Here is a 576716-nt window from a genome sequence, read left to right as displayed (position 1 = left end):
GGAAATGTTTATTGAAGGCACAACATACATTCACAACACAAAACACATGACTGGCATATTTTTAAAAGCTGTTAATAACACCATGGTGTCGTGTATAAGGCATTTTAGTATCATGTTAGCCCTGGAAATGTCACTTGAGTGGACTGAAATACAGGATTTCCCATAAATGTGAGGCAACTTCAGTAGCAGGTTCTTTAAACTAAACCTCAGTGCAAAAATAAATTAGATAATTGTCAAACGGAACAAAGACCAGCTGCTTTACTTAAGCTTTGACTAGAAAAATGTGTGTAATATATTAAGAGGCTGAACTTTGGTATGAAAGAACACCAAAGAAAAAACCCATTGACATTACATCAGAACTGTATTGCCATCTATAGGTGAAAGAATGTAACTACAGACTCAAAACTGAGGTGATGGTTTCCTGTTAAACTTCTAAAATCAGGATCAAATGGAACCGAGAGTGCAGAATGATTGAGATAAACTATAAGACTTAACATTTGAAACCATTACAGCACTGTGTTCTTCAGATCGAGAGTGAGATTTTAAAGGACGAGACCGCTAAAATTGTTTTTAGTAAATAAAATGACATTCAAACAGGCAACAAAACTAAAATGTTGATATCTAAAATTGCAGCTAGTGATTGTTGTCATGCACAGAGTCGGAGACATGCTGTTTTTACAGTGACGACAGATCTATGTGGCACAGTGACTCCTTCATACTGTGGGTTTGCATAGTTTTTCAAAAAATTCAGCCGGGAGACACTTGGCTTGATTGGACTTTTGTTCCCGTTATACAGCTATTTGACTACTTTACGTACGCTGAGGTGGGATGTGTTAAAGGATCAAGAGGTCGCTAAGTATGAGGGATCTTTAGGTCTCCAAGTTCATCGCAATCTGCAGGCGCCGTACCGATGCTGAATACTCTCCTCCAGTCGAAGGCCTCTTCAACCACACATTGTCAGGTAAAGCCACTGGCGATGTGAGAAATAACGTTAGATGACCAGAAAAGGTTTAAAAAAAAACGTGTTGAGATTTTGTTTTTAAGCAGAACTCACCTCTGTGATATTCATCTCAGCATCTCCTGACCCCTCCTTGTCAAACTGCTTGAAAGACCCTGTTAAAAGTTTCACAATGAATACATTTATTTAGTAGAATATTCTGGAAACACACACATATAGTAGTGATTACAATAATACTCACTAAACATGGCTTCAAGCTTGACCAAGCAGCAGATGAAGTTGTCGAAGTCGACAATCTCGTCCTCTGCATACCGGGCGACCAGAATCTGGTTCAGCCTGTTGTTGAGTTTAAAACCTAAACAGGACGACAATAAAAGCACACTTATCACCTGTGAGTGTACGGACAGTATTTATGATTAATGAGCATCAAGAGAGGATTATACCTGCTGCCTCCACGGCAAGACGCATCTCATATGAGCTCATGGCCCCGGACTTATCGAGGTCAAAATCCCTAAAAATGACCTGGAAGTCGGAGAGACAAGCATTTAAATCGGAGTGTGAATGCTGCTCCGTTTGATTTTATTATTGAATTAATTCTCACCAGCCACTTCCGGATCTTGTTCCAGAGGATCTGAAACTCCACCAGTCCTAAACGAGCACTACCGTCTTTCTGGTAAACACGGTGTCAAGGCGTCAGACCACACAGCCACTAAGATGCTGAGGAATTCATGGTTTTCATTCATTCATGCCTGATAACTCAAGAGGATACGTCCATCAGGTTGACCATGGTCCTGCATGATTCTATACTGAAGCCGTCAGTCTTCAGATCCTTGTCTGAAATGGCAGAAACACTCATCTGAAACAGTCTGGGCTACAAACCGATGCACTGAGGCTACACAGTAGTGGGAGGTGTGTTACACATGTGCATTTTTCAGTGGCTATGAATGTAAAAAACTCACGTCGGGTGATAACTCGGTTTAGAATGGTCCGAAGCTCGTGAATAGAAATCTCCATGTCCTGGCAAAAAAAGGACAAAAAAGTATATTACTGACTTCATTTTCTTCACCATAACAAGGGTCGTAGCATTTTTGTAGATGTTATAAGCTTTAGATGTTATTTTAAATCCACATAATACAACTATTACTATTACCAACACCATTTTATATGAATAACTTAAGTTGGATAAACAAGTAAAAATACAAACAATGATGCAAAACAGTAAGATAAGAGCTGTTTTTCAGAACTCACCTCTCCTGCTAGCTGGGCAAACATGGACTTGAAAGAGTCATCAATGTCATCTTCACTGATTTCATCCTGTAGGAAAACACACATATAAAAGTATAAGAGTCCTTGTTATTTCCTTCATATAGTAGTATTTGGTCCCATCTCACAGACACGTACCTCATCTTCTAAATCGGCAGAGATTTCATCATCCAGTTCTCTGCGATGGACAAAAGCATAATAGCATTACATTTTAATTTCTACACATAAGAAATACAGAAATTACAGACATTAAAATCACAGAAAAATAAACCCCCCACATACTCTGTTTCTGATTGCTTCTCCGTGAAGACCCTGAGGACAAAGTCAGCCTCCTTACTGGGCTCGTAGGTGGAGGGGACGATGAGGTACTCTCCGGGGGGCAGGCGGAGCCGCGTGCTCACCTCCCGTAGGTTGATGAAGGTCTCGGAGCGAGCGCACGATGAATGGCTCAAAAAGAAATTCTTCTTCAGGTGGACGTTCTGGCAGCCTCTGTACTAGCAGTAGGAAACATGACATGGGTTGAGATGCATGTGTATGGTTTTTTTTTTATTATCATAATCAGCCGTACTGTTAACTCTCAGGACACTCTTAGAAGCCCTTTTTGGTAAGTGGACTATATATAAAAATATTAAATGTTTTTTTTTTTGTTCATTAACTCCAGTCCTACTCATGTATAGCAAATTTGAATTCATTTTTCATAATTTTGACCCTCTAAATACCAATTTATTACAAAAAAGTCACTTTATTGACACAAAAATTCAATATTTTATATTTGATGAATGCAATTTTTTTGTGTGCAGGTATTGTTGGTCTGGAGTATGTCAATGATTAGCAACAAAACTTTATTTGATATATTATTAGGCATATATAAACAAATTTGAATTAATTTTTCATAATTTTGACCCTCTAAATACCAATTTATTACAAAAAGTCACTTTTTTTAGACAAAAATTTAAGATTTTATCGTTAATGAATGCATTTTTTTTGTGCAGAGTATGTCAACGATTAGCAACAAAACTGAATTTGATATATTAATACTTTTTGTGCTATTAAAAAAATACAATAAACTCCTGTTCTGCCTTTAGAAGCCCTTTTTGGTCACTGGATCATATATAACAATATTTAAAAAAAAAATGTATTCAATAACTTCAGTCCTACTCATGTATAGCAAATTTGAATTCATTTTTCATAATTTGGACCCTCTAAATACCAATTTATTACAAAAAAGTCACTTTATTGACACAAAAATTCAATATTTTATATTTGATGAATGCAATTTTTTTGTGTGCAGGTATTGTTGGTCTGGAGTATGTCAATGATTAGCAACAAAACTTTATTTGATATATTATTAGGCATATATAAACAAATTTGAATTAATTTTTCATAATTTTGACCCTCTAAATACCAATTTATTACAAAAAGTCACTTTTTTTTAGACAAATTTAAGATTTTATCGTTAATGAATGCATTTTTTTGTGCAGAGTATGTCAACGATTAGCAACAAAACTGAATTTGATATATTAATACTTTTTAATATAAAAAAATACAATAAACTCCTGTTCTGCCTTTAGAAGCCCTTTTTGGTCACTGGATCATATATAACAATATTTAAAAAAAAAATGTATTCAATAACTTCAGTCCTACTCATGTATAGCAAATTTGAATTCATTTTTCATAATTTTGACCCTCTAAATACCAATTTATTGCAACTCATCTGGTTCAAGCACCTGCTTATATCACCATATAGTTCTATAGTTAAATAAACATTAGTAGTCTGCCTACCTCTTCTGGAATCTGCATAAAAGAAGACAAGAGGAAAAAACATTAATGAGAAACTCTATATAATAATACACTGTAAGTATGAGAAGGACAAAAGTCAGACACTATTGATTTTCCATCTCCGTCCTCACCTCATAAAGAGCGAAGCCGATGGTGTGCATGTCCTGACCTTGGCGCCGGTACCTGCGTCGGTCCTTCTGCATGAGAGCGACTAAGAAACTGCACGCCACCTCGTCATCCTCCGGGTCGTCATCCTCCTCCAGCAGCGTGATCTTGTACTGAGGGTTGATCCAAAACGTGTCTGTGCAGACGGTGCACTCGTTAGTTTCATAGTCTACGCCTCGTCCACGTCAGCGTGTAGACGCGTGGGTCGGGACTCACTGGGATTGTTCCTGCAGCCTCCGGCGGTGCTGCCTCGCCTCCACGCGCCGAAGAAGTTGGTGGTGTTCCAGTGGCCCAGACTGTCCTCACTCAGGGCATCAGCAGTCAAGTTACAGATCTCCAGCCGGGAAAACTGCCTCTTGAATTCACTGAAGGACATCCTGGAGGATTAAGAAAAGGGGTCAGAAACCTGAAAGGGACCTTTTTTAGAATCCACTCTCTCTTTATTGATGAGAGTTAAGTGTTGAGGATTTATACCACGCTCATGCCTTTATGGTAAATATGCAGCTCTGGCTCCCTCTAAAGGTAACAAAATCCACCTAAAGAGAACCTCACTATTTTAGTTATATCTTGTTTGGTGAATGCATATCCCCCCCATAAAAAACAATCATTCTGGTGTTTCGATTTATATTTGGACAGAGATAAAGTAGCCATTTCCCTGTTTAAAGTCTTCATGTAAAACAAAGAATACAAAGTATAATTCCCCTTTAATACCTAACAGACAAACATGAGTGCTAAAGTGTAACCCTCTGAAAACCGAATATAATAGACCTAATAATTCCCAAAATGCTGCTTACCAAAACTCCCCGTCTTCCATCTTCAGATGCAGGTCTTCTCGTTCCGAGGGGTCGACCTCATCCCATTCAGGAGAACTGTAAACACACACAACACGGCAAATAGACCGGAATAAACCATCCAGTCGGGGATAGGACCCTCATAACGGCAGACATCAACAGACGCATGCGGGGCATTTAATCACTCACTTGTCACTCCAGGCACCGGTCCACTCCACCTGACCCCAAGGGTTACGTACTCGGATTAAGCGCTCCATGTTGCCACGGAAATCCACCTACGTGACACACAGAGAGACGTGAGGCGACGGCGAAGGATGATGAATGTTATTCATAATGGAAACGGATTAAAAGGCAAACACAGACCTCCTTCAGGCCGGTGACGGAGTAGGCGTGGCCCTTCACCAGCTTCTTGAATGTAACGGCCTCCATGTCGAAGGCACTGGTGATCTGCATGAATACCAGACCCATAATTACTGCAGCCCAGTATAAATTATACGGGACGTAAATAAACAGAAGTGCTTTTAACGTTATTGGTTTTCTAGAGACGGCGCTACATTGATCCGCACGTCTTGGTGGCGAGCCAGCGTGGTCGGCCACTCACGTCGATGGAGCAGCCCAGCAGGGAGCCTCGGTCCAGGGCTTTGCCGATGATCCTGTGCAGGTCTTTCGGAGCGCTGCGGAGCTCGTACATCTCGGAGACACCGCCCGTGAAGTCCTCGAACCCTTCGGTGGTGCTTCCTCCGGACAGGGCCTCGTAGGAGCCATTCAGCCTGACGCACATAAAAAAAAAACCCACATTCATCACTTACAACGTCCTTTAAAAAAAACCACACATACTCAATTATTTAACAGGCAGGTTCTGTCAACACCTACTTGGCGTACGCCTTCTCCAGGAGTGCACTCCAGAATTCATTGCCCTCGGCAGAATGCACAAACATCAGCTCCCCGTCTTTGACAGGCAGCCTGTCGTCGATCACCACGTCCATCCATTCGCCGAACTGCCAGAACTGCAACGCAGAGCGATAATCAACGACTCCATCCATCGAAAATGACCTTACACTTGATAGGTGACCGACCTGAAAGTGGAAGATTCCAGCGTAGTCGTCTTGGAAGGACTGCCCGTGTGGGACAACCCGATGAAGGAGCCTCTCGTTCAGCGTGAGGGAGCCGATGGCTGCTAAGAGCCAGCAGTCGCCTGCAAGTGAGACGAAGCCTTTCACAAACTCACATTCTGTTTTATTTTACAGTTCAGATCCAACATGAACAACAACAACGGGCTCACCCAGCGCTCCCTGGCAGATGTCCGTTCTGGTGGCGCCACCCACGATGAACTGAGGGTCATCCGTCAGCTCCTATGGAGGAATTAAATGAATACAATCAAAAGGCCAGTCCACGCTTTTTACCATCTCCTTTAAGAAGCCGTTGCTATTCTTGCGTCTCGGTGTCAACTTCCTCCCGTTTGTATGGAGCTACTGTAAACAAATCGGATTAGAGAGCGAAGGGAGTGGTCAGAGAATGCCAGGCGATGCCAACAGCTGCAGTGGTCTGAGAGGATCCTGTCCCTACTTGTCCTATTCTGTCTGAGATCCCAGACATGAGGGCCATATGATATGTTTACTGATGTGTTTCTCTGTTGACGTCCTGTCTCGACTGGCAAGAGTCAGAATTGATAAATATTATAGGTCCAGTTGACGTCCATGTTTAGCTCTGGAGTCTTTAAAACATATTTTAAAGACACAAACTCACTGTGGGCCTCTTCCACTCCACATCCCTAGTTTTGGAGGAGTAGGGGGCGAGCTCCTTGAAGCCCAGGGACGGAGGCTCGGCGGGGAAGTAGGGGTCTTCGAACAGGCTGCCGGACTCCACACAGTCCTGCTTCAGTGCCTCGTAGTCCTGGTTTGAGAAGAGCACGGCCTGCTCCTTGGAGCCCACGCCGTCGGCTCGTAGCCTGTTGGCCTGTATGGCTGCACATATCCCTCCGGCTGGATCCATGCTGGTGGCGGGGGATAAAAATACGGAGCACGCAGTGTTGTCTATAAATAGATGGAAAAGTAATCGGCGGCACACTCTTGTCTCAGGGTTATAGCACGGCAATCAGGTGTGTGTGTGTGTGTGTGTGTGTGTGTGTGTGTGTGTGTGTGTGTGTAGGATAATTGATTCTAAATTATATTCAAAGTAACACAAAATTGAAGGCTTTGACAATTAATAACAAAAAGCAAACTCATGTCAGGTCCTCAATATTCTATATATCCATTTATTATATTCTTTTACTATTATATCTTATTATGAATGTGTAGGTTTTGCAACTTTTACAATTAACAAAAACATGATGAGTATTTAAGGTGATACATTATAATTAGACTTAATATGTGAAATAAAGGATTTAGCATTTTCCCCCAGAATTTAGAGAGATATTATAGATGATATTATAATATTATCACCTCAGTATTCCTAATAGTAAAAGTGAATGTGCTGCTGTGGAAACTTCAGTCAGGTGCCAACATACATTTAAGCCCAGCGGAGAAATATATGAAATATGAACACAACTTAGAAATGTGATACCTTGTCTGCAGGCAGCTGAGAGGGAGAAAGAGACAAAAAAGAAAGAGAGAAGAGAGGAGAGAGGGACAAAAAAAAAGAGAGAGAAGCCATTCACTAATGGTTTACTGGTACAGATAAAGTGCTTTCTCGTCCAAATCATATGTTGTTCTGCAGAAGCCTGCAGCACTGATGGACAGCACCCCGGGGGGTTCCCTCTCTCTCCCCTCCCTGAATGCACTTGCTTTTTGTATTTTTTGCTTTTTGAGAGTTTCAAAACTTCCAGTCAGGCCTCCAGGGAGGAAAGCTTTGTGAGGAATCCAGGGGATCCAAAATAACCAAATATGTCAAAGAAGCCGAGTGTTAAACTTGTCCCTATCTCAGTGCAAGAGAGAAAACAAGCCTGGGTCGTTGGATGAAGTTCTTTCCTCAGCGGGAGAGGAATCCTAATGAGTTCAGTAAACAGTCATGTAAGAGAGAGGGGGGGAGTGGATGGAGCTACAGTGCTGAGGAAAAAATATAATGCCTTAGATAATAAGAGAAGGGTGTGCTGCTGTGCTAAAACAGACTAGTTTTGACAGAAACAACCCTGCAGGCGATGCCATTGTTTACAGAGCCAGTGGCCCCCGAGCCTGAGGCCCATCGTGCTCTTAGAGACAGCAGGAATGCCTGTCTAACACACAGAGAGAGAGGCTACTGCTGGATCACGACCAAAAGGATATCTCAATGGTTAAACAGCTGATGTACGCAGTCCTGTCCTGATGATGTCATCCATAGGACTTCAACCTCAACAATGCCCTAAAGCACCACACAGTCTGACAGAACCCTGAGGTTCCCCTCCACTCTCAAACAGACAGAGTCCCTGTTACTGTTCCTGTCAAAATAAAAGTCAGGCATGTAAACGCAGGCTCGGATTGTTTAGAGCACCTGTTCAGGCGTACAAGTAGGCCCGTCTTAATCCGGTCTAACCCTGCACCCTGCTTCAAACATGACATCTCCTCACAACACTGATCCAACACTGTGTGTGCCATGTTGAATCTGAATGTGACAGCTGGTAACAGTGCGACACCGACATTCAAATCAAACGCACCGGGCCTGCACCCTCAGTAGAACCGTTAAGGTTCTCACACGTGCAGTGAAATGGAATAAAATAAAAATAAAAACTCACCGCCGGTTCAAGTTCACGGCTCCTTCAAAAACAGGGTCGGGTCCTGATAATGGTGTAAATCTGGGAGAGGGGGGGCAGTGGTTTGGTTTGGTAGCCGAGAGTGCGGGTCTAGGTCCAGCCCCTCTCTCTCTCTCTGTTGCTGCACAGACAGCACACACGCTACAGGGAAGGCCAACCCTCCCCTGCAGGAGGAGGGGCCACAGCTCACACCCGGCCTGCGCCGCCACACGCTGCCGCTAGAGGCGCTGAAGGACTCAAATACATGCTATTCAGACAAACACTTTCATTTAAGGTAAATAAAGATTGCACTATGACGTAATGTAAGACTAAAATTACAAACATATTTTTTTAAATATTTTAGCATAACAATACAAACAATTATACAATAGTAAATGCTTCATCACAATGTTAATACATGTCAATTAAAAACATTAAAAACATAAAGCATTTATAAATTACTTTTATCATAAAGGAAAAAAATATCAGTCAAAAAAAGTCTTCTGCAATGCAAAGAGGAATTTTTCACATTTATATGTTATTATAATGTTTTTTCTTAGTGGAATTTTATTTATATTCCCCTCAAAAAATGCATTTAATAAGTAGTAACCTTTCTCCATCAGTAAACGAGCTGACTTTATAAACTACTTTTATCTTCAGCTCACATGTACGTATTAGAAAATAAAGCCATTGAAATAAATGCAAAAGAAACTTAATTGTGGACAGGTCAATTTAAAGTATGATCACTATATAAGTTGTCATAAATTAATTTATCTATAATTGTCAGTATTACAGTGAATATACTGTCATATATATGCATCCTCTTGCAACCTGAAACATTTGTGTCACCTGAAAAATCATGTGCAGTATAACAACTGCAAAGGTCAAAGGTCACATGACAGCAGCTGAGTGTTTTTTAATGTTAAACTCTTAATAATTCATACACCAAGTTTTTTTTTTCGATATGAATATTTAATGTTACAAAAAAGTTGCCCCGATCAATACTTCATATTGAAGAAGCTCCAAAGAGCGTTGTAGCGTTTTTCAGCTCATTGTTTTGGTTTAATGACCTGCTGATTTGACGTTGTAGTTCACTCTCACCACCGTGAATATTGGAAATAAATTCACCAGGTTGACAAAAAAGGACTCCAAATAAATGCTGTTGATGAATTTGTATAGCTGATTTATCTTGAATGTTCATTCAGGTTTACAGTATCGTTTACATACATAATGACAATGATTGATATCTATTAGATGTTTGTTATGAATAAAACAATTACATACATATTTAATCATTTGTAATGCCATGTGTGGCCAGTTTGTAATGCACTCCATCAATGCTAGCATTGTAGTACTGCAATAAAGCAAATAAAAGATGAGACATTACAACTCATGTGCTTTTCATTACAGTGTACAACATTTTTAATGCTGACCACTCACTGGCTAGCAGTAATGGTTGAGTATTTAGTTGAATTTGTACTTACATGACCATTTATGTCATTTGTATGTCATGTGTCTTGTGAAAAGAGGAGGGTTGTAATTGTCAGTTTTGTCATGTCACTCTTCACAAACCAGATCTGTGTGCACACAACAATCAGCGGTTTGTGACCCACCCTTCTTCCTTCTTCCCACAATATAGCCAACTAGCTTTGGAGGCAGCATGGATAATAATTGTTAAAGGGTACTCCCGTATGCCTGTTGGGTAAATATGACTCATCTGTGGAACAGAAGCATCAATTTGGTCTGTTTTCCATTCAGAGGTAATCTAAACAAGGGTGGTTTCACTACCTTTCATGCATATCCGTATGATGTGGTAGCTGAACCAAGCTCCGGACTAAACCAGCTGATGGCTGAGACCTGTTTGACTAAGGATTAGCTTTGCTGTACTGAGCATAGAGGATGTAAGTACAGAATAAGGATATAAAGAGGATATGGGCCTGGCAAACATCTCACAGCCTCGCTATTGCAATGTCATTTAAATCCCATTCTTGCTCCATTTAACACTTGCTTCATGGCATGCATTTAAGCCTCCCTTTCCCAATCAGCTATATGCATTGCATTTAATCCCATCCAACAACAACAAAAAGTTTAATTTTAATTTATTGGAGCACTTGAATGTCTAATTATTACTCATTTAAATCAAAATAAGTGTTTGTTTCCTCTACTGTTGGTACCCATCAGGAAGTGGGACACAATAAACACACACAAAATCAAAATGAGGCAACAAGAGTGGTGCTTCGAGTTGCCTTTAGGCGTGTCCCTGTTTGTATTTTTTCAGCCATCTCATTGCAGATTTGCTTAGGAGATTTGCTCACCTCACCTGCCCATTCAAGGCCCCTCCCCTCTCTGGGAAACCATCCTCCCCTCACCTGTTGTAACTATAAAGGAAGGCTGGAACAAAGACACGTCTGGATTGTGTTCAGCTCAAAAAAAGCCCAAGCCAACTGACAAAGAGGGAAGAGACACCATCCAGCGAGGATGACATCCACGGCAGGTCGACTGGCCCACCAGCAGGAGAGGGAACAAGGCGTCGGCACTAACCAGAAAGCCGTGAAGTTCTTCAAGCAGGATTATGAGACGCTGCGTCAGCGGTGTCTGGAGCGTGGAAGCCTGTTTGAGGACAACCGCTTTCCAGCTGAGCGCAAATCACTGGGCTACAATGAGCTCGGACCATACTCATCCAAAACCAGGGGCGTGGTGTGGACAAGGCCAACGGTACGATGAGAGAAACACAAACTAAATACTAACACTGTATTATTATATATTTTTTTCTTTTACTCAATTGCAAATATCTAATTGAATTACTTTCTAAGAACACTTAAAAGTCACAGAAGAAAACAATATACTAAAACCTATCCACCATAATAAACTCTGGGAGATAATTTACTGAATTTTACGATTTTCTCGTGTGTATTTGTACTCTGAACACATTCATCAAACAAAATCATGATTATAAAATGACATTTTCAATATAGGAGCTGTGCTCAAACCCAAAGTTCATTGACGATGGAGCCACGAGGACAGACATTTGCCAAGGAGCTCTGGGTAAGTGAGGGGGGAAGATGCGGTGGTGCTGTGGTTTCTAGAAGGAAAACACAAACATCATTAGCCATTAAGCTTCTAAGGAATGATCCCAGAGGTGGTTTTTGTTGCCACATGCTGTTGACAACACTGCCGCATTGCGGTGAATCCCACATATTGCCCAATCTAAGATCACCTCTATGTTCTTACTGTGTAGGTGACTGCTGGCTTCTGGCTGCAATAGCCTCCCTGACCCTGGACCAGCGGATCCTGGCTCGTGTGGTACCCCATGGGCAGAGTTTCACCGAAGGTTACGCCGGGATATTTCACTTCCAGGTCAGACAAATGAATTGACCTTCCAGGGGTCATTTTTCTCCTTTCTCATACAATGAAAGACATTTTTTTTCACCATAACGATGACTTGTTTTAATGAAAACTTGCACACTGCAGCAATCCAAGATACTCAAGTACAGATTTGGGAGCCAATACAATGATCCATCAAGCGGCAACACTCGTCTCACATTCTCTACTGTAACGGTTGAATCTCAAATGGCTGAGTTCCTCATATCAAGACCACTTCTGTAAATATACACGCCGATTTCAGTCAATTAACAATAAATGAGTCATCACAAAAACTTGTTCTTCTCGTTCTCCTACAAAGCTGATCAACGAAAAGACTGCAAAGACAGAACCAGAACATTTGAGCTAATGTATGGCAACTGTCTCGCTAATGACCCCGTTAAAGTATTCCACATTGAGTGTGCTGATGGGAGTGTTTTCCTCTCAGTTCTGGCAGTTTGGCGAGTGGCTGGATGTAGTTGTGGACGACCGTTTGCCCACCAGAGACGGGAAGCTGCTGTTCGTTCACTCGGCCGAGGGCTCGGAGTTCTGGAGCGCGCTGCTGGAGAAGGCCTACGCCAAGTATGGGCCGCTCCTCTAAGACCTTTCTGCGTCATCGTTAAGTCAATTTTACAAGACGTGGGTGGGTGAATCTGTTCCAATCCTTCTGTGTCTGGCAGGCTGAACGGCTCCTATGAGGCCCTGACAGGAGGAAGCACCATTGAGGGTTTTGAGGACTTCACTGGAGGAATTGCAGAAGAATACATCTTGGACAAAGCACCACCCAAGCTCTTCAAAATCATGCAGAGGGCACTGAACCTGGGTTCACTGCTGGGTTGCTCTATTGATGTAAGCCTTATTTTCATACTGATTTGCCAACCAACAGCAGGTGATCAGATTGACATGTTTGTTCTCTGTGTTTTCAGATCACCAATGCCTATGAGACGGAGGCAGTCACAGCTCTCAAGCTGGTCAAGGGGCATGCATACTCAGTCACCGGTGCAGAGGAGGTCTAGGATTCATCTAAACTATCAAAAATCAGCTCTTTTTTTTACTGCATGCAAACTATATAATCGCTAGTTGTTGCTTTCCTGCTCCAGGTTAATTTTCGAGCCCAGCCGGTTCAGCTGGTCCGCGTCAGAAACCCATGGGGTAAAGTGGAGTGGACCGGGCCTTGGTGTGATGGGTACGTCATGGCAGTCAAGATCCGTAAACCATCAACTACCATTGGTTGTATCCAGGATTTTCCTAAAAGCATGCTTTGTTTTAAATCACAAATAGATCCAGTGAATGGAACCACGTCAGTGAAGATGAGAAGTCAAAGTTGAACCATGTGGCTGACGATGGAGAGTTCTGGTGAATGCATTGTCTTGTATCATCCTAAATGCTGAGGATGGGTATATGACGATTGCAACGAAGTAATGAGAAATGTGTTCCTCTCCTCAGGATGTCCTATTCAGACTTCATCAGGCAGTTCTCCAAGCTGGAGATCTGTAACCTGACCCCAGACACGCTCATGAGCGACGATGTGGGCCACTGGAACCACTACCAGTTCGAAGGGATGTGGAGGGTGGGCTCCACCGCTGGCGGCTGCCGCAATAACCAAGGTAACGGAGGAAGCCGCGTGCATCGTCCGAGCAGGAGATGCTGTTACACTCCTTCATGTAAACCCTTGTTTTGTACGTGTTCCAGCCACGTTCTCATCCAACCCTCAGTTCGTGGTGCATCTGGAGGATGTGGACGATGACCCTCTAGATGGGGAGGATGGGTGCACCTTTCTGGTGGGGCTCATGCAAAAGGACGGACGGCGGCAGAAGAGACTCGACCGCGACCTCGAAACCATCGGCTATGCCATTTACCAGGTGCCTCTGAGTGATTTGATATCTCATATGAAATGGTATTGGGCGTTTTTTTGGTTTTCTAAAGTACGTCTGTGTGTTTCCTTCTTCACAGGTCCCAGATCAGGTATGTATTTCTGCTGTAACACGCCAGCAATGATCCTTTACGTATTGGCTTGATAGCATTGTGAGTTTCTGGGTAGATTCTCGGACAGTCTCCTGTTAATCTTCAGCACAAAGGCCGCAGCAACGTGCACCTGGGTCCGGACGTGCTGCTGCGACAGCGAGCCGTGGCCATGAGCAGCAACTTCATCAACCAGCGGGAAGTGTGCGACCGCTTCACACTTCCTCCGGGGGCGTACGCCATCGTTCCCTCCACCTTCCATCCGCACAAGAAAGGCAGCTTCATTCTCAGGGTGTTCTCGGAGAAACAGGCTGCGACCAGGTATCTGCACAGTAATGTAGAGCTCAGAGCTTTTCACTTGTACAGCCATCTATAGTGGGCAAAGCTCAGAGCCCATCTTCCATCAAAGGCCATCTCCTTGCTCGCCAGCAGAGGGTGCTCAAGCTGTGCGTTTCTATCTTTTCAGTCCACTGGAGGAGGAAGTTGATGCTCAAATAGAGGAGGTGAGAAAGCTGCTCTTGCATGCTTTATGAAATAGTTAGTCGCTTTTTAAGGCACTCTTTTCTTTCCACCTTAGCAGTGAGATTGAAGAAACAAAGTTTAATTAAAAATGCTATATTGCTAAGTGTTTAAATGTGTTGATATCATTTTGGCCTTTTACAGGAGGAGGTATCCGAGAGCGATGTGGATCCTCATTTCAAGCAACTCTTCAAGCAGATCGCCGGCAACGTAGGTAGAGCAGCACGAGAAGTGTCAATCTAAGTAAAACAAGTTATAATTGTACATTTTTCAAACAGGACTTGGAGGTATCCGTCTTTGAACTGGTCGAAATTTTGAACAACGTTGTTTCTCACCGTGAGTACTTTGAACTATATTGGTATGTCGACTTTTTGGATAATTAAGGGTTGTTAGGTTACAATTTTCGTCACTTTTCTTGCAGGTTCTGACATCAAGACAAACGGCTTCAGCCTCGAGACGGGTCGCCTTATTGTCTCTCTGCTGGATGTATCCTTTTAAAGAAATTCAAAGTTAATATTAATGTATGATCAATTCACTTCATAATCCAGAATTATAAACCTTAACATTCCTCAGAAAGATGAAAGTGACAAGTTGGGATTGATGGAATTCCACTTGCTTTGGAGCAAAATCCAGAAATACCTGGTAAGTTGTGATTTGTACGGTTTGGGATGAGTCTTGTGATTCCTGACTGTATCTGTAGACTCAAACACGCGGTTGCTCGGGTCTTACAGGAGATCTTCAAGAATCACGACTCAGACAACTCCGGCACCATGAGCTCCCACGAGATGAGAGGTGCCGCCACTGAAGCAGGTAACCAGATATTAGCAGTAACCTGTTTATTATTACGGCAGCCACGTACACGTTTTAAAACACACATGATATTATTACCTCACTGCTTCTGATATGCTTGTCTGCAAAACAAACACATTTTATGGCTTGAAATTCAGGGACTGATTATTATCTATATTATGCCACGATAGTTAACAATCACGTTTACCAAGTTATGACACGAGGAAGCTAATACTTTAGCTATCTTCCTTATTTTATTCAAGATTTTGTCTGATCACTGAGCCCAGCAGGAACAAACAACAGTGTGTTGGCACAGCTGAGAGAGAGAGGGTGTGTGTGTGTGTGTGTGTGTGTGTGTGTGTGTGTGTGTGTGTGTGTGTGTGTGTGTGTGTGTGTGTGTTAGGATGGCGGTTACTGGCAGACTCAATAAGCCAGTTGGAGGACTCCCTCCCTGCATATGTATACTTTGCTCCAGGGACAATACATGTGGGCGGGGCTGCGTAACTTAACTCCTCCATTATCACCCAGCTAATATCCGAAACATTACAAAAACTTCACTCCACCAGGATCAGAAGTAATCCACCTGTAAGAAACCGGCCCTACAGGCTGAATAAGTGACGACTATGTCTCCCCCCAGGTTTCCACGTCAACAGTGCCGTCCTGCAGTCCATCGTCAGTCGTTACGCCGACGCTCAGTACGCCATAGACTTTGACAGTTTCGTGGGTTGCCTCATTAAGCTGGAAATGCTCTTCAGTAAGTGCCAGAAAGCACAACGTGTACATTTCCTATTGATCCGTGGGATCTGCAGGCTGTGGCATGATTATGTTGTATCTTCTTTTTAATCTCTCTCCTTCAACCAGAAATGTTCAAGGCTCTGGAGAGAGACGACGCCGGGAAGATTGAGCTGGATATGCAGCAGGTGTGTGAGGAAACTCCAAAAAGCTGCTGGTTTGTCAGCACTTCCAGTTCAGACAGCTTGTTGTATAATGTTGTTTCCTCTTACAGTGGCTGTGCCTGGCGATCAACTGACTCTGGAGACAAGACAAGCAAAGGGGAACATTTTGGGATAACTACACATTTCTTTTTACATATTACGTAAATCTACCAAAAAAGACATTTCATAGGTTTTAAATGTTTAAAAGTGGCTGTATTTGTGTATTTATGATGGTATTTGCTGGATATATACATGGAGATATGTATCACTCACATGTATTACTCCATTTTTTAATAATCTTTTGTTTGCAAAAAGATTAGTCTTATTAGTTGGTGTTTTTGCTCTTTTAGCTCTTGCAAAACTTCTGTCAAATAATAGAAAATAAAGACATTAAGAAACTTCTTGGCCTCTGGAGAATCAGTTTTTATAAATCAAACAAAATAGTGTGAAATATGTCTGAGAGTTGCAATTGCAGAGGAACTGTGGTGTTGAAAAGTATTATTGAACTTTAATGTTATTTGGATTTCACTCATCAAACCATGTGGGCCACATTTGGGCCAATCATGGACCATCAACCAAAGCCAGATGGAGGGTAGGCTGGATGAAACAGGTGAGTTCGCTGTCTGGAATGAACAAAACAGGGCGTGGAGACATTTGAGCTGCATATACAAAACAGAGCTCGTCTAACCGCACACACACACAGTCTAGGAGACAGTCGCAGGCAGACAGAACGTTTTACAATCATTTAAAAATGTCCGGCATTGCAGCTAGACTTCAGCACAACCGTGAGAAGTCGCATGGGATAGGATCCAACTCTCATGCGGTGAAATACCTGAACCAGGATTTTGAATCGCTGAAGAGAAGCTGTCTGGAGAGAGGTCAGCTGTTTCAGGATGACTGCTTTGAAGCTCTGCCCTCATCCTTGGGCTTCAAAGAGCTTGGACCAAATTCCCACAAGGTTCGGGGAATCACCTGGAAAAGACCCAGGGTGGGTACAATAAGTGCACGTAAACAACTAAAAAACTATCTTTTAGAACTGGAAGTCGAAGATGGACCACATATGTGCATCGCTGACATGTCTATTTGAGTGCATCTTATTTTGAAGGAAGGTTTAAAGTGATATTTGTAATTTTATGGTCATACAATCTTCCATATGAAGATTCACTGCACACTTAATACATAATTAAATAATAGTTTGGTGATGTGAGCTTGTTCCTGCTTGTCCACACATCAAACATTTTCTGTTTTTAACATTTATGCTGCGTCTTATTGTGAAAATATACGAATGTGTGTGATTGCAATGCTGAAAGTGGACATTGTTTTTCTGTAATGTCCCACTTTATACAGTATATATATATATACAAGTCATTTTTTATGCAAAACATCATCATCCAAATGAGGTCAGATATAAGATTAGAGGCCAAGAAAGAAAGTGCAGAATCATTACAATTTTGACTTTCTTTCCCAGGAATTTTGTTCCAATCCTCAATTCATCATTGAAAATGCGACCAGGACAGACATTTGTCAGGGAGCACTTGGTGAGACACACACACACACACACACACACACACACACACACACACACACACACACACACACACACACACACACACACACACACACACACACACACACACACTTCCAACAATGCTTTTTTAATAACTTGTTTTGTTAGTTTCCCGTCGAACTGCAGGTACATTAAAATGCAAACTGATGCAATGTGATGGCACGAGTAGATTCCCATCCTCAAGTATTTGAATGAGTGATTTTGCGTGCTTATCTCAGGCTGCAGTGAACAGAGGTGAATTCAGTAACACACCTACAGCACGACTGTCCTCAGTGTCGTCCCTGGGAACCGTCTTTTCTGACGGTATTCTTGTAAACACGCAGCACTGAAGTCAAATTGAATGCCTGTCCACTGACATCAGCTGTCACTCCTTCAACTCCTTCAGTCTTCTCTCTTGTCCACACCCAGCCTGGCAGAATGCAAGCATGTGGTTTCTTCTGTGTGTGTGTGTGTGTGTGTGTGTGTGTGTGTGTGTGTGTGTGTGTGTGTGTGTGTGTGTGTGTGTGTGTGTGTGTGTGTGTGTGTGTGTGTGTGTGTGTGTGTGTGTGTGTCAGTCAACAGGCCGCATGCCTGGAGATGCGTCATGATGTGGTGTAAATGGACGCCTGCTCATCAGGGGAGATTAACATTCACACACACTTGGTATCTCAGTATCTTGCAAAACGACACAATTCGAAATCCAAAAATTTAAACCAAAATTGGATCGGTACTCTATCATTTTGGTAATGAACAATGCTAAATAAAAACGTGTGAATGTGCTGAATTATTACTATTTGAGTCCATATCAGGGCAAAGCTACTTGAGATTTTCCCACAGGGAGTTCCCACTCTTCTAACACTGTTGCCTTGTGTTCAGGTGACTGCTGGCTCCTGGCAGCCATCGCCTCCTTGACTCTCAACAAACAGGTTTTGTCTCGCGTTGTCCCCCATGACCAAAGCTTTGAGGAGAACTACGCTGGCATCTTTCACTTTGAGGTACCTGGGGGGAAAAAAGCACCACATCCTCATTGTTTCAGAGCTAAAGTGGAGGTATGTGTTAATCCCGTCTTCTTCTTCTGTGCCTCTCAGTTCTGGCACTTCGGCGAGTGGGTGGACGTAGTCGTCGACGACCTCTTGCCCACCAAAGATGGAGAGCTGCTGTTTGTTCACTCGGCAGAGGGTTCAGAGTTTTGGAGCGCGCTGCTGGAGAAGGCTTACGCCAAGTATGGAAGAGTGGAGCAACTGGACACCTTTGTTTGTTTCAGTATCTCTTCTTTTTTTGGACTAATCATTCATTTTTCAGGCTGAATGGATGCTACGAGGCTCTCTCCGGAGGCAGCACCACCGAGGGTTTCGAGGACTTCACTGGAGGCATTGCTGAGAGGCACGAGTTGAGTAAAGCGGATCCCCAGCTCTTCAAAATCATCAGGAAAGCCTTGGACAGAGGCTCGCTTCTGGGATGCTCCATCGATGTGTGTTTGAGCTTCTTGTTTCACACTTGCAGTCTTCGAGGTTGTTTTTTTTTTTACCTCACAAGCTCTTTCCCTCTCCATCCCAGATTACCAGCGCGTCCGACTCCGAGGCCGTCACATACCGCAAGTTGGTGAAGGGCCATGCGTACTCGGTGACAGGAGCGGAGCAGGTGAGGAAATCAAAATCATCCAGGTTCATGCAAATCTGCTGTTTGCTTTAATAGTGATTTTGGTCAACGGACGTAGGATTTACCATTTTTCTAAAATGCATATTGTTTGTAACCCGTCCCTTTTGTGTCTGGCTGAGAGTCGTGACATCTGATTCTGTGCAGGTGGAGTACAGAGGGGACACGGTGCAGCTGATCAGGATTAGAAACCCATGGGGTCAGGTGGAGTGGAATGGAGCCTGGAGTGACAAGTGAGCATTGTGCACTTATAGGGGAGAGTTTTAAAGGGGTAGGAAATGCAATTAATATTAGCAACATGGGGCTGGACAAAGGAAAGCAGTTGCAAGGGAAACTAGTGTAATCAAAAAGGGTGGAAGTCCGTTTACGAGTCTTGCAGTCAGGTCAGGGGGATCTGGATCTCTGTGATGTATGACTTGACTCCGCCCACACAAGAGGACCCAGCCTTATTGAAACGTGTACATCCTGTGTTTGGACGAGGGTGTTAAGTTAGGGTGTTCCTGTCATGCATGTAACACAAAGACAGACGTACACACCCAGTGGAATGGCTGGTAAAGCCTGTGGTTAAAAGTTGTCACACTCTGGCTTTACAGCTGATTCTTGTGCTCGAGGAAGGAGGAGGTTGTGACATTGAGTGATTTATGTCTTCCATGTTTTAACCTAATCACACAAACTATTTTTAAGCAAGATTGGTACTTTTTTCTAGGTCTTCTGAGTGGAGATATGTGAATGACGGTGACAGGGCGAGGCTGACCAACCGCTGTGAGGACGGGGAGTTCTGGTAAAAACGACTTTTCTTCCTCTTCTTGGCTCCCGCTGCAGAAATATTCTTGTTTTATTAATACTTTTTAAGTAAAGTTTTTCCCCCTCATACTTTTTGCCCACAGGATGTCATTTCAGGACTTCCTGCGCCAATATTCTCGCCTTGAGATCTGCAACCTCACCCCGGACGCCCTCACAGGCGATGAGTTCAAGAAATGGGCGGAGTCAGAGTTTGAAGAAACGTGGAGAAGGGGCGTGTCAGCTGGCGGCTGCAGAAACTTTCCAAGTACAACCAGTTTCACAAATAATGTAGCATGAGTGGTCAATTATTTCAATCCCTAATGACAAGTTTCCAGAAAGAATGCACATAAAAATATAAGAAATTAAATTTAACGGGAAAGAAAACAGATTGACCGAAAGCCCTTGCCCTTTTTATTTTATATTTTTAAACAGAGCATATTCTAAAAGGCAACCTTTTCACTTCTCGGTTTACAAAAACAGAAACAGCTCCACTGTATTCAGAAGATGTTCCAAACTTTAACAATTTATAAATATAATTAATATACAGAAATACTTTAGGGCCTATCATTTATTGTTCGACTGCACATGTAACCTATATTTAACATTATATATGTGTGCATATTGATAGCCATGATCAGCTATTAGGACTCAATAGCAGACGCAGCAACTGGAACCAAGGTTTAATAAAAAAAATAATAGACTTACCGTCCAAAAACAAAGCAAAGGAGAAAATCCAGGATCAATCAGGAAGAGGGGAGCTGACGAGACTGATATCACACAGGTGATTCACAGGAAAAAAGGAGGGAAAAACTGCAACAACAGGAAGTAAAGCCAAACAGGACAGAAGAGACCGAAACTACAAAATAAAAGATAAAATCAACAAGCAGAACACACGAGACAGAACTACAAAATAAGAGGAAAAAAACAAAACCCAGGATCATGTGATACCACATCTCTCCAGTTTCTTTAATCATATCCATGTCATTAAAAATCCCAGTTCCACCGCTGCCATTGAGGCGGATCTATTAGCTCTGAAGCCATTTTGATGGTCACATGACAAATTGTGTTTTCACAACTTTGCAGGGATAGTTTTTCTAAAGATCTTTGAGAACTGGGAGAGCAGAGTAATTGGTCTAATGCAGAATAAAGATGTCTGTCTCCACTTTTACATCTTATAATATATATTTGATCTAACGCTGACCCCCTGCTGCTCCTCCTAGATTCCTTCTGGATGAATCCACAGTTTGTCATCAAGCTGGAAGAGGTGGACGACGACTCCGATGACGGGGAGGAGGGCTGCACCTTCATCGTGGGCTTGATGCAGAAGGACAGGCGGCGTATGAGGAAAATGGGGGAGGACATGGAGACCATCGGCTTTGCCATCTATGAGGTAAGGAGCTGTCTGTGAGATATGAGAAGTAATAATCTTTCATATTTGCACCTATTCTGACATTTAATTTGTTTTTGTGTTTTTTCTCCAGCTGCCAGAGGAGGTATGTTTGCAGCCGTGACACTTCAGTAACTCGTCGCTGGGAGCATTTCTTCATAAAGAATGAGTATTTAATGTTTTATTTTCCAGTACTCCGGTCAAAGGCAAGTGCACCTGAAGAAAAACTTCTTCCTGAGAAAGTGTTCAGCAGCGCGCTCCGAGACCTTCATCAACCTGCGGGAAGTGTGCAACCACTTCCGTCTTCCCCCCGGAGAGTACCTCATCATACCCTCCACCTTCGAGCCCAACAAGAACGGAGACTTTTACTTGAGGGTGTTCTCCGAGAAACAGGCCTCTTTCCAGTATGTTCCTTTCACAGATTAAGGGCTATTTCACCATGACAACCAGCATCGCTCATCATTTTTAAAATGAGCATGTAACTATGAGTTCTCTTTGCTTTCAGAGAGATCGACGATCCCGTCGAGTGCAACATCCGGCCGGTAGAAATCCTATCCCTTCATATAAATAAATGCTTCTGATTTTGATCAAAGAAAGGAAATAAAGTGACTTTGTCGTCTCTAGATTGATATTGATGAAGATGACATCAGCGACAGATTCAAGAGACTGTTTGGACAGCTTGCCGGACATGTAAGAATGCATGATTTATAGTAATTTGGTGTGAAATCTTTGTTCTTATTGACAGAGAGTCGTTTGCTTCTTACAGGATGTGGAGATTTCTGCATTCGAGCTGCAGAGGATCCTCAACCGAGTGGTGGGGAGGAGTAAGAAAATGTTCTTTTCAGTCAAGCTCAATGTGAATGCATGTGCACCTGACACCCCTCCAGCAATTTAGCCCCGTGTTACTTCGTTTTCAGGAGATGACATCAAAACCAATGGGTTTAGCCTGACGACTTGCCGCAACATGGTCAATCTGTTGGACGTATCCTTCCTTACTGTCTTTAGTTATGTCTGGAAAACTCCACAAAACCTCTCAACGTCCTCTTTTATTTAACATTGAAAAGTCAAACTATCCCTTCATGGCTGGAGAACTCATCAGTATTTCATATATTTAATTTTATTGACTTTATATGATGTGACATTATGTATTATGTCATAATTTTATCTCACGAAAACCTTGTTTTTCAAACATGAAAAAATGTAAAAGACATAAATAAGGTCATTTTATTTTGAAACATATTGAACAAAGTCAAACAAAAACAAAAAATGAAGACAGGCATATTTGATATCTTTGGAAACTTCTTTGGATCTCCTCTTGAGTTTACAATCTTGCTGAGTTTACTGAATAACCAGTGAGGTGACGTCTGGTAAATTGCCTGCCATGCTTTACTCCTTCCGTTACTACTTTCCTTGACTTGCACTCTTCAAAGAAAGATGGGACCGGAAAGCTGGGATTGGTGGAATTTAAGATCCTGTGGACAAAGATTGAGAAGTTCCTGGTGTGCATCCTTCTTCGTATTGACATCAACGTATCTGTCTAGTTTATATTTAAAATGGTGACACATTAACCTGCTGGGCTTTTCCATTAGGATGTGTACAAAGCGAGAGACACGGACCAGAGTGGCTGTATGAGCTCCTCGGAGATGAGGATGGCTGTCGAGGACGTTGGTGAGCTGTGGCCTTTTATGTTTTTCACGACGTGCATGTAAGGTATGATCTCTAAGTTCATCGTTCTGCATCCCGGCAGGTTTCACTCTCAACAACCCTCTGCATCAGATCATCGTGGCCCGCTACAGTGACCAGGACCTCACCATCGACTTTGACAACTTTGTGTGCAGCGTGATCCGCTTGGAGTCACTCTTCAGTAGGTGTTTTTTGTTTTTATCATTCTTGTTTTTTTTCCCTATCTTACAGACATTCTGTAGAGTTGTGATGTTTTCTTTTATTCACAACAGACACCTTCAAGACCCTGGACAAGGATAACTCTGGTGAAATAGAGCTGGGTTTCATGGAGGTAAGAGCCCATCTGTGATAATGACACAAACAAATATATAAACTATGGTTGATGGAGCACACGGTGACTTGTGTTTTCATCCACAGTGGCTGGACCTGGCGATGTTGTAGAGAGAAGCTCTGAATGTTCACAGTGAAAGGAGTGAAAGTCATCACATCTGAATATTATACTATACAGTGAATGTGTACAACTTATTTACTGGATACTAATCTTGAGGGGAAATCATTTAGAAGTGTGAATGTCCACAAATACAATAAATACAAAAAATAATCTGTGTTCGGTAAATAAGACATCCATTTTTATTTGATTGTCCCACAGAGATAGTGTGCATAATTTCTTTCTGACGTATTTGTTCTTTCAACTAGCTTACTAAAAGTGAAGCATTTTGGGCAACACACTTAATTGTTTTTGTTGGCAGCTGATGGTGTTACACACACTTATGTAGACATCACATGTAACGGTTGCACCTCGGTTTTAAGGTCACAGTTCAATATGTTTTCATGTACAAGAAGGAAAACGTAGAAAATAACTTTTTTTTTATTCTTTAATTTGAAACATTTGCTCAACGGCCCTTATTCTAACAGTTGATGGTCACATGACATAACATTTGAGGCATTCAAATACTGGCATATTTCCATTTTTTATATAAAAATAAACCACAGAAATGTCTGTAATGTTAATGTAACCCATTTCCTGCCTGGGGATCAATAAAGTTCTGATTCTGTAATGCTCCATTAGAAAACCTGTTGATGATATGCTTTCCAATCAGCATCAGGAGCCTGAACGCAACGTTGCGGGGGGAGCCTGAACGCAACGCTGCGCCCTCCAGTCTCTTGTTGCGCTCATCGACACGTTCTGGTGACGTCATCGTAATGTTTAAAAGTGTATCCACATATCTATCCGACTTCAGTTTTTTTTTAACCCGACTAACCGGGCTAAACCGACTAGCATGCTACAGTTGCTACACACAATCGGTGCGCTGCCAAAACTGTCCGGGTAGAAAATCACGCTCTAGACTTTTTTTTTTTTTGTTCCGCAAAAAACGGGCAATTTTCAGTGTCCGCAGTTCACCAGCAGATGTCAGGGTTCTCACATAGATGTGGGTTCGCTGCTCTGACGTCACTGACTGGGCTGTGGCCAGAACCTCCACTTGTGCTTGTGCTTGCAGCATGAAGTTTTCAACTGACACAGTTATGCAGCAGCCATTTCCTGCTCTGTGTGGTTTCGGGTTGTATTTCCCCTTTCACTACTTTGAAACGTTGCTTGCAGGCGACCAGTCGCTCTGGTAGCACAGTTGTGATAATAAACGTGTCTATATATATATATATATTTATAAAAACAACAGCCCAAGTGAGGTTTATGTAGCTAACTAAATGATAGTTGTCCTAGGTTTGGGTTATATCAGTTGTTTAACAGACAAGCAACTATGTGGTGTGTATAAAAGATATTTCAGTTGTTCCCTTTACAAGTTTCCAGTGCTTGCAACGCCAGTGTTAGCAGGCAAGCTATGACATGTGCTGACATTTGGAACAGATGCCAGTCCGGATGTGGGGCGGGACTCTGACTCTCTAAACCACCGATCGGCACAGAGGAAGCAACGCCGCTGTGATGCTGAAGCAGAGGATCTTTATGTAAAAAATAGTCTCTGTGGAGGAAGAGTTTATTACGCTCAATCAGACATTTTTTGGGGAAAAAGAGAACCTAAACTTTATAAAGGAGTGTTTGTTTTGTCATTGGTAGTATTTGCATTTAAAAGTGTGATGTTAGAGCAGACAGCAGCACTGCATTGAAAATGTTGCATCTCATAGGAGTGCTCGAGAATCTCCTGTCTGTGTGTGATCCCTGAATACAAGATTTCTGACTGACAAACTGTACTTTAACTTATTAAGAACAAATATGTATATTATAAGATGAGGACTATTCAGCATTAATGTGTCTATCACTCATTTTAGCTGCGTAGCTTAGAAATCCCCCCTCTGGGGATCATTAAATAAAATCTTATCTTAACCCTAAATAATACATAATAATCACGGCCCTTACTACCACAGCAATATCCACCCAAGCATTTAGCATATTAATATAATTAAACAGTGTATGTTGGTGGTTGTTGAGTGTCGGCTTACGGCCGTGGCCCCTCCCTCTGGATCAATCCCTCGCCGTCCTCACCCTCCGGCAGCTTTCGATCAAGTAAACTCCATCTTGTGCGTTCGCATTCTCAATCTGTCGCTCATACGAATGAAATAGCTCGAGCGCTGACTCAGCAAACGTTGACACTTATGTAGTTAAACTTCTAACATACTGCCCAACACTGTAAGTTATTTTCCTCCTCTGGAAAAGACGTGTGGTGGGGGGGAGGGGGGTCCTGTGCACTAGGCCCCCTAATTCCTAGCTACACCCCTGGACTACAAGGAAGTTCGAGACTTTTTGACTCTAAAGACGTGGAATTATCGTAAACATTTTCAAGAGGTCCTGTTTGAATGAATGTTGTTCCTTGGTTTCTTATTTGGACTCTTTTCTATTCACTCTTTGAATCAATGCAGTTTCCCCTAATAGCGTCACGCTGATATGTCATGTACGTATAAACTACGCCCCGTTTCTATGTGAATGTGAGGCCTCTGAAACCGAAGTCTGAGTCTGCACACTCATTTTGTGTGAACCATGAGTCTCTCTAAACTGAACTGACTCATCAGTCTTCACAAAACAACGTGACCGAAGGAAGAAAAAAAAAAAACATCTAAGAAACTGAGATGACGAATGAAACTCTACACTTGAAGTTAAAATAGTCCAGATTGCTCTCGTTAGGTGTTAAACGTTGAAAGCGTTTTGCAGAGTGCTGCGTAGGAGTAGACCTGCGTCGTGGTTTTTTTTTTTTTTTACTCTTTGACATGTAACATCTTGCTGCAGGTAGATGGATAAATCCTGCCATCACAACTTGTTCAACTCATGCTTTTCTTTTACCTTATAAGGCCTGCTGCAACACACAAACAGATGAGCTAAATATGTGGAGAGGTTTGTTGTCCATATATGGGCGTTAGGTGCCACTCCCAGTGACGACGGCTCAAGCTCACCTGGGGAGGTTTTTCGCCTAATAAGGAAGCTCTAAACTTCTACCAAAACATAATGAAAATAGCCATACATATTTTTTGTTGCATTGTACCAAACAATAAAGCCCCAGTGAATCCATAGTGATTTAGGCTTCAAACGCAATGCCATTAAATGCAAATGCTGAGGTTGCAGCTGAAGCTGTGTCACACCTGGGGAGAGGGGGAGGGGGGGTTGGGCTTACTTTTGGAGGTGTGCTCATTTACCTCGGCTCCTCCTCTATGAGTCAACCTGCTCTCCTTCCTTAACATGACCCTTCAGCAGTTTGACTGCTGCTGCCAGTTTTTCTCTGCCGCCTGCTACACACATCTGAAGCAAAATGGTGAGTAGCTTTCAACGAAAAAGGATTCGGCTGCGTTCGCTGGCGTCGTGTCAGTTAAAGACTTTAGTGCGTGGGGTTTTTGCGTGCCTCACAGGACAGAGATGATGAAACTTTTGAAGTGCCATATCCTCAATTTAACAATATATGTGAGGGGGGAAAAAAGCAAAGCTGTGTAAACTCACTGAAGCCTGGTTGTCATTATATCCAGAGTGTACGATTTTCATTCGAAGTTTCGAAGAGGAAATGGTTCCGCTGGGTAAAAAGCAGAGTTTGGTGTTTTTAAAGGGCTTGTTCAAGGTGTGGTTTTGCCTCCAAAATGGAGGGAGCTTTGTTCGTGCTTCAAACTTGTTCTGAGAGAATCCCTCGGGGCGGTCTTTCTTGTGCTTACTTGTTCCACAATGACTGGAATGTGACAGAGCCAAGGCCTTGGAAATTCATAGGGAAGCTACACCCATGGAATGTTGCTGCTGAAAAGCTGCTAGATTGTTTGCACATTTAATTGCTTTTAATAGCATTTCTCTCTCCAGTCTCTAGTTTTAAAAAGAACTTCCTGTTTCTTTTTTTTTTTTTTTTTCAGTTCTGCTTTCTGACAAGTGAATGAGTCCGCTCCAAAAAACAAAATCTCACTAAAGAGCTCACACTGTGATGCTCTTTAATCATTCTGATTTTATAACAATCTGCACACAACTGGCAAATTTAAACTTGCAGAACTTAAAAAAAAAAAAAAAAAAAAGTAGAAAAGAGCCGCTTTGTGAAAGTTATCAAATTGTAGCTGCATGTCTTTTTTTTTTTTTTTCTTCAGACTTTTCATGACTCCAAACGTGACATCAAGTTTTTCAGCGTCTTTTGTGCGTTTTATGTACCAAAACGCTGACATGTACTTGTCTTGTGTTTCCTCAAAACAGGCATCCGGAATACAAGTCTCACAGTCGGTAAAGGACCTCTTCAATAAAATGAAAGTAGTGAAGGCTGGCGACCTAGACTGCGACCGTATAAGACTGGCGTCTCTTCAAATCGAACAAGAAATTAACGTGGAGAAAATTTACAAACAAGGAGATCTGGAAGACTGTGATATCTTCAAGTTCTTCCGGGATCTGTTGGCAAATAACAAGTGCCGCTACTTTCTGTATGACTGCCACTTTGTATCCAGGGAGGGCATAAAGAAGGAGGAACTGGTCTTCATACTGTGGTAGGTCATCGTAATTCAATTAGAGCATAATTTACACTTAGAATTTCCCTGTGCATCCTCAACTGACTGAAGAAAAGGACTAGAAATCTAATCTTGGTCAAGTCTTTGTGTATTTAAGAGCGTATCTCACCTGTTGTTCTTGCATGTGTGTGCTTGCTGTGTTTCCATCAGGGCTCCTGACGAAGCAGGATGCAAACAGAAAATGCAGTACGCTAGCTCAAAAGGTGCTATGGACAGGATTGTAGTGGGTAAGGCTGTTTTTCTGCTTTTTGTTCAATTATAATGAATATAACCATCCCATTAATTCGTCTTCGATAACATTAGTTGATAAGGTGCTTCCTCCTGTTTGAGTGTCCCCTTCAATGCCTCAACAGGTGTCAAGCACAACATGCAGATAAATGACTTCTCGGATATGGAAAACAGCAATTTTGCAGAGAAGCTTGGGAAGAAAATACAGAAGCTTGAGAGCAGCGTTATCAACTAGAGATGAGCAACATTAAACTGTCTGTGTGCCCCCCTTGGCTCATAACAATGTACATTTGAGGGAATAATAAAGTTTCAGAGTCAACTTTTTGTTTCTTGGATTCGTTCAAATTAAGGGTTTATAAGGATGGTTTGGATTCCTGTGACTGCCATTGTTATATGAAATTTCCATACATTAGCCTAATCTCTCGCTTGACTCTTGGTACATTTTTTATCAATAATTTTGCTTTTTATTTACATGCAGCACTGTTTGAATCCTAGCATACGACAGTTCACACACGTATCCTGTAAAATATCCTAATGGACATCGTGCTAGAGATGACTAGGTCAAAACAACTGGGTTTGTTAGTTTCTAGACTGTTACACTTACATTTAGGTCATTTAGCAGACGCTTTTGTCCAAAGCGACTTACAATAAGTACATTTGTCAAAAACACTTTTGAGCATTGACAAGGAATAGTACAACTTTTACAAAGAAACAAAGCTTCTCTGAAAATGCAGTAAGTGAATTGTCAAATAAATTAAATACAACCAATTGTGCAAGTGTTTGCTTTATTCCATCCACGTATAGCGAGTATATGGACGAAGGCTAAAATGAGCAGGTAGCTGAGGGTCTTGGTCTTAGCACCTGGATGTGAACCACCAGGATTCTGTCCCTTCAGAGAGACTCGGGAGGCCAGATTGCTTTGGGTCCAACAGGTTTTGAGGTTGTCTTAAACCAAACACTACAAGTGATGCTGTCCACAATAAACTTGGATATTGGGGAATTTAGTAACTAACCTTTTTGAACAGATTTATTTTCTAGCTGTAAATTATCTTTGCAGTTGTAAAATCTGATATTATTGAACTCATTCTACTCTCGCAGCCACATTTAAAGACTCAACCAGCATTACCATAATTCAGTTTAAATCCCAAGTTTTTGGGAAAGACTGGTAAGCATGGTCACTCTGTTGGCGAGAGTCAGACGAAAAGATTGACACCACACTTGAGATAGTTTGCTAGAGCCAGCAGCTAATTAGCTTAGCTTAGCTTAGCATGAAGACCAGAAAACACCCAGTCCAATGGTAGCAAAATTCAGTTGCCAGGCAACACGCAGAGACTCCACACACTTACTGGTCCAGTATATAATGTACTATGAAACCGTGAGCTGGTGTTTTTACATTATGATTTTTGTAGATTTAAAAAAAAGAAGAATGCAACTTGTTCATGAGAAGAGCTGGTGGATTTTGCTAACTTCAGAAAGAGCCTCTGTAGCTTAATGCTACCATGAAGACATGAAACTGATCATCTTTGCAAATGTTTTTTTATAACCATAAACATTTTTTTTACTAATGTTCACATTATAGTGAACTGCTTTTATTTGTAAAGCGTGAGAAGCTGTAACAAAATGTCCGACTGGCATTTTTGGTATAAATAGGCCTATATAATTTACGGCGGGATGGAATGTCATCACATGCAAAACCCAGAAACCATTAGTACAATTTTGTGGACGCACCAACTGCAGCTTATCTTCCCCAAATCAGTTTATTTGAGTGGTGACGTTTGGGCTCACATGTAGAGAAACCCGTCGTTTTAAAAGGTGGGAGAAAACACGCCGCCGTCCTTCCACACATGGGGTAAGTTTGCATTCTGGGCTTTCCCCCAGGAGGGATTTATTTGAACCCGAACACTATCTTTTCGTAACGTTAAACCTAAACCAATAAGCTTACGATTTCTGGCCGAAAAAGGCCTGAAGGCAGTAGCGCGTGCACGAGTGGGGGACGGACAGATCACGCCCATAAAACAAACCCAAACATGGCAGTTGAAAGAGGTGTACTCCATCTTGTAATATACTTCCTTATGCGTCTTTCACCATTGACGCAACCAAAACCTCACCGTGTGTGAAGCTTGAAGCAATGTCACACTTTTAACAGGCTTTAAAGAGAAAAGCTAGTGATGTTTTTCAAAAAAAAAGGCCAATCATTGAGGCGACTATAGTTTATATGACAGTGTTCATATAACTTCTCACCCTGAATCCTGCCGTGTGATGTAACCCAACGCTGCGAGGATGTTGCTGCCACGTAGTGATACTTCCTGTCAGAAAACCTAAAGTAATCTGTAATGATTGCTCACCAGAAACCAGTTCTGGTTTTTGCATAGCTTTTAGTCAGTGCACACGACTTGCCGATTTGATTCACACAGGATCTGAAATGTCAAAAGGCAACATGTGCAATAGTCCAACGTTAACTTCCTGCCCACACTAAGAGCACCGTGACTGAACCGGCGACACAGACAATGAACAGGAGTTATAGAGCTACACTGTAGTTTATTCATTCATACAGATTCCAGGTGTGTAATTGGCAGCCAGCTACAGAGGAAAGCGGGCCCTAAAAGGTAATGAAACATTGAACCATTAAATGTTTCCATCATTCAACCACATAGAAAAGACATACAAAGTAATTGCACAGGTTGATGCACGCGTTGACGTGCAATCGGTTTCCCTTTTTAACACTGAACTATGGGGAAATGTCTGGAAGATAAGGCAGGAGGATAAATAACTTCTGACACAGCCAGAATTGTTGATGGAATGTGGGCTTCGATAAAGATTGTAGCAGGATCATCGCCTCTCATCTTGCGTTGAACATGTTCATAATATCAAACATTGTATTCCTACAGTTGCAACAAATGCAATCAACTACAGTACAAGAAAGAAATAGTTTTGGAATGCATAACTATGGTAATCATAAGGCATATTTGGCAGGTTGTTTTTTCTTTTTCTGCGTTGTCTGCAGTGAACTTCCTCTCAGACAGACGTTCCTTCCTTCAGCTCCACGTATTCTCCCTTGAAAACACAAATTCAGTGTCAAAAAGTGTACAAAAACAATGAGCTTAGAGAAACGTTGGTGTAATCTTACCACCGGTCTCACCTTGCCTTCCAGGTGCTCCTGTAGTGTTCTCACCGTGTCTCTCTCTTTGGTCAGCTGCTCCTGAGTGGCTTTGAGTAGCTGCTGGAGCTTGGTGGCGGCCTGGCCGAGGTCTTTGGACAACTTCTTCTCCTTCTCCAGACGTTCCTGTTTCAACAGCAGGAGCAAATATTACTTCAAAAGAATAGAGCAAGAAGGATACTTAATTTATAGATTAAATAAGATGTGGAAAAAATATATTTTACTTTCCATATAATGTTTATTTCGCCCCAGTGACTCATTTCATTATACCAACTTTCGCCACATTCTTTATCGGTCAATCAAGACACATGGGGCGGGGCAACGGAAGCAACAGCCAAGCTGAATTATGAACCTTGTCATTAGAGATTGTGTGAGGTTAAAAAACAGACTTTGAGAAATTACATTTTAAAATAAAAACTGCATTAAATCAACCCACAATAACCTCTTTTTTTAAAGCGATTAAATAAAATATATAATTATTGCTTTTAATAATATTTGTTATGATGTTATGTCATAGATTTCAAGGGTCTACTGCTGGTGAAAATAAAAAAAAATGTTTAATGACTGAGTGAGATGAGTTGTACTGGAGGTTATTAGTACTTCAAATACATTTTTTAATCAGTGTTAAACTATGAAACTGCGTTTTTCATTCCTTTTCGGAGCAGGACCACCTGTCACTCTGAAATACTCTGCAGGTTATAAGATTCATAAAAATCCTGGACAGACAAAAAAAATAAAATATAAGCATGAATCACGGTTACGCGTCATTTGTTACCACACCTTAAGCTGCTCAACATCTTCCGCGTCAGCCTGTGGTGACTCAGCAGAAACGTTCAGAAGATCCAACTGAGCCTGAAGTTCTGTTACAGTCTTCTGGGCCTAGAGGTCGACACACAGACACCCTGATGTTATCTACTGAGAGTTTATTAGGAATACTAAATACCATCCACACAAGCACCATTTTTAGATCCTCATAAAAATGCAAAAACACAACTGACGAGCTGTCGTGGCCAACGGGCAGGTTGGGACAGCCTGCAAAAAGCCCTGTAGATAAAGATTACAACCAGCACAATTTCAGACATGCCAGCCCTTGCACAAACATCTCACAAAAAAGGAGATAACGGAGCGGATTCTGTTGACGTGGGGAGAAAGAAACCAGAATTTTTGGCTTTTAATGTCAGAGTACCTGAATACATTTACCCAGGATGGAGTTTTACAACATCTACACTTTTAGTGAACTGAAACTTGTGTGGACTAGACCTTAGTCACCCTGTGATGTGACAAGAAAAAAAAAACAAAGGCTACCTGCTCAAACTCTTCCGAAAGCTGCTGTCTCTGGGCCACCTCCTCGTGCAGCTTCTCAGTCGTCTGACTCAACTCATTCTGGAACTGAAGGAAGACACAAAAAATGGCACAGCCATAATAAATACACACACACAGACAATTATGCGTACGTGTGTATGCAAAATACATGACAAAGCAGCAGCACTACACACTCGCGCGCACACACACACACAAAAGCTGCTGGACCGGTGTACCGAGTTAGCTGCCACTCAGATTATTTAGCAGGAAGGGCTTAAGTGAAACGCAAACTTTCTGTTGATGTTAAGTATCAAACAAACAAACATCTATAAACAAAAGGAGAAGTCAGCATGCCGAAAAAGAGTGAGAAAAAGCAGCGGTTAGTTACGTCCGCTTAGTGAAAGCAAACAGTGGTTAGCATAAACACTGGCTGTGTCGGAGGAATACTGGACAGACTGGAAATACGGCACTTTGCAAGGGTCATGTGACACTCAGTATCCGTGTACCTTGGCCACATCCTTGATTTAAGACACGGGTCTGACCAAATGTGTTGATGGCGATTAAATCAAGATGTTTTTTGGGGGGGATTTTCTACTAAATTGATCCGATCGTAACAAATGAGATCTGAGAGAAGTGTCCTAGTCACTGTCCAGTACACTCTGACAGGAAGTGAAAAGGTGCCCTGTGACCTTTGCACCCTGACCTGACTGGGTTGAGGCTCAGCTGGGCCATTCTGTTCTCGCTGAACCCGCATCGTGATCTCACCCAGCTGCTCTCTGACCTGAAACGGGAAGCCGTCACTGGCAACGTAACATTCCATCCATGAAGCCGCTTTGTGTTGCAGGTTACAGACAATGGGTCGTGTTGGTTTGTGTAGGCTAGAAGGGTATTTCCACATATGCAGTGACGTGGCGTCTCATGAATAACATGTCTCCCTCTATAAATATTGTCACCTGGAGAACAGGAAAGCAGGTTAGGTCAGTAAAGTCACCTGTGCAAGCTCCTCCTCGTGTGCCTGGGCCTCCTTCTGGGCCAAACCCAGCTGGCTCTGACACTCCGCCAGCTGCAGCTTCAGCTGAATACACAGAACGTTGTGGAGATAAACGGATGTCAGGCAGGTTTAATTTTGAATGCATCATATACCTTTTAATATGTGAAATGTGTTTCCAGGATTTAACCTGCTTGTGTACCTGCTCCATCTCCTCTGAGGTCTCCTGATTGTCTGACTGCTTCTCCAGCTGGGCTTCCAGAAGCATCATCTGCTCCTTCAACTGGAGCCAGAAACAAAATGAACCAGTTACATAGCGGGACACGATTCTAACCTGGTAGCCGACATCAAGGAGTGATTTTATCCGAGTGTGGAAACGACCCTTACCTGGTCTACACACAGGTTCTCTGCCTCCAGCTGGCTGGCCTTCTCCAAAGCCTGGTTATGTGTGAGAGAGATTATTGTGAGGTTTGAAAAAATAACAGAAAAAAAATTGTGATTTCAAGGAGTTCTTTTATCTTACCACCCTCAGCTGCTCCTCTGAGGTAGCCATCTTGGACTTCCATACCAGCTCTTCTTCCTCCACACTCATCTGCAGATGTTTCAGCATTCCTTCCTATGGAGGGAAACGGGATTAAATGAGCTATAAAAAATAAATAAATAAATAACCCCGTATTCACAAAACTCAGCTTCTCCAATCACTTACCGTTTCAGCCAGGACTGTCCTGTACTGATCACATTCAGCCTGCAGTGAGCCATGGCTCTCCTCAGCCTCCTTCAGTTTCTCTAATAACTGAGACAAACAAAAACAACACATTCATATCTTCTGCTGCCGTCACGTATCAAAGTGAATAAGTGTATAAAAGTGTGGCTTACAGGCAGTATTGTGCTTGACTGAGACTCCTGGCTCTGCTGGCTGAGAGCCTCCTGAGCTTTCTGTGTAAATACTTGTAACCAGTTGGACTAAGGGACGAGAAAAACACAAATAATTCATGCACACATTTTCCAGATAATTTACCAAAATCATCAGAGTAGAAATGCATTCCCTCCTCCAGGGAAACCCCCTTCTCCTACCTGCTCGGTCTCTACTGGTAGCTGTGGGAAAAGTGTCTGGAGAGTTTCTTTGGTTTCAGTTTGAAAAGCTGTCAGTTCTGCCGTCACACTCTGGTAAAACAGTTGATGACATCATCAGGGAGATTAAGAGGAAAGCCGTCTGAATTGATAAGCCACTAGTGTGTAAAAAGGAGCCTTACTGCATCAACGGTTGCCTTTTCTCGCTCCTCTCTCAGTTCCTCTTGTAGTGATGTGACCAGGGCATCCTTCTCAGTCAGGCTAGCAAAATAACCAAAAACAGTCAAAACTGAGATCGATAACAGACCTAAGAATGCTCGACTGATCTTTTTTTCATAAGCCAATACTCATTTACCTGCTCTGTAGTAGTTCCAGCTCTGTGGAGTTATCTGGTTGCTGAAACAAAGTGGACATGCAAATGAGTCACTGAGATATATATTTCTTTGTTCTGCAGGGCAGCTCGAGAAGTAGACTCATGCAATACACAGAGAGGCTCACTTACTGGTGCGTTTTTAAGTTGCACCATCTCTTCTTTGAGGTTATTAAGTTCATCCTGGAGCGATGTGATGAGGTCGACATCCTCACTAAAAAAAGACAACAATTAGATTAACTATCAATGAGCAGGGACCAAACAAAAAAATGGAAAATCAACACATAAAAAGTAAATAAATGTAAAAGCATCATACCTCTTATTTTTTTGCTCTAGCAAAGCAATAGTGTTCTCCTGTTAGAAGAGCAGATTATTTGTGATTAGTAGGTTTTTCATTTGTATAAATGATAATAAATATATATATTTTTTTTTTCTCCTGATTATTCAAGAAGTGATTCTATTTGGCAATACAGCCAAGAACAGATGTTTGCAACACTTACAGCAGCTTCCTGCTTCATCTGCAGTTGCTTCAGTTCCTCATCAAGTGTGTTCAACTGGTTGTTTTTCTCCTGAAGGCTGCAGAAGGGGACATAGCATTTCAATCAATACATGGAACAGCTCTGCATCCGCGTCGACTCTACAGAAAGGAAGCTCAAACACTTACCTGAGCTTTAGCTGCTCCACTTCTGCCGCATTCACCTTGCAGAATCAGACAAACACATGCTTAGTGGTGATCATGTGTGGCCTCTGGCCATTTCAGAACAGCCAAACGGACAAAGTATGTGCTACCTGATTGTTATCCTCCTCCTTTTTGGTCTGATCGGCCTCCAGCAGTGAGTTGATGGAAGCCACCTGCTGTACAAGCTGGTTTTTCTCTGCCTGTGTCTCCTCCAGCTGGGCCGTGAGGGCTTCCACCTGAGCGGAGCGCTCGCCGATATCAGCCTCCAATTTCTCAATACGCACCTGATGTTCTGCAGGGCCAAAATCACAGCACACACACAACTTATTCTATGTTTTATAGTATGTAATATAGCTACCGGATGCCATCCCTATCAATATGCCAACACTTAAGCCTCAACATCTGGTTACAAGACTAGGTTTCCTCATTCTCTGACCTGAGAGGGTGCTGCTCTCCTGCTGGGCCTGGTCCAGAGTGGCCTGCAGACTGTTGTTTCTACTTTGTGTTGCTCTGAGCTCCTCGCACACCTCCTCCATTCTCCTCTGCAACGCCTGCTCGCTCTCCCCATTGCTGGCCTGACAACAGCATTGATCGAGATGTGTCAAACAGCAGGGGGTGGCAAAGAAACACAAAACGATCACAACTGTATTTCTGTTAAAATATCATATGGTGGCACGATCAGAGAAGACTTGATTAAATATTGACAGATAATCCACTTGTGACAAAGTCGGAATATAATTTGGCTCAAGGTTGTGGAACATTCAAGCCAATTTGAGGGGGATTTTGGGATTATAAACATTTCACAAAAGGGAACAAAACTCATCTAAAATCAACGAAATTACAAAAAAATCTTGCATAATTTGAGCATGTCTGCTGTACATTGACTGACCGTCATTGGATAACATGTTTGAAGACTTGGATAACAAGTTTGAGGAGTTAAGTTAAATGATTAAACCTAACTAACACAGGAAGTGGAAGTGCTGACTCGCTCCGCGTCACGCATAATAGTTCGGAGCAGCAGCATTCCAATCATATATATGTATAGAAAATATACAGATAATGTAAGACAGAATGCAGTTAATGTCTGAAAGTTTGTTGGAAATGTCATCGGACCGTTCCTGCTTTTTCACAGCCTGTTACTGGAGAGGAGAGCTGCTCCGACACGTATACATTCCAGCTGGTGCTGCTGAGAAGCATTTTCTCTGCAGCCTCACTATTATATGGCTGCATTCCAGTCTAACCCTAGGCTATGTGATTACAAGGCAATTAAAACCCCCCATAACATTAAAGGGTTGGTGTATAGGTGAGAAACGTATAGGTTTGCATTTTGAACTCTGCAACCAACTGGCTGCTCGAGCAAGAACAAAAAAAGAAAAGAGGGAATATATGCGTTTCCATGTGGAAATGTGATCGCGTCTTGTGTAATATATAATAGTGATGATGTGGAGTTCCCACAAGCCAGGCCAACCTGCAGCTGGGAGAGCTGCTTCTCTGTAGCGGAGATCTTGGCTTCCAGCCCTTTCCTGATGTTCTCATCAGCAAGCAGACCTTCTGTCTTCTCTGCAAGTTCCTTGGTTAACTTTGAACATTCCTGACGCAGCTTGGCCAGCTCTGCGTTTTGCCTAAGGACAGAAGGAAAGATAAGGACATAGAAGGAGAGACGGAGAGAAAGAGTACACCGCAGAAATGTATGATTCAATCTTCAGGCGTGGTAGTCTAAACTTGAATTTGTACACGCGGTCCTCAATTGTCACTTTAACTAGTATGAGTATACAAAGTTAAAATCGGGGGGGAATCACTGCGTCTCATTTACTGTTAAAAAAGGAAACACTCACTTGCTCTCAGCCTGACTAGTTGCTTGGTTGAGGGCGTCACGGAGAATAGAGTTCTCCTGCTGCAGACGGGCCAGCTGGGCATTGGGGCCTTTTTCCAACTGGTCCTGCAGGCTGACGATCTGTAAAATTATGTTAAAGGTTTTACTTTTTTAAATAAACAAATTCTTGTCAACTAAATTACTAAAAGGAAAAACTGCATGTTCACTTCTAATTAGCAGCCAGATGGCCAGGAGGGCAATAAAAGGACAAAATGCAAGCTCAAATTAAAAAATGTGACATATCTGTGTATGAGAACTGACCTTTGCATTGAGACCCTGGGTCTGCGCTACATGGTCCTGGTAGCTGGCCTGCATGCGTGCTTGCAGAGCAATCATTTCTTGCTCCCTCTTACTCAGCTGGGAACTCAGTCTCGTCTCCACACCGGCCACCTTTGACTTCTCAGCAGACAGCTCCTGAAAAACAAACAAGCAAGGTCAGAGAGCCAGTTCAGATTGTGCAGCCAAAATCCAGGTACCGTAGCATTTTTCTCTAGTGCAAACAACATGATGATACAGTCTTCATTTTCTTTGTTCGGGACAAGAAAATGTGAAAAGTAATAAATGTAAAAAAATTGTTTCTTTGAAGTTTGCTGTGACTAAGGATGGACCCTTTCATGTAAAGCTACCACTGTATTTTAAATACTTTCTTCTTAATGGATGTACCCTGTGTATTGCAGTCACCTTGTTACTTTGCTCTTGTGCCACCTTCAGGACAAAAGAGGAAGAGGACCCAAAATGTCAATGCCTGTTCAAAGAATTAACCCATCTAATTTAGGTAACAACCTTTCCCTCTACTGCCACCTTCAGGCCAAACTGCACGTTTTGGCTCACAAATAAAACGGATCCAAAAAAGCACAGATTTTCATCCATCCAACAATTTGGTCTCATGGGGCTAACATGGCTATAGACACCTAAAAGTCCAACCTTTGTGAGGTCTCTGAGACGGTTCTTTGCAGCAGCAGAATCCTCTTGTTCGGCCACAAGCTGCTTGTCCTTCTCCTCCAGTTGTTTCTTCAGCATGGCCACTGGGTCTCCTTTCTGAGTGGCCTGGAAATGCAAACGTACACAGAAAGACGGCGAAGATAAAGTGGGCCATCCTCCAAGTCTCACACAGTATGCATTCAGTGAATTAGTGCCTGTACACTCCTTTCCATTACCTTGTGCCAGGTGTCCTGAATGATGCCGACTTTTTCAGACAGGATCTCGATGAGTCTATGAGCCTCTCCCTCACTGAACACCATGCTACTGAGGGTGGACACCAGAGCCTTGTAAGGCAGGTACAGGGGAGCGTCAGCAGAATCCACCACTGCCACTACAGAGACAAACAAAACATTCCAATGAAACCCACAATAAAAGTGGCATAAGACAATACATTCAGAGGTTATTTCATCTTAAACTGACAGTTTGAAAGTGTATTAGGCGGTCACTGTGGATCCTGAATTCTCACACTGCCACAGGAAAAGGACAAGGTTGCAACTTGTCCTTTGGGTTTGGGCTCTCGGCAGCTTCAGATGGCAAATGACGGGGCACTGTGGCACCAGGCGGAGACGAGCCTCGGGGAAGGGAGAACCCCACTCCCCTCCCTACCCATTGTCAGAGCACTGAGAGCCTTTGTCAGCTAACAAAACAGGGCAGTGGTGTTTGGACAAGCAGACGGGCTCAATGCCCTCCAGAGCCGAGTGCCAGACATTGCCAACGACTGCCATTGGCACTACTTTCAAGGGGTACGCCGCTACAACTTTATCAGTACTGACGGGGCATGGCTTAGATTGTGAGTGCATGCATGCATACCCGAGTACTATCACCAGTGTAATGGTTAATGTAATGACCGCCTTGACAACTGTTTCCACTTTAAAGGAATAGGCTCATTTTTACATTGATGGTTCGAGCGTAACAGCATGTTTATAGACTACAGTGGCTTTGATCCTTGATATGCAGAGGGGGGTTAGTGTAGTTTGCAGTGACTTGCAGAGGCAATGAGGAAGACACAACCAAGGTGCCAGCTAGATGTTGAGCATAATAACAGCAGTCCTTGAACAGTGACTGCACTGAACAAACACTGATTGGTTTAACAGGAAAGAACATCTGGCAGTGGGCTAAACCGCGACCAAATCACAAATATATTTTAGCAAAAACAAATGCAGTTTAAATTCAGTTCAAAATGCCTATAAATCAGGGTAATATATATTGAAATTCGATCCGAGGAAAAGTTTTAGTTATGCTGTGAGTTTGTCTTAGTGGCCACAGTGGGAACTACAGGTTATGAGATGGCCTTTGAGCCTTCAACCATACTACAGACAATTCTGAGGACTGATCTGTATTATTATTTTCCCATGCTGAGAATATGTGTATATTTCTACATTTTGGAAGCCACTTCAAGACTATTTATTTGTTCTATTAATTCTGTGAGATGATAAATGGATATCAACAGACTTATCAGCTTACCAGGCTCAGCCTTCTTCTTGGAGGCCTTCTTCTTGGGCTCCTGTGATTTTCCTGCAGGAGCCTGCTGAGATCCCACTGGGGGCACTGCCATTACTGGGACATCTTTAGTGACAGCTTCCAGCACTGGGGCAGTCTTGGATGGAGCCGGGGCAGACTTGGCTTGGACGGGGGCAGACTTGGCTGGGGCGGGGGCAGATTTGGCTGGGGCGGGGGCAGACTTGGCTTGGATGGGGGCAGATTTGGCTTGGGCGGGGGCAGACTTGGCTGTGGCGGGGGCAGACTTGGCTGTGGCGGGGGCAGTTGCTTTAGGTGGGGCAGACACAGGGGCCTGGGTCAATACAGGGACTGAAGAGGCCTTGGCTGGTGCAGGAGTAGCCACCAGTGGGGCTGTTTGGGTAGAGGCTGGCTCGACCTTAGCCACCTTCTTCTTCTTCTTCTCTTTAGGTGAGGGTGCAGGTGAGGGCTCAACAGCAGGGATTGGTTCAGAGGCAATCTTTGGCTGGGTTTCTACTGGTGCTGGGGCAGCAGTTGGCTTGACCTCAAGGGCAGGGACCGGTTCAGGTTCAGGGGCAGGAGCGGGAGCAGCAGCTACAACGGGGGCAGTAGCAGGCTCAACGACGACGTCAGCTTCAACTTCCTCTTCAGTTTGTTCAGCCTCTGGGATCTTTCCATTGGGCTTTTCGTCTTTCTTCTTTCCACGGCCCTTCTTCTCAGATACTTTGTCCTTCTTCTTTTTATCGGAGCGAGTAGACTGTATCTTACCCAACTCTCTGCGTTGTTTCGCCAGGGCCTCCTCATAAGAAGTCTCCTTCATGGAGAAGGTGGAGACAAGGGCAATCCCAAGAGCAGAGATCACCATGAATCCACCAAACACCATTATCCCAAGGGTCTGGGGGTCGTAGATGTCCATCATTGGATTTCAGTTTACCTAAAAAGAAAGTGGCAGACTTGTCAATACAAAAGATTATATTTCTAAAAGAAACTGATTGACGTGGACAACCAAACACTTCTCATGAGGGGCAAAACAAATGTAATATGCTCATAGTAAGGCCCAAACTGTAATACAATCAACAGTATTCATCTGTGCCTAGGCAAAATGAAACTGAACTGACAGCAGCTGAATTAACAGAGCAGTTGACGAGATAAAATTGTGATAAATGCTTTTCTGGAGAACCGCCAAAGGCTTTCCCTTCAAAAGCCTCAAGGTGTCACCATTATCCCAATAAACGTTTGCCTTCAAGGCTGGCTACATAATGCGGAGCAGCAAATCGCTTCAGCAAACTTTTGCAGCTGCTGAAAAATCACTTGCCATACACTCTTCCACCTCGGGAATGTGATTAAGGTCAAATTCAGCCTCATAGTTAATTGTCATCATCTGATGACAGTTTCATTTTCAAGTCCAGCACTGAGCTTTGTGTGTAAAGTACAAACACTGAAAGTAAATACAAGCCAAAGTAAATACAATTACATATTGGCCACAGGGTAAGAATGAAAAATACAATAAAGACAATCCTTGACGAAACACCTCTTTAAAAAAATATGGTTTTACGGTTTAAATCATAGTATCAGAAGTCTTATCAACTATTAACATAATTTTGAATTATTACAATGCTCAAGGCACAATATGAACTCAAACCGTGGTCTTATATGAACATATAATTTACTCATCAGCAGAATGATTTTGGTTGCTTTATACAACCAGAAATGCTCTGAAAATGGTTTTAGAAACAAAATCAATACTTGAAAATGCCTGTTTGAGTGTGAGGAGTAAGCATTAGAGTAAATATTAACACTATTCTATTTACATATACAAACATAACTGCTGGGAAATCGTGTTACGCCTTTGGCTAAAGTTATGGAAAGACTACTATTACTGGTACTACTACTACTGTGTTGACAAATTGTCAATAGAACTAGACAAAAATGACTTTTTCACATTTGATGAATGCTGCAAAAATGATCAGAGCTATCACGGACATAAGTGCATGCAAGAAAATACTTTAAAACACTATAAATCTATAAATATGAATTTATGGTAGGGAACAAAATCCAAACCAGAGGCAAAACATTTTGCAGTACACTACCAGCAACTGCACATAAAAAAAAATCAGTAGTTGGCTAGTGGTTAGTGTTAATTTCCTGCCCTGAAAAAAAAAATCCCTTAAACTATCCCTGTAAGGCGCTTGGAGGCTCTTGTCGAAAAACCAGAATGTTTAGCTTGCAGGGGAGGAAAGTTGGCTGAGAGTAAATAGTGGATAACGGATGATTTATTCTTGGAGTACAATCAGTTAAAGCCTTATTTATATCATGGATTGTAGTGTTATCCCAATAGAAAATGTGGAGTTTTTTTCCCCCCACTTTAAAACAAATCAACATTGTGACATGGAAAAGTGCTGAGCTACCAATCGAAACGAGAGTCCAGAGTCCCCGTTCATTGCAGGGTCTAATCACTGGAAGCTAAAAATGGGAAGAGTTTGTACTGCCTCCTTATCTGTGATGTCACACGTCAGTGCATCTCCACTTGAAACTGAGAAATGTGACTTTAAGATGATTCAGAGGGACTTTCTGAAGCTGGACGTGCATTTCAAAGTCCATAAGAGTTGGACTATAAAATTAAACTTCCTAGTTTGCAACCATTGGGCTAAATTCTACAGGATATAGTCTTTAAGCCTATAATATAATAAATGGGCAATGCAATTCCCACAGAGGGTGCATTAGAACATAGACTAGACTTCAGCTATTATATATAAAAAATACTATTAACGGTATTGAGGCATGAAAAGTAAAATATGTTTATGCATAAGTTTCATTTACTTTAAGACATTGTACACGTCATTCATAACTTTTACTTTCAAACACACTGCAAACACGAGAGATATGCGTGCAAACTTAACACAAACGTACACATTTCAGTCCGTTACTTTTAATTTAAGCGTATCGACTTCCAAGAAATCCCAACATACTTTATTAAATATGACTATCAAACAAATGCTATTGTACAACACTGAGACCACAACAAAAAAAAAAAACACATTTAAGAGACTTGAAGACCCTACATCGCTATCTATTCAAACAAATACAGTGTGCAATCGTGTAATAATTCAATGTGAGAGGTTTTAATAATTAAAGCTAGCATTGTGGCTAACACTATGAATCAATGAACTTGGCTATCGTCCTGCATATTATGGCATAAAGTGTCGGCATACGTTAGAAAACGTTGCCCCAGCAGCGGTAATGAAACTGTAAACTAAGGAGCTAGCGAGGAGGAAAGTTATTCTCACATAACTTTAATCCGTTGCCTCTCTGTATAGGGACATCAGTTAGCTCAGGAGTTAGCTTCCCAAGCTAACTAACGCTAGCTCAAATGAATAAAAATTCCAAGACTCCCACACTTACCTCGGCGGTGATGTAACGTTAGCTCGGGCTGCGTGCTTCAACGGAATGGAGAGAGGGCGAACGGCTTTGAGTTGTGACTGTCGGCTCCTGTGACTTCTCTTCAAAGCTACCTATTTGTCCAGCTAACTAGCTCTTCTTTTTTCCAGTCCTTTTTCTCCCCCCCCTTCACTCCGCTGGAGAATCCGTGGTCTGCTGTGAAGTCGTGGCACTTCGAGCTGGCTAGACGCGCTGGCCCCGTGCCCCAGATAGCTCCCATGAATCTTAGAGGCCTCTGATTGGCTGGAACGCCCCCCCCGAAGCCGGATATGAGCATTGTGGGAGTTGCAGTCTTCTACGTGCACGAAAAAAAAAGTCAGGCCGTCTTTAGTGAAACAAAAGGTTTGTTTGAAAATGGGAGAAGTGGGCCTACTTTTACTCGAGAAAAGTAGTACATATTATCATATTTTCAAGCAGGTTACTGATCAAACTTAACAAAACACTGTAACAGCAATTTTGTAGTTTTGTTTGCAAAAATGTTTTCCCCCCTTTGGTTTTAAAAAGTGTCTATCACTGAACTATATGCATAGTGTATCACCATCTGTTCCAGCTCTCCTTTGAAGCTATATGATATTTGCACTTAAGTGGATTTAGTCAAGATATCTTGTGAATAATTTTTTTTTTTTTTAAATATCCCAAATTCAGCCCCACACTTTTGGCATCTTTGGAAAGTTTATCCTCATTGGTTTTAAAATAGATTTTGTGGGTTTGTACAAAACTATCCTTTCACCCTGATGCATAAATGGTATTGGTAGAATGGTAGCATACAGCTACAACTATATTGATCTCTAATTAACTACCCACGTAATTGCCTTCCCCAAAAGAAACAATTTAAGCCACACCTCAATGTGCGGAAAGGTCACCACTGCAGGATATCATTGTTTGCTCAAATGATTGACGGTCCCTTCTTGGAAGGCCCGTTTACCACACCCTTCATTATTTTTTTAACGCTGTAAAAACCAGCACAGGGAGATTACAATGATGTTGTGTTAATGTGACGTGAAAGCATTGTGTGTGCGCCCGAGTAGGTCAATAAGATCAATTAAATGCGTAGCTCCTCCGCACGTTCCTATGTCACCAACTCGGTTCAACTGTTTTCGTAGTCATCCTTGACAAATCCTCTCAAACAACCAAAACAATTTGCTCAGTGGACCGACTTGTTGCTCAAGCCTGCTCACATATTGTTTCTGGTCCGTCATCGAGTGTATCACCTCACATTAACCCTTAATGAAGAGAAAACATAACACAGTACATAACAATATACAACATTCTTTGTAAAACAATAAAATTCTTCCAATATGAGTTCTTATTCAAAGTTCCAAGTATTTACCATCACAAAAATACAGCTTCTCTGTGAATATGAACATTTTTGATTGAACATTTTGTTTCATCATGTAAACCTGATTTAAACCACATCAACAAGTGTGGTTTCCATTGCAGTGCTTCACCAACGATATGTGACTAACAAAGTTATACTCCAGTGTTCCTCGACACCTTGGATTGCTGCTTTCTATCCTAAAACATAAAAATCATTTCTTGTGTATGAACCTGTGTAAAAAAACACACAGCTCATTAATTCCAGTCAGCGATACTGGCTTCACTTCCCATTGCTGCTGTAACTGATATGTGTTGGTTCCTTCCCTCTTCTCACACAGATTCTGCATTGTGGCAGTAAAGCCATAACAAAAAGATGATAACCAGCCTTACAACTTAAACAGCATTGCACAAACTGTTGTGAAATATAAATGATTAATCAGGCTCATATAGTCTTTCGGTCATGTGGGGGAGATTAAATGTTTGTTGTTGGACTGTGCGTCAACTATTTTGAATTTGGGACATACTAACCTAGGAACGCTTTGGCCTCTGGTCCTTTCAGAGTTTTTACCATCATGTTAATGACAGAAATGCATAATTGAGGGGAAGAGAATACTTATTTCGGCAGCAGAAATAATTGTGTAATTCCCTTCAGTATTATGCTAATTCCCATTAAATTGAATCCCGTGACACATCCCACTCACACATAGGAGAAAAAGCAACAGACAGAGCCTCAGACATGATGGTTTGCCATTTGCAAATTTAACCTGACGGCCACCAGGAAGAAGCATCTTGTTCTCTTTCGTAAGGGCGCACAGAAAGTTTCAGTTATGTCAGCGAGCCCTGCAGGTGCATTTTCATTTTTTAAAGTGAGTTGCTTAAGAGGACACGGTTTCTATTTGAGGAGGCTTTCATGCGTCATGCCTCCAGTCCTGCCCCCGGGGCTCGGGCTGCAGCTACCATGACTCCGACTGCAGCGCACAGCGGTGGGATATGAGGCAGGTGCTTTCACAGCATCAGTCAGCATAAGTAAGATGTTGGTTCTTTAAAAAGGTCACCTATCCGTGACTGCAGCCAACTTGGTAAAAGACTCAGAAATACCCATGTGTCCTAACGTGACACAGCAGGAAAAAATACATCTGAACACATTCGTTTTCCTTTCCTTTGATTGTCTAATAGTGTGGAAAGATTTGGGATCATAAAGATGGAGCTGAATTAATTATTTATGGCCAATCCCCTGATAATGCCTCCAAAAGCGCTGAAAATGTGCAAAATCTTAATCCTTATCGTAGATTTAAAGCCTGCAAATGATCCAAGCGTGCCTAAAGGCAGATAAGGAAATTCATAAAGTCAACAAAATAACTCTTTGAAGCAGGCAGATTAGTTCCTTTACACCAGTGCAGACAAGTTTTACACTGGACTACTGCCTCAGAAGTTTTATTTCTGCAATTAGAGCAAGAATGGAGGAAATTCTTTATCGTACTAACACAGCAGCTACACAAACGGAACATGAAAAAGACTAAATTTAGTACCGATACTTCTGTTTCACGCTGATATATCAGATCAGTAACAGCATATTTTCATACAGTGAGGCAAATAAGCTCTCTACAAGTAAATGCCTAGAACATGGCCCTTTAAAACAGACAATATCTGGGCCTCAAAGAGCCATTGTTCTTTGGATCCATCATAGCAAGAATTATTTAATGCCCCGCTTTCTTGTATTGTTTGCTCTGATCCCAGTTGGCAAACGTTACAGGTTTGCAGCGATAATGTGTTATAATCTCATTGGCTCTCACCTCAGGTTTCATCCAATCAGTGAATCGACCCAACAAGGTCACCATGACTGCACTACTAGCCATGTCAATATTGACAAATCCATCATGGGCAGGTACAGAAATGTCGGTCGATGATCATCATTAAAACTTGTTACACCTCTCATTGAGGTGTAACATTTCGCATTGTGTGAGTAATGCAAAAAAGATTTCCATAAATACGGCAGTTTGCAAGTGCCATGTCTCATATATATATGATAGATAAAGATATTTATCCAACAAGAGTTTCACATGGACTGTAGTGTTGTTGCACATTATTTGTTTAGATCGTGTAGTTTAGTGCAATTCATGAAGTAGGACATGAAAAGTGCATTCTGGGAGTGGAAGTGATTCACCACCAGCACTCTGGCACTTCCTCAAAGCGTACCTAATACACCAGACAGTCCCATCGCAGGATCCACTGTGGTCAATGCATTCAACACAAGCTTTTGTGCATACAGCTGTGTTGAAATTCAAGGGCCCACACACGAAAACTTAGCAGAAAAAAGGTGCAATGGAAAGTCAAATATCGCCTCCTAGTGGTATGTTACGGCATCTCCATAAAACCGGTAAACGTGGTGTATTGTTGCTTAAAAGCTAAGTATAAACCTTTAAAACAAATACAGCATGGCAAAAATCAATCTTGGGAAAGTAGGATTTATTCAATGCCATTATTACAAGTTTATAAAAATGCTAATGTTCTGTAAGAAAAGCGTAATGTAAAGGAATTCACACAGTTGGAATCCATTAGAAATACATTCAATTTCTTAAAAAACTATAATGCATTTTAGCGCTCCACTGAGCCTGGCCATGATTGTAAAGTATTTTTTTCCATCTTCTTAGTGCATCTTTTTATAACTGCTTTAAATAAACAAAAATGTATAGAGGATCTGGTAAATAAATCAGGCCTGATACATGAGACCCCATCCATAACAAAGGGGAATTTGGGGCAAAATGTAGAAAAACATCAATTATACACTGAAAAGTGAATGGGCACAGTTGGTCAGGGTGAAGAAGCTGGGGTATTATGCATTGCCTTGTGCAACTAAAAGCAAAATGCAGATTCAGAGCCATTAATAATGTGGATTTCCGCTTGAGCAAAATGCTAGATGCTCAAAAACTCTACTTTTTTGACTTTTTGTTCTCACCAATCATCTGATTCATCCGCCTTTGCGAAACGAATGTGCATCTTCGATAACTATGGGATCTGAGGCCACTTCTTACAAACATGACTGTGGTGAATGATCCAGCTATCCACTCCTGGGGTGAAGTACAGCTCATTTTGAACACTTGGAGGTGATCGGTCAGGTCTTGTAAGTCAGTCATGAGTTTTTCTTACTGGTAATACTCTAAACTCAGACACCAGGAATGCAGAGCATGAAAATGTTTCTTTCCTGGTACTAGTATTGCTTCTGTATCCATTAGCAAACAAAACGCCCCAAAAGATTAAGCATATGAATCATAACACTTAAGCAACTGCTATGCAAAAAAAAAAAACATGCTCTAAGCCTTAATAAAAAAAAGAAAAAGAAAGAAGGTATTTTAAGTTTAGAGTTAAAAGTCCCAATGTATGGAGGCAAAAATTTGATCAAAAAGACATGTGTAGAATGTAAAAATAAGAAAACGAGGAGGAGAAAAAAAGATAATCACCTATTAGTGCTTCAAAGGAATGGAAGACCTTAATGTTGGCAGCCCCATTCTCTTGAGGCATTCACATCGAGATAGACTTCCATAAATAATGGAAAAGGATGGACCATGGACCAGAGGACAGGGACTCTGTAAACATGAGGACGTTCTGCTTACAAGACACTGGGTCCCATGCAGGGTTTGAAAGTGGCATCAGACCCATGGGTGGGAGCGGGGATGGGGCTTGGATTCATGTCCATGCAAGGCCCCCTGGGACGCCAGGTATCCAATTTTTATGACTGGTCACTTGGTGATGGTAGGACAGGAATATTTGAATACTTGTCAGTTGCTCTTGAGCATGTCAATGCATCCCTGCAATAGAGTCACATTGTTCTGTGGAGACGAGAGAAATCGATATCAATACTCCTGTTCTAAGTAATGAGGACATCCATTATCTCACCAAATAAAACATTAAACGACAGATTGCTATCCTTAATTCTGAGTACACTGATTAAACTTGCTGGCCGATCTTTAAAATCCATGGAAACACCATCATCTTGACACGGAGGAATTACACAAATCCAAGTGGACACATTTGTATGCAGTCACACAGAACGGACTCACTGGAATTATAAGGATTTAAAAATGAGGCTGCAGAGACAGTGATTATTAACCAGGATATTACTACAATTAGATACACAGGGATATGGATAACGGAGGCAGTCTTTTATTTTGGTGATTTATAATTGTGTCGTTTGGAGCATTCAAGGGAAAGATTACCCCCCACCCCCCAGGTTAACACTGTTTGCTCTGTCAGCACTGTTGCAATTGTTTGCACTGTCTGTACCACTGTATGTAAGCAAAGAGACCAACCTCTGTTGCTCTTTTGGCAACGTAGTGATACCACTGCCGCCATTTTGGACTGAAAACACTAATGAGATTGTGATCGGATTTGTACTTCTTTTTTTTTAGGTAAATCAACTTCCCAGTAAAAACTACTGCTTTTGCATTCAGAGATTTGTATTTCATTTTATATGATAAATAATGTATATTGTTTTTATATTCATAACCTTTCTGACATTTGATGATTATGATTGAGATATCACTGCTATTGATGTTTGCAGGTGCATGTGAGATTAATTTATGGCACAATGTCTGCGAGATGGTAATTGATTATTAAATATATTTTCATTCATGTAAAAATCGGCCGGCTGTATTGTGCTGCTCACCTTGGCATGTTTTATCTCCAGCTCAGCCATCTCTATGAGGTTCTTCCTGAAGGCCACAACACGCCGTCCCTTGAAACTGGTGAGTTCTACGAGGATAACGGAGTCCGGTTACAATAGGGCTTGCACAGTGCATCACACTTTACACAAAAAGAAAAACAAGTACAGAGTAAAACTGCATCTGTTCTGCATGGATGCACAAACCTTTCTTCCCAGACTCTGAGAGCTTGTCAAACTTCTGCAGGCACTGCTGCTGGTGCTCCTCTGCTTGTGGAATGTCCTTGCTCTTCAGTCGAGCCTTGTCCAAAGCCTTGTTAGAGTTCTCGTAGTCAACTAATGCCCGAGCTCGCCTGTACAGAAGGTCCTGACATGTTCCAGATAGTTAAACATGAGAAATACAAGTATACAGAATATAGTATAGTAGAGCACAATTGTCTTCAAAATCCCTAGCAATCCATTAATCTCAAAATCCAATAATTCAACGTTGAAAGAAGATGTGCTGGACAGAAAATCAATCAAAGAAATCCATGCACTCCTTTTTGTATAACATAGTTTCTTGCTGCTTATCAAATTACCAATTATTTAAATTTGAATAAATACTAAATAAGCCCTGATGGTGAATACAACATATATGAACGTCTCTAATCCCAGGTTGACTGGAATACGGCTTTCTTACTGCTCTGAGTAATGCAGATTGATTTGTCTTTATCTTTACCCATACATTTTCTCCAGATTTACTTATAAAGTACAATGAAGATTAACATTGATGCCTCATCCGTGACAAATAAAGGCCATAAATGTTGTAAAATCTGCAGATCCTGCATGAAGGCGGAAGATAAACATGTCTTACCTTGGCAGCCTGGATGTCTCTCATGTAATATCTGAGCAGCTCTGTGAGTTTCAGTTCCTGGTCGGATGCTACTCTTCCCTCTACTTTCTGCAGAGACATAAATATAGACATACAGTAACCACCACAATCTGAGTACCAATCAGAACAAATATTTACAGAAGGTGTCTCGTTTGTTGGTAACTGAAGTTCTCCTTACTCTGAGCTTCTCGAACAGGTCTGCCAACTTCTCCAGTTGCCTGAGAAAAAAACCAATTAAAGCCATAACATGGAAAACTCTGCATGCAGTAAGCCTTGCCATAAAAAGCATCGTATAATATATTAAACTCACTTTTTATTTGCTGTGCTATCGTCAGCAGAGAGACAGTTCAGAGTGGCAGAGATGTGAATGTAATCATCCGCGATATCTGCAACATGAAACAAATCCCAGATATAAATGCATGTATTCTACTCGACTCAAAATGAATACGGTAATGTAAAAAACCCTGTTGTACTTTTGTGCGAGCGGGTCATTTTCTCTGCTTTGGCAGTGGAATCTTTTATCTTGCTGTAGTAGTCGAGCAGGAATGTCTTCTCCTGCTCAAAGAAGTCATCCACTTCCTGTGTGGGACACAAACACACAGGCAAAGGTTATTGGGGAAGTGGCTACGACACTGTGTCATGCTTATAGTGTAAGCAGATGAATGAGCCCCACCTTTATTCCTGAAATAAGGACCTCATCAGCTGACTTCACCATGTTTTTAAAGAATCCCCCAAACATTTCCTTGGCATTCTTTCTTCTCACAGTGAGCTAAAATCACAGGAAATAGAAACAGTAGATATTAAATCCATGAAAGGAATTATTATTACTTATTATATGTTGTTGTGAGAATTAAGTAGGGAAGTAATGTGATTTTATCAAAAGTTCTTTGTTTTTGTATCCTTTTACAATTTGGTCCACAAATACATGTGGCCTGTGCCCTTTTATTGGACCACTACATACATAAATAGTTTTACTCTTAGCTAAGTTACTGACTGACAAAGACTACAGAGATAACTGCTGATCACAGCAGGATGTAAGCCATGTCACATGTCTCCAGTAAACTCTACTTCCTTTTTTCCAACTGACAACTCCGCAAAGGAAGTCAGCATTATCGGGAACTCACATCCTGGTCATACTCTAAGAAAATCTGGAAGTTTCTGTCTTTGCTTAAATTGGGGTGAGAGGACACTCTCTGCAGGAAGACTTCGTGCACTTGGACAGTTTTCTTGAACACAGCCAGGTACTCACTGAAAAATAATAAAAACAGATACAGCAACATGTCTGTGACTTTTGTAAAATATGAAACACAACTGTTAAGAATACAAAGCAAAATATAGTGTCACACTCACGCCTCCAGCTCCTGCTTCATTTTAGTGTATTCCTCCTTGGTCATAGTGGCTTCACCTTCCCCCAGTTTGTGCATCTTCTCTCTTGGGCTCTCAAAGTCAGGCTTTGGGGGTGCTGGAGGAATCTACGAATGATAAAGAAGGAGTAATAATGACTTGAAATTGATCACTGGTTTAATGGTCTTAATGTGTCTTAACATGTCTAACTTACTATTAAGCCAGCATACTCCTCTGTCTCTACCAGAGTGTCGTGTAGCCAGATGAAGTCTTCATGCTGCCGGGGAACCGAGAACTCCGGCTTCTGGAAAGAGCTAAGTGTGGTCTGGGAAGAAACATAATTAATTGTATTTTTGTAAAAACAAAAAAACAACAACTATCAACATACCAGTAAAAACCCAGAAGCCTTTACCTTTGTATGGACAGTGAACTTGACTTTGTCCCTTTCACAGAGTGCGTCAGGAATGTCAATAAGAAGAGAGGCATCATGGTTTAGATCCACAGACACAGAGCGCATCTAAAGAGAAAGAATGAACAAAGATTAGGAAAATAAATATTTTTCTTTCGTGCTTACTTTTTTTCAAATCCGGCTTTGCAGAAATATCCTGCTTATCTGGTCATGGACTATATCATGTTGGTTTGATTTGACAGTTTTACAGTGTTGCCTCTAAAGTGTCTTTGTGTTGCTGAGGATTTAAGATGTAAACAGTGTGCATTTATCAAAGACATCAATCAAGCAACGCTCATAACTGTTGCATTTTGAATATTGGGCAATAATAGCAATAATCAGCCAGAATTCATACTTGCACTATATGATAGTATCGACAAAGGTCTAACCAGTAACGCAGCAGTACAAAACCTCCATGCGTGTCGTATTTCCCTAGCTTGACAATGTAATAACAGGTCAGAGGTATCTGTTAGCTGCTACAATGTTATGAGCCCAAAGCCATCAGTTTCTATCTAATTCAACACCATCCCAAAAAACTGGCTACAACTTTACAGATAGGACAAACTGAGATTGGAATCTAGATATACAAAAATAAAACATGTTACTTTAGAGATTGAAGATTCAATTTATTTCAATTTATCTTTTTATCGTTTTATCCCTTTATCCCATTATTTTTCTTTCTTTGCAAGCACCTCACATTCATTTACAAGCTTATAATAATTTCCTCTGTCCTCTGTACATTTGTTGTTGTTTTGCTTTTACTGTATTTGTGTGTACTGTGTCAAAGCACTTTGTTAACTGCTGTTTTTAAAGGTGCTATACAAATAAAGTTATTATTATTATTCAACGTTGACTTACTTTTTGGTCACTTGGACGTTAAGTAGCCGCAATGGAAAATTAGCGTTAACGCGTTCAAAGTGTTGCACATTCTGCGTAACGTTACACAACTGGGTAACATCAACGTTAGCAAACAACACTTCTTTGGGGGGGTGTAAGTGCAGTTTGACAACACTGGTTTGACGCTAAGGTTACGCATTTCAGCTTTATCGATGAAACGTAAGCTAGCTTTAGCCCGAGGCTAGCGTTGGGTAGACAGGAAAACAACACAAGTTAGCGGCATTAACTTAGCTAGGAAGCAACCGTTTGTGCTAGCGTACCTTAAATGCCACTTTTGGTTCAGTTTAGCTACCCGCCAACGCCTCTTTAACTTACCTTTTCCTTATTGTTTTCGTCTATGGTGGATGTCATGATGTGGCTGAAATCGACGAAACGACAAGAACAGGCCAACAACCCCAAATAACAAAACTATATGCAGGAAGCTCTCCCTCTGCTGACTGGTTAGATGCCTAACGAGCTGTCAAACCGTTTTTCGCCCCATCCCGATGACGACAGACTACGTCCCGCCCCTAAATAAATCTGATTGGACAATGTCATATTTACAAATGCTACGATTGGTTTTCAACCTTATCACTCATACCATATTTCCAGAGCCGAAAAATAAAATTAAAACCTCTTCATTAGGGCACATTGCTACCATCGTGCTTTAATATAAAGACTCGCGAGTTCATATTTATCACGAGGTAACGGCGTAATAAGCGTAAACGTAAGTATCTAACATTAGTACCACCGACCCAAGAAGAGTCACACGGACGTATTTCAAAGTGTGACTTCACACTGTGAGTTATGGGTAATGTAGTTTATATTGTTACAAATACCCGGAACCTGAATTTCCATTGCCGGAAGTTTTTGAAAACCGAAGAGGTACGTCGACGGCGTATAGAAACAGTTTAAGTTCGGTAACATGTCAACATACAGTCTTGTGAAAAGTTTTTTTTTTGTGTTTTAATTTTTATTTATTTTTACGTTATTTTATTGTAGCATGATTGATGTCCAGGGAGTCTACATACTCCGGTACAGTAGGTGGCGGTATGCACCTCAAAACGAATGGCTGCAACCCGCCATACAACTAAAAGAAGAATGGCAAGCCGAAGAAGAAGAAAGTAAGTAACATGTTGGGGCAAGTACCATCACCGAAATAATGGAAATATATTATAAATAAGACACAGAAACAACTGTACGTATGCTACATGTTGTTAGCTAGCTAATGTTCTCGCTAGCTTGTTGACTGGAATTCGACACGATGTTCATTGTTAAGCGCGTGGGGTGCGTCAGAGGCATCATCCTCCCTCATTGCACCTCCCTCTCTGTGAGCAAGTTATCTACTTGCTGTCGCCTAAGTTCCCCAAAGAAACTCAGTCCGTACAGCTCAGTGGACAGAGAGCGCTACTCGTCCCTCGTTAAGTCCGTCATGTCCAGGGTCAGTGCCCAAACGCCCGAGACCCTCCAATTAGAGGACGAGCACATTTATGGACCCGTTGTCAAAGCTCAGCTGCCCTCCTCAAGTCCAAAGAAGAGGGTACCCAAGACATCGCATCCCTTCTTAAACTGCGAGAGGACTCTGGAAACAGAGGAGCCAGAGTCAGGAGTCCCAGCCCGGATTGTGTTAAACCGGGGCCGGGGCAGGTCGTCCGTGCCGAGTGTGACCCGCATTCTCCAGAAGACGCTTTCTCCAGAGCAGATCTTCTACCTGGAGAGGTGGAAGAGGAAGATGATCGCAGAGCTCGGGGAGGAAGGCTTCAACGCATACAGTCAGAGTAAGTCTTGTAACATCACTGTAATCTGTTGAGTCGTGTGTGGGGTTTGGAGATGGATGGATAAATATTTTATTTACCTGTTTAAACTGCCTTTTGTTTGTAATTTTCTGTTTGAACTATTTTACTTTTTTTTAAATTTCCAGTGGCATTTATTTATTTGCTCGCTCATTTTACTATTTAGGTCTTATTTCAGCAATTTTATCATGTGAATCACTTTGAAACTTTGTCTGTAAAAGGCTATATCAAATCAAATGTACTATTATTATTATTACTATTATTTATTGATCCCAAGGGAAATCTCAAGCATCCAGTAGCAGCTTAACAGCACACAACATATATTAAAAAACCTATAGACCTATATAAAAGAAAATCTAAAAGCACAAATATTAAGTGCTCATAAAATAAAGAGGAAAAGGGAAAAGTGACTACATTTTTTGTACTCACTCAGATTTATTTAGACAAGGGAAGCTTTTCCATTCAGCGGTGGAGGACATCCTGACGTCAGGTGCGATGTGGAAGGACGTGAAGCCAGCAGAACATCCCCCCGAGGTGCAGGGATACATGGAGAGCATCTCTCACGTGCTGGAGGACGTCAGCGCGGTGAGAGCTATCGAAAGCACCGTGCAACACGACTCGCTGGACTATCTGGGAATCGTGGACTGCGTTGGTCGCTACAGGTAAACACTCAGATCTGCAGGCTGAAAGCAGCTTCTACAACCCCCTCAATGCCAGACTTGACTGCACATGTTTTGTCTGCAGGGGTGTGCTTTGCGTTATTGACTGGAAGACTTCAGAGAAGCCCAAACCGTTCCTGAGCAACACGTACGACAACCCAGTTCAAGTTGCAGCCTACGCCGGGGCGTTGAACAATGATGGCAACTACAAATACCAGGTGATGTGCTGAGGTTAACCACGTGACAGATCTTTGAATTCTCTGCTTTGCACCCAGAATGACTGTCCTGTATGAGTGATAGAATATTAATATATGTATTTAATTTCTAATTAGTCTTATCTACTATTATAATATTTGCTACAGTGTGTCACACAAAAGAACAACCTTTCACGCCCAGTTTATTTGTTCTTGTTGCAGGTTGAAAATGGGCTCATCGTAGTCGCCTACAAGGATGGCACCCCGGCTCATGCTCATCAGTTAAACTCAAAGCTGATGTCGGAGTACTGGAAAACTTGGTTGGTTCGTCTCGAAGAGTTCACGGAACAAAGGTAAAGCAGTGAGCAGGTTTTTCTGTTCCTTCTATTCAAACATTTATATTCCACTTTGTTTTTAATGAATCACAGAATACAGTTACACAGAAGATGCTCGACAATTCTACCTACCTATCTACATTAAAAAGTATAGCGGCTAAGATATAGGAATACATATATACTATTAAATATAATAGTGTGGTAGCCTGGTGAGTAATAGTCAAATGTATGAACTTTAATGTAATGGTTGTGTAGTACGCATACACACATACATAATGAGAGCACAATTCCACATTATCATGTGTTTTTTAAAGAGAATAATAAATATTCAAAGTTCTAAATAAAGAAATATTTTAATAAATATTTTTCAAACTTTTGATTTCAGATCCAATCATGCATCAAGTGCTTTTGTGGAGAGTCCATGAAGCAGGACATTTCAATTTAAGGCAGCTGAGCCTGAACAGAAAATACAACGTGCTGCCATGCAGTAGGAGGGTTAAAAACAACCCTAATTTCTTTTCCCCTTTTCTATGCTGAGAGCGACCCATCATTCCAGGAGACTTCTTTTTTTGAGGTATTTAAATCTCAAAGCAGGCTTCCGTGTATGAGGGGTCCTCAATGAAAGCCAGGCTTTGAAAAAGCCTGTAGGAGACCTCGTTCTCCTCTATGAAGCAGTGTACTGGCTAATCCTGAATGTGTGGAGGCCATGGTGCTGAACGGGACTTTGGCGTAGCCTTCCCCTCTGTGCTCTGGCAGAGTGTACAACATGCCCAGGATGCCGGCTTTCCGTCTGCGTCCAGCACCCAGCAGGAGGGGAAGTTTGCAAGCATGTTCCAGATCATCCCGACAGTGTCCTCAGTCTTTCCAAACCTCCGTGTCTGATTCGCCGAGCCAACGTGAGATCCATCCAGAGAGCTGATTGGAAGCGCTGAGCTCATGCAAAGCAGAGCAGATGGCGTTTCAGAGCAAAGTCCTGTTTTATTGGTTATTAAACCTAAGGTAATGATTTAGTCACACACATTCAAGTTCTCACTGCATGGCTGTCTCTAGAGGGAAGGTTGATTTCTGAGTCCACTGCTTTGACGATCTCAATGTGGCGAAGATCGATTCCCTGGACAGAGGTTATTGAGGAAAATCTATAAATAAATGTATAAATCTTGTTTTTATTGTATTTGTATTTCATTTGAGTTCTGAGAGAATGTTTCAAACAAGATTTGAGATTCTCTGTCGGAAGTTATTTTGTATCATGCTTTGAAAACACAAATTAAATGGTGACATGATAAAACGAATGTGTTCCAGTGAGTAAATGCAAACTGCACACTTTCTACCTAACTAGAGCTGTCAAATAAATAAAATAGTCTAATGTTGGACTCCAAACAATTAAAAGTATAAAGCAGTATATAATTAAAATACTCAAGTGAAGTACAAGGCCCTCAAAAGGAATACAGTAGTAAATGTCTTTAAAAAAACTGCATTAAATGAACTGCCCACTACTGTTTCCCAGTGTATTAAAGGCTCTCACTTGTCAAATAAACCCATTCCAGATTTGGGAAACTCTTTCCATCTTTTTCAGAATTAAAACGGACAATAACATGTGCTGGACTAAATCCACACTGGGAACCTTCAGTAATGTCAAAACAACAACGTGGAACATCAACAAAACAGAAAAGCATGACATTTTTGGATGGTTACAATAATTGCATTGGTGTACATAACATGGGAAGACATATATAAGTATATACTTTATGTATGTATGTATAATTTTTCAGTGCGGAAGAAAGCAAAGAATGAATCAACAGCTCAATTTAATTTGAACATCTCCCCTTAACAGTTTAATCTATGTGGAAGAGCTGGGTGACATTATTATTATTTTGTTTTTGTCATTGAAAGCCTCTTTGGATGCTTTGGAGTAAACTTTACATTTAAATCACATATTCATTCACTTAAACGTTATATTTACCATCTAATATTTCATCTATACATTCAGTCATAATGTTTATAAAATCAAAAGTTGAACTCGAACCACGCTGCCCTGTATGAGGGATCCTCAATGAAGCCCAGGTTTTTAAATAGCTTGTAGGAGACCACGTTGTCCTCCTCTATGTAGCAGTACACTGGGTAGCCCTCAGCCCGGAGTCTCCTGGCCATGGCGTTGATGAGGACTTTGGCGTAGCCTCTCCCTCTGTGCTCTGGCAGAGTGTACAATAGGCCCAAAGCACAGTAATCATAAACCAGAACCCAAGACACCGGCTGACCGCGGCCGTCAGTGATGCAGCATGTTGGGAAGTTGCTGATTAGTTTTTTAACGGTTACGCAACTCTGCTTGTTCCCTCCGAACTTCCAGGCTTCATTCACCAGGTCGACATGGGAAAGGTCAAGAGATGAAATCCTCGACTCGAGTCCGCTGTGCAGAGAAACACATGACGATAACCAGTCAAACGGCACTATTTTACTTTTCACCCATGTGGAGTTAAAGTGATGGTACGGAGTGAAATGCACCCTAGGTAATTTCCACCATGACATCCAGCCAAATACCCCCTCAGAAGCATTTTTAGCGATGGTCAACATTGGTCAAGATAGGGCTATCAGCCGAATGGCTTAGTACTGGCGCTATGGTACAGTGTGTGTATCTTGTTAATTACCCCACTTATAATGCATGGAATGTTACCAAACTTCTGCAGTAGTACACATAGGGTCTGTACTCACAAAACGAGGCATTTGAAAGGTTGTAAGAAGATCAGGAGTTTATTTAAAAGAACACTTGCCTGATAGCTTCTATCCTCGGCTGCTAACGCTAGCGCTGCGCCGACGCCACTTCCGTGTTTACCAAACTGTTTCCATCACAAGACTTTCACACGAGAGTATGAAAAAGTTTTGCTGAATTTTTATAAATGCTTGTATTATCAGGTCAACACTTGTCAACACTTGTTGACCTGATAAAACAAGCATTAAAAATTCAGCGAAACTTTTTCATACTCTCGCGCGATGGCATCGGCTGGGTCGGATAGTCTGATAGCCCTATCTTGACGCTAAAAATGCTTCTGAGGGGGTATTTGGCTGGATGTCATGGGGGAAATGACCCAGGGTGCATTTTACTCCGAACAATCACTTTAAGCAAAATATACTCGGATAAGGTACATTTGTTCTGACCACACCTGTCAGCTGCTGGTGTGGTCAGCTGGCTGCTGTCTGGCAAATACAGAAGTTGCTCTGTAGTGTAGCATCGGTTGTTTACGTCTCTGTCAGAAGACACTTGTTTGAGAATGGGGATATGGGAAGTGTCAAATCCTGCAGGACAAAAATGATTCCCATGTGTAATAACATCTGTTATTTTTCTTTGTAAGGGGTTACACCAGTAGTGGTGGAAATATTCTTCTCCTTTACTCAGTGGAAATAGCACATTTTTACTGAGTAAGTGATTAATTTGTTGTTAATCACATTAATAATTGAAGTCCTGTATTGTAGAAAAAGTAGCATAATGTAGTTTAGAGTGTGAAAATGAAAAGTACTCAGTGAAGAAAAACTGTAAAACATTTATATTATTGTTGTAGACATTATCAGTGCATACTGTGTTCATGTTTTATTATAATTATAATACATATTATATAAGCGTGCTATACTGCATTACAAAGCTGTCAGTGACCTAAACTCACCTCCAATGAGAAAGTATGTGCTCCAGTCAAGGACGTTCTCCTCTGTCAGCATTTTCCTTAAAATCTCTTCATCCATGGCGTAGTATGTCACCTTTTTCATGAACTCCAGGGCACGCTTGTCCTGTGAAACAAGCGCTACATTTAACAAATCGTGTGACGTACATAAAAAAACAATTCTCCAACTCACCTTGGGGTCCGGTCGACAAATGATGACGTTGAAATCGGGCCAGGTATCAACGATTACCTCCAGTGTGGTCGGTTTCTTCTTGTTGATCCCATGTAGGAAACCATAAACCTAAAGAGCATGAAAAGGTTTCAAGCAGTGGGATGCTTGACATTATGTTTTGAATTATGTTTTTAATGCCTTGCATACCTTATAACTCTTGGGCAGGTGCTTTAGAAGAACTCCTTCAGCAACCTGTAGGTCGTCTTTGTTTAGGACCTTCATGTTTGGGAGCCAAGCTTCTTTAATGGTGTTGTTTATTCTGTCCGTTTAAACTTCTCTGTTCCTATAAAAGTTGATCAGCCGTTATAAATTACTGACAGTCGGTCATCGATGGCAGGTTACTTATTTTGTGTCTCATACCAGCTGAGGACATCCACTCCAACAGAAAAATACAAGGCTACTTCCTGTTTGAAAATAAAAGCTTTTATTATATTTTATTTCATCCCAGATTATGTGAAAAATATGTCAAATATGTGCTGTTTGTTCTGAAATGTGTTTACAGAACGAGAAATTCAAATTACTTTAAATCAAGTATATAAAAATCAATGTTTTTTTAAAATCTATGACAATTATTACTACTAAATTACACCTTTTACAGCATGCATGCCCTTATTGGCCAATGATGGATAGGAATGCTGAAAGAAATCTCACACGAAACAAACTGTAAAATGTTAAGATGGTCTGACACTTGACTGATATTTCAAATGTATTTAATATTTCAAAACCAACGTAAGAGCTGTGCATAAAGACACACAACAACAAAGTATGTTAGCTAGCATCTTACCATAAGAAAATTACCATAGCCCTTACAGTATACACATCAGGCTAACACTAACTTACTTAAACAATTATTAACACGTCATAGCAGTTCAAAACTCGTTCAGGATACAACTCATGTCTTAACATTAATGATTAACAACATACACCAACCTTGTGCCTCTTCGGGGTTGCCAATACATTGTATTGTTTCTCTTTTTCGTTATTGATTCTACAGTTTTAGTGCGATCCAAAACTTCCTGACAATACCGGATAGTCGCCTTCAAAATAAAAGCATCTCTATTTAAAACAGGAAATACGACAAAATTAAGCTTAAGGCAGCTAAAATCATGCAACGAAAACAACAGCATTTCATTGTCTAATAACAGTATCTCTTTCATAGAGACAAAACAGAAATTTAGTTATTTACTCAAACTTTTCTGCAATCTGTAAAAAAAATAGGCTGAGGTCTGGATATCCACATTTATTTCAATGTGGTTTGTCTACAGGGAAATGCGTATTAATCTGCAAACACTGAAGATTTCCCTTGGAGTCCTCTCTCTAGCATTTCTCATTCATCACCCTGATGTCACTGCATACGATGAGGAAGCCATAGTGTAAAGTATACTGTATATGTGCAGAAGAAGACAAAGAATGAATCAACAGCTCAATTTAATTTGAACGTCTCCCATTAACAGTTGAATCTATGTGGAAGAGATTAGTGACATTATTATTATTTTGTTTGTGTCATTGAAAGCCTCTTTGGATGCTTTGGAGTAAACTTTACATTAAAATCACATATTCATTCACTTAAACGTTATATTTACCATCTAATATTTCATCTATACATTCAGTCATAATGTTTATAAAATCAAAAGTTGAACTCGAACCACGCTGCCCTGTATGAGGGATCCTCAATGAAGCCCAGGTTTTTAAATAGCTTGTAGGAGACCACGTTTTCCTCCTCTATATAGCAGTACACTGGGTAGCCCTCAGCCCGGAGTCTCCTGGCCATGGCGTTGATGAGGACTTTGGCGTAGCCTCTCCCTCTGTGCTCTGGCAGAGTGTACAATAGGCCCAAAGCACAGTAATCATAAACCAGAACCCAAGACACCGGCTGACCGCGGCCGTCAGTGATGCAGCATGATGGGAAGTTGCTGATTAGTTTTTTAACGGTTACGCAACTTTCCTTGTTCCCTCCGAACTTCCAGGTTTCATTCACCAGGTCGATGTGGGAAAGGTCAAGAGATGAAATCCTTGACTCGAATCCGCTGTGCAGAGAAACACATGACGGTCAAACTGAGGAGTTGAGCAAAATATACTCATATAAGGTACATTTATATGTTCTGACCACACCTGTCAGCTGCTGGTGTCGTCAGCTGACTGCTGTCTGGCAAATACAGAAGATGCACTTTAGTGTAGCATCGGTTGTTTACGTCTCTGTCAGAAGACACTTGTTTGAGCATGGGAGTATGGGAAGTGTCAAATCCTGAAGGACAAAAAATATTCACGTTAGTACCGTTCTGTTATTTATTATTATTATTACTCAGTAAAAATAGCAAAACCATAAAGCCAAAAGAAGTGCAGAAAAACTGTAAAACGTGTGTATTTATGTTATCATTGCATACTGTTTTTATGTTTTATTGTAATTATAATACATATTATAAGCTTCCCATGCTGCATGTTCCCTGTGAAAATTTGTATTTGTAAAATAGATACTACAGCTGTCAAATGATAAACATGCAGTGAAATTAAAAGGTACAATATCTACCTCTGAACTGAAGTTGAAGGACAAAGTGGCAGGAAATGTAAATACTCAAGCGAAGTACAATTCCAGTAAATGTAGCCTGGTTAGGTATTACCACAACAAAGCTGTCAGTGACCTAAACTCACCTCCAATGAGAAAGTATGTGCTCCAGTCAAGGACGTTCTCCTCTGTCAGCATTTTCCTTAAAATCTCTTCATCCATGGCGTAGTATGTCACCTTTTTCATGAACTCCAGGGCACGCTTGTCCTGTGAAACAAGCGCTACATTTAACAAATCCTGTGACGTACATAAAAAAACAATTCTCCAACTCACCTTGGGGTCCGGTCGGCAAATGATGACGTTGAAGTCGGGCCAGGTATCAACGATTACCTCCAGCGTGGTCGGTTTCTTCTTGTTGATCCCATGTAGGAAACCGTAAACCTAAAGAACATTAAAGGTTTCAAGCAGTGGGATGCTTGACATTATGTTTTGAATGTATTTTTAATGCCTTGCATACCTTATAACTCTTGGGCAGGTGCTTTAGAAGAACTCCTTCAGCAACCTGTAGGTCGTCTTTGTTTAGGACCTTCATGTTTGGGAGCCAAGCTTCTTTAATGGTGTCGTTTATTCTGTCCGTCTGTTTAAACCTCTCTGTTCCTATAAAAGTTGATCAGCCGTTATAAATCATTGACAGTGTGTCGTAGATGGCAGGTTACTTATTGTGTGTCTCATACCAGCTGAGGACGTTCAGTCCAACAGAAAAATACTAGGCTACATCCTGTTTGAAAATAAAAGCTTTTATTATATTTTATTTTATCCCAGATTATGTGAAAATGTGTTTGTTCTGAAATGTGTTCACAGAAGGAGACATTCACATTACCTTAAATCAAGTATATAAGAGATCTATGATAATTATTACTACTAAATAACACCTTTTACAGCATTCATACCCTTATTGGACATCGATGGATAGGAATGCTGAAAAAAAACTTTTCAAAAAATAATAAATTGAGGTCTTGATAGCAAAAGTTTAATGGCTGTATGTATTTACCACAGAGGCACAATAATTCAAGTCCACATTCCATTTTAATTTTCAAGTTTTTAATGGCATAATCAATTAGTTCAGTACATAGTAGTTTGTTGTTTGCTGGGATTAGTGATTTTTCATTACAAAGTTGCAACGTTAATGTAGCTCTACAATGATGCTGCAGAGGTTGTTCTGAAATACTGGACTTTCAAATGTAATTCAATCCAGCACGTGGTGAAGCAGCGTTGGCAGAAAAAAGGAACTGTTAATACTTCTGTTTTTTCTACAGCGAAATGTATATTAATATGCAAAAACTGAAGATTTCCCCTCGGAGTCCTCTCTCTAGCATTTCTCCTTCACCAACCTGATGTCACTCAGCCATGGACGGCTCCACACTGTGAATGTGCAGAGGTAAGGCTGAGGAAGAAAAGACGCACGTTATACACAATCTTCAATTAAAGCATTGTATTTCCATGTTCAATGATCAGGATTATTTCAGGAGCAAATTTAATTTAAGTGATCAAATATTCCAATCCGTTTAATCAATGGAGTATAGTTATAAAAAGAGCAAATGTTGAATTATGTGTTAAAACCTAGCCATCTGGTTGAATGACAGTTCACAGCTGACAGCTGTTGGAATGACAGTTCCTCCCTCACTTCCTGCCACTGTGTGTGGTTCCAACTACTCTGTGGTAACAAACAAAGCTCAACAGGGAAGTATAAGATTGTTATCTTAACAATCTGACAGTTTGTAGTCTACTGTATAACACTTAAACGCCATGTCTAATAACTCCCAGTGGCTAACGTGTGTGTGTGGGGGAGGGTGGGGGTGAAGTCATTACCCGAGCCTGTTCTGGTTCTTGGTGGATTTCACACACTTCGGATGGATTGTCCTTTCTGCAGGGGGTCCTCGCCAGTCTCACTGTTATGACATACTTAATGCCAGCAACCACCTGTGAAGAAGAGTGGGTGGGTGTGGAAAAACGGTACCAGTTAAACTCAGTGATAAAGCCCTTTAGAAATCCTACAGCACATTTCAGGTCATTACAGAATGAAGGAACACATAATTACCAGACATATGTCATTAGCAGTTTGTGCCATCAAATACCAACGAAGTTCACACGCACATGTTCTAGTGCAGCTACAGCCTTTTTTTAAAAAATTACTTCAAATGACCTGCTGCAAAAGAAATGTGTACAGGTTTCCATCTTGTATATGTATTATTTAAAAGTCTAGGTGGATGTGTAGCTGACTCGACATGTTGTAGAGACATGCAAACTTTACAAGTGACCGGTCTTGATCGGATTATAGTATTTGTAGGCTATTCAAAGGGCCAGACATGTCGTTTCACGGCCAATGCCTCAATTAGGAGAGGAATTAATTAGGATCCATTCAGACAGTGTATAAATAAAGAGATAAATCACTGTAGGCCTATGCTTATAGAGACAGTCTTGCCCACACTGGAGGGGAAACATTTCATTGCTCTTCATTGACTTGGTATTGTGTGTCCTTATCACAACAGCTCAATATTCTAGCAGCGCCCCCCGCTGGTATCACTTCACATTTTGTTAAACAAACATTGTTATATTGCATCACAGTGTTTGCAACACTTCTTATCTTTCGCGAACATCCATAAATAAATAAATAATCAAACTATTTTAAATAAGGTACTCATAAATCATAAGGTCTTGCAGCCTAAACGGTAAATACATTTTAAAAATCTGTATTAAAAAAAAATCTGGCTCTATTTTTCAAGTCACGATATTCACGATTATCCCGATAATTAAAATTCACCCCTATTAATGTATCGCCCTCCGGTGGGCGTGGTTTTACAGTATGACGCGTCGCGCTCTCGTCACTGTATTTAATAGTTTCAGGATTAACCGGTTTACAGACAAAAAAAGTAAAAACGGCTGGTATCACACGACGGCCTACGTCACGTGTATATGAATAACCGGATTACCTCCGATTTCACCGGCTCTATTAAATAAATACATGTGTAAATAAAACTCCGTAGACATGCCCGAATGAAACGTTACCAACCTGTCTCTGAGCGCTGACCACTTCTGACACCTGGGTGCGGTACATATCGTTGCTGCGCTTATTGTGTTCGGCGACGGCCACACGTAGGGCATTTTGTACCCCTTCTTCAGTGGGATCCGCGTCCGCAAACCCCCCGACCATCGTAGACACTGAACCGACGACGAAAACCGCCGCGAGAACCGCCAAGACAGCCTTCCACATCATGTTAACTACCGACTCAACAACACAACAACTACCGACTCAACAACACAACAAACACAACGGCTGGACGCTCCCTCGCTGTTATATAAAACCCCTGCGTCACTGTCGGAGTGGCACATCCCGCAGCCAATCAAACCACTTGGTGGGGTGTGACGTTTCAGCAGCCAGCCGTCAGTTGTGTACAGTGCTGAGTCTCGTCGCTTCTAAGTCCGAAAACGCACTTTAAAAAAAGGAGATAAACGAGGTACGTTGAAACGCACGTTGGCTGGATTTGTATTTTTACGTGTTTCGGACACAACTTTCCTGCAGGAAATTAAACTTCTTTTTTTTGTTCACCTCTGTCCCAGTGCAGGTAAAATAAATCACCTGTCGGACGTTACACCTTTGGGATTGCACAATGCAGAGACTGCAGGATTTGAAGTAAGTTTTATGACTCTTGATCGAGATACTATTATTATACTATTATTATTTTTATTTTTTTTGCTCCCCTCATATTTTCCACTTTGCAGAGGAACTCTCTGCGGCTTGGATGTCGTCCATCAGCAGCTCATAATAGGCTCAGCGGTGGCAGCAGCAGGGGGGATGCTGGCGTACATGGTGCACAGAAGAAGACAGGTCAAAAGTATCCCCATTGGTAAAGGCTGGTGGGGAGCAGGAGAGAAGCCACTCTCACAAGATGAGAAAATCTACCCCTTTAAAGTGCAAACCTCAGATTCAGAGATCGAGGTAAACATTTCAGCACCAATTACCACATTTTAAAAGTACCAATAATAAGAGAGTGACGTGTGAAGTAATCAAGAGTGCTCTCATTGGACAGGACCTTTACAAGCGCATTGACCGAGCTCGCTACGCGGATCCTTTGGAAGATAGCTGCTTCCAGTATGGCTTCAATTCTACGCATCTCAAGAAAGTGGTTTCCTATTGGAGACACAAGTTTGACTGGAAAAAGCAAGTGGCAGTGCTTAACAAGTATCCGCACTTCAAAACTAAAATAGAAGGTACACACGGCTCCAAACAATTTAGATTTATATTTATTTTCAAACATGTCAAAATGAATACTGAAAGTGTCATACAGAAAACAAAATATACTTTTAATTAATTTAATCCCAACCTCCATACTTCATCTTACAAAATACAATTTTTCTCATGTATTCCTAATAGATATATATATTATGGTTTCTTGAATATTAATTGAATTTGACCAAAACATATATAAACGTATTATTATTTTAGTATCCAAATGATAAATTAATTCAGAATTTAGAATAAATAAATGAATAAATAAGTAAGCTTACTTTGCTTTAGAGGAGATATTTGTCAAAGATGTATTCCACACACTCCTTTCCACCAATGCTTTTGCTCTGATGCAGGACTGGACGTGCACTTCATCCACGTGCGACCACCGCGCCGTGAAAATCAGAAGGTTCTGCCTCTCATGCTGGTGCACGGCTGGCCCGGCTCCTTCTACGAGTTCTACAGGATTCTGCCGCTTCTCACAGAGACCCAGGGGGATTTCGTGTTCGAGGTCATATGCCCGTCCATCCCCGGCTATGGTTTTTCAGAAGCCCCTCAAAAACAAGGTGAATGAGTCAGAATGTGAATATGCCCTTTCGGCAGAGTGCAGACATGTTTGTGCAGCAGATGTTTACAGACGTGTTATCTTTTCAGGATTTGACAGTCTCGCTGCCGCCCGGGTTTTCCTGACGCTGATGGAGCGTTTAGGATTCTCTCAGTTCTATCTGCAGGGAGGGGACTGGGGGTCTCTCATCACCATCAACATGGCACAGATGAAGCCCCAGTAAGACAGCATAACAAGCCCTTACACTGCACTTTCCACCACCAACATGGCTTTAAAATGGGAGCATTGTGACATTCTTTCTTAAATTGTGAAACTGCATGCAGTGTGCAAAGTGCACACATGACCAAAAACTAATGATTCTTCAAATTCCTGGAAGCTGAGGACATTTTGCCAAAACAAAGACGTGATAAAAAAACTTGCATTCATAGCTATTTTGACATGCTGATTAAAATGTGCGATCAATAATCTTAGATAATTTCCTTTGGTAATCTTTTCCAGGTGTGTTAAAGGTCTCCACTTAAACATGTTTACGTCAAGAAAGGGATTCAAAGTGATGCTTTCCCTCATGATCGGCCCTTATCTGCCATTCCTGGTGGGCTTCAGCCGGGAAGATGTTCGCCGGTTGTTCCCGTTCTTTGAGAAGAATGTCTGGGACATCCTGAGGGAAACGGGCTACTTTCACATCCAGGCCACTAAACCAGACACTGCAGGTGGGGACCAGACTCTGGTGATCACATTGACACAGTAATCAGGTCAAAGGCGAACCACGTGAAGCAAGCTAACTGTTCCTGGTATTTTGTAATCTCAGTTTACGGTTATCTTGGCTTGTAATATATCTAAATGTGGGTGTACAGGCTGTGGAGTGAACGACTCCCCTGTAGGCTTGGCGGCCTACATCCTGGAGAAGTTCTCCACCTGGACCGACCAGAGGAACAGACATCTTGTGGATGGGGGCCTGGAGAGGTACAAGAGGGCTATGCCTTTCCCACCATATGTTATATGATCGATGTCAACAAGGTTTATGCGATTGTTGTAATTAATTATAAATGTCTGCATCTGTACAGGAAATTCAGCCTGGATGACCTCTTGACAAATATCATGATCTACTGGACCACCGGCTCCATAGTGTCTTCCATGCGCTTCTACAAAGAGAACTTTAAGAGTAATCCTGACAAAAGAGTGGATACAAAGTATGTGGCCAAGTGCTCATATTGTCAAAACTATACCTTTTTGTAACTTTTATAAACAATTTCATCATCCTTTCATGTTCTGATTAAGTTTCCTCTTTTTGTTTTAGGACAGGGATATTTGTGCCCACTGGACTTGCCGCCTTCCCTTGTGAGCTGATGCACTGCCCTAAGTCTTGGGCACAAATTAGGTTTCGAAACATCTACTCCTACACTTTCATGCCTCGAGGTGGTCACTTTGCTGCCTTCGAGGAGCCCCAGCTTCTAGCTGACGACCTTGTCCAGTTTGTCAAAAAAGTGGAGGAGGTCTGAACACTCTCAGACCAGTGGTACAATTATGGTACATCAGTTCTTTTTTTAATTGCTGTTGTTTGATTTTGAGTGGTTATTCCGTCGTGGATCATCCTCCAATCAGAAGATCAAGTCCATACATTGCTTGCCCCTTGGGCAAGATACTGAACCCGCATTGTGAATCAGGATTAGATTAGATCATGATGGTCAGCCTCTGCCATCAGTGTTATGAATGAGTGAATGTAGAAGCGCTATATAAATGCAGGTCCATTCACCATTACCTCCAAAATTGCAGCACTGTCAAAAATCTTTTTCATATTTTAATAATTGTAAAACACAAAAATGGTACTGGCACTCCAATTGTATCCTAAAACTGGATTAAAGAAAGCAATATAATACATTAAACCTTTCAAGTCATGCTCAATAAAAAATATATATTGCACCAATATTATGTGTTGCTCTGTATTTAACATCCATACAAATTTAGTATTTTTTTTTTTTTTTTGCAGAACATTCTTCATAAATATAAACAATGTTACACAATGTTATCAATAAATGTCATGGCAACAGAGCCTCTTGAGAAAACATTCTCTCAGTATTTCAAAAGACTATATAAAAAGGATATTACACCATACTGCTTGTATCAATATTGTTTGTGAGTGACATACTTTTAATCACAAATTGAAAAAAAAAAACCCCTCATAATTAAATTAAAAATTAAAAATGCGCTTGAACCACCATTAAAATGTAATTGTAGTTAACTCCAGAAAGAGGGCTCACACTATAAGTTGGGTCACTTGCCAAAACCCTTGATAGTCATCGGTGCCTGAAACCACACATAATCCTGCCAGTCCGACCCCGGTGCCCTCGGTTCCTTACAGAGGCTGGAATCAGTCGACAGAGCAATCATTTGGTGCTTTACACAGGTTGGCACTTTAAATTGTAGTTTAGGGTAGAACCAACCAACACCGCAATCCCTGTGAGCCAGAACCAAGACTGTGGTGGGCATTAAACGAACAGGTCTGCTGTCGGACAGAAGGTCGGCCACGAAAAGTGTGCGGAAGAGTTGCCTCAAACACGAGGAAACGCGAAGACATTTATCTCCACCGGCCAATAGCAGCGCCTCCATGTTGATCTCATACAACTCTTTGGGGTGGTTGAGGGTGCCACCCATTAGCAGCAGCACGCGGGGCACCCTGCTCAGGGAAAAGAGCACCTCCAGCTGCTGCAGCACCTCCTCTAGCACCTGAAGGGTTTGTTGCACCTTGTGCAACTCCATGTCGGCAGCTTGCCTCCGACTTACTACGTCTCTATCCTGTAAAAAAAATAAACAATCAGCAGACGCTTTTAGTTCAACTCAAATCAGCATCTCTGTTTAATTTATGTGCACTTATTTTCCTATTCACCTGCACTGAGGCTTGCTGTTTCTTTTGGGAGTACACTAGCTGGTCGTAGGTCATGGGCAGCTGCTGTCTCTGATAAAGAATGCACTTGAGGATCTCGCTGACGAAGCGGCAGCAGCCTTCCTGTGTGACGGTGCCAGGGAAAACCACGTTCACGCGGCCTTCGTCCTTCGCTCTTCTCATCGCCTCAGAGTCAATGTCGTCCTCTGTGCGAGCGTGTTGTTTACCGGCAGTCACGCTGGAATCTTGCAAACTTGCCTGGCCGGAAGTGTCGTCGCCTTGGTTGTCATCTGTCCAAACAAGGAGCAGAATAATGTCATTAGGGTGAGCAATGGACCCAATTAGCTTGTTAAATGTTAATGAAATCTAGCAAAGGCCAGTTTAATAATAAAGACATTGTTTCCACCCCCCAAACACATACAAAATCCTGCATTCAAAGATTTTTGCAGTATTATCAGGTTATTTAATATATAAATTCACCACTGGACTATAATCAGTGATGACTTAACATGTAACATTTTAATGCATCTGGTCGGAATTGGGTCTACTTGTAAATACTGTATATACTGCTGGGTAGCTTCGTCTTTTCTTTGTTGACATGTTTTGTAAAGAAAAAAACAATATTATTGTATATTGTGTACTGAACAGTCCAACAATATTATTTTTTACAATGATAAAAACAACACACTCAATTATAATAATTATTTAACCTGCAAATCATTGGTGTTTAATAAACAGTAGAGCAAAACCTCTAATAATATATCGAAAATACCCCAAAACTGTATCTCAATACATTATTATGTCCGTCTTAAATAAGTATTTTGAGAAATATAATATAAACTGGACACATAAGTCACATGTACGCATATAAGAGAGGACTGTTTTAACATCAACTCTCAGAATGGTAACGTTTTTACAACGCAACACCTGATTTTAATAGTTTTTAATCCACTCCTCAGGTTGGGTCTGGTTATCAGGCGTGAGTCACGTTGCTAAAATGTCCCCCTACTGGAGAAACATGACGAGAAGATGACTTTGGTTCCTACCTGGAGCGCTGACTGCGGAGGGCATAGCGGTGTTCTCTTTGTCTTCGGCGTCGCAAACGTCGAGCTGTTTTGAGTTTACTCGATTCATATCTATCGGTTCCACTTCATTGTCCGCCTTTAAACGTGTGTTTGCGGCTCTCGGCGAGGATTGTTCGGCGACTTCCGCACTCGGTCGGCACGAATTTGAATCGTCGGGAACACTTTGTAACGTCGGGACTTTACACGTCACGTTCACCTCCTCCAGCGCGCTAATATCCTCTTCTGGTAAAAACGCGAGGCGCCTCGCCCTCCCATCGTCTCCGCGGTCACCCACGGACGTGTTTTCCGTGCCTTCCGAGTTAAATGTTGCTTTAAATATAGTCGAGTCTTCGGCCATAGTTTTGAATGTCCCCGCCGGGTCTTTTCCCCCTCGCACTGCATCATGGGTAAACGTGGATCGACAACAATGCTGTGTTCAGGTTCATGCAAAGACTGGGAAAAAACAGTATCTTGGAAAATACTCTTAGTTCGTGCTAAGAAATACACCAACGTGTGTTTATACGTACACGCGTTAATACACAACGCAACACTACTTTTCGGATAATTTAATTAATCGTTTTGAAGCAGCCGTTGTTCCTTCAGTTTAAAATGCAGCATATTTATTTAGCCCATTTGCGTTAAACGCCTGAGAACACATTGTACATTGGTGCCCAGTTAGATGGATTTCAATTACATGTATTGATTAGAACTCAAAATACAATTTTAAAGTGAAGTCTGGTTGAGTCTCTTTCCATTTGTATAGGTGGCTAATATAATATGTACCCAGTTATGTTATTCAATAGACGAGACAGGAGACATCGTCCTGAAGCCTGCTGTATCCAAAGAGATAACACATTAATCAACCCAGAGCTACATAACAAAAGAGGAATGAGTAAAACAGAAGTTTACACCCTAGTGACTAGTTTGAGTAGTTGCTGAGAGAACGAACCGTTCTGTCTGGTTCTGATCGATAATAGCTTCATTCCGAGTCCATCCTTTGAACAAAAGGCAGGTAGAATGACTGACTTATATTTCCTATCGAAATGAACTCTTGTGCCACTCACGTTCACGTTTCACCCCACAGAGAAAAGCAGCTTTCATCCAAGGTGATAATATGCACGAAGGAAAAGTCTATTCACAAGACATTTAATCACAAAGTAAAACATGTTCTACACTGCAGTTAATTAACTTTTTATAAATATATATATATTAAGAGCTGGCTGTGCGTTTGAAATCGCAGCCGAGGGGACAAGCTGAAGGACGGAAGCAAGACCTTTTCTTATGACTTCTCATATGATTCGACTGACAGAGGAAAACCCACATTTATATCCCAGGAGAGGGTATCTGTATTCTTCTCTTTACTACTATATATGTTTAAACTTCCTACATAACCTGCTTTATATTGTAGTCTCAGGCAGTATTATTAACATGCCCTTTTCTTTGCCTGCTTGCCTGTGTTTTCTTATGGCCAAACAGGCTCAGGGAAGTCATACACCATGATGGACCACACAGTAAGGCCTTCTCTCAGCTTCCCCAGAACTCTCACTGAGTAAGGTTTGTTTATATTGTATATACTATATATTATAGTCACTGTATGTTTATTGTTATTGTCCTCAATTTATGCACCTTAGTCACCAAGAAAAAATCCTCGTTGGTGTAAAATCCGTCTTGGCAATAAATAGATTTCTGATTCTGATTCTGAGATTCAAGTTTTCTTTTTAATTAATCCTGAGAATAGCTGGCATTTCGAACTTTCATCCCCAACTGTAAAGTAGCTGCAGTGACACCCATGTCACCATGTTTACACGCTTACATTGCCCCAGTAGTGCCAACCCAGTGTGCACATATCAGCGACTCCCCACCGCTTTAGTCTCCATTTATCTCCCTGCTTCTCCGGCACCAATCAGAAAATATGATGAGGGCAGCAACCCACAGATTCTCTCTTCTCCTCACCTTGCACGGCGATTGAAATTCCACATTACCGGTGAGCTTTCCACTCGTCTACCGGGAGACTTGTGCAAGGTCATCAGCAAAGCTGCTGTCAACATCCCAGATAATTATATATGGCTCTTAATGCTTACTATCTGTTACTTTGTAATTAAAACAAGAGGGCATGCAGCTCAGAGTGGAATTGCTTTTATGCTTCAGCGACTCCATATCAGATGAGCCGCTGTTTGTGTTGTTCAGCAGTCTTTGCATGTGCCGAGCTGTGGTCGCAGCGTAGACGGGGCAAATTAAGAGCTCACAATAGGAGCAAAATGAGTTTGTCATTTTAAAAGCAACACTGTGTTTGACACTATCACTTATAAAAGCTCTAAATGCCACATTTTCTCCTTTTGTTTTTTAAATGTGCCGGGAAGATGAAGGTTTAATCCCACGGATCTGCGAAGGCCTGTTCGGTGAGATTTCTCGTAGAGGCGAGAGCGATGGCGAGGTCAGGTAAAGCACCTTCCAACGCTCGTCTTACTGTATGTTCTTCTGCACACCAATCATTTAAAGTGATGATGGCAGACTCCAAAGATACTGTGGCTTAAGAAGGTGTTGAGCTATTTTAGTTTTCTGATCCAACACAACACATTAAAATATTAAACCACCTTTTAAATATAAGGGTAAGAGTCTACTGCTGCAAGCCTTTTTCAGCTCTATGACCATTTTACTCATCATAATGTTTGTAAAGTGTGTTTAAAAAAAGAAATAGTACCCCTCCCCCGCCCCAAAACTTGAAATGGGTTGATCTGTTCCCACTAGAGATGTGGCGTCATCAGCATTGTCACTTCCATACGGCAGTAACGCCTCACTCTCTTAAACCCATGATGCAATTTTGAAAGCCGAACCAGAAAATAATGTTGCAGAAACAGCATGTCCATCCATCCGTCCATCCATCCATCCATCCATCCATCCATCCATCCATCCATCCATCCATCCATCCATCGTCTACCGCTTATCCTGTATTCAGGGTCGCGGGGGGGCTGGAGCCGATCCCAGCTGTCATTGGGCGAAGGCAGGGTACAGACTGGACAGGTCACAAGTACATGTTCTATTTTAATTAATTCAAAATGACACAACTGCAGAATATTATCTTAAGACATCATGACCAAACTAAATGAGTGTGCACTCAGATAAACCCTCTACTTCCAGCTGACAATGACTCGGCCTGCAGTCAGAAGAATGACAAAGCATGACCAACATGGTGCCTGATCTGGGTAATGAGTTGCTGTTCCCTGTTCATTTCACTTAGGTAGAACGCTGGATTCATTAATTGCCAGAAAAAGACTTCATTAAGGTTTTATTATTTTAATCAAAATCATTCAAGTTGTATTATTATCAAAACCATTAAGGTTATTCAAAATCCCAAATGATATCTAGTCCCATCAGAAATAAATAATATCTATCCAGCTCTACTTTTAGTAATTAAGTATTAAGTGTGCTGCTCTCACATCATTATTTGATATAAATGTTGAATAGCTTGAAAATGACAGTTGGGTAGCTATTTAATTTTTTTTTTTTTTTTTGGTATTTGCCCAGCGTTACACAATGCATTCCAGATTCCCAAAAATGTCACCACTAATGAAACTAAGGTCTTACTGTCACTCTTTTTTTCCTTTTTTTTCATGCAGATGATAAAGTAGACATTAAATGGTAATTATCAAAATGCTTTGACATTCCAGATCATAGATTTAGGGCTCCAAATTCTCATAAATCTGGTAAAGTGCATGATTTTGTTGACATTTTGAGTCATTAATAAAAAATAAAGTGAGAATATTGGGATGTGTGAAATTCCTGGCATGAATCTGAGGAAACGTCATATCTTAAGCTCAAGTTCTCCATCCCTTACCTATGAATGGAACCTATGATACTATGTTTGGCTGTCTGTGTGTGTGTTTAGCTTCACATTCAGTGCAAAACACATTGTGTATTGAGGTAATGGTGGTTGGGATCACACAATAACGGGCTTAATAATGCTCCCCGTGTTGTTGCTGTAATAATTGCAGCTCTGCCGCTGGTCATTTAGAAACCATCTAATATCCTAACCGGCTCTGAGTTCCCAACGCGGTGCCAGAAAACAACCTGGCTCCATCCAGAGGAGACGGCCTCTGCCATTCCATCACTGTCACGCTCTCATAAAGCCTAATTGCTCCGTGCCTTGCATTGTTTTTGAATCAGTCACTCAGACTAGTCCCTTTTGCTTCTTGCACACACACACACACACACACACACACTCTGTATTGATTGAAGTGCTGTGCCCGAAACCTACTTTGCATATGTTTGTTTATTCATTGCCAATGCAAGCGGAGCAATGCATGCACAATCATTTGCCTTCAAACCGACTGTGTGCATCTCTCTTCATAGTAGACGGCCAATTGTAACTCATTGTGTTCTCATTGTGGCATTCACATATCCACAATGAAACTCTTCATTAATCTGTGGCCTCGTGTGCAATCTCGTCTTTGCATTAGTTGGAGAGCTGAAATGGACGCGTGCAGGACCTTCTCAAGGAGGGAAGCACATCCTCGGATGGAGGCTGACCCCATCGGCTTCACCCAGGTGAGCTGCGGTGCGGAAACGCATCCTCGTTGCCACGGCTACCAATTGGAAATCGGGTAACACATGCTTTAAAAAGTTTCCCCGCCAACTCTTTGGGTGTTGGTATAGGCCATCCCTCAAGAGCTCTAATTAGCCTTGTTTATCCGTTTTGTGTAATGATCGTTTTCATCGTGTTCTGTTTTTTTCTTCTTCTTTTTTTCATCTTCAAAGAGATTACATTTTTTTTTAATCTTAAGTAGCACTTTTGTCGTGAGACCGCCTCTAACTATTCCTCTGTGATATTGCCTCGTTTGAACTAGACGGAGATTGCTAAGTAATAGAAATATACATTCTTTTTTTCCTTTTTGGTTTGATGCGGAGCTGCCACGTGAGACGATGAGTAAGGTCCACCTGGTGGACCTGGCAGGCGACGATAGAGCCGGATCCCTGGTCACCCTGGGCAGCATCATCTCAGCTCTGGGTAAATGGCAGTTGCAGCATGACTCTTTATCCAGCATTGACCCGACCAATGCAATACTAGATGGCGAAATATGATGTGTTCTATGTGAAGGCTGAAGATTTGAGTACATTTCAAAATAAAACGCAGTATAGGGGTTACTTTTCTTTTCTATTATCGAATTTGATGGTTGGTTAAATTCCAGTTTAATTGGTTTTTCATCATTTTGAAGGAAACATCGACTTGATAAAGTTAGCTGGAATTAATAAAAAAAAATGTTTTAGTCACACTTTAAGCATTAATATTGGCCCATTTAATATGTTGAGTCCGTGTTTTCTCTCTGTGTGACCTCCCAGCTCTTAGTGTGGAAGGACAGCCAACAAAGAAGAAGAAGCAGATTCCTTACAGAGACTCTGTGCTGACATGAAGGACAGCCTGGGTGGGAACTCTATGACTACGACAGCAAGTATGTCCAGTAAACCAGAACGCTGCTGTTTCCAGAAAGCGCGTGTGTCACCCCCTTGTTTTTTAAGTTATTACCTAATCTTGATCATGATGGAAACCTAGTGAAAATTTTGTCATGTTTTCACTCACTGTTCATCAGCTCCCCTGGTGGCCTCTCATGGCAGCCATCTCTCCTGCCGACGTGAACTACGGCGAGACCCTGAGATCGTTCTCAGACGGCAGCGTGAAGGTGATCAGAGAGCTGCAGGCGGAGGTTACCAGACTCGGAAGGCTACTAGAAGAAGCCAATCAGGTCCTGTATATGTTCACAAGTCACATAAAAGGCCAGGAAGGATCCTAAGTTATACATGTTGATGCTGTTTTATTCCAAAGTCACATTGTCGGACTTTTTACTACTCCAGGTTCCCCCTCTGGGAGCCATCTTCCTCTGTGAGGGTAGAAGAGGAGCTGCATCAAGATCAGGCAAGGGTGAGTCAACCTCTGCCATATGGAAGAATATGTAATAATAATAATAACCCCCCCTCCAGGTCCGAGCACTCAGATGGAGTGGACCAGCAAATGGGGCGACACTATTTTGATTAATTTAGTTTTTTGTTTTAACATTCAAAGATAAACCACAGTCTACAAATTCATGTCTTTTTTTTTAATTATTCATACCATTTTAATGTCTTTCTTGCTTCCTCTTTGTCCCATACATGCATGATTTAATCCAGCCACATCCGCAACACTTTCATCCAGGGGCAATCGGGGTTTGGTTCACCAATTTGTTCGAATAAACTATTCGTAAAATACATTAATAAAGAGGCCAAGCGAGCTTCAGCTCAAATACCCTGGGACCAATTTAACATCTGTTAGTTTGACTCTGAGGCGCCTGGCGCTGTGCGTTTGATTCGTGGACATGAGCTACAGGATAACAAGACAAGTAACAGAAGAGAATTGCTTTATTTCTTTGATCCAGTTTTGTGTAGTTCTTTCATTTAATCAGATAAAGACAACCAAAAACTTGCAGCCAAAGCCTGCAGGTTCGACTTTTTCTTTCCTTTTCCTTCTTAGATCTGAGGTAGAAAGTTTGGTGAACATTTCAGAATAAAATGTGAGATACTCTTCAAAAACACATTGTTTCTACACAGAAAATAGTTTGTTAGGGGCCCTTGTTGCTTATGGTTTTGTTGTTCACCCTGTTTTCAATTTAGTTATATGTCATAACAACTTTCATTTATTCAATCCAATTTATTATTTGGTGAAGAATATTGTAAACATGATGCCATTTGATACAGATAAAGTGAGTGCATGCCATGAAGGTTTGCTTTTGATTTTAACACCAACAAAGCTCCCAGCAGACGTTGCTGCCTGCAGTAAAGACATCCTACCAGCAGGTGTCACTGCAAGTCCTGTAAAACAACCACAGCCACTTCATGGAGTGGAAAAGGCTAATGAGACTCGAGTCAACCTGACATTTAAATGTAATTTTCCATCTATTTAGGTTTAAATGGCATCCGATGGCAGAGTCCTGGTAATTATCATGAAGTTAGTGTGTGTGTGAGATGTTTGTTTGGGCACTCTGACAAAACCAAACAGACGTGCCTTCTCTTTCAACCCAATATGGTTTCTCTGAGGCTGGGACAGAGTGGTAGCATCCTTTTTTTTCTCCTTTTTTTTTTTTACAAGACCCCAAGCTGCAACAAAAAAAAAAAAAAACACAGCGCTACCGTGTGCCAAACCCAGAGTTTACACCGAACACTTTTTCCTCCGTTGAATTTGTGCCCAACCTTCCAAATAACACCAAATGTCATCTGTTTGGGACTCCTCTTCCTCAGCCAAGTAGCCTGTTGCATTATGCAGCGAACTGTGCCGCGTGCCAGTAATGAGAAGCATGCAGTGAATTCTTGCCTCCATCGTTCATACTTAGCTGTACATTCTCTCTCTCGAGCACATTTAAACTGTTGTATCTGACCTTTGACCTGAGTTAGTGATCCTGCTGCAGAATACAGGAGTAAAGCTGCACATTTAAGACATTTGGATGGGTTTTTGAATACCCTACACATGAGTGTTGGCTATATATATATATGTGTGTGTGTGTGTTGGATTATTAATATTCTGCTCCTGTTCGGTGGTTAGCAGGTGACATTTAGTGGCTCGACAGCCCTTAATTCATGACAGTGTATTGGAACTCATTAGCAGCTGTCACCTCTCCTAATTAAGAGGTCTTGATTATTGACATATGGCACTTTCGTTTCTGACTATGTGGCATATTAATTAAAATTACGGGGTTGTAAATCTGTTTGCGTGGTCAAGCGGCGATGGGCATTATGACATCGTCCGTCTGACAAAATACGCCTTTGTGTGGAGCGGAGCCTATTCGTGTAGAAGCAGCCTTTTTTTTATGATGCAACGTGACACCGAGGCCTTTTATGCCGGTGACCGGCAGGCACACTGTTGTTACCGAATCTCCTAAGTGTTTGATGAATGGCTTTATGGATTTGACATTTGTCTTCCTGCACATTTGCATTCTGCACAGGCTTTAGAGGTGCTGCCTCGGTACAGCGAAGCCCCGTTTCCAAATTTTAACAAATGGCCTTGTATCGGTATGTTTGGCGATGCTCTCTCTATAGCACATGTTTTAAAAAAATAAATAAAAATTAAGAGCAGTCTTCTCCAACTCTTCATGTCTCATATATTTTGTGTTTTAATTTAGTAGACGCCATTGCTGCGAGCCAGACGAAACATTTTCTGCCCGGGACCTGCGAGGAGACGAGTTGACCAAGAGCGGTGTAAACAGAATTTGGAATTTTGTATTCAAAGCAGATTTAGAATGCAAAGTTATTCATCGTCAGCTTCCCAGATTGGTTACAGGGCATGTGGGAAAGAGAAAGTAATTAATATGAGATGGATTCCAGAGCAGCCTCTTACCAGACAGACGGCAACAGATTGAGAGAACAAAAAAAAAAAAAAGAAGAAAGAAAGGCAGGAAGAGGGTAAAGTGAAATGTTGTTCTACTTCAGGGGTATGTAGCCTACACACACACACACACACACACACACACACAGATTTGTGAGTAGCTCCTCACGAGTGGAGTTCGGCTCCCCAGCCGCCCCTTTCAGGTCTGCTTGTAACACTAGCGGTGGGAGGAACCTCAATTTCACTGAGATAAAATGAACAACAGTGTTTTCTTTTGATCCTACTGGTCTTTGTGTTTTGCAAACATGCTGCAATCAGCACAAAGGCACAACTTAAGCCTTCAGATGCTCTGAGCCTGGCTCTATTTAATGTCAATTTACCTCCATACAGTCAGCAGTTACACATCAGACGTAGCCATTATTGCATTTCATGACCTTTTACGCGGTCTTATCAGCAGCTTGCCTTTTTTTTTTATTGTTCACATGCCAGCAAGGCTCAGATGCAAACTAGATCGACGTTTGTTCTCTTAATTTAATTCAAGAAAAACATTTATCTGACCCCATGCATGAGTCATTAATGCCATTAATGCCTACAAGGACTAAAATCCTGAGAAAAAAAAAACAACTGTATTCACAAAAAGTTACGTTTATTTTCACAATCTTTAAATAAATGACAAAAACGGATTAAAAGGTTGTAGTTTTCTATTCTGGGACCCGTAGCAGGAGAATCAGTGGACTGGTTGGGAGCCCATGTTGAATACCTGAGTTGTTAACCACGAGTTGCATGCATGGCAACACGTTGATGGAGTGCACATCAGGCTAATTACACAAAACAGTCCTATTACAACCAGAACCAAAAAAAAAACAGGTTGAGATTCTGCTTTTACATGTAGCAGTAACACAAATAATATAAAAGGGGCAATTAACAAACAGAAATGTTTATGCCATGCCAATTCTTTTGTCGCTTACCATTGTGGATTTTAACTAATCATTTCAAACAAAAGGCTTCATGCCATTTTGAAAACTGGCCGTGTAATTGGCGTTCCCTCCATGCGTTATTCATTTGAACGTTTTCCTAAAGAGCAGTAATGTGGGGTATAAATACAGCTCTTCCAAGGATTTCAAATGCAGGAGTTTTCTCCGTTGGCCCGCGTTCAGTACCTGCTTAACCGGTCCGTTGGCAAGGCGCTCCGCCCGACGAGGCTGACGGGCAGTCGGGAAAGGAGGATTGCTTGGCCTATAGCGGCGTTTTGAAATGCATATTAACCAAGTCGGGAACCTGAACTGTCAAAAGTGCTGAGGAAAAAATCCATTAGAAATTCTGCCCAACCACAGATGATGGCTTTTAATGGGAGCCTAAATGCTGCCTGAGCCTGGCTGCTGGTCTGGGCCACAGTTAATTACAGTATGTTCACCAGCTGCCTCCATATGAAAGCAGACGTCTTTTTTTTTTTTTGTCCTCCTCTTAGCAAACGCACACTGACTGACTGAGTGTGGCGAGGAGCAACTTTCTCCATTATTTGTGCGAATTTTAGAAGAAAATAGGGCGATCTCCTCCGTTTCTTGTTGTGTGAGGAAAGTGACAGTGCATTAATCTAGCAGGGCTGCTGCTCCCCTAATGAAGTCTGTGAAGAATCCCTTTTAATTAAGTACAGGGGGGGGGGGGCGAGGTCGATGCCTCTCCTTCTTCATTAGGGGGGAAAAAAAAGGATTTCTCGCATCTCACAACTGCCAATGAGTGAGGTTGTGGTGGACACGTCTCTCACTTCACGGTCCAATCTATACGAGAGAGAGAGAGAGTAGGAGGTTGAAAGAGAGGGGAACTAGTTTATGCAGAGTGTTGCCTCCTGAATCCCTTCATATGTGAGATTTTCTGCTTTGCCTGCTGGGGGAGGTACTTAAGATAATCCATGGCAATGTGAGGCATTAGTCCAGCAGCCTAACAGAAGAATACTTCTGATGCCCGGGTCGACTCGGGGTTATTGAACCACAGCCCGTTGCCCTGGGAGGAGAAGGTTAGCAGCCTTGAACACAGAGAGTTTCTCTGCATGGCTTAATTCAGCGTGTCTTTATTGAACCCAGCAGGTCATCCAAGGCCACGTATTTTAATTTCTTATTGAATAATTGGCAAATTAACTCCTCAAACTAAAGTCATTCAGTCCGCAGCCTGTCTGGTCTTTTTTTATGAAGTGCAAGTTTTAGAAATGAAGTAATACTAAATTACTTTTTGTACAAAGTTTAAATGATAATCGCCTCCTTGACAGACACATAAAGTAGGGTGACTCGTGCTTTTACATTTCCTCTGCAACACTTGTTGGAGGCAGTGAAGTGTGTGTGTGTGTGTGTGTGAGGTTTTAGGTGTAGCTGTCCTGTGCTTCAGAAATAGCTTTCAAGGATTACATCCATTTCTCCACTTCTTCCTATAGCATTCCTGTCGAGGTGCCGTAACCCCATTAAATGCATATTTATCAGGGATTTCTGGACAAGCAGAATGGATTTTTTCTTCTCTCTTCCCCCTCCACATGTGGACATTAATTTCTGTTCCGACTTGAGATGTGATGCAACCGTCACGTTGCTTTGTGTGTCACTAGAATGCAGTATTTATCCATAGCCTGTGTGGGGAAATACGGACATTGAAGTGTCTTTTTATTTTCCATTCAACACTTCTGAGATTTGAAAATGTCCCCATGAAATAGTCTTATCGTGACAAATTTTACTACCGTTATTCTCTTTCCTCAACACATAATACTCTATTTATGGATAAGAAAATGCGCCGATATTCGTCCGAGGCATGCATTCAGCTTCGTAAACTCCTTAGTTTGACCTTCCATACAGCACACATTGTAAAAAAAGACACCAAAGTACCTGAAGTTTGTTTCCGTTATCTAAAGTTGACGTATACTTTACGAGCTCAGGAGTATTTTAGCAGTAACGCACATAGTTGATGGCTGTGTATCAATAAAGGCAATGGCGCGTGGTATACAACCCGTCTTGTGTGTGTGTGTGTGTGTGTGTGTGTGTGTGTGTGGACGGCGGCGCTGTGTCTGTTTCGCTCTCTGAACACAATGTACAGTTTGACTCTCGCCACCATAATCTGAATGATTTATGGCGTCTCTCTCGCCGTTAGCCACTCTGCCGCTTCGTGGCGACACATGGTTGGAACGCCGCTGCTCTGCTTGGCCTTCAGGCGAGGAAGAGCAGTCATAAAGAATTCACTCTTCTCCTGGTTGCCATTAAATGTCTGTCAGCAGTTTTTTTTTTATTTTATTTTATACCGTGTGCCATTCCAGCTACAGGCTATTGGATGATTCTTTTCCTCCCCCTGGTTGTACATTCTTGTTATATCCTATAGGAGGGGAGTGGCGACTATTTCCTCATCTGATAGACATTGATGAAGACCTGCTCAGCACTGGAATCATCCTGTATTATCTCAAAGTGTATTTGAAGTTCATATATTTCACGCATTACTCTACATTTGTCTCAAATCGTTTACCAGCCGACATCCGGCGCTGACGTTAATTACCAAACAACAGCTTGCTTCTTGTATCGTGACCTTCTTTTTTTGTTAAATCTTCCCTGCAGGAGGGCAGAGCCCTGATTGGGAGTGACGAAGCATCATGCAGTCAGGATATTGGCGTTGCTTCTGCACTGAAAATGGAATGTTATGCATCAGGGCTGTAAATATATATTTGTCTTATTGTGCCTTCGTATTTAATTGCGTCGCAGTGCTTCAGGGCTCCTCCTCGTGAACACTGTGTGCTCGAGAGCTGGAACCGTGACTCCGATCCCTCAGGAGGGTGCACTGTGTTCAGTCAATGGCTGCGTGGTAACTGATCCCTGCCAGCTGACTCAGGGTAAGCATTTCTGCAAAGTTTAATATGCTCCTGATATTCTTTAATGAACATTTGTGTGTGGGGGGGCTTATCTGTAACAATGACGTTTTTTTTTTCTCTCCCATTCCCAATTATTTAGCCAGCGGGAGGCAATAACATGCTCATCCATTTTGAATGCAGCTATATGAGATCGCTGCATCACATCTGCAAATGAAATCCACTTTATGTCGCCAGTGGCAGCGCACTCGGGGGCAGGAGTGGATGGTGAACGCGCCTCTCCACAGGGCAGATGCCATTTCTCTTACTAAACATTTTGAAGGGCGAGGGACCTCAGACAAAGCTCCAGACAAAGCCCCGGGGCCCTCCAGTTAATTGGCAGATGGAGTTGATAGGGTCGACAGGTTTGAAGTGGGCCAGAGCATTAACCTTTCAAAGGACAGAGCCAAGCTGGAACTCCTGCCCCCCCCCCCCCTGAGCAGACCCATGCTTTGCCCGGGCTGGGAGCTTTTCAGCGCTTACTGCCTCCTCATCCTCGCTTGCTTTGCTTTCCACAGATAATAACTGCACACGGAACCAGGCGGCGCGTTGGCCCAGGCTATGCTAGTCTTTTATAACCATTTCAATTTATCCAATATCCCCTTCAGAAACGGCTGCATCTGAAGCTATTTTCTTGAACAAATGATAGTAATTTTCCGTCCAACAGCAGCTGGAATCCATCACAGTCTGCTCTCTCAGGTGCTTTGTCACTCGTCAGAAGTCATTAGTAGAAGCGAGATTAGTATTTGCTGTGCTGAGAGCGGGGAGGAGGAATGAAGAGGAGACTTTGAGAGAATCTGTGGATATGGCGGCGTGAGCGTGAGTCCACCGTATAAACCCCAATATCGCTTCAATTCGATAGCTTTACGAGACTTCTCGAGTTTCTTTGGACCTTTTTCTCTGGTAAATCATCCCCCCGGTCGAGGTCAGTGCCAATCACGTCTGGGATTGTGTTCGTCGTGGCAATTCTCTTTACTTTTTACCTCAGCAGAGGAAAATGTTGGAGAACTTTTTGTGCCATTCATCAACTTATCCTCAAGTTCGCTGCAGAGACGGTTCACTGAAATCCCACAACGTCTGGGTGATTGCCATGGCCAGAAGTCTATCGCTCCTCATATATTTTTTTTTATATAAATGCTGAGCCACGCCTTCAAAGGTTACCTGGCATACTTTTTTAGCCACCATTACTTTTGATTGCATCCGTCTTGGAACACATCTTCCAGTCTTTTCTCACGCCGCGTTGAATAATTCAGTCCTCGGTGCAGCATTTATGCCAAAAAGTCTACGTTGAAGTTGGTGGTTTTCATGCTTCACCTCTTCGGTTCCTTCTAGGTGGCATCACACAGCTCTCCTCCGGTTTACCCGCCCGACGGAGGCTCCACGGCTCAGAGAGGAACGGCAGGTGAGACAGTACCTAAAACCACAGCAGACAACCCCATCATTTTCATATACCGGCATGCTGTTTTTATTCAAACCTGAGGGAGCAGCTTTCAGAAAAGATGCTGCCACGGCTGCATTTCTTTAGCTGGTAATGGTGTTAAAAACAAGTCAGCGTCAGACACTTTGTTTCCATAACTACCAGCTGTAATATCTGCTTCCTTCAGCAAACATTGCTCATGTTGAACTCCAATTCACACTTCACTCCACATCACCAGCATGTGTGTGTGTCTGTGTGTGTGTGTGTGATCCGTGCAGAGTCTTTCTGATCAGAAATACACACCGGCTCTTTAGCTGCCACTGCTTGTTTTTGCCTCTTTAGCATGAAAAAGTCTTGGTTCTGAATAATTGGCTGAGGAAAAAGCAGCAGACCTTCACATCACGAACAGTCTCTCCACGATGCTGAACCTTGGAGAAGCTCTCTGCTCTTCCTGAAAGGAGGCCAGGTACAGCTGTTCAAAGCTGGCTGCTTTCCCCCCGCCTTGTAACGGCTCCTTTTTGGCTTTTTAAGCATCATGTTAATGCGCCCTCTTCTCCGGGAAAAAGGCGAGCTCCAACCGGTGTTTCTCTCCAATAATTTGTTCACGTATTCTTAAGAAAGTGTGTGTTGTGTAAGTAGTGGAATAAGAATTGAGTAAATCAATTTATATGGAGGAAAAACAATGTTAAATGTGGTGAAAAGTATCACTGTGTGCTGGTGATAATTTATCTCCACTCTATATATTTTACATATATTTCTTATCCATCCATATCTAAAGAGATAGATATGTAAAATAAATTATCTAGATGATCACAGTGATACTTTTTTTTACACCACATTAAACTCGCCACTAAATTGAACATTTCTTATGAATGGTATCTATTAAAAATATTCATCCCCTTTTATTGCTATTATTACAGCATCGATCACATTAGGATTTTTTCTCATAATGGATCAACAGGAAAAAAAAAAATCATTATCTTAATCATCACTTTTGGAGCCGAAAGTTACACGAGAAGTTAAGATCAGAAGTTTTAACCAGAGTGGATTTTGTTAAGTTAAGGTAGGAACGCTTGTTGGTCAGCCTCCATAGCAACACCTACATCACGGAGAGGGAACAAAGACCAGGGAAGGATGGGAATAGTGCAGTTAGGTGAGTCCGTCAGTCTAAACCTCCTCAGACCAACCATTCCCAGGATCCAGAGAGGCCTGGAGGCACTCTGACAGAGCTAGGCTTCCTCATCCAGGAGACACTGTGCATACAGATACTGTTGCCTGGGGCTTCACTGCTCACAGCTAGAGGAGAAGTCACTGTTGGGAAAAACACATGATGTTGCTTTGTGTTCGTCAGAAAGTTATTATAATAAATTGACGTTTTTAGAATCAAGGATAATTACAGATGATGAAATTCCATCTCCGTTGCTTTACAAGAATTGACGTTGCAGATGGATTCACACACCGTTTTCAGAGACACGGCTGTACTTTTTTTTTTTTTTTTTTGACAGCTTTCTCCTCTCTGCATTATTGAAAATTGCACTCCATTACAGCCAAGTAAAGACATCCGGGCCCCGCTGCGGTTCCAAGAATCCTCCGTGCCATTCATTTTTAAAATGGATTCTAAATGAGATGGTCTCTGGAGTTCCACGTTCACGACTACGCCGAGAATACAGTGTGCAGCTGTGGTTTCAGAGCAAACTGCAAAAACACAACAACTATATGGAAAGACAAGAATTCTCCCTGCTAATGTCAAAATGCACAAACCCTTTCATTTTAAGGAGTAGAGGATGTTTGATTACCCTCACTTGGAAGGGCTTTGCGTCACCAGATATGAAAATTATGACATTTCTCCGAATGTTGTTGAAGGCTTGTGCGTTGTGGAAAAAACGGTGTCATCAACACCAACGAAATGCAGCATACACTATAATTAAACTGTTATATAATTGTAAATCTCCTCTCCCGTCACTCATTTTCACCCACTACATTTCACAGCGTCTCATTGATTCTGACTGACGTCCAAATCTACCGACAATCTGTCCACGGTGATGCTGCAAAAACCCCGAAGTGAGACCTACAGACACGTGTGATCACTGTGTGACCCCCCCCAAGCATAACTCAACCCAGTCCTCCTCGACCTCCACTACTTATTTCAGCATGCATCAGGCATGTAGACCAAATCAAAGCCATTCATCATGGCAGTGCTTCTGAAAGGGGAGGTGGGAACACGCTAACGAGCCAGTCTGAAGCGCTTCATGCTGAGCCTGGAGAAATCATAGCAGGCGAGAATCCAACGTGTCTCCAAAGTTCTGTAGGTGGTGAAATGCCCCGACAAGAAGTTCACCACTTTACATTTTTAATGTGGTCAATGTACAAAAAAAAAAAAGCCCTCATTTGCTGTGTTTTTGGACAGAAATCTGCCAGGTGTGCAAAAATATCTATGGTCAAAATCTAATATCTGTCGCTCGTCCAATTTAGTTTGACTGATTTGATGTTTTGCATTCGGCTGACACCTCCTGCCACCCTAAATTAAAACATAATATTAATAAAAATAATACTGTAAAAAATACATTACAGTGAGGATAAAAGTATCTGACTGTATCACGGTCAATGCTGATGGAAGTGAGCCTTTTTTGATTTGACTTTATGATCTTTATTCACTGCCTCTGCCTTGGAACTGTGTGACAGGTCATTGATCTGTCAGTGTCTCAATGTTCACTGAATTAGTGCCCCGAGTCCAATTCACCCTCTAGTGATCCACCAGCTAAAGTGAGCAATTTGAGACCTCTCTCATGATCCAATAACCTGATGTTTTACAGCATCTGTCTGACATGTAATTTCCCCCCACATGGCAGTATTCCCCCCCCCAAACAAAAAGATAAAAAGCAGTACCTCAGCTCAGGTGATTCATACAGCTTCCAGTCCAACACCTGCAACCTGGTCTGACACTTCCTGGATGTGAAAGTGTGAATACATCTGTGTATAGAGGATTACTTTACGGCTACGATTAGTCGACCAGACAGCCACCTCGTTCACGGCGGCGTGTCAGAAACACTCGTCTGGTGTGTGAAAGCGGCATCAAGGAGTGACGAGATGCAGGAGAATGGAAGTCAGTGGGGGTCGGAGGTGGAGGGAAGCTGTAGGTGTTAATGGCAGATCTGTAGCATGACTTTTTGTTTTTTTTTCAACTGTAGAAATAAAGATAATATGGCGGCGAAATACTCTTTGGTTATTTGCACACACACCATGAAATATTAGGATTTATAATGTTTTAACATCCTCTCACCTGGCTCGCTGAAGCGTCGTCCGTTCACCGAAGATGCAGGAGATGAGGGATTTATCTTCTCCTCTCGTTGCTTTGATATGTATTCCATCCTTGTTCGTCTCGCTGTTCCGCGCAGCACGAATTCCCTCGCAGCAAGGACGGAATTGATCCCAGTTTGCCCAATCATCTTGGCAATAACCCCGAGTGTTAATGAGAGCGAATCATTTTTAATTCAAACGGCGGATGGGAGTGACACCGGATAGCAATGAAGTGACCTGACGTTGCCTGGGGGGGGGGGAAGGGGGGTGTTTATTATCGGCTACATCAGTTTGGATCAAAGACTTTCTCACTTGAGAGTTTGGAGAAGAAGAAGACCTGCTCCTCACAGCATGGGAGCGCTCCATTTCTGTATTTATCCAGATCTTTGACACTGGTGTATAGACATCAGAGAGTCAGCTGAATGAAGATTTTCTCATCTCGTCTTGCCTCTAAGCAACGAGGTGTAGAAAATGCATTAAATTGCCATATTAGTTTTGAAAACACAAAGGCAAGAATGGGCTGCGTTTGTCTGGGAAGGTTGTGTATGAATTCTGCACCTTTCTTACCCTCCGGTAAACGTCACCCACTGATTCATCCTTTATTAAATGGACTGTGCAGCAGTCTGAGGATGTAAGTTAAATACTGGACTCTGAGGGCTGCCGGTGCCAACAGGCGTTTGACCCACACAGCTTTTAATGGCTACCGTCGCTGTGAAAGTCCCTCGTCTGACAAATCTCAGTATTTTTTCAATCTCTGGTCAGAAGGCCAAGAGGCAACTTGACGTTTTTCTTTTTGTCTCTTGTGACCATCGACAGGCTGTTATCAGGGCCTTGGAACACTTCTAAAATGGTGTGTTTTTGTGCGCTGGTTAAAGACCATCATCCTAGCAGCTCCACTCATCACCCCCTGCCACTGGATTTAGTGCAGCTATAACAAAATATAATCTTCCCTTCCAGCTCTGAAGGCTGCATTTTTATAATTCATTCGTCTATTTTGTCTCACTTGAAGCCGTTCCTTTTTCCACACATCTGCGTTGGAGTTTCATAAAAAGTCAAACAAAACGCCCTTGAAATGTGTTTTTAAAGGCTGCGTATGAAAGGATGTAGGCCTTCTCATACAACCTGTGGGTGTGCATGTACGGGGTTGATATCTAGCGGGATGGAAAGAGGGAGCTCCACCAGCAGGAGGCCGAACGGCAGCGGGTCCAAGAAAGGCTGAACAAACAGCACCCGGGACATGAAAAGACTTTCAAAGGGAAACAGTGGGGGTACCCCATCAACGGAGAGCAGAACAGAAGACAGCAGGGAGATGGAAGAGATGGGAGAGACGGGCGGTGGGTAAAGTTGCAGGGAGGCGAACTGTGCTCTCAATTAATGCGTTGTTTGTGCACCAATTTAGTTCGCAGTCAATCCCCAGCAAGAACCCCCTCTGCATGTCAGCAAAGTGTTTAACGGCAAGGAAAGGGTTTCAAGATCCTGGTCAGCATCTTAGACCCGGCAATCCCAGATCAGTGTTGCTACAGTCAGAGTGGACACACATCGCCGAGTACAGGACATCCTCTGCACTGATCCCTTTGATCGTCACGAGGACCTGCACTGTGATCCCTCTTGTCGATGCCCCCCCCATCCCCCCCCCTCGCCCAAACCTGCTGCGACACACAAAGCTCAGCCAAAGCCTCTGTTTACTGTCAGAAATCATTCTGAGCTGTATATTTGGTTTCTGCTCCCCTCTCAAGAGTGCTGTGTATTGTATGTAAATCCTCAAATCAACATGCACAGATTCAATTTAATTTCACAGCTAGTAGAGTGGCTCTAATCTCATCCAGCCATTTGGGCTGTTTGCTTTTCAAATCTAATGGATGGGTTTTTTTGTGAAGTGGGAGTTTGGGGGGTTATTGCAGTCTTGTCTTTTGCCTGCAAACTGTTTGAAGTCTCCAGTGTCACACCACAGCAAATAATTAAATTTGCTTATGAAAACAAAGAGCCTGGCAGCGTGTATAAGCATATAAACACAGCTGTATTGTGCACACGCCCCCTCCACATAGAGACGCAATATTTGTTTTCTGATAAAATAGGAAGTGTGTTATTTTATTCTCTTCACTGTGTCCTTTTTTTTATTTCCCAGCCAGATTAATTCGCCCGGCTGCAGAGACGGCAGAGTTCAAAGGGCCAAGCAGCTGTCTAACCTCTTCTACAGAGAAGCTCATGACTACAGTATGTATTCACGTTTTATTTGTTAGAGACTAGAATGAATTCTTCATTAAATATAATGGAAATAGAGTTTCTGAATGGAATTAACCCCGAGCAACTAAGAATTGGAATAAATCTAAAGCCCAGCGTGCAAAAAGCGAGACTTTGTTCTGCAGTTTTTGTTTATCGAGCCTCAGTGTTGCCACTGTGCAACTCAAGCACTAGTCCCCTTTGTCTCAAAACAGAGCAAATGTCAATACCTGCCCCCCCCCCCTCCAGCCAGGCTCAATACGGATTTTTATGAGGCATGAAATACTTTCTCCCTTGGCTTGTTGTGTTTGTTTATTATGCACATATTTTCCTTGAAACCCCTACAGGAAAGCATAATAGGGTTTAAATGACGCTCATTTCATGAAAGCATATTGCAGTGAGAGCACTTTTGAAGTATTTCTGTTACATGTACCTTGTTATTCTTCGGTCCGTTTTGCTGTGCATTTATTTATGTATTCAAATATAATTGAATCCATAAATAAAGATACATCTTAAATGCTTATTTTAGTTCCTCCTCGGCAATAGTGGCACTTATTTTGCAGTAAATTGCATAAAAACTTGAAAAGTTTTTGCTTTTCTCATCCACTTACACATTATAAACTAGGCCATACCTGGAACACATCCTGTCCCTCACGCTAGATTTGAGTTGGATGGAGACACGCTTCGGGGTGAGGTAAGCACCAGGGATGGCCAGGAGAGGCACTTGTGTCATAAATCAGGGCCGAGGGCTCACGTCTGAGTGGCCTTGGAGGAAAAGCGGTTGTAGAGTTGCAAGTTATACGGGAGAGGAGGTTTGGTCAGGGGGATGCCAGCCTCCAGCAGACAAGTGTCCTGGGCCTGGGTGATGGATGTGGCGTGAAGCCAGAGGGGAATGCTAACGAGATCAAAGGCGTCGCGGCTGACTGCAGCAAGGAAAGACCCGGCTCTGGTGGGAGCTCATTAAGCATCGTGTCCCACCTGCAGAGCAGCGGAGGAACCTGCTCCACGTCCGTCCTCCCACGGACCGGCGCTCATTCTCAGCTGGACGAAAAGCCTCTCAGCAGTCTGGCAGCTTTCCGTCCACCTGAGGAAAGTACCTTTTTTGAGGGCCAGTGGAGCTGCGGAGAGATGAATGAAGCTGGGGGTTTGGAGGAGTTCCCGTGAGTGACAGAGGCAGTTCAACACTCGGGACTGGGTTCTTTGGGCTGCAGAGTTTCTTGGATCTTCCAGGATGCGGGACGTCTCCTTTGGCGCTCTCCAACAGCATTGCAAGTCAAGGAGGAGGGACTAAAGCCGGTCGGAGCTTGCTGGTCAAGTCACGTTGTGTCTCTGCTCAGGGAAGGTAATGTTTCTGTCTGTAGTGAAGGACAGCCAGGTCTTCTCCATGCTTAAAGGGAGCTTTCTCTTCTCTTTGTTCAAGGACAGCCACTTCTTTTCCGTGGTGAAATATCTACCTCTCATACAGCACGTCCAGATGGAGATAACTCAAAGCCTTGAGCCTGAGGAGGCAGCTCAGGTGATTCAGGGCTGCATTAATCCTGACGCCACACAAGTAGCAGTCCTGACACCAGTGCAAACCTTTAGCAAGGCAGCGAAATGTCACATGACAAACCACAAGTCCCAGAAGACACCTGGACGAGGAATAAGAGTATTAGGGATCTTCCAAAAGAGCAAGACATAGTAGATTAAAAAGGGCAGCAAACTGATCACAGAGCTGTCACCAGTGAAACACTGTGAGCCAGACAACGAGGACAAAGATCAGGTATTGGAGAACAAAATCAATGTCCAAATGTTTCGTCAAACGTTGATAAAATCCCCCTGATTCCCTTTTAAACCTGCAAACTTTACTATTGCTAGACGTGATGGATACCTTGCAGTCGATCATCGCCACCTCTGTGCTCGCCTACCAGAAGCTTGTAGCTCTCTATTGGCTGAATGCAGCAAACCTAAGCCCTGTGCTGCCCTGCTGTTCCTGGCGGAGACCGGCCTCTACACCCTGACCGTGGACTCTGGGCTCCTGGTCGTGTTCCATCACCTCCCCTTGTTGCAGATGAAAGAAGTGCCGATCGGCTTAGAGAGCCACAGTCTGTGTTTAATGGGCACCACAGAGGAGAGCGTCCTGGGGGTCTACACCCACAGCCAGCATCTTACCAAAGAGCTCTGCAGGGCCATACCTGGTGTCATCTGCCCTGACAACAGGGTTTCTCAGCACCCCTGCTCCATGGAGACCTGATGAAACAGGCCTGTGTGCCGGACCTGCTGCTGGATGCTGGCTTAAGGGTTTGATGCACGTTTCAAAAAGGCTTACAGATCTGGTTTACCTTCTTCATTGCGACACGGTTGAAGAAACGTCCCAGCTTCTACTCACCGATACCTTGGCCTGGTGCAGGAGGATGCCATCTTTCACCCTACTCCACGCTCCGTCACCGTCGCACCCTGCCGTCCCCAATTCAACGACTTAACTCTCCGCCATCGCTCAGACGTGCGCTGTGTGCTGGTGCATGATGAAGACGTCAGTCTGGATGTAATTCTGGCAAATGTGAGGGGCCGGAGGGGGGGTCACCCTGAAAGCGTAACTAAGGCAGCCACCCCCCCCCCCCCCCCCCCCCCCCGCCTGCACAAGCTTCAAATTCATCTCCGCATGCAGAAGTGTGGAAATTAACTTTCAGTTGCTCCTCTGAGGCCGCCCGCCTGATTAATCACTTGTCAAACGTCTGATCAAGGAGTGAACGGACAGTAATGAAGAGCCCGGCTCGGAAAAACTCACAGAGAGCAAGAGTGCATCCCGAGCAGACAACGCAATGGACAGCTCCGCCGCTAAATGACAGTGAAGACCCTGACCTGTTTTGAAGTTTCCATATTGATTTATTTTTGTGGAAATTCTTTTGTCATTTTTTTTAATAACGCACGACTTTAGAACTTTTATCTCTCGAACCTTTGACTTTCTTTGTTCGTGCAATGTTTTTGTTCTTTAACCGCTAGCCCCCCTCTATTATTGTTTTATCAAAGAGGTTGTCAATTTAATGTGGGACGTTTGAAATAATTAGGGGTTGAAAAAAAAGTAATATTTGTACCAGTTTGATTTGCTTCACGGGGATTTTCAAAGGATTTTAAATGTCCTGGCATTGTTACTTAAATATATGTTGCCAGTTTCAAATATTTGATATGAAAAAAAGCTGTTTTGTCATAATAATAGAAAGGTAAATCCACTGCTGCTCTGCTGTTGTGTTTACCACTTAGAATGCAGATATGCTCTGATAGCTGAGCCTTTTAACTTGGGAAAACAAAGAATTCAGAGTCTGATGCATTTCACTGCTTTGTCTAATAGTTTGTCTTGCTGTCATCTCCGTCAGGCTTTCTTTCTCTTCCTCTCTGCTGGTAGCTTTGGCACAGACTCTTTTTTTAACTCCCAGCCTCTTTCTCACTGTCTGGCACTCAGCACGAATCTGTATTCCACTCTTCTCATCGAGCTCGCCACTGGAAAGATGCACTCTTAGCATCCGAGGTCAAGGTGAACCTCCTCCTCACAGTCTCTACCTGCACAATCGCTCATCGGATTTATCCCAGACGCTCGGCGTCGCCTCGCTCCGTGACACGACTTATTTCCTGTGTGAGAACTACTTTTTACATTTTTGAATAGGTTGATGATGCTGCATCTCTGAGAAAGAACCCTTTTCCTGATTCACATCTCGAGAGTTGGAGCCATGGACTGTTTGCTCCGTGTCTGACTGAGTGACCCCCATCCAGCATGGAAATTACAGGGGCAATATAGTGCAATCAGCCCTCTTGTCTGCTCCAGCGTGAGGGATGGAGATTTGGCCTTGAATGAAGAAAAGCATCACACCTGGCAGCGCTGAGGTTTGGATGAAAGCTCAGGGATGTGAACGTTTTTGTTGTTTTTTTTTTTGCTCCGCGGTTGATTAGCATTCAAAAGCGTCTCCTGCGTGTCATGCCTTCCTGCGAATATAACACAAAAGGCAGACATATAATAATCAGATACACTGAAATGAGGCTCCTTTTAATATAAACTGCAAAATGAGAGACTGTCCTTCTGCAGATAAGAATAGATTCATTTTTCTGTTTCAAATGGGGAATCCACTGCAGATCAGCCATCCCATTAGCTTGCTGACTGGTTTGTGAGGAATGGATGGGAGCTCGTGTTTTGTCACAGCCTGGTTAAAGTGCTTCATTCTCACACAGCAGACACACATACCTACTGGCATCTCTAATCATTACTGTGTGATTTCCCACTGGGTTCTCCGGCCCTAATACGCAATTCATTGACAGCACGTAACAGGATGATTTGTTTACTTCCTCCCGAGGAAAGCGTGTGAACGTGACTCAGTCACTTCTCAGATTACTTACCTATTGATGGGCTAAATTTCTTATTTATTTATTTCATTTAAATCCTCATCACTCTGCCTGCACACGGCATCCGCACAAATTGAAAGATTCAGAAGTTTTGAAGGCTAACGCACTAACTACTGCTGAGGTGTTAATTAGTCCCGCATGTTTATTCAGTTAAGTAATCGCATCAGTTTGGGGAGTTTTCTTTTAGTTTCTTCTGCTTGGAGTGTCTTTACTGGTTAAAAATCACAGGCTTCACTCGAAAATATAAAAAAAACATCTTGTTGGCTTCCCAATTTAAGGTGGTATTGGCCTTTTGGGAAAGAGGCAGGTAGATCCTCTTGCAAAGGCAAACCCCTGTATCAATAAAGGCAATTTTGCACATTGCTGCAACTTGCATCTAATGCCCCTTTTCGTAATGTGGCATATTTAAGCCTCTACTTCCACTCTGGCAAACTCACAACTAAGTGGAAACCCAAGCAGACAGCCCCAGCCGTGTTGGACGGCGTTTTCGAGGAGAGATTTGTTGAGATTTGTTTTTGCTACTTGCCCGGCAGCAACTACGGCTGTCAAATCACCTTTTGACATTATGGGATGTGTGACCATACTTGTTTCTCTCTCTCTCTCTCCCTCTGCTGCCTCACTTCAACTATGCTAAGCACTTGCAGACAGCTTGCGCTACCATGTTTATTCTCGGCTCTGGTATCCGTTAGTTTGAGGTGCTAGTAGTCAGATACTTACAGATACGGCGTTAATGAGCTTCTCTTGGTGCTGTGGTGCCTTCTGCTATGAACGAGGAAAGTTTTCTTTTGTGACACTGGGAATTAAGTACAGGATGGTACTTTATGTCGATGCTGACTTTAGACACTATAAGGGTTTTTGTTGCAGGAAAATCACAGGTGTATAGAAGAGCATTAATCCTCCTCCTACCATTTGGGGTCCCTGAAGACCCCAGAGGTCAGTCAAAAGCACTGATTTGCATGTTGATTTAATAGATACAATAGAATGGATGGATAAACCATTTTAAAGTACACTGTCAGTGGGGTTGCAGTCACTTTGAAGGAGGCTGACACGTGCTCTAGTTTGGACAACGTTTTGAGAATACGTGATTTCTTACCGTCGTTTACTCTCTGGGTTCCCAGGTGACCAAAGTAAATATGTAGGATGGGAGTTAATTGTGTTGCAGTTAAGTTTAGTGAGCCAGTAAACACAATAGCAGGTCTGCATTAATGCTGGTATTTACAACTGTGCCTTTCTTTGGGCATAAAAGTGGTCAGTTGTCTGAAATATAGTCGAGCCCGTCCTCCATTTAACACAACTGGTTGCCACTATTTCCACTTAGAAGGGCTTCTGCTTTAATGTGCAGTCAGTCATTGATTTTTTTCCCAGCCTTGCTGTCCGTTTTATCGTTGCCGTGCTTATTTATTTTTTTAAATTATATTAAAATCCCCCACATTGGGCTCAGTGGTCGATGGCTGTCAGCGATGGATGATTATGTCGAAGTTCAACTCCCAATCAGCTCCGTACGTATTCACCCAAAAGTTTTTATTCACATAAATTAACCAATTTTCCTGCATAGATGGGGAAACTTTTGAAGTAAGGGACTGACACACTGCTGCTAATTATTAAAGTATGCAATGTGAAGCAGCAGGGCTTCTGGATATGTTCATTAGATTAAAAAAAACAAAGTCACACCAGCGCTCTCCATTTGAAGGCTTTGTGTCAAGGACACCTTTTCAAGTTCAATTCCAGCCGAGTAAAGGTCTTTTTGAATGTCCCCCCGTTCCCCCCACTGTTTGAAATGTATTTCACTCAAAAGCAGCAGAATGTAATTAACTACATTGCTGTACTCCCCATCTGATGAAGGCAAGTGTCTTGCCAGTAATGGCAAGTTTTTTTTTTGTTATTATCCCGTCCTCTGATGGAACGTGTCGGCGGGGAGGGAATCTCAAAGGAGACGGACACAATAGCGACCTGAATGTCACTGGCATCTTTTTGAGCGGCGCTCATTTGTGAATGTCTGTCCCCGGGCCATCGGAGAGAAAAAAAAAAAAAAACTCCTCTGGCCTCTAGAAGGATGAGTTTGTCACGCAGTGTCATTTTTAAATTGGACTCCATCTCTCCCTGCCCGCCCCTGCTCAGTTCTGGACCTCACATGAGCTTCATTAGCATTTGCAGGAACTGCGAGACATTTACCACCATGGATTGTGACAGATTTCACAAACTCCAAATTTTTAGTGTTGCCCTGGGGGCGGAAGAGGAGGAGGGGAGAGGAGAGGAGGGGGGGGTGCTCGCCATCTGTTGATTATGACTGTACCCGGCACTTCCATAAGAGGATGCCTGTCAGGCCTTTGACAATTCTGGTGTCCGCACAAGAGTCGAATGCTTAAATTGAGATTTGATTGTTCTCGAGGTTGAGGTAGAAAAGTATTTCTTGCCCACGTTTAAAGTAAATAACAAGGTGATTTATTGACAATTGTTGTTTTTATTCATGTCTGTATCAACATTTATAATCTTCAGATTAACTCCAGTCCTCACTGGATTGTCTGACCTTCCTTGTTAAAGCCTCCAATTGCACTCTGTAATTGACAGGCGGGTGAAGACATTTGATTTAATTTACATTTTTTTCCTGAAATGGCTGTTGGAGGCTGTTTATCAGTGAGTATAGGGGAAATATTATATAATTCTATAATATTATTGGCCCACCAGTAAATGACTGGCTCCTGTGGGTAATAGCAGTATTTGATTTGACGATGTCTTAAATTCTGATGTGATAATACAAGGTTATGGGCAAATGTGTAAATTAATGGCAGCTCAAGAGGACGCTTAAGAAGTGTTTCTTTAAAACATGACTAACTTCAGTTAGGACTGTTTTACATTGCTCGTGGGTACAGGTCTGTTATTTACCTCATTTTGTTTCAAATTTGGCATAAACAGTTTGTTGCTGCTAATTAGCTTTCAACTTGCTTGTGTGACTGCTTTTATTTTTGTGTGTGTGTGTGTGTAATTATTATTTTATTCACAGGTGCAGGATGCAAAAGCAGCCCCGGTTGATGCCATTGGCGGGGCACCGCGGTCCTTTGAGACCTGGGAAGTATTTCTGATTCTGTTTTGATAAAAGCAGGTTTCTATGCTTCTATGTTGCACAGAAGCACAGCTGCTCTTGAGTGGATGAGCTTTGACGTGATTTTCTTAAGACTCTCGTAAAAAAAAATTAAGATTTAGACCTTCAAAAATAAGTAACCCGCAAAGCTTATTCCATATATTCACATATTCCATTAAATCAACCTGTAGATTATACAATGTTACTATTTCGGTCATAAAATGTATTCATGTGCATTTCTTCTTTTTGTTGGATGCTTTTTGTGATTGTGTGCCCTTCTGTTAAACCTCGGTCCCCTGACTATTATTCATCCGTTCAAACAGTCGGCTCGTTATAAATACGTTGAAGGACTAGTGGCTGATAAGTATGGCTGCTACTTGTACATGCGCCTCGTGTCGGCACGGTCTCTTTATTGTTGCAGCTTGGTTTCAACTTCTCACATCATTATGAAGCGGATGAATGTGCCACCGCTATGCTAATGCTGATTCAATCCAGGCTAAAGTCTCCGGTAGCGCCGTTAAATTACATTAACAGGGTTCGAGTCTTGAGTCGACTCTCTTTTTTCAATCGCTTCTCCAATTATGGCAGGTTCCCTTGTTGTTCTACGTCTGAAGGTGGCTGTTTTTGGACGAGCAGGTGAATCTGAAGCGAGCTCACGATGTGCGGGGACTCCAAATGGAGAGTGGGGCGTATTACTTTTGTTTTGTTTTACCTGCTAGTTGGTTGAGCTGGACAGGGAGAAACTGCAAATGGAAACTGTGGATGTTACACAATGTAAACCACCTGCTGTGTGTATGATTACATGATGGTGAACATCAATAAGCAGCCAATGGAGCTGTATAATCTCATATTGATCAATAATGTGATGTGAAGCAGGCTTTGTGTGCTGAGGTATGCCCTTCCATCACGTAATCAACACATTGCAACAACACTAATAAATCAAAATCTCTGCCGTGGCTTTTATAGAAGCCAGTAATTGAAATGAACAATAAAGCCATATATTCATAATAGAGACGAATAATTAGAAATGCAACATAAATGGAGGTAATGCATCAGGAATGTAATTCACTGTGATGGTGGTAGTTTGTCAGCACGGAGAGGTCGTGATTGTGTGTTTGTGTTCGTAGCGTAGCGCCGTCCTCCATCGCTGAGCAGCTGAATCAGTTAGAAACTTTTGTTCCCAAAGCAAAAAAAAACGGAAACCAAAAGGAATTTACTGACTTACGACTTATGAGAGCCTGAAATTCCACCAACCCCAAAGTAATCATTCATAATTGCTATTGATCAACAACCCTGTCAAAAGCGCTGCTGATGTAGCAGGACCAGGCTGTGCGGCAGGACCATGAGAAGAAAATCAAACCCATTGAAGCTTATCGCCGTCCTCGCAGTGCACCAAAGTGAGCGCTCCCTGAAACAATCCCTTTTGTGCTTGCCTTTTTTTGGCACCGGCAGAATGAAGTGGCGTGGTGTTGGCGGTGATGAGTGCTATCGCCGCAGCCTTCTCCTCCGGGTTCTTGACAAACAGCATTTATGACAAGCCCTCTGACAAACAGGACAAGGGCTTGTTTTCCCCAAAAACCTGCTGCATTTGAACTTTTTTTATGGGGCCGGAGTGGTGACAGAAGGAGTCGGGTCCAGACTGCTGATGCTGGCGATGTTGAGCTCCTTTTCGTCCCCTATTTCTAGGCTTTCCAGCATTGGCGCCATTAATCAAGCTCCAGAAGTTAAGTGTTACTGGGGGCATTGCCGTGTTATAAATTGCACGGGAAATGCATAATTAGTTCGCAACAAATCTATTTTCCAGTCGTACTGTATTCAGTTGGGGATGCATTTTTATTTTCCTTCCAATTGCTTTTCTGCAGCGATGATAACTGCTTTTGGACCAGAAGTAGTGCCTGGGTAGTCTCAGGGAAGTCAATGAAAAGCAGAGATGTAGAAGAACCGCTCGTCTCTGACCTCTCGGATGTCCTCCCTGTGTGTAAATAGCTGTGTGATGTCGAACAGGATGGACGTTTACACTCGGCGGATCTCATTTGGCACGACGCGGGATGATGCTCCCCTCCTCTGAGTCCCAAAGCCAGACTCCACTGACTCGTGGCCAACAAAAGCAACTTCCTCGAGGTCAAGCAGAGTTTCTCGATAACCTTCTGATTCCCAACCTGACAATAAGTCCACTTTTTTGCAAAGTGTTCCACATTTCATCCGCTAATCCAGACGTCCGTTTCCCGCTTTAAGCAACAACAAAAAAGCGGGAAACGAGGAAGCGGTTGGCTCATTATTCCACCGTTCTTTAGCCGTCCTCGGGACCTTTAACCCCACAGACAGCGGACTATTTCCATGTAATTGGCTGCTGCTGTTGCTTCCTGTTGCCATTTTGTACTTTTTTTTTTGATACGGCCCCACTTTCTGAGCGGGAAGGCGCCGGGGTGCAAAGTGTCCCTCACTACAGGCGGCAAATTACTCCTCAGAACGCCACTAACACCCCTGTGCGGCGCAGAGCTGCTGTAAAGGCAAAACAATTTGTCCAACATGAATAGGCTCCCCGGAGACTGTCTTAAGTGTTAAATGACCTGGGTGAACCCAATACTAATCCGCGGCTGGGAGTTATTCAGGCTTGGATGGCTAACACTTATACCCTCTGCGCAGCCATTTGAAGGCTGTTTATGCAAATTCAAGGTGATCTGATTTTTTTTTTTTTTTTTTTTTTTTACTCGTGGCTTAGTTTACTGTCTCTCTCAACCCCCTGGAGACTCCTGCAGTCACTCCAATCACTCTTACTCCCCCCCGCCTGCACCGAGCGGGCATGAAGCTAATATATTATTCAGGTGCATCACAATTCTTGAGGAACAGTTCACCATCTTTCAGGGGTTTATTGACATTTTAAAAATCCCAGCGAAAACGGGAGAAACATGACTATTGTTACACATTCAATACTCTCTCTCTCTCACACACACACACACACACACACACACACACACACACACACACACACACACACACACACACACACACACACACACACACACACACACAGTATGAAGACATTAGCACATTGGGGAAATCAAACTGGAGACTAAAATAAAACGTTAATAAAACATCACTTTTTTTTTATCCGACTGACTATTAAAGCTTCTCTGAGCGTCTGTGCATGGCATTGTGTGTCGATTGCTATTGTTCATACAGTAGGGGGCAGCAGTGAGCCACGCGTCCTCCATCACCGCTACCTTTCCCTCCTCTCCCTCTCTCTTTTTCTCATAAACAGGATTGTGGTCTGCCCTGCAGACATCTGCTCGGTTGTAAAGGGAATGAATAAATAAAAACAAAAGGCCTATGAATGATGCTCCAAGAATTTATGTTCCATGCAAACATATATTCCGTTTCAATATTATGATCCTTATTGGTACATTTATTGTTTGTGTCAGCGTTTATGTTTAAGTGCATCCGTGTTGTTATGTTATGCCTTTGTAAAAATGAAAAGGGAAGGAGAAGGCCTCGGGAGAGAGGACGGAGGAGCGAAGTTGGGGAAGAGAAAGTAGCCTATAGCGTGACAGACAGCCACTGTACAATACAGAGAACAGATCATTAATTATTGCTGCTGCTGAGAGTGTGAAGTGGATCGGTTCGGCCCCTGAGCACGACACGCACCAACACCCCCATCTAACAGGCGTGGTGGGGGGGTAAGATGGGGGGGGGGGGTTGTCACTTCACCTCCATTTTAATCACTTCTAATTGTTTCCATTGGCATGCAGTAAATATCCGGCAGGAATAATCTAATACACCCGTACCCCCCCTGGTTCTTCTCATCAGGTTCATTTCTGTCCGTCATGCTGTGCGTGTTGTTGTTTTTTTGTTGTTTTTGGCAGGTTCGTTCCCTCAGTGAGCGGCGGATGGCTTGATTAAAATAGTTGTGTCATAAGAGCTTTTTCTTTTTGTTTTTTTTTGTTATGCTTCTATTTCTGTGGGTTTACTGTGCCTGTGTACACGTGTGTGTGTGTGTGTGTGTGTGTGTGTGTGTGTGTGTGTGTGTGTGTGTGTTCCTGTCAGGGGATGACAGCTGGCTCTCTCTGCCCTCCTGTCACAAAGAGACTGTGACTGCTGGAGTGTGACCAGCCTCTCACCCGCTTACCCGTCTTGCCCCCCCCCCCCCCACCTCTACAGCCTGGCCTGCCCTGCTACTTTGCTTATGTCTCTCTCTCTCTCTCTCTCTCTCTCTCCATCCACGCTGCATATGGGTCTGGTCAGCCATGTAGACCAGCACGGCCCAATTAGAAGCAGCCCCGCCAGCTGGGCTTCCCATCCATTCTTCCATCCCTCCTCTCTGGCCTCGGCCATGTCCTGCCACTGCCCCCCCCCCTCCCCCTCTGGTGGCTTCACGCTCCAGCATCCCACAATCAGAGCCACTCTCACGGCCACGAGTCATGCCAAGCTGATGTGGGCACGCCGTCCCTGGCGCGTGGGAGGGATGGCGGGAGGGAGGCGGCGATTTGTGACAACGTCTACTCTCTGCAGGCGGCCGACGTGAAGCGTGCTATTGCATGAACACATAGCGAGACAGACGAGGATGATGATGAAGGGTCCGCCGCTCTCCCCTGCCAGATGCTGTGTGGTTTTTTATCTCTCCAGCTGGTTTGGACCAAATGACTGGAGCCGTTTCAAAAGGGTGAGAAACTGAGTTCATATCTCAGTGGCTGGAATGTCGTGGTCGCTTCAGTCTCATCCCTTCAGAATACATTCTGTCTTTATAAAGGTATAAGGTGGCTGGACCAATCAGGGTATTCGCTCTTTCAGCATTCATTTCTTGGAATATCGAAATACTTCTGCATCCTGGCTTCAACCCACTTGGCATTCATATGATATGGAAGAGTCTCACAGTAAATAGAGTCCTTTCATGTAGTTTGAGAGATTCTTTCCCCGCGAGACAAATGAGGCCTCTGAAGTTATTTTCCGTCTCTAATTGGCTTTTTAGTTCGTTATAACTGCCTCACCTGCAGTTCGGGGGGCGGCTCGCAGAGTCCATAACACAAACACGAGGTTTTTAGAGTGATGCGAAACCCAGAATCACTTTGGGAGAATTTCCATATCAATAAAGTACTTCCTTTGCGGATAAATGTCAAACCTGCGGCTCGAGGAGTTTTGACGATATGTCACTCGCTCCGAGACGAAAACTGAAATATTGGCCATCAGAAAGAGAAATGGATGACGGTTGTGACAGATATTGTAGCTCAAATGATTAGATTACATTAGATAGATAAATGTCCGTCTGTCCGTCTGGTCGCGTCGGAAAGAAAGGTCACACACGCACACACACACACACACACACACACACACACACACACACACACACACACACACACACACACACACACACACACACACACACACATATTCATTCCCAGCATGCTACTTTTATAGCTCCTATAACTTCTCATTGTTTAACTCACTTGTTTCAATCAAAAAACGGTTTTATTCGCCATCGCGCTATTAGGGATTCTAAATGGCACGAGCGTTTGGAAAGGTTACCACTCAAAAACAATTTCACTTTTTCTGCCTCAGCTCCATCTCGGCTGTCTTCCCTCATATTCCACCCCGTGGTCATCAATCACTGATGTTGGCCCCCGATTGCACATGAAGTGGCTGGATCCCATTTGAAGGTGTGACAGGGGCCTATTTGGTGCTGGTGGCATTGACGGCCGAGTGTCAGAGCTCGTGACAGGGATGCCCTCCATCCCCCCACCCCCCTCTCGTCTCCTGGGGTTTGGGAGTTGGAGGGGCCACCTGCCCCCCTTTTGTCCTCCTTTTTTGTAGATCTTCTCCGACACGGCTTGTTTTAGGCCGAGGCAGAAAAGGCAGTAATTGATTTCTCTCACCTCTCTGATTCCGCCTGTGGCTCTCGGGCGCCCGGGTTCCACCTCTCCCATGAGAAACAGAAAAAAAAGAGCGTGAAGTTTATAGCCAATGGTCACGGCGGTGACAGATGGTCAAAAAACCTCAACGTTATCAGGGGGCCGATAGAAGTTTGGAATGCGGTGGTTGAGCTCCTGAATTGGCTCCTGAAAGGATCGGTCATATATATTAGAGCGGAGAGCGCTGAGCCGTGAAGAGCTGCAGAGACGGGAGATATTGGAGGCGAGCGGACGTTGAAGGTGAGAAGGACCTATAAGCTCAGATCTGACGGGCTACATTAATAGATCGGGGAGCTGATAGATGCGCGGTGCATAAACTGATTCAGCCTCCAGAAATTGAATTTTCATTCCGTTTTACTACAGCCAGCGGGGGGGAAAGTTACGGCAACGTTCATCCAAGTGAATCTCATATAAATTAATGTTTTTGCATTTAACTAAGAGTATTATCTGCTCGCCGACTGACCAATCAAATCATTACAAACTCAACAAAATAAGACGACTCTCCTCCACGATTTCAAAAGAATCGACAGAGCATTCGTCATAATTGTGACCTTGCGTCTTCGCTGTCAGCAAGACTGACTTAATCAATTGCAGGAGTTGTCAGCTGTGACAAGAGGCGTTTAGCCTGGAGACGAGAGGGACGGCTGGCATTGACTGTCTACAGACGCTCGAGCTTCTCTCCATTAACGCCGGTGTCGGTTCTAATTCAAACAGCTCGCCTCTGACATGCTCCAAAACTTTGTTGGGCAAGTTTGCTTAATCTCTGCTCTCTTCTTTCCCTCCCCACTGCACGCAGGAATAAATAAGCCAATTAACAGTGAGGCGTTTTGCATCTTGCCAGGAGGTGGGGGGGGGGGGGGGGGGGGGGAGCTCCGGCTTCCTGTGACTCGAAAGCCCTAAATACGTGGCGTTCGGGGTCATTCTAATCATCTCCATCTCGTTTGAATTGTTAGCACCTCTCTGCCATTTGAGAGAGATGCTAAATGAATCAGATTTATTAATGATATTCATGAATCACACGCATTAATGAGGTGAAAAGAAATCATCCGATATCACGCTGATCTGCACGTAAATAATAACCCCAAATCCTCTGCTTTTATGAGTTGTGAGGAATGTATCGTGATGGATGCAGAAGGAGTGATGGCGGTGAAACAGCGGCGGGGACCAGAAATACCCCGAGGTGTTGTCCTTTACCCCTGCACCTGCCCCGCGGTCGCCTCCAGAGGTGACTAGCGTGTCTTCATCGCTGCATGATTGGTTGCGAAATGGCACATTTAAATTGCATGCTGTGTTGAAGTGATTTTCCTGCCTACTTTGATGCCTATTTTGTTATGGAAATTCATGAGGCATTAACATAACCAGCGGGAGTTCGGCACAGAAAATAATGAATCCTGGTGGGAAGGAGCAGCACTCTCTCCACCCTTATCTGTGAATTCATAAATACACATACAGTGTGCACCTAAGGGTCACACCGTGTACACTCTGAGAAACGCTTACCGCACTTGATGGCCGCTCCTCGTTGTTAACGGAAGGCTTTTCCTCGGTGACAAATGAATGGAGGTGCACTCGTGTGATAGAAGACAGGTGGTTTTCAGGCAGAAGGTTCTGAAAGGAGCACGTCGCCTTAAACACCTAATGGTCTGATATCCATAATCTGCCTTTCTCAATGTGCAAATCAGCATCGACGATACGATGGTAATAACAAGCTACTGCTGCAAGGATGAAGATCTGATCAAGACACTACAGATATATATATATATATATATATATATATATATATATATATATATTTATATTTTATAAGTATGTTTTTTGACCAAAAAAATTGGTTCTCGGTTAAGTTTTTAAAATGTTATTGCACTAATACGGCGTCATAATTCTAACCTTCTATATGATGACATACTATACTGACTTTTTTAATTATTTTTTTCTACATGCTTTACTAACATTTTTTTTTTGTATGCTATATCTTGAAAATATGCCAAAAAAAGTAATTAAAAAGTGATTAAAAAAGTCATAGAATAGTATGTCGAGAAAAGTCATTTAAAAACTAAAGGTTGTAGTGCCACAAGGTATAGCTTTTTGACCTGACGTGTTAATTTGAACTCTCTGATCTCTATTGGATATTAAAGGTCTATGTGACACGAGGGAATTGAACTCTCAACCTATTGCTTTCCAGTCCAGTTTCTATCTCCCTGCACTATTGCTCAACTAATTCTCTCAGGTTACAAGCAGTCATGCAAAAGTCAAAGTATGTCGATAAAAGTCATAAGAAAAAGTCGAGCTAAAAGCTAACTTCACTTCCCTCTGTTCAACGGCGAACCTCCATTAATTCTGAACGCATACAGGGCCTCTTCACTGCAGCTTGTTGCCGGGCAACATTCCTCCTCTTCCTCCGCTGACAGGCAAGATGCCGAAATGCAAAAGCAATCAAGCCTTTCTGTTTTTCTCATGAAGATGTGATCTTCAAAATTAGTTTGGGAAAATAATCAAATATCCCAAATGTTATTCTTCACACTATTGTCAACAATCAACAACAATAACAAGTTGACAGCAGAAATTCCAATATTTCTACACGCGGGAATCTGCCTTTCATTTCTGGCAACTTTTTTTTGGCAACAGTGATTAGTGAGAGTGACCAAGACGTTGCCTCGAGTGCTCAGGTTCATCAGAAGCTGCTGCCACATTTATTTGAATATCTCTTTAGACAGTGAGTCTGCAACAACATGCATCCTATTAACACAGTGAACACACATACAGTCAGACTGGAGGTGTTACTTTCAGTCTATGGAACAAAGTAGTTCAACAAAGATACTCCGCTGAGAATTAGGCATCAGGGGGTTTTGTAGGAGTCGTTATAAAAGATGAATGCAGTGTATATTGGTTAATTATCTATAGCTCCTTATGTAAGGGGTCAGGGAGGCTGGAGCCGATCCCAGCTGACATAGGGCACCCTGAGACCGGGACAGGTCGCCAGTCTATCATCACATCACACCTACAGAGGAAGTCAGAGATCCAGAAAAAATCCAGGTTCAATTCCTGTAAATCCAGGATATTTGGCAAATAAACAATCCATTAAACACTCTTTTTAAAATGTTTTTATTTTTATTTTTGACAGTTGGGAAGTGAAATGGCATTAAATTCCCATGATGCCTGGGGTACTTCTGGTAAAACTTGAAGGGCACCAAAACACACATATGTGCTGCAGCGTGTGAACGACTCCCTCACGCTGAATTTCTCTTTGCTTCGTTTTCCCAGCAGCACACAAAAATGCACGGTTGCTCCTTTTGATATCGGCTCGGGGTCGTGTTGTTAACTGATTCTGGGAGTCGGATTTTGCAGCTACAGTATGAATTACATTCTTTTTGTTTATTCCTCTGGTAGGAAGGTCAAACTCCGATTTAGACGTGAAGACTTGAGAGCAAAAACAACAACTGATCGGCCGGGAACTTGAATTTGTTTTCTCTCACATCATGAAAATGAAAATCCTGGTCAGACTTTTCAGCAGGCGGAGAAAACGGTAAGAAGCTTTGACAGAAAAGTGCAAAAGGAGACATTAAAGAGAACATCTCTGGTTGACAAGTAATTAATAACTTGTTAATTAACCTTTTTCTCGAGTGACTAACCAAAACTGTTGGCATGTCTTTCAACAATACATAATCACTGTGTGTGAGAGAGAATCACTGCTGGCTCTCAGTGTGAAAGTAGACTTTTCAGGCTTAAACTGCCACACAATGAAGCATAATCTGACACTTAACATGTTGTTCAATTAAAAACTGGAGTTATGTGAGAAAAAGTCTTGGTACTGTTATTTTCCAGCAAGTTGCGACGCTGAAACCAATGTTTTTTTGACAAATAAATAAGTAATCTATTTAAAAAATGGCCTCCCGCTGATTGTAAAATTTAAAAACAGTCGTCACGTTTGACCCCAGCTTCCCCGCCGCTCTGTCCCGCTCACTTAAGTGCATTCGCGTTAGGTGGCTGGAATGAGAAGCAGCGGGGCTCCGGCACAAACCCTGCACTCCCCCTCAGCTTGACTTTAACTTCTTGATCTTTAAATGCATTACTGACTCATTCCAAGAATCGTCGGGAAAGTTACCATCCGGGTGACATTTCGCTTTTTAATGAGTAACTAAACTGCTAACAAAGTTACGAAGCATTTATTAACGTCCGATTCCATTACTGAGCTCTTTAAAAAAAAGTGTTGCATTTCATTTTCTTTCATTAGGCTTTTCTGGGTGTTGGGAAAAGGAACTTAACGAGGGGAGCAGCTTGTTCACTCGGTTTATTAGTCTTCCATAAAGAGATGCTATCAATTAAATCGTATCAATTGATCGCCCCGCCCCCCCACCCCCACCAAACGAGCATATTGCACACACGTTGCATGCATTGATTTAGATGTAATCCAGCTTGTTCACTAACAGAGAAGCGTTGACCTACTGGGTAATGAGGACAATGGAGAACTAATGATGCCACTTTAATTGAGGTTTGTCTCTGATTCATCGGTCTCGGCTGCTCTTTATCAGCAGTTCAACTCATAAAGCAGCAAAAGCAACTTTACACAATATCACGGTCCAGTGAAATGTCTTATTTTACCCTATTTTATTTTGCAAAAGCATTGAAATTAATTCCAAAGTGAATTATTATTCAGAGCAAGGTGATGGTAAAAAGAGAGAGAACTGCACTTCCTGACCCCGATTTACTGCTCAGTGATTAAAAAGGAAAAAAAGCTGACATTGACTTGAAGCTGGAATGGATGACTTTATACTTTGTGTTAGAGAGAGAGAGTGTCACGGCTCCAATAATGGCGAGTTTGGAATATCACCTGCATAAGCACATCATCACCTCCATGATTAGAGCAACAGCAGAGAGAGAGAGAGGGATGGAATTAATTTATTAATCCTCTGCTGTTCTCTTGTCACGAGGGCCCATCAGCATGAGACCAGTGCTTCTTCTAGTCCATCAACAAATGGAATCTGCATAACCGTCTTGTGCTCGGGTGCGAAAACATTCCCGTGGCTTCCCGCCGCCGCCTTTGAAGACAGACATCCATAATGAATGCCGCCAATTTCCATCCCAATTAGAGCGTTTATTTTCCGGCTTTGTTCACCTATAGAGTTGCCTTTCGCCTCTTTTGGTTGGCGATGAATTTTCATGAAGGACAAACACTGTACTTCAGATTTGAAAACACACAAAAAAAACCCCAGCTTATCCAGCGTTGGGATTTAAAGGTTGAGAGGAGGAATTATTTGTTTGTGCTGCGTTCACAGCCGGCGTGGCGCCGGGGTCGCGGAGGGAGGAAGACGGTGGGAGGAGTTAGCAGCGGGGAGAGAGAGAGAGAACATGGTAATGCATGTTTATAGAAGAAGAGGTCCGCTGAGCTTTCATCTGGAAAATAGAATAAACGGAGCACATGGAGTTGCATCAGCCCCCCCTCGCTTTGATAAGACCCGTCAGATGGAAACCGACAAACACACGAGTCAGTCAGCACATGCATAAACACTCCATCATGTTTAATGTGTACAGATATCACAGCCTGGGTGATGACTTCTGAAGTGTGAGTGAACAATTCCAGCCTTGCAGCTCCTATATGAGGCTGAAAATCCAATATTGTCAGGTGAAAACTACGATGGCGGGCTGTTTTTTGTTGAAAAAGGCAGTTTGTTATTTCAGCGGTGAAGTGTTTTGAATGCGATTAAGCTGCTTTCCCCCCGACATCACCTACCGCTCGGGTTCAAGGAAGCCTCCGCTCCGACGTCTAAATAAAGTCATTAAAACTGAAACCGTCTCCGTTCCACGGACAATCGCTCCCGGAGTTAATGGGACGTTAACATGCTAGCCGCTAAATGATGTGTTTTTCACGCCGACAGATGAGAAACCTGTTGTTTCGGACGTTATGTTATCAGTAATGATCACGACGGCTGAATTTCTTTCTTTTTAATATTGTTTTAAAACAGCAATATGTGGAGATAAAGCAGGATACCTGTTGCTGAGTCTCTGCCCGAGCCATCGCAACTTGCAGATGCATGCTGGGTAATGTAGGTGTATACAAAATAAATATGTGGAAATAACTTAACTTTTTTAGAAAGTTGGTCATGGTATGGTTTATTATGTATATTATATATTATGTATGTATATTAGTATGTAGATGCGAGTATACAGTATGTATGTATATATATATACAGTATATATATATGCTGTATGTGTAAGTAAATATATTTATCTATAAAATGAACATATGATACATGAAATTATATAATAATAATACCAATACTACTACTACTACTACTACTACTACTAATAATAATAATAATAATAATAAAAATAATAATAATAATAATCATTTAGTTTTGCTTAAAGATTGAATTGATTTTACTTCTGTTTGTTTTTTTCACGTCTGAAACACATTTTCATTCATTCTCAGGTGCAGGACTTTGACAAAGCAGACGAAGAATGCACGGAATGAATAATAAAAAAAGACAATATCTCTGTTTCTGCTGCATTGCATTTATCTGTCCAATGCGAGTCCGACAGTGATAAAGGGCTGCGAGGCTTTAACGGTGGAGCGGCAGAGCAGAGGCTCAGCAGTGAATGTGAGGACACACATTACCTGATAATAAAAATGATTTGGGAGTGAAGACTGATCAGATTTGCTGTTGACAGTCTGGAGATAAAAGCTGAAGGATGATAATCATTTGCCTTTTGATCCAGCTGCCGCCGATGATCCCGGTAAAAAATCTTTAAAAACACGCTTGATGTTTACAAGTGGAATTCACTGTTGACATCGTGTGTTTGAGTGGGAGGAATAATTATATTGGCTTAACGTTACTGGATGAAAACATTCACAACTATGTGCTATGAATGATAGTAGCTTGTATTTATATTCTCCTCCATCTCACCTTAACATTCACTCTGAGGAAGTCTTCTCACCTTGAGATCTCTATAGAGTTTCCTCCAGTGGTACCCTCTCCTCTCCTCTCCTCTCCTCTTGATCCATCCATCATCTCATCCATCTTTTAAAAAAAAAAAAACTTCACTTGTGTTCCCTTTTCTGCTTGGATTGCATCTTAAATCATAAAGGCAAACGCTTATTGACGAGTGTCCACTTGTGTTTGGTAACATAACAGTCAAGTATTTGAGTCCGTGTAGGAGCTTGGTGGTTGCCAAGCAACGCCTCCGCAAGCCCTTTGTATTTGTTTGTCCAGTCGTCACATTCGGCTCGTCCTCAGGGTTGTTTGCAGCTTTATTCTGATGGGAATGTTGTTGTTTTTTTTGTTGTTGGATAAGACATTTTTCAAGTTCTAGAAGTTGGCTTTAATGTCTAATTTTTAACAATTGGCAGCCTGAAGCATGAAGTGCCTAAAACTTGCATTCTCTCTACAGGCCATCAGGGGGCGACTCCTCTGATTGCAAAAAAAAATGCATGGAAATCTATGAGAAAAAAACCTGATTCACTTTATTTATTACCTCAGTCCACTTCATAAATATGAGTTTATGGTCTCAATCACTAGTTTGAAGTCTTCTTCAATACAGCATGATGTTAATTTAGTAAATTATGGTACATTTAGAGTGAAAAAGACCAGACTGTTGCTACCGTACACAACGCAATTAGACTTTAACACTTTCTAATCATGGAAACTAAAAACAGACCAATGGGTGACATCATGATGACTACATCCACTTCTTATTCATACATATATAAATATGGATCTTACATTTACCAAAGCATGTATAAGCTAACATGATATTTCCACATAAGACAGGTGACTTATGAAGAGGTTCTGCTCCGGAGAGCTGCTGAGTCTTTGATAACAAACTCCTTGTGAGGTCTCTGGCCATTAGTGGCTTTCCCAGAGGGGGTGAGGGGGGTCTGCCTCGTCTCATTTGACACAGGGGCGCCTGAGGGCCAGAGAGGCAGCATGCTGGAGATCACAGGACAGACTAATTGTTTCTGTCTTCCCGGAGACACGCGAGCGATCGCTCTGCTACAGTTGTTCAAATTCAAAAACGTAAGTGAGTGGAAATCAACGACCAGCTGTGAAGAGAAAAGCTACCGTCATGACAGAAGAACAAGACGCACGGCGAGGAACATTAAAAGCTGACAAGTGTCTTCCACCTTTAAATTTTATTAGTTGTTTCTGTTATAGTTTAGCAAAGCAAACATCAAAGTATGAAGGCATCGTTTAATAGAACCCATAATGAATCTGATCTTTAGTATGGCACCACTTAAAAAGAATTCATGAATTATACCAACATTTAAAAAGAAAAAACATGAAAAAAAAATCATTAACAACAGGCCGTTAGCCGTTACATGATGTACTCAAAATTACAAATCATCTGCAAGCAATACACAACCAAGAATGCACAGTCGGCCCACTCGCGTAGGTCTGTGATTGTGATTTGTTGTAGTCTGATATGAAATAAGGCAGATTCCTTCAATACAGTTATAGACAATCTGGTAAGGAGACAAGCGAAAGCGAAGAGGGACTGTTATTCCGGTGCATGTTGATGAAGCTAGTATTATCTGGCATGCAGTGGAAACGCAACAAAAAAAAAAGGGGGGGACGAAGAACGAACGCATTTGTGGAAAATACACTCATATCCTCTTCAGAGTACGCTGGCCGTGACGGACACTTTGTTGGTGGAGCAGTGAGGAGATGTTCAGTATATGTGGGTATATTCACTGATATGACGATGGATATATGAATGGAGCTCCGACTCGCAGGTTTCAGTCGCCATGTTTCCATTTTCAAGGGATTTTTTAACCAAAATTTTGCAAAAATGTGAATTAGGTGCGAAGCTAAAGCGTGTTTTAGTGAGACGTTGGCGATGTGGGTCATGTGACTCATCTACCAGAGAAAAATGGAGGAGGGGGTTTGAATTGTTCTTTTATTTCAGCTACTTTTGGCCATGCTTCATGCTGTCCAGAGACGAGGACGAGTGAATATCCACTCTGTCAGAATGTATTTATCTTATGCAAAGGCATTCCCATAATCCATTTGGCACTTTAACTCAATTTTTTTGTTTTGGTTGATAAAAGGTGGAAACTAAGCAAGCGTAAAAATCAAGGTTTTATCTAATTGTTGTCATTTCCATTCAGCTTTTCTTAAGAATTTAGATGGAAACATGGCTAGCGTGTTGCATTCCTCTAAAGAGCCAAGAGGCTCACGAGTGATGGGCATAGATCGAATAAAGAGACTTGAACCTGGCTTATCTCATCGCACCCTGCCGGCTAAACACAGTGAGTTGTGGCTCCTCTCGTTCGTTGATATGTTCATAAGTCATACAGGAAGGGTTTTGCACATACATACGTAGACTTACAGCACAGACGCACTTCAGGGATGTGAAACAAAGAGGGGACAGACTGAAAATCAAAGTCGGGGGGATGTGAGCATCTGGTGAGTGGCTGGGTGTCCTGGGCCAGTGTCAGAGCCCATACTGACGTGGGCCAGTCGGACTCCAGTGTGGTTGGCCTCCGCACAGTTTTGCTGGCTGTCAGATGAGGTTGATTGTCCTTGGCTGGGCTCGTCATTCTTTCTTCTCAACAGTGTCTGGATGGGAAGCAAGATTTTTGCATTATTTCAGTGTTATATTCCTGGCAACTTCAGCAGAGGAGATGAGTGTGAAACTCAGAGACTGGAGCTAGAAATGATCAGCATCAAATAATAAAAATAGTTTCTTATTCATTAACTGCCAAATATTCTCTCGTTCCAGCTTCTCAACTGTGAGGATGTGCTGCTTTTATTGGTCATCGATGGCTGAACATCTGAAAGGGAAGGTCCATTATTTTTCTGTTTTTTTTAAAAGGAAATACCCAATCAAAAAAACAGTGATGTTTGAGCTTCTCCAAACTGGGAGCATGGCAACCACCAACTAAATCACTGGTTACATACCCCCGGAATAGAATAAATGCAGCATTTTGAAAACATAAATACATTGACAAAGATTTTAAAGTTCAGACCTTAAAAAAAACTAAAAGAAGGGACTGTTGGTTGCAAATAAGCAGCATTATAATGTATTTATTACATTTGGTTTTATTTGACATTATATAGAACAAAGGAATTCATCAATTTGTTGAGTAAATTCTCACTTTTAATCACCAGAAATGACAATAATTATTAGTTGCTTGACCTTAGATTCTGGTAGAATGTTGAACTACTGTGTCGATAGATTTGAAAATATGAAATAGTGTCTTTTTGCCTGATAGATAGATGTCTTGTTAATAATATCTGTTGTAATTTGTTCCAGAGCAGAACCCTTCATTGATGGACACACTAACGTACAATACGTACTGCTACTTTGAACGCTACCCAGCTCCCTCATTGGCCAAACCCCACCTGATCCCACCTTGTTCCACAACGAGCCTTTTCTTCCCCGGCCCTTTGTTTAAGCTCATTCCCTTCCTGCACCGTCTGCCTCTGCCAAGTTATTTCATATGCTGCTAGCCCGTCCCATTTATTCAACCCCGACAATCTCTTCACAACAGTTGCTTAATGATTTGCTTTTTTTCTACCTGGGAATTCGCGATGCCCAAATCGGAATCCCATTCCTCGAACTCACAGCGCTCTCCACATACGTGTGCTCTGACGACGCGCCCGAAAACCTTGCGTGGTATTTCTTATCAAACATGATTTATCGACTCCGACGCTCGTGTGCCCCGTGTTAAAACAACACGCATTGCACACTTGAATTATTAAGTATTAAGTTTGCAGGCCATTCATCACACTCCACCTCCAAAGGCACGCTGACACGTTTGTGCCAACATGTCCTCCAGTAGATCCTCTACAGAGACGGAGAGAGAGTCGTAGACGGAGCATCTCCACGGATGAGGTGCATTTTAATTCAGCAGCAGTGGCCACTCGTAAGAATACGCTTTATATAAATAGAGATGAGACCTTTACCTTTGGACTGAATGCTGTCGGTTAGAATGGAATCAGGTTCTTCGGAGCCCTCGACAGGATCTTTCATCTCGTCTACATCAGAGCAGAGAAACGAGGAGAAGGGAGAAGGGGAAGGCTTAATCAAGCAGGTTTGAACTGGACGTCAAACAGCAGAGCTTCTACCACTAGCATGTGAGTATAATCAGGAGGCTAACACAACACGGGGATGTTTCATGATTGTAGGCAGGTATGTTGATGGGAAAGCACGAGGCGAGGCGAGGGGAGCGGACACTGTTAAGTGGTGGTGATGCGTCAAAAGCACCAAGACGGGAGAGTTCACAAGGGAGAAACATGAGCTCCACTCACCTCCGTTGCTGGTGCCGGTGTTGATGATCTCAGAGACATCTGTGGAGAGCACACACACACACACACACACACACACACACACACACACACACACACACACGGACACGGACACGTTACTCGTCGTGGATGTGGATTCATGCAAATGTGGCTGAAAAAAAAGGCTTAAAGTAATCATTTATGCAACATAATAGAAAATCGAATGGCTTTGTGCTCAAAAAAGTATCACAAAACCAGTCCGACTTCCCACTCATGGCCTCATATTTACATTCTAGTGTTTAACCGTCTCTCATGCCTGGAAATACAGCGCCTTCCTAAAGAGTTATTCTTCAAAATGAAAAAAAAGAAGAACAAAACAAATGCGAGAAGGGAGAGTGGCACATGCAAAATTAATTACAGACTGCCATCCCTGTAAGGCAGCCTCCCCTCCACACACACACACACACACACACACACACACACACACTCCCCCGTCTCCCCCCCTCTGTAGTCACAAAACTCCTTCCTTGCTCCCTGATCACCCCCCCCCCCCGCTTTGCAACAACAACAAGCATCCAAACAAAGCACGCCATAAAAATAACTGCTGTCCCCAGGCAGTCCGGCGATGATGTAAACAAATCCAACTGCTTAGGCGTGATGGAGGAACGTGTCGAATCCCGAGCGTTCTGTGTGTCTTTACGATTCACAAGTCGGTGGTCAAAGGTAATTGAATTCCTTATAGAGACGCAGGTTGTAATTGCAGCATTGGATACACGTGACGGCTCGGGCACGCTGCCTTTTTGCTTCCCTGGCGATTTGGACCTGTAGGCTGTGAGCCGTGGAGGATTTACATTTCACTGCTTCTTCAACACGCACCTGATTTTAATCTGTTGCAGCATTTTGGGATGGAATTTCTCCTTCCTGAGACTCCAGCGGGATTCAGGGATTGTTAAAAAGCAAAGGAAGGATGAAGCAATAACAGTCACACCCTTTTTTTTTTAAAGATTTTCCTTTGAAGTGAAGGATAATTCTGGTTATTTACAACTTGTATCTTCAATAGATTTAGCTCTGATCAGTAATTATAGCATTACACGGACCCTGTTGGTGAGATCTGGGAACACAGTGTCATCATGATGGGAAGAACCGGCAGCATCGGTCATCATTTAGAGATACAGTACTTCATTTTCTTCATGATTTTTAAAAAGTGGGTGATATATTGTGACTACTCCATAAATGATTGCACATAAACTTACATATTTAAGCATATTTTCATGGAAAATTAGAACTTGAAGGTGTCTTCAATACATTTCTCATGTTTTCTTATTGATTCATTGAATTTTGATTGATCTACCACATAATTCAGCACCAAAAAATGCTCTGAAATCGTAAAACCAGAATTTACCAAAAAAAAAAAAACTGACTCTGGAAACCATTCAAACTGATTCCACAGGGACCGTTAATAAGGGTTTGTATGCTGTCTGCACATCCCTGTGTCTCCTCGCTGGGTATCAGCACGAACAAATAACTGACAGAAACGACCAAAAACCACGACGCCAACTTGTAATAACCATGAAGCATCCTTTGAAGTTTCCTGCCTTATTACAGGTGAAGAATCCCGATTCACCAGCAGGTTCAGATGATAACTCTAATGGAATAAAGTGACAGGAAGCGTGTACACACGATGTCCCGCGTGTTCGAGAGGCCGGGGCGTTTGGCTCCACTAGTGATGTGATAAATTATGCACGTCTGAAATTACACGCCACGCATTACCACGTCTCCACGCGCGATCAAGTTACGGATATTAAAGCGGCTGGCACGTGGAATGTGCCTGATGTTGCAGGCTTGTGTCAGAGCGGCGCCTCCGCATCGCGTGTCCCATTTATTTCACGTGAGTTAGCATAGCATCGCCGGCGTGCAGCAGCGGGAGCTCGTTCCAGATTCTCTTCCCCTTTCTCTCAACGACAAAGTCTCGGTGCTGCATCCTCTTCCTCTACCATCCTGATCAAGAAAAAAAAGCTCAGAATTTCAATTGATTGCAATCCCGCCTGAGGCTCGGAGGGAGCAGCAACGTCTTGCTCTCTAATGTGACTCCAGTGTGCTGACAGTAGAGGGGCTATCATTTAAGGGGAAGGATGTGAGTGTGCTGCGGTAAACACATAAACAAGATGGGGGGGAGAGAGAAAAACGGGCCTCTGTCAAGGTTCTGGTGAAGGAGAGGCTCAGTCCACCGAGAGCTGATAAGGAAGAGAGAAAAACAGTCGACGCGATTGACTCCCTAAGCAGGAAAGGAGACAGCTTACACCGGTGGTTTATTTTAGAGCCGGGCCCCGGAGGGTCATTGACGGTGTTTCCCATCCTCTTATTTTTGGTTTGTAAGTAACAACACACATGGAAACACGGTTTCTGCATCTCCTGCTATACACTTAAACACAGATCTTAACAGGGAGTTACTGCAGGGGGTCTCCGACATGATCCCAAGCTGCATTTCTTCCAAAAATGTACAAAAATACACTTTACAATAAGCAAATATAAAGCTTTGTATTTATTCAATGTTATGAGGTGAAATTGTGATGTAGAAGTGAATGAAAATATGTGTTCAATTATTATTTTAATGGCTTAGCATGGTCAACATCTATCATTACAAAGTACTTTTATATCTGGCACTACACATTATTATTGACTGGTTTAATAAGCAACACAATTTCTTATAATATATAATAGGGCATCCCTTCACCGGGTCACTATAGGATAAGGTTGAAGACCTCTGCACTAAAACATGCTTGATATTGCTCCAACCTGGTTGAACCACATGCCCCCCTCGGGCATGTGGTTTTGATTTGGTGATGATTTTGGCTGTGTTACAGCTTGTGGCATGAATTTTTGCAAAGATGTCTTTTATACTCTATTGACACATTTTGCACCCTCTGGACACCCTTTTGGCAAAAAAAAGCCACGCACTTACAATCATACATCAATATTTTTTTTCTACTTTTTTTTTTCATAAATCTCTTCAACAACTTCCACCTTGCTCAAAACTACCCAACATTCAATCATTTTCAGAATTTTAACCCTTTAAATACCAGTTTTGAGTATTTAACGCAAAAAAAACACAAAAAATTAGTTATTTTCCATATAATAAATAGGAGGTGGATGGGGCTTTGGTGGGAATTAGAGGCTTGGATATGTCAAAGATTAGCAACAAAATTGATTTGATTGCATCAGTATTTTTTTTGTAGTACCAGATACTCCCTCTGGACACCTTCGTGGCCAAAACGCCCCATTGACTTCCATTGGAGGGTGTCGAGTTTGTAGTAAATTTGAGGAGGGCATGAGGGTTAAAAAAACTTTTTTTTGTAATGTTATTTTTGCATTCTTTCCAACTTTAACAGTTCTTTTTTTTATTTTTTTTATTTCCATGTCATGTTAAATTCAATCTTTTCAGAAGTTCAGTGAGAAGCATTGTGGAGAGGAAACCCCTCAGAGGCCGGAGGAGAATCTGCACACACAAGAGAGGTGAGAGGAAGGAAGAGAGTCGGGCATAAGTCACCTTCGTATGCAGACAAGCAGAAAATTACATCCTCCCTTCCACCTTCCCTTCATTTGCTAGACAAGTGGTAGTTAGCGTTTTGTTGGTCAGCATTCGCGGCGCTGCACCACAATATACAACCGCTGTAGAAAATGTGTTTTAAACTGGACGGCTACAGCGTGATATAAATTAATAATATAGACGTTTGATTCGCTGCAGCTTTTTTCATGACATGTTTTCTCATTATTTTGCATCATCCAGGAAGAGCGGTTCTGCCCCACCACATTCTAGCTCAGTCAGCCCACAGGGGAGGCAGTCCCAGTGGGTCACCCACATGGCATCATGGGAAACCAGCCTCGGCTTAATGTTCCAGACAGGAGCCTTGGGCAGAACAGGAGGTTCCTTTTGTCCCCTCAGCCACCAGACATCTCACCGTCTTTAATTCAAATCCTCTTTCTTCTTGAAGCGACGAAAGAATTAAAAAAAAGAAATCGATGGAGGTGTAGAAGCGCCCCGTGCCCTACAGTGTTCGTCCCCTTGGAGGATTTCTTCCCATTCATTTGATGGCGTGGTGGGCTGGTCTGCTGTGCCTGAACGGGTCCCGGAGCTTTGATCCCAAACCGGCTCTCACAGGTGTCCAGCTGCTCCGACTCAAACAACGGGCCCGCCGCTATCTCACTCTGGGATTTACTGAAAACCATTAAAGCCCTTTCACTCCCAGTAGCCGTCCCAGTCCCTTTTGCCAAACGCTCACTCGAGCATACCCAACTTTTAAACACGCCACAATGGAAAAACATTTCCTGAATGTCTTTATTTTCTCTTGAGTTGATCAAATATGCGGTAACGTTCTTTTATTTCTGTTTATAAAAGCGTCTGCTTGTTCACCAGCATTTCATCTGGAGAGAATAAGATGCTCAAGGTCAATGCCATGAGAGCAGAATTCATTTGAGCATGTAAACCGGGTGGTCTACGAGGGACTTTGGGCCATGGTCTGCATTGGGTCATGTATATTAAACAAGTATCAAAGAGCCCCTACGTTCATGGACTAATAGCCTCGGGGCTGATGTGCCCGCTGCAAAGATAATTAAAGACATCTCCTTGCTGGAGAAAACAAGAGCGGGTGGAACTCAACAAGTGCCCGAACCAAAAGGAACTAATGAGCTGGTAAATGTGGGAAAGCAGCCCATTTTCATATGTTAATGCTACGTTGTGGTTTGTGGAAATAGCTGAGCTGCCCCTCTCAAAACAGGAAAGAAAGGAGAGATTTTGTGAGGAGCGTTTGATAGCTGGTGTTTTCTTTGCTACGAGACGGAACACTGTCTGACAATCTGAGCCAATTAAAGAGCACAGAGCTGTGACCCGCGGGCTCGGAAGAGGAAAACAAGCCCGCTCAATAAACACTGTGACCGCCCCTCAACACGCCCGTCCTGCTGGAAAGCCAAGAGTCTTCATGAATATTCCCTCCTTTCTTCTCCAGAAAGAAAAGGCCGAGAGGGGTTGCGGAAGCGGATCGGCATTGTGCTCCCCCGAGGGGTTTGGGTAACCTTGTGGTGGTGGTGGTGGTGGTGGTGGTTGGGTTGGGGGGGCGGCTCCGAGTTGGGTCAGGGTCCCCTAAACACGGCTGAAAAGGCCCAAGCTCATTACACAGAGCCGGGCCATGCTTGACAAGATGAGAAAACACAGAGTCCTCTGAAGGAGTGAAAGGAGAACAGGACACCATCTGCTCTGGGAGGCTGAGCTCCAACTAGGAGAAAGTGAAGATGATTAGAGGGCAGAGATGGAGAGAGAGAGAGGGGGGGAGGAGGGGGCACAGTTGATGACATAGGTTGCAAAAAAAAAAGTGGAAAATGACCACCGGCAACCCGTAGATGAAGTCGTCTCTTGCTCTTCATCTTTTTCTGTCCAAGTAAGTGAAACCGTCGGAAGACGGATAAAAAAGAACAACACCGAGACGGCTTGAGATGAAAGGAGCAAATGAATAACTGATTAAGTGGACGAGTGAGACAAAAACAAAAATAGACACGGAAAGGGAGAAAATGCAAAAGAGGCCTCCCCCTGTGTGACCTACATACCTGCTAAACCTGCTGTCAGTGGAGGCCGGCTCCTCTCTCATCACCCGCTGAATTACTTTCCATATTCTTTAGATTCTCCCGCCTGCAGGAAGCAGCACACCTCTGTCTTCGGTGCCTACTGTGGTTTTATAGCGCGAACGTACCTGCACACCTGACACGAGATGATCCCCGCGATACGATAAAATGGGCCACGCCGCGGCCGAGGGAGGCGGAGAGGAAGAAGCCCGGACTCGGCTTACTGATTTGCAGTTACGAGGCGATGCCTCCTCTGGGCAGCTCAAGGTTTTTTTTCCTCAGGAGATCATGGATGGGACCGGTCAATATCATCAAAGTGCTCGTCTAGACCGCCGTGAAAAACCAGAGTGGCCTTCTGTCGCTGAAAGGTCAGCGAGCGAGCGGTTTAATTGGCGGAGGTCAGCGGGGGGAAGCGGGGGGACTGATAGAGATGTAATTCTAGCTAATCAAGACGTTGCATTATAAATGAATGTTGTGACGATTGTTTTGTGTTGTTTTTTTGTTCTAGTGCATCACTTCCTCATCATCAGCATGACATATGAAGTGTGTGACATCATTAGGGCTGCAACGAATGATCATTTTCCTTCACGATTCATTTTCTTTTAGATGAATCGATTAATCAACCCAGGAGTCCAAAAAAATCCCCAAATAGTGATTTGAAATGAAAATATTTGACTTTTTCTCCGCTTCAGAGAAATGTTAGTGATTAACACCATCCTTAATCAAAAATCAAATAACTAAATGCTGCAGTGTCGTGTTGTAGTGATTGCATCACACGCTCTCTGCATCCTGATCAAACTCAGGAGGGAGGAGAGAATGGAGACGCTATCTGAGAGTTACGAGCGGGTGACATTTGCAATCCAAAGGGGTTAAAAGACTTAAAATCCCAGCGATCGTGTCTGAGAGACGATTATTCTCAGCACCTCGCTCGGGTTTCACTCCCGCTTCTCACTGAAGTAGCTCTACCATCAAACCGTCCTCGCTTGCCTCCAGGAGACAGGCAACCCATACAGAGATCACTCATCACTCTGTGTCTTGATGTGTGTGCGTGTGTGTGTGTGTGTGTGTGTGTGTGTGTGTGTGTGTGTGTGTGAGATTAAAATGGGTTCCAGACTTCTCAAACACACATTTGTTGCATCTCTGCCGGCTGACACATTTGCACTCAGAGTCGAGTCGATTCCTTCGCCATCGCCGTGAACCGAACAGAAGTGTGGGCTCCGGACAAGAGAGCTGATCAAAAGAGGAGCGTTAACGGAGGTCAACAGGTTTGTCCCCCCCCTCTAGTGATGGACAATGGTCTTTCCCCCCCCCATCTCCAGCTAAGTGACCTGTATTTCTCACCCATAAGAAGACATCACAAACTGACAGAGTGTGCTGTCGTGCTGAGGAAACCACGGCAACGGACCACATTCACTCTGAGGGATTTGAAAAATTTAGACGTTTTAATATTGAAATCACCAGGAAACTATAAATTAACAAAGCGAGTCGAAAAACAAGGAGTCAAACAGAGTTTAAGGCGGAGTAGAAAGTAATACGGATAAAAGATAAGACCGTGAGTCTCCTCGCGGCGCTCGACCACACAATGGCTCAGCAGGGCTGTGATTGGCCGGGCAGCCAGCCGCCCCTGGACGTCCACAGTCGGTGTAAAAAAAAAACAGCTATAAAACACAAATGTAGCCTAATGTCTTCAGCCGGCGGCGGCTTTGTCCCCCCGAGGAGCCACTCAGTGTTACAGCGTACAACGCGATGCCAAGAGTTAATTGTGTGCCGACAACTCTTTGCCACGGGAAAAGACCCGCAGAATTAGATTTACATCACCGCTATCCCATTGTTCAAGGGAAAGACGAAGACAAAAGGGCACAAAACAACCAATTAAGCAAAGCTTCAAATCCTTTTTCTTTTTTCTTTTTTGCTAAGACGAAAGGAGCATGAATGCAAAGCTCGCTCCGCCGTCAACAAACTCTATGAGGAATAAAAAAAGCAGTGAATTCTAAGCTAAATTATTCAAGCCTCCTTTAAAAAAAAAAAAAAACACTTTAAAACAAACTCTTGATTTTGCAGCGGATTACAAAAGAAAATTCCACTCGACGCTTTAGAGTAAAAGCGGCGACCACACGGGGTCACGGTGATGCTTTCTGTGTACGCCTTGATGTGGCCGATGGCGAGTCTGCTGGGTTTCACCGGAGCCATTTGTGTCGGCTTGTTGTTTTGTTACACTCAAGCTCTCCCGCCGAGGGAGCAAAATACATAGAAATCAATAACGTCCCTCGGATAACATTCGCAAACAAGAGAATAAAAAACAATCCTCATAACGCTTGTTCAGGGGGATTTGTTTGCAACGCCATTTTGATGCATTTTCCCGTCGTCGTGTGTGGATCTTACAAGGGAGAGAGGTGTGTACATGTGTTTATTTTTTTTATTTGGGCACCATATGGCACTTGTGGATGCAGCTGGGCTTCCTGCTCCGAGTCGTCGCATACAGTGAAGCTGCGAGCGGAGTCAGCGCTAAACAAAGCACTCACAGCCATGTTTATTTAAAGCCTCCTGTCCGCCATAGGAGGAAAAGAACATTTGGGTGAAATGGAGACGATAAAGCCAACCATAAACGAGGAAAATGAGTGTGAATGTTTAACACAACAGGTGAGGGGAAGAGAAACAAAGAGAAGCTGAGGAGGGGGGGGGACGGCGGCTGCCTCTGGGCTGATGTAACGGCGCCGTCGTCTCTCTGCTGTGGAGGCTGAGATTGTTGTGATGGCCTGCTGGGTCTGTCTCTCCATCCTCCTTCTTCTTCCATCCTCCCTGCAGGGGGGCCCTACTGCCTGACTTTAGTGAAGCCATTACAGTTTGTCCCCCCGCTCTGCAGAGCCAGACCCTTCCTCTAAAAGCATCCTCCTGTAGCCGCTTTCATCCCACGGTCGGGCCACAGAGGCCGCCGCTATCAAACGCTGGGAACTCCGAGGACCATCCCGTCTCCTTACACTGAAGGGTTGTCTGCGCTTTAAATTCAGGCAGATAACTGAAGAGGCAGTGAAGTAGGTGAACGCATTATTCCGGGGTTTGTGTCGGTGCATTGCAGGACATGCAAAAACACTAAAAAGTTGCTCAAACTTTGCAAAGAAGGACGAGCTGCTGCTGAATCTGCGCGGCCATTAAATCTTACCTGCGCAGCAGCTATCGACTCCTGCAGGAGAATCAAACATGCGTGAAGGGAAAAACAATTTCTGCTCACAACTCAAGACTTATTTATTTCTAGCTTTAGGCAAAGACAGTCTTATTTTAATTTATGGATGCTCCGTGAGCTTACTGAAGCGGGTGCCCACTCTCACAAGTCACCAGAAACGAGGCCTCGCCGGCTGGATATTTCAAACACAATAACAATATAGCTTCCATTTCCATTTTAAAGTACGCTATGAATATTCATAAATAAAGGCTGCTTGAATTCTGATTCAATTTGCAGGGTGGAGGGGGGCCTTTATAGAATCCCAGATATCAGACTGAGCATCTTATTGCCTGTGCAGGGAGATTTCTAATACATAGCCGGGGATTCATATTGTGGAGCCTGATTTAAAATACAAAAATAACTCCTCTGCCTGCCTCCTCGCATCTCTCTACTTCACACAGATATTCCAGACTAGAGAGCTGAAATCCCCTATTTGTTACATACAGTTGGGGTCTTATGGTTCTTATAATATTGCATTAAATCAAAGTCATTTGCTCAGAAGCTCGTACTGCACAGTTGTACAAACAGGCCTGCGATGTAAACAACAGATGGTGTAGTTCAGGTAAAATATCCTTTTAAGAAATCAGCAAATTACCTGCGTGGCATATCTGCGTCTGGAAAAGGTGTGCAGGCTGAATAGATCCTTACATTAACAAGTTATAATGATGACGGGAGTGAAAATGAAATAAAACATAAAAAGCTTTGGTGTTGTTTAGCGCGACCTTGCTGCGACTGAGACGCTCAGCTGTGATAAACACTTTCCATATGTGCAACATCGATGCGATGTGACAACAGGCAGGCTGTCAGGAGACGTTGCCGACGACGACAACAATACAAAAACACAACCGCTCCTTTTGAAATGCTTCCACGGTCACAGTGTAGCTGGTTCATGCCAGACAGTATTATAGAGATTATAAATCAGTGTACACGACTGAATCAAACAAATACATGTAGGAGGCGGCACGGTTTTCTTTCTAAATTGCTTGTTGTTTAAAAGCATCACATTTATCTTTCTTTTCGGCCACTTTGGTTAGGAAGTGGGGAATGGAAAAATAATGAATTCAGCATATCATATATTATATCATATGTATAAAACCGGAGTATCCTCATGGAGAGATTAAGCTCAGCAAATGGAAATATGGCTGCTTCACTATTTTTCCATTTGTTTGGCGAGATTTGACTCAAATGTATGAGTTTGTTTCAGCAATGTACAAAAAGCTTAAATCACCATTTGTATATGTTGCTCCTCTTGTTGCCCTGCAGGCCTCCACGTTCAGCAAAACGGAGAGAATCTTGATGAAATGTAGATTAAAAGTAAACCGCATCAAAACATCGCCGTTTAAACTGAATGAACACATCGAAATAATCCTCTTAAACCTCACTATTTAAAACACTTGCACATCCAGAACATCCAGACGTGACTTAAAACACATTTAAAAAGTTGTTTTAGTTTAAAAACTAGAGGATATACTTGTTTTTTTTTTTTATTGAAAGTTTCCAAGAAGTCGAGGTAACATGGGACGAGTAACTGGTTCGATCTCGCCTGCAGCCAAGTTAAGCTCCTCTTCTGTTTCCGTCTCAAGAAAACATTACATCACCATGGCTGAATTATTTGTGTTGCATCCATGACGCTGAATAGAACGTCCAAAACACAGACAAATAAGATTCTAGGTGCGACACGGTGTAAGACACACACACTCACGATTAGGTGTGTGTGTGACGTTGTATTCAGCCGTCCTCAAATAGTTCATTACTCATTCCTCCCACCATTATGATGCATTTTATTGCTGCTTTCAATGAAGCAGATTTAACCTCTGTGGCCATGAGCAGGCAGCCTGATTACAGTTATTATATTTAATAAAGGGTATTGGCTCGGTAATCATTTGGTCTCGTCCGTGTGAATAGCCGGTTGCGCGTGGCTAAGCCGGGGCTGTGTTGGCCCCGCGTGAGATTCAATATCCGAGACAGTCTGAGTCTGCACTCTGTCAAAGGGCTCCTGCTCCTCCATACAAAACGCAATCTGCCTGCAATCAGGAATGACACCGCTGTTTACTGCTCGGCGGTGCCGCCGCCGCACGCCACGCCGCCCGCGGTAACCCGAGACGGTGACAGACACTGGCAGGCTCGGGCGAGACACAATCAACAGGCTGGAGTGAAGCCTTCCAGTGATGGAAAGCCTTTAGTGTTTGGAGGACGTATTCCAATGGGCTTTTCTTTTCTTTTTTTTTGTTCAGGGAGGACGGAGCCCGGCTATCTCAGATGGATCTATCTGGAATGTTCACTCTCACCCTAAATTAATTGAATGTCAGTCAAAGGGAAAGTGAAATGGAGGTGAGGGAGTGACTCAGACCTTTGTGTTAGTGCAGCGGCGGGAGAGAGTTAGGCTGCGGATCACAAATCTAACCCATAACTTCTCCGGACAACACCCTCGATCAGTGACAGACGGGGGGCCGGAGAAGGATGGCGCTCAAATAAAGACAGATTATCCCGTGTGGTCAACGAAGGGACCTAAATGAAGGCTACGCAGAGAGAGTCATCCGTATAAAATGGCCGGCCTCGTCGTGGAGCTCCAGCCGTTACCATGCCTGCAGCAGCTCTCCTCCATGTCTGACGCCGGCCGAGGCACTCTAAGGAGAAATTCCCATCATTCGCTTATTTGTGTGGAAAATTAGCAAGATTCCCATCCTTCTGTTGTACTTAAGGTATGCTAAAAAGCTAACACTTGTCCCTATTTTTTCGCTCTTACTTTATCGGCCATGATATGTTGTGGTTTCTTTCTTTCGACAAATGTAAGTCGCTTTGGACAAAAGCTAAAAATAAACCAGAGACTGTCTACAATCCAAACAACAAGGTCTCTGACGTATTTATATCTAGATGAAGTTATTTCAAGTGTTGATGGAGCAGCTACGTTAGCGTAGCCTAGCTCCGATCGATCCACACAGACTGTCTAGTGAATACTACAACAGCAGGTCGGTGTGTGTGTGCAAATCAATTACAGCGTTCATGTTCATCAACAGTTTGCCTCATGAGTTTTTTAGCAGGAATACGTTTCATTAACTTCAAATTCACAGAAAACACTATTTTTTAAGTGAATCGTGGACAAAAAAACAAAACACGTCCAGCTTTATTCTGCCCAGAAAAGAAACCAAATCAATACAGATATGATATTCAGTGTTTTTCTGTTGTTGTTGCCTGTTCTCAGCAACTCCATCATAGCCCCCCCTGTACAGTGTGATGCTATGCAGGTGAAGCAGAGCTGAGATTGATTCGGGGGGAAAACTAGTCCGACAAACGCCAACAAAAACAACTCTTATTCAATACACAAGTATACAAATGCTGCAGCCCGGACAAGGAAATCGCATCGACGGAAAGTTAGTCAGTCAGACTCTCCATCAAATCCGAGCGTAATCAGATCTTACCTTCCATCTCCACGGTGGACTTGGCTGTGTCGTCATCCGCTGCCTTCGCGGCAGGCTCCTCTTCCTCTGCTGGAGAAGACAAAGGAAGGAGAAGCTCTGATGTTTGTGATTTTTTTGCGGACAGGTTAAAAGAAAGCAGCTTGGCTTGGATGTTGGAGATCACATGTATTTGTGTTAGGACGGTTAGTTTACAGGCTGCACACAATCTCAGCCAATTCCTCCACCACTTGGTTCTGTACATTCTGTGCCGAGAGATGATCGCGAGGAGATTAAAAACACCGACAGCGAGAAAAAATAATAATAAAAAAAAAAAACAATCTTATTGTGCATTCGTAGTGTTCCATCTCCAGGCCGTGTAATTTTTAGACAGCTGGAGAAAACAAATATGTAAACTGCCTATGTTTTCCATTTTGTTATGCTGTCATTATGTCAGCCATCAGGGTTTCCTGCATCCAACTAACTTATCATGTCTGTCTGCTTCCACGCCCTGTGGACATTTCACCGCACACAGCGATAAAACACAATTACTTTCAGAAAATCAGACCATCACATGAACCCTTTTTTTCCAATTCGGTGCAAATACACGCGTACAAACAAACCCTTGAGCACACATACCTTCCTCTTCATCTTTCTTGTTGTCGATGTTGTCCTCTTCCTCTTTCTCCTCGTCCTTGTCAGCTCCTATAGCTTCATCCTTGTCCTGGTTTTCTTTCTCATCTTTCTCCTTTTCTTGATTCGGCTCCTCGTTTCCTGAATTTTCATCTGGAAACATTCCAAATATAAAAAAAGGTAGGTTTTTTAGGATTCAAAGCCTTCATATTTACATCCTCAAACACATGGCAGGAGACAAGCCCATACGTCACGGCGGCTGACAGACATCTCTTTCACACCAGCAGGTTGCTCTTTTCCACTTTGAAAAGTTAGGAATGTTGACAGAAAGAAGGAAAGAAAAACACATTTCTGAGGTAGAAGAAGTGTTTTCTTTAGGTTGCGTGGTTTAAATTGAGATTTTTCAATTTAACAATGGATCCATATTGGAGGTCTATTTGTCTGTAGACGTCTAGTTCATTCTGTGTGGAACTAGTGACGTCTAGTCTTCCATCCATAACACTTTGAGTATATTTGGCAAACGCTGGACAGGTCGCCAGTCTAACACATGTAGAGACAGACAACCACTCACACTCAAACCTACGGCCAATTTAGAGTCATCAATGAACCCATCCTGCATGTCTTTGGACTGTAGGAGGAAGCCGGAGAACCCAGAGAGAACTCCACAAAGAAGGAACCCGACCCAGGAATCCAACCCTCTCGCTGCGAGGCGACCGTGCTACCTGCTACACCCCCATGATGTCTTACACACTTTTAATTATGTTTAATCTTCTCTGTCTTGGCGCTGCAATGGTGGAATGAGCTCCCCGCCGAAGTGAGGACCGCAGAGTCGCTCCCCATCTTCTGTAGTACGTAGTACTCATTGCTTGTTTGTATGTACTGGCACTTCCTTTAGTATTTTGCAGTACTTAGCACTTGTCTGCTCACTTGTTGTATACCAGCTACAGGCTACATGTTCTTGACTTGTTCTTGCTAAATCCTTACTGTGCTGAAAGCATTATACTGTTGCACTTTCCTCGCTTCGGATAAAGGTGTCTGCTAAATGCCCTAAATGTAAATATAAATGTAAAATATGGTCTTAATCCAGGCTAAATGGAGCCTAATACATGGGTGGGTTGGTGCCGTGAGGGTGTCATCACTTGGAGGAGGAAGTCCTAGATGGTAAAATATTTACCCCGTTAGTAGATAAAGAACACAATTTGTGAGCCAAAAGGAATAATACCAGGCAAAATGTGGAGGAACAGAGTGCTCAGAGTAAATAAATGTGCTAATGAAGGTCTCTGTGCAAAGGTTATATTTTACAAAGTAACCAAGACCACATTATTGAACAACATATTGATCTGTGGTCTTTGGTTTTCACCTGCAACACACACACACACACACACACACACACACACACACACACACACACACACACACACACACACACACACACACACACAAAGACAAAGACAAAGACAAAGACAAGACTGATGCCGCTGCTGTATTTTTGGCTGAATTAGTCTGCAGGTGTTGTTGTAAAAACTGTATATCTTTGCTCCTCCTCGCTCCTTCCTCTCTGTTTGTGTCTCACGAGAAAGCAATTACATATTTCAGGTTTTTTTTTTGAATAGCATTCCAGGGCTGCATTTGCTATAACTCTCTCATAGAATATCTACAAAATTCATGTTCGGAGAGGCTCTATCTGTCAAATCTTTGTCAATGGGATGGGATTTGAATAAAACAAAAACAGAAGAGAGGCGAGGCGCTGCTCACTGCCAATATGCAAATGTGGGAATCTTAATTATATACCAGTAGCAACAGAGGATATTCAGAGAGAGAGAGAGATGGTTTTCTTGCTCAAAGTTAATGGTTGTCTCTCTGTAAAGCACACACACGTGTGTGCTCACACACACACACACACACACACTCAATCAACTGAAGGCTCTCGCTGTCAGCACAACAAAACACATCAGCGTGTTGCTCTGTTCATCCAGATCCTGTGCAGACGCAGTCAGAGCTTCGTGTCGTGGTTATTGCTCGGCTCGCTAACGAGACGTGATCAGGTCGGATCTTTAATCAAACCCAGAGCTGAAGTCCTTCACACTCGGGATTCTACCATACCTGGGTTCTGACTCGCCATGTCCACGTCTTCGTTTCCAGCGGCAGCTAGAAAGAAAAAAAAAACACATCTGGGTTCAGTGCTGATGGAGTTGAATTTACTTGGCTTTCAATATCACCTCAAACAGTCTTTTCATTCCATCTCTTTGTGAAGCTTTGTCTTTGTACTGCAGTACGAGAGCAACGGAACCACAAAGACATGCATAAATTAAGTGGAAAAAAAAGAATGTCACTTCTAAAAACCATCCATAATTGAGGGATTTTCTCTGTTCCGAGCTTCTGTGATAAGAGAAGTTGGAGTGGCGGCACGCGGAAAGGACTGAACTGGAACGCGTAGGAAATTCAATTTTTGATGACAAATGACATCAAGAAGCCAAGGAAGAGCCGAAGGGGCTCAGGACATGCGTTAATGGGCCGTGGATCTACATTACCATCGTCACCCTCGTCTTCATCAACTGTTTCCTCTTTACCTGGAAAAAAAAGGGAGAAAGAGGGCAAAACATGAGCACACGCTAGAATAATATGGTTCATATTTAGAAAAACAAAGCTACAAGTCATACTAATGTTCATCTCAAGGCTTCATCACATTTGATCAGCCTCGTTTTTCAAAAAGGGGTTTGATGAGGTTTAATGATAAACCTACAAGAGCACTTCCCCAATAAGAACTCCTCATTTTGTTTGAGTTTTCACATTAAATGTGTTAACTTTGAACTTCATTTTTTTGAAGGCTGACAAATGTATTACTGTATGATAATGAAGACGGACTCGAATGCATCAGTTCAACCCAGACTCCAGGCAGTTTTAGAAATAGTCACAAAATGTTAATCTATTTGACACAAATGTTCCTTTTTTGTCCCCGTGTCACTCGAACCTCCTTTTCATTTTCTCTAGGTCGAGACGACATTACGGAACAAAACCACTTGGTTATGTTCAGAAATACATTGAACACAAAGAGCTGAGCCTGATGGGAATGAAAAAAGTATTGGACAAACAAATAAATGGGAGCCACCAGGGCTCAAATATAGTACCACTTTAGTTCCATATAATGTAGTATCACTTTGACACGATGACACATGGATTCATAAAGTAGTGTTTCATGCTTTCTACACACACACGTCATACTTGTTATCATTATTTATATACTTGTATCCAACATGGACCAAAGGCAGATTTCAGCCGTGACATAAAAACAACTAATCCCTGCATCATATCTGTTACCCCCTCTCCTCCTCTCGCTCTCACACACACACATCCTCACACACACACACACACACACACACACACACACACACACACACAAACCCATGACATTTGGGACAAATTGAGTAAATGAAAGCCATGACACCAATAAGGGAACATGCTCTACAATGGCTATTGTGCGGCTTCTATAATTGCTTTTTTAACAAGCTGTAGAGAGAAAACCATTTTTTCATATCTATGCAATTTTGCCCCGGCACTCAGAACAATAAAAATGCCAGCCTCTATTAAATTGGGAGAAGGCCAGTTGTACCAGTGCTGCATGTTTTACTCAAGTGGCCCCGTCTATCACACAGAACGCTGGTGACACACAGTAGATGGCGATGCTTTCTATCAATCATGACTGGCGTTTGGAGATGGACGCACAGGCAGGGGGAGAAAAAAACGGGTTAAGACGAATGGCTTCTCGACCAGCTGGTCACACTCAACCTTTTCTTCTCCATTTACAAACGATGTGTGCGTCTAAAGTGATCCCGAAGCCACAATATATCAGATACGACAAAGGGCTGAATGTAATTTCCTCCCTGTTATTTGATCATTTGTATTTGGCTTATTGAATGGAACAGTATTCGATTCGCGATAAAAGGATGCTAGGGGACAGATTGTGGACAAACACACAACACACACACATAAACCCCACAACAAAAGAGGCTATGTAGGGCAGATGTGATATATAATGGTTCCAAGTTATGTTCAATTAGAACACAGTCTCTCTGCAAAAAAAAAAAAAAAGCCCAAGCTGCAGCTCCACCAGGCCGCTCAAACAGCAGGTGGCAGCATCGTCACAGCTTTGCCTTCCCAACTGCCGGAAGCGTCTCCGCTGTGAGTCGGCCGCTCTAACACACTTCACTCTGAAGGGCTCCAAAGTCCACACCTCCAAGACTTTTAGCGTCCATACTCCCATGAAATCCACTCAAAGGGACATTTTTTTTTTAGGCCCTGAATGAGCAGTGTGGTGATTTCTTGAATAAAATGTTAGTGTCACACACACACACACACACACGCACTTGAATGATTTATTTATGTCAACACCAGATTCAGGAGTACAATATCACAAGTGCATAAACTATTTAGACGCAGATATGCAACCTTCCCCGTGTGTCCTACTTCCACGAGAGTTGAGTAAACAACTAAAGACGATACGTCCCGGGAAGTAAACGCATGTTCTGTAGCTCATCTTCAGGAACACACACACACACACACTAGCTATGCTCTATCTCCCCCCAGCCATGTCTCATATTGCTTCCATTAAGCCAACTGGAGTAAAAAAAAAAAAAAAAAGATTAAAAAAGAACTTTAAAAATTCATGAGACATGTGTAAAGGAAAAAGGGCTTTGAGATGACCAACAGCTATCATAAAAAGACTTCTAAGAGTGTGTGTGTGTGTGTGTGTGTGTGTGTATGTGTGTGAGGTTCCCCTGTCCGTCCACACGTAGCGTTATTAATCTGCATGTCCGTCCTCGCCCCTCCTCTTCCTCGGAGTTCTTTCCCAGAAAGCTCCAGCGTGCAAACACACCCGGCCAGCCATTGATTCCTGTGCTCGACGTGCACGTTTTCGCCGTGCCCCGTGACATCCACTAATCTCCCTAATACCAATCTGATAACAAATAATAGACACAGTGGGGGCTGCTTGCCAACTCAGGTGTGCTCTAAAGAGGCTCCGCTCCGACCCCGGACCTCGGTGCCAGCGCTCGCCTCCGCCTCTCCTCCGCCTCTCCTCCGCCCTCTCCCCACTCTGCCTTTTCCCTTTTTTTCCCCCCCTTTCAGTAGCTCGCAGCATCTGCATGCTGTGCCTGTGTTTCATGTGGATTACATCACAACACAGCTCAGCTCATCACACACACACACACTAACACACAGCTAATCTGTGACCTTTTTTTTTTTTTTTTGCAAATACACTTCAGGGGTTATTTGTAGTTGACGAGGGGTTCGTGCATTGGCCGCTTTTGAAGAATCCTTGTAATACTGTTTCCCCCCCTGTTGTGTTGGTCCGAGAGCAAATATAATAAGAACTTCATTTATTTAGCACTAAATTAGAAAAGTCTCACAAAAGTAGGACATTCATTTCGCGATTCGTGGGATGTAAGTCGTGAATCAACACTTAGAGAATCGAATAATATCAAATGAATGAAAAAAGAAACACATAATACGTGTTTTGACGTCTGATGTTTACAGTAAGATTCTCTTCTCTGCAGACGTGCAGCATGTTGTTGTGTGTGGGACAGAGCAGCCCTTTAATTACCTCCAGCCCACTAACCAGTGAATTCATCATGAAACAACAGCAGTGAAAGCCTTAGTGCTCCTCTTCATCAGTGATGTGGCTAAGAATCCCTCACGTCTGACCCCGAGGACGGAGAGGAGAGAGTCAGGTGTTGGGGGGGGGGATGATGGATGTGATGCATCACACTGAACCATATTGACAGACACACTCCACCGACTGTGCACCCGCCGTGTAATTTATTCTAAAACAGTGCTCCACATATTGACGACACCAAATAGGTGACCTGCTTTACCGGCTCGATCGACAAGATGGTGAAAAACTGTCTCACATCCCCTAACGTCTGTCTCACATCCCCTAATATCTGTCTCACATCTCCTAACGCTGTCTCACATCTCCAAACGTCTGTCTCAATTCTCATAATGTCTGTCTCACATCTCCAAACGTCTGTCTCACATCTCCTAGCGTCTGTCTCACATCTCCTCGCAACTGTCTCACATCTTCTAGCGTCTGTCTCACATCTCCTAGCGTCTGTCTCACATCTCCTAGCATCTGTCTCACATCTCCTAACGTCTGTCTCACATCTCCTAGCGTCCGTCTCACATCTCCTAAAGTCTGTCTCACATCCCCCTAACGTCTGTCTCACATCTCCTAACGTCTGTCTCACATCTCCTAACGTCTGTCTCACATCTCCTAACGTCTGTCTCACATCTCCTAACGCCTGTCTCACATCCCCTAACGCCTGTCTCACATCTCCTGATATCTGTCTCACATCTCCTAAAGTCTGTCTCACATCTCCTAACGTCTGTCTCACATCTCCTAACGTCTGTCTCACATCCCCAAATGCTGTCTCACATCTCCTAACATCTGTCTCACATCTCCTAACGTCTGTCTCACATCTCCTAACGTCTGTCTCACATCTCCTAACGTCTGTCTCACATCTCCTAACGTCTGTCTCACATCTCCTGATATCTGTCTCACATCTCCTAAAGTCTGTCTCACATCTCCTAACGTCTGTCTCACATCTCCTAACGTCTGTCTCACATCTCCTAACGTCTGTCTCACATCTCCTAAAGTCTGTCTCACATCTCCTAACGTCTGTCTCACATCTTAAGTCTGTCTCGCATCCCCTAACGTCTGTCTCACATCTCCTAACGTCTGTCTCACATCTAAAGTCTGTCTCACATCTCCTAACGTCTGTCTCACATCCCCCTAACATCTGTCTCACATCCCCTAACGCCTGTCTCACATCTCCTAAGTCTGTCTCACATCTCCTAACGTCTGTCTCACATCTCCTATCGTCTGTCTCACATCCCCTAACGTCTGTCTCACATCTCCTAACGTCTGTCCCACATCTCCTTACGCCTGTCTCACATCTCCTAACGTCTGTCTCACATCTCCTTACGCCTGTCTCACATCTCCTATCGTCTGTCTCACATCTCCTAACGTCTGTCTCACATCTCCTAACGTCTGTCTCACATCTCCTAACGTCTGTCTCACATCTCCTAAAGTCTGTCTCACATCTCCTAACGTCTGTCTCACATCTCCTAACGTCTGTCTCACATCTCCTAATGTCTGTCTCACATCGCTGACGGCCGTTTTTTTCGTTTTTTGCAGCCTGCATATCCACTGCTACGTGCTATCTTGACATCTGAGTGTTTTCTTATGATTAATCCTTCCTGTGTGCTACGTTGAAGCAGACCTAACCTTTCCAGTGCAGGCAGCACAAAATCATTTCATTTCTTTCCTGTGAGAGAGGTTGTCTCAAGGACTGAGTGTTCCCATGCTGGAGCGCTGTGCCAAGGCCTTTTGTGAATGGATTAGTTACTATTAAGCTGCCGGGCCTGATAAATTAGGATTTATAAAGATTATTACAAAATACTTATGCCCTCCTAATGCCGGTGATTGAATTTATGAATCATATTGAATTACTGCTGTGGATTATGGAAAGGTATGTTGAATAGGCGCGGAGGAATGACTATTGTGCTTTGTTCAACAACGCACAATCCATTGACGCCCTTGAAGTGTCTGCGATATCTAATCGAGCCCCTCGCCATCAGCCGAGTCCCCCCCCCCCCCCCCCCCCCAAAGAAAACAACCATGACTGCAATCTTAAAAAAAAAAAAAAAAAATCCCCGCAACCTTAAGGCTTGAAGACAAATGGATGGTGTACGATTTTAATTGCCTACTAACGCCCTCCAGTGTAAGAATCTAATTATCTTTGGTCCATCGTATCGGAGAAGCCTATAACTGTTTCAATATTACACATCCAAAGGGGCTGAAACGGCAGAATAGCCAGATAATGGCTTCTTAAACAAGTTTGCCTCTAAGAAAACATTCTTTTAAAAATGACCGAGCTTCATCTTGTATTCATTTCCCCACAGAGGAACTTGGCAGCGGCGTTACGAGAGATTACCGACGAAGAACGCACTCACATTACTGCACACACACAAAATAAATGATTATGTAAACACGCCGCCGTGTCCAATGTTTCCTCTACCAGTCAGGTCACGTGACACACAGTCATAATTAATAACACCAGAATACAAAGCAAACACACGTGCATGCAAGCAAACACATATATACACACACACTCCCGAAGAAGCTTACGTCTGTTACTTTCTTCCTTGGTTGTGGATTTGGGAGATGGCGGTTCGTTATCTATGAATAAAGAAGAATAAATGGTGATTTACAGGCGGTGGGGGAGGGGATGACACGTTGTTATCCCCCCCCATCGCCATCAGGATGCGAAGGGTGTGACATCATATCAATTGGAACTGTTAGATGGGAGATGGTGTGAATAAAAAAAGGCTTTGTGCGAGCCAAGCTCATCGTAGCTCATCGTAGCCGTTTCCAACTTGGCCGCCGTGACACGGGCGACCGCGCCGCGGGACGCTGTGGGACAACTCGGCTTTGTTTTATACCTGCCTGACAAAAATAAAGAAAAGACTCCTGTGGGACAGGAAGGAGGAATGTGAGGCTTTGAGACTGAATCCAGAGACTAAAGCACCATTCCATGTGAGAATGGCAGTCAGTCGAACCTTTGAAAAGGCTCCAGCCTGCACTCATTCAAGCACTGGCTGATGGAGCAGAATAAAAGGGCCAATCCTTGGCACCGGCGAAGAAGGCCCATCAAACAAGGCCAAACTGGACCAGGGCAGGGCTGGCACAATGATACAACAGAGCTATGAATTATCAGGGGTTATTTCAGCTGGCTGGATACGGTCCGCAGCTCCGTTATTACAGAGCCTGCAGTGGAAAAAGGAAAACCACGGAAACCGGCGTAGTCGCTCAGGCGCTAACGCTGGGACGAGCCTCTCAGACTCACTTCCTCTCAGCCAAGTCTTTATGATTCAGCCATTAACGTGCACATTGTTTCACTCTGGAATATCACATTTTTACAGTGCGCTTATAAAACAGCCCTTTCATGTTCACCCAAAATTGGAAATCTCATCGAAAACACAGATGCGTGTAATTGGCAAATCATGGGGGTTACTTTTATGTAAGTAAAAACATTTTGATGGCACCCCGGGTTCCTACATGCACGGTAATCCGAACAGTAAAAACCAACATTGCTCACTGCTGAGCGGGGTTGCAACATGACGTCTTTGAGGGACACATTAGCTCTGGCAAGCCCGAGCTCTGAACCCCCCCTCGTACTCGTAAAGAAAACCTACAATCAGGTGCTTTCTAAGACCGACTGTGCCTCGGAGAGAACTGCTAGAGGCGGAACATTTCATCACACGTTTCAGAAAAATAAAAACTCTTTTGTCAGCCTGGGAGAAGAATAAGTAACCGCTGCTAAACTCTAGTGGACCTATTGTTCTCACAATGCACACGCTTCCTCGAGGCTTTCTGTTTCAACGCCATCGCCTATTCAGGACATCAGTGCACAGACAAATGTCAATAGTTTACCCCGATAAGCAGTATCTGGGAGTTTCAGGCCTTGTGCTAAGATGGCGCAGTGATAAAAGCATTATGTGCTGACAGTTGTGTGTGTTGTGTGCCGCCGCCGCCGCGGCAGGATGTTGCTCTGCTGTTTTTTTTCGTCGCTCGCTTTAGGTGGTCTGAAGGCATTGTGCCCGTAAGCCGGATGAACAGAATGGTGTTGGGAATTAGCCTCGGATATAAGCTCTTGTAATGTAATGTACCTGACATAGAGTATTTTTAACAGCGACGTGTCAGACCCCGGGATTCAACTTGTCACCAAATGAATAAACATTCAATTCCGTCTGCCGCGCGCGCCGCTCCCTCAGCCTCTGTGTGTGTGTGCTTTTAAATGGAGGTGTTAAGGTGAAAAAAGGCAACCATGAAACATTCTGTCACTCACCTCCCTTCAGCGGCTCCTCTGCAACATCCATGTCATTGTCTGAGCACAAGAAGGGGAAGAAGACAGCGTGTCAAACCATGCACGATACGGCGAGACATCACAACTTACCTCCCTGATTACAACGTAACAACACAAGTATTGTGTCTGCTTAAACCAGGCGACCAAAAAGAAACTGAAACCTGCAGCAGAATGCGATTGACATATGATTTGTCTCTATTTGGCAGGAACAGAAAAAAAGCCCATCCCATTCACATGTCCCAAATGTCAACTGTTTTCACCTCCTCCTTCCACACCAGCTGCCATGCTTGGAAACCACCAAACCTCCCTCGATTTCCCCACCAGACGTCCTTGGATCTGGTGAATTATTACACCAAACTGACATGTGCATGTGGGTGTTTGGAGGGGAGTGGGGGGAGACAGTCTTTTTCAATTAAACCTATACTGGTAGGCTCGGCATAAATTACACAGAAAGAAAAAACTCCCACTTCCTGAAATTACAAGGACTCCAGGCTAGGGTTAGACAACTGTGCCTTTAAAAAGAAATAAAGAAATCCCTTTGATGTTCCCTTCCTTTTCTCTACATGTCTATTGTGCGAGACAGGCCGAGTGAACTAAAAGGTGTTTCTGGGCGGATGAGTGGAGTTACACAGTGGGAGACGAGGAGGAGACGTTAGATGCTGCTTCAGGAGGAACTGCAGGATGAGAGAGTGTGGCTTCCGTCCTTCAAACCGCACTCAGATCTCAGCAGGCCTCAACATTCTTCGAGTCAAGGCGTTATATATATAGTACGCGTGTGCTTGCATTTTAATGTGCTCGGTACGTATGAGATATCTACGACTGTATATATACGTGTGCATGACTGTGCATGCGTCTGAGCAATGATTGCGCCGCGGTTAACAAGCGAAAGCAAGCTTTAGCTTTGATGAAAGGCTGTTGTCATTTGTTCTGTGGAAGTGTAACCATCAGAGCTCCCAGTGGATCCGGCGACAGACTTTTCTTTGTGTAACACTGAATAAAAGGGTACAGTGCATTAATCTAACCCTGCTTGGGGGGAAGAAAGAAAAAAAAAGGATGGCCCAGTGATACAGCATAACAATAGTGCAAGAAAGGGAACACGGGATGTCTCAGCACGCTATAACATTATTACCACTGCTCAACCCGGCTGTCAACACAGGGAACGTACGTGACTTAGAGTAACGATACGTGACACCTTTATTTTCTTTCTCAGGTAAAGACAACACAATCGCACCGTTAGATTCACACACGAGGTTCTCACTAGCTTCTTTGATCTTTGGATCAACAAAAAGCTATTGTGATATGAAACACATGAGATCAGCTGTTCAGTAGTTTGACATTTTGGGATGTAAGCTCATTTGTTTTCTTTCCGAGGATCGATGCCACTGTCACTTCTGTGCGCTAAAGCGGGAAGTCAAAAGATCACCAATTAGCATGTTGTATGTTTCACAAAACTTCCCCATAAATCAATTAGAAATGACATGTAAGTGAGATTTGGAGATGCTTTTAGCTATATTTTGTTTTGATCTCGGAGCAAGGCTAATTAAAACAGGTGCTAACAGCTAGCTAGCCCGAGGTCAGGCTATGGGGCTAACACCTAGCCTGACCTCAGAGACAGTCTAGCTGTTAGCCCCTGCTTCAATTCTTTATATTAAGCTAAGCTAACCGCCCAGTAGCCGATCCTTAAATCTAACTCTTGGATAGACTAACAGATCATATTTATTATCAAATTCTTGACAAGAAAGTGAAAGAGCTAATCCTGTAAATTACATTTTTCAATCACATGTTGAAACGGCTCTGACACAGCTGGATATTTTAAAGTGCACTACATCCATGCATGCTCTAAAATATATTTGATCAAAAAAGCAACCATGTCCGGCCAATAAGCACTTCCCAGGATATGCATTTGTACTCTTTTCCCCCTACTTTCTTCATGTCTGCGATTCATGCCCAAACGTGAACATTTTCAATTACGATGAGCTAAACAGAATCCTCTATCTGCCAAAGCTGAATGTGAAACTCTCAGCCAATGTGGGTTTTCGACAATCACGTCGCTAACACACCGTGGTCTCTCCATTCCCCCCGCTGCCAGAGGGACGGCCTCGTGAAACGGACTTAATTTTCGCCCCTCGCAGGGATCCTGTAGGCCTCCATATCCTCTGTCCACACATGACATGTGTGATAGGAGCATGTGCATATCACAGCTTTACTTCTTCCAGAGCAGTGGGGGGGTTGGGGGGTTGGGGGGATGCGTCTTGTGGGCGTAGGTGTGGGAGAAGGGAGTGTATTAAGAGCAATGCAAACAAATGTCAACCTGGGAAAGTCAGTGAAAAAGGCGAGGGTGAAGGCAGCAGCCCCGTGCACATCGGTTGGGCTGTGTTAATATTGTCAGCACTGTGGCTGATTGAGGAGGAGGAGAGACGGAGCCCAGCTTGTGGGCAGCCACCCGGATCATATTAGTGAAGAATTGTACCCAGAATCAATTTCAACATGCTTTTTTTTTACTCGCTACAACCACAGCTGCCTGACTGCTCCAATGCTCGCAAATAATACGTGCCAAGGGAAGCGTGTGGTCAATCAGGAGCTCCCAACCAATCTGAATACTTAGATAGAATCATGTCATGTGATTGATTGCAATTATTAAGCTATTTCAATTAGCGGCTATACTCTTTTTTTTTTTTTTTAACATGGAGCTTTCATGGCTGCCGTTTCTGGGAGTATTCAGCCATACGCTGCAAACACTCGTGGCTCTTAAACAGACAGCGAGACTGTCATGGCACCTTTGAGATGTGTGCAGTTTATGGCTTTTCAAAGTAATGAATAGGTCATTATATCACTGGTTATGAGCTCAGTTGGCACGTTGGGTAATAGATGGTGAATGGTACCATAGAGGCGAAAGCTTTACATATAGTCGCTGTGTGTATTGGCTTGTTTTTTTAATCTATTTGCATATTTCAGTATTTGTGTTTCGGAGGCCTCAGTGTAGCTCTTAACAACTGAAGTACTCCTTGAGCTGGCATTGATTTAAAAAACTACAATACAATACTCATCAACGCTAGATCCTCTGGTGAGTCGGTTTGCAAAAATGCAGGCGTTTGTTTTAATGTTTCAGTGTGATGTCAAGGTTCTAACATTCAGTCCTGTCAGATGTGTGTGTTTGTGCATCGTGGCTGATGTCCCCGTATGCAGGTGTGTGGATGAGTATTCCTGTCAGCGCAGGCCATTTTTCAGCTTCCCCCTTCTCCAAAGATGTGAACCGCATCTTGGCTCTCTGGTAGTGACAGCTTGTGGGAATGCACATTGTAATAAAGCAATTTCCTGTATGCAAATGTCCTGTTTACACGTCCCTGCTCCAGTCATTGTCACTTGACAGATTGCTTGAATATGAGGAAAGCAGCTATACCATGAAAAATGAGAGTAGTAAGACTTCAATAAAAAAAAAAAAATGAAAAAAAATCTATTGTGCCGCTGTTCAAGCTTTCGACATGCTGATGTCACGGGGAAGATCGGGAGTTTCACACGACTACACGTACAAATTACAGAGAGAGATCAAGGCCGCTATTCACAGCAGCCCTGCTGATAGAAGAGGCCGTGAAGAAGCTCCTCCTTGATATAATGAGGAGGAATGATAGAAAGTGGAGGGATGAGGTAATGGGCTAGTGGCATGGGAACAAGGAGGGGTGTAAGGGAGAATGAGAGGGGAAGAAAGGGAGGGAGAATGTGATGGAGGGGAGGGGGGGGGGAGGTCGACGTGACAGAGGCTTATTGAAAGCGAGAGAACAGACGGAATGGTCTCGGGCCTCTGTGTGATGCCTTCGCCGCCAGATCCACCTGACTGTCTTGTCTCTAGCAGCGAGGATGATGGGATGTTCAGAAAGCGTACACGCACACCTGCCGAGCTAATTCACAGCCTCTGATTCACCGCCGCCACTCCGCGCCGGCTAAATTAAAGTCTTTTCACACCACGGGGTTATGCATTCCCCACATGGGCGCAATCACACCAATCAGCAGTTCTTTCTTTAAAGCGCACCGATCGACTACGGTTAAACCTCACCGGGTGACATTTTATGAATTCCACTACTAGTCTATAATCACAGCAGCGGAAATTGTGTCGTCATTGAATCTTCCTCAGGGGGAAAACGTCTTTCAGGAGCGGTTGTTTTGGTGAAGGCTTTGAAACCAGCACACGAGGTGAGAAGACTGGAGCAGGTGTGTTTGGCGCCGCCTCACTCCAGACAATGACCCTCGGCGGGGAATGTCACTCTTATTTAGCCACTCGGCCTATAATGGAATTAGCATCCTCTCGAGCCCTCACATAAAAGGCAGTGATAAAGGTGGCTTTGACCCCAGAGTGCAAAGGTCACATCCCAAGTGAGACGCTACAATGAGGCGGTCACCTTCTGGATCAAACCCCACATTTAATCAAATGCCTCCCTCATTAGCGTCTCATCCAAGCTGGTAAATAAATACTATTTTAAAGGAGTTACTTCCCGAGAACTTTTCGGATTTCCTCCCTGTGGCACGTACGCAGCCCGGCGTCTCCTCACCCCTCCGTTCCCAGCCGTGGAGGGGGAGAATCAGGGCGTTTATCCACTGACAGTACTTGCAAATGGTGAAAGTGATAACTGGAGAACAACAGCTCCAGATTCTCATCTCAGAGCGCTAATGTGATGAGACGGGGCGCTGTGTGCAAGGGGGGCAGGCATTATAATTATGGTCTCCCCCCCCTAGAATGTAATCTTTCAGGGTAGAGGCTGGGCGGAGAGAGAGAGAGAGAGAGAGAGAGAGAGAGAGAGTGGGACAGATGACGAGAGAGAGCGCCGGGGAACAAAACACTCTCCACCTGGGAGCAGCGAGATGAAGGCCTGAGAGCCGGTATTCCGTCGGGGGAGGTGGGGGAGAGGGGGGAAAAGGGAGGTAAATGGGAGGTAATGCTAGGCTGCTGGAGCCAGCCAGCCTCTTTCAGCTCCCCCAGCTATTAAACTCAATTCTCCGTGGAGCCCCCATCAGAGCCGGTGACTGCTCCTGGCCCCCCGAAAAAAAAAAAAAAGACGATGAAAAAAGGCGGGGAGGGAATTCAGAGAGAGAGACAGAGTGGGAGTGGAAGATAATGGATGTTTGTTTATTTCACATATAGAATTGAGGAGTAACCAAGGACGGTAGGTGGTTGCTATGCATCCCTGATTTTTTATTTTTTTGTTGTTCCTGCAGGAGACATTCACTACTGAGGAGTAATATGACAGACAATCAAATCTGACATTTAAGTCTCGTCAGAATGTCAACAATTTTGTCAGATTACAGCTTGTTGGTTCGCAGACGAGAGCTCTAACTATTCTAATCCCATTAAGGCAATCCTCGGAGAACCTGACGCTCCTCTCACCAACTGTCGGCATAAATTCTCACTGTTAATCTCCCAAATGGCCGCGCGGGTGCGTTTGACTTTGTTTACATTTGAAGGTCTCGCCCAAGCCTGACAGGTCCTCACACTACTGCTTCTAGGAACAACAGATGCGGATGTTTTCTAGGATAAACAAGGTCGCAAAGCTGCCGGGGTCCATACAGATGTTACATACATACATGTGTAGATCCTTCATCTATCCATAGTTCAACTCAAAAATCTCAATATGCTCACGGAGGAGATGTGATGAAATGGTATAACACGCATACCTGGAAATATGACAGACATGTTCTTTTTGTAGATGGCGAAGTCGGTCTCGAGGAAGACGCAGAAAATGACCCGTGTGATCTGCACAGGGAGAAAAAGAGACAGAAGAGCAAACGGTGTCATTGCAAATACATGACAGAAACACTATACAAGTTTAGATGTGATGATCACCAGCAGGCTACAACAATAACCATTCAGAAATCTAATTAGTTACCCTCCCTATTAAAACCACCCAAACTACACCCTCCGAGACAGCTTTCAGACATTATTACAGCACATCACATTAGAGGAAGCATTATTGAATGGGTGCATTGTTGCAGCGGAGCAATACGTCTCAGCATCAAACAAAGTGCAACCATGGTGAAATTGCAACATTTAAGATGAGCGATGGAGAATACTTTCAGCCAAATTGAAAATTACAAGAGAAATGGCAAATAAAGTATTTTACTCTACTAAAGACATAATTAAATGTTGAAACGAAAAAGCAATATGGAATGAATGACTGGATATTGAAACGTTTATACAAATGCAATGCAAAAATAATCAGTTAGTATCCAGATGCCAACATTATACAAAACAATGAATATACACACACATATATATATATATATATATATATATATATATATATAGGTTTTTTTTCCATTTATATATTTTTTTTCCTTTTTTTTTCTAAAGAAAAGTAGGAGGCCCTAGTAAACCCAGGAGGTACGCCATTGAACTCAAAGCTGTCTGTTTAACATGCCAACACACCAGTCTGGTCCAAGCGGGTGTAACTTTGCCTCCCTGTTCTCGGCGTGGGGTGGAAGACATAAAGCATCCAGATGTATAACCTTCGACCTGAAATAACACCTTAAGTTCTCGGGTACAAAGGAGGGATCTGGTCTGAGGTCAGCCTCACTGCGGTCAAAATGAAGCGGCGAATGACTGTTCACACACTCTCTCTCTCTCTTAGCCGAAGTCCTGGCAAGCAGCGAAGCTGTCTGGAACGACAAAACCTTCAACAGGAGGTTCAAAGGGATCCTTCACCAGAGCCTCCAGCACAATACAGTTCCCATCACGGGAATGAATGAAGTTGGCCACCATCGGGGTCAATTATTCAGTCAATGTTAGGGGTGGGTAAAAATATCGATACGACAATATATCGCGATACTTACTCGAATTTTCAACTCCAAAGATCGATTTACAAAAAAGAAGTTTAGACGCGTTGTGAATGCAGTACTTTATCCTTTTTCATTTTATTTTCAATATTTATTCCAGTGAATTTCATGGGAATTAATAAAATGGAGAGGCTGTTTTGAATAAAATAGTTTTGACTCAATTTGTCCTCTGATCAAAATCATATGATGTACAAATACAGGTACTTGTGTTTTCATCTTTATTTATATTGCGATATCGTGACACGTATCGTATCGTGACCAAAGTATCGTGATACGTATCGTATCGTGACCAAAGTATCGTGATACGTATTGTATCGTGACCAAAGTATCGTGACCAAAGTATCGTGATATCTTGACCAAAGTATCGTGATACGAATCGTATCGTGACCCAAGTATCGTGATACGTATCGTTCTTGCCAAGCTCACTCCCAGTCAATGTATAAACATATCGCTGATTTAATCAACGATCTGACAACTCTGCGTGTTATAACATCCTACATTCTCTACTGACAGGTTATAAACACAGATATAAAGCTGCCGTGAGCCCTTTTCTAAACTCCGATAATGTGTCTAAAATGAGCCTTACACAGCATTTCTTGAAAGATTGCAGAGAAAGAGGTCACCTCTCTCACTTTCACCCTTCTCTCCAGCGGAGCCTCAGATGTGCGAGAACCATTCACAGTCACAGAGATGCATTACACACCGCGGCGGCAGATAATCGCTTCACTGAATAATGGCAATTTTACACAACAGCCATAATGGTGGCTATCCCCCCCCCCCGAATCCTCGCCCATGCAGGGGAGTGATGTTATGGGGGAATAAAAGGAGCTCACCGGCTTTAGCCCCATCCCTGACCCTGCCCAACACAAGGATCTGATTCAAAGAGGCACCCTTCTGATGCTCTCACATCTATTAATAGTTTATGGAGTAAAGGAGCTGCATCCAGGACGCTAACGTTTTTATTTTGCTGGATGTCTTCGGTGGAGGAGGGGGAGGCTTTGTTCATGAAATGTAGACTCACTCTCAACCCCCCCAAACAGAAAATGAAAGAAAGCTTTAAGTCTCCTTTGAAGTCTCGTGGGCTCGCTGACAAACAGATTGCGAGGAGGAAAAAAAGTGATAATACGGCAAGATAGCGCGTATACTACTGGGTGCTGGAAGGCCACAGGACTGCAGCTCCCCAGGAATTTCCATTAGTCTTTTATGAAGCGCCATTCTAAAAAGCGACTGCCCACTGTGAAACAGGATGAATCATAAATTCATGCTTTGCATTGAAACACAGGGAGGGAGAGAGAGAGAGAGACAGCATTGATGTGGATCACATTCCTCCTATGTAGCGTTTGATGTGATAAACTATTATCCACGTTAACAACTTGTGCTGAAACGAAAAGAAACAAACAGAAAATCTTAGCATCCATGTCATGTTCGACGCTCCTCTCTCTCCGGCTCTCCCTCTCTGTCATTCTCTTTGTGTAGCTTCTGTTAAAAGCGTGTCCACATTCTGCAGAAGGCTTCGGGAAAGTTCTTTTATTCCGCAGATCACAAACGCGTCATATGGTCTTTGACAGATATCAGCCAGACCAGGATGCTAAATAAAAACCAGAAATGCCAGTGTGGAGCATCAGCCCAGTCTGTCTGTGTGCAAACAATGCTGGCCAAGGCTTCTTAACGGGGAAGAAAGGAATCAGATACAACAGAGAAGGTGATCTGTGGCTCTTTCTTCGTAAAAGTACATCTGTACTTGAAACATCTTGTACTTTCTAACTCACCTTATCTCCTGCATGCACATAGACATTTAGCATCTATGAAATATGAATATATCGCCGAGGGACGAGACAAAGCATCGGGATTTGATGCTCTAGCACCAAATTCACCAAACTGTTTATTTAAATGTTCCTCAATACTTCATATTAGATTTTTACATTTTGAGGAAGAGGGCCTAATATTTAGGTGTGAGGCTGTGAGGTGTGTGTGTGTGTAGGTCTGTATCGGTGTGTGTGTTGTGAGTGTGCACCCCGCAGACACCAAGGTTGAAAAAGTTAATGGAAGACTAATTAGAAAGCTGGGATCACTGCATGCAAGCCTGCCTAGTCATTACTCATCCCTGATTGGGAGGCCTCTGCCAAAAGGGTGAGTGCAATATGATTGCCCCCCTCCTGGTTGCATATGGGAGGGACGGTCGCCTCGGTACAAATGCGTTACGCACAATAAGGTGTGAGATTGTGTTCGTTGGCTTGACCCGTCGTTCTTTGGGACTTGTTGAAAAAGCGATCGATGTTCCCTCAAAATGTATAAACGCCATTATTCAGATATTCCTTTAATTAAGTCCAAATCAAAGTTATATTTTGACATATTTCCAATTAATTATTTCATCTCAGACGAGTCCTGGAAAAAAATATGTGAAAGCTTGAGAACGGCACGGTGCGGCGAGGGCATACTTTTAGTTTCCTATTAACACAGCACAGACGTTATGTGGAATATTTAACGACGCGGGTTAAAGATCGCATTTCAATTATCTAATTTAAACCCTTTGCGGAACACATTGTTTATCCAGCTTAATAATCAATTTAAAACCCAATGCCTCTTTGATGTAATTGGGTTCTGATTATATAAGATGAGACTAATCAAAATTAAAATGCCAGGGGTGTAGCCTACGCGTTTGTTTCTCATTTGCATGGCACATGAGAAACAAGACTTGTGTCAGTTCGTGGGAGAGTCGCGGCGCTAACGAGTAGCACGGAATGATATGAAAGCGTTTCCTGTTTCATGAAATCCTGTGTGTGATTTTTCTAATTTGTGTGTATCTGTGGCTCATCATCCTGCTGCAGAGCTCACCAGGTGCCCCAGACTCCTATTGGCTGGCTGACAGATGAGCTGTCATAGCTGGCCACCCATGCTCATAATTACATCGGGGGTACTGCCAGCAGAATCCGACGTGCGGGGCACGACGCACATGCACTTTTTCTGCTACTCGCATTTCCTTCTTGATTCTGTCACAAACAATAATAGGGACAGGTTGCCCTAGCATGTCTGCTCCAGCTGGAGCCCCCCCGAACCCAGGGGAGGTCTGCTTCTATGTGCTGCCTCGTTACCGAAGCGCCGGCTCATTCAGAGCCCTGAACGGCCGCGTCCAGATGGACAACAGCGACGGGAGACTGATATACAAAAAAAAATGTAATTCATTCATATATTTGCTCAGGAAGCAAGGTCGGGGGCGAGTAAACACCGGTGTGCAGTGGATGGATGGGAAACCTGGTCAGCTCAACAATCCATCACAGTGGCTGGGCACAATGAACTGGATGCATCACACACACACACACACACACACACACACACACACACACACACACACACACACACACACACACACACACACACACACACACACACACACACACACAGTAAGTACTGGTTACTTGGCTTTACCGGTCCACGCCCACATTTTATGAGAAATTATTCTTTACAGAGGATTTACAAAATGATTTTCTTTCAAAAAGGCAGTAAAACAAACATTGTTGGCTCTGAAATAACTGATTTTAGGGTTTTTGTTGTGATGATTTTGCCACATATTCTTGTTTTTTGCTGTTGTTGTAATATTGCTTTTGTATTATAATACTTGGTTTCCAACTGGTTGGTAATTGTGTTTTATTCAAAGTCATCCTTACTCATGCTCTAATTGTCTTGTATGAGGCGGTTTGAATTGTCTTTTATTGTTGACGTGTGTCCCAGGAAGACTGGCGACCGGCCTATAAAGAATAAATACATTGTGTGTTTTGTTTGGCCTGCGTTCGTCTCCGACATGACATATGCGACATATCCGTGCTGTGCCTGTGATCATACACAGACAGAAGAGCCAGAAATATCTTCCCCCATTAAATACAGCCTTCTTGCAGCATCATCAAAGCCGTAATCAGCGAGCGCTCCACTGCTTTGTTGTCAGCGATCACTGGATTGAATAGAGGGGTTCACTCTGAGGCAGGTGGACCGTATCCAGGCCCTATTACAGATGTAATTACACACACCTGCGTCCCTCCCTGACCCAATAGTACACACAAGGCTTGCATCTTGGAAAAAAAAAACCCTCTGCTCGGGTCTGACAGCCATCTACAGTCAGAGACAACCACACAGTCCACGTTCTTCCAACCTGCTCCTCGCCGTGACAACCCCCTCGCGTCCCCCCCTCGCCGCGGGGATTACGTCGGTGGCGAGGAGCTGACAGCTGCAGCAGCCGGGGCGGACCGGCAACGCGGCCACTCGGGTGAAACTGAGCAGCTCCTCCATTTGACTTTGATTGACCCCCGTCTGCCGGCGGAGCGGCGGCTCCACCTGCGGCAAGCTGCTGAATTATCATTTCAAAGAAGTGCCCAGAAAAGGTTATCCCTTTGAACAAAACGCCTCCATCCATTCATCAAAGGGAGCGGCCCTGACATTGGGGCTTTGAGGAGGCACGGTTACGACCAAAAGCACCGGGAGAAAGTGCTGAGCTCAAATTCTTACTTTCTTTCGACATCAGATGCTCACTATATCACGATGAGGGCGGCGGGATAGTCAGTGAAGTCAGCGTAATTTCGCTAAACGAGAAGACGGGTTTGGTAAATGCTTATGTACACAATTATGCACGACTGGCCAGCACAGTGTGACTAAGTAGAAGTGATAACATTCTGCGTTATTTCATCAGTGTAAAACATCGCTTTGCTGCCTCGTCGTGCAGAATATAAAACATTTTGACAGGAAACGCTAGATTCTGGGGGAAAAAAATCCGTAAGATAATATATCAGCAATTTGTATGTTAATTCAACAAATGCGTGTGCCTCACTTTTTTTTTTTTTTTTACACATTACAGTTGAACAAATAGTTCCTGCCGCTGTATTATTCAGGCTCGTGAGCTGCATGGTACTGTAGAGTACAGCGTGCTTGAGGCGTCGAGCATTTTAGCTCACAATTTCAAAAATTGTTCCCTCAAAGTGAAAGAGACAGCATTTGACTTTCACAGGCTTTGAGCCGTTTCCTGCCAGCTCCCGCTGCCAGCAGCACAAGCACTGTACTATCTGATTAAAAAAAAAAAAAAAAAAAAAAAAAAGCCAGCAGGAATACAATTATTTCTTGTAGTTCATTTCATATTATTTTCATATTTAATATGTCTGAAAGAGGAGCGCGGGCTTTATGGATTTTAGATTTTGCCAATAAGAACAGCTTGTCTGTGAGTACCTGGAGTCTAAAGCACTGAAACGTGATCAGATTAAAAGCCTTTTCTTCCAATATCCGAGGCCTTCTTCTACAAACCAGAGAAACTCATGCATGCATTATGAGCAGGCCACATCACTGCAGGTCTTCCTTAACAGGTCCAACCAAGTTATTACAACTCGGCTGCACAAGTTTCCATCCAGGACAAAAAAGATCACATAACTCCAGTCCTGCAGGTTGTCTTCCTTTTGGCTTACAAAGCACCGTCTGGTCCGGCTCCACAGTCCACCTCGGACATGCTGTCAATTTATAACCCCGCTATCTCTCCAGTCGCAAGGTGGAAATATCCTCCATGTGCCCACTTGCACTCTCTGAGTCCAGTGAGGTGGCGTTCAGTATTTATGAACCTGAAGAACGGAACAATTGCTGATTTCAAACAGAGCTCGCTGCTTTTAAATCCCAACTAAAGACCTTCCTTTTCACTCACGCAATTCCTTAAATGAACAGCATTTATACTCGTGAAGCACTATGACCTTCTTGTGTATGATACGGCTCCATACAAATCAATCAGAATTGAATAAGAACACCGAACGCGGCGGTTGGAAATGATTCTAAAGTGGCTGTTTTACCTCTCGGAGCTTGTACTAGCAGAGTAAAAGGAAAATGTCAATAATCTCCCGCAGGAACAGTAACTGACGTGAGCCTGAGTGCAACGAAATGTTTAGTAGTACATAACCGATGACAGTAATGAAAATCCTTCGGCGTCCACCGGAGGACTCGTAGCCTAAGTACCTCGGAGGGGAAACCGTCCGCCGCCGCCGCCTCTGGAGGTTTCAGGTGCACAATAATACTGTATCTTTATGGAGCATGACCAATGGTGCCATCGACTCCACTGACAAATGTATCAATTGATATGGACGGTCAAATAATTATAATGATGGAATACTTGTGTGGAGTCCCGAGGGGGGAGGGGCGTGAGTGTGAAGGGGAAGGATTGGGCCGTTTTCTAATCATAAGGATGAGAGCTGGTCGCAGCTGCAGACGAGGTCAGAGGGCAATGATGAAGGAAGGACTCAAATGAGGGCTGTGTCTATGATCCATGGCTGCATCGGTAATGATCTGACCTCTGGACAGCCACTGGCCTATAACAACCTCAGCTGATGAGGCCGAGCACATGTGTGTGTGTGGCGGAGAGACGGTTTCTGTGATAACTTCTTCAAACGGACGAGAAAACCGATAAGGACCGAGCGTTGGGGTTAAAAATAGAAATATGGTATTTTCTTTCTTGCTCAGAAATGTGATGTTTCCTTGCTCCATGATCACATACATCCTCCGGTGTCAGACATTAAAAAGTCACCTCTGAATTTGCCCTAAAAGGTATCCGCCATTTTGCTCCATTTCTCACTAAAATGCAATGTTTGTCTCCCTAAGGAGATGAACATGTTTGCATGCATTTACTGCCTCGTAAAGCCTTTGTCTGAGTGTTCAGCTTCTGCTCTTTTATCGCTTCATTGCTAGCTTTTTACGGCCCGCCAACTGTTAATAAACATTGTGTGTCTCTGCGTTTGGCAGGAGCGTTAGCAGTTAGCATGCCTTCCCAGTGCTCACGTTGAACACGCGTGTCCTCGTGAACTCGTTGGTGAGTTTACGAGCAACGCGGGGATCATCCAAACATCCACAGGGCTGCTAGTGGTCAAAGTACGATTCCTCAGCAACAGAACAAAGTACATTTATTGTGTATCTGAACTCTAATTACAGCAGAAGTGGGATATTCCAATTGCTCCCCTGCCGCAATCTTCCTCCGCGCGAGTTCATCCATCCCCGCTGAGCTACTTTTTAAACCGCCGGCTGGCCTCCGACACCCGTTGCTGTGCTCCCAATCCCCACATTGCCCGACCGATTGGCAGTATTACATGTCAACTTGAAGGATTGGTGCTTTGTGCGGATGTGTCAGCCTCTGTGTCTGCTCATCTGCTCTCCGCGATCATGCAGGGGGTTATATCCTCCTCGGTTGTCACATCCACTCATATTTTCATTTCCCCCCCCGTTTCTATTTAGTCAATACCTGCTCGCTCTCCGGGAGAACGCCAATAAGAGCCAAGGCAGCCTCCTCCGAAGGGAGGCTGGTGTGCAGCCAGGTAAAGACACATCCTCTAAGCTCAAACCCATTACGCCCAGCTTGATGAAGTCATTACACTTTATGTGTTTCTTGTCAGATGAAAAAAAGTGTTTTTTTCACACAACGGCGAACCCTTTTGGGTCCAGCAGACAGTACAGGGAGAACACCGTCTCAGACAAATGAGATTCACTGATGTGTGTACTCAGGAAAATAAAACAATATAAATGTCTCCTTTCTGTTCCTCAGATAAATCATTTCCATCCCTTTCTACTCAATGTGTGTCTCTGTGTGCTTGTTTGGCACGCCTGGCGTCTCCCTTTTCAAGCTGCATGTTTTTGCCCCCAAGACTGGCTCTTTGGAAATATTTGGTGCGATCCAACCTGGTCCTCTCTCTGGTTTTGAATGTTACACAAAAAAAAGCTGCCAGACGGATGGGAATCTAATCACAGTTCCCCCAGCGACAAAACTGAGCTGCACACAGGGCGGGATGCGGTGAGGCACCGGTGACCTGTAATTAATCTAACAAACATGTCCGCATTTCTGCAGTAGAAGCGGATGTGCTGCAGCCGCCAGCGGTCCAGCCGGGTCCCCGTCCTGCGCCTCCTTATTAATAAGACTCTCCAGCCTCGCAACCCAGCCGGCGCTCGGTGATGATGCGTATGAGCGAGGGAGTGCGTGGGCCGCGCTGTGCGCCTCGCTGCGTGGAGATGTTAATACCTTTGTCAGTTCTCTGGGGTTTAACCCACATGTTTGTTTGTGTGCGTTCCTATGGAAGGTCAGTCCTCTAACACTCATTAGAAGGCACTCTGCTTGGCATACACTTTCTTCCAGCTATTACCCCTTTGTTACTTCTGTAACAAAGATGACAGCACAATGCTCAGGCAGAAATAGAAATAATATGTGCTTCTCCCCCGTCTGCATTAGAGCTGCCAACAAACCCTTGAAGAAAAAGCTTCATTAAAGCCCTTTTAGCTCTCAAATCAAACAGCGACACAAGCAGCACTCATTATTTCACCTGGAGTTCAGATTTTACTTTTCTTTCCGTGTACCATTTGCCACCCATAGAGAGACAGTCAAATTCTAACTCTTTCTCATTATATCACGCGACAAACCATCCTAACACGCGTTAGGTGTTGCAGGTTTTAGATGTCTTACGAGGCCATAAAAAAAAGGATAACGAAACGCTGCAAAAAAATTAAAGTGTTAGTGTAAGTGAACATGTGTTGCGACAAAAAAAAAAAGAAGGTGATCCTTTTAACATTAAAATGCCACGACGGCCCCGGCGAGGTTGTGAGATTTACACGCTGTTGAATAAAACACAGGATGAGTGTAATGGCAGGAAATAAAAACCAGAAAAAGTGATCCTGAGAGCGATACCATATGGCCGTGTGGGCGACATCAAACGGGGAACGCGAGCCTTTAAAGCAGAGGTGCTGTTTGACAGAACTAACAAAGTGGAATGAAGATCGGATCTGGACTTTGTCAGATGCGACGGGCGAAAATTTACAATCTCTTGTTGAATGTGAGCTGTGGAGAGTGTCGGGGCTATTTATTAACAGTGACAGAAGGTAAAATGCTTTCGCAGGATCGGGGATACCATGAGAGTGGAGGAAACAGTTAAACATTACGAGAGGCATAAATCATTAATAAATAGAGACAATGTAGCAGAATATTTTCTGGATATTTAAAGAGCCAAAGTAGCCTGGCACAGATGTTGTAACCTGTAAATTAAATTACACAGAAAACCCAAATCAGAGCGTTTGAAAGCAGCGATGAAGATTAAAGTGCCTGGTTCTGGTTTCCTCCACGCTGCTGACTGATGGGAGTCGCCTGAAGGTGTTTGCTCTGGAGATGAGAGGCTGATTAGATATCGTGCATGTAAACGGCTCGTAGGGGTTTACAGCAGGTTCATCAGCCAATGAGGAGAGTTAAAGCCGTCGGACGTTTGTGTAAATGAGCGTCAAACCTCTTGACGTTTTGTGTGTTGTTGATGTGAAACAGCTGTGTAATAGTAGATCCAGTCACTCAAAGGGGGCTGTTATATCATCACGACACAGTGGTTTACCTTTACAGCTGGGCTCAACACGCATCTCTCACATCTGGATATCTGGACTCCATTTATAATAAACCTGAAATAATACAATATTATACAAATATTCTACTCCGGCATACACTCCAAAACCTGATATTCCCTCAACTAAACATACATCGCTGACGGCAAACATTCCTATGATTGTGTAAATCCTGATGTTCTCATACGTCCACATGCTTTCTGTTCCATAGCAGATAGAGGATAATTGCTGTGCATATGCTATTAAATGTCATGTGAGATGATTTTTAGTCAGGTGTTAATGCACCTACATGTGTCGCTGGCAGCCTCTAGATTAACCCCACAATCAGATGTACTGCGTTTACGGGATAAAATATATAAAAAATGAATCGAATCCCCCTTGTTGGTGTTGATGGAGGTGCAACAAGGATAAAAAAAAATGTAATTCAGGGTTTGGTTTTGCAGTGGGAGGGAGAAGCTTCTCATTAGTCAAGCCCTGCTATGTGACCGGAGAGCTCCTTATAAAAGAAGTCAAAAGCCGCTGGTGTGATGGAACTAATGGGATCAAAACACAACTCCATGAACTTAAATTTGGAGTTTAACACAATGTCTCGTAAAATAATCTGTGAGATCAGAAAATGAAGGCAAGATGTTGTCATTATCTCCAGTGTAGCGCGGTAATATCAGTGCAGCGGGGGAAGGGAGGAGAGAGAGCGGTAATTCTCCACAGGCTCCCTGATCTGCATGATTTCTCACAGGGAGACTGTAATACATCTATATTAGTGTCCTTACTGTATGCATGTGTGCCGCGCCGCACCTCGGGGTAGAGCCACATGCTCCCAATTCACCGGGCCACTCCGAGATAAGGAGGGTGAGAGTGCTGTTTAAACAGGCAGCGCTGTGTGCTTATATATATATATATAAAAATAATACAACAACAAGAAAAACAACAGAAATCAATAGACCACATCCTCGCTAAAATGTGTCTAATTAGCATGGTTAGTGGAAGAAAGCTCCGAGCTCGACGCCTGAACGTGAATCAAACTGTTTTGCTTGGTGGCAGATCAAATAAAAACATCGAGAAATGGATCAAAATAAAAAATTAAATATCAAATTACTTGCTAACTTTAGTGGGAGAACTGTGGGCAAACAGGAAAAAACTAAAAAGGGAGATGTGAGCCATGCAGACACAGAGAGAGAGACAGAGAGAGAGAGAGAGAGAGAGAGAGAGAGAGAGAGAGAGAGAGAGAGAGAGAGAGAGAGAGAGAGAATCAATGTTAATATTCATGTTTATTGTGTACTGTCCTAATATTTGGACAAATTGTATATATATATATGTATATATATATATATACATATATATATAGGCTATACATTATATATGGATGCTTTGGCGAGAGAGAGAGATGTTTGTCATGTTGGGAGTTTCAGGTCGTTCTTAAGAGACAGGATGGCCTTTTGGAAAATAACTACTATGATAGCGCGGTGCTGTGATTGGAGGAGAGGAGCTGTGGAGCAGGAGGTGGCGTATTTCTATCCGAGGCGACCGCATTAGCTTGCCGTGCTGAGGTAGGCCGCGTCCTGCATGATGTACGGTCGTAGCGCCCGGCTCCGCAGACTAATGTTCCCCAGCCTCCCAACTCTTCCTCCATGCTCTCTCTCCATGCAGCTACACCAAGGAAGTCTCCAATCAATACAGTATCTGTTTCGGTCTAGCTGTCGCTTCGAAGAAGAAGAAGAAGAAGAAGAAGAAGAAGAAGAAGAAGAAGAAGAAAAAATCAATGGCCTCCCCATTTCCAGCACTGTTTTCCACACCGCCTCTTATAAAGCTTCCCTTAAAACCCCGACTGGAACCGAAGAGACGGCTAGTTATCTCGCCCAGGCCTCGGCGCTGCACCTCGGTGACTATCCAAGAGACGGTATGACACTTCCTTAATATGACAAACGGTGCAACACGGGGAACGCACCGCTGCAATTAATAATGCTAATCCAACCGCGCTTTATATGTGCACTTAGAAAAAGACAAACAAGGATAAGTAGGAGGAGAAAATACACTGCGGGAGTGGTATGATGAATGAGCCAGCTCACTAAGTGACTAATACCTGGGGATAAGAGAGAGTATTCCCCCCTCCACCCCCCTGTTGTTAATACTTTAATACACAAGGACATTTTTTTTTTTACAAGTAATATATCCACTCTAGTACTAATTAATGTTCCTGATAAATACGGGCCGTTACAGATGTGTCAAGGGACTAATTAGATCAGTGGAAGAGGAGTCACTAAGCATGCAGTGGTATCACCTGGGACCGAGGAGTAAAGAGGGAGAGCACCCACTCCGTCATGTGATGGAGACCCAGCCCGGCTCCGGTCTTAAAGGAAATCCTCCATCAAGAGGAAACCGCGAGGCTAATACAATACCATGAGATCCATAAGGGACGACCGGTGGAAGAATAATGAAAACCTAATTTGTCCATCTGAGCGGTAAAGAGGAGCGGCGACGAGGGCCGTTGAGGGAGGAGAACATCAGCCTGGCGTGCTGGGACAGCTCTAAGCCTGTCTCACCCACACCTCTAACCAGGTCCACGTGGACACCCTCGCTCCCTCTTCACGGCCGGAAGTGTCCAACACCAGCGAGGGGGAAAAAACACTCAAGGAGATACAGAATTGAATGGATGGCGATGGCAAACGGTGTTAAAGTGGATATTTAACGTCTTAACTTATTCCACGAAGCCGGCCTTCTCCAGGACGAGTGAAAACGCGGAGGAATAAAGCCTGCGTTGACCCTCCGACCTCTGAAAGCACACTTCCTATCTTACCATTCTGCATGCCTGTGCTTTGACCTTTTCAAATCCCTCTTTAAAGGTTGCGTGTTCCCGGTGTCTGTGGGCTGCGCAGGCTCGGCGGGAGCAGCCGGCTGAGTGAGCCTCGCCTCTCCACCGAGTGACCTACAAAGCTATTGTATTAAAAGAAGCGTGTTTATTACGGCTCTCCGAGCCACTCCGTTCTACCCGCCGCACGGAGGGGAACGTAACCCTTCCTCAAACTCAAGTGCGCCGCTTTGAAAAAGCTTTTTAGGCACAAATGCTTGGAGAGATTTCTGAAAGAGGAAGCCCATCGCTCGGCTGCTTTGAGAGGTAAAAATGGTGTTCAGGAAGCACTGGAAGTTTAATCAAGTCTGCATGAAACACAGTTGAGCTGGTACAGGACAAGGCTACTGATTACAATGCAGCTCTGCATTTACAACGAATGCTCTAAAATTCATGAACGTAGAATCTCTAAAAGGGGATATCTGGACTGAAATTTCAAAAATCAAACTGTTGTAATGTGGTAAAACGATTACATGTCCTCAGTGCAGCGGTTCACATCTTCACACCTGCATTAAAGACGTACTGACAGAGTGCTGACAACCAGCTTGTTACTCAAGCCAGCAGGACGGCCCGAGGTTGACGGGTTAACCCGAGGGTCTGCACTGGGAGCTGTTTCATCTTTTCAGATTAAGACTGAAGCTGTCAAGATGGCAGATGATGAGGCCCTGCGGAAGAGCAGGTGCGCCGGAGAAAAAAGGCTGGGAAGCAGGAGGTTACAATGAAATGTTGATCGTTATATTCTTCTTTTTTTTTTTACATCTTGGTGTACAAATATGTTTTCCTGCCAATTCAGGATTCAGTGCAACCTGTGTCCAGGTCACAGAGATAAAGCAGTCTGTATAAACTAAAAGGACTTTTTGCGGTAGGCTAACGACTAAAACGAGCGCTGGAGAGTAAAAATAATTCATAAATAATTAGTATTTAATGACTTAATGCTCCATGCACACACTCCAGTCACGGCGTAAGAAAGCACATCGCTATTGCCAGATGAGTGACAACTTAGTTTGGCTCTTGTTCCTGTAACCAGTGTAGCATGAAAGCATGGTGGAAACTCAACTGGGCAGTTAGCTAGATTGATAGTAATGTTACACTGGTTGCAGATAATGACCCGACCGAACGAGACCGCTTCAGGACAAGCTAACCCCTACCTAATGCCTAGCTAACGGCTAACTAAGGACTAGCTAATGCCTAGCTAACAGCTAACTAAGGACTAGCTAATGCCTAGCTAACGCCTAGCTAACAGCTAGCTTACAAGCCATCCACTCCAGAGCTGCGTCCACTCTCTCACTGCTGCAACCTCTACTGCTTTACAGCCCCATTGACTTAACAAAACTAACAATCTTAATTCTTTTGTACACATGTAATGAAGATGGAAAAAAAGTTTAATATCTAGCATTTTAGTAGTTAGTTAATTAATTAGAAGCACATTTATATACCGGTAAGCTAATAAAACAGTTAAACTAAAAAAAAACAAAAACAAAAAAACACATTTTTGTTTTCGAGCTACAGCTAACCACAGCAGAGGATGCATCATATCAGCCAGCTGTGATTTAGCATCAAAACAAAACAATTAGCTGGGAAAAGGAGCCCAAGGCAAACAGAGCCACAAGTTCCCCCATAATACCCCCAATAATCTAATTAAGATACTTACTGGAACCATGGCAAGCTAATGAGAGGGCTATGACACATTTGTACTCTAAACACTCGGGCTCTTTATCTCCGTGTGTTGTGGAAAATGGAATTATTTCCACGAATACATCTCGTGTCTGATATCCTTTTTCCTCTCCTGAAATGGTTTTGTTTCGCCTGCCCTATTGCAATCTGCTCATCTCCGCTCCCAATCTTATTGTTAATTCTTCCAAGACGGAGGACACGACGCAATTTCCAATTTAATGATTAAAAATTGGAGGCGCAACTAGGTTAAATAAACAGTGGAACTCCAACGGGCATAAAATGATGGCGGCACAGGTTTTTTTTTTATCAGATATTTTTAGCTCAGAGTAACAGCGGTGTGCTGTGATCTGTCTCTCTCTCTACAGGGATGTGGCTCTGGCTCTGTTTTGACATACACTGTATCAGTGTCCTACTGTCTCTGTGACCTAAACATACAGAGGCACATGTTGACAACAGTGCACACACACAGCGCTAACATGCATCCTGTCCTGCAACCCAATCTTTATTCATGTGCTGTGCCAGGTCCTCGCCTTGTTGTGGCCAATGGCTGCCTGTCTGATAGGGGGGGGCGAGGGATGGGGGGGATGGAGGGGGGGTGTTAATATGGAGGTGTAACATGGTTGGGTTGGGTTAAGATCGAGGCAGATGGCTTCACTTCCTGTTTGGCGGTGCCCATAGGTCGGCAGGGTCAACAGCCAGCTTTGCCGGCCGCACACACAGGAAGAGAGCGGGTCATTCCTTTATCACCAAGACATATTGAAAAAGCAGCTGAGAAAAGATCACAGCAGCACACAGTGGGGGGAGGGGAAGCAGACCAGAGAGGTATATCTTTCTCCTGCTTTCACTTACTCAGATATGACCCTGAGCCTGACAGCACTTTCATTTTTTGCCCTTTGCTTATTTCTCTTTGATTGATGTTTTTTTTTTTGGGGGGGTGGATAACATCCCATTCTTCCCCCCCGTATTTCTTCTAATTAAGATTCACTGTGACACGTTGACGTCCACTTGTTTTTGTAGCACCAGCGTATCGCAAAATGAGCTTTTGTAAAAAGAATCGGAGGGTAACCATCAGGAAGGAATTTAGTTTCTCATTGATCTTTAAAACTACAAACACTTCTTTCTTTCTGCTGCTCAGCGGGGGTCGAAAACTCTTTGTTTTCTTTGGATTATTTACTTTTTAAGAAGTAAAAACACACCAAGTTGACAAAGAAGTACTATATTGTAGTTGTGTTATATGTATTCTGAACATTGAGGTAGAAAGAAACGTAACCATGACATTACCATACATAAATCGTCATTACCCAGAATGATTAACATTTTATTGAGATTCATCGTTCGTGGATGGTATGCTAAAATTAGCACAGTGTAGTAATCTGTGAGCAACCTATAAGGTCCTATACTGTAGTATTATATATCAAATCAGCAGGCCCATATATCTTTCAGCACGCCCCAATTAAATGTGACATTCTGTACGAGGCAGCTTTGAGCAGTCAGTGGTGTGTGTTTATGAATATGTATTCCTTTTTACGATGTCAATTAAGCATTGGATAAACGTCCATGATGTTTTTTTGTTTTTTTTTCTTCTTCTTCCGTGAGCTTAAGTGTAGTCAAACTCATTCTAATTAGCTGGTTTATATGAGAGGCTCAGATTAAGCGTAAAGAGCTGTGGATGTCCCATTGGCACAAGGCTACGAGCCCATGTGTGTGTGTGTGCTTTTTTTTTGTGGGAATAATAAATTGTCTCACATGTTTTACACTTCAGAGTTGTTCCGCCTTGGCGCTTAGTGGATTTGCTTGCCAAAACTGCAGAGAGAGAAAAAAATCGCACACATCTGTGAGACATTTCCCAAAGTCGATGGTTGATGTGCTTTGGATGGTGTCGTTTAAACCTCCCAGGTTACGGCCCGCTGTAAAAACGCCCAGCTGTCCAGGTGTCAGCAGACGTTTACTGGACTCCCAGAGGCTTTGTGAGGGAGGAAGAGGATTTGGAAGTTTTCATGAAAGGACACGGAAACATGCATGAAAACCTCTTCACCTAAAAAAAAACTGCAGGAAAGCTTCCAGAATGGAGGATTAAGGTTCAACTTCCATCTGTGTGACGGACAGACGAGTACTTAGCAGACAATTATAATCCGTTAAAAGCTAATAAAAGCACCGGCATGCTGTTTCAGCGCGATGCCGGCTCCTGTGCTCTGATTGGCTGTCTGTTGATGAGAGAGGTGGACGTCCATATCTGCAGCCTCAGTCCCCACAAACAGCCTCGGGCTTAGGGGGTCAGAGGTCGGACCTGCGATCACGTCAATCACGCGTCCATTGTGAACGCTGTGCGGGTGAATTTGCTAACTAATTTCTGAGCTGATATGCCTCGTGGATGTGAGACAGGTTCCTTGCTGTGTCGAGGAGAGACGACTCCCGTGTGCGTGGCTGCTTCACAGGACTGCGGGAGGCAGGAGATCAAAATGGGACTACTTTTTTGATGTTTCTCTCCCAACACTAATAAGCTGAAGATTCCTCAAAATGGAGACTCGCTGGAAAATGAAGCCCAAACCGTCGGGGGGGGGGCCCGTCTGAATTTGGGGATGTGCTTCTGCAGGACAACCCGAGGTGTCACCGCTTTTATCTGCCCAGACATGAGCACATCAGGGACCTCATTAGGGTGCCAGTCTTTCAAACCAAAAAATCCCAGCATCCTCTGGGCTCCAGTCTGGGAAACGTCTGCGGGACACCCATCCATCGAGCGGTACCCGTTCCCCCCAGCCTCCCTATCACTCGGTATCCATCCAGTCACATGTGATGTAATAAATTGACTTAATTGGCGTGCTTTGTAATGATTGTGATTGAAGTCTGCAGCTATAAAAGATCAGAAAATGACTATTTCTTGTTGCCTGTTGACATATTAACCATGCATTGGGAACAAAAGTACAAAAGACCTCTATAACATGAATAAACGCTGAAAGGTAAAAAGGAAATGAGACATCTTATCGCTATTCTCCAGTGAAGGAGGTGGGAGGGGGGCGACAATGAGTCAAAGGTTCAAGATGCATTTAGAAATGTGACGTTTTTTTTCTTCCTATTATCAGTATTTCGTCTGAGGCTATAAAAACCTATCACGAGCATTATGCCTTTATCTGTACTGTTTGGATATACATGTGAGGCCCGGCGGATGAAAATATTTATTCTCTAGCTAGCAAGTGGATAATGGGTTGTACCTTTGAGCCAACGGGCTTTCGGGGAGGAATTCAAAAGACACACATTGGAGATGAATCAATAGTGATGATAACGTGAGCTGGATGCGTGTCTGGGATCCGTGACCCGTCACACTCAGACACAAAGCAAGCGACTCCCCAGATTAAGGGGGCGATTCTGCCGCTGCCTCTGCTGTCGGCCCCGTAAACTGAAATGTTTTCATTGTCCTTTAGATCCCTCCTGTATGCCACGAATCACAAACCGGTTTCCTTGAGAGATGGCCGCGAGCGCGGTCCTTAGAAGTGGATTGCGTTGGGGGGGGTGGGGGGGGCATGATGTAAATATCTGCAGCTGGCAGCTCATGTGGTTTTGTTCACCCAGCAGAGTCCTGCGCTGAGAGGTACAGTATGGATTTCTATGAAAATAACCTTGCCTTGGAGTGTTTTTTTTTTTTTTTTAAAGAGAAATTCAGTTTGAAAGTTAACCTCTGGAAAAGTGCATTCTCCATCTGAGAAACATTTAACGTGCTCTCTCCACGAACCCTCATAAGTGCTCCTTCGACAAAAACGGAGTGAGTGAAACTGTGCCGGGTGTCAAGACATGAATAATTACGACTTTGTGTTTGGGTTTGTGAATGTTGCGGTTAATCCCGTGTGACGGGACGCAATATATTTCACAATACTGGACTACTTGAGGACTGATTGACATCCTTGGCATCCCTCCGAAATCTGCCCGAGCAACACAGGGCCGCTGCAATAAAAAAAAATAAAGGCCTTTTCTTTTCATGGAAGCTGAATCCGTGGTCTCTTCAGGTCGAAAGCAACTGTGCCAATTTAAAAATAACAAATACAGACACGGAGCCTACAGGGACGCCGAGCTTTTACTGTTAACTGTAACAGCCATAGCAGAGGTATCACACGGTTGATAGATGCTTCCAAACAAGATACGAGACACCAGTTCTCCTGTGTGTTACCTCATAACCTTTCAATTATATATCCTGATAACGCCTCGACTTTTATTGTCAGATACGATGTTGATAAATGTCACATAAACCGCAAGGAACATAATGGCTGCAGTCGCTCAGGCTCGGCTGAAAACTACGACATGAGACGCTGCCAGAGCAGCACTTTAACAATCCACAGTTTAGAGCCATGTATTTTTAATTACCACATCGCTGTTTCTCCGAGTTTTAAATTATACATACAGCAGACGCCATCTAGTTCTAGTTACTAGTTTGACTTCAATTCCAGTCTGGGATCCAGTCGGCGTGGAGAGGAATCCTAATGAGGAAGACACACTTACATCCCAGCTATTCCATCCACTTTATGCTTTTTGAAATGACGTTAACCTTTTTAGACACCATTTTTTGGGAGGATTTTCAAGGCGGCTAAGTATTGCGTCGCTAATTGACTGCTCAGGAGAGGAAATGTGGCGGAAAATGACCAGATTATGAGATACAGGGCGAGAATGTAATGGAGCGCTGACAAAAAAGAGCTGATAATACCTTGAAAAATAGCAATAAATACTAGGAACGAGCACTGGGTAGTGTTTATTATGAGGGGACGGGGGGTAAAAAGAAACATGTGTTCATCCACATTCAGACAATTAACAAAAAAACACCCACACAAGTCAGATAAGTCACGTTTTTACAGGAAAATGTGAACAAAGATGGCTATCTCAGCTAACTCCACACTCACACAGGCTGTCAACGTTGCCCCCACCATAAACATGCTAAATTTAATAAAAGCTTGATTCTATTTTAATAAGAGGAAAGGCTTGCGGCTTAAATAACTTTGTTTTTCCTTCCACAGAGCCCTCCATATCACATTTCTCAATTTCAGGCTTTTTCTAATATCCCCCCATCCCCTGCAGGAACACTTGTATGTTCCAGTCAGTGTTCAGTAGGCTGCACGGGTTCACTCCTCTTTAACTCGTACCACATGTGGGCCGACCGTGGGCCGCGGCGCTGGAAAACACGCACTGTGACAGGTGGACCCGAACGCAGCACAGTACCACCAATCAAGACGGTAATTACTTTTATTGAGAAGTTTGGCAAAAACAAGTGAGAGCTGATTTATCAAATAATAAAAAAATGCAGTTCCAGAAAAGAGAGCAGAGTCTCTTGAGGGTTTGCTGCAGGCTCGGAGTCCCAGCTGGAGAAAAGGTGAGTTCAATGAAGTAACGTAAAGGGGGGGCAGGCAGAAGGCGGAGTCGAAGGAGGCGGGGGTCCGGAAACCAGGTGAGTATAAAGTCCAACGACCCAGCAGGGAGCACGCAGGAGGTCAGGCAGGAAATCCCCCCAAAAACAACAGGGGTTATGAAAACACGCCCCTTTGGGTGTGCTCCATTTCCACACATTCAATTCTATACTTTACGATTATTATTATTATTCACTATAAATCCTAATCTCATTGATACTTCCTCCTTGCTTGAATCCAGCAACACTTCCTCTCAGAATATTACCGGGCCTCCACCATAAAACACAGAGTGTAATTACAAGCGCTCGCAGCTTATTGTTTTACATGGTCAACTGCACAACAACAGAAGGGCCGACGTTTATTTCGCAGTACAAACACTGTGCAGATTGGCTTGAACCGTATGAAAAGATTCTGCACTAATTCTGAAATGGGCCATGAAATACGCAGGACTGTGGATTATTGCCGGGGCGCAGAGAGGATCTAATCAGCCCGCCGAATGAACGATGAGGAGAGAGATGCTGAAGAGGGGACCCCTCCCTCCGGCTCTGCCCATTATCCGGCGACATGCAGAGAGGCTACCTGGTGTGAGCACACAGACTTCATGCCTGTGCAGTGGGCAGCGAGCTCACGCTGGGCGTCCCGCAAGCATCAGATAATTGGCAGAGCACCGGCATGTGAAGCGGCGTGCCGATGGGGACGGCGTGCCGAGAGAAAACACACACACACGCACAACTTCGGCAGATGGTTTGTCTGATGAACAAACAGCATGCGGACCAGAGATGGAGAGGCAGGAAGAAGGCTGCATCCTCAATATATAGGAAGAGAGAGGAATGTGAGTTTGTGTGTTTCTCCGAGCATCCTGACTGACATCCAATCCGACGAAAGTGGAGAGATCTAACGCTGACTGACAGGAGATGCGTTCATTATCACACAACATTGGTTTCTATCAGCGTTTTCCTAACAATCCCCAGGTGTCGGGTGGGGGGGAAAAAAAAATCAAAAGGCAGTGGAGCAGCCGTGCAGGGAGGAGAAAATCAAATATGTCACAGTAATAACAAAACACCGTATATTGGGCTTTTGACGACGCAATAAACAAGCGCGCCGAGCGAAAAGACGATGTAGACGAAACAATACAAGCGCTCCCTGTCGCTTTGGTTCCACACAAAGAAAACGAGGCTAACGGAGCTGAATCAATGCGACAGGGTTAATGACTGTTTCTCTCTCCTAAACTCTGGCTGTGGAGCAGCCGGACCCTCGGAGACCCCCAGGTGACAGTTAGTCTTTGTGTCATATCCGCCCAGTCACACTTCATTTCTCCCCCTCACTTCACCGCCATGATGCAACCACATCACACCAGGCTCCTCACCTGCAGGCCTCGCCGGACCGCCGAGAGACGGTCTGGCTCAGGTGACCCAGATCAGATTATTTAGCATGCTTCTTTTTTGATTCATGTTATCGTATATTATTATAACCTGTATCAACATCCTGTGGTAGCTGTCTTCCATACAGGTGAGCATGAATGAGATGAATGACTGTATTGTTTGTCTTAAGTAAGGATAAGGGGTTTCCTGATTTTAATTCAACCATTTATGAAGAGTTGTTTGTGCGCATACTGTAGCTGGAAAGGCAAAGGAAGGCGATGAAAGAAGGACATTCATTTTTAAAATAAGTCCAACCCATATAGCCATAAAAACATGAGTAATTTTTGACCTCACATGCAAATTCTAAACTAAAAGCAAGTGTAACTTAACGTCGGTACGAATCCGCAATTAGTAACTTTTGTCTCAGCATTTTAATGAAACTCCAGCGCCATTTTGATTGTAATTATAAAGCAATGATGAGATTCAGAGAGCCAAAGGCTGTAACGCTGTGTGTTTCTGATGCATGTGCATGGTTGTACATGACGCTGGAGGAACAAAGTGTAAGTGGGTTAGTGTGTGAGTCGACTCCGTGTTTGATCACACTTTGGAAAAGTTGCTGATTTAGTGCAAAGGGCCATCTGTCCCCTTTTTCTCTGACCTTCATGGGGCTGTGACTGTGACAGCGAGCAATTCCCTCTCTGCAGGATGGCTGTCTTTCTATATATATATATATATATATATATATATATATATATATATATATATATATATATGTGTGTGCGTGTGTGTGTACTGTATATGGAAGGCAGTGTGAGTGCATTACATTTCACGTGAGAGGATCTCTACTCCACTTTGCACGAGAGGCCAAACACAACGGCCACCGCAAACACGTGGACTTCATCAAGAAAATTACTATTGAACTGTATTTGAGCAGAAAATCGCTCTTCATTTCGCTTTCCTCCCCACGAGGCGACGGTCTAGGGTTCCCTCACACTGAGGGTGACCTCCTGATTTACTCCCTTTTGTCCCCGGTCAAAGCACTCTGTCAATACGGCGTCCACCATTTAGAAACACATCAACGCCCAAGGACAGTCCACACAGGGCCCTGGCTGGTCAGCCTGAACAACAACACAAAAATGGATAACCTTCCCTGACTTCCCGCAGATTTACAACACTCTGACAGGACTCCCCGCCAGAGGACGACAACAACACGGCACAACAGGGATGAATCATCCCCACCCTTTCTACCCTCCTCCTCCTCCGCCTTTGAATCTCTGAAGTGGGTGATGAGAGCGTTGCAATTTCTCAGAGCCGGATCGAGAAGAGAATCAGCCTCGTGTCTCTGGATTCTCTTCACAAATTGGTATTGAATACCTGCCGTTTCGTCATTGGCTGTGAGTTATCGGCCTGAGGACGAGCGCGAGACGTTAAGCAGGCGGTGGGAGACTCTTGCAGATGCCAACCGAGTTGTCCCACTTTTTCCTACCACATGTTCCTCGGAGCTTATCCCGCCCGAGGAGCCTCTTTCTCTCCATTTCCCCTCTGAGGGCGAGGGGGCAGTGCCAGCCACTGCTGTGGGGTTGTCTAGGGGGGGGGGGGGGGGGGGGGGGATGTCGGGGGCAGACTGGTTCCCAGCTGGGCTGCTGCTGCTGCTGTTGAAGGGGGCTGTCATCGCTGCCACGTCGCCGTGGGAACAGCAGAGTTGCCGGTCCCTTGATCGCTGCGGTAAAAAGCTCATCTGTAACTGGAACCGGGGCCACGGAGATTACTCAACCGCTAACGTGCAGGCAGGCCGGATAAGATCCGAATATTTAAACTCTCACTTTTCACAGTATATTACTTATTAAATTGCAGCGCGGCTGGTTTATTCCACCAGGCAGGTAACTGTCTGCTGGTATATAACGCTGTAATCAGTTAAGACGGCATAGAAATGTTACGATGAGCTGCACTGCAGTTGAACTAAACCCCCTTAAATCTGTTAGGACTGAAAAATATTAGGTTTGAAGTGGAAACATCGTTGGCTTGTAAATGTCTCGTAGCTGTGGAGGGTTTGGGAAATTACTGCTGGGGGTCAACTCTAAAATACTCTTACATAACAGTTCTCCTTTAAAAAAGGCTAAATCTCTTTATTGTTGCTAATATCTCTGTGCTTTATGTAACAAGAACAAACTAAACAAAAGGTCATCTATTGGGCTTTTTCACAGTCAGTTAAACAAACCTGCTTTAAACTGTACTTCTAATTTAACAGTCGAGGCTGAGATATTACCTTCCAGATTTACTGTCCCCAGAGGTTCTACCATTCTCTCCGTCAGTGTACTCTTTCTTGGAAAGGCACCAAATTCATTTCCTCAGATGTCGGCTCCAATGACATTTTATGGTCGAGGTTAATTCAGCAAACTTCTACACGTGACCCTGACCATTTGATCCGGAAAAAGCATTTAAAGGAACAGCGTGTCGTATTTGGGGGGGGGGGGGGGGGATCTATTAGCTGTATTGATGTGGTATCATGTTCATAATTATGTTTTCTTAACTGTCTAATGTTCACGTCGGACACCGTAGTTCTCCTACAAGGTTTCAGACGATTACAATCTGTACCCTCGCCGCAAGGTGCCGCCAAATCTTACGCACTGCACCTTTAACGCATTTTTAAAATGTCCAAAATGGGGTTTTGTAATGCAGGGATGATTTCACATCTTTCTAGATGGAAATGAAAAAACATCCCCAGTATGAGCCTCACTATATCAGACTCTCTGTGGCTGTAAGGGGGGGAGGGGGGTGAAAGATGCCCTCTGTCACTCCATCTCTGATATCGCTGTGATTAAGCAACGCTGTGCCTCTGATACAGTTATCAGCAGTAATGCTGGAAGCCGGTTAAACACTCTCTCTCTCTCTCCAGTTCGGGGGAAGAATGTCTGATGGAGTGGCTCGGCATCCCAGGGCGGTTGAACTGACATTACATCAACACGGCAGCGGTGGAGAGGGGGAAAATAACAACAACGGTGCAAAAAAAGGTTGTTTTGGTTTCGAGTTGCAGCGAGCGGAAGGCAAACTTTGGGAATAAAATGGCATTTACGGGAATTTTTTTTAATTTTTTTTTACTATGATGAAGGCGGGATATGATATTCTAAATCACATTTGTCACTCTTGACGTTCAACAGTATGACTGACTTTTTAATGCATTGTATTTTGCCCAGTTTCTCCATAAAGGACGTGATGGTGAGTGACATCAATGTGAAGAGAAACGTCTCCAGGCTTGTTCTGTTTATAGTCAAGGACGAGCGTCCGGTAAACTTGTCCATAATCTCATGAACGCAAACACAACAGATGCATAATGTAGCGTGTGCTGCATCTTTGATGCTACGTTTAGCAGGGAAACACAAACACAACTCCTATTATGGTTACTAGGCAAAGGGTCAGTACATTGAAAGTCCATCATAGCATTGAATTATTAACTTGTTTTCACTACTACTACTACAATTGTTTATTTACATTTTAATATTACATTAGAAGTGGCTATACTTACTGTATGTAAGCCAAAATAGGGCAAAAGACACATTTTATTCCAGTTAATTCCCTATGAAAGTTTCCACCTTGAATATTCCCATAGTTTTGTTGCCCTAGTTCTCGCAACTTGTATATTTAAGGAATTATTCATAAAGAAATATTGCCATAATTAGTCATTAGACTCACAGTATTCTGACCTTTAAAGAACTGAATGTAATTGCTTGTGTTGTTGTTCATTAACTCTTAACTGCACCTTAATTCTGCTGTATTTTAGATGAATACAAAAGAAAATAGGTATTTTGTATACAAGGTGTGTGTGTGTGTGTGTGTGTGTGTGTGTGTGTGTGTGTGTGTGTGTGTGTGTGTGTGTGTGTGTGTGTGTGTGTAGCATGCTAGTCTATTTCCATAACAACAGGGCTGTGAGGCTGCAGAGGGCAGATGAGGTGAGGAGTTGGAGCTCGCAGCAAGTGGTTGGCTTGCTGAGAGGTTGTTTTTTTTTGCAGTCTTTATAGTTGCAGCTTGCTGTCTCAGGTGTATTCTACACACACTCTGTAAAATAACAGCGTTCGTGTAGCGTCGAGCTGCACTCTGGGCCGGAGACCGGTACGAGGAACAGTAAAGGACAAAGACGAGAGCGCTGCCTGCAGCTCCCCGCTGTCATGGTAGCCGTCCTCCCTTTATCTCAGTCTCACCTGTGTCCCGGACAATTTAATCCATCCAGCTCCTTGTGGCTCGCCAGAGTGACATTCGATTAGTGGCCCAATTAGAAACAGCATTGCTTCAAGGCCTCTTTTTTCCCCCCCTCCTTTGTGTCAGGACGAGAGGACCAAGATGCAGTCTGAGGTTAGTTCAAAGCTAGAGAAAAGGCAACAAGTAACACAGCTTGAGATAGTGAGTTAATCTATGTATGCACACAAACATGCTTTCATGCTCTCAGACGTGGGAATTACCATGGTCAGCTCTTACACACACAACAAGGGGATATCATGGGATGTTTCACACCAAACGAGCTCAGAAGAATCGTCAGTAAATGAGTCATTAGCGGCTTGTTGTTGTCGTCCTCGGAGAGTCTATACACAGATGCTTCAGCTAAAAACACAGAGAAAAGACGCTGATGCCACTCTATTGATGAAAAGCACGGCAGCCTTCACCCACTTCCTCTGATGGTCGTATGGATTTTTTTCAAAGAGGGGGGCGAATGCTCGTGTTTGCTGCCTTTTTAACAATGCAATTACCGAGGCGAAGGTAGCAACAAATCACTTCCATTTGCGTTAATTGATTTCTAGTTGTTGTAATTATGACTATCAATTTCGGAGTCACATCAAGGAGGGCACGCCGCCTCTGCACCCGTTTTAATTTAGTCACGCTGAGTGGGCAGGCGAGAGAAAAAAAAAAAAAGAGCAACCCAAGATCTCTGTCACACACACACACCCACCCTGACAGGTTCAGTTTCTCACCAAATTTGCAGGGATGTGGTTTGGCATATGTTCCTGCGATGGCCAGGCGTGTGAACAGGTGGAGCAGAAGGTGGTGCGAACGGCGAGAGACGGCGCCGCCGCCGCCTTCTGTCGCAATCTTTGGGGGAGTGAACCGGCGGTCTGATCAGCCCCGGGCCCCACCCGGACTGACTTCTGGGTCGTGGGCGATGAGAAGCCGGGGTCGGTTAATCACACAGCTGTCACGCTAATGCAGTGGAGTCAGATGGAAAAGACGGGCTCGGTTTGACGCCGAGCACGGTGACTTCCTTTCCCTACTTTTTCTTCTTCTTCTTTGGGAATAAAAGACATTTAGAAGTGATGAACAATTGCCCTCACTTCTAATATAAAACCGACCTTAAATGAGCCGATCGAAATCATCTCATCCGTGAGTATTCTGTGTTTCGGCGACACAGTGAGAAGCGGACGCATTGATCTTTTCTTCCTTTCCACGGCAACAGTGGCCATCCTTAATTGTGTACCGGAGCGGCGGAGGCCTTAGTGGAGGGCTTGGCCTGGGGATCCCTCCTGGTACACTGTGGGTGAACACCCCGGGCCCTCGTCGAGTGACAGGAGCTAACACACACTTATGCAGCGTTCTCTGAATAATGCAAATGGTGTCAGGCCTCACACAAGTCTACCTAACAAGACTCTGGTGGCTTCACACGCAGCGGCATCTGTAACGGTGACACATCCCAGTGTGTTCCAAATTAAAACTGTGTATGAGATTATTTTCACCATAGTGCACCACCTTCCACTGAATTATATTTGCAAATATGTTGCTTAATGAGAACGGCTCGTGTTGTTGTTTGAGGTGAAAAAGCCTTTTAATAGGATTGTTGTTCTAATAATTCACTATGATCGTTTATCATCTTTCAGTGGAAACGTCCATCCATCCATCCATTTTCTACCGCTTATCCTGTATTCAGGGTCGCGGGGGGGCTGGAGCCGATCCCAGCTGTCATTGGGCGAAGGCAGGGTACACCCTGGACAGGACGCCAGTCTATCGCAGGGCCGACATGTAGAGACAAACAACCATTCACGCTCACATTCACACCTACGGGCAATTTAGAGTCATCAATTAACCTATCCCCATCCTGCATGTCTTTGGACTGTGGGAGGAAGCCGGAGAACCCGGAGAGAACCCACGCTTACACGGGGAGAACATGCAAACTCCACACAGAAGGAACCCGGGCCGACCCGGGGATCGAACCCAGGACCCTCTTGCTGTGAGGCGAGAGTGCTACCCACTACACCACCGTGCAGCCCTCAGTGGAAACGTATCGCGATAAAATCATGTATCGAGATATCGGAATGTGTTCCATTCTTTACATGCATGAGTGTCTTTTACAAAATAAACGACCATCTTCACAGGAAGTTAGGTTTACGTTAGTCCAACGTTTACTATAAAGGTTGTGTAGGCCATTTAGGAAAAACCACAGAAACTTTGACTTTGAACGCATCGCCGACCCGGAAAAGTCCCGCCCCCTTCGTTCAGACCTCTGATCAAAGCCGCTCCCCCAAACGCCAAATGAGTGCTTGAGATCGGAAGAAGTAAGCATTGACAGACAGGAAGCCGTCCAATTATTTTCTCCGGCTCGTCTTTTCTGATTGGACGGGGATTTTACAGTCAGAGCATTTTATGTATTCATTGCTATTGGTTTGTTTTAAGGATTTCAAGTCATATAACAGAAAGTGTTTCTGATCAGAATCACCTACTCAACCTTTAAGTTTCACACAGGACATTAACAGTGGTCACCAGCATCAAAGTCTTCTGTTTGACCCCTCCCCTCCCAACCGACCTGTGTGGATTATCTGACTCTTTATACCACGTCAGTTGCTCTGAGCGTCTACTAATAACACATGTCACATGTCAGAGTTTAGAGTTGCTGAGGGCGACAGACCAACTGTCCGTATTGGACGAGCTGGGCGTGAGACCAGGTTTTGATGTTCCCCAGATCCATCGAATAGCAAATATGACCACACATTCTCTGACGCTCCATCACAGGTGTGACATCCGGACTTGGATTTGCAAAAACCACACATGCATTTCATAGATGTGCAGTCCCGGTCCCAGAACCCCAGCTGCAGGTCCAGAGCAACGTCTCTGGTCTCTGTCTCTACTGAGGACCAGGGGGGGGGGGGGGGGGGGGGGCCTCATTCATCACAGCTGCTTCTGTCTGGTGCTCCGGATCCCAGCAGGGCCTTTACATTTCTTGCAGACTCTGCATTTTAAAGTTGCTCTACGAGGAAGGGGGGAGGCGATGATGGACGCACCAGTCAGGGCATCTGCAGCAAAACAGTCAGGGCAAGACTCCCCGACAGCATCGCTCCGACACAAACACATCTGCCCATCTGGCAGCAGTCAGGAAGCAGAGCCAGAGGGGCCGGTCACACTCATATCCCGAGACTAACGTTGTTCCTTACAGAGAAGATTGGCTCGGCCAAAGACTGTCAAACAAATATCGAGGTGTAATTCCATTTCGTACAGCTACCTTTAAAAAGAAACGCCTCACTATGAAATTCTCTGCAGCGACAGATATGTCCCAGGAATATCCTATTGTAGTCCTGAATTCAGGTCTGGCTCGTCCCACAACCACACACATGGGGTTGTGGGTGATGGGTAAACATAGCACGATGATGTATTGTGGTGGACAGTCATTCTAGTTGCTCTCCGTCTCTCCCCTGGGGGCAAATGGAAAGTCTCACTGCTGTGACTCACCAAAGGCCATTTTTACACCTCGACACCTCGGCCCGACGAGTCGAGCCGTGCATGGTAATTCCGTGTGACTCAACAAGCCAGCGGGGACACCGTTAAGTAAGCGCGCTCCCTTTTCTGCCATTACTCAATTCCCATTTAGCTGGCCGCCGACATCTCTGACCCCTTCCGAAACAGGCGTAGCAATAACAAACTGGATGGCACTGGTATTAATAAAGTACGAAAGAGTCAGCGTTTGAATCTAATTATTAATCTAATGCATTAGATGTGATCACACGAGCTCTTCGGCGATGAGGAAATCATCTCCCGCAAGACTCCACGCTGATAATTACAATAACATTAACCTTTGCCTCGTTAATTCAAGCCCTCGTAGCGACTCGTCTCAGGTCAGAGACCTCTTAAAGCATGTCTTCACGGGGTGTTTGGAAAAAAATGGGGGGACAGAAATCACTGTAACAAGCACTCACTGCTTCTTAAATGTGAATAAAAGGGAGGGGTGCTGCTGTGTTCGCTGCCTGCTGGGGAACATTTTCTTATCGCGTTGCCAGCCGAGGGCATGCGCTATACCTGACAAAAAAATGAGAAACGCAAGTCATTTGCTGTAGTAAAGAAAATAAATAAGCCGAGCAAAGAAAAGGAGGTTGCAGGGAGGAGAGGAGCTATAGGAGTTAATTATCCGATTTCAGATGTGACTGGACACTGCAATCAGGGTTTCCTCCGCCGCGGCGCTCATACATAAGACGAGACAAAGGCGCCGCCACCCATGTGAGGGAGCTCTGAGTGAAGGTTAGAAGCCGACGCCACAATTAGAACGTACACACAATGAGCTAAAACGACTCTTTAATCCATGTCTCGCTCTTAATGACGGCCTTTTCTGCACTCGTGTTGTGCTGTTTGGATGCTTCTAATGATGTGTGTGTTGTGAGCAGATAGAACTTGATATGACACACACACACACACACACACACACACACACACACACACACACACACACACACACACACACACACACACACACATCGCCTCCTACACTTCCTCTGCTGCCTCACACTCAATCTCAAATGAGCTGCAATAACTGTGACCAAAGATTAATACGGATAAAGCAGACAGTAAACACTTGATAAGGCAAGACACAAATAAAAAAATATAAAAGATGTACACACACACACACACACACACACACACACACACACACACACACACACACACACACACACAAGGGAAGATACCCATCTCACAATAAACATTATTCAGGTAACACAGCGACTTTATTGGACTGTGAATACTGGAGAACTTTCAGTGGTTCCAGGTTTCTGCTCTCCAGACTCCATTATTAGATGGAAGAATCTATTACTTTTCTCTTCATTAGCTTTTCTCATAAAATATACCAAAGTATCAAATTAAGAGTTTTTAAAATATCGAAAGAGGCCTCTGAAACATTACTGTGATGCGAGTGCTGTCACAACGGTCTGCCATCGACATGTCAGTCGGCTGCTAACGTCGTTTTTTCAACTGAAAAGGGGAACAGCGTGTTTCCATCCATCCATCGTCTACCACTTATCCTGTATTCAGGGTCGCGGGGGGCGGATCCCAGCTGTCATTGGGTGAAGGCGGGGTTCACCTGGACAGGACGCCAGTCTATCACAGGGCCAACATGTCAGACATAAATATTTTTAAAAGCAAGCTAAAAACGTATCTCTTCACTTTAGCTTTGAACTAACCCTGGTCATCTTTACCCAATTTTAACTGATTATTATCTATTTTTAACTCTTACTCTCTTTTTTATTGTTTTATCAAGTGTATTCATGTGAAGATGTATTTTATTGTTTGTTTGTTTATTTATTGTTTTTTTAGTTTTTTTTACTGTTTTTATGTTCATTTTGTGACTTTTTAATGAGAATCATGGTGCATGTCATTTCCTTGTTGTAAAGCACCTTGGGCTGCATTTCATGTATGAAAGGTAATAAAGTTTATTATTATTATTATTATTATTATTATTATTAGAGACAGACAACCATTCACGCTCACATTCACACCTACGGGACATTCAGAGTCATCAATGAACCTTTCCCATCCTGCATGTCTTTGGACTGTGGAGGAAGCCGGAGAACCCGGAGAGAACCCACGCTAACACGGGGAGAACATGCAAACTCCACACAGAAGGAACCCGACCCGGGAATCGAACCCTCTCTCTGAGAGGCGACCATGCAGCCCGCGTGTTTCCATGTAACGGAGTAAAATCAGAGTTTCAAAGCTGGAACATGAAGCGAGTGTCTGGCAGAAAGGCGTCGGTGTGAAACAGTTGTGGGGAGAAAAGACGCACTTGTCAAAATAATCAATCATGCTCGGGATTGATGCGAGCGCATCATTTGGCGCGTGCGGTTATTACTTGCCAATCACACTTGGCTGCGTGGCGGGTGTTGTTCATTCTTCACTGCACAATCTTCGCGTCTCCGAGCCAACGCTGCGCGCTCCTCTGCCAGCAAGAATGCAATTTTGTGTGAAGTATTTAAAAGATGGCTGTAGCCGATGTTCGACAGAGAGTAAAAGTCCTCCGATCAGACCAAAAATATGCACGCTCTAAACTAAATCGCTGCGTTAAGATGCTCTGATTTTGATAGAAACCTGCAGGAGGAGCTTGTGCAGATGTTCCAGCTCCTTAATTTGTTGAACTTGGGTTCATTGATCGTCATTGCCAGACACACGAGAGAGAAACAAAACCATACTTAACACTGATCATATTTACCATTATGGAGTCGATAAAGCAGAGAAAACCCCGGAGATGCTGGAAAATGACTCATAGAATGATTCAATGAACACTACTTAACATGGAAATGGGCTAGAAAAATAGAACATTAACATTTTCAATTTACATCGTTAGTGCTATTATGTGTTGATCTCTTGACAATTACATAATAGACGCTGAGTGCATGCGTGTAGCACTACTTTGTGTTTGAATGAAGAATAAAAAAAAAAAGAGGCATCCTTGGATAGTTACAGTAAGACTTGATATGCATAGAGTACAACATGCCCTCTGACGTTGCCTGATTTGCATCTAGATAGCTTTAATTATGAATAAAAGTCAAGTTACCCCATTGGATGGGATAGTGGAGAATCGATTGGGAAGCGTGGATAATGACAAACGGCATGGCACCACTTCTTATCACAGCTCCAGAACCACATCACTCTCAGCAAATAAGCACTCGGCCAGCGGGGAACATTTGTTATTAACGGTCTTGTCCAATGCAGATCATTTTTGAATCTGCAAATAAATCCTCCCATGTAATTTGGTCTCAAGTGATTTCACTCAAAATGAGGTGTTTTACGGGTAAAATACAGGTTTCTCATCTTTGACACAAAAATTATTGTTGCCCTGTGTGTCCATTTACTGACTGACGAAGCTGCAAATGAAAACCACATTTGTATCATGAAAGGAGCGCTACTTCATTTAACACACAAACAAAAGATTTGCTGTTATAAAATTAGTAAATGAGCAGTTTTTGATCATTTCGTCTCCATCAACTGAAACTGTGAAAATGCTAAAAAAAAAGAAGAAAAAAGGCTTTTCAGAACATATTCATACGTCGCTACAAACTATTGGAGTTCAGGGATTTTAAGTCAGAGGAAATGAAATGGAAACAAATTACATCTCGACATCCATGACCAGAATTTTCAACTTTTTTTGGGGGGGGGGGGGGGGGGGGGATTTTATACGATGAAATGAAATGGAATGAGGGTCAAACTACTTCCTTTTGATGCACGACCATTGTGTGATTGAATGAATACAACCCACAGTCCGCTAACCCCCCGTCTAGACTGAATAGAATAGAATAAACTTCTAATGAAACGGCATGGAGTCACTCTGGCTGCAGAGAGTAGTCCATTAGCTGTTAGCCAAACACATGAAAAAAGACATTTAAAGTGGGAAACTGTTTAAGCACTATAAAAAAAAAGGAAATAAAAGGTGTTTTGAGAAAATGTGAGTCATCTTGAGCATGCAGCCATAACTGGTCACCTGAATATTTGGCAGTTTTCTGCAGCAGAATTGATTAAAAACGTCCATCCTTATAGGCGCTCTATGCATATATAGAGTTATTCAAATATCTGCTGAACGTTGATGTTGTTCAAGCGACTTCTTTGAGTCGACTTGCTTCATCTTCCCTGTGTGACCTGAATAAAACACAGCCTTTTATTTCCAAGAAGCACCTCCTTTATTATTGAGCCCTAAAACCAAAAAACGAGGAGCGGCGTGTGTCCTCGCCAAGACGCTGTGAATCATCTGAAGCCTTTTTTTGAAGTTTGCCACGTTTATCTTTTGAAATCAGAGGAAGGGAATCAAAACCGCGTTGAACGCACATTCAAAGCCACGAAGAAAAAAAAAAGTTCACAAACACAAACGTCTGCCGAGACGAGAGCTGCGTGAATGAAATAAAGACGTGTGTTTAAGCTTGTTCACTGCAGGCGGGGAGTGTGCTGCTCGGCATGCTGGGAACGGCTAATGCACCGGGTTTGATGTCGTCATTAAACACAACCCGGAATTTCAGCACTTTTTAAATCCCATAAACAAATTGCCGACATCATCATCATTTACGGTACAGGACTCGCTTTATCTGTTCATAAAGAATGACTGTCGGCCATTAACGGCAGCCACTCCTTTCCACAGATCTATGCTTTAGTAATACCAGCCACCTCACCTTCATATCTATATATGTCTGTGTGTGTGTGTGTGTGTGTGTGTGTGTGTGTGTGTGTGTGTGTGTGTGATACATTTAAGGCCTGTGTTGCATTGTTAAGCTGCTTTTCTGCTTCTGATCGACTATCTTATCGTCATGACGATCCATCGATGTGTCTCATGGACAATCCTCCAGTATGTAATGACGCAAACATGCATGCCATAGAGCAGAGTTCTTCAACAGGGGGGTCCGGGACCCCTAGGGGTTCCGCAGAGTTACTGCAGAGGCTCCCCGAAATAATTCAAAAATACACATTAACATGAATGCAACCTATAATAATCAAATATAAATCTTGCTGTGAAATTGTATAAATATAGAATTAAAATGTGTTTTGTAAATGAATGGATGGCTTATCATTGTATAAATACATAATTATAAAGTACTTTTACACATCGCTATAGGCTGCACTTCACATTATTATTGGGCCGGTTTAATAAGCAACACATTTATATAGATATGTGATAGGGGGTCCCTCCTCCGTGTCACTATAAGCCTCGGGGTCCTTGGCCTGAAAAGCGTTAAAGACCTCTGCCAGAGAGGATTCTGGGATCACAGCTGCACACGCAGGCAGAGGAAACTCTACAGAGTCTTCCTACCACAGTATTTATTTTCTACCCTGGCTAGAGGCATTTTGACATCCCCAAAAGCCACATTGGGGATTTTGTAAGCGATTTTTCTCTGTCTCTAACTAGGCTGTAGCATCATCACCACCAGGGCCTGATTGTACTTTGATTGTTTCCAGCCCACTTCATGAGCGTATGGCGTGTCTGCCAGCCCTGGTGGACTGAATCAGGACATAATGGGTTCATTAAAAATCGCCAAGACCGCTGGCATTGGGAGGTATGATTAGTGAGATAAGCAGGGGGATATGAGCTTAATGGAACAAGAGGTGGCTCAACAAGATTAAAAGCCTTTTCCACACCACTGCCATTTTCCCTCCAATTCAGCAAATCACTTAATTGAAATTCTTTTAATTCTCTTTTTAATTTTCTCCTCAAACCCCCCGTGGAATTGCAGCCCCAGGACGAACGGTCGACTGAAGGATGACTGTGATAGGAATTGTATTACTCTTAAGTTATTTAGTGTGTCATCTTAGAGCCCTTTTGTGAGACCGTTATTAGTGGACTATGAAACAGTTTTAACACATTTAATGATTAAAGTGAAACTTTGATAGCCATAGCAGCTTCTACTAACTGTATCTACAGTAGAAGCAAGTCGGAATATGCAATGTTTCTGTCTCTATTTGCCGTTAAGTCAACATTAAAAGAAAAATATATAAAAAGCATATTTTCAAAGTCAAAATAGGCAGAAATATTCCCCGCTGCTCATCCAAAGAGCCATTACTAAACTCAAGGGCACCGATTGAAATATTAGTCCTCGCTAGTTGCCGACTCATAATAAACCATAAAATCCCGACATCAAACGTGTCAAGAACCTGCTAAGAGCCAGATTTCATGGCGGCGGAGACGTGGAAATTGGAGGTTGGCTGTTGCCAGTCAAAAAATGAGTGCGAGGGGCTTTGTAGTGTGATACCCTGTCAAGAGCTGTGCAGCCTCTGTGGTTTGTAGCGCCGGGCCTTCAGAGGAGCCGCACGGAGGATGAGAGGCGTAAATAAGTCTGCTCTGTCAGAGGGAGAAAACCACAAAGCTGTCAGATGACGCAGCTCTCTCAGGCCGCCGACACAAGGCCAGGCATGCAGGAAACTATTTGTTTGCACGACTCAAATTGACACTGCGCGATCTTGAACCAATTTAGAATCGAGTCCCGGTGCAAACGGAGATTAATGCACGTAAACGTGCACACAGCGGGCATGCAGGAACAGGCTTGAATCTAAATGTCTTTGTTAGCTCCATTAAGAAATCATCTCCCGGCTCAAGCCAGACCACGAGCTGCCACCGCGCACTCCGTCAGCAGCACACAGACAACAGCATGGCTGACGTCTCGGCGATGATGTGACAGCCTGGAATTGGTTGGGGTCCAACCCCTGGCTGGCTGATGAAGGGGTGTGGGGGGGGATGAATGGGGTCTTATCGGGTCGTGTTGAGAGGACTCAAAAAAAAAAAAAAAAAAAGCTCAAAGCCTTCCAGAGATCTCTCTCAATCTGTCAAACGAGGATGAAAAGGGCCTAAGCTGAAGCTACCCACGGCTCACTCTGTCACGTCAGTTTGTCTTGACAGCGGCAGACTCAAAGTGGGTAATTATTTTGCATTGTCATTTTTTTTTCTTCTTCTTTTAAACACGGCTTGTGTAAATTCCGGAGCCGGCGTTACATAAACAGCCTAGTAGAAAAAACACACACAAAAACACCCATCTGAGGATGCAAAGAGGATGTGTCAGCGCGGGAGAGAAGCCGCTAAACGGCGTGTTTGGAGAGCCGAGCCGGGCTCGAGAGCACTCTGGTGCGTTGTGAAGGTCACGAGTCAGACGGTCTGTCTATCTTCATTACATCCCGTCTTGTGTTATGATATATATACGCGCCGGCTGAGAGTGTGAGAGTCGGTTGGCTGGCAGCATATTTAATAGTTGTTATGCATTGAAATACAGCACACGCTGCATTCAGCCGCGCTGCCAGCAGACAACCTAAGCACAAAAACACCATCCAGCGTTTCACTCGTTTGCATTGAGAAGCCATCAGCCGAGGCAGACGTATGGGCTGATTCTACTTCACTGCATTGGCATCAGTCACTTCACTGTATTTTCATTGTATCGTATTATTAGCATAGCAGCTTGACAATGTTTCTTTACCTGCTGATTGCGGGCATGCAGGCACTTCCAATGAAGAGCAATCCCCGGTATCAGTATGATTATCAATATATAAGTCATTATCCCATTTGGCACAGTGGAGTCCATTTATTTCACCTGCCTTTTGTTCGTCACGGTGAACCTGCTTTATGTGAAGCTTGTTATTCAACACCCACAGTGCAGCACAGTCCTGTCACTCCTGCACAAGCCAACCATTTAAATGCTAAATGGGTGTGAGTGTCTAGTAGGGATGTGAATCTTTTTGGGTGTCTCACGATTCGCGATTCAAAAATGTATATAATGCATATATAAATGGCCTCATTTGGCATCAACACAATACAGTTTGTATAAGATAATGTGAATTTTAAATAAACTGATTGCAATGATGTAATCACACAAAGGCAAACTTAAGACAAAAGGTGACATATATATATTCATGTTATACAAATAAAAACTTACTTACTGTACAAGAAATAACTTGCATAAATAAAATTGCCTAAATAAAAGCTGAGGCCAGCTTCCCCTTTCTTCCAGAACTAAGTCTCAACTCTCAGTGACTACAAGAATAAGTTCAAGGTATACAAAAAAAAACTTCTGTTCATACATAAAATTGATCAAAAATATGAATCGATTCAGAATTGTGGATGATTAGAATCACGATTCTTATGTGAATCTATTTTTCCCCCACCCCTAGTGGCCACTCGAAGCGCTGCAGACCCGCACACAAGGTGCCACCTCCATTTACAGCCCAACAACGATCACAGAGTGTCATTTACTGTCGTTTCTGGGACTAAAAAGTGACAAAAAGAACCTTCAAAACACTCTTTGAATCCGTATTATTTATAGTTGTGATCGCAATTAAAAATAAAATCACAATGCACGACAGATACAAAGGGTCTTTAGGAATCCTGATGGGACGTATGAAAATGAATACACATTCAAACATCAATAAAAGCTTCCTCCAATGCAATTAATGGAATATATTTTCTTCAAAGTTTTTCACAAAGGTTGTGCTTTCTCGTATTTAAAGGGTGTTTTGTATTCTCTTTAATGCAGCTGAGGGGAATTTATCTCATTTGCATTGTATTTTTTTTGTGGCATTTCCAAACTTAATGAGAGAGTTGGATAACAATAGGATCATATTTCATTAATGGCCTCAAGAAACAAGGAAAAGCCGACCGGCATTCAACTTGCAACGTGAACTTTCTGTTGTTTTTTTTACGATTCAGGACAAATATCTGAGGGAAAAGTCCTGAAAGTGCTGAGAAATCCCACATCCAGACAGACATGTGAAAGAATCAATAGTTCCCATTGGAGAGCGACTGTCTGCAGCATAAACTCATTCTTTGAGCTGAAATCTCGTCTGCTCGGTTGGAGGTTTGCCCTCTTCACATGAGAAGGCTGAATTACTGCGCATCAAAGGAGGAAAAAACCGTACCAGATTTTCCAGAATACTTTGGCTCTGCATCCTTCAGATTAGATTTGATGTCCATCAAAGCTTTTATGAAAAACTCCATCTGCGGTGTTCACGTTACAGAGCGAGAGTGCTTTTTATCCCGTAACTACGAACAAATCTAATCCGATGACTTCATGAAGGGAGGACATTTTCATTTCGGCACTCAGGAGAGAATGTTAAGAGTGATTAAAAAATAGACTCAAATCCCATTGATTCATTCCCGTTGAAGAAACCGGCAGCCGATGACCATCAGATTTAGAGATTCTCTCAGCTTAGAGAAGGAATCAAGATCTATTTTGTCTTCATTCCTGCAAAGCCAAGTCTCTAATAATCATAGTTTTCTTGTAGTGCACCATCTGCTCAGCCAAGAGGAAACCATTAAGGGAAAAGACAAGGAGAAGTTCATAAGAGCGCTGCTTCAGCTATGCTGGTTGAACAGGGTGCAGACTGTCAGAGTTCAGCACCTAAATGCTAATTCAGCGAGCCAGGTGAGGAGAACACAGTACCGGAGACCGCTCTGCAGGAGGACAGCTTCTCCACGGCCTCCGCTGAATAAGAAATAGGAAACAGAGAAGATGGAGGGAGAGGAGACGCGGGGCCACATCACTCCTTTGTACATGTGGAATAAGGCGGAGGGAACCTTCGTCAGCCTATTAAACGAGAAAGAGGAATTTAAGCGGTTGCACATCAAAGAACCTTGAGCCCACAAGAAAGCGGGCGAGTGTATGGGCTTTAATGTCGGCCTGTTTATTGATTTCAAATTTAAATGCAGTTTCTTGCCTCATTCAAATATTTCACACTGAAATATTGGCTTAACAACAAATAAACAACGTAGGCATGGCTCACGGCCATTCAGACAAAACACAAAATGCTCAAATTTGAGGCCCATTGAGGGGAAAGCCAGACGATCTGGAATCCAGCAAAAGCAAACAAGTGAACTAAACAGCATTATGGAGGGAGCAGCGAGAGGCAATATCGCAGATTGTCCTGAGAGAGTCTAATGGAAAAGGACTTGTTCTGTCACAGCCTCTCGCCGTGATAGAATGCCACATGCTCCCTCCTGACAGTCCGGTTTTGGCTCGGCACGAGCGTGATGAATGCATCGGCCGTAAGTCAGACGAACCTCCGGCCTTCCTGGAACGGTATACCTTCTAAGATGTTTGTGCCAAGGTATAAAGACAGACATAGTGTAATAGGAACGGGACCGTCTACTAGAAGTAGGTTTATGGAAAGCGGGCGGGCCCCATTCCAAATCACAGCTATTAATCCGAATGGAACGTTCTCACTGTTTGACGTTGCATTGCTGCTTGGAAAATAAGGTGTTTGGCCGGGGTGACTTTGCACCCCGAGAGAGAGCGAGACAGAACTTTCTGGAGCTCGGTTGTGGCAGAAGGTGAAGGGAAAGAAAATAGAAGGAGGCTGGATGAGAGGATGAGGGGCAGACCTTTCCCCGGGCAGGTGATGACCCGTGCAAGACCACCTGGCTTCCTGCCAGGGTCAAGCAATTAATGCTGCCCTCCTTTGATTACTGCAGACAGCCCGGGGATACAGCAGGCCAGCAGATAGTGTCTGGACCAGGGGAACGATGCACAAAAAGCAAGGAGGAGACAGCTCTGACGAAGGTTCACGCCGGGGTCACATTGTTAACACACACACAGCCGTTCTAAACAGCAGAGGAAGTGAGCTGCTTTGCTTCATAATGTCTGCATTTGCATAGTAATGCGGCGTAAACACACTCCGGTTGTCTCTCGGCCTTGTCACTTCTGCTTACATCCTCGCCAAACCTTCACAGGTAATATTGCAATTCAACAGAGATGGAGAAAAACAAAATAAAATCACGCTGATGAGTCGGGCTATAAGGATGTGTTCATAATTAGTTCTTCATCTACATATTTCAAGTTAGACCCGGAGAATTGGTCTGCATTAAAATATGATCTGAAGTGCCAAGTTGAGTTATGACACAACTTCTAACTTTAAATCTCCAACCGAGCTGTAATTTATTCCATCCATATAAGCAACAAGTATCGCATCTAATGAAACTAAAAAGAACGTCAACTAATCAGGTGATTTTAACGATCAAACATCCACATCTGAGTGGAAATCATTAACAATAAACAAATATTTCAAAGAAGGCAACGAGTACTAGCCAATAAAAACATCTAAATATCGCAAATACCAAGCCAGCGGCTGTGAAAGAAGTAATTTAGCATGCGGAGGAGAGGATACTACATCTCTTGCACACTTGTTACGTGTACCGACGGCGGCGTGAGGCTTCCTACTCTTTCACTCAAGAAAATACTATCAGGATTTCTGCCTCACGGTCTTCACACGGCGAGCGCCTCCCGTTCCATCCATCAACCTCCTCCGCCGCGCCGCCGACCTCGGCGCCCCGGCCTGATTCCTGCAGCACTGTTGAGTTACAACACGTGCCACTCCTGCTGCGCCAGCCTCGCCGACTCCGTCCCGCAGAGCGAGACGTCCTTGTCAATCAGCACTGTGAAGATCACTCGTCAGCAGAGGCAGTGACATCATTTAAAAGGGCCGCTAGACGGAGAGGTGGGGAGGCAAAAAAAAGCTCCTTCTGGCTAGAACACACTTGGTGACGTACGCTGACCCACGGCTATAAACGTCTCCCTTCCTGCCGCTCAATAGAAAGCTCTCTTGGAAAAAGGCTGTATGGGGGGAGGAGGGGGGTGTCGCTCTCAGAACTCAGCATGACTTGAATTGAACCGCAGATTCAACCTTTAACACGACTTTGAAGAGCGTTTACACCCATTTGTGGTTCACTGAATCAATTGGGCATCGCTGGATATGACCATCTTCCTCTCCACTTGAATAGCTTTCAGTGTGCCGCTGCACAAAAGAAGCATGTCAAAGTTTAACAGCTCGTTATATGCAGACGTAGGAATGGATATCTAGGGGGAAAAGGCATCGGTGCAGGCAAAATGTTTATCTTCAATTCTGCCAATTTCTTTTAATTCATGCAGGGAAAAAAAAGTGATTGGGACATGGGTGACATGACATATGCAAACATTGGAGCCCCTCTAACTGTGGCAAGTGGCAGACCTTCCATTTGAATACAACCTTGGGGGGTAAAATGTGTCCTGATCAAGTAATTTATGCTTCGAAATAAAACATTGACTTTCAAATGCACCAGCGCCCGAAGCCAGGCTTTGAGGCTGATTTGATCCCCCTTTGAGATGGCGAGAGATACGGCCCATTCCCCCTTAATCACATGCCAGAGTCCGTGCAATCACACGGCAACAGCTGAAGTAATCACCGCGGTGGTCTCTCCAACCCCCCCCTCTGAAAGCGAGATGCAACCCTCCGACGTCCTCAGCACCGGGAAGTCCTGCAGATGTGCTCCCCATACAGAAACAGATACGCTTGCAGGCACAGCAGCCCAATATTCACACTGTAAGCACGTTTGTTGATGAGGTTGCCGATGGCAACCAACTGTGAGAGGTGAAAGAGGCTGCCGCCGCATGAGGAGCGGCCTCCTGCAGGAACAAATGCTGCTTAGTTATTCCTTTCATTATGTTGCAGTACGTTGCCACGTTGATGGTCACCATTGTTCCTCTTTATTTCTTCCTGGAACTTTTCAAATGAAACTTTATTAAACCCCTCATTCATTGCACAAGCTTGTGTCTGGGAAATAATACGCTGGCTGGGAAACAAGAATCTGATGAGTGAAATATGTTAATCCACTTTTCTTTGTCTTGTCCATTAAGGACTAGATCTGCTAGATCTATCATAGTTACCCGCTTTATTCTGGGTAATTGAGAGACAAGAGGGCTTGCAACTGTTTCAACAGGTCAAACGTTTTTTGGGCGTTTCCATCCATCCACTGGAAACGATCTCCCGGCTGCCACTCACTCTCACACGGCCGTTACAGTTCATTACACCTGCACTGCTAACCAAGGTTATTTGACTTTATGGCGTAATATCAGCACGAGTGAGTGAGAGGACAGTGGAGTGGCCGTAATGTTCCCCATCCACTATCTGCCTCTGCAGGCCGCAGATACACGCCGTAATTAATGGCTCTGATGAGCAGCCGAGTTGTTTTCTTGTGTTGGCAGTCTTAAAACTTACTGGGTCATGACCTGCACTTACAAGAGCTTACAGGAAACACTCTGAACACACACACACCTCCGCAGTAAAGGTCTCCACGCTTCAGCGTCGGGGACCGCGGTGTAAAATTGCGGTGGAATAAAGTGAACGATGGAGTCGAGAGTTTGACGAGTGCTCCCGTCCTCTCCTGAACCGATGGCTCGACCCGCTCTTGCTTTATCACGGCGTGCCAGCCTACCGCTATCTGCGCCGCACTAAATCAATTAGCATGTCATTAAGATAGCCTGTTCCGGCGCGGCGAGCACGGAGGTGGGACTACCACGGTATCTGCAGGAACGGAGAGAGCCGGACTCGGAGGGCATCGTATCTCGGCGTCCATGTGTTAAGAGTGCAGCGGACTGTGTTTATTGGTGGGCTCGGTGTGTACGAGACGCACCTGGACATGGAGGAGATATCCGCTTCCAACAATTAAAACATCCAGGACTTTTCTCACCAAAAAGAAATATGTTTTACATAATAGCAGCGGTGTATATTAGCCGAAAAGTTAGATTATATTTCTTATGTTTTTCTTTCTTATTGAGGATTTAATCAAAGCGTTAGCAAATTCACAAAACAGCGTTTCCATGATTTTTTTTATTTCTGAGAGAGATAAAATCAATCCTATGAGTTTATTTATTCTTATCGGGAGCATTCAATATTCACAACAGAAGACTCAAAGTCACCTTCCATCAGAGAATAAAGTTAACGTTCTGCAATTACCGGGAGTAGAGCAACACCTTTGGTCTTTGGACAAGATAGAGAGATGACAGGCTTAATCCCCATTTGTGCAGAGGAGGCAAGATACTCAATCAAACCATTCAGATAAACATTAATACTGTAACTTTCACTGCTTGTGATCAAGCTTTTTTTTTTTTTTTTTTTAATCTTTGACGGCAGGAGCGCTTCATCAAAAACTCCTTTCCCCTTCTGCAGATAACAAAAAGTGCTTAAAAAGTTAAACATTTAAGAAAAAAAAACTTGTCATTTCAGAAATTGGATCCATATCATCTCAAATCTACTTAAACACTGAAACTAGTAGTATTTAACTATACCAACCTGAGGTCAGGGAAATCAAAGAGCACACATCATATTATCCGGAGTGTGCCAGATAATAAAATCCTCAGATCATAAAAGCCATAAAATCCCCATTCTACCGCCTTGGGCCAAATGGCTGCTACTAATGTATTAGGCTACATGGCATGCATTAGCGCTGGTGCCAGAAAAGTAATTATCTGACAGAGAAAACTAATAAGGCATTCACACTCTCTCTCCAAAGCTTTTCTCAGGCCAACGCAGCAGGTGTTTGACAGCGAGGCTGAGGAGAGGATACCTCCGATCTCGGGTCAAACTGTGCGTCTCCATCCTCACGACACAGTACAGTACGCAGATCCAGGGTTTAGTCATGCTCTCGCCTCCACGATCTGGGCCGCATCTCCCTGATGCTCTCCGTCACAGCAAACCAGGCCTAGACATGGACTTCAAAAGACCAGCGCTGCCTTTGAACACCATGCCAGTCGTACAAACCATCAGCGGCACGGCGGCGTTCCTCCAGGCATGCGCGGAGCAAATTTGTGCCTCTCTCGGCCGCAGATGCGACGCTTTGACAAAAAGTCTTTTCACTGGATGCTCGACAATAAAAACACCATGAGGCGATGCAGCGGTCGAGTGAGCCGAAGTACAGACCCCGCTTAGTGTTAGCATCTGTTCCGGTAGATTTCGCCCCTCAAAGTGATTTTCAATTGAGGGCTTTTTTCATTTAGTGACGGTTTTTCTGTCCAAATTTCAATCTAACCGTGTACCGACCACAGGAGCAGAAAAGTGGCATTTAGACACATTAGCATTGGAGCAAAAGAAAGCAATATGGTATGGAAATGCAGCGAGAACAATAACCAGTTTATCTCTGATATACAGTATTTACTCTCCAAGTCACTAGAGGTAATTAGTGAGTAACAACAAGTAGTTTGAGAATAAGTCAAATTTAAGGAAAAATACTCTTTCCTGCTCTTTTTTGCTAAATAATAAGAAAGTATATTTTTGATTGCTATATTTATCTGTCGATTTTCGATCAAATGGTTAATTGATTAATCAAGAAACTACTTGACAGATTAGTCTATAATGAACAGAATAGTTGGAGTCTCATGGGTCAGAAAAAATGACCAGATTCAATGGTTTCTAGAGATCCTTTTATTGGACTACATGTCATCTCTCAGTGCCCAGGTAGTCCACACACTGGTCCCAGATGTAGTCCACATTTTTCAGTTGACTGTGGGAGAACCTCGGATCAGATTCACCAGAAACATGAGCAGGTTGTCGGCGTACATCCTCAGCAGGCATGTTGTTGAACACTAAGAAATACTCGCTTTTATTTTGCTTGTAATGGACGTGCTCAGATTGCACTGTCCTTTACAGTAGAAGACATCACAATATGGTAAATTATTACGCCTCCTTTTACAAAGACTGATGAAAGAAACCCATTGAGAACAAGGCTAATGGAGCTGAGCTGCTAGCTGGAACAAAGAGTCGGGACTTTGACTCTCTTTGTGTTCTCTGAGGCTCATCATTTGAACCACCGTGTAAAGACGGGGATAAACAAGCACAAGGAGCACATGTGGGTTATTTTCTTTTTGTTCTCAGCCTATGCCTGTTTGATAAGGCTGCTCACAATACACACATATGTAATTCACATTTTACAAAAAAAGGTGAAGCGGAAAAATATCGCCATGATAACGGAAAGCATCCATTCCATTCAGCTGACTGACAATGAACGCCTCGTGTTATTGCTCCATCTGTCGAAAACCCAGCGGGCCTCCTTAACCGATATACATTCACATGGAAAAACGCAATCATACAAAACACACCGATTCCTAACAGTCTCTTGACATTTGTCACAAATCACCGTTAAGTCTCCGGCCCTGGCTTGGAGATGGGATTTATCGTCAGGTGTCCTAAATGACGAATGCTACTAAAAGGTAAACAGATCATTCACAGAACGGGGGAGGGGGGGGGGATTTAAACACCTGTTTTGGGAGGCGTCATCAGCATAGAGGAGCGCTTAATACAGAAACTTCAAAGCAGAGCGATGTTGAAAGGTGAAATCTCTACACATCAGTTTGGTCCAGAGCAGTGCAGCGGAGCTTATTACGAAACTCCCAATCTGTCTCAAGTGTTCAGACAGTGTGTGTAATGCCGGGGGGCTGCTGGGACCTCCGGAAGCTTCATTAATAAAAAAAAAAAAAAAAAAAAGCCCCGGCCATCCCGAGCACATCAGCGGCGGCCAAATAAAGTGTCAGACCAAGTTTTTCATCTGCAGATTAAACCTATGTGAGCCCAAATTAAACCAAATTAGATGTGAAAATGAGAAATCAACCAGGAGCCAGACGAGCAGAGGGACGTGGTGTGCCGTGAGCGGGAGGAAATAACAAACGGAGAACAGGTCGTGCCTTTTTGACGAAATTACAGCCTTCTGGTCGACCGTACACAGACACAAATGTTCCATTTTACTTAGTTGTGTGTGTGTGTGTGTGGGGGGGGGGGGGGATACAGGAAAGCAGCCTGGCCTTCCTTATTCTTTCATCTATTGTGATCTGAAGGATCATTCCTGCACTCAGGTCCCCTCTAGATTAAAGGATGTGCTCTCCTTGACCACAGTGATGCTCATGTTCATTCTTCCACAATGGAAGTCCAGATGCTTTTAAGAGTGAATTTCACGCTGGCATTGTGTGCTGGCGAGTACATCAGGGCTACAGTGTGCTGGCCTGAGAGATAAACTCACTGCTAATCAATCAACGCAGTGTGCTCTTTTTCTTCCTCTGTCTCGCACACACACACACACACACACACACACACACACACACACACACACACACACACACAAAATCACACACAGTGTCCACACAAAGTCCTCTGCTATTTGATGTAATCAGGGGACAATTACAGTCCGATTGCTCTGTTTGTGTGTGTGTGTGTGTGTGTGTGTGTGACTACAACCTGACAAACATGTCCAGTATCTCAACTTTATAAACAGAAATATAACCAGGAAATACTCCTATTTCTGCTTAAAGGAGCAGTGTGTAGGATTTAGGGGAGTCTATTGGTAGATATGGTCATATAACATTCACACTATGTTTAAGTGTATAAACTCATCGTGCTCTGGTTACCTTGGAATGAGCTTCATACGGAGTTGGGTCTTCTTTATAGAGTCCAACATGTTGCACTGCTGCGTTTCTACAGTAACCCAGAAGGGACAAATCAAACACTGGCTCTAGACGGGGCCTTTCACATTTTTTAACGTTACCTGAACGTTGCCATTGCAGCTCTTTGACACACTTGGAAAGGGAGGGGTGAGCTGAGCGGTATTTAGTTACAATCTGCAATCAATAATCTCACAGTTTGCTCCTTTATGTAAAAGTAGCAATGTAGAGTAGCAGTGTAGAAATACTCATACAGTATCGTGTTTTGAAACAGTCCGATTAGCAACTTGAGATGTGTGTGATGGATGACGTTCAGATATTAATGTTCAGGGGAGGGGCTTAGGACACAGAAGGGGAGAGCTGCAGAATGAGGTATTCATAAAATCTGCCTTCCCCGTGTGTCAGATCCTCAGCCAGCCCATTGTACTGAAATTCAGACACAATAGCGCAGTATCTTCCCCAAAGCAGAGGCCCTTATCGTGGCCCTGAAATGACTCATCTCTACGGACGCCCCCCCCCCCCCCCCCCACAACACATGCTCGTCGGGGGGGTCGAGCTCAGCTCAGAGCTGGAGGTGAGCGAGCGGCGCAATCGAGGCCTATTGTTCCAACGGCAGATTAAAAATGGCACTCAGACCTTCTCATTCTTCGGAAAGCTCGTCGCTATCGGCGATACAACTTGTGAGACGGTACGCCATTGTGATCTCTCTCTCAGCCTTTGAAGACGGAGAATGAATGATGTGTATGACAACACGCAGCCGCACAATATTGTACAAGCACGCTGGAGGCTTTCCACTCCTCTGTATTCGCAGACTGTAAGCTCGGTGGAAGGCTGATAATTTCCCCGCGAGCCGACGCTAAGCCCGAAACAGAATCATGTCAGTTATCCATCAAGTCGACGCCGGGTGTGTCAATCGAGCGAATGCCGCGGTGATGAATCGCTTTTCTAAACATATCAGGCAAAGCAGGCGCCATTCATCTCAACACTTAATGTGCAAAGCAACGCTAAAGCAGCTAACAGGAAGGAAGTCATGCTGTTCCTTCAGGCATTCTGTAATTCCGTTAGACATTCATTTGAATTCTGCTTCAAATCCCCATTTCTGACTGGTAGAAACTAAACTGACATGATTACTTTGAAAAAAAACCAAACCACATATCCTTTTTAGAGATCTGTTTGGGGATGCAGCAGGAGCAGCTACCCACCAGGCCACGGTGAATGATTTGAAAATTGGAGGGTGAAGACCTGCTGCTTGGGTGCATGTTGTTCCGCGCTCTGATTGGAAGTCTTTCCAGTGTAATACTGCTGTGCTTCTGGGTAAAAATGTTTCACTTTATTCTCTCTGATCTCGTTAAAAGCTTACGCATCTCTTGGTCTAGATAGAGCTGAAGATCCTGCCGCCCGTGCTTCGCGGAGAGCTTTGCCAAACTTTCAGGGAGGCCTCCACAGACGTCTGGCCCTCTCTCCGCGATTTGCAATATTTTCCGCTTGATCTACCACCACGGCGGAAGACAGCTATCACTCAACGATTCGCAAAGTCGTCTCTCATGTGCAGCGGCGTGGCCTCAGCTCTGTGAGCAGCACTCCCCCGGATGTGGAACAACACAACCACAAACGTGGGCTTTGGCCCGTTATTCACAGCGAGCCATAAGAGATGTAAAACCTTCTTTACGCTCACGGACGGATTCCCCTGAGCAAAAAACAAGTGGCGCAAACGTAGCACGTCGACTGCAAAGGATTTCATTCCTGTGAACACCAGGCGAGGGATGCTGCGAACACATCAAGCTGTATAAAGCTTTATAAAACACCTCAATCCACAGTGACAGGTATAACCAGACGCGGGGAAACGAGAGATGACCCCCGGAGGTTACTATCACTCACAAAGCGACTCCCTCCTGACAACTGGACGAAATCATTCCATCAAACTCTTCGTGGAGATATACATAGAAGACAAATACACACTTTAATGCATGTCACATATAATAAAGGTGCTGTTGAAGCCTTGAGTTCTTAACAAACTCATAATTGCTTGCATAGAAATGAGTCTAAGCTTTAATTTGGCCCTTTGACTACATGTAAAGGTTTTATACTGGTTTTAGCACACAATGACATCATTTCTGCGTCAAGTGATATAATCAGTTCTATTCCAACATCAAGGCCAAACACTGTCGATCAATATGGAGCTTTGCAAAGTAGCACAGTATTTGTTTTTCTCATTGAACGGATAATTAGACTGTAATGTTTGGTCAAATCCTCAAACTTCAGCTGAGGTTGTTTTCAGATTCCATCCTCCCACAGTCTCTTCGTGATGTTCAGTTTATTCATGCGTTTATGTTGCTTTATTATATCTTCCCCACTATTTTCTGTCCTAGATTCCAAGTTTGTACTTTTTTTTTCTCACACATTTCAATGAGCCTGAGCTCCAACGTTTCCATCGCCAACTTCTCTGTCCGTGTGAATACGACAGCAAACTTGATTTCCAGCCGACTCCAGCCCTTCGCTCCTCGGAAGCCGTCGCCGTAATGAATTTAACACAAAACCAATTTCAGATGATTTCATCTGATGTGTTTACGTTCTTCTGGGTTTGTAGCTTTCCCACCGTGGGCCAATTAAACAGGCAGCAGACCATTTACGGGCCTGATTAGTCTCAGACTGGCTTTTAATTCGATACGCGTTCAGACCACCGACTGACTGGCCGATCAAGCGGGCAGGTGGATGAGATGTTGGCCCGATGCGGAGATGACGGATAATTAGCGCTCCGTGTTTCCGCTGTGGTCCAATCATCTCCGCTCGCGGCGAGAGAACAAAACCCGACAGCTTCCGGATTGACAGCCGTTGCTTTTTGAATATGCATCGCCCTGCCGTGTCATCCTACCTTATCCGGATTCTCTTCGATCCAGCTCTTCACCGTGTTCAGAGCGATGTCAGCTGCGGGCTCATTCGGAAAACCTAGAGAGAGAGAAAAAAACAGTGTCAACAGCAGTTGTATCCAACATGCAGATGCGAGAGGGAGACCAAAACAGACAGGCGAACAGACAAACAAACCGATATCTCCAGCATTTCTCCTAAATCAATGGAAAGCAGCACATGCTGCTTGTCTCTGCTAGATGAGACCAGCTGTCTGATAAACTGTTGGCACATTCACAGTGATGAGAAAACACATATAGACATACAGAGAGCGTGAATGCAAACTATATATATATATAAAGAAACATTACTACCACATCAGACAGAATTGATTTGTGTCTTTAGGGGGAAATACAGATAGATTTGTGCTCGTTCAACACAACATCACTCAGTTTCCCAGAACATAAAGCTAGTGTAGCTAAGAAGCAATGTGGCTAGCTAGCGTGTTTTTAATTACGGCTGCAGAGGAGCCCCAACAATGTGTTACAACACATCGATCTGAACACACGGATTCGTAATAAGGCCAGCTGAGCGAGGACTCTGGATGCTGATCTCAACATCCTTCGCTGCCAGTGGAGAGAACTTCCCAAGACCCAACACTTAGTGCGAGCTATTGACTTACAACCCCCCCCCGGGCTACAGCTGGAGAGTATATAAGCCATTACTAAAAGCGCTGACAGTCCTCTGCTCTGTCACAGAGTGGGGTTTCAGTCGTCTTCGTCTCAAAGTAATTGCAGTTGAGTTCGATCTTCTGCACCCGTCTCAAAACTTGACAGAAGCAGTTTTATTCAAAAGCCTCGTGTGAAGTATGAAGCCGACAAGCAAACATGGCCCATTTTTTTTTTTAAACCCAACACTCTTCCCTATTATAACCCCTGACCTCCATAAGGGACCACAGGTTGCAGCAGCCACTGTCTCCCTCTTACGATAGAGGTCTCGACCTCAATTTCATCCCACATCAACCCATACAAGGACCACGCCACAGTTGTAGCCCGTTGGTTATTGCATGGGCCATATCCTGAAATATTTCTCTTTTCCCGGGTCATTGACGCGGCTGTAACACTCTCTGACCTACGAAACAGGCTTACAAGTACTCCGACGACCCCCCTACCCTTTCAGGTAGATGTAAAGAGAAATGAAAAGCCGCAAAAGAAACGAGCCTTACATTTCCCCCCGGATGCTCTCATCTCAGACCACTCGCTGTCAAAGCCTCTCAATAACTATCCAGTAGATGCTGAGTTCAATCAACTGCCTTGACCACTCTCACCTGTCTGACGACAGTTGATGTATCTCTCTCACTCAGACAGGAGTGGCTGAGTTACTCCGAGGAGCTTGGAGTGCTCTAGCCGAGCTCTTGTTCAAGCCCTGGGTGGAGGGCGAGATGTGAGCTGCATACCAGCCAGGCCCAGTGACAGCCAGTCTGCTTCCAACGGCTCTGTTAGCCGCCGTCTGCAGACAGTGCACGGGGGCCCCTCCGTTCACGGCTCCTGCCCTTCAAAAGCTGCCCCCAGAGCTCTGTGTTGGGAAACCTAATCCTGCATGCCGAATCCGTTTGCAGGTCACCTGACTCCTCTTGTCTCCCAAAACACACTTAACCTTTTCAGTGATATCACTTTGTCTGGCGATGTTTCCTTTAAAATAAAAAAAAAGACAAGAAATGTTTCCCCCTCACACGTATATGCAGGTGTAGCGACGCCTCTGACTCACACCGCCGTGGAGGCAAACAGATGTGCAGGAGAGGAAGCTGAGGAGGATAGATCCACGGAGAACAGAGCAGCTGTTTAGGCACGCACAACGGGAGAGGTGTCAGGGAAGTTTGCACGTAAACAAATGAAATAAAGCAAATTATTATTAAGAAAAAGTCAACAACTGCCTTGTGCTCCTTAGAGAGATAAAAACAGCTCTCAGTCATATTAGGACATTGCGGTCACAAGCAGTGGGTGGACGGCTTTGAGTTCATTTAATCTATTCAGAGTGGAGTTTCTACAAATGCTCTATTGATTTAAGAGCGCTGCCTATTAATCATAGCGGGGCTGAATGGAGGGAGGGAGAGAGGTGAAGCTGCAGAACCAGGGAAGGTAGAATGATAGATGTAAATAAGCGTTGGAACAAAGATGACATAAAGTGAGTTTGATGGAAAGCTTTATGAAAAAAAAAAAGGGGGTCGGAGCAGCTTGGGGCAGTCGGCCACAAGATACGAGTCTCAACAGGAACATCAACGGCCCCAAGGTCAACAGCAGTAGTTTGAGTCTCATCGTTCGTCTCCTTCACAGCATCTGCTACCTTTCCCTCTCCTCCCGTCGTCCCTGTTCAGCTCGGCCAAGTATCTTTAGATGCTTTGAAAAAAACAAAACAATGAAACAACCCTGAATAATCACATCTCTCGGCCGCAGCCTTGCCCGCTTCAGAGGGAGTTCAAAACGGCTGATGTTAAGGCAAAAGGATTGAGTGGGCCGACTTCTTTTATAAGCTCAAAATGAATAAAGTCTGGTTTTTACTTCAACATCTTCTGCCCTCAACACCTCCCTTCTCATTCCCCCTCTGCTCCGTTTGCTTGTGTGGAAGGGTGGAAGGGTGGAAGGAGGGGGTCGGTGAAAGCTAATCTGTCAGGAGGTGTAGAGCTGGCGTCAGGGTGCAGTGATGGTGGGGTCCCTCCAGGGTCCCCGGCTCTCTCCCATGCTGGGGAATATGAACCGGCTCGGGGAGATTTGTCTTAGTGAGACGCGCTGATGGGATGTGTGCAGCGCAGCGCCGCTGATGAGGACTCAGGTGGTGCAGTGTTATTTCTGCTGAAGGCTCCTCTACTTCATCACCAGGCAGAGTGCAGCATCCAGACAGAGAGGGAGGGAGGGGGGGGGGGGGAGACAATGGCACGTTCCGTATGTAGACAAAGGGTTACGATGGCACAGCGCGCTTACATAACATTTGCATAGCACACGCCGTCATGTTGACGGTAGTTATGAGTTCTGAGCCCACAACAAATGTGTGTCGGTGACCAAGGAGAATGGAGTTAAGACAGATAAACACTCAGCTCTTTTTACGGTTTGTGTTCTTCCGATCATTTCGTCACTTTAAGCCACAATTTAAAAAAAAAAAGACGACCGGGTTTCACTTCCTTTTAATTTAAATGTTCATTTTTTTCCCATTCATGTCTCCACTTCAGCCCAGTGAGTTAAGCCAAAGGGAAGATTCATCTTAAAACGGAATTCAAATATTTTATTCCTATGATCTCGGGGAAGGAGGACCTTTTGTTAATGTGAAAAAAAAAAAAAGAGAGAGCCAACTCTAATCTCTGATGCAACTGAGAGACAGAGTCTCTGATGCCTTTTTCTCTGGCATATGTAAAACACCTATGAACACTTGTGAGGGCCGCGGGTGACTTTCCAGGAATATGTTTTTTATGTATTTCATACAAAAGCTAGAAATCGGAGGAAACCCACTGCATGTAATCTCTTAATTCATAATGAAACGGCTCCCAGTTTACATCACAGACTCTGGAAAAAGCTCATTTTCAAAGATATATATACTATAACGAGGGGAGAATAATATAAACTCTGCTTTAGGGGGGATGTTTGCTTTAAGAAGAAGAAGCTCTCTTTTGCCAGCATGGCAACTCTTTCATATCCACAGAGTGAACTTTCACAACAAACTTGTGCAGCTAAGGTGTTTTTTGTTCTGGTGAGACGGAGTGAGAAGGAGCACAAGTCTGCGCTATGATGCATTCCCATTCTTTGTTTGCAAATATATGGGTATGTAGGCATATAGTGCAGACCACACCAGTTTTGTTTTTCCTGACTGAGCTTATACTGCGGAGAGGTTACCACAACCTGCTGTTATTTTAGGGCTTTATCATTTATTTTTCTTTCAGCACGTAGTTTGTTTTCTTTTGCAAGAATAGATGGGCCAGGTTTGATAAACACATGCTGACTGAATTCTGGAAAAAATACATTTCCCGGCCCCCCCCTCCTCCTCCCCAGGGGGAAGAACCGTATGTTTGGTCCCACTTTGCTACCCTTCAGTTGTGGTTGGTCAAGTTCATGTCTCAGAGCTCGTCATTCATTTTGATGAGCTGTCTACCTTGAAGCGGGATATGGCCTGAGGGCTGAGGTATCTGGCACTCGTAAATTCACCACAGGTGTTGAAAATGTAAAGGTAGGAAATCTGCTACAGAAAATAAAATAAAAAACACGGCAGAAACATAAAATGCCCATGTTTATCTGGTTTGGAACGGTCTTTAAGAAAGATTTAGCGTCTTTTTACAACTATTGCCTGGAAACATCTTTGAAATATTGTCTTTACAAAGACATATCCCCCTTAATGAAATATTGATAGCGCCCAGAGAGTCCGATGGCTGCCTCCAAAGACCTTTATTATAACAGACAGACAGGACGGAATCACTTAAGTGCAATATAATATAAAGTAGATGAGTTGATTGTGGTTTTGGCAGCAGGAGGGAATCATTAAGTGCGGCACAGTGGAGGGCTGCTCTAGTTGAGGGCAGCGGTCCTGTGTGTTCATCTGGAAAGGGGAGGGAGGGGAGGGGGAAAGAGGGTTGTCACCCCATCAGGGCCCAGAGGAGAGGTGAGGTGACCGGGGGTGGAGGACAGAGTAGCGCCCCGGGGCTCGAGACGCCAAAGCGTGGGTGTCAAATGGCCCGGAGCTGCTCTCCGGCCCGACGCTGGGACGCGGCGGGGCTGTGACCATGACCGACTTTGCAGCCCCGCAGAAGGAGACAGAGACAAAGAGCGATGGGAGGTTTGGCCGTGTGTGAAGAAGACAGGCAGCAAAAAGAGGTATGAAGAAAGGGAGCAGCCTCCGTGGCACAGATGATGACCTTCCTTGGAAACGTTCCATATAGGTGATGCCACGCTTTGTCCTACATGCTAAAATTAACACCTGACATTTCACTTTAAAAAAAAGTAAATAAATAAAAAAAGAGGGTTTTTTCATTTGCAAAAAGTTTAACGCTCAACCAAGTTTCCAAATCTTTTTGTCCGGTGGGTTGGAAGACTTTTTTTTTTTTTTTTTTACATTTGGCTTATCATCCATGAACATGGTAGAGCAAAGCTATTGTTGAGTACTATGCACAGTGTGTGACTGCAGTTAAATGGGCTACGAAGCTCCTGCTCCCTCTGAGCACACACTCTGCTGCCCACTGATACAGCACATTGCTGCTATGTACCTTGAAATTCCCAACCCAGCTGGGCTAAGCTCCCTGTAGTAAACCCTAGGTTTTAAGAGAAGGGGTGTGGGGTTTGGGGGGGGAGGCTTGCCCAGGCCATCTCTGGCAAGCTAGCAGGAAGCCATCACTGTCGAGAGATAAGGTGCCATGAAAGTCTCCAACCTTCCTAATCCTGGACAGGGATGAAGAGAGCCAGAGTTGATGCTGGCTGGAGGGGGGGAGGGGGAGGGATCTTAGCCGCTTGACACCTTTGATCTGGACAGTGCGGCAGAATGGCAGTGTGGACATACCAGTAGAGCTTGGGTGGATTACATATTACATCCGCATATCTCCCACAGCCACCAGTCTGTGCAAAAAATAAAAAACCTCCTCCGTCAACAATCTGCAGATCCGTCACAGAGAACGAGGAGCCAAAGGTGGAGGGCGAGCAGCAGGCGGGGAGATATTGGTCTTGAGCGGTGGTGGTGGTAGTGGTGGTGGTGGCGACGGCACGTTACTGGGCCCCCTGATTGTTTTAATGGGGTCATAAATGCAGACTTAACATCACATCCTCGCTTTAGCGATTCTTTTTTTGGAAAAGGCGGCTTATATGTGTTCTCCACAAGGCTATTGCCCACAATGCACCTTGATTTTTACATACGTGGCATTGCTTGAGCAAGTGTCTCAGCCTTGTGTGTGAAAGACAGACATGTGAGGCGAGAGAAAGTGGCTACGAGGGATGAGAGAACGTATACAAAAAGAGCGCGCGACCCCTCTAAGTCGAGGTCGTTGGACTCTCGGCACTGATCTCGTGAGACATTGAGAGGTGTCTCCTCTTTTGGAGGGAGGAATAATCCATTTAAGCCTCAGGTCGCGTGGCTGTGATTGATGCGCAAACAGGAGTAGCACTTAATAACCTCTAGCATGCTGGGCGACCCCGTGGCCCACGGTGGGCTCCGGTTTGTTTACGGGTGTTACCTCCGACACACTCTCCGTGCAGAAATTCGGTTGTGGCTAATGGGCCGGACTGAGGGATTGGACTGTCAGAGCGCTGTGAGCCCTCATTTTTCTTTTTCCCAGCACACACCCTTGCTACACCCAGCCGACTCCGCGTCCTGACGTCGTCTGTCAGCGGTGACTCGAGTCTCCTGGACTATGGAGGCGTGAGAGAGAGTGTCAATTAGCATTAGCTCTCCCGACAAATCTATTTCTCCTCGCCGCTAAGGCCACGGATAACCGGTTCTTCATTCCTCCGCTGTCACAGGATTTGTTTCCCCGACAACAATGCCAGAGTGAAGCTGGTACCTGGGTGCATGCAGGTGCACGTATACAACTTTATCTCTGTGTTTTCTACAGACACAGAGGGAACGAGAGAGATATCGGGAAGATGTGCCTTTCACACAAAAAAGGCTTTTGTTTACGTCGCTGGAATGGAAGTTGACCTTAAAGGTTATCTGAAATGTAGAGAACATGTCAAAACGCCTGACAGGAGAGCAGGGCCCCCCTTTCAGAACATGGCAGGACTCGAGGGGGGCAACGGGGAGGAGTCCTACGGAAGAAACGCTCTGTAGCTCCTTTCAGTCCCTCCTCTATTTGCCCTCTGCTGTGTGACGATCTTCAGTCTTAATCAGCCGTATTGTTCTGTGGAAATGCAGTTATGGGAAGCGCTAAGCGCTAAGCCATTTATTGAACAGGCTGTTTAATCCCCCCTCTGCTGCGAGCTCCCCCCCCCTTTGATGTGAGGGGCCGCTGGTGGAGCGCTACGACGGGCTCCTACCGGCAACGCAGACGGGGCGCCGGAGTGAACGGCAACGAGCAACGGCCTCGTCAACGACCTGCAGAACTTCCAGTGACCCTCTCCATCCTGCTGGCATTTAGTCTGGAAATAGGTCTGTTTGTATCCATCACCATCATTTTAATGTGTTTTTACTGTGTTGATTTCTAGGATTATTTTAACTGTGTAAAGTGTCTTTGGTAACATGTCTTAAATGTCTGTCTCTAATTGTAACACCTTTTCAGGAATGAGTTAAATGTTCGTTAAAAGTTACATTTATTTTAACTTTTTAGAAGGGATACTAATTATTGTTTTTGTTCCGTCCATATTATGAGTTAATTAACTGAGGATTTGCTTAGTCTGCCAGTCACTTACAAGTCAGACACTAACGAGCCAGACACCAACGAGTCAGACACTAACGAGTCAGTCACTAACGACTCAGTCACTTACAAGTCAGACACTAACGAGCCAGACACTAACGAGTCAGACACTAACGAGCCAGACACTAACGAGTCAGACACTCACGAGTCAGTCACTAACGAGTCAGTCACTAACGAGTCAGTCACTTCAATTTCAACACTAACGAGTCAGACACTAACAAGTCACCCTCTTACAAGTGAAATAAGTCTCAGGATTGAGGGGTTTGTATGCTGCTCTCCAGATAGTAAAGAACATTTAACATTTAACAAGGATTTTGGGCTAAATGAATGGAAGTGACGACTGATTCTGATACTCACTACGTTTTGTGCTGGCAAACATGCAACACCTTCAGATTCATGCAGAAACGTGCTGTCAAGTTTTCCCACCCAAGACGGGTAAATATGAAACGAGGGAATGCATTTTACAGAAATACCGGCTGAAAGAACTCACAACCTTCACCCTTCTTATCATCAACACTTGGGTATTTGGAGATACGTGCGTAGACAGCAGACAAACAGCGATGGCGAGAACATAAATTATGGGGAGTTGGATATGCAAAATAACTGTGGATTACAAAAAGTGATGGTTGGAAAATGTTTGGTATCCCATGAGGGGAGAGTTCTTCTATCCAGCACACAGTATAATTATAAATATATAGCGATTTATAAGCCTGAAGGCTCTCTTTAGCACACACACACACACACACACACACGCTGTATAGCCAGATGCATGACCGCTCGGACTATCAGCCGACTGGATGTTTTTAACGAATGGACCTGCAGCTGTATGGTCTTCAGTCTGTGTTGAGTAAATGGACGCTTTGTTGAACTGAAATGCATCATAATTAGCTATTTGTTGTTTTTTTTCAGCACCCTGGGTGTTAATAATGTGGTAGATGATTTTTTCCCCCCCGAAACTGGGGAGGGAAAAACAAACAGTTCAAGGGAAGTGACTCTGCTTTTTGTCTGGTTTAATAAGCATTTTTGTCAGAGTCTATAATCAGTGATTGGCTGTACGTGCATGTTGATGTTTTCAGTGACAGCTGCCAGTTAGGCAGAGTACAGGGTTGATGAACGAGGAAGACGGATGGATGGAAACTGCATAACTGTGTTCTGACATTTCAGAAAGAAAACCAGATGCTTGCAAAGAGGCTTTTATGATGCTTATAAATTATTTATAACATTAAACAAATGTGCAAAGCCTAATAAATGTGTAATAAATATCATGTCAACGGCACAGGAAAGAAACTCTTAACCGTATATGAATGGTCAAGGATCTGAACAGAACACCTTCTATCTGACTTGTTTTTCCAGCGTGTTCGAGGTGGATCACATCATCTCTGATTATCGCCTTCAGCTCCTTCACTGATGATGGAGATGTAAATCATTCATGATTCATGATGTTTATGGTGAAAATGTCTTCAATCTACCCAAATTCTTCCATGTGACCCCCCTCCTCCGTGACCTCCCTGTTGCATCCAATTCAAGACGATGACACTGGCCTTCAAGGCCATCAATGGAATAGCACCCGTCTACCTTCAAACACTGGTCAAACCACACACCCCGAAGCGAGCACTTGGCTCCTCTACTTCAGCTGGCCGGCTGGTACCACCATCACTGAAATCAAACAAATGTCGCTCAGCAAAGTCCAGACTCTTCTCTGTTCTGGTCCTCAGTGGTGGAACGAACTCCCGACCAATGTCAGGACAGCAGAGTCATTTGCCATCTTCCAAAAAAGGCTCAAGACTCACCTGTTAAGACTTCACCTCGACTCTGCATAGCATGACCCACTAACACCCCCTCTCCCCCCAAAAAAGCCCTTCTATGTTCTTACCTACAGCGCTTTAATCATAGCACTGTTGTTCTTAAGGTATACTTGCTGAACAGCTACTACTTTACTCAGACGAGGACCTTTATCTGCAATGATATGTTGTGGTTTCTTTATTGTAAGTCCCTTTGTACAGAAGCGTCTGCTAAATGCCCTAAATGTAAATGTAATATGGTGGAATGAGCTGGTGTTTGAGAAGCCCAGGTGCACCATCATCCGTGTATATACAGTATATGTGCACAGCTTGTGGGAACGGGGTTTGAACTAGAGGGACCACCTGGTCTTGTAAAACTGCCTTCGTTTCCGTGGCTGTAATACGATCGTGGAGAGTGATCAGAGCGCCTAACGACTCTCACCAGTGGACTGCCCCAACAATTACAGATCCCTGGTCAGGTTTAACGCTTACTGGTTCACACCGGCCTGTCATTTAAATAATGGCAAAGGAACCGCGCTCCACTAAATAGGCAGCATGGGGAGTGAACCAGTGAGTCGGGCGGCTGTATTTCTGCAGACTTTGTTAGTGACAACAAATGGAAATTACCATGTTTATTAATCCGTACGTATTTGGCACCCACTGTGGTTATCAGAGCTTGGGACGGCATAAACTGTCGTCGGGACGGTGAGGAAGTAATGATTTATTTTCGGGGAAAGTAGCAGCTTATGATATTACATAAACTCCAGCCGTTCCGTCGTGACTTCAAAGCCTGTTTGTATCTCCGGGTTTGGCATGTTTTCAATGTGACTTTGTTTAAGTCTAATTAGCACACCAGCTCTTTGCCAGCGATGCCTCGCTGTACATCAGGCCCGGCCCCCCCCGAGGGAGCGCAGGCATTGTTCAGGCTCTACATTTTGTTCACCTTCTACTCGCTCGTGTCTTTGTAAAACATAGCGTAAGGTGAAATCTCCCAACACTGTATTCTGCTTCAAAGACGACGCCTGTTCCCACCTCCCCTCGAGGCAGGATTTCATATTATATAACATATCTCACTTGTCCCCTTGGGGGGGGAATTCATGTTGTCGGAGAGATGTCTGAATGACGGGTCTGAGCCGTTAAGAGTTCAGTGCCTTGCTCAAGTGCCCGGGAAGTGAACTGGCACGTCTCCACACTCCATACTTGGTCCATCTGGGATTTGCTACCCATCTGGTTCCCAAAGCCGAGTCCCTACGGACGGAGCTACTGCTGCGTGACTGACTGCAGATTGTTATGAAAACATGCATGTAAAGCAATATGCTGTGTATATATATATATAGAAGGGCAAAGTCAATGAAACCAAATAAGAGAGAATAAACTTACCATAGATGCCTGTGGATATACATGGGAAGGCCTGTGCAGGAAAAGACAGAGAAATAGCCGTCAGAGCACATTCACACAAAAAAAATGTGAGAAAACAGCAGTCAGGCTTATCAATATGTGCAAGCACGAGCACCACATCGGCATTAAACTCTAGCGCGTCTACTGTTTACCTATGTGTGTTGCTGTTTTAAACTCTACTGCATCACTGGTTCATTCCCAAAAGGAGCAATTTAGAGGCCATTTGGGCAAATCCCCACAATGCTACAGCAGAGGCGCGTTGGAAAGCATATAGACACAGACCCACACAGTGCACTTATCTCTTCTTAACTTCCCCAAAACAGGCACATTCAATTCTGGACTTGAACACACACACACACACACACACACACACACACACGCACACATTAGATTGATTATCACGATCACGCCGCTGCGTTAAAGAGGCTGTTGGACTGTTTGAAATCCTATCATGCACTGTTGCACCCACGATCACGATGGCCCATTAGTACTTAATGCCTCCACTTGATGTGCATAACAGTGGTCGTTTGCATATGTTGTTGAGGGGACGGTGGATCAGACTCATGCGAATCTAAAAAAGGTACATAGAGCACGCTGGACTAATAATCGCCGGTCTACAGCCCGACACATTAAATGCAGTTTCAGCCTATCGATGGAGGAAGTGAGACAGCTAGACAGACAGCTTTCATTTGATGTAAAGTTGATGCAAACTCAGCTGGCTCCCAGTAACAACAAGGGCATCGCAGCAGGAGGCGTTTCAGTGCATTTATTCCAAATGATGAGCAAACTAAAAGACAAAAACCCACAAAAGCATTGTTGCCACATTTGAATCAATAGATGGGAATCAATAATATCCCATCAACCGCCGAGGTGTCTGGGGACACACAGAGAGACACAAAACAAAACAGTCATGCAGGGAATCAGAATATATTTATACATATTGAAGCAGAGGCCTACATATATTTATGGCTGTCTTTTCCAAGAAGATTATAAAAAGTAACCACCTTGTAATAGTTTTTGCTTTGTAGCACTTTGCAGCAGACGTATTATTCAAGCACGGCTTCATAGCTGGAAATAGTTTCATTATTCTTTAGTTCTGTGAGGAAATATATTATGATGCATAGGCCTCGCTGTAAGCTTCCCTATTTCACATTCATCTTTTTAAGTATATTAATAAACAGTAAAGAGAAAAGGATTTCTTCCAAAGGTCCCATTTGTCCTCAGAAGCCGCTGAATACACGCTTTTTATTTCCTGCATTCATCAAAAGGCGTGGCCACAACATTAATAAAATTAGGGCGACAAACGAAAGAGGAAAAAGAAGGGAAACATTTCCACGAGCGTAACAAAACACTACAGGGATTTATCAAAGAATAACACGCATATGTCACATTCTGCCTGTGCCAAAAAGTAAGAGCAACAGTTTGTCTTGCCACACTGACCCCGTCAACTCGCATTTAGAAACACGTCGTCGCCGGTTGCCGTGCCAACGTCGCTTCAGTTTAGAACTGAAAACACAATTAACAGATCTGAAAGAGGAAAGCTGCTCTTATGAAGATTAGACAAACACGTTGTCGGACTTCTGATCCGTCGGGAGAGGAAGTAAAATTCACATATTCTAGCAGTAAATAATTGATTGCAAACACTGATAAAATATGTAGACCCACCCCCCCCAGCTCAAGCAGCACAACCTATGACACCCGCTCCGAAATGCAGCGGTCCACTCGTCCTTGCTTTATGCGAAGAGGAATGAGTCTCAGTTTGTACTCTTATTTACCCGTTTTCAAGTTCCGCCTGTCAAGGTGGATCTTCCTTCTGTGGGATGATTTAAATCTTTTAGCGGAGCTTTGACCTTTCCAGATGACTGTCTGGGTCTGACACAAACCACGGATGATGAAGCGTGGAAGAGCATGGCCATTTTTAGTCCTGTGCCAAGCGGGCGTCCATGGCTCAGAGACTGAGAGCACAAAACAATCAAATATACCAAAAGTATTGGAAAGAAATGATCTGAATAAACCTAAAGAGTCTAGATTAATAGCTGTATAATTACATTTATATAGATGTGATTATAATGTCGCCAAATCTCAATAGATAAATTATGCAAATTCTACATTTGGCAGCAATCAATACAAGCAGGAATCAAGATTGACGGATCTATTGAAGCGGTTTAACCGTAAGGAGGAAGTCAAATGATTGGAATCAGACAAGGAGAGCATTCTTTCCTGTCGACGCCTGCAGCCAGACTCGGCTGCCAAACTGATCCCGAGCCAGCGGCCTCGTTATCTTCTCCCAGCTGACAAGGCCTCGATGTCACTCTCTTCAACTTCTGTTCAAAGATGGCGTCCGAACCTCAACACATCTGTGGCGAAGACGTGGCATCAGCGTAATCAATTAAAATATATATTTTTTTATTAGTTCCCCCCGTCTGATCCGCTAAGCGATATCGATCGTTCCCGGTGTAATCACTTAACGGGACGCCGTTAAATCCTGACACCTTCGTGGCGCACGCGGGCGTCGCCGTCAACCGCCGACGGGACGGTTATTGCAGAAAAAAAGGCGAGGAGGCGTGTTTACGTCCAATAAAACCGTGACGGCTGAAAAGCATTTTGGCAGCGTTTTCATCTTTAAATCCGCTGCAGGCTGCGATGAATTACATTAAGCTACGCACACGATATTAATCTTACCGCTGATCATTTCCTGAATATCTGTAAACACCCACTCGCTCCATGTTATTTATAAGCTTCTAGAAGTTTTGGTAGAAGCTTCAGAATAAAACTTTGTGAATGTCAAGGTGAGCGAGGGGGAGACAGCCGGTACCCGTCTACCTGCAGTATTAGCATTCGTTCCCATGCAGAGCAGACGAGTGGTGACAGTCAGACCTACGAAGAACTGTGAATCAGATCCAGCTTTAGAGAAAACAAATGAGTTCTTTCATTTGTTGAAACACGAAAGCCAAAAATAACACAAATGAATGCAATAAAAAGCTGCGGCAGATGAGTGTGAAAAGCTTATTTCCCTCCATCCGGGCCACCGTAGAAGTATTGTGATACTTGTTAGTGTACATACCTGTACATGGACTCACACCCTATAAGGTCCAGTGTTAATTGGGACAGTCAGCACTATGCGTGACCTATGATTCGTGCTTTAGGTTATTATTTCTATCTCCGGCTGCTCATTAGGAGTGAGTCAGCATGTTCCGCCTGCTCCCCGGCATGAGGCGGCGCCTGACATGTTGGCTTGTTGCTTGATTTTCTTTGCTTAGGGATTGTTGGGAAATTGGTCACCAGGGAAATTATCCGGTTGCCGGGACTCCTCCCTAATCTATCACGTCATTTTTAAAAGTGGAGCACCTCTCCTCTCGGGCATCTCTGCACACTCACTCGGCTTTATTAAGCACAGCGGCGAGCGGGCGTTGGAAGAATTCAAACCCGGGGTTCACGCACAGGAAGGCTTTTTAATGAAGGTGCAGCTAATTAGAATTCACACGCATGTGTTTGCATCAGGATTTTTTTTTTTCATTTTATTGAAGCAACAGCGGCCGCTCATTAAAACAATGATTTATTCACTTCAAAGTGCGGCTGTGAAGTTTTGCGGAGGCGACTCGGCTGAGGGCGCGGCGGCCTGCAGCTTTCAGTTATTTGTTAAGCAGCAGGAAATGACACAGTAAAGATGGCTCAACCTGTGGCAAATAGCGGCCGCCCCGCTGCAGCTGTCACCTTCCCGTGAGCAGGCAGGTACGGGGTAAGAAACCCGCCGGCTGCAGGGCTTCGTCTCGGCTGGCTGAGTAAATAGCGCTGGACGCAGGGTGCTGCCCCTGTAGCTCCAAGCCTCCGAGGCTGTTTGCAGACGGAAGCTGGGCTTATAAATCACGGCGGCGACGCGGTGAGACCTTGTGCAAATGCGACCGCGAGTCTGTTATTATTCGCCGGTACAGTGTGGGCTTCACATCAGAGTATCGGGACACCAAACCGAGAGAATCCTCTTTGTTGACTGCTGTAAATCTTTAAGCACGTAGGTCATGCCTACTGTCTGAATCCGCCACCTGCTGCATGCTGGGAAAGAGCTGCGTCACGCTTTCGGATCAGGACAGTCAAATATGACACATTAACACCCTTTTACTCTACTGATTGTTTGACTGTCATTATGCTAAATGGAGGATGGAGAGACGCGGAAGGTGAGAAACCCCCGGAAACCTAATGGCCCGAGTCCCACCGACCGTTTTTATTATTACCATAATATGTGAGCGTCCATTAAGGCCTCGGCGGCGCCGGCTGTGTTTACACGCTGGGGGACTGACTTCCCCCGGCCATGACACTCTGGAAAACAGCTTATTGGGGGGGATAAGCTGTTCACATGCACCTCTGCTGCCTTGTTGATGGAGAATGTGAACCAGAAACAGAACATCCGTGTTCTCCTCTGGGGTCCTGTCAGCGGTGAGGTATGAAAATGTGCCACCGCCAAGTAAACCCTCTCCCCCAGGCAACGGTAGGTAAGAATCGGAGGAAAGAAGTGACAATCCGCACTATAGAAATTGTAAATAATGCTTACAAAGATGTCGTGCTGTGAGAGAGCGAGAAAACAAACTGTGAAAGAGGGTGAGACGTTCCCGCCTCACGGCTGGGTGTTGAAATATGCCATCTTCACCTTCTTATATGATCCCAGGGTGAGATGTATAGTTATTCTCCTCCACTCTTCACGTTAGATTTGAATCATTTTAAAAGATGACTTAAGGTAGGATTAATTAATTAATAAATATCTGTATTAATAAAGACGTTAATTGGGATTTGCCCATAAATAGAGGGATTAGTTGGACATAATGAACCATCTCTATGGTTGTTTATCACGAGCACAGCACTGATTCCCCGTCTGCACGTCCGTCAGCCAAACAGAGTGGAGTTGAGGAAAAAAAGGTGTGAATGCTAAAGTGCATAGGACTTGATTCACTGGTCCATGACCAGCGGTACGGTTGATCAGGCACGGTTCACCCTGAAGCCCAAAGCCACAGTGCTGCAGGTACACTAAGAAGCCTTTTTTAATAGAAATACAATATCCTTGTTATATTGGGAACTAGAAGCAGCTTTTAACATAAAACTGTCGCTGCAAAACTTTGACATCCCACATATATATTGCAAACCGGTACATTGAATGTCCAATCCTCTTCGCCCTTCTTATTCAAATCGCCGTGAGAGGTCCGCCGGTGACACCGAATCCCTCGCCGCTAAAGTGGGGGCATTTAGAACGGCATAAAAATGATAGTACTCTGAACCGAGGGGCTCATGCAACCAGACGGCCGCTCAGAATTATGCATGAGTACTCCTGCTCGGGATCAGTCGGAACGATCTGGCTGACCACGGAGCAGCAGAGAGGCAAAGACAAAAAAAAAGAGAAGAATTCACATCGTGAGACAAACTGAGCGACCTCTGCGTAACCCCAACGTGATTGACAGAATCGAAATTAGTAGGTCGGGAACATGTCAGGTAAACTCAATAACAGAATGTATTCCACTGTACCGCTGCAGGCACACTACAAATCAGATGGTTTAAGATTATTATTAGTCTTTTACACATCATTTGATCGATTCTATTAGCATACTGGTGGATATCAAGGGGTGTGGAGCGGAGAGATCGCCTCAGACTGACAGCCGGGGTAATAGAGCGACGCCTTCGTGGTCTGATCTGGACTCGCCGTGCCTTTATTTACCTCAACTGAACCAGGACTCGGTTTTAGACAGGTCGTTATTATCGGATTTCCGTGAGACGCCTCGCTGTTGTTGATCCGTCTCCTGCTCGCTGTGGTATCGTGCTGCTAACAGAGAGTCAACATTTTGTCAATGAAGAACAGTATTTCTGCAAATAACATGGTAGTGATTTGACTCCATTGTTCCACTGGTGGAAATAACGCTGCAAAATCGTGTATTATGTCTGAATTTACAATGTGAGCTATTATAGAACATGGATTTCTTCATAAATAAGCAGACTAGAGCATCAATTTGCGATATATACTGTATATGCAACATCTGCTGCCTTTAAAGCCTTTACATTGATTATAATTGTGTTCACAAGGGCGATGGCATTATAAAGTGTAGGAGGTGTTTTGATTGAATCCTGAGATGGAAGCAAAAAAAAAAAAAAAAGGCAGTAAATGAAGGGAAGAAATGTTTGATTTGAATATTTGAACCTCGGCTCTCAGCAGTGGAGGAGACACATCCTTCAATGTGCCTCGTTGCCTCAAAGCCCTGTGATTATTCCAATGAGTGCTTGAGCATGGAGCATGGAGTGTAGCATTAGCAGTCATTTGCATTTCGGAGGCCTAAATTACAGGTGGGTATAAAGAAATGATCAAAGCAAGGAATACTAGGATGCTGTCGGGAAACTGCTGTTTCGTAAGGTATCTGGAAGTTAAAGCCGCTGAAATGCTAAAGATAAAAAAAAATGGAGCAAAAGAGACGAGCCAAGCACTATATCCCTCCATGGAAGGTAAAACGGGGCATGTGTGGATCCTCAAACATCCATAGACCCCATGTCAGAATGTCTCAGTGGAGATTAGCAGCATATGGAGCTGGGAGGTTAGAATTATCCGTAATGCTAAAATATAGCTTTTGATTTGTGCCGCGGCAGCAGCGGCAGATGAGTCCCAAGTGGTTGATCTAAATGAATAGTAAAATAATAATTAGGGAGCATTTTTCATGAGACATTAGTTTAATTCCCATTCATAAATCAACTTCAACACCACATTTAATCAGAGAGAGAGAGAGAGAGAGAGAGAGAGAGAGAGAAAAAAAAGAAGGGGTTTCTGGTCTTGCAACATGAGAGCCAGGCTATGGTGCCCTTCCAACGTGAGGCTACTAATTAGACATTTTTTCCTTTCAAGGCCGGCCTTCAACATTTTTCAAAAGCACCATATCAAAGCGTCTTCAAAGCCGAAACCTCACTCTGAATTCTGAGGTGACAGAACGGCATACATACGAAGACTTGGCTGCGTGGCCCTCCGTCTTTGTGGCGGGACAAAAAAAAAACATTTTTCTGCCGCATAGTGCATGATAATGACCGCCACCAGAAAGCCCTCCAAAATAAAAGCCTGGCTATATTGGGCCTGCACTCAGTGACAAAAGCCTCTCTAGCGTCGCCAAAAAAAAAATGGCCGGCGTCGTTTGAACCGAGCTACTAAGCGACCGCCGCCGACATCTAAAGGGAACAGGGATGATTGATGATTTTAACTGACCTTTACTCTGTTGCCTGGCATTATTTATGGTTTTAAAGGGTTTTCTATGAGCTACGGTGGTGTTAGGTGTGTGCTGGTATTATGATACTACATGTAGTGGACTAAGGAGTCGGTGTAACGAGGTAAAACAGAGAAAGGGGGTCGTGAAAGTAGAGATTCTTCTTAGCTGCAGCCAAATGCTCACCAAGAGGGGCACTTATTGAAGGATTAATCCCTTATTTTAATATAGTTTGGATATAAATGCCAATAGATATGAACTCCCTACAGCCTTGAAGGCTGCAAAGTGACAAAATCATATTTTTATTAATGTAACATTACAGCTAATTAAGCAACTCCATGGCTTGTTGCTTGTTTTGTCTAGTTTGTGTCTAAATGGATAAAATGGAAAGGCCTTGTAATGGTGTAATGGTGAATGGAGACAGGGGGGGATCTGCACAGAATCACAACATGCAATAAAATAGGTCATAACCACATTTCCCCAAAGCAGCACAAAACAAAATAAAAACTAACATTTGTTAAGAGACTCAACCTCATTAACTGCAAATCGAATCGAGCCCTCCGTCCTGGCGTCGCGGTGACCTCTCGGAAGAATGGTAAGTACATCATTATTATTGAACCATAGGAACACAGTTTCCAATTAGAAGAGTGTATGTTTGTATACATTAAGGCCAAACACATACAGTGTGTTCTTCTGGATTTCTTCGCTGGCCTCGTGCTTCTAAAGAATAATTAATCAAAATTTGAAGCCGGGGTTGTTGTTTTTTTTGGCCGAGAGGGAATTTAGTGGACTTAATGAACTCTTTGTCAGGGGAAGTTCAGGGTGCTCTGTGATTGCTCTCGTCGTACTCAGTTCCGCTACACTGATGATAGCTGATCCCATTTGCACAACACCAGTGATGGATCCTGTACGCCTGTGTGAACTCCGTGCGATGTAATGATGTGACGCTGCGACATGTTTATGAGCCGAGGTAGACTGGGGTGAGCCGAGGAGAAAAAAAAAAAAAAAATCGTGCAGCTACTGTGGTCAGACAGAGAAGCCTGGATCACTTTTTTTCATTTAATCGTCTGTTGCAGGCTCGTCATTTCCCTCTGCTGCCAGTGTTTGTGCTGTGGCGGGCTAAAAACGTGACTGATCTCCCTCTGCACTGAATGTGCAAGGATGAAATTGATATTGATCTTTTTATTGTGTGTAATGCTCAGTAAATCAGAAAATACTCCCAAAATATATCCTTTTAGATTGTAGATAGTTTGAGTGCATCGTTACATAGATTATACTGTCTATGGCCTTGGGTTCAAAGTTCAGGGTAATACAGAAAATATAGGATGGATGGATGGATGGATGGATGGGGATTAACCAGGTGAAATTAATTCATGCATAGTCATGCATTTATTTGGCGTTATAAAAGACAGGACATTTGGAAATGATTCCAACTTTATGGGCGACCCTGTATATATAGATTATATGTTTATATATACAGTATATATAGTATACAGCAATAATACTGTGTTATCTATACTACTACACCACAACGCTAGAACATGATCACACAGTTAAAGTCCGAGTTCAGCAGCTGATTTGAGAGCTCCTTGCTGAACCGTAGGTAGATTTACAAACACACAGTATGTCTATACTTGGAGGGGATCTCCATGTACTCTCAGTATGAAAGACTGTTTAACCATGTAGTCTGTGTGGACGGACCCCACACCGGCACTGCACTCTCTTTTATGCTCCCCGCAACATGAAGCCATAAATCTGAGTTTGCCCAGAGGTAAGAACACTAATTAACAGTCGCCGGATGGGAGGTCATGGCCTGCGTCGTATTAGCCTGAGAAAACACTATTTTTCAATTTACAGTCCATCCTGGTCCGGTGCATTTTAAGATATAGCGCTCGCAGTACCGTTGGCGTGAATGCAAATATTATCAACACGATAATGGGTGTTTCTGACCTTGGTTTATTCCGGCTGGATGAAGGGCTTTACATATGCATTGACTAAACTGTCTTAATACAACCGACACATGAGTACCAGATATGATGACGGCCTCGGGGAACGTCTACAAAGCAGGACTGTCGATGCAAAGCGAAGCCCGATCGAGGCGTGCTGCATACACATTTCAGTGAATATGTGTAGCCCTTAAAAGGACTCTGGTCCAAGGACGGAGTAAGCTCTGAGGAGGTCAGCCCCCCCCTCCCACTTTGATCTGAGCTCTGAAGATGGTGTGGCAGTCCCGTACTCAGGGGTGGAAGGATTAGGGACCCAGGAAGGGACCCGGGGAGGGACTCGAGGAGTGACGGCTTCCTTTGTGTTCACTTTATCATTATTTTGGGCATAATTTCCAGCCGGTGGCTTCTCTAAGGTGTTTCTTCTTTCGGGGTGCAACTCTTAAAAGAGAGATCAGAGGCGACGCAGGCTCATTGATAACTGTATAATGGCTCACTTAAAGAGAACAGGCATTTTCGCTGAGATGGGCGCACGGTTCAAACTGCAAGCTATTAGTCATGCTGTCGGCTCATTTCCATATGTGTTTTATTGTCTCATGGGCAAAGGCTACAGCACCTCCTCGCATTTATTGCACTCACGGTAGGTCTAATGATATTCACACCTACGGCAAAGAACGAAGGGCCTTGTATCTCTTTGTCTCCTCCGTATGAAAAGGCTCTTGAAAGGTGATAGTGTGAAGGTGTGTGTGTGCGTCTTTCTTTGATGAGCTTTTAGTCCCGCTTGTCTGAAACAATATGAAGCTGCATCTCATACATCGTGATTATATATGATTATATATATGTATTCAGTCATGCAGACATGTTTTATGTAGGTTTTGTTTTTTTGTTTTTTTGTCTCAGCCATAGACAGTATATAAGAAGTGGGTGACATAATTCGTTTTTAAGTTTTTAAGCCTCGAGTTCAACGCTTTGGTTGCCGCCATCTTGGAATTTTTTAAAACGGAAGAAGACTTTAAACTAAAAAATAGAGATTGAGAACATAAATTCACGTTCACAATGTTTACTAAGATGATAAATCAAGTTAAAAGTGGGGTCAGTCTCTTCGACTTTAATACAATCTGACGTCTTTTTTCAACCAGAGGAATCGCTCCCTGGTGGCCAGCAGAGAGAATGCAAGTTCAAGGCACTTCTACCTTGGCTGATTCACCAAAATTGAAGATATATGGATTTCACAGCACAGCAAAGAAATGTTTTAGCAAGATGTAAAGTCAATGATCATTTTACCAATATCCTGATATACACCACAGAAAACAGAACAAAAAACAAACCAATTCAGTATTATTATTAGAGGTGGGTAAAAATATTGATACGGCAATATATCGTGATACTTTCCCGCCCAATACAATATCGATTTTTCAACTCCAAAGATCGATTTAAAAAAAAAAAAAATCATGTTTAGACGCGTTGTGAATGCAGTACTTTAACCTTTTACATTTTATTTTCAATAGTTATTCCAGTGAATTTCATGGGAATTAATAAAATGGAGAGACTGTTTTGAATGAAATAGTTTTGACTCAATTTGTCATATTGTGACCAAAGTATCGTGATACGTATCGTATCGTGAGGTTCTTGCCAATACTCACCCCTAATTATTATAGTATTGAATTACTTATCCAAGTCGTTGACTTTCACTGGTTGTGGAATGCCTCTTCAAATCTCTGGAACTACGACTTCACTACGGTGGTGCTCATCCACCCTGAGAATCACAGTGTGCTCTCCAGATGTAAACACTGCATTAAGGTAAAGACATTGGGATGAGCTGTCGTGAGGAAGCCTTATCTCGCCCCCCCGTCCCCTCATTCTCACTCATGTGTGAATGCACACACACCGAGCCCATCAGCTGCCATCTGAACCTCATGGTCTCTGCCTACCTCAAGGGGAAAGAGCACATAACACACCTGCCTCGTCACGTCGGAGACTCGGTGGCAGGTACAGGGTGGATCAACAGATGTGAGCGTGTTGGTGGGAGTGCTCCCCGAGGCTCGTTGCCATCTCCAAGTAGTGCTGTCACTACGGTGCAGGATGTGGTATGGAGATAAAGTATGAGGCTGTAAAAGCAGTGTTTTGAAACATTGGGGCGTTAGTGGATTTATTGAGTCTAAAAGCCTTCTGAAGGATCGCCTGTTCAAAGTATTCACCTTTAAATCCCAAAGGAGATTTATTTCACCAAGCGTTCAGGCTTAATCAAAATCTACCGTCAGACACTAGCCGGGTGCACGTCGGACTCCCTTTTTTACAAGGATGACAGCGCGGAGGAAACACACGCACTCATACATACATTCAGCATTTAAAATATACACGAGGTCTGCAGGAGTAAGGGTCTACTGTTGGAGTGCACGAGGCTGTGGTCATCATTAAGGCGCCTAATCGAGCGTGGCGCCTGAAGGACCTGACAGGCACGCTGGGCAGAGTGGAGGGATCCAGAGAGAGAGGGGGTCACCTTCATGTAGAGACAGCTCTGTCACACCGGGGCCGTGAAGGGAGACACTCTGCCACCCTATCCTGGCCCTGGCAGTACATGTCTATGGGCATCCGAGCAGAACAACAAATCCCCCCGCCACCTCCAGACTTCAACAACAGAAAAAGAATTCTCTGGGAGAATTTAGGCACTAGGTATAGTACTTCCTTTTGTGAAGGGACTGTTAAATTGGCTGCAATATTGAATTTCCTTCAGGATCAGTAAAGTATCTATCTATCTATCTATCTATCTATCTATCTATCTATCTATCTATCTATCTATCTATCTATCTATCTATCTATCTACCTACCTACCTACCTACCTACCTACCTACCCATCCTAATCATTATTATCAGGAATATGAATGCTCAGACTTGAATGCAACTCTGTATTTGTATTCAATATGTAAATTCAGAAATAAACTGCGGTTATTGTCAAAACAACTACGTGCGGTCTCTGTAATCTTTTACCTGAGCTCATATAAAGAGGCGGTTAGAACAACCTAAGGAAGTGTATACGAGATTTTTGTAAAATGCAGTCAAATCCCAGGGTCGCGTTTAAAAGCGGTGCTGAGCACAGGTGCGTCTCTGAATGACGAGGGACCCAAAAGCCCGACCGACAAGCCCAAATGAAACGAGAGGGGACACGCCGCTCAAGGTCACGGTGAATTGCAGGGGCACTGCCACCGCAGATTGATTGGGAGTACAGGGAGCAGCTGGCTGAGAGGAAACAGGAAGGTGACTGAGAGAATCACCAGGTGGCTCCCTGTGAATTATGAAAGCGTCCATCCAGCTATCTCTATCTCCCCCGCGGACTAAGTGCAGCTTTGGTGTGGTCCTGCCTTGCGTCTGGAACGCTATCTGATTCCCATTTAAAGTAATATATAACGACACAGTGTAGGGGTGAGTAAAAATATAGATATGGCAATATATCGCGGTACTTTGTTGCCCGATACAATATACATTTTCCGTTTTTTGCTTGTTTTTTGTTTAGACGCGTTGTGAATGAAGTACTTTATCCTTTTTCATTTTATTTTCAATATTTATTCCAGTGAATTTCATGGGAATTAATAAAATGGAGAGGCTGTTTTGAATGAAATAGTTTTGACTCAATCTGTCCTCATATACAGGTACTTGTGTTTTCATCTTTATTAATATCGGAATATCGTGATATCGTGATACGTATCGTGACCAAAGTATCGTGATAGTTATGGTATCATGAGGTTCTTCACAATACTCACCCCCTAGTACAACGTATACCTTTGGTCAGAAACCAGAGTTGTTGCTGAACTACATGAAAATGCTTTCTTTTCTTTTCTTTTTTTTATTCACACATGGCCAGAGGATAATACAGCTAATTACAGCCTTCTAAATGTGGAGTTCATCATGAATATTGATAAAGCATTAATTAGTTACTAAAACTGGAAAAACCATTTTCTCTGCACCAAATACATCAAATGTTTTTTGGAGCAAAAATGTACTGCATCACTTTATAGGAATGAAGATTGATGTTCTATTGCCATAAATAATGTAATCGAATAATTCTGTTACTCAGGGAAAATGTCTTTTCTTTGTGAAGACAAAAAAAAAAGAGAAAACACTGGAGCAGCTTGTGGTGCATTTGTTCTGTAACATGTCTTAATCAATAGTTAGAAGCCTGATTAATAATAAGAGCGGGTCATAATTATGCTTTGGTAAGAGGCCATCATGTAGGTCATCATCATTATGCCTGGCGGAGCTCTTTGCCAAACACATACACGATTTCCTCATGACTCAGCCTCCTTCCTGTGAAGCCGAGGACTCTGCAGGACCGGGGCCCAGGTGGGGAGCCAATAATACCACATGTTAGGAATCCGGAGATTACGGCAAAGCAATCTTATGTGCTTATTTTATCTCGAATCACTCCAATTTCATAATGGAGCCTCTTCACCGCATCGCTGAGTGGGAAATACTGTTGTGCGGTTGTTCTTTTTAATTGCTCGATGCCTTTTCTGTGTGAATTCCGGATGAAATGAAGACATAACGTGTTATTCAAAAGGAATGCCGAGAGCAAATCTGTTGAAAAGGTTTTTCTATTGGGTATTCTACTTGACACATTCAGGGAACAGAAATCTTTTGTTCCACATTCTCCATCTCACGGTCTTTGCTCTCCTATGAGAGGAGCAGGACCTTAACAATAAGGATTCCATGCACATTGTCACCACCAGGGGGTTTCATGGATGTTATATTAGATATTAAGTGAGGGTACCTGGCATTTCAAGCTGTGGGCCAAAAAAAAACCCCATGAAACAAGATTCTCCCCCCTAGTGTTCGCTCCGGCAGGCACTTCATTCATATAACATGGTGACTAAACCTTTGGGCTCTCCTAGGTCCACCTGAATGTGAAATGAAAAGGCCAGATATAGGTACAGTAATAGCCGATTTAAATTTAAATCTGTCTGGCGGTTCTGACAGTCATGGCATCATTCATAAAAGGCGAGTGTGACATTTACGATAGCAAGGTCGCCGGTTGACAATGAAAGAAATGTTTAATCTGCTAAATTACCCCACGAAATGATTACTTCAGTAGGCCTACTTCATAATGATTTAATGCTAACATGTCGTATAATTTTTAATTAACTTGGAGCAGGAATAGGAATGTGGAAGGTGGGGGCTCAACTCGGGGAGCAGCTCCACATTCAAAATCAGGTGTTACTGAGGCAGAACGTATCTTACACCCCCGGGGGGTCAACGTCCAGCATCAAAGCAGCACAATCCTGCACTGTTAGAGCTAATACATCTCTCTCTCATAAAAACCCATGCAAGGTGCCTCCTGAATTGCTGAGCAGGCTCTAAATTGAGCCAGTTTTAAAATTGTGAGTCAATCAGCAGAGGCCAGGCACAGCGCGTCAGCCCTCGTTAGCTGTGACCTTGGGAGATAATAATGGCACTAAACTAGGTGTATGCGTGGAGGTAATAGCTCCGTGATTAAAGAATTATGTAGGAGAGCATAAACATCGGTGTGTCTGCCAATGCACACAGTCGTTCACTCACCTGAGCCTGGGGGAGGACGGCCGCGGTCTCCATAGCTGAGAGGGCAAGACTTGGAACTTTGTGTGTGCCGAGTCTGGATTCGGTCTGCGCTGATGTCATAAACAGTGTTTCCCACACATTGACGAGACTATGGCGGACCGCCATCGTCTAATTTAGGCCGCCATAGTCTCAATGTTCGCCCAAAATTATTTTATCAAGGCAAATGGACTTAACTAGCGGCTCTAATGATAGGCCTAAACAGGAGGGCAGCAGCGCTTATTATAAGGGGAAATCCTCGCGGCTGGTTTGGCTCATCAACGTTCTGTTTTCCCCGTCGCCATGGCAATATCCGCCTCACCCCCCCTCAGCTGGCGAGTTTTACAGTGCATGCGCGTATGTCAAAACCAAAACACCAAGGAAGGCTGAGGAATAGTCACCCACTTATATTATAATAATAATAATAATAGTCATAATAAACTAATAGTATAAAGGCTCAGCACTGTACATTTAGTGTGTCAACATTTGTATCAGTACCAGCAATTTGTAAGAAATTGGTCAGCAATTGATATTTTGGTTCTCAAAATTCACCAAAATTGATGCATTAAAATCAAACCTATTCAAAATGTTCTCCCGGGGAGCATGCCCCCTAGAGGATCGCAAGCCCCCCTACCATAGTCTCCAAAAATCCTGTGGGAAACACTGGTCATAAGTGCATAAATACGGGCCGACTGATTGGTCGGCCCGTTCCCTCTTTGCTGCCATCAAACCACAAACAATGCCGATCATAAATACATGCTAAGCAGACGGGGACTTTTATCAATATTCAGTTCTAACTCTACACGTACCCCTGGATGTAGACAGACACTCGTGCACTTCTGAACCACACCAAAGAACAACAAACACTCCCAAGGCTCCCCATACCTGTCAGCTCTCCGCCTGATGCATTCTCTTTGATGAAACACACGGGAACCGACGCATGAACAAAACCCCGGGACGAGTCGAGCTCGCTATGTTTCAAGGTGAGGAAAAGGTTTACGTCCCGTTATAAAGAAGATACAACTCAAGGTGATTTAATCACTGTTTTTTAAATGACATCATTCACAGTAATGTCATTAATGAACCAAATACTTTTTTATTGTATAGAAGCTCCCTTTTATTAATTTGAATAGAAGTAATGTGTGTGCGATGGGGAGTCTGATGAAAAGCTGATCTCGGCGTATTTATTCACCGAAACATTAAGAATAAGAGGAACCTTTAGCGGCCTGACAGGCTACTAATTTGTATGTCTGAAGGGGCCGATGTAATATACTCCGCTGCGTCTTCGTCTCTGTTGCCGTGCTCATAATTGCTAGTTAGTGTAAGAACAACACATAACCAAGTGAATCATTCCTCGGGTGCCATTTATCTTTATCCGAGATGCCGTCGGATTGTCTACCCTTGAAAAAAAGGTTTCACGTGGGGAGCGACAGAACGAAATGTCCCCGGTGTGTCGGACCCACGATGGAGAGAGACCTTGTACTCGGAACCAAACACATGTGTTTGACCGGGGAGCCGTGATTGAAGGATAATTGGGCGCAAGCTTGTTGAAATGGAACCCTGCGATGCACCAGGAAATTCCAGTTTCATGGACGCAGCCCTGGCAAGGTCGACGCCGGGCTCGACACCTGGCTTCAGAGGGCGCCGGAGAGCGAGAGCTTTGAGGACGAACTATGTCGTTTTTTGGATGCAGATGCGTGTTAAACATCTCCACTTGTAATTGTAAGTGCATTAATGGAATTATTTAAAACATTTTCCAGCAGCATAATGCATCGCCAGGATTTGCAGGGGCCGGATGGAGGTCTCGGAGCTGACTTTGATGACGATTTGCACATGACTAGACACAAAAGGGGGTCCCCGCTTATTAATTTATTCGTGTTGGTTGGATAATCCCACCCAGTGGCGTCGACTCGGGGACGACCAAACACACCAGAGCAGCACGAGGCGTCACCCTGGGGACGGTGCTGCATCAGTAATGTGATGAATGAGAGTTTGACAGCTCTGTCCGGCTTCACTGACGTACACACACACACACACACACACACACGCACACACACACACACACACACAGTTGGCTGGACTGACTCTGCACGGCAATTAACCATAATGATGTAAACAAGAAGTCATTCTACCGAGGTCCGCTGCCGTTGAACAGCAATCTGTTACAGTATCTGTGAGATCGGCGGGATTTACTCTGCTGAGGAGCAACCGTCGAGGCTCTGAGAGCGGTCTGCTTTGCATGTTATCTATTTAACGTCCCCCTTTATCAGCTGCTGGATGGAAACGTTTGATGACGCTGTGTTTCGGACTGAAGCGCCCACTCCAAACAGATGGGAGCCTACTGGAGGAGAAAAAAACGGGCTTTTGGTTCCTTTCGTTGGGATTGTGTACAGTGGAGGAGGCTTCAAAGCCAAACCAGACGCCGCCGTCCATGAACGTCTCCACTCCAGTTGCTCTCTTGTCAAACAATGCCATCCGTAAGCAGCCCCTCCAAAGACAAACGCCGTGAGACTCATGAATGAGACTGTTGCTAATCAGAGCTAAGTGTCACTCAGCTATTCTCTCCTCGGGTAGATCCCTGAGCCTTTTTTTATTCTCCGTACGTCAAAACCAGCAGCTCTGTTGTGAGGCAGACACAAAGATGAGACGGAGATGCTTTTTGTTTTGTATCGCTCACATTCTTCAGGTGTGTTTCCTTAATGCACGCCTTTTGTGGCGTTCTTGTCTCGTGGCGTACGGCGGGGGGGGAAGACATCTGTTTAATCAACAACTTCCTCCGACAGTCCCTCGGTTGGCTTCTATTCTCGGAGAGCGCCGCGGAGGGATGTGAGCCTCATAGACATTCAGGAGACCGAAGCTCCTCACAGCCAGGTACAGAGACAGACACAAATCAGAGTCTCATATAGGTTGACTTGTGCTTTAGTGCTCAAATTATTTGAAGAGCTTTTATTATTGTCACAGCGCATTACTTCAGAACGGAACCGCTGACATTTCCCCCTCGCAGGTAGAGTAGCCTTTGTAGCTAGACGGGGGTTCAGTCTCCCCGGTGATTGCTATGAGGCTTCCTGTGCTTGTAATAAGTAAGACGCTACTAGCATGCTCACATCAGCCCACTCCACGCAGACAGCCGGGAGATTACCTCTTCAATCCCCATCCACTGTGATTACCACTGGAGGTGTGTGGAAATGTCACATTTTACATATCCTGATATAACACCCCGCATTAAAGTTCTGCAGTCTCCTGGAGTGACGAGGGACACTGACGTGGACCTGAACCAGCACCCGCTGGGGTCGCCTCCTTCTCAATCAGGGCACTGGGCTAATTGGGGTTCCAATGGCCATTAAGTGAAGACTACATGGCAGATCACCACAACGGCTATCAGTGTAATTGGATCTAATTGGCCCGGTGTTGGCAATCATTTGAATCAGACAAATAGCACAGACTAATTTAAATGGTGACGTGACCTTTTGAAAGCTTCAGTCTAATTAACCTTTGCGTTGCGTGCAGGTAGTGTATGTGGAAGTGGGCTGGGAGCAACGACTGGCTCACTGGTCACAGAGAGGGTTGGGTGTTATAGTCCCAGTCGGCAACATTTTTTTTTTATCATATTCACTGAAGCCGACACTACGCTCCGATAGAACATAAATCATCCGGTTTTAGAAAAAAAAAACACGCCTCTACGTGCACGTAGAGCCCTGATCATCCTGTCCAATCAGCACGCAGGGCTGTGTTCGTGCACACACAGAGCCCCTCCCCCCTCGGGTCGTACCACTATCACAGGGGGGAGGCGGAGGGAAGTAGCAACAAGCTTCCAATTCCTCGTTAAAAACCGAAACGAGGAGGTCCAAAACAACCAAGGAAAAGAAAACACCGGTGGAAAAGAAGGAAAAAAAGAAAGATGGCGACGGTGCCCGTGATAAAACCAGAGTCAACATCGGACCGACGTTTTAAAGGTGGCGTGATCTAAGGGATTTCAAAGGGCACGAAGTCGAGGGGGAGGAGCTCGGTGGTCGTGGGGGAGGGGCCTGAGAGTTGGAAGCATGTACAGAAGTGGCTCATTCAAGCTAGGTGTCCATTTCTTCTCTAGATTCAACTCAAACTGAATCTGCAATTTGACAAAAGGAACAAACCACACCGAAGGAACAAAGCAAACCCGCCCAGTGGCAAAGCTTTAAAACAAACCCAAAAAAGGCCAACTTTTAGATGTGAGACAAAAACGGGTAGAAGAAAAACCTATTCACCTGACATCAGAGGAAGCAGATTTTTTGTTGCCTCTTTCTTTCCCTGGCCTTCATACTATGACATGAGGGGCTTTATCTTCATAGAGCTCAGGTACATGGAGAATAGAGCTGCAATCAAAAGGTACGTGGCCAAAGTGTGCAGAAGGCTAAACACTGATATTTAGTAGAATCTCTGTAAATCATGAACAGCAGGCACTTCTCTGTCTTCACTTAAAAAAGGCGCTACATAAAGTGACTGCATCTGGCTGGGAAGGTCTGTATAGAGTCCACAGTTTAGCTGCAGATTAAATCCTCCAAATATTGCCATAAAGAAAATGACATTGAATGGATTCCAAGTAAAGTTGGATGGAATTGCGGGTGGTGGAGACACAAAGACCGACCGCGTTGTGTAAGCATATCAGCAGTAAACCTCTCATTATTCTATCGCAATTAACGGCACAGTTTACTTTGCTGTGATCAGAAGCCAAGTATGTGCACAAGCGGGCCTCCATACTTCACTCGGCCATTATATAATTAAATGCGGAGTCGCCGGCACTCGCGGACACGGAATTTACGAGGAAGGGGTAGGGGTGAGAGGATGGAGGGAAAAGTTTGCTCACGATCTGTTCAGTGCATAAATGAAAATTAATTAATCACTTGGGGAGCCGGCGAACCAAAATGGGATAAAGTGGAGAACAAAGTCGTTAAGTTTGATATGGTAGTATTTGGAAACATAAATAATGACAAAAGACCCTCCAGTGCACTTAAACACAGCAGTAAAAAACACATTTTCAAATATCGCCGTTGACCTACATTAATAAAGGTGGAACAGTAAAAGTTGTTTCATATCATTTCCTTTTAAAACTAGTCGAGCAAAGAGTCAGCCTGCCCTCCAAACCCCAGCGTGGCGCCGATGGACGCCTCCTCGGGGGCCACGGTCACTTCTCCCGGCGGTGCAGGCGTTTCTTCTCCGCCCGCCGTTAAACAGACTGTCGTAGCGGCGGCTATCGGCTGTCATCTTCAAGCAGCGCCCGCACGCTGATGTGTCACCGTAAGATATCTGTTCGCAGGAATGCATTCTGGGGAACGCCGTCGGGCAAAAAAGAAAAAAAAATGAATGGGAGCTAATGCTCCTAGCATCCTTGGAATGAGCCCATGGAGAAGGGTGGCTAATCCTATCATTCTACACCATTCATCTCCAATCCACTTGGCTTTCAGCATTTTTCTCAACGGGCAATTTGTGGCATCCCCCTGCTGGATCTCCTCGAAGCCAGCGTGTTATGACTACAAAACACTTCCAGGGCCGCCGGGGAGTCAGAGAGGAGGCCACTAAATGCAGTCTGCGACCCCGTCACTGTCCACGCTGACAGCTGCCAGCCCACCGCACGCAGCCAGAAATAGCTTAATGACAGATCCTCTCCGAAAGCATCAAATTGTGGCCTGTCAACGTCAAATAATGAACAAAAAAAAAAGGAGGCTCAGTTGCCCACACGATCATTAGTCAACAACAAAAAATGCCTGCTGTATCTTCATGCCTCCTACCCCCGAAGACTAAGAATCCGAGTTATTTAGTCTCAACAGAACACTCCCCAAAGACTCAAAAGTGAAATGAAATGAAACGATAATGATGTTTTGGGTAAACATGGTTATTCTTTTATTCTAAAAGGTCACAGTCTAAGGGGTGTTTAATACGCTCTCTAAAACAAAACAGAGTCTAAGGCTGAATGGCTTCCAGATGGTGGCGTCCCCCTTCCACACAGTCTGTCTGTTTCTGCCTGACAGATGCTCACGCTCGCTTCCAGGGAAGAATCCGAGCAGCCTTCCATGACTAACCAAGACAGGGGACCTGCATTAACCGTCTCCTCGGCTCCGTGGACTGCATGCCCCCCCCAGGGTCCGACTGTACACGATGCAGCACGTGCATGCACCCACGAGTGCACCGTTTAAAATGCACGTACGCAGACGGGACTCGTTTCTCTTTCACCAGATAATAAAATCCTGATTGCAGGAAACGATTCGTTCAGTTGGAAGAGGATGTGATTGGCAGGTCGCAGTCAGCGGTGAGAAATCTGCATGTGTTACGCGCTGCATGGCACCTTGACAAACAAACAATCATATCTTCATGTGTTCATGTGGTGAGAGTTAATATTTTTATTGTCACACACAGTGGAAACATAGATCACAATGAGCAATGCAATGCTTATTTTGCAGTTTCCCTTCACAGTGACCTCAAATCAAAAATACGATTGAAAAGAATAAAAACTAAAAGGTATAAACGTATATAAATATGTACTAAAGAATAAAAGATAGGCTCTGAAGTTATGGGTGCTGAGTAGAGACATTCCCCAACAATATTTCCAAATGGACCATAATAATGGCACGCTCTGTGTATCCGAGAAACCATGATGAGACCTATTTAATGTGTCCTGGCTCGAGCAAAAAGTATTGATAGCCTGCTAGAGCATCTTCACTCCCTCGGCCAGCGAGCCAGTGTTATTACCACACTACATGTCTGGAATTAATCCGCCAAAAAAAAGAAGAAAAATCCATATTCCCAGCTATATTTCCTTTTTGGCTCCTCACCTGAGCCTCCTTTGAAAGCCAACAACATGCTGTAGTGTAACAAGCATTGAGCAGAGGAGGGGGCTGTTTGACAACGCCATGCTCAACCAGCCCACAGATGCTCCCTCTGCTCCCCTAGTAGGATGTTGCAGAGGCCAGCCGGGCCACGCCGGCATCCTGGCTGTGGGCTGTGGTCAGTCGGAGCCCAGGGAGCTGTGACAGCCTGCTGCTCTTTCAGCCACAGCAAAAAAAAAAAAAAAAAAAAAAAGGGGGAAAAAGCAGTGAAGCGTAACAGTCCTCTAGGCAGGGAGGAAATGAAAGAGGGTTGCCACCACACAGGCACATTCATATATGAGCAGGGAAGAAGCCATAGAGTACAGTATGCATTCACATGGACACATATATATATAGACGCTATCACTTCCCAGCAGGCACTGCAGCCAAATCATTTGGAAAACAGAACTCAATAGGCCATCCAGCCATCGGATATTTACCCAGAGAGTAAGAAAGAGCAGGCGGTGTTAAAGCCTGGACTCTCCACTTCAACGTGGGGGTCAAACGACAGGCTCGGGTTGGTCCTCTAAAGGCCGTCCCCCAGTAAGACTCGGGGCTGCATCCTCCACTCGGAGCGTGCCCTGTGGGCCGCCGGTTGTCACGTAAACTAAAATGTGCCTTCACATTTCTGCCAATATCTGCTCGGCTAATTATCTGCGAGGAGTTTCAAGCCTTTAGCTAAAAGATAATAAATAACTAGATTTGTGTGCAGAGATGCAACACTTAATGCTGAATGCCTCGGGTGTTATAAAATAAAGATATTAAAATGTACTTGACCTGGGATAGTTTACACAAAACATCTTTCCCAATTATCTTTCAAAACGTACACAATGACACAATGGTGTAATTTAAACACCCTGGTAATCCGCTGCTAACACGAGGAAGACATTATGACTTCAGGGACATGAGGATAATCATTTTACTTTATCGTAATGTCAAGAATACAACCTGGAAACTGAAACAACCCCTAAACTCTGCCAGGAACTGCCTAAAAGTTACATTCTCCATCTTCCCCCAGTTGCTTGAGCTTTAAATCAGTGGAGCAGTGATCACACGGGGACGAGGGGAAAGCTCTTCTATCTTCTGTCGGACTTGTGGGGATACTAGTAAACGTTCACTCATACACACTGAGCTGCCCTAAGGTAAAGGAAATGCATTTCCAGCGCTGAACTTCTGTGGTATTCCCAGTAAAGTCCCCGTCTTGACATGCTCCAGTCACGAGGAGGGTTTGATGAGCCGGCTGTGGTAGCCCAACTGTTTGGTAGCCTAAAGCGGGGCTTTGAGCTCCAAGAAACGGGGATTAACTACCGAGCTCTGCTTCTTTTTAATCTTTCATGCTCAAGTTTATTTTGCGTTAGGCTTTGTTTTGACTCCTATTCCTTTGTAATGCCTTGGAATCCCCATTAGGGACCCGGCCGTCTAGGATTCCCAAATGCAGACCGCCCCTCTTTTACTTTTATTTTTTTTCTTTCTTGGCGGGGTGCCCGTCCTCGCTGGGATCTCGTTTCTCTCACACGGCAAAAAAAAAAAAAAAAAAAAAAAAGTAAGATCCCTTCAGATGAGTTAAAATGACTTGGAGTCATTGTGCAACCAAGAGACCCGCGAGACTGACTGTTAACAACAAATTAGGGTTTGAGAACACATTAGAGCCTCTCTTCAAGGAAGTCTTGCGTAGCGAGGCTGGCTACAGTAAAACAAATTACATCAAGGCCACATTCTTGCTTGAAAGAAGTTATTTTTTGAGACTTTTCCGCCGTCCTCGGGAACGAGGAGAGACGGGGTGGACTGTGGCTAAGATAATATAATGAACAGGCTCATCCTACAAGGCCAGTCAATCACATAACACCACTGTTTTCACTGAAGGCCCGGTCAACGCAGAGCAGCTGTATAAATACATTAGACAGGATCCAGGCAGCTCCCAGTGAAAACACAAACTCCCTTTCATAAATATATGGATTATTGGATAAATAAATCAAGAGCGAGGCATAAGCTAAATAACATTTGTGGATGAAGGCAGACGAGTTGTGCTCTGAGGTCTGGGGGTCTCTGCCCACGAAGCCTCCAGCCGAGTTAATCATGCTATTGTTGTATGATATTATGTGATGTCATGCTTGTGGCTCATCATATCTGCTCAGCAGGCGTGCTGCCCGTTTTGATAAAACTTGAGGAAAAAACACTTACCACAACAACTTCAGCCATTTGCTTCACAATCCATTAAATTGCGAGTGTCTGTCGGCACTCGTAATCATATAAGGAATTTGTCACAATCATCTTTAATGAAACAGGCACTCGTCGGAGCTTTCCTCTTTCTGTCGGTGAGTACTTTCATTGATTGGCTTCTGATGAGGCTGTGGGCCAGTAGGCAGGCTGCCGCAGAACATGTGATTTGTGGCTATTTGGTGCGATGCTGATTTGTTTACCCTCTGTGGGCCGGGGCAAATCCATATATCACGTGGACCAGACTGGAACATACGGTCCGGAACAGGCAGGGGTTGGTGTGTGTGTGTGTGTGTGATCAGTGGCTGCCAGCTGTGAATTGTGTGTGCATTGTCTCATCTAAAGCTCTTATGAATCAGCCACATTCACTAAAACCTGTTTTTTTCTGGTGTTTTTTTAAAAAACAGAGGAGGTGGCACAGACGTACCCAAGAATCAACACATGCGAGATGACTCTTTGGTTCCAGACAAAATACCAACATCTACGTCAAGACCATTAGAGGATTTAAGAAAAGGTCACATTTTTCTGACTGAAAAGTTGCTTCTGAAAACATTCTTACGGAAAGACTCGTGTGCTTGTGGAAATATGGAGAGGTGGATGCAAGAGGCCTGCCTTTCATTTAATCACAAGCAGTAAGTAGTCCACATGAAAAGCCTTCATTTGACGAACATGAAACATAACCATGTTGTTGTGTTCTCCGTCGCCTTTGTTTGAATAAAGAAGATTAAGGCTTTTCAGAACTGTATCTGAAATGAAAGATGCTAAATCCTTTTGTTTTTGTACCTTTTCCAAATTTTCCTAAAAAAAAAAAAAAAATTCAAACACAGCTTTTTTCCCCCACTGAAGGCTTATTCACTGTCAAGTAAAGAACACAGAAGCACAGTCTTTCTTTATAGCTGCACAGAACAGAGACACATTTTCCCCCTCAGATGAGGGGGGGAAAGCGTGGCGGGCGTTCCTGTACTCACCACAGTGCTCAAGTCATGCTCCTTCATCAGCCTGAGGGAGTTCTGGTAGCAGGAGGTGAGGTCGTTGGTCTCGGTTGGACCCACATGACCTCTGGCCACCGGGCCCACGGTGTGGATCACATCTGTCACAAGGGGGCGACACAAAAAAAACAATTCAGCACACCAAACGACCGCTGACCCAGTGAAGTGAGAGGATGAGCACAATTCAGCTGAGCGGTCCAGCCAAAGTTTTATCTGCCTAATCGTCGCCATCAAATAGAAAATACGATTACGTTTGTCCTCACAATGAGACAATGGAGGGGCAGAATGAACAACCCCCGGTGCCCGAAATGAACGCATTTATTCAGTAAATGAAACGGCGGCTTAGATAGAAAATCAATTACAAGATTCTTTTATGCTCCTCAAATATTCATATCTCTCCCTGTCCTCTCCTTCCCTTTCCATAGTAATGTCTTTACCTGTCAATCAGCGGCCTCCTCGGTCTGGCCCTGGCCCAGACCCATGGAATGCGGCTTCTTAATTGAATCACAGGAGTGATGACAGAGAAAATAGTAGAAATCTAAGCAGTGACTTGACAGAAACCTAATCTTCTGCGTTCTGCCCCCCGACTATACCCTTGGCCTTCTCGGGGGGGTCGGTCGGGACAGGTCAACATCAATAGACGAGCAGAAAGCTTCTTCACAGGTGCTGCATTCAGGCCCACTGAATGGGAGGATTTCAATGACACACTGAAAAGTATTTCATACTGAACGACTGTATAAAAAAAAAGGCTTTGAATTCCTCACAAAAGGTCACCAAAGTTTGACTCACGAGGCCACGACTCACGGATGTTTCGCCCGAGAAGTCTTTTCTGTCACGCAGCGGAATCGGCTGCTGAGTCTCAATACATATTGATCAACTATGACTCACGCGTTACTGAAAGTACCGAAGCCCCGCTGAAGGAATCAGACGTTCAGGTGAGGGCATGCGAGGTAAAACCAGTCTCGTGTGTTTTCCCCCTCACACCGTTTACTTATAATATTAAACACTTAGCCTCGCTTTCCCACTGAATAAATGTAAGCTTTATTACTACTCCACTTGATCATAAATCATGTATAGATTAAATTTAGTTCTCAGTTGTATGTCTGGGTTGCTTAATAGGTCAGGATGATAAAATGCGCGGGGAGCCGCTATAATCAAGTGGCGTTGCTGATTGGCTGGGAGTTTGTGTTTAAGGCGAGGTGAGAAACAAGGCTGAGTGGAACTCGTGCTGCCTGTAATGAGACTAGAGCCGTCTCACGTATTCTCTCTTTTTTTTTTTTTCCCAGAATAGCAGGTCCGAAAATTGCACAGCACAATGCGGTTATAATGGGGATAGTTGTTATTCCGTGCATAATTCATGAAATTCTTCTTCGCTATAAAAAACGGCAACGTGCCAATTAAGAGTGTGGGGCAAGCGCCAAAAACCGGACTACTGGTGAATTCATGAAAGTTTAAACAGTTAGTGATCTCGCGGGCGCCGGACGTCTCCACTCCTCCACACTCCACACATCAAATAAATATTTATGCAGCTGCGTGTCTGTAAGGTGGGAGATATATTTCACTTTGTAGCTATGGAGGGGTTTTAACAGGAAGATGCTGTAGAGCTCCAAAACACCCAGGCAGCCGCTCCAGCGTCTCTGTGAACTTAAACACTGATGACCGCTCTGACCTTGGTCCTGGAGGGACCTGGAGGGTCCTGGAGAGGGAGGGGTTTCTGTTTAAAGGAAGAGGCATTCTCCAAAACCAACACAATCTCATTATTATTTGCGACGAGGCGCTACGGGCCACTAATCTGCTGTAAATTGTAGGGACTTCATTGAATCGTAATTTTTAAGCCCAGTGAGCTCGTACTGAAAAACAGTCCAACAATGATATTGGAATACAAATTATAAGTCTTATTATTTAACAATAATAAATAAGGGGAATGTCAGTGTCGTGGCAATTTAACCTTGAGGATACTCCTCAAGGTTAAAGCCTCTATGCATATCAAAAACGCTGAAGAAAAAGGACATTTATGACCGCAATGTTTTCCAATACATAAATCATACAAAGATGCTCTTATGCAATGAGAGATTGAGACGCTTTGACAGAGTCTTTGTCATCGTGGGTCCTTTCCCTGCTGGTAGAACCCTCCAGCTTTTATCATTATTTGCATCCATTAGCTGACGGAGACGTTTGGGTGGATCAGTGTTAGCGGGTTGTGTGCCATTATCTCTGAGCGGCCCTCGTACAGGAGGCACATAAATCTCTATCTCCTGCACTACGCTGAGGTTTTAGCCTGGAAGGCGGAGAAGATAACAGTAGACATCAGTAGACATGTCCCGATGAAACACATTAAAGGGGCTGCTCTTGTTTAGCACCTTAAAGGCACATTAATCAGACATTTTCAAACATTAGTAATCTAACTCCGCAGCCTTGTTAAAAACAAAAAAAAACTTTTTTTTTAAAAGAGAGAATGGCAATGGCAGGGAAATAAAAAGCCAATCATTTCAAAATGAACCTGTTAAGAAACAGAGCAGAAGAGAATTACGACAGACAGCCGAGCACAGTTTGCTCCGAGCATACAAAATAAGTAATTAAGGAATTTAACGGAACACTTCTTTATCACACAACAAAATCCTCAGTGCACACACACACCTCCTCCAAGAACCTTGCCAATTCCACCATGTAGTTAACGAGCTTCCATTCCCAGCCATGTTTTTCTGCAGCTTTTCTTTTTTTTCCCCTCTCCCCAATATCTCCACTGGATTCGTTCATTGAGGTCTCTAGCTCGGGGCTACAAGGTCAGCAACACAATTGAACCGGCAGAAAAGAAAATGATGATTGCCATTCAAGACGTTGCTTTCTTTCCCCCATGAGCCCGCAGGCTCTGCAACGAAGAACCAAACAAACAGAAGAAGAAAAACAAAAAACAAAAAAGGTCAAAGGATAATTACATGTTGAACTAACGCGACCGACTGATGGCGTTTATTGAGATGATCGTCGGCCGCACGCTTTGTTCCACGTTTTTCTCGCTGTTCCCGATGCAGAATGACCGTTTATTGTCGGCGTGCGTCCGGATGTGTGTCCTCTCCGTTACGATGCATGGGCCGGTTTTCCCGCCGACTACAAACTGCCATAACGCGCCTGCAGTGGAGTCTTTAAATTTGTTGCTCGGTCATTTTCTCTTCCAAATGGAGAGAATGTGCCACAGTGCATGCATAACGCCGGCCACTTCTACGCCTCTAATGAGCCATGATTAGCACACACTTCTCCCATCAATTCTTGAAAGTCAATAAAAGGGAAAAAGTCTAAATGGGGAAGCACGTAGCTGCAGAGTCGACTGGCGAAATCACAACATGTATTACAGGATACGTTATAGGGAAGAGATGCCTTCGTCTGAATACTTTCCCTGCAGATTAATGGGGAAAGTGCAATAATAACCAACTCTCATGTGCTCCTCACATCAGATGGGACATAATCTCGTTCTATTTACACAGTGATGTTCCAACATCGCTGCGTAATCTTAACATTACACTGTTTGTATTGATCAAATGCATCCGGAGTGATAGGCATATTTGAACCGCTTCTCATCGGTTTGCATGACAGATCAGCGATATTTAACCGTCGTGTTTGTGCTGGAGATGTGAAAGTCCTGTTCAAACCAAGACCAGACTGATACTCAATAATGAAGCACTCACTAAATCAGGAAAATATGGGATTTATTTTCTTTATGCGGGCCCATTCTTCTATATAATCTATATGTATAATTATTGTGCAGCGACATTATTATAAAGATGGGGACTCGATATCAGCACAAACTTGATGGTAGTGTCATGGGTTGCCATGGCAGCTGTCAGTTTGTTCTGCTACTGCTACGTCTGTTTGTGGGCGTGGCCTCTCTCTCTGCGCTCTAGTTAAAACACCTGCATCTCATCAGCCTCATCATCACCAGTATTATATGTATTATACCCCCGGGTTCCTGCAAAGTCCACTCTAGGTACTCTGTTTGTGATTTTTGAAAACCGAGATGATCTCGCCTGTTCCATTCTCCCCACCGGTGCAGATCCTGTCCACCTGCCACCGATCTACCTCCCAGCAACTGGACCCCCCCCCCCCCCACCCCTCTTCTTGCTTTTACAATCCGAGTCCGCCCTTGAATCGTGACAAAACGTCTCCCTTAAGGAGCAGACTCCAAAATAAAAAGAAATCCTGGGATTTGGTGTCTGCTCAGGATGGACTGGACACAGAATGACCCCTTCGCCAACTTTGAAGCACGCGTGTGAACATCTTAAGACGAGCCTGCTAAAATATTCCTCAGCTGAGTAACTACCGAGGGGACACGCTCACTTCAAAGACGCCACTTTCTTAGCAACTAAGAAATCTTTTGAAATATCTAGACTTCATTTAGAGGAGAAGTGCTGTGCTATTTCAGAGAGGGGACCAGCACTTCACAGCCTAATCAATCTTTCATTTTTACTTGCCTGCACTGACTTTGAGGGCTGCTCCTCCATTCCACATAATAACAGCACTAAAAGGCTCCAACACGTTGACTGCAGTGTGACTGCTCCGAACGGTCCCGTTCTTCCACTGTTAGTACCAAAGAGATATGTGGATACGGGAGCCTCATTTATATCTATTATAATTCAAAAGAGCCAGCAGACAATAATCAGACCACTTTCGTGCGGCCCATGGCAATTATCCTCACACTTAAGAATCAACAAAGCACATAATGACTTTCGGTCCATTAAGAAATTCAGCCAAAATGTAATTTAAACAGCAGCTACTGTTTTGTATGGAGAGTGGACCGTGGGTCGCTGGTAGAATTAAGTGTCTCGGTGAATTCCTACGACCGACGCTGAAAATCAGTCGGATCATCGAAAAAGTCAAGAGGTAGAGGAGCTCAGCGACTCGCCGGCTCCGACTCATATAGAGTCTCTTAATTAAGGAAAAAAAAAAGTGATTTGCATAATAATATCAGCCAAAAAGCACCATTCCAAAGAATGCTGCCTATTATGAAAATTGTTCCCGAGGAAAGTGAATCGCAATCATGGGATTTCTTAAGATTTAACTCTTAAATACATGAAAATAAGTGTTTTCATCTATTTGTTTTATCATCTCCATCATTCTCATATATTACAGATATCTATGTGCTCTATAATAGTTACACATCATTTTACACAGCCGACCAGTCAAAATAATTCTATAAATGCTTGTAATTAACAACGTCCTTCTGTCCCATCTGAACGTGACGTCATCCTGTCAATCAAAGCACTCGACAGCCCGTGAAACAGGGAAGAAAGATGGCATCTCGCCTGAAAAGGGTTCTCCTGTTCTGTCTGTACATGTGACTCACTGTCAGTGTGTCGCCGTGGTTACCGGCTTTTGGCAGGTGAGGATCCAACCTGAATTCACACCCGGGGGGGGCCGTCAGTGTGACGCAGACCAGCTCAGGTTTCTCCCAACTTAAAAAAATACAAGATATTATAAATAATCAGAGAGAGAGAGAAAGGCTTGGGTAACGAGTGGAAACATTTTCTTTTAGTAAATGACGAAACGTAGCTTTTAAGCAGTGAAACGATTGAGACAGGTTTTTAAAAAGATTTGAATAAAGTGTGTTGAAACTGAGAGAACTGCTAAAGATGGGAGTGGCGGAGATGGCTTAGCGTTAAAGAGTGTGTGTGAGAGCTGTGTGTGTGTGTGTGTGTGTGTGTGTGTGTGTGTGTGTGTGTGTGTGTGTGTGTGTGTGTGTGTGTGTGTGTGTGTGTGTGTGTGTGTGTGTGAGACAGAGTCAAGGTCTCGCCACTTAAAGCAGGTTAATTATCCCTGATAATAGATTTCAATATTAATCATGTGATCGTCTTCCTCATCTCCATCTATACCTCCCTCTAAAACAACAACCAACTGTGCCCGTAGCAGGTCAAACTCCCCAATAAAAAATAATAAAAAAAATAAAGTTATATGTACGGTGGGTGCCAGCGGCCGCCACTTGAATCCTCGTTCCATAATAGCCACGAGAATGAGCGCATTTCCAGTAATTAAGTGGATATTTTTGGCGTGATTGCTCGCCCGGACCCTCTCAGCACGCACACAGCTGTTCCAGTGTTGGCCGCCGAGGATTACCAAATGAAGTGTGTACACCCACTCGGACATGGAACTGCCGTTGTCATGGTGACAGAGAGTGCAGAGTGATCCCCGTGCGCTGAAAGAGAGGATGTTGGGTGGGGGGGCTGTTTGCAGACCTGGAAGTCGTCGACCGCATGGCGAGCAGATTCAGTTATAAACGCATTAATATTTCCCTTCTTTATAAATGGATTAGAGGGTCGCCGTAGTGATTATTCATACGCTTCAGACGCCGTGGCACTTTAACGAAGAGGCCCAAAGAGCGACCGAGGGGCAGTTCAGAGACGACATGACGGGGAAATATCACATCCTGCTGATTATGAGCCATGATAATTAATATGGATTCAAACAGGACGGCTGAGGGTTTTCTTTTTTTTTTAAATCACATGTGATGGATGTCAAGGATCCCTTCAGTGGCACGGTGACAGCACAGCTCACCCTTTTTAGAGTGACACACAAATAATGACATTTTCATTTCGAGCAGTGATCAGCACTTCTCTCCACACGGTTAATCATAAAGCGTGGGGGAATGGAGTTACACCACAGACATAGAGTACACAGACACACACACACACACACAGTACAGTACACCACAATCCAGGCCGCCTTTCAAATGTCAAGAAGCTCTTCCAGTGAAAGAAAAGATCACATAATTGGAAAGCCATCTCTCAGCCTGCACATTTTTTTTTTTTTTTACCGCTTTCTTGTCGGGAACAGAAGGTGAGGTGGTGCAGGTGTGTGTGTGTGTGTGTGTGTGTGTGTGTGTGTGTGTGTGTGTGTGCTACATGCATGCTATAACAGTGGCCTGGTGCTGTCTGGAGGGACGACAGGCCCAAAGTAAAGACAGAGGGAGAAAGTCACCGAGCAGCAGCCAGCTGTTTCTCCTGCTCTGGGCTCTCTGTAACATTCCTCTAAGCTTGAATGAGCTGCCAGGTGACACCGCTCGGCTGCTTGGGACTCTTTCCAGCTTTTCAAAAGCATGTTCTCTACCTTCTAAATAGAACGTGAATGTGAAAGCAGTTGCTATAAAACAAGTCCGGCACCCACATTTTATCGTTTTACACCAAAACAAAACGGATTGAAGTGTCGGGGGGGCGAACAAAAAGGGGACATGTAGTCCGTTTTTAGCTGAGCTGTCCCATCAACTACAACCATGTCTCTGCATCCACAGGTATCTGTTTGTTTGCTCTGAGGCGACGCGGCTCCTTCCCAGCATGCGGTGACACTGTTGTGTGTTAGAGGAAGGCGTCCCGCTGGGTTCGACCGCATCCACGTCGAGAGGGAGCGTTTTTTTGGAACATGGACCCCCTTTAGAAAGACGCCTTTGAGGGAGTTAATGAGTCAGACGGGAGCTGGCTGGCACACACACTGCATTCTATACAATCCCATACGGTCGGCGTGTATGATATGTGTTGTTGTCATGGCCCCCCCCCCCCTTCCCTCAGCAGCGATGGCAGAGCTTTTAAAAAGGCAACCTGCTCCTGTTTGCTTTGTATTAAACCTGCAAAGCAAAACGGCATGCGGGGTGACTGCAGCCTTTCATCTCTGCCACGGAGCGTTACGCTGTGATGTAGTTACCTGCCTTCACACGCATCTCATCATCGCTCTGATCCGGCCACCCAGCAGCCCGGGGGCCGTACATCTTCATTCTACGGGGGTCCTTGAGCTGGGCCAGTTTGGGCTTCATGAATCTTTCAAATGTCAGGGAGGTTTACACACACACACACACACACACACACACACACAGTGGCGGTGGCACAGCTGCTGGGAGACTGAAAGTGATGTTGGCCTTCACAGATGCTATTAGCCGTCATTTCAATTAAGACATATGTGGCCAGACGTGGATTTGATGGAGGAAGACACTGCGGGTGGAGAGATTAAGCACGCTCTCATTCCAGCAACGTGGTCCAAATTATCCTAATGGCATTCATTACAAAAGACGAGTCTGTGTTTGGGTAAGTAAGGGTTAGGAAACGAGAGTAAATACTATGTTGTTACTAAGCACTGTAGGGTTCAGCCTCACCAGCAGACATGGGATCAGTGAACAATCACATTTAATTCCTACCCTGACCTACAGTCACTTTACCTTATTTAACAGTTTCTAACTCTTAATTTGGTTTATTCTGTGTACATAATCTACTATTATTGTATTTTGTATTTTGCATCTGCTACTAATGCTTTTGTTATTTGCATTATGCCCTTTTTGTTGCTGTAACCCGAGACCAATAAAGGATTATCTGATCTCAAACACTCATTTTTACTTCTCAAAACCAAGCGTTCCCACGAAAACCATCTAATCTTCAGAGTATCTGGACTGAACCTGGAGATATTTTCTCTTTTCATGACAAGTTTCTTTGTTTGCAAATATGAAATAGAGCTAAAAATGACTAAAATCCTCCTGAAGCTTTTACCGTCCTTGTGCTCTGTCGGCGTCTACGCTTCCGTTTGCTTTTTTAAAGACTTTTAGTCGGTTGCTTCCTATCGTAGCCCGAAGCAAATAAATATTTTTGTTAATCTGATAAGAACGCCTGACCTTGTTGCTCTTCCAAATGAATGCTGAATTCCACAATCTCCGCATGTATAGACCCGATTGTGACCCTGAAGCACCGAGAAGGAGGACGCTTATTTGGATTTTTTTTTTTTTTTGCCTCTTTGTCTCTTATTTTTTTGGAGTTCAAAGTAATATGATAATGCCACGAGGCCTTTGAAAATCTTGTTACTACATATCAAAAAAATTGTCAGACAGTTGCTAACATGCTGACATTCACAAGGCTGCAATAAGAAAAAACTGCAGGGGGCTGCATCATCTCATGCTGAACGAGCTGCTCTCTCCCTGGGGCTGGACGGAGGCCGCTCTTCATCTGAATGTGAAACGCTTATTTCATCTGCTCCTCTTTCCGCAAAGTACTGGTGTGTGTTTCTCTGTATAAATAACAATGCTTGGTTTACACTCATTAGCTTGTGTATCAGCAGAGACAGCAGAGGGGCACAGTGCAATTATGTTTGCTCTCTTTTATGTCATTCAGATTCAGTCGCTTCATTTAGTATTTCGCATAAAAATTGACTCATTTTGTAAAAGTGTCCTTTTAGTAATAAAACAAAAAACCTCCAAATGTTGGCACCATGGCACAAAAACAAACTGGTTACATTCTGTTTGGAAACATAATGAACATCCTTTTTATTTATTTATTTTTTGAATTGTGACTATCATAAATCATAATGTCTCCCTGCATATTTAAAGGATGAATACATTTTTAAACAATTTGAAAAAACATATTTTTTGTACTTTTTTATGTAAAAACAAGAATGAACTTCTTGTGAGTGTTTTTTAAACTCATCCCATAGAGTACAGTAGGGGTGGGTAAAAATATCGATACAGCAATATATCGCGATACTTTGCCACCCAATACAATATCGATTATTCAACTCCAAAGATCGATTTAAAAAAAAAAAAACGTGTTGTGAATGCAGTACTTTCATGGGAATTAATAAAATAAAGAGGCTCTTTAGAATGAAATAGTTTTGACTCAATTTGTCCTCTGATCAATATCATCTGATGTACATATACAGGTACTTGTGTTTACATCTTTATTTATATCGCAATATCGTGATACGTATCGTATCGTGACCAAAGTATCGTGATACGTATCGTATCGTGAGGTTCTTGCCAATACTCACCCCTAATGAACATCCTTTTTATTTATTTTCTTTAAATATGATTATCATAAATCATGTCTCCCTGCATGAATAAAGGATAAATACATTTTTAAACAACTAAAATATTATATAATAATATATGTTGTACTCTGCTCTATTTTTCCCTTATATAAACAACAATGAACTTCTTGTGAGTGTTTTGTAAACTCATCCCATACAGTACGGTTTTGGGCAGTGACCTTTCTTGCGACCTTTACATAATTCCTGCACTTTGTCTGGCATGAACGGCTCTCACTTAAACCGAAGTGATATTTTCCAGGTCCTTGAGTACGCCGAGGCTCCGTGCCGACATCTGCTTACAGCATATTTACAGACTCCGCGGCACGCTGTCCGTGGACGCCTCCGCGTCGGGAGTCGAACCGAGGCTTCAGCCCACAGCTCCACCAAAATAGACAGCCCACTTATCAACTCCTTCCACATCCAGGGTGCCACTCATTACTCATGCATTCATAGCCTGTGCAGTTTAATTACAAGACTAATCACAACAAGCTATCTCCTTCACGACTGAACCAGCTGCTGGGTAAACGCGGGCCGGAGGGATTCAATGCGGCTAATCTGCTCCGTGTTGGCTCCTTTACCTCTGCGGCTACAAAACACATATTATCTCATTTTGACCAACAATTCCAGAACACAGTGGGAGAAGTGAACCCATTCATTTTCAGAAAGAAGATGTGTTTACAATCTCTCACTGGTTTTACAAATACGCACTTATTTTCCCCGCTGGTGCATTTACACAGGTAAGCACAACACTGCAAATAAAGCTCACGCCTGGGCTCACACACCATCCAGTCGCCATGCAAGCCCGCCACAATAGTAGCATTCAGAAAAGTCTTCCATCTTTTTTTTGCCTGCATCACCTGCGGGCTCGATGCGAGTTCAGTGTATGACCTCCCTGAAATGACAGAAGAATGACTACGCCGGTCCTATTTTTCCGAGAGACTTCAGCCGGTGGAACTGGGCTATGGCCCCATTACTGCTCCATGTGTGAGGGCCACCGGAGCAGGCTTCTTATCTGTGACAAGGACCCGTCCAGCCGGTGCAGTCTCACGGGGACCAGAGTCATATGAGCTACACTACTCCTCCACACACACATGCAAAGACGGATTATCTACGAGAGCTTTACGAACGTGTCCATCGGCTCGACGGCTTCTGTGAGATGGCCGCATGGAAATAAATGGAGGTCATTCTCGCACCCCATTCTCTGCTCCCCCTCCCTTCCCTCCAAAAACACCCACGGAGACAGTTCCAGGGCCCCATGTGGATGAAGACGAACGGTGACCAAGCTCCTCCAGGGAGGTAGACTCGACAAAAAGAAAGCACCTAGCTAGCAGTGGAACACCTGCCACACGATACTTCAAACGATGCACATACACAGTGTGCTGCATGTGCAACGCGCCGCCAAAAGCTATAAGGAACACGCTCCTATGGGAATACATTACTCTTGGTGCAACACATGGCCACATGGTGCAGATCAAACGCGTTGGGATACAGTTGAAGCTACCACACGGCGAGCACACGTGCGCCGGGTTCTGATGCTCTGGATTGATGGTGTAGTGAAATCTCATTAGCTGCCGTGTTGGAGCCTCCAGGGCTTCTCTTGTTCAATCCTCCCTCCTTTTGTTTGTCGTTTTACCTATTTCTTTGCAATTCTTTCGGTTTTCCCCCGCTGTTGTAAATTCAATCTGTTGAACATAAAGGTTTCTGTCTAGAAAACGCAAGGTCATGCGTAGCATCGGCCGGTTCCCCCCCCACACACAGTTTAGTGCAAATGGTTAGCAGTGTGTATTTATCACAGATGTAGGCGTTCGTGCACCGAGGGCTGTGCATACGCTCGCTTTGTTACCCCCGACAGAAATGCCTCACCAGGGAGAAGCCTTTAGTAGAGCACATATAAACTCCTGGCTTTTAGTAGCATGGGAAATGCTGGGATACATACATTTATGGGGTCTGGTTCTGAGCGCGATACTAAACTCAAGAGTTTGACCTTGGCTGCTTTGCACAGGCATTTCAACAAAAGAAAAAAAAAATGCTGAGGTAACCGTTTTCAACAATGGATAATTAAAAGTTCCCTTCTTCCTGGGAGCGGTTTAGATATCTGCTCATGTCATCTGCCAGGGTACATTAACAAATGCAAAAAAAGAAAGAAAAAAATGGACTTTGACATAGTAGAAAAAAAGGGGAGTTTGTGTGGGAAGTATTCTGGAGTGGCGAAGAGAAGCTGCACCAGTCGGAGCCATCAGATAATGAAAGCAAACAGGAGATAACGCAGTGACGCTAGATCTCTCAGCAGGCCTGCATTAACGCCGCTAATCGCACGCTGCACTTTGGGCCGAGCTTTCGATGACACAGGCTGATGTTTTCGTATGTTCAACAAATACGGGAGGCCCCCATTTAGCTGGGTCAAACACAAGTACCGAGAGCGGCATGATGGACGGGAGGCTATCCCTGCACCCTCCCCCCCCCCCCCACCCCAGCACCCATAATTCATAGCAGCCCAGACTTTTTTTTTTTGCACAACAGTCTCTTGTTCTTCAGAGTGCTTTGGCAATCAGAGCCACATGCTGCACGGACATTTATCTTACTTTCGCAAAAATGCGGGGCCTAATGAGATAATTTGGGGGTCCTACGCTGGATTGACGTGGCAGAAGAGCTTCAATGTGTGGTCTCTCCTGCAGGTCAGGGGTACGAGAACCTGTTAGTTGTGTGCAATAAACGGCACAGGCCGGCTCTTTCAGCTGACGCATACACCGGCAGGCGGGAGAAATGACCGTGGGACCTTTGTGCTGGATGGACGACGCGGTAAGGACCGAAAGGGAAATGCTTTTTTTCTTTTCTTTTTCCATCCAAGTTGAACTAGGTGAGCCGAGCAATCAGCCATCAGCTTCACACCAGTTAAAAGGAACCATTTAGCCCGGAGCCTTGAAGCACACTGTCTGCCAGCTCCTGCAGATGCCTACTACGACCACGCTGACATTTAAAATATGCCTCGCCATCTGATTCCAGTTTTTAAGCCCAAACGTTAGAAGGGACAGAAAAAAAAAAAAACTCAGAATGGATGCATAAAAACTCATAAAAATCCAGGTTATACAAGTTATAGCAGTCACTTCTTTTCTTAGCTGAGGCAAATCGATTCAGATTGATGTTATCAAAACCTTGCTTCCAAACAGAAGTTTATAAACAGCTTTATTTTTCAGGTATCAGAGAAGCGTTGAACAAACACTGTTTTCCCCGTTCAGGTGCGTTTGGACAGACCGGTGCAGGAACACAAAGCTTGTAAAAAAGCCGAGAGGATTCTCTTTCAGCACAAAGGGGAGAAAATAAAAACAACCCCTTAAATCCAGCCCCACAAAAAAAAAGCACACAGACACATCAGCCAGGTAGCGTCTTCTTCAAAGTGTGCTTTGGATATGAAATGCAGTGATGAAGAGCAGGTGAAAAACATTGCACACATCAGTGCTGCCGCTCAGACGGAGCTGAAAATAGTTCTCCACACCTGAGTGGAGAGAAAAAGCGAAAGGATGGACGGCGATTGGAGGCAGCTGTCGGTCTGCCTGTACACTTCAGGATAAATAATAGAAACAGATGAGTTTTTAACGCCCAAACCCCTTGGCTGAGCCCCACGCCAGACAATTATATAACTCAGTAAGGCGAAGATGATGCAAGTCAGATATGGATACATTTATAACTTCATTAAACTCTGAGAGTTACTGCCCGTGTAAATTGTCAGTGGGATATCTGAAGCACACCCCGAAGCACAGCCTGTCGAAGCAGCCGTCTGCCGACCGAGTCTTACCGTCTGATTTACATACTGTCTTTGTTTCGTCATGTTTTATTGCCCTGTGTATGGAACGGCACAGATTACACATTCTTGTCAAGACTCAACAGAAATCACGGATGCTCAAGATAACCCAGAGACCTTGGTGTGACTTCATGTACAAGCTATTTCCTTCATACTGAAATACATCCATCAACCATATCTCCATCTACTCCAGACGTATATGTGACAACATGAGATGTAAACATTAACGTCCTCCTCCAAGGCTGAGCTGTAACATCAGTGGTGCTTGGCGAATCAAGAATAGAAAATCCTTCTGAAAGAAAACAGCTCCCGTCTGTATCGCATCTCCCTGTGTTTTACAGTAAAAACTAACACTAAATGTAGATATAATCCAACACATGAACTATAAAACAGGATCAAATAATTCAAATAATTATTACCAATACCATAAGTGAAGAAAAGGGCATCAAATTAAAGTGAGTTGTATTTTTCCGAAACAAGGTGCTGGACCGGCTTCTCTGGACCAAGAACAGATGCTAGCTGCTGTTGTTCAACCAGCTAAAACCACTAAGACCAGCCAAAACCATCAACCAGCTAAAACCACTACGACCAGCCAAAACCATCAACCAGCTAAAACCACTACGACCAGCCAAAACCATCAACCAGCTAAAACCACTAAGACCAGCTAAAACCATCAACCAGCCTATTGAACCAGCTGAAATCATCCACTACCCTATTCTACCAGCTAAGACCATCTAAAACCATCAACCAGCTAAAACCACTCAGACCAACTAAAACCATCAACCAGCCTACTTAACCAGCTAAAACCATCCACCACCCTATTATAACAGCTAAGACCATCTAAAACCATTAACCAGCCTATTCAACCAGCTAAAACCATCCACCATCCTATTCTACCAGCTAAGACCAGCTAAAACCATCAACCAGCCTATTGAACCAGCTGAAATCATCCACTACCCTATTCTACCAGCTAAGACCATCTAAAACCATCAACCAGCTAAAACCACTCAGACCAACTAAAACCATCAACCAGCTAAAACCACTAAAACCAGCTAAATCAATCCACCACCCTATTGAACCAGCTAAAACCATCCACCACACGCTAAGACCATCTAAAACCATAAACCAGCTAAAACCAGCAAGACCAGCTAAAACCATCAACCAGCCTATTGAACCAGCTAAAACCATCAACCAGCCTAAGCTGGTCTAAGTTGTTTTCTTAGTAGTGGTAAGAGGAAGTTTAATAGAGGACATTCTGTTTGATGGCGACCCTTAGTAAGACATCAAAAGTCTGAAAGTGGGGCCCCACAAGAGGATCCCAGGCAGCGGCCTGACCATGCAAAGCTTTAAAAACAACACGTTAAAGGTCCGGGGGTGATGAAAACCACGGATGACCTTTTGTAATCTGCAAAAATACACCGAACCTCCAAAGAGACATGCAGATGGTGTTAAAAGGATCCTTTACCTCATGCTTGGAATAATGTGTAAGTTTGCCTGAGGCACTTTGATAGAAGCAGAATGTGAGACAACGTGTTGCCTTTAAAAAAAAACCCACAGAAGTAAACAATGAAGGTAAATGTGAAGGCTCAAGGCTGCCTGCATTGTTCAGTAGCAGCTCCTTTCTCATCCAACCGCCGTAGCAATCACAGTTAATAATGAAGGCATACGTCGAGAAACAGAGTACATGTCAACGTACACCCGCTCAGCATTAAACTGCATGATCTACCTCGCGCTGATTACCATGTTGTCATAGAAACAGTGGCCCCTGAAATCACAGTCTGCCAACACAGAGCTAATAAAGAAATCCTCAGCCTCGTGTGGGTTGTTGCACAATGCGGCGTAATTATTCATGTAGAGAATCGCAATGTGTAAACATGATAGCATGCATATTGTGCAACATGACGCTTGTATGTTCGGCACTTTACTTTACAAGTCGAGTGAACATAATTCCCATTATCACGCCAAATAAGGAATTAGGCCCCGATGAGGACGGGATCTTATTGGCTGTTTACAAAAGTCCTGATCCTCTGAGACACTTGATCAAAGACTCGGTCTGCTGCTCTGGCAGTGACATCATAAGTAAACACAGCAGAGTGCTGCAGTGTGTGTGTGTGTGTGTGTGTGTGTGTGTGTGTGTGTGTGTGTGTGTGTGCGTGACTGGAGTCAGGTCTTCTCCCATGTTGAGACTTGGATGAACATTTTGTGCAAATACAGCAAAAAGTCTGTGACAGCATGCTTAATTATTTTTGGCTGTGGCGAGGCCTTGCCACTGTCTGGTGGTGCCCAGCGGTGCCTGCCTCTCAGGAGGGGGGGGGGGGGCAGACACCTGGGGGCGTGTCTACCCAAGCCTCGTTAGCATAAACCTAACTAAAAGAAAAAATTACCTCAGAGACGTCTTCAAAAAACACACACACAGATGTGTGGCCATAGTAAATGTATTGCCCTTGCTGCAGTTCTCATAAATAAACAGATAACAGACCATTTTCACCTTGCAGTATCTGCAGTGGAGAAGAAAATGGAAAGGTAACCTCAGTGGACGTGAAAATGAAATATGAGAGTGTGAAATGGGGGTAAATGCGCTTGCTGGTGTTTTCTTTAAGCATCTGCTAAGGTGGAGTGTGACATTGCTGAGGTAGGCTACTGGAAGGGCACAATGTCTCCCAGATGACTTAAGGAGGAAGTTTCTTCCACTTGCACATTGGTCTCCACACACTTGGGGGAAGGAACGCTGGGAAACAATATAATTCCAAGTTTCAACACCATCTCAAAGTGCATCTGGAGACAAAAAAAAGAAAAAAAAAGAAAAATGTTTTTGTTTCCCCTGCCCTTATTGGAAGTGGCAGCCCCAAATGAGAAAAAGGGAAAATAATGGTTATTGCTTTTACAGTAAGTAGACCTTTCCCTGCCCTCCTCCTCCTCTTCTGCAGGCCTCCCACTGTGCCGAGTGAACAAGCAGGTTGCCTGACGATGGCGGGCACCCACCACTGACCTGGGAAATAAATCCTTTAACAGGTGGCCCGCATGGAGGGGAAGGGCTAAATCAGCAGCACACCTTCCTGCTGCTGGCTGTTTTATGTGCTTTAATTACAAAGTCCTCCAAAACCTTCACCCCCCCTCCATCCTCTTCTCTCCCCCTGCACCCATTGCCCTTGATACACCCTCCGACTCCAAGGAGCAACACACACACACACACACCGATGGGTTCACTAGCACACGCTAGCTCGCTCACCATCTATAATCGTTCCCATTTGAGTGTTAGGTGTTGGGTTAACACACTGTGACATGGAGATGTGAGAGAGTCGGTGGCATTTCCAGCGACAGAGAGTATTCCAACACCGCGTCTATATTATCCATACTGAAATTTCACAGATGGTTAGAGAACGGCGGGTTGTGACATCCATCCCTGTGTGCTTCTATCCATTGATCCGGTGTCTGAATGATGGTTTTTGGCCCTTGACTCCATGGGGAGCCCAGCCATGTGTAGTTTTGTCAGTCTCTGTAGCTAAGCAACTGAGCATTACAGTGAAAAGGGGACCGGCGCTCGCGGCAGTTGCTAGGGAACTGCTAGAGAGTGTTACCACTTGTGAACGGCACTTCGATAGATCAGCCTCTAATGGTTCAGGTCTGATGGAGTTTCGCCTAGAAGGAGATGAAGGATCGGCAAGCGGGCGCCGTGCTCCGTCTCACCCGCTATACCATATGTCACAGCCGACAAGTCTCCGGAGTCCCACGCATCAGCACACATAACAACCAGATGAAAGCGATGGCAGGTTTTTTTTTTCCTTTCTTTTTTTTTTCTCCCCTCAATAGGAAATCATTTGCATAGAAGTGGAGACTGAATAATTGAGAGGTGTGGGAGAGAGAGCAGGGTGGCTGAATTGGGATGAAGGGATGTATGCCTGCCAGCCAAATCCATTAGCCAGGCCTTGCTTGGCTGAGGCAGGGAGCTGATGGGAAGGGCTCTGTTATCGGACACTAAAGGACACCAGGGCTGGCCATCACCACGCCTGCCCTCTCTACTCGGCGCCGCGGGGGGAGAGAGAGACAGAGAGAGACAGAGAGAGAGACGGAAAAGGGAAAAAAATGACAGAGACAAAAAGAGAAACGGAAGGAGAGACCAGAGAGGTTTAATAACAGAAAGGCTGAGGAGGTGTTGCCCTGTTACAGCTTTATAATTGGCCTGCAAGGGCGGTCAAATGAGAGGCTACTTATCGCACGGAGCAGTTCCACAAGAATACTTGTCCATCTCTATAGCCAGAGCCCCATTTAAAAGAGCATTAGGACAAATGGAGCGTTGAGAAAGAGGACACCATCTCTCTGTTTAAGCCGGGATAAAAAAGAAGAAGTGTTAGACAATTGTATCCCATGCAACAAAAAAAAAGAGAAAATAATAAAAGAAAGGAAGCTCTGTCGGGTTTTGCTGGGAGTCTAATTGCCCAGGAGAATATGTGTCGAGCCCAGAGTGGCCTTCACAGAGGACATCTCTGCAAGACAATACCTGCTGTAGTCAGTGGAGCACACACGGCTCAGGGATAAAGATAGAGGCCGGCGCATGTTGGATGGGAAGCCATTTAAGGCCAAGGTTTTATTATGGGCTATAAAATAAATGTACCTGATGTGATTTTAGTGTTTAGTTTATCAGTCAAACAGCAAACAAATCTTGTCTTCAGGCAGGTAAATAGAGCATAAATTAAGAATAAAAACGCATTATTGAAAGAGTGAGAGATAATTATGATGAGATGTTATCAGCGCTGCACAAATCCAGCTTCTATTAAGCTCCACAATCCATTATTTGGGGATTTTTGAAATCAAATGGCCTGAATGTGAATGGGCTGTTTTATGGAGATGTGTCACAGACATTCCCACACCAGAGAGCACTCACAATAACATCCATCAGATGACAAGACAGCAGGCTCATACAGACTGCTCTTTATCCGCCGGATGTAGAAGCAGGCGTTTTGGTTTTTTTTTTTACTCCCGTGGTTTTAGTGATAACAACTTGATGAATCTACTGCATTATACAAGCCAAGTTTTTGTTTTGGCATCTTTTTACGACTCAAAATTGCTTAACACAGTTTGAAGAATGACTAGCTCGAGGCTTGTAAAGAAAATCAACTGCGACTCAGTGGAAACAGTGCTTACAGTTCTGACCTTTGAGGTATTTGGGCTGATTTCCTGAGTAAATCTGTGTTGTCTAGTCTCACACCATGGGAGGGGGGAAGCTAACGGAAAAAACAAAAGAGTAAATATCCAATATTTGCCTACAGTGAATGCAGCAACATCTTTTTCAAAGAATCCCCACTAATTCTAACATCTCATTCCGCCTGCATTTGCCATTTCCAGCGCGTCTCTGTTAGCAGTTTACCCTTAGTATCTCTGCGTGGAAGAAAAACACATTGCCGCAGTGATGCATTGCCAATCAGATTTATGCTGCACAGTCTGGTGATCCTGGAGAGGGAGACATCCAAACAAAGAGAAAGAGCTCTACCCTAAGACCCGCTTGTACAGAATCCAGTACGGCATGACAATAAGTTGTGGCTTTGAATAAACACAGAGAGACACAATGCCATATAATGAGCCGAAAAACAAATATATATATATATATATATATATTTGACTGGGCATTTCAATACAACACATTGATTCGTGGGTGCTGGTTTATTCCTCAGACAGAAAACAGGAACTAATCATATCCAGCAGTGACCATGTCAACAACACAAAATAAATAGGGAACAGTGAGGGGAAAGAGACACTAGAAAGATAGAGGCAGAAGTACCGTAAATCCTCTAATATAGGCCTGTATTCTATTATCTTTTATCTATCTATTATTCTATTAAAATTGGAGGAAAATAACGGCCGGTCTCTAATGGAGGCCGGGGCACGTGTCCACAGGCAGCGTTATTTCCACGCTTCCCATTGTCTATATTAGAGGATTTACGGTATGTAACAATGCCTTCGCGTCGCTGGGAGTTTGGAGAGACGGGGTGCCCCAAGCTCTCGAAAATCTTTTAAACTGACCGTCGATCTAAAATAAAGACAAATTCAGCAACTGCATAGCTTATTTCTTGCATAAAATGTTCTCAGAAACACATTTCGGTGAACTATTTTCGTAAAATAAGAGAAAGTTTCCAAACCAGCCGCCATGTTGGTCGGTTTGAAATCCGGGAGCAGACAGGACAGCTGTGAAAGCGTTATTAAGGGTGATTGTATGAAGGAGAGCGCCTGTCAATCATCCTCCTAGTGGCAGCCCACCAAGCGTGCAATACTGGCAAGCAGTAAACATTGTTTACTGTAATATGGCAGCTGCGGAGCACCTAGTATTTTATAGGTTCAAATAGACACAAAATCTTGTTTTTATTCATTCTACTGGTAGTCCGTTTTGCTCAAATAGAAATAGAGGCCTGTCTCTAATTCTAGCCTCCTTCCAATAAAGGCCTATATTCGAGGATTTACGGTACATGATAGCTTCCACACAGAGAAGAAGAGGGGGCAGCCACAGGGCCGGCTTTAACAGGACACAGCTGTATGTGTTTACAAAGCTTTCCCTCCGTCCTCTCCAGCACACGTTTGAAAATCAAGCATGAACAGATATGTCCAATTAAATTAGCTCCGAGCTCTCTGCTAAATAAAAGACATCGCTAAAACACAGCCGTAACATTCAGACTGTACGTCTTCCTGTTTCCCCCCACTGTAAGACGACAGAATAGACAATCAGGCTTGAGGAACGTGATGTTCTTCAACGTCGAACGGTCCAATTTGAGTGTTAATGTGGGGGGGGGAAAGCCTGCACTGTGAGTAATCTTAATATGCAGCTTGGTGAACGGCTTCACCTGATGTGCTTTATGACACCGTTAAGTGCATAAATACTTCACATGCACGGACGCAGCGTGGAGCGAACCCGCTAACCCGCCGTCTCTCTCCGAACGCCACAGAATCTCCCACGATTTCAAATCATCACTGCGATATTCACTTCCCCCCCCCCTCGCGCTTAAACGCCATGTTGTCGCGCGGGTCGGATAAACCTTATTCCTTATTAAAATACGGAACATTGTGCAAGAATAAATAGGAGTGGCGCTGCATCTCAATGAGCTCGTTATGGCGGCGCTGCAGGAAGAGCATCGTGACACAGCATTCAAATGGGATTTGTTCACATGTGATTGTGGACGGGTCTGGATGCGGCTGTACTATAGTGACTAAGCCCTGTAATTATTTCCCAGCCCAACAATCCCCTTTCCTCCAGTTAATTGCCGACATAAACAGATCCTCAGGTGGGAGGTGTTTTGCATGCACAGCGGCAGATCCTCCCGACTCAAACACAACTTCCTTCCATCGCTGCTTCGACCGTTTTCTGGAAAAAAAAGACTGATTGATAACGATCGGCGTGACAGCACGGTGAATGTACGATCCTTCCCCAAGTAGGAGCTCAATAGGTATGTAGAGAGAGGAAGGGGAAAAAAATGAACCAATAAGTTCAGAATGAATATTTAATCTAAATCGGACTTGTATTATGGAGCTGACTGAGCTATGGAAGCCATTGTTACTGACCGTTCAATATTTCAAAAGGCATGGGAATGAAGCGAATGTCTTTTGGATATTAGCTCTCACACACACACACACACACACATTGTGGTTCTTTTGTGTCTCGTCCGTGTGTGCTTAATGTTTGGTGTGTTGTCGCTGTGAGTGAATATTTAATGAAGTCATGGCAAGCTCTCCACTGCTGTTCATCTGGGCATCGAGTCAGCGGAAAAACTCTCTCTCTGGTTCTGCCATCTGTTGGAATCAATAAGGGGGGCTCGACGTCCCCCCACCCCCCACCCCAAGCCGCCGTTCAGGGCTCCGTGCAGCATGTTGACGATTAAAGATAACCCCTCTCTCTGTTCCTGCAAGTCCTGCTCACCACCAGCAAGGTTAAATGGCAGGTGCTGAAAGAAGTATATTACACCCTGCACAGCAATACTAATCCCTCAATTAAATTATAGCCCCTAAGCAGACAGGCCTGTCCTGGCGCTGCAGAAAGCAAAGCCCTGCGACATGTTTGTGCACTACAGTCCGCCACTTCATGCCGGGGCTTTGGATTGGATTTGTGGAGGCAGTGATACTCTGCAGAAAAAGACAACAGTACACAATGTGTTTGCGCAGTGCAACCAGACATTAAAAGCTTTCGGAGGGGGGATGTGTTTGTTTAGCACGCCGCGCATTACGGAGCCTTCAAACAACAGGAACGATCAAAAAAATCCTCTTTGTCCTGTTTGTCTTTGTCTGATGTTTACAGTGCGCCGACTGTCACGGGTGCACAGTAATAATGCGTCTGCAGCAGATGGGGAAAGACTGAAGCGATGTCCTTCTTCTGCAGCCCAGAGGGGTGCTCTTCCTCTAATGGGGAAAAATAAGGTTGTTTAATTGTGGTTTATTTCAGAGCCTGATTGCTTTTATTGAGCTCCATTATTCTTGTTAATGAGCCTGTAATGTGAATGCTGATAATGTGCGAGCAAGTCTTCTCCTCCCTGCAATGTGACATCCTAGAGGTTTTTTTCTCGCCACTAAATCCCCGACTTCTTTCCTTGACCAAACCCCGCCCTCGCCCGCCCGCATCGCCATCATTGACCATCAGTGAGGAGTGAAACTTTATGGCCCGCGTTTCTTATTCGGAAAGCACCTCAGGTGGCATGAAAAGCACCATAGTTGCCACTTCGACTCACATCAAGGAAAGTCAACGGCTATTTATTATTTAATCTTCAAAAAAAATGCAGGTTTATGTACAACAATCTCTTTTCGGGATAGAGCAACACCATTTGGACGACCACTGAGTGCAGGGCAAGTAGACTGGCATTAAATTTGGTTATTACACGGTGACAAGTGTGCTAAAATTGTCATTGGCATTCGGGAACCGAGGGAAGACATTAGCATCACACAAAGAGTGCATTATGAGTGAATAATGCACCGTGCTACCGGTTTGGACATGCAGCAAAGTGAATGTCAAAACTCATTCAAACACACATTCTTCAGCCACATGCAGCTGCATATCACGCCGGAACAAGGACACAGGGAATCCTATCTGCTGCCCGCTCCTTCATTACGATAACCACGGAAACGGGGAGGAAGACGCCAACGCCACAAATGCAGATATAGACGATAGGAGGCGGCCGGCGTGGCCTCGAGTCAGCCTGAGGACAAGAGTCTTTCTCGGGATGAATTAGGCAGAAAAAGGCGGGAAAACCACCTGGTCCGTCACATGGAGAACATGGAGTCTTCACCTCAGCCAGTTGCATTCACTAGCAAGAGGGGAAAAGTACCTCCAGGTTAAATAACTCCTTAAATCAATCAATGGCTGCAACAAAGAATGCGACACTCACCCACGCCGTTCAGTGCTTTGCCAGAACGCGGGGCAACGTAGTGGATCATATCATTGGACAGTTGCACCAGAAATCTGTCAAGCCGATAATGGCTCCATAATGTAATTACAGTCCTATCAGGGCAGTTATTTCACAGACTCACAGGAACATATTTTGCTTGAAAAAAAAAAGAGGCCGTTCCGTTCCCGGGGAACGAGCTATTAAACGAGCTTCACGACTGTCGGACTCATCACGCCTAAATCCTCCAAATGATAATGATTAACTTGTCCTTGCATGCTATCAGAGAACACGCAATTCTAATCCAACACTGATACATTGACAGTGACGGAGGATAAATGAAAGACGATTACTATTTAAAAAAACGAAGAAAAAAAAAGAATTACCAAACTATTTTACTTCCATATAAAACCAACTATCTCCACAGCTTTCCCATCAGCTTATTTCTACAGACCAATGTGCACAATGGCGCCCTTCCAGACACACTATAGCAGCGTGCGATGAGGAGCCACTTTGCTTTGTGCGAAGGGCCTCTATGACTTGTGAGAAAATGTAATAGCTGATAGTATCACGCCGCCTGTCGCGGGAATAATGGGGTCCTCTCCATTAAAAGACCCCGTCCACGTGCGACGGCGTTTTCCTGTTAATGTATGTTTTATGAAACACATGAGAGGAGAAAAGTAATCAGCGCTAAAGCCAAGCGATTTTTTTTCCCCCTTCTCTGATCTCGCCCCACCACATTGTCCATTTTTCCCTGTGAACTAGAACTGCATTGGTTTTATCACTGATGACATACTCGTGTTGACAGAACAGAGGGTTGTTGCTCCGCGTGAGGCCAACAGGCTACGGCCGTGCCCGATGCTGGCGGCTCTCGAAACCCAGGAGACGGGGGGGGAAATAACTTTTCTTTTTTACCTCTTTCCTCTCAACTGTACATCTTTAATGAGCTGGCATCTTTTCTTTCACTTTTGCCATCATCCCTCCCTCCCCTCTCCATCTTTCCCTCCATGCACTCGCTTTTTCTTGTTTTTTTTCTTCCTCATCCAATGTTCTTCCTGCTGGCATTCACCGAGCTCCAGACGGGGACTGAGGAGAAGTCCTTCACATTCCTGGTGCTGACATCCACTGTCCTATATTCCATGCCAAAGGTACGAGGTGTTCAAGGGAGGAGGGGGGGGGGGGGAATTACATTTTAGCGGGAGTGACAATGGGGTGAATAAAAGCTTAAGAACTTCCCCGCACTAAGGGTCTGCAGACCGTGCATGTGTAAAACTGATAATCACAGAAAATGGCATATCTTGCATTTCAATTTAAGTACAAGAATAGTTTTAATCAGAAGCCATCATCGTTTTGTGCCGTCGAAAAGGCTCAAATGAATTCTTTGTGTTTAAGAATTGTGAGGCAGACGGAGAGAAAAGACATTAATACAAAAATCTATCTCCTCCTGGACGATTTTTTTTTTACATTTTGCTACTTCTTGTCAAAAGCATCACTCCATAAAACAGGACAAATGAGATTCCATGAATAGATGAATGTCTTCTTCATACACGTTCAATCCAAATCAATCATTAATGAGTTCATTTGTGGAGGGAGATGGGATAACGCTTCGTCACGCCGACCACAACGACTCCATTTCTTTGACAGGCGGAGCAGACTTGTGGGGGGGGTGGACCGCCGTCTGACTGCCTCCCCATGGGTGTGAGGGGCTCCGGCAGCTCCGGCTCCGACTGAGAACTGCATGTGTAGCACTTGGAGGGACATGCTGACATCAGTGTGAACCTCACGCAGTAATTAACTGCATCCTGTTTTCCTCGCACGGGCCAAAGGAGAGCGTCACTCCACATTCGAGCTGATCATCACACTTGTTCTAGCAATCCACGTATGAACTAGTCAAAGCCAAAAACATATTAAATAAACCTTTTACTCGGGTGGGAAAAACGCTAATGTGGCTGGAAGATAGGAGGAGGGGGTTAAACCGGAGGAGAGGTACAAGGAATAAAAGTTGTTGGAGCTGATTTATCTGCAGTGCTTCATATGTGAATAGTGGAAGAGTGGAAGAGGCCAGAATGTTCCAACAGGCTGGGGCTGTCTGAGCAGGCCTTGGGAAGTGATTTATGGGTCAGCGGTGGATGTGTTAATGGACTGGGTCTACGGAGCATATCCATCCCAGGTATGGAGCCCCATACCGAGGATGGATATGCTCCAAGGCAAGCCTCTCGGAGCGGTGCAACACATCATCCCCCGTCCAGGTGACTGACAGTGGGTTTTTTTGGACGTCTATAAACACGGCAAGCCCGGCGTCGGCTCCTGTTAGAGGATGAATAGGCCACCGGTGTCACAAATAGACACATTAACACAGAGCGGCGGGACGACGGGGATCAAGACAGGTGAGAAAGGTTAAGAACAGCATGTGTTTGCACAGACAGCAACTCTGTGTCCCGGGTGCGATAAAGATCAATATCATGAGATGCTTCCAGTACAGAAGTTGTGCATTGACGAGCCCCGAACCGCCCCCCGGCTGGAACAAATAAGTGAGAAATGTATATCCTGAAAAAGTTGAGGGCTTAATAGAAGTTAAACAATATGACTGACTGGACGATTAGTGGTGCGTGGGCGTAATAATAACTGGCCTGGAGGCGTCGTGGAGGTAAAACTGGACACTAAAGTAACACTAAACAAAGCCTGGAGGCACAATAAAGACACCTGACCTGATTTTAAAGCAGGGTCGCTCTGCCTGACTAAATCAGGAAGACTTCAGGGAATAGATATATTTACCTTCCTGGAGGTCAGGTTTGTGAAAATATTTAGTTTGAGTTTCAAATTGCAGAGCTCTTTACCATTTTAGCTTTAGTTTAGAGTGTTTTTCTTTCATGTGAATGCACAGTTGAGTTGTTTTTTTATGTGTTTTATATACATGTTGTCCAGTGTTATGTGTGTGTATATGCACACATGTGTATGCGTGTATGTATGACTATATTGTGGATACACATCTGTTTTAATTTCCTGATTTTGTATCTATTCTTTTTCCTCTTTTATTTCATTTATTTTTGCTTTCCCTCTTGTCTGGGGTATTGAGTTCTACTGTGGATGTATAATTTAAAAATCAATAAAAATATGATAATAATAATAATGTTGCAATGCATGCAAGTCAAAGGATATAAAAATGAAACACATGGATAAAAATGATGAGCACCATTTCTACATTGTGTATGATAAACGTTTGATTTAAAATCACGATGTCCCTCCTCTTTGATTCACTTCAGCTTTTATTCAATAAAGATTTTCCGAAACGTATTATATGCAAGTTAAGATTATTTTTTTTCTATTTACTCAAAGCTAAGATGATTTACAAATCAAACAAACAAACAAACAGAGGGGAAGAGAGACCAAAAAAAACGACAGAATTGCTAATAATTACTCCCTTACAAATACAACACACATTACGGCGTGTGGTATTCCACAGGGAGAGCGAAACCTTTTTGCCGTCAGTTTAACAAGAAAATAACACGCCTCCATGGAACACAAATGAGAGGAAGAACATATTCTAATTCATCACACCCCCACCGTACTATAACACAGCTTCCTCGCTGCTCCGACTTGGCTGCAAAACTCTCTCTCAAACTGCGCAATATGTGAATAATTGGCGTGTTTCACCGAGGCATAAAACAGGTTCGAAGGAAAGTTGAGTGCCAGACGGCGAAGGCTCGTGTGTCTCTGACAGAACGGCTCGCGTTAATCCGAACCTTGTAAACACCATTAAAACATCAGGGCCCATAAAACACTTTTTATGAAGTAAAGAGGCATCTTTACAGGGGTTTTTTTTACACAACGGCTCCTAAAACGGATGCTGTTCCTCAGTCTGGGACAACCTTCAGTGAGAGTGCAGGAATCTGGTATCAGCACTAATGGATGATCACGTGACTCTCATGTTATGATGTGAACATTTTTTTATATACGGAGCCTCTGTTATCTTCCCCTTTAACACCATATCTCCTCACTGTGCATCCGCTGTTTGCCAGCCGGTGCAGAAGGTCACCGTTTACACGTCACCGCTGATGTTAGCAGCACTCTGATGGAAGCCAATATCCATTTGTGTAAAAAAAAAACGACCTATCACATGGGGGTTGAGCGTCCGCCCTGCTTTCTCTCCTCCTCTCCCTTTGTAATCAGATTGGTAAAAAAAACGTCCCCAATTCCAGCGAATATATAAATAAATAAAAAAAAAGGGAAGGAAATCACTTGTACTGTATTTTGGAGCCAACATTCATCATTGTCAGCAGGCATATACAGTTCATATGCCCCTAACACGTCCCATTTCCCCGCCAGAAGCCGTCCCGCCGTTTGATAGGACAGCACACTCGCTCATTTATAGCGGAGCCTGTCAGTTTTGTGCTATTTACTAATGTAAATGTCCCGCCGACAACCAAGTCGGCGTCATGGCGTACCCTTGCTATGACAGGAAAACAGGCGAGCGTGGCCACGCCGGAACGCTGCATAGATTTGAATACTCTGCAAAAGTAGTTGAAGGTCGAGACGACCTCCAGAAAACATATATTACAACACTTTCCTTAGGGGGAAGATAGGTTTTAACGGTAATTTGACACGAGTCCAGGAGCAGCGAAGCCTCTTTACACGCTATGAAAACAGTGTAGAGTCTAACATTTCAGTCATGCCTAATCTAATAAGGTGGGTTAGCTGCCTCAGACTCTACACTTAGACTTGTACTGTATACACAAGCTATAACAACAGTCTAATGCTTTACATTCAAATACAAGTAGCACAAAAGCATGTAGAGGAAGAACCGAGCAGCCGAGGTAACCGCCTCAAAATCTCCACAGAGAGGGAGGGTGGGAGAGGACTTTGCTTCTGTTTACAATGGAATTCTCTAAAAGCCATCATATCTGCTGCGTTCCTATTGAGTTACGGGACAAATGAATTAGTGGGCATTTAGCAAAAAACAGCAGCGTCTCTCAAAGCCGGGGGGGGAATCTCAGGACAGAGCCGGAGAGAGAAATGCCACTGCTGTGATCCATTCCCAGCCAACGTAGGAGGGGAACTAAACAGTCCTCTTCCCCTTCTCTTTCTGTTTATCCTCCGTTTGAATGTTCGCTGTGGTCTGCCCACTTGTTTGCGAGGCTGATAATCGGCTCAGGAAAATTAGCTTATCTACATTTAGCATTCAGGAAGACAGAGGAGTCTCATAAACACAAATACATAAAAAAAAGCTGCACTGTACAATGCTGTCTGTGTGTGTGCGTAGAAGGATGGAGACACTGATCTGTTGTGTGCTTGCATTACAATAAACAGGAAGGGGAGGAGGGGTTCGTTTTTGTTTTGTTTTTATGATGCCGGGAATTTTCAAATTGCATGATTGACATTCATTCCTCTCTCTGCTGAAACATCCGTGTCCCGAGGGCAGGAAAGCCCTGTGTGGTTTCAAATGCTCGGTTAGCGGCGCCTGTTTATTCTGGCTATACCTCCACGCGAGTACGTCTCCCTGTCAGTCAAAGTCGTGACGCCGTGGAAAGGAAGGAGTCGGCGCTCCGCTGGGCCTCCGTGGGTGAATTACAGGGAAGGCCCTGCACCCGCACTCATCACGGCCTGTTATTAGTGACCCAAGCAGCTGGAGCACGGTTTAGGAGCTTTCGGTTTGCTTGTGCAAGTAGATTCCACAAGCAACTCCACTTCAGTCAGTGCCTTTAGCAGCACTTCTACCTGTGGCTGAGAAACAGTCACACTTGCACCACTGTGGGTAATGTGACGGAGGCAGGTGTCAAGCCTTTTTTTAGAGTTTATAGAGCTCATACCTATTTTTTTTGTCTTTTCCCACCCTGAGAGCAGGGAGCTCACAAACATGCCTCCGTATTAGCCTCCTCACTCGAAAGCAAGTGTCACATCACATTGGGGATGGACGAACATCTCATAAAGAGGCCGGTGGTGCTGCAGTAATGAAAGGCATGGGCAGACGCTGTAACCTCCCCCGGGCCAAATCACCATCACGTACATAGACAGACCAGAGCTGTCACGACTAATAAGATCCTATTGCGACAACAAACAGTATCAGCCAATCCCCTGCTCGCAAAAAAACGAGTGCTTGGACACGAAGAAAAACAAGAGAGATAGGGGAGCGTGGACAAGTGAGGGATTTCCATGTTAACTGTTATCTCAACTCTTGCAGGCAGCACTTCTAAGACGGAGTAACCCTTTAGTTAGCATCATGTCGACCACACCTATCGGATATCAGCAACATAAATCCCTCCTGATGGCTAATGCACCAAATTGATTAAGGCAACTTCCCACTGACATAATAACAGCCAATAATCCCTGATGAGCCCTTAAACAAACACGGTGTAATGTTGCTAGGCAAACTGCCACCTTGGCAAAAAGGTTTAAACTGACGTCACCGAGTCAACGCGCTCCAGAGTCAGACATTAGTGCATTTTACCCTGCACCTAAAAAAGGACAACCAGAGTGAGGTCAAGACACTACAAAATAATGGCTCCAATGAAAAAAAAACTCCATAGGCGTTTTATGAATCTTGTCAGGAAGTGTTGTTAAAGCCACAGGCTTGACAGCAGAGGTTTAACAGGGGAGCCTTGAGGAGCTATTACCTCACCCGTAGAGTGATATCTCAATAAAAAAGCCTACACAACAGGAAAGGGAAATCAGCGTCTTGACCTTTTGCGGCTTCCTGACATGGATTAAAGCCCTTGCAGTCATTTCCATCCTAAAAGAGATCAAGGATAATCTGTACTTGGACCCAAATGCCTCAGCTAGGGGACCGATGAGTACAAAGCATGAGCCAAAAGAAACGTTTTTTTGTGATTGAACTCTTAATGATATCAAAGCAGCGAGGTAAGAAAACGACATGTGATATATAACAGGTTTTTAAAAAGCATGAAGCGCCACATCTCCGACACCTGCGGCTCCAGCGGAGGCTGTCGGCGCTGAAGTACGATAGCGGTAAATATTGTTATAGGTGAGAAGTCATGATGGAGGAGCAGATTCACCAAGTGGATTGAAATTACACACAGAGCCATCTAATACCTCAACATTAAACAAATACACCTTTTGGACACAAATGTATCTCCAGCTGATACTAAATCCGTTTGCAGAGTCTGGAGTAAAATTGTTTCCTTTCAGAATTTGATTTTAAAATGTAACATTTTTCCCTTCCAGTAAATGAATAGCTGACATTGCAACAGTGACTTTTAACCAAAACGCATAGTTTAATAAAAATGTCACCTCACCCTACCCTTTATGTATTATCTAGTCCCGCAATATATATATATGATACTTCATTGATAGTACCACCATGAAAGAAGCCTCACAGTGCATTCAGAGGACAGAAATATGTGAGATTGTATTAAATGCTATTCCACTCCTGACTGAGCATCAATAGACATGTAACGGTTTCATCATATTGGCTCAGAATTATACAATATACACAAATCCTTTGAATTCATAGAAATGTGTTTCCAGTAAATGGGTTTAAAACCAAAGGTAGGTGAACGAGACGATGTAGAGGCAGCGAGGTATGGGGGTGGGTTGGCTGGGTTGAAGTGGGCTGGTTTTGCTCTTGGACCGAGGATGCAGTCCAAAGGTCAGGGTGACCAGTGCATTGACTGGTGAGATGAGAGCCCCCCCCTCCTGACCACCACATTTAGCAGATGGCAGGTTCATTCATACGAGCCAAGCCTAGTCTTAAGTGAGTTCAAATAAAGGTATGGCAAACAACAGCCGCTTATGAAACCACAGATCAATAATAAAAACACACTTGTGGACCACTTAAACAGAGCAATAGTAGTGTGTGTGTGTGTGTGTGTGTGTGTGTGCGTGTGTGTGTGTGTGTAGTTTTAAGGACGGACACCAAACTGCAGCCACGTTTGCGTAGTTAAACAGACATTTTTCCAAAGCAATTATCATGCAAATAAAAGCATATGCGTCAACTTTAAATAAACAGGCAGAGTGACAGCGAATTTATGCAGTAGTTGGTGGTTTGTTTGCACGGCCCAATTAGAGCAAGATGTGTAAGTGTGTGTGTGTGTGTGTTAGAAAGTCACAGTGTGAAAACTCCTTACAGAATAAATTGCAGTTCAAAATAGGCCCACTTAAAGCTAATGTTATGTTGATTTACTTGTTTCAAAGAACACTGGGGAAGTTAGCATGTGACAGTCGCCTCTGCAGTTACCAAGCAGACAATAAAAACAACCACATGGGCTGCCGTGTTGGCGGCGAGGCGTTTCAACGGGAGCCTAGGGGACCAGAGTGTCTTTATACGTTGCATTTTATCACCTTCTCACATATAAAGAGATCCGGAGAAGACCATACAGATAGTGTGTAATATATGCAGCAAAGCTAGAGTTCATTTTAACTGAGGACGGGGGAAAAAAACACATCAAAGTCATCCTCCAGTGAGCATGCCATACAAGAACAACAGTGGGAACCAGATGAGTCTCAAAAGGGAGGAAAAATCCAGTCCCTTGTTGGATTCTTTAAACCCCAGAAACCGTCTCTAATTAGTGACAAGGCAGCTCCCAGGGAGCTGATGAGAAATATTTGCGTTTGATTATTTTGGCATGAAAAAGAAGAAAAAAAAGAAATGAAGAAGAATTAAATATGTTTTGAAAATCAAGCCGAGCCACTTGGACGTGTTGGGAAGAAGTTTTGAGTGCTTCGCCGAGGGACCTCTCACTCTTTCTGTCATGTTTGTATTGCTGTTCAAATGAATCCCGGTATGAACGAATGAATCGCCTGCCATCGGAATAAACACATGCTAGTCCTGACTAAGCAATTTGCCTCCAAATCCAAAAGTTATGTGAAGAAGAAAAAAAGATTAGATTCTCTCCATCCCTTTTTAAAGCCATTCTAAGTCGCTGTCGGATTGAATATCATTTGATTTCTTTTTCGTTTCTCTTTTTCTTTTCGTCGACAGCTAGTTGTCATAAACCGCCACCAAAAAACCCCACGAGGCCCCCTAGCGCAATCTGACGAGTACAAAGCAATCATATCTGCTGATTACAGCTCTAATGCATTCTGCTGCATGGGGCTGGGCCCTGCATCATTAATGAAGAGCACATATTATATCCTGTTTACAGGGAGAAAGGGAGGCAGCAGCTCATATTAAGCATTAGCGCTCCCCTCGCACTACTTCCACCCACACGCTGGGAGGGCAGCAAGCCCCCGGCTCAACCTGCAGACGCCGGCTAACCGTGATGAGGCGGAACGCCAATGACGCATGCTGAAGAAGGCTGCATCTCCTCATTACATCATCAAACACAAGGGCTGTTGGGCAAAAGTCTGGCGTTTGTTTCCCTGAATACTCATGTGTAGGGGTGAGTATTGGCAATAACCTCACGATACGATACATATCACGATACTTTGGTCACGCTATGATACGTATCACGATACTTTGGTCACGATACGATACATATCACGATACTTTGGTCACGATGCGATACATATCACAATACTTTGGTCACGATGCGATACATATCATGATACTTTGGTCACGATACGTATAACGATACTTTGGTCACGATACGATACTTACCACGATATTGCGATATAAATAAAGACGAAAACACAATAACTGGCAATAACCTCACGATGCGATACATATCACAATACTTTGGTCACGATACGATATGTATCATGATACTTTGGTCACGATACAATACGGATCACGATACTTTGGTCACGATACGATACAGATCACGATACTTTGGTCACGATACGATACATATCACGATACTTTTGTCACGATACGATACATATCACGATACTTTGGTCACTATACTATACATATCATGATACTTTGGCCACGATGCGATACATATCATGATACTTTGGTCACGATACGTGTCACGATACTTTGGTCACGATACGATACTTACCACGATATTGCGATATAAATAAAGACGAAAACACAAGTACCTGTACATGTACATCAGATGATATTGATATTGATCAGAGGACAAATTGAGTCAAAACTATTTCATTCAAAACAGCCTCTCCATTTCATTAATTCTGATGAAATTCACTGGAATAAATACTGAAAATAAAATGAAAGTACTGCATTCACAATGCATCTGAACATGAATCTTTTTTTTTTAAATCGATCTTTGGAGTTGAAAAATCAATATTGTATTTGGCGGCAAAGTATCGCGATATATTGCTGTATCGATATTTTTACCACCCCTACTCGTGTGCATGCCGCTGCATATTTCTGTAGGTTTGGACAGAAAGAAAGGTTACCCACAATGCAATATGACTTCTAAGCTCTAAGGTCCCCCTCTCAGTTTACCCCCCTTTTCCCCCTCTTTCTTTGTCTGTCCTGGCGGCGGCCCAGCGGCTATAAGGCCAACTGGTCAGTCTCTGAGGAGGGACACCCGCTCGCCATGGTCCCCGGGACAAACACTGCAGCAGCAGCGTTTCCTCTGCTCTACCCATCTGTTGGTTTTGGCCCGCTCCTCTGGACCACAGCACAGATCTGGCCAAGCTTTAGCAAACACGCTTGTACAGCCGCCAGACCACTTTACACAGGACTTTTCAGTAAGTACTGTCGGCGGCAGTTAAAATGTGGGAATGGAGCTGGGAAGTTTGGGATTTGGACAGCGATGTTAAAACGCTGGAAAAGAGAATTCCCACGATATTTACGTCCAGTAAACTCTATTTATGAGTGTTCCCCCTGGGGAACCGTGTTCCTCTGATGCTCTTCTGATATAATAGGGGGATGAATATGGATGTACAAGTAAGGGCATTTAATAGAACATGCATAAAAGTTAGCTCTCTGATACTTCTGGCAAAGAGTTTATGCACAATCCTTCATCTCACAGTGATATGTGTGAATCCCACTGGCAATCCATTTAAGAATTGGAGTGCCATCATTGTGTCAGCGACTGATTAATACACAGAGAGTTAATCACTATTGGATACACTAATTGGATTATGTTCCAAGAACACAAAAAAAAAGGACTGATTATTCATCAGGAGCACTCGCGTGTTTACTTTTTCTGTGATTCGCACTTTCCCTCAGCCTTTCTTACCTCCAGAAGCCACGAAACGCTGTCACATCAACGCGGGCTAAGTCGAGTATAAAGTGACAAAGAAATCACGAGACAAATCATTTGAGTCGTGTGAATAGAAAAGCAAGCGAGAGAGTGGTATTTGTTATGACAATCTAATTACAAAAATTCCACTGGAGCAGCGAAGAGGAGACGGGAAGATGACTTTCTCAGATCCCCCTTTTTTTCTCCTCTGCATTTGCATTACTTTAAAAAAAAAGGCCCAGCCTTTAATTTATCTATGTCTTCTAGCGCATGTTTTTTCTGAGTGCAGGGCAGGGAATCATACAGACACTCAATCGATAAAGAGGAGCCACAAGGAGGCAACACAAGTGATTGCTTCAACCCACGAAAGACAGCCAGAGGATGTGAGCCCTTCCTCTGGTAATTTTCATGTGAGATCAAAAACAGACAGAAACGGTGCAGCCAGTGTGCGACTTACCTGCACGGCGTTGCAGACACAGTTGATTGGAGCCAAATGGGTGATGGCATGAACAAAAAAAACAGAAGGACACAGTGAGGAGAGTGTTTTTCTCTTCATACGGTCATTTGTTGTCTTTGTTTACAGCAAGGGAAGGTGAACAATACAGCAATGTTGTTTAAAGCTCACAAGGAACATATTTCATTCTTTACTATACAGGTTGTGTGTTTTTTTTTTTTTTTTTTGTGGTGGGGGGACTGGCCAGATAAGTGCACTGAATGATGATCCACATTCCAGCCACAATTTGGTCCAAACCCTTCTAGAAAATTGGCACCAGATGCCCGAGGGAGGGGAAAGCAAATCCCCAAAAATGAGCCCGTGTGATTGAGTACCATCAAGCCCACGATGTCTGGCCTGAGATCGACGTCCACCATGATAAGCGTTAAATTCAACACAGATGGACGATTAATCAGACTCTCTCTCTTTTTTTTTTTTTTTGCCCCCTTGATTTCCAATCGTTTCCTGTCACCTGAAACCTGGAGGAATCCAGCCGAGCACTTGGATTTCTGTGTTACACTGGCAAGAACATCCAACAGCAAAACGTGATTACTGATGCATTTAAATAGGAATAAACAGAGGATTGATTGATTTATGAGTAACAGTGTTAATATATATACACTGGTGGGGAGATATGCTTTTTGGTCAGACATGCTCGCTTTAACTGGATCAGGAAATGAATGTGAAACACTTAAATGCGTCAACATCTGTTCCTGTTCTCTCAAGGAGAAGAATTCAGTGTTTAAACCCAGACGGGGAGACTCGAGGAGAAACCGTGTGCCGTTTTGTTTGTTTCGCCGGCCTCTCTGGAAAACATTCGAGAACAGACAGGTGTGAGCCTCCCCCCCCCTTCAGCCACGACCAAGGGCACGTTTTGTTTTCCTGCGATGTAGTGGTTACGCTTTGGAACGGATTAGGACGACGTGATCCAAGAGTACAGTGGCGCTCCGAGGTATCTTCCCTCTCGAGAGTGTGGTCTCACAGCCTGAGGAGAGGTAGATACTGCTGCCTGTGATAAAGTGTGGCTGGTGCACACGTCGTAACTGGATTAAGCCTTCTGGCCGCACGCTAACTCTCTGGAGGTCAGCATGGCAGAGAATTCATCGCCACCGAAAATATGAGCGGGAGCTGTTGAGACGCGGGCACGTAAACAACTGCCAAGGATGTTTAACGCCTTGAAAGGAAAACTTCCGAAGGTGGCGGGAAGAAAGTTATGCACTAATTATTGAGTCATTATTAAGTCAGATGCGAGGCTAGGAAACAGATGCACATGCATCGCACCCAAATTAACATCATGTTTGCTGGACACTTGTAAACAAATGATTGTTTTTGATGATCTGCTGCCTTTGCTATTGTTTAGGCTTCATGGAGGAACTGTAGCAAGAGAGGAGAAGTAGCAGGTCTTAACTTAGCTCTGTTGGACAATAGAAAAGCCTGCTGTGGCTGGGTATTGTACAGAACCAGTACAATAAGTCTGCTAAGTCCCATACGATTGGATATCAATCATTAGATAGATCATCCACGTTGATACAGTAAGAAATGAAGTCATGTTCAAGAAAATGGTGAATTTGGGAATAATGACATACGGAGAGTTTCTCCATCAGAATGACTCCACATAATACAAAAAAAAAGTGAAATATCACAGAAAAACGGACACCTTTGAAACAGGTCACCACAAGGCCGACACTTCCTGTAATCCTGATAGCCGGCTGGAGAAACAGCACATGCTGCCATGAATCTATTCTTTCTAATGACCATGCAGGCAGCAGCTCAAGAGATGCAAGCCCCCTGTCCGTTCCTGGGAGAGATAGTGAAACGCCAGAGGTAATTAACAGTGGCGGAGGTGCTGAAGGGGCTGCCATGACATCCAGCACCAGATAGCATGTTCCTCTCCTCTGTCTTTTGTTAATTAGTGGCATTAAACTAATCCTAGCCTCATCCTTTCTTTTTTTTTTTTTTTTCACCATCAAAGTCCACCGGGCTAATGCGGCGGCACCGTGAAGCAGAGCGGACTAAAAATGAGCAACTGTAACAATACCAATTTGCCACAGCTCTGAACAGCATTTCCTAAATATATATGCTTGCTCGTCTCGTTTTTTTTTTTTGCATGCTTTGATAGAGTCCTCTGTGGAAAGCGTGAGTGCTGCAGGGTTGGAGTGATATGAAAGAGCTGGACTATACAGTCTGCACCGACACCGCTGTTGTTATACCCTCGCCTGTGGCACGATGCTGTAGACTGCTATGTGATTTATTAGCCTGCACAGACAGTAGCAAGAGAGCATGGGAATAACAGATGCCACTAATGTAGACTATAGCGCTCTAATAATAGCCTTCAAAAGGGCTTTCTGCGACACTCTAACAAACCGGCAGTGTGTTTATTAAATCTGTACATCTAAAGTAATTACTCGGATAATGGAGAGATCAAGGCTTTTTTTGTCGTGGGTTGTTAGTATGCAGCAGACAAAATGTTTTTCTCTCAAGACAAGGCTCTTCTGTGCCACGTCGGTGCGTCTGGAGGAACGCGAGGACGTGAAACGCGAAATCTTCAGCCCCGACGGTCACGACACACGATCGATCAATTCAGTTACGAATTGGATCTGTTGGGACTGTGAGGGAGAAAACACACACACACCAAAAAAAAGCACACAAATCAATGTGCCAGTGCAGAAAAAAATAAGATTCTCACTCAAGGTATCTCCGATAAGTATGCAGCCTGGCCTCCCAACGGTGCCTTCCAGAATCTTCCGATGTGGGCAGGAGTCTTGACCCTTTACTCCCTGACTGGTTAAATTATTTACCGGTGCTTCTCCTGACAAACCTCTTACTGTCCTCACCTCCTGACACGGAGGCACTCAGCCACTCAGCTGAATATAAAACCGTCCGAGTGCTGCGTGTTCAGCCAGAACTCGAGCTGGACGGCGTATCCCGCACGCCGAGTTCTATTCAAACAAGCACAACTTTATTAACAGCCAGCAAATCCGGATTCGCCCGCATGTAGCGGACCCGCATTCCCTTCCACCGGCGGATTAGAGAGGCAAGACTGGCTTTTGTCATGAAAAGTGAACTGGAGCTGACCACAAAGAGGCCGAACCTGCACTCGTTCAAACATAGAAAGGATGGTTGAAAAATAAGGGGGGGAATCACTCCCTTATCTTCTCGCCAACCTCTGTTTTATGCTTTGAATCCGACTTCAAAGCAGCGCGGGGCTGAAAGTCACCCCGTTGTGTGGGCGGGAGGCTTTTTACTCTACTTTTCTTTGTTGGCAACGCCGCACACCTGTTTGAACAGGACAGAAATGCCAATCAGGCAGAGCGGTTTTGGGTTTGTTGGTGTGTAATTTAACAACTGGCAGGGGCACAAACATCTGTAATTATGGATAAACACAGCAGGCATGTGATGATACGACACGCCCCGGATAGTGACAGCGGCGTGCACGCACGTCATGCATCACACTCTGCATCTGACATAAAGTAAATCCCTGTTTGACATCAACGCCGCTGTGATTGGCCAGACAACAACTTCCAAAAACAAACAAAAAAAGCAAATAAAAAACACTTTATCAACCAAAAAGCTTTGCCGACGACCGGCCTGTTTGCAGGATGTGCGTGCGTTTGGTGTTTCATGTCGCTGTCAAACCACAATGTTTTCTTTATTGATTTTCCAGTCCGATGTCATCGCGGCCCGAGAGGAAAGGGGCGGCCACGGCGGCGCGGAAACATCCGAATAAAAAGAAACGCGATACTGGAAGTGTTGAGGCTCAGCAGAAGCAATTCTGTTGGACTCCAGAGTATGATGATTGCTTTATAAAGCTCCCTTATCCTTGTCAAGTCTGTCAGTATGTTAATGAAGGTGCTGCAGCAGGAGAAGGCAGCGATGGCTGGCATCTGGCTGGGGAAGAAGCCTCCCTTGGGGACATGTGGTGGTGGGATGGGAGGGTGGGTGTGTGTGTGGGGGGGTGTTTGTGAGCTCTGGTGGATGAGAAAGATCACAGTGACCTGCTCCAGGAGCTTGTATCCCACTGACAGAACTCCTGAAGCCAAAATAGACTCTTCAATCAGTGTCTGCAGCAGACTGCAGGCGATGTCATTACTATCAGCCGTCTTGTATTTTCTCTCAAAAGCAACACCACATCAAAAGTAGCATCTTGTTCGTGCCTGGCAGGAAGCGCAGGAGCCTCGTGATGAAAGGCAACCTCGATCAGGCAGGCTCGGACTGCGGACCGCTACGGATAGCGACCTCTGAATAAGGTCTCCTGGTGACGGCTAAACAGAGACATCTGTGGAGTTTGGATGAGAAATACGGCGATGAGATTAGAAATCCACATTTTTTTTTAGGAAGATAACTTGTTTTGTTGCATCTATTTATTCTGTGATAAAAGGTCCATTATTATTTTTGTGCAGAAATTAAATAGCTTTCGATAAGATAAGAGAAAATGTTCAGTGGGGTGAAGTCATTTCACTCGTTCTCCATTTTGCTGTTTGTTTGGGTTTTTTTTTTTTTAAATAAATGAGAGTCGACACATTGAAGGAAGACAGGATAAGACACGTTGCTGCACACACATCAAGGAAATTGCATTTCATACTTGGTATTTAAACAGCTTGATTTGTATTTAAATCAGATACAATTATTATTCTACCAAAAAGAGAGGTTTATCTTGATTGAAGTATTTTTTTCTTTTTGGAAGGCAAAAGTAATCCAACTGTAAATGACTGGTTAAAAAGAAAAACACTTTAATTTTTCTTTTTTTTTGCAGTGTTGCCAGAAAGTGTCCACAATGACTGCCTCCCCTGGTATTCAGCACAGCACAAATGTTGCCATTTAGGCTGTCTGAGCGAGAGCGTTTTTAAGCTCCTTTGAAAAAGCAGTACATTTGTATTCTCAGACTCTTTTCAAAGCGCAACTTTAACGTGGGTGAACAATATGCAGGAGCCTCAGGACACTTTAGTGATTTGAATATTAAAACGGAACTTTATATCAGGACAGCTCGGCTCAATTAGTTCACAGAGGTTTTCGAGGAGACTTACAATAACTGAAAGCTTTTGATCCTGGAGCTTAAACTGGGACGGGACTGAAGAGCTAATGAATGACAGTATGCATGCAATATTGCAAGCGTGATATATTTTTTTTCCATTGGAGGAGAATATTCTAAATATAGTACAGTAGAGAGACAAAGGAAAAGAGAAAACTCATAAAGGAAAATAAAGTTTTTCTCCTCGTATTCTTCCCTGCACAGCAGTTCCACCTTACTGCAACTCCGTCGAGAAATGTGATTAATATGTTGAGCCGTAAACCAAGTCCACGGCACGGGCAGATAATTGAGTTGTAATCTTCACACAGTGGTCATATCATTAACTAACCCCCTTCTGTAGCTCCATGAAGATGCACACCCCAATCGACAGTTTGGTGGGCATCGGTGCAAAAGCCACATTAAAATGAGACCTGGGAAAAGTCGGTTTTCATACGGCTGCTGCCTGAATCGATAAAGGCTATTAGGTCCGAGTCCCCGAGGCCCATCCGACAGAACCCGGAGCCAGGAAAGACTAAAGAGGCCAAAAAAACTGGCCAGGTAATTCATTCAGGCGGAGCTGGATAAACAATAATACACACATATTACCCGTCTTGGTAACACCATAGCAACAGTGTCTGCTTCTCTTCTTCACGACAGAACATGCAAATGCGTGCACGGTGTCATGAATATTTTATATCCATTTGGCAATGAATCGTAACAATGAGAGAGAGGGAATCGTCACGGTATATCCACCCGTATATTTATGTTTATAGAACGGCTTTAAAAGCCATTTCACTTCACCGCCGTTTCCGTCATTTTGCTCCAGACACGTGACGGCACCTTGTCTTCCACGCTGCTACTCATCTACCAACGCTGTTTAGAAATCCTGTCAAATGGTGTATTCTGATCACAGGTGTTCCTGTAATCAGCCGTCTCATCTGCACCCTGCTCCTCCACCGGCTCGCCGTCGCCCAGGTGATTGGTTTCACGGCGGTTTTCAGATTGACAACTCTTGAACGTTTGACAGCTGACGCCGGCGCTGAAACATCTTCAACGATAATCCCGACGCCTATCTGCCGCTACGGGGTTCTATTCATCCATTTTTCAAAAAAATGTAAGCAGAGAGAAGACATTCGGGACACTCAACACATGTGAGGAGCATTGAGAAGTGAATATACGGCACGCGTTTCTTTTTTTTTTTTTTTTTTACAGTATACATCACTTGCAAGTTCGTGGAACAAGTTTAAATAGCTCGTATTTCAAAGACAGATCAAAATCTAATCTGCAATCTCAGTCGGTCCTCAAGCAGCGAGTTGTGCCTTAGGCTACTAAAAGAGTACGTGGGATGAAACGGCACATCCAAGCATAGCGTGAACACACACACACACACACACACACACACACACACACACACACACACACACACACTCACAAAAAGGATATTCTAAAGATTACAAACCACATATTAAATTCGGCTGAAAGACTTGGGTTGCAGCAGATGAAGCTGACACACAGGCGGGGCCAGGTGTTCATGGTGCAACATGTCAAACTTTATTTTATTATTATTTTATTTTTTTAAACAGGACAGGAAGTTCAATTCCGTGTCCGACGCCACTTAATGAAGTGCTGATTGTGGGAACAGAAACAGTGTCCGGAAACGTAATGAAGTCATTAATGCTAATTTATACAAAGTCTAACATTTGGAGCCCCTTTTGTTTATTTGTGAGAAGCCAGAAAACATCCTGCGGGTTCATTATGATCTGGCGAGCTTCCGCTACGTGCGTTGTCTGTCGGACACGGGGGTCAGGACAGGCAAGCGCCTCGTCTAGCTTATGCAGAGCCGTTCTATGCTAATGTCATCTCGATGGGCAGAGATGAGAACGTAGGGATGCAAGATAATTACCGGGGCACACCAGAGACAGGTGGTGCCCTGACTGTGGTGATTTAGCATTTCCAAATTCCTCGCTCTCATTAAGGTCTGCACTGTTCCTCAGTCGGGAAGTAAACTTTGTGGCTAAATCTGCACACTGAGCCTCTCTGAATGGCAGCTCCCCGAACGCCTTCAGAACATGCTAATGGCCGCGGCGGCTATTACAGGGAGTCGCAAACAAACCTGGTGTTTACCGGCAAGTCAAGGTCAGCTCGCAGGTTATCTGGGGGTTTTTTCCTGTTTGACGGACTCATTTCTCAGGGCTTTCCCTGTGCACTTTCAAAAGGTCAGTCATTAACTATGTCATAAGAACAGAACGCTGCTTAAGTGCCCCTTCTTTACGGCTAAAAGACCTATTTATGTCACTTCCAGTGACGCTTCCGAGCGCCGCTATTAAACCGCCGTCTTAAGGGGTTCATTTCGTGACGGGTCGGGGTTTGACCCGATGCGACTTCCGTGATTCACGACCTCCTCGGTCAAACCGCTAATTGTCTGCTTATCACTGGGAACAATGGGGGTCGGCCGTAGCTCACTGTTGAGTTATACCTGTTTAGCTTAATAGGAAGTGTGTGGAGCTAGCGGACAGAGCAGAGAGCGCTTTTGGTTCCTGCCTTGAAGCGGATGGATTTCACACTCCACCTGCAGGGCTTGCTGATGGGGGGGAGGGGAAGGTGTGAATGGGCGCTGGAAGAAACAGCCACAGGACAGCAAGCCAATTAGACGTGGGTCTGCAGGGACGCTGGCGCTCCTCTCTCCTCTGCACCCGGAAGGCCATGTTGAGACCACGCGGCGTTCCATTATGCGGGGCTATATTCAAAAATACTATTTCTGTACCCTAAATGACAACGATGCACCTGCAGAGCCGAGGAAAGAAAAGCTCTGAGCTTTTTTCTTTTTTTAATGATGGACGTGGAAGGGTCAGTAGCGGGGAACCAAGCTGGGAGAAGCAGAATATGTCCTCAACATTACCAGCAGCCATCACCATTCGTTTCTGGTGCCAAGTGAGTCCTTTTGTGCAAACACAATACTAACAGCCAGAGCCCACATTAAGACTGTAGTCCACAGATAGGCAGGGCAGCTTCTGTGAGGACTTTAATCACAATAATGCTTCCAGCCTCCCTCCCCCTCCCCCCCTCTCCGTGATGACAGTGGAAACTTGAACTCTTTCCAGTTCTGAATTAGATGAAACGACACTATAAACTGGAAGTGACTCAACGTTTTTCTGACGTGCCTCATTTTGCCCATCAAATGTCGTCGGAGATAATTGATTGTGGAACACAGAATGGTGTGCGAGAAGTAAAAGGCAGATTGAAGGGGAAGGCAGGATGGTGGGGAAAAAAGCCCGTCGTCACATGGCAACGGAATGGATGAATTTAAGCTGTCAAGGAATTGAGGTATTGTCAGCTAAGATGGTAAAAAGCCAGGGACTCTCCAAATCCTGACACTAAGATGCTGTCAAGGCACCCCGGAGGAAGCAGAGTGACAGTGATGTGGAACAAAGACTGCTCGCCTGCTCTCGCCTGTTAAGTAGTACGACGCCGCCACAGAGGCAAGGCAGCGCTTCATTCTACCACGGGAACGCCGGAGTAATTGCTGAACTACTTGAGGTTGGGTATTTACTCAACGTGGATGTGTATTTTTTAATATAAGTGCCACATGAAGCACACATGCCACATAGGTAATAAACCCAGAGAGGGCGAAAAGGCTGGTAAATTCTATCATATTAAATATTAATAGACAAGATTAGCATACGCATTAGGCATTTTGCTGTGTGTTTTTGTATTAAAGTATTCCATCACATGACTAATATATTTTCTAGGAAGACATATTAGTCGGATATACCCTCCATATACTGATTGGAACAATAGGAAATATGATTGTATTCATTTTTGAGCTATTGTAAATATATTTTATTATATAGGACACTTCATGGACAGATCCAGGAGATATTTTGAAGATATTTCAGTACTTTGACAATCGATTAATCAGTTTGAGGAATTTTTTTAATAATAAAAAACTTCTTAACTGATTATTTCTGGTTAATTGATTCTATAAAACAGTAAACTGAATATCTGACTTCATCTGGGAAACACTCATCGATCTTTTATAAACCAAACAATTAATTGATAAAATAATGACAATAATCACGAGGTGCTATTGATAGATGCATCATGAGTGAGGATGCAGCCGCCATGTTGACCTGTATACGGTATATCTGCGGCTCTGTAGACAGACTTCAGAGACAACTAGGTTGACACTCCAGGGCCATCCCACCGTCACCGTGCTGCTGCTGCACAGAGGTGTGTGCTCGCGTATGTCCTCTCATCATTAGGCCTCGCTGCCTGCTTCCCCTCCAGGACCCGGGTTCCTGACGAGACTCCTTTGTGGCAAACTCAAATCTAAGGGACAACCTGGGTATCGCTTCAGGCTACAGAAAAACAGGGTCACCGGGAGAGACAAACGACAACACGGTTGTGTACCTGACACACACACAAAAAAAGAAACTTCCCCTCAAACAAAAGTGTGATTTGCACTAAATGAAGCAGAACCGGAGTCAACACGCTGTAGAGTACGTATACAGCATATCAAACCATCTCTAATATGCAGCTGGAAGCGCCGCGGAGTGACGAGCGCATACGGCAATGATTCATCCAGAAGGAGAGTCCTCTTTCAGGGCACATTGAGTCTGCTTGTTGTGCTGAATTAGGAAATTAAGAAATCACTGTGCTGCTCCGTGCAGATGTGAAGAGCCCTGTGTTGTTTCTTTCTTCTGGTAATTACACAGCTTGAGTCCTCTTGCCCTCCCCCCTCCACCATTACTGCCGAACACACACTCGATCCCCCTCTTTGCCCATGTATCTTGTTGCAAAGTGTTACGTCCAATTGCAAATGGAATTACCTGACTCTCTCTCATTGTGTGCACAGCTTTTAGCTTCTCCACATGCCCTAAACCAGATGCTGGTCCAACAGTGGGCTTTAGAAAAGTGCTCTCTTTGGTCCAATGAAGTCCTTGGCCCAGGGGGCACTTAAGTATATTTACCTTTAATCATGCCTCTGTGGAGAGAAGGCCAACATGTGAATTGCTGATAATCGAGACTCTCTATTAAATAAGTGGCGGGCTTCGCCGGATTATACGGGCATCAAAGAAGCTGTGTTTAGCTGCGTTCGATATCTAGAATTCAAAGCAACGTGCTATAGATTCTGCAGCCAATCATACTGTCGGGTCATATTCACTGAAGCCGACACTACGCTCCGATAGAACAACATAAATCATCCTGTTTTAGTAAAAAAAGCATGCCTCTACGTGCACGTAGAGCCTGTTGTTTGTTTTGCAAAGATCGACAGCATCCTGTCCAATCAGCACGCAGGGCTGTGTTCGTGCACACGCAGAGCCCCTCCCCCCTCGGGTCGTACCACTATCACAGGGGGGAGGCGGAGGGAAGTAGCAACAAGCTTCCAATTCCTCGTTAAAAACCGAAACGAGGAGGTCCAAAACAACCAAGGAGAAGAAAACACCGGTGGAAAAGAAGGAAAAAAAGAAAGATGGCGACGGTGCCCGTGATAAAACCAGAGTCAACATCGGACCCGCGTTTCAAAGGTGGCGTGATCTAAGGGATTTCAAAGGGCAGGAAGTCGAGGGGGAGGAGCTCGGTGGTCGTGGGGGAGGAGCCTGAGAGTTGGAAACATTCTAAATCTGACAGAGTGCCCTCCATCCACCGGACTTGCCGACTGGAACTTTAACATGCGGGGCCGTCTGGCTTCAACGGGACACGAGGGATCGAGGATTCAGGTCCCGGCAGACTTTCAGCTAATGGGAACGGTTCCACCGGAGATCAAAGACGAAGGGCGACACATTCAAATGATTTCTCCGTAAAAAAAGAAACTCTATGACATCACTGTTGATGTGATGAAGCTCAGCCGCGTCCAAATCCGCTCTAACGGCTCCGACTCTGAAGGACCTCTGGCAGGACGTCCAAGGTCCACCGTGTTTTCATTAACATGTGACTGGAGGGCCTCGGCTTGTCATTTTCCTTATGGAATCCAATGGTCAATAAAACAAAATGAATGACTTTAAGTCAGCACCCCTCGACTCACTACGGAGGCCGGCCCAAGATGGATTTGACATTTCCAATACACTGAGTGATTCCAGAAAACGGACCTCATTGACTGAGGCCAGGACAATGCACCGAGGCAAAATATTAATTCTTCTAATAGCATTTACAGGAGCAGGTGCAAATAAGAAGCCCACACGTCTACGGAGTGAGATAATATTTTGTCTTTCAGTTCATCGATATGAAATATTGCGAGCGGTGTTTTTTTTAATTTTTTATTCGTGACCATAAAGATCCCGTAGTCGATAAAGACAAACACTGAAAGTGAGCACCTTTTTCCCCCCTTTGTCACTGGAGACGGGCCTGATAATACATTTCATCAGATGTCAGCTGCTACAAATTATTCACAAAATGACAGCTCCCTCTCTCTAGCTGTGGCCACACAAGCCCGAGAGTCAATATCTACTCATGATGAACACGATTCGTGAGAGACCTCATAAATCTTAAACAGCCCACCGGCAACAATTTGCGAGATAGTTCTCATTCAAAGGTTAGTCTCCATATTGCACTCTCAGAGTCCCCTCCCTTTGCTCCGCCACGCATAAAAACGTCAGCGGGTAATCACAGTTATAAACACTTATCCGACTGCCAGATGAAAAAAAAAAAAAAAAAATCAAGTTTTTCCATTAAAGCCAGATCCATAAATTGACAGAGCATTAGATCATTCTGCTGGTCTATCTCCCCACTTTCTCTGACAGCATTCAATCACCCCCCTCACCCAGTCATCCCTTTCACTTAAGGGCAACCCCCTCCTCTGCAACCGCCACGCGACTACAATGCACCGCCAAAGATACTCTCTGTTGTCGGCGTTTCCTTTTGAGCGCAGGCAGCCGGTCTCCATCCGTCACACATATGTTGTCTGCGATGATGTCTTTGTGATGCTGCTCCGAGGCTGAGTGCTGTGGTCAGCGGCGTCCCACGGGGCGAGCAGCGGGAGGTCGATCATTTCCTGTATCCTGAGGTAAGTGGGGCGTACAAATTAGCGCATGAATGGGAAAACACGACCACAGCAGAGCTGGTGGGACAATGGCCTGTCCTTCATTGGCATTGTTTCGAAGGGTTACAAGTGAAACTAATATTAACTGGAGGGTTTTTTTTAACTTCCACCTGCTGTTCTCTTTCTCCCCATCTTTGTCATGTGTCCCGAAAGAGAGGCGGGACAGGGGAGGGGATTGATGGAGACCACATACGGTATGATGTAGTACAGTTGGTGACACCACGGGAGGTGTAGCTAAGGCTATGTAGCATGACCAAACGGGCCCCGACTCGGAGGTGATTGATACGGGGACGGGGAGAATGATAAGCCCCCGGGAGAGAGCAGCTGAGGAAGTCGTCCTCTGTCATCAGTTACACTAGATTAGGAAGTGCCACGCCGATGTAGCAACAAAGAGCAATCTGTGGATCGGCAACCTCGCTGGTCCGCTGCTGCACTGAAGGTCCATCTGTCCCAGCAGCCTCACCGAGTCCCACACATCAAGCCTCACTCCCTGGTCCGTCACGCCGGGAACCGGGGCCGGGTTAAGTCCAGTAGCTTTGCATTTATGGTGGGAGTCTCTGAATAATTTAATATTCACTGACTTAAAACAAATGTATGAAATAGGAGATTGCAGCCATTTAATAAATATTCATATCCAAGCTTTTAAAATATCTCCTTCCACATTTCCACTGTTACTTCACACCCGCATACTAAAATATCAACGTACTGTATGTACCGAACCTTATGTATCTACAGTATGAATAGATGCTCATTATTCCTATAGATAGTCACGCACAGGATTCATCTTTCACATATTAATTAAATAATATGATGCTAAAAAAGGGATTCCAAATGCAAACAAGTAACCAATTTACAGTTTTATAAGAAGGTCAGGTTTTTGTTTGAATTTTCTTTCCATTTATTACATTTTGATGATATTTTGCCAGCTGACGGTGGGGAGGGAATGTAAGTATAAAGATGGAGAGAGAGGGAGGGAGGGCTGACATATGCCAAAGGTTCACGGCCTGATTCAAACTCTCCACCTCACAGTGACATGGAAACACACCTCAGACCACGAAGCAAGCAGAATGTCCCAGAATCATAACATTTGACAGATGGAGGAAACCATCTCCTCTAAATAAATGCACATATTGCAACTGGCACGGCTCCATAATGATGGTATTTCCAACCACGAACACGTGTGGAATTAAATCAGCCAAACTCAAATAACAGTGGGAAATAAGCTCCACATAAAACTTTTGTTTTTCTAAAAATAAACTCCCTATTAAGGATGAAAAATGTTCGTCCAGGTTTCTTAGCTGGAGAGACTCAGCATCGATAAAACAGACATACAGTACAGTACCTCTCTAATTATCTACCATAACAACAGTATAAAACCTATTCAAGCCTAGTTGTGTTCTACTTGTGTTCTGTCTTCAACGCAACAATTCACCGTGTAATTCTAAATACTTTACAAGTTGCAATCCCAATTAAGCCAATAGACACGGAAACAAATGGTACTTGCTGCTCAATTAATTCATTTAGGATTAAAAAGGACGTTTAAATGACTGCTTTGACCCAAGCTGAACTCAAAACGCCACACATGCTGTTATGTCTGTGGACGTTCTACCTGCTGGTCATCGTTACAGAGACCCAAACATCTCCGTCATGTTTATTATAGTGGTTGTGTGGAGTCAAAAGGGTCGCCTGTGGGAGGTTAAAGGAAGTGCATCTGGAGGCCGATGAAATGAGGCTGAACAGTGTTTAGTGACAGCGCGATATTCCTCCCGGCAATGTATGCATAATACAGGTGAGTCGACAGAAAAACAAAAAAAAAAGACATTTTTTTGTCAGATTCTCAGAAGGTCATATCCTCAAACCAACAACCCTGAACTTAGTTCCGTCCAGCAGAGTTTGACTATATTGATTGGCTCACCTTGGTAATGTTTCCAATGTAATCTTGGGGAAACAATGCAGGACTTGGTGTATTCGGGCTCCACGCCCCATGGGTGTGTGCTATGTTAAGAGGAGACAACCCCGTTAAGCCTGCCAAGACTGTGAATTAGCTGTCCACTATATTTCTGTTGATAGCGGCGAAAGCTGAATATTGTTTAGGAGCTTATAACAAGCCAGTCACAACAAAGAAGACATGTCAGTTCCAGAGGCTGATCCCATTTATAATGAGTGAGGCTGAGGATACATTATTCATCCATTCCAACACTTTTAAAACTACATGTGGAAGATTATCACTTTAATGCCATTCACTTCTATTGAATGAGAAACTTTTAATTGCAATTGAAAAAAAAAAAAAAAAATCTAAGTGCAATTTTTTACCTGCATAATCATTTATATTTCATGAGCTACTAATTGACTCCTTCATATTATCTGTGTCTTCCGGCATGCTAATCCTTGGGAGAGATCAGCACGGATGCATCGGGCCGGGTCTGCATGAATCACCACGGTCTGCTATTGATCCCTGCCTCTCATTGAAAAACAACTTAATGAACATTCGCCAAGGCGTCACACAATGCATCAGCATGTTCCAGCGGGTAAGCGTTCTCGCTGATTGACAAGGGAGGCAAATAGGAGGGCCGGTGGACACCGGAGTCCAGTTGGGGCTGGATCCATGGATTTATTGATCCCGTCTCCAGATAAGAGTTGTGAGAATAATGATGCTCTGAATGCTTGAGCTTCGAACGGCACAAACCCTGGGAGATTGGGCAGGGAAGCATCGCAAGAGGGGCTGGGTTAGAAGTTGAAAAGCCAATTTGTGGACTCCTCTCCCGATGCCAGTAACACCATTAGTATTGAACAGCGTTGACATCCACCGAGACCCCTCGCGGCCTCTCAAGCGGGGGGTCTCCGCGTCTCCACTACAGCGATATGGAAAGTTAGCGCTCTCTTCACAGTGCGAGCATTCATTAACAAGTGAAAGGGAAACTTAAACTGATGACCTTTGCAACCACACAAATACAACATCCCCCCCCGAGGAATATCTAAAAATAAAAATAAAAAAAAGAAAGGAAAAAATAAGCATCTTTAGCTAACTATTTCAGAGCACTTGGCTCTCCCCAGCTCCAGCCCTAAAGGCCAGGAGAGTTATCCTCTGTTCCCTCTAAAGTACACTTTGTCCCAGTTTCCTCACCAGATGGGCACACTTTTTAACTACTGAGGCTTCTTTGCAATGATTATCATGGTCACAGCAAAAAAAAAAGAGAAAAAATGAGTGCAAAGGAAGTTTGCTGCATCCTCTCTTCTCTTTCTAGCCCTTTTAACGCTACCTTTTCTTTGCAGGATTACCGCTCTTTATTATTCCTGTTTAACGTTGTTAATGTTAAAGCGATGGAATTTGGAGTTGTTCCGCAAAACGAGGCCAAACTACCTCAGTGTGTACTGAGGTTTGACGTGTTGTGTGTGTGACCTGCCACCAGGGGGCATAACAAAGCTTCGGACGTTGATCCGAAGACGATAGAAAGCCAGTAGTTGCTAGCGCGAGGCCGCCGACGCACAGATACTTCGCTCAAAGAGTCGTGTCAAAGCGGTATGTTAGGGGTAATCTTATATCCAACGCACACTGAATACATCACACTACCACCAACGATGTGTTACATGTCACGCTTCCTCTGGATCCGCAACGCCGGGAGGCTTGTGGAAAAGGAGACACAGTATAACACATGTCAAAAGGCGGGAAAATAGATCCGAGGTGAGTCTGGAACCACTAATTGATGACAGCTGCGATGATACGTTGCATCATATGCAACATTATTTACTCGTCGGCACCTTCAAAGAGGCCTCGACACGACAGCGAGGCGAGCGTTTCAGATCCCACATATGAGCCCACATACGGCAGCCGACTCGTCAAACTGAGGGAATTGATCCGTTCTCGTGCCGTAATCCTCGTGAAGGTCACATTAACCGGTGGTCGCTAATCGCCCCACAAAGAAATGGACACGAGAACTATAACAACAATAATCCATGCTATGCATTTGCAAAGACGTGCACTTTGTCTTTGTGAGGGCCTGAGCCGTGCAAAGGTCACGCGGTGCAAAGCGGAGGGAACACAAGGAACTCATCAATGTGGATCAATACAGTATAAACCCCCCCCCCGTCCTCGTGAGTAACTGGCTGAAGCTGTTGTCATATTCAAATAGCAGTAGATGCAATCAAATCGGAGAGGCAGTCTTTGTGAGCTCCTGTTGTTCTTGAAAACGTGTCTCTGCATGCTCTCGGAGAAGGATCCCTGCACGCTCACTGGCATATTAAATGACTTTTACTCATTTGCTCTTTAGTTTCACAATTTGTCAATTATGAGTGTGAAGCTAAATGAAACAACAAATGCACCCCCCCCCCCCCCCCCTTTAAACGACTATGGGAAACAACATAAACAGATGTGAATGCATGTCCTCCTCCGTGTGAAACTTCTGTGTGTGTCTGCTTTCAAAGTTCACTGAGTGGCATCCTTGCAGAGCTCGCTGGTAAGGGCTCATCACTTTTCAATTACCAAGGGGCATTACTTTGCATTGAATCATTTTATTCTCATGATGTGCATGCCTGTGTTTAAAGCCTCCCTCTTTAAAGAGAACAAGCTAGTAGACAGAATTTGGAGGCATGCTTGAAAAGGGCTAACAGCGGAGCCGCTCAATGTGGAGTACGCTAGGGGGGGGGGGGGGGGCATATCTAAGCTCAACAGTAAACACCGGCATCTCCCCGCTAAACCTTCAACATCTTCTCCGGTAGGGCAGATCAAAGACGCATGCACTCACAAACTCTTATCGCCTGCACAAAAGCACTAGTGCTGCACGGTGGAGGACGAGGCTGTAAAGGGGATTGCTGCTTTTCAGAAGCAAGTGTTTTCAGAGAGTGGGGAGAAAAAGAAAAAAAAAAAACCTTTCCGAATAATTTTCAATACAAACATGTGGCTGTTTGAGATATCAGAAGACGAGAAAAAGGGCTTGCATTACATTTGCCTTCCCTCTCCTCAGAAATCCACAAGAGTGGAAGGATCCTTTCGCTTCCGCCACCAGAAGCTCGTCTGCTAGAGCACTTTAAAGTGCGTGTTGACACTCGGCGTTAGCACATAAACAGCTCTGCGTTTTCTTTTTTTTCTTTTCTGGAAAACTTGCAAAAATGCTGCCGTGACAGCGCCTGATTTGTGTACGACCGGCTATTAGAGCACAGGATCGACGTCGGCCGAGATCTGCTCTACATCTACACTTCAGCTCAGAGCATTAATGTAACACTGAGTGGGACTAATCAGCGTTTACCGTGCTAATTAATAAGAGAAAATATCATGGAACAATCCTCTAGTGGAAAATTAGTCCAGGCTTAGGCAGACATGTAATACAGAATTATAAGAACAAACATATTTCAGCAGCTGAGGAATTAAGCTCTTTTCTTTTAGTCTAAATATCCGTTTTACGGTTCACTCCGGAGACCGCTGCTTTCGGCACGAGCACGCTTCATCCGGATGGCGTCGCTCCGAGGATCCCATTCCCCATTTTAATTGACTGTCACTCATAGCGTGCGGTCAACGGCAACACTGGGATTTTTTTTTTGTGCAGATTTCCTTTATACCGTTCTCGACAACGAATCAATAAACAAGAGCCTGAGCGGTTGGAGAGATTTCCTGTCATCAGCTGTGGCTGTCACTCCGTTCATGATTCCTCCTGCTGCCAGTGGCAACCAGACACGTGTTTGTTGTCTGTGGAACTTCTCAACATGCAAAAAAAATAAAAAATAATGAGGAGAAACTAAAACTGAAGTAAAGATGTGGTCATCGTTGGATGCCGTTCCACAATCACGCACACTGTCGGGTTCAAACACATTGTCTTCATCTGTTTTACTCCATAATATGATGGACAAGAACCGCTAAGATGATCAAATAAATACCTCCAGGCTGTTTTCCTCTAATGACAAGCTGTTACCGACGGTAACCGCGGTTCCTTCCTCTCTGTGAGGCTGCTGTGTGCGAAGCAGCAGCGCCATAAAAGAACATGTCCACAGGCGCCCTATGTCAGCCCGGCTGACCTACTTTACTCTCCGGAAGGTCTCGCGGCTCCCTCAAGAACCCTCTCCGCAAAAAAAAAAAAAAAAACGACACCATTTTGTCTTCATTAGATCCAGAAAATGTCACCGCATAGCCTCCAAATTATATTAGCTTTGTTTACGATGTGTTTACCACCTTAATTCCAAATCAGACGCACAAATAAACAAATGGGGAGTGATGAAATGAGCGTTTGGCTAATGAGCGCCGCCGTGCCGGGGACGGAGGTAGCGGGATGTGCAGGAGGGCTGCTTGCACGTGTAATTGGGTGAAGTCTGCTGATAACAGGGAGGCTGAGCCCTCTGAGATGTTTCCGCTGACACTTTGCATCCCCGGCGTTGGTCGCCGTCGCCATTAACATGCACGCCGCGCGGCCTTTCATCATTAATACATTTCAAATTAAAGACGATTACAAACCATGATCATTGATGGAGTTTTAATTACCGCTAATAACTGACCATCTGCGTGGCGGCCGACGGGTACGCGGGAGAAGCGCCCTGAACGGCGCACCCTGAATGTTTGCACGGAGCCGTGAAAGGCCTGCGTTAATTAAAAAGTCTCATTAAAGCCGGCCCACCCACGCCAAAGGGGCTGCAGCGGCGTGAGAATGGTAATCGTGACCCACGGAGAGAAGGATGTCTCAGTGTGGCCCTGAGTAATATTAATATGTAGGGGATCTGTTGCACGGGGCTCCGCTCTCCCCGGTGAACGGGTGAGCTACATTATCACAGCTGTAAAATGTTAATGAGTTTCTTGTAGAGAATAACCAGCCGGGTATCACTAAATCGCATATAACAGGACAATTTCTTCACTCATTTTGCATGTTTATCACTTTGCATTATTTGCTTTTTTCTTGTCATAATGCAACAACATTACATCACCACTTAAAGGGGATACTTCACCCATGTGCATTCAGCTTTGTGTCGTTAGAAACCCGGTAGTATGTTTGAATGGTCGTGCATCATTCCCTCATTTCCAGAGACGGAGATCTCCGTGTTTCTATTCTGAAAAAGAGCCTCCGATGACGCAAATATTGTCTTTTTGCATCATCGGAGGCTCTTTGGTTCGAGGTGGTGAGGCTACAACACTCATGTCTTCAACCTGCCTGTAGGGGGCGGCACTCACTGAGACTAAAGACCTTTTACAGACCAGTGATGGGACTGACTGAGGCTAAAGACCTATTACGGACCAGTGGCGGGACCCACTGAGACCACAGACCTATTACAGACCAGTGGTCGGACCTCACTTGCACAAACTAATTGCAACATCTGCCATCTTGCTTGGAAGCTTGCGCCTGCGGAGCTGTGCATTGTGGGAGTTGTTGTCTTCCATCCACATGCGCCAAAAAGTGCACCATCTGCCTTTTCTCGGTCAAGAAGGCACCAAATTCTAGATTGATTTTACATTTCGACTACATTTATGACCCGCTTTCAATACAGATTCATGTTTCCACCGGTGAAGTATCCCTTTAAGGAAGAGGATGGGAGGGTTAAACAACCACATGACTTTCACCCAGGAGACTGCCGTTCGTGTCCAAAACTTAACCTCAACACAACCAAGTTTATAGGAGTCACAACGTCAAACCACATGCTTAAAACGCCAACCACGGCGTCCGTATGTGGCGAGTTGGGAATGAGCTGATGCTCAACGGCAGCTAAAGATACTGTAGAGAGCGAAGCAGCTAGAAGAAGAAGTCAACACCATTATCAACATGGCTGACGCGTGTTAATTTGTAGCATTGCAAGGCAATAACAGGACTGTAAGCTACAACACGGGCTGAACGCTGGCGTCTCCTTCTACTTCTGCCCTCATCAAGAACGGGCGCTCGGCGGGAGACTGCTTGACTAAGTTTGTAGCTGTGCGCCATAATTACCTTGTCTAAACACTACAGCGGCAACCATAACAACCATCTGCAGAAACGCTTTGGACCAGTTCACAAGGCCAGAGCCAAGGGAGTCATAATGATGTTGTTTACTTCCACTCTCTCTCCGACTGTGGCTCATTTTATGTTTCTTTCCCCGCTCCTTCGTGCATACACAAGACATTCCCCCCTTTTTTTTTTTTGCATTTTTAGCTTGTTTTTTTCCAGACATCCAAGAGGACAGCGGCTCCATCATGATAGCAGGGGGGCCGACGCAGCATCAGGGGGGGTTACACGCCGGAGGGTACGATGCTGAAACATGTCTTGGCGACTCAGGCCAGATTGGGCTCGGGGGGGGTGGTTGCTCTTTGAAAAAGCCTCCACAGTGTCTGGAGATGTGGTCCTCACGGCTGTGGAGCTTGTTATCCACAGAAACTCAGATGGGGCTCCACGCCTCCTTCTAAACCCACGCACACTTCTGCTTGGATGGGCTCTGCTCATCCTCCCATGTCACTAACACTGGAAACGCAGGCAGAAAACATGTTTAAAAGATGGCTGCCAATCATAATGTATGTTCATCTGTCATCTACATGACAATCTCTTTTAAGAACCTTGAAGGACCTTTAAGGTTTTTGTCAATAATTAAAATTCTGTCTTTGTTGATATTAGCAGCTCAAACAGCTTTAATTCATGAGGGATTTGGATTTGGAGTGCTCCTCCGCTAATCAATTACAGACGACGGAAACGTACATTTCACGCAACTCGCTCTGCCAAGTTATTAGCGCTCGCGACGCAAGTGCATTCAAATCAGCAAAATGGTTTTGTGATGATGACGCTGATGAGGATATTCATTCTTGAGTGACGAGGGAAAACCCCTGACATTTAGCTGTGGTGCGTAGCTTCTTTTTTTTTTCAAAATTCAAAATTGTGCTTACATATTTAGGGCGCTATTTCTCAGCTTCTCACAGTGAACGGTGTTGGTGATCGTGTGCCGATGCTGACCCAGCACAAATGATTCAGTCCATCAGAATCAGCGATTTGGACGATTCCTTCAAGGGTAATTGTCTCTCCGTCCATCAAACAAATGAGCGCGGTGGCGTGGGGAATCTGGGCCACCTCCCGAGGAAACCTACACCACCAATCCTCTCGCACACAGACATTTATCCCTTTGCCACCATCACACTGAAATATGGCTTCGGAGACAAATGCACATACCTGGAGGTCCCATTGATGTGACACAGAAAATCACACATGGCGGTGATATTTTTAGACCCTGCTCCTTTGCTGCTGCTGGGGCCAAAAAAACACACACAGGGATTTCTGAGTGATTGCCCATCTAAATAATGCAAAGTGTGTTTCTCCTTCGTACCCCTCGAGGCCCGCGATGCAAAATGATTGGGATGACAGCGAACAGCTGATGAGATGTTTTCCCACAAAAGTCTTTCCGTGTCGCCACATTGTGTTTTCATGGTCTCTGAGTGTCGAGGACGTCTGCCCTCCATAGAAACAGAGGAGGGAGGAAAAGGCAGCCTCCTGAATGTAAAACATTTTAAAACATCAAAAAAAAGAGTATCTATTACTCAGCTGTCCTTCATCTGTATAGCTTTTTCAACTCAGATCATTGGATTTCCATTTCAAGTACATTTTAATTAATTGCCCGATACCAAAAAAAAACGAAGAAAAAAAAAAGCAGGGTTCTCATTTACAACAGTATAAAAAAAATAAAAGTTTCCTTTCATTTCCCATGTGAGGTACAAACGCAGGAAAAAAGGCAAGTTAAAGCTTTGGAAAAGAGGATCAAAAAGCCTTATCTACACAGAAGGTAAACAGGCTGCAGATTGGTAACACTGCCAGTAAAATAAAACAGCTCTCTGAATCTAAATCCTCATTTGTCTGAATAATGAGAGGATCCCGACTGTAGCTGCTTACACCAATCAAAAAGAAAGTTCCCATCTGTGATTAAAAAACAGGGCTTATTCGTGCTCTGAATTCCGAAATCACTTTTTGAAGGACATGCGATGGTGGAGATGTTTTGTTTCTAAAGGCAACTCTTAGCGAAATCTACAGAGATGGACATAAAAAAAGCACTTAATAATCATTTATTTGAACCTTTACATGGTGTATTGGATCACACGGCTCTGTACATTCAGCGTAAAGGGACTGGAATGCATTTTGGTGGTTTTTATCACATTGCCGATCTCGGCGTGATGCTGCTGCGAAGTATAGATTTCATTCCACGACAGCGACGAACAAAAGGAGAGAATTCATTCTAGGACGAGGCTGGAGTGAGAGACATCAGAGTGCCACTCTAAAATAAGCTGCGAGTTGACAGTAGTTAATGAATCTTTAATGTTTCTGCTTAAGTTGTCAGGGAAAAGAGAAAATGGCTTCACTTGTCCTCCTGATTCTAAGTAATACAGAGTGCTCCTTCCTGCAGGAAGCTGTGCCACGGAGGCCAAAATCATGAGCGGAGTATCCATCTTGTTCTCTCCACCTTGAGCTGCAGCTTCAGAGCCCAATATCTTAAAAACTAAAACAAAAACCCTGGCTGCTGGCTGAACTGGTCCCATCTGCAGCCAAAGTCCAAATTCATCACGACTGGGTGACAGAAAATTAAAGTTTGCTGGATAGGATTCCAGTTTAAATAGCGCTAAAGTTCAAGAAAAACAGGGAAATACCTATATTAGCATTTACATAATTCCACAGGTCACATGCAAAATAAACAAGGAGGGTAGAAACCAGGAACACAATCAGGAGCAAAAGAAGAAGTTGAGCAGTTTTCCCATGTGAGCTAGCAGGAGGAACGTTTCAGCGGGGACGGAGGAAGGGATCGAGTTCGGCCGTGATGAGGGGAGCGGGAGTCTGCGACGCTGTGCACGTCTAACCTGAGTAAGCATTACGTCCACCCAGAGGGAAATGTAGGATCTAAAAACAAACCATCACACCACGGCTGACTGACAAACAGATTCTCTTTCTAAACCATGCATATGATTAGATAAATGCTGTTTTAACGGCCTCGACGCAGCTTCACATCGCACATATCAAGTAGAGACATAAAAAAAACCACACATTCTTGGATTTTACGCTATATAATAGCCATGCAAATGGAGCCCAGATGATAAATGTCACTCACAATTTCCACTCATAATTACTTAATGCTGTCTCACGATACGTTACACTGTTCTGTATTCAGTAAAGCATCAGTGTCTCTCCGGAGACGCTATTCATCTTAAAGTGAAAATGTACTTTATCTTATCTGTGAAACTCTGATTCAGAAACTGATTCTCACTGAGGATTATGGACTTGGCAATGATGACAATGGCAAAAATGTGGCGACGACGATGACGATGATGATGCGAGAGAGCTTCAGACACATCGGCACACATCCAGCCGACAAATATCACATTGTTGTGGTCGCAGATATTGAAAACTTGATATTGAAAAATCAAATCTCCTTTTTTCTACCTGACCAATGTTTTGTTATACCGTATTTAATGTTTCCATGATTATAATGCACTTGTTTGATTTATGACAGTATTGTAGGTAGCGTACCTATGTTCCCTGGGTCCTATGTTCCCCGGGTCCATGTTCTCAGAGTTCTATGTTCCCAGAGTTCTATGTTCCCCGGGTCCTATGTTCCCAGAGTTCTATGTTCCCAGAGTTCTATGTTCCCCGGGTCCTATGTTCCCCGGGTCCTATGTTCCCAGAGTTCTATGTTCCCAGAGTTCCATGTTCCCAGAGTTCCATGTTCCCCAGGTTCCATGTTCCCAGAGTTATATGTTCCCCGGGTCCTATGTTCCCAGAGTTCTATGTTCCCCGGGTCATATGTTCCCAGAGTTCTATGTTCCCCGGGTCCTATGTTCCCAGAGTTCTATGTTCCCCTGGTCATATGTTCCCAGAGTTCTATGTTCCCCGGGTCCTATGTTCCCAGAGTTCTATTTTCCCAGAGTTCTATGTTCCCCGGGTCCTATGTTCCCCGGGTCCTATGTTCCCAGAGTTCTATGTTCCCCGGGTCCTATGTTCCCAGAGTTCCATGTTCCCAGAGTTCCATGTCCCCAGAGTTCTATGTTCCCAGAGTTATATGTCCCCCGGTTCCTATGTTCCCAGAGTTCCATGTTCCCAGAGTTCCATGTTCCCCAGGTTCCATGTTTCCAGAGTTCTATGTTCCCAGAGTTCTATGTTCCCCGGGTCCTATGTTCCCCGGGTCCTATGTTCCCAGAGTTCTATGTTCCCCGGGTCCTATGTTCCCAGAGTTCTATGTTCCCCGGGTCCTATGTTCCCAGAGTTCTATGTTCCCAGAGTTCTATGTTCCCAGAGTTCCATATTCCCCAGGCCCCATGTTCCCAGAGTTCTATGTTCCCAGAGTTCTATGTTCCCAGGTCCCATGTTCCAAGAGTTCTATGTTCCCAGAGTTCCATATTCCCCGGGTCCTATGTTCCCAGAGTTCCATGTTCTCCAGGTTCCATGTTCCCAGAGTTCTATGTTCCCCGGGTCCTATGTTCCCAGAGTTCTATGTTCCCAGAGTTCTATGTTCCCCGGGTCCTATGTTCCCCGGGTCCTATGTTCCCAGAGTTCTATGTTCCCCGGGTCCTATGTTCCCAGAGTTCTATGTTCCCAGAGTTCTATGTTCCCCGGGTCCTTTGTTCCCCGGGTCCTATGTTCCCAGAGTTCTATGTTCCCCGGGTCCTAATTTCCCAGAGTTCTATGTTCCCCGGGTCCTATGTTCCCAGAGTTCTATGTTCCCAGAGTTCTATGTTCCCAGAGTTCCATATTCCCCGGGTCATATGTTCCCAGAGTTCTACGTTCCCACAGTTCTATGTTCCTAGAGTTCTATGTCCCCTGCTTTTATGTGACCGGGGAACATAGGACCCTGTTTTTAACATACACAAAATACAGTAAATAATAAATAAATAATAATACATAAATAAACAATATATAAATAAATACTAATAATAAATACAGTAAATAACTACATCTCAATCTAAATAATGAAATGGAGAACATAGGGATGAACGTAGGGATGACCCTGTATTGTATACACAAGTATTTCTACTAGCTTCTTGTCTGCATTGCCAGTCCCTGATTTAAGTGTGAGGACGCACGCCATCCAACTCTACTGCCGTCCAAAAACAATTAAAAACACTACAAAAGCACGAGCACTTCTTTGAAAACTACCTCAGAGGATCTGGTTGAGACAAGTTTCTGTCAGACTGAGTGGGCCGGGTTAGCTTGGCCGAACATCTCACAGAAAGATAGCGATGTCGTAGCTGTTCCTGGGTCAGACAAAAGGCACTTCAGCTCATAACATCAGCATGATTTATGCTTGTTTCTGATTGGCTGGACACCACTCAGTGTCCACCTCCAGTTTAATCACCTTTTACGTTGATACATCAGCCATAAACGTGGGTTGTTTTCCATGTTGCACATATCAGATGTGAATATATCAATACACAATAGAGGGAGTGTAAATGTGTGTTTTTTTGGGGGCCGAGGATAATCCATTCTGAGACATGCGTTTAAAGATTAAATAATGCATTAAAAAAAATGCAATACTGTACAACGCACTTAAAGAACCACACTCTGCTGCACAGCGTGCTGCCTCGTTGCATTGTGGGTTACATGGTGGATTATCCCTTTCTTAACGCAGCGATGCGTATCCAAAGTTGTAAGTCAGACACGGCCTGACAAACAAACATCAACACTGAACAAATAAAAGGAAGATTGAATGAAGGTGTACAGTGTTGCCTCTCCAAACAGCCCGTCTGCGTGCAGCCAGCGAAATGCCAAAGAGCACGCTGTGCATGTGATTACGTCTGTAGTTCACCGTGCCTCGTCCTGTTAGCCCGACGAACGCGACGCGCTAAAAGCCCAGAGGAACAGACTGGGAGAGGACGCCTGTGTCGAATGGGAAAAGTCAATATCTGAGAGCCACATTGTTAAAAAAAAAAAAACACTAACAATGAAGGGCGAATGACAGATGAAGCACAAGTAATTAAAATTTGGTGGGAATATAAATATCAAACGCGGAGCTGTCGGAACACGCTCTGATGGCTGCCTGCAGAGGGGTGGGATTAAAAAAAAAAGGAAAAAGGTAGGGCCATGTTGGCACCAGTTGACAACCCTGGAAGAGCTTCACATTTGGACGTGTTGGAGAAGGAGGCGGGAGTGTATGTGTGTGTGTGTGTTTTTATGCTTTGTGCTGTCAGAAACTGAGGAAGCATTATAACCACTGCCAGCAGATAACGTCACTCAGTCTTTGCATGTTTGGAACGGGTGTTTCAGTGCTGGCTCAGATAGATGACTACGGCGTATAAACAGCGAGAGGAGGAGCGGCGTCCGGGAGTCCATTATGTGTCCTCTCTGTAATACACAGGCTGAAAAGCCACCGTCCATTAGAAGCTTCTAGATGTGTGTGTTTCTGTACCAGATAAAGCTCTGATCATTCCTTTGATCCCACACCTAAATCCACACGAAGGACACGAGACAATACCTGAGAATCCATGACCATCATCCCCATATTGCACACGAGGTGCATCACCGCCACGACAGCGCCGGTCGGGACCGACTCTTATCTGCCGACCAAATTCCTCTGAGGATCTACAATCTGAAGATGCAATTTCACAACAAGGCTCCGGGTCAATCCATGTTGTTTGATTCCGCCTCCATGTTATTTGACACAGAGGGCAATACAATAACCACACAAAGAGGCACAGTTTAGGAAAGACAATATAGTAAACATGTTTACTTCCTGGAAACTAAAACCGCATTGTTTTTAAAGTCCCAACTATCTGAAACAATATCGGATAAATGGCATTACAATGAGAAACATTACCACAAAATCACATAATGTGATGCGTAAGACACTGAAGACAGATGTCCAGAAGCTCAGTTTACACTGCCATCATGATCAGAAGACCTATAGAAAAAATATCAACAGGCAGCACATCATTTATATCAAACATATCTGCTTAAAAAACCAACGTTGAGCCAAAAACATGAGCAAAAAGTTTAATTTCCGTCTGAAAATTGTCATTTTTTTCATATATGTATGTATTTATTGGTTAAGCATACAAAGCAAAAGTAGTTACAACAAATAGATAGAATTCTCAAACCAAAAAAAGGGAATAGGCTGAAGCACATGGCTTATATATGCCTTTCCCTGTATTTATCAAAATGAATTGAATGATAAATGGTAAAAAACGAAGGTGTACTGAATCGTATCCGATGCCATTCATTATAATATCTGTTTATTATATTGTGTCTTAAAACTAGGGCTGCTCATCTTGACAGATCTTGTCAGAGCATTTGATTTATTGATGCTGTCAGGATATTATGACAGTTTCAACAAAACATGTTTCTGTAGAGGATAACCATCGTAGCTTTGATTTAATTGGCGCTAAAAAAACAATTAGCTTCATAATAAATTCACTTCACCTCAGAAGAAGTTCAGTGTTCCTTAAATACATAATTCAACTAACTAAGTGGATTGCAGCTTGTATGCAATATACTATGAAAGCCGATGTATTAAAATAAAAATCCTCAGTGAGGTCGTGATCATCTCGTCTTCGAGCCATGGCAACCATAAACAGATACATGGCTGCATTTATGCATGAGGCACCCTGCCATGGTGTGCATGTGTCTTCCATTCATTATAGATGGTCTTTACGTGGGCAAAAAGTATCATATGACACCCCGGGGTGCCAAATGAAAGCAAAAAGAAGGGGAAAAAAGCACAGGTGCTGCCGTAAAAGCAGCTTTCCGTGTGTTTAACCACACCAGTTACAGTCACAGACAGGATCCCCATCGCCTAAATAAAACAGAAAACGAATGTTGAGAACGTAATTGAGCTGCCATGTACGCTTACCGTCACTGTCAAAACACAACCAGGTGCCCCGAGTACCTAAGAGATGGCCATTTCTTCCCTTCTTTATGAAAATTAATCGTTTCGCAGCCACAGTAAATGACATGCCACATTTGTTTATGGGCTCGGCGTGAATTGATAGCGAAGAAAAGAAAGAAAAAAAACAGGTACGGGGAGGAGGAAGTGTGGCCAGTGACCCGTTGGAGTCTCGCACTGCATTTGCATTCATTAGCTCAATCAGGGGAGCCTTCCTAACTCTCTCCATCATAAATGATAGATGACTGGAGGAGGCTGAATGGCCGCTGAGATCGCTGAGACCCGCAGAATGGATGCATTTTACTGGCATAAATTATTCATGCGACTTTCATTCTGAAAAACAACATCTGATTGGTTCTTAAGGAGTAGCTTGGATAAAGATTATGCAAATGTTGATCACCCATAATTGAGCATAATTGCATTGCATATGTTTGTGAAGCTCTTAACCGCCATTACCCCTCCACCACCCCCCCTTCAAAATTTGTTGGAGCACACAAGAGGCGTGACTCACTCGCAGCCACCTGTTCGAGGGACGACGGGGACGGGATGCAGAGTGGATGACGTCTTTGGCCGGGTCTCTCTTTGGAAGCAGCAGCCAGGTTAACACTAAAAGGGGACCAACATGTCTTTTTTGGGCTTTTGCTAGAAATCAACGGGGATCAGAGATGTTTCAGAGGAGTATAATTGGTGCTCTCTGATGTGACGCTGTGGTGGCTCTGTCCTTCCTGTCCCCTCCCCCCAAAAAAAATCCGGCCCAAGGCTCTCCGACAGTGGCGGACTCCAGGCAGGCAGTGAAGTTCGGCACAGACACAACAGTGTGACAGCAACTAAATTGCTACGATACCAGCCATAATCAACGGGGCTGCGGGGAATATCGGCATCTGTTCGGCACAGGCGGACAAGCCGCCGCTGTCGATGCACGATATTCCTCACAGGTTACAGCAATTACACCACATGTTTGGAGTTGTTTGTGCTTTGAGAGATGAAGACAAGTGTTTGACATAACTGTAGACAATATTGTGACACAAATGTCACAGTATTGGAGTAGCACAGACACACTTCAGACTTGTATACCAACTACCTGAGCAAAAAAATAACAAAACGATAATACCACCAGCCTGTAATTTGCTTCAGCCTCGCTGCCTCAGTTACAGTGTAATCAATAGTCTTAATATAGAACTAAATAATGATACTAAGCCCGGGCTGCCGAGTCCCACAGCATAAAGGGAGAGACATGGCCTGAGGTGCTAAATACTGCACCAATCAATCTCTGCTTGCAAATCAGACGTGGCCAACTATCCCCTTTCCTGCACTAATGCTAACGCAGGAGCTACAGAATGAGATAAGAGTTAACAAGGTCATATATTCAACATCGTCGCCTACTGTGTGTTGCAGATTCACAAGCGGCTGAAAACACGACGCTTCGTACGGTTCATCCGAACGCACAACAAAGAGAAACAATCGAATCATCAAATTTGCCTCACAATGGGACATTTTCTCCCATAGAAAATGCTAATAAGCCTTTCTTTGAAGTGTCCTCATTTGCATTACAAATATTGCTAAAAAAAAGTGTGAGGAAGGAAGAGAGAAAGCCAACCTTCTGTTCTCCATCCATCAGAGAGGTTCAACAGTGGAAATTGCCTGCAAAGAGGCACGATGGGAGATACCTGCGACATAAAATGCTGCATTACAGTCAGCCAGACTTCACCTTCCCATTCAGACGTCGGTTCTGATCATGAAAAGATGGATCCCCCCCGGAGGAATACTTTTTACTGTGGTTCAACAAGAGATAAGAGCAATCACATCAAAGCAACCATAAATATTCAAGTCCTTGTTCTGTTGGCTTTGTTGAGCGATGTAGTATACCCAGAAGATCTCTCCGCCGCACAGAACCACCAGGAATCCACAAAATAATCACTGTTTTACAATGTGTTTAGCTCGCCGTGAACACGCCAGTCTGCAGGTTGAAGGAGGGATGCGGATTCAAACCCGCTGTCTACTGAAACTAGGCTATCTTCAAGCCTGAGGAGCTTAACGATTTTATCATTAGGGGGTTTTGCTGGATACATTTGATACACCCGTATGCTGTGATTTTGACGTATCAGTGCTTTTTTTTGCAGCGAGAGGTACAATAGATGAAAACGCAGGCTTCGTGCCAGAGCGGATCGCTGTGCTGAAAAGCTTCTTGTTAATACAAGTTAATTCTTTTTCTCCTCAGAAAGCATGAGACGGCCGATAATCAGAAGGAGAGTCTTTGCAAAGAAAACTGACAAGACTCTGAGACGAACTCCTGCTTTGCTGACTTTTGATCACAAAGAGGCTAATTGCTTTTGAGGCTAATATAAAACTAGGGTTGCACTGATCCGATCAGTCCTTTGGTTTGGGTATCGGCCGATACCGAGTACTGATATAATACCGGTTTGACATTATAAGCTGCATGCCTCCCTGTGCAGAGAGAGTCTTCTATATGTAAGGCGACATCAGATCTGACTTCAACTTTGTAGAACAAAATATAACAAATAAATGCATCCAAATGAATGGAGTTATTGTAGTTTATTGAAATAGATAGCCGATGCAGCTATTTGTGTCAGTTTTGGTGATATTTCTATGTAAATTATCTTAAATCAATTGGAAGTATGCATGAAAACAAAAACTTTAGCATAGAATTGATGTTATTACAATATGAAAAAAAAAAAAAAACAATGAAGCTTGAAGTAGAAGTACATTTTCAGCCCATTGTGGACTGAAACCAACGACGGCCACGGACAATTAGAGAAACGGTGTGATTTTTCGTAACATTGTGTGGGTTTTTGTCATAATTTTAAAGGGGGAGCGGCACATGCAAAAACCCATCATCTCCTCTGTGCCAAAATATTCTTGGCAAAATGAATATGAGAGGTTTGAATGCAAGCCTGCATTTTGATCATTCCGTCTTTCAACATTAATCCTTTGTACCACAGACAGTCTGTTAACTATATTTACAATGGCCCAGCTGCTTTGGTTGAATAGAGAGAAGAAGAAGAAAAAAAAGATTTAGAGTTGTCATGTGCGTATGAAACATTATAACTCACTTTCAAGAGTGTCAAGCCCATGAAGCTGAAAAATGATCTATCTGGAGAGGCTCGCCTTCTCTTTCAATCAGAGATGAAGACATAACATTTAGGTAGTGCGGAAAGGTCAACTCCGACCACCTGTTGCAGCCGAGCGGGGCGGCTCACCAAAGTTCAAGTCGATTCACCTCATCTGTCTGCGAAAGCGCTCACATTATAATCAAAGGGAATGAGTTAAACCGAAGATGGTGAGATGTGACGTCGAAAAGACAACATTTAAAGACGACACAAGGACGAATAGGATACAGAGTGTGCTGTAGGCTTGACTGTGATGGGTGGGGGGGGCTGTCAGATCACCGTGACACAAAAGCCCCCTTTAACCCACAGAAGTACACACTATTCTTGAAGACACGTTGGGTGAAGTCGCACTTGTTTGGATGTTTTTCTCTTTTTCGGAGGCTTTCTCTAAAGTGCTGGTACTGGAGACTTCCTCATGCATTGATAATCCAATGGCCCTTCAATGATTCAGCGAGCCGTGTGGGGAGAGGCAGCCAAGAGCTCCAGCTATTCGGGCCTTTTTAAAATTTCAGTAAACTAAAGCAGGATTTCGGAGCAACGAGGTCCTTTGCGGACAATCGCTGTCTTTCCCAACGTGTCGCCGAGTCCTTCAAGTTCCCGACGAGGAAGCGAGACGCGTGCGCATGCGTTCGTGGCCGGCAGGCACGACAAGGAAGGAGTTGGTTACATAAGACTTTTCATTAGACAAATCCAAATCAAAAGATGATTTAATAAATTATGATCCACAGAGTTTTTCTCGCAGCCGAAGACGTCCGATGTGGCTCATCTTTTGATCACAAGTAGTTTCAAAGTCGCTGCTTGACTGACATACTAAATAACTGCAGAAGACATTTCAGGGTTGAAATATTTCTTCACTCCTTAATTTAGTAACAAATGCCGTCTTTGGGAGAAACAAAACAAAGCCTGGCACTGATTAAAGGACTCCTGATGAATTAACTACAATCAAGTGGCTGTTTTTGTCTGAGATTGCCTGTTTTTTTGTTGTTGTTAAGTTTTAAAATGCAGATTGCTGTTTGTGTAATTTAGTGGCAACAGTTTGCGTAGCGGGCCACGCTATCCTTCACACCCGGGCCACCCTCGTTTTCAGGGCGAGTACGGCAGATTTAGTGTACAACAAATAATGAAAACTGATCAGAATGTTCCATTGTAGGACATATTGTATTCCACAGCGAAAATAATGGAAGCAGAGGGCCAATTAATCAGGCGCTTGTTTACCATTCTCAAGGCTCTCCATGTTCATTAGTCTGCCGAAGCCACGCTCTATGGGGCTGGAGACGACCGCGGGAGAGGAGATCCATCTCCACGCCACGGGTGACATCCGGAGATTTACGAGGCGGCGCGTGCCACACGTCACATTTTCCATCCCCATAAGACAATAAAGGCTTAATTATCATTTTAAATTGCTCCTATTTTGGTTTCCTGGTAACGAAACGGCGGCGGTAAGTAAACCGTGGTTCCATAATGCCCTCAACGCCGCCGTCCAATCACCAGCTCTGGGATGCTGGCTCTAAATATGACGGAGGGGGGGTGTGTACTCGCGTGGAATTTCTCATGAAGCGCCGGAGGGGAAAATACAGCCGAGCAACAGAATGCATGATTTATATGAGTAACTAAACAATCAGTATTTTTTACCATGACTCATGCAACTATTAAAGAGTTGTACATTTCTTCCAACAAGGCTGGAAACATGATAACTAGCGAAGAAAAAAACAGAACACGCGTAAGTCACCCAAAGCATCAAATCTTTAGAAGTCTAAACAATCGCGGCGAGGGGCGAGTCACGAGCGGCGCGGTGGATTGTGCCGCTCTGAATGGATGTTCCTTTCCTGGAGGAACAGAGGAGAAAACGCTCGTTTCTTGTCAGCAGGCCAGCTGCATTGATGAGCATTTCCCACAGCCCATTTCCACACTTAGTCATCTGAGCGGCACAAAGGAGCAGCCGAACGTGTGAATTATCAAAGAGGAGCGAAGAAGGGCAGCGCGACAGGGAGGACCAAAAAAACCCCAAAAAAATCACAGTAAAGGTGTAAAGATCTGGCAAAAAAATACATTTGGTTTGAAAGATGAACTTATATTATTAAGAGAATGTGAAGAATGTGAAATAAAGGGGGGATTAGCATGCTAACCAGCTAGTCTGGCCCATCCTGTCTTGCAATGCCACTTTTCCCTCTAGAGGCGATAGCGAGTCACTGCAGCGTGTAAACTGTCAACTCATAGATGGATGGATTTGAGCTGCGAAATCAAAATGTGTTGCATGGAGACAGATCTGGAGGTTGGAGGCTGACCTCAGCACATTTCCTTTAGACTATAGTAACATCTATAAGCTATAAACTACATAACGCCATACATAAGGTTGTTATTCTGACCAGCTCTCAGAGTGTTGTGTATTCTTGCCCTGCTTTTAATTCGTCGTCTTCTTTTTTCCTCTTTATATAACTGATGACTGCACATTTAGATTGGATGGAGGAGGAGGGTGGGTGGAGGAGCATGTGGACAGGCATTACACATTGCACCTTTAAGTAGGCCTTCCTGTTTGTCTTGCAGAACAGGGACATTCTCCCCCTCAACTAAACGGAGTTCAGTGTGAGCTACAGTCTGCGTGTGAATGATGAATAATTCAGGGTGGGGGGGGGGATCAGCTCCTAGTATGCAGGGGGAAGATTAGCCACCGGTGGCCTCTGACAGATGGAGACCTTACAGGCCGATACAACATGGACCCCGAGAGAATATCAGGTGTCACCTCATTACACACTTCATAGACTTTTTCCACGTCCAGTGTTACCTTCTCTGATTGGGTCCAAAACAACACGAAAAACCACGGCTTTTGTACGACGACAACTTCATCAGAAAGCTGTAGATTTGCATGTTTCTGCCAATTAATTAGCAGTTGGCATGGATATTATTGTAACTTTCTTTCATAAAAGGATGTTTCTGTTTTAATGATTTTCTTTTCAAGGGAAGCCAAAAAAAATCAGGTTTGACTCAAAAACAGCAATTATTTATATATTTTGGGGGGATATCGTCAGCAGAGCTCCGTTTAATATATAACAGTGCTGCAGTGAATGCAGAATCTGTTTGAAGGACCTGAAGGATAAAATGGGTTGTCTTTATCATAAAAAAAACACTTGATGGAATTATCCAGTTTGAAAAAGGAGTCATTTACTTAATAGGAAATGTGAAGGAGATTCTATTCAGACAGAAAAGTGAGATTGTGAACTGACATGTCACGGACAACGGAGCCAATGATCGGTGAAAGCTTCATATTTTATACAATGCTACACAGCAGGGTGGTTCTTCAAACTGGAGTAGTGCGTCTTTGTGTTTGGAAATACTACTCAAACGTGCTGAATTTCTTATTTTTAATCAGATTTTCCTACATTATGTCACCATCGTGTGTCCTGCTGAGGCCTCGGCACAGTGGGAGTGTGCTGCAGAGCAGCTCAGCTACGAAGCTACAAAATGTAGGACAATAAAGCCCAGACTGAAATAACACCGAGATGCACTCTTTAATAAACTACAAAATGGTGGGCCTCTTTGTTTTTCCTCGTGACAGCTCCTTGTATTTATGTTTTGTAAATGCTTATTGCAAAATATCTGCAATTCTTCAACAAAACATTTAGCCTGTTCTTTTGTTTGGATGTGTGCTAGATTTAATTCTCAGAAAAAGACAGGCTGTTTCACTTTTATGTCTGGTTTTAAAATAAATAAAGAAATCAAAGCCTGCATCAGCCAGTCTTGATTCCAGCCTGGTAATTGACACCGACTGCCATAAATTGGTAACAGACCAATTAAGTGTCACTTTAAACTTCCATGTGAATTGTTTTTTAGCGGGAGAAGAAATCCTGAGTGATCAACAGCCGATGTGACGGGCTGCCGCTCTTAAAAGGGGACGGAAATTGGATGCACTGGAAGTGAGAATTAGTTTGCTGGGATAACAGCTCCTGGTGAGACATCCTGGAGGGGGGGGGGGGGGCTCCGGCTAAAGTGAAAAGAACTGCTCCGGGCTATCATCTTACCTCCATATTCTTTAATTGTAGTTTTGTTTATATCACCCAAAAATCAAAGTTGATATGTTTTCTTCTACACATTAAAGCACTTCCATAGCATGCAAATTCTATAAAATTAATGGTGCAAATCCTGCTTCTTAAATCTATTGTGACGTTTGGGATCGGCAACAGGATTCACTTAAATTCTGCTGCAGGTTTCCGTCAAAACCTGACGGGTCTACAGTCGGAAAGACATGAGCAGCTGCACAAAGTAAAGCTAACGCTCTCTGATGTCAACTACATTCTGAATGTAAGGCGAGACTGCCAGGTATCACAATGTGATTACTATTAAGTAGTGTGGTCTGCTGGTGCTTTAAAAAGCATGCTAACTCTGCACAGAGAGGACCAGGACTTGGATTTGCATCTGTGAGAAACTCTTACACTGATAGAGGGGCTGCTGAACGAGAGCCGCTATCGTATCGCAGCTCCTCTCGGCATCTGAGGACAAATACACAAATTATCTACTTAGTTGTTACAAACAGCTGCCGGTCTTTTCCAATTCTAATGGAAATCAGACACTTCAACAAGCTTATCAGGTTCACCGGCGGCGCTTGTTTGCTCCGGGGGTTGTTTCATCCGGCCGCTCTTTGTATTTGGCCTCTTCGGACTTCCCTGATGGAAACTGAAACAACTTGAATCAATTTACCACCTAGCAAGTTAGTGGACAGAAAAACACACACAAAACAACTAGAGAGTGTTTGATGTGTTCCTGGGCTTGTTAGGGCGAGAAGAAAGAGACATTAAAGAAGAAAATCTTGGTCCTAATAGGACTGATGTCAGGACGGAGCTCCGTTTAAATAATTAAGGGCACTACAAGGGCAGAAGATGCACTGTGAAATTCATTAAACCCTCTGCTATATAAACTAATAGAAATCCTTTCAAGAGTCCTACCTTTAAAAAGTTAATGAAAGATGCACACGAGAAAAAACAAACCGTCAGCAGGCATCACCACAATCCTCTCTCTGAACCTGCTTGTAAACTGTAAACGACCTCGCAAAGATGACAGCATGGAGGCGAGAACAATATGGCTGCCGTGTTTACCTGTCTGTCTCCTCCTGCCACCGGAGGCCTGACTGACAAAGGCCCTGCAGGGTGTTGGAGGGGGGTTGGGATCGGCTGAACGATGGATGCCCTATCCATCACGGCGGCCCTTGCTGGTGGCTAAGGAGCCGACATGTGGTGGTGAGGGAGAAGGTGGTCAGTGAGGAGTCAGCACTCTTTGGCTGCACCAGATCCATCATCCGGACAACAGCGGCACAGAATCTATCTGCGTGGTGACAGCCGGCAGAATGGCTCCTTCCACTTTTTGGGGCGAATTGCTGACCTGGACAAAAGGAGGCTGGGAGGAGGGCCGGACAGGATGATATCCTTTAGAGGATTTGGGGGAATCAACACTATCAACGAGGGGTTTTTTTTTTTTTTGGAGCGGGACCCAGTGTGTTGGCAGATAGAAAGAAGGCGACAGCTTAAGATATCGTAGTTCTTATTTGTGGGAGGAAACGGGAACATCTATATAACAGTGGACTATAACACAGATAACCAGCTGTTAGATCACAAACGATGACATTAGAGGAGTGAGACGGCGCCGGTATTACGGTGAGATCACTTCACGCTATTGGAACCAGTCCACACATGTGCGGGGCACGGAAATGGACGACCCAGATCTTGATCACATAATGCAACACCTATCGGCGGATGTGATGGGGCAAGACGAAGATGGTGCCACATAAGAGGGAAATAGCAATCTAGAGAGATGGACGGAGGGAGGAGGAGAGAAGGGGAGGCCGAGGACTCATGCATGAGAGGGTTCACAGTGGGTTCCGGCCTCCTGTAGATGTGACGAATTAGAGTCATAGGGAAAACTCAGCGGGGGCAGAAATGCTGGTCGTTTTATACAATACATAATACGTAAGAGGGAATAACATGTATTTTTTCTTTGCTGGTTATGGTGGCATGTGAGATCGGTAACAAGCTGAACAGGTGAACTCCAAACCCTCCGAAAACACCGTCTTCCTATCATGAGTCGTCAGCTATTTAACAGAAAAAATCTGCATGTGTCTAGTCTCTGCACAGCGATGTAGCCGCTGACCCTCCGACAGAGCATCCGTCTTTCTAACTGCCACTACCGCCTTTTTTTTTTTTGCTCTTGAGGTTCGATTCGTTCGCCAACATGCAGGGAATGCTAAACACCAAAACTCTCAGGTCAACGCACGGAGAAGAGCCATCAGGACACGAGCTAGTTAAACTCTGACATTCTGGCCCTCGGCCCTGACCTCGGCTGGCAGGATGCCTCTGATAAGACTTGTTCCACACATTGTTAAGGCAGGGAGCAGCGGAAGGGAGGGGGGAAGAGCTATATCGAGACTCTAGTGGAGTTTGTATCGGAGCAGCTGCGTGTAGAAAAGGGTATTTGTGGTCTTGCTATTATCTGTTATCCATCCAACCCTAACCACACTGGGTTCACTTTTTAAATAAAAGGAATTACTTAGACGTCCGCTTTGCTTAAAACATCTCAGACCAACGGCGGCGTCACCTCATTAGACGGAGTGAGCCGCTCGCACAGACAGGTCTTTTATAGGCAATCCTCTCCCGCGATAGAACAGAGGCCGCAGAGAATACAAACCTAATTGCATCACTCCAACATGACAAGAGGCAGATATAGAAGCCAGCAGTCACGCAATTCATCAGAGGACACAAAGACGGAGGGGAGGGGGGGTGAAATTATTTTTGTTATGCACATGACGCAAGGGGATCTAGCATTCATGAACAGGGATTACCTCGTGCTGCGTCTGTGTGGAGTGATAGCAGGAGTGATGTGCTTTCATTCTACAGTGCAGGGGATGAGACGGCCGGCCGGGGACGCCGCCTGTGTTTCTCTGCGGACGAGGGTCGCCCGCTTTTATTTAAAAAAATGAATCACTGAGAAAAAATAAACACATCCCCAAAAGAACCTGTATCCAGTACAGCCAAACATGGCTGGATGCCAGGTTTACAAACACGGCGTGAATAATGAATGGTGTTTCACACAACAAATGCAAAGTGCACCCCGAGTACAAAACAAGAAAAACAGAACAAAAGAAGCAGCTTCTAGAAAAAAAAATCAAATCAATGAAAGGTGAGAGAGGGCCGAGGGAACGGCGAGATGATAACGTCATAATGTACCGCTTCATTTTCACGTGAATTACACGGGAACACGGAGGGTGGAGCTGTGTGTGTGTGTGTGTGTCTGCAGGGTAATCTGACCCACAGTATTAGTCGAATCGAAATCAACTAATCCAATCATGCTGCTGGTATCATTTGAGCAATAAGGGCATTGTGTCTCGGCGATCAGCAATCGTCTGCTGATTGCAGCGCTGCTGTGGAAGGCGAGGCTGGTAAGCTCCGACACCGTCTCAGCTGAAAAGGCGCCGATACACAAGAGGCTTTCTGAACAAAAGATTAGATGCTCTGCAGAACAGAGATGAGTCACATCAGACTGTGACGATTATTAACTGAGTGACAATTAAGCGAGAGGCAGTCAGTCATTGTTCACAGTACGAATGAGAATCTCTTTTACTCCACGTTAGCACATTAGCACGTTAGCACGTTAGCAGCCGTGTCATATTTGTGGCAAAGGGTTTACATTGCATCCGATATGCTAATATTAAAGTCCCAGTCGGCAAGTCTGTCAGATCGAGGTCACACTGTCAGATTTTGAATGTTTACAACTCTCAGGCTCCTCCCCCTCAACTTCCTGCCCTTTGAAATCCCTTAGACCACGCCACCTTTGAAACGCGGGTCCGATGTTGACTCTGGTTTTATCACGGGCACCGTCGCCATCTTTCTTTTTTTCCTTCTTTTCCACCGATGTTTTCTTCTCCTTGGTTGTTTTGGACCTCCTCGTTTCGGTTTTTAATGAGGAATTAGAAGCCTGTTGCAACTTCCCTCCGCCTCCCCCCTGTGATAGTGGTACGACCCGAGGGGGGAGGGGCTCTGTGTGTGCACGAACACAGCCCTGCGTGCTGATTGGACAGGATGATCCAGGCTCTACGTGCACGTAGAGGCGCACTTTTTTTTCCGGCTTCAGTGAATATGATCAAAAAAATCTTGCTGACTGGGACTTTAATCGTGTATTTAGCCACCAGAAAGAAAATGAATGCCAAGGTGCAAGGATTTTGGATGAACAAAAGAGAATAATAGTAAAACGTTAGAGCCGATTTCAACTTGCTGCTTAACTTAGCAAGTACCAAATTAACTTTATTACTCCACCAACTGTTGCAGGACAGATAAATACGTTGTAGGAGTGTTTGAAAGCACGGTTTTGCATAATTTCCAGTGAGTACATATATAGGTGATATGTCAATTTACTGGATACTAACTGCCAAAATGTAGATTAGCACAAAGTATAACTTTGGCTTTATAACATTCATTTATAACATGGATTTGTGACACGATTGCTGTCCTCTCTAGACTTGTTGCCTTATGTTCCCTTTTTTTTTTCCTTTTTTTAATAAGCGACTTAGACAAAGAAGAGAACCTCGGGCTAAACCTGAAAATAAATGAGTTGGCTCCCACTAATTGAGCAGTAATCGTGATGTGCCGTTTGTTTTCTGCTGAAGAAACATCATTTGCTGATAAACATTTTTTCTAATCACAGCTGCTGCAGGCGCCGCTTCCCCGTTTAGTGCCAAGGTGACCCGAGACAAAACACCAAATAATGTGACATGAAATAGGGAGGCTGCCAGGAGCAAAAATGGCCTGTCACGCTGCCTCGACATGAGGAAACGCCGAGTGTTATTTTGCAAATAAATCTGGCGCCGTTACTATTAAAACGATGGGAAAACAATCAATAGCATCCCCCCGACCCCCCCCACCCCACAATGCATTTGTGTCACCGCTAACTAGCAACTTGTCTCGGAATAGATGAGCGAGCAGATGCAAACCGTTTCCCGTCGTGGTGATTATGAGGTGAGCGCATCTCATAAAACTTGTCTTGACAACCTAATTGATCACTGCAGGAGGCGTAATAAAGGCTCTACAAAAAAGGGAGAACTTTATCAGGGGACCTTTGCATTATGGCTTGATTTAATTATAAAGCGTAATCACATTACTGTCCATCTCCCCTCTCTTACCTTTGGTCATGCATCTTGGCCGATGGGTCAAAATACCCCTAAATAACCTCCGTGCAACCGCCCGCTCCCCTGCTATGCAATACCATTTTTGACTGACGGTTTTGCTCAACGTGAGTGAAGGGGGATTATTGGACAGATTTCCGTCTCTACAAGTTAGAGGATAAGCTAGTCAGAACTCCAGTCATCAGGCACCTCATTTACGGGAAGCGATCTGGGCCTCCGGATCCCCCAAGGCTCCGAGCAGCCGCGGCTTTGCTAGAGACCAAATAAGAAATGTCATTAAATGGGTCTCATCATCAAGCGATGCCATTCTCTTTCTCTCCCTTGCACTCACATAAGCTTGACACACACACACACACACACACACACACACACAGACACCCATAGACTTTTACTGCCCCTAACAGGATGCACTTCGACAGACAGTAATGAAAGTGTCTCATTCGCGATCCCAATCAAAAGCTCATCAATCACAACTTGCATCTGAAAAAGCATCACGCACTCCTGGTGGGGGGGGGGGAAAGGTGAAAGGAGGGAGCCTCGGTGCAAAAAAAAAAAGCTAAATTTAATCATGTGCTATCCAAAAACAAACAGGCTGCCAGGGTAAAGACTTAGCACGGCGGAGAAAACCACAGGCTACTAAAGCTCATCATTGCAGTCATTGGAATGAGGCTGTTTAGCTGATAGCGAATAAGGGCAGACTGTTGGAGGAGGAGGAGGAGGAGGACATAAAGGGAATGAGCAAATGAATCACACATTTCTACATTTCTAATACACTTTCGGTTCGAGTTTATTTGCAATGATGGAGAGCAGGAGCCAAGAGATCAAAAAAAACAAAACAATGAGATGCAGTTATGAAGACAATACTGTAAGTGAGAAAGTAGCACAAAGGTCATGTCGATATGAACAAAGAAAGATACGCTGAATTAAAATCACCAGCTCAGATTGCAGAAGGGAATTTAGAGTACATCGTTGCATAGAAATGTACAAGGATTTCATAGAAACAGTATGGAAGAAAATACATTAAACAAACCCATAGATACAGCATTCAAACAGCCCTATTAAAAGGCAGGAAGTATAATTAGGGGAGCAATATTGTGTGTTGGTGTGTTGCTAGTCACACTCTCGACTGAAGCACATATGCTGCCACATATAACTTTGACGGCAGCTTTGTTTTGTTTATTTCTTCGCACCAGTCGGGGGTGCATCTCGAAGGAGGCAACCGTAACCAACTAAAAGTGGCGTTGACTAAAAGCAAACAACAATACGGGGCTTTAATGAATACGACACAGAAATAGTAGGGGTTTAGACGCCAATTTACAGATTCAACAAAAGGCACAGAATCAGTGTATGTGATCAGTTTATATGATGGGAGAAGCTTCTGTCTACGATGAAGCAACCAGTTACAGTGTGGCGGGTTTGACTGGTCACACAGGGAGGGCTATTGTGCAAAAAAATGTACTAAAATGCATTTAAAGCGATGGTCTACATTCTGAAAATCAGTTGAGCCTCTGAGACAGATTTGAAAAAAGCATCCCGCCCCCCCAACCAAACCCCGCCCCTCAGTGTTCCACGATTCGACGAGGCGGGATGGATGAAGGGTATAAGCCAATGGGAGCCTTCCGGAGCCATGGCTCCCATTGGTCAATTTCTATCCAGGCCTACGGCTGATAGACTGAATGGATTTCTTTTATCCCAAATCGTAGACCATAGCTTTAATAAATATAATTGAATTTAATTACTGAACTAGAATGACAGAAATATATTCTGTATGTGGGTACAAAATTGATGACATCATCCCAACATCATGGGTGGCTTTGGGGCCTGGTGGTTGGTGACGCTGACCCTGAATTTGACCCAAAGGTCAGGTAATCACCAAAGTTATATGTGCATCTAATCAACAGGTGGACGATGAAGAAGTCAGAGTCACAGCAGCCGAGTCTGTTTGAAACACCTGATGTGCAGCATCATGATAGTATTGAGTTCCTGTTAAAATCCCTGTAATCCCAGTTGTTAGATTATCTGATACAGTCTAATGCAATCAAGTGCAATTGCTCTGCAATATAAAGTCTGTGGTTTGCCTCGTTGCTGCTGTAATAGCTTCAGAACGTGTTAGTGTACATTTTGGTGCCATTTTGCATTTTGAGCATATTATGATGATTATCGGGATGTGCCTACATGTGAGATTAATAACTGTGATTTCAGTCCAAAGCTGGTTCCACAAAGGGACGCCAGATGAGTTTCTGCATGTTTCCATTTATGTAGAAGGCAGCTGTATATTCGGTTGATGAGAAAGTAGCTCAGTACCGCGGTTGCTCAAAGTGGCTATTATGCCAATTACCTTCTGCGAAGCTCCAATCTGAAGGAGATCGGAGACAAGCCCAGGCAAAGGTCTGCGATAATGGTTTGGACAAGAGAACTGCAGGACTGTCTGTCTGCCCCCTCTCACTCTCAATATGTGAAAAAAGAAGCACATCGTGGGCAGCACTTTCTCTGTTTGAGCTCCTGTTCTTTTACAAGAGGAAAAACAACTGGAGACTTTGAGGAGGAATTGAAAAGTCCACTCTCATTGGACAGTGGGGCATTGTGCCGTGAAACCTGGCAACAAATATCATCCATAGGTAACACCATCCACCATCCTTCCACATCTCTGAAGTCAGTTCTGTGTTCAGTGTTGGTCAGACACAATTAATGTTAATTAGACCTGTCAATCAAAGCAGGTGGAACGGCTTCAGCGTGTGCTTGTTTAATAACAACGCATTGATAAAGATCAATACTGTGCAAATTATAAACAAAACATTGTACATTTTATGTATTCTGTAATATGTGTTATTGCTGTATCCACATTCCATTAGGAAATAGTGATTTGGAAATGCAATAGTCGATGAGTAAACACTGTTTTTCACTAAATTGAAAAGCTGGGTATTCGGGGAGTCAATTAACGGAGAGGATTTGCCAGAATGTTGATAACAGCAGTGCAGCTTTTAGCAGATCTTTGAGCTGATTTTCTCCTTTCTGCACAGTACCAACCAGTCCCAGTCCTGTATTAAAACAGACACCATTGTAATGTATACTCTTATAGGACGGTTATCATGTGATTTTTTTTTTTTGCCTTTCAGGGCTTCTACAATGCAGATTTATACCAGCCCATTAAAGCTGAAAGGTTAACGGCATGGAAGTCTTACTGTAAAAGTCTTAACTTACCTTTTCGGCATAGGCAGGAAGAAAATGCATTGCTGAAGAAAGGAGGGGGGGGGGGGGGGGGGGGTGGCAGCTGGTACTACACTTGTGAGGGATAAGGTCAGTGGCAGAAATACCCACACTGAGTCTCCAGGGGCGACGGCAGAAACATTCAAATCCTCAAAATCTCAAATAAACACCTCTCTAGGGGGGTGGGGGTGTGTGTCCCCCCAGTTTTTTTTTTACATCTCATTGCATTCAATGGGCCTCCACCCATGGTTATTATTCACTGCTCATTATCACTGCTCTGATTAATAAGAGCAATTTCAGGGTCCCCTGGTAGTAGAGTGGGAAAAAGGAGTGGTGTGTTTTCTGTTAGGAGCACAATGAGTGTGCTACTTAGAATAGAAGGGAGGAAGGGGAAAAAGCAGCAGGTGATATTTGCCTAAGCTCCTTATCTGGGCGGCTGCAGCTTAAAAGGGGGGCAAGGATTTCACAGTCATTTCTCTATGAATCAGAAAAACATATCTCGGTGGTCAAGAAGCAGTCGGGACGACAATGAATCCCAGCAGGTGGTCGATCTCTCACTCAGGTGTGACACGCTCAAGAAGCCTCCACATGTGACCCCCAGAGCAACAATATATTCAAGACGTGAGGCTATTTCTGGAGATGGAGCCCAGCTCCACTGTTTTTTTTAGATATATGCTTTTAATTTCTCAATTATTAATTCCCAGAAGGGAGAGAAGCGACTTGGCTGCTACAGTATCGCAGCATACCAGCGCCCGCTGTGCAGACAGCCTTCTAACTACTGTGCTCCCCGACACACTCGCCTCCCTCACACAGTTCTGAGGTGACAATAAAACCAACAACAACAAAAAACAACTCTCCTGTGTGGAGGCGCTGCCGACTTTCTGATGAGCGGTTCTCAGGTCAGCAGACGGCAGACGATGAATGTTATTCCTCCCAGCGGGGGAATGGCTCACATGGTTTATGTGGCTGTGGGCTATAAACTCTTCTAACTGTGGTCAATGTGGGAAATGAGTTTTTTCGGATTTGACATTGTACACACAAGCACCCTTTAACACAATAATCAATATACAATATAAAAGGGATTGGAAGAGAGTCGGATTCACAGGAACGACTCTTAACGGGATGTTTTGGACTTATTGCTAGGTTGCTAACAGAGAGGATATGAAAAAAAGTGGTGCACTGATTGTTGAGAATAGTTTTTTTTTTCATCAATGAATCTCAGAATGTTACATAAAATCAATAAACATATATTTGTATTTCTTTATTTGTTCCGAACAAGTAAAGACATAAAATAGGAATAAAAAACAACAGCAAAAATCGAAATAATCAAACAATTAGACATTCCAAGCAATATTTGCAGAGCAATGAAAATCATAGAGCAAAATGTAAATGTCTTTACAGCTCGGAAAGGAGTGAGAAGAAGAATAACCTTTTACTCTCACCCCTTTGGACTGTGGGAGGAACCTGGAGAACCCGGAGAGAACCCACGCTTACACAGGGAGAACATGCAAACTCCACACAGAAGGAACCCGAACCCAACCTGGGAATCGAACCTGCAGCCCCCCGTGACCCTGAATACAGGATAAAGCGGTAGACAATGGATGGCTCTCACCCCTTCCCCCATATTTAATAATTTATTATATATATGTGATGTTTTTAAACGTAACCCAGAGCCTCAGTTCCCTGTAAGTGATGTCTGATACGAGCCCTACATCTTTACAAAATTCTCAGAAATCCCCACGCCGCTGTACTTCCCTGCACCTCGGATGGATGGCATGATTTAAAGGCGTCGCAGCACGCGGGATGCTGAGAGACAAAGATCAAGCTTAATAGTGATGAAAGCATTACAGAGATGCAGAACTCCTCAGCGTGCCCCTCGCAGACCTCTCCGTTTCAAAGACGTTGACGCAACTCCTTTACACTTCCACCACCTCGTACCCGTAGCTTGATGTAGCGACAAAAGCAGGAATGCTCACGCTGCCCTTGTTTAAGGGAGCGTTTGATTTTCCTTTTTTTTTTTCTTATAGGCATTTGTGAGGTGTTAAAAAAGAAAAACTTGCTGTGAAGTCACCTTCAAAGAAATGCCCCGGTGCCATGGAATTACAAAGCTAAAATAGTTTCTCTTGGAGGAGGCAGCGATTCTATTATTCTTTAAAATGCAGCGCAATGGCTTTTATGAGAGTGTGGAAAAGCCATCTGAGAAGCAGGTCAGAGGAGCGAGCAGCTCGGCCCTGAGCACATTGTGTCTTATCCCTCTCCATTTCCACCACCTTGTCCCTGAATAATGGGCAGACCTCGTCGCTGCCCCCGGAGGCTAATGGCTTCTCACGGAGGAGAAATCAACACAGAAATACCTCCACAGGTAATCCGCCTCTTTAACCAGAGACACGCCGCGCGTCCGACCCCGCTGTGTTCAAAATAGCATCAGAGAAATAAGCGATTCCACCCCCTCTGGGACGCCGCCTTAATATTCGGGATGAAAAATGCATAATCTTCACGGCAATCTCACGGAAGATGTGGCTAGCTGAATGCTTCTTACTGTCGGCGATGATTGATACGCCGCGCCTCAGAATGATGGACTATTATGTAACTTCAAAGGCAAAGGAGAATTTCGATAAATAATCAGGGCCAGACATGAGAAACGAAGGTGGGAAATAACATGTAAGTGTAAGACTGAACCTCGGAGAGCGCTCACTAAAAACTCACTATAGTTGTTCGTACAAAGTTGGACGAATGGATTGCCTCCATCTGGGTTTGCGGTGCACTGGAAGGCAATAAAAGCAATTTAATCAATATTGTAAAAAAAAAAAAAAAAAAAACTTGTTAACTCCGAGTAGCCACCAAATTATTGAAGCGAGTGAGAAATGTGCAATATGGAGCTGAGAGTACCCTCGCATCTGAAATACTTATGCATAAATAAATTAATACATAAATCACATGCAAGTAAATGAAAATGCAATCGTCTATTTAAAAACCACATGGGCCCTACATCTGTATTGTGCAAGTTAATATAGGTGCACGAACAAATGAATACACGGCGGACACGAATACTCTCTAAATGAGAATATAACTCCGCCTCGGGCCCATTACACACAACGACATACAGAAATCACTCACAAACACCGTTGTATGACCATTCTATAACAGCAGCTTCTTTATTTAAAGTCACACGATTCGGTGAAAGGATGCAACGACCACTCGAGGGAAAACGTTTCATTTGGGGGATTAATGAAAGGTCAACGCCATCTCATTAACAGTTGATAAATATCACATGCAATCAACACGGACGACAGTGAGACACACCTCCGGGTTCTCTCCCGTTAATTCACACTTCACACAGCGCCGCCGATAGTTACATCTAAACGCCTGACATCGTCTAATAGAGAGGGCAGGCACAATAGAGATACACGTCAACAATAATGATTGGTAACAACGGGGGAGAGGTATTGATGATTCTGACCGGCTTCAAAGGCCTCTAAATCGGAGACCTTTAGCGTAGAGGAGGAAGAGGAGGAGGAGGAGGAGGAGCCGTAGATAAGACAGCATTCCCTTTAATTCCACTTAGAAAGTGCTTCAAAACCTGTAATCAAGCCTTCCGCCATCTGTCAATCCAGATTGCAGCTGTCTGCTAATACATGAAAGAAATCCATTTGATGTCAGTTCCGTCTGTGACAGATGAAGCTGGAGCCGACGCAAAACAGCAGCGAGTAAACAAAAGCATGGGAACTATTTTATACCAGCGTGGTTTAAATGCTGGATTTCTGTATGGATGTGAGTGAACGGACAAATTAATTATTGTTCACACAGAAAACCCTCATTTGTAGCAGTTTACAAATGTCTCATTGGATGATGTTGGTTGACATAAGAATATTAGACTATCATATTATAATAATAGCACATTTAAAAACAGCTTACAAAGTGCTTTTGACAGAACGGGTCCAGAAACGATAGGCAGAGTGGGTAAGACACGGTAGAAAGACAGTAGAAAGACAATAAAATACAAATAAATTAGAAATAAAATCAATATAATAAATAAAATAAATATAATAAATAAAATGAATAAAATAAAAAAATGAATAGAATAAATAAAATAAATAGAATAATTAAAAAAAATACAAAAAAATGTATAGAATAAATAAAATAAATAGAATAAATAAAATGAATAAAATAAAAAGTGAATAGAATAAATAAAATAAATAGAATAAATAAAACAATAAAATAAAAAAAATAATAGAATAAATAAAATAAATAGAATAAATAAAATTAACAGAATAAATAAGATAAATAGAATAAAGAAAATAAAGAAAATGTATAGAATAAATTAAATAAGTTGAAAATTCAAACTTAAAAAGAGGACATCACGTAAAAGCAAGTCTATAAAAGAGTGTTTTAAGAAGTCATATAAAAGGAGTCGCTGACTCAGCAGATGTGTGGGTGGCCCTTCCATCTCTGTAGGGCCAAATAATCCACGCTGAGCCCCCCGTGGCGGAGGTCAATTTCACACTCATGCCTGCTCTAATGTCCACTAACACACACAAATATACACAAATGCATGTGTGTGTGCACGGACCGAGAAAAGCACACACACACACACACACACACACACACACACACACACACACACACACACACACACACCCCCCCCCCCCCCCCCCCCGCTGGCTTAAAGGCAAAACAGGTGGGTTTAAAGCCAGAATCTCATCTTTCACAAAGACCGCACAAGGAGTCGGGGAGAGAAATTGCTTTCATATAATTCCATCGATAACACAATAAAACGGAACGGAAATGAAATAAAAGTTCCCGGGAAGTGCTTTGACCGGCAATAACGTTGATCTCCATCCACCTGCTTCACTAAAGGGGATAACGTTGTCACCGCTAAATACGTGACAAGCCGAGAGCCCGCGGGAGCGTTTCAGCTCCGAGCAATTCACCCGCCGGCCACTTCGACGCCACCGAGCATCCACTCAGTAGATATGAAAAATAATCCATACTGAGTATCACGTTGCTGTTTTTATTATCTTTCTTTTAAATAAGACGCCTACATATGGAGCTCTCATTGAAAACACGCCTCAGCGACTCGCTGGATGGAAAAATATTGACATATTCTCAACAGGCATTATCCTGGCAGCCTACCGTGAAATGTATACACCGAAATCTCTTGTGCACTTCATGCACTCAATCATGATCTTTTTATTTGCACATTTAGAGTTTTATTTTTACCATCTCCAACCTGCAAAAGAAAAAAACACTATTTCATTCCTTTTGCGGTTTCAATCGCCCCTCTCTTGTAAAACCGGGATCATAATAATGCATCAGTGAGTCGCCTCAGACGGAGAACTCCAACCCCCAACGTTAAGAGCTGATTTGTTATATTCATTTCATCCTGAGGTGCGTGAAGACGACTTCAAATACACGCCGATCCTATAAGACTCACTATGTATGAGTGCTCTGAGTTACTTCCCCCCTCCGTCCAAACGAAAGTACCATCCATCTGAGTGAGGTAGATTCACTGAGCTGACACCGCTAGTCAGAGACCAGACATCATCAAACATCAAAGTGTCTGGTTGCTAAGGGACCATCTGCTTCATAATGTACTCCGCTGCATTGGAATTCTCTTGCATATGCAACAGGATTATAAAGCTGCCTGGATTCGGGCCGCTCAGCTTTAAATATTTCAAGTGTTAATCAAAAGTGATGCACTGGGGTTTTGTCAAATGCAAAAATGAAACAAAATAAGCAAATAGATCGCGGATGCGACGAACCTCCTTTCCAACTAGGGGTGATTATTTCGTCGTCACAACACATGTAGCATCAATGCCTCGCTCCTGTCTGGTGTTTTTCCTGCAGCAGATGGATCATGCAGCGGCTTACGTAGAGGAGCGGGCGCCTCGCTTCCTTTAAAACGAACAGAACAACCTCAGCTGCTGTTGTTGTTCCTCCAGCAGATGTACATCATCGCTGACTGCATTTTGCACATGCTCAACTATATGATATAGAGACGTGATGACCAACTTTCATTTGGAAATGTAAACGAGTGAAGGGTCTTAAAGTCTTTGATCATATTCACTGAAGCCGACACTACGCTCCGATAGAACAACATAAATCATCCGGTTTAGAAAAAAAACACGCCTCTACGTGCACATAGAGCCCGGATCATCCTGTCCAATCAGCACGCAGGGCTGTGTTCGTGCACACACAGAGCCCCTCCCCCCTTGGGTCGTTCCACTATCACAGGGGGGAGGTGGAGGGAAGTAGCAACAAGCTTCCAATTCCTCGTTAAAAACCGAAACGAGGAGGTCCAAAACAACCAAGGAAAAGAAAACACCGGTGGAAAAGAAGGAAACAAAGAAAGATGGCGACGGTGCCCGTGATAAAACCAGAGTCAACATCGGACCCGCGTTTCAAAGGTGGCGTGATTTAAGGGATTTCAAAGGGCACGGTGTCGAGGGGGAGGAGCCTGAGAGTTGGAAACATTCCAAATCTGCCCTCCATCCGCCGGACTTTCCGACTGGGACTTTAATATACCGGCAGGAAGGGAGAAATATTTGATTTCTCCTCTCCATCAACACAAACACACAAACTCCTAAAGCAGCCACACACAATGAGACAGCTCAGTTTACACTGAAAAGAAATCAATGCAAAATCCCCAAGGAACGTTCTTCAGCGTCCCACAATGCCCTCAGATCTTTCCATTATATCTCCACCTCGACACACACACACAGACACAGCTTTGAGGACGCCGTCGCCTCGCCATCCACTCCCATCGTGCATTCAGTCCTTTCTCATTCAAGAGTATTGACATTTAATCTCCACTGTATCTTTAATTCCATTACCTGCCTCCACTTTCAGATTTCCAATGATGGGCAATTTAGAAGTGATGAAAACAGATTGCATTTATATAGCTGCCGTTTCTACCGTCGTATACTGGACAAATCACTTTACAATTTGCCCGTCAATCACACATACATACAGCCATGCAAGCCACCCCCCCATCGGGAGCAACTCGGGGTCCAGTGTCAGCATCAAGGACACTTTTTCTTTCTTATTGCCTGTAAATATATAAGAAGTAAAATGCTGATTTCATCTCGGAGAAGAATCTGTAAAGAATATCTACGACTTTCATAGAATTTCCATCTCTTGCAGCATTGCAGACATTTTACATCTTCAGTGTTAAATGAGGCTTTAAAAGTGAAAGATAAGTTGGTAAAAAGAAGAAGTATCTTTGAAAAATGGACTTTTGTGATGCATAATCTTTATTTATTGAGCTTTTATCCAGCGAAGAAAGGGGTGGGGCTTTAACCCTAAAAAACATTCATCAGACTTTGTGCGTTGCTTGTGAATGTTATAACATCCTCGGTAACAATGTATCAAACAGAACTTCGTCGTTTGTCATTCGCTTAATACTCCGCAGTCAGTGAAACTTTACCCAAACTGTTTCATCCAATGTATTCCAACTCACTTTTCCTGTTGTCGTTTGTAACGACTTCTTCCATCATCTTACATGCTGTTTAGTCGACTTAATAATAATTATCTGCATCGTATCGTGGAATCTCAGTCTCATGCGTTCGGCCCCAGGTTGTGCCCATTACTCTGCAAAAAAATGCTAATGGAGTCATTACTTGCAGTCTGACGGAAACAATGTTCCAGGGATGATGAATTAAACAATGTCCTCTCTGGTAGCGGGACCTCTGAAGCATTAAAAACACAGCGAGGGTCAAATGTTCGCCGGAGTTCAAATTTACCATTTTATTTCACAGCAGAAAACTTTCAGACGTCCTGCGTCTCAGCGTGAATTAGAGAGGGGGCGCTTGGTTTGGCTCTGTTAAAGGCTTTGTGGCTGCTTTTTAATTGCAGCTTTCGAAACGCATCCTGTTCATTGTAATGTCATTTCATGTATCAATCAGCTGAACAGCAATTCATTTAATTTCAATTTCAAACACCTACACGATTTACGATTTACAGGCCAAAGCCAGTGGACGTCCAAATCGCTGCTCTCACATTTAAATTCTACAATAAATAAGTAACTGGGGATTTCCTTATAAGATTGGCAGCCATGTTAACTAGAGATGAAAGGTGGCATCAGACCCTCAGCATGACATCCTACTACGATCAGTGTGGTTCTGAATCAGAATGAATATTTAAGCTGCAGAAAAATCGCCAAATATCCCAAATCCCTGCATCGCTTGCACTTAAGTCTTTAACCCTGCTTTAACAGTTTTATCTCCCAACTGCCTTCTCTCCATCGCCGCCAACATGTGTGGTTTTATTTTCCTTTCCTTTTTTTTCCTTTTTTGTGTGTTGTTGCGGTGAGCTATGGGGGACTGAGAGGGAGTATCCGATGACAGATGGGAGGATTTGTGACCCTGCTGCAGCTGTTCAACAACCGTCACCATCAGGTGAGCACGCCAGCAGACCTCCAGACACAAGACATGCATTAAAGGCAGGAAACACACACTCTCTGCACATTACACTGTGCATCCAAGACGGTCATTGCTGTTGGAGCACAGATTTTCCAGATCTTTAAGCCAGATCTTGGGTTGAACTCAAGATAATTAAAAATAAACAATCCAGCATGTTCAAGCATAAAGTGTGCAAGTGTACATGAGAGCGTGGGAGATAGAAGCTTTGCCAGTGTCTCGTTGGTGTCCCGCAGGGTCTTTGGCACCCGGCTTGGAGAACCATTACCCATTCCTCGCCCGTCCTCTGAAAGCACACCTTTGTGACAGAATCGGCAGCGAAATGAGAAAAATAACTGGAAGGTCAGATTTGATAATGGCCACTCCAGTAAAAGAAAAAAAAAACACGCTCTTAATTGGCATAAGGGGCCGTCTGGCGGGTTTTCAAGGTAAAATGTGAAAGCACTCATTATCATTTCTGTCTTGCAGGAGCCGGCGCTGCCTGGCGGGTCAGGCGGAGATAGCCCTCTGCCTCCGTTCACACAGCGGAGTTGTGACACGAGGCTTCCTGGCTTTTTGTCGGAGCCGAGCTCCACTCTAATGAGCCACGTGAAAGGCATTAGGAAGGAAACATTAGCGAGAAGTAAAGTTATGTTTGAGAATAGCCGCCGTCGATGTAATTGCAATCTTTTTTTTTCTGGCCCAACATTCTTGACTTTTCACTTCTCCTCCGTATGTGTTGAACTCATCAGGTTGCAGCGTGGGTAAAGCGCGCGGCGGCGGCGGTGGGATTGAGAACATGAAGCTCTCTTTCCGAATCCCACTAAAGCCCCGGGTATCACCTGTGAGAGCTGGGAACTCGGCAGAACGAGTGTCACCCTGCAGGACGAGTCCTTTCATCAGGCTTTCCTTCCCACTCCTGACCCTGCCATCTGGGGGAAGCAGATGATACTAATGAGGGATGGCTCCTTGTCTCCTGGCACCAAACGCACACCACACTGCTCCCATTGTGCTACACTGTCCCCCCCACCCACACCCACCCGTTGCCCCCCCGGGAGTCACAGACACCGCTCATTGTGCAAATACACACTCCGTTTAACGGTGATGCAAGCTTTTTGATGCTTCATCTCCAATAAGAGACGTGTGGTGGACTCTTCTGTTGCTACGCTGGATTTTTAAATCACGATATGTGTGTGTTGGGGGGGGAGGGGGGAGGGGGGGAGGGGGGGGGGGGGGTTACTCAGGCTTTGGATGGCTTCTGCAGGAACTGGAAAGGAGCAACTTATCTGAGACGCGAGGGTCAGACAGGGCTAATTAGACTGCAGCGGCCCCTCAAATTTCTGCCCTGGGATATTAATGAAGTGATCCGCAGGAAAGCAGCTGCTCACCACACAACCCCCCCCCCCCCCCCCCCCCCCCTCCCACCACCACCACAATACCCTTCCCCACCTCAACAACCCCACTGCAAACTCCATCTCCCCCCTGCTGCTCTGCAACTCCACCTGGGAAGGGCAGCTCCGTGCCAGGGGAGAAGCCCATACAACTCCCCCCGCCCTCCACCACATGACAGCTCCCCATAGATAACCCCGGGAGCGGGCGGACCGTGGAGGGGTGGGGCGTGCAGCTGTGTGTGTGTCACCATGCCAGGAGAGGGTGACAACAACCTGGCTTGGTGTCCTACATGGAGTGAGCACGGCGGTTTGAGGAATGGTCGCCCCGTCTCCATATTTCTACTGTTCCTGCTCCCCGTTCACGTCTGAGCCTCGCTGTCATGAGTAACTACTGAGGTAACGCTTATTAACAGTCGTCACCAGGTAGATCCACTCAGAAGCTGCCGTCACAGGCAGAATGTTTTCCTCTAATTTCTTCCATGTGCACACAGTCCACGCTTTAAATGTCACACTGACTAAAGGATGTGTCTTTCACATATCGGAAAGGAAAAAACCTGGCTGGAGACTTTTCTAAATATCACAGAGAAATGTTCAGACGTGGAAAAGATAGAAATAAAGAAATGCCTCCCTTGTTACATTTCATACAGCATGCTGCCTCAAATTCAAACGGGACAAACCAACTGACGCACAGTTTGGCCACAAAAAGAGCAAAAAGCTCTGATCTTATCTGCAGAATAATGTCAAAAGAGGAGAAACGGGATGTTAAAATATCATACATGTTTTACTACGGAGCGAAATGTGGGGAAATCGTCACAAATAAAAAGGCTTTTTGAGTCTAACTGGTAAAGATGAACAAGACTCCAAAGATGGCCGCACTTTTAAAGCTCGTTTTTCATCGTTTACCAGACCAACCGATGTCAAATGTTACCTTTCCGACCCTTCTCCTTGTCATGTTGCAGTCTGGGTAGCTCTCACTTATCAAACTGGAGGGCTTCTTGGACACGGAACAATTTTGCCCCGAGTTGAGCCTCACAGGTGACGCTTCCTCTCAGAGGCAGCGTGTCGCCTCAACAGCTTGGCAGTAAAAGCTGCAGGAGAGAGGTTTTCATTCAGGGCAACAAAGGTCCCTGACTTGCCTGTACAATAACAGACAAAAGGCCCGATAGGCAAGATGGGCAGCAAAACAAACAAAAAAAAAAGCAATTAACGCGTTGCATCGCTGCGATTCATCAGCCTTATTAATGATATGACCTGGCGTCAACGAGGACCTGCTGTTACAGGAAATAAAAACTGGCTAAACTCTCAAAACGACTCTTGCATATTTCAATATCAGCTGATACACATGCATTATGACTAATACTGATGTCTGCACACCATCTGCCTAAAACAAATGTCCTTGAATGAGGTGTGGCGGGGGTTAATATCCCCAGTGTGGAGTTTTCCCCTGAAGGCAGAGGTATCATTGAGCTCTTGCAGGGCTGAGGTCTTCAGAGATGCATTTAGCAGAGTGAAATCTCAGAGCTGACAGCTTATTCTGTGCACATCCCGAGTGACGACGGGGGGGTGGGGGGGTGTTCGGGATCGGAGACGGAGCTGAAGGCCAGCAGGCCAGCGTGGACGAGAGTACCTCTGCAACTGAAGGTGAGTTGTTTTTTGAGAGGTCGCTGCATGAATACCAAGTCACACGGGTCCATCAACGCTCAAGTCTTTCACGCTGGAAATGGGGAAAAAGCATATGTAAAAGAAAAATCACCAATTCACGGGGATTGGAAATGTTTGAAAACAGATGGCGTCGGTGCACTCGAGTGCATAAACATGGATTCTTCCCGCGTCTCATGACAAAATGTTGTTGTCAGAACAGAAGACAGTGGTGGATGAGCCCCGCCACTGTGAGCAATATGAGTTTTTTGATCATCCGCTGAGCTCCAATCTGTTGGGTAAACAATTGCCAGTAGCATGGAGTAATGACAGCTTTTTACAGATGTCATGAACAGAAGCGCCCTCCATTACACCGTGTGACCCCCTTCCTTCTCTCTCATCCTCACACCTCTTAATGAACGCTCACACGCCCTGAACTTTGTTGTCTTTGTGATTGACTTTTACCTTTTTCCTCCTGATGAAAAAACGCCCCCGATGAGAGAGCTCGCCCTTCGGCCGGCTTTGATTTCCTACTATACAGTGCTGCGATGTGGTTTCATGAGTAATGAACACTATTGATTCAAAAGGTCTGGAGGGGGAGACAAAGATGAGGTCACATATCAGGCGACCCCCCCCCCCCCTAAATGCACGCTGTGAAGATGGCTTACTTCTCCATGACACACACACAGAAAAAGAAATTCTTCCCACCTAGACATTCAGTGATAGCATCACCATCCACTGTCTTTGGCAGCACTTGCTTCTGCTCCCCCTTATCTGCCTCGCTGTCAATACAGACAACCTCTCTGCTCCACTGGGGGCGACGAGGCGGTATTGACATTCAGCTCAAACCCACGGCTCTGAGTGGAGTCCAGGGTGTCGGACATGAATTATGCATGTCTTGACGCCAGGGTGCTAAGCAACACCAGTGCCATCATAATTGAAAACAATTGAAAAGACAATACCAGATGGGTCAATAATTAGACAGCAGGAGGGGGAAACTTGATCCGGACGCTCCCCTGGCTTGCCCTGCCAACCTACCCCCTCCTCCGCCTGCACATGGAGGGGACCTTTACCCGACACGTCCCGGTCCCCGACGGTGCACAGTCACATGCTGCACACTCATTGTGTAATTATTCGATTGTATAGAGAGATCGCATCCCAGCCAAATCTTGCAGAAGCAGTTCCCAATTAAAAAGCTCTATGGTTTAAACTCGCAAAAGTTCCCAGAAGTACCGGATAACTAAACTTTTGTGGATCAGCAACAACCCCTCCAGAAACTGTCCCCGTATTGTATTGTTTGTCAAATCCTTGTCGCCTTGGATTAGCTCCCCGACGTTATTCATGGGTGTCTCCCTGGTCGCTGGCAAACAGGAGGCAGGTGACTGATCCTCCCCTCCAGCCCTGCACTTTCATAAATCCATACTGAGGGCTCCCAGCAGATCCATTACGCTCACTGGTCTCCTGGCCAGAGCAGCGACTCAAGGTGATCACCATAAAACTGCTTGCCGCCGAGCCGTTTCTCACCTTGCAGCGCCTTTAAAACAACCGGGGAAACAGAGGCAGCACGGCGGCGGGAACACGAGCACCTCGGGCCAACAAATGTCATAAAAACCTATCAGCAAACATGTCCGGGTTTACTGAGGTCAACAGTCGCTTTAAAGTCATCGCCAAATAAATCTAGGATATATATGAAGAAACTTTTACATGTTTAATTGCTTTATATGCACAAAAGCTATTTTTAATTGACTATTTTCACCATTTGCAGGATATCAGATCTACTTTCTTTCATATGCCACAAAGTAAGTACGACATTCCACATTAACGTTAAATAGTCCTAGTAAAACAAAAACAAAAAACTCATGTCTGATTAGTTTCGCCGTGCTGTGTTTTTGTCGCTAAGGTGCAAATCTAAATTAGTGTTGAGGGGACAATTACTTAATTACTCTGAAAACCCAAAAAGAGCTCCACGTAGATGTCTAATGTTGTTTCATTCAGAGTGCTGTGAACAACAATGGGAACGGATTAAAGGATAGAAATTCAAACAGCCACAGGCTATAAAATCTACACTCAAGTATACAAACTTTAATTTGCTGGGAAACACATTGATCGAGCACTTAAACCGAGGTGCACGCAAATCGGGAAAGCACCCCTCCCCCCTGTTTTATGGGGACCCTGTTCCGTTTTCCCCAAGTGAAAGTGAAGGCACACATAGCCTCCTGTGTATCGGTCCCATTCCCCATTAGGGTTTATAGAGAGCCATATGCACTTTTATGGGAAGGTTAATAGTAAAGGGCTGCACATTTAAACCCACAGCATTAAACCAGAGAAAGGCATCCTGGGATATATATACACGCACGGGTCACATGATTACATTTAAGAATGAAACAGCACCTACTTTGCTAACTGGCTGCCAGTATCTAATCTTGAGTCTGGAATGTGAGGTGAAACAAATAAAGAAATAAATAAAAAGACAAAACCTGTCAACGCTTACAACCTTAAAAGCCTAATGAGCGGAAGTAACCATAGCAATTTAGTGGAAAGAACATCAAAGACTAGGGAGCAACTATTTAGGCAGGCAGTATTCATGCATAATTAGCTGTGAAAATGGCACTACAGGAGTCTGTTGCTCCCCATTCTTAATTAGTTTTTATCCCGACTCTTGGATGAGAGGTAAACAAAGCCATCAGATTAAAACTTTTTCTCTTTCCTTCCCCGAGACGACGACACCGCCAACGTCGGCGACGCGCTAGTCATGCCCATAAACGCTGCGCCATTGTCCCCGGGGAATGAATGGCAGCGTTGTGTGTTGGTCTTAGTCACCGTATCAGGAAGCCTGAAGCCCTGCTTAACGCCACAATGCACTTCTTGTTGTTAAAGCGAGACAGTCAATCTCCAAAATAGAGCATATAATTAAATTTGGAGAAAAAAAAGAGCTTGATTTTAGAAAGGGATCGGTGTCCTCTCCTAACAATAAAAATAACTCAGGTACTAATTGTTTGTCCAGGCAACACGTAGCCTCACCCATCAATATTAGATATACTGAGCAAGCACATTGGTGTGAATGTGGACCTCCTTACTCAGCAGCTGTTTGTCAAAGACTTAACCATCCACCGGTTTCAGATCAGACTGCTCAGGAACTCCTGGATATAAATAGTCTCCAAACGTCTCCTTATGTCAAAGTGCAAAAACACCTTTTTTCACTTCACACAGAATAATAAACAGATACAAATGTCATTAAGATAACAATGACTAGAGTTCGAACACTAAAATATGGTTCGTTTCAGCTGTAGCTTAGAGATTGAGCGAACAATCGGAAAACCGCTGGTTCGATTCCCGGCTCCCCCAGGTCACATGCCGAAGTTTGAGTGAGTTAGATTAGATGTGCTCCTCTCCTCTGCCATCAGTGTATGAATGTGTGTGAGCTGGTTAACAGACTGAATGTAGTCTGAAGAGCCTTGAGTGATCGGAAAAGGCTAGAAAGACTCTTTAGAAATACAGGTCAATTTATATAATGTAATCATCATGTTTCTATGAAACCTTGTTTTTCCCTTTCTTTTACCTTATCTAAGTCCTCAAATAGACGTTCATTTAAACAAAAAGCCTTTTGACATTGGTATTTTTATACTTACAGTCGCATTTCAACTGTCAATACTTTGTATTTCCTGGGAAGATTCTATTCAGATCCTCTAAAATCCTCCAAAATTCACTTCAGCTGATGATGCAAGCATGGGCAGTAGGAAGAAAGACCCCATTTACTCATCGTCTTTACAAAAATGAAAGTGCGAGAGGACTAAAGTTAGAATTCAAAACAAGGAATATAATCTCTCTCTCTGGAAATAAAAAGATCCTCCTGAGTTTCTCAGACTCAGACGAACCAGCCGAGTATAAAAAGGTGGTTTCTGGTGCGTTTGGCTGCCTGTTTGTCTCCCTGCTGTGTTGTTTGAGATTTTCTACCTGGATGACAAACATCTGTCTTCTTGTTGGACGATGACTGTGTCATCCCTTGAAGGAAGGAGGTGATGTGCTCCTGTAATCTGACGAGGGAACGTTAAATATACATAGAGATAAAATAGGTAATGTGTATGATCCCCAAACACGGCATCGTCATAGGTAGGTAGGTAGGTAGGTAGATAGGTAGGTAGGTAGGTAGGTAGGTAGGTAGGTAGGTATATAGTTAAATAGGTAGAAAGGAAGGAAAGAAGGAAGGAAGGAAGGAAGGAAGGAAGGTAGGTAGGTAGGTAGGTAGGTAGGTAGGTAGGTAGGTAGGTAGGTAGGTATATAGTTAAATAGGTAGAAAGGAAGGAAGGAAGGTAGGTAGGTAGGTTAGTAGGTAGGTAGGAAGGGATATAGTTAAATAGTTAGAAAGGGAGGAAAGAAGGAAGGAAGGTAGGTAGGAAGGTAGGTAGGTAGGTAGATAGGTAGGTAGGTAGATAGGTAGGTAGGTAGGTATATAGGTAGGTTACTAGGTAGGTAGGAAGGTAGGTAGGTAGGTAGGTAGGTAGGTAGGTAGGTAGGTAGGTAGGTAGGTAGGTAGGTAGGTATATAGTTAAATAGGTAGAAAGGAAGGAAGGAAGGAAGGAAGGAAGGAAGGAAGGAAGGAAGGAAGGAAGGAAGGAAGGAAGGAAGGTAGGTATATAGTTAAATAGGTAGAAAGGAAGGAAGGAAGGAAAGAAGGAAGGAAGGTAGGTAGGTAGGTTACTAGGTAGGTAGGTAGGTAGGTAGGTAGGTATATAGCTAAATAGGTAGAAAGGAAGGAAGGAAGGAAGGAAGGAAGGAAGGAAGGAAGGAAGGAAGGAAGGAAGGTAGGTTACTAGGTAGGTAGGTAGATAGGTAGATAGGTAGGTTACTAAGGTAGGTAGGTGTATAGTTAAATAGGTAGAAAGGAAGGACGGAAGGAAGGAAGGAAGGAAGGAAGGAAGGTAGGGAGGTAGGTAGGTAGGTAGGTAGGTAGGTAGGTAGGTAGGTTAGTAGGTAGATAGGTAGGTAGGTTAGTAGGAAGGTAGGAAGGGATATAGTTAAATAGGTAGAAATAAAGGAAAGAAAGAAGGTAGGTAGGTAGGAAGGTAGGTAGGTAGGTAGGTTACTAGGTAGGTAGGTAGATAGGTAGGTAGGTAGGTTACTAGGTAGGTAGGAAGGTAGGTGGGTATATAGTTAAATAGGTAGAAAGGAAGGACGGAAGGAAGGAAGGAAGGTAGGGAGGTAGGTTACTAGGTAGGTAGGTAGGAAGGAAGGTAGGTAGGTAGGTAGGTAGGTAGGTAGGTAGGTAGGGATATAGTTAAATAGGTAGAAAGAAAGGAAAGAAGGAAGGTAGGTAGGAAGGTATGTAGGTAGGTAGATAGGTAGGTTATTAGGTAGGAAGGTAGGTAGGTAGGTAGGTAATATAAAGTTAAATAGGTAGAAAGGAAGGAAGGAAGGTAGGTAGGAAGGTATGTAGGTAGGTACGTACTTTATTGATCCCAAGCTGGGAAATTAAAGTGTAGCAGCAGGATTACACATAGTGACAACACAGTAAGTAAAGAAGACAATAAGTAAAGAAACAACGTATAAAAAGAGCAATATAAAATGTATAAATAGCAGTAGAATTAAAGTGCAAATTGAAAAGTGAAAAAGGAGGTGCAGTAAACAGAAACACATAAGGGTCTTGAAGACTGTCTTATTATTATGAAGATAGTTTTAGCTGTTATTGTACAGCGTGATGGCATGTGGCAGGAAAGATTTAGATGGTTAGACGTGTGTAGACGGGCCACCGCCAGCTGATGAACCCCGAATAACGAACGTTTATTAAACTCACGGACAGATGGGAAGGCAGGACTTGCATTAGAGCTGCTGCCACATTCCACTTCAAACCTGACCTTCCAGTGGTCCCACTTCATCTGCCACCCAACATGCCCCCCCCCCCCCTCACCTCCGATGCATCACTGTCGCCCCGGGGTTCAGGCATGCCTTGCTGACGCCCTAAACTCAGCTAAACAACCAATCCGCCACCCTGCACCCCATCACTCCGACGGCCTCTCACCTCCTGTTTCCAGCCATTTTTTTGGGGAGGGGGGGTGAGACCACCATACTTTGTTCCTGCGTTTACCCGATCACTCAAGATGCCCCCCCTCCTTTCTACTTTCCCCGTGATGAATGACCGTTGGCCGTCACACTGACAGCTCGGCAGCTGATGCCACATAATTACAGTATCACCGTTTAGGCAAAATTACCAAATTACTCCGGTCCTCAAGAGGCCCGGAAGACTGACAGGCCAGCCAACAAAGGAAACACAAATATCTGAAAAGAGAGGAGGACCTGGAGGACTACTTGGGCCTTCACAGAAAAACGAGCAATGAAATTAGGTTTGTTCTGTTCCTTGAGAGTGCACCCATTACAACCAGTGAGAGCCGGCTGATTAGACTGGAGAAGCAGGGGTACCTTTTCTCTCATAAATCATTCACACACAAAAAAAAAAACATCTGGTCTCGCTCCTTGATATCTGATCTGCCTTTTCATACACAATTTATTCAAACATTAATTAATCTCAAAATCTTGGAGGTCATATTCGCAAACAGCTTAAAATCTCACCCTAAGGTCTGTTTTATGTTATACATCAAAGGTTTAAAAAAGGTTTATCTGAGAGGTTTTGCCCTTGGTTTTATTCTTTGATTGATTTGCTATTTAATTTTTAAAAATAAAGGTTATTAGACATTGACATTCAAACCGATTACTACTTAATATCATAATAGCCGACTGACAGACGGACTGAATGAATGAGGTACCAGACAAAACAATCTAAACTGTCAGAGAAAGTCCAAGGTTGACGCTGTCTTCGGTGACTGGAGTGTGCATGAAGTGATGAAGTGACATTTATGATGTGAGCGCTAACAGTCAGCAGGAGGAGATGTTGATTTAGCACTTTAGTCTGGTTGGAGCTGCGATGGCCACCAGGGTTGAGTTAAGCTCCACTAATTTATCTGCTGCAACAAAGGATTTCTTTCACTCCAGCCTTGAATCCGAAATGAGAGAAGAAAAAAGAAAAAAAAAAAACACCTTGAAACAGTCACAGTGCGTCTATTTGATCCATTATGTAGAGATAAAGTACAGTCTGTTCAGCCGTCTGCCATGTTAGCCATTTCATTCTTTGCAAAACAAGGCTAACAATGTTTAACAATGCACTGCTGTTGCAGGAAAATCTCATAAAAATGTGTTAGTTTCATATTTCGGCTTTTGAGGATTACAAGCCTGTCTGCGGTCTCAGACAATTCAATGAACCTCTGGAATCATGGGATGCTTTAAAAACACAGTGGCTCAAGTAAAAAAAAAAAAGAATTGAAAAAGAAAGTGTTTTAATCGTTGCTAAAATAGGGAAGTGAGAGAAGAAACACTCACAAGGCAGAAAAAGTCAACCTTTAATTACATTTCTATTGCTAATGCTGCAGGACACCTTTAATTGTCCAAACTCGGTCAAACACCTCCTTCCCCGCCGTGCCCACATTAACAACATGACGGGTCGTCCGATGGGACGGGCTGAGAAACACACTGGGCAGAATGAGAATGTTTAATCAGAATGGGGCTGTGTCGCTTACTAATAGTGGGCTCTTTGCTGTGATTTATCTGTGTTTGCTGAGCGGCGAGAGACGCAACAACACGGCCCCGGTCTCCCACATTAAATAGGGCAAAAAGATTCCTCACGCTATCGGGGAGAAGGGATTTATCACGGGCATGATGATTAGTATTATTAGCACAGGTGCGCTTACAGTAAACACCAGAGACTCCCATTTTGCACGGGAAAAAGGGAGCAGTGGATAAAAGAAGACGTGGAAGTGAACTGGGGTTCGTCTCCCAGAGGTGTTTTTGTCTAACGACGGTCCCGTACGTATAATACAAAAATACAGTTTCTGGAGAGCTGATGCTGGAACAAACATTTGAAGTTTTGCAGCAACAACAGCAAAAAACAAAAATCATCAAGTCATGAAGATGGTTATGAATTAGGAAATGATTCAGAAATGGGAAAAATCAGATAGATGTAGTTGATTTAGTTTAAGAGTTTTAAGACTTATGATGTGATGATATCTAAAGAATCACATCCTCGGAAATGTTTAACAGCCTGCTGCTCCATTAAATTATGACAAATTGTGACATAAAGCTTCACGAGTCACAATTCATCACTTGCCACGAGTGCATTTGCATGACCTTGATCGATGATGCCGATAACCTTCACTTTAGCTCAGCACGGCCTGCAAGGAAAACTAAGGCTAAGGCTAACAATCATAATGTACTAGAGCTCGACCGATAAAGGATTTTGAAGGCCGATACCGATACAAATGTTTGTTGATTTAAAAATCCGATATATCGGCCGATATTTTTTATTTCAGAAACCCATAACAAAACATTAACAGATTTCCCTAACATTAGTTATTGGAAGTTATTTATGAGTCTTCACAAAAATAATATGATAATGCAGTTTAAAAATAAAGTTTTTTATTTTATTGTCACAACGGAACAGAGGAACATCAAAATATATTAAAATTCTGATAAATAAAATGTATAAAAATACAAACTTAAGATATAAAACTACAGTCCTTTGAACAAAAACACAATAACGACAACAACCAAACACAAAGTTACCAGTATTAAAAGACTTGGTAAGCTTCATAAATATAACTTCGAACAAGACTGGAGACAAATTCTGTTAAGTTCTATAAGGGTGTTTGGTCCGTTTTTATTTTATTTTGAAAATATAAATTTATCGGCCATTATAAATGCCGATACCGATAGTAATTGATAGTTTGGAAAATGCATAATATCAGCCGATAATATCAGCCCGCTGATATATCGGTCAGGCTCTATAATCTAAATGTATAGTCTCAAAGGAAATAAGAATATAATCTCAACCTGTTTCTGGGTAATCAGAGTCTAAACCGTGGGCGATATTACAACAGTGGATCCACAATGACGTGTGCAGCTGGAGGCCAGCGGGCTTAGGGGGCAGCTGCACAGCAACATGGGTAATAACTGTTTTTATTCCACTGAAGCTGGAGTGGACATCATTGGAGAGACAGAGCTCCAAACAGTTAGCATCCAGCTTTAGATTAGAGAGTAATCAAAGGTCTGCCGGCGTGCCGATGCTGTGTGGATAAGGTGGCGTCTCCATAGAAGCAGAGATAAAAATAAAAAAAAGCACTTCCATATGAATCCAAATGAGCACTATTTCTCTGGAGGGGCCAGTTAGCAAAACAGCAGAGCAAACTATTTCTCGACTCGGTGAGATTAGACACACTCTACAGATAAAAATGAATGCGGTAATCATACAGCTGCAGATATTGTTTCATACGAGTCAAAGTGAAGCCGGTTCGTCTTTAAAAAGCCAACGCTTGAAGCCCGAGAGACTATTATTTTCCCACATATAATTAACAAAGACGAAAAGAAAAAAAAGAGGCCGCTGTTATGACAGCAACATGATAAAACAAAAAAGTCCCGTCTTTCTTGTATCCAAATATGATTTATTATTTAAAGCATATACTTAGAGCTGGGAGAATAATCGGGAGGGGGGGGGAGAAGCAAAACAATAAACAGTAAAAACGTTTTGAACTGCCAATCTCCGGTCGCCCTGGGGAGGAAAACAAAACTGGGTAGAAGATTTCAGATGAAATTGGAGAGTGAAAACACCCCGACGTCTATTTTAAAGTTCCTCCGGGACGTTAACTTTGTGAAGCAGACCTCTGGTTTGAACTCTGAATATCTTTTAGCTCCGCTGTGACAGGTGAGGCTGAAATGTGCGAGCGCTGATTAACCCGCCAGGTCTTCACTAAACGTTATTCGTGCAGACGTGTGGAGCGGCGTAATAACGATAAGGCTGGAGTCTGCCGGAGAGAGAGAGAGCCGCTGCAGATGTCCTCACGTGTCACACATTTAAATTACAATCACCTCATCGTCACTGTTCAGTGGGTACAGTAGGGGTGGGTAAAAATATCTATACGGCAATATATTGCGATACTTTGCCGCCCAGTACAATATCAATTTTTAAGGCAGGAACACACCGGCCCAACCGTTGGACGTCTGAAGCGTTTGGAGAGGCTCGGACGAGGTCGGGAACACGTATGTTTGGTGTGTACAGCTGCGTCGGAAGCTTTCGGAGCCTTGTCTGATCAGACTGAGAATGCGAAGTCTGAGGAGGTGGGCTGTTGGACGTCTGAGCCATTGGATACTCTGATTGGCGGTGTGCTAGCGAATCAGAGTATCCAATGGCGGTGTGTGGGCGGGGCGGAAGTGACGATGGTAAACTCCGTATTACTCGTTCCCTATTGAGACGACGTCTTCGTAAAATAATGAGCCCGAGCGCACACAACGCGAGTGTCACCCTAGCCAGAGTCATCTTTCCAGAAATGCCAAGTATTTAGTCCACAAAGGTCTTCTCGAGTCGAACGAATACTGAACCAAGACGTGTGTGCATTGTTTTTATCTGCACTCCGTTCCGTCATTTCCTGTTTTCCTGTTTTGGAGTACTGGCACGAGACTAGCGCCACCCGCTGTTTAAGGAGGCTTATTGCATCTTGCGCAAGCGCAGAACGTACACGCTGCTGTGGTGTCGGAAGCACGTCGAAGCGGTGTGTACAACGCAACTTTTCTGCCGAACGGGTCAGACGAGAGGCAACAGAGTGGGCGGAGAGTGGTCGGATAAGGCAGTTGGACGTCTGGGCGGTGTGTAGGGGCCTTAAAACTCCAAAGATTGATTAAAAAAAAAAAAAGATTCATGTTTAGACGCGTTGTGAATGCAGTACTTTATCCTTTTTCATTTTATTTTCAATATTTATTCCAGTGAATTTCATGGGAATTCATAAAATGGAGAGGCTGTTTTGAATGAAATAGTTTTGACTCGATTTGTCCTCTGATCAATATCATCTGGTGTACATATGCAGGTACTTGTGTTTTCAACTTTATTTATATCGCAATATCGTGATACGTATCGTATCGTGACTAAAGTATCGTGATACGCATTGTAGGTTCTTGCCAATACTCACCCTTAGTGTACAGTAATCATACATACTGATCATTGCCGTTCAGTCAATGTTTTATTTAAAGGAGAAGAGTGTTTTATTAAGACGTTTATTCTCGTTTGGTTTCGACCAAACTGCTTCATCCGCCATTTTTTTGCAGCAGATTTAATCACGAGTTAAAGGTTGAGTAGGCAAATTGAAAAAAAAACACAGAGATTTTGACTTTGAACGCATTCTCCATCACAACTTTTTTTAGTGGACGGGGTATTTACAGTCTTGCCATGACCACTGATTACTTTTTTTTTTCTCAGAGCATTTTATTTAAATATGCTAGCGGTATGTTATGATGATTTCAAGAAATATAACAGAAAGTGTTTCTGAATAGAATCACTCAACCTTTAAGCTTCATAAATGATGAGGTTTTTAAAGGTTCATTTTCATTAAAAGATACAATAAAGATAAATATTTAGCTTCAAATTATCCACTCGATGCACAAGTTTCAAACCACCAACTCTGTGTTGATATTTCGGATGATTATGTAAAATGCATTTTAATTCTAATTCCCTTCCCTTTTAGAAGAGTCCTGGATGCAGTGATGGCACATCAACCTCCTAAGTGCTCTCTGTTTGTTAAATGTCCTCATGCCTGGCACGAAAACACACCAAAAAATTACGAATAATGCCAAATGAAAAGACGGCAAAGTAGTCGTGTGAGCTCTCAGCTTCAGGACCGGAGCCAGAAAACCTGACACTTCCTCCACTCAGTACAACAATGCTTCTTTCAACCATCCAGCATCTTCTTAGTGGACACAGCAAGGGAAGGAAAAGGACAATCATGCAGGGAAACAGCATATTGTACATGATTGCAAAGATTTCCCCAGTTGAAGTTTCACAAAACAACTGCAGGGGGTGAAGAGAAGCTGCAACGTTGTGAATACCAAAACAAACACAAAGTCTCTATTCATGTCAACCTTATTTTCACAGCTGAAGTGTAACAAACTTATCCATTATTGATCTTTGGAGCCAACTTTACTTTTTGGTGTGATTTCCTCGCATATCTGGGGAAAAACTCGGTCACTTTTTAGACAAAGTGTTTAAATTAAATACTAATTATGGACTCCAGCATTACGCTCACAGATATGTGACTTAGCTTGTTACACTTGACATCATATTTCCATGTGATCATTAATCTGCGACCAGATGAGTTACTTGTCTAACATTAGGGCAAATAGACAATTTCCTTGTCATATTGATGCAACAGGCGGCTGTTTTTAGGAGTCCTTCTGCTATGGTAGGTGGGTAATTACTGTCATTGATTAATAATCCCGGGCCAGCCCCATAATAATCAGTCCCACATGTGCTCGGCCCTCTTAAAGGAAAGGCTCATTTGCCACTGGGATTCACAGACTAAACTGCTTAGTGGGATGTAATGGAGAGCAATTTTCCTGTCTTGAGAAAAGAGAAGAAAAGCCCGGTCATTTTCCATCAAATCTCCAAACAAGGACAACTCTGATTTCAGATCAACGGCTCTCTTCTCCCTGCGGGTAATAAGTAGTTTTCCAGACCACGAGGAAGCGTTCTATATCGCTTCACCGGTTATTTTTGAGTATCATTTTGAAATTGCAATCCATTTCTGACCAAAATAACACAAATTGACCCGCGTAATCCTTTAGTTGAGATGAAATACAATACACCGCAGGGAAATCTCCTCAAATGACGCTTGAGACTCCATAAATGCTGTGCGATCAAGAGGAATGGGCTAAATTCTTAGCATGATGGATCACTTATTTCCATGCATTGTTGGCAAAGTCGTTAGATGACTGCCGAGGGTTCAGCGTGAAGCCGGAATCCCTAAATGTAATTAAAAGCAAAGTCATTTACAGTTTTGTTCTGCATTATTCAGGCTTTAGATTTCCTTATTTCCAATTATATGCAGTGAACTGGATTTCGGAGACGCAGCCCCCCCCACCACCACCACCACCACCAAAGAAGAGCACAATCCTCTTGAGAGATTTATGTGTTTATAGAAAATGATGTTGCCTAATGTTCAGGCAAAACAGGGAAGAGAATGCCCAAATTGGAAATACTGGTGATTGCCAAGATGTAAATGGTAAATGCTCCATCTGCCTGCGCTGAGCCGCCATCTGCAGATATGCGTCAGCAGAAGCAGTTTAACGTGAGTGTGGGTCCACATGTGCATAGAGAGGCCTGCTGGCATCTTAAAGATGCAAGTATAAAAATGGACATTTAGAGCTTCTTTCCCTGTGGTATTTGTCACTTTAACAATTTAAAAATATTTGCATTCTCACCAACAGAGAGTCTCCAGAAAACACCCACTATGACCATTATAATGTTAGACAACAAGATGTGAAAACTAACTTTCCCTGCACATCTCAATCAGGCAGATTTCTCCAGTTTCTCTTTACGAGGAGAGAAAGCTGGAATGTAGCTTTTTTTTTTTAATTGCTTGAAAAATATGTTTGTGTAGTTTCAATAGACCATCTGTCAATTATCCCGATGAGCCATCTACTCTGTTTAGTGACATGAGGCTTAGATTTAATCATTTGATTAAACAAATATTAAAATTCATTTTATGTCAATTTTAATCAGTTGGTGCATTTAGCTTTAGCCACAGCAGCGGGGCCATTAATGACATGACATTAACTTTCAATTACTCTGACACACACACACACACACACACACACACACACACACACACACACACACACACACACACACACACACACAGAGCTTTTACCCTTTTGTGCTGCGCCTACGTGTAACATCCCGGGATTTAGGGAAATTAAAAAAATGCAAAAAAACTTACTTCATGCAGCGATGAGGGGGTGTGCAGACTATTATTTAAGATTTCACAAACCGAAGATTGTTGTTTGGCAGTTTCATAACGTGCGTGTAGGCGGAACAAATAAGTCAGAGACGGAAATGAACGGACAAAACGGGAGACAGACTTCTGGAGACGGAGTGAGATCTCGTGTCGGAGCGGGGCGCCCGCGAAGACAAGTCAAGCAAGCGGTTGTCAGGTTTCAAGAGCGGTGACCGCGATCGGAGCAGGAAGATAATAAGATGATAGCGGCTGGGAGAAAAGATGGCTCTGGTATGAAATAACACCGCGTTCAAAAAAAAGAACGACACAATCTGTAACGTTTAATCAGCGCGGGGGACGGTGTTTGGGCCCAGAAGATAATTACAATAACAGCACCCAGTGGCAGCGTGATTGCTCCCAGGTGACATCGCAGGTTATTAAATTGTCACGCTGCACCCTGTTTTTGGCGCCGCAGACACTTGAACCAGCTGCCCACAAAGACCCGCTCGCAGTTTATCTGCTCCATTTGTTTGACATCTTTACGACACAGCGTATTAACACAACCTAATTTCATCTGGGCCTCAATGTCTTCTCTTGGCTGTCTCGTGGAAATCCTCCAGGGTTAGGTTAGGACTGCTGGGACGTTCGTCTCGACCGAATTACACCGAGTGACATTTGTTCCATCCGATCGTGTTTTCCATTTCAAGTTGGGGCCCCCGGTGGCAAACTTTGAAAAAGTCACGACACATGCAGCACCGGCGATTAACGAAGAAAAGAGCTTGGAAATGTTTGTTGTATATGGAGTTCACTTCCATATACAAGAGAGGAGACAAACCATAACCAAAACAATCAATAAAGAAAACAAAGAAAAGAGTTCTGTCCCTTTTCTGATCATTTCTGGCAGTTAGAGTTATGTGATCCGTGAAACAGAATAAATCAGGGATGAAAAATCAATCAAATTAAGCAACTAATAGCTCCCTTAATGTCTTTGTTTGTGTGCAGACGATACTCCCATCCAGCCATACAACAAGCACCAATCATATTCATTATCCTCCAAATAACAAACTCTCCATTTATTACAAATTAGCTTTTCAAAAATCGACTAAATTATGATGAAAATGTTTTGGATGTTGGACATTTAAAGCGTCTCACTCCCACACGTTGGAGTGGACGCTAATGACCCCGATCGTTATGTGCAGGTATGCAAGTGTGTGTGTGTGTGCACTTCTCCATAGAAACTATGACCTCAGTTGCTTTTTAATAATGCATGCACAAGCATACATGAAAAAATCCAACATTTATGCAAAACCATATATATTTTCTGTGTCAAAGCAACAGTGCGGTCCACCAGCTGGTTCAGCAGCCCGTAGGTTGGAATAAATGAGGCCGTTTCATAAAAAAACAAAACAATATAGATGAATGCTGGATTGTATAATGTTTCGCCGCTCTAATGTTTACCACTAAATCTTAATGTTCGCTAACTGTCAGGTGATGTAACCCGTTTTTGATGAAGCAATGTTCCTGCAAGGCACCGGGGCACACATAAAAGGACAAACAACAACAACAACAAGCACATTAATTAACTGACAACTCACATTTTGCAGGGAGATCGTAGCCGCAGGTGATCTTGGCTTTGCCGGTTTCACAGCCGTTTAGTGAGTGGCACTCATCATACAGACAGGAGCCCGCTGCTTTGTGTATGCAGCCGTCCACTGAAAGACACAAGACATGGAAAGAGAGGTGAGCTCCAACTGTGTGCTTTATTACGTCAAATACAATAAGGGTTTATAGGAAGAGGGCCGACAACATGCTGGTAAGTTTGAGCCCTGACTCTCTGGCCGTTGCCTGTTGCTGGTAAATATTGACGAGCTTAGGAATGAAATTAGCCGGGCCGGGATCTAATAACGCCTCGGCACACAGTGAAAATGAGACTGTTCTTCCTGTAATCCTTCTGCTCTGTCAACAGCCATATACGCTCGGATCATTAACTGTGTTTTTTTTCCTGCCTGGAGGATAGGAATCTCATATCTGTCCCGCTCCCCTTGTTATGATGTGGATCTGTGTTCTGATTCTGTCCAATCCCCTTGTTGATGTGTGTGTCCTGGTTCCACGGACCCCCCCCCCCCCCCCTCCCCCCTTCCTAAGGTTTTAATTTTTCCGGGTTAAGGCCGCGATACACGTGATTGATGGCACGTCTTACGCGAGAAGGCAGATAGATAGAAATCCACATTATCCGTCTCTGAAAGGCTGACAAGCCTCCAAGAGCATGTTATCAATCACACTGAAACATCATAAAATCCTCCTCAAGTTGTCCTGTAAAAATCCTCACAAGCCATTAAAGGATAACGGAGCCAGGAGGAGGAACAGTAGCAGTTGCAAAAACAGACGTGTCTCTTCTTAAGTTTCTCTTTGTAAAAGACTCGGCTGACGAGAGGGAACGAGTCGAAGACTAGCTTGATCCATCAAAGCTTAAACGCCTTAGGAGTTAAGACAGCCTTCAGTAGAACCGCTGTTTACATATTCTAAACCGGGGAAGAGAAAATAACAGATTTAAAAAAAATCTGAATCTATTTTCCTGATAAAAGACAAACTAATCACTATCTTCATCTTCATTGTATAATTATTCGCGAGGGGAAAACAAAAAAAAAGTGTATAAAAAGGCTGAACATAACTTATACATTATCTCCCCAAAACTTCACATTGTCAAACACAGACAAAAGGTCTTTTTGATGAGGGATGGTCCTTTTTTCTGAGCTCCTTTCAATTTCTCAGGGATGAGTCAACGACAACAGCTGGGCGGAAGATTTTCCAGCTCTATCAATCATCTTTAATGGACTGAGGGACAGGCGGTTGACAGAGACGAATCCTGATGGCTTTTGGAAAAAGTAACACGAGTCTGACAGTGATGTGGATATGAGGAGGTATCGCTCCGGTGACAAAAGGGAGCTACTTAACACAACGCACAGCAGATGTGGCTGTGGGCTGCTGGGCTCGGCATTTCCACAACATTCACTGTGCAAACAAGAATGTCCGGGATCATCAGCCCCACTTATTTGCATCATAATCGCTTCTTAACATGAATTTGCCAAATGCTGATCTGAGAGCTGTGGGACCGTGAGGATGCTTCTCCCGCCACAGAAGAAAACATTTGTTCCAGCACGAAATGAGAAGAGAGTTAAGCACCTAAATGTGTTCACCTGCGTCAGCAGTGACCGATCAATATATTCTAACGTCTCCATTCCTCCCGACAGCCTTCAAATGGAGTGTTTGTCTGTGTTGAATTGATCCAGTCTTCCCCAGTGTTATTAAACTTTCACGAGCCTTCACATGAAGTTCTAATACGGCTGAAATGTTTTAAATAAAACCTTTGATTATTCATTAATACTTCCTTCTATCGCCGTCTTGTTTTACATACAATATCCCATGATGTATTTTTAGAATATGCATCAAAAAGCATTTTGAGTTGCGCTTTTGGTGCTTCTGGATATATATCATCTGAAAGCAGTTTTCCCTTTTGCGACAGAGGAAGAGTCCCAAGGCACAGAGAGGAAGTTCACATACGGAGCTATGATGAAGCTATGATGAAGATGAAGTTCTGCCTGGCTTTAAGCTGCCTTTTAAACAGTTTGTAGGCGGCAGCTTCGTTCTTTGAGTCTCATATCTTGTATTTCCTTCTGTGATATGTTGGACACTAAGTGGATCCAAACAAGGTCACAACGATATCTTTTTAATGTGTCGTTGAAGGCTGAATATCACAGTTCTACACCACAAACCTCCACTTTAAAGAGTAACAGGAGCCATTTCTTCCCGGCTGAAAACCTAATGTGTATGGGTATTTAGTAGGGGTGAGTAAAAATATCAATATGGCAATATATTTTATTTTATTTTCAATATTTATTCCAGTGAATTTCATGGGAATTAATCAAATAAAGAGGCTGTTTTGAATGAAATAATTTGACTCAATTTGTCCTCTGATCAATATCATCTGATGTACATATACTTTATTTATATCTCAATATTGTGATATTGTGATACGTATCGTATCGTGACCAAAGTATCGTGATACGTATTGTATTGTGAAGTTCTTGCCAATACTCACCCCTAGTATTTAGTAGTGTTTCTGATGGATTTTAAAGGATTTGAATTCTACATGTTGTGTTATAAATACGCATAGTGACTGTCCATAAATGGTTGAAATCCATTCAAAATCTATTTTATTTATATAGCACCTTCCAAAAACAGTTACAAAGGACAAACTGAACACATTAAAAAAATAACTAAAAGCGGATATAAAACAATAAAAGTAAGTGGTGTGGATAGACCTACCAATCAGAGAAAAGAAAAGTGATGTGGTGCAGAGTGATGTAATGTAGCATCAATAAGTCTTTAACTGTTTTTGATTGACTCAAAAAAACACCCAGAAAAGTCTTCAGAAAGTGTATCAACTCACTTTCACGACTCAAATGGGATTCACCAGTTTTTAGAAGATGGGAAGATGAAGAAAAACAAGCAATCTGAACTGAAACGTCGGCATCAACAGCATCAGATGAACTGGAGTCGGGAGTCGCAGGGGGCTCTGAGAAGGTACAGTGGTTAAAACCCGGCTCATTAAAAGTGACATATGTAGGGTTTGGTGGATTTCGTGAATGCGTCACGCCACAGCCGCTACAACAGTTGGCACATAAAAACAGCCGACCATCCCGCCATGTCGATTTTTATATCTGTTCTCATTCTAGTTCTATTCTCCGCACGCATCTGCCAGAGCAAATAAAACACGAGCTTGCAGATTCCTCTGCTTCTCAGGCAATCATTCATGTGTGAACGCAAATGTGTATATAGTACAGTAAAAATGCTGCATTATATTGGTCAAGGAGAATCTTAAAAAAAGGAAAGAAATGGAACAACATCTAATAAATATACACTTCTTATGTATTATAATTAGGGGTGAGTATTGGCAAAAAACCTCACGATACGATACGTATCACGATACTTTGGTCACGATACGATACGTATCACAATACGATACCACAATATCACGATATTGCAATATAAATAAAGGTGAAAACACAAGTACCTGTATATGTACATCAGATGATATTGTTCAGAGGACAAATTGAGTCAAAACTATTTCATTCAAAACAGCCTCTCCATATTATTAATTCCCATGAAATTCAATGGAATAAATATTGAAAATAAAATGAAAAAGGATAAAGTACTGCATTCACAACACGTCTTAACACATATCTTTTTTTTTTAAATCAATCTTTGGAAATCAATATTGTATTGGGCGGCAAAGTATCGCGATATATTGCCGTATCGATATTTTTACCCACCCCTAATTATAATGCATATCCATTCGGGCTCTTACTTTGAAAAACTTCTCGATACAAGCTGATATATAGACGGAGACACTTCAAGAGCAGGAATTCATCCTGCTTGAACAGGTGTAAAGGAAACTATGAACTTTTCATGGTCATATAGGGCCAGGCAGGTTATGAAAATGTAATAATGCCCTCCTCTAGTCTGCAGTGTTCCCACAGGAGTCCATCCTTCCCCAGACACTTCCTCTCATCACTACCAGGCATGGCTGATCTCTTACCTATGAGCACTTTGGGAACCCGGCCAGCAAAAGCATACAAGGGTTCTGTGTTTCATCTCGCTGTAGCCGAAGAGTAAGATTGTAGATAATAGTTCCAGCTTCCATTTCGCCGCTCCTGCTGTTCATAAGCTACAGCGAGCGTGAAACTCTCTATTTTTTCTCTTTTTTTTTCATGCCACCGTGTGTGTCACGAGTGCATCTAGTGTCAGCGAGTCCCTACAAGCCTGGAAATCTGTTCACAGTGCCTGTAAATGGAGAACAAGATGCTGAACCGATCTGGAAGATTGCCAAGAGTCTCGGATGCTGCTGCTACAGATTTAATTTACCTGCTTCACGGAATGGGGAGAGTGCCTCAGATGCATCGTGGGTAATATGTGTGTTTGAGAAATACATATTTAAAGAGAGAGAGGAGCAGGGAAGCATAGAGACAGGGGGCGGCGAGCTTTCAAAATCTACTTTGTCATTTCAAATTCAATTGCAGAGTGGGTTGTGACACAATCAATAGCGTGATTGTTAATACATTTATCAACGTCCATTATTTAGACGGCTCAACCTGAGGATCCGTGAGTGACCCACATGCAATTTGGCCGTCCATTTATTTTCTCATTTAAGTGGGATTTCTGCATCATCCCCTCATGATTTCTACATTATGGATGCCTGCAACGTTACAAAGGCAGCCTCGGATTCTCATTACATTCAGTTCAGTAAGGACAGACAGACAGACAGACAGATGGTTGCCCATACAGTTGGAATATTTTGTTTTCAGATACAATTCTCTGTTTATTTATATTTATATATTTATATATTTAAAACATCAGTTTGACCAGGTGCAGTGATTACATTGTGTCACAATAACCCAGGTGAAAAACATATTCATGCGTTTGTTTGGCGCTATAAAAGACAGGACATTTGCAAATTATTCCAACATTATGGGCCTGTATATATAGATTATATGTTTATATATACAGTATATATAGTATACAGCAATAATACTGTGTTATCTACTAAATCTATACCACAATGCTAGCTTGTTACTAGATATTGATCCCGAGGGAAATTCAAGCATCCAGTAGCAGCTTACAAAACACACAACATGACAGACCAACATATATAATAATAATAATAATAATCACAACAACATAACTAAATAAAAGAAAATCTAAAAACACAAATATCACGTTAAGAAAGTGCCCTGTTGTCTGCACATGGTAATTATCCCGTAGACCTTAGCCAAGTGTGTTTGTGCTGTAAAAGCTCACACGTGTCTTGTTATCATGCATGTGTGACTGAGTGGTTTCAACAGGAGCCCTGAATCACTCAGTAGGTAGAACGCCATTATGTCTGTGTTCCTCCTCCATTATACTTAGACCAGTAATCATATTCAAATGCCAAAAGAAGAAGAAGAAGAATCACGGTGCATCTATCCTGATGATGATGATGATGATGATGATGATGATGCACCTGCATCCCAGCATTGAAAGGTGATCAAAGAGACCTCTCTCTGTGTGTGTGTGTTTCTGTCTGTCTCTCTCTCTCTCTCTCTGTGTGTGTGTGTATGTCTCTCTCTCTCTCTCACTGTGTGTGTGTGTCACTCTCTCTCCCTCCCTCCCTCCCCCTCTCTGTCTCTCTCCCTCTCTCTCTCTCCCTCCCTCTCCCTCCTTCTCCCTCTCTCTCCCTCCCTCTCCCTCCTTCTCCCTCTCTCCCCCTCCCTCTCTCTCTCCCTCCCTCCCCCTCCCTCCATCCCTCTCCCTCCCTCCCTCCCTCTCTCTCCCTCTCTCTCTCTCTCTCTCTCTCTCTCTCCCCCTCTCCCTCTCTCTCCCTCTCCCTCTCCCTCCCTCTCCCTCTCTCTCTCTCTCTCTCTCTCCCTCCCTCTCTCCCTCCCTCCCTCTATCTCCCCCCCCTCCCTCTCTCTCCCCCTCCCTCTCTCTCTCTCTCTCCCTCCCTCTCCCCCTCCTATATTTCATCTCCCCGTTAAGACTTCTTTATGGAGGACATTTCATTTAACAGGCTTAATATTCAGGCGGCAGCATCTGCTTCTGTCCACCCCACTCCTGGGCTTCCTCTGGCCCCCGTTGAAAAATACAACAGTTAATACCTCATCTATCTCCCCTTGCAGCCCGCCACCACCGCCGCCACCACCACCACCACCACCACCGCCGCCGCTGCTTTCGGGGCCGGGGCCTATGTGGGACAAAACATGTATTCATGGTCTCCGAGTGGCTCGCTCGGGGAAGCGTTCTCCCACTCCACGTAAAGTCCGGCCCACGCGGCTAATGAAGATAACTCTGAGCGGCGGCTGGACGGCATCTCTCTGAACTCATAACGGGAACAAGGAGAGAGTGGGGAGACGGATGTGGAGAGAGACAAAGCGGACGAGTGGCGTGTGCACGCGTTGGGCGTGCGCGGCGGTCCGGAGCAGTTTGAATGAGTTACTCAGCTGTAACCTTGGCTCCTGCCATTGTCGAAGACACCCCTCGCAAGGCTCCGTTCCCACATGCATTAAGGGGGGACTCAGCAAAGCTCTGCTTACTCTCCCGGGGCGTTCTCTCAGGCAGCCGGGAAAAAACCAAGGGCTTTCAATCGCTCCCTCAGACACAATGAATACCTGCTCTGCTCTCATTACAATACCCTGCTTTTCAGAAATAGTGTCAGCTGCAATTTTCTCTCCTAATTATTTTCCGGCTCCTCCGAGGGTTGGGTTCAGGACTGCAGCCAGAGGAGGCAGCGCAGGAGGGGAGGGGAGAGTGAGCTGGATTCTACCTGGCAGGATGTGGAGAAGCCTGAATATCAGTCCATAATCTAGCAGAGGGGAATAGAGGGAGGCAGGCCTGTGTGGCCGTTACCTGCTGATCCTGAGATCCCTCATAGGTCGGCGAGGTAGGAACTCAAACTTCTATCCATGCTCTCTCTCACACTGGGAGATGCAGTTTACATACAAAAAAACAAACATATTCCTGTAACTCTTATTCCCTCACACCTATTTTTTTTTGTAGTATCCATGGCAACAACATATTTCTTCTCTCTCTCTCCTCACAGCACTTTCTTTTTTCTTTTTCCTTTTTTCCTCCAGAGCTGATCAAAGCCCCTCCACAATTCCACCTCTGTGATTTACGACACCATTTTCTACTCAACTAATTTCACAGAAGGAGATAATGACATGGATTAGTTGCTAATCAAGTGCCAATCAGAGATCTGGCTGAACTAAATGTCAGGCGGAATATGTTCAAGCTATTGTGGTTACTCCCTCGTGATGCTGGATTATGTGTCCTAATCACAGCAATTTTGGATGCAACAGGAGCCAGAGCTCCCCTCTCTACTGTAACCAGCTTCCCCAGGAAAGGGGAGAATAATCTCCAGTTTACCTGTAATACCCACGCAAACAGGGGATTTCTTGGGCTAATAGAATGCCAGGCAGATAGGCACAGATGTTACTCTCCAAAGTGACACATAATACCTCGGGCTTGCATGACTCACCCCCCCACCATCCCCATCCCGACACCCCTGTGTGAGCAGGAACCAGAGTAAATGACACGACAATCACAGGTTCCACTACAGCGTTTAGGGGGAAACCCTGTCGTTATTGTTGTTAAGGTTCAAGTGGAAGTGCTTTTTTCTCTGGCATAAAAGAAAGAAAGGAGGCCTGCAGTGTGAGCTTTAACTATTCTAACACACTGTGGGCCGCATCAATAACAGAGCGGTTTGAGGCGTATTTAGGAATCTGGACGAGCGGCTGAAAGTTTGATAATTTGGATACGTAGACGAGAATCCCCGGAAGCAAGGAACTTTCTCTTTAGTTGCTTAATAACAGAGGATTGTGGGTGGCCCTGTGTGCTTAAATGCAATGATTAAGAGAAAAATCCAAAAGACCTAAAAGTAGTATGAACAAGAACAACAAAGCAACTTTGATCCGGTGACTGAACGGATCCAAACACTTAGATGATGTACGGAAATAATCCACGGCTTTGAATCCATGTCACAACCTTGCTCTGTTTCCACGGCTCCTATTAATCTCTTTCATATCGCGGACATAATAAGTGGGATCACCGCAGCTGCTTATGTACGAAACCACAAGCAGCATCGGCACGGCACATTTCCACCCCCCGCTGACGCTGTAATTGTGGGTTTGGCGTCGCCGGAATGTATTTCAGTGTACCATAACAAATATGCACTTCTATCGGTTTCCAATTGTTTTAAAAATATAGTTCTCGCTAATGTTTCCATGGCACCCGGTTGAACTTATGTAGATGTTGATCACGCTGACATTAAGCCAGCGGCGTTCAGCTGACTGCACCCAGACAGAAGTATGTTACCTTCCATAATAAGGAGAATGGACGGTCATATTCAGGCCTGTCGTTGGATGTGTGGAGCTGCTGTTCCCAGAGTCGTAAAAAAAAAGGACCGTCAGGTTAAGTTACCCCGGCTCATGTGACACCGTCGTTGGAAACCTGGTGTCCGACAGCTGCGGACATCTCGGTGCCAAACCCCAACCGTGCTGAACCCCCCACCGCCCCCTGGACAATAGTGACCCCGGGGCCCTCACGTTTTAAAATGTTGTTTTAACTTCTCTGCCTTGCCGTTGAAGCGTTCCCCGTCTGAGGTAGCGGAGCCGACAACCTGATGTACGCCGTCTGCATTCCTGACGTGACACCGGCTCTGCTTATTCTGCTTAACGGCAGCTCTAAACACACAATCCACTGCCGAAGCTCCTATAAAGCCATCCAGTACAGCTATCAAGTGTAACTAATTACTCAAACCTAAATCCAACCCCATAAAGAGTCCACTGATGTCTTAGTGACAAATTATACTGAGTTGATAGAACAAAGTATCAACAAAGGATTATCCAAATTAGGGGTGACAAGCTGCCCAGTGTGGCTCCCGGGTCTCTTTTGTAGTCTGCATGCCTTCACTATGATGATGTAGATTTCCTCCCAGCACGGGGAACCTGGACGGAACCAAGCGGACCGGCGTGCACGGCGTTCTCCGTATCTGTGGGCATGCAGGTGCATCATCAAGGTAGTGGAAGAACGGGTTGAACGGGTCAACAACGTCTTCTTCTTCTACTCCATCCAGGCCTTTCATTTCCACGTGCGAGGTGCTCCAAGAATCACAGATAAACACAAACCTTCCCCCCCCACGTTTCAATATCACACTCATTTTTCACCTTTGACTCCTCATCCAGTCTCTTATTACGGACGAGCTCTCTGTCAATGTGACTATTATCGCCTCCTCTCCCAGGTTAATTACCTTTGGCGCCCCGGCTTTACTATAACTGCCACGGGAAAGAGAGCCCAAGTGAAGGAGAATGTCAGCGGAGTGAGAGACTCTCACATCTTTCCCTTCCAACCAATCCGGAGTGCAACACGGGCGTTTGATTTTTTTTAGAATTGTCTACGGGTTAATTTCTTTAGAAATGTAAAGTCACTTGTTTTTTTGTGGGGTTTCTGGAAGGAAATCAAAGCATTTCAGAAACAACTTGAAACATTATTAAGAAAAACAACATGACATGCAGCTAATTCTGACATCAAAGGGCTCTCATAGTGGTGGTGGTGGTGGTGGTGGGGGGGGTAGTCAACAGGTAAACCCACAACCACCAGGAAGCGTCTCCCATCACTCAGAGTGGCACCGATCTCAGTGGGAGATCACATGAGATGTGTTTTATTTTTTTGCCAATTATAAAGGATGATCTCACTGCTGAACACCCCCCACCCCCCCCCCCCCCCCGTCCTGGACTACATCAAGAGTCAGACCCAGATGTGAATTATTGATTAGCTACATCATGATTTTACTTAACATTAGACCCACCACTGCCTCGCTGCCTCACCACCTTCATGTTTGGAGTGTAAATTAGCATTATATGCTAATGATTGGAAGCTGTATCAGCCTGACGCATTTCTATTTTTTTTCCCCCTTATTTAACAACATACGGCCCGGCTCTATTTGGAATCAATAGAAAACACCGACACATTTCCATCCAGACATAATTAAATGTCGCCTCCTGAAGAAATTGCCCTCTTTGAGAAGTTAGGGCTAATAAGGGACACACTAATGTTGAGAAAACACGGCGAGAAAACACAACCCCCAGAGCGAACCTGGCCAATTTCATCATAAATTACTTCCCTGTACAAAGTTCATCTTTGAGTCGCCCAGGAGAGAGCCTGCTGCATGATGGGAAACGATGGTGCTTGGGAGAACAAACTGGCTGCAGGTGAAATGCGGAACAGAAGCACTTTGTTTCGACGCGTTTGCGGTTTCTAAGAGGCAAACAACAGCAGACAGGACGAGACAAATGCATGTAATTATTGAGCAATCTGAATAGCACGCTGTAAGGCTGGTGGGAGGGGGGGGGGAGCAAGCATGGCCGCCGCTTCAGACTCTGGGATCTTCAGGCCAAACTCCCTGGCAAGTCTGTAATTGCCGGAAATGAAGAAAGATGGAGCCATTCGATGAAAGGCCACTGGTTTGGATGAAAATGCATGAACAGCTGTTGCTATTATACATGATTCTTTAGGCGTGCTGGTGCTGAAGCCTTCCGCCCCGTACAAACATTAACATTTACAGAGGAGCACACGAGTCGGAACCACGAGAGCCGTGGAATTAAAAAGGTCAGCAGTTTGGTATTTCTTGATCATTAAAAGTTATTTTACCGGAAAAAATGGAGGCAGCGGATGTTCCTGCAGCAAATAAAGGACTAGTGATGGTCTACAGGACTACAGCGTGATGATCTACAGGACTACAGCGTGATGGTCTACAGGACTACAGCGTGATGATCTACAGGACTACAGCTTGATGGTCTAAAGAACTACAGCGTGATGATCTACAGGACTACAGCGTGATGATCTACAGGACTACAGCGTGATGATCTACAGGACTACAGCGTGATGATCTACAGGACTACAGGGTGATGGTCTACAGGACTACAGCGTGATGGTCTACAGGACTACAGCGTGATGATCTACAGGACTACAGCTTGATGGTCTAAAGAACTACAGCGTGATGATCTACAGGACTACAGCGTGATGATCTACAGGACTACAGCGTGATGATCTACAGGACTACATCGTGATGATCTACAGGACTACAGCGTGATGGTCTACAGGACTACAGTGTGATGTCTACAGGACTACAGCGTGATGATCTACAGGACTACAGCGTGACAGTCTACAGGACTACAGTGTGATGGTCTAAAGAACTAAAGCGTGATGTCTAAAGGACTACAGTGTGATGATCTACAGGACTACAGCGTGATGGTCTACAGGACTACAGCGTGATGGTCTACAGGACTACAGCGTGATGGTCTACAGGACTACAGCGTGATGGTCTAAAGAACTACAGCGTGATGTCTAAAGGACTACAGCGTGACGGTCTACAGGACTACAGTGTGATGTCTACAGGACTACAGCGTGATGATCTACAGGACTACAGCGTGACGGTCTACAGGACTACAGTGTGATGGTCTAAAGAACTACAGCGTGATGTCTAAAGGACTACAGCGTGATGATCTACAGGACTACAGCGTGATGGTCTACAGGACTACAGCGTGATGGTCTACAGGACTACAGCGTGATGGTCTAAAGAACTACAGCGTGATGTCTAAAGGACTACAGCGTGACGGTCTACAGGACTACAGCGTGACGGTCTACAGGACTACAGCGTGATGGTCTAAAGAACTACAGCGTGATGATCTACAGGACTACAGCGTGATGTCTAAAGAACTACAGCGTGATGATCTACAGGACTACAGCGTGATGTCTAAAAGACTACAGCATGATGGTCTACAGGACTACAGCGTGATGGTCTATAGGACTACAGCGTGATGGTCTAAAGGACTACAGCGTGATGATCTACAGGACTACAGCGTGACGGTCTACAGGACTACAGCGTGACGGTCTACAGGGCTACAGCGTGATGATCTACAGGACTACAGCGTGACGGTCTACATGACTACAGCGTGACGGTCTACAGGACTACAGCGTGATGTCTACAGGACTACAGCGTGATGTCTACAGGACTACAGCGTGATGATCTAAAGAACTACAGCGTGATGATCTACAGGACTACAGCGTGATGGTCTAGAGGACTACAGCGTGATGATCTACAGGACTACAGCGTGACGGTCTACAGGACTACAGCGTGATGGTCTAAAGAACTACAGCGTGATGATCTACAGGACTACAGCGTGATGTCTAAAGGACTACAGCGTGATGATCTACAGGACTACAGCGTGATGGTCTAGAGGACTACAGCGTGATGGTCTAAAGAACTACAGCGTGATGATCTAAAGAACTACAGCGTGATGATCTAGAGGACTACAGCGTGATGGTCTACAGGACTACAGCGTGACGGTCTCCAGGACTACAGCGTGATGGTCTACAGGACTACAGCGTGATGTCTAAAGGACTAAAGCGTGATGATCTACAGGACTACAGCGTGATGTCTACAGGACTACAGCGTGATGGTCCAGTAGAAGCCGATGTGATCCCACAGATCTGTACAGACGCTGAGACCACAGCTGACCTCACTGAGGGGGTCTGAGCTAACAGCCATTAGGCTCTCTCTGAACTGTGCCTGTTTAAAAGCCTGCCGTCTCCAACGTATGGAGGGTGACTGACTTTTAACTGCGGCTCCATTTTTCACAGCAGAGAACTTGTGTTGAAGAAGTGAGTCGAGCCTCATTTGCTATATTTGTGTTCACATCGAGTTCTCCTTCAACATATCCTATTACTTCTCACTGCTCGGGCTTCTGCACTCCTGGACGACGGGTCACTTGGCTGTCTTTATTGGATTCCTAAATTGATGAGATTCCTGCAGCTGGAGAGTTTATTGCAACAAAGTGGGGCCGACGACGCCGTCTGCGATAAGAGAATGCCAGAGCTATCGGACTTGAGAGGAGTGCAATTAGGGATCGTGTTTCTGCAGAGTTAAAGAACTCTGCAATATAAAGGGTCCAGCATTGTAAGATACCAGACACATACAGACATGCATTATGGTTTAATACATATTTAAAGAAAGAGACACATCTTTCAGTCCTATTGTGAGGCAGACAATGGAGCCTTTTTGTACTGACAGCTCATAAAAATGTAAGTACTACATAAGCCAGTGTGTTCATCAGTGGCAATTAAACATTATAGCATGGAAGATACACTTCAAACTCTGAAATACTGTGTTCTCTGCGTGCATATTTATATTTTATAACTGTTTAGCTCTATTAAATACATTTTATCTGCACAGCCAGTGGGGAAAAGGAGCTGGATTTGAAGAGAAAAGTTCAGTTAAATTACAGTCTTTCATTATAAACATCACTGTGACGCCTGAAACAAGGAAGAAGCCTGAAAGAATTAAGGTTAAGCCTCAAAATCAATACAATATTGTAGATAAGTGGTTTTCTTTGCTTTCAAACAGAGTTCTCTATATGATTATCCATGTTCCACTGCAATCAACAAGATGATTAAAAGAGTCAGAAGCTAGACGCGACAAGCGGATAATTTGTCGAAAATTACCGAATTACGGTTCAAAATGAAAGTTCTCAAATGTTACTCGACAATTCAACTGATTTGCTTTTGTATCACAAACAAATACATCATTATGGAGATCCCTCCTGTACTGTAAATATGTAATTCAGGGTAATCAAAACACTTTAAAAAAAGAAAATAAAAATCCCCCAGTGTGCACCGCGCTGCTAGAAAAAATCATTACCCTTCAGCATCTCAAAGTATAAGCAAACAAAGAGGAGCGGGCCACTGAGGCCGTGCACCGAGCCCCGCGTGGAAACCTCTCCGGTGATTTATCTGACGGGGGCCTCCGACAACTTTCCAGCAGAATCCCAAAGTGTGCTATCTCCTAATTGAGCCTGTGTCAGCGCAGGGGAGATTAAGCGTCCGCAGCTGCCCACTGAAACGTCTTCCCCGGGCCCAGCTGTGGGACACAAATCAAAGGCCGCCGCCACGGAGACCGGCCGGCGCTACGCAGAGCAGCTCACCTTCCCGTTCAAACACACAGCTCAGCACTAACGTTACTCCCATGATTCATTGTTTTGGGCAAATACCTCCAGGATAAGGGTCCGATCGCGGCCGCCGACTGAATCTGATACATTATTTAACACTTAACTGATGATTGGGATGAATTCTAACGAGTAAGGGTGGGTAAAAATAAAGATACGGCAATATATCGCGATACTTTGCCGCACAATACAATATCGATTTTTCAAATCCAAAGAATGCAGTACTTTATCCTTTTTCATTTTATTTTCAATATTTATTCCATTGAATTTCAATGGCTGTTTTGAGTGAAATAGTTTTGACTCTATTTGTCCTCTAAACAATACCATCTGATGTACATATACAGGTACTTGTGTTTTCATCTTTATTTATATCGCATTATCGTGATATCGTGATATCGTGATATTGTGATACGTATCGTATCGTGACCAAAGTATCGTGATACGTATTGTGAGGTTCTTGCCAATACTCACCCCTACTAACGAACTGGCGTGATGTGGGAGAATATCTGCTTTTAAAAGATGACTGTAGTGTTATAGCTCCGTCCCCCTGTGGGTCAAACGATGCATCAACGCCGGGCGCACCATTCACAGACATGTCTTCTAAACATGGCTATGATTTGCCTCTTGACTCCCTGTCCTTCATAAATGATCTCTCTGCAAACAAAGCAGCCTGAAGTAGACCTCTGGGCTCCCTCTCAGCCCCCCACGTCCTCAGTTAAAGACCTGTCGTCCTCCCGCCGCCTCCACTTGTAAAAGCCCTGTGTGGTCCGTGTGCTTAACTAGTGGCCGTGGCCCCGGCTCCACCATGTGAGGCTCCTCGCTGCAAAGCCAAGGATTAACAGAAATCAGGTCTTTTATAATTATACTGCCATGATTCCAGGCCTTTTTTCCTGCTGGTCCTCTTAATTAAGTGGATCATTTTTCTCGGGGGAGGACCAGATTTAACATACTTACCGGCGATTTCAAAAGCGGACTTTTTTCCTCAGAGCTAATTAATCAAAACTATTATTTTTTAAACATAAAAAAAAAAAAAAAAAACGATGTGTGGGCATGCATACGACAGGAATAAACATTAGTTAGGAGGTCTGTTGATGTGAGCACTGAAGCGGTTTCTCTGTCCACCCCACCCCGCCCCCGTGGGAGACGGGTGGAGGTGAGTTTTTGCAGGCTAAGTGGGTCCTTCTGTCAGTCACACCTTTAGTGACACGTCTAATAACAAGGTAGCAGCCCGGCCGTACCTCCCATTCAGCCGTTTTCAATGAGGGGGACCTATCACTGCCATCCTGTGGGCAGTCACGCACCTCGCTCCGGGGGACGCTTTACAAGTCAAATGGAACGGTATAATGGTTTCCACGGCGACAGCGTTCAGATAGCTGCTTGGCTCACTGCCTGTTCATCTTAAACTGCAACCTAATGGGCTTTTTTATGATGTACACTAGGAAGAAGAGGAAAAAGCACGAGGATGGACAAAAGAAAATCTCCTCGTTAAAAAGAAAAAATAGATATATTTTCAGATTTTCCACTCAGTTTGAGTACACATATTAGAAGCTTAAAATAATAAAATGCATGTGTCAAAACGTTACGGTTTAGGGATTAGAGAGGAGTTACTGCCAGGTTTTTCACTTCACTGCAAAAAGTCCCATCAGACACCACTTTGTGTATCACAAAGCGGCAGAGCTAGATATCAGTTACTGAGGCTATGATGGAAGCCATTGACCTTCCAGAGATGATATGTGGACTTACAATACAGTGCACTGTCACCTCTGAGAATATTAGTTATCAATTCTGACGTTAAATCTCTCAGGTCAGCATATATGTCACCCGAGCGGTGGAGCAGCAGTGATGGATGTGGAAAGAATAGCGGGCTACATTCTTTGTTTTGGGGCTTATCTGATGATTTCTTTACAGCCTCTTAAGCTGGTTATGATCCATTTTTCATGTCTTATACGGAGACAGGATATATTAAATCCATTTATGGCATAATTGCTGATGCCATTACTGGAGAGATTAAGATATTATTAAAATCTGATTATTTTTCATATGATGGCTGACTTAAGAAGAAGGGAAGGGAGAAATGGGAACTGAAAATGAGGGGATTTACCTCGGTGTGGGTAAAGAAATGTTATTTCCTTTTGCAGTCTACTATATAATCCTATAGGCCACTAACATAGGCCGTGTTAGGTTGGAATGTTTTGGTTAATGTGATGTAATCCAACCTGAAGCCAGAATCCAACCAATGTATTTCCTCAATGTATGTCTATATAGTTTTGCATTGAATCTACCATTGGATATGTAGCATTTGCTGCTGTGGTCATGTGACCTGAATTCAAAATCAAGCTGAGTCATGCTTAACTAACACCAAAGCAAGTGGGTGGCACAGAGGAAGTTATTTTCTATAAAAACAAGAGGAAGAAAAAAAAAAAGCTATTACTTCTAGTTCCCATTGAAGGAACAAAACTCACAACAACAGCAAAAAAAATAAAAAAAAGATAAAGTGAAAACAAAGTATAAACAGTCGCTGAGAGGATGGCAAACTTCATAACGAGTCACAGTATTTGCCTCTTATTTTCTGCACAAAGACAAACAACAGCAGAGTGGATTTACACCTGGCAGGGATCCCAGAGCAACGCACACCAGACAACCTCTGGAAGGGAACAGCAGACTGAATAATAGTCACATTGCACAGACTTTGCACAATGCATTAACGCTATCCTTCCCTTCTGCATTGCTACTATCCATGACGAGTCATATTTGATGCCCAAAATCAAGCCTGTGAACATCTCCTGCCTTCGATTCTTGCCACAGTTTCCCTGCAGTGAAATCCATGCAGCTGCTTCTTAATGCAAAGCAACGAGCCGTTCCAGTAAACGGTTTTGCCATTTAGTCGATGAGAAAGGGGGCAAACAAACAGAACGCTGGCCCGGCAGAGAGACCTGGCACAGTCACGGTGAGCACAGTCAGACTGGAAGAGCCAGCTCAGGTTGGGCTCGCTCTCTCGCTCGCTCTCTCTGGGGATGCCACTTTGAGTATGAGTACTCTCATAAAATACTGTATTCAAGATTGTTCAGACCCTCGGGCTGAAAGGTCAGTTATTACCCACATTATGGGTCCTATTGTTACAATGGCCCCATATTTTTTTTTTGCCAGTTAATACTTTTTTGGGCTCCCCATGAATGGAAATAGGGGACTGCAGCGGAGGCCAACAAATCAGGCAGAATGAAAGTGAGTATACCCGGCTTTTGAAAAAGAGAATGCCATGATGTAATTTGATTGGTCTTAACTGTTTCCAGGCGCGACAGCACCAACTGGAGTTATATTTCCAGCTAGCCAACACTATCCTGCAAGAGCACAGCGGGTCCAACCGAGCTGCACAAACTCCTCTGATCACGAAATCACCAAAAAACGGAGAAATCCTGCCACCACCTGCATGTTGGCCAACTTTACTCTGACGCCAAACGTCACATGGCAACACATCTTTAAGATTTCTCACGATATGAAGTACCACATAGTTTTGGAAACTGACGAAATAATCTTGATACCATTTCTTTTCCAATTGGCACTCAGTAACGTAATGTTATAGGTATTGATGGTTCGGTCCTGAAACTTGATTGGATGCTTTCGGAGTGGGTCAAACGAAGTGGATCTTGGGAACTAAGTGTCGACTTGCTGGGATTGAATAGCTTTCATTGTTAGTTAAATCAAGAAATTAAGGGTTATGAATTACATCGTTTTCAGTCTTTAGGCTTGGTGGAACGTACCAAGGTAAAAAGTCCAAAGGGAAGTCACGAGTCGCAGTTCGTCTTTTATGATTTTGTCTAAAGTCATCAGATCTGTGAATGGAATCCAACTCCACGCCTCTGTGGACAAACAATGAACAAAACCCTGAGCGGAGAAACGAGAGCCGCAGAACAAATCATTCCTGGATGGGCCACTGATTTAGATCAAGTCGCCCGCAAAGACATTAAAAAGGTGGAACAGCTTGCACTTTTCCACACATCGCGGGTCGTCTCCGTCGCCCCCAATTCACTCCGGAGACTTCAGCCGTAAAGTTAATTAGTCGGCGTGAACAAGAGCCCAACAATAGCACAGGAGCACCAGAATGCTGATATTAGCCTTCTGTGCTGTTATGTCGAGACTTGCCTTCTGGTAATCACCACCCATTCAAGCCAGCGTGCATACCAGAGGGAGACACTCCGGCCGGCTGCAGGCCAATTAGAGACGCAGCACACCTCGATTCGACACTGACGGATATCGGAAATCACATTAAAATGTATATATATATATACATTTTAATGCAAACAGAGTGTCTCTGATGTAAACCTTTGCAGCCGTTTGATCTATCAATACGTGGGCTGTTTTCTAACTTATCCAATCTGTACATACATTAGGTCACATATCACCGCCCGATGTGCCGTAAGGGCACATTTATGATGCTGAAAACAGGACTAGCAAAATAAAAAAAATCCTGGCTCACAAAACGACACCCACCGGGGGTCATTACACGCAACTGTTTCTCCATACTGCTCTTTTTATGAGCACTTTAGCACAGGTAAACAGTGCACGGAGCCGTACGGAGAGGAGAGTAAGCACAGCCACACCTGGACATCACTTGTAATGTGAGTGGGTTGAATTTGGCATTAAGTCTGCAACGTATCGTATGCATACATATGCACTGCCACATCTGCATAAATATATGAATTTATGCACGTGTGTGTATAATAATGTGACAGCTGCAGTTATATGCAAAGAACACACACTTAAACTTTGTTTCCAGGCTCAAAAGCATTTTATTCAAATCTTAATATAGTGGTTTTGGTGAAACTAGGGCAGATGTTATCCAGAGTTTACCTCCTGTAGAGAACAAAACTGGGCAGTACTTTCAGTATGTCATGTAAAGTGTGTAATTACATTCATCTGAATTAAGTAAGTGCTCCACAACACTTCCTTATTTTAGAAGACGGACACCATGTGGAGTTTATCATGTTAATAATGGTAAAATACTGGATATTGTGCATCTAGACACATACAGGTCTAGTACCACTCTTATTCTTTTACTGTAGCTCCAAACATGCATCCTCTAGAGATGCATCCCTACCCGACCTCTACACTCCTCCTCAGCTGGCCTCTCCCGTCTCTATGACCCGTCTCTGTGCAGCGAGAGCATCAACTTTCGGCTCTAACCCCCAGCCACTCCACACGAAACAAAAACCTTAAAAAAGAAAAAGTCAAGTACATCTGTTCATCACAAACCCGGGAACCAGATTGCGTTTTTCCTCTCTCCTGCACTCTGAAACTTTTTTACCGTATTGTGACTTTGTATTTGTGAGTAAAAACTCCAGCCAAGTACAACAAAATGGTGTGCAGACGAAAAAAAGGGCCACTTCAACAAATGTCACCGGCTGCCAGCGAGATGCCACGGCTGATGTACTTCATGTGAGGCTGCCGGTGGGCAGATACAAGCACTCCCGTATTAATGAAAGGCCGAGCAACATGCCGGGCCTCCAGCCAGGGATTACACCGGGTTTAAGGCAGCGACAGGCTGAAAATCTAGCCAGGTCTTCTATACAAGTCCATCCCATCTGCAATGCAAATCAATCAACAGCGTGTGCGGCCAGTGCAGCGGCGCTGCAGAGCAGCCTGACCGTGAGTAGTGAGTCAATGCTGAAATGATCCCCGAGTAGCCATCCCTCTCGATCAGGCGCCACGGCCATCTCATCTCCATCGCTCTAATTAGACGGGGATCCCCGGAGCAGGCGGAGTGATGGAGGACCAGCATGCACCAGTTCATCTCAGTCACAGAAAAAAAAAACACATGCTAAAGATGCTAATGTTTGAGGGGTTTTTATTTTTTTGCAGAATAAGACTGAAGGTAGTTCTTTTAACACACCTGCTTTCATACAAACACCTACAAATTATGTTTACACTCATAAATTATGTAATGGACATGATATGAACAAACCAGCAGTATTTTGTGTGCAAATTACGAACCTACATTTTGTGTAATTCCCCGTTATTTTGCACTCTATTTGAAGGTGATGCTAGCATCATAACCTATAAGTTGTTTGGCTATTGTCGATATGCAGCACTTAGAGCTCGTCCACTACAGTATATCCCCTCCACCTTAAGGACCATTGCTGATAAGTGATTCCATACAAAATGACAATATTTAGCCCAAAAACCAAACATCCCTTCACTGCTGCAGTCGACGCAAAACAAGTTCCCTCCCGATATGAGCTCGTTCAATGTTAAGTGTTATGTTCTTTGGGAAGATGGCATTCGGGTTATGCGCCACTCAAGCACTATGCATGGCATCACAGCGAAATTAAACCACCTGCCAGCGAGCCTCGCCGGAGTGTTTTCATCCTGAAATATGACGTGCATATCCTTCCTCCATCTCGGCAGAGCAGAGGACGAGTCAGGCGTCGGGCAACCATTTCGATTTCCATTCACAATGCATTTACTAAAAAAAACAGGTACACGAGGCGAAGCAATGCATTTCTCCTTCCCCTCCTATCTGTCTCTCAGATCGTTTCTGCCGAGGCTTGGCAGAGCGGAAATGGAGGAACGGAGCAAAGCATATGATCAAATCCGAGGATGATTCTTGTGTCGTTTCACTAAATAGTAGATTTATCCTGGTCTTGTTGCTATGGTTGCAGTGCGACAGAAGAAGAAGAAGAAAAAAAGGGGGGGGGGAGGCAAAGTGCAAATCCCTTCATTGATCACTTGGCTATACTTTCATCATATCTGGTGGTTCAGGTGAAATGCGTTATTGGATTGGCGGCCTCACAACAAGCCGGATTTAAAAGTGCAATAAAAATGGTGACATAAAGGGTGAGCCACTTCCCGATTCCTTATGAAGGATGAAATATGTATTTCAGTCTAATAAAGCATACACAAGAGCAGACAACAAACACAACAACAAAAAGAAAAAAAGGAGGGGGGGGCATTTAGTAACCTATTTATTAAATAAATGTAATACTGGAGTATATTTGTGACAGGACTGGAGGGCAGGCGTAATGAATGGGTTCTCTGAAGTCATTTAGAACAGATAAAAACTAGTTTAGTTTAATTAGATTGTCAAACGGGAGGGGGGGTGTTGTCCCAGTTCTGAAACAGAAAAGTCTCTGTGAAGTTGCATTTAAAAGCTCGGGTGCATAGGCTCCTCTAAAATACATGATAATTGTGCATTTTCATACGCTTGAGAAGGGTAGGAACGAGCTGAATCCCATCTGCATGAACAATGAGAGACTCCGCTGACATCCTTTGTAAAGTCATGCTGTAACCACTACGCCTTGAGCATTTTAGTCCCGAATTAATAACAAAGGAATCAAGGTTATTTAACCAAACAGTCTCATAGTTGTCACGTCAAAGCTTGTAAAAGCTTTTGCCGCTCAGATTATAGAGAGATTACATTCATTTTAGTTCTGCATGCTATTCTTCGTGACCTCGCAGCTCATGATATAATGGCATTCAACATTTAGACTCGGTTGGCTTCCAAATTCAGTTGCATTAATAGATATATATCATTATTTTTGTATTGCCGTTCATCAATAATGTTTGAGCCAAGATCTAACAAAAATACAGACTTCTTGCTTGAGGTTGGGTTTTTTTTCTCCCAAACATGCGCTCTAGTGAAGGGTAAAAATAACAAGTTGTGCTTCCCCCCACGGTCTGTAAATCGAGTGGAAGATTGGAAATCGTGATAGTGATACCAGACAACCCCTCACCTGCACTAAAGAAAGTATCACAGCCAGGATGTGGGATCTAATAGCAGGCGAAAAAGCACACAGAACCGCTGAGCGAGCCCTCGTGTTTTGCAGTCAGTTTCTTTTTTTGTTGTTTTTTACAAGAACCCGTGTAACGAGCCTTTATATCAGAGCCGGCAACAGAAGAAACAGTCGGTGGAGATGGTGAAAACAACCCTGTCATTGTGCAGGCCTCTCAGCGGACGCTCCGTTGATCTACACGCCAATCAATCGAGCACAATTCATGTTTCCAATGAACACCAGGAACTGATTCAGCAGCCGATGCTTTAATTGGATAGAACTAAATAGGGAGAGAGGATGACCCCTCCGATGACCCTTATCAATGGAGCCGTGCCTGGAGCACAACCGTATGAATGACCCCGGGGGGGTCAGAGGTTGATCGGGACGGCCCTGCTTAACCCCTGGACACATCAGCCCATGAGGTCATTTAGCATCATTTGAAATCATGTGACAAAAAGCCGTTAGCATCTGGGAAGAATTTCTCTTTTTTCCACAATAAGATTAAAATGAGAGAAAATTTGCCGTGACATGTAGATTGGTGGTTCCCTCAGACACAAGGGTGTTCTGTAAAACCCAAAGCCTAATATCCGGAGACAAGAGAGTAAAAACTACAACTTTCTGTCTAACTGCTTAAAGATAATACGTGTAAAAATGTAAAAATCGTATCTAACTACTCCACCGTGGCTACATTTGTGAATGAAATCCTCCCAACAAAACATTTTAATCCAATTCTGCGTTTCGTTTACGACTCTTTAAGCAATTAAACAATGCTGTATGAGCATTTAACTGCCTGCCTGTTATTTAATGAGGGCAGGTTAGCTGGCAAACTGGCTTTTCAAGAAATACTAAGTCATCATTTAATGTAGCTTCATAAGTAAGCATGACAATAAAACGCTAACCTTTATATCCTCCGCGGTATAAATGTCTGCTATGGCAGCATCGCGAGGTGCCAAAAAGACATATTTTATAATTTTTCCAATTGATGGAGAGGCTGATTTGACAGGTGTAAATCCCTGAGGGCTGCAGAGAGGAAGCTGCTCCGCTACAGCATCGCAGAGGAGTAAAAAAAGAACATCTTAGGCATCTGGAGTGTTTAAATAGATTAGTCTACCACAGAGAATAATAATTATTATTATTATCAAATAAACGCATATACATAATTACATTATATGCATATATGGAGGCGCCGGGAAAACAAAACTGGGAGGCTTTAAGTCAGTGTTACATTTGACTGACTTTGCTAATGAATTAGGGAAAAAAAAGTTAAGTCTGTAATCTTCTATGACCTAGCCAATTGCCTTTACAGGGAATAAGAGGTCTTTGGGTTTAAACAGCAAGAGAGAGAATAATTACATGCACAAAGTCAGACTGGCCTCAAAAAGTTTCCGGGGTTGACTTAGCAGGTGCTAATGGGATGTTTGAGGGCTTAGGCTTTCTGGCCTGGAAGCTCGGCAGCGAGCTGACTGGAGCACGAAAAGAGAGACACTCACTGATGCCACGACTGACGCGAGCTGACAGTCGGCTACAGACCGGTCACTCAGCCTGCAGAACAAAACGCTTCTCTCCTCCAGTCAGAATGAAAAAAAAAAAAAAAAAACGTGTCTGGCCAGAGAGACAGCAGACAAAGCATGTGTCATCCTCCTCCGACGGAGACGGACCACAGCTGCAGTTCTGCTGCGCTACGGTTTTAATTTCAGGAGTTGTAGATTACTACGCAGAGGAGTGGAATCGATGCCCGTGTGCTGATGATTTCTCTCAGTTGCAGGATATATTGACGGCACTAGTAATTCTCCGTGTCATTGGAAAGATAAGATGTGGGGCTGCAGATCAAAATGTGCACAAGTGTTGCTTTCGTTAATGAAAAATTATGACTAAATATCGGCGTCAACGAAGCTTTATCATGTGAGGAAAATGAGACGCAACGAAAACGCTGGTCGTGTGACGATAACATATTTGGTTGGTAAAGTAAATATGTTGTAAATTCAAATCAGAGCGTCTGGAATGGATGTATTCTTGAGTCTATAAGGTAACAATAATATAATAATAAGATAACCTTGTTTGAATTGTGAAATGGGTTTGGCTAAATGCAATCTTTGACTAAACTAGACTCAATTAGTCACGGACAATTCTGACTAAAATAAGACTAAAGCTCAGACTGAAACTTGACTAGACTAAAAATAGTATGAACATGACTAAAACTAATAAAAACTAAAATGATAGCTTGAGACAAAGACGAGACTAAAAGTAAAAGTAAAACAGGCCGCCAAAAACAACACTAATGTGCACACGCCTATGAAAGGATATGATTCATTCCTGACATCCGGAGCATCCAGATACTTACTGGTGCCTCCGTGTTCAGGAGTCCAGATATGGCCTTCTTTGTAATGTTCTGATTATTCAACCAGCCGTGAGCTGCCGTGACTCATACCGCCTCTATGTGTGATTTAAAAACACATTTTCAGCCATCCTGTGGTGAATGAACATCAATACTGTCATGGTATGCATACTGCGAAAACACGTTATTCCTGAGTGTCCATGGCATGCGATATCCACTTGCTATCTCCTCAGAAAACCAAGGAGAAACCGGATTCTGGAACGTCTCTAACAAGCTGATTCCGTGGCCACATGTAACAAAAAAAGAGACCCGACTGTTTAGATGAGAGAGCAAATTGCCCGTATCAATATGCATCAAGCACAGCAGAAGGTGGAGTAGCCGTGTTAATTATTTACCGAGGAAACCGTTGCCCTGTTGCTTTCACCGACAGGTCAGACTTCAAATGCTGAGTCACTTAATATAAGCTGCAGAAAAAAACAAACATTAGTGCCTCATCCCCGCTGCTCAATTAAAAAACTCAGTTTATCAACATCCATAATAAAAAGGAAAAGACAGGAGACACCTCACTTTTAGGCATTTAAGAGGGTAGTTTGTAACTACTAAACTCCTAAACAGGCAGAGACCTGTTCTCACGCTGGTATTAATTGCAGGCTCATAAAAGTTAGTGCTCGTAAGCTTCAAAGAAGTGGAAAGTTCATTTTCTGCAACGGTCTCAAGGTTAGAGGAGCAGCATCGTGTCTGGGAGGTCACCGTTCACATTCCCCGACCGTCTGGGGAAACAGGGCAACATAAAAGAGTAATAGTCCTCCCTCTGCCAATCATTAACGTTAAGTTACCTTTGAGCAAGGCATTCACCCCACATGGAGGTGTAGCGCTGTTCAGAGGCAGACGAGTGGCCTTGTGTCGGTTAGCTGTGTGTTTGTTTTTAAGTGGATGCGTCAGTTTCAGTTGAAACTTGTTTAACACGTTCTATGAAGCCCAGGTCTATAATGCATAATAAACATATTTATAACACACTCTTAATGTGGTATAATCTGCATTTAATACTCTAATTATAGTTATAAGCGCTCGCATTTAAAATGCCCTTTAACAATAATTATAAGGTAGAAACTGTGTATTTTTGGAAGGATCATAATGCATCATAATTCTCATAGTTGCAATACATTACATTCTTTGCATAATGGATTATTATGTTTGTTACAATGGATTTTGATGTGATTATCAATTATTTACTATAAACTTAGTGGTATCGTTTGCTTGATGTTATGTTTTTGACGTTTTTTTCTATTTGAATGGTGTTCTTGCATAGAATTAATGTTTTTTTCTACTTTATGTAATGTTATAATGCATTATAATGCATCAAAAGTGCAAATAGCAAACAGTTATTTTCACATCCAGCAGTCTTGATCCCTCACTTAGAGTCGTGTAACCTGGACTCACATTCTGATTTATTAAAGTCTGATATAAAGTCTCTTTCAGCTCTGGTTTTGGTCTCCACCCCCAGTTCACCAGCTAGTCTCCGTGTCCGTCTGTCTTCTGTTCAGTCCTGTTTAGAAGCTTTTCCTCTGCGGCGGGAAACAACGCTGCAAGATTGAAAGGAGTGAACCGAATCAGTGAAGCTGGCGGCTGAACAGAACGAAACACGATGAGCTGAAACTCGTTATAAAGCCCAGCGAGGCCGAGGGGAGCCCCGGATTCAGGCCATAACTCTCTGTAGGTTTCCCCATACGAGCAGCTCTATTCACGTCGCCACATTGTTTCTACGTTGTCATCTGATACACCGTTGTTGTGGAAACTTTAGTGAAGGATTTAGAAAGACATGCAGTAATGGTGTTTGTATTGCTTCCAGCAAATTGCCATCTGCTCAGGTTGAATTGCATAGTTTTTGTCTATTTCTTTTTCACTTTGGTGTAACCCACTGGGTTACACCAAAGTGAAAAAGGAAAACTCAATGTGTGTGCTGGAACCCGTTCCAATAAATAGCTTCCTCCATCCTGCAGAAGTGGAAAAATCATTTATTTTATAGATTTCCTGCTTTACCATCACGGATTACCCTCTTAACCTTAGCCTCTTGCTTCCTTATTGGCTTAGCTATTGATTGCCCTCCATCCTCTCTTCTGCCTTCAAGGTGACCCATAACTAATAAACACTGCTGAGAAAAAGTGTGCCATGCGGCAACCGGGAGAAAATATGCCTCCGCTTGCTGCCGTCCAGGTCTACGGCTGTTTACGTCCCTGCTGGTGTTATTGAACATGCATCGAGCTGTGGGGACACCTTTCATTTATTGTGCCAAACAAAGGTTGATTGATTTATGCAAATGAGTTTGTGAGCAACACACTTTTTTTAAGGTCCCCTGGTGCTTCGGGAAAATGCAAACAACTTACGTCAGATTAAAGTTTCCCCGAGTAAACGGCTAATTTAAGCGCGGAAAGGAACTGGGGGGAGTTAAAGTGATCTTGTGCTCCGTTCGTCTCTCTTTGCTTCCTAAGAGGGTCACACCGAGGAGTGAGATGAAGAGGAAGCATCTGTCCCGTAAGTGTTCCCTCTATTATCCACCCATTGTGAAGGACCTGCACCTGAGCAAACAAAGAGTCTCCATTATGCCATATTCACCACAATCTCGCCGGGACCTTAACACGCCGAGTGTGTGAAAGAAGTGAGTAAAGGGGAAATATTGTATGGGAGCTCTAGTGGGCTCCTGAAACCAAACTAACAATGACCATTAGTTCCAAGAAACCTTTTTGCGCGCCATCATTCCAGCTGAAATGCCTCCGTCCTAAATGGCTCTTAATGCCGAGAGTGAGGAAGACACGGCTGTTGTGTTGTTTTGTACGACTCCACAGTTACCCTCTTTTAAAATGAGCACTTGACCTGCTTCCACACATTGGAGTGTCCTTTGCAGGGTAATGGAATTTTGCATAATGCCATTACTAAGCTGAAAGCATGAAATCGCTCTGCTTCAGTCCAGTTTTGAAAAGGCAGGATGGGAAAAAAAAAGTGTGGGGGGGGGATGGGTGTGTGGAGAGAAAAAAAAACACATCCTCCAGTTTCATCTCCTCTGACAAAGATTAGTTAATGAGAAAGTAGGAGGGTAATGTCACTGTTTGGGGGGATATTACCCAGCAGCACTGTGAAAAACAATCTTTATAGTACTGATTATCTTTATAGCTGCTACCAGTTGATGGCTGGAAGCATCTAAAAATACCAAGCAGGGTATAGTTGGCCTTATCAGGCCCTGGTTAAAGACTAAACCCCGGCTGTCAGGGAAATGAGTGATTCCAGAGTGTCCTATCTTTCCCTAAACACACCACAGGGAGCCTGGGAGAAGACCCTGACCTCACCCTCTTTCTGTCCCTCCGTGGCCCCCGGACTGCCATCTTTCAAGCCAGCTGCAACATTGATCTTCCAGGCTAAAATTTCAAGGGGAAGGGGGAGGGAGGGGGGGTTGAAAAACAATCTCCCTGTTGGCAAACGGATGGCATAGCAGCCGAGCTGGAGGTCGGCAGATCAGCGGGAGCCCTGAAGGATGTGTGGACGGGTGGTGAAGGGCAGGAATGCCGGACAGGCAGAGAGGAGATAGAGACATGTCCAGCAGGGAGAGATCTGATGGCGACGGCGACGGCGATGGCTGTGTCTCCGACCAGGTGAAGAGGTCACCGTCACTCTCATGACCTCTCACACTCGCTCTATATACAGAACCGGGGGACAAGTGGGATGATTACACATCGGTACGCTGTACTAATACACGTTCATGTTCTCACAAATACATTCGACTCAGGGCACTAAAGCCTTTTCTGTCTCTAGATATTTACAACTGGGTCCATAGCACTCTTCTGAAGAGAAGGTGAGAAAGAGGAGGAAGGGTGACATGACCACAAGACCATATATGGCAACTACAGGTCGCCATATAAGGTCCCCGTCCTGTCACAATGATTACCAGGCCATTAACTGAGGAGTCTGAATGTGTTGCATAACATAGTAGCCTGTATTTCACCACTGGTACATGGTTTCAATTTGAAAAAAAGAATAAAACATTATTCTTGGCCAGTCTTTTTTCAGTTTTTTTCATGTCGCATCAGTGCCTTCAAGCATTTTAATAGCTTTACGGCATAAATATTCATAAGATGACATTCAAAAACATGTTATATGGAATAGAAACCACTAGTAAGAAATGCATTTATGGAAGGGAAGTGGCTTTGTTAATGGCTATTCCTGTACGTTGCTGTTTTAACATCCCAATAAAAAAAAAGTGTGCCTTAAAACACAGCTGATAAAATGTGTCCAGTACATAAGGAGATGCTGGTTTAACTGTGTTATTTGTAATCTTGTAATCTCCACGCGCATTTACAATTCAGAATAATGTGCTCTGTGTTACAATCAAATTGTGGAGAAGCAATTTGACAGTGATTTACTGCACCAATACCACGGCAATGTGTTCTTTGTGTTGTTATTGCTACAGTGGTGATGCATAGTGAGGGGCTCCGCATTAAGAGGAAAAAGAGCGTACTGCATCATCAAGCCAGACCAGACAACAGGGTGCTAGCAACCTGCCAATCACCAGGTGGCCACACACCCATCTATCTCACTCTAAATGGGACCAGAAAGGAAGAAATGAACAACACGCTTGTATTGAAACTTGCAGTTGAGACTATAAACTCCCGTTTCTATTGTTGAAATAACAAATTAACTTGTCGAGCAGAAAATGAGCAACGGCACACAAGGACGCCGTTTTTGAGCTACAAAATACTTTCACATCCACGAGAGAATAAAAAGCCACTGTTGTGTTTCCAATGTTTTACTTTCCTGCCAGGGTTCACCACCGGGCCTGCGAGGGAGGGGTATATATGCAGTATGTGGTAATTATCTGGTCTGCTTCAAAATACCAGATTTGAGAGTGCAAAGAATCAAGGGTTAAAAGTTTGTGTTGTGTTGGCCGGGCGCCTCGTCAAACACAGTTGGCAGCTTGGTCGGGGTGGAAAGCCGGCAAGGAATCATGTCCCTGGCACTGCCTTTGCCTTCTCCCATTGGTTGGTGAGGGCTCCTGTGCAGAGCGTGGTGGGATCTTGGGGGGATATGGTGAACCTCGATAAGCAATAGGCCCTCCTGGTGGAGCTAGAGCAGCCGGCGTCTCCACGGGCAACGCGTGGTGGTCTACACGCGCGGCACAGTTCGACAGTGGGAGTCCTCCATTTCTAATTTGGAAGGTTCAAACCACACAAGCAAAACAAAAACAACTCCTCTGTCTATCTGTGTGTAGATCCGCTTTTTATTCACTCGCTCAGTTCAACCATTCATGCATTAATCTATGGGTCTTACATCAAAAGATGAATGTTTCCACAGCCCATTAGGGAAGGTTGACGATATATATCAGTTTCATTATAGAAAATTCAATTAAAGTTATGGTATAATAAAGAATATAAGGAGCGAGGAAAGTCCACTAAGGACTACTATGCTCCACACAAGACTTTCACCCAGGAGACCGCTGCTCATGTCCAACGTGGAACCAAAAGTAAACCTTGACTTAATGTTTATTACATAACGTTGTTACTCTTGTTACATAAAGTCCACTAAAGGCAGTTTTGTTCTCTCATCCTAATCCAATCATTTCACAGCGTTAACCACGAGTGTGATACGACGCTGATGTCATGAAAAGTATTTTCCGACATTCAACGCGGCCTGTGGTCTGCAGACAACGCCAACATTTGCTTTTCTGGCAACCGTATTGGTGCTTTGTGCATGATTATAGCCATACCATAAAAGTGATCTAAATTCAAACATTATGATGTGTTATAAAAAATAAAAAAAATGGGGCACAGCTACAGCTGCAGATGATGTGAAAGACTGAGATGGTTCCCATTGTTTGAGTCAAAGAATAGAAGAGTAGGCTAGACGAGTGCTTGAGATTGAAGAGCACTAAAATCTCATGGAGTGTTCAGGACTGAAGCCCCGGCAGCTCCAGTGGTGCTGAGCTGTGGGTTACCCCACACACACACACACACACACACACATATATATATATATACGTGTGTGTGTTGGGAGGACGTACTATGCAAAACAAAAATGCATTATTCCTAGGGGTGGGTAAAAATATTGATATGGCAATATATCGCGATACTTTGCCGCCCAATACAATATACATTTTTCAACTCCAAAGATCGATTTTTACAAAAATAAAGATTTGTTGAGTTGTGAATGCAGTACTTACATTTACATTTACATTTAGGTCATTTAGCAGACGCTTTTGTCCAAAGCGACTTACAATAAGTACATTTGTCAAAAGAAGGAAACAAAGAAACCACGACGTATCATTGCCGATGCAGTAAGAGCTAAAAATAGAACAAGTGTTAGGTCCTCATCTGAGTAAAGTAGTGCTTCAAGAGTAACAGTGCTACGATCCGAGTTTTTTTTTTTTTTTTTTTTTTTTTTGCGGGGGGGGGGGGGGGGGGGGGGGGGTCGAGGGAGGGTGTTAGTGGGTCATGCTATGTAGAGTCGAGGTGAAGTCTCTTACTTCATCCTTTTTCATTTTATTTTCAATATTTATTCCAGTGAATTTCATGGGATCGCAATATTGTGATACGTATCGTATCGTCACCAAAGTATCGTAATACGTATCGTATCGGGAGGTTCTTGCCAATACTCACCCCTATGTGTGTGTGTGTGTGTGTGTGTGTGTGTGTGTGTGTGTGTGTGTTGGAGGGACGTACTATGCTACATAAAAATGCATTATTCCACAATGAAAGGTGTTGTGGAACCTCACTTATCTCACATTGTGTGCTGGTTTTGGAAGCCTGGCGGACCAGAGCCGAGAGGAAAACAGACCAGCGGGTCAGACGTCCAATCACAGCGTGGACAATCAACAACACCCAACAAAAAAAAAAAAATGGGTCAAGAAGATTCATTATTTTTGGGCTGCTGGGAATATTTGATGTGCTCTTACTTCAGATAAGTCTTCCACATTTCTCTCCCGGTCTTTCTCTCACCGTCTCCTCTCGTTTCTCTTTGCTCTCCCTGAAAGACGGATCCGTGGAGCGAGGCGGCCCTCGTCTCATCGCCCCGTCTCAACCCCGCAGAGAGAAATCCCATCGCCATTTGTCGAATACGAGTGCGTTCTCGGGGCTCATCTGTGGGCTGCACTTCCTCACCTGGCACTCGTGTGATTAGATTTCATATCCCAGCCTGCAGCAGATAAACTATCTCCATCGGCCAGGCTCCTCAACATCAATCTGCCTCGCTGATGGCCTGCGTTGTGCCGGCAGTCTCATAAAACATCCTCCACCACCCTGCTTATGCATAATGATTAAAAACGTCGGTGTTCTGTGCACGCCGGGGTTAGATACAAACATATGTTTTCTATTATGACATAATGTGTATGTTTCACAGGCGAGAAAAGCCTTAGCACCCTGCTGTGTTACCCGCAGAGGGACTCCTGTAAGGCAGCCGTGACGAGACGCCGGACTCGTCCGCCACGTGGTCGACGACGCGGAGGTGTGTAGGAGAAGGAAGTGGGAGGAAGGAGCAGAGCAGGTCTGTTTATTTATTGTTCTCCTCCGCTTTAACGACTCGTGACCGGCTGGCTTTATTAAACTGGGCTTTGAGCGCACACATAGCAGCACTAAAACTTCCTGATGGCTGAGGGGGGATCAATTGGATCGGCAGCCTGCAGGAATTACTGCAAAGTAATGGTACTCTCACACAGGTAGGCCTCGCCTGCGTCGGGGGTTAAATGGACCATTTAAATTCTTTAATCAACTTCAGTATTAGCTGCATGAGGGGAGTGCAGCTCCTAACAGATATATGCAGGTGCAGGCATTTCCATGAATATCAAATCAGGAGTTAACACAAATCCCTCGCCCAAAATGGTTAGTACGAAAAAGAACAAAACAGACACGTCCAAGATTATCTGCCAGCCATGAAAAAACCTAGAACATGAATAGTTTTATCTTTAATTATTGTTTCAGCAAACACGTAATAGGTCGCGTTCAATTCATACATATTTATAAAGGGCATGTATATTATTCTAATTAACAGATAGAGCTACGGAGATTATTTTATCCACATCTGGACACAAGCATTACTTATTTAAAGTGATTATATTATATATATATTTGTTCTGTGACTCGACGCTGGTAAAACAAAATCCACTCAGAATGCAAATACAAAACTACAATACAAAAAGCAATAAATTCAGTCATATTCACAAACTGCGGTTCATTGCGGGGCTGTTCTATGAGATTGTACACGTCTGCCGTGTGTTATAATTCTATTTCAGTCTCTATATCAGCAAACACTTTTGCTGATTACTGATAATAGCTTAATGCTGATTGCCAAACAAGACACCGGAAGTGTTAACAGACTTAGTAACATACCGTTTTCCCCCATCAGGGATCGTTTACATGAAAATGTGAAAGCGTTTAAGGCAGCTTTCTCCAACAATAATCTATTCATGGTACATCCAATTTATTTCCCCTGATCCCCTAACCTGCAGAATACGGGGGGAAAGGGCAGTTTGTTCAAACGTTGAAAGCGTGGGATCATGGGATTGTGACAGTGCATGTAAATGTGTGTTGTGTACACTCCCAGACCCCTCCCCCCTGCATGCTTGTTGACATCGTGCCCCCCCTCCCCGACCCCCCGCCACCTCTGTAAATTGCGTTTCACGGCTTGAAGGTTACAGAGAAAGGCTTGTGTTTGCCGAGGAGGCCAGATTAGTGCTCATCAGTCGTGGTGTAGGAGATCCACGCACTGACCCCATGGGCAAAAAGCCAAGCCGCTTTCACACTGCAGTACACAGGGAACCCAATGAGCCTACAGCGGCCTATTGTCGCCACTCACCCCAAAGAATAGAGAGCAAATTGCCATGTCAGGAACTTTGGCCCCCCATGCCAATATAATACACGGCCTTTGTCCCTTATCTAGCCTGTTAATATGAAAACGCAGAAGCAAAATGGGTCTATGGTGCAATCCTCGCTACGAAATACCAACAATGTGATTTGATGTAGGCGTTTGTGGAGGCGTTTGGATCTGAACATATCATTTGCAGCAGTTTGAACCGCAATAAAGATTTACATTTGATGCAAATTAATGCATATTTACACCGGCGGGGAGAAGCACACATGTGTTTTCCTCTAGATGAGAAGAATATAAGCAGATGGTTTTAAACCGCAGTAACAGCCAAATATTTTCAATAGCTTCTCCTTTTTTTTTTTTTTTAGGAAAGTGATTAGATGATGCTTCGCCGTGACACTTGGGAACTGATAAAAACAAGTCTTTGGATATTTGCTGAGAAACAGCTATGTTGAAGAAACCCATTGGAAGTTTGATCCTCTAAAATCCTCTGGCTCAGTTTGCTGATAATACAACTTCTGTATCAACATTTGTTTCATTATCTCCTCTAAATGTTCCCGTTGTACTCTCAAGCTTTTTCCACTTCTATGCCTCCAGACTTAAAACCATCATCGACTGGAGGAGATTTGATCATTTGTCTCGTGCCTTGCCGCGGTAGCCGGTGGAGGTCGGCGATTTAAAATGCCCACCAGAGACATATATCATTAAGTTGGATTTCCTATTCTGCTCGGTGGCCAATCATGCAAAGGTAATTAGGCATTTCTGTCTCCGTGACGCTGACTGACACTAAGATTAACAAGCTTTAGGAGCACAGTTGACTGGAGGTGAGAAATCTGCCGTTATTGCCCAGATGATGAACTAGGTTATGTAGGGTTGAACCCCCCTCCCCTCCTCATAGAAGACCACACTACTCTGCACATTACTTACATTAGATTTACACCTTAAACACATTTCTACCCTTCTAAAGAAACGTTAAGAACTCAAACTAAGTAGTTGGAGCAGCTCCGGTAATCGATAAAAATTCACAGGCTAATCCGGTCTAACACCTACACCTCTGCGTGCTCGGAGAGTCAAAGAAGAAGGGGGGAGTTTTCATCGTTTCTCCATCATGCAACGCTGGCATTGCTAAAAAAAAAGCCTGCGTGTTTCCAATCAGCATGGTAGCCATCCTAAATGGCAGCAATAAAAAGCACCCAGATCTTGCAGGAATGTAAAAAAAAAAAAAAAAAAGAAAAGAAAAGGGCAGTAAAAATAAAACGCATGATTTAATGACCATCTGTTGGGTGCCGGTGCAGACCTTCGCCGCGACATGCTTTGTGAATGATCAAAGGCAGCGTCCGCGTCGAGAGCGATTCACCTCAGGAGGCACGCTGGGGAATTAACAAGCCACCCAGCACAGATCCATTTTCCATGCAGTTTGGCCCTTTTTGCTTCCTTCACTGGTCTGCCTGGTTCTCACAGGAGGGAAAGGGAGCGGCTAAAACAATGCACACATACAACAATGTGCAGCTCCTAGCTAAACAGCAGCACGCTTAAAAGTTTGAAAATCCATTTGTAGACTAGCCCAGCGGAACCATTCAAGAGTTGGCTGTTATTAGGATTTTCTTTTTTTCCCTTTCAGACCAGCCCTGCTATCGGCTGCTGATGTTTACGGCCTTCCCAGGGTTTCTCTAGGAGTCCATTTAGGTGTTGGGGGATGGATGCCAAATGACCAATCAGCACTTAAAAGAAGCAGAAACACACACACACACACACACTGAGGTATGCTGATGTCCTCAGACAGATATTCCAGAAACACTCGGCTCTTATCTCATCAAGGCTCAGTAAATAAAACATTTAACAGCTGTGCCAGACTCCAGGATAGCAAAGACAGAGATGGGCTCTGGTCCAGGAAATAACACACAAGTCGGACACAAGTTAACATGAAGTTATAAACAGTAGAGCCCGACCGATATATCGGCCGATATTAGGCATTTTCCAAACTATCGGTATCGGCATTTATAATGGCCGAGGAATGAATATTTAAAAAATAAAATAAAAACGGACTAAACACCCTTATAGAACTTAACAGAATTTGTCTCCAGTCTTGTTCGAAGTTATATTTATGAAGCTTACCAAGTCTTTTAATGCTGGTAACTTTGTGTTTGGTTGTTGGTATTATTGTGTTTTTGTTCAAAGGACTTTAAGTTTGTATTTTTATACATTTTATTTATCAGAACTTTAATATATTTTGATGTTCCGCTGTTCCATTGTGATAATAAAATAAACAAGTTTATTTTTAAACTGCATTATCATATTAATTTGGTGAAGACTCATAAATAACTACAAATAACTAATTTTAGGGAAATCTGTTAATGTTTGTTACGCGTTTCTGAAATAATAAAAAAAAATATCAGCCGATATATATCGGAATATCAGATTTTTTTAAATCAACAAACATTTGTATCGGTATCGGCCTTCAAAATCCTTTATCGGTCGGGCTCTAATAAACAGACCTAAAGACAGATTCCTCAGACTTTTCTGGCTTTGAAAATGAACTATAAGGACAGATCTCAGGTGGGCTCCAGACAATCATCCCCATACAAATGCTTCCAAAGTGCTACGAGAGATTAACATACACAACCTTGGGCTGACATCGTCATTAGCGCTTTGTTTCCGCTCTCATTGCCTTCTGTCCGTTTCCGTTTATCTCTCTTTAATTATTCTTTTTTTGTTGTTGCTGCCTGTCAGAGAGACCGTGTGCAGTATTTAACATGCTGAGGGGACACATGTCCACCCCGAACGCCACAGAACAAATTCGCCACTTTGTTTGCGTTCACAGCTCATTTGGCCCAATCCATGTTTTGGCATTCTGTTATCGTCACGCTTGGTGAGGTTTCCTCCGCTTGCCCACTGAGGGGGAGAAACACGTTTCCAGGGGCTGTCAGCTGAGGCTCACATTCACACTATATTTCCTTCAGGCTTACTTTTTCTTCTTCTTTTTTTTTCTTCTTTGGGTTATGCCGTGCACAGAACACTGTGTCTGAAAACAGCTACTGTGGAAAAAGCACGTGGGCCTAATCTTTGGGGCATTGCCAGAGAATTTGGAAGAAACTAATAGAAAAATTTGACTGAGAGGACTTTGGGAGATAAAAAGGTAGAAAGTTGCTGGGGAAATGACATCAAGGCCAACTGCTTTACCACTAACCCAACCAGTACCTTGACCTTTTGAGGAGGGGTCAAACACACACACACACAACCAGAAATCAGCACTACAGCTGTGTGCATTATCGTACCTCCGCTACCAACATAGTCACGCACCCACTTGCATACAGACTCCCACCTCCCCACACACACACACACACACACACACACACACACACACACACACACACACACACACACAGGCCTGGGAATGTGTCAGTGTGCTGTGATCGGCGGTGGGGACGGGGTCTTGTTTGCGGTTCCACAGGTGGACCTGGCTGGTGGTGGGAACGTCCCAGCTGGCCTCGGAGGTCTAATCTCCCCCGAGCGAAGCGGCGGTCCGTCCACCACCCCACCACTTGTAAACACGCCGGCTCCCGCGGCACTGAGCCGATCGCCCTTTCATCGGGGGGGGGGGGGGGGGAGGACTCTAGCGGCGAGGAGCTCCGTCTCACACTGTTTGATGAACTTGTTTATTTTCCCTCCACGTGGGAGGCCGGAACAAACCGACTGGCAAGCAGCACGTTTACCCGAGGCTTTAGAAAGCAGTTCCCGGTGACGCTGGACAGTCGGGTGCTACACAGAAGCCACAGCAAAACAACCCCCCCCCCCCCCCAAAAAAAAAAGCTTAATTAGAGCTTTCTGAAAATAACGTCTTGATACCACCCCCTATAATGCCCATTATTACTGCTAAGTATGCTCCTCCATCAAGTATGGCATGTGCTAATGAGAGTCTCACAGTAGAGAGCCAACATGTTTCAGTGGGCTCAAATAGCTTTGCTGCACTCTCCCACTCATAAATTAATCTTCTTCCCAGCAGACACCTCTGCACATGCTCGACACAACAAAGAACACAAACACTGATATTCATTTGTTTAAGGAGAGCTCAGTTTTTCACCTGGAACCTCTATACATAGACATCTTTACTGTTTTGACATCGTTGTTCACCCTGCAAAGCCAGCCTATTGTTTGACTAAACTCGTCAACTGTATATTGCATTAGTGAAGTGTGGTGTTTGATGAAGAGTACCTCCCCTGACAGTTTCCCCTGCTACTTGCTTCTGTCGTGAAAATGCATGAATATGCAAAAAGGAAAATGAGACGATATGCAAACTGTTTTCCACCCACTACGTCTGACATCTGTTCTCCACCTCCACCACTTTTTTTTACGCCGCTTATCCCTCCGTCACTCTTCCACAACGCTCCTTCCCCACCTTTTGCATGGCTATCCTCGGAGATCTCGTCTGCACACTCGTGCTGTGTCGGCGGTGTGAGGGTGATAATGAAGTGTCGGGGAAAAGAGGATTAGGTGGAGTGCCGGGCATCATCCCTGCGGTATAAACGCTCATCTCTCCCCTAAGGAAGGACACGTGGAGCGTCTTTCACTTCGATCCGACCGGCTGTCTCGGTGTCACTCTCGGCTGGCGTGCTGCGACGGCTGCTGTGGGCCCTCAGGAGGCCGAACAGCGAGGAAGGAGAGGGGGTTAACGCAGCGACGGGGCCCAGCACCTAAGGGACGCCCGGTGCGTTTCATCCTCTTGACACCCGCCTGTTTATTCTGTGCAGCCAGCCTGAGAGGAGCATAACACTGACACTGGGAAAGTGAAGATCTTCACCAGGGGAACAAGCTGACACGGAGAGAAAGATAAATAGAGGGTGAGGGAGGGAGAGAGAGGGAGACAAACTCCTCCTCTTCCCTGTGGTCTGACAAAAAGATGACAGCTTTCCTCTGGAGCTTGCTCTGCCCTCTGTGGGCTGAAGCCTCACTTGTAGGCAAGCGGCCTGTCAGACTCGGCTAACTAGGCTGCCCCCACGAGAGATGCAGAAAGGCTCGACAGTTTGTTGCTGGCTGGCGAAAGGCCACCGTAGCAGGTCAGCGTGTGCACAGGAAGTGTCAAAGAAGTGCCAGTAATCAGCCACCAAGCGGCTCCTGAACATTATCCTTCTAGCTAGTTCAAAGACTCATTAGTATTATCATCGCGACGCCTCCTGATCTATACACCACCCCTACGCTACGGTAAACATTAGGTACTCGAAGGCAATCAGCCCTCGGTGTGTTATGCTTTTGTGATGCGTAGTGGTTCGTGAAATGATGGCGTGTAGTGTTTAGGCAGCACAAAAACCCCGGGAGGCCCTCAGCGTGCACGGCTACCTCCGCTGTATGAGGTGAAGGGCCATTAGCCAGCTATAGTTAACACGCCAGAATGGCACATTTGTACATTTACTTTCAAAAAACCGGAGAGAGAATGAAGTAACCGCCGCGGTTATACAAAAACATCAGCGCCAGCGTGGCTTCGCCTCCCACCGATTGTGTGTGTGGCCTCAAAATAGAACAGAACACGCTCCATACTGAACCGATCCATAACCACGCAGGATCACAAGTACTTGTATAATGAGACACCACAGTAATCAGCACACTGCATATTTTTACTACAAAAGTAGTTTGTCTCGACGGCTGTTGGGACAAGGTTACCCTGCCTGGCTTGTGGACTGTTTATTGATTCAATGGCTCTGCTAATTTCTTCAATTGATCTCCACTGGGTCCCCCATTACCTTCGCCACTGTTAAAGAGAGCGTGCATGGCGGGGAGGGAAGCCCCTTACATTCCTTAGACTTCAGAGTAAACAGAAGCAGTAGTTTTCATACTAAGCCTCGTCCACACTGCCTTCGTACTCAAGAAGTCTGATTTTGTTAGATCTCAGGATGTGTTTCTGGATTCCGCTTCATCGTTAGCTCCACCTGTCTGTTATTGGAAGAGTCCCGTCTCCCTCATATATATTTTGCATGAATTTCTCCAGCGAGCAATCCGGGGCGAACGGGGTGAAAATAACAGGGTTTCACATGATTGGTATATTGGCATGTCAAACGGCATGTGTCTGAGCTCCCTGAGCCTCTTGTGGTGTCCTTGTAGTAGCCTTGCCTTGATTGGTGAGACTATGGGACGGGGGTGGAGGGGGGTAAGCATGCTAAGAACTGCCCCCCCTGTCAGATCCCATCACTCCATCCCGCGTTGCTGGGGGGCAGCCGGACCAAAACTGACCACTGAGTCAACTGACAAGACAGCTCAGCATCCAGTTATCCCAGAATAAGAGTCGCAAATGCGTTCGCACACACACACACACACGCACACGGCCACCATAAATGTAATACACACAGACACATGCATGCAAAAGAACATTGACAGGCCCGAGTGCAGGGATCTACCCCCCCAAAAAAACACAGCCACCACAAAGCCCGGGCTGGACACAAATGTGCTCCGACATCGAGGTTGGTAATGCTTTGAGTTGTCTAAAATCCCAACAACTGACCCAGAAATGCCGGTGCAGGGAGGAGGGTTCGGGGTGCGGTGGGAGGTCATCTGTGATGCAGTGTGGAAGGAGAACTAAATTGGCACTTCCTTGCCCCCCTCCCCCCTTTTTCCCCGAGCCCCGTGCTGGTATTCTCACGTTGTGCACAATGAGGGGAGGAAGATCTTTTAAACTGGGGCTGCGTAGTGAATTAAAGTAGGTGGTTGAAGGGGAAGAACGTGGTGTGGGACTGCAGAATCTCACCCTTCCTGTCCCCTGATTGAAGTCAAAGGCCACTTTCGTTTCCTCTCAGACAGAGAGAGGCTGCAGAGGTCAAACACAAAGAAAACCAGCAGCAGCAATATGTTTACAGCAACAACCCCGAGGGAAGGAGAGGAACCTACAACAATATCACACATTCTGAATAGTCAAGACCTTCCGTATGCTTGTGTCGTTCCCTTGCAGGCAAAACATACGTAAAAAAGCAGAAAAATGCACATAGCTTTATGATAATTCCAAATACTGTATTTTACTGAGCTGAAATGTAACGGCACTCGGAGGATGCCTCGAGGCTTGGCTACTGCCCCGAAGGTTTTGAGCTGCAGCTGGCAGAGCTAGCACTGCAAGCTGATAAGGCTCCAGACTCTCTCAGTCCTCCGGTTCGATATGTGATGGGACAGATTCGAGAGGAGTGGAGTCCACCTTAAATGCCCCCCCCCCAGCCTGAGTGGCAGCAACACTCCATGCGAGTCTGAGAATTAAACTGAAAATAGGTAGGCAGGGTACTCAAAAATCTCTGGAGCAATCCTCAATCACTGAGATTAAACCCCACATTCCTCCTCAGCCTCTCCATTTTTTTTAAATCGACTGCAAGCTAAGCTGAAAACTGTGTTGTTTAATACTCTTTATGGCTTAAGAATAAGACAGAAATTTACATTTATCCTGTAAACAAAGGCCTTGTAATCAGCTTATATTTTCTAAAAATCGGAAAAGCGCTTGGAATATGCATCGCCGCTAATTCATTCAAATTATAGTGTTAAAAAAAAAAAATCAGTTTAACACTTGAGGATAACCCAGCTGTCAAGTACGATCAACAACAAACTCAAATGCACTGAATGATACAGACGCTTTCTGAAAGTCTGCATACACTCTTGAGTGGTTGCCAGGAAACCAATTTAAAAAAAAGGGGGAACTTTGCGTATTTTTCCGAACACAGTTCGTTAGCGTGCACCACCCACGTGGCAACGGCACAAATACGGATGAAAGTCGGCATTCGGACACGCGTTCAAAACGTCGAAGCTCGCCACAGCCGGACTCCGACCTCCACTCGGTTTGATATGCTGATCCGTGTGCTGTTTAGGCCCTTTCCCTCACCAGCGCTGCAGTGCCAGAGATCAAGTGATGCCGTCAACTAGCTAATGACGTGACTGCCGCGGGCGACGGCCAGCAGCTTGATTTATACGCGAGGACAGAGATGAATGATTCATCGGCTGAGAGAGGGATACCAGGCCGCGTGGCGGCTGTGCGCCCCCATCGCCTCCTCTCGTTCTTAGATACGCACCTCTCCATAACTGCCTTGGAACCATTCACGTCTCATAGCTCAACATTACACAACTGGCCAGTCCCTGTTAACGCCGCTCATTGGCTCCGTGTCTTTTCCTCCCCCTTCTTTAGTCTCTGCATCGAAATAAAAAAAAGCTCCTCTCTTTTTCCCCTGTTTGTCGACTCTGACCATTCCCTCTCTCCTTCCCATTAGAATGCGATGCTAATCCTAAATATGGAACCCACTGTTGTAGGATGAAATGAATGGCCCAATCATTCTGCATCAATTAGTCCATCCATCATTGCTGATTGGTGGAGGAGGAGGAGGAGGAGGAGGTGGAGGAGGAGGAGGGGGTGTTCGTGGTCGGTTCTCTGTGGTGGCAGGAGGGAGACAGAGACGCCATTAGAGGGAGCTTTCACGCTGAAATTCCCATTACCACTCGGGCACCGCAGACTGCAGCCCACGCGATGACCTTGTCCTGCTAATTTCAGCGCAATGCCCTCTAAATGACGCCCTATCTGTAATAATTGGGGGAAATGATCTGACGGCATGGCGGTACACTGCATCTCACCTAATCATGTTTCAATCAAATGACTGATGTTTCCACTGAGATGTCACTATATATATATAACATATATATATATATAACTTCAATTACGTAAAGGCGAATGACTTCACAGTTGTAATAGATCAAAGTCTTCCTGTAAAACACTTTATTGATGCAAATAATGAGTCAATGTGTGGTTAAGTGGAGTTTCTGGTATATTAGTCAGTATACTGGGACACGCATTTAATAAAGGCAAGGCAGCAGTTGGACGGCAGCAAACACTACAGTGTTAATGCATGACTTAGAAGTGCATTACACTTGGGATGTGTAGCGTAAAGTTGTTTTATAATTTTACTAAGTAGATGCAATTTACAAAATGACTGCTCTGCTTATGCAAGAACGGGGGCCAACTCAAATATTTATTTTTGTTTTAATTATTGAAATGTCACCGGCTCAAGCCGATGCAAAAGGACACACATCTGGCAACACAATTAGTAAAGGTAAATGGACGGTATTAATCAGACAAAGACAAAGAAAGGGAATACAAACGTCTTTATGCTGTGTGTTCACCTCCAGCAGGAGACGTTTATATCAGTGCTGTCTCTATTGCACATGGTCCATTACAGCACAAAAACAAGCTGGACCTCGATCAGAGTGTAACTAACTGCCTGCTAAATATATAAGAGGTAAGTGAATCCCAAGGGTACCGCGCTGACGGAGGAATCTCCGCATTCCATTTATCATTTTACATTATTTAGGCTACTCTACGGGGAAATACCATATCTCCGTGATAAGTTATGCTAACGGCTGGTACTACCATCTGTGAACCGAGGACCATCAGTCAGGCAAAGTGTGAGTTATGAGAACAATATGTCATCTTTGAGTGATGCATCATATGGGGGGGGGGCGTTCTGGGGGGGGGGGGGGGGGGGGGGGGGCTGACATGGTCGCGACATGGACATAAGGCCATCTAACCTCGAAGGCGTCACACAACACCATCCCATATCTCCACCTATACCCCCACCCCCTCCAATCTGCTCAATAAACAAGCCTGGGGCAGGACCCAGACAGAGGATAATGGTTCACCTGGAGGTGACACGAAAAGAAAACAGAGCTCTTTGCATAACGAATGCAGATAGAGATAAGCACACCAAAGCACTTAGGAATCTTGATAAAGGATTATCCAAACATGTCCGAAACTGGATACATTTTCTTCTTCTTTCTTCTTCTTCTTTTTTTTTTACAAAGCCTGCTGGACCACTTTTAAGGAAGAGCCATTACTGCAGTTATGCTGAAATTGCGGATGTTTTGATCTTCTGTGGTCAGATAAAAAGGTACAATAGGTTCTCCTATTTCACTGAAAAGGCCAGAGCCAGGATGCTCCTGTTAATTTAATGTGAATATTGTATACTAGTGGTGGGACAATATATTGAATATCGATATATTGCGATACTTCCTGTTGCGATACGTTATCTTGAAACTGACACCACAATGCAGTGAATACAGTATACTATTAATTCCTGCTTTTTTTTCCTCTTTCAGATACACAGATATCGTGATGCATATCGTGGATGATTTCTTGCAATATATCGCGTATCGCAGAGTCGTGATATTGTTATGTTGTATGTTATATTGTGGGCAAAATATTGCAAAAAATATCATGGTATCATGAGTTACTCAGTGATTCCCACCCCTAGTATACACATAATTTTCTCAGCACATCCACTTAGCATCGCCACATCACTGCGAGTCTGCAGAGGAGGGCAAAGAAGCAAACCGGCGTAATCGCAACAAGCATAATTAATCTCATACATTAGAATGCGTCGGGAGTTGCTATGAGTCACATCACAGTTTAGGAAAGTCGTGAGGGAGGAGAGCTAGGGGGGGGGGGGGGGGGGGGGGGGGACGCCACAACACCCCATGCAATGCAAAGTGATGACAAAAGGGCGGCGAGTTCAGTGGGTGACGGTAGCCCGTGGGCCAAATTAGCCCGAGTCAGGACTTACCGCTGCCTGACTGGAGCGCACCAACCTGAGAAGAGTGGTTTGTTTGGGTGGTCTAGTTAAAGCCTCGTGCTAAATGGGCAACAGTTCTGGTTCGAATGCTAATGAGCCCATTCCCCTGCTGGATGGAGACATCAAAGGCAAGCAGAGCTCCCTCTCTGCGGCTACACGGGGCTTCATGGTATCATTACATGGCTCCGTGTGCACTTTGTGTGTGTGTGTGTGTGTGTGTGTGTGTGTGTGTGTGTGTGTGTGTGTGTGTGTGTGTGTGTGTGTGTGTGTGTGTGTGTGTGTGAATAAGCGACAAGATAGACAACATGATGTTTACATTGGGTCTATCCTTTTGGGACGGTGCCAGCTTCCAGTCACGCCGTGACACACATCACACGAGCAACCTGGTACCATTCATAATTACCCTCTATTCACAGAGGCCTCATTTAGCGTGCTATTATCAGAGATCATTGTTATTTCTCCTCTATTTATGCGTGGAAATCCCAGCGAGACCAACATGTCTAACGTAGATAACAGAGCTATTTTGGTTAACCCCATTGTATACATAATACTGAAGACATACGACCCGGAGAGAATTCCCATCAGTGATTTCTAAGGATTTAATAGAGCATCAGGGCATAAGAACCTTCTTTTTTGTCTGTGTGACTAATGCTAGGAACATAATCGTGGGTTTTTGGGGATGGGGGACTGGACAAATCTCAACCCCGGGGCGTATTTCCAACCTATTCACACACGCTGCTCCGGCTGCAAGCCACCAAAACCATCACGGCTAAATAAATATATCGTCGGCTTCGCTGTGACCACACTTGAATTAATGATAGGATATACAGTGAGGTGAAACTGCACTCCCGAAAGATGTAGGGGAGCAACATAAACTTCTAAAAGTGGGGAACTTTCCAGCATGCAGGTGGGCGGGCGGGTGGACGGGGGGGGCGGGCCCTCCTCCAGAAGTGTGAGAACTAAACATGGCTCAGGTGCGTGAGGCCAACATGATGGATCGTCCTGTTGTGAAGTTGCCCCTCTGCAGAGCCCCGAGAAAACAGCTGGGAGATAAGGCGGGCCCCTGTATGAGAGCACATCTCCTCTTCACATCGATCCTCGCCGCCACCAAGGCAGGAGGTCTTCACATGCCAAACCACAGATAGGAGGGGGGAGAGCAGAGAGGAGAGTTTTACAGGTTTAGCAGCCACCTTGTATTGATAAAGGCACGGGAAGATAAAAACCCCTCTTTGCTTTTGTGGAGATAAAAGACAAAAAGTGTAGAGCTTTGTGTTTTTTTTTTTGGTGAGGGGGGGATTAACATTTTCAACTAGAAAAGGTAGATAACGGTTATCTCCCTAATTTCTTTTAGGATGCGCCAAACGAGCTTCACAACAACGCGCACGCAACAAATAATCAAGTAACACAATCATTATTAGCACAAGGGAAGGTGAGCCGCAGCATTTTACAGTTAATTGACCTTGTGTCAGTAACTTGACAGGGAACGGCATAGCTGGAAGTCAATTAAGAATGAAAGGAGGCTTTGCTTTAAAAAAGGAAAAAAAGAAAAGTGTCACCAGCTACAATTAGAATTCCTCCCGAGTTAATAAGCACAGCTGCAGGTCACAATCAGCTGAAATGTTTTCTCGCAAAGTACGACATTAATTGACACAAAAAGATCTGGAGTTGCGGCGTCGAGGAGCACAAATTCAACTTCATTTTGGTGAGGTTTTTTTTTTTGCTGCCGCGTTTGAAACGGAGCAATCTGCGACGCCTATTAATAGTTGAAGAAGGACCGAGGGTCAATCAACGAAGTGTTAAAAAAAAAGAAAAAAGCTGCTTCGCTGCAAAAAAAACAATAATGAAAAAATAACAGCAAAGAAAATTGCTTCTTGCGTTCCTCCATACGTGGCGAATGAATACTGAGAGGCGACATGCGGCGGAGACACCAATCAGGAGGACGGCATACCTGCTTTACAGGGCTCGGCTTTGTTATGGAGACGCGCGTTCGTGACCTCTGACCTCAATCACTGAAGTTTTTGTTTTTCCTCTGACGGTTGCACGGCGACTGAAGACCTCATCGTGTCACCGGTACAGATTGGGAACGGCTGGGAAAGTTTGCAGCGGTGCATCAGATGAGATGAGGGCCGCGCCGGGCCGCGTGATTACATGTGATGGGATTTCTGTCAACATGGACGCCGTTGTGCAGTGAGCAGTTAACCATGCTGGGACTTTAGTTGTGCTTTATGAACATCCCTCGCCTCTGATGACTCATATTTCATGCCAGGTGTTCAAATCCAAATAAAAAGAAGAGAAAAAAAGTGCATAATTACGTCGCATGTGCTGTCTTTTTTTAATCAAAACAACAAATATGACGTGTGAACAAATCTCCAACTTTTTTTTTTGCTAAAACACTAAATATACAGGACTTGTACTGCAGGGAAATGGAATATCTGACTCACCTTTAATGCCACGCTGTTGTTTAGTAGTTTAATTAGTTGTTAAAGAAAGCTTAAAAATGTATAAAAATGACAATAGATGTGTGTAATGACCCGGCTGGGAGACGCTGACACATTCAAAGTGACATCCAACACAGATGGATAAACAGACAGAGCTGAAGCAGTGACCTTATTTCCCTAGTCACACTATTTTCCACCATATCATCAAAAAAAAACAAAAAAACTCTAAATTAAAACATCTAACCGGGTGCTTTTTTTTTTTTTGAAGAATTATTAAATCAATCATGTCGCTGTAAAAAGTTAATTTCAGGAAAACGGACAGTTGTGTTGGAGAGCATCATCCTACCGGAGCTCCCTGCCCATTATTCCCACACCACGGTCGGCTGCCCTCAGATCTCCTCCATTGCTTTGATGATGATGTCATTGGGCAGGCGGCTAAAGTAATGACCATCCCTCAGTGTGGCGGTGCAGGGTTGGCCCTACATTAGACGCTGACACTTGAAGGGAAATAGACACTAAAGTCTGCCGTAGACCCGCACGGGGATCTATAGACGTGCCGTATGGGATGCGATGAGTCGGACTATAATTGCTTTAATACCACGGGGAACAAATAATGAGATGATGTACAGAAAAACAAAAAGGTGTTCACTCACCTCCCCCTCCTCCCAGAAGACTGGAGTTAGCTGAAAAGAAAAAAAGGGGAAAAAATAATCAGTAAAATAAAAGCATTCTATAGTCAGCTTTATTTTGATCTTAAATGTGGATTATTTAATTACACACGTGTGATATTTTCACAAATACACCTATTTAATGAAGAATTACAACAGAGCAGAATGATTCATGGAACCTTTAGTGTATTTCCAAGGCACACAAAATCAATCCAGCTGGTAGAAAGTAACAAGAGGAGCCTGAAATTGGCTTTTTGGGACACGTTCCCAGTTGAAGCCGTCATCACACATTTGAACAGCTCTACCTGGCAAAAACAAGAGTCAGCTCCTTTTTTTTGTTTCACGGGAGCTTCCAACAACACCACACACATCCAAAGAAGCAACAAGAATGTCATCCAATAGTTTCTTTATCGCATCCCCCGATACAGTGTGATATTTCTTTGAATACTACATTTGGCAACAAAAAGGTGCGATTCAGTCAGCAGCAAATTTCAATACAACACAGTTTTTAAGGTTACGCTCAATAAGACAACGTGGCTCATTTAAAGTACTTCACAGTGGCCTGAAGTTGGAGACAGTTTGGTTGGAGTGGAATAGTCAAAAATAAGGTCCTAACTCCTATTCCTTGACCTTTGGAGAAAAGGTCACAGGGTTAAGGAAAGGCGATAGGAGAACTCAAAAGGATTTAGGAAAAGTCGGCCGCGGTGCTCAGAGAATCCGACCGGACTTTCACTACCGGTAAGCTACGTCATTATAACGCGGCCGCTGATGATTGACAGCTGATGACGTGCATGTCCGCTGGAAAAACAACAATAATGGACTACAAAAAACGCGTCGTCCACTTCTCCACATGTTGGTTTTATCAACAGCTGGTTCACTGACCGGCTTCAGGTCCAGCAGCTCCTCCTTCCTGTTTGACCGTTTGCTGTATTTACGTTTCATTTGTGGTTTTAGTTTCGTTTTTTGTCAAATTTGTAACATGATTGAAATAAATAAAACATACCATTCAATAATTATCACCGTCCACACACATTTATCATCACTATTCCAATTACTATATGTCTGCATGAAAGAAATTTTAATAATAAATGCACATATCGTGTGTTTTCATGAACTTTAAATGTTGCTCTTGCAAAGAATTGTGGGTCGGCGTGATCTCCTTTCCTTCCGTATAGGAAGGTCTGTTGCATCCTATGCAAAAGGAGCTCTGAAAGGAAGCATTGGAGCTCCTTTCCTTTGCATTTAGAGGATTCAAACGGCTCTTATCATGGCGGCCACTTGTTTCCTTCAGGGTCACTTCTTCAGTTAGTTAGTTAGTTCAGTTACCGTAATCCCCGTATCTGCCGCCATGGCGGCTTTGCGGCCGTCGTTTCTTTACGGATCACACAAACTGTCTGAAATGAGCCAAGGAGGAGCTCGTCAGTGCGAGACTTGTGATCTTAAAGAGCGAGGCGTCGTTCTAATGCGTGAAACACACGTGCAGAAACAGCCTCCCAGTAGAAGCTCACTGTTTATGTCATCTTTAAGGCGGTTTAGTCCCCCAAACGCTCACAGCATTAACGTGTGCGTCTGTGTGACAACATCAACCAGTAGTTTACCGGTTCAAGAGAAGGTGGCGTTCAGCCTTCCAAGTGGAGATCGCATCATTAAAAAGGAAGAAACATCCGTCGCACACGAGAGGAGAAAAGATTAGAGGGGATTTAAAGTACATCTGTTCATTTGGGTGCAGGTAGCCTGTGTGTTTGAAGTGTAGTTCATCCAGCGGGCACTGGGAGAAATCATACACTGCAACATGCTTTTAATGATCTTCACTTCCAGCTGCATCATTGGCTAACATTAGCAGCGAGTGCCACCCCCATTAGAAGCTTATTATTTTCTCCAAAGCGTTTTGGCGCTCGAGCAACAGATAATGAAGAAGCGGCACTAAAAGGGGGAGCTGGTCCAACGGCAGTTGTTTTTTGGGGGGGTTTTTTGGCCTGATTAGATGTATGAGGGGAACTTCTGGAGTTTGCTCACCTTTTTCTGTGGCACCATTATGGCGTGGCATTGTTCTGGTTTGGAGCGCCACACATACGAGTGGGCACGGGGACAAAGAAAGCCCTCCCACTGCAGAATTAGTTTCAAAGGGCTTTTGTTAGGAGTGCGAGTGAGAGCGCGTGTTGGTGCGCGCCCGCATACAGTACGAGTACATAACATACACGCGCGAGAAAACAGCAACTCAAACAGGGATGCACTGACAAGCCACTGTCATGTTTACAATAGCACCTCTCCAGGTTTTTCTGTGATGGAAAAAAAAGATGCTTCGGCACTCCCAGCCTTTGTTTAGCTGGGGAATCTATCCTCCACCATCAACAACAACACACTCAGAACACAAGAGGCTCTGCTCCGAAAACACGGATCAATATAGTGTAAAAAAAAAACAACCTTTGGTTTTATGGTAAATGCTTAGAAACAGGCAGTAACTTTTCTTATGATGCATGTTATATTAAAGCGTTATCTATTATCAGTAGAATGAAGTGAAGTGGTTCCATTGGCAGTTCAAGGCAAGCTAATTGTATGCTAGTTTTCCAGCAAAGTCTATCATCATTGTGGAGTCTCCTGGGGAGCCTTCCTATTCCTGGGCTATTAAAACACTGGGGTTTAATTACCTGACATTATGGAAATGCATACCTGAGGGGGGCGCTTCATTTACTCCACACCTAATCAGAGATTGGAGATGCGCTTGCTAATCAGTCTGACACAACTCTCCCGTGTGTGTGTGTGTGTGTGTGTGTGTGTGTGTGTGTGTGTGTGTGTGTGTGTGTGTGTGTGTGTGTGTGTGTGTGTGTAAGGTGGTATTGAATGGGGTTGAGATGTTAGATGCTTTCTAACCACATGTGACTTGGTGTGATCACGGCGATAGCCCACTGGGAGATGAAGAGCGTTCGACAGCCATCTCATCTCGACGGCGGTGGTTTGATAAATATGGAAGTAAGGAGGGGTGAAAAAAAAAACACCAAAAACGCTGCTTTATGCCTTTTCATTTTCCCCCCGTCTGCCTGCATCCTCTCCCTTTAACGATCAGAATGTCGTGAAACGTGTTTTGGCAGTATATCTTAAAAGCACACTGTGCCGCTTTCTGCACACAAAATGTCTGTAACCTACAGAGTCAGTGAGCTCAGCCCACAGCGATGCATATCAAGGGAGACATTAAAATCCCAAAGCGGTCGGGGACTTGCTTTGACAATCCGTCTTCAAGCATGAGACAAATAAGAAACAGCTGGGAGAGGAGCTAACCTCCTGCAGCACCCAGAGCGACCCTGCACTCACAGCGGCTAAAGGCTACGAGCCGGTGCCTTATTCAGAACCACTAGCCTGAGAAGTGCTTCAATTATCCTGAGTGAAAATCAAAACAGAAATCCATATTTGGCCACATCCACCCCCATAATGCATATTTTATAGAGTGCGTATTAATTATGAACTAGCTCTCCTTGCTGCTTGTGCCTGCCCTAGGCCCAGTCTGGCTATCTTGTGGTGGATCAACACATTTCTGCCTTCAGGGAAGCAGAAAGAGAAGCAACAATTAGTATTATCAGAAGACCATTATCGGTTCCTTCCACAGCGGGGCCGGGCACGTACGTAGGGAGTCGTCCCTTTTAAATGTATGTTTAATGGGTTTTTGACTTTGCCATCCTCCCTTCAGTGTCCGCCCGCGTGCTTCCCCTTGAGAATTTCATGAATCAATTCATCAATTTTTTTTTCCTTCAAGGACAGAACTCACCACATCTCCCTGCATTGCCTCATGTGGCCTGTGTCTTGGCCAAAATGATGTGCTTGAACAAGCAGCCAATGGCCAACGAGCACGTACGCTCTGCATGAGGGATTTTATTAGTATAGCCACCCCAAAATTATTTAACCCCTATATAATGGTGTTTTTAGAACCTTCTGCTAGTTTTTATTGGCCTAAAGTGAAGTGAAAACACAAATAAGCCTTTGGGAACTCCATCATGATCCTTAATTTGCTTCAGCTGTGATGCAGATGGAAACCCCGCCCATGAAGGTGTTCAAGGTGAGTTGTAAGAATAAGGAGCTTCCACAAAAACCAGAGAGAGGAATTTATTGCACTGCACCTAAAGTGCATTGGATATAAAAAGTTAACATCCCAGGAGACACCATTGGGAACATTATATGGAAGTTTATGGCACAGCTGCAAACCTGGTTGTGGCAGAAAGCCAAACGTTTCATCAAGAGCCCTCAGCAACACAGAAAAAAAAAATGTGTTACTGCAAAATGCCTAAGATGACCTGATGAAGTGCTTCAGTGGCAACTATAAGACGAGCGCTGAATAAACAAGGACTTTATGGCCGGATTCCAAGACTCACTCCCCTCTTCACCACAAGGAACATCAGAGGTCAACTGGAATATGTCTGGAGCAATTTGGATAAGACCGCGGAGTTTTGAGAGATAGTTCTCTGGACTGATGCATCTAAACTGGATCTGTCAGAAAGGCTGGACCAGAAGAATACCATCCCCACGGTCAAGCATGGAGGTGGGTCACTGATGATGTGGGGATGTTTTTCTGCTGCAGGACCTGGCAATGTTCTGGATTCCCAGAAGTACCGGGACATTTAAAAATCCTTGAACCTTGGTGATTATTGACCCCAAGTCAACTGAAGCTTGGTCAAGAAATAGATTCCTGAATGTCCTGGATCGGCTTTCTCAGTCACCGAATTTGAATCCTAGTGAAAATCTTTGCTGGGCCGATTTAAAGAAGGCGGTTGCAGCTTCTTCCCCCTCCTAAAGAGAGGTGGAAGAAGCTTGTCAGCACTTACCGAAAACGCTTATTGGAAGTTATAAACGCTGAAGGATGCTCCGCTAAGTACTAAGGCTGGGGGTTGAATAATAATGCACATTTGTGAAGAAAAGTTACATTTTTCATTTGGACTCAGTCAATTTAATGATCTCAAAATAATTCAAATATGTATTAATACATATTTTAACTGTTTAACTTAATTCCAGATTCCCAGGTTGTTGTGAATACGATAAATATGTGCCTTCTTGACTTTACTCGTTCTAATTCAGCACGCTCAATTGGCCGAAACTCCACTGACAAGGGCGGACTAGAGCAAACGGTGCAGGGCACGCCGTAAACAACAAGGACCACAGATGCTCAATGACGGCCCCCGAAATAGGCCAACGCTATATCAGGGTCCTAAAACAACTAAAAGAATCCCATCGCATTAGATACACCAGTGATCCTTGAGCTTTAGCGTTTTAGCGGAGCCTGAATATTTATTGTAGTAGTTAAGCCGAGCCTTGAGGATTTGCACGGGCCCAGTTAATGAAAAAAGAGTGAGGCCAAAAGGTAGTCTGGGACTTGGAGTTTGTCAGGAGCGCTGCTGAGAGTCGTCCCAGCAGTAACCACAACATGGGTCATAAATCTCAGTGGAAGGGCTTCCCAGGCTGCCTGGAGATGGCAGGTCATTAGGAACTGCTCGTCCACGGCATTAGGGCCGGCCCATCAAACATACGCCTGAACTGTCACTGTGGAAGGACCCACTTCCTGTCTGCCCTTTCACCTCTTAACCCTCCCAGCAACCTCATTTATCCCCTCAGCCAATGACAAAAGCATGGTGGGTGTGTATTTTCACAGCGAGGAAAATATTGATAACAGAAGCGCAGCCAGTGAGCACACAGTTGCACACAGTTTATGGATCCGGGCAGTGTGTCAGGAGAGCCGGCACAGACACAAACACAGTGAAAAAGGAATGGTGACACCACCCTCTTGTCTCAGTGTGTTCATATATTTGCAGAGCGTTCATAAAAATGGCTTATGTGCACTTGAGTGCGTGACTCCTGTGTGTGCAGAGGGCAGCGAGGCATGGATCTGGGGGTTGTGTGTTCGGTGTTGTCAGCAGAGCCCTAGATCATGCAGTTAAATGGGAAATGCTAGTGCATAACCACAGAAAAAGCTCAAGGCAGTAAACAGATTCACTGTCTACCTTCTGGTCTCCGCCACCTTAAGTGAACCCTTTAAAACGCTGCATCATACTGCACTCTTCTTATCCGCTCACACGCTCCTCAATAAGCTCAGAGGTTAATGGTGGAGTCGGCTGCAACTCTGGGAGGGAAAAAAGGTGGTGGTGGTGGTGGTGGTGGGGGTGCAGAAAACTAATAAAAAAGTTTTATGGATCAGGTTTGCCTGCTCTGTTGCGAGATAGATGAGTCCCCAAAAAAAATCTCAGCGCAATTTTTCAAAGCGACCGCGGAGGCCACTGCGGTGTGATGCTACCTGCCTAGATCTAAGGATTTTCAATAAATATATCCCAGTCAAATTAACTGTTAGAGACCATCTTTGTGAAGTTCAAAAGATTTCAATATCATTCACCGCTGCTTTTGAAGCTTACCTGTTCACCAAGAAGATTCTGATTTTAGCAAATGCAATGCCAAACACACACGGTGTGCAGGTATATATAAAAAAAACACAAAGTAAGGTCATTAGAGCTGCTCTTTGTCACATCTTTTTGTTCTCCGTTCTCTCTCTTCCGCTTTAATTAAAAATCATATTCACAGTTAATTTGACGGGCACAAATTAGCATCCACAACACAATGAGCTGCAAATGGAAGGCTGGAAATAACGAAGGAAATACTTCAGAGGAACAAAAAAGTCGATGATTTGTCGACTCGGTTGACACTTAGATGGTCATTAGACATTCCTCTTCGTGGCGTTGTGATGTTTAACGTGTCAGCGCTGAACGTCGACGTTCAAAGAGTCAGTGGAGTGAATTCTTTTTGAGTGGAATAATGTGCTGCTCCACACACGGACACTTTTCCACTCCGCCAGCTTTCCTAACAAGAGCTGCCACTGAGCCTCCACACACACACACACACACACACACACACAGACACACACACACACGGACAACGACTCAAAGGGAAATATTCAGACTAGGATTTAATATCTAGAGCAACCCGTGTCACGCTTGTGGAGCTCTGCGTTAAACTGAGGCATTCAAAGCTTTAATGATTTTGCTATTTTTTCTCCCCCCTCCTCTAGTAGCTGCCCAAATTCGCACAAATAGAAATAAAACTTAAACGAGACACAAGTTGTGGGCTGAGAGGGAGAGAAGAGGCAACAGTGGTATTTCCTATTTGTGGCACATCAAAAATGCATGCTTCACCACACACGCTGCCTCGTCTGATGATACTGTGCTTTTTTTTGTTCTTTATAGCTTCTAGTGGTCCCTGGGGAGCCAGACTGAGCCAGACTAACTTGTGGTGGAGGTGGCAAGATCCCAACAGCACACACACACACACACACACACACACACACACACACACACACACACACACACACACACACACACAGGCTCATATTTCAGTCAAAATCATGCAACTGTGGCTGAAACAAGTACAGTGCACAAGGTCCTACTCCACACACAAGAGTGTGAAAATGACGTGTCAAAGTACTAAAGCACTTTACTGAAACCACATGCCATGGACTCGACTGACGCTTCGGGTTTCATCAGTGAGGGGAATGTTAAAAATAATAAAGATACACAAGAGAAATATTAATATGAAGCCTAAGGCACACAAGTTTAAATCTCAATGTCTACAGATTTAAAGGTCAAAGGGAAGGGGTGCAGTCAAAAAAAATTCTTTATATCAGGGCATATATATGATTTTTGCTATAACTCTTTTACTTTAGGGTGACTTTTGTAATGAAAAGTAGCCTTTTGGTTAATTCTGGTGCATTTACAATAATGCTCATTGTGTCCCTGTTAAAATAAACCACTAAGCGCCACATTTGGTCTCTGCAGCTAATCTTTAAAACAGCATCACCACGTTTGCATGTTTTGGCCCCCCAGCTAGTTACTGTTATCACTAGGGGTGAGTAAAAATATTGATACAGCAATATATCGCGATACTTTGCCGCCCAATACAATCTTTATCTTAAAAAAAAAAAAAAAAAAAAAAAGATTCATGCTTAGACCTTCGATCCATATCATCTGATGTACATATACAGGTACTTGTGTTTTCATCTTTATTTATATCGCAATATCGTGACACGTATCGTATCGTGACCAAACTATCGTGATACGCATCGTATCCTGAGGTTCTTGCCAATACTCCCTCCTTGTTATCACACATCGTGGACAACCCTGTTTGGGTTTAATTCATCGTTTTAAACTACAAACGCTTCGCTTTAGAATAACTTTCCTGTCGTGTCTCCCCTTCTGCTGCGAAACAACAAGCAGATTAAATTGAATTTAAAGCACGCTGCCAGCTTTATGTGCCCCCGTCTTCCACACCACCTTACAGTAAGTTACAGGCGGTTCTTTCCCCCGCTGTAAAATTTAAGGAGCACAATGTTGCAGAGTTGCAGACCTTGTTTGCACATTCATTGGGTTGTTATATTAAGTTGATTTGGTGCCGGTAACACCATCAAGCGGGTCTCATTCCTCATGCGTATTGATACTCTGTCGGCGCTCAGCACAAACAAAATTTCCATTAACTCAGACGAAGGGGCTGAACTTTTTGCTGCTCTGTAGTATTTTCAGTTCAAGCTATTAAAAAGCTCATCTGACTCGAGCGTGAGGCCTATTGCTGTGGGATTCCATGGTTACCTTCACACGGCGGTGCACGTCACGTGGTGCCACGCCGATGTGGATCCGCTGCTGCGACGTGAACTCTATTTTAGGTTGGATTTATTTTTGAAATGCTCATTACAATATGAGGGCGACCATAGGTTGCCTCTTATTCATATTCTTAGCGGTACTTGTCATATACTGTCGTTGGCTGAAATGATGATGTTTTTGCAGCTTCTTTGTAGAACTATAGCAGTGGTGTTATGATGTCTGAATGCATCAATGTGACAACAGGGTGGTGTCACAGTGATTAATCCCTTTCCTCCGCAGGCTTGTCACCTTCATAACAAAGCAACAATACCAGATGCCAAAGCCAGCCCACACGTCTATTGTTATAATTACCTGACCTTCAAATCCACATTAATGAGCCCAGGATGATCCCATTCTCTTTCATCATTTGGCTTCCGAGCCCTCCTTTTATCTAACAAGGTCACCTTTCACAACACCGCTTCTCCCTGAAATACACATCCTCCTCATAAATATACATCTACCTGCATCTGCTCAACCTCCCCCCCCCAAATCCTACCAACGCAGCTCGGAGAAATTACAAGAAAATAAAGCTGTAGGTGGGCTCTGCAAAGTGATTTTTTTTTGCTGAAACAGACACCGAGGGAGAGAGAGTCAATGCCACCAAAGTTCGAGACAGAAAACAACTATCTAACGATTGAAGTGTTACTTAATTGTTTTCCCACACCAAAGACGCAGCCTATTAACATGAAAGAGAAAGACTCACCGCGAGGGCACCGAAGGCACAGTGGAAGGGGGCAGCGGCGGGAGCAGGGTTCATTAAGATGAAGTTGTTTCGATCCGTTCCCACTATTTTAATCACAAATGCGATGTGGTGGTCGGCCAAACAATGAAAAGGTGTCTGTGGTCTGTGAGAAAACCACGAGCACAATGTCGGAAAAACAACACATTCAGTGATGCATTTGCTCTCTTCTACTGGAGCCGCACTTTACAGTGTGACCATACTGGGAATAAGGTGGTATTAATAAAAGGAAGACACCTTAAAACATAAACATTAAATAATATCTAGTAGTTAGAGGTGTAACGATTCATGCAATGCATCAATGAATCGATTGTCAGTCCTATAGATTCAACTAAATAGATCTACTAAAATAAATAAATAGAATGAATCATTTTGGCTTCACCAATAATGTGTTTAATCGTATGAAACGTGATTCTTAATTATGATTGTTTTAATACGTTTAAGACACTCTCTCCCCCTGCCAGCATGTAATCTATTGAAAAATGTAAAAAAAAAAAAAAATCAGCATTACATTTTTGTATTTAGCATAAAATATTATGCAGGACTACTTTTTTATAGAATAAATATGTTAAATAAGTAATTCTGTGGTCTGTTTAGAATACAGATAGTCTCACTCACATTATAGCATGTTTATTTCATGGATATAGAATTTTGGTTACAAGTTACTGAATGGAATCGTGGTTTACAGAATCGAATTGAATCGTTACGACAACAAAATTGTCCTTGAATCGAGTCGCTGTGAAGCCAAAGATTCACACCCCTACTAGTAGTGATAGAAAACTCCCACAAACATCCACATAAATACTTTATTTAAAGGAGTAATGTATGAGATTGGGAGCATTTCTACTGCCTCTCAATGGCTCAAAACCAGCAGCTTGCAGCTACTAGTGCTAACAGTGCTAACAGTGCTGAGGGAGCTAACGGCTGCTAATCTTACACGACGTGGTCGATTAACTTAATCTAGAGATAACATGCAGACTTACATACAACAAACATTGCTGCTCTATTAACGCTCTGAATTCTGTATATTGCACCTTTAATGTGCACAAATTAAACCAGTTAATGACACGTGTAAACATTCATAGTGGCATATTCCCACCAATTTATGTCTCGACATCGCAGAGCACCTCATTGCACACGGGGCCTCAGGCGACGCTACGGAGCGCTATCAACGAGAAAACGTTCACGGCCGTATGTACGCGCAGATGACTAATGCGTACTGAAAAAAATAATACGCATGTACACACAGCGAGATAGTAAGTTTGAAGAGGCTCCGTCATTTTCTGCTCGAGATGAAATAGGTTATCTGCAAACTTCACAGGGGCGGCTGGATCCGCGGCGCTCTGCCGGGATTTGGGCCAGCAGCTGCATATTATGGATTTATCCAGTCCCATTTCTGGATTTATCAGCCCAGCGTTAATGCAGCCTCTTCCTTTACTGGCAATCAAGCCTGTTGGTATGGTAAAGACCCGCATGGCTCCTCAGGGCCTTCACAGTCCACTACCCCCAGCTAGGTACCCGCCAGGCAGCCAGACAGTTCCCCTCACTATATCCAAAATAACATGGCTGAGATTCCTCCGCACGGAAGAGCCAGGGCAGCATTAAATTGGTAGATTCTCAGCTACTGGAGTGTGGCGTCTGAATCTCTTACTTACATATCACTGCTTTCTCTTTACGGAAACTAGAAAATGAGCGGCCTTGCCCTCGACAGCCAGGCCACGATGTACATACACTCAAGACTTGGACTCCATATACCTTAAGTGCAGAACATTGCATTAAGGAAGAGTGCATTGTCTTTTTTAAACACTAAATGTATTTTAACTTCCCTTACTTCCTTTCGCAAAATGCACTTAAGAGAATCCATCGCTCGCGGCGTCTATTTGATCACCGCGGTGTAAGTGTTGAGGTGATGTGTGAAGTGATCCTCGCCTCCAAAAGTACTTTATGTCACAGCGTCTCCCTCGATGCCCAACTGCAATCAGGCTGGAGCAACTCAATCAGAAGTTCAGGAGCGATACGCCATATTATTCATGATACAAAAAAAACGTAACGTTTCCACGAAAGTGTGACTATTTTAAATTATGCAACAGGGAACTGGCTATATGCTGAATTACAGTGGATATGGTATCAGACCCACATTCCTCTTGCCTCGATACACTTGTAGAAACGCCTGCTGGAGTCTAAATGAAGACTCGTCAGCTGGGTTCACTGAAGTACACGATGAAAGCTCTTCCAAAAAAGATAAACCAAACCCTTCCTGGTCTCATAAATAATCATACCTGTATTAACATCAATGGCGACTTGTAACGGTTTGATCATAATGGGAGGTATTTACTTTGAGACGATTTATTTATTTCCCACACTTTGTAATGGAAATTCTTTGTAAAAAGCCATTTTACACCTCAAAGATAATGTCTTCCAGCTCATCTCCCAATCAGGCCGCATCTCGGAGAGAAGAGAGCTGCAACAACACTTGGATGCAAATAGAGGATCTTAAGGTTATTACTTTCCTGCCCCTTATAATCATAGCTCCAAAAACGGACCCGCCCTGTTATCTCACCGGTGGATATTGTTCATTTTATACCTCTAATAGGAAAATATGCCTGCTTTTTGAACAATCTGGGATTAGCTTGGACACAGAAATGTCGTGGTCTGCAACAATATTAGTGTAATAGTGTTTTTGTACTGCCTTTGGATCACACAATGTTCACTTCGCCGCATCTTCAAACAAGCATGCTGTTGTTTTTTCCTTTTCCTCACAAACACATTCACACAGAAAGTCGACAGATAATTTCCTGCTCTCTCGTATCTGCAGCCTTTTTGTTCAAACTAAAGAGAAAAAAAAATAAAGGCAGCACGTTTCGACTGCTTATTCGAGGAGGCTTAAAAAGGGAAACAGTAAAAACAGTGCTGACACTGGGAGAATTATATCAGATAGGCAGAGTGTTCTCCTCTTAGCAGTGTCACAGACTAAATCCCAGCTTAAATACAGTGAATTGGCAAGACGGAGGGTTGAATATTGAATCTTTTGTCGTGTTTCTTCCACAGTGTCGCCGGGTCTCCAGCACTGTGGTTTCTTTGTGTTCTCCTTTGCTCTATTTGCTTGTGTCAGCCCATCAGTCTGCTCACATCAACTTTACAGTCCTGCACCTCCTGTTTTTAGGTCGTCCTCGACTAACTTTTAATGATATTTAACCGGGAGACACAGTTTGGCTTAATATAACCTCTCAAATTCATCACAGGATATTAGCCACACAATAATGTCTCCCCGAATCCACATTTACGAGAAAAAAATGAAATCACCCAGCACTCGTCTGACTCCTCAATCACCAGTGTTGCCGTGAAAACGATGTGCTGTGACAAGGAAATGACTATTAACACATCATTTTCACTGGAGGAGACCAGCCCTTCGATAAACATTGCATTTTCGGCTTCAGAGCATAATGCCTGTATCCCTTTTTGTGTCACAGAGTGTTCCCTCTTCTGCAACGGCAGAATGGGACACATAATCAACCACATCAAGCTAAATAATTGACAGGCGCGTTTTGCAGGCTGAGAGACTGGAATAGTTATCTTGGGGATACTTATCTAGGAGAATAGATTGACAATGGCTCTATCTCTCAAAAACGATATCGCCGTCCTCCTGCTGAACTTTGCGGCACTGCTTAATTGCAGCCGTTAATTGGCTTTATTATACCAGCGCCATAACCATCTTATGTTGGGTTGCAAGACGAGATGTTTCTCCCGCCGACGTACCGATGAAAATGTGCATCATCTATTGTGTGGGGAATAAATGAAGCGGCGTCAGTGTGCTGTTTGACAGCTACCAGCTTTCCCATCAGGAAATGAGGGTGCCAGTGCAGACAGATGACAGGAGGGGGTTTTTTTCTCATAAAAAGGTGCAGTACAGGACTCCAAAGTGCCCTTTTCAAATAGCACTCAACAGTTCACCTCTAATGCTAGGAGGTGAGCAGCCCGAGGTGTCTGGGTAATAACGGGAAGCGAACCCGCACGGTGGTTCGAGCCAAACCAGGCTGGTTTTACACAGGACTGTCAGCTTTAGTGTTCCTGTGTTAGAGCCTCTACAATGGGAGGCGGGGCCATGAACAGATAGCTGCTTCACTCCGACAGCTCCAAAACCTCAATCACACACAAAGTCACGCCAGCATACTAGTTACATTGTGACGGGCCTGTCACTTCTGGAGAGCCAATTTATGTGGCGTTTACACGTGCTGAAGAAAATGAAGGCTTTTTTTTTTTTTTTTTTTTTAGGCACACAAACCGAGACTCGCTGTGAGGCTGAAGTAGAAGAAAACACGGGCGGAGGCACCCCTTGAAGATTTATTTAACTCTGGAAGCTTTGTAAGTCCTATTCCTCGCACTTTGTGCAATATAAGTGAAAACCAGCATGAATAACCCCACATTAACACTCCATTTTAATGGCCTTCATATCTTGAGGACGGAGATCCCAGCGTAAAATAATATGAACCCACCCACACCTTCACATTATTAATAAAAATCTCCAGCAGGTGGGAGCCTGGGAATGAAGAAAAACCTGACAAAGAAAAAAAAAGCAACAGAAAGGATGCAATGAAATTCAGCATAAAATCAAAGAAGAAATGATAACGTTAAAGCTGAGAAAAGGAGTGCAGGACTTTTGTATTTCAGATTGGAGGCTGAAAATGGAAGGAGAGGAGAGTGACATGGGATTAATTCTTGTCTTTTGCAGAGAATAAAATACACCCTGCAAAGTCTTTTGCTGTCCGACAAGGAAAGGAAAGACACATCATTTTGTTATCCAATGTAAAACACCAAACTTACTTTAATACTTGTGAAAAAGGCAGTGACATCTACAGGCAGGTAAAAGCAGCTTTGAGATGGAATCTGCAGGATACGATTAGGGAATCTGGTTTATACAGGTATGGTCATTAATCCAAGATCTCACAGTAACTGCACCCATCTCCCAGAATCCAATATGGCTGCAGAAGCAGTTTGATCCCCCGTGTTGTCCGTCACTAAGACAACTGCTCTGAATGCTGTCAAAGAGGACATTTGTTGCAGTGGCGACTTAATAAGTCGAGTCCCTGCAAAGAAAATGTGTCCAAAGAACAATGCCAAAGGGCAGGCAGACCTCACATGTAACAACACCCTGCACAAGTCAAACAGACCTTTTTTTCCCGGTAGCCAGTCCGATAATACCTATAGTTACGCAGGCGGGAGGAAGAAGGACTCAGCAGTAACCTTGCATCCCAAGGACACATCATTTGAAATGCATTGGTTGCCTCAGCGCTGTGATACATCCTTTTCCCCAGAATTAACCTCAGCTAGTCTTTGCTGTCACCGGCCAATCAGGCTGTATGAGTAGGGACAGGTCCCGAGTCGCGACAAACAAACACAGAGCACTCCTCGCTCCGCCTTTTTACCAGCTCATAGGTCGAGAGGGAAAACATGACAAATTGCTTGAAAGATCTCACGGGTCAGGCAGCCGCAATGCTTGACGAATACAATCTAATTTGTTTGGGAAGGAGGGGGGGGAGAAAAATAATCTTTTTTTGGAAACGTGAAGGATGGAAATGTCTCCGTGACCTCTATTAGGAGGCTGAGATCTATCTGTATTCCAAGGTTACCTCGTGGTTCGGTCGGCGAGCCAAAAGGGCCTCGCTGTCTGTGTCTGCAAATAGTAAATGTGAGTGCATTGTGGAGAGGAGAGACAACTGCAGCCACAGATGGCTAAAAGCATACATGATTAAAATGCAATTCAGTTAGCGGGGCGAGATGGATGGACGACCCAAATGGAATTGGCAGCTGCACAGGTAGACTCGGACTGAACCGCCGTACATCAGTGGGTTGGTCTCGTCAGTTAAACATCTGCAAAAGTCCACGATTAGATCCACCACGATATGTTAACAAACTGATAAGTTTACTGATTGCACCGAATTTGTTCAATCTGTTTTTTAATTAAACGCCAGCGACGGAGAGCATCTCTTTACAGCATAATAACCGTCACGCTGCGAAAATTCTGATTTGGCATTAGATTAGCCTCTTTGAGCTTTCTCCCCAAATACACTAAAAGAATGTGACACAGTCTGCATAAAAAAAAAGGCACCACTTCAAAGCGACGGGGACTTTGTGATCATTAACGGGAGTTCTAATTACTGAGGAGCCACCAGTAAAAGGACCAGCGCTCCGCTCTCTCCGAGTGTTCATCATTTATGAAGCTGGACTCCAGTTTCAACCCCTCCAAAGCGTTTAATTGGCTTATCTCTCCTTCCACAGAAAACACAGACACAAACTTCAGAGCCGTCCAGGGGAACGCTGTCTGACAAACACACCCACACAAGTTTGTCACACGGCAAAGTCACATGTTTCCACTAATCAGCGTGACGGGATATTTGATGTTTTATAGGGGTTTTTGATTTGAAATAACCTAATTTAGAATCTTAATTAGACCCACATGATTTAGAGATATTAATGAAAAAGGTTTGAAATGCATTCTTCATTTAATTCCCACCACAAGCCTATATATATTCTGGGTCTCGACCATGTTCCTGTGCTGCTACAGGAAAGTTGATGAAATAAACCCTTCATTGGGGGGGGGCAAACAAGCTTTATGTTTAGCTGCTGCAGGAACTGCTTGTTCAATCTTATTTATGAGGAATACGGAGGGGAAGTGGACGCCTCCTGCCCCCCCCCCCCGGTTGCCGCAGTGTGCGAAAGAGGATGTGGTTTAATCTTCACTTCCATCTTTAATGAGATCTGATGCAGGATGAGGGAGCGTTGCTAAAAACACAATGCAAGCCCCACCCCCGCTCCACACGCAATCGATGCCCCCTTGATAAAGTGATATACGCAAAACCATAAGGACGGTAGCAAATTATGTTTTGTGGTTAGCTGCGTTGGTCCCTCAGACAAAGCTGAGGAAAGTGGAGGGAGGGAGACTCCCAAAAAAAAAAAGAACCAGAAACTCAAGAAGTGCAGGATTAACCTCTGCAGGCACCCTGTGCTTAAATGAGATGGATCAGTCCAAACCCACCGCTCCCTCTGGGCAGCGTTATGTGACTGTTCGCCATGTGGAGGAGAGATAAGACACAGTCTTGATTGATAGGATTTGATATCCGGGCATGTTTTCCTTTATTGTATTTTTGTGAGTCGGAACATTCACTCTGCGACCTCAGTGGATATATGGTATGTTCTAGTTCTAGTCCCTCCCAGAAGCCTTTGAGGTAGAGAAACATACTCTTCCAGCTCTGTGGCCGGCTCGGAGAGCACCGATACCCTGTCAATACCTCCCTTTACCCCCCTTCCCCCACTCTGCTCAAAGAGAGGGAGCATTCATTCTTCAATTTGGCCCTAATCAAGTTTAAATCGAGTTAACAGCTGCATGTCAATCTTTTTCGTCGAACTCCGGTTGCAGATATGTAATCTGCGGCGGTCTCCGGGGCATTTTTAACTCATGCACAAATACGGGGATTGTCTCCTGCAGATATATAACGTGTCACCGCCGGCCAGACAACGGGTATTGGTTACAGGCACGCCGTCTAGACATGCAGCGTACGACCTTTTGAGAAAAATGATACGCATTTATGTATTTTTTCTTTCGGGATGACACATTGCAACAGAAATATGGAAAGGAAATAAAGGATTGATTCGGAACAGTTTTTAAAACAAACACACTCTATTCTCCTTTTTCCCAGCCAACACACATAAGGATCTAATAGACAAGCCGCTCGCTGCAAAACTCTCCCGTACAGTTTCTCGCACGCTAATAGCTCGGCTGCTCCGTGAGGGCCGGCGCTCCGTATGGGAGGCTTATTAGGCAGGAGGCTATGTCGGAGCTAGCAGCCCGGAGAAGAAGAGAAATAAAAAGGGAGGGGCCCTGGGTGTCTCCTGCTCGACTAATGTAATCTATGATCTCTCCCATCCCAATTAAAAGACGAAATGGCCTCAGAACAGCTGTAAAGGGAGGCCTCACAGGAATGCACTAACCGCTGTTAATGTCAGAAGTCTCATTTAAAGAGCAGCATCTGTTTTTGGGCTCCACGCGAGGCCTCGTGCCTCGGAGCCCGCTAACTGCACACACAAGCCGGCCCATCTGGAGCGTCGTAGCACCCGGGCCCCGGACTCGCACGACCGACGGGGAAACTCGTATTGTTTTAGTTCAGGAGGCGCCGTAGACTTTAAATGTCTGTTCAACTCGGAGGGTCAATGAGACCCATTCATTAGCTCACGTTTTATTGATAGTTTCTCATCGGGATGTATGCGACGTAGCGAGTATCTGGCTGAAAATGTGAAAGCTTAACTCTAAAACCACAGGGGTTGCAAAAGGCTCAGCAGACATCAATATCTGCTCAACATCAAAATATTGAATCAAAGTGCATTTATTCAGCAGCGATGATAAACAAAGCTGCATTCAAACTCAATTTCATCGTCCGAAAGGCTGATTCAATTCGACTGTGACAGTATTTTTGAGAGCTTTGGCCGGTAAGAACATGTGACGGTAAATCTGTAATGAATTGATTATCAAAAATAACGATACGGCAATATATCACGATACAATATAGATTTTTCAACTCCAAAGATCAATTTAAAAAGAAAAAAAAAAGGTTCATGTTTAGACGTGTTGTGAATGCAGTACTTTATCCTTTTTCAATATTTATTCCAGTGAATTTCATGGGAATTAATAAAATGGAGAGGCTGTTCTGAATGAAATAGTTTTGACTCAATTTGTCCTCTGATCAATTTCATCTGATGTACATATACAGGTACTTGTGTTTTCATCTTTATTTATATCGCAATATCGTGATATCGTGATACGTATTGTGACCAAAGTATCGTGATACGTATCGTATCGTGAGGTTCTTGCCAATACTCGTCCCTAGGAGCTGGAGTTGTAAAAAGAATGCCACCTCTGGTCGACATACTTTGTTTGAAAGTTAAATGTGTGTATGTTTGTGTGTGATTCCTGGAGCTGTTGAAGTGAACTCGTCGGTCGCTTTCCCTTAGGATCTGACTCCGGCCGGTCCGACAGAAACACTCCCATTCCTTCTAACTCAAGGAACGAGGAAACGGTAGCGGCAGGAAATGGGCTGCATGCACAGTAAAAAACAAAATGACAGTTATTTGTTTAGGAAGACAGCGGAAGGATGTTTACTTCAGCAGATCTGATCAGATAATTCCCTAGTTCAGTGGCCTGCGACAGGAAGTACGCCCATGCACGTTCATCACTCCTGTCTAAACACAGATCACGTCAAATCTCGATAAGGTCATTTTCTCATCGAGCATCCAGCAACGTTGAGCGAAGATCTTGCTTTTTAATCTTAATACATGAGTAAACTGCTATTATAGAAGATTTTATGCCTGTAATGCCTTCCTACTATATGTAGGAAGGCATTACAATTATTTTTCCCATGCACTTTGTTTCCAATATGTTATTGAGAGGCTTGATAGAGTTGCTGATCAATATCAATGACAAATGCATGCTTTGCCCGCTTGCAGAGCTTATTGGCTTTTTAAAACTCACTTTCCCAACCCTTAGTCTGTTTTGGCACAAACGCTCCCTACAAATTGTATTTTTTGGAGACACTACCAATTCCCTACGTACCTCCCAAAAACTCCTTCCCATAAACACATCCAGCCACTCTTTGAGTGAGTGCAGTGATACGAGTTAGTGCTGCCGGCGTCCCAAAAAGGGGGGAGGGAGAGATGAATCTTTTAGGGTTTTTGAAATACCCTCAACTTTGTGTCATCTGCCTCTCTGACTTGACCGGCATTACTTGGCAAATAGACTTAATCTCTATCAGAAACAGGTTTCATGCTGAATCCCATGCTGTAGGAATAGTAACAGCAGACCATTTCATTCCGCCTCATTTTAGGTGGCAGGAGTGAAAAATGTGTTTTACTGTGTTATGGTTTCAGAATGATGAAGACAATTAGATGCAGTGTGATGTCGGCTCTACAGGGTGATTTTTTTATCTTTGGCAACCGTCATGTTGTTTTCCCCCAATGATAAAAAAAAAAAGCAAATGACACAGCAATAATAGGATTGCAGTATTTTGGATTGTGATTCCTGTTTATTAGAATCTCCTTGGTTCGGTTCTCTAATCAGCTAAAATACTAATCTCTATTCTTTGTGCTAATTAAAACCCACTTTAAAACTACTGATAATCTTAATCCAAACTAGTGTATTCTCATGGGTAAAATGGCAGATTTGTAATGGGAAAAAATGCCTCATTATAGTCCTTAATCACCATAAGACCTCCACTAAGATGCTGAAAGGTTTACATCGTCACTCGCCACCTCCCAATGCACCATTGCTTGTAATGGGTTACCAATTTCATTGCATGTGGGTTGCATGTGTTTTTTTTCCTTCTATGATTTCCACCCTGGGCGATGGAACGGCTGTGACACCAAGAATCAGTGAATCAATAGCTCTTGAATTGTAAAGAAATCTTCTATCAGCTCCTTGAATGTGCATTGATCTAGCAAGTCTGGGTTTTTTCCACCACTACACTGTGCAGTTTGAGTTTGCTATACATGCTCCGGTGAAGATGATTAACAAATGCATGAGCCTGATTCATCACGGCTGTGCACGTGCACCAATTCATCAAAAAAACAATAGCTGAAAGCAGCTGGTCAGCGTGCACACTCAGCAGTTTCCAGGTATAGCCCAGATTAGGGGAAAGTTGTAATCAAGTTTACCGTTTGGACGATGTGTAGAAAATACAACAAAATGTTGCATTTAAAATCAATTCTGGACTCAATAAAACAAAGAATACCAAGGTTTGGTATTTCATATTGGAAGGAGGAAGAATGGACATTGTCTGAAATGTATTGTTATTGATATGCACCATGTTGTTGATAACCTCTACCTCTCCAGACTCAATACTCATCATCTCATAGCTTTCCAACATATTTGTTGGGAGGGAAATAACTTGTAGCTTGTGGTAATGCTTGCAGCTGACACCAAGTCAATAATTATGGTGTGTAGTAACACAAGAACCCGGAATACGGGGAAGATCATTATGCCTCCGCTAAACGTTCCCTCGGATTGGTAAATTGTGCTCATTAACAGGAGGTAATAAGTGAAGAAACTATTTCCATGTAAACAAGGACCACGTAGAGTTGCTATGATCACAGATGCACTCTGAGCAGCCAGATTGCTCACGCTTTACTGGCTTACAACGTGACTCCAACACATTTGGCAGAGAGCCACGGGTCACATCTATATGCTGAACGACGTAGGAACACATCTCTGCAGAGCCTTTTTACAGTCTCCAACAATCTGCAGCTCTATGCCCTCAGCAGGGCACGTATGCATTTGTTTGGGAAGAAACAAATCCTGGAACAATCACGTAATGCAGTGTTATCACGCTTTAGAAAAGGAGCATCTTGTGTGGGAACTAATGGTACTAATGGTATAGAAAAGTAGAAAGTCAATTCCAGGTCCCAGTCTGGAATGGTCATTACAAGAGAAGCTTTTTCACTTTTCTGGAGAATTCTTTGGATGACCTAGACATTTTAAATGGTTGAAACCAGGTATTATTTGTTTTTGGTTTGTGAAATGGTCACAATGGCCAATCAAAAAACTAAAGAAGTCATGCTACTTTGTTTGGTAAGGTAAGGCAAGGCAATTTTATTTGTATAGCACCTTTCAACAACAGGGCAATTCAAAGTGCTTTACATAAGACATTAAAAACCATTAAAACAAGCCAATAATAAAATAAAGTTTAAAATGTAAAAATTAGAAAAAATAAATAATAATAAAAAAAATAAAAACAAGAATATCAAGGAATAGAAAATACAGTGCAGAATAGGAAGTTCACAGACAGTATTGTTTACCGAAAGGCAGCAAACAGAAAAGTCTTCAGTCTTGATTTAAAACAGCTGAGATTTGCAGCAGAACTGCAGCTTTCTGGAAGTTGGTTCCAGATATGTGGTGCGTAAAAACTGAAGGCTGCCTCTCCATGTTTGGTTCTGACTCTGGGGACAAAGACCAGACCTGTCCCAGACCATCTGAGAGGTCTGGATGGTTCGTAGCTAAGCATATCAGAAATGTATTTTGGTCCTAAACCATACAGTGCTTTGTAAACCAACCGTAGTATTTTAAAGTCAATTCTTTGACAGACAGGAAGCCAGTGTAAAGATCTGATAACCTGGATAATATCATCCACTTTTTTGGTCTTTGTTTGTAGGTTGTAACATGTAAAGTTTAACTGGTTCGATGTGCCTTCTGTTGTCTAATTAAGGCCTTACAGGCCACCAGCGTCCATGTTTACCCTACTCCGTGGAACATTATCTCCACGTGTCATATTTCAAGTCCTACTTGACTATATTTGGCAGAATAAGCTCAATTATTTCCTCCGAGATTAATTGCCTCTGAATATTGACAAAGTGGGGCAACATCGGCGGTATTTTCGTTTTTTAGCTTGCTCCCCCTCGTCTGGCTGCATCGGGTTGCATTTTTGAAACACACACTTGCTCCAGGTCTATTTGGAGATGGAGCCGGGTTTGTTCTTGAAAGCATTGGGGGGAGAAAAAAAAATATTTTCAAATCCAGCACAGAAATTGTTTTCCATCACAAGCAGAGAAGTAAGTGAGGTGTCTGGCTTTTACTCTCAACGAGGGAACCTTAACTACTGAATCTTATTATTGGTCCTTTATGGGATTCGGTTTTTAAATTTGGAAATTAGGCCTCACCAGATTTCAAATTGAAGGCATGGTGGTTGTTTATTTCATGTCATGTCTTTATTCCAGAAAGGCAAAATGATGGTTTGGCAATAAGAAATCTCTACAGAGTTTGGAATAAACACTCCACAGCAGATGTCTTCATGCATAAGGACATATTTGTTATAGCGTTATGGCAAATTGTGGCAATGCACAATCCATCAACTTTGTTGTACCGGCAATAGTGTTGTTGTTAGAGTTATTTCTGTATGCAGATGGTTCCATTTAGATGGAAGCGATACCACGGAGCCAGCGATAAACATATCAGCTCTCGGGTAAACAGTTGCAGTCGCGTTGCGTTTCCTTCCACAGGAATGGGACGGGATGCGATGTGGCCAACTAACATGACATATTGTGCAAAACATAAGCTTTTCCACAACATTATAATAACACATCAGAATATGCTACTACCTCTTTAGATTCCCTTCATGATTAAAAAGGAATAAATATGCTGCATGCTGGATAATTCCCAGACTACTGATAATGCCACATCTCAAGCACATTTTCTTATTAAATATTCCATTGATTTTTTTTTAAAAATAAGCATCTAATGACTCAATAACTTCTGCAGTATTAATTTGATCGCATGTGTGGATAACAGCTCTGCAGTCACCCACTCGCACACTTTGTGTGTCCTTGTTTCTCAAATGATTCCGTTACATAAATAATGCTTTAGGCCAGATTGTGAATTAGTACAACAGGACATTTGTTCCACCTCCAGTATGAGCAGGGCTATTTACAGCTCCGCTCAGTGTAAGAGCACCACCTTCCCTGTGAAAGTCCTCAAAAAGACGTGAAAATGTGACATCAAAACGACTCCGAATGAAATCAAAACTATTCTCTCCGCAAAAAGAATCCACAGTGTCGACTGAGGAAAGCTCCCAGGGCAACGCAGAGGAAGGAGGAGCAAACCAAAGAATAATAGCAGCCATTAACAAATGAACAGCTACTTTGTTACATCAAATTAAAAATGTGCCAACTCTCCGTTGAAGCATTTAAGGGTATCACTTTTGCAAAGTGCCTAAAAATCTGATAACCGAATTCAAGAGAAGGAGCTCTTAAAAGTCTGAAGGAGCTTTTGTGTGTTCTGTGCTGCACTTTTCATTTCCACTCTCATTCGGAAAAAGCAACATGCTCCCTAATGACCCCGCTCCCTTGTGTAAGGGCAGAAAAGGTATTCCAAAAACACTCTGGAGGAGGAAGCCGACGTGAATGTGCCGGTTCTGGGTGGCTTAATCTCACACTAAACAGGCGAGTGTAGAAGGACACCATGCCTGGCTGCAGCTCTAATCGTCCTGAAAGAACATCTATGTGTTGCTGTTAAATCCAATTTCTATTTAGCATTAATGTCCTCCGAGAGCTGCTGCCTTTCTGCTGTAAAGAACATTATAGCCACATTGACAAACCCAGAGTTTGTGTTTTTTCTCTCTAAACATTCATATTTCCCATCAGTTTAGATTTCATGGCAATCATAATTATCACACTTTAAGTAAATGCAACACTATTCAACATAAATGGAGAAAGAAATGTACTGCATTCATGTTACCATAACACCATTTGCTCAATCTCACAAAGAGCCTATAACTAATAAAAAAAAATACAATGTCCTAATGCATTTTATTTAAAAAGCAATTTAACAATAGTGTTCATGAATCCTGCCTCATGTATTAATCCTGAATAGACCTAACTTGGTCCTCTAACGGTACGCAACATAAAGAAACAGCTCGGCCAATGGAATTCTTATTTTAAAACACACAAAAGACATCCATTTAAAAGGTTTTCATGCCTCCTTAATTGTGGTGCTGCTACAGTAGTGGATGTAGGCAATTGTGTGGGACATATGCATGGGCTGCCTCATCACCATGTTTTATGGGTCTTTGCTCAAGAGGATTAAAAACTCCTTAAGATGCTGGTATTAAGAGTTTTACAGTCCAACAGCCAAAGACTTAATGCTATTGGAGATGGTGACCGTTCCTTAAAAAAAAAAAAAAGAGCAACAGGGACTTCACAGGGGGGCTAAAGACGGGGAAGGGCTGAGCCTCGGCTAATGATGCTAAGCAAACACAAGTGTCCACGGGAGAAGAAGAGGAGTCCTGATGGCTGACTGAGCGAGAGCTGGACTGGGAAAAGGAGGATTAGACCCCCTTGATTCAGGGAAATTCAACTTTGTGGGCTGAAGTGAAGTGAAAGGAGTTAGAATAGTCACCCATGCCTGCTCCAAACCCCTGCTTTGTCTTTAGAGACAATAGGCTTAGCCACTCTGGTCCACGGCTCTCTGGTTCTGATCACAACCCATCACTAATGCACTGCCATCGCACTTAAGACAGCAATTTAACCGATTGCCATCAATTTCAGGTGTTGTGACAGCGCCGCGAGTCCTCCATTTTGCAGAGATTTGTTATGATGCGATTGGCGTACGGAGGTCTACACTCCCGATCCACACAGATGGAGGGAAAAAAACGAAGAGGCATACAGTAAGATGAAGCGAGGAGGGAAATAAATGAATGTGGCTGAGGCCATTCCGTGCGAGGAATGAAGAGCGAGATCGCGCCGCATTCCGACCGCTTCTGCTGCTGATTTGAAACGAAACGCTCGGCTTAAACGCTCTTTCTGCCACGGAGCCTCATGCAAATCTCAGAGCTGACCTCTGACCCTGCAGACAATTGTTGGGGTGGTGCTTAGAGAGCGCTCCCAGAGATCCTTCCCCTGGACTCCAATTAAGGGGGCTTCACATTACTATACACAACAGGCTAAATACTGGCCAAAGCGTCCTAAGGCGCTCTGCATGTGCTCGCACAGCCGGCCGGTGTCGCGGAGAAAACAGTCGGAGAGGTGATGAGGTGTTGGGATTTGAAACTCTTCGCCAAGAAAGCAGAGATAAAAGGAGCAGTAATGGTCAGAGAAGAAAGGAACATTGTTTATTAGACGTGTGGTTGTTGGAGTACACTACTTTACACTTCAAAGATGAAAGGCAAGGTGCCAATAAGTGAGGGTGTTACCTTAACTGAACACTTTTCCATAATGAGTTCTAACACAAAAGGATGCAGAGTTATGATGGAATGGCAAAGTGAAACATACTGTGTGTAGGGTACATGCACGAGCAGTAAAGCTGCACTACTGCAATGATAAAGTACTGCATTTGCCCCTTATAGTAGGAAATACAGTGGCAGTAGTTGCTTGTGTACTTGTGAAGCTATTAGCTGAATATTATCCACAGAAGATCGACTCTTATATTCAACACAGCACTTTACTCCTCAGACAACAACTGTGTTCTGAGTGGAATCGCCATCCTTGCCCGAAAAGTAAATTAAATCCATTTCGACAACAAATTATCATACAAACCCAGCAGCAGGGGTGGGGTCGATACAGTAGCAGGGGGGAGGGAGGTGGAGCGGATTATTGCATTTCTCTATACCCCGCCAGTGTGGAGTAGTCACTTTAATGAACAGAACACTTCATTTGAAAGGTCACAGGTGCTTTTTATCAGACTATGAGGGGCTGTTTTGCTGCGTCGTTGAGGGAAAATGCTGCTGAGAGAGGAGCTGCAAATGCGAGGGGAGCGTATGAAAGACGGTGCAGCGACAGCACGGCTACATACAAGAAATGCATAAAGATTTCACTTAAAGCATGCCAAAGCACTTATCGCCTGTCACTTTGACCGAGCATCTGCTTGCCAATCCATTTGAGTGCTCAGGTAGCTTGTGTGTGTGTTTTTTCCCCTCCTCCGTCATCTCATCAGAGATGCATTGAAATTCAATCGCTTGCATGGAATCAATGGGTTTGGGGAGAATTACCTGAGCAGATTAGAGCTGGAGGCAGCTGGAGAGAGCTATCGTTTGATCATGGCGGGGTTTTTTTTTTTTTTCCCTGCTCCGTTTGTTTTCACCGCACTTTAGCTAAATTAGTGATTACAGTCACACAGCCAATCTCGCCACAGCCGCCACAAAGGCCACAGACACACACCTGCAGAAGCGCCACAAAAAAATGGTTAGTTTAGTGGTGCAAAAAACTAGGAAAAGCTAATGAGAAAAACTGTCTCTCTCTTTTTTTTTTTTTTGTGCAATTTCCATGTGAAAATTGGCAGAATTAAAGTAGACACAATCAAAAGTTAAAAAGGACGTGTCATGCAAAAAAATGTCATACTGTTACGTGATTCAGTGCATTTAAAGGCAACAGATGAAGCATTAGATTTGGCATTTGTCTTTCAAATCACTGAATAACAAAGTAAAAACTTTAAGTTTTTCGTTGGCGGAGAAACAGCATTCTAATTCATGATTCATCCCGGACAGCGTAGGGTGGATGTTGACTAACCGGCCATGGTTAGTTTGAGAGGAAAACACATCTTAAACCCACGTTGCACCTTTTTAAACGTGGAATTTGCAACACAGCTGGATTTTAAAGTGCTGCATTGCTCAGGTTATTCTTTGCATCTACCCTAGGGGTGAGTATTGGCAAGAACCTCGCGATACGATACGTATCACGATATCACGATATCACGATATTGCGATATAAATAAAGATGAAAACACAAGTACCTGTATATGTACGTCAGATGATATTGATCAGAGGACAAGAGTAAAAATTCAAAACAGCCTCTCCATTTTATTAATTCCCATGAAATTCACTGGAATAAATATTGAAAATAAAATGAATTAAAATTCACAACGCGTCTAAACATGAATCTTTTTTTCTTTTTTTAAAATCCATCTCTGGAGTTTGAAAAATCGATATTGTATTGGGCGGCAAAGTATCGCGATATATTGCCGTATCGATATTTTTACCCACCCCTAATCTACCCTGCGAGGCCTTGAGTGAGGGATGGATTTTAAAACGATCAACTTCAGCGTTGCAGGAGGCTCGCCCCTCCTCCCTCTCCCCAAGATATCCCCAATATGCTTGCTGATCAATTCAATAACAAATGAGGCTTTATCAGAACTGTGGCGAGAATGCACAAATAGCCCTTATAATAATATCACTCTTATATGTGCATTTAGCCATGCTGTAGCCTTTCTGTTGATAAATTCATGCTTGAGCTGAGTTAAAGCGGTAAAGCTCAAACTGTGCAGTGTCCGCATAGTTGCGAGGGTATGCATGACAAACATTTGCTCATTTGCTGCAGGATGCATGCCAAAGTGTACGATTGCACAAAGTGTATTCAGCAGACTGATCGTGTGTGTGTGTGTGTGTGTGTGTGTGTCTATGCAGGAATCCTGAAATATAAGAAACGTCCGTTGTCTGTGTTCATGTCCGTTTCGGGGAGTATATATTTGCAGTGACAGCGTGCTCCCCTGACACGTCCTCGGGTCTCAGCTAACACCTCTTCTGGTGATGGGAGTCTGAAACCCAGACACTTAATGTATAGTGTGACATGTTTCATAATCCATAAGGTACCACTCAAATGACCAAAGAAATCCTGGTTTTGGAGGGAAAAAAAGAAAATTCTAAGCAAAGAGCTTGAAGATTGCTCACTGGGTGAGGTTTGCTATTCTTTCTGCAGCTATAGAGCTGATCTCCAGGCAGCAATCGAAGCACAAGGAAGTCTCAAAGAGTGTTTGGTATTGTTAGACTGCAAGGCTTTGACGCGTCTCACCCTCACTACCTTCATACCAGCGTCGCAAGAATACCGTGCAGACATTCAGGACCTTTCTCGCCACACCAGCGTGGCCTTCCGAGGCCTCGTGTCCGGGCTGTTTGGGGTGACTCAGCGTGGTCGCCATGGAAACATGAGTGAATGAACAAAGGCAAGAGAGAGAGCTTGTTAAACACGGTGGGGGCAAGGTCAGCTGGCCATGTGATGTGGGTGGTAGCGGGTGGAGGGGCAGACGGGTTGCATGAGAATAAATCAAACAACTCCGTTGACTCGATAACCTTGTGTTTGCTGCTACTGAATTTGAGCTGGTGGGGAAAAAAACACACACACAAAAAAAGTTTTCTTTTGTTGCGTGAGCAGAACACCTTAGCAGACCCGATGTGAAGTAAACCAATGCTTGACACTTGTACCCCCACAGCCATACACAAGTCTCAGACATAAAGCGTGGTTCAGGTAAACTGCCGGCTGGATATGTGAGACTCTAAGGCTCTGTGGGAAAATAAAAAAATATAAATCAGACACTGCGGATTCCATGTCACTGCATTCAGAAGAAGCAGGCAGGGGTTCGGCAGCCTTAGCCCCAATTATAACCCAGCAGATGACTGCACATCACACGGAGCGCCGTTACGTAAGAAGGGGGGGATGAATACTCGTCTATTGCTTCTGACACATTCGGCTTCAGATCTGACAAGTGATGTGACTGATCCATGCCAAATCTGGTTCCAGGAAATGACAAAGACGGTGAGGAGTGAAACAGTGGAAAGTCTGTAAATCACTTGTGCCAGGGCTTTTAATTACTACCTCAATAAAGTCTGAGAATACACTGTAAACACACAGTCGTGGTCACACAATCAATTCTAGATCGGGAGATCAGTCACGGGCTGCCGAGTCTCTACAGCTAACTCGGGAAGTGAGAATGCTCTCGTGGATAAACAGAGAGAGAGAAAAAAAAAAGAGGCTTTCTCCAGGGAACGCTAGATAATTCCCAATTGAGCCCACCGGCTCCCACCGACACAAGAGCGAGGAAACGCATTTGGAGGATGCTGAACTCTAATTAAGCGAGGTGGAAGGAACACACGCAGGTGTGGGTTGCACCTGGAAAGCCTGGCTTCTCCTCATCGGGATGATAACGCTGTCCGTTTCTGTGCGGCGTCGCTTTCAGCACATCCCTCTGTTCCTCCTCAAAGACACCTCTGGCGTGAAAATGCGGCGGGCTGGGAAGTCATCCACACCAGGAGGAGACACTCTCCCCTCGCTTGAGTGGCAGATACATTCCTGTGGGTTGGCTCCGACTCCTCGGCTCAGACACAGAAATGTTCAAGGCAGAGGAACGGGGGCCATTTGTAAAAACACAGCTGTTTTTTGTTTTTTTTCCTCCTTCAGAATCAGAGATAAAAACCATTCCTCTGATATTTTACTCTCCGGAATCAACTTCACAAGCAGAACCATATATCTACTGTCTTCTGGCAGCAGACGCAGACTCACTGCTGGAGACAGATAGCATTACACATCATTTTACAGCTGTTAATGCACTTAAAAGACATTTTGGAAATACACAATGCAGCTTCTTCAGCGAACAGGACGCCGTCACCTGTTGCTATGAAGTCCGGAGTGGGTCCATGTGTCACCGTGTGTCTCTGCCCTGTGTGCTCGGCTGTGAGTCAGTGAGAGCATGTGTTTTATCAGTTGCTGGCACTTGTTTGAACGGAGCCGTGATGAAAGCCTCGACTAACACAAGGGAATGTCAACCGAGGACTAAAGTCAACAGACGGAGGGCCTGTGAGAGAGGAACGCCCTCCGACATCGCACCGGACCGTCTCTCCGAACCCTCTCAACCGTCCTCCACCGGCAAGACAGAAATATACTGTCAAGATATGTGAGGAGAATGCGAAATATGAGACAGAGAGAGAAAGAGGAGACAAAAAAAACAAGCTCATAAAGAAGCGCCAGCCTCTTCCCCCCCCCCCCCCCCCCCTTTTTCTCTTCCAAGCAGTCAGCTCAGCAGAGAGAATTAAAGATGGCTGAGGATAAAACTGTCCACACACACATATGAAGCAGAATATGTCCATTTTCAAACACAATTAGAAACCTTCCTTCCGTTTAAAAAAGGGCTAACTGATGCAGACAAAATATTCAAGGGGAAGCTCAAGATCCTTTTGCTTTGAATATATTGTTGAGATTACAGCCTTGTATTTCTCGGTCCGGTAATATACTGTGATGGCAGCGGGAAGGGCAAATGGTAAAGTAGGCTGAGCAAACATCCAGCCCAATTCAAGTGAGAGTCGAAGCTTCGCTTATTTTTTTTTTTTTCTTTCTCCATTTTTTTGTGTGGGAAGCCAGCAGAATGGGCCTGAATCCCTATTGACTCACTGTGCTGAGACGTTTTCCCTTTTACCAATGCTAAAGTAGGCATGAGCACTAATCCTCAGGGGTTAAACGGAGTCTCCTCTGGGGTTTCCCTATCCTGAGAGAGCTGGGGGCGGTTGCTGCTGCTGCTGGAGCGCGCACAGAACTTTAATGTATCTGGCAGAATTTTGGCACAACTTTTAAAAAAAAAAACTATGCAAAAGGGTTTCCAGCTCCAAAACTCAATAAAGCAATCCATGTGGAGTTCATATCTGCTCCGAATGGAGATCCCACGGCAGACACGCAGGTGATAGGCGTGAATAAGAGCGAAATACTGCTGATGATGGTGATGATAATGAAATTTTAATGATCACAGAAGGGGGAAATTGGGTCACTGGAGCAGCAGAAAGTTACAGACAAAAGTGCAGAGAATTAAATGCGGAATAATTCTCGGGTATAATAAAAGAACATAGTTGGAGCTTTGCAGCAGATACTAAAAAAACATCTGCATCGGTAGAAGCTGCAACACAGTCAAGAAGAATAGCAAATACCTGCCTGCAGCTGTTCGTTTTATGAGCTACAGGAATATAGTAGATATACAGAACAACGGCCCGTGCAGAAATGCATTATAAGCCGTGTACGTGATCGTTTAAAAATAAATAAATACAAATTTGACGATGTGGATTGTAAACTGCTTAAACAGGTATAAAACAAATAGCTTTTGCGAATGATACAGTCACAGTGATGAATGTTTCCAAATAGGGAATGCTGGCATTTTCCACATTAGGGTGACCTTTAACAACGGGAAGAATGCTTTTTTTTTATTTTGAGAGCCTATTGCAACGTTATGCAGAAACTTGATGCGAGCGGCTACGGTTCAATCAACAGAAGGACCGCTCACCAATAACACCCGCCACAGAGAAAGGGACCATTTCCATTTCAATTCGCAGCCATTTTCACACCAACACGCAGACAGCATCAGCAGCTGCCAAAAGCCTGGCAGCTCTTGCCCCCAGTGTTTTTCCCCCTACTGCCGCGTATAAATCCACATCTGTTATTGCCTGTGTGATTGATGTCGGTTATAATGGCACTTCTTCTATTTACCCATGACATCTACCCATCTCCTCTCTCGGCGGCGTGCTGGTTGACTTCCTCTACCTCGGGTTCGCCTTCGAACTTAAAGGAGTTCTTTTACTGGCCAGTGAAATGTCACAGCGGTGTCTTTATTGTTCATTTGTGGAAATAGAGCATGGAAAAGTATATTTTAAAAAAAGGTTATCATCTGCAAGGAGAATAGCATGGATCCTGAGCCCAGAGCCCTTACCTTGAAATACACTAAATAATGTTCTACTTCTGTTTGCACAGAGACACTCAGACAGACTGAAGAATGTCTGTTATCCTGTATTACCAAGCAATAAAACATATTGGCATATCTATACAAACACACTTTTTTGGAATGTTTAATTTATATCAACAATCTGCTTTTCGTCATGTTGGAAGGGATCCTTTCCCGAGGTTTTTCCTCCATTCCTCCATTAAAAAGGGGAACTTTTGGACAACGGAGGTTTTTTGCCTTTAAGATAACTAAAAAACTGCAACCTGTTTGCATGGAGGACATAAACACCCGCAGTCCCCCATGCTGCAATCCTCCCAGGCCTCTGCTAATGTAATGCACACCGCCACACACACACACCTCCATCTAGCAGAAGGTTAACCTCAGAAAACACCCCGGCAACAGATTGGAATAAAGAGGGCCTACTCCAATTACTCTCTTCGCCTAAAACATGTCATTCACAACTCCACCACAAGCACCTTACACTCCGCCGCTAATAGGTGGGCGGGGGAGTCTGCGAACACTTCTTTCAGGGAAAGTCATAAACGTCCCCAAGACTCAACCCGGTGCTTTTATTCACCCATCATCGCTCTCTATAGGCTTCCCTTTGAACGGGGGGCTCCTGGCTGCAGAGGAGTAAGACATTCGATATACGAGCCGCTCAGGAAGAAGTGGTGAAGAAGTGGTGCCAGACGGCGGGGTGCAGACACCTCCTTGTTGTCGGGGCGGTTGGAGGTGTCACCTGAAAACACCTTCCCATGGAGTTTTTAAGCCAATTAAGTAGCTCCGGTTCCCGAAGACGCCTCTCTCTCTCTCTCTCTCTCTCTCCCGCCGCAATGACAAAATGTCAACATAACTCTTCCCCAGCGCGGACGGATAACAATATAATGATGCAGATTGAATTAAATCACTCCAGACAACCATATGCAAGTGCGGAAGCGGATAATGAGAATGTATTCACACAGCGAGTGATTGAAGCGTCGGCTCAGAGTTGAGAGTTTGCTCTTAAGCGCATTAACGTTTGAAAATCTCCTATTGCTTTTGTGTTTCCCGAGCAGTGTGTCATTGTGTTCAGCAGTGGGGGAAACAAAGTTGGGAAATAATAATAATAATTATAAAAGACTTTTAAATTTGAGGTATGACTCGTGAGAGTAAACAAAATCACCCGGATCACAGAGAAAAACACAGGCAGAGTTAGTGTTTGGCACAGATAAGTGAGCGCTTTGATCAAGTTGATGGCAGCTGTGTGTGACATCCTTTCTTTAGTACTCCCACTTCGCTTCACCCCCAAATGCCAACTTCCTGTACATGATCCAATCAACGGGGGCCATTAAGGTCTTGTACAATCTATCTTATCTAGAGCAGCAAAGACTTGGTTTGTTTCTCAAGATAACATTAGTCCCGACTTCCTCCCCTTTACCTGTCCTTCTAAACCCTGACTGACCCTTCCATACGACCCTCCAACTCCTAATCTCCAAAAGGAATAAAGCGCCAACTTCACCCGAACGCTGAAGGAACTGCAGAAATCGGAAAGCCTGTTTGTCTTTAAGGCTCTGTCGGCGCTTACACAAGCATATGGAGGGCCATTGTAAAGATAAATGCTACCATTTAACAAAGATGCTAAGTTGGCTAATTACAGATTTAGTACAGGAATAGCAAACCTGTTACAAAGCAACAGAGAAGGGCTTCAATTAGCTACACTGGAGATGTATGCTGAACTGTGAAAACACTGTATGGTAATTCTATCTTTTATCTCCTTTATTGTGCTGATTAGTGCAGGGCGGGGGGGGGGGGGGGTGCTCTATCTAATCTGATCACAGAGCATTGTGTTTGAGGTCATTAACCTATGGGAGGTTCTGAGGTTGACAAGTCAGCTCCTACCCCCCTCTACCTTTTTTATGGAACTCGCTCATCCCTCAGTTCCCCCCTGTCTCTGCAGGCAACACAACAGAAATCACAAAAACAACCAAAGGAAACAAAAGACGGAGGGGGAAAAAAACAGCCGACGGGGCTATTTGCATGACTTGTCATTCTTCCACAAACACAAGGCCTAAATGTCTCCCGGCCGAGGCCCCTGAACTCGCCGAAGCAGCAGGATGTCGGCCCCTTTAGTCTCATTTGTTGTGTTGTGTGCATCCTAGTCCCCGGGAGATGAAAGGGACAACCTATCCCTCAACATCTGGGATCTGCATCAGAAAAGACCAGTACCTTACTGCACGGCGCTAACGGCGATCGTGCCTGTGGCCACGGCCTGCATCATGTAACCGACATCTGCATTCATATGCAGGAAGATCCAACAGGCTCCCCCGGTTGAACCTTTCTCTTGATAGAGCAACGCCACGATGCTTACATTAACATCTCCATACATTTATACCACACAACACCGTTTTTTTCCCTTCCATAAACCCTCTTTCTATGCCTGTCACACACATCCCACCTTCCGCAAATCAAAAATGAGAATATTCGAGCGTAAGCAGCAGCGCCACTCATCCACAAATCCTAGTTAAACTGTTGTGATACTGAAAAGCTGCGTGTCAGGATGGCAGAGCGGAGATGAAAGGCCCACAGCAAAGATCTCTGCTGATTGCCTGTAGAGGATGAATATGCAAATAAAGCAGAAGGTAAATGGAAAAACAAAGCGGGGGTTTTGGCAGCAGCCTTTTTACATGTTCCCCTTTATTTGGCATTGGTTAAGAACACGGAAAGTCTATCAATAATGAATTCCAGTCAGAGCAAAAGGAGGGAGACGTGAGAGGAAATCAGTCTCCATTTTCCCTTGTGAGCCCCTGAGCAGTTTTGAGGCCTACTGTATTTCTCACAGGCTTTTCAGTGAACACGCACTAAGCTTAAATGACAGATAAATGGAAAATTGAGGGCGATATAATAATATCCATAACACCCCAGCTTACATAGCACCAAACAGACTTGGGTCTGCGTGCAGAAAGTAGGGCACCGCAGTCTGCCAACTGCAAACCCCCGTCTATTGACCGCAGCGAGAGAAAAAAAAATAGAAAATCAATTATCTGGTCGAACGTCTGTGACGAGAGACAAAAAAACTAAAACTGGGCTCGGGACAGTTTGATACAGAGCAAGACCAACAGTTGTGTCGTCGCCAACAGGGGCCAAAGGGCACTTTAGCCAGCACTTAGCACAATCAAGTGGCTTCATATATTTAGATGTCTTTGCACACAAACGGAGAAAGGAAAAGCCTGTCTGTTGTCTAAACAGTGCAATTGGCCAGACAGACTAGAGTGCATCCTTGGGAAAAAGGAGAGCACCCGTCCCCTTAAACAAAAGATGAACAGGGCAACAGATTCCCCCTGGTCTTGAGATAACAGAAACCCAACACCGTCGTCCTCCAGTGGGGCTCTTTGTACGTCTGAGAGAGGGTCAATCAGCCACCGCTGACAGATATGTCTGCAGTCGATTTAGGAGAGGAAGGCACGGCGAGGTCAAGCATCGGTCCCCCCCCCCCCTCCAGAGGGAAGACAAGGATCAAGTCAGGATGTCCGAGACTGACCTTTTCTCACCTTTGGCATGCAAACACCTGGATTATACGATACAGTTAAACTCATTCAAATGCTTAAAAAAAAAACACAGTGGAAACTTTTGCGACACAACAGACATTTAGATAGATAAATAAATACAGATGTGCCTGGACGGCGTACAGGCAGACGATTTATAGTCGTCTGCAATCCCATTGTGCTTGGAACAAAAGTGAGAGCCACTCCAGCTGGAAAGCAAACAAAAAAAAACTCCACTGGAGGTCTAAGTAGTTTTGGCAAATGCTCCGAGTTTAAGTGTCGGTTCAATTAGGCACTCCAGTTAAGATGGCAATCATGGTTTTTTTTGTGTTTTTTTTTCGGTGTGTGGAGGCTGGAGTCGGGGAACGCGGTCCGCCCCGGCAGATAAACCAGGGGCAGGAGATGTCAGCGGCGGTCAGACACTTAAACAGTCACTCTGGTGTGGTACGCGCCGCCCCTTAATGAGGCAATAACAGTTGTTAGCTCATGAGTAGACAATGAGAGAACAGAGTATTAAACAGTGTAAATGGGGGGACATTAGTCGTGCCATTGTTTGCGTGTCAGGAAGCCACATCCATGAGATTCTTCGAGCGTGTTAAATTATTACTTCAGTCTTTTTAGCAGAGCTCCCATTCACGCGTCGTCGGTAAAATATTATCGGGGGGTCCCTAATGCTGGTTTACTGACAACATTTGTTCTTTACTCATTAATTATTACAGGACAGCTGCTCTCTCTTTGACAAACAGAAAGCATGATACATTAGGAGACAGATATTTTTAGCAGCAGTGAGAGAATAACACCTCTCCTTCACAAACCTGCTTGTTTGTGGAGAATGAATGCAGACCCTCCAGGCGTTTTTGCAACGTGAGAGCATAATAGGTTTGAGGTAATTAAACAAAAAAGCAGCATTTAGTAAATGACATGTACGAGATGGAGGCTCAGACAGCTGTGCACAGATGTGGTTATTGACGAACGCGGCGTCGACAGGAAGTTGATATTCAACAACAGTCATAGACCCCTCCCCCTGCAGCTCACAGCACCGGGGTTGTGGAGTCTGGGTCAGCTCTGCTGTACGAGCCTTTGACTAACAGGGTGACTCACTGCTGCTTTGGGCCTCGAAGGGAGCAGACCTACTGTTTGCCTCCATTTGAACGTGTAACCAAAGGGGGTCAAAGAGAAAGCAGGAGGGGGGCAAACGTCAGACCGGTTCAGGTGCAGGTCAGATGGACTCGCAGGTCCCTCACACACATGAACACAGTCGAAGTGTGATACACACACACACACACACACACACACACACAGGAGAATATTAGGAATTAGCACAATTCCAAATTCCTTTTAGAAATGATTCCGTTTCACTGTGACAACACCATAAAATATTCATTACCTGTCAGTGTTTAACAAACAACAACTGGTCTTTTATGTGCTACACATAGAAAAGCAAAGTTTTTTTTTAATTAGCATTTTGGAGATTAGAATTTTTACACTTGCTTGGGCAAAAATAATTTGGCTTTACGATTGGGAAACATTTAGTTTGTTGCCGTTTCAGAAGACATTTGTGGCATCTAGACAATAATAAAATATTTATAAAAAATAAAAAAAAAACACCTGCAAGAGAGATAATTGACAAATCATAACATCGGTAATGAAGCCCCTGATGAAAAAAAATATACCCTAATCATGAATTATCCTGACACATCTCAAACAAACATGCAAATGATCATTTAGCTGCAGCTTACAAAAACCACAGGCAGCTTAACACTACGGGGAAAAGACTATTTGTGCATGTGTGTGTGTGTGTGTGTGTGTGTGTGTGTCCTCGCCAACATGGACACACACTGTACATTTCCTCTCCCTTTTTTTCCCCCCCTGACAGTGAGCATTGGTTTCCAACCAGTGACTATTCACTCCTCTTAAGTGGACACATCTGAAAAGTGCCTTCCCCTTTCCTCCACTCCCCCTAGTGTATCCATCCAACACTGCATTTGTTCCTGTGCATCTCCCAAACAGAGCGAGAGAGAGAGGGAGGGAGAGAGAGAGAGAGAGAGAGAGAGAGAGAGAGAGAGAGAGAGGGAGGGAGGGAGGGAGAGAGAGAGAGAGAGAGAGAGAGAGACCCCTCCTCCAGATGACATCAGTGCTCTATTGAAGCTAGAGGCAAACACAACTCCACATTTGTATAGAGATCTAGCCGTGCACCTACGTCCTTGCACAGCCTCCAGATTGTGTGTGCGTGTGTGTGTGTGTGTGAGGGTCAGCAGTAAACATAGCAGTGCTGCGAAAGATAAAACTCCAAATAGCTCCAACCTTGTGAGCGACAGGAGCTTCTCTTTTTCTTTTTTTTCTCGCGGAATTCTGAATTGAAATCCTTCATAGCGTGGATTGGATTATTTTTTGTGGCTCTCTCCCCCCTCGTTGTGAGACCCAATTTAAAAAGGATACCTGTTACTTTCCCTTTTTTTTTTTTTTTTTGGTTGATTATAGAGGTAAGTGCGTGTTTTTGTTGCTGTTGGGAATGCATCCTTTCCATCTCTTTTTTTTTTTGGATCTTCTTTCTGGCTGAAGGGATTTAAAGTCATCCTCAGGAGTTGTATCTGAATTAGTTGCCCTCCACTTTCTTTATATATATTTTTTTATTATTATTATTATTATAGTCGACCCATGGCGAGAATAAAAAATGGTTTCTCTGATGTGGCTCTGTCACAGGCGTTAGAGAGAGAGAAAACACACACACACACATCGCGAGCGCACGTTTTCTTCCAAACAAGCTCGAGCTGTTAGTTTAGAAATCCTCCTCCTCAATTTTGTCAGATTTAAACAGATTCTTCATCAGCCTCCTCGTCTCGGATCTACCCTCTCTCCCGCAACTTGCTGCTTCGCTCCGGTCCCTCTTTATTCTAACAGCGACCACACACACCACGTCTCGATCCCTCTCTGGGTTGTTTTCCCCTTTTCCTTCCTCTCCTCCACTGTAGAGATGCATTTCATGTTGCGACACGCTACATTTCTTTCTCGATCGCAACATGTTTAATATAAAAAAAAATTAAAAGCACTTATAAAAGCAACAGGGACGTCTAACTAAACCTTACTCCAGCTTTTTTTTCTTCCTCAACCGGTGGGAAAATAAACGGTGGTGAATACGCAAACTGGAATAGGATTAAAGAGAGGGGATGGGGGGGGGGGGGGGGGGTGCTGTGTGATTTTAGTCTCCGCGTCGCAGCCGAGTCCGAGACTCCCCGGCGTGCGGCTGGAATTGCAGTGCGGATCCCGCGGAGTTACATGAAGGGGCAGCTGGAGAAACTCCGCTTAAAAACGCGTCCCCGGCGTCACTGTCTGGACTCTATTCATGCCCTCCTCCATTCAAATGTACCGTGTGTGTGTGTGTGTGCCACTGCAGGCTTGTCTGCAGATAATATGGACGCCCCCCCCCCCTCCCCACTACCCCTAAATAAAAAACATCATAGGTAGATGTAAGGGGCGCAGTCATGGAGGTCCCCTATGAAAATCCACATTCAAGTTGCCAAAAATACGCACCAGTTCGCGCACAAGCTCATTTTTACGCACGTTAACAGTGCCTCAACACCAACACATAGGACTGTCGTGTTCATGGAGCATCGAGAAAGAGACGCGGTTTGATACCTCAGTCATGGTGCAAACGGATCAGCTCCTCAATACAAACCCTGCAGCTATTTATCCCCACGTTGGATCAATGCAATAACATGGGGGGCAGCATATTTTTTAAGCTGGATGTATTATTGGCAACACCAGTGCAGGTACAGTTGTTAATCCGATTTAATACAGCCCCTTCGTCTTCATGAGACGATAAGGTCACACAGGCTTTAAATGCAGACTTATATGGACACATGCTGCAGCCGGATGTTTTTTATTATTATTTTTAATCTTAGCTGTAAACTTGACTTGTCAAGCGATGTAATGGTAGCCCTCTGTTGTCCAGCGTGTTGGAAATAGACATACAGACCCAATTGTCTTCAGTGATGAGTGCCCGAGGCAAACGTCCCCAGTCAGTTGCTTTCAGAGGGAATTCACGTTGCAGATTGACAACTAACCAGGTCACTACACGCAGTCTAATGCCAGAAGAGTTAACGCATTAAATATGAATGACTGCGTTTGGGGGGGGAGATAAAAAGTCATAAACAAGACTTCTGTAACTACTAAGCCATCTGAGATCCAACGCTGTACTCCGAGGAGGCCTAATTCTGCTTTTTCATAATTTATTCAGCCATTAAGCAGCATCTTACCTCCTACTCTGAGCTTTATATAATTTACGACAAGTGAAGATGTAAACATGGCTGCAAACTGAAATACTGCAAACGACCGTGACTCAGGAAAAAACGCCGTAGATTGGCCAGCAGGGAGGTTAACAAAACCTGTGTGTTGTAGGGAAGGTGTCAGGCCTGTGCTGAGATGGGCTCCCGTGAGCAGCTTAACATGAGAAGTCGGTGTTTGCTTGTCACATACAAACACATGCACACATTTCATCTTGCAGTGCCTACCACCCCCATGTGGGGAAAAACCACTGCAGCTGCTACGGATCTCTCCTTTCAGCGTGTTACAAAAGAGAAGACCCCCAGTCAGTCCCAGGCCTCTCTGTGCTCTTAATGGTGCGGCAACAAAAAAACGATCATCTGGTCAGCCCGTCTAAAAAAAGACAGCACCAGGAGGCCCACATACCAAATCCCTGAAACCATCAAGGAGGATTTTGGGCCCCGTTTTCTCTCTTGGGCTGTTCTGTGTCCCTGTGAATTCAGATGTGACCATGAATGTCCCATTGTGTGTCTGCAGCACAGCAGGCCGCTGCCTGTTGTCTTGATAACAACTTACTGATACAGAAATCAATGCTTCACATCGAAAAACAACTAAAACTCACCTTGCTCAAGAGCATCATGGCACAGGAAATCTACATACAACAGGACACGAGATGTTGCTTTCATATCAGATGAGCTTCTAAACCAAAGAATGTACATTTCTATGATAAACGACCTTAAAGTATTCATGATTTCCTGTTTTTCAGCTTAAAATATGTATATTTCAAGACCCGAATCTGGAAGAAAATCTAACCGACAATTTGAATATTGTGTGCAATCAATCATAATTCAAAACTTTATTATGTATTAGAATAAATAATCAACAGCAGATACAAACAACCCTGATTTCCCAATGGAGAGCTCAACTGTGGTTTAAAATTAATTTCAGGCCTCATGAATAATTTAACAGCCACCACCACCACCCCCCCCCCCCCCCCCCCCCACACCCCCCAAATGCAGCGTATGTAATATTTTCTGTATTTTACAGAAGTAAAAAAAAAAGTCATTCTAATCTGGAATACTTTTGACAAGCATGAAATTGTTTCTATTTGAGGGTTTTTTTCTGCAAAGCCTTTCTTGTGTAGTGTATGACTCCGGGGCACAAAGTCTTGGGCTCTGTTATTGCAGACTAATGTGCATTTATGCGTGTTGAGCTCACAATGGCTATCAGTGTCCAGCTTTGTGTGAGCCTCCCACACTCTCCACTGAAAGGTAACTAGCTGTACACACACACACACAATTTTACCAGGATGCTCAATTGAACTTTGCCAGTTCAGATTAAATGAAGCAGAAGCCACTTTGAGGGCTGCAGAAATCCCCTGTCGGCCCGGCGGAGCTTATTAGAACGATGGAGAAAGGCATCCATCACTAAAAATGTTTAACTCGGCCTCCAACTGCACTCAAAATGATTGTGTGCACATGAAAATAGTGTGTGTGTGTGTGTGCTTACATTTGCATCGTGTATGTTATTAGTAAATGCAATAGGAAAAAGGCTTGCAAAAATGCTGTGTATAAAGAAGGGGGACTTTTTAATGGTCCAAATAAAATGGTTTAATACCTAAACCCCCTCTGTTGGAGGCTATAAGGTCCACATGCTTGCCTTGTAGCGAACAATAGAGAGGGGCCACTCTCCTGAAATCCAATGAGCGTGGAAAAAAAAGGGGGGGAAACACAGCCAAGTATCTCGGCCTGACAGGGCTCGTCGTAAAGTGAGCATGATGTGCTTGGTTAAAAGCAGGCGTCTGATAAATCACCCTCTACATAACATCACACAAGGCCTATGATGCATTATGTTTTAGCTCTTTGTGACTATATTTACACCATGGAAGTATAGCCAGGCCCCCCCTCCCTCCCTCCCTCTGCCCCTTGTGCTGGACACCGAGCCAGATTCTGTTATCTCAGCAGGTAACGGAGTCGTAGCGGCCAAAGAAAGGCAAACCGAGTGGAAATGTTGCACCATGTGGCTATTTATGCAGAGAATCGTCATGTCTCACAGCCATAAAAGCCTATTACTCCAAGTGCAGGTAGATCTCGCTGGTTTCTTGGCCTTAGAAATGTGGAGAATTCAAGACCACACACTTTAACTTAATTCAGAGGATGGAGAACTTTACAAAATGAGGTGAAAAGGGCTATTTAAAATTTAAATAGCTTGACTAAGTGCTGCATTCCAACACGCAGACAGCACATATCCCCTCTATCATCTCACCATTTTCTGAAACCTCAAATTACTGAACGTCATCTTTCCCCCTCCACCCCAAACGTGTTACAATCCTTTTTTCCAGAAGTTAGTAGAGGTCACATCTGGTGCTTTTTCCCCCCAGATTCTAATCTACAACTAACGTAATATTGGACTTTAGGCCGTGTTTCCAAGGAAGGGGGGGTGGCGTTATTATTAGACAGCATCTCATGAGTTGTAATTGAGTTTCAAGCCCCTCTATTCCCTAATCTTCTCCTCGTCATGGGCTACAACTGTTAAATGGCCGGCTCCCTTGTTTCTAATTTACCTTTCCGTGTTTCACAGCAAACGGTGACTGCCAGCAGGTCACATATAAGGACACAAAGCTATTGTGTTGTAAGAGGAAACATAACATTTTCCTTTGCAAAAATAGAATTTCCTTTGCCAACAGAAATGGCTTTCATAGAGGGTGTGGCGGGGGGTGAGGGGTCACGGAGAGGAGCTTGGAGTGACAGGGATGGATGCAGCCATCCTCTTCTCCATACAAAATTCAAATTGGCCTCATTTGTCATGGGTGCTTTTTAACAATGCAAGTAATTCAGTAAGAATTGGCTGGATCCGTTTTTTCCTCTCATGTGTGCAGCCTGGACTAGTTTCCAAATTAGCTTCATTTTGTTTTAAATGGCCCGAGTTTTCTTGTAAAACAGCAAAAGCTTAGCTAAGCGGTGAACCGGACTGAGAAGGGCACGGCGACTCCACCCTCTGCCATTGTGTTGGGGTCGAGTTCACGGTTGTCTTTCGTATGCATAGACATTCTTTTCTTGGAACGCCATAGAAAAGAAATGCGGTGTGTTAGAGTTACGGGGCTGTAAAAGGGCAACAGGCGAAATCTAAAAAGGAAGAAAACTTCATAATATATAGGAGGTTAGAGTTCAGTATCAACCACCTTCCTAAGTGAGATTTCCTCGGTATCAAATGTCAATGACTTAAGGTTTCATAGTAAAATCAGAATGGGTCCTTGAAACGTACAAGGTTGTAGAGGGTGATGTATTCTTGAAGAAGAAAATAAGTGTCTTTTATCCAGTCTAAAAGATTGCTTTCCTCTGATAATGGAAACATTATGTTGTACTGACTGAATGTGGGCACTAAAGGTGTTTGTCTGTGGTTTATTTTTTTCAGAGCACCACCGCAGGTGTGAGGAGGGCACGCATGAGTCAAGCTGCAGATGCTTGAGGGAGGCCGGGCCCAGAAGGATAAGCACCTTGCCCCGTTTTGCTCCTTAGAGGAAAGGAGAACATTGGTTATCTGCTTCAGGAAAAGGGACCAAAGCCCTGGATTAATGTGTATACAGGCTCGACAAGGGAGCAGAGGATTCTGGGTTACCTGAAGACCTGGAGTACACAAGTAAACAGGCCCGCATTGAGCCCGTGGCACGGGGGATTGGCATGGCTCAGACCAGCTTTGTGTCAACTCATCATGCCTGGTGGGCTTGATTGCAGAAAGGAGTCGTTGCTAAAGCTCACCCCGTCCTGCACGCGGAACTCTATACAACACCCCTAAAATCTCATTTGCAGTTATGGCTGTTGAGCTCAACACCCATTAGGATTTTTTCAATATTACCCCAAGAGCGCATGTTTTGTCAGTGAGAGGGGGATGCTTTTTTTCCTAAAGGCTTATCTGCCATGGTAAAGGCATTGAAAGCATGAGCCTCTGACTACACAGAGGAGGTCATCGCCCAAACAAGGATCAGCTCTGCAAACACTGACCAGGTCAGGATATCACCAGAAAACCCCTCGGACAAACTTTCCCTTTCAGAAAAGAATCTTGATTGGATTTTTTTTTTGGCGGCTGGAAAGGATTAACCACGTCATATAAATCAGGTATGACAAATACAGATGGCTTTGCTTTTTATCCACTTCACTGACCAGGCATTTTTAATGAGACATGCAGGAAGAGAGGTCACGGCAGGAATGCACAATTAAAGCAATAAATCAGTATTAGCCCAATCAAAAGAGAAGATGTCAATAGAGATGAGATAGACAGCCAGTTGGCACTGTTTGCTTTGCACCTGATTGATTTATTCATTTAGATATACTTTAAACACACCACAATTACTGTGGAAGGAAAAATTGAAGCTCATATATTTCACCTTGTAACCTCAGGAAAACCAAAAACCTGTCCTTTGATCTTAACTTGCAAAAGCCTTTTATCAGATCACTTTTTTAGATAGCGAAGAGGCATTCCTTCCTTATCTTGTAAGTGGCCGGTTAAACCCTAGAATTTGAATGGCGAACAGGCATGGGTAATGATCAAACAGGAATTAAGGATTTGTCAGTTCGACAACAGTTCATCAACAAAGCCGGACTTTGTTCACTCTCGAGGTCCGTGGCGATGAAAGGCAGCCTTGAGATACAGAAAATGTGTAAAACGACGAAGGGATGCTATTACATTTCACAAGTCAGGGCCAAAAGGCACAGACACAGATTAATTTCCCAAAGCTCTCAAGTTGGAACGTTTCTTAAAAAGCAGGTCTGTTTCTAATGCAGGTTACTTTTTAAAGTCTCGAGCGTACAAATCTATAGATGAAGAGAGTGCTCTGAACAAAACAGGTTATTGGAGGGGCGCAAAACTTTCACTGCTTTTGTTTCAGTCTGGCATTTCTAATGATAAATTCATACACATATAATATGAGGAATTCAAACTGATTCTTTCAGCCGTTATTTAATCTAGAAAGTGCTGTAGGCAGCATTTCAAACACCCTGCAATTATGAGAACAGGAATTTGGCTCTCCTTTAAAGGGCTTGTGCATTAAATGTACCCTTGTGTCTTCTCCCCAGGGGCTCTTGAGTGATTAGACTGCCAGGCAACACAGCTTCAAGATGGTGCGTCAATGCAAGGCCTTTATCCTCTCCCTCATCAGGGTCGGACTGCTGCTGGGTCTTGCTAACCCCCTGGTGACCTCTGCCTCGTGTCCCTCAGCCTGCCGCTGCGATGGGACCTTCATCTACTGTAATGACCGTGGCCTGACTTCCATTCCTACCGGTATGCCTCAGGATGCTACAGTGCTCTTTTTGCAAAACAATCGCATCAAGAGTTCGGGCATTCCTGCAGAGCTCCGCCGGCTGACTAATGTGGAGAAGATCTACCTGTACTGCAACAATCTGGATGAGTTCCCCACTAACCTTCCTCTCGGGCTGAAAGAGCTCCACCTTCAGGAGAACAACGTTCGGATGATTACCCGTACATCTTTGGCTCAAATTCCATATATTGAGGAACTACACCTGGATGATAACTCGGTATCTGCAGTCAGCATAGAGGATGGGGCCTTCAGGGACAGCAATCACCTCAGACTGCTTTTTCTCTCCAGAAACCACCTAAGCACCATCCCCTCAGGCCTACCCATGAGCATTGAGGAGCTGCGCTTTGATGACAACCGCATCTCCTCCATTTCAGAGCAGTCGCTGCAAGATCTCATCAACCTGAAGCGACTAATCCTGGACGGGAACCTGCTGAACAACCGTGGGATTGGGGAGATGGCTCTCATCAACCTGATCAACCTGACTGAGCTCTCGCTAGTGAGGAACTCCCTGACTTCGCCGCCAGCCAACTTGCCGGGCACCAGTTTGGAGAAGCTGCAGCTCCAAGATAATCACATTAATCATGTCCCGCCTGGGGCTTTTGCCTTCCTTAGGCAGCTGTACCGTCTGGACCTATCTGGCAACAACCTGAGCAGCCTCCCACAGGGTGTATTTGAAGATCTGGACAATCTCACACAGCTCCTGCTGCGCAACAACCCCTGGCAATGCACTTGCAGGATGAAATGGGTGCGTGACTGGCTGCGGTCGTTGCCGACTAAGGTGAATGTACGCGGCTTCATGTGCCAGGGTCCTGATAAGGTCAAAGGCATGGCAATTAAAGACCTGACTACAGACATGTTTGACTGCACAGATTCAGACCTAATCTCCACATATGAGACAAGCACAGTCTCCAACACGTTGCGCCCCACACAGCCCCAGTGGCCCTCGTTTGTGACTAAAAGGCCTGTGGTAAAAGGGCCTGACATTGGTCGGAAATACCACAGCACTACCACCTCTTCGGGCAGAAAGATCATCACCATCAGTGTGAAGTCGAGCAGTGCGGATGCAATACACATATCATGGAGGGTGTCGCAGCCCATGACTGCCCTACGGCTCAGCTGGCTAAAGCTGGGACACAGCCCTGCCTTTGGCTCCATCACTGAGACTATTGTGCAGGGGGAGAAGAAGGAGTACCTGCTCACGGCACTGGAGCCAGAGTCTTCCTATAGGATATGCATGGTTCCCATGGAGACCAGCAACATTTACCTGTCAGATGAGACCCCTGTTTGCATCGAGACAGAGACTAGTTCAAAATTATACAAGCCAACTACAACTTTAAACAGAGAGCAGGAGAAAGAGCCTTACAAAAATTCCAGTCTGCCTTTGGCCGCTATCATTGGAGGGGCTGTGGCTCTTTTGGCAATAATCATGTTGGCACTGGTGTGTTGGTATGTCCACAGGAACGGTTCACTTTTTTCCAGAAACTGCACCTACAACAAAGGCCGTCGGAGAAAGGATGACTATGCTGAGGCTGGCACCAAGAAGGACACCTCCATCCTCGAAATACGAGAGACCTCTTTTCAAATGATCCCTATAAATCACCTGCCAGTGTCCAAGGAGGAATTTGTGATACACACGATTTTCCCACCCAATGGTCTGACTTTATACAAGAGCCCACATAACGACAACAGTATTAACAACAGGAGCTACAGAGACAGTGGAATACCAGATTCAGACCATTCCCATTCATGATATTGCGCATGGCCATTCATGATGAGTGCGTTACATAAACAGAGTGGCAAGACTTTTACAAAACACTGGATCTATAAGACTAAGGAAGCAATGTTCTGTACATTTGCCATATAATTTATATTTAAGGACATTTTATGGAGGACGAAGAACGTTCCAGTTGCAGGCCATCACTGAACCATCAGTGGGTATTGTGACAAACTGCAATTCTATATTTTAGGAATTTGTAGTAATTTGTACTGTATTTCCTTTGCTTAAGGTTATCGACCAACTAAAAGAAACTCTGTGTTCTCCTGAGATATGATGACTTGTCAACTGTGAAAGTGGGTTTTCATTGCTGTGTTGAACAATCAGACCTTAGAAAACCTTGTAGTATAAGCACAGGTCATTCTTTTAACTTTGTGGCTGTCTGAAAAACAAAAAGGCAAAAAAATGACATGAAGTAAACTAAGGCACAGCCGTTCAACCAATTTGCAAAGCAGGCATGTTGCCCTCGAACGAGAACGAGCGGTCAGTGGCCGCCTCCACACAATACGGACCATGGGTTTCGCTCTACTATTCACCTGGTATGGAGTATGAATAACTAAATATGAGGTGCCATGCTTTATTTCTCTGCTTTGTTCAGTGTGTGATTTTTTCCTTTTCTGTTCCGCAAAGAAGAGGAAACACAGCAAAGCCACCCAAGCAGGGTTCCAGTGTTTCTGATAGGATTGTAGACCACAGCACAGGGCAGAAAAAGCACACCGACCTTAAGGAGCTCACCGCTCCTCAGAACAAGTAGACTGGACAGGCTGATACAGAGGACCCCCCGCTATCTCTATTTGTACAAGCCAACAATGGCCAAACAACAATGGCGGCATTCTTTAGTACCGTGTACCATACGTCATTCTAGTCACCAGGCCGAAAAGACAAAAACACGTTAGCTTTCATTAGGATTACCACAGTGTCAGCAACTCCTTGTTATGAGTATTATTTTGTATTATTTTCCAAATGAACACACTATTATGTTTCCACAATTTGAAGTTAACTGTTCTTAACAATTGAAAACCAAAGTGCATTGTATGCCCTTTGGCCAGTCTTGTATGTGCCTTGATCCAATGCTTATTGTATTTAGCTTTTTAAGAAACCAGTGACTTTTTTTCATACACACTTGAATATGAAAAATATTGGTCATATTACAGAATAAAAGTGGACAAAAATAACTTTGCTCTTCCTTACCTTGAGTGCAACAAATCCAACTGAAAACAATATTTTGGCGTTGTTTTATTATGTTCACTATTCACTATCACAATTATCCCATCATGCTTTGCTGTGATTGCTCAATTTATTTCATTTTTTCTACTCGAGATAATTGTCTTTAAATGTGAAAAGTGAGAATGAATGCACCACGGGACATGATTTATTCATTCATATCTCAAATTACCATCTAAACTCACACCTTAAAATCTCCTGGATATGTAAACATAACCTCCTTTTTTATCTCTCTCAACGATCTGAACTCTGAGGTCTTACTTTTCATAGCCTTAAAACCCCATCTCAGCCTTCCAAGACATCGTGAACTCTTTAGCAATAACCGGGATACTGTTCTTGAAACCCAGTTTTCACTCCGTGAGCAGTCTGCAAAGCAACATCTGCTCGAGGCTGCTGTTGTTCTTTCGTGCGGTGAAGCCATGTGTGACTTATCCGATTGGCCAGCGAGAGAAATGTCACAGCAGAGTAGAAATGTGGCTGTGGAGAGATTGGACTCTAGGGTTTGATGAACCTTCCAGGCACCGGGGCAACAGCAAACTAATGACGAGGCACCATATGGAGGGTGGTACAGGCAGACCCTGATGGGGATGCCCGTCCCTGCAGAGGACAAAGTATATATGCACTGCTCAGGGGCTCCAGGCAGCACACTTAATGACATGGTTGCAGCTCACCCGGGCAAGGGCCCATGGAAAGGTACACATGCAAAAGCAGTAAAATAGCCTATTAGCCCATTTTACAAATGCATCCAGCAGACCATCTTGTGAAAGCTAGCATAAAAGTTAATGCATTTCAGATTACACTGGCTGGACCCGAGCGGTGACTGTACTCCTACACAAAAGCATATGTATTCAGTGTGTGTTAAAAAAAAGAAAATATCGCACACCCACATTCACACACCCACAAGCCTTTAACACAGTGAAAGCTTTAATTACGGTAAGAGGAGCCGCTAAAAGCTGCGCACGCTATCCAAACCTTAAGTATACACTAACCCTGCCCTTTACACTAAATATATATCACATTAGCTTGGAATTAAAGCAAACAGACGGTCTAATGTTAGAATACTAAATAGTAATAGTTTCCATATGAGCGCCGTCAATAGTTTTTTTGTTATTTGACTGTTTGGCCTCAGTGCTGTCGAGTTTGAGTTCAGAAAACGACATGATAATTGGTAATCATAAATATTTATCACATTTTCATGGTGGCCTTCTACAGACACTTAAAATAATCATCATGAGCTATGATCTGCTCCGAGCTGAATGAAACTCAACTGTTTTCTTGCTGCTATTAACGGCCCAGCAGAAGATGCGTGACATGTCAGCTGGCTTCACAGCGTCAGCTTTTCACTGCATTAGTGGATGGAAAAGCGCTCTGTTGCCTGAGCGAGGGGCGTCCATGTGTCTAGTAACCGTAAGAACCTCTTAAAAATGTTTCAAGTGTTATGTTTGAGCCAGAAAGACTGCAAACATAGCGTACCGATGAGATCACAGCAATTCCTTCTGCTAGAACAGCAATCTTGCTGCGTTCTTGATGAGCTTTTAGGGATTAAGTCGATTACTTGCGTGGGTTTGCAAGTACGCCGACCACTTCAAAGCGAGCAAACTGCTCTCACGTGTGTGTGTGATGAATTACAGTTCAACCAAATGGTGAAAAGGAGAGTGGTATTGTGACTTTCACTAAAAAATAACACATTAACCGGAGCAGCTTTGTGCAGGTTTGTCGAGCCGAGGATGAGACAAAATTGATGAACCCAGACTTGCTGACGACCCCACGTGACCTCACTTATCACTCGTGACCCATCGGTCCCTTTAGACAATTCCTTAATGGCTCTCACGTAGTCACCGAGGTCAGACAAGTCTTTAAACAACACAAGATGCCACATGCATTTGTCTCCTGTGTGACACACACAGAGGCTAATTATTTCTCTTCTATGTAACCCACAGATTAAAACTAATGGTGGCAGCTGCACTGTCTGCCCCCCAGGCCTATTGTAATGTACTGGTCAGGCAGTAGGTCACATTTGCATTACCATAGATGCTCGTATCAAAGTGCCCCTGGATGACCTCACTGTCGTCAATAGCTGCGCATGGTTCTTCTCCGTCAGCGCCATTAGTAGGATCAAAAAGCACAGGCCTCCTGACTCTATAACTGATTAGAAGTCAGTGAGTTAAGGTCAGCCTCAGTTCACTCAAGAGATGAGAAATGGATGCATATCAGCGACCACAAAACACAGCCAGCCATCATGGGAGTCCGACAGGCAGCCTGTTCCACCGTGAAGATGCTTCACTGAGGGGAGACCCCCTGGCATTCATTACAGGCCGTTCTAGGCAGGGACACCAGAAATTAATGGGCGAAAACGCGAGGAAGAAAATGCCTAGCTAATGGCTTAATGGCCCCCGGAACGACACAAAGGCTCACAGCATAAGGTTAAGCCAATAAGTTGATACAAACAGGAACGATTTGAGTTTGGTTTCTCAACATCATTCGGCTCGCTCAGCTATAGCGCTTTAATAAACCGTACAAAACTAGAGACACTAAGGAAAAACTAATTTGGTATTCTTAAAGTTAAACACTCTTCCCACTTACAATGGTCAACATTGGTCAAGATAGGGCTATCAGCCGAATGGCTTAGTACTAGCGCTTATGGTACATTATGTATATGTCGTAAATTACCCCACTAATAATGCATGGAATGTTACCAAACTTCTGCAGTAGTACACATAGGGTCTGTACTCACAAAACGAGGCATTTTAAAGTTTGTAAGTACATCAGGAGTTTATTTAAAAGAACACTTGCCTGATAGCTTCTATCCTCTGCTGCTAGCGCTGCGCCGACGCCACCTCCGTGTTTACCAAGCTGTTTCCGTGACGCAAGTTTCACACGAGAGTATGAAAAAGTTTCACTGAATTTTTATAAATGCTTGTATTATCAGGTCAACATTGGTCAACACTTGACCTGATGTGATGGTGGAAATTACCTAGGGTACATTTCACTCCAAACCATCGCTTTAATGTAGAGAAAAAGTAGAAAAGTATGCTGCATGTTGTCCTCTCTCTCTCACACACATTCCTGACTAGTATCAAATAAAACCAAAGCGACGTTCCTCTTGGAAAAAAAGCGTGCTTCATCAACACACAGTTTGCCAAAACGCGACCGCACAATTCACAACAAAAATAAAAAAGGAGCGCTTGCTGTTCGCTCTCCCTCACATCCTGTTGCACACAGCTTGCACATGAAACGGACCCATGATTTAATGGCTTCTAACTGCTGAGCGGAGTGGTGCTGAGGTCAGAAGCCAAACAGAGGCTCCAGGCCTCCCACAAAGTCTGCACTTTTGCCAATGTGTAAAATTTGCATATGCTGTGTGTGTGTTCATGCATAAGAAAAGGAGATAAAAAAAAAACTGGCGGTTGATGCTCTGATGTGCTCTTTACATGTATCCTCTGGCACAGTGTGTTCACATCATCAAATCACATTTCTCATCCAACTGTGTGGTTTTGATGTGAATGTCAGAGGTCCATAAAAGTGTGCCTATGATTGGACTCCTGTACATTTTGCAGTGAAGAAAAAAGGAGACGGGAACTGTTTTTTTGCTATCCATCTTCATCGCTCATTCATGATTACACTCGACAACGAGAGAGCTCATGCTAACTCATGCAAAAGTCTGCACGTCTGCGTGATTATGAATGTTATAGTTGTTATGACTACTTGTCCCTTAATGTAAACCTGTGCACGTCGATCACACATCTAATTAACACTCGTCGTTCACGCATCTGATTAACAGAAAAGGACAAGCAGGCTGACTGATGTGCAGGCATGCAGAATAACCTAAAGCCATCAGTTCACTTCACCACAGCTGTCCCAACACTGTCTTGTGACTTTGTTGCTCTGAGTCAAAAGCACAGTCTGTCCTCGCTTGTAAAAGAGCAGAGAGAAAAAAAATGGCACGTCCGGTGAGAGACATCAGTGTGAGTGATATGCTCCAGTGTGGGGGTGTTGTCCCCCCCCGTCCCCTTCCATCCTCCAGGCCAAGACCCTCTCCATCTCTTCACATTACTCAGTGACCTGAAACCACGGGGCCAAAAAACCTAACCAGCTCCTCCGTCTTCTTAATGAATCCAATTTTTTGCCTGAGAGCACAAGGCGTGCCCATACATCCATCGTAACTCTAAATTATCTGACGTTAATACAAATTAACATCGGCCCGCCACCATCAACACTGTGCCGCCGCCGCCACCACCACCAACACAGTGGCAGACGTGACAACACATCTATATCGCTGCATGCAGACGGCAACCTATTCCATACGCCGACAGAGTCAATAACCTCATTTAAAACAGGCCATAACCAAAACAAAAGCAGAGGGCCTGATTGGTGTCTGTGCCATTACTCCATGAATTATACACAATATGTTATGAAAATATCCATATAATTGACTCTCCTCTATGGCAGCCATTAATTCCTGTCCTCCATTAAGTGGTTTAAATGATCTTGTAAGAGGCCATACATCTCCTGATGCCCTTTATGAGATCAACACCACGTCCCCCTTAGAACTTAATCGACCCTCAGTCCCATTTGTCCATGCAGGAGTCTGATGCAAGGGAATAATTATTTCATTCCTAAAGGTTCGGAGAGGTCCAGCTTGTCCATTACCCCCCCAGTAGGGCTGCAGCAGGGGGGCCGAAAAGCTCCCCCTTCGATCCATTCTCTCCTCTCATTTATGTTAAGCCAGCTTTTAAATGTCAGTACAGTATTTGCATGCCAATGCAGCTCATTATTTGGGGATGTTGACAGCCTCATCGCATGCAAGTTCAGTCCACTTTGCGAACCCGAAGCTCGCTACTGATAAGTCATGCTGAGCAGAAAGCAGAGGTTTTCATCTGCAGCGGCCATTTTCACTTTGAGGTGAAAAAAAAAAAAAAAAAAACATCAAGCATGCAAAGTCGCCTAATGGGTAATGACAGGAAACGCTCCATGCTGACCATCACACATCACTGTCCTAACCAAGTCTACTTAATAACATTGATGCAATCAATATAAATGATATCAATTACATGCTGAGGCTTTGATTCTTCCTCTCGTACGCCCCGACTTTATTCTCCCCAGATGTTTTCAAGGATTTCCCCACTACCTCAGCAGGTCTGAGATCAGCCTTCTGACAGTTTGACCTTCAGGCGAGAGCTCAGTCCGTCTCTCCCGAGAAGTCCATCATGCCCCTCATTCACTCAAGGCGGCAGCTCCTCCGCGAAACGCACGGCCGTTTGCTCAAGGGTGGCGATGTTTTGGTACTTCTCCAAGGAGGTGCGGAATTCGGCGGCGTCAGCACTTTTTTCGGATTGTAAATACGACCTGTCACCATTCATCACGGCACCAGAAGGAGAACGCAGACACCTCGAGGCGTCATTACTTCGCCGTCCTCAAGCACCTTGATGCCGGATCACTGCAGTGCACCAAGGGAAGGGGGGGGGGGCATCCCTGACCCGGCGTAGGGGTACAAAAGGTTATGAACATTTCATGCGGACGCCGTGTACTCAGTCGGTTCCCGAACTCTGGGAGTCGGAGTCAGGCTTTCAGAAGAATAGGAAAGTGACAGCAGTGTCATCCTGTAACTACACAAGTCATGCACACAACACTGCAGCGGGTTGAGAGAGTGCAGTTAGAGAAACACCTCCAACCCACACACACACACACACACACACACACACACACACACACACACACACACACACACACACACACACACACACACACACACACACACACACACACACACACACACACACACACACACACCCCACCGCAACACACCCACACAGAGTGAGCCACACAGGAAAAAGAAAGTTAAGAGGGAAGTTTGGGGGAGAAGCCACCGGTGGGGGTTAGGGCGGGGTGGTGGGATGTGGGATTAATTAAAAAGCTGCCGTCACTGTGGTGCGCTGGTGACACGCAGCCACACGATTACTGAGATCTCTGTGTGAGAGGAATCTGCTCCCACAACTCATTTCCTCCCCATTGATGAAGGAGGGGGGGGGAGCAAAATGGGACCGTCTGTTGTACAAAAATACCAAGAAATAGAGACTCATTTTTCATTTAAAAGAATTTGATGGAATAAAAGGGCAGGAGGGGGGGGGGGGGGGGGGGGGTCAGAAGAAGGAGGATGAGCAAGAATTCTTTTTTGTTTTTGAATAAAAGTCCGCTCAATCTATTTCAATCGAGTGGTGGCGGAGGGAGGGGGAGGGGGAGGGGGGGGGAGGTCAAAGGATTTAAGGCAATGTAATCCGAAGCTTGCCATTGCTTAAAACCTGCTCAAGTTAACATGGGATGTGTGTGTGTGTGTGTGTGTGTGTGTGTGTGTGTGTGTGTGTGTGTGTGTGTATACAGACACCATGACACTCACGCAGCTTAAACCAACATCTGGCAACGCCACCATGTCTAACTTTCCACTTATTTCTTAGAATGCTTAGCAATCCCTTTGTTGCCAGCAATATACTGAGCACAACTAATGCTGCAATGGTAAATCAAGAATTTTGATGATTATCATTATTATACCACTAATTACTGTATAATAATTGATATTCAAGCATCTGACGTGGAGATTTACTGCTTTTCACTCAGAAAAGTAGCAATGATATCTTTGTGTTTTGGACCGTTGGTCTAAATAACAAGCTGTGTGGATAACACCTTAGTCACAGGGAGGTTAATGCATAATTAAAGAAAATATTCAACAGATGAATCAGTAATTGCTTTACTCAACAGTCACCCACAGCATAAACTATTTGTCATATAAAGGTGTATGCAAGCCATGCGACAATAATTATTTATCCAATTATCGACGAGTTTTTCCTGCTCGTTTTCAACAATCCATTCTTTGACAGAGGTGTAGCATTAGGTTTAACGATCAACGGCGGCGTGTCGGAAAACTTGTGCAAACTTGTACGATCTTCTCGTCGGCTGTTTTCATAATGTTTACCCTTACGTTCTCTTTAGAGACAGACGGAGCAGCCGGCTGTACGCGCCAGCCATATGCAGCGTTGTCACATTCTAGCACCTACGTCTGGGGAAACTGTCGAAAGACATCCCACCTGTTTGCGAGAGTGAGACATACAGCGAGCGGGCTCGGAGTGCAAAAGGTCACACCCGCAGCCACAGATGTCATTAACAACAATTCTTATTAAAGGTGAGAGCTGTGGTGAGAGCGGGATTATTCACAGAGGGCCCGGATGGATGTGAACGCACCGTGGAAGTTCGGAGAAATAAGCGTGTGCTACGGGATCTCAGTTTGGCATCACGACGGGAAAAGATTCATTTTTCTCCAATTTTCCACTGTTATCCTAATAAACCTAAGACTGTGCACACACACACACACACACACATCTCACAAATTAATGCTCTTCAGGAGTCCAATGAAAATTTAATCCAACCAGGCGCTTTAAGGCTACTAATTATTCATCTGTTTTAATATGCAGACATTTCATTTAAACAAAAACTTGGGCAGAAGAGGAAAGTTTTCCATTTCCAGAAGAAGAAAAAAAAACACACTGAGAATGCTGGCAGGCCCATTCTTCATGATCTAATTATGCTGGATTATTATTAGCTAGAGACACAACTGACGAAGAAGACGTGCAATTGATGGGAATAGCGCACTAATGAAATCAGGAGACGCACGCTGGGCAGATGAAGTTTATGTAGGATTCTACGGGAAGAAAACCTGAAATAATGAGAAGATTATTCTTATAACGCTGAGCTTGAGGCAGACGAACTCCGTATACATACATCTGTCTCTCTGCCACATATTTGGCGTTTCAAGCCAGCAGCATACGGACAAATGTTCCCAGATTGGCGCTAATGTGACAAGGGCGACGGCTTTTGTGTGGAGTCACCAGAAGTTGTCAAAGGCACCACGAGCTCGGTCATCAATCACCCGTCGCCCGGTTGTGTGCGTACACGACACGAGGGCAGGGTTGCAGGGTCGCAATGGAAAAGGGGCCGAGCCCCGTAACACGGACCCCGTCGCCCCTGGGAGCCCCCGATGGACTTGAATGAAGAGGTCCCACACATTCATAGTTACCAGGTCACTAATCAAATTATGTTGATAGCACACACAGGGGAGGGACAACAGAATTCATTTAGCATCCCGGACCTCTATTGTCTCTTTGCCGGGGCATCAACCAAGGCTCCGGGATAAATAAGTAACCTCCTTTTCTTCTCCATTTATTTGAATCCCTTGAAAAATGAATAGCGTGCCTTGTGAGAGAGGCATGAATTAACAACAATGAGAGGAAGGTAATTTGGAGCTTCTGACGACAGTTGTCACTGCAAGAAGAAGAAAAACTATGCAAATGCAAATCCTCAGTATGAGCCAGATGGCTGTAGTTTTGGGCAAATTCACTTAGTCAGGCATAAGTAATGTCCCACATGACAAATATGGCCGAAGCAATGTTGTACAACATAAAAAAAAGGAGGAGGAAGAGGGGTGAGGTCCAATCACTGGAGGTGATCATTTGGTTATACGTCCCCCGAGGTGACTGAACAACCTGGCAGTCTGTCAGACGGCCTGTGTGGGGATATGTCATTCATGCATATACCACAGCCCCCCGAGGGGAACCCGTGCCTTCGCCGTGTAGCATTTTAATTAATCCCGCGATGACAGAGTGGATCTGGCAGGTTATGTATGTCTTAGGGCAGAGGTGAGAAGGGTGACAGTCAGGTTAAAGCCAAAAAACCCACCAAAAAAAGGCAGCAGGTCCACTTTTCTGGGACAGGTGCTCCTTTCTGGGGGTGACCCGCCAAAAACTGCCTACACCACACAAAGCCACCGTCTGTCACGCGGCGCCCAGAAGCCGACAACTCACGGACCCTCATTGACTCTTTGTAAATTTACTCCAATAGAACCAAACATTTACTTATGTTTGACCGGCACATTTTTGTAGTAAAGACTTCCTAACTGGGTGAAAATGTAGCGGTTGGCGGTTTGCTTAGATTGCTTGCTCATTTCACCCCGACGCCTGCTTCTCGTCCTGAGGTGCAGTTAATTCCAGCGGCTTTAATGTGTATTTGACGGCGCGTAGAAGATGTATTATCACCATGGGATTTTTTGCTTTGTGAAATTTGTCATTTCAATGACCATTTGAGCTCACATTTCACACCAAGCGTGATTTGAATATAAAGTTGAGCACGTCATTTAAAGAAATCCTTGAGAAATACAACATTTTTCTTTCAGGGTGATTAATAGAAAAGCTCTAATTTTGGCGGCAATTGTTTTCATGCCCTGTGTGTGGACGAGTGCACATGGTGAAACTCAATGTGGGTCCATACTTAATCATGTCCAGCCAGAATACTAAAACACTGTGAAGGTTGAACAGAGTCCACGTCCCCATGAGGAAATTGTATTTCAGGGTCAATATGAGAATCGCTTTGAATCGATAAGTGCAATAAATGCAGAAGAATTTATCTTGGTGGCACATTTCTCAGCGTGGAGGGATGAGAAATCGCAAAGTTTTCACAGTGTAAGGTCAACAGATATGCATAAGGTGGACAATTATAGGAAGTATGTGTCTTAATTAAATGAGTGATTCCACTGCTATTTTTCACCCGCTTCACATCGGTACCCAAATGGACAACATCTGCCCCTCCAGCCCCCCGAGGCCTCAGTCCGTCTGTCTGTCAGCCCCAGTTTGAAAGATATACATGGGTCACGTGCAATAAGGCCAGCCATTACAGCAGAACAAATACATCAATATTATAGGGCGCGAGGCGGCATGGCTCGAGACTGCCAATCAGTAGAACAAATGGCTCAAGTATCGACTGGATACTCATCCAAGACAATGGGCCCTCATTGGATGGCTGTCATTTAAGAGACAGCAATTAGACGCTTTTTTTTTATCGCAGGAGCTGCTGAAAGGAAAGCAAACGCTCCACACTCGGCGGTCGTGAGATGAGCCGGAGACGGAGGAATGTCTATGCTAAAGGCTCTTTTGTTGAGCCTCAAGTGCTTCAGTTTACAATACAGTCAAGAGTGCTTCTTTTCATGCTAGCAGCACACGTTCATGGTGGTACTTAAAGCAACGGGAGAATAGAGGGAGAGGAGAGATAAACAGTGAAGTCAAAGAGGTTCTGTGCGTACGGGACCCAAACGTTGGTCAAACGCCAATATTCTGATTGCAAATTAAATTGTGATTATTTCTGATAAAATCCAGATGGCATTCAGGTTAGTTTATATCATTAACATTGAAAAACACTCACAATAATTATCGTTATCGGGATAATCTTAAATATCATCACGGGTGATTTGAAAAAGCTCTCTAGTTCGCTATAAAAAGGTTGAAAGGTGAAAGAAGAGCCTGATTTAAAAAAAAGAGAAAGTATCATTTCATAAACAGACTCACAATTTTTAACCATGTATTTGTGTATTTATGAGGGAGTCCTTATGCTACCTCATTTAAGATTGTTTTTCACTAAAAAGGATGTTAACTTAACTAGCAATAAAACTGTTGCTTAACTAAATGTAAGATAGTGATTCCACCATGTTTTAAGCATAAATAATAAAGTGAATCGAGATTATTTAGGCCGAGATATCCATGACGTGACGTTGACTATTGCCATCCGCTATCTAAATGATACAGAAGTCTGATTCTTTCTCCAGGAAAACATATTTACATTCAGCTAAACATGGTTTCCTGGAGAAAGAAACAAGAGTCACATGTGTTTCTTTCTCCAGGAAACCATCTTCAGCTGAGTGTAAACAGTGGAGACACAGGCATGTAAACAGCAACAACAACAGCAACATCTGAGAGCTGCAGATCTCAGTATTATAAGAGAGAGCGTTTAGTTTTACAGCCATGAACACAGCCTCCCCTCCCGACTCTGTCAAGGACAGAGATTATGCACGACCTACCGAGGGACGCTTGTGTATTGTGTGTCGGTGCGTTTGTGTGAAAACAAACAAGTGGGAAATACACTTAGCAAAGGGTGAGAGGACGGCGATGGATGTAAAATGTAGACACGAAGCCTCCACATATGGATACGATTGGAAACGGATGCCCCGGTGGGGAAAGGCTGCAATGTAGCATCAATATAAAGCTGTGAAAAACACATGTGGCACAGGAAGCGAACGTGTGACGCATCAAATCCGGGGGTAATGGAAACGAGAGTCCCTTGTGATGGTCATTCTGGCTTCACCCCTGCAGGTATGCACATATCCAAAATGTTAAACTGGCAATACGTTCAACTCCAGGGGTTTATCTCACCGCTGGGAATTCCTCTAAATGGCAAGCTCCCAGCCAAAGTCTCCCCTCGCCCCTCGTCCCTCTATTATTCCTCTCCGTTCTGACCTATTCAAGAAGCTGCTGAGATCAACTTTTACCAGTGGATGAATAGAACTCTTCGGCTAAGAGAAATGGTTGACCTTGTTCCCCGTGAATGTCACCGTGCTCCGTGAATGGACTCGCTCATCGTACCCCTCAGTGGACGATTCATAATTCATCCTAATAATGCAATGAAACACGTGATTAACTGCTGCCGTGTGCACTTTTTAAAGCGATGTTCATATCATTTGCACATTCAAGATGTTTATAAGTAGAGGTTAGCTTCCTCGACAAAAGCAATACAATGACAAAACATTGATTAAATCTTTATAAAATAAAGACCCTTGAAGCTAACTGAGATTGCTGACAGGATGTTTTAAGAAAATAAGACCTCAGCTCTCTTGGAAAATACATGGTTGTCTGCCATTTTCACAATTTAATAGAACGCTTATGCAAAAAAAAAAAAACAGTCTCATTGTGTTTGTCATGGATGATGGGAAACATACACACACGATATTCACTAGAGTTTATTCATATGACTCAATAAAGCTCAAGTACAGTGCAGCCTGTCTATTTGAAACTGGAGAAAACTCCAAAAACTGTCAACCCACACGAACTATATATTTTAAATATTGGAAACTGAAACTCCTAAAAGTCACATTGTGGACTTTTTCTTTACAGACAATCCAGGTTGGGGTTTAAAGAGCCGTCCCAGGTGATAAAGCTGGGTGGATGCGCACATTCTCCCTAAAAGTGTGTCTTTTTCATTTAATTGAATTGCTAAAGTGGGTTGATATTAGCATAGTATTCCTGTGTTGGCTGTGTTGCTAATGTAAAAATAAAGCAAACAGGCTGTTGCAATGTGTACTGCACTTTAATTAGATGCAGATTCATCACGTGAACAAATGCCAAGTAGTCATTTTGTAAGTTATTCAATACAAGCAGGAACTTGAATTCTGTAAATTACTTCTATTTTTTTTGTCGAGCCTTTCCACCTTTGAGTATGTTCACTACTGGCAGTAATTCTATAAATATGTAAATAGTAACTATATTCCGTTTGGGCCTTTTAGTCTGTGCATTATGCTTCTTACAACATAATGAACTGCTTCCTAAAGTGTTGCATTAATAGTTTATTATTCTGTACGACAGCTGAAGTAATACTGGATAAGCTCCAGTATTTAATGTTTACTCTTTTTAAATGAGCACAAAAATGTACCCCTCTCCATTCTGACTGGAGGCACCAATGAGGGAGTGATTAGCACAACACTGCTATACATTTGTTGATATTAGCGTTCAGTAAATGGGATACTTTTTTAGCATCCAGCCCCAATCTGACATATCAACCCTAACCAGTGAGATAATCAACATATTTTATGACGCAATCCATGATATTCATTCCATATTTTCCTGTTATTAATTATTCATCCTGCGATTTTGATGGCATGGAAAAGTGAAAGTGAGCCTGTGTCCAAATGAAGGTACTAATGCTCCGATTGTGTTAAGATAATGTACCTGATGAGGCCATTTCACAGTCTGGCTTCATTTTAGCCGACAAGCTTCATTAGTCTCAGCCTCCAAAATGGCACTCAAAGCTGCGTGGCCAAATGGTTATCAAGTGCTAAGAGCCGTGCCGGGGCCCGTACCACACACCATAAACCTTGGATATTAATTAACATCAGTTGTTCGCAGATTTTATTGGGTGATGCCTTTTTAATTGACATTTATACGACCGACGAATTCTGAAGGTACACTTCAACGTAGGAGGGCAAAAAAGACAAATTAAAGTCAATTAGTTTGGAGGCAGACTGGAGGAGGAGGAGATGGCCGTGCAGATGAGGAGAGGAACAAGCCAAGGCCACAGGAGCTCACGAAGGCTCAGACAGGAAATCCAGACTACAGGGAGACCCGGTGTCTGCCAATGTGAGATAAGGGCAGCGCAGAGTAGTATGGCCCGCTGCCTTGCACTGTTGCTTTAGAAAACGGAGTGGAGAGGAACGGCCAGGGCCAGGCCTGCAGCAGGATCGGTTTTAAGGGAAGCTCTATTACCGAAGAGGCCCCTCTGATACGTGTAGAACAAGCAACTTTTGTTCTTTATTTACATTCTTGCTGGATTGGCTGGGACGAATTATGGGAGTCTATTTTGGTTTTGCAACAGGGTTGATGAGGAGGTGGGCCAAGATGCAAGTGAAACCCCAGAAGCCTCGAGCCCCAGAAGACTCGGAGTGTTCTTCTGTTAAAAAAGTCATGAGGTCGGTGCCAGGATGGAAAAAACCTGAGGTGAGAGAGTGCCTGGCCTCAACAAGGCCAGCTGGAGAGGGCAGGCGGGGAAAAAAGCTTTACAGGTGCTCCCACCGACACTCTGGCTTTTTAATGAGTAACGTAGTGTGGAAATGGAATGCATGCATTTTATTTTAGCTGCTTTAACGAATACAAAGAAGAGGGCCGTCTCTCAAGATGAAGTCTGGCATGAAAATGTCATCCTTAAAAAAAGGGCTCTTTAATGGACTCACACCCCCTTAATCATCTCTTCAACTAAAAGAGGGCATTACTCATCTGAAGGTATTATTATCACATCAGTCTCAGGCACAATATCTACAGTAGAGAAGGGAAAAGTCCACAGTCAGTGGCTAATGCACATCAAACTCTCCCCCGACAAGGAAACTAAGCTGGGGAGCTATAAGTTGCCAAAATGAAAAATTCTTTAAATGGATAAAATCCAAAATGAGGCTTTGGCAACAAGACGTGAAACAAGACCCAACAAAAATCGTAAAATACCAATAAAGGAAGAATCTTTCATCAGGGGATTACGGGAATGGGCAAGAATGTCTTGTACTGACATATTTTAAATTGAAATATTTGGGACTGCTGGCAAAAGCATATCAATTCAACAACAGCCTCGATCACTGGTATATTACAGAAACTCAATTTTTATGGAGTTAGTAGTTAATACCTCAAATGTCTAGGATTCTCGTTCTCATCTATTTTCATGAACGTATCTCAGGAACGCCTGGAATGAAATGTATTAAAGATTTGGCACAAACGTCCAGCCAGATGACGGACTGATTGGATTTTGGGGGTCAGAGATCAGGGTCACTGTTCCTTCCTGCCGTCCCATCCTTGTGAACACAATAACTCATGAAGACCTTGAGCGGATGTCTTCAGATTTGGCACAAACATCCACTTGGACCGGAGGATGAAATGACTAGATTTTGGTGGACGTGGGTCTCACAAAACACATTTGTTTTTGACATATATCAAAAAGTGAGAACAATTAACTAAAAGGATAAAATTACAAAGAGTTGTTCCGATTCGGATACCAGTATCAGAAATGCCTCCGATACTGCCAAAAATGCTGGCATCGGTATTGGCGAACTGGAGTCCAGGCACCGATCCCATACCACGTCATTTATTCGAAATAGGAATTTATTTACTGGTTAGCTCCGTTAGCTTTGACACAGTTCTTCTTCTTCTCTTAAAACACTGCACAATTGATCACTTGACACAGGAGCTAATGTTGGCGCATCATGTCTGCGGTTTGGCAGTACTTTACAAATGGTATCGGTACTCCGTATCGGCCGATACCCACAGCACGAGTATCGGAATTGGAAGGGGGAAATGGTATCGGAACATCTCTATTACAAAGTGAAAATTTGTAAAGTTTGAAAATTGGTTTAGCAGCACGAAGCAGTGATTCTGCTTTGCTGGGGTTTTTTTCCTCAAACAGTTAGTTATTACTAACCGTCTATGTTAACAGATTTAAGCTCTGATGTTTCTCGACAGTCCCTGAACACTAAAGTCTGCTCAGGGAGTATTTTGTTGCCTACAGTTTTCAATGCAATATTAAAGAATGTAAATATTCAGTGATATATTTTAAATCAGACTTGCAATATGTGAAATTGTATTGTCATTCAAATAGAGTGCATGAAATGTATATTCTGTAACTCAATAATGTACAGAGAAGCCGTTACAACACTGGAGGGATGAGTTGATATTTTTAATGTGTTGCCATCATATTATAATAACATTTTGTTTCATGAACATAATCCAGTGCGTGTCGTGTTAAATTAGTGAGATATGCAAATATCTTGGACGAGTTGAACTGAAATCCCTTCGTTCTGCCCGTGGCACCTGTTCTTAATCAGTCACCGTCCTAATGAAAACTACACCCCAGTGGCTCTATATTGTTTGAAAATGAGAGATGAAAATTCAATACTTTGTCTGCGTTCAGCTTCATCTCCAAGTCGGGGGGAAAATTAAACTCAATCGCCTTGACTTCAGACTTCTGCGTGGCGGAGTCAAATTAACAAAGTTTTGACAGTGAGCATTCATTAAGAACAGTGACTGTAACAACTTAATAAGCAAAGGAGAAGTAACGCAGTGGAAGGGGGAAAGGCCGTCGTATGAACCATGAAAGAAATATTTCTATAAACAAGTGTGAGACCTATCTTTCCCTCAGGAAAACATCTATAAAACAGCTGTTCCCCTTTATTAGACACTAAATGATTCTCTCCAGGTGACAGCAAACACATTTTTATTTATTCTTCACACGGCCACCATTCATCTGCAGCTCCTAAACCCAAACATCCGCTGGATCTTAGCTGTGATGATTTGGTTTTGTTTTCCTCGGAGAGCCTTTTACCCTTTACAGCCTACCATTAGCAGCGTATCAGGAGGAGACAACGACCGGGGAGCAGCGGTGTTACTCCAGTTAGCCTCATATAGAGTTTTATGGTGACAGGCGCGGTGTTTTCATATCTGCAAGGGCCATTAGTTAATTCATTTACGGTGCCTGTATTATTCACGAGATTTGGTAATAACGAAGCCTTTTCACGGTTTCGGAAAAACCCAGTTTTACCCAATAACCATTTGTTACGTGCCTTAATGTGCACAATGAACTCGCGAGGATGAGAATGTGTCAAATCCTTCTTGCGTCCTGCGGTGAGTGTGATAATGCGAAGGAAGACTGATGCGGCGATGTGTACGGGAGCGTGTCAAAGCAGGAGACAGCTGTTTGTGTTTGTACAGTCGCACGTTAAAGGGTTCTGTCACATTACCACGTATCCAGCGCAGTGTCGGCATGCCAACCTGGTCACATGATGCTGGTGTTTAGCCGTGACCACCGTCCTACTTAGCGTGTTAGCATGCTAATGTGTGCTAATTAGCAGTTAACACAATGTTAGATGGGCAAATTAAATTCTGAGTTAGGGCAAAGACGAAGGAACACAAACGTTTACATTTACTGCTTTATTTTTTATTTATTTGTCACATGTTGCCTTTAAAATTGCTTTGTTTTGTATCATTTATCTATTTTATACTTACATTTTTTGGCATTCTGTGGACAAACAAAGAATTTAATTGTACAGGAAACATGTTTCTTTACTGTGAATATAATAATAAACCCCTTGAATCTTGAATTCATGCGGTCCAGTCCACATCCTACTTAAAACCCAAAATGTGAACCTGCTGGACGTATGAAACATCAGGGGATCAAAGACCAAAGTATGTAGGATTCATCCTCTGGGGAGCATGAATATTTGTACAAAAGTTTGAACAACTCTTGGTAATCTATCCAATAATCATCGGATATTTCGTCCTGGACTAAAGTGGTGGACAGATGACCAGCTAACATCGTCATCCCAACATTCTGCTAGCATGGCTAACAACATATAGTAGGTGGTGCTTTTTTTTTTTTTTTTCCATGGGTGCCGTTTCAGCATATCTTTTCCAAAAACAAATGTGCATGCCCTTAACAGTACTGCAGGTTATATTTATATATTATAAATACAACAACTAGCAATGTAGGCATGCCAGGCTCTCACGTTGACCATTATATTACCTTTTTCTGCTGCTGAAAAGGAGAACAAAAATGTAAAAAAATACAAACAAAAATATAATTTAATAATGAAGTCAAGATGCTAGTAATTGGACATAGTGGCAAGTTTCAAAGCAGATCAAAAGGCCCAACAAGAAGGCAAAGGATCCAGATTTGTGAAAGGGTGCTAGTCCTGGTCTTCTCCATACAGTCATTAACCTTTCTCCAGCAGGGAAGGCTGCACGCTCTCTTCTTTCATTCTATTCACACACCGCATTAACAAGCTCCCTTTCATAGATTAATTCCTGTTTCAAATTAGCTCTTTGCCAATCAGACGCAGGTTTAACCCCACAAAAGAGATCTATTGTGTTTACCTTTTTTTGATAATGTTGCCTCGTGTAAATGAATTAGCAGAAAAACCCTGTCCAAGGCAGGCACTTACAAAAAAACGTATTGGTAAGTAATTGAGTGTGGATGCAAACGCATTTGTGCTTTTTTTTCAGTCTAAAATAAAAGCGAGCGTCTTGCCTTGGATTTCTCTTCTGTTGGTGTTCCTAATTAACTCCTGTTTTCAGGAGGGATTTAAAATAGGCCAATGAAGAGACACGCTTTAGGGAGGGGGGAAGGGGGGGTTCTAACAGCCTCCTCATCCAGTAAATTAACCTTGGCTGCCTTTTGCACCCAAAACGTAACAGGTTTCTAATCAATTTCTGACTCCACAATGCCAGGCTTAGGAAGGACGCCCAACATAAATTATGCCTTTAACAAAACAAAAAAACAAAGTAGTTGAACACTTGTCAGGAGGATACACATCCCCTGGTTCTGCCCCTGGAGTCGGATGACCCCCACTGGTCAAACCACAAGCCTGTGAAAGCAGATTTAACAAAAGAACGACGACAACGTACAGCGTGTACATCGGTGTCCGACTCAGTGGAAGCTCATTTATCTACAGACATCAACATCAATGGAGGGTCTCTTCCAACAGCTGCACCGCTCCTAGCCTCTTCATCTTCTCTCTGCAGCGTCCATTAGCGCCCACCGACGCTAAGTGAACACTGCAGTCATGCAAACAAGCGCAACCCTACTTATCACACTTGCATGTTCCCTTAAGAAGCGCCGACTGCAGCCTCGTCCGTCCACTAATCCTTGAAAATGCAGGCGTTGACATTGAGGGTGCATAGATTATACAGATTCAGCAAGAGGGATTTCACTCCGTCCCTCCTCTAATCACCAAGGTGTAATTAAACAAGACAATCTCCAAACCGGAGAATCTCCCACCTCGTCATTATCAAGGGGTCAAAGGAGCACATAACAGCCACATAGATGTGGACTTGTTTATCTCCGCTGCAGCGTGTTCAATGTCATTAGTCTTCATGGGGGTTTTTGGTATAGACGGATATAAATGAAGAGAATAGATGGTTTGATTGTGTCTGAAGATGAAAGAGAAGCTCATCATAGCCCCCCCGTAACAATGAAATGACAGCCTGCTGGGATCACATCAAAACACCAGGGATATCTGCTCTACCTTGGCAAACGGAGAGCCAGGAATTACCAAATTAAAGCACAATCCGTCTGTTCAATAGTCTAAATGAGTCCGTCTCATTGTGATGAGAGGGGAACGGGAATATGAGCCATTTTCTACCACTGCTTAATTGGCAGCGTTTGACTAGCAATGCTGAAAGCAGTGGAGAACAGTCAGGGCCGAGACACATGAGTAGGATCGTCAAGGAGACAGGAGGTGGGGGGGGTCTGTCCATGACATGAGGCACTCATCTTTTTTTATCTTGAGCAAAATGCTAATATAATTAAAAGTGCAATAGGGAAAATGTCATAGGTCTGGCTTTAAAGTGGGACTTCACAAGCAATTGTAAAGCATTTGAGGCGTATTATGGTCAAGTTGTGTTCAGTAAGCCGAGCATGCAGAGTTGAATGTAGGATTTGTGTATCATTGTATGCGTATAAAGGTTATTATTTTTTTGTTTTGTTTTGTTTCGAGTCCCCCCCACTGTTGGAAATTATATCATTTATCATCTGCCCTTATTGCTCTACCAGTCTAGTGCATCCACAAAAACAACACAACAAGAGTTAATATACAAATTAAACAAATAATATTGTGACCAGCTTCACAAAAACTTCCTGGAATAAAAATCTCCACAAACTTGCTTTTTTCTCTAAATCTAAACTACTGAATTATTGCTTAAAATAATCACGTTTTAGATGAGAAGTACACAAGTATTTTCATTATGATTACTTTGATAGTCAATTAATTGTTTCCAGCTAAAATGCCATTTGCAGCTCTTCCAATGAGAGGATTTGCTGTTCCAATATTAAATTATAGAGAAAAACATTTATTTAGAACATTAAGTTAAAAATTCCCCTAATATGATAATTAACTTACTGACCCCTAACTAAATATAAATAAAGACTATGGCTGAAAACACTGCTAGTACACATGAAAACAAACATTGCAGTGTCTACACAGCCCGCCTTAAAGAGGCTTGAAAAGCCAAGCTAAGACTGGAAAAGATGAGGGGCCTTGATAGCGAATCTATTTTAAGAGAACCATAATCTAAACTAAACCTATCAACGACAACAGAGCTTTAAAAAAAAACGAAGCATTTTGTTTGTAGCATTTATTTTAAGTGGCGTCTTTAATTCCAACAAGCAAGATCTTATTAGAGGAAATGAATGTGTGTGTGTAAAAGCAGCAGTGAGTGAGATTTAAGCCAGATAGGCTTAAAGACTGCGTACAGTAAGTTGAGAACAGTGCAGCCAGACAAACATTTCCCAATTACCTTCCATGCAGGGTTTTCATTAAGTACTTCCACATAAGAGCCCGACTGGCTGCTCTTTGTCTCCACAGCCGTCTGGAGCTAATCAAATTCACAGGCCGTCTCAGAAGCCATCTCAGCCTCCCATTATCATTAATCTGGATGGCCATCTCATCGGCACCGTGGTTAACGAACAATGTTAGGGCTAGAAATTCAATTTTCTACAGTTAGCAATTGAATTGGTGATCAATTGTAGCATCTGAGAGATGAAGGATTGTCAGAGCGGGGTCCTCCATTGTTCTATTATCGGAACGCTCAGATGAGCTCCTGAATCCCATTAATAAAGCGCCGGTGCAGCAGCTGTGCATCACGGAGCCGCCGCCGACACCGAAGCCGATTCCTGTGTCTTATTTCCACCGTCGGGAGGGAGGACGGGAATGACAGAGCCAGAAACTGCTTGTGCAAGATGGAACGCATCTTATTATACTGCTGCCTATATGTACTACACCATAAACATTCATTGTGTGGTAAAAAAAAAGAAGAAGCGAAGAAGGGATTTATGTTTCTGGCAGCGATGAGGGTTATTATCAGTATCGGAAGGTAACATGACACAAAGCAGAACGTGGAATTGAATTACTTCTCTGGAGTGGAATAATGAAAGGCATTACTGTTAGAATTCCAGTTTCACGTTACATTTACGGACCAACAAACATCCAGGCCCCCCCCATTACCTTTAAATTTTAAACATTACTCGTGTTATTTGCTTTCCTTTCCTGTTTACACGTGCACAGAGGATACATACAAGACAGTGATGAAAAGGACAAGAAATGGTAGAGACAGGAATATTAACAATTCAAGTATGTGACATTATTTTTTAATTGAACAACATGTTATGAGTTCTAGTAACAAAAAACTAAAAGAGCACTTCTTCCCCCACAAGGAGAATATTGTTAATGCAATCCAATGTATTACAGTTGTAAATAATACAAGTAATGTTGTACTTTAATGACCTTGGCAGCGTTGTTTATCATGGAATTATACCAAAGTATGAAAAAGCACCACGTTTAAGAATGCAATGCTCTTGAGTTGTGAGTCTGACAACATCCAGTAAGCGGGTCTGGTCTTGCGAGCAGAGGGAATAGAATAGATGTTTTGTGTTTCGGGGGAGCACCAACCCCTTTTTCTTCTTCTTTCTCAATGCTGCATAAGCTACACCGTCTGACTGCAGTGGGGTCTATTGAGACAAAGTGGCTGCCAGAAGAGCAGAAGACTAATAGCACGCTGCCATTTCTGCTTATATTGTTACACCTGCCCCAAAGGAAGGTACCGCTCCGGTATTACACCACGAGATGTGGCGCCGCGACATGTTGGCACGACGTGCTGCACAAACTGACATTTAGCAACAAGTAGCGTAGCTCGAAGATCTTTTAAAATCCCTCAATGCATTCATCTTCCCTTGGATTGTTTCATTATCCCCCCCCACATTAACAAAAAACCTGACATCAGAATAATTCACACGAGCAAATTGTGCACAGGAAACAACACATTGGAGCGAGAACATATGAATCCCCCCCGGAGTTTCTGAATATGCAAAACAGATAAACAGGATTTCGCAGACAACTTGATTCGGCCTTGACAGGCGTGCAACCGCAGAGAGAAGATGAACACGGAGCCATGAAATCCAACAACACAATGTTCCTTACACTGGTTTCCCCTCTACCACCCAATGACCCCCCCCCCCCAACCCTGATTTCCATTCAATCCTTCAACTGTCCCAAACAGGAGGGGGAGGGTAGATATGAAAGCACTTATTTGTTGGCCTTTGTGCAGCTGAGCTGCGCTTGTGCGCGTGCTGGAGTTGCTCACCAGCTCACCCGCATACTTGCGGTTGTTAGCGCCCGTATCTTAGCAACGGCACAAGGCACGTTTTGCGGATCGGTTCTTACAGTAGATATAAACCGAGCTGCCCAACTCGCACAATGCAACAATGAACCGGGGAAGAAATGTAAGAGATTCGGCCCAAGTTTGTTTGAAGTTCCAGGTTAGAACAAAAAAAAAAACAATGGTGCCATACAAAAAGGTGTACTTTCCTGCCGTTATTTCTAGATGCGTGTTACATGCGGGGAGAATGGCCGCACCACCTGGGTATCCGTTTGCGTCAGGCCTCCCTTTATTGTGCGCGCTCAGCGACCGTCTTGTTTAGTTCCACCCATTTCCCCGGGCTTTTGTTTGGGTAGCGTTTGTGACAGAAGATATAAAAAGGTATGGACAAATATGAAAAGCAGATGTGGCTGCCAACAAAAATGGCATCCACACAACTAAGTCACACAAAAGGTTCCAGAGGAATGTAATTACGATCAGAAGCGGAGGCAGGAAGTGCGATTCTGAAGTTCCCAAACGCCATTGTCCTCGGTACACGACATGGATTTCACATTATTTTCCCTAATAATAAAAAAGGGAGAGAAATGCTCTAATTATTGAAGACGTCTTTAATGCATCCGACTACGCCATTCGTATAACGATGATTCATCGGGAGACGGCGCTAATATAATGCCAAACCGGAGATGATTTCACCCAGAATGTGAATAGATGTCATAGTTGAGGAGTTGGACACAGCGAAAGAAGAGAGGGGGGGAAGCAGATGTCATGAAGGGTGTGAGGGGGATGTGGGCAGAGCCAGCGACTACACAGGACAGTGGCGTCCCTTCTCCTACCCTGTTGGACATAGACTAAGACCCCCTTCGAGGATACTGTGAACTGATCCTGATTATCCCAGTGGGTCTAATCCTCAGAGGCCGGCACTGCCTCCCCCCCCCCCCCAAAAAAAAGACTCACTTCAGTGGGCAGAGAATCCCAGACACTGTGCCCCTAAACTGTGAAAACTCTCCTCACAATAGGGACCGAGGAGAGAAAGAGACCCCCAAATCCAACCCCCGTCCCCCTCCACACACACCACCCCATCGTCACACTCGGGAAAGCAAAGGAGCGCAGCCTCATCCCAGGAATCCTGCTCAATATCCTGGGATTAGCCGCGGCCCCCTCTCAGCGCCCCTTCTCTCCCTCCTGCTAAGGCTAATTCAGCCTGAACTCGTCTGGCCGGACCCAGAGTAAAAGCTCCGCCGCACAAGAGAAACAATCAAACATACTAAACTTTAATCTCTTATGAGCTCATATCTCAGTCTCCCCCTGCCTGCACTCAAATCCCATTGAGGGAGAGAGAGCCTGGGAGTTTGTTAAATACGACCAGGTATACACACACCCACAGTCAGATATCAGGAAGCACACAGAGGCTGATGCAGTAAAATCATTCAGGGGAATCAATGAGCGGGACGGAGCTCAAACGTGTCCCTCCGAGCTGCGTTGCCAAGCAATTTGAAATGTAATTACATAGCCAGTTGCTGTATAATACAGCATTTGTTTCACATGTGATGCACACTTCAATTCAAAGTCAATACACAGGATTGTTTTAATAATAATTGGAATTTATATAGCGCCTTTAAATTCATCACAACCCTTATTTCGCAATTAACAAAATAATACATATTCGGCAATGTGTGTGTTTTCAGGGTGGCTTTGGTTCAAAACAAATAAAAGTCCTTTAGTGACTAACATGCAATTGCACACTGAATGGAGACTTTGAAGAGTGCTTTGAAGCATCAGTGGACGCCGTGGGATGTGGGTCCAGCTGTAAAAATACGAAGCCGGGGACTGCCACCCATGCAGCGAGCATTGTGTGTTTGTGTGTCTGTGAGTTAGTCAAAGACTGATCTCGTTGCTACCATCTCCGTATCCTGTCACCCCCCACCACCACCCCCCTTTTCTTCTACTGCGGCATACAGATATGCATTCACTCTGTGAGGTCCACAAACATGTGCTCATCTCCGCTGCTCTCCGTCAACATGCACTTTCATTTGGAGATCTCCGCCTCACCCTTCTAAAACTCCCAGAGCTACCGGGAGTCCAAAGAGACGATAAAAAAATTGATAGCTCCTTAGTGGAAATCACATTATCCTTTATGCTCCATCAAATGTTATTCTGCCTCAAAGGAAGCCTCCTTTGCCTTCTTGGAAAGGCATCCTTCTCCGATTATATTAGACGTGCAGTTAGAGGTGAGAGGATCAAAACAACAATCAAGTGCAAATGCCTTTACAAGGCATTAGCAAACAGAAAAGGGCCCATCAGTCTGATGCTGGTCATCCCCCGCCCATTAAAATCACATCAAAAACAGACTTGCACTGTAATGAGCCATCGAGAGTCAGTCGAATTGTTGGTTTAGCCGTCGGATCAGCTCCACCGTGTGTGTGTGTGAGCGGCTCTCACTTTCAAAACACTGTAGTTAAGAGCAGCAGTGTATGAGGTTGCTATTGGTAGTGGCCTGGCCTTCTTTTGTTCCCTGCGAGGCCCCGGTCGACTTTAGCCGCTTTGAGGCGTACACAAAGCAGCTGTTAATTTGTGCTTTTTCACGGGCAAGTGGCCAGCAGACATTCTCGGTCTAATGCGGCACCTGCAAAAAAAAAAAAAAAAAAAAAACTGTTTACTCCTATTGGCTCGCATCCTGTTTTGCTGTTTGCTTGCCAGTCTCCTTCCTGTTATGGTGGGCCGTTGCAATGAAGTCGTGGATTGACAAAGTTCACGCACAATCTGCTACACATAAGATAAATCTGTAGACATGGGAAATTAAGAAGTAAAAAGGGGGGAAAAAGTCAGCTAAGTGGAATGAAAAGAAGCCGAGGTAAAGGCCGATCTCTCTCTCCTCGGAAACTCGGAGAGAGAGTGGCTTTTTCGTACAGTGGCACGTATGCAAATCTGGCTATTGGGAATACGCTGCAGCTCTCTTGCGCCCTATTCTGATGATGCAGTTTGAGGCAGTGGAGGAGGAAATTGAGTTTAGTCAGATAGAGAAGCTGAGTTAACATATGGCCTGGAGGAAAAAGAAGAAGGAGTCACCTGGGTCCCGCGAGTAAGAGGAGGCAGAGTCCTGCAGAACCCCGGCTGAGGCGGATAGCCCCTAGGAGACGGAGGTGTGGGGCTCGGTGGATTGGACCGTAATGACATTCAAATGTATCGTCCACTAGGTTGGGGGGGGGATTTAAATGCTCGAAGTATTGAAACTCTGGGGGTCAAAGCATTTAAAATGAACAATTCTATTTTCCTGATCACCAACACCACCTTTTCTAATGACGAGCCGTAAACCTCCCACTTTTCCCTCCCCTGATGGATGGCTATCCTTGGAGGCCTTTATCTGCTGAACCTTACTTTAATAGCTGCTAACGGCCGCCTCTGACCTGAATCTGTGCACTTTTTTTTTTTGAGTGCAAGGGGCCAGAGAAGAAGAGTGGGAGGACATTGAGAACTTCACTTCACTCGGCCGAAATCTCCCCGAGGACAAGGCCTTTTAACTGAGGACCGGCACATCGGGTGTGTGCTGTATTCAGCTCGTCACTCCGTTCACTTCCTCTGCTTGATTCGTTTCTACGTCACCTTGAAACACGGGGAAGGTAAGAGCTTCTCCGCCGACGAGACGTCTCTAGGATTTGAAAACAAGGGAATTTGAGAAGAAAAGGGCAAGCTGGGTAATGATGAGCAGGATTCGACAGGTCTATGGGACAGGTACAGAAAAGAATCTGACAGCGTTTCCTCCTTTAAATAAGTTAATAAGTCGCCACTGGCCATAACTGCCAGAAATAAACCCTTCAAAAGGATTCACCCACTTTACTCCTTTTCAGATCCACAACTATATAATTAAACTGTGCTGTGTTTGAATAACAGCAGCAGTTTGCACTGAATAATCTATTAAAACGTGATGACATTTTCATTAGCCGTAGTTAAGAAATTAAACTGTCACTGGATTAATAGCAAATACACAAGTCTGTGAACATCCCCCCCCCTTGAAAAGAAAGAACAACATGTCGCTGACAGCTTGTGGACCTTATCAGTAACGAGGAGGCTCTGTTGTGATTGGAATACGCCCCTTCTGAGACGAGTAGCCCTGCTTCGGTTAACATCGCTCACTTGCGTCGCTCTCCCTCCTGATGGATGAATGAATGGACGCCAGCTGTCACCGTCTGAATGTAAATGATTCGCCAAACAATTGACCATTTTCTAAGCCACGCCCCCTTTGTTATTAGCGCCGTTACTCCATCAAACTCCAAGCGTTAGCACGGAGCCCACACTGTCACTAACGGCACTCCCCGGAGCAATATAATCCAATTCTTGGGGCGAAGGAAAAAGTGAGAAAAGCAAACAGAAGGCTGCGTGAAAACGGAACAAAACGATAAAGATGGAAGCTCAGTGTGAATGTGAACCACCACATCACACCTGGCAAGACAGAAGATAATCAAATTAGGGAACGACACTGTTCCTGTAAAGCCAGGTCGGTATTTATTCAGTGTTACAAATAATTTAGAAACAATAGCAGCATGTGTACAACATTCAGTAGCGTAGTGCTAATAATGTGCTAATGTAAGTGGCAAATATGTATTTATTTTTTTGTAGAGACGTAACATTTTAGAAACATATCTCCTTCCAATCTCTCCGGGTAATGAGTCATCATTATTAACGCCTTTAAACACAGGGATGTTTTTTTTGTTCGTTTGTTTTTGAGTGATTGATTTGTCAATAGATTTTAATTTCCAAGCACAGTGAAAAAGTTGTCTTTTTCTCCTGAAAGACGTGAGTTTTTCTGAGCACAAACAAAGGCATCGACCAATCATGTTGAGCATGAAAAGGTTGATTTGTGTCTTTATTTATGAAACAACAGCCCAAACCAATCAACCTTGACAAAAGCAGCACAAACCAAATCCAACCCTTCCATTCTTACCTTTCACAATAAAAGCACTAGACATATATTATTCAAAGTAAAGTATTTCACATTGTCATGTAGTTTATTTATCACGCACCATGATTAGTTCACAAATCAACAAAACCAGCCAGAAAATTAAGAAACTCTGAAACGATTGCACAAGAGTCTATGGAGTCTTATATCTGTCGCACATTGGTCGGAGCTTGCCGATGCTACGCTATGATTGGCTAGTCTGCGTTTGAGGTGCTGGACTTAGCAAAGGGTGGATTCATATAAATTAAAAAAACAATCCTTCTTATCCACCGACGCCTTCCAGTGTCTTGTTAGGTTAACAATAACAAGCACGAGGTGAGAAGCACAGATGTCAACTGCTTAACATGAATAACTCTTGAACTTTCTCTATCAAGGTGCATAAATGGAACGTTAGATTTATTTCCTTGTCCTATCATAAAATAAGTGAATGCTCCAAACAAATAAATGAAATAAATACACAACTTCTCTGTAGTTCAGAGTGTCAGGGACATTGTTGCCGACGCCTTTTGCAGTGTCTGCTATTACGTTTCCTGTTTGCGTCTCCAAGTTTTGTGTGAAGAGGGGTATTTCCTGCAGGGAGAAGAATGCACTTCCAAAACTGTTGTAGCAGCAGGAAGGTTTGGACAGCGGATGAGTTATGGCCACTAAAAGCAGTTGGGTAGCTCGCGCTGATCTCAGGACGGTTTGATGAAGAGTAGTAGATACAGTGAGATTTGTGTAATTGCTAACATTAGGGTACCATTGTGTGTTACCCTGTAACTTAGTTCTACTAAAGGCTGTAGATGACCTCAACCTTTGACCTCTGAGTCATCCAAGACAGGGCGGAGCAACAGCAAGTTATTTGTGAGAATAGACACTGATCTATTATATTGGAATTCATTCATTCGGAGTAATCTACCTCTACGCATGCAGGAGTGACAGAGAGTTACTATGGTAACGTGCACGCTCCGTTTCTCTGTCGCTGAGAAACTTCCTGGAAATTAAACCTTTCTAGATGCGTACTTGGTTTTCATAGCAGCCTCAATCTAACTGATCCAGACTCGTGCAGGTGGACTTAGATCCATCTAGGTGGTGTAGAATGGGAGGAAATTTGTTTTAAATTACATTATTAATATTGTTTCAGTAAATTTGTTCCCCCTTATTAAAACAAACAGGCAGCCAGGATAAGGAGCAGAGATCTTTATTATGTTTTGAAGAAATATGTGTGTAATATCTGCAGTGTATGTTCAAATTAGTGTTAATTCATGTGGCCAGAAACGGGTCGAGTGGGTCCCATAACTTTCTGAAAATGTGAATAGCCCTGACTGAGAGCATATGTTTAATATTAGTATATTAGTACTAAATGATGAGTTTTCAGCTTTGGAGTCGAATTCAAAAAAGTTGGAAGTGGCTGAGTGGAAACAGGCTGAGCACTGGATGTTTTCTTCAAGAGTCTATCAGAATGTTTTCTGGATTCTATACGGTGGTTGACATCTGCCAACCCCACAGCCGACCCTGCCACAAAGATTAACAGTGGATCTGCTAGTCTTTGGTCATATTACTTAAAGTCATCGCCGCCGGCTGACCCGACTCGGCTCGACCCAAGCCCTCGGGCCGAGATTGCGGTTCCACTTTGCGGCTTGTGAGAACCGATTCCTGCCCCGTTGTTGCTCTGAAAAAAAGAGCAGCAAACATGAAAAGCATAAGATCTGTCCAGAAAGCGTGTGATTTATTCATGGCCTTTAGATCCACCCTTTGAGATGCTGGATGATGTGAAGCAGAGCATTAACATCACATGTGCAGGTGCTTTTATGGGCCCTCATCCATTACTCCTGATTTACATTCCTCAGCTAACAGCAGTGTAACCAGAGCTGTGCAGACGCCCTCTTCAAGCAGCTGGTAATATATGTGGGAAGGGGTTAATCAGCATGCAGCAGACTGGACCTATGCATGCTGGATGCCGGGGTATTTACCACCATCGTTAAACTTCTCTACACTAAAAGAAATCCTGTTATAATACAGCATATAGGAGTGAGTATGGGCAAGAACCTCACGATACGATACATATCACGATACGTTGGTCACGATACGTATCACGATACTTTGGTCACGATATTGCGATATTGCGATATAATATCAGATGATATTGATCAGAGAAAAAACCATTTCACTCAAAACACCCTCTCCATTTGATAAATTCTCATGAAATTAACCGGAATAAATATTGAAAATAACAAGAAAAAGGATAAAGTACTGCATTCACAACGCGTCTAAACATGGATCTTTTTTTCTTTCCCCCCCCCCCAAAAAAAAAAAATCTATCTTTGGAGTTGAAGAATCGATAATGTATTGGGCGGCAAAGTATCGCGATATATTGCTGTATCGATATTTTTACCCACCTTTAACAGCATAAGTCATGTTTGCAGCCGGACACCAAAATGGATAAACTAAACTAAATAAAAGATGGATGAATCATATTTTAGCAACCAGTTTTGCTGAGTACTTACACGACTTCCATCTGAAACTTCCTGAGTTTCCCACTGCTGATATTTCAAAGCGTGTATGAGGTCCATTTATGCATGTTTACTTAGAAGAAACACTGGGGAGTAGGTGTTTTTGTGAGCAGAGTGTGGGTGGGGGAAGCATCAAAAAGGCCAAATGAAGCACTTCCAGTACCACTGAGAGATTAGATGGCAGACTCTCGCTTCAAGATATCACTATTGATTTCCCTTTCTTTCTCCCATTTCTCACTCCGTGGAAAAATAACTTCATTACTGTTCTAACTGACTCATCGCTGCCGAGAGAAAGAAGCCATATATTTCCAAGACAACCCATCTGAGAAATGCATTTTCACATGACACACAGCACATTGTCTGGCTAATAACCGCAACGCAGCCAATTTGTTTCGTGGCCGGGCCTATGCATGTCTACGTACACACACACACACACACACACACACACACACACCATGAGCCCACTGAAAACAGTTTATTCACTATATGCTTAAAAAAAAAAGAATAAGAGAGGTTCAGAAATCTAGTTTATTACATCTATTATTAGGAAATATTTAATAGGAAAGGAAGAAAAATGCTCCTTTCACACGCAGAACACTTGCATTCAGATTTTGCGCCTTTGGCTTTGGGAAGAAATTGACTTTTTTTTTATTTTTACCGCACTCATTCTTCATGCTAACCTTGGACTTAAAACTCCTTATCAAGCCGAGTCAAATTTAATTAGAGCTCACTCTTTCAAACCTGGAATTCATGGCTGATTACTTGGCCTCCCTCTTGGTCCATTTGTCTTGAACCATCTCCGACGTCTATGCCCAGTAAGCACCAGATAACAAAAAGAGAGCGAGGCCCAGGAAAAAAAAAAAAAAGGCCGGGTAGTTCTGCTCCAACACTCTACAACTACATTCAGATTTAATATTTCATAGGAGGGGGGTTCATGATTAATGGAGGGGCTTGGAAGAGTCATGAGGAGGGACATTCAGATTGTTCCCTATCCCACAGCAGAGCCACCTACTCAGAAAAGCCTCTCCCATCCCTCTGTTATATAAGCTTTACATAACGTGAGCCAAAGAGTGTTTTTAAGATTTCTTTTTTTCTTGAGGATTCTGACAAATCAAACGTGGCAGCTTGGGGGAGAAAATGAGGGAAACTGTCATCTAACTCACAGTCATGCAGTCCTGGAACGGAGTAACTTTTCTAACTTTCCCATCCAACAAATATGAAAAAGACAAAGAAGCACTGACTTGGAAAATACGATCATCAATGGTGCCATATATAATAAAGAGCAGAAATATGATAAAATATATATATTTAGGAGCGAGGGAAATCAGGTGCTCTGTGTATGAGGCAATGTGTCCATCCAAAAAATGTCAAAAAATGTACTTTATTATTGAGAAATGATTAATACTTGAAGTTATCCGAAAATCTTTGCCATTATGACACATACACTTGGTAAATATTAGCAATTACATTAAAATTGTGGGTTTGGGGAAATAAATGAATTGTCTTCTGAATGTAATAGGTGCCAAATATGCACAAGAAAGAAACAAATGATGATTGTAGGTTGTATTTTAACAGCAGACTGTTCTTATTCCTGTGCACAGACAGAAAAAGCACTAGATGGAAGGCGAGTACGTGGTGGTGCTCTACCTGCTGATTGAAGCTGATGTTAGCGTGGAGTCAGGTAATAGGATCAGACTGCCCGGGCATCAGAGAGTGCCTGAAATTTCCCTCTAGGGATCGTCAACAAAAAGGCCTCCTACAATTACGGTGCTGAAGAGCAGAAGAGACGAGACACATTTCTGTCTCATTAACACCTCCCGCCTTTATGACCGAAATGTTCACTTAAAACACCGTCAAGTACCGTTCTTCCTCGGAAAAACCCAAAAACGTTATCCTACTGTGCTGAAAGTCGGGGTGAGCCCTACTATAACTGATGCAGAAGCGTACTTGTATGTTATTCTGTATTATTCTGATGCTTTATTTGCACACAAACTTTAATTAAATTGTGAGTTTAAACGGTGAGCGTATGCGAAACACGTTTAAACCCACGGATGGGCACTGGGTTAACAAGGGCGCTATTTGTGTGCATGTATGAATCTATTGATTTCAATTAACTAGAATTACTAGAAAATCAGCAGAATGTAAAGAGTCGACAGTGTCTCCTACGTGTTGTGTTGCAGAGATATCTACTAAAATGAGCATGCTAGCCAGCACGTCCGTCTTGTAATACCACTTGTTCCCTCGAGAGGCGATAGCGAGCGTGGACGAAGAAGTGGAGCTGCCCCGAGGGCTTGTCCATAATACATCCAGGGTACGTGTGTGTGTGTGTGTGTGTGTGTGTGTGTGTGTGTGTGTGTGTGTGTGTGTGTGTGGATAGTTTGTTTATCAGAAGGCGAATCCAAAGAGAATGTCTTGCCCGTACGCCTCCTTCTCCCCGCAGCCAGGAAGCTAATTCGCCGGCAGCATCTCCAGGAGACGAATCCCCAGTTATTCAACCAGAGCAAACCAGTACCAGTGGGGTTTGTGCTGTCCGAATCAAGTACGGCCTCACATTTAGATTGCATGGACCCAGTAGTAGAGGGTGGAAATGCACATTACATAATGCACCGCATTGATTAAGATGGTCATATGAATGTGCCTGCTCACATCACAAGACTTCCATGTCTAGTGTATTGCGGTTGCTGCCAAAACATCCCACGTTACTGTCAGTCTGGAGTGATGCACTCGTCGGAAAAAGTAGCATCATAAATAAATAAGACTGAAATCACACGTATCAACCCCGCCAGCACTACAGAAGTCATTATTGAACTGTGCAGTTGGTTGTAATCCCCCCTCCGCATCCACTTGGTCCGTCTCACACTCCACCTCCACCATTATCCTCTCTCACATCCGTGGTGTTTCTATACCATAAGCCCCAGAAGTCATTTCACTTCCATTCTTCACTCTCCGGCATCTCATCGAACTGAAGAAACAAGCCTCCCTCTCTGCAAAAGAACATAATATTCAGTTCTCAAAAAAAAACGTTGCGGTGATGTCAGGAAACTAGGAAGCAACAAAACCCATTAGAGAGCAAATATCCTTATCATTTATGTGATCGTTTTAAAATTGACCACTAAACAATAGAAATGATTCAAGCAAAATGACAAATGGAATGATGTTATAAAACTAAAAATCAATGTTGAAGAGCCAGAGTACTCGGGGAGTTTTATTCCTCTGCTGAATGATTTCATAAAAAAAAAAAAAAAAATCAAGGACTTTCTCCAAAAAGTCCCAATGGCAACACAAATCACAGCACATGTCCAAGGATGCTGGCTTCCCACCGTGTCATTTAAAACAAGATGGCCAGTGATGAACTACATGGGTAGTCAATTAGTTTGCTCACTTATTTTGGTGGGTTTTTGCAACAACCGGGCATCGAACCCATCTGGCCCGACTCCTCGGTGAGCCAATTTGACGGGGGAGTCGTTTGGGCAAAAAACCAGCGCGTTAGCGAGGTTTCTTGGGACGCCTTTAACTAAATCACGCTGTAGCATATCAGATCATATTTCATCACATGTCTCGGAGCAGTAGCTGAATCGAGTCCTTACAAGTTTGCCTTTCAAGTTATCCTTCAGAGAATTGAGACGCAAACGCAGTCGATCTAATAACGTACAACAGGATCCATGTGCTCCAAAGACCGACTAAAAAAAAAAAAGTGGTTTCTGCGCCACCACCACATTAATACTTGCAAGACCGGCGAGAGAGCATATTCAGTCTGAGGTCATCAGCAGACGCAGGATTTACAGGTTCTGTCAACACTCGGCTATTGAATTAACCCGTGGTTCAATAAAGCAATGTTATTTCCCCTCAAATAGTTATTACGAGAATGTCTCTCAAATAGAGATAGAGTCCCGGCTAATATAAAAGACCTTTTAGTAAGCTGGAAGGTTTGTAATGAAAACCTCGCGGAGCTGCATCAGTCAGGCAGGTCAATAAGGCCTGTCTCAAGCCATTACCCAATAAGAGTAAGATGTGTCAGGGTTCAATGTGGCCGACTCAGACTTCTCCTTTGTCCCTTGGCTAGTGGGGGAAAAAAAGACATGCACATTAAATCCAGTACGAAAAAACCAACCCTCTGCTCGTATAAAGCCATTTTAGCAGTTTTATTCAACTCTAAAAGCTGAATTAATGTTCTATTTTACCTGATGAAGGAACTTAGCAAAGGGCAGAAGGTCAATCCAAGGATGGCATGCACACGAATGTTCCCGAGGCATTAAAAACTATGACTGGGCACATAAAAATGCAGCACCTCCGACACCGTGCGCCAGGAAACACTCTGTCATGTTAAACTGATTTCGCCCTTTTGCATTACATTATTCTCGCCAGCCGTGATTACATTTCGCCGAATCACGAAACTCAGTCACGCTTTTGAGCTCTACGGTTTCTCATCATGAGACCATATCCTGAAAAGGACATTTCTTCAATTTTCATGTGTGAATTAATAGTAGTAGGTGTCCAAAAACTGTCCTCGCTGCTGGCGAATGTTTTGTCCAGGTGTAGCAGCACGTCGTGTTCTAGCGTCCAATCACATATTCCAAACATCAAACGCAAGAAAACATTTCTAAATCCAACAAGAAACTAATAATTCATATTACAGAGTCCTGCTGATGCCAAGAGAGGAAATTGAATTCTTCTTCAAAGAAGATTAAAAGAAAGAAACGGAGCTACGGCCAAGGAGAACAAAGGGCATCTACTGAGAACATGAGTGTGTTCATAGGAACTATTACTGATATGGGGATGTTTACCATGTTCCCCTCTTAACGTCCATCCATCAGAATACGATGACTCATGCATCCATTATCCTTACGTATTGATTTAGAGCTATTACCGTTCATGTTGTGATACTAAAGCAAACTCTTGCTGATAAATCTATACTCCCTCCTCACCTGGTTGAACTTAATTAAGTGTTTTTACAAAAAAATTATGAATTGTCTAATTAGCTTTCATCATTAAGAAAGTCAATTAATGGCTAAACTACGTATCCGAAAATAGAAGCTCAGAATTAGGGGAAATAGACGGGTAATTCTTCAAACTAAATTGGGCCACGGAGCTCGAACTGGGAGAGAAAACTACATTTTCAAAAAACAGCCAAATAAAAAACAGTAGTAGAGAGATTTCATATTCTGGACACATTAAAAGATCTGCGATTAAGGGAAGAAAACAACTCGGCAGAAAGAGAATTTAGCGACAACGCAGAGGTGTGGTGGAGAAAGAAGCGGACACTGTAAATGCACTTCTAAGAGAAGGAGGCAAATTAACGTGTTTGCAAAATGAATGCAAATGTATGCAGATTCCTTCTATCAAGCCTGTACCTTTTTTCTTCTCCCCGAAACCTTTGGTCTTTTTAAAACTGCAGGCGAACAAACAACAAGCTGTTTAAAATTCATGAAACATTTATTTAATTCACCGGGCTGGGACCTTTTTCCCCGACAACCTTTTTACTTCTCCCACTCATGCTCTGCCAGTCTGACATTCATCAGGACCGCCTTGGACATGATGTATGTTTGGGTGACAGATTACTCTCCTGCATCATTCGCATCGCTCTCTTGGGTCCGCCGTGATCGGATCAGCCAAATCCTACACGCTTCCCACCGAACTGACAAAAGTGATGTACAAATTGTGACAGGGGAACCGACGCACGTACGCAAGCATGCAAACAAACATGAGATCGCAGCTAGAAGTAGACTTTCCAATACACTTAAATGAAACATCTTAGGCCTGCAGGTTAGCAGGCGTGTGCCCAAATGGGAGGGATAAATCTGGGCATGGATGACCACTGTTTTTCCACTCAGCTCAAACTCCTCCGTGGCCAATCAACACCGTGTTTTTACCTTGCTTACAGGTGTCGACGTGTGCAAACGGTGTTAGAGGTGATGCTAAAACAGAACCGGTGCCTGGGTTAAATATAAGGGGGAAGCTAAATTAATATGGTTATAGATTTCTCGCAAACAAAACGGATCAATTCTTAAATGTGCTGCAAGAAATACAGTTTGTTACTGAGAAGAAGAAGAAATCCACTCATGATGGACTGGGAGTTTAAGCAGGTCACGACCCCTGTCTCAAGGCTCCAGCGAGTTATCATGGTATTGACAAACCAAAAGGTTCAACTGGACTCTGACAAATCCTCTGATTCTTCTACTCATCTCCCCCCTCCCTCGTGCGGCACCGTGACTCGGATTCAGCCCGCCGCTTTCACAGCCCATCTCATTCCACCGGCTACCGGTTTGAGGCTCGCAGCCCAGCTGTCCGTCGGCGTTGCTCTGCCTGTGTGAATGACAAGGAGATGCGGTGAGAGGCGGTGAACCGGCTCGATGTGGAAGGAGCTTCTTTGAAATCCTCCAGGTTCTTTTCTTTTTACGCCCCGGCTGTGTAGAAGTCCATCTTACGCCCTCTGCGACTTCCCCGCCTCCCTTGAGCTCTAACCCCTTTAACTAGTTCTCTGAGCTGCTCACCCTTGCATGGCTCCCCTCCTCTGTAAAGAGAAGAGTACGCTTTCCCACAATTCCCCCAAGATGTGGTCGGCGCTTTTACACTTCCAAGACTATGGGTGGTATTTATTCAGGGTAAAAAAAAAAAAGAAAAAGGAAATCCTCACACTTATTTTTGTGAGGTTTAGTTAGTCCCCGGCCATATGGCTCGGGGAACAAGGAGGTGTGGAAGTCAATACAGAGATTAACTCCAAGCAGTAAAGTAAACAGCCAACTCATCTACAGTTTGACCCTAATGTCTCCAGCTTTCTGTAAAACACAAATACCACTTAGGGTACCTGGGGAAATAAAGAGGGTATTTAACCCCAAGAGTTGAGCAGATTTCAGCCATCTGTTTTTTTTTTTTTTTTAAGAGCTTAACCTCAGACAGTCCTCCACTGTCTGGATGCGTTCGGTGACCAGAGAAAAAAAACCCAAACACGAGCGCTCACTCAGGGAACAATGAGGCATGTCCAGCTCAGGCTTAAATCTTTGCTTAGCGCATTTACTAGGAGGTGAGCCATATGTCCCCAAATTCCTGTTTCACTTTGTACCGAGTATAGAGATGGACAGGCCATCTGGTGTGAAGGGAGTTTCCCTTTTGAGCCCAACCTGAGAGGCTTCCAGTGAGCCTAGAAGAACTACAATATATGACATTATAGTGTTTGAATGCAGGTATTACACTCCCAAGATAGCTAGCTCCATGCAGGTGTGTAAGGCAGGGAAACTAAACACTGTATGCATGTAGAGGGTGTGTCAATCCTTAGATCAAATCACACATTTATTTGACTTTTTTTCCCCCCAACAAGACCAATGGGTGATATTTCCAGAACTGCTTTTTTTATTGCCCTAGTCTGTAACCGAGAATGGCAAGATGACGAGACAAAAGTAATTAGATTGTGCCAGTCATACTGTATCTGTCCGGAAACTGTATATAATAATAATAATATCATAAAAATATATTATACATTACTGCTGCCCATCTTTCCACCGGGGGAAAAAAACCCGCATCCATCTTTAAAGCGGTCATATTGTCAAACTGTGCCACGTTTTCTGTTGACAGGTGTCAAAAGGATTGTGTACTACGGTGAAGACGGGGATTACACTGTAATACTTTCTGAATATTCCTTTCAGAGCCAATAGCAGGCTAGTGAAGGAGTGGTAATCTGCGGCGGCCCAGACCCCCATCTGGACCGACAGCGGCTTAGTTCCATACAGTTCAGTCTGCCGGGAAAACTCGGCCTTATACCGCGTCACAGTCCGTCAGAGACCTGAAATTTGGCTATTCACCCCCCACTAATGAAACCGGCTCCCCGTCCACGCCCGCACCACCTCTGGCCCGCGACCAACGCAGACAACCGTGTTCATTATGAGGGAGTGGAAGCGGCCCACTGTCAAGACCTGCCATGCAAAAAGACAGCTGAGGCTAGCCCTAAGAGATTTTTTTTTTTTCCTCTCAATTTCAAAACTGTCTACAGCCAAGGGAAAAATAATAGCCAACGCTTTGATGTCTTGTGCTTTTCTCTCCACCCGTACAGATAAAAAGAAAATAACATCACTTTTCTGTCTTGCTCTTATTTATTCCCCTCTGTACTATTACATGAATATTGCAACACAGATATATATTTGTTGGATGTATGGGTTTCGTGGGCTGTGACTTTGGACCGCGTCTCCTCTCCGAGCCGCTGCACCGCCTCATGATGTTGGACATTTGAGCTCCTGCTGTTGTTTGCCTCATCCCGTGTCATTCTAAATGACAGCTAAATGCACAACGCATTACGCCGATCCTCGGGGGTACGTGACAGCCGAACGGGAGGCCCTGTCAATTCTTTTTACATGTTGTCCATTTTCCTGCGCCGAGAACAAATTGGTCAAATAATGACAAGTATCTGCTTAGCCAGACAGCTAGATTAAAGCAAGCAGATAACGCTATCAGGCCGGGGAGCATGAAAGGATGTTCTATTGACCAGAAAGGGTCAGAGCAGGCCGATAAATGGAAGCCTAAATTGCCAGCTTTGGAAGGTGGGATATTGACTAGGTTCAAATGTTCTCATTGATTATTTGATTATAGCACTCTGTTGTGATAAGTTGATAAGCAGAGTGGATATTGGGGACACAATCTGTGAGCTTAGCTGATTGAGTAGACAGTGGATTCATCATTTGGTGATGAATCCACTTTGAGCCACTAAATTGACGATCTCAGGAACTTCTAGTGAGATGTTTGTTGATTAATCGATTTTAAATCGTAATCACGATTATGTAGTTAGGACGATGTTAAAAACGTGAAAATCGTGAAATCAATTTCTCAAAAAGTTAAAGTTCTGCACTTTATTCAGTCATTTTTGTTTAATGGACACACCTTAAGATACATGTGAAAGTGAGGTTTTTCTCTTCATCCCAAAGGGATTGTTTTTTTGTTTTTTTTTTGTTTACAAGAGGTCTCCAAGAAGATAACATGGAGCAAAGCCAGATGGCAAAAGTTAATTAATTGTTCTTTATATTAATCCCTTTAGGGACTTTTTGTTTAATAAGAGCAAGGTTTGCACTCAAATCCTAATGGGGAAATTATTTGCAAAATGCTCAATAAAAAGCAGCATATTTGAAATAATTTCTTTGCCTTTTGTCATTTCACAAAATAATCTTAATCGTAATCGAAAATCGGATTTTGAGAGAAGAAAATCTGGATTTTATTTTTGGGCAAAATCGAACAGCCCTAACTGCACCGGAGAATGAATGCAACACAACATCTGAAAGGCGGTGTCAGTGGTTTGTAATAAGGTTGCCCGGGTCTTCGACATCGGCGTCCAGGCTTCCCGATGCATGTTGACAGCCACAATACAAGTTGTAATAGCCGAGCATGCAGGGATCAAATTAATTCACCCCTCATGAAAACTTTATGAATGTACTCCGAAGGGACTGAATATGAATGTGCATACTCACACAGGCGGAAGGAAGGCAGACGGATGCCTCAGAGTACGAATACCGTGAGCTAGTATTTGCCTCAGTTTCTCATATTATTCTACTTTTAACATTATTGCATCATCTGCATTGCTAAAGAAGCCAACGGTAATATCCCTGCACGAAGATGAAGGTGATAGACAGAGGATGTGCCTGTCCGTGGCAGATAACCCCCACCACATTTCTATTTTGATTAAATTAAATTGCATTCTTTGCTCGACTGCACATGCACAACAAATTGAGATTGTCTTGGCTGAAATGGACCTTACCGGCGTATTCGTCCCAGAAAAGGCAGTCGTACTTATCAGTCCATCTTCATCACGAGAATCTCAATATCCACACATATTCTTCTTTGTCGAGCACAACAATAATCAAACCTCGGCACCACCGGGGGGAAAGATGCTTGTAAATACGCAGTTTAATTGAAGTCTTGGTGGATACATTATCATGCACCACAGAGTTTCTATAACATTTAGGATTCTCACGTACATGCCAACCATCATGTCCCAATTATAATAACCCAGTTCAGATCATATCCCAGTTGCTGGAAGCGTGAATGTTAAAGCTGGGTTATTATCTAGTATACTGAGGCGTGTAAACACTTTGGCCCAATTACTGTTGGGTTTTTAGCACAATATGATTTCCATGGTAGTATTTCTTGGTAATATAAAGACAATACAAGAATACTGTACATAATCCTTATTACAGTAGTTATCCCAAATATAGCCACCAATAAAAGATATGCAGGGTGTTTTTTTTTTAATATAATATACTGGATTTCACCTAAGTCACTTTGGGAAACTCTAAATGAAACATGCATACCTCTATCACTTTTATTTGCCTTTAAAAAAAAACCAGCGTGGGAGAGCCAAGCATTATAATGAAAATGCAAAACAGTTTCAATGAGAAACATAATGGTTTGAGCAGGAGGGCAGCTTGTAATTTCTCTATGCCGCTGAATTACTGGGGGGAAGAAAAGAGGAAAATGAGTTATGGAGCATTAACCTCTTCATTCACAATTACCCCCCCTCTCTCTATGTCTCTCTCTCTCTCTCTCTCTCTCTGTCAGCCTGTCTCTCTCTCCGTCTTGTATTACACATCGCTTAATGGCACCAAACTGACCAACGCTCCCTGGAGGCGCCCTCCGTCAGCCAAGTGCCAGATAGTACTTTTTCTACAACACCCCCTCTCAATCCTCGGGGAGGAGGTAGGGAAGCACCTTGATGATATCACTGATATTAAGTTTCAGAGGAGTCATCGCTCACCGTGCAAGAGGGGGGGTGGTTCGAGGGGTGGGGGGGGGGCGACTGGGCCGATAACAATCTCTTTGTCTCAGAGTGATGACCTGCGCTGCCGGGTCAACATCCTGGGGAGCTAACCGGTCGGTGCGAGGCATTTTTCAACCTTGGGAAGGTGTTGAGACATTGAAGGGTGGTGTGGAGAGAGCTATTGAGTTACGGGTGATGGGGAGGGTTGGGGCGCATGTTTGCTCGATGGCCTCGAGGCATTTGTAAGGCAATAAGAGGGCCGGCAGCTCTCGTCTTTCTCCCACCGGTGCCTGGTCTGCATCACGGGCGCGTGACACCTACCCTCTCACACCTGACTCGGGAGACACCGGTTCAGAGGCTGGTGTTGATCCGAATCTCAGTCTTCACACGCAACATCGCCATCGGAATATGCTGGGCTGCACCGCCGGCACGCTTTGGTGAGTAATAACAGTGAACTCTAACAACAAAAACAGCCAAGAGTTGAGCCATGAAATGGAAACTTATTGTTGGCTTATGGCATTAGCAATTAGAGGACTACACCCTCTTCTGCATGCATACAGTACATAGTTACTGCTGGAATAATACCATCAAACGGATTATTTTGGCTTTTTTATTGCTCAAGAATCCTGTACAGGAATTGTGAAGACTCCATCCATTCCAAGTCACTGTAATAAAAACCCTCTTTGCCAAAGTCGTTTCAGTGGCCCGTCTCCTAGCAGCCAACTAATTGAGAAAACTGATGAGCCCCGTTAGCTTCCAAGTAAGCCCCTTTTGTTCTACCTGCTTGCTAATTCCTTGCCAGTCTCCATCTTTGTCCACTCGGAGCTAATTCAGCACTTCTCAGGCATATGAGCTGCTGATAACCTCCCGGTGGTTAAAAGAGAGAAAAAATGTAGTGAAACTTGTGACCGGGTCTCCTGTTACCTCTAGGTGCTTCCTGCATTGTCTGGAAGACACAAAGAGCCTGAGAATGTGGGTAAATACCTATGATAAAGTACGGGAAGAGGCTTATTTTTTCACCATCTTGAAAACAGTAAGAATATGTTTCACATTGTATTCCTTGGTGTAATTAGAATATTAGGCTTTTGTAAGTCTTTGTGGAAACACTAGAAGCAGCTAACCACAAAGCATTCCATTAGTTCGGATTGACAGAGCTTTGTTCCAAGGTTTCCATACCGACAAAAAAAAATGCTCTGGGACAACAAAAGAAATCTGCATATTTGACATGCAAAATAGTCAAATTAAAAGATTTCAAATACTGACAGAAAAAGAAAGAAAAAACTGTATCTTGGAATATAGCCTGAGAACACTTTTATTAGCATATCACCCTTGAAAGAAGCAACGCTGCTCACAACTCACTGCACACTAATATCACTGATCATAAATGCAAAGCAAAGTCAAGTGAGGGAGTGGCAGGGTTGATGAACACAATATAAAACAGAGAGATGGGCACACAAGGCTCCCCATCATGAACACGTAAACAGAAACAAGCATAACATTAAAGGTCCTGTGGGGAACGGAGCAGTTAGTAGACACCGGTAGGTATTTACTTGATCTTTTTTACAGTAGTGCTCTCGCTTTAATTGCTGCCTGCATAATAAAAGCCCCGGAACATTCCTCGTGTGCCCTCTGATCAATCCGACATGTTGGCTAATGAAATAAAAGCTTCAATTTTTTCCTCTCAAGCTTTCTTGCCGTCTCCTTTTGGGCCGTAAAAAAAAAAGTTGGTGAAATATGCAATGATAAACACCCATAAAGCCCTGTCTCATTTTACTGAGAGGCCATTACGGTACAATCCTGAGAGGTGCTTTCATTCTCTGACAGTTAGTCAGATTCTCCTCATCTATAAAACATGCAGGTTACGTTGTGGGGTAGCTGTAAACTGCCAGTTTGCTCATTTAGTAATGTCTGGGGAGTGGAGCTATCTGGTATTCATCTTCCGCCTCCTGGCCTCGTGCTGTGGCCCTGACTGGGACACCGCCTCGCAGTCATAAATGTACAAATGAATGGGTAAAATTCTCCCGTCGCTCCTCCGCTACGCCAACAAACGGACAACGGATGGTTTTATTAGTACCGTCTCGGCTGACAATGCTGTATATTGAATGCTTTTTGCCATCCACGCTCTGGAAGATTAAATAATTATGTCACATTCATCAAAACCTGTCAGATTTACCACCACGCTGCAGTGTCTTGAAGGACAGCCTGTATATTAAATTATTCAGGCCTGAAAGCTGGTTACATAGCGAGCTACTCAACAAAAAAAAAAGAAACCTGGGGAGGAAGAAAAACTATTTGTACTATCCAATCTTCATTTGTAACATCCAATGCTCTTAGTTAGGCTAATTGTTAATTAATTCAAACCTAACTTTTGCTCTACTCAGGTTGTCTGCTTCATGTACCGTGCCCGCGGGACACATCGCAAAGTTTTTTCTGGGTCTGTGGCTAATTGAAAAAAGTACACGGCGTCAAATATACAGCCATCTATCTTGCTATTGTGCAATAACAATGCAATCAAAGGGTAAGTGCACGGAAGAATATGTTTACCACTAATTGCAATTGAGTGCATTTCCCTAATGAAGCCCAGACCTGACCCCAATGTTTGCCAACGCGTTGTGTGTGGGCATGTGTGTTTCTTGGCCTCTGAAGCTGTTGGTGTGAGATGCCAATAAACCCATGGTTTTGATAAAAAATTTAGCATAGCTTTTAACCCACAAAGCTGTTTTTTTTTATAATGCTTTGGCAGAGGGAAGAAAGAAAAGTGAAGAGAACACGCAGCGAAAGAATGCAGGCAGGATTTGGTGCATTCTCCCATGCACCATTTGGCAGTATAAAGCTCAGGCCCGTTTGTCTTTTATGATGATTGATCTCCGAGCACGCAGGTTTTTCAAGACCTCTCCATCATTGCCCTGGTTGCAGGAAACCAGGCGAATGAGCCTGAAAAGCAATGTGTGCTCATGAAACGTCGCCCTCCTCCTCGCACCGAACGCCCTTCTATGAAAGCAGAAGCACGTCGCAAGACAAGGACGGGGCTCTTCGGCTCATTCTTCACAGAGGAGAGGAGCAAAAAAATGCAGATTTGAAAGGACGAGGTAAAAGTGAGAACAACAATATCCATCTGGGGTACTCGCATTGGAAAAACACTTCATTACCTCTTGAAAACAACAATGGCAATGCACAAACCGGTAGTTAAAACAAAGTTTAAGAAAGTGTTGATGCAAAACATTTTAATTGGAAATTATAAAGAAAAAAAAAACGTAGCAGCAATTCTGTTGGATTCCACCAATCGTCGTAGGAGCTTTCAAGAAAAGCATTATACGAGATTGAGGAGGAGCTTTAAACCCAAAAAACAACATTACTGTAATCGTCAGAATCAACCGCATCAGATCACTCCTCTCACCGGTGCTTTTTTTTTTTTGTATTTTCATGTTAAACAGGCTAATGTTAGATAGTATTCAGCAGGCGGAGGTCTGTCTGACCTTAACTGACAGAAACACCATGAATAAATGAGGGATATCAAGTGAAATTGGATTGTGCCGCGCCTCGCCTTCAATGACACACGAGATAATTGCCTTCACAATGCAGAAGTAATTGAGCAGATTCAGGCATTAACAACATCGGGAATTTTTAGTCAATATCGTCAAAAGATATTTGTCTGGAGTTGTGAGGAAATTCAAAAGTAAGTCATTAAGCAAAGTTGGAGAGGAATAAACAATTACTCATCCGTGTCCGCACCGTGTTGACATTGACTTCTTCTCCTAAACAGATTGTCGGGAAAAAAAGCTAAATAATCTAACGCCGCAATACGAATCCCATCTCTCAAGATGCTAATTAAAAAATACCTGTAAAGCTGATTAAATTTCTTCTCTTAGCTGCAAAACAGGAAAGACCATTGTAAAAAAAAGTGTTAACATCTAAATATGTTGACATACCACAGCAGACGGTTATGATGGAGACGCCAGCTGGTGTTTAGAGTGAAAGCCTAAACCTAGTTTACCATAATGAATCTCTCAGAGGGAGGCACTCCTCATGCCACGCTAATACTTCCAAACCTGAAACACACATGGATTTTTATTTATTTTATTTTTTTGGGAGGGGGAGGGCAAGATCTCCCTCATCGTACTACAAAGTGGCACTGGGTGTGTTTGCGCAGCTCGAGAGAGCTCCGCTAAAACAAATGGTTTGACAGTTTGATGCCAACTTGTGTGCGAGTCGAACAAAACAACAACACAAATACAGAAATCTTCATTTCGGGGTGCCAAATCGTCTGAGGATGGGTAAACATAATTCTCCCCTCTCTCTCTGTTGGACATCTTTGTTTGTTTATAGCTCGTTTCGTCAGGAGAGATAGTCTGTTCCAAGAATTAAAATGTGCTTAATGCGGTTAACAGCATCAATACGGTATATGTTCCAAAAAACCAATGGCACCGTGCTCCTCTCAGCTCTGACTGACAGCATCCAACAGCCTCCAACTTTGTTTCACATTGTGAAATCTAGGCTGTGCTGACTTTTTCCCCAAAAAGAGACGGTGGACTTTACTCGTTGCTTTGAATCACATCGAACGTTTCCCTCAAATTGCCTGTTTTCGACCACTTCAGGTCTATTTCGTTATAAATACAAGAGTTTAAAGGCTCTCATTTGGGGGATAGTCTCCCAGTCAGTCAAACTGAGCTTTTTTCTTTGTCATCAACAATTTAAGATGTGCGAAATGCCTTAAAAAGTTACACTTGTAGCATCCTAGGATATAAAATCCAGTTCTTGGGGGGTTTTTTTCATGATGGCAAATCCCAAAACAGAATCTCAGAGTGTTTCTTCTTCTTCTCCATCTTTAAATCTAGCAGCTGCAAACTTTGGAATCCTCCACAGACCTCGCATAAGGGGTCCAGCTAAGTCACAATCAATTACTGGTAAAAAGACATGGTGTTTGTTGATAAGTTATATATTATTTACATCCCCACTGCTGTCATACAGCTCTATTTGGTAGATAAATAAAGAGTCATTCCACAGAAATAGAAGCTGCCACTGATTGTGGCGGAGCCTCTTCTGAAACAGACACTGAGCTACAATTACCTTTTTTTTGTATTAGAGACCTTTTGACCTCACTTTGTCTTTCTCAAGTCACATTTTTTGCTAGATTTCAGATCCCCCCTTTCAGCGCACACAAATGATAAATGGACGAAGCATCACGCAGGACAAAATAATCAATGAAAATAGCGCCTGACCTTCTGCTTCTCCTTCCACCCCGCTGGCCTGCGCCGACACGTCTCTTCATTAATTTCAGCAGCACAGGCAGCGTTAATTGGCCCGCAGCTAATTGAGTTGTCTTCTAAATGGAAATCACCGGGTAGCTGTTTTTTAAAAGACTTTACTCTCTTTACTGACGTGACTGTGAAATGTAAAAAAAAATGATTGTCCCACCTTTACTGTGTGCACGCCACCCTTTTAATTCTGCAGGGGAAATCAAATATTGATTATCTGTTCATCCATTTTAAACATTGATCTCAAAAGGCCATGAAGCTAAGAAATTGTGTGATATAAAAACACTAAGTGACTACTTTAAGAGGTACTTCTAAACAATCTAATAGAATTGCCATGCTGTTAAAAAAAAGTGGAACTTCTAATGGTCAGTTATTCCACTCTATGGTTGCGTTTTCCAGACATATAGTTAGCAATGTACTGCATTACGCTGGGAAGTGTTTGTAGTGTTTTGTCCGCACCCATTTGCATGCATTAGTGGACACAATCCCAACAACAATAGTGCCGAATTAGCACTATTGTAGTGCTGGTCTGTTGGATGCATCAAGATTGTAAACTGGAAGCGTAGTGCTTTGAGTATTGTGCTCCAACAAATGCCTACAGTATGAAGAGCTCTTCAGATGTGATGACTCCATTATTTACCAAGGTCCATCCTGAACAATGTCAGCCGCCCTCTGGACGACATCCTGGCTGACCGGAGGAGCAGCTGCAGAGGGAGGCTCATCTCGCTGCAGCTGCAGGACACGACGGTTCAGGACCTTCATCTCCACCGCCATCAGGCTTTAGAAGACCTCTGCTAATGGGAGATGGAAACGCCACTGGGCTGGAGCAATAGTCCTTTAAAATGTGGACTTTGTGAAATATTGCCTCCCTTTTTTATCAAATTACTCATTTATTTATTTATATATGCATTTCTTTAAACCTGGATTTATGAGCTAAGGGATACCTGACTTTCCCATGGGGATGAATAAAACATCCATCCATCCATCCAGTAACCTTTATGATAATTTTGACATGATTTTCTCACCAACACACACTAATATTGCCTTTTTGCTGCAAAGACTTTCCACATCAAGTAAGAAAAAAGGAAGAAGAGGAGGATTTCAGTTAGTATTGTTTGTAGTATTCGAGCACAGAGGGCCGTCAGGTTTGATATACCTTCCTCAATATGTTTCCCTGCTCTGTAACTATTTGTAGCGTCTTGCATCAGATAGGTCTCCGGTGAGTTATTTTGCTAAACACAAACGTAGGTGGGATGCTTTGCCCCGGTGTTATTTCTGCTGTTATATTTCAATTTGCAATTCATGGAGTAATTAAAAAAAAAAAAAAAAAGTACAGTGAGATAACGAGAGAACCGCGTCTCCAGTCAGTAAATACTATTCCAAAAGCGAGGTGAACGCTTGCTTTTTTATCATTAATAAATTAAACTGTGCTTCAAGGAGTTATGATAAACTCTCCCAGGCATAAAGCGTGATGCCTTGTTTTTGTAGTCTTAGTGGAATTATATTTTTGCTTCAGTGGGGATTGCGGGTGCAGTGATGACTAATTGTATGACTAATTAAATGCCCATGCCCGAACCTACAGCTACAAGTGAGGAAACGGAGCCAGAGATAACTGTATTTTTTTTTTTTGCACCTTTCCAAAATTAGAATTAGTCATACTGTAGTCATGCTGGCGTCTTGCATTTCAAATAATTAGGCTGTTCATACACTGAATTCAATGTTTTATAATTAATCCCATCTTCTTATACGTCGACCTCTCAACCCTGCATCATAGACACAAAAAACAAAGTCAAACTCTAAAAGCAAGGAGGCTCATCAGAGCAGATATCCAACACAAATGTTTACGGAAGAGTTTTAAAGTCTTTGTCAGCTTTGTTTTGGGTTTTTTAGCCACGAGTGAATGGTTTTCTGATGCAAGTCGGAGCTAGAAAAGAAGAGCTGTGAACGAGTTTGTGAGTGGAGGAGGAAAAAGGTGAGTCTTAAATTTTTTTGTTGTGGGCTTGTAAGAGCTAGAAGTATTGGCAGCTGAAGGAATGATCACTTATTAACACGCAGATATACTCATGTGTAATCGGATTATATTTCGCCGTACCACATAATCAATGTTTTTATGCAATAAGGCTGTGAAAGCTTCCCCTCTAATAAACAAGCAGAAATACTTGTATATCTGAACATCTGTGCTCTTCCCATTGCATTCATTTCCCGAACATGCATCCTGATTAAAAAGGCTCATTAAAGGCTAATTGTGTCTTCTGGCTTGGTCGCTACCTTAGTTCGGTCTTTCCCACCACTCGTCAAGACACCCACTAGGACTTGACAAACGCACCTATATCAGCTGTAATGTGATGTGTTTCATCAACATCAGCCCCGGGGGACTGCGGCGGCGGCGGCGGCGGCTGGAGGATGGCCACGTGGGTGCCTGATTATCCAGGGAACACGGGGAAATTAAATCTGTTGAGAGTACACAACATCCTCCCTCGAGTCTCCCGCCTGTCATAACTTCCTCCAATCTCCCTTCCTTCCTCCCCCCCCCCCTTACACCTGGCAGCTTTTCAAAGTACACCTATAAATATATAGTGTCTCTGCACCTTGTCTTCACATTTGCCTTAGTGGCACACACAACCCATGACGAACACCACAATGTCTCCTTTGCTCTACCCTTCTTCCTCTTCCACCCTTCATTCACAGTAAACCGCTTCAGAATCAATCAACACCTGCTAACGGCACGCTTCCTTCATGCTCGTATCATAGAGACGGCGACGGCTGCACGGAGGAGGCTGCTTAGGAGGCGGCGACGACTATTTGCAACAGCCTGAGTTTCAGCCACTTGAGATATAATTAGCTTCACTATCACGCTGAATATGCGTAATGCGGTAACCTAGATATAGTTGTATTACAGAGAGACAAGGTATCGTGTCTTATTTTAATCAGTGTATAAATATATTGCATGTTTAATATATTCATCTTTTAATCAGCCCATATATCTATTCTTATTCTTATTCTTTTTTAATCTTATTATAATGATTGTTGTCCTGGTGGTGTCCCACTTATAAAACAAATCCAAAATCTTACCCCCTGGTTAAATTAACTGAATAAACCAAGATAAGTACAAGTAAACAGACATGCAGCTTTGGTTCTGTGTTGAGGGAATTTTTTTTCCAGCACCAAAAAAAAAAAAAAAAAACAGCACCACCCACAGAACTGGGAATTCACTTCCATCACCAAGAGCCTTCGCCTTATTGGGAACCTTAATCTGCTTTGTTTGTGCATGAAGGGGGGGACTAAGATTCTATTAAAGAGATTAAATTGTTTCCATAGCCAACCGAAGCATCAAAAGCCAACTGGATTGCAGCCCCCCCCCCTCCTTTAACGTGAGCGTTTCACTTAAGTCACTTATTTGTCCATTTCATCATGCTAATGGCAGAAGCTATCATCCCATTATAGCTCCGCAGCCGAGCGAGGTTAAACAAACGCAGTTTGTTCGAGGTCACACTACCTCCAAGTCAGGTCCCCCCCCTCCTCCTCCGGTACATCACAACAAATCATCAGCTTGTCTATAACTACTCTATATGAGGCAACCCTCTGAACCCGGCCGCAAAACACCTCGTCACTCACCTCCACTCAAGCATCCACTCCTCCGTCTCCTCTGCCTCGTCTCTCATCAAAAAATTATTTCCCATGCAGCGCTCCGTTATGGAAATAAAAATCTAATCTAACTTCCCGGGGTCAAACCTGAAAATCACTTTGTTCTTCTGGAGAGTTTGTTACGCGGTGTGAAATATCAAGCATCCGACTAGAAGATTCTCAGTATGCGAAGCCGTGTCTCCCTAATAACTGTCTTCAATGATCAACTGAAGGAATAAAATCTTTCCGCATACAGTACCTCCTCCGAACAAAGTCGGCAATAAACAGTGTTCATTTTGTCATAACTGAGCCCAAATGGGTCTGCTTTTGGGAAAACTGATGGAGTTCATTAGCACTCATTGTTTGCAGGGTAGTTACATCAAACACTGCATTGTAAGCCGTAAGACCTTTCAAAATAATAACTCCATCACGCCTAATAGACTCATATCTCCCAGACATTTCGCATAAAGCTCACCGTTCATCACAGCCAACAGAACCTAGCCTCGTTTCTATTACCATTCCGCTGAACGAAGGCCTTTGTCTATAATGAGTCCACATTCCCTAAGCCCTACAGTAACCACACAATCACTTGTGTCAACAAAAGGGAAATCCATTTCATCAGGAACGTCCAGTCGGGGGGCTTCATTTCCATACGCCAGGGCTGTGCAGCCACGTAGCCCCCGAGAGCCGCCGCTGATTGCTGGAGTCTCGGCGCGTTTACCCGGAGAGGGAGAGAATTTTCATTATTTCTGTACAACGGATGGAGCGTGTTCAATTAAAAGCATCATCACAGGTCAGTTCATCACAATTACATACACACCAGTTCTCGTGCAAGCGCGTCGCTCAGAGTTATGTCAAAGACGACACAAATTGCTGTGAGAGAAAGTACACTTTTCTTTTCTTTTCTTCCACATTTCTGTAAGTCATCTTAATCTTTACCAATAATGTGGAGCTTTAGAAGAAAAAAAATCTTGTTCATTTCCTGTATACATTATACAGTGTCAGCATGCTTTTCTTGGGACAGTCTAGTTTCTATTAGTGGATATTCAGCAGTGTTCTTAAGATCCGGGGCATTAGAAGAGCTTCATGTCATTGTCACCTCGACGATGACTGATTATTTCCCCACAAAACACATTTGCTTTTTCACATTTATTGCATTTTTGCAAGGTTTTAAAAGTTATGTTTGCATACCGTGTTTGTTTTAATCTAGGAGAGGCTGCTGCTGCTGCTGCTGTTGTTGTGAACCAGGTTCATTAAAGAAGATGGAAAAGGTCTCTCCGCTCGTACCTTTAGGTGATTTTCCAGGATAATGTGCATGCGTTCTGGCTCGGCACTGCTAGTGCTGTCATAAAACATAATTTGGGTATAAAAAGTCTAAAAAGAAACCTGTCTGACATCATACTATATCAAAACAGCAGACACCAACAGTAAGTCTCTAAGGTCCTGTGTATCTCTTTTACGAGGCTCAAAAAGATTAAGGGTTGTTTTGAAATGCAGCCACTGTGTGTGATATGAAGATAAAGGGAATGATTGATACAAATATTACCCTTACAATAATTAGAATTTGTGGTTATCTATCATTTTTTACACAGCAAACAATGGATATATATGATTTTCAATGCGTATTATAAAAGGATGACATGATAACCCTTTAAGTTGAGGAATATGTAAAATACTGCAAAATAAAAAGAATACATGCACATTTTTAAGTCAATACAAACAAATGCTTTCCAGTGAAAAGGAAAAAGGGTTTAATTTATCGCAAACAAAACCTTAAACATAAAAGATAAATCATTTGGATGAGCACTGAACAATTTAATTCTTTAATTCCGTTTAAAAACAAATAATCGAAGGAGAGTTAACCAAACATTTTGCTTACTTTACATTTATGAGATGGTAACTAACATTGTCACGACTCTTTCCAATTAAACACTTTGACTGAAGGCTTCGGAGCATCACGATTGTCGTTACAAACAGAAAAGTTCAGTACTTGAGGCTATTCATTTTAGAGAGTTTGTAGTTTAGGAGTAAAAATGGCATCTTCTTAGTGTTTATTCCCTACAGTATTGGCTTAGTCAGAAACAAACCTTCACCTTAGGAGGAATATGAATAAATGCCTGGAAATGTAACAGTGCCAGATTCCTTTTTAACATTTAAAAACGAGTAGAGAAAACAGCAGTTACTTAAACTTGCATTCAAAATGGCCAGTTGAAAGCTGCCGTTATGAACACGGCCCCTGGTTCCTCCCGCTCTGAGAGAAGCCTGAACATGCACACAAATATTGAATGAAGTGCCCTGGGTTACAAGTGTTGCATTCTCATTTTAAGCCACTCAGCAAACATCACAGTATTCCATTCGAGTTGCTTAGAGGCCTTCTTATACGGAGGGATTTCTCCGTTTCCGCAAACAGAGAAATAGCGGGGAGGACACAATTTCATATCTCCATTAAGCGCTGATGTTCTAGGTGGACTTAGTCACAGCAACGCTGCATTGGAATATTTTATTTCTGCTACAACACAGTGCTGTATAGCAGGAATTCATTTTAACCACTGGATGCCTTCTAAAGAAACGAGTTGTCTGATGAAAAGGAAGGCCATCGTCTCAGAGGCAACGCCCTCAAAACGTGTGCTTTTTTTTTCTTTACTTACTTGTGACATTATGTTGCTCATTACCTGCACCATTACCATTACCAGGCCATTATATACATGAAGCCATTAGTGAGAACCTTGCCACTGCAGGCCTGTAAGCAAGTAGCTCATCAGTATTTCTGCTAAGGTGCACACTTTTCCTGGGTGTACATGTTTGTGTCTGAGAAGGTAAAGTGTCCGTGGGAGTAGAGGGTTTCACTGAAAGTAAAATGAGGGGAACTGAGGGGAAACATGGCGGAGGGGGGGGGGGGACGACAGAAGCAGAGCAGGGAGAATGAACTGGCGTTCAAAGAAGGGTATTGTGAGGACCAGTGAATCGCCTGCTGACGACCGTGCCGAGCACACCGCCTGGGGATTGTGCAGAGAAACAGTCAGCAGTCAGCGGTGGATTTCTCCAACTCCTCTACCGGCAGAGTGAAGCCCGGGTGAAAGGAAAGTGCTAGTCTCACACACGGCATCTCCCCACATTCCCTTAAAAGGATAAAAGAAGTCACCCCCCCTGCTACACACATACAGCATCTCCTCATCTCCACCAAAGCTTTAAAAGAAGTGCACATAGCCATGCTCTCACTTCTTACTATGCTAATACGGTGTATCATCTGAAACCTTGACTGAGCTCCAAAATCAGCATCCCTGTTTTATTTCATCCCCCCAAAAAAATGTCTTTCAATTCCCAAAAACAGCACAATGTTGGACTTGGAGAAGCAGATGGTGAAAACCTGTAAGATGCCTTGGAATTTCTAGTTGCCGCCTCAAACAGTTCTAAAGAAACATCTGTGATGGGGAAGCAGAGAAAAAAAAGGGGGGGATTTATCCATCTGAAATGCAGCACCAGCTCAGTCATCTCACTTCTCAAACTTACTCTGCTATCAGACATGTCAGCTATACTTGGGTGGAGCCACAGTGCCCCCTACAGGTCAACGGATACACCAGCTATAGCAGGACTCATCTGTGGGTATGCCTGCTGTTATCTGTTAAATTATATTAAGGCCACCCTTAAACCACAGAAATACTCATGAAGTTACATTGTTTCCTCCTCACTAATCCATCACAACATATGTTATATATGTCCTCTCGAGAAATGACTCATCAAAAACCTTCTACTCGTGTGAGACAAGAGAAAAGAGAAACAGAAGGTGATGAGAGACTCAGGATACCCTCTCAATTACGCACAAGTCTGATGGATGAGACCTGGCATGTGTGCAGCAAAAAAGCAAGGTGTTTTGGGGGGGGGGGGGGGGGTTAATGGAACAGAGGGGGCTAGGAAGTAAGACAGAGACTTTCTGACCTTGACAACGGTCACCAGGGAGACAAGCAAGGACCCGACCTGAATGACGGGTTCCTCATGCAGACTGGCAACGGTCTCCAAAGAGACACACAGTCCGTTTCATGGCCTAAACATGCGGGCGTGCGAGTGTTTGAGTGTTAGAGAGAGGTGGTGTTGGTCTGCTTGACTGGGATGGACTGGGAGGCTCGTTCTCCCAAACACTCAATACGGTCATAGACCATTAGCAGTTCAAGCAAAAGGGAGACATTTCTCTAAGTGCCAGCCGGATACACACTGACAACACAGACTCCCATGATTACTTTCCATTAGCCACACACACACACAGACACACACACACACACACACACACTCTCTCGTGAAAAATGATTTCTACCTGGCCACGTTGGCACCTGGCGCACCACAGAGATAAACAGAACCGACGTCGAGCCAACGCTTAGACGGGCCCGCGAGGATGTTCACAATCCGCAAAAAAGGAGAGGAAGCTTTCGCCAGCTGGTTCGTCACCTCGGTTCACATTTACAGCCTGATGGAAAGGGGGAGAGCGAGCCTTGGCCTTGTGCAGTATCTCTCTCGGAGCTGATACGATTAACTGGACCTTTTAGTGCGGGACACAGTGCAACCCACTCACGGCAGTCATTTCACTGTTCAACAGAGCAGCAAGTTCTCTCAGCCAGGGGCATTGATTTTCATTCTTGGTTTGACAGTGCAACAATCACAAGTTTGCTCAAGAAGTTACCAGTCCTCTCTGCAATGGTTTCTAATGTACTGTGTGTGTGTGTGTGTGTGTGTGTCAGCGTATACACTTCCATGTATATGCAAATGCCGCCAGAGTGAAACAGAGAACAGAGAGCGAGCGAGAGGAACCCTGAATTGCAGTCAAATCGCTGGGAGCATGGCTGCACCACTCTGGGGGGTTATGGCACAGGCTGTGAATCTGCAGAGAGACAGATAGACCCGTCGAGTCAGGCTCTCCAGGGGCTGAGTGTGTTGTGCAGCACATCTATGGCCTGACAGAAAATCTAATGAAGAGTCTGCGCTGACAAGATCCCCAAACAGTAGGAGGGGAAAGCTGTGGGCTTTATCAATCACTGAAGAAAAAGTAGAAAGTAAAAAGTGAATTGTAAATTTGACATCATTCTTCGGAATGAGTGTATTGTTGTAACGGCGGCATGTCCTCCATCTATAACAGTAATGCAGAGTCCCAACAACATTTTAGACGGATAAAAAAAAAGAAGGGGGGAAAAAAAAAAGGATTTGGACAGAAAATCAATTTCACAAGAGAGTACTGGCATTCACAATACAGAAAAAGAGAATATCTTGTCATATTACAACTAGACCTTTAAAAGAAAACTAAAGTTTTGGAAGAGTGACAATGAAAAGTGTTTTTTTCAGAGTGCGTCTATAGACCTAGGGCTCAGCGAGAGAATAAAAATGCCACATCTACTTTTCATTCTGGAAAAGCCTTGTACTTTGCAGGCTAAAATATTACCAGAGCACTCAGAGAGTCATTCCCTAATAAATAAGGCAGTGCTCTCCATTAAGGCTCGAGTCTCAGAGAAGCATATAATATTCTCTGGACATTACACACCATTATCCTGCACTGTTGCCGTGCTGCCACTACTGCTGGCTTTCCAATAAGTAGGGGAGGATGAACCACAACCCCCCCTTAAAAGAAAGTAACCATCAGAGACACAAATAGTGTGTTCTTCCTTCAATAAAAATCACTTTGCTGATGCCATGCAGCTCAGGTCCTTTTGATAATGGGCTCAATGGCGCCCCCCAAACAGTGTTCAAAGTCGAAGCCCCCTCTTTTTATGTATGAAATAGGTAGGCATATGTGCTACATCCAGATGTTACAAAAACAGCCTCTTGCAGCCATCCCTTAAACCGTCATTTAACTGATTCCTCCTAGAGATCTAACCCGATCAACTTCAAATTTGCACACTACATTCTTATAGTGTTATTTCCCATGGAACTATGTTGCTGTGGCGTTTTGCAACAGGAAGTTCCAGGTTGTGTACTTCCCAACCTCCTCAGAAATTAAATCGGATCCATCTCTAAGAGTCCATCATTAATCGATGAATAAAATGGTCAGTAGGGGTGGGTAAGAATATCGATACCGCAATATATCACGATACTTTGCAATACAATATTGATTTTTCAACTCCAAAAGATTTATTCCAGTGAATTTCATGCGAATTATTAAAATGGAGAGGCTGTTTTGAATGAAATAGTTTTGACTCAATTTGTCCTCTGATCAATATCATCTGATGTACAAATACAGGTACTTGTGTTTTCATCTTTATTTATATCGCAATATCGTGATATCGTGATACGTATCGTATTGTGACTAAAGTATCGTGATACGTATCGTATTGTGACTAAAGTATCGTGATACGTATCGTATTGTGACTAAACTATCGTGATACGTATCGTGTCATGACCAAAGTATCGTGATACGCATCGTATCGTGAGGTTCTTGCCAATACTCACCCCTAATGGTCAGGATTAGACATCATCTACAAGTTGCACCACAACATGTTAGCTTGCTCCGACCACAAAGCAACATCACATTCCATTCGATTCCAGGCCGGCGGAGGCACCTGGTGGCCTTCGGCACTGTACATTATGCATGAATGAATAGTAATCAATGCTGCCTGTGTGCCAAGCAGCCCCACAGGCAAACAATGTTTGGATGGACTGCATATCAAAAAAAACATAAAAGTCAATCTCCACTGGATCATGGTATTCTGCCCTCCGAGGGTCACTGCTCTCATCAAACCTGTGATGACTGCAATACCAGCGGCTCCATACAACTGAATACCAATTGCCTTCCTCGCACTCATCTCAACCCCTTCGGGTTCTTTATAGCGTTCATAACCAGATTCCCCGCGCACACTAAATTGGCTCCTTTAAAAAATGATCTAATACGGAAAGATGGGGAAAGGTTTACAGCGGGTAATGGATTAGGAGTCAACCCCTGTGCATAATTACCACAGTCATCATGATAAGAGAAAGTCCTCTCCACTTAACGCCGCTATCTTTTCCCACCTCATTCTGATCCGAGGGGGGATGGTGACACTCGCATGAACTCCACGCACAAAGACGAGGAGAAAAATGGAAGACATGATCTTGTGTTTGCCATGGGGGGAGAAAAAAAAGCCACAGTAATGACATGGCATTAAATTTAAAAAGTTTGAACGTCATTTAAACTTTACGTGAACCCCGGAGAGTCACGATGAAACATGTCTTCATTAAATGCGGTAGCATCTTCTTTCCATTGATCACTGATATGCTATATACAAAAGATATGGGCTACTGGAGGATCAGGGAGATTGCTGGATATTTGTCAAAATGACATGCATTTTGAATATATTACAGTCCTGTCCAGGAATCTGGGTAGAAAGTCAATACAGGGGACAAAGCAGTGTATGCAGGGTGGTGGCCAACCAGTTCAGGCTCATTCTAAAGGGAGTAGGTCGAGTTGAGGCCACCTCCAGTTTACCGATTGGCACCACAGCCCCTCCCCCTCCCGTCCTGCACTCTCCAGGCTCTCATCCAGGTGACACTTTGAGCACCTTCTGTCCAACCTCCAGCCAAACAGAATCGGGCAAGAATTAAAAACGCAATGAGGCTAATAATTAAACTTTAATGGGAGGACATAAAGTAGCGTGACACCCTCTAAAAAGCTATAGGCATGCCAGCATAACAGCAGCACCAAGCTGGCCCCGTGTCCCTTAAAATTACAGACATTTCTCCTTCGCAACCGACATATTGGAAAAAAACAACCTTGTTGCACAAATGCCTTTGGCTTATAAAATATAAATCAGTGTTTAAGGGGAAAATAAACAACATGTCAACTGTAAATACCACTGCAGCTTTACTTACTTCCAGTTGACATTGTGCATTCCCATGTTAATACATTTAGAGAACCGGAAAAAGTGTCATAAATACATAAATGCCGGTTTCATAATATGCACCAAAATTGTGATATTTTATCTCACGTTCACAATATCAATATTATAACCTTATGCTGAATTGCTGAGTTCGACCGGGATTATAATCGACAACCTGCTCCTGTAGTCGGTTCATGTCCACTGAACACACAGAAGTGTATAATTAGTAGCCCAATATGTCAAGAGCGTATATATATATATATCTCCTTTCCTTCATGTTTCCATGCATTCTGCACAGCAGCCTTCCCATTTACCTACGACTTACATAATCCGCATCATTGCATTTCATGTTTGACTCGCTGAACGACAGTTTATTAACCTTTAGGCTTAAACTTCCTCCGTGCTCAAAAAAAAAAAAAAAAAAGTCCCACACTGGTGCCAGCCGAAATGGGAAAAACAGGCATGAGAAAATGGAAGTACTGCAGGCCGGAGATAGGAAGCAGTGAATAGATGAAAGGCAAGAAGTCGAACAAAAACTATCCAAAAGATCTTATCCAACTACGTTGCTCAACATCCGTAATGTTCGTTCACATGCAGCTCACCGAGTTAGTCACCCAACATGTTTTTGGACAAGAGCCACTACAGCCAGCTTATTCAACTGATAAATATAACCGTAATTATAATGTCATACTGGAAAAATCTTTTGTAACCAATGACAAAACATGGTCTGGAAGAATTAACATTCACAACATGCTGGTATTGTTGAGCAGAGCTGTCATAGATGGGGGAACAAAACCCACCACTATAGTGCACGTCGTTATCAGTCCAACCACCTGTACAAAGACAACTGGTCCTGCAGTGTGAATAAAGCAGTGGTGTGGCCAACTGAGAAGACCTTCTGGAAATTATAAAAGGCTTCAGCAATTCCTTCAACCTTTCAGAGCCTCTGACAGCCTGCTAAACAGAATGAATTACCTCCCGGGCAACATGTAGCTCAATCAGAGCCTGGACGTCTGGCAGCATTAACTGCTGAAGTAAACCGCCTGCCTCCGCTCCAATAGTACTCAACGGTCGGAAACCCAAATGTGCAACGCTCCCTCCTGAATCTCAATTCCATTCTCATATGCCCTAGTTTCATAGTCACTTAAAAAAAATGCTGCTCACTTAATCCACTGTCTTAACTTACTATATTTAAAAGATACTGACTAAAGAATATAGTCTGGTCACTAAATATATACATAAAGTTGGAATAATTTGCAAATGTCTCATCTTTTATAGCGCCAAACAAATTAATTGTGACACATAATGTAATGATTGCACCTGGTCAAACGTGATGACTGATGCATTTAAATAGGAATAAACAGAGGATTGTGTCTAAACATAAAATATTCCAACTTTATGTGCAACAGCAGATGGATAGAGGTGAATACATACACATGTGAATGTACTGAACATAAATAAAATACAAATACAGACTTTAAATCTCCCTTTACAAAGCTTAGTTGTATCTAAAGACAACAATGTAATTCAGACATGTTCAAACAACAAACTGCTTGAACTGTATCATATCAGCTACAAGTACTCCATTTATAAAAAGGTCAAAATGTTGATGAAGCAAAGACAATTACCATGACATTTAGGTGTGTGTGTGTGTGTGTGTGTGTGTGTGTGTGTGTGTGTGTGTGTGTGTGTGTGTGTGTGTGTGTGGTGCCTGTGTACTAAACTGCATGTTTGTCTTCTACATCATGCTGACAATGATTCAGAATGTCATGTTACCTTCTTCCTCATCACGACGGCTATTTACATAATATATTAAATTCATTAGCCTTATCCAACAGTGCACTCTGTTTTTCACATCTATTAACCTTGCATAAATTAGAGTGTATTAATTTCACACAAGGTGCACACTGCTTAATAGACTGGTGTGTGTGTGTGTGTGTGTGTGTGTGTGTGTGTGTGTGTGTGTGTGTGTGTGTGTGTGTGTGTGTGTGTGTGTGTGTGTGTGTGTGTGTAAATACAGGAAGGAAAAGTTATGAAACTCAACTTCCATGTAAACCATGTTTAAAGGAGTCATAACCTGGTTTTATACGTATCCAGCCCCCCTTGGATCGCTTTGGATCAATTCGTAAAACTTATTAGAAAAAAAAAAAAAAAATTTAATCAAACATTGAGCTTGTTCTGACCCTTTTTCGTACCGCGATTTTATCACGCGAGATTACGCGCGAGGTTTTGACTGGTCCGGATGTGCATTGTATAATATGTAATGAGGCGCGCGTTGATTCGCCGCAGGAAGGACAGAGCCGGGGGGGCTTGCCTGCATGCAGACTCCAAAACATAAACAGCCCCCTGTCATGGCGCACACACTAAATGACGAACCTTACGGAATTCAGGCATTTATGTACGAACCAGAGTCGGAACCCGAACCGGAGAGTGAAGAGCCAGAGACGGTTGAAGAGACACGTTTACAGCAGGACGTCAGGTAGCGGACGGGGGGGGGTTGGGTGGTGAAAGAGGGGTGGGCTTATGCAAGTAGCCTCCACGGTGACGTCACCGTAGGCGCAGAATCAAAATCTCGTGCTTTAGGAATGCACACCCTTGTGTGCTATTCCTGTTCGGAAAAAGAGCAGAAGCGAAAAAACGGCGCCACTTTCAAACTCCAGCCTTTCAGGCAAGTTTCAACTGAGGTCAAACACAGATATGCATGTTTTAACAAGAGAAATTGCGATTTCCTGGTGATGACTCCTTTAATATACTGCTGCTATACCGTTATGGGGCGGGACCATCAATATATAGGCTAGAGCTGCAAAAGCAGCAGGTAAAGCAATAATTTAGCACCTCTGACTGTGTGTGTAGGTTGTGAGCAGACTGCAGAAAATCACAAATCACATGACAGTAGCAGAAATCTCTGAAAAAGCACATTTCTGCTAATCCTCTCTCTTTTAGTCACTATAAAAAGAAATCGTTCACCCAAAAGCAGCATTGGATACGTGACCACGAATCATTATAGCATGCACGTCTCGCATTCATGAAACATGAGACGAATACATCTGAATAGTCAGTACACAAAGTACTGTGCACAAAGTAGGAGGGAGAGCTGGAAGTGCAAAGACGTTGAGTAAGAGAACATAACCAAGTCTCTGTATTGCAGCATACGGGAAGTCACTCACACTCTTCAACCAGCACTGTCTGAGTCTTAACAGTAGAGGGCAGCCAAGGACAATTTAACAGACGCTGCCTTCGAGCAGCAAACCCGAAAGGTCAAAGGTTAAATCCTTACCAGCATTGACTATGGCATCCACCTCCAAGACGGTGATATCTCCTTTGTAGAGAGATACCTTATCGCTCGGCCCTCCTCCACCTGTCAGCTCCTTCTCTTCCTCTTTGTCATTGGCTGAAATAAAAAAAGAAGAAGAGAACCTCAGCTTGTTGCATTTATTCACAAAAGATGAATGAAATATGGGAGATTTTATCTGTTCCTTTGAATAGACAGAGCAGAGTCGTGTATGGTTCTCAAACCTTCAGTTAAATGTGATGTTGATGAGGGGAAAAACAAAATTAATTCATTATTGCAGCTTTCTATATAGAAATGCTTCAAAGAAATCTTTATTTCTATATTTTCTATATAGAAATGCTTCAAAGAAATCTATATTTCTATATTTTCTATATAGAAATGCTTCATATAAATCTATATTTTTATATTTTCTATATAGAAATGCTTCATAGAAATATGTTTTTAAAACAATAAAAGTGAACAATACTGTACATACTCTACGATCTAGCCTCCAGATATTGTGTTACATGGATAATTTGCATATTCCCATTTCATATTCTTTTATATTGTGGGCAAAAAACTTAAATAGTGCAACTCCTTTAAGAGTTGAACAAAGAAACATTAATAACCAAGGACCTGTGACTCAGCAGTGCTGTTTTAGACTGAAAAACCCATAAGCTTCCCCACATTGCCATAATAAATAAAACAAAACATATATTATACCTTTTTAATTTAATATAGGGAAAGATACCACAGCAGATGTGTGCACATCACTAAACACAGGACGCTTTACCAAATTTAAAAATGCTACTTTAAAAAGGGAGAAATGTGTAAAAGAAATGCTGCAGAATATTAAGCTGCTACTAGAAAATGCAGTCCATTATTCTGAATGTAAATTGGGTCGTTTTCAAGACGTGTAACACGATTATAGCACAAGCCATGATGATAATGGACGTTATTTAGGTTGCACAACGTTGTAGAAGCATTAGTCATCATTCTTTAATGAATAAATAATTACTTTTGAAACTTACTTCCCCCAATATACTATATTAGTTCTCAACCGTTCTCTTCAATAATTTACACACTTTTTTCAGTCAGACCAGCGGAACATTTTTGATTTTATTTTTGGTCATTCGATATGGAAACCATCTTCCCGGGTCTGAACACAATCGTGAACATGATTGTGTTTATGGCTGTTAATAAATGCATTGAACATAGGAATAGTGAATATAAAACATGGTTTATCCATCTTACATTTCAATTTGTATTGAAAATCTCAACATCCCCCTGCAGTACACTAAAGTACCCCTAGAGGTACTCGTCCCCCCATTTGAGAAACACTGCTGTCCTACTTGCTTTGTAACTGTTGGCTGAGAAGTTTAACTATTTTAATTCTAATCTATAACTCCTTTTTGTTGCATGTAAAAAGCTTGCATTTCAGTCTTGGTAAACAGATATAACAGATTTTCATATTGTTTTCCAAACAAGCAAATAACTCACTCACAAAATCATAATAATTGTATTTATACTGACTTTCACTTTACCCTACTTGCAACTTTAGAAAAACATTACCAATGTCATGCAAGCATTGCTCATTTATGTGCAGAATTCTAATGCTTTCTCTATATTTTCATACAAAAATAAGTGTGTCTAGACATAAACATATTGATGAAACATAAACATGATAATGTAGCCGCTGGAATAATCATTTTCTGGCTGGGCCAACAGTGCCGTTATAGATCATATATAAGTCAAGTTACAGCTTACGTCTGTTCTCCTCTCTCCAGGATGGGATCTTGTCCAGAGATATGAAATCTTGACGGCGATACTCCTTGCGTCTCTCCTCTCGATCCAGACGGAGAAGTCTCTCTGTGGAGGAGAGACACCAGACATATAAGCAGGAATAAATCTGGACCCATTGTAGACGAAGAGAGACAAAGAGGGAAATAGACTTACGTACTAACTTGGACAGCCAATAACAAATTATCCAACTTAAATCTTTGTTTTTTCCTTTACTTAAATGTCAAACTGTCTCCCGGAGTACCCATAGGACCATTGCATGTCCCTGCATCAGCTGATACTGCATCATCATCATCATCATCCTCCATCATGTCCCTGGCTCTCTAAATGCACAGTATGAAAACAGATTTTCAATAAAGTGATATTTAATAATGTGTTCATGTATTTCATTCCCCTTTTGGCTTGCATGGTCAAAGTGCAGGATCAGCAATGAAAGAGAGAAGCTGGGAGGGATTCTGAGTTGCACTTCACTGGTGAAGCTGCACCACAATTACACAGTCTACCCCCCAACATCGGTTATTCTCAGACCCTAAACACAAACAAAAACACTTTCTCTCGTCTTTGGTTGTTAATAAATTAAACTAACTGTTGAGTGGTTTGGCAGGAATAAAAAAAAAAAAAAGAACGTCATCGTCTTGCGTCTCCGTGGCTCCCAGACGAGAACCGCTGCTCTATCCCTGTTGCTTCAGCTTCACTGCACTCTGAACCGAGGGTCCTATGCGACTTGGCAGGTGTAATAAGATTAATTATGGCCCCGTTCCATTTAGGTGGTCCTGGTATCATGCATGCTGAGTTCACTGGAATGCTGTGACTCACCAGAACGGGACTATAATTAATTTTACCAAGTGCACCAACGGCCTACGTGGAGACGCTTACTTACTTCCTGAGTGATAAAACTCCTCACAGTGAGCTCAACAGCAGTCAATGTGGATGATTTTTCATTGGCTTGACACAAAATGCATTCAATCAGCACATCTTTCAAAAATTCATTTCAACGTTTTCTCACTCAAGCATCACCAAAACTCTGTATTTACAGTCCATGATGCACAGTAAATACAGAGTTTTCTCACTCAAGCATCACCAAAACTCTGTATTTACAGTCCATGATGCACAGTCAACCCCTAAAATAACACAAAATGATTGCAACCGACACTGACGTCTAAAAAGTCATTTAAAAAATAAAAATGTATAAACTTACAACGCTGTGCACCTATTGTCATCCCCTGATTAATAATATGATATGATAATATGCCAGATTAGGAGCAAGAAAAAGGAGCAAGAGGGGAGAATCCAGGACATTTTGTGATTGGATGGGAAGACGTGGCGTTTCACCATTTTCTTGCAGTCAGAGTGGTTACAGGCCTGTTTTTATTTCTGCATTGAATCTACACTATAGGCACGCTGTAGTTACGTACCTACGCCACAACCTAACATGCAAGCTGTGATGGGTCGGCTTGGTAGCGTCACATTTTTCTGGCTATTCTCCATCATCCCCTCCTCCTCCCTTTTCAGCATTAATCAAACTAATTTCTCTAACTCCAACACGATTCTCAGTTCCAGTGCCGACTAGCGTTTTGGTGGTGTAACTGCAGAGTTCAACCTGGCGGGACCGTTCCTTCTACCTCACTTGAGAAATATTTTCCTCTTGAAGGTAGGAAGGTTATGAGCAGCAGCCACGTGATCAGATGTCCCTCATGGACACAACGAATGCTAGATGTCTGGACTTATCTGCAGAAGACTGCCAAGGATGGATGAGGCATGCAGAAATATCCTTTCCCAGGTGTATAAGAAGAGGAGAGAGAGAGAGAGAAGGTGTGATGTTGATGAGAAATAGCAAATGGAGAAGACGGGGATGACTACCACTGTTGTATTTTCAGATCTGTAGCTGTCCTATACAAGTATAGTGAGCATGTATAGTGTATATTGCATTACTTAACTTTCATTTCATGCACTTCATGTACTTCATGTACCTTTTTTTTTATTACATTAGTGGTTTTTTGATGCAAGTGTGGAATTAACTGTTGCTGACTTGGTATATAGAGAGCTATGTTTTTAAAACAGCTGTAAGCTACTAGTTACCTGTAGCTATCTGCTGTAGGGGTGGGTAAAAATATCCATACGGCAATATATCGCGATACTTTGCCGCCCAATACAATCGATTGTTCAACTCCAAAGATCAATTTAAAAAAAAAAAAGATGTTTAGACGCGTTGTGAATGCAGTACTTTGTCCTTTTTCAGTTTATTTTCAATATTTATTCCAGTGAATTTCATGGGAATTAATAAAATGGAGAGGCTGTTTTGAATGAAATAGTTTTGACTCAATTTGTCCTCTGATCAATATCATCTGAAGTACATATACAGGTACTTGTGTTTTCATCTTTATTTATATCGCAATATCGTGATACGTATCGTAACCAAAGTATCGTGATATGAATCGTATCGTGAGGTTCTTGCCAATACTCACCCCTAATGTATAGTGTTGAAGTGCATTACTTAAGTTTCATTTAATTTACTTCAAGTGTTTTTATTGCATTTTATTTAAGTGTGGAATAAACTGTTGTGCTGACTCAGTATAAAGAGAAATATGTTTTTACCTGTAGCTATCTGCTGTGTGCAAGAAGGGTACGTAACTTTCTTTTATTCATTTGTTTGGTTTTTACAACAAATCCCAATATAACTGGCGAGCATAGTACATCACACAGCTGCTGCTTAACCTTTGTGCTGCTGTGTCGCCCTCACAGCTTGTGTCCTCGTGTTCATCTCACTAGAAAAAAGCCTCAACTTGCTACCATTTATAAAAACAAAATTAAAAAAAACAAAACAGGCTGCTCTGCAAAACAAGCTTCATCCCAATGATGTGCTTCACTGTGAACCTTTAGCCAAACAAACACACCGTGAAGTTTGGTCAATTAAAACATCCCTTCTATACAACATAAGCAAAAACAATATTTTGGTATATTTCTCTCTTTGCAACAAAATGGTGAGGTCTTGTGTTGCTTTTAATAATGAGCTACAACGCAGGAACGTTAATGAGACGTGCCTCGCAAATGAAAGCCTAAAATATTGAGGCTGATATATACTCAAGGATTCTCAGGTCATCTTACCTCAACATCCTGCAGCAGGTCATAATTAAAAGGCATATCCGCAATGGGGGATATCCATTCTATCCCTTATGTATTTTTTCTCTCCCTCTTGCCCACTCCTGTAATTCCCAAGGCTACTTTTATTCTACATGGATGAATAAAAAAGGCCGTTTCTGAAGTTGAACACAGCAAAGCTCTCTGGCCAGCACGAAAAGCTCTTTTTTGACTCCGCTGAACTTAAAGAGTCTTCCAAGAACCTCAAAGCTTAGTTTAAAAGCCACGAAGTACAGGGTGGGCTCAAAGTGTGCTTTATGAATATTAATAATGCCAGTAACAAGATGGAGTTGCTTGAGCTGCAGCATATCTGACACTAAAGTGCCATATCATTTTACTGACACCTCCTGGATCATCTCATCCCCGGACCAAATTTTAGTGAAATGAAAAGGAGATGTGACTGCCTAATAACAATACAAAATATCTTATTTCTTTTACTTATAATCCTGTTACATGTTTCCTTATTTTGTCAATTTCCATTTTTAAACTTGGCAAAACTCACCCCACCTACAGTCTAGCTCTGGGTCAAACCACTATTTAAAAAATAATCACATTAATTTCCTTAAGTTTCGGAATTTCTTTCACATTTTGACTCCCCTTGATCTCCTTTTAACGCAATTCCAGCTCAACGGCGTCTGCTCAGAATATGAAATCTGATTTACTTTGATGTTTTTTTCCCCCCCAATGCTGCTACCTGCTCAGACTGGAAAGGGCTGGCTAAGATTAATTATTAGCCTTGCTCGGGGAATTTAAATGAACATTGTAAAGATTTTCCCATACACTTAGAAAAAGAAACGTAGTTGTGATTCAACAGGCTTTTAATAGGGAGACGCTGCTGAGTGAACTGCAGTATTTCACAGGAACTAAACTAAATTATCATCAATAACTCGCCAAATGATATGATGAGCAATTTTAAATCACGTACAGCATGCAGACCCAAGACCCAAAGGTGGAATGAATGCTACCGACGATGGCTCCATTCCATTTAGTTTTTACCATTTGTGAGACCCTGCATTCTTGCACGCTCCAAATCACCTACATTTACTTTTCCCCCACATTTAGTTTGCAAACGGACTATTTCACCATGACATTGCAACTTGAACTTTGACCCTTGTCGTGCTCATACACCCGCTGCACAGAGGATTGTGGCTCAAGAGTAAGCCAGAAAAGCATGACAGACTGAGTATTGGGACATTTCTAGCATACTAAATAGTAGAGTAGTACGGGTGCACACAGGGACATGAATGAGCAAAAAAAAAATGTGGTATAAATAGAATGGAGCCTATTGCTAATCAATGCTGTAGCTGCTGTGACAGGTGTAAAACACTAAAAAGACATGAATAAGCATGTCTTTCCTGGATCCTTTGCACAACAGGTTTTTCTGAAACTGAAAGCACTTGGATTCAAAACGGAGAAAGAGTGTTTTTTTTAATTTTGTGTGCGAAATCCAAAAAAAATAACCACGTTTATGACCATTAGACCGTCCGTTCCTTTGTTTTATCGCCGTGTCTGCAGGACAAGGAGGTTGCTCGCAACTATCGGTGTATCACACAGGTGGAAGGCTGGATGTTGTTTGTGAGCAAGGTGCTCTCATCGCTAAGCGTCTGCTTGAATGTAAGCTAATGAGCATGCAAGAGGCGGCTGCGTGTGCGTGTGTGCAGTGTTGTTTTTTTAGCGAATGGCAAACATGCAGCAAACACAAAGAGTGTGCAACAACACGGATATCTGCACGGCGGCCGTGTGTTTGATAGCGAGCAATGAACGCCAGTAAGTTAGTGTCAAAGCGATGCGGAGAGGAGAGAGAGACAGAGAGAGACACAGAGAGAGAGAGAGTGGCTGTCAATCTCCCGGCGTGGTCGGAATCCTGGTCTGCCATGGAGGATGTGATGGTGGTGGTGATGGTGATGGTGGTGATAGCCTCATTCTTACCTTTTTCAGTCTTCCAGTCCTTTTTCTTCTTGCTCATGCTGCCGGAGTGGTTTGACTTCGAATGGTTGTTTTTTGACTGTGGCAACCCCAGGCTCACAGTGAACGGTGCTCCGGTGGGGAGGGACAACAAGGAAGGGTAGGTTGGGGGGGGGAGGACAACAAACCCGAGGCAGCGAAAGTGAAACAGCCTTCCTTTGGACGGTTTGTCTCACCTGTGTGAAGCTGTCAAATTTCTATGGAGCTCAGTTTCGGCTCAACCTACCGTGAATGCGCCCGTAAATTATGTGTACGAGTCCCGGCTACGTGATTGGGCCGCGGACAACGAGGAAGTGGCCGCGTGATTGGCGCGGCTGCCGAGTCACTCGGATATAGGTCCACGCGCTGCGGAGGAGGAGGGGGAGGGGGAGGGGAGAGGGCGGGTTTGTTTCCGGCGGCTCGCGCGCCTGGTTTGTGAGGCGCTGCTTGGCCCGAGTATATGTAAACTGGGAACTGGGACTTTCTAATTAGTTTATTTTTGTACGACAGTGTTTTTTGAGGTTAAAACAATTATATAAATAATAAAAATAAATAATAAATATAAATAAATATGCACAATTAGCTCCCATGGCAGAGAAAATAATAAAAAAAATCAGCTTTATTGGCCAAGTAAGTGTGAACACATACAAGGAAATTGCTTTGTGATGCTCTCGATATACATACACAGAAATAGACATACAACTAAAATGAGGACAAAAAACTGAATAAAGATAATTATTTGACTACTATGTACAGATATAAATATTAAGTATATATATATATATATATAAAGCAAGGGACAATGACATTGTAAAAAGTCTGATATGCAGGAATAAGTCAGGAAGTCGAAAGTGTGATATGTGATATTGGGAGACTATTTTTGTTTTGTAGGCCTATATTAATAGTAACTTCCTTATAATCTACTGTTTTATCATTCAAATAAAATGCTGTGTTAAAATGGTTTAGTTGCAAGAGATTATCATGATGCAACTTCCCTTGCTGTGGCCTTGGAATTGGAATTGCTGTGTCATTGTTTGGATCATAGCTACGGTTTTGATCATCATTTTTGGGCTATTGTGTGACTTTTAATCGTTGAACACACAAAAGGTATAGGAATGCATCCGACGTGCCCTCTTACAGGGAAGAGGACAGTATAGCTGTCTCGCAGGATAGGACCAGATCAGACCAGTAAGTCAGGCTGTCATATGTGAGAGGCTGGTTCCAGAGACCACCGTCTGTCATGTGCTGTGTGTTAGCTCTGCTCTGGTCCTGGACCCATCTGCTCCTGAGACCGCTGACTTATCCGAGAGTGGAAAATATCGTTCATCCAAGCTGTACCGCTTTATTATTAGTGAAATCAGTGCAGTTTTTGTGTCAGTTGTTACAGCTGAGTTGAAATATTTTTCTTTTAAACCATTAACAGTAAATTGACAGTAAAGGTGAAAGCTACGCTACTGTTTAATTAAAACTCGTATTACAATGTGCAAAGGATTTACATTTTCCAATTCGCCCACCAGACGTCTCATATAACAGTCAAATTGAAGATCTTTATCCCCTTGAGCTGCTGCCCTTTTTAGGAAATTAAGACAAAGTAATCAGCTCTCGCACCTGGCACAGAAAATCATAATGTGTCCTTGTAATATCTTAATTAGTTTCTGCTCTATCTCATATGGATTTACAAAGCATTAGAATATGATATCAGTGCGTGGACCATTTAAACACACAATGAAACATGTGCAGTACTTCCCTAGTCAGATATTTGGGAATAGCACATTAAATGTCTTCTTTTACCCTATATTTTAAATATATTATTGAGATATACAGTATATATATAAACATATATCCCTCTGTACTGTTCAAATCAAACCACTAGAGGTCAGTCTTGCAGTATTATTATCAGCAGTACACACAGATTGATGCTGTTAGAGATTATATAGAGTAGTATATGTTCAGAGCAGGGGCGTCAGCATCAATTGATATGTGGGGGGCTCTTCTTTAGGCAGGGAGTCTGGGGGTCCTCCCCCATGAAATTTTGCTATTAAGTAGATGCAATTTCCCACATTCTGGTGCAACCCAACCCTAACCCTTGCAACAACCCTAAACCTAACCCTAACCCAAACCCCAACCCGTGTCTCTACAATTTACTGTTCCGGAGATACAGCTAAAATAAAAAACGGAAGTAACCCTATTTACATTTCCACTTATATCTCGGGAACGGAGAGTCGTAGAGACTCAAGAGTGGCGTCTGACTAAAAAAAAAGGAAGTAACCCTAACGCTAATCCTAAACCTAACCCCAACCCTAACCCTAACAACAACCCTAATCCTAACCCCAAACCTAAACCTAACCCAAACTCCGACCCCACCTCTAATTGACAGTATTGAACTGGCCCAGTCTGACTGCCGGGCCAGAGCTACGGCGTTTAGCGTTATCTGCGGATGCGTTAAACGGCAGTGTTGCGGCTGAGGGCCGTACCGTCACCTGTTTTAATACGTCCATGATTCATGATTGTAACATCTTAAATTAAAATATGACCGATGGTCGGTCCACCCCTGTTGCTGGCGTCAACTCGTTGACCAAGTACCTGCAAGAAGCAAACTTGCTCGTGTGTGCTGCGTGTGTGTGCTGTGTAGGAAACCAGGAAAACACGCAGTGGATTCCTATTGCTGTGGGTATTCTCTTACTGATAAAGTGGAACAGATTTTATCGTGAAGCAATGGACAAATAAGATCCGTCATGCACTAATATTTTATGGCAAATGTGGGGGAGTCCAAACTACTTTTTTTAAAAGGTGGGGGGGTCCCGACCCGCCCTAAATATATGGTGGAGTTACATACAATATATTGAAAGAGGTTTGTGGTTCTGAACTAGCCCCATAAAGATTGGCAGATATTTCACTGAGGCATCTAGCTGGTCTTTGAAAAAACATGCTAAACCCAAAGTGTGTGACCCTGACCTCTGACCTTTTCTTTCGACCTTTCATATATTCCTATCACGCTTGAGCAGAATTTAAAACCTCGAGTGTTTCTGTTTATGCTTGCAACTTCTTATAATTTACTGCAATACACTCAATATACTACAGTTTTAGTAATGAGATTAAGACTCCCATAGTCCACTCACACAGTGTGCACTTATGTTGCCTAATTAGACCTCTTCTTGGGACTGTGTTGGCACAGAATTTCTTCATAAATTACAAATCAATGATATTGTGGACTGTGCTACGTCATTGATTTAACTTAAAATTAATGAAATCCAGCGTATCTAGTATTTAGACAACGTGTTGTCTGACGAGCAATGAAAAGATCAAACTTGGCTGGCACTTCCCTATGACTACTTGCTTGTGTATCTGTATCCTCCAAACATTGCAGGATCTATTTGTATAAGAGTGCGTGGGCAATTGTTATTACCATGGTTACAGGACAAAGAGATAAAGCCAGTGGCAGCACCTCCAAGTTACTATCAAGAACACTGCAGATCGTCTAATCTCTTGTTGGCTTGATACACGCTTATTATAATCACAGCAACGTAATTATAGCAGGCAACACAATTACCCGTGTCTTAGCGTGGGCCCGGAGGCTAAAGGAATTATGGCAATTGTTGTTTATACGTGTTCTTATATCAATATCTGTTAGTCCTTTGATGTGTTTTTTTAGTGACTATCTGGTTTAGTTTGAATCATCGTGTCTGTTCTCAGTCAGTGCCTAATCATAAAACACAGGATTCCTTTGGTGCAGTCATCGCTCCAGCCGATAGATGTAGATTAAATACTTCTACTCTGCGTGTGTCCGTATGCTCAACCGGCCCTTGAGGCTTTCAGCGGTAGGCCTTCAATTATTTACTGTTTTCATATCTTGCCAATGACAATAAAAAAAAGGGGGCTCTTACTGAAGACCTGAGATAAGGTCTGACAGTGTGAATCCACAGAGTGCATGTTCAAGCCTGTGGGGTCCGTAAAGGTGATTTCTGGGAAGGAGAGCAATTCCTCAGCCAATTGCGTACACACATTCAAACAAAGTACAAAAACACACTGGAAAATAGTCCTGCTGTACAGAGATGGAAATAGTTTCAGCCAATAGTCAGGGAATCTGCAGTGTGAGTGCCGTCTTTGACGAAATGCCAACCCCCGAACATGAAAACACTAGAGTTTGGTGGTTTGTGTGTTGGTTCTTTTCAACCTTTCTCAATCAAACAGTCTGTCTGCCCCCTATCATCCATTGTGTCCTGTTTTAGATTATCCTCATCTGTTGCACAGATGTCAGAAGCAGCTCGCTATTCTTGAGGAAAAAAAAGAAGTGCCTCGATGGAGACCAGCTCGTCCGTGCACAGACTACCTCCAATCTGATACTCACTCCTGTTGCTGTTTTCTCTGATAATTCTTTCAGTTCTTAACACATTTTTACATGATCTATAGGCTATTTATATGATGTTTAAAAGAGTTGACAAAGTTTTCATTCTCCTTTGTGCAGCTTTATCTCTGTATCGTAGAATTGGAGATTGTAGTCTTAGATCTCTAACCCCTTAAGGATTTCGTATTTCTGTCTTTGGCACCTGTTTCATTCATGATCACAAGCACTTTTTTTTTGTTGTGGATCGCAATCGCCTCTCGTCTGTAATTCAACTGTAAGAGCAATTTGTCATGAGATGCACAGTTATGGTCCTGGTCTATCTCAAAACTCGAAACCGATACCGTTGGAAAGCTCGGAATCGAAAATGGGTACACATCAGCCGGAGTCGCTCCGACCTTCCGTTCGGAGGACTTTAATCCTCATACAATGGGTCCAACGCCCATGTACTAATGTGAATAGTGGTTTGCTGAGTGGTACATGGTTTAGTCTGCAGCTTTAAACTGGGTTTGAGGTTGGATTAAAAAAAAAAAGCATCATGCTGTGAGTATTCTTTTCCTGCAGGATTCCTGTGGGTTGTAAGCTTTGGCAAAATGTGTTGCTACAGCTCCCTCTGTTTATTTTACAGTATTTGATGAAGCCCCCATCCAGCATGTCTCTTCACACCAGAGCGTGCCTGCCCTCGGCCCGCTCAGAGCAGCAGGAATTCCTTCCTGATCGCTGGCTGAACCCAAAGTTGAATAGATTTAGTGTGGATGGATGTTCAGCATGTTCAGATCTTCAAAGCACATATACACTAAAGTCTGTTATGGCTTCTATCAAAGGTTTTCTTTGCAGGATAATTCTGCTTGTACAGTTGGTCTGCCCCCCCCCCCCCCCCCCCCCCAGCACAATGAAATAGTTATGTAATTAACTAATAATAGTAATCAAATAATCATTTTTCTACATAAATACAAATTTTAGAAATCTCTTTCCTAGTGCAAATTTGTATAATGCATGAAAGGAACTGTATGATGTCATCAGCAGACTCATGATTAAGAAACAGATGGTGTTTTTATTATAGGGGATTTTAATAAATAAAAACAACTCAGATCTGTTTTACCTACATTCCTCCAGCATATCTCTACCAAAGGAAACATCACAACGGAACATGTTTACACAAATATTCCTGAGCGCTACAAACCCAATCAGACGACATTTTCCTGCCACTGCTGCATATGCTTACGTCCACTTGAGCTACAGCTCCCATCTTCCAAGCATCAGTGATATATTGGTGACAAGGGGTGCCTACGGAGAGCCCGGCAGCAGCCTGTTCACTCTACCATCAGTTGCCGTATCACCAAACTAAATTTTCTTGTGCAAATTGTGCAATGAAGATAAATCGAATTGAACCTTGAACTTTAAAATTACATTGCAGATGAAACAAGATATCATCATGCAAATACTCACAGTGCAGCAGTACTCATGCAAATGAAGATCCAACATGTCTGCCAGAAGACCTAGATGATGGAGCAGTATATTTCGGAACAGATTCATCTCCACAGTGAAAAAAAAAATTCTATGGCAAAAACTATATTTCTGGCTCTCAGTGCTGCAGAAGTTTTGGATTTCAAACTTCTGATTTATGCTTCTGACCTCCTATCCCTGCCACAACACCACACTCACAACAATCTGCCCATTATAGGTGAATTTATTTTTCCAAATTTCTAGTTCTGACTTTCCAGTGAAGGATGAAGAGTGTAATTTCTCATACTATCTTAAAGTCCCAGTCGGCAACATTTTTTTGATCATATTCACCGAAGCCGACACTACGCTCCGATAGAACAACATAAATCATCCGGTTTTAGAAAAAAAAGCGCACCTCTATGTGCACGTAGAGCCTGTTGTTTGTTTGCAAAAATCGACAGAGCCCGGAACATCCTGTCCAATCAGCACGCAGGGCTGTGTTCGTGCACACACAGAGCCCCTCCCCCCTCGGGTCGTACCACTATCACAGGGGGGAGGCAGAGGGAAGTAGCAACAAGCTTCCAATTCCTCGTTAAAAACCGAAACGAGGAGGTCCAAAACAACCAAGGAAAAGAAAACACCGGTGGAAAAGAAGGAAAAAAAGAAAGATGGCGACGGTGCCCGTGATAAAACCAGAGTCAACATCGGACCCGCGTTTCAAAGGTGGCGTGATCTAAGGGATTTCAAAGGGCACGGAGTCGAGGGGGAGGAGCTCGGTGGTCGTGGGGGAGGAGCTCGGTGGTCGTGGGGGAGGAGCTCGGTGGTTGTGGAGGAGGAGCTCGTGGTCGTGGGGGAGGAGCTTGTGGGGGAGGAGCTTGTGGTCGTGGGGGAGGAGCTCGTGGTCGTGGAGGAGGAGCTCGGTGGTCGTGGGGGAGGAGCTCGGTGGTCGTGGGGGAGGAGCTCGGTGGTCGTGGGGGAAGAGCGTGAGAGTTGTAAACATTCAAAATCTGACAGAGTGCCCTCCATCCGCCAGACTTGCTGACTGGGACTTTAAAATATCAGCTTATATAGCGCTGTAAAAGTAGAATGGCGATGTGTTTGATTTGTGTGAATCTGTCTGAAGATGGAGAAGCTGAAAAGGCCTCAGATTAATCAGGTTTTACAGTCTGTGTAGTCATAACACATCTATTAAAACTGAACTGGCAGTTTCCCCTCTGCACACCGTCAACAACAGCAAGAGGGAGTACACACAGAGATTTGATGGCATGCGATACTAAAGCCTCCCCCTAAAGGCGCTCTGCACCCTGGCCCTCTCTCCCTCTCTCTCCCCGTTAATTGCTCAGTGGCACTCTTTCATCTCTGTTGACTTCATCCAAAGCAAACAACATTATGCTGCACATTATGATTAAAGAATGTGCTCGTTTTGCACCACCCCTGCAACTTCTGCTTGGACCACAGACATAAAGGCGCCTGTTTCCGATTATGATATCGGTCTGGTGTCGAGTTAAGACGAGCTGGGTTTTATGAGCTTAAGTCTGTAGCATTTTTGTTTTGATATTGCTAAATATGGTACGATACTAATAATAATCTGCCTTTTTTTATTACATACTCACTTAGACAGGAAATGATAGCCTGAAGGTATAACACAGAACGTCAAAGATCATTTGGTTATTCAAACAGTGTTTTCATGTTTGGGCTGGCGAGTTAGAACTGCATGACAATGACTTTTCTAAAGTTTAAAAGCTAATTGTTGTCCAAAAGACTGTGTTTGTGTGTGTCTAAAGCAATACTGAGTCATCCTTCACGAAGCAAGAAGTGAACGTTTTGCTTCAGGGTTTAATTATCAGCTGCCTGACAGGCTCGGCACAGAATTTTCAGAATGGCTGTATCTTGGGAAAAGCACATCGTATTCTTTCCCTCGCCTCCCCACTATGGTTCTGGAGAAAGCTAAGTGATTATTGTGGACTTGATTTGCAGCTGTGGGACTCTAAACTTGCACTAAAAATACCTCTTGAGCAAAAAAAGAAAAGGGCCTCTGATTAAAGGTTTCTCAGTTGTCTATCCTGACACACAACTTGGACTTTTTCCAAGTGAATGTGCAGCAAAACGCAACCGAAGAAGGACACTGTTATAATTTTAGAATCATTAATAACACAAACATGTCCAAATTAGAATAAATGATGAAGAATATTTGGCTCACAGGTGATAATGTGCCCACTTTAACACATTGAGGACCAGGCACCAGCACCTTTTTAAGGCTATTTTCACCCTTTGTGGTGTATTTTTTGGCATGTTTGTCTGCTATTTAACTGTTTGTCAATGTTAAAGGACAGGAAACAAGGACATAAAGAGAGAGAGAATAGAGCTCCATGGTCAGACTCGAACCAGGGACGTCATGTCACACTTATATGGTATAAGTCACAGACTGCAGGGCCACAAAGATTGGAATAAGGTTTTTAATTAAAGGCATCTACACAGTTTTCTTTTTTTTTTACTCACATATCAGAAGCCAAGACAAAGATCTTGTTTTGATTCTCATTCTTTTTCGGTGCAAATTCATTCATCTTTCTCTGCTGTCAATAATGTGCAGACATTTTGACACGTCGGCGGTTTCGGTGAGTCAGACTCAGAGTCCTGCATTGTGTATATTGGCTCACCGGACCGGCTCCTGGGACACCTAAATGGAGCTGTAGTTGTCATTAAGGAAGTTGGCTGGAACCGGTGTGTTTCTCACTAGAGGAAATATATGCTGTTAAAAAGGTTATGGTGTGTTTGAGTAAAGTTGTGCTTCTGCCATCACAGTCACAACGCTATTACAGGTTTTTTGGGGTCAGTTATAGCTTAACTGACAACTGTGCAATTTAATTTACATACAAAACGATGCAACTACTCTTGATATCACAAAACTAGGTATTCTTGCTGAAAATCAGTGTAGTAAGTTTAAGTGTAATAACATCAATTTCTACTTTAAACACAGGCTTCTCCAGCAAGTTAGTAAATGTAAAACTCAAAATATGTTAAAACTTATTATATTATATTATTTTCTAATAAGAGTGTGAGAATCACATCAGAACCAGTGGAGAAAAAATATATTTCACAGTTACCTATTAAATAATATAAATACATTATTTAAAAAAAAACTTGAGGCAAATATTTTACTTAGTAAATTAAGATTCAAACTCTTTGTACTATTACCTTCACAACTGCAGATTTCTGCTTCATGTTTTAGATTCTTCATTTTTTCCAACACTATATATTCGTATTCTTGTGTCTGTATTTTGTGTTTGCATGTCGTCGTTCTATTTTCCCCCTCCAGCAATATCCAAATTGTATTTTGTTCTGCTTCGTCCACGTGTGTCAATAAAGTTTTTCACTCGGCGCACTTCCTTAGCAACGTATATCTGAACCAGGAAGTACTTTCGGTACGCGCTAGCTAACTAGCCGCGGTTAGCACAGAGGAGTGAAAGCAAAGTTTATCTCGGTCAGATTGATGAGAGTCCACCCGCCGCTCATGTGTGATAACCACACGTCAGGCATCGTCGTGGTCACCCGGCGGGTCTGTCGCTGCTAGGAGACGAGTGAAACCTGTAAGTTGACATTGTTTTTGTTGGTTTGTTAGCGAGCGGTTAGCTAACGAGCTAACGAAAACACAGGACCGGTAGCTTGACTTGAAATAACTTGTTTACTCGTGTAGCGTCATGTCTCTTCTTTACATATTAAACAGACACGTAACACAATGTTAATAACGCGTGTTTAATAACGTACATTTTAATTGGACATGCGTAACGTTACATTAACAGCAGGAAGTCTTTGGAAAGTTGTCAACTTCGGTTAACGATAATAGCTTTGTGTTATGTTATGTGCAATCTTTGATTTGCGATTTTGTGGATCTGGACAACTAATATCACGTGTTTATATAACGTTAATTAGAAGGTAGATGTTATCCACATATTGGTTGTAGGGTATTTGAGTAAACGTGATGATTTCTCCCCCATCTTCAGACAGTTGGAGCTGATTTCTGATTAATTTGTGAGCTTTAAATAATAAAAATTCCCAGATCAATTACTTAATCCACACAGTTCATTTTCATGAATAAAAACAGCATCAACTGTTGTGCTGGTCCAAGTGGAAACCTGTCAAGACCCCCTTTGTGTGCCTTAGTGGTCTTAGTGGTCCACCATGCTGCTTTGCAAGAGGCATTTCACATCTGTATCATCCATAAAAAAAAAAACCGACTTGTCCCTGAGTGGTAATATTTGTATTTATTCTCCTGTCACAGGTGTGCCGGGACAATGGTTTTCTTACCACCGTCTGCTGCTAGGCCATGATAGGCTTGTCAAGGTATGCAGGGGTTATGGAAAGTCCAATGAATTCTGCTGAAGAGCAGCAACCCTCCTCTCCCCTGGCCAACTCTTGGTCCCAAAAACAAGAATCGAGCACGAATGAAACGCCAAAATGTGTTGGTGGATTTGTTTTAGTGCATGCAGGTAAGCGCTCACGCCGTAGGAAGTGACACCTCATAATATGTAAACATGATTATTAACGTTGGTGCACACATCATACACTGAAACGTTCAGTTCCTGAATATAGTTTTCTGCTTAGACGAGGTCAACTATCATCACTTTATGCATGGTCAAATGCTTTTTTTCTTATTCTTTGCTTTCAGGAGCAGGATACCATTCTGAATCTAAGGCCAAGGAGTACAAGCATGTGTGCAAAAGAGCCTGCCAGCGAGTAAGTTTATTTTATCAGTATTACTATAAAATGTATGCATGTGTGTGCAAACATGCAACGTAACCTTGCACAATATTTGTGTTATTCATAGCGGAATGTAAGTGTATAACTTCAATCTAGATCATTTGGCATTTTAGTATTGAATCTGTTAAATACTGAATGAAAGAATGTAAAGCAATTAAAACACACTGACATTGATCATCAATTAAAGGAGCATTTCACGGCCGACCGTAAACAATGGAAGAATGTAATTTTGGAAAGGATGACTTTGAAAATATGCCAAATGTATTGAAAACATTTGAGTACAAAATAATTCTGCTGAGAACCATGCATTAACCAGAAATATTTGTATTCTTTATGTGCTATTGACTGGCAATAAATATGCTTTCATTCATTCAATAAAGTCAACCTATGTAGTCAATTTCTATGTAAGTCAGACATTCTCTTTTCAAGTAGAAGTACACATCCTTGTGTACAAAAAGACTAAAAGTAGAAGTACTGATTCAAAGTCTTAACTCGAGTAAAAGTGAAACAGTACAGGCTCTGTACTCAAAGTATAAATTTAAGTATTCCTATGAAGGACATTTCTGCTGTTTTTTTGCAAGGCTAATGGAATCTTGTGTCGTATTAATAATAAAAAAAACGATACTTCCCCTCAAATACATTAAAAAATTAAGTAACAAGCCTATTTTGAATTTGAGTAGAAAGTACAGATATTTGTGGTAAAATGTATGAAGTAAAAGTAAAAACGTAAGTACAGTAACAAAGTACTTTGTTACTTCCCACTACTCAGTTCCTGTTCTATCAATAAAGTTAGTTACTACATTTGATCAGCAGGATAGTGGGATTTATTCCTACATATTTTGGCGGTTTGGATGAAGAGCATCTGTGAACAGCTGTCATTCCATATATTTTCAGTGGGATTTCAATCTGCGTTTTGGCAGTAGCACTCGAGCACTTTAATGTTCTCGTTTGAAGTCCTTCCAGTTTTCATTTGGCTGTATTAAGATAATTCTGCTGTTGGAATGGAAGTCTTTGTTCTTTGGCACTCTAAAGCAGGTTGTTCTCAAGAATGTCCTCGTATTCAGTTTCGTTCATTGTTCCTTCCATCCTTACGAGTTCCTTACATCAGGGCGACTGAAAAACAACCTCGCGGCGCTGCCTTCAGCCTTGATTTGCAATAGGAATGGTGTTAGATTAGCGGCGAGCTGTGCCCAGTTCCTGTTGGATGAAGTACTTTGCATTAAGGTCAAATTGTTCCTTTTTAAAGGGTTTTTTTGTTTTCATGCTTTCTGTGTTCTTTCACACACACACACAAGGCAAACTGAAATCAATCCAGGAACCTTATTGCATGTTTTACGCTTGTCTTCACCCTATTTTTATCTCCCAGTTTGAGCTTTTGATCAAACTTAAATCCCTTTACCTCTTCAGAGGTCATGTTTTCACTCACGTTGTTCTTCTGTTTATTAGTCAGCAGAATATATAGGGATTTCTTTAAACGGTGGACCACTGGGGAGAAAATGATTACTTTCCGTCCATATTATATCTCACTGTTGCGTCACGGAGTTAGATGAGGGTAGAGAATCATATCTGTACAAAGATGCAAAGAGCTGAAATGAGCAACATTTGGTGCTTTGACTGGAAAGCTGTTGCACTATCAACAAGGTGTCTCTGTCTGTGTTTTCAAGGCTGTGGACCGACTCAAAGCTGGGGCGCTTGCAGTGGAAGCAGTCGCCGCGGCACTGGTTGAACTTGAGGTTGGTTGATAGAGATCCAGGTTTGCTTCTTAAAAGTCAACCTTTATCAACAAAGTATTCAATATCATCCCCACCCACGTACATAATGTAGGAGACGTTTATTTTTAAACCAAGATTGGACTTTAAAAAGAACACCTCAAACATTTCAGTGAGGATAAGAAACGTAGTTTGACATGTGTATGTGTTTATCCAAAGCAGCTTTGTGCTCCAGCCTCCAATGCATGTACACACATCCTGTTGGATGACGTAAGAGATGATTTTCCTCAGGCCAGGCTCGGAATACAGAACAATGACTTTGATGAACCGTCTGCAGCTGCAAAAATGTACAGAAAAATGCAGTGAAGCAAGCCACAGAAAGTTAGAGCCATCATCTGGTCATTAGTGAGAAACTGTTCAAGCGGAAGGCATAGCATATGTGTGTCTGCATATATATATATTCTTAAATATTCATTCAACATGGAAGCATGAGCTTCCAATCGGTATGAACCTTATTGTCCCAGACAGATAACAAAAGTGTTTCAGGGTCAGATTTTTATTGTGTTCCGGAGAAAACGTCAACACCGGCAACTTTTGGTGATGATGTGAAATATTTTTAATTGTCAACTCATCCTGTATTTAGATTTTTATTTGGTGATTTAAAGTGTTTTTTATTTGATCAAGCATGGCCATTATATTAGCTGCTGATTTAAAAGCTACAGTAGATATTTGCTCTTGCCTTGTTTGGAAGTATTTTCACTACAGTTTTGGACCAAAAGAAAGAGTGACCCTTTTGTCTCTTTGTTTAACTATATGAATATATAAAATAGAATGACCTTCCTTCAATATATTAACATTGACAATATGGTTAACTGCAAATGTAGTTTTATTGTTGACTCCGTCTGTTTTTAATTGTTCTCAGGACTCTCCTTTTACAAACGCGGGCATGGGCTCCAACCTTAATTTGTCTGGGGAAATCGAGTGTGATGCGAGTATCATGGATGGGAAATCGCTGCATTATGGGGCCGTAGGGGCTATTAGTGGTGAGTCGTTACACATGTATTGATATTGATGTAATATTGTTGTGTTGTTGTGGCGTTGAGGTTTAATTATTTGGAAGTAATGAGAATGAGTTTCTATCAGACATATCTTTTACTTATTACTTTCTATCATCTGGGAGTTTTTAGAGATTCACAAACGATGCACTTTCTATCTGAAGAACAACAAAGTCATGCTGTTGATATGTATATCTACAGGCTAGGAGAGGTTTTTAACAAAAGCTTGTGATTTATTCCAAACAGCAGCTCAGGAGTGAAAGCTGGGACTTTATCCCAAAAGCCAACAGAGTGCTTTTATTACCACGTCTGCATTATGTAACAATTAGCTATATAAATAAAACGTTTGTTGGCTTAGATGTAATATATGTGTAAACCTACCAACCCGTGTTTTTCATTAGGTTTAAATAGGCAACCCAGCGGTGATACTAGTAAATGTGTATGAAACAAATAAAGTGAATTGAATCCATGTGAAAATGAACAAAACTAAATAAAAACATGCAGAAAATCAGTTTACCTGCGATACTAAACGTATTGATTTGAGTAAAGGATTACTGTGGGTGTGTACACGCCGTATCTCGATCACACTGTACTTAAATAACAGAATGAGCTGCTAGCCCTGTGATGATTCTGACTTTCCCTTCAGGTATTAAGAACCCAGTCTTAGTTGCAAACCGTCTTCTGAGTGAAGCACAGAAAGGGAAACTATCAGCTGGCAGAATACCACCCTGGTGATTATAATGGTTATTAATTAATGTTGCATTCACGTGACTGTATCCACTTGTTAATTTGTCTTCTTTTGTCAGTTTTTTAGTGGGGCGAGGAGCACACGATTGGGCAGTCAGCCACGGGATACCGCCGTGCCCGTCGGAGAAAATGGCCACCAGTGAGTTTTGTTGCACTGATTCCAAAATATACTTCTGATAAGAAATAGATTTTCTGTAGCTGCGAAAGTGAACCTTTTGGATGATGTGCAATCACTTCTCTCAGAGTTCAGTTTATCTGCGTACAAGAGGAATAAGCGAAAGATGGAGCTGGCAGAAAAAATGGACACGGGACATAATCAGGCGAAGAAGAGACGACAATCAAGTGAAAATGTAAGAAATCATTTTAATATTCTTTCTCGACTGCATCACTTGAGTCAGAATGGGCCCACTCCTTCCTGCTGATTTTATAATGGTCTTCCTAACGTTGTTTTATTCATCGGGGGCATCGTTGGCAATAAACAAAATGTTCTCCACTTGTGGTCACCAAATAGCCTACGCTCATTTATATATTTTAGCCTGTCAAATCTGAAACTGTCTAATTGGGCTACAGACTCAGACACATACTGTGGATAAAACAATAACAATCCATGTAAATCACAGCAGAATGTAAAAATTATAATAAGCAAAGGGATACTGTGCTTGTATGTGGTGCTGAAATGAGGTCTAATACTTTTCTTTTTTTTAATTAAGCTACGCCACTTTGATTAAACAGTGCTTAATTAAAATAAAACACTTAATTCCTCAGAATTGTTATTAAATTAAAACTTTTTTTTACAGCTGCAGGTCAGATAAGCTAATAAAGGCACTCAACACATTTACACTGCCTGTAAAAATGTATAGAACAAGCAAAATACAGTACAAATCCAAAATAAATGTTGCTAATAAAGTAAATACTAATACTATATTATGATAGAACTGTAAGTAAAGACACTGAAAGGCAAGAGGGGGCAGCAGTTTTTCCCTAGTAGAAGAATCCAAACATCAGTTATGCATGGAGACATATGGCAACAAACTGAATTTAAAAAGAGGCAGGAAACATCAAGTAGAATATGCCATTTTATACCACGAAAAAAAAAAGGGGGGAGAGAAAAAAAAAAGAATTTAACGACTCTCCACAACTAAGTCATCAAGATGCATTCTGCCAGTTATGATCTCACATTCTCACTGGGTCATTAAAGGAAATGGCATTACCAGGTTGCACAGAAGGTTCCAAGAAACGATAAAAGTGTTGACAAGAGTTAGTGCAAAGTTTCAGTGCACCGAGCAGCACAACTGGAGAGTGGCTCAGCTGGATGATGAGCTAAGTAGAAAGCAGTTGAGAGAAGACTGTAAAGTCACTGGCAGCTGCAGCAGGACTGAAGAGGGTGGAGAGTTTGTCTTGGTTCGGATGGGAATCGTGTTAAATGGAGTAAAACGTGTAAAACGGCCACAGCCCGACATGCTTCATCTGACCTGACCAGTGTCGTTGTGTATTTAGTTCAGTTACATCAATCCTTGATATTAACGATGCATCCGCAAATAGAAAGAATAACAACTAAGACGAAGTGTTGTTGTCTCAGGCGGATGATAGATGTCTCTGTCAGATGGCTTGTTAGCCTGATGAGAGTTAAAGGTTCGAGTTGCCCTCGGTTCTCATCTGTCTCTCACATGTTTACACAAAACCGCACAAAGATTAATAAGCTACCGCTGATGCTCAGCCTGTGACATGTGGTCACACGCATGCTTTAAGGAATTTAGCCTGTCTTTAATTTTATACATATCCATAAATGACAAATGAATATAACGGGGAAATAAACTATTTTTATATCAAGAATGTCTATTAGAGGCTTATGGGTTCAACAAACAGCCTTATCGTAGAAAGTGTGGTTTGCATTTTCATACAGTGTAGTTTCTATACCTCTGTCTTTTTGCCAAGCAATAAAATATTTCCATTCTATTTTTCCTGTGCCATACAGCCACCTGTCTCGTGATGGTGTTCAGATACAGCGTTGTTTAGGGAAATATTGGTCGTATTTCAAGATGCCCATAAGTTTTACAGTCATATCTCACTTTATATTCTTTTTCATTGAAGGACACTGATATGGAATGACAGGATGGACTTTGTTGCATTTCAAATGAGTTGCCTCTGGTTCTATTGGGCTTCAAAAGCCTGAATACGGGGGGCTTCTAGTCCAGGCTTCAATGAGGATCTTCAGTTTCTGGAGTGGAGCGGAGCTCTGATCGTGTATCATACTGTCAGTTTGCACATTTATTGCCGGAGGACTCTATTTATCATGCAATCTGAGTCATGATGGATCACAAAAAGAAAGGCCCTTCCAAATCAAACCGCAATCAGGGAAGGAAAACAGCTGATTGAAATCATAACAGGACATTTTTTATGAAATATGGACGACGAGGAACAGTGATTCATAAATGTCAAGCATTACATTGTTCATTTTGGAAGATTTTTCTGCTTCATGTGAATATCTGGACTTGTCCTCTCCTTTTTTTATTTGTTGCTGCTGTTAATGTGCCTCCTCTCCTTCCTCTCATGTAGGAAAATGGTTCAGGGTGCCTCGACACAGTTGGAGCCGTCGTGGTCGACCTGGAAGGGAATGTAGCTGCAGCGGTGTCCAGCGGAGGTCTGGCCATGAAACATCCCGGCAGGGTTGGCCAGGTAGTCGGGCCCTCTTCCCCTTTATTTTTCTTTACCCACATAACTTCTTTAAATAATACATACACAAAAAGATGTAATTTACAAGATTGAATCAGGCCTTCATTGGAGAACTGTTATTATAGGCATGTCATTATTTCAATGTGTCCTTTTTTTTAGTTAAATCTTTCAGTAAGATGTTGCCTTTCCATTTGTGTGTGTCCACCTATACGCTACCTAATAATATGCTGCCTGGAATAATAGCAATGAATTTAATGACGGAGAAACCTACAGGGAATTATTACCCAGCTCCGCAGCTCTACAGGGGATTTTAACCACTTTTAGCTCATTCTTTTGGTTTCACAGCCCACACATTTTCCGTATGATGCCGACTCACTGTTTTCTGCTGGCCATCATTTTTTTTTTTTACCAAAATAAGCACGGATGACCTTCGCTGAGTTCAGTCCGTTCAGACCGTTCAGTCCTCGCTGACACCGACCTCCGTTTCAGTGTCTCCGTCCTCGGAACCAGCTGTCTGTCTGTCAACGGCAGCTCCCGAGGAACTGAGAGGCCAGCAGCTGGCCAGACTGTCAGCACCAGACCGACTGACGGGAGGAAAAAATAATGTTTAATGTATGCTCCACGGGAACGAATCAGCACGGTTTTAATCAAACGCATCAATCTGTTCTCTGAGACGGCGAGCGATGGACGTCAAAAAGGCAGATTGCTCCTTTAGAGTCATCAAGTGGCCAAAAACAGAATGTCAATGGATAGCTGGTGTCTACTAGAAGTGAAACTCATTCACCATTAACAACTTAATAAGGTGACAATGTGCTGGGACTGTGTGTTTTTGGAGTTTTATGCCCCCTAGTGGCCAAAAATCAACTCAAATCAATCCAGAGTTTTTAGCAAGCAGTTTATACCAAAGAAACTTTGCTGTGTTAAACCATCATTGTTGCTTTTTGTTGTAATTAATGGAGCTAGACTTTTACTTCTTTCAGTCTAAATTAATGAGGCGACCCACTACGGAAAGAATTCACTTTGATCATCATGTTCTGTGGCCCACTTTTCAATTTTAAAGCAAACTCAACCAATTCCATTTGAACATTTCTGTGCTGGAAGCCTTTTATTTTGCGGCAGCTAAAGGAAGTTATGAGTTTGCATGATCGCAGCTTAACAAAAAAAAACAACAATTAAACAATGAATCAGTTGTATTTACTGCTTTGACCCTATTAACACTATTACTGTTAATAAAAAACTGACGCTCAGAGCAGTCGAGTCGTGAGTATGGTATGTCGTACTGGTTTAGTTAATGATGTGGAAATGTGAATGAGGCCTCCCAGCCTGTGGTGTAAGTAAACAACAACAAAGCTCTTTTGCGTTTGCATATCTGCAAAGAAGTATGCTGAATGTGCTTTAATTGAACATCCTCTTGTTTTCTCAGGCGGCTCATTATGGATGTGGCTGCTGGGCTGAGAACGCCTGCAGCATGAACCCGTACTCGACAGCAGTGAGTACCTCAGGTAAACCACAGCACGACCTACATCACAGTCGTGTGTCTGTGCGGCCTGTTTCCCCTCACCAGTAATGTTTCCCCACTAGCCTGCTGTCTTATTTTGGAGGTGATATGAATCAGAACCAGATATTTATTTAACGCCAGCCTCTTATTTACCCTCCGCGTGGCGAGCTTTTAAAAGCCCCGACAATACTTTCCGATGACCTCCAGCCATTGTCGCCGAGAGGCTCTCATCAGTCACTTCCTTAGCTGATTGAGTCCTCATTCTGCGCTGGCTGGTGGTCAGCTGCGTGCCAGGTGCATTGCAAAGCTCTGTGGCTTTGCAGTGACATTTGACATGGAACACCTGCTGGAGATACGATGGCGAGAACCGCTGGGAGTTCAGCGGAAAGACGATACGTTTGCCACCTTCAAGTGCAGTTATCTGCATTGATCATAGCTTTGCCGGTCTGAATGGAGTGGTGTTATACCTGGTTGGAAAGTATATGCAGTATGTTTCTGTCTCTAAATACAAAAACGTAATATAATAATGATGCATACATGTCTCATATTTATGTTTTAGGTTTTAATTTTGCATGTGAGAAGTACACTGTTATTAATTCAACCAATATGGGGCGCCTTAACTAAATCAATCCAAATTGAACTTGAACTGAAAACAACATTTTTTAAAAAGTCGTCATCGTAAATGAGAACTGATTCTCAATTGTCTTACCCAGTTAAAAAAAGGTAACACAATCTATCGCTGTCATATCACCTTTATCACACACAACATTGCTCTTCAAATATTTAATTTATATAATATAAATTGTACAAAAAAATTCAAATCCATCCTACAAATGTATCCCAGAATTATATGTATAACTATAACCGTGAAGGAGGCCATTAGAGTATGTAATAAATGGAAAACTTAATTAAATCGTGCTTGAAGATAAGTAGACTTGGTGCAGGTTTTTAAAATTTAATTACAGAGGTATAAATGAAGTATTGCTTTTACAGTCTCAGCATCGTTGTAGCCGACGATGTGTCCTGTTATTTAAATGCTTCGAAGCAACAATTTGAACTGAAACACAGGCGGAGTAGCAACAACCTGGTCTAGTGAAAATGAACTTTTCTGGCCACAGTATCAAAAACTGTGTGAATTTTATGTTAGAAAATGCTTCAGCCTTTCCAAACGATAGCCGCCACCTTCCTGCTCCTGCCCGTCGATTAGACAAAGACGTCCTTCCCTTGCAGGACAGATGTGCCGTTTCAAAAACATCCTTCTTGAACATATTTACTGAATGTATACAACCACGCTTTAATGTTTTCCAAAAACGTAGCGTGCATGCCTCCTTTTTAGCTGAGAGCAACATCGCCGTATGTTTGAACGTGAGGTAGGCAGGCTATATTAGCCCACTTCTTTAAGATGTGTGCAGACGTCTGCGACATAGCTTCTGGGGAACATTAAGACCTTTTGATGTGGATCTGTAGCCTAATGCATCTCCGTGCAGACGAGCTGATTTGATCAGACAGGCCGAAGCTTGAGTCATATGGACTCGGAGCACTGAGATGGCCAACGTCTTGCACCGCTAAAGCTTGTCTTAATATATTATGAGCAGCAATCGGTGAGAAATGGAGGCAGTGTAACAACAGAAACGGTTCATACTGAGCCCAGCGTGAGAAATGTATGTGTCTTATTATTTTATTCTGAAAATCTCTGGCACGTCATTGAAATAACAAAAACTGAAACATGAAACATGCATTTTCATGGAGCATCCCCATGTGTTTTATTACGTTACCTCCTGTTTTTGTGCCATACATGACAGTTTATTATTAAAGCTCCATCTCTTACTTGTAGTCTGCAGCCCAAAGGTGATAAATCATCATCACGGCCCATTTCGACTGATCTTTACTGTATTTATTACATCCAAACAAGCGGTATAAAGAGCGCTATCTAGGTAATGGTCTACTCTTCATCAGTTATCTCCAGTAGATGAAGTGTAGCTGTTTGCTCTGTGAGCATTTCCACCTCATCCTGTCGTCCTATATTGTGGCTTTGCCTTTGATGTTCCTGAATAAAGAAAGGGGGAAAAAAAAAAAAAGCTTTCCTTATGGGTATGGAGAACATAATGTGTGTTCCAGTACAACACCTGTTTTTAATTTCCTAACATGAAAGGCATTCCCATCAAACAGAAAAACAATCGTTTTCATCCTGACTCGCGGAGCATGCTCCTCACCCTATATGTCACTGTTTCTTCCCTTCCCCTCACCACCACTTCCCCCCTGGTACCCCCCACCACCACCACCACCCCCCCTCCGTCCGAGGCCGCTTTGTAACACCCGACTCATGTGGGTCTTTGGGTTATACGCGTCGACTGCCTCGTCTGGCCTTGCCTTTGCTGTGGCCCACGAGAGAACAGCTCACGCACTCCGCTGTGTACTTGGCTGTCACATGCTGTGTCTCCGATCGCCTCTCTCCTCACACAGCTCTCCCGTGTTGAGCTGCCGCTTTTTAGCCCTAGCAGTTCAACCCTGGTGTGTGCGCGCTGCCAAAAAACATCCAGTTCCCCCTGGAACAGATGCGGTTTTTACGGTAAACACGGTACGAAAAAGGCACAGTACCTGGCCGGTCCGACGTTCTGCTCTCGTTAAAAAAAAAACTTCAAATTGCTCCAGGCATCTGGTCTCCACAGTTACTGACCCGCATTCAGTTCTGTTGTAGTTACCTGATATTTTATGAGGCCTTCGTTTGTGTTTACAGAAACAACAAGGCTATATTCTTCAGTCTTTATGGGGTTTCACAGGAGCTTTTGCCAGATGTGTTTTGTTTCCACTTTTACATTTCTTGTCCTGTTCCTGTGTGCGGGCAGACACACTTCAACACGTTTAGAAGATCATATCGGGAGCATGCTGCTTGCATTCAATATATTTTCCTTAGCAACTCAATATAAAGGTTTCAATGTTGGTCCTTAAAGCAAGTGAGTGGTGTTATCAGAGATATCAAATAAAGCACACCTGCCATGTTTCGGCTTGGAAGTGGTCGAGGCAAAGGTGAGTCATTTGTACATTTGGCTGGCCGTGTGTGTGTGTGTGTTTTTTATGGCTCCTGGTTTGCTTAACGGCTTGACAGAAAGCTTTGTTTCTCTCCCTAGATGTTTCTATATATCACATGCCACATAATGAAAGAGCCTGGGTTTATTAGACTTTTTATACAGCAGTTTTTCACAAATACAATAGTTACTTTTACATTTTGCATTCAGTTACCTGCAACTGTTTTTATATCTTATTTTCCTCTGTTATTCAGTGGAAGTACTCTTATCTTCTCTCCACATTTAAATGAGTAATATGTCCATAAACACACACTCACACACACTCGTAATGGTGATATACGAATGCACATATTGCAGTTAAACAGAGTTTACTGAAGTGGAATTAATACTGTGTGTTTGCTGTTTCAAATTCCCGTACCAGCTGGGAATCTGGCAGGGAAGAGTGAACGAGAAACACAAACCCTCTCTCAGCAATTACTGTCACTGTGCCCTTGAGCAAAGCAGCTGTACTTGGCAGTGCCGTTGACCATGAAATAATAAAGCTTAAATTCATCACGCTGCTCCGAATGTGCTAAAATGACTGAAGCAGCACTAAATCTTTTGTACATCAACCCCTTTTTTTTATATTGCTTTCTTTTTCCATTATGTAATGTAATAAGCAGATATATTGGGAAAAGGTGTTCTTTTTAACATGTTTTTAATATCAAAGGATCAAATCAAAGGACAAATGGTAATCAGGAAATGCTTGTACACACTGATGCCTTCAGAATTCACTTAAACCTCAAGATGTGAAATATCGAGACGTGATTAATACCATACAGAGCTAATGTTTAAAAAGTATTTTTTTTATGTGCCTTGGGTTGTTTGACTTGAGTGGTTTGCGCTACATGTGCTACAACTCTCTCAAAGTGAACTCGCCGGAGACCTCGAGCTATTCTGGTTGAACGCATGCATGCCTGCAACAAAGAAACGAGTCAGTGCAAGTTATTGATTCAAGTTGAGGCCGTCTGTGTGTGTTTTTTCTTTCTCGCCAGGCTGCGGAGAGCATCTGATCCGCACCATGCTGGCACGGGAATGCTCCGCTGCCATGCAGTCTGAAGATGCCCACCAAGCTCTGCTGGAGGCTATGCAAAACAAGTTCATCAGTGAGTCACCCGCATGCAGCCACTCCTTATTTCCATACACACAGATGTTGCATAACACGGGGAATGATCTAACAGCTGGACACAAATAATAGAATCAGAAGAGACGGCCTCTTTTGATTTGTGGATCGTTTTCACTGCCCGAAAAACGGGGCCTTCACGCGTCATAGATGACGGCCACGGATAATTTCGGAGGACATAATTGTTTTGTTGAAAGTTCATGTGAAGATTTGTTTTTTCGCAATATTCTCAGAAGTGGTCAATTTTAGAAAGTCTTGTTAAGTGCGTCTGCTGCGCCTGGGAATGACCACTGGGATGGCTCAGAGGAGGCAGCGCCGAGGAAGAAAGGACATGTGGAAACATATGGTGGTTTCTGCCTTGTTTTGGCCTCCTTTAGAAGTCCGTCCCAGTTTGGCTTTGTCATGGACATCTGTAACGCTAAGACGTTTGGACGGCAATTTGAAGTTAATTCTTCTGCTGTTTCCTTTCAAGATGCACATTAAGTCAAACAAAGCTCCATGAATCCTGCCTGAGCGAGAGCAACGATGTCTGTGATGTGAAGGCCTCTCGCTCGACTCCCACCGTACATTTGTGAGCTTATCTTTAATGCAAAACACCATTTTTTATAGATCTGTTTGTGTCATATAGTCCGTCTGAATGTATATACACACTCAAATATATTTAAACCTCGTTAATGTCTTCTTCTTTTGTTGTTATGGGTAAATTAATAGTGAGTGTTACAGCAAGAATTGGACTAAACTGGACTAAATGTTTACAACGTGTAGTTATTATGAAATGTGTTTAGCCTTCTTAGAATGTCTAAGAAATCCCAAAGATTTTGTTTGAACGCCGTCCAAGCAAACACGCGAAAGTGTTTTATAGAGTGTCGGAAACTTTACGGCATGGAACCGTGGATTGGTGTGAAACGCAACCAAGACACCAACAAATTGAGCCCGTTGTTCTTTTTTGACTCGTTGCTGTGTTCCGACATTTCAGGACACGCCGTAGCCGTTTTTAGTTTTGTTCTTTTCTTTTATTGCCCCTCACTTATCAGCCAATCCAAGTTTGTTTTGTATACACGGCATACATTTTGCCAAGGAGCAAATGAGGTTTTCGTTCCACACAATCATCTTTTTCCCTTTTTTTTTTAAATCAACACAAAGGTTTATAAATGTATGTAGCTGGGTGTTTTTTTCTTGATCAAAGTGTGCTGCAGGAGTGTTTAGAGTGTGGATGAAAAATTGCACCACCTGTCATTAACCTACAATGTGTTAAAACCTGCCCCACACAAACATTGAAATATGTTCTTATTAAACACAAACAAAAACATGCAATAATTGCTTTCAGTTGTTTAAATTGGCCTGAAAGGGCCAACAACATGAATAGAACTTAGTTTTTTTCCTCATAGATCACCTTAATGTGATTAAAAGAGCTGTGTTTTGTCTATTATTTCTTCCACGTGTTATCCTTGGGTTTAATGTGTTAGGGAGGAGGCGTTTAGTCATCTGAAGTGTGTTTTCTTTGTGTGTCCAGGCTCACCCTTCCTGGCCAGTGAGGACCGTGTGTTGGGCGGAGTAATTGTCTTGCGTTGCTGCAGATGTGTGGAAGCTCAGCCACCTCAAAATATTCAGGGTATACTGGGTAAGACATTAATCATCTCAGGAATAATCACACTCGAACCTCCACGTCGCCGCGGCTTATGGCAGGCAGAGATTTGGCTGTTAATATTTAAAAATCCATCAACCGATAGATGGGAGGAGGAGGAGGGGGGGGGGGGGGCTGTGGCTTTCCCGGCGGGTGGTCTGTGTTTTAACTCGCACAATCAGGCTCTGGTTTCACACCCTTCATCTCCCATTCAAACACAGACCTCCCACTATGGAATCATCGGCTAATCTTCTTCAAGTGGAGAGCCCAGTTTGGCTGATTGTATCGGTGGATCTGGTTTCTCTACCTGAGAGCTTCTGAGAACGATCCTTACTTTCCCCCCAAAAAAAAAAACGCTGCCATCATGGAAATTTGACTTAATCAGAGGTTTCGTTCAAAGTTTACCATGTGATTTTCTACTGGGGTTTTAATGTTGCCCCTCTTTGGTAATTTGAACATGATGCATATCGAAACCCTCCCAACGAAAACCAATGGATGGGTTCAAGTTCAACTGACAGAGAAGAGCAGATGTGGATGACATGTTGTTGTTAAATTAAACATGATGGGGAAGAGAAGCGCTATTCATATTATACAGTTTGTCTGCTTGAATAATAGACTGCTCCACAAGTACCACTCACTCAGTGATGTGCAGCTCCCTCCGTTTGATGCTGTTTATGGCGTGTAGCCCTTCTGCAGAGTGTGGACTACCTCAGATTACTGTGCACTGCGAAGGCCTCCGTGTTGATTCACGGGATAAACAGCATGTCGACCACATCCCTCGGCTGCTGTAGTTTCTTCTCCGACGCACACGTTTACCCTCCCCTTCGCCGTTTATGTCTGCCAGTCATATAGTTTCATGATAATGGTCGCTTTATTTTATCACACCAGTCTGTTCTCTCCCCACACCCTTGCACTGTCATTATAACCACTATATATACATACATAAATGAACATTTATATGAATAACTTTCCTCCTGTTCAGTCTAATTGTTTTCAATCCCTGTGTGTTTTCACAGTGGAGTTCCTATGGAGTCACACCACCGAGAGCATGTGCGTTGGATACATGTCTGCCCAGGATAGCAAAGCAAAGGTGAGTTTCCCAATTAGCTTCACAATACACCTGGGTTACATAGTAATATATACATCCGTACCTCATTAACAAGACTTTAAATAGACCGTAGGAGACGGATATTAGGGATTTCATAAAAATGTACTGTATAATATTTATGCAACACTGGCATATCACATGTTCTAGGGTGGGTAATGTTATTCAGAAAGATACACATTTAAAAAGACCCTAAGTGAACTGGGAGGAGATGTCCTCACCCCTAATATCAAAATAGTGTTTTTGTTCTCTTCTGCAAAACCATAGAATCAGCGACTCGGATCTCACAAAACAACACCGCAAACATCTGTTTTACTCCCACATACTTCTGACGGATACATTTAACCATATTTTATCCATTTAAGTGCTTGTTTGTGGTCAGTGTTGAATTCAACCATACTCCATAACTAAAGTCACAGTTTATTGTTGACAAATAGTCGCTGCTTGTTGTCTGGTGTGAGTTTGGCTTTGATTGTAGCTGCTTCTGTCCTTTCTCTTCACCTGTCATCCTGTCTTTAGTCCTGGTTTGTAATGGCAAGGAAAGGCCTGTCCCTACTAACTCCACTGTTGACTTGGAGGAGAGTATCTCCAGTAGCTACATAATCCCTCCTTCAAACACTGAAGGTTTCAGTGTCCCTGAAAGGCCCAACAGGCCCAACCCAGGGCCCTGTGGTGGTACCACCACCTGTGTTTGCTGTCTGGTTTGGTATGTCGTCTGCTGGTGACCTTGGCTTTTGGATTACAGGATGAAAAATCTTTTTATTAGACATTATATTTATATTTATGTGGAAAATAAGTTTGGCTCCGTGATCCTCCACCAGGACCTTGATTTAAAACAACAAAATCATTAGAAAAAGTAGATAAATTGACTCAGTGTGGATTCTTAAGCAGCTCTGGTCTCCCGAATCTACATGGAGTCTCAGCTCAGACTGATTTGTTTGGCTAATGTATCTCTGTCACTCTGTATAAAGAGAGGGCACTGTTGTTCAAGCCTGGTTCAGATTTCAAAGTGTTGGCCGCCTCCCCTCCCCCCCTTCCTCACCCGGCCTTTTCCTCTGTCTCTTGGTCTGTCTCCCTTGGCCTCCCTCTCTCTCCGGCCCTACCTGGTCCTAAAGTACCATAAAGTTTACAGAAAGTCATGCACCACTGGGGGATATCGCTATCAACCTGCATATTTGTGAGAAGTGGCGTGCGTATTGGGCTCTGTGGTGGAATGCGAGCGAGCAAGCTCCACTTTCACGCCTGTGCCAACGTAAAGAGGTGAGCCGATATAAGACACAAACTAATGATGTGACGCCACAATCGGCTGTCGTTTAACTGCTTTCTGAAACCGCCGGCCTCACCGCGGAGTTGCACTACATGCATTTATGACTGACAGTGGAAAGTACAGTGGTATTTGTGCTGTAATAAAAATAGATTGCCGTTGCAGGTGCAAGGGATTAAATGCGTGATCCTCTGGCTGTTGAAGCAGAAGTGATATTGCGATGTTAACTAGATAGCAGAGGAGGATTCGGTTGTCAGGGTACTAACGAGACAGCATGGACTGAAAAAGTTCCACATATTTAGTGGCTCAAACTGCTACGTAGGAGCAGAACAGCAACTTTCAAGGCTTTTGCTGAAACATCCTCGGCCTTTGCACCACAGAACCACCTTTGTGCATTGTTTACTTTACTTATTCATGTTTATTCTTTTTATAAAACTGTTTTTTGGGTGCAGATCCAGGACTATCATCTGTCAGTAGTTTGTGGATCCACTTCCCCATGGACGGGGCTTGGGTGACACGGTGATACTGGAGAGAGAGCAGCCAAGAACACAGCTGCTGCACCAAAACCTCACACTGCCCCGCGAAGCTCCCATGTGCCTCTGCGGTTCTCACCGTCGGCATACCAGAGACGCTGGCTTTTGTGTCCTTTTACGCCTCCGTGCTGGGTGCCAAACAGGGTTTTTTTTTTTTTTTTTTCACCCGTTGCTCCCTAGCTGGACCCAGAGTTGGCCCTCGGCTCACTGCCAACATATCCTCCATTCAGAGGATTCAATAGGACGAGCGTTGGGCTTTTATTCCCAATCGGGTGAAGTTGAAAAAGCCAGAATTGTGAACCTGAATGCGATGTCTGCAGATTCTTAAAGCACTAAAGCATCGATGTTGATGATGTCATCTTGCCATCTTACATTGTGAGCAGATGGACAGACGCTACAGACATACCGAGTTCTTCCAATGAAGGCTTCCTTCACCGTGTCTAATTGCTGAAGAAAACTTGACGGAGGTCAGAGTTCCCATTGCTCTTTTAAAAAGTTGCCTGGAGAACTCTTTCTGATATAAGCATGTGCACATTTTCAGTGCAGAGATTACGTATCGAGCTGGAGCCGTCCACGGCCTCAGCTGCTGTGCTGCAGACATTCCTCCCATTCCTATTAGCATCCCACTGGGCGTTTCTAACCAGCCAGAGTCCATCTTCCACTGCTCTTCTGTGATAAGAACATGAAAGGGCCGATACAGTAGCAGTAGGAGTATTTAGGACAGAGGTCAGACTGGATTTATACTGTAAATCGACTTTTTAATGCTCAGATTTGGATGTATTCATTTTTAAAACCCAGGAGAACAGCGAAGAATGCTCCGGCTCAGTCCAAAGCTGTGTTGGCTGTCAGACCGGTTCTTCAGACACAGTGCTGGCACTTCCTCTGAGGTTTTTTTCAATCAGATGTTGTTTTGGAGGGGACATCTGAGTCGAGTCTGCATCTTAATCCTTTTGTCATTACACTGTAAAACCACTATAACACAGAAGTGCTTGCAAAAGGGAGAGCGTCTGGTTTCGGTTTAAACCCTCACCTGCGTTTGCACCGGACAGATACATCATAACATCAAACCCGCGTCGGACCGAGCTCCGCAGAGTTGCACGGACAGAGGCGGCACTTCTGAAAACAGCCAGACTATTGTTTGTCATGATTGGACGGATGAAAGAGAAGTGTAGGATCCACAGCACCACCCTGGACATCATTACCACTATAAAGCCGGGGAAAATCAAACGGCATGCGATCCAGGGTCTCCTGTTTATTGTCTGCTTTGTATATTACGACAAATGTCTTTTATTATGGGACATTTTAGTTGTTTTCTTTTACTGTCCAGCTCGCGTGGAGAATAAATAGCATATGATTGCTATTTTTTAGTTGTTGTTGTTTTTATTTCAAAAGAAAAGAATGTGGAAAACCACAACAGAAACCCAGCGGCGTAGTCATGGATCTAAATTTATCCGTTGGCCTCCGCTGCGGTGTTAATGTGTGGCTTCTCGAGCTCCTAAACACATTCATATCACCAAAGAATGTTGTTTTTCTCCGACAGATACAATGGAGCTGTGTTTTTCACGTTATATTTTTGCCTCCGCCGTCCCTCCTGTCATGTGGTCACTTCAGTCGCCGGGTATCGGGCTGACAACGGGCCGTGTCTGCGTGTCTTCATTTCTTTTCTTTTTTCCCTCCCTCCGTCGATCCAGCCCAGCTGTCTTTGCTCCTCTTTTAACCCCACTGACTTTAAAATTAGTTCACGCCGTTCCCGTAAACACAGAGTCCACCACAAGAATTCATTAAACGAGCCAACCCGGGGTTACGATTCGGGCACATTGTGAAGGAGATCTTAACATCGGACTTCATCACACGTGGAAAAACCCAGAGACTGACCAAACGGTTACCTTTTTAAAGTGCCTGGAGCGCTGCTCATCCTGTAACCTGGCCTTCTGAATTAGCGCCGCGGCAGCTTGTGAAAGGCACGCGATGCACTTAGCACTGTGGTGGCGTAATTACTCGCATGTTTGCTTTCCTTAAACCCTTTTTTTTTTTTTTTTTTTACTCTTCCTCCTTCCAGCAGCCAAGTTGTCCATTCTGCCAGATTGAAATAAAAATTGTTGCGTGTCGGGGTGAGTCTTGGGGCACATCGTCTGACACAGTTTTTTTCCTGCAAAATACGTGAAGTCATGCAGGCGCTAATTGAGTATTTTCAGCTGTGTATTCATCGTGGTTTGGTATTTATTGCAAAGCTTGTTTCCCGATGACATGCAAACATCAAAAAGCAGAGCATCTAGCATGTCACCGTTGGTTGATGATGTCTCAGCGACGGACCCTCCAGTCAAAACAGTTTAAACGAGGCCTTTCTTTAACCTCGGCGTGATGAAGGGGGGGGGAGGACGGACCTGGGAATGGGTGCTGCCGGCGTAATGGCCCCCTGAGAGCGTTGCCATGTGTGCGTGGACTCGTCGTCTGGCAGCCACAGTTGCCCCTCAGGTTGCCGGGGGCGATGGTCCAAGCCGGCAGGAAGAAGAAGTCCTGTAGAGATGAAGGCTACTGTGACTGGTGTGTGATGTCGGTGGTTAATAAGTGGATGGACTGGATGGAGGATGAAGTATGACGGCCATTATTGGCACAGGGAGAGTCGGTCACCTTTGATCCCCCGGTTTGAAGTATCACTCCCGTCTTCACAGCTGTGTTTGCACCTCTCCTCCTCCTCCTCCTCATCTTCCTCTCTGCTCACACACAGAACACTAGCAGCCTGTTCCCTTCACTAACTGCCTCGCTCCATAAATACTCGTATGGCATCTTCGGACTTCGTGCTTATAAGGAAACGGTAGTGTGTTGTTGAATGCACTCTTTTAACAGTATTTAGATTGTATTTGACTTGTTTTTACACTTAACCCACCCTTGTTGTGATTGTGGGGTTTGAGTTCCTCCGTAAATCTCTCCGTGTTCATTTTAATGAGCAGCTTGTTGGTCTTGAGAGGGTCTCGACTCTCGATGCACCTGTAGCAACAAACGCTAGGAAAAATCAAACTGTCCTTGTGCTCTGATGAGCCTTATGTCTGACGGATGTAGTTCTGGACCAGTATTATATCCTCTCTTTGGTAACCGTAGCAACACATCTACCGTGCACCATCGCTGCTCCTTCATACGTATTGAAATTTTCATAAAAATCACATTCCATCATCATCCATCAGACGTTTTACAGGAATCCAAAAGATCAACACCCTGATGTTGTTTCCTCTATCTTTCCTCGTGTGTTGTGTGTCTGTGTGTGTGTGTCTGTGTGTGTTGTGTGTGTCTGTGTGTGTATGTGTGTGTGTCTGTGTGTCTGTGTGTGTGTTCTGCAGACACACATATCCAGACTACCACCTGGGACCGTTCCTGGACAGTGCTTGGCCATCGAAGGAGGTGTGTGTCGACTGATGAGCGTAGTGGAGTGAGCCACGTTCGCCCATCCTCTGGGCTTCTTCAGCAATACTCCAATACAACACACACACACACACACACACACACACACACACACACACACACACACACACACACACACACACACACACACACACACACACATGCCTCCCCACCACCTTTATGATGCCAGAAGTAATAAGCTTTAGCTGTTTTAAGGAAGGAGGGAGGGGTGTTCGGTTCTCCTTAGTGCACTTACAGGACTTCCCTTTGCCACTGTCTGCCTCCAGCATGTACTCTATACCCCCCCCCTCCAGTGTCACCTGGGTTAGACTTGATGCACCATTGCCTTGATGCACCAGTTTCCCAGGTTCCTACTTTCTTCCCTTTTGTACATAAGCTGTCCTTTAGGAAAACAGGGTGGACGTTCACACTGAACAGATGTGAATATCTTCAAGCATTTAGGAAGTTGCAAGAACGTATTTAGTTCTTAAAACACATATCCGGTTTAAAACGATGTCCGATTGCACCTTGATTGTATGCCTGCTACTCAAGATAATTGTTTATTGTGAGACTTTGAACAGTCCCGCTAAAAAGCATCTTACAATGTAAACACGTGCAGACTTCCATGTACTCACATATTACTCCTCCAGCATACTGTATAATGTAGCATAACGTGCATTTTAGTTCATGATTAATTTTATAGCCATTTCCGCCATAGGATGCATTGCTTTGATTGTTTTTAATGTGAATACACAGCTGTTGCATGTGCAAGATCTGCAGAAAGCCACTTTGTTTGTTTTTTCTCCGCCGGGAGTCGAGTCGATGGCGAGGCAGGAAGCTACGCTGATACATATATACGTGCTCAGGTAGCATCATTCGACCCGCCAATCACGACTGTTAGTCATCGTTTAAAAATCACAGTTTATATTTGTAAAGTCACACTGACAGAGACATGTATTTTCTTGCAAAAAAAAAAAAAGGGACAGCTAAAAACTAATTTATGTATCGAGCCAATGATTTGGTGTTTTTTTTTTTTTTTTTTTTTTGCAAATTGTACTTGAAAGGAGTAAAGGTCTAAATTTCTGTTGGGATAATTAGTTCCTCTGGTTTTTATGTTTCACTCAGAATTCCAGTCTCGACAAAAAAGCATACTAGAGCTTGTTTATTCTACTTGAAAATGCAACTAATATAAAATGGTATATAAGCTATGGAAATGGTAATTACATGCACAGCTCAGTGCTCAAATAAAATCTATGTTGCTACACTTCTGCTGTCTATCTTTAGTCCTTTTAAACTCCGTGACATGAGACACATTCTCCCAAACTGGAGCGTTCACAGAGAAAAAAAGACAAACGGACGGCATAAATATCACGATGGAGGACCGTGGAGTCCCAGAAATGTATAGTCTGGGAAGAAATGACATGCTGGACGGTGAGTGGAGGGATCGTGCAGGACGTGTGAACATGCGGAAACATTTGAGAGCAAATATTGAAGTCTGTTGTTGTGTGAGGATGACTATTAAAAATGCGTGCTGTACATCCCCCACACACACACACACACACACACACACACACACACACACACACACACACACCAAATGTTCACTCCCTGAGCCTCTGTTGTTGTTGTTGTTTTACATTTCAGCTCTTCAGTTACCAACATTTTCCACTCGGTGCTGTTTCTCTAAATGCTTCTGAGTTGATTCATCATAAAGGCTCTTTATAAGAGAGCGGCCCGTTTTATTTATATCGATTGCATCGGTCTCTAGGGCGAGAGTTAGTCCAGCTGCTGGCCCTGGATCGGGGCCACCGTAGTGTCTGACAGGAATGTGCAATAGAGATGTTCAAGGAGATAAATATGTGCGCCCGTTTGAAGAGCGAGATGCCTCCCTGTCAGTGCGCCGTGCCTTGCTTGTGGGCCCGGGTCGGCATATTGATGGTATCCAGCCAGTCTGCCTCTCAGGTGTAAGATGTCACAGTCTGTTGACCTCACCGGCGTGCAAAACGTATCTGACAGGAGCAGCAGAAGGTTGTTTGAGGTGTTTTTTCTGTTGTTTTTTTTTGTCCTGCAGCCTCCTGACCCCCCAGGGTTGATCTTCAGACATCTAAAAGGAGACGTTACCTTGCCCCTCACCCCACACTCGCACCATTCTCCATTAGCTTGATCGGCACGTTATTATAGAGCGCTCCCTTTTCATCAGGGCTAATCTGTTGTTGCCGGGAGACCCTTGGCCTCCATTCAGCACGGAGCCCCCCTTCAAACATCATCCCTCTCCGTCCTGGATCCCCTTTAGCTTTGAAAAAGGATCTTTGGGTCTTTAAAAAAAAGAAGAAGAAGTGGACGGGGTCCTGAGCCATTCAAGGTGTATCCAATGCCTCGCGCTCAGCAAGGCTCTTAAATGCAAAACAGACGGTGGAGCAAATAAAGATCAAAGGCAGCAGCCTTGCCCGCCTGGCCTGCTGTCCTCACATGCCAGGCGCTGCTGTCACAGTGAATCACGGCCGCGCAGCTTCCATGCTCATTCTGACCCCCCCACCACCCCCACCAACACCACCTAAGGGTGGCTACAGCCCCGCCACGCCAGCGTCCAACAACAACACTCGCACACACGGAGGACGGAGGAACCAGAGGAGCTGGACATCTCTCACCTTCATGCATCATTTGGAGTGAAACTGATTTTCTAGCCTATAACTACACCGTTTATATAACTGAATATAACTTAATTGCAAAACAGATTTTTCTTTTCCTTTCCGCAGTTTGTCCTCATGTGTCCGACGGCATGAACGGGTGTTATTTTAGCTTTTTCTAGAACGTGACGCCGGGGTTGGTTGCTACGGCGTCTGATGGCGAGATGATGCTCGTTGCTACGTGTTCAAGTGCGTTAGACGGCGCTGGGTCAGATCCCTGCAGCATCTCAGCGATGCACCCGGGGGCCGGGGTCAAGTAAGGCACCCTGATCCCTCCCGATGCTTCACAGCTACTTGACCTGTTTGTTCAGCTGTACACCCAGACGCATGTTTGCCTCCCACCACCCACCCACTCACTCCACTCACTGTGCCAAAGGTGCAAGCCTGTCTAAAGGCCTAGTGCCCCCCCCCCTGTTTTACAGGTACAACACTGGGGGATGAGCAGTGAGCGAGGCCACCTCCCGGTCCAGGTCAACTTCTCCAGATTACAAGAACCAAAGCAAAAACCTTTTAATTAGGTTTGCCGTGCAGTTAGGGCCCTGCGGTATTGCGGCCCAGACACTTCCTGCGTTGTGCTACACCACCCAAAAAGTAGCAGAGGGAGGGAGCGAAAAGAAAGTGAAGGAGAGAGAGGCTAAAAATGGATCTGCCACATCTGCACCACACCACAGAACAAAAGGGATGCCTGATTGCCCCCATGCACCGCGGTTATGTACCTACTGGAAGCCCTACCAGCGTGGACAACAAACCACCTGGACCCGTGTTTTTGAACGCCAACGTATTCCGACAGAAAACAGCTGAGCTTTCCCTTCATTTACTCCAACTTTAACCCGTCCAAGTTTCCACTGCTCTTGTTTTTTAACTCCTCTCGCCTCCTTCTTCCCACAGTTAGCTCTTGTGTGGAGATCTCCTGAGAAATCCCAGAGCCAGCCCCTGTCAAGCTCGGTCTAAAACGGAGTGAGTACGTCGGGCATAATTTCCTTCTCATAACAAAAATAGAGGCAAAATACCAACAATCATATCTTGGTGATGCTTAATGAGCCCTTTCGGATCCTTGACAATATACCACTAATATGGTGCTTTGCATCCTTTGATACATACCAGAGTAGCGTCCTGGAAATAGTAACACAAAAGGGAGGCCTCTCTGACGCCCCGCAGCCGGCGAGCTTTTTCCCTGCCGCGCTCGCCGTTCTGCAGTACGTCTTCCCTCTCGATGCGTTTTTCACACCAATTACACGCTGACTCCGTGTTCCTACCTACGCCTTGGCACGGGCATCACAAGCAAGCGTTTGCAGGAGAAACGCGAGATGAAAAGTGAGGAGGGTGGACGAGTAATTGCCTGCTCCTGAGACACGTGGAGCCTGTCTGGAGGGGAGATACTGGGGCGGTGGCGGCGGCGGCGGAGGTATGTCATCAATTTGAGCTCGGCCTTAATGTTTCAAAATACAGGCGTGCACCTCGCTTTGATCTGCGCGGCCTGTTCAGCAGACGGCCCGCTAAGATAACCATCCACGCCGGTTACTGTAATCTTAGCCTGGAACCATGCTTGTATTGAAGAGAGGGGGTTTGAAAGGAAAGCTTTACACTCGGTGAGTCACGTAGGACAGAAGGAAGAAGCGTATCTGCGTTTAGAAAGAATGCATCTACGTGGTTTACAGTAAGGGGCTGCAGGGAGGCTTGTGTTTGGGATAAATGGGTCGAAGGGACACGTGGGGAGGAATTTGTGCTGTGTGAATAGCGAAGCGGCTCGGCGGTTGCGAGCAGCGCCTCGGGGGTGTGGAACGTGCTGGGGCCTGCTGCATTATGGAGACGGGGCCTGCAGCCGACCCAGCTGGGACCGTACACTGCAGGAATGAGGGCACCATGAATGGCTTTCTCTGTGCGACAATGACTGCAGCACTCAGCGGAGAGGGAATGGTCAGAGGTCCTTGCTACGGACAGGCTGCATTGAGTGTGTGTGTACACTGAGAAATTACTCAGGAATGTGAGGATACATGCCAAAGACAAAGAATTTGAGTCGCATTCAGGGGAACCTTACCCTCCTCGCCCTCTGGAGAAATATCGCAATCCCATCAGAAGGCCTGAGAGCCACACTGGATGGAACTAATGGAAGTCCTGTGCACTGGCTTACGCCTGTTGGAGATTTCTTCTTTTTTTTTCCTTCGACAGCAGCTGACGAAACCTGTGCTGGTTTGCCACGAAGGTCACACACGCAAAAAGATTGTTTCTCTAGCATCCATTGGCTTTTTAAAAATTTATTTATAGATTTATATCTCCAAAAATCTTGAATTCACACATTCTTTACACTCTTATTACGGTCGAATGCTAACTTGAGACACATATTTGCACATTGATGCCACAGTTTGGGGTTCGGAGAGGAATCTCAAGTTAGCATTCAGCCACATGTGAAGTCATAAACTCAGACACAGCTACAACTTAATAAATACTTTACAAAAATAATGCAGGCTTTTTACAATTAACATCTGCCTCGGAGACAAGGGACATGTTTAAAAAGAACAAAATGTGCATGCTAAATAAACTCACAAGCTTACATGAGAACCTGGATATTGTGGATAAAACGGGAGAAAATGAGATAACCCTGTTCTCTGCCCCCCCCCAACCACATTCCTCTCATTATTCTATTACCACAGGCCTCTCAGATTCACCAAACATAAACAACCTATGGAGACGAACATGGACACGATCTAAACGAACATTCCTACAACAATAATCTTCCCTTTTTTAAGAATACAAACTCCGTTCTCCCTTTTAGCAACCAGATCAGTTAGAATTATTGGTGATGGTTATTTTCCAGAGGCGTATTTAATATAAAACATTGTGTGTCTGTCCAGAAAAGTTCCTTGTGAGCAAGTTAGTGTCCCGACTCCTGTTGGATGTTTAGTCCTCTTGGTTCAAAAGAGTTCCTCAGAGCCTCAAAAGTTCTTGTTATTTGATCTAAAACTGAATTTAAAGACTTTTTTCAGCACCATGTTTGAGGTTTGGCCGGCTAGAATTCCCTCGCCTCCTCCACCTGTTTGAAGTAGTCGTCGTCCTGGGGGTCGTCGGGACACTTCTGCCCGTTGTTGGGCGGCCTGGCCTGGTTGTAGCGGCTCCAGTCCCCTTTGCAGATGATCCAGGGCAGGATGTCCACCTTGTAGTGCAGGTCGGCCGAGAACTCGGTGCTGATGAGGTTGGGCGTGCCGGCCCCTTTGCCGCGGGTGATGAGCTTCATGTTGTCGTCGTAGCAACAGTGCTGCGCCGCCAGCGTGGTGGACTCCAGCGTCAGCATGGAGCGGATGCAGTAGCGGGCCGTGGGCTTGTAGATCTCCAGCTTCTCTTTGGGCCCGCTGGCGTCTTTCCAGCGGAAGTCGCGGCGCGTGGGGGCGTCGTGCACGTCCGCCGTGCTGTACGCCACCTCGGTCGGGTACGAGCAGGGGCAGCTGGGGAGGTCGTTGGCCACCTTTGTCATGTACTTTTTCAAGAACTCGCTCTTGCAGTTCATCCATCGCTCGCAGCTGTCCGTGTCTGGAAGAAAGGGAATCGTTAGATGCTGTTCGACCGGACATGAAGGTGCGTTTTTCAGACAGAGAGTGGGCAAGCTTCCTGCCCTGCTGCACATTTCCACCCTGCACAGTAATGGAGCTCAGCCCGAGCATGAGGAATGCTAAGTGTGTGCAGGGAAACGCTGCTGCCAGATGGTTGGACTGTCTTCGATAGAGAAGAGGAACATCTGAATGAGGGAAAGTCTGGATCAGGATCTTACCAACACCAAAGAGCTCCGTGGCGTTGAACTCATCTGTTCCCGCCAGCAGGCTCACTTCAGTAGCTGCCGTCTTGAAGGCGTCTTCAATACCTTTTTTTTTAGAGAAAGAGATGAATGCAACGTCAAAGGTGGGTCAGAAAGACTCCATTGAGACTCTCCGTGATCCCAAACGGAGGCTTTACCTGGGCAGTTGGGCATGTCGCACGTCCTGGACTCGGTGGCCGTGCAGGCGTAACCGCATGACCTGGTCCTCTTCTGGTTGCCGTTTCCACAGGTGACGCTGCAGGCTGTCCAGTTACTCCAGTCCCCGTCTCCGTCCATATAGTCTGAGAGAGAGAAGGGGGGGGGGGGGTCGTCAGCTCTGATGCAGGCCACATGCTGAACTTACTCAGGCCTGTTAGCATGCCTCACTAATAATAAGTGGAGGGGGGGGGGGGCATGAAAGGGGAAGCGGGGGGAGCTCAAAGTTCTCTTTGACGACGGCCCTCAAAGCAGATACCAGGCAAGCCTGTCTACACACACACACACACACACACACACACACACACACACACACACACACACACACACACACACACACACACACGCAGCTAGCGGAGTAACGGGGGAAGCGTTTTGCTAAATCCGACAAAGCTGCAGGGTATTTGCAGAGCAGAACTTGTCCGCCGCCAGCCGTAAGAGTATCCGTGGCACGGTGGCACCGGACGCCATCCCGCTTGTCCCGTCTGTGATCCATTGGTTTGGAAATAGGAAGTGAAATGGCAAGAAATCCTCTTTAACTCCAATTATCATTGAGCCGATCACTGTAATGGGTGTACATGGAAACGGTTACACCGAGGCTGTACGACCGCCTCACACACACACACACACACACACACACACACACACACACACACACACACACACACACACACACACACACACATCTTGAAAGCAGCACTCCATCAATGAGCAGAATTAATGTGGGCATGTTGGGATGGAAGCATTTCTGGCCGGGGTCCAAACCTTCCTATACACCCCCCCACCCCCACCCGCTGCCATCTGCCCCTCATTATGAGCATTTTGTATGAATACAGGCCAGATAGCCATCTAGCCCTGCTCCCCCCTCCCCCTCCCTGAAGCTCACTACGGCCAAAGACCTGGTGGCAGCTCAGACCAAAACCCAGAATTAAGAAAACCTGATAACGACTGTGATGGACGGCCCTCTCGCCCCCCCACATTTACGATGAGAACATATCTTTTTTTATCCACTGAATGAAAACTGACCGAAGTGATGAGCCAGAAACATTCAAACAGAAACAATATTATAAAATCACTTCCCGACCCGCTGCAGAGCGAGTGGATAAAATGACATATTTCCCAGCATTCCTGTTGGACCGTGTTGGTTTGGGCATGCTACAACACGGACGCCGCCGGACGCATTCTGTACGACGGCGAGTGGAAATTCTTCCGCGGCAGATTTATCAATGGCTTCCTTACTTCCCCCATCCCTGAACTTTGATGTAGCGGGGCGTTAAAAACCGTGTCGCACCACAGAGGAATCCATCTCATCAAAAAGTGTTAAAGGCTTCAATCAGGGGCTCCCAAAGGGCCCGCTGCACTTATTATGGTGACAGCTTAAATCAGCATATCTGCAAATTACAGATTCCACATCAGACTACATGTGTGGAAACCCTGGGTGCTCAAATGAGAGCCTTCGGGACTGACTCTTCTGCCCCCTCGACCCCGCCCTCCATCGTGACTCACCATATTCGGTTTGAGCTTTGCTTCCTCCCCCGCCGCCTCCCCTCCGGTCCCAGTCCGCCGGCGGCCGGAGGAAGTTGCTGTCCTCGCTGTTGCTGCCGTATTTGCGGCCCTGCTCCTCCGTCTGACGCGTGGTGGAGGTGGAGGAGGGCGAGGAGGAGCGAGGCCACCAGTTCCTCCAGTTGGGAGAAGCCCAGTTGGGTTTGGTCTCCTTGCGGAGGCCTTTCTCCGGCTCGTGGCTCTCCAGGCCGTCCACCACTTCGATGGTCACCTGGAGTGAAGAAGAGAAAGATTCTTATTTAGCATTATGAGATGACACACACACACACGATATTACCCCCTCCCCCCTTTCTGTCCTAACACATGTGCCTCCCAGATGAGGGAGGGGGGGCACCACCCCTGCCCCACAGTCACCCTCCCACCTCTTGGGCTCTCTCCACCTAAACACAAAGTTCAAAGGGCTACTCAGCCTCCTCCAGACCATGAAAGCCAGATGAATCCCAGGATCAAAGACAACCCCCCCACCCCCCCACACACACACACAGCCTCACGCCCTTGCTCAATTGGTTGCTCCGCTCTCTTCCCACATCTTGAGATGTTAATACACTTTGTTCGTGCCCGGATTTAGCAGCGATGCTCTCAGAAATGGAAAAGACCCCCTCGCTGGATTAGACGGGGGGGTGATTTAAACATGGCAGCGGTTACCAGGCCATCTGCACCACCGAGGGACCGCACATTTACATAAGCTGTCTGTCTGTCTTCCTGCTGTCGTTATGATGGACGCGAGAGCTTCGCTGTGAGAAGTGTGAAAGGGGGAGGAGGGGAGGAAGCCAGAGGGGGAAATGGGGGTAGTGATGTGCACCACATGATTCTCCTCCTTCCTGTTTGCTCTTCCTGTCCCGTGCGGTCGAGTAGCCACGTCTTAGCAGTGAAAAGCATCAAAGCAGGTGCGCGGACACACGTGGTCACCTGTATGTTGGGGTTCTGTCCGTTGATGTCGGCTTTGGAGAGGTCGGGGAAGTTGTGAAGATCCAGGAGGAAGGCTCCGGCGCCGTCCCTGTGCACGTTGCCGCCTTGCACCCAGGGGAGGGTGGCGGGCCGGTGGGCCAGCCGGTGTTCCGGACCGGACCTCCGGTCCTCGGGAGCCAGCTGGGCCGACGAGCTGCTCTTTGCATTTATGTTGTTCTGCAGAGGAGAGGAAAAAGAACACGGTCTTAACTTTTTATGGTGGATTATCGTCATATTTATAGAGCGTACGTGATTCCCTTTGGTGGGAATGTTAAGGGCCCCGTTGCTCGGCATCTACAGTCCGCACACTCGGCAACATTAGATTGATGTTGACAGAGGTTCCTGTGGTCGTGACCTCTGTCATAAATCCTGTGGACGGCGGACTCTCGGCTAGCCGGAGCCCAGAAAGAAAGCAGGAGCAAACACAAATATGATCCATGACGAGCCTGCATGCAGGGCCACCGTCACACACTGTATAGTTCTTTTCCATTTTTAACCAGGATTTGACTGATTTACCGCAGTTACAGGATTTGGACATTTTTAGCATGTACTGGTGCATGCTGGGAGAAAAGAGCATGTATGACGGGTTTCCTGCTAAACTGAGAAATCTAAGCAAAAATTCAGAAACAAAAACAACATTTGGTCTTCCGACGGAGGGGGAGGGGTTGTAAATTCATCCCAAAAAGGGCAGCTGAGGACAGATGTCGCCTGTCAGGTGTCCACAGAAGGAACAATTATTCCTCGATTGGACGGACAGCCGTAAGTAGTCGGCAATCAAGCTTTCTGGGGGTGGCAGAAAATAAGATGAAAGGAAACCATCAATCATGTCTCCTTGTTTTCTTTTTTCACGTCCCATTTCGTCCTCCCCAGTGTTTTTGCGGCCGGCCCGAGGTCTGAGAATATGTCAGCGGTGCCGTACGGGTTGCGGTGGCCAGTCGCAGACAACGTGTCAGCTCGGCCACATTGTGGCGGGCATGAAAGCATGAAACCCCGCCCCCTCTCCCCCGGTGGAGCCTTCTGTGTCCAGCCAAGGTCCACACTGTAAACGAAGGGAGGACAGATTCTAATAAATGTGACACGTGAGTTGACTTTTCTTAATTTGCTGGATGGAGACGTTTCCTGATTCACACACGGAGTTGAGAAAGAATTAAAAACAACGGCATAGTTACATGGATTATGCGTAGGGTAGGGTCTGTATAGCCAATTATCAGTATGGAAGGAAGCATTGAACGTAAAAAATGGAACCCTGAATTCGATGGAATTTTGATGAAACTGATGATGTTTTGATGTACTTCCTGGTACTGAACTATGATGACCCACAGAAATCAATAAAATAAAATTATAGGGGGAAAAATTACATGGATTATGCATTTGCCCATAATTTTGAGGAGGAAGAGCCACAAAAATAATAACAAAGATTTAAGATAAAGTGTTGAGTTCTTAATGAGAATTTATCAAAATTATAAAATTGGAGGAAAAACTATTCTGAAGGGGAAAAATAACCGAACCAGTATGGCTCAGTAGGGATAAAGGTAATGTGTACATCAGCTATGGAGCCTTCATGTGACCGACTCAGGACCCTCGCTGGTTCCATCACAAGTACTTCTAGATGCCCACGTGATAACCTCGTCTTTCAAGTCGCCTTCAGAAGTCACTCAGTGGCTGTAATTGAGCTCCACTGAGGGAGCTTACAGCTTACAGCTCCAATCACAATGTAAACACACACACACACACACACACACACACACACACACACACACACACGGAGCTGTAAATAAACAGGTGATCTCCTCGAGCTGGATTATATTTGTATGGTTATTAGGATTTGAACTGCGGACCACACAAGTTGCTCCGTTCCATGATAGCGATGCTACAAACAGTCATTTCACCGCGAGGCGCCGCCACCGTTCACAGACCGCTCATACACAGCCAGTCACAGCGTTCGCAGCTCTAATCTGAATCTTCTGTTGTGTCATATTACGGCGTATTACACGTGGCAGGCAGATGATCTGACCCTGACACATATTTGATTGATTTAAAGTCAAATGGAAACATTTTGATTCGTCCCAGCAGGGATGTTTTATTCAGTGTATCTGCAAATATTGGTAGTTTAGCGCTGATGTATTTTTTGATTTTTGTTTATGATCCATGCAGATAGCTTGGCGAGAATGTTCCATGTTGGAGTTTGTACAGATGCAGCCTGTTGGCAAAAACATAGATAGATATCAGCCTTCAGTGTAATTTGATTAAAGCCTTGAGCTGACTTGTAAGTAGGAAACATATGAGATTGTATAGTAAACTCTAAGCTGCTCCCCTTCACCAAATCTATATTCCCATCTGGACAAAAACTGACATTTTATACACCCCAATAACTGATTATTTTTTATCTGTCCCAATCAATATTTCAGCACCATTGAGGAGAAAACAGTGGAAATAATACACAACATGAGGAATAAGTCATGGGAAAGGGATCACAGTTTGCGTGAAATCCGTAAATTCCCGATTCCGTCGACATAAACACCTCAATCCGTCTCTTCCGGGTGACTCTCGGTGGAGCTTTTTAACACGACGTAATGAGAAAAACATGCTGTTTTTCTCATTTTTCCACCTCTAATACGTCCCAGACATCAACACGGTGCACAGGAGTCATTTAAACGCTCCGAAAAGAATCGGCAGCGTTGCCCTTCGGTGGATTTTACAGTCGCTATCTCTCATCTGGGATCTTCCTCGTCGATGGGCTTTTAATTTGGAGATCAAAAGTGACACACCATTCCTCGGTTCATCTGGGGCCTCCCAGGATGTCCCCCCCTCCCCTCTCAATAGCCATGAATGAACACTTGCACACAACACAAACCCTCTCCCCCTCCTCACAATATCTCCTCTTCTTTTCCCGCTCCCCCCCCCCCCCCCCTTTTTTTTTCACTTTGTGAGGGCTGCTTAAAGCGGCATGACTCCATTTTCAATTGGGAGCAACTCAGGGGTCCTTCCCCCAGGGAGGCTGGCAGGAAATGAAGGCAGTGCACATTGTGCCAGATGCTTTTCAGCACTACACTTACGGAGGTGGACGAGAACACTATCCTTCCCCCTTGTCACACACACACACACACACACACACACACACACACACACACACACACACACGCCTCACACTGGGAAGTTATTTACCGGAGTATTTGTAATACAGCGTCACACTGGCTGAATCTGCCTTCCTGACCCCAAAAAGCTCCTCCTCCTCCTCCTCCTCCTCCTCCTCCTCCTACAGGTGCACGGATCCGCATCCTGTCATTGTGTTTCCCCCCCCCCCCCCGTGAATGGCATTTTCAAATATGACACCTCGGTATGACAATACACCCCCTGGGCCGTGACATGCCCCGAAAGAAAGATGACATCACCGTCTTCAGTGGTGGGACCGGCGAAGCATTCATGAGCAAAATAACATTCAGCGCTTTGCTCGACACGGGGGGCGTGAGCGAGTCTTTCATCGTGAGCCAGTGTCTCTATGGAAATGTGGAGGGGGGAAAAAAAGAAGGAGAGATGTTGGGGTTGGAATGGGTGGCATGCGTTTTTAGTATTTTTTTCTTCAGGAGAAACTCCTCATCCTCTTCATCTGGCCATGTGACAAATATTTGATGAATTCCTGGAATATTTCTTCAGCTTTCATCCAACCTTGTGTTGCATAAACACAGTGATGTTGCAGTGACGGTGGAGATATGAGACCCTTCCATTCGTTTCCCCCCAAAAGCCCTAATAAAAGTATTTATGAAGGGACAACCATTCCAGGACACGCATTCATCACCGGGAAGTGACGAAAGCATGTCAGTAGCATGCTAAATATACATCAACAAGCAGCTGGAGGATGCTTCACACCCTCTAAAAAAGCCTGTTGATCCCGGACCCGTCCCTCTAGTCCACCTAACCCTCCAGTCTGGATTCGGAGGCTCTGCTGGAGTCGGCTTTATGCTGATGTTAAAAAGGGGCAGTTAAACTGTTAAACCCGTCTTAAACGGTGTCACGTTGACAAATGTCTTCCTTGTGAATGTTTTTTTTGTTGAGGCGCCTTCTAAACCGGAGCATGACCCCCAAGAAGGTCTCGTTAAAACCTGTATTTTCACCAGACCACAACGTCGGAAAGACTTATTCTATTTCTATTTCTTCTTCACTGACATCTGATCTGTTCGTGCAGCATCAAATCAAATGAGTCGGACTTGAGACTTGATCTCTGATCTCCTTCAGGGGGGTTCATCTCTGACCCCCCGCCTCCGGATGACAGTGATGAGCCCATGATGACAGAGAAGTGCCTGCAGCTAGCATTTAACCCCCCCTCCAATAAGGATGTGCGTCTGGTGCAGGGGGGGGCTGATCTCTGACCCTTCCTCATCTTCCATCCCTCTGCTGTCTCGCTGCCATTCCCTGGGGGGACACCCTGAGGGACACCACATCCCCCCCCAAAACACACTAGGGGTCCCCCAGGGGTCTGCATTTCACCTGGGTGAGCTTTTTATCAAACCCATCTGTGACCCCGGATATCACCTTACGCATCGGATGTCTCCTCAAGCATCCCCGCCTCTCCTCCCCCCCCCCCCCCAGACTCACCTCTGTTAGCGCGGCGTCCTGAACCAGGCTCAGGGTGTCGTTTCCCTGCGGCAGCGGACTGCTCCGCAGCACCGTGATGTGCAAGGTGAGGAGAAGTAGTCCGAGGAGCAGCAGCAGTTCGGCCGCCAGACGCACCATCCTTTTGACGCGGCCGCTCTTGGGCTCCTGCGGTGTGGCGGCCGGAGCTCCGACTCCGCCTCCTCCCGGTGCAGAGACTCCAATCTCCGGATCCGCCGGGGACGAGGAGCCGCAACACCACTTCGGAGCCACTTCGGGGATCACAATTGCGTTAAATGAAAGGGAAAAGGATCGGAGGTGGGAGGAGGAGGAGGAGAGGGTTCTGTTGTAAACGTCCTAAATCAGGATCCTCTCACTGATGGGTCATAAAGTTTGATTTCTCGGCTGATCCGGCTTCCCCCCCTCCGCTTGTTGCGCCTCGTCAGACCTCCGAGCTCAGGAAACTTGCAGCCCAGTTGCCCCGCGGTGTCCCCCGCCACATTCACGCCTTTCTGGTCGTGTCCTCATTCCGTCCGACGAGACTTTACCTTCTGGAGGAAAGAGTTCATGCAGGTATAGTTACCAGAAAAACACGGATTTCTATATGTATCTTGTCAGTATTCATCCATGATCCTGCGCGTCCTGAGCCCACCGAGCGTCCCCTAACGAGTCGTGTTGGAGGAAAACCATCTCAAACCCGGGCTCACTGAAAACGCACGCTGTTGCTGGTGTGCGCTCCTGAGGTGCTTTTATACTACACGCCCCTGTGCGGGCGCCCTCCCCCTGCTTAACTCTTTCTCCTCCAGCCAGTCCTCCACACACACACACACACACACACACACACACACACACACACACACACACACACACACACACACACACACACACACACACACACACTGCTGTCCGGCCGGCTTCACACCGAATACCAAAGTTAGGGCTCGAAACGACACCAACACTATATTATGATGCTTCCCTTATTTAACTAACTGAATAGCATGGCATCATCCCCGATACAGGACTCCCTGAAAACAACCTCAAGTAACCCCGGTGGTCCCCGCAGGCGCACCGGGCGCGTCCTCGCACCCGGAGGCGCGTCACAGGAGGTCCGCCTCTCTCCCTCTCCCTCTCTGTCCGGTGACATGTGCGCAGCAGCAGCAGCAGCTCTTTGATTAAAACGCTCCGACGGAAGGTGCCGTAACACTTCGCTTAAGCGAGACAAATGGCTGGTAATGTGATTAGGCCTTTATTTTATTGTCCCCTTCAAAGGGCAGGTCGCTGTGTCAAATTACGCACCAAGCGGGGATGCTGCTGCCGCTCCGGCCCGGGTGACCGTTCAGCTGAGCCCCCCCCCTCCCCTCCCGGAGGCGTGGAGAAGACCCGGAGCATCTCTGTCTCTTGTCACCTTTGAAGTTGATACATTCAGTTTGGGCACAAGTGGAACAGCAATGTTCCGGATTATTTGTCCGCGTCATAACAAAAAGCCTTGGGTACTTTTACGCGTCATCCATGCGCGTTACGCGCGGCTCCGGCGGGATCGTGACAGTGGAGCAGCTCTTAGACCGCAACATAAATACAAACGGGTTGTTTTTCTATATTCAACCGCTGGCCGTTTTTTGAAATGTGTTGAATAGGAACCAAAGAAAAGCCACGAAGGATCATCATTAGTTCCATTCCGAGGCTCCCATGAGTCCTCGGAGTGACGGGAAGTTTTGTTAAACTTTAACTCTGACTGCCCATCTGAAGCCCACGTGTGCCAGGAAGCACAGTGAGCAACTGTTCTGAGTGGCAGCTTACTTATTATTCTAAAGAATGCCAGCAGAGGGAATTCTTGATGAATACCATAACCTATATCGTCTTCCATTAATACCCTTTTATCCTGAAGTTGCCCTAATTGTCTCACAAATACCTGATGAGATCAAATTTCTGAATTAGTCTCAAATATACGAGAAAGTGCTCCAAAGTCATCGCCTGTTCCAGTCAAATACACCGTGGCCTGCTTCATTATGCTCTCTGTTAACAAGTGGTGTACAGCTTGACTGCGGTCTTCAGTTACAGTCCCACTCTGGGCCCCGGCATAGCTGTCTAAACCATGTAAATCTGTTCTTTGTCTGCTCCACTTCAAAAAAATCCCTTTTTTTTTCCAGAATAGAAAAATCTCCCGTCTAAATGGAAAACAGAGAGCGGAGAGAATGGCTCGCCTTGCTTTGGACACAGTGGTGGACATCAAAGGCGTAGCGGAGGATCCCCCCTTTCAGAATGGCGGCTACATGCCATTCCAATAAGTGCAGTGTATTTGGATCTGCGAGTTCAAAAGGAGGCAGGTCTCTGGGGCCTTGCCACCAGTAGTCGGGCTGCACAGATGTTTCGAATGCCAGCGCCGACCATTTGCCCACTTCTGGCTGAAACTGAGGGCAGTGGGAAGTCAAACACGTGACCTTCACACCTTCCCCACCTTTCCCTCGACAGTCGGTGTTTGGCTCGTTTCAAAGCGACACCTCTGGAGCAAGTGGCACAAAGTTGATGATGAAAGGAGCTGACTCAAATATATCAAATGTATGTTTATAAAATCTGTTATACTCACAGGTTTAGGTTTAAGGCTTCCATTAGCTGAACCAGTGTGATTCGGATACTTGACTAAAGCAAAAAGTTTAAAGGGACAATAAAACATCTGTTTTCCCTCTCACCTGTAGTGCTATTTATTATCAATCTAGATTATATTAATGTGAGTATGATGGGAGTATATACTCGGCTTGTGGTGCTAAAAACTCACCCGGTTACTCAGCGTCATCCACGGATCTTGCTGTGAGAATTCATAAAACTGCTCACAATGAGGTCTCTTCAGTAACTGGGTCATGATTTCTGGAAAAAATAATGTTTATTGATGCTTTAAGCAGCAGAGGCCGATTATATATCGCCAAAAGAAACTCCAAAACAATCTAGATCGATAAACGACAGATCCAAAAAACATGTTTTTCTATTTTGGGGTGAACTGTTCCTTTAAAACAAAAACAAAAAAGACCTCCAAAAAGCCACCAATATGACATCTTCTTTTAACGTAATTTCACTCTCAAATATGAAACTCCATTCTTCCAGATGTGTATCCGTGCAAAAGCTGTTGCTGGTAAATCTCAGCCAGTTGGGACTTTCTTCATCATCACAGTGGCGCTCGCTCCTCTCGTGTCTGAGAACGATTCGAGCTTTTCACTTTCTCTTCATCCGTCTTCTGCAACGGATTTCAGAGCGTTCACATTTGGAGTAAAGGTGAAAGTAAACAGATTAATAGCAGGCATCCCGAGGACGTCTATGCAACATTTAACCCCCCCCCATCCCCATCTCCTGCAGATCTTTATGGAACAGTGCATTGGTACATTATGACATCACTGATGTGAGGATTAACAAAACTGTTTTCTATTGTTTCTGGCTATAGGAGCCAGATGTGAATATTCACTTACAGAGCAAAATGATCTACTAGGGATTCAACCACTTTCTCCTTTGAGGAGGGAAAAAAAGGAGTCTTTTATTTAATTCACACTTTTTTTCCTACGACGCGTATGTTTGCAGTTCATCTAGATCGCATATTTCAACTTGTAAAAGCTCATCTTTATGTTGTTTATATGGAGGGGGGGAAAGAAAACATGTCCCGAGGGCAAACAAGTGTCGACGAGACCCAAACAGACACATTGTGAAAACACATTTATCATCCATCTCTAATCCTTCCTGTGTTAATCGGATGATTACCCCATACCACCAGAATTTAGAGTTTGGTGCTAATTGCTAGGTTGCGTTTCTGTTGGCTCGTGTGCCTGCATACCCTGCATGCTTACCTTCCCGACTGCTACGCTCGTCTGTGTGAAGGAGAACAGCGGGGCCTTTTTCAAAACCTCAACAATTAAGCCGTTGAGAATGTGAGCAGTCTCGCCACAAAACAAGCCGTAACACCTTTTTTGATTCCTGCGAGATTTTCCTCGGGAGTTTGAGTCACTGCAGGCGTGACGTGTTATTTACAGGAAAGGTGACGGTTTAGCGTGGAGATGAAAGTGGTGTTACGAAAACAGTCGACGGTGGAAATGCAAACAAAGGCTTTTTTTCCCTTTTTTTTTTGCTCAATCAGTTCAGCCTGGAGACGTGTAAATAATCATGTGTCAGGAGATTGAGGGCGCTCCAAAGGGAAGGTTCGGGACGTTTAGAAGCCTGTCTTCTGGGTCATTAATCTACCTTTCTCTTCCTAAACACATCCAGGAAGTCTTCATGTGCACTATTAGTGGTTTATTGATAAGAAGCAATGCAGCAGTTCACCACAAGCCTGTTTTAAAGCCTGCTTTTAAAAAAATACAGGAATTATCATGTTAGACATAATCTTTTATTTTAATAACATTATTTTTTTGCTTGATTTTCACTGAAAAAGATGTGTCCTATCTCTGATACAACACAATATAAGTTAAAAAGTTATTTTTGCTGAATATAAATCTCAATTATTTTGCCGACATGAAATTGTCATATCGTCCCACGTTTACTCCTTTCATCGACTTCCCTAGATAAGGGCATCATTATCAAAAACGAGCCGCTGATATTGAATTATGAGAAGCAGAAAATGCTTCCACAGAAACTTTTCAACGTCTAAATATAGACTTGAATAATTAGAAATAACTGTAAAAATAGGACTCTCAACTGAGCTCCTGGTATGGGATTTGTCTCGATGCTAAATGACTTTCAGATATTCGACCCCCAATTATTTCATGTTCGTATTCACATTTATTCAGAAAATAAAGCATTTAAATAGTTCACAAATAAGAGTTCTGTTAAAATCGCAATGTTTAAAAAAAAAAAAAAAAAAAACGTATAAAAAAAAAAGCAGCTGCTGAACATTTGTCCGTCCTCCGCTGTGAGACGTTGTGTGTTTACTGGTTCACTGTGACATGAAGGTGTCAAAGGTCATATCAGCTGTCCAGCTCAGAGTCTGTCTCCTCGTTAAGGTCGGGACGAGGGGAATATTTCTGCCGTGAGAACTTGAGACAGAGATGGTCTCCCACCTCGTTCAGATGGTGCAGCACCTGAGGACAAAGAAAAGGCTCTTAATAAGGAACGCCCTCTAACTAAGGAGAGGGCCTACATGTTGGTAAAACCTGTACCTGGTCCAGCATGGCTCTGGTGTGAGCGGCAGACAGACAGAAGCGAGCTCGGGCCTCCGTGATGGGCGTGGCCGGAAAGCCGACCACCACCACGCCGATCTTCCTCTCCAGCATTTCTCGAGCAAAAGCCCTGGTCAGAAATCACATAGAGTACATTTCTCACATGTTTTTAAGGGCTTGGTTTGAAGCTTGAGAGCCCACGAGGCAGCTCTTATCACATTAAAAGTCATGATTTGCTTCTTCCAGCTCCTCCAAATCCCTCAGTTATGTAGTCGGGACGTGTGGTATCGATAAATTAAAACCAACACATAACTAACAATCTTCAAGGGCTGTAATCAGCATATCTCTGGTGACTTTCCCTTTGATGGGTTCAAGTCGTGAATACCTCTTCTTTTTATGGCAAAGAGGGCCGTTTGGAGAAACCGTAAAATGTGCTTTGAAAACGCCTGAGACCGCATGCATTTCTGTATATTGTCGGTGTTTATTGATGCAGCATCTTCAAGATATATTATATGTCACGAGGAATCCAGAAAGTGCACCGAGTAAATGACCAGAACTTGATCTGATTTACAGGAGAACAGATCCATTACTCTCATACAAAGAAGATGATGGAAAACTCAAAATATATGCCATTATATGTGTTTTTTCTTTCCACCAATCACCATGAAAACCGAGCGTTGTAAAACAAGACGTTACTGATTATGGCAATCACTGGGTGGGATCGGCCCTCTTCATGGATATTAATGGTGACTGGCATTGACGGACACTTTATACCCAATTGATTACACCTGAGAGGCTCAAACAGTCCCGGGTTAAAGCTAATCAATACCCGATGCTGCCCCTTAAAGTGGTTACAGAACCCCCCCCGTGTCTGTCTACGGTCTTCACTAAAGATTCCTCTGGAGTTTGTATCGTGGCAGCCGTCCAAGTCACGTATTTATTGCTCCAAACTGAGTCTAAGCATCTCGCGATAGCGTGTTTTTAGGGAGAGTTGAAAGTGCACTTACACCACTTTGCCGGGCATGTAGAGCAGGATGGGAACCACCGGCGAGTCATCGTTGCCGTAGATGATGAAGCCCATCTCCTTCAGTCTCGCCCTGAAGTATCTGGTGTTCTCTGCCAGTTGGCATATCCGTCTAATGCCTGTAATAGAAACACCACCAGATACGAATGAGTAAAAAACCAACTTGTCCCCCCCCCCTCCTCTGCATGGAGGGGGACATCACCTGTCAGTAGTGTCTAATGTAGTGTGCGATCTCTGCAGTGCCATCTCATCCCCGAGTCCTGCGCCTCCATCTGGGCCGTTCCAGCCTCCGCCGTGAACTCGCTCCGTGATTACGACTCAGCCGCGGCAGCAGATGGTTCGGTTTTGTCCGCCTGACAGCGCGGTAGACGTAGGCGCTCGCACCGTGCCAAAATGAGGCTTCTGCAAATTGGATACGATGGAGTTCGCGCAAAAAAAAAAAAAAAAAAAAAAAAAAAAAGCCAGTGACCGTCGCTGGAGCGCAGCCATGACTGAAAGGGGAATAGAAATAATGCTGATGTATCAACATGTATTTCAGATAAGTGTATTAGGAAAGAAATCAAAGACATGATGCCTGATGCTCGGAGGCCGAAGCAGAGTTTGGCGTGGCTCAGCCTTGGAACACGGCTCTGTTTCCTTCTGATTACCTGGGAGCAGATTGGCTGTTCTTTCATGGGGATGTAAGAGAGCACTTTAAATCCCCTTATCTCCGCAGAGAGAGAGAGAAAAAGAGGGAGAGAGGAGGAAGGGGGGGGCATAACATCAAGGCATCTGCCAGGAAGCACAGGCCCCATTTTGTAAGTTGTTCCTCCCTCCTAAGATAGAGGGCACGGGGGTCAAAAACCTGCTGCCAGACTCAGAAATCATGCGAGTGGGTGAGAATGTGTGGATGTTGCCCCCCCCCCCCCCCGTTTCAGAGCTCCGGTTTGCTTTAAGGTGTGAAATTCAACATCGACGGGAAAGATGAGGAGGGGGGGCGGAGGACGGAGAGAACGAGGGAATCAAAACTCATCAGAGCGACGTTTCTTGTCACGGTAGTTTAGCGTTGTGACGGATGTTTTTTTAAAGAGCTGTGGCGTCCGCTGCCCTCTAAAAAGACGGGTCAAGACTCACTCTTTCCTCAGCTATTTAGCGGCGGCTGCTGCGTCAGATGCGACTCGTGTTTCGGAGCCACATGAGACGTTTACTCATCTCCCAATGAAACGTGCAACATACCTCGACCATAAGACACCAGGCTTTAGTCCTTGAAGTGATTAAACCCATTACAGCAGCCTATGACAGACATGTTGTGCATGTTTGCCTTATGGTCTTCGTCAGACCCCCTCCCCCCCAGGCAGCAACCTCCGGTTCTGAAAAGTGAAGCCAATGCAGATGTGCCTTAAACTTTTATTCCCTCTGCTGGCCATCAGGGGGCGACGATAAGTCCAATTACATGGAAGTCTATGAGAATATCTATCTATCTGCCTATCTATCTATCTATCTATCTATCTATCTATCTATCTATCTATCCATCTATCCATCTATCCATCTATCCATCTATCTATCACTACTACCTCCACTAATACTCTACTCTATTAGAAGTACAAGTACATTAACTGGGGAGGAAGTGAGCTGGTAGTATTGCAGCTGCTCTGGTAATGACTACTCCCCCTGCCCTGAGTGTCTGATGCCATTAAAGCAGAAACCTTTCAGAGGTACAGTGTACCTCACAACGCACACATGAAAATGATTTCCTCCACGTTAGGGTCACGTGTGCTGACTGAAGCCCCCCCCCCCACCCCTTCTTTCTACCACTACAGACCCCTGTAATTGCTCCCACATTCTCGGACCAAGCAGCTGTTTGTCTTTCCCTGCAGGTCTGGACTCACTCCTAATGTTAACATTGGTTCCCTCCTCTGGATTTGGTTTGCTGTATCGGTTTCCATAAAAACAATTAAAAGAAAAAGGTGTAAAGGATGTATAAGGCAGACATAATAGTCCTCCGTGTGAAGAACATCAGGTTTGACGAGCATGTGGCGAATAAGAGGGAAATTCAGAGTGACGTTTCACTGGAAGGAGGCGCGGTGAGCTCAGACACTGACCTTCTGTGCTCCCGTCTTTTCCCATGATGCACTTCATGGCACGTATGACCTGCTCGGTGACGGGAGGGGACATGGCCGAGGCGTACACCGCACTGTGAGAATGACTGCGCAGGTAGTCCACCAGATCCTGCAAACGTAGGACACAGTCAGTCACTCTACGGCAGATTTACGATACATTAACATAAGAATTATAAAAAAAAAACCTGACATTAATTGTTAATTTCAGACCTTCCGTGTGAGCCTTGCACTTTTATTTCAGCCCCACTAGAGCGAGCTCACGCACAGCCAACACCTGAGAATCTATTAAGACACCTCCAAGTCATTTATCTGCCATCATGACCATCTTGGCATCGACTGCAAAGTAGCTCTGGATCCTTTTCGACCGCTCTCGAGGTAAGCCAGCGCTCTAATTTGAGGAAGAACCGATGCCGAGATGAGCCCAGAATGGAGGACCGCCATGCTCATTATTCCTAAATGTCAGCAGGAGATTAATTCTGCGAGTGGTTGTCGAGAGAAGAGCAGGGTTTTCAGGAAAAGCGATTGGCTCGTATGGGTCCCTGGAGCACGCGTGTGTGTAAGTGGTCTGAGGTCTGGAGTGGGGGGGCGCCTGGAGCCGTGATGGGCTGCTGCTCAGTGGCTGCGCGGTGGCCAGCGGGTGCTGGGGTGATGACACATAGCCGGAGATGCTGTCTGGCCACCATTTCCACTCACCGCCATCTGTCCCCACTGGGCGGAGGCTGCGGCTTCCTCACACACACACGCACACACACACACACACACACACACACACACACACACACACACACACACACACACACACACACACACACACACACACACACACGAGGGGAGGGGGTTTTAGGGGGAAATGCTCAAACGCAGGATAAGAACCCTGAAACAACCTGACATCTGTTTTCGTTTTAAGGGCGGGGGGATTTTCACCGCTTTAGGGCCCCCGCAGGATTTTTTTCCGCCGCGACCAAGATAAACCAGCTAAGAGAACACGTCCGAAATCCATCTCACGTCTGCGGCGTGGAGTGACAGCCCAGAAGTGTTTCCTCAGCCACAAGGTGGCCGCAATCCTGATGTGGTGACACAAGTCAGGAGTAGGAGTTTGGAGCCGGGAAAGCGTGCGTACGCACTTCCCCGGATGTGTTTAATGGCCTAATCTCACTCTAATCCGGGTTTTGAGTGAAGGGTTAATGGATAAAAGCCTCCTCCGTTTCAAGGTTGAAGTGAATTAGAAGGAGCTCCGAGTGTATTTATTGGGGTATTTATTTTTGGTGCTCTCGTAAAATAGTTACAACATGACTGTTTTCCAGAACACATCTGCAGCCTTTTTTGTCGGTCAAAACCCCGAATCCACTTAATGTCGGATTTGGAGAATTTCACCGCAACAACAAATACGTGAAATCTAAGGGCTTTCACCCTCCTTTCCTGCCCCGCTCCTTTCAGGGGGTTTACTACCGCCAGCTGTCAAACCAGGCAGCGTGTTCTTACTTCAAACATCATCATGCTTGTTAAAAAGTCCATCCTGTTAAAAAATCTGGAGCGCAGTTCCGACGCCTGCCACAAGAAGGGGCTGGCACTCTGCCAGCTTTACCTTCTTATTATGGCGGCGCGGGGCTGAGCCGACACCAGGGCGACGGAATACCTAATTCAAGCAACATGGCCGTTTCCTCCGCTGCTTTCTAATCAACTGCCGTGTTGATTAGTATGTACTAAAGTGTACTTTTTAATGGAGTTAGAAGGGATTACAAAGGGCCCCGGAGTCGCAGCCTGGGGAACATTTGTTGGACACGTGAGGGCTTACGAGCGAAGGTGGGGTGTGATGGAGTATGTATGGTTGAAGCCCACACGTCTTTAAAATCAAACCCGGGGAAAGCGATATTTGAAATACGGCGTGTTTAACGTGGAGCCAAACGTTGTTACTGCACGCAGACGATGGCTTCCAGGTTGTTTAAACAATCTCAGGAAAGTATCAGAAAGTCAACACACTAGTTGGAATTGTCTAAGAATAGCATTTTACTTAAGGCTGTTGGAATTGTTCCAGTGTGACTAATACCACCTACATACTGTATATTTTGAAATGTATCTTGACCCTGTTTGGGTCCAGGAGGATTGTTTTTGCATAGCAACCAGACTCGTTAGTCAGCCTGGAGAGTCAACAGGTGTATGGATATCAGCCAAAGCAGTGATGGTGAATATATAACTATCGTTTTCTCTATTTTATTTTAAATGTGCGTCTTCATATTGCCTTGTGTTTCTACCAAACTGCCTTGTTGAAATGTTTCTCCTCTCTCCTTATAGTTTCCATTCGTTCTGCCAGCGATCTAATGAAAGCCTGAGGTGACACAGTGTTGTGAGTAAGCCTGCTGTTATAATAAATGTGTGGAAGGAAAAATTCAGCACAGAATTAAATTCTGACAAAAAGCCTGATTTAAATATATGAAAAACTAAAAAATCCACAGCGACCTTTTTCCCTGCGATGTAGCCTCCGGCAGCCCCGAAGCTCTTGGTGAAGGTGCCCATCATCACGTCCACGTCGGCCGGGTTCACGCCGAACAGCTCGGTGACGCCTCTCCCCGACGGCCCCACCGCTCCGATGCTGTGGGCCTCGTCCAGGAACAGGTACGCCTTGTACTTCTTCTTCAGCGCGATGATCTCAGGGAGCCGCACCACTGAGCCCTCCATGCTAACGACAATCACACAAACAAACAGTTACACGGAAGAACAACACATTTCATCAATTATAATGATTGTTTTTTAAACGGGGAAGGAATCTGACCCCGACCTCTGTACATCTGTAAATCCCTATTACATAATTCGACGTGCTCCAATCCTCCAAGAATCTTTCTGCGAGTCTCTTTCACTTTCCTCCCATCTCTTCCTCCCCTCTGGCACGAGCCTTTTAAGGCTACAAACAGACAGCATCGGTGACTATATGGCTGGCGGGAATAGAGCGATCCCAGACCCGCTATCCTTGCTACGGCTTGAAAAATGACACGAGGCAGAGTTTCGCCGGGGCCCCGATGTGGACATCAAAGGCAGGGCCGGGATACAGCTAAGCATGCTCACTCTTTATCTGAGCCTTTTGATGTTGCAGGGAGGCAATAGATGGAGCGTTAGTTCTTACGGAGGTTTCTCTAATGCCTGAGCCAGACGGTGGACATCACTGCCTGATAGAGACAGTCCGATTACACGCAATCAACTTGTCTCTCCGGTTACCGGCATTGTTTTGGACCTAATGGTTCGCCGGTCATGTTTGAGGTTTTTCCTCTTCACGTGATATGAAGGTTGTCGTAGAACGATGAAACGAGCTGACTGGCTGTGTTGAGGAATGGCGCGATTGAGGCTGGAAAGGAGGGGAAGAAAGGAGGAAAGAAAAATGGACGTGATAAACAGTCGGAGCTGGGGGTGAAGCCAAGTCAACCTCTGTGGCTCCATTTGGCCTTGATTTAGAGCTAATGAGCAGATGGAGAGGGTCACTAAGACTCGGGATAGCTCACTGGTGGGAGAGACACGCGATACCTTTCTGTTCTCTCCAGTAATGAAACGGTATCCAACCGTAGACACACACACATGCATGCACACACACAGTCCATTATTCAAGGGAAGTGAGGGAAGCAATTAAAAAAGACACCGTTACAGGGACTTCTAAACACAGGTTAAAGCTCTCCTGTGCAAAAGAACACCTGGAAACCTATCCTTAAAGCATGACACAACAGAAGATATGTGTGTGTGTGTGGTTGTGTGTGTGTTGTACCTATAGATGCCTTCCACCAGGATGAGGATCTTCTTCCAGGGCCTGTGGGTCCGTGGCTGCCCCGAGCAAACTGCCTCCCTTAGCATCTTCTCCAGACTGTGCATGTCTGACACACACACACACACACACACACACACACACACACACACACACACACACACACACACACACACACAGAGATAAGTATATAGAGAGTGTAGCCATAATCCGATCACAGCTTCCAATGAACTCCAACCAAAAGCAAACAAAAGTAAGTAGAGTATTAATTTCAACAGGGCGGTTCACGGAGCACACGTGGCACTACTTTATCTGCAAGGAACACCTTCCACAAACGGATGCTAATGATCTCCTGTAATGTCTGCATCAGGGAGGATTACTATCTCAGCTAAATGTGGCAATTTGGTGCACGGTTACTTAAAATTCTGAAATCTTGGCTCCAGTAAAACAGCTCCCCAGTGGCATTTAGAGCTCCACAACAGGTGACACCACTGATGCTCCTCCGCTGCACACCAGCAGATGGCAGTGTTGAATAGCCGTGGTTTGGAAAGCGGGGGCATTATTCAAAGTGCGACCACAATCCAGCTGAGCAGCGAGTGAACCTGTCACAGCTAATTTATCTGTCACAGATGATCGATAACGCTCCCTCAGCTCAGAAACAGGTTTACCGGAAGGCGGCAGACGCTCCCCTGACAAAACATAACGCACCTAATGTTGCCAATCTCAAAGACACAGGAAACTGGCGAAAGAGAAATCCACCGTGGTTTTACTGCAAGAATGAGGAAAAGGTTGTTTCACAGTTAATCACTGATTTGAGATTAGCCACGCCTGATTTAAGATACTGTATAACTGTGATGTTTTACATAACAAACACACGGAAGTGGATATCCACCAAATTATTTGATGTCATCTCTGCCCTCAGGCTGCACAAATGCTTCCAGCTTATTAAACGATACCTAACCTTCCGCCTGATACATGTCACAATAATAACAATGCAAATATGTGAAATGAGAGTCCTTTATCCACGACCGTTTGAAGTGTCGCCAATGCACAGGCGTCGCGACGCTAGACTAGACGAACCGGTCCGTCTGCTCTCTCTGGTATGAAATTCCATCCTCCATGTTAAACACACACCACTGAAACTATGTGGAAACATCCTAAATAAGGGATTGAAAACATTTTAGACACAAGTTAAACTAATATGTATTCTTCCCCGTATGTGTTAATGTGGCAGAGTTGAATGGGAAAGCCCTCTTAGTAAACACTGGCCTTGCACTGATAAAAAGAGTGCATGAGTGTCTGGTAGGTACAAAGGCAGGGAGGGGTCAGGTGCCTGAGGGCTCTTTGCCTTTAGACAGGCGTGTGGAATCTGCTCGGAGGGACCCACAACCCAATCGGCTTGTAACTGTCAGGACACATTTGCTGCCAAAGAGGACCGGCTCATTTGGCCCGTCTCTCCAGAAAGAGCAGCGGATGTTTCCAAATGCAACGACGCTTAGCAAATTCTCCCTTTTCATCTATTTGACAATATGTGATAACATAATAAGGGATGTACTTTAAGTTGTTTGACATTTCCACGTGAAATCAACTTTGGTCTTGCTCCTCTGCTGCTCACGGATAAAAAAACGAACCATAAAGCTTCTTTTTTGTTTTACATTTGCAGCTCTAAACACAGAATGTTAAGTAGGTCTTTCCTAAGGCAAATCCTGTACCAGCACAGAAAGTAATGTGGGTCTCACGGTATCGACTGTTTGGAATGAAGAGAAGGGAAAAAAACTCAATGATGATGTGAGCACACAAACAAGAAACACAAACTCCATCACGATGCCACATCAGCACTGTTTGTGTTTGGCAGCAGTAATCAACGTTAAGCACCAAACATGTTGGTGGCCAAACTGAAACAACAGATTATGGCTTAAATCAAAGCTGCGCATTACAGGACTTACTGTTGTGTTTGAACACCCGGATGGTGGCTCCTGACAGTCGGGCCCCTAAGACGAGAGACGTGTGATTGAGCTCGTCGCTCAGTATCAAACCGCCCTGGAAGTCGGCACAGAGAAGAGATCTTTAGACAAAAACTCACCCACGAAAGCTGTATTCTATATATATTATTATTATTATTATAACCTTTATTAAAACCAGGTTTGTCCCATTGACATCCAAGATCTCTTTTGCAAGCATTTTTGATTATTGATAAGATGATGACATCATAGACAGTGCATGTTATTTTGGGTTTAGTGACCTCTACTTAGTGAGAGAGTCGATTAGTTTCTTCTTTGGGGTTCATAAGTAAATAATGTTTTTTCCGAGAGATTGCTTGTTTTTCTGTGTATTTCAAATACACCTTTGTACTGTGTCCTTGTATAACATTTGCTGGCCAATTAGATATCAGCCCCCATCCTCTTGTCCCGCTTCCCATCATGCCTCAGTCCTACCCCTCTATGTCTAGCTGTGTGATGATAGCTGTACGTTTCGGCGTTCCTCTCTTTCATGTCTGCTGATGTTTCCCCACTAACAGACACATCACAGCGTTCAGGTTGCAGAGTGCCGTGCTTTCGTACTCCATAAAAATCAACATGCAAATGAATTCAGCTGTTCCACAAAAAAAAAAAAGAATCCCTCTGGAACATTAGCATATTTAACACTGAAGCTCTGAGCGTTTGACTGCATTAGTCTGAATGAACTCTTGTCGAGGGTGTGTTGACACCGTCTCTGTGACAGAAACCCTCAGTTTGGCCCGGGGTCCAGCTGGCCTTGGTCCCTGGTCTACCAGCAGCTGTCACTCTAATGTAACTCTGCTTGCACAGCGAGACCGGCGCTGGCACGGCCCGTCCCTGTAGGATAGACTTGGCGGTGTAGGTTGACCCCCATAAGCCCCTGCAGGGTTACGACGGGCTGCATCCTAAGGGGCCGCTACACCTCTTGAGCTGCAGAGACGACGCCCCCCCCCCTTTCTCATCACTTAAACAGTCGACCTCCTCTTCCTCCTGTCCGGTCCAATCACACATATTCATGCTGTGTGTTGCCCCTGGTAACCCACGGCTGTCAGCGCGAGCCGGGCTGGTGTGCCAGCAGGCCACAAACCCTTGAGTTGTGCTCTTAACAAGACCTGCCCTTCCTGGTCTGTGTGACTGAAAGCAGTTACGTGTGCCCCCGAGCCCCATCCTCCTGGCTACTGTAATGTTTAATTATGATTTAATTAATGGGGGGTGGGTCGGGAGTTGTCCGCAGCTGAATTAAGTTGACGGTTATTCATTAATGTAGGCCATATGAAAGAAAGGAACTAAAGCTAGGCTAATTAGATTAATTTGCGTGGCGCTGGAAAAAAAAAGCCGCCCATATAGTGAAGGATTCTATAATGTAGGTGGTTTAAAATCACTAACCTTGCCAACAAGTGCTGGAATGTTCATTGAGTTGGTGGCGAATCCCATCCCAAAAGTCATGGAGGCCTCGACGCGGAGGAAATCAGCCACAAGTTGCTCCAACTCTTCGTGGATGCTGAGGTTCCCTACGAGACACGAGGCAAAGATAGTGAAAATGTGATCTTGTGGGGTGAGATAATCCACCCTGACAGTGATCGCTGTACCTGTCCGCGTATCTGGTCGTCCCTTTAGTCTTTGACAGAGACAAATGCCTCCGGACCACCAGAACACAGAGCATCAGCCGGCTCCTCTCTGGGGATTTGAGAGAGATTTATAAAAGGCTCAAGATGCGGCAAATTTGTAATTTAAGTTCAACTACCCTTTTCATCCCGGGTGATATTGAAGCTAAGTCTAAAATGTTTCTGCAGCACATTTTGGGACCGGGGCAGTTGGTTATAACCCGATGTGACAGGTGGGGACCAGAATTCGTTTAGAAAATTCATCACTTTGTAATCTGTCACCTGACATGGTGTTTTTCTATTTGGTGTAATAAAAGTGGGATTTTCGTGGGGCTGCTCTCAGCGCTGCCCCTGTGGTCAGCTGATAAAATAGAATTACTGTTATAATTGTGAGCTACTGGGAGAGAAGTGGGCAGTGAATGGTTCATATATACTAGATTTTATTCCTGCCGGCTCCGGGCAACGTTAAATATACTATAAATGTACTAGAATATTATGGTTCAATACATTTAAACACAATCTATACTTACTATAGCAGAGTTATACTATAGAGGAAGATTTACAACATCATAAATACTTCAAACTCGTTATTAATGTAACCAATACCTGTTTGTTTTATTGATACACTACATCGGTGCTTTAAAGATAAAATTGCAAACTTAATAAAGGAAACACGATGAACTACAACGTTAATAAAATGAAGCCTCGTTTTGAGATACTGTGATGTCATGAATCCTCATAACAAAAAGGTAGAAGGTGCATTAAATGAATCTGATATGGTAGTCTTAATCAATAGCAATCTGTAACTAAATAGAGGAAGTATAAACAAGTTCAAATAGACTGACTGTCTCAGGAAAGACTGGAAAACGATGTGTATAGAACGATAACACAGTGAAGCAGCCAAATCGATTCATACATTTCCTCAACCGCTCAGCCTCACAGCCCCCGCTGGCTGCGTTTCTGATCCGACTGCATCGGCTCTCTATAGAGATCAATCCGCTCCGAGGTCTGGACACTCTTCAGGTAAGCCCTCGTGAGGCCGGCTTGAGTCATAGGCATCTCATTCAGCTCGGCCTCCTACCAAGCAACAAGCTATAAAAGAATAGCCGACGTCGGGAAGCATTATTGTGGAGAGACGATAAAGATTGCTCAGCTAAATCATTCTCTTTCATGGTAAACGTGTGACTGAGACTTCTCTTCTTCAAAGGCTTTACAACAAGACCAGAGGAAGAAAACGAGCCTGGCAGAGTTAATCATTTTCTATCACCAACTACTGGAGTCTCAGCAGACAAAGTGCAGCCGTTAGAGCTTAGTTTGAACAGGTTTACATACAGAACTATTACACCAATGTATTTGTGTACACATTACGGTGAAATGAATACTATATGTGCTTCGTAGCAGCATTTTTACTCAGTAATTTGTCACTCATTTGAATGTACGGCATCATATATCAAATCTACTGTGTGTTAATGATTGCAGAAAAATACCCGGGACCAGTTAGTTATCCGTTAGTACAAGCCCATGAATGTTTGGCACTTCAGTGTATTTATGGGGCTTTCAGTGCACTTTGTATCTACTTTCACATATTCAATAATTCAAAATACCTCTTATTGCACTCTCTGTGCGCTTACATTATAGTATGTATAGTATTTGTGTGTGAATTTTACATTGTGAACAACTCATCTGTAGTTGACAGAAATTCAAAATTTTAACTGCAGTTTGTGAAATGATTTCATGTGAAAAGCAACATTTGGACTATCTTTTAAATAACAGATGTTACCTTGAAACTTCCCCAGTTGATTACTTACATTAAGACAACTTTTTTCTGTACTCCAAGTTTTCTCAAAGCATAAGTTGAAATGTGCAAATGAGGAATACGCTTATTAAATATGTGCTCATTTGCATAATGTCCAGAACAGAAATCTGAACATTGGATGAAGCCAGATTCAACACTCTTGTTTCATGTTGTTTTAGATATTTCTTTGTATCGCATCATTAATCAGAATATACTGTCAACAGCCATAAAAAACAACAACAATGTTCACCATGTTTTTAGGATGTTATGTAAATCAGGCCATGAATGATATATGAACAACGCCCCTCTGTAGAAACCCTCAGAATACAGATAGGAATGAAACTGGAATGTCTGGTTCATGCAAGTGATACTGAAGCGGAAGATTCAGGCTTTTCCGGGCTTTTTGTATCGTCAAACTCCACATACTTTGCATTGTAAAGTGGATTAGAGCAACAGATACAACCATTAAACATCCTCACCTGATTACATATATCAAGAGACTTTTTTGTGTTAAATGTTATCTAAATATGCAAACAACAAAAGCACAATTTTGATGAGTTTAGGAGAAATCTACAGACATTTTGTCTTTACATGTTATGAAAGCGGAATATCTCCAAATCAGTTTTGACCTGTGTTGTCTCGCCTGATTTTTGTTTTGAATAGTCTTTCAAATTCAATAAAAACACCTCCACTACAAATCCCTCCATGTGATCTAAAACACCGGCGATGGCGTCACTGCTGTCACAGAGACAGCGCTTTAATAATTGATGCTTAATAAGGTGCCACGGGAGAAACGCTTGTCGTTCCCTAACCCTCTTGGTGAGCCGGCTGCAACAAACCCAGGGAAAAAAAACACAGTGCCATTTTTTAGAAGAGAAATAAACATATAAATAAATCACATGAATGATATTAATAATGGATAGTGCAGAGAAGTGTAAGTGTGTGAGGAGGGAGGGTTTGCACTCTGCCAAACAAACATATAACTAACGATCGCATGCCCTTTAATTCCTCCGGTTTTTGTCTGTTCTTGTCAAACTGCTGATATCATGAAACGCCGCGCAGCCAATCAGCCTCGCTCTGAGCTTGTATGTCAGCTCGCTGCCGGCCTGCTCTCAGCAGATATACAGCACCCCGGTGTCAGAAGTGCCATAAACTCAACATCATTGACAGGGAGGGGGGAAAAAAGGAACTACTTTTTCTCTGAAGTAAACTTTGCTGAGAGTTGCCTTGTCAGCGAAGCTCCATTGGCGGGCTTTGACCAATAAACAGTCGATTGGCGATTATCAGATTTCGCTATGCCGTAACATGAGATCCTGGCACACTCGGGCACTTAAACACCATCAAAAGCCGGGTAGAAAGTTCAGAGGATAAAACACCATTCAAAATTCATCTGAAGCCCCGGATCCCACTTTCTGATCCCCGCTGTTCTAACGCTTCCTTCCCATATATTCCTTTTGCATCCCCCCCTAATGCCCAGGGTGTTTCATAATGTTACATACCACTATGATATAATCCCCCCCACTCCTCACTGCAGACCGGTATGTAATGATCTCAGCTTATGCCCAAATGGTACATAATTCAACAATGGTTGAATAATTTACATTACACTGCAGCCACTGAAAGATAATTAAACATGCGGGCAGTATAACTCATGAGAAAAAATAATAAATGATGGCATATGGGATGAGGGAGATGGAGTTTTACTTCCAGGGTGATACTCAACCTACTCAGAGTCATCGGGCTCTGCCAGAGACTTTTAAATTAGATGCACATATAAGAAATGTCTGTAAGTTGAAGCAAAAGACACGCCACCATATGCTCTTTTTACTTGAATTATGAAGTGGACCTTTTCTTTTTTATTATTTAGCTCAAGATAAAAGTGAACGCCCTGGTTGAAAGTAGCACACGTTTCATTTGTATCTGTTCAAGTGCACTTTGACCACACACTCACCTACTTCCTGCCTCGTGCTGCAGACGCTAACCCCGTACTGGCGTGTCTTGTCTGCCACCGTCTTCAGGAAATCAGCGTTGTTCTCCGCAAAACCGAGGTAGTTGTAGGAGCCCATGTTGATGACATTGTGTATTGTCCTCCCGGTTAACCTGCAAGCATGTAATTGGGAATCACTTATACTTTCTCCTTGTTTTTCTTCCAACACATACTCGGGGAACTAATTACATATTAAAAAAGCAATTAACATTCAATTAATTATATTTGCTAATCACAAACTTGATTCTTTGTCAGAGGAGTTCAGTTCATGAGGAACAATTATAACATTGTTTATACAAGTAAAACAGCGGTGGCTGCATGTGTAAGCAGCACTTCAATCCTATTTCCTTGGGCATTTTGAAGTATACAAGCAAATACTTACAAGTCACAGTAAGTTGTAAGTGCACAAGTAACTCAATGGAGAACAAACTGGGGAAAGGACAGAAGGTGTGAGTGTCATCATTTCTTCCAATAAGGGAAGTTCACACGGTCAAACATGAGTGTGCCTCAGTGTACAATCACCATCAGAGATATAGAAAGTATTTAGGAGAACTGCTCCCTTTCATCAGCCGAAGTACTTCTTCTAACTGTGCATGTGAGCCTTCCCACCACAACAAAAACCCACTGTCTCCCTTATCACCACGAAGCCACAATGCCCCATTTCTACTTTTTCCAGTCACGTTAAAACCTCTTGAAACGAGTAATCCACGCCTGCCTCTCTTTCCCGATTCATAATCTCATATCCCCTCGGTTCGTATTCCTATTCATAATATATTCCCTGACCCCGCTGTGCAACACAGGCGGATCTTAACCATATCCAGAAATCCAGGGCTAACATGGGGGTTTGCCGTACCCATGTGCTTTAGTTCCTATCTCTCCCCTCCTGCTGCTTGATCTAGCCAATTAAATCTTGGTTGTATAGTTTTTTAGCCCCTGAAGAGGGATGGTTGTGTTCAAATATGATTGCTGTTCTGTCTTGAACTGGAAGGATAAACTCTCAAATTGAGCGCTACATGTATATCTGATTTTTGAGCCTACAGTGTGTCTAATCTTCAGCATGGATTAAAGTACCTGAATGTCCAGTTGTAGTCTTCAGACACCCGCTCCATCAGGTCAAAGACGGGCCCCGGCAGGCTGCACACGGGACGGTTCCAGTTGTCCCGCACCCTCATGTACAGGTTTCGAGTGTAAAAGTTCTCAAAATCTTGATAAAGCGGTACGAAGTCCTGAGAGCAAAGAGAAACACGTTCAGCGGCTTCCCAAATATGTCAAGGAGCGGTTGGAACAATGAGAGCGGGTAAGTAACGTCTCACAATCTGAACACATCTAAACACGACAACAAAACAAGCACGTCATATTTAAACATTAGAGAAACACTGCCGTCGCTGAGGATGAATTACAGCAACTTCTTAGTCACTGTGTTCTTCAAAACAAAAGAGTCGGCGCAGTCTTTATCATGGGAGGCGGCTTTTTCTACTCAGACAGACAAAACGGTGACATGTTGAAGCAAAAACAGAACTTAAAATCATACATACATGATGTGCTTTAGTTTCCTTCCCATCCTCTGAATGTGTTTGATGCTCTAACTCTTTACGACCACACATTACAACCATATTTCCAGCTTTTATTTAAGTAGGAGAGCAAATACACTACTATAGCCTTGACACATATTGTGTTTTTTTACACAGTGATCCCCTGATAGTGCTTCTTCTTCTTTTTTATCAAGCAAAGCCCTTGGCTTCATTAAGACTACCGTCTGCATGTCTGATTCAATGAAGCCACCATTATGACAGAGCCCACATACAGTAAAGCTCTTATTTCTTTTTAAATGCTTGTTGTCAAACACAGGGAGCAAATTTCCCGGTTGTTCCTCCTCTGTACTGTTTGACTGCCTCGGCCTATGGACACGCTGCTTTATCAAAATAATAACAAAAACATGGTCATGGCATTTTGTATTGTATTTATTAAAAAAAAAAAAAAAAATCTATGGTAATACGATGGCTCTTGTGTGGCAGTGCTCAGGTCTTATGTTGAAGGGTTAGGCTAAGTAAGTAAACTAAGTAATGAAAAGAGAACCTGAGTCCTCTGAGATTTAATTAGGCCTTCCACAGATATTCTCTGCGGTGTCCTGTCTCACCCATGGCAACAATATAGTGCAGAGGAACATGAAGGAAGGAGGCAGCGATAGAGCTTGAGAGCAAAAATTGAAATAATTAGGGGGGGGAAACAAAATGTGTTGACACCCAAGGCATGCATGCTCTTATATTCCAACTGTGTGGGTGCTTGTGTGTTTCTACACTAGGTGTGTGTGTGTATGCCTATGTTTGTGCTGATTGCATGCTTTACCAACCTTCTGTTCCTCTCTTTCCTGGGCAACGTGGCACTTCTCTAAGCCCACAGCTCTGAGGAAATCTCGGAGGTAGCCAAACAGCGTGACAATGCCAAAGCCCAGGTATGTCATGACAGCCACGTACATCGGGGCCTGTTCAAAGGACTCCTGCCTGTGCTGCCTGGAGGCGACACCATTCCCCGGACCATTTTTCTGCACAACAAGAGACCCTGCATAAGCTTTCTTACAGTGCAGACGTGGAAAAAAAGAGAGAACAATGTCGTTTGAATAAAAGTGGTTCAATTCGGAGCGAAGGGGTTTTTAGTTAACACACCAAAATAACCTGAATTAAAAGGAGTTTCCTACTGCTGCACAGGAGTCACACATATTATTCAACACTAAAGCAAGTAGACTGGAGTATCCACAGTAATGTAACACCAGAATAATGTCACCTTGCATTGTTAACATTTAAATAAGTAGAACTTAAATGCATGCTAAGGGTAGTTTTGTGTATATAAACTGGCATAAAGGATATCCCTGTTCCTGATGGAGACATTTTTGGGCTCTTTCTAGATTAATGAAGCAAAATCATGTTGTTGCCTGTGTTTGGGGAGCAACATGATGACATGATGATGGTATCAATAATGACATATTAGTCTGAATCTTGAGAATAATAAATAAATAAATTATTGTACAGTATTGTTTGAAATCACCTAGGAGATATGTCACTTCCGCTGCAAATTGCGGTTTGGATATCGGCCCAATATGTCGTCCTCTTGTTTACCTTTTGTGGTAACGCTATGATTTGTGGGTAATACCATCGGAGATCTCAAATTCCGTGAGTGTGGACACTGAGATTGGGCTATTTAATTTAACTAAACATACAGTATTATTATTATATATTTTTTAAAAATACGTTTATACGTGATATATTTGAGCAGCAGAAAGTGTTAGTGAATGTAAACCGCTATTTTCTTTTTTTTAAAAGTCAGCCGTTAATGCTAGCTAGCTTAAACCGGATGTTACGATGCTAACGTCTCAGGCTCGATGTTAGCTAACTTGACGTCACTTGAGTATCAGGCGTTAAATCATATTTTTTACATTACGTTATAGGTAAGTACTAAGTTAGGTTGTTACAAGTTGGCGTGCTACTATTTTTTTTAATAGGAATTGCATTATACAATATAGTGTATACGGTCACTACAGTGTTGGTTGCAATGTTACAAACCAACATTCAAATGCAAAATACACAGTATCAGCACTCCACCTGCCCTGCCTAAAGGCTAAAAAAACAATGCTGCTTTTTCTAAAGGGAACTATTTTAGGGCGCGGTCGTTCGTTCATGCATTCCTGTTTACTTTGTTCTTCATAGGAACCACGCAGTCATAAAACCGCAAACAGCAGGCAAATCACATGGTTGGTTTTACATATTTTTAAAACGTGACACTCTATATATATCTATATACATACACACACAACTTCAGGCAGCGTTAGCCTGGATATCACAGCAGAGCTATTTGCACACCTGGGAGATGAGCGAACACGTAGTGACGTAATCAACTTGTACCTGCTAAAGCCAAAGTGGTGTTTTGATGTTGATTTTCTTTGTATTTTTGTTGCAAAATGTGATTGGTGACTATAGTGGGTTACAACCTCAAGGTTCTCCTACGTCACGGAGGTCGTTTCAGGTAAAATAAATAAATAAATAAAATGAAGCCGATCAAAACATTTGCTTCAGTACTATCTCTCGCAAGGAAAACGAAGCAAACATTTTTTTTTTCTGCAGATAAATCCCGCCGCTGTCACAGACGTACCTCTCTCCTGTTGTGACAGCCGTTTCTCTTGATATCCTCGCATTTCAGTCCATTCTGGCCCAAATGCGGTTTGAAGTCGCTAGACGCAGTTATCGCCATATTCCCTTACAGCGCAGCAGCAGCAGCAGCAGCAGCAGCGACCGTCTCTGTTTGACTGACTGTCAGGTGTGTTTTTACTTTCAAAAAGTGACTTCCTCCTTTTTTGTGGCTTCGGTTCAGCCTCTTTATGAATTGTTGCTGTTTGAAGCGCGTCTCCAAAAGAAGAAGAAGGGGGGAAGTCACACTTTCAGTTATTGCTATAGTGTTTCAATATCCTGTAAATGTACCAAACTCCCTCTTCTCCCTTTATTCGAAAATGAAACTTACTAAACTTAACATGCAGATTGAGTTTGTGTATTATTTATTTATATTAATTAAATAGTATTTTTATTGGAAATATATATTCTGTAATACAACACATATTACCTTATAAAATAGCATATATAATGTAGTTGAATGAGCTCCAATTAATGCAGTATTACCTATACTATACTATAGTGTTATAGAACCCTATATAATTACCTAAGTAATATTATAACAGGACTTTTCTATGTAATTGAGCATGTTTACATTGATATAGATATACTTTTAACTATATAAAGTCATGCAACTAAACAATACATGGCTGGAGAGGATTCATGATTCGTTAGGAGATGTCATTTATTGTGGCCATATCTTATCTTTGAGAATGGTCAGTCTAGTGGTGATACAGTAGCGGTGTACACACCAAAATGCATCATCAGCAGCGTGCATGGTGTGATCCTGATTATAAAGTAATGCATTCAGATAACAGAAATAAAACCACGGCTATGTTGCTGTAAATTGAGCACTTCTTGTTCTGTGTTCATTCACAGGTCAGAGGGCAGGTTCAGCTACAAGTCTCGATCTGGCTCAAGAAAGATGCCTGGCCTGAACTCATGCTCACTGTGCTGCACTGCTGTGAACGTACAGTAAGTGGAAATAACCTTTTATTGACTACATTCAGCCAAATAGATTATTATTTCAGGTTACAGCCGTAAGCTGTTACATATCACAGCTCAGCCTAATTATACAGCTACTATGCCGTTGTTTTTTGCACAGCACATAGATGATAAGAGCCGGCAGTATGCTCTCCTTGCAGTTTCTGGTTTATGATTTACTGAAGTGTAATAAATCAGACACACTGTTATTGGCATAGGTCAAATCCAAATACCCTGGTAAACTTACTTCTCTATGCATGCCGTTGACAATTTTCTTGTCCGCTTGCATTGTTGAGATTCTCCCCCTCTGGGCAAACAAAGAAATGGTTGTCAGTAAAGGTCAACGCCTACTCCGTGGTGTTGTGGTGCACTTAGTTTGTGGGTGCACAGTAAATCGAAATCTGCACGCGGTTGTGACAGTAAGTGTAATGAGGGGTTTTCTTTGCATACTGACATTGACCTGTCGCCGTTTGGCTGAGCTCGTCTCTCGGAGGGCGTGAATAAGCGTAGAACGAGAAGCAGACAGTCCAAGGCATGATGTTAAGGGGGAACTTGGAGTCTGGAATGCAAGTGCATGCCTGAACATTGTGCTGTGAGTTTAGGACGTGTTTAAGATGACAGTATCTGCTGTTCACACGCTCTACTTTCTGCGGGGCTATTCTGGTGGTGTGTGGTCGGACAGGAAGCACATTGGATTGAAAAACTGCCTGTGGGACATTTTACAGCCTGTCTAATATCCTCCACCCCCGTGTCATTTTAACAGAAATCATTTATCACCATAGGTACGAGACTCCATTCTTCACGACCATTCACCGTTTGACAGACATCATTTCCTCCTTTCCCAACCCACTGCAATCGGAAACTGTGCCGGCTCTTTGACATGTGTCTGGAGTTATCTTAAGTCTTCATTTGAATTGCAAAGCTGGAAGAATAAGGTCTTTTTTTCCGTGAATGCCTTGTGTGATGTTTTGGCTGAAAACACTCTGGGCCCTGTGGGATGACGCGTGTCATCTGCACTCCAGAGCTGCCCTTGCTTTACACTAACTGATGAGGGTCGGTGTTGTCTAATAACTCCAGACTCTTGTCAGGGAGGGAAGGGGGAACGCAGGCTTGCATGGGGGTAAACTAGCTGACAGAAGAGTGCTGGGAGATCGTGGGTATTGCAGTTTTGAGTGAAGCAGAGAGAAAACGACACATCGAGGATCCGGGGTAGTCGGCTCGCGTCCGGCTGGAGAGACGGAGAGAGCGGTGGAATCGACGGTAGCATATTGCAGTCTTAGTAAATTAAAGGCATCCGCATCTCTCACCTCCTCTTAGCTCAGCTGAGATTCCTGAATGGAGCTGTCACAGCGGCTGGTGCCTCCCTGCCTTCGCGAGAGGATTGCTTTCCAACAGTCGGACCAGATGTAACCTACATCTGTCAGGCTTCATTAGCTATGCCAGTCTGGATAGAACGGTTCATTTTCGGCTTCGCAAATGTTTTTATTGTTCATTCGTCAATTCGTTTTACACGTATAGGCTATTATGATCTTGGAATTTTAAGTTTTCGCCATTGAACTTTTCATCATACTTTATCTTACTGTTGAGTTTTGATCAGTCTTTAACTAGGATCACAAGCTCATCTCCGGCAGGGAAAATCTCCACTTTACACTTCAGAAAGCATCTTTCATGTTTTTCAGTGTGACTGAAAATTGGACTTAATTTCTTCCTTTTCCTCTTTGATATGGATTGATATTTTTAATTTTCTAACAGGGCCGATCCATGTATGTCTCACCCTGACTTCTCTTCTCTGCATTTAAGATTATTAAGATGCAGTTTCCCTTTTTTAAGATGTGCTTTGGGGAAAAAATTATTTTGAAGCCTCCATGAAAGAGACTTCCCACCTTGAATACAGATGAATGGTGAAACGGTGTATATGGGGAATAAGCTGCCCACAGCGCCCAGTGGGACGTCTCCGTCTACATCACTTTCATGTGGATGTCATGTAAAGAAATCTTTAAATATCTGATGAATACTAATCCATAGTTGATCTACTTGCATGTGTTTAATAGTCATATATTCACAATTTTGCTAGCTTGACTAAGCATGTATTAATTTAATGTCTTAAATCCATGTACCTCATGCATTTATTTGGACGTTTATTGAATTACAAATTGTGTATGCATTTATAGAACACTTTGTAGTGTCCAGAATGCTCACACAAATCAGTGTTTTGATGAGCCAACTAGATATGGGTTGTCCCTCCACCTAGTGGCGGTGCAGGGGACAGCACTTCAGCCTCCAATCACACACAGCCCTATTGCCACTTCCTACACGGTTTCCCTGAATACGTTCGCTTGAGTTGATGGGCAGAGCCTCAGTGACACGTAGTATTTGCACACTGCAGTACTTCTGTAATACCATTCAGGATTTAAGTGTTTATGGATGAACTCATGTCATGCTGTGCTATTGGAGGCCAGTTGTAATGCAGAGCTATATTTAAACTTCCCCTGGGGTGCTATTAAATCATGTAATTTCTTCGTCAGGCCTGGCTGACCTCATTTTAATATCCAACGTATTTAATATACATCAGACACCATTAAGAAAAAAACATTAAAAAGAGGAATATTGAATTTTGTATCTACTGTGCTATCTCACTCTTACATTTCAGCCCTTTGCAGACACACTTATCATCTGAGACCTACAGGCAGAATAAGCTGGAGTCCCTTAACATTTGGATGTTTGAACGGCAGGAGCGTGCTGTGATACGGTTGTGTGTTTGTTCGTGTCGGCTGAGAGTTGAAAGTGTCCATGTATAGGTCTGCAAAAAGAAGAGCAATCCATTACGACCACCAGGCGAAATGAGAAAATCATAAAAGATTGATGCATAAAATGGCTGCATTGTTGTTGTTGTTGTTTCTGTTTTTTTTAAGGTTTGGTTTTAACTCCGCTAAATAGGTTATAAAACTTTAATTGTGTTTTTGCTGTGTTCTTTTGGCGAAAGACGGGACAGACTGAAACATTGCATTGTATTAGAACCTTATAGACTGTAAAATTCAATTTGGCTGTAGTTTTATGAGCAGATAAGTGAGTTTGTTTTGACAGCATGGGCTATAAATGATATGGACTGTACAAATGTCTTCAATTAGTCCTGTATGGCAGTAGAAACCCTGGTCTGTTGGCTCTTGCAGCTGCAGCGCTCCTAACCTTGAGTGGGTGTTCACATCCACAGGGGAGGGAAGATTCCCCTGTTCTCTTCAAAAGCAGGAGGCGAGAAGGGGGGGAAGACAGACTCAGAGACAGATATTTATAGAGGGAGTGGGAGAAAGTGAGATTGTGGCTTGAAAGGTTAACGTAAGAGGGAACAGCTGAATGACGGAGCAGCAGAATGACAGAGTTGTCGGGTAAAAGGGGAGATGCTGGAAAATAAGGAAGCAGAACTTAGAAATGGAGACATCACCAGAGACTGTCTGGTCCCTGCTTGTGTGTCAGGTTGTCACTTTATTGTCTGCGTTGACCCTAATTAAGTCCTGCAGCTATATTAATGCATTTATATGTCCATTGTTTCCCCCTGTGACATCCCCTCTCCGGGTGTGTAAACATTACTTTACTATGCTGATCCTGAAGGCAGATTGTCAATAACCACAAGAGAATTTGAAATATTTATATGCTGCAGAAATAGTACCTGCGTTTATTAGCATAGTCAGTTGAAGTGAAATGGGCTTTGCTGAAGTGTTATTAATGTTGAATAGCTCATGCATAAGTCAGAATGCAAACTCAAAGTTTAAATATTCCCATCTGTGTAGAATTGTGTCACTAAGCAGTGAGCCAGTAAAATGCCTCCTCTGATGTCAAATTTGCCCAAATCTGTAGTTCTTTTTTTCTTCTGTTCTGACAACTGAGGCAACCGTTTGTTCCAAGGCTCCCACGAATCTATTGGCCCATCGCGTTGAATCTCTGCAAGGCTCCAGACTCCCAGTGAGCTTCCCACCCAGCTGTAATTACAGTTTCTTCCTATATACCAGAATTCTCCAGACCTGTTCTAGTGAGACTACCGGTATGCACTAAATCCTCTCCGGGGTGGTTTGATGTATGGACCGTCATGGGCTGATTTTAACGGACGGTCTCTCCGTCCACACCGGGACCTTCTGAAGTCACTGTCACTGTCAAACGTGTCCGGGAAGGATAGATGGGAGTTTGCCCTGCTCGGGATAGGGTGGAGAAAATGTTGTCTTGCGGATACACGACTGATGAGATTGCACAGACAGCCATTTTCCTGCTGTAAAAGGAAGGAGTTTTGTAGGAGCTGAGTTGTCAGGCAAAATAATATATAAGGATATGATTATTTTGCAAGGAAGATATGTAGATAATTAGTATATAGTTGAATAGTTAATTCAGCAACATGACACTTTCAGATAGAATAATTCAAGATAATTAAATCTTTGAAAAAGTAAGAAATAGGAACAAAGGAGTGTAAAGAGCTGAGAGTATTAACAATGTCCATGATCGATGGGTTAATCAAATGCCTTTGTTTGTCATCCTGTTTTCCCTTTTTTAGTCAAAAACTTAGTCAAAGGAAACTATTTTAATACTATTTTGGTGCCGTCTCGTCATCATCTCATCTTAGTCGTGGTATAAACGGTCTTTGATGGACATATTTAGTCCGTTTTTGTTAATGTTTCTGAAGTAGAAGGCTGATTGACCGAACGTGGCATTGAATTTCAGTGGCATACGCTTTTATTTATTGTTCCAAAGATGTCTGGGCCTTTGTGCTTCCTTTATGTTGAAACAGATCTTTTTTAAAGGACATGAATTAGACTGAGATCTAAAAGGTTTCATTGAGCTTTGTTGCAGGCTGAGAGGGGCTGATGATAAGAGACGTCTCAGATTGTCTCAATGCCTTTAGTTTGAAATATTGATTTGTTTTCATGTTGTTGTCCAAAAGCAGATTAAACACTTTTTTTCAAATCAATGCAAAGCATTTGAAAGAAGCCTAATAAGATGATACAATCAACACACTTTCTCAGTGGAACCGGTTGGAATTCATGGTGCAACACACCACTATTGTGTGCTCAACAAAAGTTGATTAAAACATGAAAGTAAAGTGACACACCATACATGATATGCAAGAATATGAAGCAACGGTAAAGCCTATACAGTAAAAAGTTATTATGCATAGTAATTCACAACCACGGATGATTTGAGCTGGTCTGCCATGCGATCAAATTTTTATTAGTGCAAAAAATGAAAGGAATAAAAAAAGAGCCCCAGACAGATAGCTGAAGGGTTCCTTTTTTTAAAAGCCTGCTTAGTGGAGCACAGTTATTATGAGAGTATCAATCCACATTACGACACACTGCTGTTCCACTCATTTACAACACACTGCCCGTCCTCAAATGGGAATATCACAGTTACTGTATTTAAAAGTCACATTCAATATTTGTTATTCTCCCTGCTTCGGTTGGAGTGGAATGTTAATAAACCTTATAAGCCGCGCAGAGCTTTGACTCTTTGTTGCTGCACTGCAGGATTTATCCGGACTAGTATGAGGCAACACTTGGAGAGAGGCTGACACTCATGACACTTATTTTCCTAAAACTGTGGGGGGAAATGCAATGGTTAGTGCAAGGTGGGGTTGCAAGCTTGCAAACAATGAGGAGAGGAAACTGGAGTGAGATGAATGTATTATCAGTAGGATGGACTCCAATAAAGGCCAATCACATCAGCTCCTCTAATTTCCTTTAGAGGTACATGATAGGAGATTACAAGCTTTTTGATTGCCTCTCAATGGCTCTCAACATGGCATAAGCCTGAGGCGACGACTTGTAGCTAACCGTGTTAACAAGGCTAACAGTAAAAATCAGACATACGGTAACTCGGCAGTTGTTTGCTGCGATATTGATGCTCTAAGAAACATGCAATTAAATGCCTCTGTGTTCTTTGAGGCTTCTGCTAATCTATATGGACTTTCCAGTGTATACAGTAGGAAAAAAATCAATGAAACAAATGAGAGCATTTAACACAGTACTCCCCAAATGTCTTGTATGTTCTTCAAAGAAGAGGCTGGTTGCTATTAATTAGATATGGGACGATGATTATCCCGCCCCCAAAAAATTCACATTATTATCCTATTATCAAAATATGCTTAAAATCCTAAAATGGCACTTTAACATACTGGAATCACTTCACATGTTGTTACTAATTGTTGTTAATAAGAATACTTTTAGCGAAAAACAATACAATTATCTTAAATGAGTTAATGAAATAATTATTCATGCATCTGTCTGCGTGTTTGAATTGATTAGAGATGTTTTCTGTACAGCTTTGAATTTCAACTTCATCATGAATAAAAAAAGATTCATCTCTGCTCACATCACTCCTCAGTGGTTTACAATGGTCCGTGTCACAGCTACTGCACAAACTCACACCATTAAGTGATCTTTTTCATCTTGCCTCTGATTTGGTGCTAAAAGCTGAAGTGCTAAAAGCTCACCACTTAATTGAGTAACGCCCTGCTGCTCATGTTATCATCACGGTGGGTCTCCACCAGACCGCCACGCACATATTTTCTTGCTGAAGCTATGGAATATTGTGCACTAATTGTACTGATGTTAGCTGTTTTCACGTCACTAACACAATTTTCTCAGACTCTACAACAAAACATTTGTATGCAACCAGATGAATAAGAAAAATGTTCCAGTATTGGAAAGTAGTGGTTGGACCTGCTGTGAGTTTAAAGGGGGGGAAAACACACATTGAGACAATGATGGAGGCTGGCTGTGACCCTGGTGGCAACAGGCCTGTGAGTCTGGAGGCGAGGGGGGGAGGAGAGGTGAGTGACTGATGGGCATGTGTCAACCCTCTTCCTATAGTAAATGTTGAGGGGGGGGGGGAACAAATGTGGCTCACTAATTGGGGCGAGATGTAAAAGTCCCTGTCACTCATCATCATCCTCACAAATATGTTTGGAGGCAAAAGCCAGCCGAAGCATTGAGCTGAATGATTAGACGCCGGAGTCGGAGGCTGCCGAATGAAGGATGCATTTCCACTCAAAACATCTTCTTGGCCACAGCTCTTGTATGATTAGATTGGAACCACACTGTGCCGCCGAGCACAAAGCTTCTTCTATAATTATTGAACATCTGTATATTTAATTTGCAAGGCAATTTCAGAGAGCAACTCTTGCGAGACCAAGCCTTGTACTGATATTTTTTTTCTCTCTCTCTTTTTGCACTCCAGCAATAATAGCAGTGTCATCGATTGTCATGATTGCCATAATAGAGCACAGGTCTTGGCCTTCCAGCATCTTGAATTTTTCTGTCTGACCTTGCTTTGCTCCTTTCTTTCAGACCTTTCATGCAGTATCCTGAGGGAAATAATGGCAGAGAGAAGGACAGCGGGATGCAGCCTCTGGAATTGACTGTGAAATTAAGGGGAGGCACGTTATTGCAGCACGCTGCTTAACCAGTGTGAGAAACACATAGTGACAGCAATAACGAAGCAGGTAATGAAATAGTAAGTGCACTTGTTACTGTTTTCTCTCTTTTTTTTACCCGTTTTGTAGCCTCCCTTGATTATAACAGAAGAATAACAATGTAGCCGTTTCAGTCGATGTTTGTTGTCACATTAAAAGGCTAAACTTGATGACAAGGTGATTACATTTTACACAGTAAACAATTGTTGTTTTTTTCCGCACACAAATTAAACATTGCTTTCAAATTCTGTAGCTGCAAAACTATGGTTTAACAGGCATAATTAAGCTCAATTAACCATATAATTAGATAAATATGCTCCCCAAAATTCCTTTTTAAATGCCTCTTTAATACTAGTAGTTGGCAGCGTCTCCTTTCAGTAATTCCTGCTCTTGAATCTAACGATCCGAACAAAGCCAACCAGTTATATGATCTAATTTGAGTGGCTTTTAAAACCTGAGATCTCATCTCCATAACCCTCTAACTGCAGAAACAACAGCAATTATGGGAGTGGTATTAGCAGGAAGTGACACCCCTGAGCTGCAGTCATGCAGCAGGTGGGTAATTGGCCCTGAGCTGTACACTCGGCACCCTGTGGGACTGTCCTTGTCTCGTGATGGGGACACCGGCTGCTCCACAGGATGGACTTATCAGCTCGCTGCCCTCTGATCCAGATGCAGCATTTCATAATTAACCAAGTGAGACGTGCGGGGTCAGGGAGGGACACTGCAGTTCTCTACTGCGGCTATCTCCTCTCAAGCCGCGATCATACATGCACAGTTTCCAGACTGTTTGCTCTCACAATTCATCAGATGTAGAATGTGTAGATTATTTGCATGCAGACGGTGTGTTAGAGAGAGACCGATAGTTTTATTGCTCAGAATAAAACTGGACTCAAGAGGCCTCCCTGGTGTTAATTGAGGTGTAATGTGATTTGTTTTGCCGGTCCTTCAAGCAGCCCTTCCCAGACCATTAAATCAGATCCCCTGCGATTACTCTCTAATGGCCCAAGTTACATCTGTGTGCCTTAAAATACCCCACAACTACCAGAGATAAAATGATGAGGTTAATGCTGCAATGGCACTATGCGAAGTGAATAACCATCTAAACTTTATACTGATTTTACGGCATCGCTGTGGTGTACTTAAGAGAACCGTCCTTATACAAGCAGATGCAAAGGCAGTGGGCAGATGCTGGGACATTCATGTATTTGTGCTGTCATAATTAATTAACCTACTGGGTCTTGGCGGTGAGGGAGTGTGAGCAAAGGAGCAACCGACAGAGAGCTATAGTTGGGGGAAGTTTACACAGAGACCTTTCCTTGTAGGCCGTGCACTGCAGAAGTCCTGTCGGTTCATTAAATGCCCGTAGCCATCATTCACCATCATCCCAGCATAATTACGCAGAGCAGCAATGTGACTTGAAGGAGTCTGGTAATATCAGGAGAACTTCATCCCAATGTGATATGCCCTTTTTTGGCGCTCAAAGCACCAAAGAATTAAATTAGAAAAAGTCGACATGCATGTCTTTATTCAAATACGATGACATGGTTACTCATCGTAATCCACAGACCTCATTGTGATCTGTTTGACACTCACATCTGCAAGCTGTTTAGCTCTGAGTGAAAAGAAGAAACGATTCGTTTTTTTTTTTACTTATTTCTTCTGGTTGTCATTTAATTTGGAAAAACGCACTGAAATTTTACTTTGATTGCCACAAAACGCTGACGGGCAAATTCACGAAGAATGGGTTGCAGCCGCCGATACCACCATGAACTGTGCGTCACTTGCAACCGCTAGCTGCCCCCGTCTGGAGGTCCCAATCACAACAGATTTTATGCTAATTATATGACAGTGAGAACACACCCATAAAGTTTTGCAGCTGTGTGCAATTTTCCCTTTTATTTTGCGTGTGATTGCAATTATCCATGTGGCAAAATATAAATGTTTCCTTTACGACAAGAACACAGTAGGCAGAACAATGGCAGAGAGAGAGAAAGAAAAGACGAGGTGCAGAGGCATTCCTCAAAACTTCAGGCAAGGATTTTAAACGTGTCAGAAAGAAACCATGATTTCTGGAAAGTCTGGGCGTGACTCCCATTATAAATGCTCTTCAGTTACCACTGAATTTTCATCTGAGTTATTTTAAAACAATGTGAACGATGGTCCAAAACCCCAGCAAATGAAAATAAATCAAGATAAAGACAGGTGACATCATTCAAAGACAGGTGTTGGATGGGAGTTAGTGGCTTAAGTTTGGCTTTGCCGTTTCAATATCACGTTCAAGAGGGACAAGGGGCCACAAAGAGATCATATTTTTATTATGAAAGGAAGGAGCGACCAGGTGCAGGTCTGTGGGGAACGTATTTATTTATTATAGACAGGCGTGTTGATGCGCGGGGGCTCTGCCCGACTAAACCAATCATTCTTGAGTGACCTTTCTGCATTGGTGCCCCTGCATTGCAGTTCATGAATGTTTAATGGAAATGCTGACTGTTTTGGGCCTGCCAAGCAAGGTTTGCTGTCTGACAGAAACATACTAACTCAAATACACAACGGTGGTTAAATTAGAGCTGGAACGATGCCTTTTGAACCCTTTTAGGACCCTTATTATGCACCGTGCCAAAAAAAAACAAAAAAAAAATGCATTTCTTCTTATTTTTATATCAAAATGCAATGTTTTTTTTTTTAATGGAAAACAAAATATGACACATGCTTACATCAGCTAGTACCAACCGATTTCAACCAATGATATCATGACATCCATCCATCAATCAATCTGAAACTTCGGCACCGCACAGAGCGAGAGAAGGTCAAGAGATAATCCTTTCACCGATCAAATCAAATTCCTCCCAGCGTGATGTCCCACCTGCCCATCCCGTTTCTCTCAGAAATACATCACTATACGCATCTAGATACTTGAAATGCCAGCGCAGCTCGACTTTAAAATCTGTAGGTGCAACAAACAAAGGACACCAGATACCTCTGACAAGAGCAGGTGAGCGCTGACGGCCACTGTGACCCATGTTATATTAATTAATGCTGTCAGATATCACAACACTAGATGGGTGGCTGGAACGGCGAATAACAAGCACAGGAAGAGTGAAAGTGTGTGGGTGAGTACAAACTAGAGAATGAGAGAGGGACTTTGTAAGGAAAACTGGAACAACAGGCTGCACTGCTGCTGAGGTGTCGTCTTTACTGTATAGCCCACACTGTGCATCCCCGACATCTCTTCTGTGTTTCTTCTCTAGTCACGTAACACCTTGAAATGAGTAGATAAGGAGACAATAGCAAGTAGCAGCTTGCAGAAAAGAGATGGTAATATTAAAAGAAGATGGGGAAAGATAATTGGGTTTGAGGGTGAACGAAGATTTTACATGAAATAGTGAGAAAACACGGTGCTGGTTTGGCAGGCGGACAATAATGCAGATAATTATAAAAATAATGTATTAAAAAAAAAGCCCTGGAAAAAAAACAACAACCCTCCACCGGTTTGTTGATGCCATGTTTGACTATAAAGGCACAAACAACATCAAATCAAATCAAAGTCTTGTACTCTCTGTTTGCAGGATAAACACAATCAGCTTTTCATATCTGTCTGACAGCATCCCACCCTTCCAGCTTTATGGAGGAGACAGCACAAAGGCAATATTAGTCAACTGTGTCATGAAGTGTGAGCGCGCGGCAGAGAGGAAAAAAAAGAGGCGAAGGCTACCTTCAACACCATGAAAGTGTAGGGAAACTTTTGCTCCACTGAAGTCTAACATTTTTACTTCCAGGGTGGCATGACGAGATAAAACCTTCAGCTCGGAGCTGAAATGTGAGGGAGAGAACAAGCAGGTGAGTCAGCGGCACTAACAGAGTGAACGGCATGTGAATGTGATTTCAATGGAAACTCTCTACTTTAGAACTCCTGCATATATTCAGCGAGTCCGACTATGGTCACTCAGTTTGACAACTTTACAGCTTTTGCATAATAAATGTCCAAAGGAAGGGAGACAGTAAAAAAAAAGAGGCTGGGATTTGAAAGGTCATATGAGTTATCCTTGATGATATACATTATGCACATTATGAGAGGCGGTAGAATGTATTTCTAATTATTATTGGACCTTTAAGCTTTCAAAACATACAAAACCTGAAAGCACTCCTCAGTGGACCTTGAGGGGTCTCTTTAAACTTCCACTTGTTCTCGGTGGAGGTGGAGGGAAGCACCGACGAGGGGAAATAAATGATAAAGCCCTCTCATTGATAATGCATCAGGAGAAGGAATCCACCAGGACCGCATCCATTCAATGCATTGAAGCAGATATTTATGCATGGAAATGCGTGCAGCCCCGTGCTCTGAACCCGTGGCCAGGTTAAGTGGTCCTGTCCTCTTTCGGGTTGTCACCGAGTACAGTAGCTCGGTTCCCAGGGAGGCAGCGGCTCCCCCTCCCGATGTCCCTCCTGCCCACTTCCAGACAAAAGCATGAAATATTCATGAGGTCTCTTTGTGACAATGGCAGATTCAACATAGTTTGATTATGGTTGGCCTCCCCACCTCTTCCTCCTCCCTCCACCTCCACCCCTCCCACAGACGTCATCATAGCTGTCGGCCCATTTGATAGAACTTTCAGGTGAAAACACAAACCTACTGTGGAGTGATTACCCGATGTGCTCCTGCAGAGGAAGGACTGGCATTTTCTCTCTCTCTTTGTTGTGCCTCTGACCTTTTGGAAATATCACAGATTAAATCTTTAATTATTTACGAAGGCTAGTTGCGGTGATGGGAGAAGAGAGGTGGGATGTGATGGGGGCATCTTACTGTAAGAGGAAAGAGATTGACGTCGTGGTTGATGTGGTTCGAATCCGATCACGACACAGTCATGCATGTGTGTGTTTTGTCCTTCCACATCTTCTGGTAAATTATGACTCTTAACATTGGAGGTAGGGAACTCTTCCCAACATCACACTTCAAAACAGCCTAACTCCTCACCTCACCTACACTCGTGATGTAAACATTCTCGACGCGTTTAAAATAATCAATTAATCATGGAGAAATAAAGAACAAACAAACAACAAAGAAAATAACTATGCAGTATAGAAAAAAAACACAGTATTTCCCGGGAGAATGGTTTCACCAGTGTGTGATATGCAAATTCTCTTTTTCATCTGCTCCCCCCAGTAAATGTCAAGAAGGGACACTGGGGAGGGGCTGAACATCTCAATTAAAGAGCGGTAACATGCATCATTCCAAACAACCCGTGAAATGAAAGGCGTCATTTAGATTGATCTACAGCATCAGTGAGAATAAATCGGAGCGGCAGCGGCGGCCTAATAATGCAACACTCCAGTGTGCGAAAATTGCACGTAGGAATTTAGAACCGGTATCTACATAATGATGTTGCGGCCGATGAAGTTGACGAATGGTATTTGGGGAAACGGCTGCTGTCACTGTGAAGTTAGAAGCTTAAATGTTTCTGTGAGAGGAGGAGGAGGAGGAGGAGGAGGTAGGACTGGACCACTCTAATGGCTGAGTCGTGCTTACAGTTTGTTTTCTTTGGACCGATCTGTGGTTAAAGGCAATTAAATCATTTGTCGGCGTTCCAATTAACCTTTTTCATTGTTCACGGTGGTTAAGCATTTTCACAGAGTTTGCAAATGTCTTCCTTGACATACTGGGTCTGTTCTACATAGTGAGAAGGCACTTGATGTTGGCTCCTGGCTGATTCTTGTATTGTAGTTCTCCTGATACCTGTCCGTCACATTAATTGAAACAGGATGTGCTTGAAGTGATTTCAGATGGAAATTATTCAGATTATGTTTGGACTTGTGACCACAGATTTTGTGGTAGACCTCTTTCTTGAGACTTTCTTGGTTATATCGCTTATTTGGTTTCCTTGCTTCAAAGTTAACACACAGCCTTTCCTTTCCCACCATCAGCAACACTAGCGTCAATGTGTTTTCCGCATGGTCCTCTCACACAATCTGACAAGTGAAGGCACATCCTATCAGCGCACGTTTTTATAAATGTGTTGTTTTTCTTTTACTCATTACCCTTATGTCTAAAAATTGCAATTCAGCAGACGTTCTTTTTAAAACGGCTCAAGTGGACATGAAAGTTTAACATACCGTGGAAAACATGAAGAATTAATTTGCCCAGTATGAGAGATGCACTTTGATTTTATCTCGGTGGAACCAGTGAAGGAACATGGCAGTAGCTCACAAAGTCTCATAAAAACGTGTTTTTATTGTGTAGCAACAACGGGACCACACATTCCTCCCAAGGGGACAGTGCCAGTTATACAGCGGAGACCATACATGTGTCCAGTTTTGTTCAGAACATGCTGCCGGGAAGATATCGGTAAAATGTTATGCTTTCTTTGAATGCGGGGGAATATATCTTATAGATTTGCAGCTTCTGAATCGACGCTGATTTTATTAAATAGTAAGCCTAAAGTATGTGACAGTGTCATGGGTTGTATTTACAACCCCCACTGAGAGTGACCTAATTAGCTGACCATGGAGGGGGTGAGA

At 43.8% G+C, this 576716-nt stretch overlaps 17 protein-coding genes across 27 annotated transcripts in view; 7 read left to right on the top strand and 10 right to left on the bottom strand.

Annotated features, from left to right (window-relative positions):
* mrpl14 (mitochondrial ribosomal protein L14) overlaps positions 1-222 on the top strand; it is a 2053-nt gene extending 1831 nt beyond the window's left edge. For both annotated transcript variants that reach the window (XM_084021963.1, XM_084021962.1), the window contains exon 3: positions 1-222. This exon is cut by the window's left edge and continues 667 nt beyond it. The gene's annotated coding sequence lies outside the window, so the exon portion shown is untranslated.
* The window catches only part of LOC311021405 (calpain-1 catalytic subunit-like), an 8810-nt gene extending 7 nt beyond the window's left edge, over positions 1-8803 (bottom strand). Inside the window, exons 1-23 of the mRNA XM_084021961.1 lie at positions 8663-8803; positions 7519-7533; positions 6703-6949; positions 6239-6308; positions 6033-6151; positions 5830-5963; positions 5558-5726; positions 5320-5403; positions 5146-5231; positions 4960-5034; positions 4382-4542; positions 4132-4301; positions 4004-4015; positions 2504-2715; positions 2360-2399; positions 2207-2272; positions 1918-1975; positions 1728-1792; positions 1560-1628; positions 1402-1480; positions 1200-1313; positions 1055-1113; positions 1-970 (exon numbers count right to left, since the gene is read on the bottom strand). The exon at positions 1-970 is cut by the window's left edge and continues 7 nt beyond it. Coding sequence (XP_083878087.1) covers positions 944-970; positions 1055-1113; positions 1200-1313; positions 1402-1480; positions 1560-1628; positions 1728-1792; positions 1918-1975; positions 2207-2272; positions 2360-2399; positions 2504-2715; positions 4004-4015; positions 4132-4301; positions 4382-4542; positions 4960-5034; positions 5146-5231; positions 5320-5403; positions 5558-5726; positions 5830-5963; positions 6033-6151; positions 6239-6308; positions 6703-6948 — 2115 coding nt within the window. The 5' untranslated portion in view covers position 6949; positions 7519-7533; positions 8663-8803 and the 3' untranslated portion in view covers positions 1-943. The remainder of the gene's footprint in view (positions 971-1054; positions 1114-1199; positions 1314-1401; positions 1481-1559; positions 1629-1727; positions 1793-1917; positions 1976-2206; positions 2273-2359; positions 2400-2503; positions 2716-4003; positions 4016-4131; positions 4302-4381; positions 4543-4959; positions 5035-5145; positions 5232-5319; positions 5404-5557; positions 5727-5829; positions 5964-6032; positions 6152-6238; positions 6309-6702; positions 6950-7518; positions 7534-8662) is intronic.
* A 2269-nt stretch (positions 8804-11072) lies between these two features.
* LOC311020700 (uncharacterized protein) lies at positions 11073-24330 on the top strand. Its single transcript, XM_084020909.1, is given in 41 exon segments — positions 11073-11374; positions 11635-11704; positions 11898-12016; positions 12468-12601; positions 12700-12868; positions 12946-13029; positions 13120-13205; positions 13301-13375; positions 13466-13626; positions 13712-13881; positions 14061-14302; positions 14448-14484; positions 14645-14710; positions 14779-14836; positions 14922-14986; positions 15074-15142; positions 15232-15310; positions 15927-16043; positions 16151-16209; positions 16296-16307; positions 16901-17212; positions 17693-17762; positions 18647-18765; positions 18859-18992; positions 19073-19242; positions 19245-19411; positions 19574-19659; positions 20133-20207; positions 20314-20474; positions 21430-21599; positions 21691-21702; positions 21780-22000; positions 22102-22138; positions 22221-22286; positions 22363-22420; positions 22514-22578; positions 23027-23095; positions 23186-23264; positions 23344-23460; positions 23552-23610; positions 23697-24330. Coding segments are annotated over 41 exon segments (4380 nt in total). The 5' UTR covers positions 11073-11137; the 3' UTR covers positions 23721-24330.
* Positions 24331-26908: 2578 nt separating this feature from the next.
* On the top strand, positions 26909-28836 carry cfl1l (cofilin 1 (non-muscle), like). Its single transcript, XM_084021361.1, has 4 exons — positions 26909-27034; positions 27940-28223; positions 28395-28471; positions 28598-28836. The coding sequence occupies exons 1-4, from the start codon at positions 27032-27034 to the stop codon at positions 28705-28707; spliced, it is 474 nt and encodes a 157-aa protein (XP_083877487.1). The 5' UTR covers positions 26909-27031; the 3' UTR covers positions 28708-28836.
* Positions 28837-30990: 2154 nt separating this feature from the next.
* rrbp1a (ribosome binding protein 1a) lies at positions 30991-43964 on the bottom strand. 2 transcript variants are annotated; one of them, XM_084021710.1, is made up of 27 exons: positions 43754-43964; positions 40358-41285; positions 39070-39224; positions 38837-38959; positions 38174-38326; positions 37875-37993; positions 37508-37661; positions 36476-36614; positions 36150-36331; positions 36025-36059; positions 35861-35936; positions 35677-35714; positions 35493-35574; positions 35346-35386; positions 35173-35251; positions 34994-35083; positions 34796-34882; positions 34626-34712; positions 34443-34535; positions 34307-34357; positions 34122-34202; positions 33923-34006; positions 33635-33712; positions 32935-33018; positions 32410-32508; positions 31612-31755; positions 30991-31526 (listed from the first exon to the last, which is right to left on the bottom strand). In XM_084021710.1, the coding sequence occupies exons 2-27, from the start codon at positions 41268-41270 to the stop codon at positions 31488-31490; spliced, it is 3306 nt and encodes a 1101-aa protein (XP_083877836.1). In that variant the 5' UTR covers positions 41271-41285; positions 43754-43964; the 3' UTR covers positions 30991-31487. The 2 variants fall into 2 exon arrangements, with proteins under 2 accessions (XP_083877836.1, XP_083877837.1); XM_084021711.1 differs by lacking the exon at positions 33635-33712.
* A 3591-nt stretch (positions 43965-47555) lies between these two features.
* On the bottom strand, positions 47556-53799 carry snx5 (sorting nexin 5). The gene is made up of 13 exons (XM_084021715.1): positions 53639-53799; positions 52391-52495; positions 52193-52303; positions 51985-52106; positions 51759-51882; positions 51308-51403; positions 51108-51213; positions 50945-51020; positions 50813-50852; positions 50617-50703; positions 49971-50130; positions 49770-49855; positions 47556-48933 (listed from the first exon to the last, which is right to left on the bottom strand). Exons 1-13 carry the CDS (start codon positions 53672-53674, stop codon positions 48883-48885), a joined length of 1200 nt encoding a protein of 399 aa, XP_083877841.1. The 5' UTR covers positions 53675-53799; the 3' UTR covers positions 47556-48882.
* A 594-nt stretch (positions 53800-54393) lies between these two features.
* Positions 54394-57682, top strand: mgme1 (mitochondrial genome maintenance exonuclease 1). The gene is made up of 5 exons (XM_084021390.1): positions 54394-55080; positions 55529-55757; positions 55840-55972; positions 56171-56301; positions 56669-57682. Exons 1-5 carry the CDS (start codon positions 54567-54569, stop codon positions 56706-56708), a joined length of 1047 nt encoding a protein of 348 aa, XP_083877516.1. The 5' UTR covers positions 54394-54566; the 3' UTR covers positions 56709-57682.
* Positions 57683-57970: 288 nt separating this feature from the next.
* On the bottom strand, positions 57971-61184 carry LOC311021018 (glycine N-acyltransferase-like protein 3). Of its 4 annotated transcripts, XM_084021316.1 has the most exons (7): positions 61093-61183; positions 60523-60566; positions 60310-60445; positions 60124-60231; positions 59937-60057; positions 59439-59571; positions 57971-58687 (listed from the first exon to the last, which is right to left on the bottom strand). In XM_084021316.1, exons 3-7 carry the CDS (start codon positions 60382-60384, stop codon positions 58288-58290), a joined length of 837 nt encoding a protein of 278 aa, XP_083877442.1. In that variant the 5' UTR covers positions 60385-60445; positions 60523-60566; positions 61093-61183; the 3' UTR covers positions 57971-58287. The 4 variants fall into 4 exon arrangements, with proteins under 4 accessions (XP_083877442.1, XP_083877441.1, XP_083877444.1 ...); XM_084021315.1 differs by lacking the exon at positions 60523-60566 and having other exon boundaries at positions 61093-61184; XM_084021318.1 differs by lacking the exon at positions 60523-60566 and having other exon boundaries at positions 59439-59535; positions 61093-61184.
* Positions 61185-61470: 286 nt separating this feature from the next.
* LOC311021017 (glycine-N-acyltransferase-like protein 3) lies at positions 61471-63436 on the bottom strand. 2 transcript variants are annotated; one of them, XM_084021314.1, is made up of 5 exons: positions 63183-63423; positions 62999-63106; positions 62812-62932; positions 62275-62407; positions 61471-62189 (listed from the first exon to the last, which is right to left on the bottom strand). In XM_084021314.1, the coding sequence occupies exons 1-5, from the start codon at positions 63255-63257 to the stop codon at positions 61790-61792; spliced, it is 837 nt and encodes a 278-aa protein (XP_083877440.1). In that variant the 5' UTR covers positions 63258-63423; the 3' UTR covers positions 61471-61789. The 2 variants fall into 2 exon arrangements, with proteins under 2 accessions (XP_083877440.1, XP_083877439.1); XM_084021313.1 differs by having other exon boundaries at positions 62812-63106; positions 63183-63436.
* Positions 63437-63749: 313 nt separating this feature from the next.
* On the bottom strand, positions 63750-65967 carry cst3 (cystatin C (amyloid angiopathy and cerebral hemorrhage)). The gene is made up of 3 exons (XM_084021319.1): positions 65736-65967; positions 64535-64645; positions 63750-64109 (listed from the first exon to the last, which is right to left on the bottom strand). The coding sequence occupies exons 1-3, from the start codon at positions 65937-65939 to the stop codon at positions 64035-64037; spliced, it is 390 nt and encodes a 129-aa protein (XP_083877445.1). The 5' UTR covers positions 65940-65967; the 3' UTR covers positions 63750-64034.
* A 99-nt stretch (positions 65968-66066) lies between these two features.
* On the top strand, positions 66067-69301 carry ephx5 (epoxide hydrolase 5). Its single transcript, XM_084021310.1, has 10 exons — positions 66067-66180; positions 66284-66356; positions 66446-66662; positions 66754-66934; positions 67307-67516; positions 67605-67734; positions 68014-68225; positions 68370-68478; positions 68580-68705; positions 68813-69301. Exons 2-10 carry the CDS (start codon positions 66334-66336, stop codon positions 69012-69014), a joined length of 1410 nt encoding a protein of 469 aa, XP_083877436.1. The 5' UTR covers positions 66067-66180; positions 66284-66333; the 3' UTR covers positions 69015-69301.
* A 187-nt stretch (positions 69302-69488) lies between these two features.
* On the bottom strand, positions 69489-71842 carry mad2l1bp (MAD2L1 binding protein). The gene is made up of 3 exons (XM_084021312.1): positions 71443-71842; positions 70400-70686; positions 69489-70308 (listed from the first exon to the last, which is right to left on the bottom strand). Exons 1-3 carry the CDS (start codon positions 71816-71818, stop codon positions 69787-69789), a joined length of 1185 nt encoding a protein of 394 aa, XP_083877438.1. The 5' UTR covers positions 71819-71842; the 3' UTR covers positions 69489-69786.
* A 40227-nt stretch (positions 71843-112069) lies between these two features.
* macrod2 (mono-ADP ribosylhydrolase 2) lies at positions 112070-494332 on the bottom strand. Of its 3 annotated transcripts, none has more exons than XM_084021577.1 (18): positions 494080-494332; positions 488980-489081; positions 487219-487332; positions 379788-379817; positions 333177-333293; positions 228500-228621; positions 203736-203766; positions 193228-193301; positions 143630-143708; positions 137948-137986; positions 136228-136278; positions 130574-130612; positions 130146-130190; positions 128049-128195; positions 127434-127499; positions 115206-115244; positions 114861-114932; positions 112070-113510 (listed from the first exon to the last, which is right to left on the bottom strand). In XM_084021577.1, exons 1-18 carry the CDS (start codon positions 494114-494116, stop codon positions 113488-113490), a joined length of 1227 nt encoding a protein of 408 aa, XP_083877703.1. In that variant the 5' UTR covers positions 494117-494332; the 3' UTR covers positions 112070-113487. The 3 variants fall into 3 exon arrangements, with proteins under 3 accessions (XP_083877703.1, XP_083877702.1, XP_083877704.1); XM_084021576.1 differs by having other exon boundaries at positions 127434-127502; positions 494080-494331; XM_084021578.1 differs by lacking the exon at positions 136228-136278 and having other exon boundaries at positions 127434-127502; positions 494080-494331.
* On the top strand, positions 416891-426533 carry flrt3 (fibronectin leucine rich transmembrane 3). 2 transcript variants are annotated; one of them, XM_084021575.1, is made up of 3 exons: positions 416891-417183; positions 422393-423091; positions 424049-426533. In XM_084021575.1, exon 3 carries the CDS (start codon positions 424091-424093, stop codon positions 426038-426040), a length of 1950 nt encoding a protein of 649 aa, XP_083877701.1. In that variant the 5' UTR covers positions 416891-417183; positions 422393-423091; positions 424049-424090; the 3' UTR covers positions 426041-426533. The 2 variants fall into 2 exon arrangements, with proteins under 2 accessions (XP_083877701.1, XP_083877700.1); XM_084021574.1 differs by having other exon boundaries at positions 416891-417196; positions 422391-423091.
* An 8968-nt stretch (positions 494333-503300) lies between the features above and the next one.
* tasp1 (taspase, threonine aspartase, 1) lies at positions 503301-524734 on the top strand. The gene is made up of 14 exons (XM_084021113.1): positions 503301-503469; positions 504162-504369; positions 504549-504616; positions 506305-506373; positions 507272-507392; positions 508051-508135; positions 508211-508290; positions 508395-508501; positions 510708-510827; positions 512248-512326; positions 516383-516493; positions 518024-518131; positions 519151-519224; positions 524372-524734. The coding sequence occupies exons 2-14, from the start codon at positions 504207-504209 to the stop codon at positions 524462-524464; spliced, it is 1278 nt and encodes a 425-aa protein (XP_083877239.1). The 5' UTR covers positions 503301-503469; positions 504162-504206; the 3' UTR covers positions 524465-524734.
* Positions 524735-529364: 4630 nt separating this feature from the next.
* Positions 529365-538832, bottom strand: ism1 (isthmin 1). Its single transcript, XM_084021341.1, has 6 exons — positions 538227-538832; positions 533595-533810; positions 532629-532896; positions 531065-531208; positions 530883-530972; positions 529365-530644 (listed from the first exon to the last, which is right to left on the bottom strand). The coding sequence occupies exons 1-6, from the start codon at positions 538362-538364 to the stop codon at positions 530127-530129; spliced, it is 1374 nt and encodes a 457-aa protein (XP_083877467.1). The 5' UTR covers positions 538365-538832; the 3' UTR covers positions 529365-530126.
* A 4219-nt stretch (positions 538833-543051) lies between these two features.
* sptlc3 (serine palmitoyltransferase, long chain base subunit 3) lies at positions 543052-561909 on the bottom strand. Of its 2 annotated transcripts, none has more exons than XM_084021967.1 (12): positions 561750-561909; positions 559957-560148; positions 558678-558832; positions 557571-557719; positions 553607-553731; positions 552170-552263; positions 550227-550332; positions 548936-549155; positions 546461-546587; positions 544363-544498; positions 543356-543485; positions 543052-543277 (listed from the first exon to the last, which is right to left on the bottom strand). In XM_084021967.1, the coding sequence occupies exons 1-12, from the start codon at positions 561846-561848 to the stop codon at positions 543164-543166; spliced, it is 1647 nt and encodes a 548-aa protein (XP_083878093.1). In that variant the 5' UTR covers positions 561849-561909; the 3' UTR covers positions 543052-543163. The 2 variants fall into 2 exon arrangements, with proteins under 2 accessions (XP_083878093.1, XP_083878092.1); XM_084021966.1 differs by having other exon boundaries at positions 559957-560178; positions 561750-561907.
* Between the last annotated feature and the right edge of the window lie 14807 nt (positions 561910-576716).

This window comes from Eutrigla gurnardus, assembly GCF_963514095.1.
Source record: "Eutrigla gurnardus genome assembly, chromosome: 11".
Lineage (NCBI taxonomy): Eukaryota > Metazoa > Chordata > Actinopteri > Perciformes > Triglidae > Eutrigla > Eutrigla gurnardus.
Note: the sequence above shows the minus strand (reverse complement) of the source record. Positions and strands in the feature narration are given on the sequence as shown.

Bases quoted from the DNA above. Each gene is read 5' to 3' on its own strand.
- mgme1 (XM_084021390.1), top strand. From the start codon at position 54,567: ATGTTCATTGTTAAGCGCGTGGGGTGCGTCAGAGGCATCATCCTCCCT. The intron at 55,081-55,528 runs GTAAGTCTTGTA...GTACTCACTCAG, and splicing joins CTTCAACGCATACAGTCAGA to ATTTATTTAGACAAGGGAAG. The intron at 56,302-56,668 runs GTAAAGCAGTGA...TTTTGATTTCAG, and splicing joins GAAGAGTTCACGGAACAAAG to ATCCAATCATGCATCAAGTG.
- mad2l1bp (XM_084021312.1), bottom strand. From the start codon at position 71,818: ATGGCCGAAGACTCGACTATATTTAAAGCAACATTTAACTCGGAAGGC. The intron at 70,687-71,442 runs GTAGGAACCAAA...TTGTTTGGACAG, and splicing joins CTCCGCAGTCAGCGCTCCAG to ATGACAACCAAGGCGACGAC. The intron at 70,309-70,399 runs GTGAATAGGAAA...TTTTTTTTACAG, and splicing joins AACAGCAAGCCTCAGTGCAG to GATAGAGACGTAGTAAGTCG.
- rrbp1a (XM_084021710.1), bottom strand. From the start codon at position 41,270: ATGATGGACATCTACGACCCCCAGACCCTTGGGATAATGGTGTTTGGT. The intron at 38,327-38,836 runs GTTGGACTTTTA...TTTGTTTTTCAG, and splicing joins GTCTCAGAGACCTCACAAAG to GAGCTGTCTGCTGAGAAGTC. The intron at 35,084-35,172 runs GTAAGGCTCCTT...CTGTTTTACCAG, and splicing joins AAAAGGCAACCGTTGATGCA to AGTGTGACGGCAGAACTGAC.
- LOC311021018 (XM_084021315.1), bottom strand. From the start codon at position 60,384: ATGAAGGTCCTAAACAAAGACGACCTACAGGTTGCTGAAGGAGTTCTT. The intron at 60,232-60,309 runs GTATGCAAGGCA...CATGCTCTTTAG, and splicing joins ACCTGCCCAAGAGTTATAAG to GTTTATGGTTTCCTACATGG. The intron at 59,572-59,936 runs GTGAGTTTAGGT...TTTGTCCTGCAG, and splicing joins CACATACTTTCTCATTGGAG to GATTTGACACTTCCCATATC.
- LOC311021017 (XM_084021313.1), bottom strand. From the start codon at position 63,257: ATGAAGGTCCTAAACAAAGACGACCTACAGGTTGCTGAAGGAGTTCTT. The intron at 62,408-62,811 runs GTGAGTTTAGGT...TTTGTCCTTCAG, and splicing joins CACATACTTTCTCATTGGAG to GATTTGACACTTCCCATACT. The intron at 62,190-62,274 runs GTGTGGTCAGAA...TTCTCTGCACAG, and splicing joins ACGACACCAGCAGCTGACAG to CGGATTCGAGTCAAGGATTT.
- sptlc3 (XM_084021966.1), bottom strand. From the start codon at position 561,848: ATGGCGATAACTGCGTCTAGCGACTTCAAACCGCATTTGGGCCAGAAT. The intron at 558,833-559,956 runs GTTGGTAAAGCA...CTTTGCTCTCAG, and splicing joins AGGAAAGAGAGGAACAGAAG to GACTTCGTACCGCTTTATCA. The intron at 543,486-544,362 runs GTAAGTGCACTT...ATTTCTGACCAG, and splicing joins TACATGCCCGGCAAAGTGGT to GGCTTTTGCTCGAGAAATGC.
- tasp1 (XM_084021113.1), top strand. From the start codon at position 504,207: ATGATAGGCTTGTCAAGGTATGCAGGGGTTATGGAAAGTCCAATGAAT. The intron at 510,828-512,247 runs GTAGTCGGGCCC...TTGTTTTCTCAG, and splicing joins ATCCCGGCAGGGTTGGCCAG to GCGGCTCATTATGGATGTGG. The intron at 519,225-524,371 runs GTGAGTTTCCCA...TGTGTTCTGCAG, and splicing joins CCCAGGATAGCAAAGCAAAG to ACACACATATCCAGACTACC.
- ism1 (XM_084021341.1), bottom strand. From the start codon at position 538,364: ATGGTGCGTCTGGCGGCCGAACTGCTGCTGCTCCTCGGACTACTTCTC. The intron at 531,209-532,628 runs GTGAGTCACGAT...TCTCTCTCTCAG, and splicing joins CAAAGCTCAAACCGAATATG to ACTATATGGACGGAGACGGG. The intron at 530,645-530,882 runs GTAAGATCCTGA...CCTTTCTTCCAG, and splicing joins CACGGAGCTCTTTGGTGTTG to ACACGGACAGCTGCGAGCGA.
- macrod2 (XM_084021576.1), bottom strand. From the start codon at position 494,116: ATGAGCAAGAAGAAAAAGGACTGGAAGACTGAAAAAG. The intron at 136,279-137,947 runs GTGAGTGACAGA...CTTTATTCATAG, and splicing joins AGAGGAGCCGCTGAAGGGAG to ATAACGAACCGCCATCTCCC. The intron at 128,196-130,145 runs GTATGGTAGAAT...GAATGTTTCCAG, and splicing joins CATGGCGAGTCAGAACCCAG to ATGAAAATTCAGGAAACGAG.
- cfl1l (XM_084021361.1), top strand. The intron at 28,224-28,394 runs GTAGGTCATCGT...TGTTTCCATCAG, and splicing joins GAACTGGTCTTCATACTGTG to GGCTCCTGACGAAGCAGGAT. The intron at 28,472-28,597 runs GTAAGGCTGTTT...ATGCCTCAACAG, and splicing joins TATGGACAGGATTGTAGTGG to GTGTCAAGCACAACATGCAG.
- cst3 (XM_084021319.1), bottom strand. From the start codon at position 65,939: ATGATGTGGAAGGCTGTCTTGGCGGTTCTCGCGGCGGTTTTCGTCGTC. The intron at 64,646-65,735 runs GTTGGTAACGTT...TCTTCTTCACAG, and splicing joins TGGTCAGCGCTCAGAGACAG to GTGGTTGCTGGCATTAAGTA. The intron at 64,110-64,534 runs GTAATGACTTCA...TTTCTTCCTCAG, and splicing joins AAGAACCAGAACAGGCTCGG to CCTTACCTCTGCACATTCAC.
- ephx5 (XM_084021310.1), top strand. From the start codon at position 66,334: ATGCAGAGACTGCAGGATTTGAA. The intron at 66,357-66,445 runs GTAAGTTTTATG...TCCACTTTGCAG, and splicing joins CAGAGACTGCAGGATTTGAA to AGGAACTCTCTGCGGCTTGG. The intron at 68,226-68,369 runs GTGGGGACCAGA...GTGGGTGTACAG, and splicing joins CACTAAACCAGACACTGCAG to GCTGTGGAGTGAACGACTCC.
- flrt3 (XM_084021575.1), top strand. From the start codon at position 424,091: ATGGTGCGTCAATGCAAGGCCTTTATCCTCTCCCTCATCAGGGTCGGA.
- snx5 (XM_084021715.1), bottom strand. From the start codon at position 53,674: ATGACATCCACCATAGACGAAAACAATAAGGAAAAG. The intron at 52,107-52,192 runs GTAAGTTAGACA...TATCATTCGTAG, and splicing joins AGGAGTATGCTGGCTTAATA to ATTCCTCCAGCACCCCCAAA. The intron at 51,883-51,984 runs GTGAGTGTGACA...ATTATTTTTCAG, and splicing joins ATGAAGCAGGAGCTGGAGGC to TGAGTACCTGGCTGTGTTCA.